Raw genomic sequence first — 441,598 nt, 5'->3', positions numbered from 1 at the left:
ATAAGTAAGTAAATTGTGTGTGTGCCTGGTGGGGCCCGTTGTAGCCATGGGAGCACCTGGTGGGGTCTGCCATGGCTGTGGGTAGGCCTGGCAAGGCTGGCTGAGACCCGGTGAGGCCCACCATGGCTCCCATACAGATTGGCACCTATAATAAAGAAGAAAGTGGAGGAAGTAGGCCTGCCATATGTCCAGATTTCCTTGATATTACTGGGATTTCAAAGGCGGAATTGACGATCAGGGGGATGGGGGAGTTTGCAAGCGGCAGGCGCTTTGTCCTGGATCTTAGGCAAGTCGTAAAATTGTGCTTTTTTCAGTATTTTTCTTTTTGTAAAAAATAGCTCAACAACTTTCTTTTAAAAAGCTAATTTTTTGGGGGGTGTGTTCCTTAAAAAAAGCTCAACAACTTTTGGGGTGTCCTGGTTTTTACTTGAAATATGGCAGCCCTAGGAGGAAGAGAAAGAGACCACTGAATAGTATTAGACAGGCCACACATTTACTGACAGACTTTAACATGTGCATCAACAAAAACCACAGTGGAAGGGACAGGCTTAGCTTTTCAGTATGAAATTCCCTCAAGGAGACTGCCCTAGGTAAAAAGGTAAAGGGACCCCTGACCGTTAGGTCCAGTCGCGGACGACTCTGGGGTTGCAGCGCTCATCTCACTTTACTGGCTGAGGGAGCCGGCGTACAGCTTCCAGGTCATGTGGCCAGCATGACTAAGCCGCTTCTGGCGAACCAAAGCAGCGCACGGAAACGCCGTTTACCTTCCCGCTGTAGTGGTACCTATTTATCTTCTTGCACTTTGACGTGCTTTCAAACTGCTAGGTTGGCAGGAGCTGGGACTGAGCAACGGGAGCTCACCCCGTCGTGGGGATTCGAACCGCTGATCTTCTATTTGGCAAGCCCTAGGCTCTGTGGTTTAGACCACAGCGCCACCCGCTTCCCGAGGTAGCCAGCTGCAATGTCCCCTGAGGTTGTGGCAAATCAAAATGGTGGCTCCACAGCAGCATTGTGCTGCCACCACCCGGTAAGCCTCTGGTATGGTGACATCCAATTTGTGTGCTAAGCTGCTGCAAACAAATGGCTGGCCATAGGGTGCATCTGTCACACAGATGCAGTTTTAAGCAGTTTCTTTGCCACTCTGTTTTCAAGTGAGGTAGGCCAGAATTTTGGTTGTGCTGCCTTCATAACAACTCTGTAGACAACAGACTGCAAGCGTTTTGAGTTCCTGCGCTATTCCACTGTGTTCCACTATTCTTATGAAGTCTGTTTAGTCTTCATCATAACTGTTTATTGCGCTGACCAAGCATTTATCATGCACAAATCTTCTTAGAAACTGATAATAAATACTGGCTTTTTGGACACACATGGATCTTATAATTCCGTTGTTTTAAAATCTGAGACGATTGTTGAGGATTTTAACATCATTATCATGTTTCATGGTGAAACCGAGAAAAGAGCAATCTCACTTGAGAATCAGAACAGGATGTTGGCTGGTGTTACGAAGATAAAATATTCAAATATTTATGTAAGGAAGTCAAAGGAAAGTATGTGTGTTTATGATGAGTGATCCCAACCAAACCCATATAAACACAATATTGGGTGATTCTGTAGTTACCACATTTGTAAGCTTTTTTTTTATTACTAATATATAGTTTTAGCTTACATTATTGGAACACAAATTGACATCAAACTATTTGTGTGCTGACTTGCTTGATCGTCCCTAGGAAATGTCACAGGCAGCTTAAATGATTTCTTTTGAATGTGTTTTACTAGGGGCTACCTTTGTCATCCCCTTCCTCCCCCCCCCCGCCTCCACCCACAGCTCACCCCAAATCCCACCTCCTTCCCTCAAAACTCAGCCAAACAGCTCTTCTCTGCTAATTTTTCTTTTTCTTTTTCTATTAAATCTTTATTAATTTGAATTAAAAAAAAATCAAAACGCAACGACATTTAATACAGATACAAAGCAAGAAAATAAAGAAGAAAGAAAATAAAAAGAGAAAAAGGAGAAAGAAAAAACCAAAAAAACAATAATACAGTAATATACATTTCATATATGTAAATGCCATATCATATTTATAAACTCACAAAAAAGAACAAAAACATTACTGTGAATAAATTAAAAAGGGCTTCCACATATTTTCATTTACTATATCTATTTTTTCCTTTATAATGCACAGTCTCAAATTAACTTAATTATTTTCGTACGTCCAAACATACCATTTACACCTTTTCTTTACAAGAATCACTCTAGTTCTGCCAGGAGATTCTTAGTCTTACAATAATTTTTAGATACTCTTCAAATATTCTCCATTCTTTATATACATTCTGTTTTGATTGATCTCTTACCCTCCCTGTCATCTTTGCTAGCTGTAGGTATTCTATCATTAGGGCTTGCCACTCTGCTATTGTAGGTATTGCTTCATTTTTCCAATTTCTTGCCACTAATATTCTGGCTGCCGTCGTTGCATACATGAACAATGTTTTTATATTTTTTCCAATTTTCCTGTTAGCAGACCTTGCAGGTTGGGTGAATTATATTGGAGTAATCCCTTATAGTATCACTATCAAACTTTTATTTCGGTCATAGATCAGCATAAGATAAAACATACGGATAACCTGAACACATAAGACTTAAAACAGGTAAGGAATAAAAACTAGTAATTAAAAGGTGATTATATCATACATACTTAAAGATAGAAACAGGGACAGTTAAGAGGTCTTGCACACGAAAGCTCATACCAATGACAAACTTAGTTGGTCTCTAAGGTGCTACTGGAAGGAATTTTTTATTTTGTTTCAACCTTTGACAAATATTCATCATGGCAGTGCAGAATCTAGCAACTGAGTATGTAACATCTGGGTTTTTCCTCTTGAAGTAGCAGGGACGTATAAATTTGTTCTGTGCGACCTGGGAATTTATGTATTACAGGCAAGATGAACCTAGCTTGTATATATGCATAGTATTGGCAGTTAAAAAAAAGGCATGTTCCTTTGTTTCAACTTAGTTTCTAGAGTTCAAAGGCTTTATTCATACAGGAACTGTTTACAGGATGAGTGGAGCCAAGAAAGAGAAATAGCAGACATATTGTCTGGCGAGAACAGCAAACGAAAAATGGCTCGGCTTTTAGGAGTGGAGTTAACTTAGACAAAGAAGCTTCAAACGGGGTGGCTAGGTCACCAGACAAACAGTGCTCTTGTGTAGTTTAAAGTAACAAATGCATTAACTACTAACGCCTGAAGGCAGCATTCCTATAACACAGGGCTTAATTTATATAACAAAAAGTGAGAGGCCTGGTGGCAGTCACACCATCTTATTTGAAATCCCCAGTGCCAACTGAATAGATTGCTCAGCAGTCTTCAATAGTATTCTATAACTATTTCAGAGTGCATTAAGATCATCATAATTGAAAGCAATATTTTGAAGTAAGACCCGTGGAAGCCTGCATTCGGACATAGGACTGCCATAGGGCTCGTTTTATGCTTTAGACTTTGAGACCAACAGGCTACTCTCAATCATTTGTTGATCTGAATGACTTTATAATCTAATTTGTAGTCATTAAAGATCCCTGGTTGCTGCTTCCTGGAAAGGCATAATAAACTGCTGGGCGCTGTGCTCCTGTTCCATTTTTTATAATTGCCTGCAACTTACTGCAGTTCCCTTGAGCTTCAGTTAGGAAAGGACGGCTATTCTTGGCTTTGTGCATCAGATTGTTCCTCCCTCCCCGTGTTTTCATATTCATATCCATGTTGTTTAAAGAGGAACCAACATAGGCTTCTCTTAATCTTGGCTTTTTTTGATCAGAAAAGCAATTAAAAAGAACAAATCTGTTTCTCACGTACAAACACATACACCGTGCTAATGTGGCAGTGTGAAAATCACATTCAGCTCTGCAACTGCAGAGGCCTCCATTTGTAGGAGCTGAAATAGACACAAAACACTACATTTTACAATGTGCCACACAGCCCTGTATAGAACATCCTACTGTGTTCAGTGGAGCTACTCCCAAGTGAGTGGACTGTGCCCTCATTTACTCATTTTCATTTCTAATGCTTCCCACTCAATGACATAACTCCAACAAGGTCCATGCCGCAAAGTAACCAATTAAAATATGAATACCATCAATAAGAATAGCTTAGCTGCCTCATAGCAACTTTAGCTTGGCCTAGCAAGCCTTGGTGCTGGAGGAGACTCTTGAGAGTCCCATGGACTGCAAGAAGATCAAACCTATCCATTCTGAAGAAAATCAGCCCTGAGTGCTCACTGGAAGGACAGATCCTGAAGCTGAGGCTCCAATACTTTGGCCACCTCATGAGAAGAGAAGAATCCTTGGAAAAGACCCTGATGTTGGGAAAGATTGAGGGCACTAGGAGAAGGGGACGACAGAGGACGAGATGGTTGGACAGTGTTCTCGAAGCTACGAACATGAGTTTGACCAAACTGCGGGAGGCAGTGGAAGACAGGAGTGCCTGGCGTGCTATGGTCCATGGGGTCACGGAGAGTCAGACACGACTAAACAACAACAACAAAGCAAGCCTTGAAAATAGTATTTTAAAGGGACTAGAAAATGAAAAAATCATTTCTTGGCAAGCGTATAGAAAAAGGGGATTCTGGAGTTGGGTGTGGGAATAAGGACACTTCCTTTACAGGATTTTATTTTAAATAGCAGCATGAAATAGGACTGAGCTTTTAAAACAAGAAACATCATGCCATTCCAGATATTTGCTTTAAAAAATTATGCCCTGCTTTTTGACATGTGTCTCAAAGCAACTTATAAAGAATAAAACAAAACAAATTAAAACAGAAAATAAGAACCAGATGTCTGAAACTTTGCAGGGAGTCTGTAGATCCACATTGACTATGTTGTGTGCAATTTGATTCCTTGCAGAAAGCTGGGAAAGATGTTTGAATATATTAGTGACTGGACAGGTTAGCGTGCATGGCTAGAATCAGCTGCATATGAAATGACAATGTTGCATCATAGAAATGGCCCCAACCAGCACTCTGGGAAATTAAGGATTACTATAATTTCCCAAACAAGGCTATCTCCGTAATGAATGCAGGATTACTATTTTTTATGGGTGTCCCCCCCCCCGACAGTACATTTGACATGCTCTTGTCTCATTATGTCAGCTGCAGGGTTAGGAATAAACAAATTTATCAAGATAACCAGAGAGAATGGGACTGACAAAAGCTGAATGCAACTGGCGAGGTGCCCGTTTCCAAAGGCAAGGCAGAGATACAGAAGCAGGGCAGGATAAAGACATTGTCCTGCCGAGGCAAAGGACAAGGTGACCCTTCTCATTCCCACCAGACTGGCAGCTGAATCTTACTTCAGCACTCCTAATGGGACAGCATCTTCCCCGCTCTTGAGGGCAGCAGGCTAGCTCAGGGAGCTATGGCCCCATATAACATCTTGAATCTGCCGTCTGAGGCAGCTGCCTCACTTTGCCTAATGGTAGGCCTGGCACTGTTTGGAACCTGAAGAGAGCCAGCAGGTATTGGATTGTAGAGAGTCCCTACTTCAAGCAACTATTCAAGCAAATAAATCGTATGTGGTCCTGTTAGCTAGGGATCATTGGAGTTGTAGGCCAAAACATCTGGAGGGCCACAGTCTGGGGGTGCCTGGTCTTGAACATCCTGTTTTGGGGCACCGTCTTCTCAGTGAGAACCCCCCCCCCCAAGAAAATGGGATGTCTCAGACAGTTGACAGGTAAGTGCCACAGACCCCCTTAGTGGGTTATGTAGGCCCTGGGGTCCACAGACCATCCATTGGGGACCACTGTACTACAGCATACCTTAGCTGCTGACCCCACAATTGTACCATTACAGAAGTTGCTAGAAATAAACTCAGTTTGAGGGGGGGGAGGTTTTTTGTTCAGAGCCTCTTCTATGTGAAAATGTAGAGGAGGGGAGTTAATTAGAACAGGTTTGCCTGCCTATCCACACTGCAGTGCCCCAGTTAGGACTGTGGCCAGGATATGTGGAACGAATTAGGCATGTAGTGTCATTCACACACTTGGCTCTCTTTTTTTAGGAGTTAGCAGACACAGATCTAGGAAGCTGCCTTATACCGAGTCAGACCACTGGTCTCTCCAGTGCCGGCCCTAAGGCAAGGCTGGGTGGTGCAAGGCGCCAGGGCGCTGGGCTGCCAGGGGGGCGCCGCACTGCTCCGCCCACACGGCAGCCGCGCTCGGAAATGGAAGGGGGGCACCGGAGGGATAGTTCGCGCCAGGGCGCCAGCTATGCTTAAGACGGCCCTGGGTCCATCTACCTCAGTATTGGCTACACTGACTGGCAGCAGCTCTCTGGAGTTTCAGGCAGGGGTTTCTCCCAGTCTGGAGACTGATCTTGTTGCCATCTGCAGACAACAGATGCTCCACCGCTAACTTACAGCCCTTCCCAGATCCTGATGTAGGGATGAGTAGGAGACTTTGGCCTCCCATTGCAGACCTGCTCTAGACTCCTCTCCCCCTTCCCAACTCCTATTTGCTTGGGAAGCAGAACTTCCATTAGTTCAAACGTCAAGTGAAGTGGGCTGCAGTCCTTTTCATAGTCATGCAAGGGAGCCAGAGGACTCCACCAGAGAATTCATAACGCAGTCGAAAGCCATCATGCTCGGATGCTGAGGTCCAGCACCAAGGGCCTTCTGGTGGTTCCCTCACTGTGAGAAGTGAGGTTACAGGGAACGAGGCAGAGGGCCTTCTCGGTGGTGGCGCCCGCCCTGTGGAATGCCCTCCCATCAGATGTCAAGGAAAGAAACAACTATCTGCCTTTTACAAGACATCTGAAGGCAGCCCTGTTTAAGGAAGTTTTTAACATTGGATGTTTTATTGTATTTTTAATATTTTGTTGGAAGCCACCCAGAGTGGCTGGGGAAACCCAGCCAGATGGGCGGGGTGTAAATAATAAATTATTATTATTATTATTTGACCAAAGCCACTGAAGTGCTTTTGAAAATAAGCTTGGGTTTGTAGCATAGCAGGGCTTAGAGCTGTGAAAGCAATGGAACTACATTCAACAACTGCTTGGGAGTAATGCATTTGATCCTTGCAGTCTTTTTCTGAGATTTACTTTTAAGAAAATATTTCTTATTGAATTTTCAAATTATAACAAATTTCCCACAAATCTTAATTGAATAATTTATATATCCATATCCCCCCCATATTTCCATATTGGTTTATTAAACAAATTCTATATCCTGCTGATTTTGCCTCTTATATAGTTGTGAACGTATAGTCAAAACCTGCCAATGAGTCCAAATCTTTATGCTGGCTTTTTATATAGTTTATAAATGGTTCCCACTCTTTTTTGAAATCAATGTTCTCTCTCTCTCATGTATCCTCTCTGTCAGCTTAGCCAGTTCCGCGTAGTCCATAAGCTTAGCTTGCCATTCTTCCTTTGCTGGCGTTTTCTCTGTTTTCCATACTTGTACTAATAAAATTCTTGCTGCTGTTGTCGCATACCTAAACACTCTCCAATTTCCCTCTCTTATATCATGATATAAAATTCCAGACAGGAAAGATTCCGGTTTATTAACAAAAGGTTTTTTTAAAAACATTTTTTTCAATTCATTATATATCATTTCCCAATATTCTTTAACCTTCTTGCATTCCCACCATACCGTTTCTGAGACTTTCAAGTACTACGTGTAAATAATCAGCGCAGTCATTCCGCTCCTCTGTTTTTATCATGATATGCCCGAGACATATAAGTACCACTGCTCACTTTTAGTGCTTCTCTTGTGCATGCAGATGATCTCCAAGTTCAATTCTATAAATCTCCAGGTCAGGTTGGGAAACTCTACAGTTGGGAACCTTTGACAGCTGCTGCCAGTTTGGCTCCGCAATTCTGGCTTGATTTAGTCTTAAGACCGTCTCCTATGTTCCTAGGTATCTAATCTGCTTGTTATCTTCATGTTATCCAGAGACTTGGATCTTTCTTTTAATGGATGGCGCACATAAAACCAATGAGCCTATTTATTGCTAAGAGGGAAGAAAGTAGACAAAAAAACAAAGCAAAATTATTTCACAATAGTTTGTGACAGATCATGCAATGCAGAGACAAATTGGCTTGCGCCTGTGATATAAAATCAAGCATTTTCTCACTGTTGGATCTTGCTTTTGCTTCAGCACTATACCATATCTCTCAAGAGGACTGCAGCTTCTTGCTGAGCCATCATATCAGTTGGCTCAGCAACCAGACAGTCACGGCGCCCACTTCCAAAGAAAGCGGTGTAAGCCATGCTTATCAGCCTTTTCAGCGTGTACAATGATAAGATTATAATTCTGAAGATTCTGGAGGGGGAGGACGATGAACTGCTCAACTATAACTAGCACGACAGTGTGTTTGTGTGGAATTATGGGTGGCTAATATATTGGTAACTGGGTGTGGTGTCTAAGTACCTTGCTAACCTTTGCTCATAGTACTTAATGTTTGCAGTTTGTTAAGGACAAGACGGTTTACCTGCTTTGTAAAAACCATGCATGCAAGTTTTCCATGGACATGGTGGGCCACTGTGAGAATTGGATGTTGGATTGGGTGGGATTTTGGTCTGATCCAGCAGGGCTTTTATGTTCCTGGTCCTAATACTTACCGGTAATTGTGGTCACAAGGAAGTGGGCACACAATTTGGTTATGAAGAAGCAACATTCATCTAGTATTAAATCAGACAACCTTACGTAGGCTTGCTTGGAAGTAAATCTGGACGAGAGCAATGGGACTTACAGAAGTTCTGTGTAATACCTCTAGGGATGCAGTATTAAAGAATACACAGGCTGAACCTTATCATGTTAACACAGAAATAAAGCCATTAAAATTATTCCTGTATCAATAGCCTCCCCCCATACTGATGTTTTGCTGGATCTGTGGCACTCATTAAAATAGTTCACATCCTTACATCAGTCTCCCATATTTGTTCATCCAATCTTCACAGGTGCCACTCTTTGGTTTTATATAATGTTGGCATTTATGACCTTTTCACATTGTTGACCTATATTTGTCTGCCAAGGTATTTTGGTCAATGGAGCATCTCAAAATGGGAAAAGACTATTAATTGTTAGCACCATGTTTAGGGAAGTTCTGGCTCATCCCCCCCCCCTTTTTACCATCTTACCCATGGCTCCCATGTAGGGAAGTTCATTCACGGAACAAAATGTTAAAGCAGCATAGAGCTACAGCATGAGCCTGCATTAATCAGGTTATACAACGGGTTCATTGTTGATGTGTGTGGTTTTTTAAGGAATATATTTTTCATGGGTCTGTATTGTATTACACCATTTGTTCTATGCAAGAAGAACAAGAGTGAAGGAAGGCAAAACCGAGCCGACCCTAAATCTAAGGCTGTAATACCAAGGTCATCACACTCCTTGGGAAAGGGTCCCTTTTAAAGGGTTTTAACCTTTAATTCTGCACTGGGTCTTTGATGTCTTCTGCACTAGAACTTTGATGTCTTCAGCTGAGGGCCAGTCAAGAAATTTCGGTGCTTGAAGTAGAGCAGCAAATGGCACTCCTCTCCCATGTCAAGACAGGTGGATTGTACTCAAGGCTAATCAAATTCTTTTGGCAGAAAAGCCCACACGTGCCTAAGCACAGACACAATGAATAATGATGATGAATTGAACAGCTTGCACCTTGCTGCCCTTCCATGACCATCCAAATCTGCTGCCTGAGGCGGCTGCCTCACTCTGTTCAATGATTGGGCCAGCCCTGAGTCTGATCCCTTTGGGGTAGGCACCTGTATGATGAGGTGGGTGCCATTGGGAGAAGATGCAGCTATCTGCCCCACCACACCACCAGCAGAAAAGAAGGTAACTAAGTATAAAGAGAGATCCATAGCAACAAGGCCAGTAACAGCAGCAGCTGGGACTTGCAGGAGGCTGGGGGGAAAGAGGACTCACCCTCCCCAACAATTTCCCCTTTACTGCTGTTAAGTCTCCTTCGAAGGAATGATGAGTCTACGGCTGGATCTAGACACATCAAAAAAGCATTTCAGGAAAACTCGTTCCAAACTTGATAAAGGGAAACCATGTTGGCGAAAGACGGGACTCCACTGTGATATAACGCATATAAAGCACTTTTTATTTGCCAGTGTAGCTGAGTCCTAGGTCATTTCTAGACTCCTGGACAGGCTCTGCACTACATTTAAGCCAGGCTGCTGAGGCTCTGTGCACCCCCACCCACCTGGCTGAGTTTCCCCATACCAAATTTATCATCTGTTTAGTAACTTGTTGATTTTTGTCTCATTTGAATTTATTGATATGTTTTGTCAACAGTTTTCTCCCCCCCACCCCCGCAATGCTGAATTCTCCCGTGTTAAACTGTATAGCTCCTTTACTCTATACCTGATTCCTGTCAGCAAATAAATTGTTTTAAGATGGAGCGCCACCTAGGGGCTGTTGCTGCTGGAGCGAATTGTTTTGAAGGCAAAGCAATTCCCGTGTACAGTATAAGCAAAGGATGCATGGGAGAATTCACAATTATCGCGAACTGATGGCGTTTGGTTTTTAATCAGCTAGTCCAAGGGAATAAATGGGCTATTGCTTAAAAGTAATTGGCTTGTCATTGTGGCTAATTCACTTGCAAATCAGGGGAAAGTAACTGCAGGGTTCCTTCCCAATAAATTTTGCATGTAAGTTGCTAAATTGTTTGGAAATATCACATTCAGTTCAGTTTGCCCCAATGCAGAGCCCATGTGCACAGTGATGTACGCAGGAGTCTTGGTACTCCTGGCTCTCCTCCTTCAAGGGAATGAAGAAGATATGGATAAAAATCAAAGGAAATGGTGATTATGTTCAGTGCAGATAAGTAGAGGCATGAAAGAGGTGCCCATGAATCCACACACTATTCTACATGTGCATTGCCTGTGCATGCTGTCCAATGAACTACTTCTCATTTCCACTGAAGTCTCTCCTTGTCAGGGCTGGACGACATTTAAAGTTTGCAGGAGACTGCACTGAGCCTCTCAAAGCCAGCATTCACGTTTAGGCTGTATAACACGGAGGCACGGGCAAAGGTTACAGTACAGCTTCCCTGCATTGCAACTCCTATCTGATTCCTTTTTCCTTTCCAGCCAGGCTGGCCAAACTCAAATTTCACATCAATTCCACAATAAAAGCAAACCCAGAAACTCAACCTGCTGTGAACCAGCAGCGTGGCTCCTTACCAAGCCACTTAAACAAAGAGCTCCTTTTCAAACGTCTTCCGCTATCCATAATGCATGTTACCATAAAATGCCCAGGTTGCTAATTTGCTTGGATGAAAGCATCTACCTGGAGGAGAGGCTTATTTCTGCAATTGTTCTACATCTACATAAAATATGCACAGGGAAGAAAGATTATAAATGCATATTCATACTTTTGTTTCAGGATCGGTAACCCAAAAGACTTAATGCTATAAAAAAAAATGACCTTTCAGTCTTTTTCACAGTAGCAATGGCGGTTTGTGATATCCCTTTATTATAGAAATTAGAATTAAAAAAATAAATTCTGTAGCTTCGAGTTCTCTTTAACTCTTTTGTGTGCGTTTTTAAAAGGTATTCGTGAAATATCTGATTTCAGGGATTAGTGCAGCCTTCATTACTATGCATGAAAAACGAGATGAAATACCACGTTTTTGGCAGCTGTTTCCACTGGATAAGCATCCACTCACCCAGCTTGATTTAACATTTTGTTACTGCAGCTTTACGTTGCACAATTGATTTAGTACCAGCAGAATTATGCTGGAAGAACAGCAATGGAAAGACAGGGCTATAGCAGAAAGAATCTGGCAACTCCCGATTACTGATCCTCTTGAAATCACGGATTTGGCTGCCTACGAGGGCCCAAATTAGGGTCTTTCATCCTAATCCTTATCTCCAAATCAGGAGCAGCTGCTGCAGAGCTCCTATCTCCTGCCCTTCCGATGCATTTGCATCACTTGGGGATGCATGCAGCAATAACAATTCTAATATATACCGTACATAAATTGAGACAGGCTCAGCAGCCGAAAACATTCCAAAATGGGGGTTGGTGTCCGTTCGTGTCACTTTCTCAGCACCCCGCCTTATCCTTTCCATAAGGCAGAAATCTTTTCCCCACTGGCACCATTACTGTGTTGGAAGTACTGTACTGTACAAAAGTGCAAAGCAACTTCTAAATGCCTATAGTGTGGAAACACAACAGCCCCAAACTATGTTTTACACGGCAGCTGTGTGAAGGAAATGACGGCAATGCCCATAGAGTTGAGGACCAAGATGTACAGGAGAGGACAAAGTGGCAGGGAGCAACACATTCCGAGTCCCCTTTCTGCCTTCTGTGGGGAAGGGAACCAATCCAGAGCCTAGCACACCCCAGTTCATCATTTCTTCCTGAGCCGTTGGATCTGATCTGTGGAATGCCTGTAGGCCTACTAACTCTGATCTGCTCTAGTGTGTTGCATCTTTCCCTTCTATTTGATGTGTATCCATGTTTCATGATGAATGGAAATCAACTGGAGAAGACCAGACTCTGAAGGGGTGTTGAGGAACCAGGAAGTCTAGCTGCTGCTCCTGCAAAAAAAGGTAATGTAAGTAAGGCATCAATCTTTGGAGGCAACTGCAGTGAACGCCATTACAAAATCCCTACTTTATAGTATGGTTGCAACTTTGGAATGGTTTCAGGCTGCAAGGTTCAGCCTGGGTGAATCCAGAAGTAAGACATCACTTTCCTATGAGTAACAAGTAAAGGAGGAATGGTTAAGACCAAAAGGGTTTGGGGGCATTGCACTGCAGCACCTCTGCTACCTGGTTTTTTAAAAATTGTTTATTGAGGTTTTCAATTAAGTACAGACAGAACAGATAATGTAAGAAAACGGTAATATAAACATGCACATGAACTGAAATATAAATTAACATAAATATTTCTTTTGCAGGTGGCAACATTGAAGATAACCATAGTGGATATTGATGGAGAGGAGTCCATTCACATGAAAAGTATGTATTTCAAAAGCACCTCTGCTAACTGTTATAGAGGCTCATATTTAATTCCATGCACAGTGCCACACATGTATAACTGAATGCATTTTCCTCCTTAAATGGACCGCCTTGTTTCTTTATGTCATATACTAAATGCATACATTTCTTGTTGGAAAATGTCTGAAATGTGGAAGAAATTTGAATGCTCGGGGTGGGGGATGCTTGAAAATGAAATGTGAATTGCATTCTAAAATTTGGCTTTAATTAGCAGACTGCAGATTAACAATGGCAATTTGATATTATCTCTCCAAATCAAGGCTGTTTCCATAGCAATGGCTGATTCCCAAGACCTGCTGTGTCAATTTGTTATGAGCAGCCAAAGACAAGAAGGAAATGCTGGGCTCTCTCAGGCCACAGCAAAGGCTACCCGGATCGATCCAAAATGCTTGATCAGTCTGCAAGTACTTGCCTCTATCTAGAGCTTTGTCCCATAAGAGCAGAGCCTGCCCAATACATTTTGGCACCTGAGACGAACCACAGAATGACATGCCGCCAGGGAAGAAGGGGTGAGTGAAGATCTACATCAGGAACAAGGGGGGGAATAAAGATCTACTTTGGGAACAGGAAGGGGGAGAGACCAGCAGTGCCTCCTATTTGTCAAGAGGCCACTGTACAGGTGGGATGGCAGTGCTGCCTAGGAGGCGGCAGGTGGCAGATCTGTCCTCCAAGATGCACATCACAGCTGTTGCTCTTGGGATCTCAAATTTCAGCAGCGCCTTTTGTGGCACCAGATTGTCTTGCCAGAGTGGTGCATGCTCTGGTTATCTCCCACTTGGAATACTGCAATGCGCTCTACGTGGGGCTACCTTTGAAGGTGACCCGGAAAATACAACTAATCCAGAATGCGGCAGCAAGACTGGTGACTCGGAGTGGCCGCCGAGACCACATAACACCGGTCCTGAAAGACCTACATTGGCTCCCAGTTCGTTTCTGGGCACAATTCAAAGCGTTGCTGCTGACCTTTAAATCCCTAAACGGCCTTGGTCCAGTATACCTGAAGGAGCATTTCCACCCCCATCGTTCTGCCCGGACACTGAGGTCCAGCACCGAGGGCCTTCTGGCGGTTCCCTCACTGCGAGAAGCCAGGTTACAGGGAACCAGGCAGAGGGCCTTCTTGGTAGTGGCACCTGCCCCGTGGAACGTCCTCCCATCAGATGTCAAGGAAATAAACAACTATTTGACTTTTAGAAGACATCTGAAGGCAGCCCTGTTTAGGGAAGTTTTTAATATCTGACGAATTACTGTATTATAATATTTTGCTGGAAGCCGCCCAGAGTGGCTGGGGAAACCCAGCCAGATGGGCGGGGCATGAATTATTATTATTATTAATTCCATTGTACAAAATAGTTGCAGCACCCTCTAGGCTCCACACCCAGTGTAATTTGGGGTCAAGAGCCCCTAAATCTGCCTCTGATCAATGAAAGGCAAGTGTGCTTCCACAGCTGCTGCCCTGCTCAACTTACTCACAAACCCTTTTGATGATTTGCTATGTTTGGTGGGATGGTGAAGGTACTGCGGTCATGGAATCGTAGAGTTGGAAGGGACCCCACTCCCAGGGCCATGTAGCCCTTGCAATGCAGTCATCTCAACTAAAGCATCCATGACAGATGGCTATCCAGCCTCTGCCTAAAACCCTCCCATGAGTCTCGCTCATGGAAAGGAGGGTCGCTTTAAGAGTTGTGGGAGAGATCATTCTGACAGAGGCAGCGCCTGCTGCAATGCCCCCTTCTACACAACTCTTAAAAGGCACGACCCTATTGTCCTTTGCACCAGGTCGCCTCAGTGCTGCTTATTCAGACAGAAGCATCTTAATGCCATGAAGCAAGGCAGCTAAACCAGAGACCTCAGGAAGACAGTGTGCTGGAAGATGAACAACCACTGCCACCATCATTTCTCTTGATGTATGTCAGGTATTCTTTATCCTAAAGGATGCCCATTACTTCCAAAGGTTGCCTATTTGAGAACACTGCAAGCCCCAGAGGACTATACTCTGGGTGACAATGAGCCAAAGGAAGTTGGGACATTATGCGGAGAGCAGTACATAACTTGGAACCAGGAACCATGTGGCATAGCAAGCACTCCCTCTAGTGGAAATAAAAATGCAGACAATTTAAGTTCTTAACTTACTCATATGAGATCTGACTCATATGAGATCTTAGTTCTTAACTTACTCATATGTTAAGTATGAGTAACTTATACGTTGTATGGAGAAAAGAAGGAATCACTAAGCTGTTTTAAGTATGCAGAAATACTAACAGAGGACATAGTTGCCAGCTCTCTGCTGCTCCAGAGAAGCGAACACGGAGCAATGGATTCAAACTTCAGGAAAGAAGATTCCACCTAAACATTAGGAAGAACTTCCTGACAGTAAGAGCTGTTCAGCAGTGGAATTTGCTACCAAGGAGTGTGGTGGAGTCTCCTTCTTTGGAGGTCTTTAAGCAGAGGCTTGACAGCCATATGTCAAGAATGCTTTGATGGTGTTTCCTGCTTGGCAGGGGGTTGGACTGGATGGCCCTTGTGGTCTCTTCCAACTCTATGATTCTATGATTCTAAAGCAAGCATAGGTCAACTTGGCCCTCCAGATGTTTTGAAACTACAATTCCCATTGTCCCTAGCTAACAGGACCAGTGGTCAGGGACGATGGGAGTTGTAGTCCCAAAACATCTGGAGGGCTGAGTATGGTGGTATGGTGGTAATTATAATGTGTGTGTGTGTGTGTGTAATATGTTCACCCTCCCCTTGGATTTAGAAATGATTTAGAAATGTAAAACCACCTATTGGTAGACAAGCAATTCTTTGAAGAAGCGGACAAGTAATTCACATACCCCACCCCAACACACTTCAAGAGCCTCCAAGCTGCAAATTTGTGGCGCCCCTTGCTTTCTCCTACGGTACTTCAGAGGACCCAAACCAGTGGCTTCAAGATATAAGGTAGGAGATTCCAACTAAACCTCAGGAAGAACTTCATGACAGTAAGAGCTATTCAGCAGTGGAACTTGGGAGGTGGTGGGCTCTCCTTCCTTGGAGTTTTTTAAGCAGAGGTTGGGTGGTCATCTGTCATGGATGCTATAGCTGAGATTCCTGCATTGCAGGGGGTGGACCCTTGGGATCCCTTCCAATGCTTCACTTCACTTCTATTCTTTGCATAGTGGTCAGAGCGTTCTGGGTTCAAATCCCCAGTTAGCCATGAAGTCACATCACTCAGTATCTCTTAGGACTGTTGTGAGGATAAAACGGGGAAGCTGCCTTTTGCTCCAGGGAGGAAAGGTGGGATATAAGAAATAAAATGGTCCACTTATCCAAGTACAGCCAGTTTAAGACAGGCAGCAGTACTCCTTTCCCAGGCGCGCTATCGGAGATTGTCAGAAAGCTGCCTTATGCCATTAGTTCATCTTGCCCATTGCTGTTCACACTGACTGGTAGCAGTTCTTCAGGCAGAGGTCTCTACCCATCCTACGTAGAGATGTTGGGGATTGAAACCGCCACCTTTTGCATACAAAACACATACTCTTCCCTTGTTGCATGATCCTTCCCCTTTTAACTGGAGGGGTGAATCTGGAGGGGTGAATTCTGTCCCCCATGCAGCATGAAAAACGAAATCCAACACACACGGCCCACCTTTTGAATTCTGAACTGCCTCAATGGGGGTGTTGTGGGTGGCTGGGGAATTGCACCCCTGATTATTAAATCCTGGACTGGGCTCAGAAGTTCCTGTACTGGTTTTTCAGGACTGTTCCTTTCACTCTCAAACGTTGTATTTATCTGAACAATGCAGGCTCAGTAATTCTCTGCCAGGGGAGTGTGATCAGGTGGAGTGTGTTGCTTCTCAAAGAAGAAAAAAGTGGAGAGTTGAGGGACAGCAACAGTGGGGAAAGTGTCTGCTCCATCCTTGGCACCGTAGATGTCATTCATATGCCTGCGTAAATTTCCAGTATCTTTACCTGACATTCTCTTATGAGCTTTGTGTAATTCCATCCACAACATCAAGGCTTTTTCCTGCTTCCTTCCCCTCGCTGTTGGTACCAAACAGGCCATAGTAATCACCTGCTGTTAGGACTTTCATTCTTGGTACATATTCTTCTTGGAGGAAAAGCCACGTGTTTAGGATCGGGGTGGCAAGCTGTCAAGAGAATTAAAAACAATCTTCATTAGCAACTGTTTGCCCTTGCATTCCTTGCGGTGAGAGAGAAGAGGGTCCCTGGGAGCAAAGAGGATAAAGGATGCTTGCATAGATAATATACACTTGCGTGCTGCTAACACAACTGCGTCCCTTAGCTTGCAGGGGTTGCATTTGTGCCGACTGCTAAATAACATGGTGTGATTGCATGATATTTCCGTACTGTGAAAAGTGGCAGAATACGGTGCAATTATAACTACTTTAGTCGGTAATTGACAGCCTGTGAAAGGGATTGAGGGGGAGGGAGGGAAGTCCCCCTCTCCCGCACAGTGACATGAGCCTTGAAAAGCTAATTGTGGCTTCTCTTTAAAGGTTATTCAGGTTACAGTGTGGCCATAAGCAGGCAAAGTATCGCAGGGGGAAAAAGCAGTACAGCTTGCACACACAGGTCCTTAATGAATGGAAGATGGAGGAGCTATACCTATGCCGTCGCTTTTAAACAGCATTAAAGAGCGGCGCTTTGTGCAAACAACATCCCCGCCATCCACCTCTGAATAGTCAAAGGTAGCGCATTTTGTTGTGTTTCATTCCTCAGAAGATATTCCGCAGAACCACAAGTAGGAATTTGAGGCAAAATTAAAGCAAGCAAAAAATAAAATGCGAAGCAGATCTTGCTCAAATCTCACTGCTGTTCAGAGCTAACAATGAAAATTGCAGCTAAGATATAGTAGGCAGCGAGAGCGAGGCACAGTTCTTAGAAGAAGTTGGCAGATTGATCACAGTAGCAACTGCAGCTGTATTGTCATCTGTGAGAACAAGGAGGAAGGAAACAGGCCCAGGACAGCAAAGGAAGGACCAGAGTTGGGGAACCTCAAATTGGTGTCTCAAATTTCAGTGACACCCGGTGTGATGTCAAAATCCGTCCCCCGCCTCTCACCTTCCATTGGATGTCATAGTTACGGTGCTCCAGAAGAGCTCTGTGCGGTTGTGCCCAACCGGTCCTGCTCCTCTAGAGCCGCCTTTGCCGGGGGGGGGCCCTCTTTCCCTGCCCCTCAGAACTCTGCCGAGGGCACGCACCCTCTCAAGCCACACCTCTCGCCAGTCCTTTGTCCCCTTGCTCAGTGTTTTTGCCTGGCTAAAATGTGCCTTGAAATCTAATAAAGCTTTTTTGCCTGCCTGGATGGAGGGTGACAAATGGGATGTGCGAGTGTGAAGAAGCTAGCCTGCTGTAGAAAAGTAGAATTCGGATGTATTGCTCTGCCCCCTTTTGCTTCTGGTCACACCTGCCACTGGTATGCGGCCCATGTGAGGTTGCGCAGAAGGGAATGTGGCCCTTGGTTCCTCACCTCTGAGGAACAAGGCGTAGCAGACCTGGAGCACTCGCTCCCATGTGGCCAGACTCACTACTGGGGTGGGTGAATTTCTCAATATCGGTTTCTCTTTCCCCCCCCACTCCTGCCTCCCTGCTCTTTCCCACTCTTAAGCTCATTTCTCCACCTTGTCACATCAGTTTGTCAAATGGTGGTAGAAGGGTTACTTTGCATAGTAAAAACATTTTGCATATACATCTCCCCTTCAGCTTTGCTTGGGGTGTTTTTGCTTTTATTTTGATTGTGCCCTTTGTGTTTTTATGTTGTGATTTTTGTCCTGTGGACCGCCCTGAGACCTGCCGGTATAGGACGGTATAGAAATTTAACAATTAATAATAATTATTAATAATAATGCATTGAACAATGCATTTAAATTTGTGGTAAAAGAAGAAAGTGACTGGAACAAACGAAGCATCTATTTAGAAAGCTGTTTACAAAATGAGACAGGAATCTGTGCCATTAGTTGAGGGCTGCGGGGTAGGATTTTGGGAACCACTTCTGACCATGCCAAATCCTCTATTTAAAAATGATATTTCCTTTGCTTTGGCCATAGCCGAAAGCAATTTATTCTGCAGCTGACAAGTACTAGATTCAAGGAAGCAGCTCGTCTGGATTTCCACAGGGTTTATACAGGCATGAAACACGCACAAAAATCGTAATTAATGCAGGTGCTCTGAAGCATCGAGAAAGTATAGGGGGCAAGAGTGAAGGCAAAACTACCCATAATGCATCACTCCAGTAAAAAAAAGCAGCTCTTTTCGAAAATGAGTTTCTGGGTCGCATTGGCCTCGCATTCAAAATGCTGATAGTTTGGGTGATTATATATAGAATATGGCAGGAGGCGTGAATTTAAGAACAGCCCCTGCTGAATCAGTCAAAAAGCCCATCTGGTTCAAGCATCCTGCTCTCATAGTAGCCACTTGATGCCTGGGAGAAGCCCATGGGCAGACCCTGGGCACAACAGCCTTCTCGCCACCACCTGAGATTCTCACCAACTGGTCTTAAGAAGCATTCCTGTATCCGAGAGTGGAAACGCAGAGCATGGCTTTCTCCATGAAATTGTCTGCTGCTCTTTCAAAGCCACCCAAGGCAGATCAGGATCTACTGGTAGATCTCTGGGTGATTTGCAACAGATGCCCTCCAATTGTCTAGCAGGGGTGTCAACGTGAATAAAATATGGGGCGGGGACAGGTAAGCCCCGCCATGCCTAATCAATCATAGATGCCTCACATACTCACCACATGAATGGCAATGCCCGTCACTTGGGAGGGGACCTGGACGCCTCAAATATTTTATTGGGGGTGTGCCAAAGGTACCTTGGCCCCTAGGTGTCGGCTCCTATGTTGTCGAGCCACACCACAGCATGGCCACAATGAGTTTTCCCCACCTAAATGAGGCTGCTGAAATTAAGCTAGCTAGGACTCTGGGGCAAAAGGATTGTGAGCTTGCTTGAGCTGTGCGACCAAAACAAAAAGGCTGACCTGGAGACACAAGCTGAACATTGTCTCCTCAGCGGGTTCGTAGATCTTGGGGTTCTTGTAAAAAATACAAAGTAGATTTAACAAGCCTAATCTGACCATCCCTGTGCCTCCACATCATGCAGTCTAGGACTCAACTAGGCTCATTACCAGTCTAGCTGTCCCCCTATCTGGTGGCACAATGTTATATTGCACATATAACGCATATGAATCGCCTTTTCTTTACCAGTCTAGCTGAGTCCCCAGACTGGTAAAGAAAAAAGCGATTTACAGTATATGCATTATATGTGCAATATAACATTGTGCAACCAGATGGCGACGTGGAGCTCCGTTTTTCCCTACCTGATTTCCCTGTTTAAATTTACGACACTTTAAACTGAAACGCTCCTTTGATGTGTCTAGATCCAGCCCTAGTGGATCAAGGATCCTTCTGGTCACCCGTTCACACATAACGAGATGGCTCAGCTGGTCAGAGCGCGGTGCTGATAATCTCAAAGCTGCAATAATTAGAAATTATATAAGATTTAGAGTTTACTACAGATGATATGTAAAGAATCGCAGGAGGAGGAGGCATGAGGAAGCCAATAGATTAGAAATAAGGGTTATAAGTTAGAAATTTTGTTCTGATATTTTTGGTATTTTTGGTATTTTGTATTTTTTGTGTTTTGTATTTTCTTTTCATGTTTTGTATTTTTGTATGTTTTTGTTGTTTGAAAATCTTCAATAAATACATTTTAAAAAAAGATAATCTCAAAGCTGCAGGTTCGATCCCTGCATGGGGCAGCTGCATAGTCCCGCATTGCAGGGGGGGTCAGACTAGATGAATCTCAGGGTCCCTTTCCAACTCTGAGATTTTGTGATCTGAAAACAAGTAGGTGGTCTAAAACCACCACGCCAGATCGGAGCGGAGTCCTCCCACAATTGCGCCCACGCTCTGCACACGCTCAGATGCAACCTCGTCGTTCTTGGTTCCACCTCGGCTACTGAAAAAGGTTCTGGGACTGAGCGCTGCTCGGTGGTATTCACGGAGTTCTAGGGGGCGGGGAAACAAGGCTCTTTCCAGAAATCGGGCTCACCTGTCCGGCATCTGGTCCATCTGTTTCACCTGTGTGTTCTCCCGCCCCCCTTCCCAAACGCTCTCGAGGAAACCCGGACCGCGAAACCAGGCCATGGGGCGGCGTGTGCGCTAAGCGGCTTCTCCGGGCCCGGCAACAACTTGTGGGCAAGGCGGACTCGGCGCTCCGCCCCCTTCCGAGTTCCGACGCCGCTGCCGGAGCGAGGCCACCTTCCTTCCTCGGGCGCAGTGGCGCCGCTCTCTCGCCGGACTCCAGACCTGGGAAGGCGGCTGCGGCTCCTCTTGTTGGTGCAGGGCAGCAGGTGAGTGCTGGGGACATGGCGGCGCCACTGTCGCCCTGTTTTTTGGTCGTGGCTCAGCGGGGAAAGGAACCCGAGAGGGAGAGAGAGTCGTGCGCGCACCTGCCTCTCTTGCCGTGCAGGTGGGCGCACCAGAGAAGCGCGCTTGTCCGCTCCAAGTTCCCTGGACCCTCTACCTGGATGGAGCCGAGAGCTGCGCCCCCGAGCCCAAGGTCCTTTAAAAAACGCACTTGCCGGGGAGTAAGGTTCGTTGAACAAAGCGAGGCTTCCTTCCGAGTAAACGCGTCTAGGCTTTGCGCTGCTAATCGGCTTGAAACGGGGGCGGATTGTTTTTGCGAACAGAAAGGGACTCTGCAGTGCTTTTCCTTACGCACACACTCAAAAAAACTCCACTCGTGGTTCCTCGACGCCTTGTTGATTTCAGCAGTATAATTTTTAGACGGTAGGCGGGTGAGTAGGAGGCATGCTCCTGCTGTTGCTGCTCCTGCTGCTGGTGGTGGTCAAACCATTGGGGACCAGAGATCCTTTGCAAATCCAGATCCAGATCTCTCTCCTTCAGCTGAAAAGTTCATCGATTCCGCAGCAACCAGGTATCTCCCCAAAAGGGGTTGTTTTGCCGGTGTTACTAAAGTGCCCACATGGTTTTCAGCATTAGGGGAGTTTATTGGACACCTTCAGAACCCGGTGCAGAAAACATTTGGGAAGATTCAGAATAATTACTTCTGAATGTATGACTTTTGTGTCTGGCTCCCATGGGTAGCTCTCGGCGTTTGGGCTGCTTATTTCTTAAACTGGCCTTACAGCCCTGGAAAAAGTATAGGCTTGGTCAGTTGTCAAAGTGGGTCCATTACAAGGGCTTGAAATAGATCATTGTATTATTTATGAAAGGCTGCCTAATAGGAGCCATGTTTGCTTTTGCTTATAAAATACTCGGAAATGGAATTTGCAGGTGAATTTGCCAAGCTCTTGGGAGACTGGAGGATTTTCCTAGAGGTTTTGGGGAGGTTTCCTTCTGGAGGTGGATCTGTATATGGAAACATGCTTCCTTTGAGCTGGCAGGTTTAATGATTACCTGTTTATAGTAGCTGTAATTATGTAGCACATTCTTTGTCTCTCTTTCCTGCTTCTGCTCAGTGTGCTTTCTTGAAAATAAGTTCCATTGGACTTTTTTATTTTCATTATTTCTTTATACTGCATATATATTGCTTGATAATGTCTTTCAGAGCTGTGTGTACATAATAGTTTTTGCTCAATTTTCTTCTATATATTCCCATCAATCAAGTCCTAGAGTTGTTTTTTTCCCCTTCGTGAAGTTATTTTCTTACTTATAAGAAAGGTGTCCTTATAATGAAAATATGGGACTATAAATACTAGATCCTGAATGGGAGGGATGCATAATAATTGCAGAGCCCAACGAATAGATGGAAAGCAGGTGTATCCTCTGTTAGTAAGAGCACCTGTTTCAGACTAGGGTCAGGTTGACTGCAGCTGCAGCCTAATGCTTTTAAAAACTAAGGCTTAAAGAGTAGACAGAACATCTCTGATTGAAATGGTGCGGACAACAGTCACTTTGTGGTGGGTTTTCCCTGGGGGGAGGTGGGAGGCAGTCAGGCCAGCAGCCAATCTAATACACAGAATTGCAAATTTCACAACTGGAAGAGGGGGAAAGCAACCCTCATTCTTTTCAGTGGCCTGGAGGGAGGTTTTTTTTAATGTTGGAGGCGGAATCAGGTGTTTGGCAAAAGAGAAAGGATGCTCGTCTGCAGCAACTGGATTTGTTTCAGGTACGCTGATGTTTTCTGCAAGAAGCACATTAAATAGTGAGGTGCCCGTCTTCCGAAACTTGGGGATATGCTGCAATCCTCCCATCCCCACTTACCTGGGAGTAAACCACATTAGACTCAGAAGAACTTGCTGCTGGGTAGACATGTACAAGATTGCACTGAGAGGTGCTCTGAAAAGTGTACATGATTATATAAGAGAAGCTGCCTATAAACTTATATCTAACTGAAACAGTGTGTATGTGAAATATTTAGTGTTGTTGAAGATCTTGTCAAATTCTCCATTTTACTTTTATCTGCATTCCACCCCCACCCCAGTCAGTCTCTGACCTCAATTTTCTAGGCACTGTGCAAAACTACTTCTAATAAGCTTGATAGCCCTAGTCACCGAAAAGAAGAAAAGTAAATTAGTTCTAGGGCTGTGACGTTCTGCCGGCATGTGAATGACTTGGATGTTTGTAATGATTTGGTACTAGTTTCTCTCTTCCGTTGAAGCGTGCCGGATTCAATAGATGTAATTGCATATACATATTTTATGGAGCTTTATGTCTGTCCTTGAACAGGAATATTAGTTCCATTAATTAAGGATGATGTACTGGTGTATTACTATTGTTATTAGGGCTGCCATCCAACTGGATAAATCTTAGGGAATTAAATCAGATTTAATAAAGAGTGCAGTCCTACCTCTGGGTCCCAAATGTTGATGGCTATAGGGTGATGGTATAGATGCCCTATAGATGCCTCTCTGCTGGCCATGGGGAGGTGGTTAGGATATCTCTCTGCTGGGACATGAGAACACTGCTTCCCCTAGGCAAGGGGGTGTGTGTGTGTGTGGCTTCTCTTCAGCAGAGACCCCCCTCCCACTATGCCCAAGGAGATGGAAAACTATGGTTGGCAGTTCTCCTACCAAATGGTAGACTAGCAAATAGCCCCCAAATGGGGTGTTTCAGGGGTAGGACACCAGCGGTTTGGGGTCCATTGTATCCAGAGCTTCAGGGGGTCCACTCATTGAACCCCTCAGCTACACCAGCCAGGAACTGGTGAAGTTGAACACAGTACATCAACCACCCATCAATTTTCATACTGCATTTTCAGAGTTCATACTGGAAAATGCAGTATGAAAATTAAAATTAAAAAGGAACCACAAATAGGGGGGTGTCAAATATATGTGTATTAGAAATGTATGTGATTCGTGTTTTTATAATTTGTGTGTCTGTAAGTGTTTGAAAAACCGAAAAATAAAATTTTAGGAAGGTTCAGCTCAATAGCCTTTAGAAAGAGATAAGTGGCAAAAGTATATGAGAATCTGTTGTTGTTGTTGTTGTTGTTGTTGTTGTTGTTGTTGTTGTTGTTTTGAGCAACTAGAGAAAACTGCATGGGACTGATTGGTCTTGGGTTTGCACAAAGGTCTGTGGGGTCTGTCCCCACAGTCAGCTGATCAATGGGGGGCCCCAGATAACTTTGCCTGTGGATTCTTCCCCTCTTTTCAGGCATTCCAGATGAACTGTCCAAGGTCTCCTAACCACTCCTAACCACTTGGAAGCCTATAGGTGGCCTTGACTGCACTGGGGAAGTAGAGATCTTTCCCAGTCTGCTTCTGTATTAGAATTGTTTTCGGAGGTTTGTTTTCCCATGTACAGTATGTGTTTGCAGCCCTGGGCTCCTTTGGGAGGAAGGATGGAATGCTATAGCTCCCAATGGATGAGAACAAAGGTCCGTCTAGTCCAGCCTTACCCAACCTGGTGCTCTCATATTTTGGACAACAGCTCCCACTAGCCCCAACCTGCGTGTTTGCTATTGCATGATGGGAGAGTTGTGGTCTAAAACATCTGGGGGGCGTCAGGTTGGAGAAGGCTAGTCTGCCCTCAACTTCCTGTGTCCTGTAGTGCCCATTAAGGGTATGGAGAAAGATAATAGTTGGGCCCACCTGAAAAGCCTTCTGCTACATTGATTTTGCTTGTGCTCACCTTACCAGTAGCCAGCAAAATTGAGCCTAGGAAGGTCATTGGTTAATCTAGTTTAGTATTGTCTACACTGACTGGTAGCAGCTTTCCAGGGTTTCAGACAGGCGACCTAGGAAGTGGTATCTGACATGTATTCGGCACATGATTACATATTTTAACACAACATATTTTCCCCACTCTGGTGCGCTCCACATGTTTTGGACCACCAGCCCTATCAACCCCAGATAGATCATTTGTGATGGCTCCTTGCCTCAGCTCACATTACAAAGCAGGCCTGGTTTTTGATTATTTTGCCCCTCCTCCTCCTCCTCCTCCTCCTCCTTTTTGTGTGTGCAGAAATCCCATCTTTTAGCTATAAAATCACAGGCCGGGAGAGGAATTCCTGCATTGCAGGGGGTTGGACTAGATGACTCTTGGGCCCCTTCCAACTCTACAGTTCTACGAATCAAAAACCCATTTAATCCAACCCAAACTTATTGCAATACAATGGCTCTTGGTTCTCTCTCTCTCTCTCTCTCTCTCTCTCTCTCTCTCTCTCTCTCTCTCTCTCTCTCTCTCTCTCTCTCTCTCTCTCCCTCCCTCCCTCCCTCCCTCCCTCCCTCCCTCCCTCCCTCCCTCCCCTCATTCAATCTTGCTTTTCAACAATGGGTAAAATCTATGTTTCTGTTTAAAAAAATAACATCACAGAAAATTTAGAGCTAAAAAACATTAAATGTATTACTATGGTTGATTTAACTGAGTTTCAAGAAGTGGAATTTCACCCTCAGTGAACATACCTTCATTGTTTGCATTCTTTTTTTCCTAATCTGTCATCATGTCGATTCAGGCAATGAATTTAAGACCGTAGTCCTATGCATATTTGCAAAGGAGGAAATATTGTTTGCATGTTTATCTTAATCCTTTGTAGGAAATGATTGATGATGGCCAAGGCTTTCCTGTAATCTAGGGACTCTGCCAAAGATCAGCTTTAATGTATGCCTTTGTGCTAAATTTACTCAGCTAGACCGTTTGGCACCAGAGTGCGGAGTGCATTTGCTGTATCTCCTGGGTTGGTATGAAAGTGCATGTGCAAAAATGTATCTTATGGAGGTACCATTGTCGGGTCACGTGAATTGGGTGCCTTCAGCAGGAGATTGTGTGCAAATCTTGAGAGCCCATCCACACTTGCCTGCAAAGCCCAGAGTTTCTGTATTCGGTTTGTCACCTTGAGGTCCATACCTGAGCTGCTTGCGCTCTGTTATATGGTTTTTAGAATGTGGTGTTTCTTGTTCTGCTCTCGGGTTTTCCATTATTCGTTCTTTCCAGCAATGCCCAACCCCAACCCTCATGGATTAACTGTCTACAGTGGAAAAAATTGAGAAAGGCATCAGCGTTCAGTGGTTTTAAAACCAACTAGATAGAGGAAAATCTGGATTTATAGGGGAGAAGGTGAAAGCAGATGCTTTTGGTGAATGTAATGACCAAATACAAAATGCACAAAAACAGGGAACTATGAAAAATATGAAACACATTATAACAAAAATATAACCAAAAATAACCTGAGCTAACAAAAATCACTTAAATAGCTGTAGCCTATGGCATACATTCCAAGTATAGTCAACTCTTAAAGTGCAAAAGTTCACTTTGAAATCCTGTATAGTGTTAGGTGATTGTACAATGAACGCTCATGGATATGATGTTTAAAGCAAAGTTCCTCAGTTGTCCTCATCTGTCCGACGGGTTGCTAGCTGGTCCAGCCGTTTCACTGGTTGGACTCCAGTTTCTTCAAAGGAACAGACTCTATCTTTAATAACAATAGCAATAATACATTCTGTCATCATTTCGTATAACATACTGGAATATTTATACAAAATAATTTTAGGTACTCACCAATAGAGATAAAGAATAAGAAACTTAAACCATAGCTAAATAGCTCCAGCAACTCTAACATTCTTCACTTTGGCAAAGGCTAATACAAACTGAAGGTTTCTCTGAGTTAAATACATTCAGTGAATGTAGCATGGACCAGGAAAAATTAAAAGCTGCACAATCCAAGTTAAGTAGAAGTGTGGATGGGCTTTGATGAGTCTACTTACGTAATGACCAGCATAACAAACTAGTTTAACGTCCAAAATAAATGCAAACACTTAAATTTCCTCACTTCCTCCCACCTAACACAAGATGTCGGGCATCACTACACAAAACACAACTCACTATTCTGGGTTGGGTAACTTGCTTTTCTTTCTTTATATCTGCTTAAATTTCTATGCTGCTAGATCAAGAAGAAGAAAATCTTCTCAAAGCAATATACATAATAAAAATATTTTAAAAATCAAAGGTAAGAATATGAAAAGAACATAAAACTGGGTCCCTTTTCCGTGATGGTAGTGATATGGTGATATAAAGAAGTACCTTTTGAGACATGATAAAAGACCACAATGATTAGATGTTTGGAAACAAAGCACCACTGAAATGATCCCAAATTGGATGCTCTTTGCTAGTGTTTCCCCAGGGGTCAGTTTAAAAGCTGCTACTGCTGAGCCTTTTTGATTCTAAATGTCAAAAGTCAGGTTTCACTTTCAGTTCAAGTGAACCCCGTCCCTTTTGTGTAGATCTAACCCCCCCCCCCCAAAACACTCACCTGTGCATAGCTTCAGCTATATAGCTGGCCTCCATCTCTGTGAGCATCTCAGAGAAAGCTACCTTGGATAGGCATGAGGATAAATGTGCCTATGCTTAAAGCAATAACTGTTGCTTGAAGAAGAGGAGGAGGAAATGAAAACCATGCCAGGTGCCATCTTAGAAATCATTTCCTGTTTGAGAGGAGAGGGGGGAATGCCTCTTCTAAGAATCACCATCTGAAGTTTTGTAAGCATTTACCTTTAAAATGATTGTTTATTTGCCTGATAAGCAAGGGCTGGTTTTTTGTTTTTGTTTTTAGGTTATGAAAAACACCCTTGCTACTTAATGTATTCTAGAGTTACCATATTTAAAAAGGTGAAAATCTGGACACAAAAGTTGTTGGTGTCTTTTTTTTGGCCGAAGTTGTTGAGCTTTGTTTTAGTGTTTTTTTAAAGAAGTTTTTGAACTGTTTTTAATCAAATTCTCCAAAATCTACACTGTCATATGTCCAGATTTTCCCGGACATTTAGCGATTTCCGCCCAGAAACAATTTCCAATGGCCGAATCCCGGCTATGTCCGGAATATTCCAGATGTATGGCAACTCTATGTATTCAAAACCTGGCTTTAGTTTACTCTTATTTTATTCCGTCTGTCCAACACAGCCTCCTTTGTAGCACACCTGCATCAATAACTTCAGCTGTTATTTAGAGCCAGCTGGCAACAGCAAGTGGTAGACCCGGTAAATCTTTTAATCTTCCTCTCCAGATATGAAAGATGACTTGAACAGATGCACAATGCTGGTTTTCTTTTTTCCTTTTTTCTTTTCCTCCTCCTTTTCCTGTCATCATACAATCCTGGTTTTCTATATAACTTTGATCCCACCTGGAATACTATCTCCTGTTTGAGGCACTACCATTTAAGAAGGATATTGATAAGCTGTAGATAAAGGTATTGATAAGCTGCAGAGCAGATCAAGGATCTGGAAACCAAGATAATAATAATTTATTATTTATATCCCGCCCATCTGGTTGGGTTTTCCCAGCCATTATGGGCGGCTCCCAACAGATAAAACCAAGGCTTATGAAGAACGGTTGAGGGATCGAGGGGAGTTTAGATCGAGACTGAGGACTCAGCTACATTAGTAAGAAAAAGTTTTGTATGTGTTATAAACATGCAACACCTGATGGCGGCAGAGAGCAAAAGAAAATCGATGCAATTTTTACATAGTGTTTTTTTTTGTTATAACGATTTAATTTCTGACTTACAGCGTTTTTTTCCCTGTGTGTAGATCCACCCTGAGGGGAGATATGGTAGCCATCTTTAAATAACTCAAGGGATGTCACATAGAAGAGGGAACAAGCTTGTGGGGTGACATGGCCAAGTGATTCCCAGGAAGCTTCTGATTATAGCCCCATGAGACTCTGGGTCCTCAGGGGTTGTAGGTTCGAGCCCCACATTGGGCAAAAGATTCCTGCATTGCCGGGGTTAGATGGCATCGTGGTCCCTTCTAACTCTGATTACTCATTAACCCTATAAACCTGGGGTGGGACTGCAGCTCGGGAACAGAGCAAATGCTTTGCATACAGAAGGTATTAGGCATTGCCAATGGAAAGTAGGAAGCAGGCTGTAAGAGAGGCCTGCTTCAGTTCTTGGAGAGCTGCTGTCTGTCTGAGTAGGCCACATGGTGCCCTCCAGATGTTTTTGAACTGCAGCTCCCATCATTCCTGACAATTGGCAACGCTCGCCGAGACTGACGGGAGTTGTAGTTCAACACCACTCAGAAGGCAGCGCATAGGGTATCCCTGGAGCAGGAAATAGTGGGTTAAATGAGCAAGTGGTCCGACTTGGTATAAATCAGATTTCTAATGACTACTGTAGTCTAGGCAATAGCAGATCTAGCTGCTATCAAGATGAACCTGTCTTATATTTGGGATCACGCCTCTGTGACCTTCAACATGCCCACTTCAAGCTTTAGACAGATGACATGTACAGATGGAAGAAACTAACAAAGATTTTATTTTTTTTTAAAGTCAAACAACAACTGCCTGGATGAATTGTATTGCATTTTAATTTACAGTATTGACTTGGAAAAACAAGTGCCTCTTGCTTTCTTTTTCCTAAGGCTACAACGCTTAAAATACCTGCTTTTTAGATAAAATTCTTGAGTTCCGTATCCCGATATTGGTGCACTTGTAACAGGTATGTTGCCCTGAAGGTCCTAGCAAATGGATATTGGCCAATAAGCCCGTTTGTGCAAAATTCAAATATAAAAATGCAATGTCCTGTGGGGATCTAGTGAGATTGCCGTGATGCAAATAGGGCAGAAGTGGAAACCGTGGAAACGGCGAGACAAGGGAACATTTTGAGCGAGGTCTTGAGGGTGTGCATAGCGGGATCAAATTGTACAAGACTAAATATCACTAGGGAACCTACAGCTGCTGCTGGTTCCTGTGACTCACGGAGCCAAGGACAAAGGGTGAACATGTGCTTGAGATGTCTTGAGGGAGGAAAACAAGCTGTGGCTACGGGTGGAATCACTCCTGACATTTCCACGCATGAAAGGGAATTTGATGGAAGCAGATAAGCTAACAGTGCTGCTGTTATAAACACACTTGAGAACATTATTCAGACAAAGATGCAGGTTTGTGGTGCTGTAGGCCATTAGGAAATGGTTGAGCTATAGATCAGGCATCCCCAAACTCGGCCCTCCAGATGTTTTGGGACTACAATTCCCATCATCCCTGACCACTGGTCCTGTTAGCTAGGGATGATGGGAGTTGTAGTCCCAAAATAGCTGGAGGGTAGAGTTTGGGGATGCCTGCTATAGATTCATACTATGTCCAAGGAAGACTCCTGGGGTTTCTCAGGAAGATCAGCTGTGATTCTTTGGCCAAGAGGTCAATAATTTATTTTTACTATTTATTAAATTTGTGTCCTACCCTTCACCTCAAGACCACAGGGCAGTTCACAATGTAAAAATCCAAAATAAGAACGCAAAATGCATAATAAAACGAATAACTCACCTCCCACAAGCCCATTTTCACCTGGTGCCTAAAGATATGTAATGAAGGAGCTAGGCGAGCCTCCCTGGGGAGAGCATTCCACAGACAGGGAGCCACCACAGAAAAGGCCTGTTCTCAGGCCTCTTTTCTTGGGGCACACAAAGAAGGGCCTCAGATGATGATTCCAGGTCAGTTCGCAAGGGGAGAGTTGGTCCTTGTGGAATAAGTAGAAACCTCTATAAATGTGGAATAAGTAGGAATCTCTATGGCGGTGAAGAGCTAGAAATTTAAATGGGTTTTTAGATAATTTCTCATATCACCATGGTACCAGTCTTAAGCTGAAGCTTTTATTTTTCACGACAAAAAAACCTTATTGGAGTCTGTTCTTCCAAGTTACTTAATAGGATTTAATAATTGCATTCTGTGCTGTGGGAGGGTGTAGGAATTCTGGAGAGCAACCAAGCAAAGCATAGACTGCATACATGACATTTTTATTCTTGTTGCCTCTTTGAGCTGCTCTCCATGAATACAGCGTTAGAAACGTCATTATTCCAACTGATGCAAGGTCAGCCCCAAACAGGTTGCTGCCTGAGACAAAAACGTCTGACGCTGACTCTACTGCCGGATGAATCTTACGGCAACATGGGTGAGCGGAAGGTGTCCTCGGCTGCAGCCAAGATTAGCTTAACTGGCTCAGGGCAGACTGTGTGGGGCATGCAGTGCTCTTGTCCAACAGAGAGGAAGAGCTAAGGAGGAGAAGCTGGGAGGCTTTTGCTATTGGCTCATCCACACCCCCCAGCATCTGCCTCTTGTGGCATTCATTCTGCCTAATAAGGTGGTCACCTTCAGTGTAATTGGTTTAATTCACACAGAAATGGAAAATGTATATGCATTAATACAGGTTTAAATTGGGGGGATTCTATTGTTAATATTGGTTTACCCCCAACAATAAGTTTCTAAAGGATTCCCTGTTGGTTGTTTCTCTACTCTGTGCTGAGAGTAAAGGTAAAGGGACCCCTGACCATTAGGTCCAGTCGTGACCGACTCTGGGGTTGCATCTCGCTCTATTGGCCAAGGGGGCCAGCGTACAGCTTCCAGGTCATGTGGCCAGCATGACTAAGCCGCTTCTGGCGAACCAGAGCAGCACACGGAAACGGCGTTTACCTTCCCGCCAGAGTGGTACCTATTTATCTACTTGCACTTTGTGCTTTCGAACTGCTAGGTTGCAAATTCACTATCTTGAAAGGTGGTGGCTGTTAACAAAAGCATGTGATAATAGCTCTCCCAAAAGAGCTGCTTAGCCTTAGGCAGGCTGGGATGGGGGAGAGAGACACCGTTTTGATTTGGGGATTATTTTCTATTTTCATATTTTCTAAGATGCTGAGCCTGTGCTGGACAGCACAAGACATTGTATGGGTATTTATTTAACGTGCATTTGATGTTTTAACGAAGATAGTTCTGCCCTAACAGTTTGAATAATATTTTTATGGGCCTAGGAAATGATTTATTCCAAAAGGAGTCAGTTCTTATGCTTCGAGTCGCTTTAAACTGTGCAATATTAATATTTGCAACAGGCCAGCCTTGCTTGTATGCCAGAGAAAAAGTGCCTGGTTGCGATTCCCATAGTCCACACAGCGCCTGTTCCCAGTTTGAGCTGACAACTGGGGAAAGAGCCCTTGTTCAAAGCAGGGAGGGGAAATTGTGGCCTTCTGGATGTTGCTTCAGCACAGCTCCCATCATCCTTGACCATTGGCCGTGCTGATGGAAGTTAGACTCCAACCACCATAGGTTCCTCGTCTCAGACATAAAGGAAAATTCCACCTGGGAGGAAAGTGCTGGTTAGCAGAGCACTGCACAAATGCTATACTTATTTCTCAGCTTTCCTTTCAAGGGCACACTCTGCTGTAAAGAATAATAGCAAGATGGATCGACAAGTGTGGCTTTAACATTCGTGGATGAGGTTCCATTTGCAAAGCTGGCGTTTAAGGCGAAGGTTGCCTCCGAATGATTGCAATCATTGCAAACAGTGGTGTGCTCAGAAACTTGAGGCCTATTGTGTCAGGGGAAGAGTGTTTGAGTCAGGCAGTTGGCAAAATAAAATAAAAATACAAGTGCTAGAAAGGTTGATGCGCAGGCTGAGAGTTATTCACTATTGTAGAGAAGCTGGAACGTCATCGCCTGCCATAAGTGAGAAATTATGGAGCATGAGAATGGTGAAGGTAGAAGAACAGAAGAGGGAAAATTTAGTTGTGTCCCAACATGGGCATGTTCCATGCTCAAGCTAATACAGTGGAACCTTGGTTCCCCAACTTAATCCATTCTGGAAGTCCGTTTGACTCCCGAAACGATTCGGGAACCAAGGCGCGGCTTCTGATTGGCTGCAGGAGCTTCCTGCAGCCAATTGGACGCCATGGAAGCTGCGCCGGATGTTTGGCTCCCAAAGAACATTTGAAAACTGGAACAATCACTTCCAGTTTTCGATCATTCGGGAGCCGGAACGTTTGGCTCCCAAGGCGTTCGAAAGCCGAGGTTCCACTGTAATAATAATAATACCTTCATCTTGATCGGCAACTTAGACTCAGGGGAGCCAATTTGGGCCCCAGGTTATGGGTGCCCAGCGTGGTACCAGAAGTCGGATTCTGAGGTCTTAGAAGACCTCAGAAAGCATCTCTGATGCCTCGCAGATGCTGTCCAAGGCCTTGCGAGACCTCGGACGTTGCATGGGGGCCCTGTGATGTGGGTGCCGAGCGCCGACAACAATTTTTTGTGGGTGCTCAGGCAACCAAGGCCCCTCATACTTGGTGCCCGTGCTTAGACTACTGTTATTCAAGTGCATGGGAAAGGAGTGAAGGACCCATGGATTCCACCCAGAACTAAGGTTTTATTAAAAGTCTTTGGCTTTATGAATGACCAAACTGGAGGCTTCTTTGGTGGATGTAGGATATAAATTCAGTTTTCTTTTTCTTTTTTCCTAGATCATTTTGTCTGTGATCTTTGAGAGCGGACTGACTGAAAATAGAAACTTGACAGATGCCTGTTCCACTACCACCACCTGCTCCTCCTCTTCCACCATCTCTTTCTGGAGGAGCCCCAGCACCACCACCTCCTCCTCCTCCTCTTCCGCCATCTTTCTCTGCAGCTCCACCTCCTCCTCCTCCTCCTCCTCTACCTTCTTCTTCTGGAGGTCCACCACCTGCCCCGCCTCCACCTCCCCTTCCATCACCTTCTTCTGGATGTCCTCCTCCACCACCACCACCACCTCCTGCCTCTTTTTCATCAACTTCTGGAGGCCCACCATCACTGCCATCTTCATGCCCTTTGGTAAGGCTCATCTTTCGATTTTTCCTTGATTGTGAAGAGTATAACCAACATTGTGGTATCACAATTAAAATTCTGTTTTGGACTTGGAAAGTTAGCTACAAGTCCTAGGTTTAAAATTAGGTGCTATTCAAATACAGGTTGTGGTTTTTTAATGAGAAAAATGAACTAGTCTTGAATGCCTAGACATTCTTCTGTTTATTGCAGATTTCTCCACCCACTTGGTTGTCACCATTCCCAATGTCACCAGTGAGTCTGTTGACATAATCCGTAGCTTGGTCGGTAGAGCATGAGACTCCTAATCTTAGGGTCATGGGTTCGAGCCCCACGTTGGGTGAAAGATTCCTGCATTGCAGGGGGTTGGACTAGATGACTCTCAACTCTACAAGTCTGTGCTTCTGTGAAAACATGGTTGCGAAGGGCAGAGAAACACAGAAAGATTCTTTATGTTGTGACAGACCACTAGTCCATCCAGCTCAGTATCGTTTATATAAACCGACTGGCAGCTGCGATTATTATTTATTGAATTTCTATACCACCTTTCATCCAAAGATCACAGGGCAGTTTCAGGTTGGGTGTCTCCCAGCCCAACCTGGAGTTGCCAGGCATCTTCTGCTTGCGAGGCACACGGTCCATCATTGTGCTTCCTAATATCCTAACTTCGGAGGTTGTAGGGCTGCCACACGTCTGCAACTTCCCGTGACATTGCCGGAATTTCCGAAAATCAGTGAAAACGCTTGGGGCAGCCCATGTTGAAAGTGTTTCTTTTTTTCCTTTAAAAAGTGCTAATTTCCCTCCCTCAAAATAGCTCAAAAACTCCTCTCGACAACTTTTGTGTCCAGATTTTCACTTTTTGAAATATGGCAACCCCCTAGGAGGTTTTTATTTCTTCATTTGCACAGAGAATTTATAGGCCTTGGTGTCTGTATCACGCACCTGCCACGATTACCCAGCTGTTACTGCAGCTGCTAGGTTTTCTGAGGAAACTGGAATGAAGCTTAAGGAATGTAAATGGAATGAGTCCTCACGTAGCAACAGTCCAAGATGTTTGCATATTGTCCATTCTTTTTTCTGCATCATTTGATCCCCTCCATCTATTGGAAACAGTTTTTGTTCAGTATTGTGGGTGCTCTTTGTTAAAAAAACAAAAAAAGGTTTACCTGAATATTCTTTTTGGACAAAGCTATTTCTACCATTTCCGGTTAGAGACTCACGTTAGGCCTTTTAATAATACAAAGGATACAAATACAGCAAATTGTGAATACAGGCATCACATACGCACACTTCCTAGGGAGTATTTGGATACAGCAGGACTTGTTTATAAACAAACATTTATAGGCTCAGACTATTGACTGAGGGATTAATGGACTGAGGCTCATATGATAAATCATCTAGCACTTTTTAAATTGTATGACATAATCATAAAAACTGAGTCCCATTTTCTTTAACTGGGGATTAGGAGATAGGTGCCTTCCTGCTTTCTGTGATTAGCAGAATTTGAATTTGAATAGAAGCCCACTTGAATAATTTGCACATACGACTCTGTTCACAGAATACAGCTTTTCAAAGCAGAACATTCTGGGCTTTTTTTTTAAGCAGCCAAATTTATTCTGCTTTTTTACTAAGCGATTATTGCTTCTCTTAGGATACTTCACTAGATTTTATTAAATCCAACATATATTAAATCACCTTAGTGAATTCAATAGGACTATTCTTGCTTAATTGTTGTCACCTTTAAATAAAAAAACACCTCTCTGTGCTTAACTAGGGTTGTGGGAATTTAACAGGGAGTCTGGCATCTGAAGTAGGAGTGAGAATAAAAGAGTGTATTTGTATTTGGTATCATGAAGGATATTACATAAAATGCTGTGTGAGGTTTTTTAAAAATCCTTTAACACTTTATTTTTCACTGGGAGGGGGGGTAACATTGAATTTCAATACACTAAGCTGTCTGGAAAATTACTGCAAGCTCCTAGGGGAAGAAGGTGTTCTGTTATTCTGTCTGATACTATTGCAATGAGAAACAATCTTATTGAAGGCATCCTTGCAGGCAGATGGTGGCAACGATTTAAATAAGTGGGGAGATATTTATTTATGAACTTCCTACGACTGCACTGCTTCAAACAGTAGAAGATGCTTCTTTGACAAAGCCAAAATAATTAATGCTTTTCTCGAATCACAACCCATTCACATTGCTGTTAGTGCTGAAACCTTTTATGAAGAAAAATAATATTACCACCTTTATCCCTATCTCCACGTGCTTGGGAGTAAACCTCGTGGAATTCTACAGGGCTTACTTCTGAGTCAGCAGTGTGCTGCAAAATCCTGGGTGGAAAAAGCAAAGAAATCTCTAGCAATCTCAATTTAGAAGAAGAAGAGTTTGGACTTGATACCCCGCCTTTCACTCCCTTTTTAAGGAGTCTCAAAGTGGCTAACATTCTCCTTTCTTTCCTCCCCCACAACAAACACTCTGTGAGGTGAGTGAGGCTGAGAGACTTCAGAGAAGTTTGACTTGCCCAAGGTCACCCAGCAGCTGCATGTGGAGGAGCGGAGAACTGAATCCAGTTCAGTAGATTACGAGTCTACCGCTCTTAACCACTATGCTGGCTCTCTTTATTTTGTCGGCAGACTGATACAAGCTCACAAAATGTCTGTTGCCCTTTGCACTCCTTTACTTCATTATTTAAGGATGCGGGTGGCACTGTGGGTTAAACCACAGAGCCTAGGGCTTGCCGATCAGAAGGTCGGGGGTTCGAATCCACGCAACAGGGTGAGCTCCCGTTGCTCGGTCCCAGCTCCTGCCAACCTAGCAGTTCGAAAGCACGTCAAAGTGCAAGTAGATAAATAGGTACTGATCCGGCAGGAAGGTAAACGGTGTTTCTGTGCGCTGCTCTAGTTCGCCATGCTGGCCACATGACCTGGAAGCTGTATGCCGGCTCCCTCGGCCAATAATGCAGGATGAGCGTCGCAACCCCAGAGTCTGTCACGACTGGACCTAATGGTCAGGGGTCCCTTTACTTCATTATTTACTGTTAGTTAATTAATTAAAGCAAATTAATTAGTAGCCTGTCCTTTGACAAAAGACACCAGGGCAATTTACAGCAGCACAAAAAAATACAATCCGTAATTAAAACAGTCAAAGTTAAAAACAACAACATCTTGCCTCTTTTAGACGACACCTGCGTGGCTGACCTGGGCAGTTAGCCATCTCCCCTACCTACCCTGAACATAATTGCCAAAGCCTGGCTCTAGACCCGAGGTCTAGGTAAAAGTTAGGCTCTAGGCCAGGGGTGGAGCTCGTTGGACTACAATGCCCATTATCCTGACCACAGACCATGCTGGCTGAGGTCTTTGGGAGCTGGAGTCTATCAACATCTGGAAGCTACAGGTCCCAGTCCCCCCCCCACTTCTCTAACCAGTGGGGTTCTGGGGGTGAAATCTGCCAGAGGCAGGTGTGGTCTGAAAACTTAAGTAACAAGCCAGACGTTAAAGTGGGCCAGACGGAGTACATAATTGAAAGCAGTTAGCGGTCCAAATCCAAAACAGCAACCAAAGCTAGGTAGCAGGTCCTTAGGGAGATTCCTCACATAAGGAGCAAGTTGCTCATGCAGACTGAGGGGTGATATCTGATTCAAGGGATTGGTGGGTATTGCAAGCCTAGATAGCGCACTCAGAGCACTGGGCTCAATGTGTTGGGCTTGCAGTGTAAAGATAGAATTGTAGAGTTGGAAGGGGCTGGTGTGTGTGTGTGTGTGTGTGTGTGTGTGTGTGTGTGTGTCATCCTGCAATGCAGGAATCTTTTGCCCAACGTGGGGCTCGAACCCATGAGATTAAGAGTCTCAAGCTCTTTACCAACTGAGCCATCCCAGCTGCCGTGTTCAGGAGGGAAGGTACAAGAACATGACTTCTAAGAATCTCGGTCTGAGACCTCCCTGACAGCAAGTGTTTTCAACTTCCTGTAGTTGAGCCCAGAGTTTTAAATTGTAGGAGAGCTCTCCCATGCAATTCCTGCTTTCAAAGGGAAAGATTTCGGATGGACAAGGCCATCAAAATGAGGCAGCCACCCAAGGTGGCACTGCCCTGTGCTAACCTGCTGTCCGTGGAAGAGGCTGCCCCGTCTCCAATGCTGAAGTAAGATTCAACTGGTCCATTTGGGCAAGAGCTGAGCCCTGCCAAGTGAAATGGCAAGCAATTTTTTAAAAAAGTTTTCCTTGGAAACAAGGGAGCCTTTGCACAGCCATCTGTACCCACAAAATCCTCCTTGGAACCTGGAATCTTAATTGTGCATAGTTCTTGGTCACACAGAAGTGTCTATCCATACTGTTGAATGGATGAAGGCTTCATCATTACGGGCAGCTGCTAGGGTTGGGTGATATATTGATATCTTATCCAAAAACCGGTCCATATTATATCAGTTTCATAATTTTTGACCTGGCAATACATCGTGAATCATGTTGCATGTGTTTGTGCTATGCAAAAAATCACAATGTGTGAAGCCAGCCAATGCCTCTACATAGCTCCATCCTTATTTCAGACATTGTGATATATTAGTAGATTGCAATGTTTAGCTGGTGATATCCTCCTCCTTCTTCTTTGGCGATCACTTGTAGCCGAGTAAGATTGTCTTCCATGAACACGGTCTTAGCGGTTTGTCCGTAAATGACTGTGGAAGCCAATTCTGGATCCACACGTCCTTCCAACATGGGGACATAGGTTTCCAGGCGGGAGTTGATCACCGTGAGGGTTTGCCAAGTGTGCCTTCCTCTTAGCGCGTTTCTCCCTTTCATCCTGAGTTTGAGCATCTTCAAAACCCACGACACCTTTGGTAAAGGCTGTTCTCCAATTGGAGCGCTTGCAGGCCAGTGTATCCCAGTTATCAGTGTTTATACTACATTTTTAAAGATTTGCCTTGAGAGAGTCTTTGAACCTCATTTGTTGACCACCAACATTACGCTTACCATTTTAAAGTTCAGAATAGAGTAGTTGCTTTGGAAGATGATAATCGGGCATCCGCACAACATGACCAGTTCAACGAAGTTGATGTTAAAAGCTGGTGATATTTTATGAAGTTGAAAACCAGATATTGCCCAGCCCTACTGTTCGCTTTTACATAGTTCCCTCCTTAATCCAGACATTGTGATATATTGTGATATTTTCTGATGTTTAGCTGGTATCGGTATATCGCAATGTTGAAAACCAGATATCGCCCTGCCTGTCACATTCTTTGCTTGAAAACCAGGGGTGTTTTTTTTGTGCGTTCCCATACCCATTGATGAATAGAAGAGCATGAACACTCAAATGGAGTTAGAATGTGTTGGGTGGCTGTTCTGATCCACTGGCCCGCAGGAGGGCTTGTGTGCAGGGATACCAAAGGAGGATGCCAACAACATGAGAATGGCCCATTCTCTGGCCGCATCCGTTGCATTTAGGAATATTGCTAATTGCTAAAACTTGGAAGGGGGAGAAAATACCATCCTTTTCAGAATGGAGAAATAAACTTTGCGAGTTCCTGGAAATGGCGAAAATAACAGCAAATATCAGAGGCCGCTCAAACCAGGAAATAATTAAAGAATGGGAAGGAATTAAGGTGTACATGAAGACACAATGCTCTGGAATTGATATATTGGTAGTTGAGGTATAAATTGTACAGGGGAAAATGAGAAAGAATAATAGAATGAACTGGATGATAAGTTAATAAAAATCAACACACAACTAAAGGAGAGAAATTAAAAGACTGAGATCACACATGGGTGAGGGGGAGTTGGGGATGGGAAAGGGGGAATGTATAAAGTGGGAATGTATAAATTTATTGATATTAACTTTTTAATTGTGCTGATATTAGATTAGATTAAAGAGAGAGAAATTAAGGTTGGAAAATGTATTAGAAATTTTGATTTAGATTGGATAGAGGGATTTTGTTTTTCTCTTTTTATTGAAATGTGATAGTTGTATAAATCTGGAATAAATACTAAAAACAACAACAACGAAGGAGGTGGTCATGAATGAGGGCACTGTTTGCATTTCTAATTAAATGTTAAATGTTGCATTTCAAAAGAGAGAGAGAGAGAGAATGGCCCGTTCTAGTGCTTTATTCAAGAAGGCATAGACTTGTGGCAAAGCATCCCACCAGTTTTCCTAGCCTTTGCAAAAGCAGGATGGGCACAGCAGCAAGGAGGCGGCTTGTCTGCACCCAAGCAGATGTACAGGTGTTCTCTGTGCACAAAGCATCATATGTCATTTTGTCTAGGACTTCCCATCACTTCACCTGCCCAGAAGAGGACATAGGTGGCCAATACCCAGTTCTTACAGATAGCTCCCTTTTCTGGGCTCAGAGCCCAGCACCCCAAGGGAAACATCAAACCATGCCAATTAGCATGTTATCAAAGCAAATAAATGCAAACATACGCGAAGCATTCCCCCAGCAATCCAACAATGGCCTTACTCCCCCTCTGCCCAAACATTTATGTAAGTTTTTCATAGCTTCCCACTTGAACCTTCTATTTTTTTTAACACACACACACACACACACACACACACACACACACACACACACACTTTTGGAAGCAAAGCTACTGTGTGGTAAAGAATAGAATAACCCTCTCTGCTAAGCAGTCAGCCTATTAAATATATGACTCATTCCATCTCATTTTAAAAAGGAAAGGAAAGGGAGGTGCAACACTGCTTATCTAACCTGACATTTCTTATACGCGAAAGAGTAGAAATTCTCCTAGTGTGACAAGGTAAGCGTAGAGCCAAGTGAACATGTTCTAATTTAATAAGCCGGGGTCATAGGAATTAAATTGCCCTACCGGAGCAATTTGAGGGATTCAGTAAAACACACTGCCTTCCAGTTTTTGTCATCTTCAGAGCCTTGGCAAAAGCCCCAAATGTTTTCCTTTCTAATGGTGTGCCCTTTGCTTTTCTAATAATAACATAAAAGGCTGAACAAGACTGACACCTTTCTCACTGTGTCTCTGCTTGCAAATTCTGCACCTTTGGAAGAAAATCAATTTTTCATTCATTGCCAGAGTTGTTTCAAAGGGCTAATCTAATTTTAATTTTTTTAAAAAAGCAAAAAGGGGATGTATCCAATATTGGCCATACTCAGAGTAGACCTACTGAAATTAATGGACATAAATTGGCCATGTCCATCAATTTCAGTGGGTTTACTTTGAGTATGATTGGGCACAACCCAATGTATTGTGGCACTGCACCCCAATCTCCAAGTGGCATGAGATTCCAGGAGCTTTCCCAGGGTTCGTTTTTTCTTTGGAATGAGGCACAGAGGAGACTGTGGTGTCTTCCATGATATATGGTTTATTTGCACATATATACAACCTGAGCCTACAATGGACAGGCTTGTAGCATTAACACCCCAAGAGAGTCTTGCTTCTCCCATAGCCACAGCCTTAGATTCCAGCAGAAATCAAGTATGGCTCTGATCCCACGCCTTCCCAGGCTGCTGCCTCGCTTCCAGCTTCTAGCACACGCAACTCCAACTCTCCACTCTGACCTTTGTTTTTCTAACTAGCTAGCAGTCAGTGGAGAGGGCCCCACCCATTTTTTATCTGGCACAGATCCATTTCCTTTGTTACTTTAATGACCCTTGACCACACCAGGATGCTAGCAGACTCTCCAAGTGTCCTATTTTCCAGGGACAGTCTTGGATTTACAGAAGCCATTCTGATTTGATCCTGGAATGTCCCGCTTTCCCTCTTATTTCCATCAGAGAAGCATTGGAGGGTATGGTGATGCCACCCCCAATGCCTTTAGAAGACATCCGAAGGCAGCCCTGTGTTGGGAAGGTTTTTTAAAAAATAATTTAAAAAAGTTTTATGTTTTACTATGTTTTTATATATGTTGGAAGCTGTCCTGAGTGGCTGGGGCAACCCAGTCAGATGGAGGGATATTATTATTATTATTTATTTGAAAAGGACATCCTTATTTTCATTGGAGAAATGTTGGAGGGTACTGTAGGAGCTACCCTAGCCTTTCCAGCAACTTGAGTCGTTCTTTAGATTTTAACACTTGCTGGATTAGGTCTTAGAAGGGTCTTGGCAAACAGCCTAAAGGTAAAGGGACCCCTGACCATTAGGTCCAGTCGTGACCGACTCTGGGGTTGCAGCGCTCATCTATGTTATTGGCTGAGCGGCGTACAGCTTCCAGGTCATGTGGCCAGCATGACAAAGCCGCTTCTGGTGAACCAGATCAGTGCACGGAAACGCCATTTACCTTCCCGCTGTAGCAGTACCTATTTACCTACTTGCACTTTGACGTGCTTTCAAACTGTTAGGTTGGCAGGAGCTGGGACCGAGCAACGAGAGCTCACCCCGTCGCGGGGATTCGAACCACTGACCTTCTGATTGGCAAGCCCTAGGCTCTGTGGTTTAACCCACAGCGCCACCCACGTCCCAGCAAACAGCCTATTCCACCCTGAACTCAGGACAATATACAGTATACCTTGGTTTTCGAACTGCTTAGTTCTTGAACATTTTGGGTCAAGAACGCTGCAAACCCAGAAGTGAGTGTTCTGGTTTGTGAACTATTTTTGGAAGCTGAACATCCGATGGGGCTTCCACAGATTCTGATTGGCTGCAGGAGCTTCCTGCAGCCAATCAGAAGCCGTGCTTTGGTTTTAGAAGTTGAATGGACTTCTGGAATGGATTCCATTCGACTTCCAAGGTACGACTGTATTGCTTTGCTATCCCTACAAAAGGTAAAGATTGTTGTGTTGGGCAAATCAAAATCCATATTAGGGCAATACCACTATTAGGCCAACCCAAATGTTGTAAGCTTTCGCCGTTCCTGGGCATTCCTAGCCATTTCCACAATGGTCAAGTGTTTATTGGCATCCGAAGTAGCAGAAAAAAAAGCTTGAATGCCCCAAAGTGACTCATTTCTCCCCTAATTCACCAAAATACAAAATGCATTCTTGAATACAGTATAAGTACTGTGTATGTTCAGTGTTTACTACTCTGTCCAGCCCCCTCCCTGCCCACCATCACCACCAAAATTATCTACTTATTTTGGAAAGGGAGGGGAAATAGCTAGTATTTAGCATGTAGAGATGACACAACCTGTAGATATATGAACCCAGGAACAAAACCACAGCTGTTAGTTCTAAATTTAAATCTACGAGGTCCTGCTCTCTCACCCAAGCAGCAGAGCTACGGCAAAACCGTTTGTGGGAGTTGCTGAGATAAATACTTTCACTGGCAAACAGTGAAAGAAGCAAGAAGTTACTTTGCTCCAGCGATGTTTCTTCAGTTTTTCACAGTACGTATTGCTTGTTCTTCCGGAGGAGATAGGTAAAATTGGTTGTAAATTCCACTGTTGTGTGTGCTGTAGCATTTGCTAAATATATGACTCATTCAGGTTTTGGGTCGCGATGGTAAATAACATTGTCTCTCTGTGTGAAATTTCTGAAGGCACTTGAGGATTGAGTTATGGAAGCTAATTTATAAAGCAATATATTCATCCAAGCATTTATTTATTTTTGCAACAAATGTAGCCTTAAAGAATACAAGCTATTAAAGGGATTTTACATCACCCCCCCAGGAATGTTTCTAACACGACAGTACCCAAGTGTGCCATCTAGAGGAGCTTATGCACATTTAGAAGAAAAGGAAAATGAGGAATTTGCCATTTAAAATGCTAATACATAGACTGCCAGTTCTTAGTTTATCATTAGGAAGACGTTTGTGCTGCTTGTGCTGTATTGGGTATCTCTTTCAGACAAATAATAGCCTGTCCTTTGAGCATTTTGGGTGTTTACTTAGTGGCATCAAACACATTCTAATGTGAGCGAAATGCTAGTGCTCTGCTGCTGCTTTTACAATTGTTTATTCTCTGTACGGTGGTACCTTGGTTCTCAAACGCCTTGGTACTCAAACAACTTGGAACCCGAACACTGCAAACCTGGAAGTAAGTGTGCCGGTTTGCGAACTTTTTTCAGAAGCTGAATGTGCTCTGTTTTCAGTGTCACACTTCCGTTTTCAGTGTTACGCTGAGGTCTGTCTGTTTTTGCTATTTTGCATTTTTGTTTTTGCAGCTCTTTCTGTTTTGTTTTTGTGACTGTGTGGAACCCAGTTCAGCTACAGACTGATTGATTGATTGTGTGACTGCAGTACATTGTTTATTGCTTTCATTTTATGGATCAATGGTCTCACTAGATAGTAAACTTCATGTTAAATTGCTGTTTTAGGGTTTTTTTAAAAGTCTGGAATGGATTAATTTTGCATTGCTGTCTATGGGAAAGCGTGCCTTGGTTTTGGAACGCTTTGGTTTTGGAACAGACTTCTGGAATGGCTTAAGTTTGAGAACCAAGGTACCACTGTATTTTAAAAGTTCTCTCTTGTCTTTATTCCATTTGTCATCGCCACACCATACACACACATACCACAACTCAACAAGTATTTTACGGAGCTGAAAAAAATATTCAGAAAAGGGCAACCTAGAGGTTCAGTGGCTGCTATGAGGGCAGGTGACAACATCCAGAGCTTTAGGAGAGTAAAGCAGGGATATGATGATAAAGGTGTATAAAATTATTTTTGGTGTGCAGAAAGGGTTCCCCCCCCCCGGGGGGGGAATTTATGGGCATCTGGTTGGCCACTGCTGCAGCTTAGTTTTGCCTGGATGTCACACCTTGATGTCCTACCCAATAATGATGATGATGATGATAATAATAATAATAATAATAAATCATAAAACCCACCGACAAATACCCCTTCCTTTTGGTGCATGTGGGAACCAATGACACTGCAAGCCATAGCTCACAGAAGATCAAAAATGATTATGAGGCTCTGGGCAGGAAGTTGAAGCAATTAGATGCACAAATTGTCATCTCTTCTGTCCTCCCAGTTGAACGACATGGCCCAGGGAGAGAGGGAAAATAGGGGAAGTGAACAAATGGCTTCGCAAATGGTGCAAACAGGAACGGTTTGGATTCCTAGATCACGGTCTGCAGTTTCTTGAAGATGGACTTCTGGCAAGTGATGGACTGCACCTCACAAAAGTTGGGAGGAATGTTTTTGCCACGAAACTCAAAAACCTCATCAGGAGGGCTTTAAACTGACTTATGTGGGGAAGGGAGACAGTGGTCCTGAAGGTAGGAGTCTATCAAATGCTGAAGATGATCATCCGAATGTCAAGGACCAAATGGAGCAAGCAGCATGCAGACCTAGTGGTGGGACGAAAATATCCTTAAATAAGAGACATGGGGGAATGATCAACGGTCTTCAATGTCTGTATACTAATGCACAGAGCATGGGAAATAAACAAGATGAACTTGAGCTCTTGGTACAGCAAACTAAATATGACATAATAGGCATCACTGAAACCTGGTGGGATGAGTCTCATGACTGGAATGTAGTAATAGAGGGATACAATCTATTTAAGAGAAATAGACCAAACAGGAAAGGAGGAGGAGTAGCTTTATATGTTAGGGATATGTATACCTGTGAAGAGATCCAGGATTTAAAACTTCAAAGCCAAATTGAGAGTATCTGGGTCAAAATTAAGGGAGAGAAAAACAACAGTGATCTCATTGTGGGAGTTTACTATAGATCCCCAAGCCAAACTGAGGACACAGATGATGCCTTCCTGGAACAGATGGCCAGGCATTCCAAAGGAAGTGAGATAGTAGTAATGGGGGATTTCAACTATCCTGATATTTGTTGGATGTCAAACTCAGCCAAGAGCATAAGGTCGAACAGATTCCTCACTGGCCTTGCAGACAACTTCATTGTCCAGAAAGTGGGAGAAGCAACAAGAGGATCAGCCATTTTAGATCTGGTCCTAACCAATAGTGATGACTTGGTTAGTGGGGTAGAAGTGGCAGGATCATTAGGTGGGAGTGACCATGCTCTTCTGGAGTTTATTATCCAGCGGAAAGGAGCAACCAAGCATACTAAGGTCCAAATTCTAGACTTTAAGAAAGCCAACTTCAGAAAACTTAGGGAAACGCTGGGTGAAATCCCATGGACAGTAATACTAAAAGGGAAGGGAGTTCATGATGGTTGGGAGTTTGTTAAAAGGGAGATATTAAAAGCACAACTTCAGGCAATACCAATGAGACGGAAACATGGAAGGTGCCTAAAGAAGCCAGGCTGGCTATCTAAAGAACTTTTGACTGAGTTAAGATTTAAAAGGGATATGTACAAAAAATGGAAAAGGGGGGAAATCTCCAGAGAGGAATTCAAACATATAGCCAGCACGTGTAGAGACAAAGTCAGAAAAGCTAAAGCACAGAATGAACTCAGGCTCGCTAGAGAGGTTAAAGGCAACAAAAAGGGCTTTTATGGGTATGTCCGTAGCAAAAGGAAAAACAAGGAAACAGTGGGGTCACTCAGAGGAGAAGATGGTGAAATGCAAACAGGGGACAGAGAAAGGGCAGAACTCCTCAATGCCTTCTTTGCCTCAGTCTTCTCCAAGAAAGAAAAAAACGCCCGACCTGAAGAATATGGAGCAGATGATTCAGCAGGGGAAACACAGCCCAGAATAAGTAAGGAGGTAGTACAAGAATACTTGGCTAGTTTAGATGTATTCAAGTCTCCAGGGCCAGATGAACTACATCCAAGAGTATTAAAAGAACTGGCAGAGGTGATTTCAGAACCACTGGCAATAATCTTTGAAAATTCCTGGAGAACAGGCGAAGTTCCAGCAGACTGGAGGAGGGCAAATGTTGTCCCTATTTTCAAAAAGGGGAAAAGAGAGGACCCAAACAATTACCGCCCAGTCAGCCTGACATCAATACCAGGAAAGATTCTAGAGCAGATCATTAAGCAAACAGTCTGTGAGCACCTAGAAAGAAACTCTGTGATCACTAAAAGTCAGCATGGGTTCCTGAAAAATAAGTCATGTCAGACTAATCTGATCTCATTTTTTGACAGAATTACAAGCCTGGTAGATGAAGGGAACGCTGTGGATGTAGCCTATCTTGATTTCAGCAAGGCCTTTGACAAGGTGCCCCATGATATTCTTGTAAAGAAGCTGGTAAAATGTGGGCTAGACAATGCTACCATTCAGTGGATTTGTAGCTGGCTTACTGACCGAACCCAAAGGGTGCTCATCAATGGCTCCTCCTCATCCTGGAGAGTAGTGACTAGTGGGGTGCCACAGGGTTCTGTCTTGGGCCCAGTCTTGTTCAACATCTTTATCAATGACTTGGATGATGGGCTTGAGGGAATCCTGAGCAAGTTTGCAGATGACACCAAATTGGGAGGGGTGGCTAACACCCCAGAGGACAGGATCACACTTCAGAATGACCTTAACAGATTAGACAACTGGGCCAAAGCAAACAAGATGAATTTTAACAAGGAGAAATGTAAAGTACTACACTTGGGCAAAAAAAATGAAAGGCACAAATACAGGATGGGAGACACCTGGCTTGAGAGCAGTACATGTGAAAAGGATCTAGGAGTTTTTGTTGACCACAAACTTGACATGAGTCAGCAGTGTGATGCAGCAGCTAAAAAAGCCAATGCAATTCTGGGCTACATCAATAGGAGTATAGCATCTAGATCAAGGGAAGTAATAGTACCACTGTATTCTGCTCTGGTCAGACCTCACCTGGAGTATTGTGTCCAGTTCTGGGCACCACAGTTCAAGAAGGATACTGATAAGCTGGAACGTGTCCAGAAGAGGGCAACCAAAATGGTCAAAGGCCTGGAAACGATGCCTTATGAGGAACGGCTTAGGGAGCTGGGTATGTTTAGCCTGGAGAAGAGAAGGTTAAGGGGTGATATGATAACCATGTTCAAATATATAAAAGGATGTCATATAAAGGAGGGAGAAAGGTTGTTTTCTGCTGCTCCAGAGAAGCGGACACGGAGCAACGGATTCAAACTACAAGAAAGAAAATTCCACCTAAACATTAGGAAGAACTTCCTGACAGTAAGAGCTGTTCGGCAGTGGAATTTGCTGCCAAGGAGTGTGGTGGAGTCTCCTTCTTTGGAGGTCTTTAAGCAGAGGCTTGACAGCCATCTGTCAGGAATGCTTTGATGGTGTTTCCTGCTTGGCAGGGGGTTGGACTGGATGGCCCTTGTGGTCTCTTCCAACTCTATGATTCTATGATTCTATGAAATAATAATAAATATCCTGCTGGGTTTCCCCAGCCACTCTGGGCGGCTCCCAACAGAATAAAAAAGTGATAACATATCAAACATTCAGATAAGGACCTGCTGGATCAAACCAAAGGTTCAGCATTCTTTTTCTACAGTGGCAACAACAACAAAACCTGTTGAAATTTCACAGGAAAGACACAAGCACAACAGCACAATTTTTCAAATTATTATTTTTTAGATGTTGTTTACAGATCTGTCTGTGTCATATGTCAGCTCCTTTCACTCTGGAAAAGTGTTTCACTTTTGTTTCCTAGCAGAGTATTACCATGGAGATAATGGGTGGTTCCTTACATTTGCCCCTTTTATCAACTGCAAATGAATGCCCAGGTCATTCTAGCTCTGCCAAAGAAGGGAGTAGATATTTCTAGATGAGCTTATTTGACAATGTCAGGAATGCTATAATAAAGACTGGCTATGGGAAGAAGAAGAAGAGAGAAGATTAAGCTTAGCTGTCATATGGATCTTGGGGGTTATTTCAGGTAGTGTAGCTGCCTTTCCTGCAGAATGAGATCTCTCATGACAGCTGTGGCTAGAGGCAAACCTCCCCGTCAATGTTGTGTACAGATTTCCATTTACTGACTCCCGTGCTTCCCCACCACTGGCTCTTGAATCTATTTACATAGTGTCACTCAACGATGCAGAACTATCCTGTCGTTTCTAAAGAAATGTTGCTGTTGGGTGTCCCCCGCCCCCCTCAGACCAGCTTCAGTATGCCAGGGAAACCTAAGTCTCACTCACTTTGCGGTCAAGCTGAGGTGTGTACATTGGAGAAAAGCCATTGCGCATGTGCCGATGACAGCATGTGCACAGATGACAGCTTCACGAACGGGAGCTGGAGGATGCTTGGCAGGGCAGGGAAACCAAATAGGAAATGCACATTGCGGGGAGACATCCTGGCCTCCCCTCTGGGCGGGGGCAACAGCACACAGAGGCAACTTGAAATGTAGCAGGAGGGGAAACCAACTTGCTGTATTTTAAGCCGCTAATGTGTATATAGCCCAAGAGTTGCAGAGTTTGGTAATGTTGACTCGCTTCCTCCAGACTTGCTCACTTATGGTCAACGGAATATGGAACCGCACAAGCTGATCAAAAGTGGTCCTATATTGTGTGACTTCATCAAGAGAATTTCCCATGCCCGTTAGAGAAAGGATGAGTAGAAAAGAGCAAGAGAACAGCATTCAACTTGCATAAGATATGTTTGGCAGTCCCCACACGTCAGCATTCCTAAACCACACCTGTCTTTTGCCCTGGTCATAAGCAGGTGAAGTGAAAGTAAATCCCATTGATTTCAGTTTCACTTGCTTCCAATTGCACCGATCTGGTTTCCGCGGTCTTTGCAACAGTGAGAAACACAGTGACATGTTCAGCGAGTGTCAGTAAGCTGTAAATAACAGGATCTAGTGGTGGGATTGTACCAGTACCACAGTGGGTTTGTGATTATTGTCCCGGGGGGGGGGGTGTCTGAAGAAACAGAGCCAAAAAATAATTCATTGATTCATAGAATTGTAGCGTTGGAAGGGATCCTGAAAGTTATCTAGTTCAAACCCCTGCGATGCAAGTATATTACAAAGAGCTGTTTCCTAAAGCAGGCATTGCAGGACACGTTTGTTGCGTACCACAGAGGTAGCCAACACGGTGCTCTCCGAAGATTGCTGGACTCGGATTGGCCCTGATCAGTAGCCATGCTTGGCTGGAGCTGTTGGGGGAAGGCGGCTAATAACATCTAGAGGGCACCGTGTTGTGTATTGAATAGCTAGCATAAACATAGCAGGTGGTGATCGATGACCAGGTGGTTTTGCTCACCTCCACTGTGTGGCGACTGATGCTTGTTGGGACTAGAGGGGCAGAAGGCAGGGAGACCAGCAGGAGGCGCAGCCAGAAGCAATGACAGGCAGAGCCAATGACAGGTGGAGGCTGGCGAAGGACCAGTCGAGGCTGGTCCATTAGGGTGAAGGGGGAGCACTGCCCCACCAATTTCAGCCTGCTCCCAGCCAGCATTCACCAAACTGCCTCTTTTCTTACAAGTCAGGGGTGGTGGCGGCTCCGCCTGTCGTAGGTTCTGGCTCCACCTACTGTTGTGTTGTTCCTCCCATCTATCCTATAAATGGGCATCAGTGACCCCATTTGCCCTAATGGACCAACCTGAGCTGCCTCTCCTCTCTTCCTTGTGCTTCTTTGTTCTGTGAGCCTCACTGTCTGCTCTCCTTGACAGGCAAACTCCGAACCGCCCAAGCAGAGGAGGGAGGACTCGAAAAGCCGGAGTGCTTTGCTACACGAGATCCAGAGAGGGACTCGGCTGAGAAAAGTATCGCAGACCAATGACCGAAGTGCACCGCAGATTGAAAGTGAGTCTTCAGCTTCAGCTTCTGGTTACAGGGAACCAGACACAGGGTCTTCTCGGCAGTGGCACCCGCCCTGGGTCAGATGTCCCTTCCATCAGATGTCAAGGAAATAAGCAGCTATCCTATTTTTAAAAGACATCTGAAGGCAGCCCTGTTTAGGGAAGTTTTTTAATATTTAATGCTGTATTGTTTTAATACTCGATTGGAAGCTGCCCAGAGTGGCTGGGGAGACTCAGATGGGCAGGGTACAAAAATAAATAATAATAATAATAATAATAATAATAATAATAATAATTCCAGAACTTCTCCAAAGCAATGGTCACAGAGCTGTTTTTTTCCAGGCTGAAAGTCCCTGTGGGCTTTTTGTTTTTGTTTTGCAACTCTGGAAAAGTACCACGTAGATAAGCCTCTTCTACTTGAGCTGAAAGCTACTTATATTGGCCACATTTCTTGAGGTATGGCCTGTCCAGTTCCACACCCCACCCTGCAAGGACCAAGCCTCCCATTATGAGCCTCCTGTCTTTTGGTTTGTATTAATGTACAACTTCTTTGTATACATAGAAAGGGTGTGGACAGCCTATATTTTTTTCCTGACCAGCCTAGGAGAGGAAATGTGTTGTGGATTCTTTCTTAGATTCCCTAACCCCAGTTTGAAAAGTTAATTATGTTGCTGGAGAGGGGTGTTCTAAATGCAGACTTGACCCTGTTCATCCTTTACTTTTTTCTTGTTAGATTCCCACCCAGCCCTTGGTTTTTCCTTTAACAGCATTTGTGAAAACTTGTCAGTTCATTGGCCCATGTCACAAGTAAAGTAGAACTGTGAATAGTTACCATTTTCTCTGTAAAAAGGCAGGATTCAGATATTCCAGCAAATTTAATTTCCCCTGATCTAGGCAGGAAATAATTTGACAGATTTGATAAGGGAATTTGGGGTGTCTTTGGCAACTAGAACTACAAAGGTGTGGCAAGTAATAGCTTACGGAGGTTCTGCATGTTTAAGTGGGAATTGCCTGAGATCTGGGGGTAAGAGATTTGTGGGTTGCTGATTAATATATATGATTTTCTCTGATAACTATAAGATACCCACAGGGATTTCATATGACCCTGGGTCATTCCAGATAATATATGTAAAAGGCAATACGTGCATGGTTAATTTATAGAATGGGATGCAGACAGCTTTCCTTGGTATGATTTGCTGTAAGGATATTTTATCTTCTCAAAGTTAGAAGTGAAATTTTGTGACTGGAAAAAACGTGCTTCATAAGGCGGACAACCGTGGATACAAAATGGATGGAAGTTACCCCTGAGGAAACCAAACAATATTGCTCTTCTAGCATGGACTGGGGTGGAATCTACAAACATATAAAAACCGTTCTGAAAATGCTTTTTTTAAAAAAGCGTTTTTTAAAAATACATTGAATTTTCCATAAGGCTCACCATTGCCATTATTACAGCTAAAACACGCTTTAAAAAATTTTATTTGCAGCTGTGTAGTTGAGTCCTGGGTTAGTAGCAGTTAGCACCAATTTTAAATGTAAAGAATTCTACATTGTTTTATCCTGCTATGTGAGAAAGTTCTTTTATCCCTGCCTTTATTTTATTTTTTTTAAATGCTTTATTGGTTTTAAAAACAAAACAAGTACAAAACAAGTACAATATGCAACGATCAACAAAAGACAATCCAAGATCAACACTCATTACAAAAAAGAAGAAGATTGAATTCACACGTCACGAAATCCGACATGACTTCCAATCCCCCCATTGTGGTTCCTAAATTACATTACAACTGTGCATTTAATATCTCTCACAGGTTGTTCAGTCGTGTTAATTTTGTAAAGTTCTCCTTTTTCATGCAGAAGTTAATCCAGGCCTGCCAAAGAATGTGGATTATTACAGTGCTCTTTTAGATATCCTCTGTAAATATTCCACTCTTTATTAAATATTTGATCTGTAAGGTCTCGGAATCTTGCTGTCAATCTTGCTGTCAAGATGGATAGATTAGCAAGAAAGAGGTCCCTGCCTTCATTCACACACCAGAGGGCGCTGTGTTTCAGGACATGGAGAATTGTGTATGTGGCAGTTGCGTCAAGTCGCTTTCTTATTTATTATACGCTGCAGGGAAAGACACCGGGGGGCAAAACTAAAAAGGGCCAGTAACTTGGAAAGCTTGATAGAATAACCCATATTTAATTTTTATTTTATTGTTTTATCACAGCCTCTAGGAGGAGGGCCAGCAGAGATGGAGGAAGCTCAGGAACCAGCAGGAGCGAAATCCCTCAGGCATTGGGGAACCTCTTTGCAGAGGGTTTTCCTGTTCTGAGACCAGTAGGCCAAAGGGATCTGACAGGTAAAAAAACAACATTGTTCTATTTAAATACATCGTCCTCTTGAAGCAACTAGAGCCTGGGTAAACAGAACACGATGTTTTTTTTCTTATGATATGTTTGAAAGAGACACTAATTTATTCTTCAGAAACAAAAAACTCTTAAATATCTGTTTCAGTAAAACATTGTAGGGCAAGCTTCTTTGACTCTCCCTTTACACTCAGTTTCCCTAGCAACAATCTTATTTTGGCCCAGGATAGGAAACCCATCAAAACATTATTTTTATTTATTTAAAAGCCACTGTTAACCACTCTTCAGCCATGGCTCGCAAGAGCAGTTTTTGGATTGGCCCATAAAAACAAATGCATCAAAAAAACCGTATGGAAAAACTGGATAGCTGCAGGTTCAATCCCCACAAGGGACAGCTGCAAATTCCTGCATTGCGGGAGTTGAACTTAGATGATCCTCAGGGTCCCTTCCAACTCTACGATTCTATTCTGTTATGTTGTGGGGGGCAATCTGGCATAAAAAGCAGAAACGATACACAGAACAAAAGGAGTTGGGCAAGTGCAAGGCAACTGGGGAACCGGAGGTACTTGCCTTATAATATCAAGTCAAACCATTGGCCATCTAGCTCTTTCTTGCTTTACTGACAGGAAGCATCTCTCGGGGGTTTCAGGCAGCAGTCCCTCCCAGCCCTCCCTGGAGATGTCGGGGTTGTATGGAAACTAGAAGCTCTGCCCCTGAGTGTTGTCCTTTCATATTCAGGCCCTTTGGCTGGAGCTGACAATAACACCAAGAGGCCACCAGGAGAACCTCTCTTGGAAGGACATTTCAAAGATGGAGTGCCACCACAGAAAAAGCCCCGTCTCTGGTCATCAGCCATCGCACGTCAGACAATGGAGGGGAGGGAGAAGGCAGCAAACACGGAACAAGGCCTCTGAGGCAGGGCAGGCTCCCCTGGTCCCAAGCCATTGAGTGAAAACCGGTCCTAGGAAATGGACTAGCAGTTAAGTGTAGCATTTTCTGGTGTTGAGACGTTCCATATGCCCAGTTAACAACCCCAATGCTGCCTCTTCCGCTCACTGCAGCTCCCAGTCTTCAGAAGGCAGCCCCACCAACAACACACTGCAGCAGTCTAAAAAGCGATGTGACACTGAGAACCATGGCCAGCTTTATCTTTATATACATAGGCTCTCGTTCCGATGAGAGAAATCTAATTAAAGCAACCAGTTTATTGGGGGAATGTGCATCGGACATGGCAGGCTTAATAAGCTGGGTGGAAAGGGCAAAAAACACCCAGATCTGTCCCTACCATGAATGCAACATCTGCCCCAGGGCTTCTGCCTCGCCTCGGTGCAACATAACTGAGATGTACAGGAATGATTGCTAATCCCTGTTGAGTAGGAGGCTGTGAATTTCTGTCGTTCGGGTTGGAGCAAGATGTGTCGGGGTTTCAGCCACCTCTGCTCTGCCTCCTGGGAAACGGCCAAGTCACTGTTGATATTGCAGCGTCCGACAGCTAAGCTGTAGGATTGGAATGACAGGCAGGCAATGGGGACTTGTGGCAAAGGGAAACGAGATTTGCGAAGAGGCTGAGCAGGACAAATTCTTGTCTCTTTTTTTTGTTTGTCCCTCAAAGCGAGTGGCCCTGTGCCATTTATACCTTGGTTTATTTGCAGCTTCCTAAAACTTTTATTTGGTTTCCTCAGGTGGTCGGGCGGGTCAGCCAAGTGCTGTAAGGACATCTCCTCCTGCAAAGGGTCCAGAGCCACCGGACAATAATGGGAAGGCCAGCGGCAACCTTCAAACTGCGTCTGACAGCCCCAAACCAGCAAGTCCACCGGAAGCATCCAAGGCCCAGCAAGCGATTCCAGCTCGTCCCAACATCCCCGCTCCTCCGCCGCCGCCATCGCCTTCCTCCAGCAAACCTTCTCTTATATTTCCCCCTCCTCCATCTCTCCCCCCTCCTCTGCTTGAAAATCCCGAGAACCTCCCCTCCCCAAGCACTGCTGTTCCTTCTCCTCGCAAAATCCCAGCATCTCCTTCACACATGCCGCCACCGCCACCCCCTCTCCCTCCCTTGCCTTTAGCGCCCCCTACTTCACTCCCAGGCAAAACCAGCGAGTGCCCCAGCCCATTGGCCTCCCAGCTTGACCTAAGGCTCAGTTCCCCTTCCGTGCCACCTCCGCCACCACCCCCAGTGCCTTCTATGTCCACCTTTTCCTCACACAGGACGTCTTTGCCGCTGCCCCCTTCGCCAACCTCTAGCAGTGCCTCGAGCGGCAGTGGCGAAGCCCCGCCTCCGCTGCCCCCCAAGTCGCCGTTTGTGCAGGCCCAGATGCAGAAGCCCAGCATTCAGTCGCTGCCTCTTCCCCCAGCCCCTCCAAGCACACAGCAAGTGGCTGTGACTCACAAGAGGAGACAAGGCAGAGGCGGAGGTAGGAATGGCACTCTTTAGCTGCATCGCTGCTGGTCCATTTCAACGTACCATTGTCCAAAATGCAGGGGTAGGCCAGGGCCGTGGCCGGCAGCTTCCAGCATCCCCTAACATTGGCTACGCGGGCTGGCGCTGGAGGGAGGTGTCATCTTTGCTGCGACCGTGTATCACTGCAAACCTGGAAGTGGCAAAACTGCCCTAAAGGAATGCAAAAAGGGAAATCCCGCAAGCCTTTGCAAGTGCAATCCCACAAGCCCTTGCACCAACCGTTGAGGCCTGTGGAGAGTTTGAGCAAAGAGGTTTGGAGGGAGTGATTTTGGCGTTTCCAGGCTTTTTCGATGGCGTTCCCAATATATGCAATTTCATTTAAACGCGCAGTGCCTTGGAACGTAACCGCTGCACGTAAATGTGAGGAGTTGCTAAAGCACGCCAGACCCGAGTACAGCGAGGCATGCCTTTCTTTTGTATATGCTTTGATTTGTAGAGGAGAGCAAAATCTAAACTAAGCGTGGGGCTGGCAGTGGGGAAGCCATCTTTGTACGCAACTGCAGAATTAATGGGTGTATGTAAAAATCAGAGGAAGCGAAAGCTTACGTTTGAAATGGTCTCTCTCTATATTTCAAGCACACTGGTTCTCCCAAAGAATCTTGGGGACTGTAGTTTACCCCCACAAAGAGAGCTACAAATTACCCTACCTTTAAGCAGCTAGTGCTCCCATGACTCTTGGAGGGGGAAGAGTGGTTTGCTTTAAATATATGGTGTGTATGCAGCCTTACTTAAATCTAGTGAACAGGCAGGTTTGCAGGCAAGTAAATAGCAACAAATGAATGGGACGCATAGAAAGAGGGATAATCATGGGGCCATTCAGACTCTCTTAACTGCACATTCAGAACACTTGCCATTGTACAGCTCTACTGGGAATGCACTGCTTTAGGACAAATTGAATGTTCACCTGTTCTTTCAACAACAACAATAAATACCCTTTTAAAATATGTTGGGGAGGGGGTGGGGCTTACTGGGTTGTTGTTTTTTATTTTTGCAGTATTACGTATTTTGCGTTTTTATATTGTGGTTTCATGTTGTCACCACCCTGAGTCCTCAGGGTATAGGTTGGTATACAAATGTAATAAATAATAATGAATAAGATCATCCTTGTCCATCGAAAGCAAGCACCTTGGAAAGTGGGTAAGATTAGAAATTTATTTCACAATGGGAGTCCTGTTGCGCTCAGGTTCTGCTTTCCATGGGTGTCTGGGTGTCCACTGTAAAGACAGGTTGTTGGACTACCGGTAGATATGTTCTCACAATGTTAGAATCAGCAGCATTGCATTTCCCCTGCGCAGATATTGCACAGAGGGACTACTATTGTTGTTTTACGTAGGTTGCATGTCAACTAGCCTGCAGTTTAAAGTGGTCTCATGCCAAAAGGGCTGCAACATAGGGGTTTTCTGAATATTTAGTCCTGCTCTTTGCCTATAGCCTACTTCACAGGGATGGTGTACAGGTTATTTACGTTAGCCTGAGCTCCTTGGGAGGAGGAGAAGATGTAAGTGTATTAAAAAAAAAAAAACAAGTACGTATGTCTGATGCAAAGTTTGCTTATCTTCTCTGAGCCTTTTTCTAATGTATACTTTCTCTTAGGAAAGCTGATGCCACCCCCAGTACCTCCTGCAAGGTCTCCGACAACTGAACTCTCAAGCAAATGCCAGTATGCCCAAGTATCTCCATGGCTGCCTAGCCCAGACCTCTGCTCGGCAATTAAGAATGGAGCAGTCCACATAATGGGTAACGTTGATAAATTTACATCTCTGCCCTGCCCAAAGATAAAAATGGCAAGCTTAAAGCTTGCAGGAACTTGTCTTCTCGCAAAACGATGGGGTATTCACCCATGAATAAGGTGTTCTAATTTACTAAGGAATGGCAAGAGAAGAACCTAAACAATGATATAGAAAAAAAAGCAAATGTGCATCAGTAAATTTTAAGTATGTATCGTTTTTCTACAGTTCCTTGAATTTGTTGAATTGTTGTATCTCAAAGGGGTGTTTTCCATTTGATTCTCCAGATGACTTTGAATCTAAATTTACTTTCCATTCCGTGGAAGAATTTCCCCCTCCTGATGAGTTTAAGCCATGCCAGAAAATTTATCCTAGCCAGGAAGCTAGAGGTAAGTGAGAAAGTTCTGATCCCTTCAGGAGTGTTAAATTATTCTACTCCTCTTGCTTAAGACTAGAAACGGTTGCGTCATTATGACTCCTTAGACATTTTCAAGAAACAGTGGCCTGGTCAAAAATAGAGGAGATGCTCACTAGACAGAAGTCTGCTTGGTCAGATCATGTAAATAAAAATAATCTGTGAGAGTTTTGCAGCTAGCATTGAAGGACTTGTTTCTATGTGCTAGGAAGCCATTGGCTTAGGTCACCTGGCTTGAATCCTCACTGCAGAATCTCCTTTAGCATTCTGAACTTGACTGTTAAATGAGTCAACCTATGAAACTCATGTTATCAGAATAAATCACAAGACTCGGATGCGTGCCTGGTTGGATTCGAAGGCACTGAAAGATAAAGTGGCTTCTCCTTGCATGTCAGAAGCATCTACGGACTTGGTTGTTTGCCTGTGGCTCTTTGTCATTTTGGTTTTCGATCTAGCCTTTTATTTTTACAGATAGCACCAACAACCCTCCATTAAGGACACAAGTCAGATGAGAGATCTCAGTAGCAGGAGCATCACTGAAAGGATCAACAGAGTTATTGTGCAACGTAGGACCCTGTTTTGATGACCGCACAGTACATGCAGGCAAAACTGGCGCTACATCCAAGATCATACGTGGTAAACGGTGGGATTGACTGGACTAGGACAGAGTTGGAAACCTATTGTTGTGTAATTCAGTTTCAATTGCTTTAAACCTGGGCTGAGATTTGTTTTTAATTTTGTGGAATACTCAGTATATATACACATATAAAACGTGCAGCCCACCTGTGTGGGGCATACTTTATTTTAGCATGAGTGTTCACCCTGTTCAAAATGCAAACGAGTTTGCATAGATAACAATGGTTGAAGTTCCTGCCTGTACTATCTGCTGGGTATAATTTATTCGACCAAGTAAATCATGCTTTCAAACTAGGTTTGCTGTATTTAAATGTATGCAACTTCCCACCCACCCTCTCTTAGGAATTCTGTGCATTGTACAGTAACATTTTTTAATTTTTATAAATCCCCTTCTTTGCCTCTCTGTAGTTACACTGAATGGCTTTCCAGTTAAAGCAGTGGTGTGGATTGCCAGTGGAACGCAGTATGTGTGCATATATGTATATTTAAGTGCATAGGTGACTGGCACTAATCTTCCTTGGCACAGCAGAGGATGGTACTAGGTGTTCACTGGAAAATGCACAAGCTCCAGCTGATTAGCAAGCGTGGAATACATTCTCCTAAATTTTGTCATATTGCTGCCTTTCGCACGTCACCAACATCCCTCCTAGATGCTCTGTCCCATCCATCCCTTTGTTTAGGAAGTGGAGGAAAACCTGACAGCTGACTATTGAAATGAGGCAAAGAATAATAGAATGTATATTGACTAATGAGCATCTGGGGCTGAAATGTAGGCTTTTCACTACACGACTGTATACTGTCCTGGCATATAGTATATTTATGATGTTAACATCCCCAGCAAATCTGAAGGACCAAACTAGATGGTTATATGGCTCTAATAGTTTCCCAATAATTTTGCTCCAGATGTAGAGCATCGACAGGAAGCTGGAGGAAATGCAGCAGGGGAAACATTTTGAATAAGGAAAAATAGAGTTCAGTACCTTCCTCTGCCACTCTTGCTTTCAAACTGGCAGTGTCCTCTGCTTGCTTTGCATTAAAGGGGGGGGGGAGAGAGTGAGAGATATATGCCAGTATCTTACTCGCAGGGGCCAGGCTAGGTACCATAACAAAAATATGTAAGAACAGGTGTTCTTTTTTACGTGTGTGTGTGCTGTGATATTCAGCTTGGCTCCTGAGAGTAGGCTACTAGCACCTCTGATTTTAGCAACAAACTAATCTACAATCTAAAGTTCTACTTAAATGATGTTTCAGAGGTGGGAAAGAGCAATGTAACACCTGTTCTTTCAGCTAGCTTTAACACACAAGTTCCTAATGCGCTTATGATACAGCAGCAACCAGAAAACGGGGCATCAGTCTGCATTAGGGGATAGAGGTGAGCAGGTTGTGAGGGCTGAATGATTCTTGATTTTTAAATAAGGGAGCAAGCATCCCTATTGGTCTCCTTGACTACTGAACTCTGCCCATTTTATCTCTAGCAGGGAGAAAGAAGTGCAAAATGGGAGTCCGCATGCACCTAGAAAAATAGCAGCAAAGTCTTTCTGTGAATTGGATATTTAGAAACAAAGAAGTGTTCTCAATAGTATGAAAAATACCATGTGATTTCATTTCAAAACGCCATGCTAAATGTAACTTCATCTTTTTTTTTCTCTTGGGAGTCAGTAAATGGTTGAAAAGTGCTTTCATTTAGATCTGCAGATATTAAATTATCATCAAACACATGTTTTGCTTTCTAATATGTTACAATGGATCTATTTCAGATTCCCCCTGTATAAAAACTTATTAGATTTGGTAGAAAACACTGAGGGCCAGAGTTATAACTAAGCTTGAATTGGTAACCAGGAGACGATGTCTAATTCAGTAGTAAGTTTTATCCTTAGGATTTATTCTTCACTGGAAGAAAAACCAGGAGGAAAGTGTACAGAAGTATTTAGCCACTCAAGAGATTACTCTGTGCAGAAACCATTTTATTAGTTTTGTCAATCAGCATTGTCTAATACACGAATCCCAGATGATTGCAAGCCCATGTTCCCACAAGAAATATGTAAACAAAGATTTACAGATTCTGACTCAATTGGATGCTGCTCATGCCAACATATCTTGGGTGAGGCAGCAGGGCCTCCCCCCCCCCAACATACCCCAAGCCTTTGGTTAGTGTGACACAGGAGTGGAGAACATATAGCCCTCCAGCTGCACTCCAACTCCCATTGTCCCTAGCAAGCATGGCCAATGTGCAGGGATGATGGGAGTTGTAGTTCAGCAACAGCTGGTGGGCCAGAGGTTCCCTGCACCTACTATAGAGGAAACTACAGAAACCAAAATGCACTTTTACTGCCTAAGATTCACCAAGCCCTATAATTTCCAACTGCCTTTTTGATGCCTCTTCTGTGGATTGAAATAAGTAGTAACGCGTCAACTTACTTTATATTTTAGGCATTTTATTTAGAAACTGTGTGTGCACATGCACTTCTGACATAGTATTTGAGCAATGAGGGAGTTACATGGGCTCCACAAAGTTGCAACCGAGGAGGAGGAAAATAGGCTGAGTCTCAAGCTAGTTTCTGAAAGTATCAACAAAGAGAAAGCCATCCCACAACTCTTGCACTTGCTTCTATCTCCTCCTCAGTTGCCAGGATCTTCCATAAACTACACTTACACTGAAAGCTCAAGATCTGTGTGGTGTTCAGCAATGGACTATGTTGGGGTTTCCCCTCTTAAGAAAAAAATTAAGGGTTGTGAACACACACAGCTCACTTGGTGGTAGGAAATCTTAATCTACAGGACTAGCACCATAGTTTCTAGAATTTAATTATGTTTGCTTGATACTTACAGGTTATATGATTGCTCTCATCCTTTTTTTAAGAACAGAAGCAATGATCCGGAGCAAAGGCTTACATACATTTCAGCTAATGGCAAGCAGAGTTTGACTTCCACTTTGACCATGTCTGATGCAAATCTACACAACACTGACAAAAATGCAAACCACACAAAGGAAGACAGATTCAACATGAACATAACAATCAGGGAAGAGTATCATGTTTATCCTCGGCCATTTCACAATGCCAATGAGCCAATAATTTAGTTTCCCCATGTGAGGAAAAGAGAGATTCACATTGTACATTAGTCTTGTTTTGGTACAATTATGGGATCAGAGGTGTACCTAGGATCCCTTGGCAAGGAGCTGTCTTGGCCTGCATATTGCCTCGAAATGTTGCAGGGCAAGGGTCGGCAAGGTTTACCTCTCCTGGGCCAATTCACATGTCTCTGGGGGCTGGAGCGTGCGTGTGAGCGCGTGCGCACCCACGATTTCCTGCGCCACAGAAGCGAGTACCCACACTGCACTGCGCCTGTTTAGCGCAGCATGCGAGAACTCGCCAAATGGGCAGTTTGGTGGCTGCTCGTGGGCCGGTTAAACAACCCCCGTGGGACACTTGTGGCCCATGGGCCTTAGGTTGCCGACACCTGTTGTAAGCCAACCCTGCTGAGTATCTCTGCCCCCCAAGCCCTATCCTGATTGGCATCACTGAGGATTCCCGAACCTTTTAATAGTTGTGTTAAGAGAGAACATTTCAACAGGAATGGCGTAGGGCTGGGCAATATGTTGGCGAAAAGCGGCTTGAAGTCCATATCATGATATCTGTTTCATAATTTTTGACCAGGCAATGTATCACAAATCAAGGTGTGTGTGTGTGCGTGCGTATGCTATGCCAAAATCATACTGTGGGGGAAAACCATGAAGCCAGCCAATGCCTCTACATAGCTCCATATACTTCAGACATTGAGATGTATCGTTATATTGTGATATTTAGCTGGTGGTACATCACAATGTTGAAAGCTGGATATTGCCCAGCCCTAGCATGGCTTTACAAACGCAAAAGTGTGCACAGGGGTACAGCCTCAGAGCTCATCAGGAAAATGTACAAGACCTCACAATTAGCTTTTTAACTATAAATAGTTAAATGTACAGTGATCTATTTTGCCTTGCCTATGAAATGTAATTGAACAGAAAACAGTTGCTGTAATTAGAAATTTAAATAATCATCTAACAAACATCAAAGGCGAGACACACACACACACCATCTTATCTGAGTGAGGAACTGGCAGGGTGAGTTTGAGCAAGGGTGGGAAATGAGGACTTCCACCTCCAGGCACCCCTGCTGAGGAGTTGCTCCTCCTGGCAGGAAAGAGAAGCAGGAACCAAGCTCCTTTGATGCTGCTCCTCCTGGTTTGGAGAGGAACCTCACGGGCAGCAGACCAGCCTTTGGAACTCCTGTCCTGCACAGCGCCAGCACCCTCTGTGGGCTTCTGCAAAGGCACTTGCTCTCTTGTCTGCCTGGCCCTGTGCTTCTTGCAGGAGTGCCAGGCTGTGAAGGCACCCTCCCCTAGAGCTGGCATGTCCAGCCCCCCTGCCTCTGGCTCTTCCCAAGATGCTTGCAAACTAGAGGAAGTGGCTGCTGCTCAGGCTCATTGCCCCAACAGCCTTTCCCGATTTGCTAACTTTGACTGACATATGGTGGGGAGAGGGAAGGAAGAAAGCAATGGTGCTTCTAGCCTGCCAGGAGGGTAGACTCAATGCTTTGGAAGCGCTCTCTCTTGCTGGGTGCTGCAACAGCATCCCTTCCTCTCCTGTGCTGATTTTTGCATGTCCCCACCTCCCCGGTCCTGCACCCCTGGCAGGGGCCAGTTTCACCACCCCCTAGGTACGCCTCTGTATATTTTTCGACTAAGTGCCAAAGACAGCTCACAAAGGAACAATGAAATCTACTGCCTATCATCAGTCCCAGCCAGCATGACCAGCAGGCAAGAATGATCAGAATTGTGCTCCCAGCTACATATGGAGAGCCATAAGTTCCCCATCCTTGGTGTAAGCAAATATCTGAACAAATTCTGGCCATTTCACTGGAACAATTGCCTTTCCTAAGCAGCTATGGTACAGTTCCCACAACCAAATTAAGGTTCTTGATCTTACCTTCAGTTGTAAGCTTGCTTCTCTCTCTCTCTAAATGCTTAGGCCAATTCACACTGTTCAGAACTCTATTTTGGGGAGAAATTGATTATTCAAATGTAATCTTCGCAGCCTGATATGCAGTAATATGGAACGATAGGTGAGAGAAGCAAGAAAGGAAAAGAAAAGAAAAGAAAAGAAAAGAAAAGAAAGCTACTAGCCCAAAATGTGCATAGGTGAGGCAGCACACAGCTCAACAGACCCAACTCTAAATTGCCAGAACTAGAACAAGTGAGAAGCTTGTTCCACTGTTGACAATTATACCATGTACCTGCTGTATTTTGTCCTTTTACATGTGGATCAAACTTTTCAGGCAAAACTTTTCAGGCTCATTTTGATTTGCAATATTTAGAACTACATGGACTCTGGCTATTTGTCATTCTTAGTTTTGGTTGCCCAGATGAATGAAAAAAACGTTCTGCATTACATTAGCCAGCATGCACACATGTCAGTGAAGGCCCTCTTTCCATAACACACACAGGACAACACAGGAGGAAAAGAAAAGAAAGGGGGGGGGAAGGAATGTGTTAACGGGATACAGCTACTGAGGAACTTTTTCTAAAAAGAGGGCAATTTCTTCCAAAAATCCGGCAATATGGCAAGAATATCTTTCAAGGCCTGAAGAGCTTTATGGTCTTCTTATGTGAAGGCTAAAGGTGTCTACGGTCACTGCAATGAGAAAAAGCAAAGCTTTAATATTCACTGTTAATCACAAATGCAAGTTTAAATGCCGGGTGGGAATATCCAAATCCATTAGGAGACTTTGCAAAATAACCACAACCCATAAAACATCAGTTTCTTATTCACAATTGCAGATTTAGGTCTGAGATACAAAGGGACTGGACCAAACAGTGAAGCCAACTTATATTTCTAAAAAAAGTAGTTATTGGTATGAAGATATGAAAAGGACTCACTTCACTTGAAGAACTTAATTTCTGTATCAACGCAGTCATAGAAAAGGTCCTCTACTTCAGAAGGATCAAGAACTTCCGAGCTGGTAATAATGCTCTCCATTGCGTCCAAGCCTTGCTTTTCGAGGTCTAACATGGTTCTTCTCAGCTTCTCTCCTTTTTCCTACAAAAATCAATGGCCAGCATGAAACGCCTATGAAAAGTGTCTGAAAGTCAGAATGTTTATTCGGCTTTACGCCCATCATAAAACACAACACAACAAAATAAATCAAATAAAACAGCGGACTCGTTCAAGCCTCAAATAATATAAATCTTCTCAAAACTTGTATGTGCATCCATGTGTGTGTTGCACAAACATAGCACAACAGTCAAACCACAGCAGTACCTCTGTTGAGTTTTAAAATACCAGTTCTGGAAAAAAGGATGCTTTCGCCCAGAGATCATGTTGAAATAAAAACAAGTACAGTGGAACCTCGGTTTATGAACACCTCGGTTTATGAATTTTCGGTTTACGAACGCCGCGGACCCATCTGGAACGGATTAATTCACTTTCCATTACTTTCAATGGGAAAGTTCGCTTCAGTTTATGAACGCTTCAGTTTATGAACAGACTTCCGGAACCAATTACACCCATGTTTCAGTTTATGAACGCTTCAGTTTAAGTACTCCGCGGACCCGTCTGGAACGGATTAATCCACTTTCCATTACTTTCAATGGGAAAGTTCGCTTCAGGTTATGAACGGTTACTCCGCAGACCGTCTGGAACGGATTAATCCACTTTCCATTACTTTCAATGGGAAAGTTCGCTTCAGTTTATGAACGCTTCAGTTTATGAACAGACTTCCGGGACCAATTGTGTTCATAAACCGAGGTACCACTGTACAGCCTAGTTTACATATTCCTTTCTCTCTGCAATGAGGGGTGGAGTATATGAGTTTAAGATTCGGGGAAGGAGATCTTTAAACATTACACTACAACTCTAGGTGGTGTTTTCTCTGTGGGCGAGTCCTGCAACATTGTGGTAAATGTTTTAACATCCCTCAACCATGTAGGCATGGCTTATCACAGCCAATTCTGTGGGAGAGAACCACAGACTCCTATGTTTATCACCCTCAAAGTTTATCAATACCGAGGGGAAAGGGACAAACAAGAATGTGCCTTAAGAAGAATGGTAACATTTACTGGACTTAAAAAACAGCTTAGAGGCCATTTTTGCTTCATACAACAAGTGGGACTGCAACAAAATGTTGCGGTGTAGAGGATTCCTTGTCAGACAACAGTGCCTTTCTTGCAGAATACTTGCCCCACCACAGTGTCCAGTCTGCATTCCATGCTCTGGCTGTTTGGGGCTTTCCTTCCCTTTTTTGGATTTATTTTTTCCAAAGCATCTTTTGCAGTACAATACTGCAACCCTTTGAGGGTCCCCCTCACCAATGCCTGCTTGTGTATGGATGGTGCCATTTCACCCATATTAAGGATCTATACTTGGAAAATGAGCTTGCCAGATAGCTGGAATGAGATTTGGAATAAAGCTTCCCCATATCACTTTCTTGCTGGATCCATTACAATTAATTTATGTATTGCTGGAAGGGAAACTCATTCACTTACACTGCACACTTCGTCAAACTGGCAGATATCAATTTCAGGTTTTCAACAGATAATGGTTTAACCCTCAAGACTACTGCCCTTGCTATCTTCCAGACCTAAGCTACAAGTATCTCCTCCTAAATACTTCCCAACAGCCAACGGGCCTTTCAACAAAATATCTCATTGCAACATCTGCACCACTCCTTTGGGACCCTCCCCTTAACTTAATGGGATAAATCCAAGAGGTGCCCAATCACTGGGGCACCTGGAAATTTGAATGCAAGCATTAAGGAACTGAAATGTCAAAAGGACCACCACCTCTTGCATGAACCTGCCCAAGCATGCTGTTATTCCTAAGGGCTTGCTCTGCCCCTCCCTCATCAGAGGTAAGGTGGGTGGTGACCAGATACACAGCCCTATTTTTGAAATTCCTTCCCCTAGGGCAGGGATTGGGAGCCTGTGGGCCTTCAGGTATTGTTGGCTTTCAACTCCCATCAAGCCCTACCAACATGGCCACTGTTTAGGGGTGATGCAACATCTGAAGGGACGAATATCAAGCTCCCCATCCTTGCCGGGGTCTTCCTCTTGCAGTTCTCGGATGATGCCTTTAAGTGCCGGGGGGGGGGAATCATAGGTGCCAAGTTCCGGATTGAAAAATCCGGGATCAGCAGTGTCGCGGCACCGGAAGTTGCTTCTACGCACTTCTGGACATGCGTAGAAGCGACTTCCGATGCCGCTGTGCCCATTTCCAAAATGTCTGCAGCGCCAGAAGTCGCTTTTACGCACTTCCAGAAGTGAGGACATTTTGGAAATGGGCACAGCGGCATCGGAAGTCGCTTCTACACATGTCCAGAAGTGCGTAGAAGCAACTTCCGGTGCCAGCGCGGCACCAGAAGAACATGGCCACCGGTAGGAGCTCCGTAATCTGGGGGAATACGGGGTATTTTGCCATTTGGGACACCTGCGGGAAACGGTAAGAAAATATGGGAGTTTCCCGGGGAAAACCGGGTACTTGGCAGCTATGGGAAGAAGGGCGGAATTCTGTGCACAGAAAACTAACACTTTAGAGGGGGAAGAAGGGTAAAATATTTCAGGTGTGGATTTTCCACAGGCAAGATTATTTTGAGGTGAGGAAGATTTCGTACATCTTGCTCAGATATGAAATATTCTCTCTTTTTAAAGTTTACAATGACCTAAAAGGGCATTTAACTGAATTTCAAGGGCTCAGGAGGAATGAAACAGAACATTTTTCATTTTTCACTGATGTATTTTCAGAGTGCTGGTTTACCTGCTCATTCTCCATGACTGATCGGGCCCACTCGTGTGCTTTGTACAATTCGTGTCTGCGGTCTGGTTTCTCCTGGAACCGAGGGATTTTTTTCACAGGATCATCACTACCAAAAATGGGTGACTGTACTTTTGATACTAATTTTACATCATCGACGAAGATAAAAGGTTTAAATATGGACCTGAAAGATATCAGAGGAATCACTAATCGTTAGCGAGGGCTACATTTTATATTATCACCTAGCAGTTTGCTCAGCTTGTTTTAAAAACAGAAAGAAAAGAATATCACACAAACTTGGATGTGTTGCATAAAATAACTGGGCCATATGAAAAGAGGCATTAACAGTAACACAGAGATAAAAAGCCATAAGACAGACTACTCTTAACTTTAAACATAATTACTAAATCAGTTCCTTCTAATTGTTTGAAGATTAGGACTTCTCTTTCCTTTGATTGTTAGGGAATAAGCCAGTCTATGCCATGAAGACTAGCTTAGCAAATATATGATTTTAATCCTGACATATTCTGCACAGAGCGGTTATTCAAAATTAGAATAGATGCACGATGTGTTTAGCAACATTTACAAGACAATGATGCTGTTTTTAAGAAATGCCTGCACAAATTGGTATATTCAAATCTTCTTTGTCCACATTACTCTGGGGCTCCATTAAGATATTTTAGATGAGATCTGCAACACACTTTTTGGATTCAATGACGTTTTCTTTCAAAGTGCTAAAACTTTTTAGACAGATTTGCGTACATTTCCACTTCTCTAGCTTTGAGGAACATTTTTTTTAATACGAATAAATTGCACCAAAAAGAGAAGACCAGGGAACTGGAATATCAGCAAATCTCCTTCTGAATAACAAAATGCAGCTTTCCTTGAGAAGAAAAGCAAGCAAGTTAAATTAACTGTACTGCTTTCTGCTTCTCCTTTTGCTTTTCATCCCTTTTATTTGTGGAAGATATGACATTAAAGGGGTTTGCTTCTACTCAGAATCTCCCTTCCATTATCCAAGGCAGGACTCTGAGCAAGCAATAAATGCCACAAGGAGGATTAAAGGGTAAGACCTACTGTATGGAATGCTAATGAAGAACTATTGATCTTTTCATCGGGAATTGCAAAATGGCTGCTATTTTCCCAAATACTTTAGAGAGTAAATTGAGGTTCTCATCAACTGCAGTCAGTAGAAGAGCGGTAAACCCTTGTCCTGAAAATGACAAGAATGACCCAAAGAATTGCGCTGACAGAAAACAAAGGATATGGCGACTCAAAAGTGCCTCACTTTACACTGATGCTTTTAAATAGTGTTGAGTGAAGTTAGGTGCGTAACCAAAAATGATCCACTACATTCACATTTGCTTTTCTTAGGGAAACTTACCAACCTATTCAATATATGGTCCAGTATTCTCTCCTATTAGAGGACTTATCCACACTTAAGGAACAAGCCTTATGACCTATAGATTATTAGGTAAAACACTCTCTACAGCAGAAGTAAACATTCAAAGATGTCTCTGTGAAAATATTCTGATGGAGGAGAGAAATAGGGAAAGACTGGCAAAAGAGAGATCTTGATGAACTATTTTGCATGCAGTTTACAGCAAATGGATTAGCAGAGTGTGAATAAATGCTGATGCCGTTAAAAACAGAACGCAGCTCTAGCTCTCAGGCTCAAAATGGTAGCTAGGAAAGCAATAAATAGCCCCGATGCAGCAGGAGCCACTGTCGGAATTTTTGCTGAGTCAACGTAGCTTCTACTTAGTCAAAGGCAGTACGAAACAGGCTAATAGGGTTGCCATGTTGAAACTGAAGTAGGTTCTGCCATAGGTCAGATCAGCTGACTCGCCTGCCTTTTTGCCTTCCCAACCCGCCTGACGCATCCAGACTGAGGGCAGCGATTGCAGAAATGGGAACTTTCGGCAAAGAAGAGACCCCTTTGATTGCTTCCCTGCATCGATTAACTTTGCATCAGGAAACAACATGGAATTCGCTCGATAAACAAGTTTTTAAAATGCAAAACTAGAAATTAATTTTTGAGGCTTGAAAAAGTACTGGGAGCCTGCCAGGCACTTTCTCCAATATACCTTGATGGATCTGGTGTGCCGGTAAAAAAATGGATGCACGGGGAACTAAGATTCTGAGGTAATACCGACACCATGCTTGATGTAGTAAGAAAAGACTCTGAATCCACACATATACCGCCAGGCTTATCCCGCAAGATGTCAATCATCATTTCCACAGTGATAGCGCCTACAAAAATCAAAACAGAGGCATTAACAGGGTAATAATTTTAGGTCTCTCCTACACTGCTGCTCCCGCACTGGGCAGAGGTTGGGTCCCTTCCCAGCCTGTAACTCAAACTAGTTAATTCCATAAAGGGGGGGATCTCTAATTGTTAATAAGTGATCAAAGATTTGCTAACATTTACACCATGAGAGGCACTGATGCTTCCATAGGTCTATTGGCTGGAAGGCAGCCAAATATCTCCAAGTCTCTCTCGCTTACAAGCATCTCTGAAGCATCACTTATACACAGAATACACTCATGGCTTATTATACCGTTTTTCCCTTCCAAGAAGGAAATGCATAATCTTACCAACAGAAGTGAAATTTTCAAAACTTAGTTCACGCTTTTGGCTACAAGCTTTGTTCCTCAAAAGTGGAGGAGTAGTGGTGGATTTTCTACGTACCTTCTTGCTTCTCTAGGCTCTCCTTCGCCAAACAACAATCTGAATGGTTATCAGCCTGAGAAAATACTTGAGAAAAGTTGAACTCTGTATCTGCAGTCCACCACCCTTGACCTTCTGCATAACTCCTAAGCTCAGGATGCTCTGCATCAATCTTTGTAGTTAAGGAAAGCTGGCTGCAAATGCACTTGACTCCCTCTATGAAAAAACAATTCATACATTCTATTGCCATTCATTAAATGCAAATTTAAGCTGAATCTATTTTACATCGTGCAATATCAATCAATTAGGCATGCAGAGATTACGAAATGCGGGTGGCAAAATTCATTTCCGTGGTACTGTGATGGGATCCCCATTCTCAGAGTCAAATACTTTTGAGGATTATTTGTAAATAACATGCAGAGTGAATCAAGAATCATCACACCCGCTCATCGGTCTTACAAAAGACAGAGGGCTGGATCCAGACTAAGTCAATGAGCCAAGTTAGTCATGACTTAGTTGAGCTGAAGTTTTGCTTATTTCAACTGGAACTAACATAGTTTGCTTCAAATGCAATATGCTAATGTAAGGGACAAGAGCAGGAACGAAGTAGCTCCTCTCCATCCATAAGCCCATTAGCTCTGTGAACCAACACACTGCCTTTCATGATGCAGAGATGATCATTCAATGCAGCATGAGGTTTTCCTTCTACCCCAATGGAGCAGCAAAGTGCAGTAGTTATCTTCCCAACCACCCCCAAAGGGATCTTAAAAGAGACAAGGACCACCTCTGTGCAACAAACTCACAAGGGAAACCTACAGAAAAAATTACCAAAGTGTATCTGTGTTGGTGGAGTCCAAATAATTGGTGCATATCGCTTTTCTAGGACACATACAAGAGAACAGTTGTCCCTTTCAGTATAAGACCATATAGTGTCACCAATTAACTTACAAGTTGCTGAGAATGCTACTACGTCCTAGAAAAATAGGCTTGAGAGCAAAACATGAAGTCTACCTTACACCTGTGGTGTCATAGGAATGCAGAAAGCTGCCTTATTTATACGAAGTTTGAGTATTTGTCCATCAAGCCTAGTATTGTCTACTCTGACAGCTCTCCAAGGGTCTCAACCAGAGGTCTTTCCCAGCAGCTGCCACACAATCATTTTAAACTGGAGATCAATGCAATCCTATCCACACTTACCTATGAGTGAGCCCCACTGAATTCCACAAGACTTGTTTCTTAATAGGCATGATGAAGATTGCCCTGTTAGAGTTCTGGCCAAGGACTACGATAAGATACAGTAGTCCTATGTGCAAACAGAGCAAGTCCACTGTGAGGGATTCCCCGTTTCCCACCCCTCACTGCTTTAACAACAGAGGCTGCCCCTGTGCTTCTATACAAACGGGAGTAAACCTCCAGTGTCCAAATTGGACTTGTTTCCAGGGTACCTCAGGGCTCTGCGTTTGAAACCTATTGCCACCAGTGGGGTCTCCCTCCCATGGATCCCTACTGCTACAGTGTGCCTCTCCCTTAGGCAACTATGTGGCTCCCTTGGCTTCACTAACCAGCCCTTTGTATGACAGGAGAAAAAGCAAACAGTTTCCTCTTCCACAGGAAAGCTTTGTTCTCGCCTCTTAGTCACACCTCTGAAGGTACTGAGACACTGCCCGAGTCCACGAACGTTTAGGCACATTTAACTTTATTATTTAACTTGAAAACATGGATTTCTCCTGTTCTTAAAAGTGCATATCTTCTTTTCATATAATACATCTTGTTAATACATCCCCTGCATCTTGATAATAACGGTTATAACCTTTCTTTCCATCCACCCGAACCTAGCCTCCTGCTCCCTCTGAAACCCTCCACTCCCCAACTGCCAACCCCCAACTGCCTTTCAACGGTTGTTCCCCTCCAGTTAGAATGTCGTCTAGCTCCGCCTCCCAGGGAACACCTGCCTATCATGGGAGTGATAGGTTAACCCATGATGAACCGGAATCATCATCAGACACTATTCCGCCACATCCACCTTCCTTTTAGTGGAAGTGCTCACATTACTGTGTGTGCCATCCATTGAAACAGGCATCCCCAACCTGCAGCGCTCCAGATATTTTGGCCTACAACTCCCATGATCCCTAGCTAGCAGCACTAGTGGTCAGGGATGATGGGAATTGTAGTCTCAAAACATCTGGAGGGCCAAGTTTGAGGAAGCCTGCTGTAGAGGCTCCATATGAGCATGAGAGTATACGAAGAACTGAGCAAAAAAAGGTTTGGATAAGGCCAGTTGCACAATTGGTCTTAAAACTCAAAAAGGATTTCTATGTACACTTACAAGCCGGAACAAATTTGCGCGTGGGAGACTTAAATTTGATGGTGCACCATTTTAAAGGTTCAGTGAATGTCAGCGACAATTTGAAGCTAATGTGAAAATGTCAGCAAGTCAGAGAGCCACAATTTCAAGGGACGGATGTGACAGTAATGTGCACAATTAACCTTGAATGGGAGAACAAGACCTGCAGATAGAAAAGATCTTTGGTCAACCAACTGTTTCTGCTTGAGTGAAAAGAAAAAAAACTCCACACAGGCAGAAACAGATTTTCTTATGCAGAAAAAGCATTCTGAATCCTGACATAAAATTCAACTAAGCCAGTATGTTAGAAACCTCCAGAAATTGTCCTTAAGGCTAACAATTCAAAACAACAACACAAAACCTGCTTTAAATGGCATACTACCATTACAATCTGGAAAGCAGGAACAAACATTAAATGGAAATAGGAAATTCATGAACAACTCATCATCGCCATGCAAATGTTCATGTACTCAATCACTTCCTCATAAATAGCAGGTTGGGATAAAAATTATAACAGACCTGTAATGTTCTCTGCTGCCCAGTGTTTCCCAACAGTCTCCAGGACCCAAGCTTCTTTTCTGTCAACTATCAGATACGCAGTATGGAAAGCATGGCATACACTCCCATCTTCGTAATAATTGCCTCCTTGACCATACTCTTCCAACAGAGAGACAATGACATCCAAGGCTTCTTTAGCTGTTCCACCCCTTTCTAGACCAAGCCTGGGGAGGGAACCAAAGGAGGTGGGGAGGAAGCAACTTAACTACAGCAACAATGGAAGGCCATGTCAAACAAGCTTACCAGCCTGCCGAAAGATAAAACAAAATCTAGAACAAGATCATCATTTGGCTAAGCCCCATTAAAAGGTAAAGGTAAAGGACCCCTGGATGGTTAAGTCCAGTCAAAGGTGACTATGGGGTTGTGGTGCTCATCTCGCTTTCAGGCCGAGGGGGTTGGCGTTTGTCCACAGACAGCTTTCTGGGCCATGTGGCCAGCATGACTAAACCGCTTCTGGAGCAACGGGACACCGTGATGGAAGCCAGAGCGCACAGAAACGTTGCTTACCTTCCCGCTGTAGCAGTACCTATTTATCTACTTGCACTGGTGTGCTTTCAAACTGCACTGGTAGGTGCTTTCAAACTGGTAGGACAGAGCAATGGGAGCTCACTCCATCGCGTGGATTCGAACCGCCAACCTTCCAATCAGCAAGCTCAAGAGGCTCAGTGGTTTAAGACCACAGTGCCACCCGCATCCTCATTATCCCTACCAGAACAATTTTCAGTTCAGTTTAAAATATTTGTATCCCGTTACCACACTAACATACAAGAACATACAACACTGTATTTTTTATTTTTTATTACCGGTATTAGTATTCAGTGCACTAAGCCTTTGACAGGGTCATCCTGTTGGCTCTGCAGGCTATTAGGGAAGATTTATTTTGTAGTAGCCTGAGGACAGTTGTCACTACTGTACTATTAAAATGGTTTGAAATGGGCAATAGTTTTCATTTTCATCATAGCATACTGCTGTGACATGGAACAGGATGTTTTAGTTCAAAATGAACCAGTGGTCCACTTCTCTTTGAATATAAATACTTGTGGGGTGTTGTTGGTTTTTTAATTGTGCCTATATAATCTTTAGTGCAGGAAAGGGGACTTAAGATGTCAGGGCTCCATTTTGCCCTGTCCCACCACCAATTTACTAAATCAAAACAGAATGTTAGCAGATAACATTGCTATGTAGCTGGAAAATGCAGAGGAATTGTCACAGGGTGAAATAAGGGAACTGGACCTTCTGATGGTCATAACTTAACCTCGGAACTGTATACCTGAAGGAATGTCTCCACTCCATCATTCAGCCAAGACACTGAGGTCCAGCTCCGAGCGCCTTCTGGCGGTTCCCTCACTGCGAGAAGTGAAGTTACAGGAACCACACAGGGGGTCTTCTCGGTGGTGGCGTCTGCCCTGTGGAACGCCCTCCCACCAGATGTCCAGGAAATAAACAACTACCCGACTTTTAGAAGACATCTGAAGGCAGCCCTGTTTAGGGAAGTTTTTAATGTTTAATGCGGTATTGTGTTTTTAATATTCAGTTGGAAGCCACCCAGAGTAGCTGGGGAAACCCAGCCAGATGGGCGGGGTATAAATAAATATTATTTAACCTCACCCTGCCTTCTATAACCTAATTAAAATTAGCTCCTTTAGCAAGGACCAAAGCAAATACTTATTAGAAAGTTACATTTCAAACATCCATAATTTTGATTAATATTGGCCTGCTGTTGCCATTAGGGAATTAATCCCAGAACCCATTCATGCTGGAGTATTTGGATATAAGCCGATTTATTCCCATTAAAGTCAGTGACTGCCGGTCTCCTGCTGTTTTTAAGTTCGAAAAGCAAAATGGATTTGTGAATAATGAAAGTGCCTCCTGTTCATAACAAAGTGGGCAGATAAAAGAAGATTCCAGCGTAGAAATCTGCATTGATTGAAGAATGGGAAAGAGGAGCTTAATGTACGTATAACCAGCTTATTAAATATACTTCTAATCAGTCACGTGATGAATTGTTCTTCCAACTAAACTGAACGGGATACAACTGTTTTCCCAAAGGAGGATTCAAATCCTGCAAGGACAGTTCTAAGACCTGCACGCCTGAGAACTGCTTGCAACGGGGAGAGTTCATGCAAAAGGAAAGAATTGGGCACACCCAATCAGTTTGCTTGGCAGTCTTGCTTGACAGCTTATCAGATGTAAAACAGATAAACAACTACCGGTATTTGACTTTCAGAAGACATCTGAAGGCAGCCCTGTTTTGGGAAGTTTTTAAATGGTTGATGGTTTACTGTGTTTTCAATATTTTCCTGGGAGCTGCCCAGAGTGACTGGGGCAACCCAATCAGATGGGCAGCATATAAATAATAAAATTATTATTATTATTATTAGCTCCAACAACAGCCTATAGCCCTATTGCAGTTTGTAGCATGGAAGCCAATCTCAGTGCCATTTCTTTTCCACCCTTTCCTTCTCAGTATCTCTTTTCCAGCCATAATAGTTCTTACTGACATTAAACTAATCTCACTGTACTATACAAACAAGACTGGCCAGAGCAACCATGTCAATCAAGCTGGGGTAGAATAAAACGATATTCTGGAGCTCATTCCTCAGCACTTGAATGAACGGCAAATGGTTTTCCATTGGAATGCATGAGATGCAGTATGCCTGACAATGATTTAATTATTCCAGAGTCCCCCACCTCCCCCCTTAAAGAACACAAGCAAGAATTCTAAGTCGCAGTAGGCTGTTTTGAAAATGAAGGCTAAAACGAAGCTCGTGGGCTGCAGAGATTTACAAAGCAACTGCTGCTTTTGAAAGCACACTAGGTTGTATTCCAACTTTCTGCATCTTGGCAGATCGGCAAACCATTTTTTAAAATTAGAGTGCCCAATTATTACTTTAAAGTTTGTGTACCGTGCTCGCCATTCCCAGAGTTTCAAGCCAAAAGAATACATCACATACAATGCTAAAAGGCACAGAGACATGGCAGTTCATGTATTAAAGAGGAAAAGAAACACTTGCATTGTACTTCATGTGTAAAAGAGCACAGTGTTTTCCACATGTGGACCAAAACGGTGATGTTACCAAGAGGAGGGTTTGATTTTCTGCTGATATTTCGTACTGCTGAATCATTGCTCAGAACACTTATCAGGCTACACAACCTTAACCACCCACAGGGTGGATTTGATTTCAATCAAATCAATTTAAGCCACGATTTAAATCACTAGTCGGTAAGACTTGATTTAAACCATTATTTTCCAGAAAGATTCATTCTTGCTGGTATAACCTTAATATTTACAACCAGATGAAGGTTTCATTTTTGGAATAATAAATGTTCATAGTAGTTTATACAGTTATATCAAAAATTACTAATTTGGTCACACTATCAGAAATACATAGACAGATAATTATGAAATTATTGTAAGTTAACTGTTTATATTTGGACAACTTTTCTGCTGTACTTTCTTGGAAGGAAAAAAAACAATCATTTCCTTAATAACAATTTAAACAATTTATTGAACTAAAACAATAACATTATAGCATATGTATCCATGTTTGTTAACTGATGTGGTTAAACAATTTAAAAAATAAACTTAGACTGAGTTTTAGCACACATGAAAAACTTAAAACAAATCCTTATTTCCTGGTGGATAGCCTTTGGACTATAATGTAATTTAAATAGAAAACTGTATTTAGAAAGATTTTTCCTCCAAAAGAATTTTATTTTTAAAATCTGATTTAAATTTTAAAAAATCTGATTATTTTTTTAAAAATCGTATTTTAAAAACCATCGATTTTTTATCCATCCTGATCACCCACCTGACAAGATCCATTCCTAGGAGAGCTTCAGTTTCTGAGGCTGGTTCTTTGGTGATAATGGCTTCATTGGTAATGAAGACTCCATGTTCATTTGCCCCCATTTCTGCCCCCCAAAGCCAGGAAGGTCTGCTCAGAGCGACAGCGTTGGTCTTCGGCACCTGGTCAATCTCAATGTATGTGCACTACAGTAGGGGGGGCGAGAGAGGAGGAGACCTGAGTCAGATTATATTTCTCCATAAAAAGTACAGTGTTATCATATTGACATGTCACCACAGAAAGATTTTTTACTTGCCACAGGTAAGTGGCAACTTACAAACTCGTTTTGGACAGTGTATCCTAAAGGATCCCTCACCAGCCCCAAAAGTTACCCAATTCTAGCTGCAAAACTGACCATGAATACACAAAAGATACTGGACAAAAATAAAATACAGGCAGTTGATATTCAATATTTTAAAAGACCAAACATGTCACTTTCCATTGGATTTCAACATGTAGAGCAACAGGTAGAACAGCGATGCATAAATTTCTAGCGCTATGAGAGAGAAAAATGCATTTACTGGTAATTTTATGGTATATGTTTAATATCAAATATGCAACTGGTTATGATAAGGAAGTTTTCTCTCTAATAAAAGCATGTATGATTTTTTAAAAAATATGTCAGCCCTTAAAAAAAAGACTTTATAAGGGGAACAGAAAAGCAAACGTATGTGTTTCTCTGCTTCTGTAGATTCTGGAATCAGAAAGCAGAATATGTCATTTTTCTGACTAAAGTCTTTGTTGTATAAACTGCAATTTGACCCAGCTGCTGTTAGACTGGCAGTGCCTGGATTCAAAGTACAGCAGAAAGAGAATGGTCAGTGCTCTTCATTATGAAAACAAAAGGAAAGTGAATTCGATAACTCCAAGGTATTTGTGAGCCAAAGCCAGCAGGCTCATTTTAAGATTCCTGTTTTCAATTGCTGCATCATTTTTCACTATCAGGTAAATGGATCAAAAGGTGAGAACAGGTGAAAGAGAACAGAGAGCAACATGCCATTTTACAATATTGACCATGAGAGTCTATATGTCACATCTGACAAACATGCCCTTGGTCAAACCCACAAATTAATTACAAAATAAAGCTGTTCCGTTTACCTCAACTTTGCATCCTGGATCATGAGTAGCAGAGGCAAAATAAACTATTTCTTGCACCTCGTCCCTGGGCCGTGCAGAATTTTTCCCAATGACTACAAGGCCATCTTTAGTGTGTGGTGGGAACGCAACAAAACAGTAACTGGGAGGTGCCAGAGCCATCCTAGAAAAAAGGGGACATTTTAGGATCATAAGAAACTGCCTTATTCCAGGCCATTTTATTTCTCCTTTTAGCCAGGGCTGGTCCAAAACATTTTGCTGCCAGAAGCGATGCAGTAAAATCGAGCCTTTCTCACAGGGCATTGTACCCAAGGTTGATCAAGTTATTTTGACCCCTGAGGCAGAAAATCCCACAATTGCCCTTCTTGCTGGCAGCAAAAACAGAATAAGAAAGAACAATTTTCCGCCTCTTTACAAGACATGGTATCTCTTCACCATGCCTAATGATAGGGCCGGCTGTACAGCTACCCTAGGAGAGTATTGTATTTGCTGTCTGACAAGCAGCTCTTTGGGGTATTAGGCAGAGAAAAGCCTTTCCCATCACCTGATTCTTTTAAGTGGTGATGCCTGGATTAAACATGGGATCTCCGAGATACAGAAAGGATTAGCTCTCCCACTGAGCTACAGCCTCTCCCTAAATTGGTTAACTTGACCAAACTTACATTTGTAGGTTGCTATTCTTGTCTCACCAGCTAAATAATCCCATTTTAATGAAAGAAAGTCATCCAAAATAGACTTACTGCAGCTCAGTAAACAAAGTCCTTTGATTGTGAAAGGAGAATGATGGAAGAATTAGTGGGGAGAATAGTGGGATCTGCTTTAATAATTAAAACAAATTATTTTCTCTTACAAACCACTATACCCAGATATAACCAGGTAAAATGTACTTCTTAACTCAAATGTTTTAGCAGAGAGATAGGCAAGGATTTTTAAGTACCACAAACATGCCACACCTGAGAGAAGGTTATTTGGAAAAATAATTGGTGTTCCCTTATAATCGCAGCCCCGCCAATCAACTGACTGAAGCTTTAATGCACTTAAGTCTACTTGTTTCCATTAATTAATGTCTGCAGCCCTAATTGGATATACATTAGCAGAAAGCTGTGTGTTAGTTCTTTCACTGTCTTAACTTCCTCAACAGAGAACTGTCTCAAAGAATTGGAGCATACCTGGCACATCTTGTGCTATTAGCGACCAACTGCCACAAAACTCTGGACCAGTATTTTGGCTCAGTTCACATATCACGTCAAATCATGATTTGCAACCAGCTGCCATTGGTGGTGGAACCCGAGAACTCCAAGTCTGTGGCAATAAATCATGCTTAATGACCGAAGTCCTCAAAAACATACCTACTGTATATTCCTGCATATAAGACTACTTTTTAACCCAGGAAAATCTTCTCAAAAGTCGCGGTTTGTCTTATATTCCAGGTTATATTTCTTATACGGCGAGTATATCCCAAACTCTATATTTTAACTGGAAAAGTTGGGGGTTGTCTTATACGCCCAGTCGTCTTATATGCCAGAATATACGGTATTTATCGCTGTGTTCTCATGATTAAAGACTGCAATTGGTGTGTTGGTATCTTTGATGCCATTCTATATTTAACTGTTCCTGCAGTTTTAGGATTTTTCTGGGCTGCCTGTTTTGATTTTATCACTGGATACTGTTATTTATTAATGATTGTGTTTTGGGGTTTTTAAATTTATTATGCCTTATGTATTGTTGGAAGCTGCCTTGAATAATCCGTCTCCCAGAAAGATGGTTTATAAAAATGTATTTAACAGTAAAGACAAGACAACAAGAATAAGACACTTTGGGTCAAAGTGGGCTGCAAACCATAGTTTGGTATAATGTCTGAAATGGCAACCAATTATTTATCTATCACGCTTCAAAGCATCTCAATGTGATTTACATTAATTTGAACCAATAATCAAATTGATACTAATCTGAAGACATCTGAAGGCAGCTGAAGGTTTAGGGAGACTTTTAATGTTTAATAGATTATTTTATTTTTCTGTTGGAAGCCGCCCAGAGTGGCTGGGGAAACCCAGCCAGAAGGGCGGGGTATAAATAAATTATTATTATTATTATTATTATTATTATTATTATACAATTAAAAATGAAACAAAAGCAAAGCAAGCAAAATAAAAGCCATGTTTTTAAAAATCAATAAAAGCCTGAGTGAATAAAGATGTATTCACCAGTAGCCAAAAAGATATCATATGAACTGTAAGGCAAGCATCCCTGAAGAGAAGATTCAAAGGTTGGGGTGCCACCACAGAGGGTGTCCTGCCTTGCCTCAGATGGCAGCATTCGAGAGGCAGACTTTGAGGCAGATCTTCGTGTTCAGCAAGTGGGCCAGAAACCTAATTCTGGCCAATCTCTCCCTCTGGAGGTTACTACACTATAGGCAGAATGCTGAGCAGAAGGAATCTGAAAGCAGAAATGGAGTTCCAACTTAATCGCTCTTGTGTCTGTTAGCAAAAAAACACATTTTGGGGGCTCTAAGTTGGCATGATATTCAAAGTGGGCCTTCGACAAAATGGGTTGGTCTCTTCATTGTATTCCCACAAACACAGCCTTATGCACAATTCAGTGTTTAACTGTATTCCAACATCACCAATGATTTGGTGCACTTTTACATTTCAGTGACACGCTAAGTAGGGGGCGTGGGGGGAGATCATTACCAACTTCCTTACGTTGGCCATGCCATTTAATAGATTTTGCCCTATGAGCTGGCGCCATCACAGAGCAAGTTTCCAGCCTCTGGTACAACATAAATAAAAATGGCCTCAGCTCATACAGGAAGGATGCGGGCTATGACATTCACCACTGGGGTGGATGCTGATTCTTCTAGTGTTATTGCAACAGCTAGAGCAGGTGTGTTTCCCCAGCCACAAATTGCTCAATGCATACAATACAAAGCATCACTCACTTTTTAAAAGCTTGATGGGTATGCTGCTTGTGATTATCATCCCTTGTCTCAAAAGGCATAAATCCACAGAATGAGGAGACTAGTGATATATCTTTCAAAAATCCCTGGAGAGCTGAACTGTATTATTCATGCACAGTTAATTAGCTCCAAGACACAATTTTAGCAGATTGCTTTGATATAGATCTTATCAGACAAGACAATGGTCAGAATGCAATATCCAATTCCCTTGCGACTACCTGAAATGACAACTTTCAAGTGATTTCTCACTGTCTAGTGCTTCTTGATGAAAATTAATCTCAAGGGAATTTGGCTGTATGCTGCTATTTTTTGCTGCTGTTTGTTCAGCTAATGCTGCCTTTTCAGTTACTATGCCAATGTGCTTAAAATAGGCTAAGCATGCTGAAGAGTAAATAGCTTTAATTAACATGTAAAATGAATTCTTTGTAAGACATTTCAGTGAGCCTAAATGGGAAAATTTATTTATTTATTAAAATAGGAACCGCCGTCAAGAGCTCATCTATACAGATACTCAGGGTTGTCTCCAGGACTTGTGGCCTGCCAGGCATAGCATGAACTGAGGACTGCTATTGTGGGAAGTGGACAGCAAACTTTTATTTATCTTTTTTTCCTTTATACATATATCTGCATGAAGGCAGGGCTGCATTCTCTGACTTGTGACAAGCACAAGGTACGCTGTGAGACTTGGCAAGTCGACAACCCCTCGTGCTGCTTCGCAAGTTGTTCATATGTACCTATATTAAGAGTGTCTAATTCTCAGATCTAATGACTTTTAATTAGAGTGTGTTTAGTCTGCTTCCATTATACGCTGAAAGATGTGCAGGCAAGGCGGGTAAAATCAGCACATATTTTTAGCCCGGGAAATAGGTCAATACTTTGCAATGGTTTGCGCTGAAACAATGAGATTTCAAGCAGAGGAGGTGGGTGGGGGAGCTGGGGTTTTGTCTACCAAATTGCCTTTTGTTTCAGATGGCTAGAGCCATTAGCTTCTGGTGCAAATACAGTCTCTAGGAAACGGCCCACAAAAAGCCTAACCAAGTGTGGGAAAAGCCAGTCTTTCTTTGCAATGTGAACAATTGCTTACTGGACTGAATGGGAGGGTGGTCTTTAAACACTTTTCCCACTTGCTTTTTTAATTTGGTGCCCTGAATCTTTGTTTCCATGAAACAACTTCGAGATGCTCCATACTACCTGCTACACGTTGGGCAACATTCAGGCATGCATATTAAAAACAAACCTAGACTAATTAGTTAAGAATCATAAGCCAGTATAAATGGCTTTGATTACACTGAAGACTTTTCCCCCTTGATCAGTACCCTCTGTTCATGTTTCTTGAGCAGTAGCAAAAGGCATAAGCTTTTTTTCCTATTAAAAGAACTTAAGGCAGGTGGGAGCATTTCTGCTGGGAGAAAAGTCTGCATGATGAAACAATAAATCACAGCTCTGCTTCCTCTTACATTCCCCTTCAGGCAAAATGCAAGTATAAATAGTACGACTGGGTTACCATTTTCTTTATTAAATATGAATATTTCAAAGTGACTTGAATTTTTAATGCATCTATGGTTGCCAACCCTTAAATGCTCTAAAAGTGAGATTCAGAATCTCCACATTCTAAAAGGATATTCTCGTGCACAGTAATATATACTGACTATCTTTGTAAATACACAGGCCCTGATTCAGAATCACATAATTGTAGAGTCGGAAGGGACCTCGGGAGTCATCTAGCCCAACCCCCTGCAATACAGGTATCTTTTGCCCAACACGGGGCTCAAACCCACGACCCTAGGAGGTGACCCATGCTCTACCAACTCTGCCACGCTCACCATCCTTCAGCCCCACTCTCACTATAGGGTGACCCAATGCCGAGATAGTCAGGAATCCTCTGGGAAATGCATAAAAGCAGCTGTAACTGCTTGCAACAAATATCACCAACTACCTCCAATATCAAGCAGCTGCACCATCTTTGAATTTCAAGGCCACGCAGAAATGTGGCAGCTCTTCAGCCGTACACTGCAGCTCCCCTGCAAATGCACTACAGCCCCTATACCCGAGCATCTTCCAGAAACAGTGCAAAACTTTGGATGGGGCTACAGTCTCACCTAGTATAATTTCCCCTTTTATCTCACCTCTTCAGTCAAAAAGACTTACAGAACAGCCCCTGACCTCATGCAAAAGGGACCTAACACAAAGGGAAAAGGAAACAGGAGAGAGGAAGAAAAAAAAGGTTACAGAATCTTAGGTTACAACATTCTAGTTCCGATGAGGCTCACACATTGATGGCAAGTCAATGCCTAAACGCTGCCACTTCTCTTCTGGTATAAGTGGGATCAACAAACCAGGTAGTCTTGGCTTCCCATTACACCCAAGACAGGGTTTTGTGGTCCATTTCTCCTTTAGAAGCCATGGCTATTAGCCAACCTTTAGTCGTGTGGTTTGTTAAGTAGCAACATACCACAATCCTCAGTTCATATACAATATCCTTCCTGGCATCGGTGCCAATGCTATAGGGCCCTGGTCCCTTTGCCCCCCCCCGCAATTAATTTTTTAAGGGGGCTCCCCCCAATATGTTCTGCATGTTAGCGTTTCCCCCTCTCCCTCCCTTGGACAGCCACTTCCCCCTGCCCCCAGCGGGCGCCACCCTCTCTTGCCAGCTTGGCTCCCAGCTTTTGGCACCATTTCCAAGCACATTTGAGCCAGGGCAGCTGTGGAGAGACAAGTGGGCAGGCAGGCAGAAAAGGCAGGCCGGTAGGAGAGATGAGCAGGCGAGGGGGTCAGAGGGGTGTGTGAGAGAGACAAGCGGGTGGGACGAAGCGGAGGCCTCTGCGTGCAGCAGAGGAAGGTGTGATCCACAGAAGTGCAGCTGGGGGGGAGGGGCAGAAGTGCAGGGAGCAGGGGCCCCCAATATTTTGTTCAAGTTGGTGCCTATCCTTCCTGGTTTGTTTATTCCACTTATGCCAGTGGAGGAGTGACAGCAGACATGGTAATTCAGAAACTTGCATTGATGCCTCTGGGACGATGCAGGCTACAAATGAAATACTGTACCTAAATAGTTGAGCAAAATGAAATCAGGAGACTGGAGATATTATATATATATATATATATATATATATATATATATATATATATATATATATAGTTAATGTATTTCAAATCTGCATTCCAATTAGTTTAGTTTACCCCTCAAGGCGGTAAATATAACTAGTATATTTTGCAGCGGTAATTGCTATTTCGTGCGACCCATCAGCCATTGAGATCTGCAGAGGAGTAGGAGCCGACCGGATTCCGCAACTTTTTGCAAAAAAAAAAAAAAACCCAACATTTTGTACCAGCAGGATGGCAGTCACATTAATCACATTCTTATCTATCAAACGGCGTCAGGATTTGCTACAATATACAAAACAAGTCTCTGCTCTAATAAATGAATGTCACACAAAGAATATTGCAAAGTGGCTGCAACTTCTTCTCTAGAAGCCAACACCTGCGCTAAGCCACACCCACTTTTGTTATTATTTATTCTCTTTATTCATTAAATTTATATACCACCCTTCATTTGAGGATCACAGGGTAGTTTGCAGTATGAAAACACAAAAATACCTAACATAATAACAAACAACAACACACACACCAGTTTAAAAGGCTATAGATGCAAAAAAAAGGCTATTGCTGCAAAAAAAAAAAAAAAATAGCCAAAGGCCTGAGAGAAAGAAGAACGTTTCTGCTTGAAGATATGCAATGAAGGTGCTACCGTAGGTGGGTCTCCCTGAGATCTCTGCTCCATCTCTGGCATGCTGCGGCAAGCTAAACCATGGTTTGGCTTAGCATGCTTTACGAACCTGGGCTCATGGTTTGTTTTGCTCCAGATAAATAATGAGCTGTAACCAATGTTTGCTCTTTGTTTAAAGTTCAAGGCAGATCACAAGCCTGCATTCAGAAGACATGTTAGCTAAGACAGACTTAGCTCACAAGAGCACGAGCTGAGAAGCAGCAAAGTGGCTGTAATCTCCATTGCAAGAGCCCGTACATCTGTGCTAACCCATGGCTTGGTCTCAGTCTTACACGCTTTGAAATGCTACATTTGAACTGCAAAAGAGAGATGTTGCTGGGCAACCAAATGCTTCTATAGTTCCCAATGGTCTGAGTTCAAAGGGGTTGCAATGCTCTGTGATAGTGGAGGCAGCCATGGAGTTCTCACTATTATTTAGATTAGATAATTTAAAAGATAATTTACTTTCGTTTGCTAGATCACTAGATCAGTGTTTCCCAACCTTGTGCCTCCAGCTGTTTTCGGACTACAATTCCCATCATTCCTGACCACTGGTCTTGCTAGCTAGGGATGATGGGAGTTGTAGTCCCAAAACATCTAGAGGCACAAGGTTGGGAAACACTGCACTAGATGACCTGCAGCAGACAAGAAGAGTCTGACTTCTAATCTTACCATGTTTTTCCGTGTACTGTATAAGACTAGGGGGCCCTCTTATACACAGATATATCTCTCCCCCCCCCCATTTTCTTAAATCTGAGTCCTCCAAAATAGGGGGCATCTTATACATGGGGGTGTCTTATAGAGGAAAAAATACGGTATTTTATTTTATACATGAGGAGCAGCAACAAAAAGGCTTTTAAAAATAATCTGTTCGGATTTCAGATGTACAACAACTCAGATGTAGATTTTTATTTGCGTATATAGGCCAGTCATCCCAGTGTATAACTCACAAAGTGCAGCAAGCAATTCCGCCAGACTGCAACAGAGGAAGTGATAGGAATCAGGGTCACCCCATTGGCTCTGCTGGGAGACAGCTATAATTGGCTCCCCCATCCCCTTCTAGCTGGCCATTAGAAGGACTACCATTTAATAATTTGTGCCTGAGTTTACCTCTACCCTTTTCTATCCCCACCACTATTTTTTCCCCTTTTGTTGAACATACGTAAGATGTTCCGAGAGGCATTTTTTTGAAGGGTGGTGGTGGTGGTGGTAAAAATGCTTTGGATAAATAGTCTTCACCCCCTCACCTCCCATGATGCCACTGGCTCAAACAAGAGGTTCACACAGCCAGGAGTTGGTGTACCTCATGAGTTCTTGTAAAGTAGAAACAAAGTTTTCTCATGCATAGCCAACTCACCAGGGGTCTGGCAATAATCTCTACCAGAATGCCATACCTCAGTAGCCTTCAGCAGATTGTGTCTCAATGAGACCTCCATGGAGCGACACACTGCGTGATAACAACGCAATACATGCCATAGGATGCACATCTGCAAAATCTTGATCACTGTGGTACCAAGCAGCATTTATTAACTGTAATTTAGCTGAAAAATTATGGCTATGGAACAAGACATGGGGCGACTTTCCTCTATCTCAAGCTGCGTAAAAGCCACTGCTGCAAAAAAAGGAAGGAGCAACTATTTTTGGATACATTAGTGAAAGGCATTTAAAAAAATATAAGCATTGTTACCCTCCTGATCAAAATGCAGTGTGGAAAGAATCTAGCAGCAGCTCTCCAATAATTCTAGTGGGGTGGACTTGGGTACAGTAATATGGTGCCCTAAGTGAGGACATAATTTGGCACCCCTCCCCTTTAAATATTTCTTATTTTCACACACACACAAACTTCATTTTGGTACTCTTGCTTTTTTTATGTCTCTTCTCAGTGGGCACCTGTATAAATATCAGGTTTTTAAAATTATTTATTATTATCATTATTATTAATTATTTTTTACCCCCTTGGCTAGGCACCCTGTGCAGAGAAACCACCTCCCTAAATCTGGCGCCGATTCCAGCAAGGATCTTCTCCATATGAGCCACCAGAAATAATTACAGTGAATCATAGAATCTTAGAATCACAGAGTTGGAAGAGACCGCAAGGGCCATCCAGTCCAACCCCCTGCCAAGCAGGAAACACCATCAAAGCATTCCTGACCGATGGCTGTCAAACCTCTGCTTAAAGACCTCCAAAGAAGGAGACTCCACCATACTCCTTGGCAGCAAATTCCACTGTTGAACAGCTCTTACTGTCAGGAAGTGTACCTTGGTTTACAAGCTTAATCCGTTCCGGAAGTCCGTTCTTAAACCAAAGCATTCTTAAACCAAGCCGTGCTTTCCCATAGCAGCGGGGGACTCAATTTACAAATGGAACACCCTCAACAGGAATTGAAACATGTTCTTATTCCAAGGCAAAGTTCACAAACCAAAACACCTTCTTCCGGGTTTGCAGCGTTCTTAATCAAAGTTGTTCATAAATTAAGCTGTTCTTAAACCAAGGTACCACTGTATACTGAAAGCCACATTCCCTTATTTTACATGCCAGTGATGGGCGGGGCCAGAGGCAAAAGTGGGTGGAGCTAGTAGGCTAGCTTCTACGCACCCCTCTTGTCCTACAGATAAGCAAAGGGCACTATGACTATCAGAGGTCAAAGGCCACATTCCAACCAGGCAAAAACACTCATAGAATCTAACTGAGAAGGAAACTATAATCGACACTACAGGCATTTATACAGAGGAAGCCCACTGGGCCTATGCAGCTGAGTAGTTCAGGGGTCAGTCTAGAAACCCACTAAAATCTCAAGGTCTTGCCTTACAGGGCAGCACAGCTACACAAAGGCCAATAGTGCTTTAAACTACAGATCATGCAGATCTAAAACTAATCAGAAAACCCCATTTTGATAAAAGGAAGATGCACGTGAATCTCCAAACCCACAATGCCATTTCAAAACCATAACCTTGAGCTGAAAAGCTTGTTATTTTATGTAAGTAGATCAAACACTGGACAGAGGGAGAAAATGATCCAGTAAAGCCCAATAGCTTAGCCTTGAAGAACTTTTGAATTAAAGTACAAAAGAGACCACCTGAGCAGGTGCATTTCTTGCAATTATTAAAAAGAAAACAAAAAAACCACCAGGCAGTGATAAATCGACTTTCAGTTCCAGTATTCACAATTTTATAAAAGAAAACCATGCATTCTTAACAAAATCGCAGCAAAATCTCACATTTACTACTTGCAATCTGTGCCCACACTCATATTTAATTAGGAAGGAGCCAGGGGACACAATGAAAAGCAAGTTTGTAGAAATGATTTCAATGAGTCAGATGAAGCACAAAGGCTGGACTATATATAGCAGGCAGCCATATTATACTTCACACTAGACTGTAGATAGAGATCACCTGTTAAACCTTTGTAAATGAGATAGGAATTGCCAGAAAACCACAGGAAGCAGCAGTGGAACTGATCTAAGGTCACAGGAGATGGATGGCAAATGTCCTAAGTGCAGGAAGACACTGGGGCAACGGGCAGTTAAAACGGCTCAGGAACTTAGCAGCAATGGGATTACTACAGCTAGCAAACCTACATTTCCACCCTGCAAGCATCTCTACAGATACAGCTCCACTACAGCATCTCAGCAATATGCACCTGACCCCTTCGGTTATACACCCAAAGCCTCGTAGCATCCAAGAACCTCCGCCTCTCCAACAAAATCTCAGCTGCAGTAGCTTTCTGGTATCTAGAGCCTGAGCGAATTAAGACTCTGTTCCCCCAGGCAGGAAGCTACACACCCAGGGGGGCAAAAGGTGAATGGGAGGTCTGGGGTGGGGTGGAGACTTTCCCCATCCAGTGCGGAGCGTGCAACAATCCAACGATTGTGTGAAGCACCCATCGTGGACCAAGGACTAACACATGCAGCAGAGAGAGGGGCCCAGGGGTGAGTCATCAAGTGCAAAGATCAAGGAGGGGCAAGGGAGAAGGAGCCCGAGACAGTGCTATTTATTTTTGTTTTAGGAAAAGGTGCTGGAACTCACCATGAACTCACCTCATTCTCTTAAAGGGCACCCCCCACCTGAGAGGTGCCAAAACTCAGTTCCGGTGAGTTCTGCCTGGGGGGGGGGGGAACCCGGCCCCAGAGCTCATAGGAGCCAGCTCCTAGGGGCCAACATCCCTTTGGGCCCCCAGTAAAATATTGAGGGGGCTGGGCCCCTGCAAAATGGATGGGCATTGCCATTTAAATGGTGTGTGATCGCTTATGCAGGGTGGGGCTTACCTGAGCCCCCCCCTATTTTATTCAAGTTGGCACCCCTGCTAGAGCTGGTTCTCCAGATTTCTGGGTTGGCGGAGAGGAAAAGCGTTTGTGTGTACGTGCATGAGGCGGAGGAGGGGAAGGCTAGGAGGTGACCTGCCTCTTTGCAGAATCCCAGATAGCTGCACCTGCGAAAAAAGAGAGGCCGGCGAGCAGAAGAAAGGCTCGCGGCGGCGCATCCTGGCCGCGGCTCCCCACCCAGACCGCGGAGGCAGCAGCGCACCTGCCGGGACCTCCAGGTGCGCCCTTGAGGCCGCCTCGCTACGATGGGAGAGACCTTGGCAAGCGCCGCCGCCTTAGTCGACGAACCGTGGCTGCCGAAGACGAGCAACCCCCCCAAAAGAGACACCCCCGGACCGAGAGAGAGAGGTAGAGACCTCACCTTGCCGCTTGCTTGCTTGCTTGTTCCCTTCGGGCTTCCCTCCGCCTGCAGCTCCGTCTGCGTGAGGACGAGCAAGCGGCGGCGGCGGCGGCGGCCTCTCCTCCAGGTAACAGCTGCGCTCCGGCTCACGTGAGCGGCCTGCCAGCAAGGGAGGGAGCCAGCAGGCGCCTCTGCCTCCTCGCGGCTCAGCGCCGGCGCTGCTGCTACTGCCGCTGCAGCCGTAGCGTCTGCGCAGGGCTCCGCCTAGCGGGCGTGCAGCTGCAGCGAATAGGCGAGACAAGGAAACGGGTGGGTCCTCTGGCCGGAAAGGGGCGTCTGGGTATCCCTCCGCAGGCTTGGGGAAGGACGGCTGCGAGGAAGAAGCCCTTCGGATTCCGGCTAGCGGAAGCAGAGCTGGGTGAGGGAACCCTGAGAAGGGTGCCTCTGAGCATGCACAGAGGGACGCCGACTTCCCGCAACTGAGTGGTGTCTGAGGGGACGGCTAGGAGGAGCTCGAGCTGCTGCTTTTAGCTCCTTGCAATGCCGGAGTCGGTTCGGCAACGATTTGGCCATTTGGAAACAGGCCCGCAAACCTCAAACCAACGAACAACGGGAGCCGCCAAGAAGCATCCCTCTCTTAAGAGCACTGCAGGGTTTCCTATGCAGAGCAAAGGTCTCGGGGCACTTTTAAGGACTAACACATTTATTGTGATAAGCTTGGATTAGAGCTCATTTCATCAGATGCATTAACGGAGGGGGGGTTGATACGTATTTAAAAACACACCCATGTAAGGAGAAACTATTTTTTTATAGCATTACCTGACCTTTTCAGAAGGTAGCATGGAATTTCTTTGCTTTTTCCGAGAGTTTACGTGTTTTTTTTTAATCAAACGTAGATTTACCAAGCTAAACGTCATCCGGCCACACACAGAATAGCAGGTTTGAACTCCTCACACCCAAAACACATTTTAAAGACCCATCACTGAAGAAATATGCTCAAGTTTCGCCCCCTAAAATTGCACGCCCTAGTGGCTGACCTCTATTTCATGGTCTTTGATCCTTTGTATCTACCCAAAGGAAACGCTTCCATGCACCTGATACAGTGAGTTCCACTCAACCAATACTTATGTCACTGTGGGCTCCTATAGGCTGTGGGGTTTTTTTTAATTGCTGCAGGTTTACTTCACATGTTCTTGACACAATAATAGTGCATAGCTGGTGGGTTTGTTTTGCTGTCCTTCCCCAATGCTATCTGGCTATCGCTGTCTGGAGGGGCTACAGTACAACAAAACTTGGGGGCAAAGATAAAACAAAACATTTGTGGTGTAGTTAAGGGATTTCAACAGGAAGCTATGGGATGTCTGCTGAATGATGATGATTCCTGTTGCATCATCCCCAAGGAATGGCTCTTGCTCTGCAAGCAAAACCAAGTTTTCAGTCACAGTACCTTATATATCATGCCCAGTGTTCCCCACCCAATCCTATGCTGACAGTAGGATTCTTAAGACTATGGTTGCATGTCACGATCAGTTTCTCTTACTTTAACCATGGTTCACTTGTGTGGCTATGCACACACAGCTCAAACTAGCCATAGTACGTTTCACACAAACCACAAATGACAAACCAGAAACCAATGCTTATTCTTGGTTTTATTTCTGACTTGCTGCTCCTGGCTTGTTTGAAACAAACCATTGACCATGTTCAGAAAACATGACATCACTTGTTTTGAGGGCAGGGGAGCCATACAGGAACCATGTTTACGACAAATCAGCTACGGTACTGTGATGTGAAAATGAGGCCACTAAGATTGCACGTAATTTTTCTTTATCCTAACATACACAAAAATAGTATCAGGAGGCGGGTATGTCAAATAGGCAGTTTTGGAGAGAAGCACTGCTACTTAATGTAGCTCGGGTTGTCAAAATTCCTTTTAAGATGCAAAACTAGATCCATTTAAGGTGGGGGGAATCTCCTAGCTCCTGTGTCAAAGGGAATTCAAACTTTACCTGAATGTATTTTAACAAAGGTGCTGTCATACACTGACTCGGTCACAGTGAACAGTGAAAGGGAGCAGGAAGGAAGGATATAAAAGGTTTTCCAAATATGTTGTGAATAGGAGCTTCACAAATTAAGGGGCTCAGGTGTTAGTGAAGGTTTAAGGAGCAACCCACCCTTTCCTTACCTGTCCTACTTCCTTGCAGTTACTGGAGTGCAAGTTTGGGTGGGGGGGGCAAAGAGGGAGGAAGTGAAAGGATAGATCAGCTAGGATAGCCTTATTGACAAGACAAGCAAACAACTGGTGCATATATCAAAGGGATTGGGGGAAAGCCTGTTATTTCTCACGACCAAGTTAGGTGTTGGGCTGGGGGAACCCGGCCAGATGGGCGGGATATAAATAATAAATTATTATTATTATTATTATTATCCAAACTACTGCCACACCCAAAACTCAGCATCGCTACTTGCTCTATTGTACTTTTTCTGTTGTTTCATGGGAAAGAGATTGCAATGATATAGTCAGTGTGTTTCATCCTAAGCACAAAGGTGTACTTAGGAAGGCAAGCCATTTGGAATTATTAAAATAGTGAGACACACACCTACTTCACAATGGCAGTAATTAGCCCACTTAACCGGGAATAAGTCCCATTTGATTTAATTCAATGCTGTTTACCTGAGTCAAGTGGGGATGCACTTGACTATAATATTAATACTGTTTTTTTTATTAAAAAAAATCAATAGCTTCTTGAGAGAACACAAGAAAATAGACCAAATACTTAAATGCTAGAAAAGTTTGAATTTAAGAGCGGGCAGGGGGAGAACAGTGTTGGAGTGTACTTATAAGCAGTAATAATAAAGACTTTTTTATTTTATAGTTTTCTAAATAAATTAATGCACAGAGCTTTCCTATTAAAGAATCATTTGAACAGATGCTCCCACTTTATAAAAACAAGTCTCAATGTTTTGTATCAATAGTAGTTCAAGTAGAAAAATGGGCAACACATTCCCCCACCCCCACCGAGTAACAGGCAACTCCAAATAGAAAATATATACAGTTTGTGTGTGTGTGTGTATGTATAATAAATTTTGAAGCATCAGATTGCCAGTCATTACTTTCTCATTGGGAATTGCTTCAAAATGTTTTTATAGCTCATCATGTGTATACACAAACTCCCTTGCAGATATAAATCCATCGCTATCTTCATCTTCCTTCTCAAATATGTTTTCAACTAAAGAATCATGGTGGCTGTCATTGATAGGTGCACCATGCCTTTCAAATTCTTTCTTCAAGTATACTTTTACCTATGGAATAGGACAGGAAAAAAATAACCTTTTAATCATTATGTATCTGTTGGATATGAGAAAGCAAGCCAATGTAAAATAGCCCATCCTCTCTAGTATGTTCAGTACAGGTAATGATAATTTGTGCAGAGCAACAGCTATAGCATTCTCAAATGGATTGTAAATCTACGGAACTGGCTGTGTTCACATGAAACACTGAACACAATTTTATTTTAATTTTAAAGCCTTCTGCATTCTTTTTCTGCTCACAAAGCAGTGCTCAATCCTTAAGATTCATCAAATCAGTTAATATAGCAACAAAACAATTTTAAAAAATACCATTGCATTTAATCAACAGATTCCTGCACTACAGTGGGTTTGACTAGACAACCCTCAGGGTCCCCTTTCCAACTCTACAATTCTATGATTTTAATAAACCTGGGGGAAAAACTAGCCCTAGGCAATAGTCCCATTAGTCAGTATCTCAATTTAAACTCTGTAGGCATTCTAAAAAGATGTCATTTCAAAGTTGTTTTCCAAAGAAGGTGCCTATTTAGCTTTTCTCCATGATCAAATTTCACAGGTAAGGGCCCACAGAAGAGAGATTTAGCTTATACGTGTGAAACTCAGGTTTGCACTCTCCTTCTCTCTAATATGGTTGCAAAGGAGATCAGAGGCTCTTGACTCTATTTTCAATTGACCACAGTTTCTTGTTATGTCCAAACTTGGACAAATGGTGGTTAGTGCTAACTATGGTTGATTGAAACAATGCCAACTTCAAATTGTGGTAGATGCCTTCTACCGGTAGATATAAACCATAGTTAGGGTTGCCATTTTTTAAAAAAAAGTATTTTTTATTAAAGATTTATTGGTTTACAAAAGTATGTGCAATGTCTCTTTTTTCAAGTTACATTTTCCACAGGTCAGTTTCATTTGTTGAAACATTAGTTTTTGCCAACTTCTACTTTTAACTATGGATCGCTAAGATGACTCTATCCATGAAAAAGAGGAAGTATCCTGGAAAAAGGATGGCAATCCTACCTATGTAGCAGTAACCAGATATTTGTCAATGAAACTGTAGTTATCTGAAAATGGAAGCAAAAAGATTCAGCCTCATTGTGATTACTGTTGTCAAAGAAAACTCCAATTTTGTTTGGAAACTCTAAAACCAGAAGATGGAATCAGTAGAAGAGTAATGCAGCAATTATTTCCAAAAACAGACTTAATTTACTGAAGAGGGTTTCTTTTTCCCCTGCAGTGTTATTTGTAAAATCTTAGAAATAACGTCCCTTTCTTTGCCACTCAGAAAGGCAGGCACAAGTTGCCTTTGCACTACAAATACTTACTGAAAAGGCATCAGTTTTGAGTGTGTAAAAGGAAATTGGAACTGTAATATTTATCAATCTGCAGTAGCTCAAAATACCATGGTAAAGACTTAAAAATGTCACAGTTGCAAAGCATAACCTCAAGGGAAGCAAAACCTAAAATTCTCTTTTCCTGTTAAAATACATTAACACACAATTGTAGAATGCATTAGCCTTTTCACCTCTTCTCTGGAAAGCTTCCAATCATCATTAAGATCCATTTGTTGAAAGGACTCGTGAGATCGCGGTCCATTCCTGATTTCTAGAAGTTCAATGTTGAAGATCAAAGTGCTCTCAGGTGGGATTTTTCCTACCCAACATGGTACACAAACATTGAGACAAGATTACACACGTAACCAAGAAGATAAGCATTGTTAGTTTGAATCTGCATCCTTCAGCTTGTCTTCTTTCATTAGCTACTGTGCTCAAAAGAATAGAAAACTGCGTAAGTGGCTATGAATTTATGGTGCAATGCTATGCACATTTACTTCAAAAATGTTCCATTTGTGGAAATGAGACTCAATTATATAGAACTTCTCAAAGACAAAATGTAAAAAATAAAGACATTTATATTCCACCAAGTGTCTGTTTCTTTAAATATTGCCTTTACATAATGTGTGCAATACCAAAATCAAGTTCAAGTACAATACGGCAGGGTTCCAACAGGTCGATCGCGATCTACTCTGGTCGATTGCGGGGTGTCCCTGGTTGATATTGGTTGATCTTTGAACCCTCTAAAAAAGCTCAACAACTGTGTCTTCCTAAAAAAAAAAAGCTCAACAACTTCCTAAAAAACTCTGACAATGGGTAGATCACTGCCAGTTTTTTTAAAATACTGTGAGTAGATCTCAGACTCTTGGAAGCTAGACACCCCTGCAATACGAGATGCATTTTGTCTTTGGGAAGTTCTACATAATTGCATACAAAGTTGTGTGAGCTGTGTCTCTCTATCTCTCTGTATTCCATTGTGTTGTGTTCTGATCCTAAGGTGCCAGCATGTCATAATAATCAGGGAAAAAGCATCGGTGGTCCTCTGGTTGTTGTTGGACTACAGCTCCCATGAGTCCCAGCCACCATGGCCAATGGACAGGGATGATGGCAGCAACACCTGGAGAGCCACTGGTTCCCCATCCCTGTTTTGTATCAGTGAGTTACCGGAATCCTAATGATCATGTTTTCTTCTATTATATTTTTCAATAACTGCACAAAGCCCACTAGAATACTATGCTTTGTGTGTCATCACTACCAAAGCGCTGTCAAGAGACACTTCTGCAATTTTACTGACTTTATAACTTGCAGCAAACACTTTAGGCACAACTGTGAAAAACAAAAGTGGGACTTATTTTAGAGTAAACATGTACAGAATTGCACTTTTAGAGCACACTTGTGTAGAATTACACTGAAATCTCTTAACAATGGATGCGATGTTTGAAAAGAACTAAAGGAGAATAATGGAAACAGATCAAACCCCAAGCCTTTCTGAATGTTATCACATCTTCATCCAATGTAATTCAACCAGATGTGTTCTTCACAAACACAAAAAACGAATGGAGCTTTTCACTTCAAGTTTTCTTGCTTTTATAATCAGCAATGGCGATTACTAGGTAATGGAAAATCAAAATACCTTTGAACAAGCCATCTATTTACCTAACTTGTATACCACTTTATATTTCAAAAAGTCTCTAAGCGGTTGCTTTATAATCTCGTGTATTCTAAATCGGGGGTCAGCAAACTTTTTCAGCAGGGGGCCAGTCCACTGTCCCTCAAACCTTGTGGGGGGGGGATGGACTATATTTTAGGGTGGGGGGGAGAATGAATTCCTATGCCCCACAAATAACTCAGAGATGCATTTTAAATAAAAGCACACATTCTGCTCATGTAAAAACACCAGGCAGGCCCCACAAATAACCCAGAGATGCATTTTAAATAAAAGGACACATTCTACTCATGTAAAAACACCCTGATTCCCGGACTGTCCATGGGCCGGATTTAGAAGGCGATTGGCTCGGATCGGGGCCCCGGGCCTTAGTTTGCCTACCCATGTTCTAAATCATTCCATGCTATGATCAAGATGTTCAGAATGTTTTTTCATTAAATAATAATGTTAAGGATTCCTTGAACCTGGAGAGAGTTCTCCAGAACTATTATTACCTTTTCCTTCTTTTCCATAAGCCAGGGATGGAGGAACGGTTAGCTTACGTCTCTCTCCTACGCACATCTGTTTCAAACCTTTATCCCAGCCTATGATAACTTCCCTTATACCGAGAGTAAACCATGTTGGCTGGGCATTGTTATGCTTGTAGCTGAAACAAACACACAGGAAACATTGCTGAATCAGGTGCCGTATAGTCACAATAAGCTGATCGTTGGCACTTGAGATGCCAGTTGGAAAGGGCCTTTGCAGGTGCCATTGATCAGCAGGATAATTTCCAGGAAGCAAGCCAAAAAGACCTACAGTACTTGAGATCCAGGGGTCAAATACTTTCAAAGGACTAACACAGCGAGATACAGTAGTCCATTGCGCAACCACATGGATTTGTGAAGTACAAATCACTCTATATATTTAATTGGGCTTTATTTAATAATTTGCCTGGGGCAGAAAGTACTAGGAGACACTCCTAGTGCCGCTATATACTCTCAAGGTTTGTCTTTTATCTACTAAGAACACCTGCATCCAACAAACATAAGGCAGGTAGGCACTTGTTTGGCATGTAGGCACTTGTTTTAAAAACTGACCTCTTCATGACGCCTTTCCCTAATGGGTGATCCAGCTAAGGTGATGTATTAATCTGATCTACTGATTTATGTTGTGCTGAGGGCGGATAAAAATTCTTGCAAATAAATAAATAGGCATTAGGGTGTGTGTGTGGGGGGGGAGATGTTCTAAGATGATGCCTGTTGCAAGCACATGTATCTGTGTATCAGATGTATATTCATCTGAAAATGACGTAATCAGATTGTTTTTAGAATTACTGTATTTCATTTCTAAGATAAGACAGATTTCATCAAATCAAGAAGAGCTGCATGATGCAACTTTTTAACTTTGTTTAATTGGTTGGCAGTTCCAACTTTCTGTGCCTTTTCTTCTTTAATTGCAACTGCCGCCTTCCCATCCTTTGGCAAGCCACTGATTTTTTTTTTTTATTATTAACTCAAATGTGAAATTGAGCTAGGTTTCCCATTTGTGTTCTAACTAAATTTGATTTGGTTTTGATTTTTTTTAAAAGTTCGGTATGTGTGTGTGTGTAGAACCTGTGACTCTCTAGATCAGGCATGTCAAACATGCGGCCCTCCAGATGTTTTGGACTACAATTCCCATCATCCCTGACCACTGGTCCTGCTAGCTAGGGATCATGGGAGTTGTAGGCCAAAACATCTGGAGGGCCGCATGTTTGACATGCCTGCTCTAGATGATGTTGAATCAACCTACACCAGTCCCAACCAGCCTAGCCAGTGGTCAGGGATGGTAGGATTTTTAGTCCAACAGCAATTGGATGGCCACAGGTTCTCCATCTATGGCAGGCTTCCTCAACCTCAGCCCTCCAGATGTTTTGAGACTACAATTCCCATCATCCCTGACCACTGGTCCTGCTAGCTAGGGATCATGGGAGTTGTAGGCCAAAAATATCTGGAGGGCCGAAGTTGAGGAAGCCTGATCTATGGGTTAGATTTCTGGACTAGTACCATGAATATTCTGGGTTCTCAGCCACAAAGTTCATTGTGCAAACTGGGAACAGCATCTTTATCTCAGCCACACCTATGTAAGAAGAGTTCTAATGGATCAGATCAAAACCTTATCTAGTCTGGCATCGCATTCTCACAATAAACAACCAGATGTCTATAGGAAACCAGTAAGCAGGGCACAAACCTAACACTCTACCCACTTTTGATTCACAGCAACTGGTATATATTGGCATACTACACCCCGACAGCAAAATCAGAATATGACCCTTGCGGTAAGCAACTATCAATAGCACTATGCTCCATGAATTTGGCCAATCCCTTTTAAGAACCTACCTCACAGGCTTGTTGTTTCATAGATTCATTAGAACTGTAGGGTTAGAATGGACCACGAGGGTCATCTAGTCCAGCACTCTGAAATGTAGGAATCTTTCGCCCAACTTGGAATTTAATCCCACAACCCTGAGATTAAGAGTCTCATCATGCTCTACCAACTGAGCTGTTCGGGTGTTATGAAAATAGGGGCAGCAAGAGAATCATGTATGCCTTAGCTACTTGGGGAAAGGGTAAATTTAAATGTATCCTTATTATTATTAGTGAAAAGAATGTGGTTTGTAAAGCAGGGGGGCTAACCTGTGCCTCTTCCCCCTGATTACAGTACTGCATTGAAAATTGACCACACAATCCAGTCATGTTGGACTACAACTCCCATCCACCCCAGTCCACAAGGCCAAGGAATGGCCAGGGAGCATGGGAATTGTAGTTCAACCTACCATGGGATTCCATGCATCCTGCAGTTTTACAGTCTAATACAAAAGATTTCAGATGTTACCGGTAGTTTTCCACCATACATTGCACATACATCATAGTCTGTGTACGTGTGTTGAGGTAAGTATACTCACGTAGAATGAAAGAGCGAGCCATCCTTCTCCAAATAGCCTTCGTAGTGCACCAACATCATGTCTCCCGGCTTCGTCTTCCTCTTGCAAATGAACGGTTTATGGAGCACTTCGATCTCCACTTCTGGTTCTGGGATGAGACCCGCAGCCCCCAAAGCCACGAACGCAAAGGCAAGGAGAGTCCAAAAGGCACCTTTCATTTTGACCGCCGTGTGTGCAGCGTGTGTGCAATCTTTCAGTTTAAAACGCAACGTGCGCATTTCCCTTAAAAACAAGAAGACGGGGATACATTCTGTACATAACACATTCGGACACAATACTAAATAGCCCTAGGACGCTGGATTTTTTTAAAAAAAAAGCCTTTGCAGATTTCGTAGAGGCGATTTTATCTTATTTTCAGTGCGATATTCTCAATGTTGTTAGAGCCCTGGGTTTTTAAATTTTTATTTCCTGGAGCAGCCACTCCATGCCAGCTCCGCTTTCCAGCAACTTTCCCGAACTTTGGAAGCCCACGCTTTTCCCAGCGCTCTCCGCGAATGAAGGCGGGCTCCCGCTTCCTGCCAGCCCCGCGCATCCCACCGGCCCGTCATTCCCGCTCCTCGAATCCGCAGACGTGGCAAACTCGCCCCCAGAACGCGACGATTTCGCGTCCATTCATTCCCCCCACCCTCCTCCCTCAGCCTGAGGGGCAGGATCCAGGCAACGGCGCCGTTCCATTGGGCCGCGGAACTGCCAGTCTTCAAAATTATACATTGAAACAAACAAAACACACACGCCCAAGCCGCTGCGAGCGGCGATTGGCTGCCCCAACATTCCAGGAAGAGAACGCCGCGCGCACATCTCGGAATCCCTCAGCACAATACAACCGGCTTCTGCGCCGCAGCCATTGGCTGGCGCTGCGGCGAGAGCGGCGGCCTCATTGGCTTGCCGCTACCTGGCCACGCCCGTTCCCTGCGATCACGTGGGCAGCCGGTATTCCGAAACGCGTTTACGCCTCTCCCTAGGAAGAAAGAGGAGGAGATGCGAGTTCTGCGGGTGCAACGTCTCCCGGATGTCTACGCTAGCGGCGTATTGTCCCGTAGTTGGTTGGCAGGGAAGGGCCAGGGGAGGAGGATCGGGTGGGCGGGTGCGGGAGAAAGGCAGGGAGGCGGGCCGGGCGTCTGCCAGCCTCGGAATGGCCCTGGGTGCCAGTGCTTCAGCCGTGGGGCTGAGCGCTTAAAAGTTTCTGGGGGGGCGGGAAGGCCAGGGGGAGAGGTTTCCCCTGTCCCAAGCAGATCTGGATGGGGGGGCCCTTGTCACCATGGAGGGGGTGCTGTACAAGTGGACCAACTATCTGAGCGGTGAGTAGCCCGGTCCTGCCCTGCCCTCTGCTCCCCTCGCCAGGCTGGGAGGGAGAGACAGACAGCGCGTGTGTTTGTGTGCCAAGGGAAGGGAAGAGGGCAGCATCGCAGGCGCCCCATTCTGACTCTCCCGATGGGTCTCAGCGGGTGGCGGGGGTCCCAAGCATAGGATCCAACTCCTAGGGTCCATTCTCCCCCTACTCAATAAAATATTTGAGGGGGCTGCCCCCACAAAAAAAAGTTGATGGGTATTGTCATTCAAATGTGCCGTGCCATGTGATCGAGTCTGCTTATCTGTGCCCCCCTCCCCCAATATTTTATTCAAGTTGACACCCACGGTCCCAAGCGCTGCAATAGGCAGGCTCAACGTGAAGGTAGCGCATACATCTTTAAGGTGCCTTGGGACTTTTGTGTCGCTCCTAAAGAGGCGCAGCAAGTATAGGATCATGGCTGTCAAGTTTTCCCTTTTCTCGCGAGGAAGCCTATTCAGCATAAGGGAATTTCCCTTGACAGCTATGTGTAGGATCTGCTTCCTTGCCCCCCCAAACCCCATCAAGCAGGGAACGGCTTCAGGTTAAAAGGCGGCAGAGCGCATGAGAAGAGCAGCAGGCTTAGTACCTATCTGGCTACACCTCGGGTTAGACATGATCTGAGCTGGCAAGGTGATGGGGAAGAGAACTTTGCTTGGGACAGTGAATGCTGCCTCTCAGGAAGAAGGCAGCAGGGGACTAGATGGATGAATAAATCTGACTTGGGATGGGGGCAGCATCGTGTGTTTCTGCAAGTCTACACCCGGCACCAGCGTAGCTCCTCTATGTACCGGTATTTTAGAGGGTAAGAACAGAAAGTCAGAGGAATTTATTGATATCAGAGTGATAAATATGATACACAAATATGTACAGTATATGTAGTTGATGCTGATGTTTGTTTTGTTTCTTTCACTTCTGTGTTCAGTGGGGTGTTGTTGTTCTTGCCTTCATCAATTGACTGATGTCTGAGTTTCCTGCCTGCACAGTATATGTGTGTGTCTTAAGAGTGTGCCTGTGCCTTGATTGTGGTGCTCAAAGTGTTGCAAAGCATATCTTCTGTTTGAGAAGTTATCCTTTGGAAGATCAAGTTGTAATACAAATCTGGGTGAGACCTCCAGGTATACGGCTGTATATAAATTCAAATAATAATAACAACAACAACCAACTAACTCAGGGGTAGGGAACCATTTCCAACCAGTGAGCAGGATCCTTACCTTCACCATCCCCTAGCAGACCATTTTGACAGGTGGGTAGGGCCATCCACCTGCCAGTCACCTGACAACACCTTAATGTCACCATTTTCTTTCCCTGGATTATTCCAAACCACATGGGCAGAGGTTCAATGATGTGTAGGCACCTAAGGTCAACTGATTGGCAGTTCCTGCAAACCCCATATATGATGCGAAGTGAAGGAGCAGTGGGCATAGCTAAGAGAAAATGGCTTTGAGGACCGAAATAGGCACATGACCAGAGATTCCTCACTGCTGGATGGGTCATATAGAAAAGGCAGCTGTGCCTAAGAGTTAACTAAGTATCACACAGGAACTTGACTGATGGACTCTGTCAGCTCGCTCACAGAGAGTTGTTACCTGGGCTTTTACCTGCGGTTTAGCTTTTGTCCAGAAGATTTCATTGGGACTAAATAGGCCTAACTCAAATAGCGGTAAATAGACTTTTAAAAAATGCTTCAGCCACTTAGCAGCACAATGTTATGCATGTCTACTAAAAAGTAAATCTTACTGAGCGTAAAGGGAAAACATTCTAGGATTGCAAAGAAAGTATTATAGGATTGCAGCTTTTTACCTGAGGAAGATTCAAATTTCAAACTGTTTCTTGTTTACAGAGCAAAATCTGTAACGAAACAAAACACATAATACATAAATAATAATAAAGCAAAACCCACTCCAGGCATGCATAGCAGATTTCAGCACCTGCATTCCCTCCTGCCCACTCTTAAAACCTAAATAATGTCAGAGAAGTGTCACACTTTCAAATATTTACAATAATTGCATCATCTGCCCTACAAATATTTACAGAGCAAACCATGGCCTGGCGCATGGAATTATTGGCCGGAGCTCACTGTGAAAGAAATCAGAAAGTGTAACAGTTTCTGTCACTCTTCGTTGTAGAGCAACAGAACTACAAGGCTGAATCAGAACGAAGTGTTGCATAAGCACAGAATGACGTTTTGGTTTACAAAAGTTACATTTAAATGAAATGGGTCGTCCTGAACGCTGGGAAAATATATTGATCCCTTTTCACAAACTAGAATCCAGATGCTTGACTCGAGAGTGTGAAACGGGATACTTTAGCTTAATGAGTTCAGAATCTTGCTGCAGTATTTAGCATCTCATCGATATTGGATGACGGCGTTGTACAAGGGCGGTAGGAGTTTAGTGATAGGATAAGGAAATTTGTACGGAGATCAAGAACTAGGGCGTGGGCAGGCAACAGATCACAAAAGAGACTTCCTTCCTCTGTTGCTAAGGTGCCTCCCAAGTCCTCCTCTCCTCTTCCTGGGCTTTTAGTACATTTATCATTCTTTGGTAGCCATGAGATGTATGAATTTGCTTTCCAAAACAAAACTGCCCTGTTCTGTTAATTGAATTCAGCTATGCTGTCCAACGCTGCAACAGCTTCTTTTGGGAGAGGTACAGAGCAACTGCCCTATTCTATCCATGTTTCCCCCAGAAGTAAACTCTGCAGAATTCAGTAGGACTCCTTCTCAAGTAAACATACACAGGGCTGTGCCTAAGAAATGTCCACAAATAAGTTGAGTTTAAGTATTAAGAGGATCAAAGCCCATTTGGGCTGCAATCTTTGTGGTAGATTTTGTAGGAGTTGGTCGTAGTAGTTTCAGTGAGATGTGCTTCTAAATAAACATTGCACAGAACTGCACTATTGCGCTGGTTGGCCAGGAGCCAATCAGTTACTTTAGGAGTGCTTAAGTCATTGCCATGCCCAATTGGGAAGGGAAGGGATGAGTCTTCCTTGCTAGGGTTGAGACAGCTGACAATCAGGTTCTTTCGTTTGCAGTTAATGGGTGGGGAGATAGGGCCGAACTATACCACATATCACCTCATACCACATGTCGTTTCTTCCAGTTTTACACTGTGAGTCATTCTCTCTTTTGATGATTGTAGCTACGCCTTTTTTTAAAAAAAAAAACCCTATCTGATCTTATCATGAAGCTCTATATAGTTTACTTTTTTATTTAAAAAAATCGGTTCAATCAAACAAAACAAAAACTTAACATAAGCCTACTGGATTAGGCCGATTGCCTACTTAATTTAGCATCCTGTTCTCATTTTGGCCATCGAGATACCTACGGGAAGCCTGAAAGCAGGATCTGACCACAATAGTACTTTTCCAACCTATAACTCCCAACAACCAGAATTCAGAAGTAGGGCTAGGTGACGTATATCATCCCAAACCAGATTGAATTCCATATTGTGAAACCGATTTCATAAATTTTGATTTGGCAATGTATCACAAATCATGATGTCTGTTAGGACTGGGCGATAGGATTGTCCCAAACCAGTTTGAAGTCGTGATGTTTGTTTCGTAATTTTTGACTTCGTGATATATTGCGAATCATGATGCGTGTGTGCTATGCAAAAATCACAATGTGAGAAAAACCATGAAGCCAATGCCTCTACGTACCTCCACCCTTATTTCAGACAATGCAATATATATCATGATGTTTGGCTGGTGATACCAGTATATCACGATGTTGAAAACCAGATATCACCCAGCCATATTCAGAAGCATATTGCCTCTGACTATGCAGGCAGAGGATAGCCGTGGTAACTAGTAGCTATTGATAGCTTAATCCTCCATGAATTGATTTAATCTTCTTTTGAAGCCATCCAAGTTGGTGGCCATCAGTAGCTCTTGTTGAAGATAATTCCCTTATTTAACTATTGGGTGAGTGCAAAAGTCCTGTTCCAGCATTCTGCTGCACGTGATGTCTCCATGTTCTGATGTCATGCAAGAGAGAGAACCCCATTTTTCTATCTGCTTTCTCGACATCGTGTTTCCTGTTACGCACCTTTTGTCTAAACTAAAAAGCCCCAGATTTTGTCAGCTTTTCTCATAGAGTTGTTGCTCCAGCCCGTTGATCAGTTTGGTGGCCCATTTCTGAACTTCTTTCTGTTATTCCAATATTCTTTTTGAGCTGAAGCCATCAGAACTGTACAAAGTATTCCCAGTGTGGTCACACCATAGATTTCTATAATGGCGTTATTATATTAACAGTTTTGCTTTCAGTTCCTTTCCTAATGATTCCTAGAATGAAATTCATCTTTTTTTCATAGTTGCCACACACGGGGTCAACATTTTCTTTGAGCTTTTCCCACTTTTTGCCAAGTTCCTGTTGCTGATCCGTCCCCATCCTCTTAGACCCCATGAGTGTATGCGTGAAATTAGGATGTTTTGTCCCAATGTATATCACTTTACACTTGCTGATATTGAACTGCATTTGCCAATTTACTGCCCCTTTGTTAAGTTTGGAGATATTCTTTTGGAGTTCTTCATGGTCTCTTTTGGTTTGGACAACCCTGAACAATTTGGCGGACTCACTAATGGTAAAGGGACCCCTGACCATTAGGTCCAGTCATGAGCGACTCTAGGGTTGCGGTGCTCATCTCACATTATTGGCCGAGGGATGTGGCTAGCATGACTAAGCTGCTTCTGGCGAACCAGAGCAATACACGGAAACACCGTTTACCTTCCCGCCGGAGCGGTACCTATTTATCTACTTGCACTTTGTGGTTTTGAACTGCTAGGTTGGCAGGAGCTCACCCCGTTGCGGGGATTCGAACCACTGACCTTCTGATTGGCAAGCCCTAGGCTCTGTGGTTTAACCCACAGTGCCACCCGCGCCCTAAATCATTTATGAACACCTGCTCAGCCCTAAATCACTTATGAACAAGTTAAAAAGCACATGTCCTAATACCAATTTCTGCATCCACAATCTGAACAATATGTTCTCTCTCTGCATGCGTGCTGATGGCTGCAAGTGGCGCTAATAGTTTTGTGAGACTGTTACCCTTCCAGAAGCCATGCTGGCTCTGCATCAGTAAGAGTGGTTCTTCTGTACGCTTGGGTCATTTTATCTTTAACAATGCTTTCCATCAGTTTCACTAGAACCAGATGTTAAACCAGTCATAGGCAAACTCTGCCCTCCAGATGTTTTGGGACTACAATTCCCACTATCCCCGACCACTGGTCCTGTTAGCTAGGGATGATGGGAGTTGTAGTCCCAAAACCTCTGGAGGGCAGAGTTTGCCTATGCCTGTGTTAAAGTAACCAGCTTGTAATTTCTAGGATTACCCCTGGATTTCTTGTTACGCTAAAAATAGAACCCAATCGTTGCCAGCATTTGATTAACACTGAAAGCATCCCTGCAGTAGGGTTCTTAAAATTTATGTCAATAAAAGGGGTGCATTTTGTTAATACAAATTATCGAGATTTAAAAATATTATTTGGTCTTCAACAGGGCTAATAAGACAATAGTTAGGGCCTGTTTCTGAGCTGGATTTTTAACCCTAAGTAATTTTACTCAACACATTTCTTTTAAATCCCCATTTGTGAAATCATTTAGGAATGTATGCAACTCGGTGGCCTTTGCTGGATAGCTAGCTCAGATTAAATGTGACGTAATAGAATAATATGGCTTTGGGATTAACCCAGTTCAAAGCATGTTTCCATGTACTAACCCCAGAAATTAATCTGCACCTATATTGGGATTGTCTGATAATATTAAATTAGAAGGGTGTGAGTTACTTACGTAACCAAGTTTTGTGGCAGATGCAAGTTCAAACAGTTGCACTCTCAAAAGTACCATATTATGATCACTCCACATCTGTATATATAGCTTTCAGTGGCCTGGTTCTCACTACACAGCAATTTCCCATGACTGCGCAAATGTGGACAGGAACAGGTGCTCCTATGCACAGTGATTAAAACACATTTTACAGTTTGTTACAGAATACTGTAAATTGGTCATGTGCAGGAGGAGGTGTTCTGCCGCTGCAGCAAGACAAAAGAGCATAGTTAAGATTATTTATGATCAGACTCCCAACCGTGAATTAGAGGTTTACATTGACTGAAGTGCTATGTATTACTTACACGATCATTTTTATGCCTTGGAGAGGTCTAAAGCAATTAGCTGCTACTGAACACACTGTTTCATTATCTGTCACCTGAGTTTCCTTGCATATTTATATTGGGTTACTTATTCCCCCCCCCCCCCGCTACCCTGCCTCCCCCCCCATTTTTTGTAAATAATTTGTATTAATTTTCAATTACTAAAATCCAATATAAACCACATTTTATCAATCTCAAATTACAATTCAGATTCACACACACACACACACACATATATATATATATATATATATATATATACATACACACATATTTATTATAAAGCCAATTATACATTTTGTGTGGCCTCCCGCATGCTAGATTTCAAGGTGAAATGATTTTATTTCATCCTGCTTCCAAGTCTTAATTAATCCAATTACATTCAGTCTTGATTTAATTCCTTATCACAACAGCTACAGAGTTTTTTTACTTCCATTTGTATTAACATATTTAATTTAAAAAAATTCTGCAAGAGGAGTTCTGTATCCCATCTATTTCCTGTGTGTGGTGTTTATCTTATTCATGTTGTTGCCTTTCCCATTCATGCCTCTCTCTATTAAAGAACACAGAGGAACTGAAGTCTTCCTGGCAAGACCTTTCCCCCCACTGGAACTGCAAAAGGGGCTTTGTAGATTAGATTTGGTAATAGAAAGCAGAGGTGTTTTTCCGATAGCATCAGGGCAAGTAGCCCTGGGGAAGCTTGGCTTGTTTGCTTGTACTATTGCAAGTCCTTGGCTTTAATGGACGTATTGGCAGATCTGTGCCTGGCTGCAGCTCAGGATTAAATTAGTTTGTGTGCCAGATGCTGCAAACAGCTGATGCTTGTGTGAAGCTAGCCAGTTTTGCCCAGGAATGACCTACCTCTTTCTGTGTAGTGAAGGTGAAGTTCTTCCAAAGCATAGCGGTGATGGCCGGCAGTAGCCTCCCTCCATTATTCCAGGTGTGTTTGTTCTTGGTTTGTTCTGGAGCTGCTTCATTTTGGCTGTCTTGTTGCCGTGCAGTAGCTGGAGAAGGGGAGCAGAGCATAGGAGCAATTCTGGAACAGACTTTGCAAGAAGAGAGATAAGACTTGGGCTGCAATCTCCTAACCCCCTTTCCCTGCAAGTAAGCCCATTTAATTCAGTATGATTTACTCCTAAGGGGACATGGTTTGGATTGCACCGTTCGCTTGTAACTTAAAAAATGTGTTTGCTGCTAAAGAAACCCAAATTCTGTATATAGGTTGGCTTAGTGTTACATGCAAACCAGGCCATAGAGGTCCCAGGGCAACTCAGTTAATTCTGCCACAAGTTTGGGTTTTAACAAAACTATATGAACTCGCTGTTTTGTGGGGCTTGTCAGCCTGTGAAGGTAGCCCATCTGGGAGAAGGAAAACTCTGATCCTAAACCTTCTCTGCCTTGTGGCTATATATTCATTCATCAGAAAGGTTTTGGTAGTAAACCCCAAGGAAAAGCCGTACCCGCTGCCTTGCAGGACATCTTCAGGAGAAGAAAAGGCTAAGGAGTAAACCCTACACAAATCCAGACTGGGGTCCCTAAGACGGTTGGATGATGTCTTATACACCTCCTTCCATCAACTCCTGCAACCAAGCTGGTGCCAAAGACATTGTTCCACTTTCCTTTGGGTTTTTTAAAAATTTTATTTATGCTTTTCAAGTTTATACATTTCACTAATTTTAACTTTTCAAAACTTGATTTCCTTCCCCCTCTTTCTGCAGTTCCTTAAATTTATTTTATCTCCTGCTTATATTTATCTTCTGCATATCCAAATTAACTTAATCTGCTCATTTATTCATCTACTTTAAATATATACTCTTATAAAACTGCAGGTTATTACAATAATCCTGCCAATGATCTTATCTGTTTACAATTTATCTGTAAATATTCAATAAACCATTTCCATTCTTTTATAAAAAAAGGTTTGTTATCTTGATTTCTTATTCTTCCGGTAAGTTTCACCATTTTGCATATTTTATATCCATTCTTCCCTTTGCTGGGACTTCTGCTTCTTTCCATTTTGGGGCAAGTAACATTCTTGCCACTGTAGTAGCATACATGAATAAATTTCTGTACAGTTTAGGTAGTTCTGTCCCTATAATTCCCAAATGTTCTGCTTTCCTTTGGACCACATCAGCAAGACTGAAAAGGGGAGTCTTGACGTTTGGGCAGCCCAGGACCTCCAAGCACACTGTCCAGACTTGGACCCCAGCAAATGCAGCAAAAACAACACAAGATGTAGCAGTTACGAGTTGCCAGTCTCTGTAGCTGCAGCAGGCACTGTGATTCTCCAGTGGTTTGACTTCAACCCTGAAGCCCGTAACCCATTCTCTCTCAAGACAGACGGATGCAAACAACAGTTTTGTAAATACCATCTAAATCCATGTATATTCCTTCTGGCTGTGATTAAAAAACCATGTTTCTTCCCAGGCTGGCAGCCTCGATGGTTCATTCTCGCAGGAGGTGTGTTATCCTACTACGATTCACGGGAAGATGCTTGGAAAGGCTGCAAGGGGAGCATCCAGATGGCAGTATGTGAAATTCAAGGTAACTAAGAGACATGAACCTGCAATGTGACTTCCACTGTGAGCTGGAACACATCAATGCCATTCAGACATCTACACGCAGCCTCCTTTGACTGTAAGTAACAAACCTTGGTTTATCAAGCCAAGATATGCTGGAGGCTTAACACACACACCCCATTTGTGCCACTCTTTCTTTCCTTGACACACTACAACGGAATACTTCTTTGCTTAACTAACCAAAGGATTACCTTGATGAGAACAAGCCAGCACCTGAAACCATGGTTTGAAGTTGGTTTCAGATCCTGTCCCCTCCCCCCTGATCCTCATTACCATAGTTTGACCTGTTGGACATAACGGGAAACAGTGGTTAATTGACCTAGGAAATCTTCAGTTACAACACGCTGAGAACGGAAGAGGGAATTGGCAGCTTTCATGGGCACAGAGCTCTTGCATGATGTTGGCTTAGTAAGCTGAGTCAAGTCTAATTCTGTTGATCTTAGTTCATTCTGCAGACAATACGCGGGTAGATTTGATCATCCCTGGAGAACAGTACTTCTATCTGAAAGCCAGTAATGCGGCAGAGAGGCAAAAGTGGCTGATCGCTCTAGGAACTGCCAAGGCCTGCTTGACGGACGTCCGGACACAGAAAGAAAAAGGCAAGCCGTTCTTAGCTGAGACTTCTATCCCCACCTTACTTCCCAGCATCCCAGAGAACAACATGGCAGCAAATATTTAGAACAGTTTGTCTTGTGTTTTGTGGGATCTTCCACACCACAGCCTTTGGGGCTCTATTTAGTTCCAACAAATTTAGTTTGATTCAGCATTACATGGGCACAGAAAGAAAGAATTGCTAACTTTATTCGTCCATTGATTAAATTTTGTCCTCCCTCCAAATAACCCACCTATGGGGGGAAATGGTGATAACAGGTACAGTCGTACCTTGTATCCCGAATGCTTTGGTACTCAGACATTTTGGCTTCTGAATGCCGCAAAACCAGAAGTGATCCGGTTTGCGGACGTTCTGTGGAACCCAAACATCCGATGGGGCTTTCACAGCTTCTGATTGGCTGCAGGACCTTCCTGCAGCCAATCAGAAGCCACATTTTGGTTTCCGACCAACAGACTTCCAGAACGGATTCCGTTCGACTTCCAAGGTACGGCTGTATTTATTTGCAGCAATAAAAAGTATTTCATGATTTAGAAGCTTTATAAAGTTGTTTCTGATCACACCCCTTTGACTTATTTGTGTTATTGCTATTGATTTAGAGTTTACAGAAAACACGGACACTTTGAAAACAAAAATGGCTGAACTTCGGCTGTATTGTGACCTCCTTGTTGAGCAAGTGGCTAAAACGAAGGAAGTCAGCGTGTCTGGTGTTTCAGGAGCTCAGGTAATGTGGTATCAAATAAAACCCGACCTTGTCCAAGGTGCGAGAGAGCTTCACATCCATAGCAGCAATCCCTTCGCTGTAGCATCAATAATATGCTACAGGTGGAGCAGCACTTATGCCACATCCCAAGACCCCCTCAGCTTTTGGCCAGTCTGAAGATGCTGGCCTTTGTCTGCTGCTGTTGGGGGTGGGTTATATTGTATGCTTTTCATTATTTAGAAATTGTTTATTGAGGGTGTTTTCTATGTTCATATTGGTACAACTTTATGGTTCTGCTGTATGGCGCTCCCACTGCATTTATTTTTATTCATTAAATTTATCTCTCGCCCTTCCAAAGAGGCTCTTCAAAACAGCTTTAAAACAATTCCAGTTCAGATGCAGACTGGAAAAAAACCAACATTTAGTAGAACGGGATGTTATTATGGTTGTTAATTAAGAATGGCATGCCCTGGGCACCACAGTCTGAAGCGCTGCAGAGAAAGAGACCCCCATATCATTGTGTCATCTATTGAGATGCTCTTGCAAACAAAAAGAGAGGAGATGTTACCTAACTCACTCCTCTAGGTATAACCTGCCACTAATATTACTGTGCAGCAAAAAACATTTCTATTCTTTGCCTTTTATGCTGTTGATTTATTGTTGTGTTTTTATGTCCTTGTGAACACACACACACGGAATTTTAACTAAATAAGTAAGTTGTTTGTGCAGGTGTGTCAACCTGTGCTGGAAAAAGCAAACGTTAGGAGCCTGGCTTGGGCCAGGCTTGACAGCCTAGAAACTGGGTAGTTCTTGGAAGGTAAAGTCATCTTCCCATTTTGCAGAATGGAATTGATATGGGAGCACTGTTGAAATCTACCTGCACCACCTTTCTGAAGACCCTTGAAGATTGTATGCACATTGCAAACGCAGCCTTCTCTTCAGAGCTGCTTCCGCCTGAATCTCCCAATGTTTCCAAACCGGACCAGGTAAGCTTAAGTGCAACCTCTGATCCTAAGGTGGCAATCCACCCTTCCCTTGGTTGCACTATTGTTCAGCACTGCATTTATTTAGCAACTTCGGAATGCACAATTTAACTAGGAGGCTGCTGTGCTAGTTTGCCTGTTTGAGTTGTACCCAATTTTGGAACTTTGGAAGTTAAAGCGTACAGTCAAACCTCGGTTGTTGAATGTAATCCGTTCCGGAAGCCCTTTCAGCTTCTGAAATGTTCGACATCTGAGGCGCGGCTTCTGATTGGTTGCAGGAGCTTCCTGCACTCAAGCGGAAGCTGCATCGGACATTCGGCTTCCGAAAAACGTTCGAAAACCAGAGCATTTTTCTCTCAGATTTTCATTGTTCAGGAGCCAAAAAGTTCCAAAACGGAGCCGTTCGGGAACCGAGGTTTGACTATACAATAAATCAAGCTGAGGGTCGAAGACATTTTGCAGTATAGTCATTGGTGAAGTGTCCAGTAAGACCTATTTGATAATCAGAAGGACAATGATTAAAGAAGAAAAAAGGGAAACTGACCCTTGAGACCATGAAGAGCAGCATACTTCTATATACTGGTAGAGGGCCGGTCCAAAACATTTTGCCGCCTGAGGCAAAAGGACAAGATGGTGCCCTTCTCATTCCACGTATAGAATGGCAATGGGAAGCCTCTTCCACCGCACTTGAGGGTAACAGCTACTTTAGGGGGTTCAGGGCAACCTAGCTTAGGAGACTTGGAGGAGAGGGGGATGAGGCAGGAATGCCATTCAGCATCTTCCACATCAGATGATTGCTTCACCTGCCTAATGGTAGGGCATAGGTTTGTGTCTTGAATCCTTCCATATTCTTTGGATGTAGCTAAGGAAAGCTGAAGCGGACAGTGGGAATTGGCAGTGCCACAAACCTAGCCATCAGAATAGCTGCTGCTGACTGTGAGGAGGAGAAGGGGTGAGGCAGTAGGGACATTGGCACTTGTGGGGTCAAACTGGCGCTTCTTGTATGCCCACACAGTACCAACATCCTTGCCACTAAGGAGCATTCTTGCTGCTAAGGAGCAATGAGTCTGCTGGTCAGATGTGAGGGGTGCCACAGTGGCACTCTGAAGGAAAGTACGTTTCTGAGCTTTAATGATACTAGCATTAAAAGTTTTCTTTTTCTTTCCTCCCCACAGCTCATACCTTCCATCTTATTTAGCCGCGATATATCAGAAAGGTACGGTGCACTGTTTTTTCTTCATTCAGTTGTAGAAATTCTCAGGGTCTGACTCTTGGGATGAAGCCAGTTATGCATCACTGTTAGAAATAACAAAGAGAAGAAGCCCAAAAGCATGTTGTTGAGGAGTGTGCATGTGTATATGTGTTCAATATATAATATACATTCTTTAAGCTGTTCCGAAGGAGCCATCCTCTAGATCTCACCACCTGAAATAGGATGCATATTAATTCCAAGAACCTGATGGATATCAGTTTATTTCTATTGTCAAGGCAGTGCTACTGAACCATTTTAAGCTGTGTTCTCTTATTTTACAAATCTTGGGTTATACTTTTTTTATAAAAAAACCTGAATATGTACAGTGGTCCCTCGGCTTACGAACTTAATCCGTTCCGAATGCACATTCGTAGGTCGAAAAGTTTGTAAGTTGAAAAGCGGTTTCCCATAGGAAAAAAAATATTCAGAAAAATTCGTAAGTCGAGGAAACCGCATTTAAAATTCGTAAGTCGAGGAAACCACATTTAAAACCGCCAGCGGTTTCCGTTCGGATGTAGAAAAATTAGTAAGCGTGCAGCCATTTGTCCCCTTCGTAAGTCGAAAACATCGGATGTCGAGTAATTCGTAAGTCGAGGGACCACTGTACACTAAAAATACATATTAGAGGCTGCAGAGCTCCTTTTAAATAGTAAACCGATTCTGTGACTTCCTGCCCCAATCCTGGGATGCCTTGGGAGTGAAGCTGCATTGCATTACATCACTCCCAAAGCATTCTGGGAAGTGTGACTGGCATGAAGTGGCACAAGGCCATCTCTACTGTGTCTTGCCTTCTGCACTTCCGAGCGAAACCCACTAAGGTAAGCGACAATCCCATGCTGGATAGTTCGGAGAAATTATATTGTTCAAAAACTGTAATCAGAAAATTCTGTTTAAAACAACAACAGCAAACTTTATTGAGCAAACAGGGTTCTTTTCTTTTGTTCCTCCCAGGAAGATGGAATTAAAAAACTGTGAAAACGGATCTGTGTATGCAAACACCAACAACCTTCATGAGCGATCCCTGATTGATAAACTGACCCCTGACCCCCTGAAAACTGATAAGATGGACTGCACAAACACGATCAAGGATGATTTGGCAGGTAAATTCATCAGTGGTTATTATTCAGAATCAATGGTGTTGACATGTCCACTTTTCGGGTTTTTTTTACCAGTGTTCTGTCCGTCTAAATGGAGCATATAAATTAATATTGTGATTTAATGCAACAAGTGTGTAATTTGAAACTTCTGTATACTCTTGGCTAAAAAGAAATTGAGAAAGCCACTGGTGTGGAGGCAGTCATTCTGAAGTCTATTATTATTTCATGTTTGTCCCGCCCTTCTTCTGAGAATCTCAGGGCAGTATAAACAACTCTCTCCCACTCCCCTTTTATTCTCATGAAGCAAAGTTACCTCACAGTTAAAGTATGGTTCTGCCAAGAGATACTGACTGGCCCTAGACTGAGTGGGGGATTTGAACCCAAGTCTCCCTGTTCTAAGTCTTGAAACTCTAACCACTACACCACACTGGCTATGCATAAATCCAGAGACAGATTTCGGCAAGCTACATCCATCTCAAAGTTTTCCCGTTCAGATTCTGTACGGGTGAGAAGCTGCACAGATGAGCAAGCGAGCATGCCTGCAAAACAGGATATTACTTAAAGAACGATACAGAAGATATAAAATCCACCGCAGTCTTTCCCCCTCCCTTTTGCTTACATTCAGAGGCAGGTCACCAAGTTTAGTTTTCTGAAGATGTCTCTACCTTTAAATCCAAGGTGGTGGCAATGACGATGGAGAGGACCAGCTGCTGCCAAAAGAGGACAATCAAGACGACAAATCTTTAAAGCCTGTAGTGGAATCGGCAAAGAGCTCAACAGCATTGCAATCGGAAGAGAAATCAGACAAAGCTTTGCCTACTTTTTTCAGCGCTATGAGCATTAGGTAATGTGCCACCTGGACAGAAATTGCATGGAGAACCTTGAGGAATGGAGTTCAGTCCATTAAGGGGGTGAATTTGCTCTATGCCCTCAGTTTTCTGTACAGAAGGAGAGGGCAGGCTTTGGGGAGCATGGGGAGCTGCTATCTTCTGAGTCTGACCACTGGTCCTTCTAGCTTAGTATTGTCTACACATTTAGTAATACTTGGATGTCTGTCACACAGCAACAAATCAATTTTATCTGTTGCAGACAAATATGAATATCTAGGTAACACGGGAGCATGCAAGTGCATACATTTCTGGACATGATACTATCAACGTTATGTTGATCTCTTCTATAAAATACATGTAATCAAATTCTTGGTATACCTGAAAAGCCCTTTTCCACTCTGTGGGTTTCTCCAGTTGTATCATTTCAGCGTTATCCCCGTTGTGAAGACGAATAACGTAAATGGCTTTGAAATAGGATTAAAGTGGAATTACCCCATTTACCTCTGATTGCAGTGTGACCTTGGAATTCTTACTGTGCTCTTTGTGTTCTTCCCCAAAGGTTTAGTGATATCAAGCTTTTTGAGGATGGAGGTATACCCACAGAAGAATTTCTACAATCTTGTAATGAAATAGTTCCAGTCTTGGGTATGTGATTGCTTGTTTCCTCTGTGGCATATATTGCACAGTGAATATCCCTGCTTTGCTATTGAAGCCTTAGTGGTTCCATTAAGAACATAATGATAAAGTGTGGCTTAGTGAGACATCAATGAATCTAGCCTATTTTTACCAAGCTTGTGTGCTCTTCCTTTCACCTCTCTTCCTTCAACCCTCTCCTCCTCCCTTGTGGTCAGCAGCAATAAGTTCAGAAGCTTTTGCTTTTGATAACCAGAACTTGCCATGTCATTCAGACCCGCCCAAAATGCAGTTAATCTTCATTGAGGTTAGTTAGCTTCAGAAACCTTGGTTAATATTAACCACAGTTTACTGGATTTGGGCAACACAACAAGCTGTGGCTAACCCAAAACAAAAAACCTCCAAAGTACTATACCCACTTATGTTGGATGAAGACAGTGGGGGGTGGAATGTGTGAACCCAGGAATAGACTAGTCTTGTTCACATGATCAGAATGTGTTGTGTGAACAGAGCAGTGTGTTGTTTGGGCATCCTTGCCCTCAAAGAGAGAATAAACCACATGCATACCACCTTGAGTGTCATGATGGAAGAAAGTAGGATGTAAGAACAAAAATATAAACAAATCTTATAAATGTAGCCAGCACAGACCTCTTATTTTACGATGAATGTACCCGATGGCTTGCCTTTTAAGCTGTCTGAGACTTTGTGGTTGCCTTTGATCCAGTGAAAAGTCATGGAATTACCCAAATCATCGTTCTAGACAAGAACTCCTTTTGGTTACAAAATGGAGCGGAAGCCCTGCTCTATAGGGGATGCAAATATTCTTGCGTTCTCAACCTAGCTCCTCCTTCAGCTTCTTTCATGCTTTTGAATGCCTTCAAGAAAACTCAGAGGTGTTCAATCCTTTCTGCCCTGTTGCCTGCCTGTTATCCAGGTTGAGTAGGTGGAAGCTAAAGCTGACCTTTGAGGTCTTGAAAACTCATCTTCTTTCTCCTAGACAAACTTGGGCCCACAGTCTTTGCTCCCGTTAAAATGGATTTTGAAGGGAACATCAAGGTAATGGCTTCAGCTTAACATTCAGTTCTTTAATGATAACTATTTTTAAAATGAAAAAAAAATGATGCTGAAATAATCTTGCAGGTGCTGTTCAGGAAGTCACTCTGTGCTTGGTTCTTTATGTGGTTATCCGGACATGGGCGCAACCAGGATTTATGTTTTTTTTGGGGGGGGGACAGGACACCTCCTGTCGTCATCCTCTGTCTGCTTCTGTCTAGCAGATTCAGAACGAAATGTCTCAACAACAGTTGTTTTCAATTACTTTCTTCTGACCCCAAGTGCTCAGAAAAATCTGTCAAAACATTTCAGATATTCTGATCATTTCTACTTTTAGTTAAGTATATTTATTTATTTACTTGATTTAGGGAACAGCTGCCCCCCCTCTGCCCCCCCTGGCTATGCCCATGTCTCTGAACTATGAGTCCAGAGACATTCTTCCATGAGTTGTTAGGCCTTGCTTAAAGGTAAAGGGACCTCTGACCATTAGGTCCAGTCGTGACCGACTCCGGGGTTGCAGTGCTTATCTCGCATTATTGGCCGAGGGAGCCGGCGTGCAGCTTCCGGGTCATGTGGCTAGCATGACTAAGCCGCTTCTGGCGAACCAGAGCAGCACATGGAAACGCCGTTTACCTTCCCGCTTGGAGCCGTACCTATTTAACTACTTGCACTTTAATGTGCTTTCGAACTGCTAGGTTGGCAGGAGCTGGGACCAAGCAACGGGAGCTCACCCCATTGCGGGGAATCAAACCGCCGACCTTCTGATCGGCAAGCCCTAGGCTTTGAGGTTTAACCCACAGCACCACCTAGGCCTTGCTTCCCTCAGCCATTTGCCATGGCGAGATGCCTTGCAGCTGAGTATTTGAATCCAAGACCCACATTGTTAGGGTGGACTGTGTGGTTCTTTCCTAGATGTCACTTTCCCCAAGAAACCACTTAGTTGGGCCAAATTATGTGGTTACTAATTGTGATGCAGTGTGGGAATTTGCTCCACCCTACCTGGCAAGTGTCTTCTGTTCCTTCCCTGTTGGATGCCCCTCACTATATAATTTCTGGGTATGGGCCTGCCAGAGATACTGACCACCAAAGTGTGTGATCTGGTTCTCTCTCCCGTCTAGAAAGTAAATCAGAAATACATAACCAACAAAGATGAGTTCACCACTCTTCAGAAAATTGTCCTGCATGAACTGAGCTCTGAAGAGGCAGCACTTAGAAACTCTGCCACGCAGGCCCTCCTCTGGCTGAAAAGGTAGGTTGTCTAACTTTTGGGGAATGGGTGAGGCTGGTTGCACTGCTAACCAAGATCCATTTTGGGCCAAAACCAAATATCCAGCTAAGACATACCAACTGAAAACAACAGACTTTTGCAATAATTTGTTTTATAATTTCTGTAAATTTTTGTGAATTGCTAATAAAGATTTTTTTATTTAAAAAAATATGAAAACAACAGACTTAAGTTTGTTGGTTTTCGCAGTGCAACTCTACGACTAACACTAGATATAACCCAGTTATTGCTTTTTAATTTAGATTCTAGAAGAATGCAAAGGGCACATTTAATGATCACCGGTGACAGTAAACATGGTCTGGGGCCTACCTCCTGTGGACTCCCTTTCCTTGGTCTGGCTAGTGAATTCCCCACCCTCAGGGAACAGAAAAAGGCTCGATACAGGCGTTAGATATCAATAGAACTTACATAAATTGTTCAGAGATTCTCTCAGCCTGCCTTCAAGCATATTGAGGCTGCTAGCAGACAGAAGGGTAGGTGGGTTTCTCCATTTGGAAATGATCGTGGCTCTTTTCCTGTAAACTGCAAACAGAATTTGCAACTGCACTTGATCTTAGCCCAAAGGCCAAGAAGCCCTAATGGTGGCCAAGAGATTGATACTGAGGAATTGGAAGAATAAAGATAGGATACCCTTTAACCAATGGATTGACAGTATGACCACACTCGCAGCTTATGAATGGACTGCTTGCAGATGTAGACTTTGTTTGGATAAATACAACATTTGGAATGAGTTTATACAGGATGTAGCAGGCTATTAATATCTACATATGTATTAGGATAGTAATATAATGTCAATTTATAAAAGAATGTATGGGAGTATACTACGTTGTACATGTGTGTGTGTGTGTGTGTGTATGTGTGTGTGTGTGTGTGTGTATTTCTCTACACATTCTTGTTCATTTTTCTCTTCCCTTTTTTCTCTGTATCAATTTATTTCTTTATAATTGAAATTATTCCAATAAAATATTAATACACACACACACACACACAAACCAGAATTGCAACTGACTTTTCACACTATTGCGGATGCTACAATTTTTCGGTATCTCCATTCTGCTATACAGTCGTACCTTGGATCCTGAGTGCCTTGCGACTCGGACGTTTTGGCTGCCGAATGCCGCAAACCCGGAAGTGACTGTTCTGGTTTGCAAACGTTCTATGGAACCCGAACGTCCAATACAATTTCTGTGGCTTCTGATTGGCTGCAGGAGTTTCCTGCAGCCAATCGGAAGCTGCGCCTTGGTTTCTGAACATTTTGAAAGTTGAACAGACTTCCAGAACAGATTCTGTTTGACTTCCAAGGTATGACTGTATTTTATCCACACCTGTAGGTGTGACAGAGCTGCTGTGGCTGGAGAAGGTGTGATTCACCTGAACAGCCGTTTGAAGCTCAGCACGCTTTATAACCTTTGCAGGGGCAGCTTCTCTTCTCTTCTTCTTTCTTTTCTCTATTAGCACAATATCCATTAAAGATTATCATGCCATACAGCTTTAAAAAAAATTAATTGTTAATAAATCCTTTCTGGTCACTGCCTTTTGAGCAACACTGTTAACACTGGCAACCAGAATGGGGTTTCCCCCCACCCAATATACCACTGCCCATATTTTCTATTAAAAATATATATTTTAAAGTAGCAATTTCAAGCGACAGTATGTGCTCTAACTTCGTTCCCTTGTTCCAAACAGGGGTTTAAAATTTCTGAAGGAGTTTTTGAAAGAGCTAAAGAATGGAGAGAAGAATATTCAAACAGCATTGAGTAAGTGCAGAATATTTTGCAGAAAACTATGGAACTCCACATTTTCGAGGGTGGCAGAGGGGAAACTGGCTTAATTCACTCACATCATCACATGTACTGAGTGAGAGCGGTGTTTATAATGAAAATCATACTTGGAAATTAAACATGTTTGCTTTAAGAAGGAGCGTTAGTTCGATTTGTTATTTTGCCAAGCCCCTTAGACAGTCTCAAAAACTTGTCCTCTGCATTTACAAAATGTTTACCCCCCCCCTTTCTGTCGAATTACAGATAATGCTTATGGCAAAACGTTACGACAATACCACGGCTGGGTTGTCCGAGGAGTTTTTGCGGTGAGTGAGCTTTTTTAGTTAACAATCATAAGAGTAGATTTCTTTAAACTCAGTTATTTTACAGATCATAGACACACCCTCTGGATATATTCATGTATTGCAATGAACTGGTTTTCTGATCTTTGCCTCTGACTGCTAGTTCGCACAGACACTGTAAGCCAGCAGAGAGTTGAACTCAAACTCCAATCAGCCCTTGCCATTGGTCAGAGATGATGGGAGTTGTAGTCACGGGTCCCCCACCCCTGCTGTCAGCAGTAATGCCATTGACTTACCTCTGGCATTTCAAGAGCTTACCAAGAATAAAGTTGTTTTATGGGCAGGAGGCTGGCTACTCAATGATAGAACCATAGAATTATAGTTGGAAGGGACCCTGAGGATCATCTCTAGTCCAACCCCCAGAAATGCAGGAATATGCAGCTGTCCCATACAGGGATCGAACCTGCATCCTTGACATTATCAACACCACACTCTAACCAACTGAGCTATCCAAAAGTGGTGCTGAGTCATTTCTCCAACTGACCAGCTGTGAGTGTGGCATTTCCTCACCAAGCATGACAGAAAAACATATATATTTCAGGGAATGGAGGACAGAATTCTTTTCTTCCTTCCCCCTCTCCTTATCCATGCCTACACAGGAATAAGCCCCATTTAATTCATTGTGGGTTACTCCTGAGTAAATGGGTCTAGGACTGTAGCCTAAATTGGCAGCTCCCTCTGCTGTTTAATCTGGGAAACGATGCTGGGAGTCTACACAAGCCAATTGTGGTTGCGTTGTTTTGTTTTGGGATTTGGATAAAAACTGGGTTGCTGTTACTCTTTTTCAGTATAAGAATGCAACGTACTTACCCTTGGGTTGACACTCCAGCAGAATCAGGGGTGCATGAGGATTTGGAAGTAGTAGCACAGAACATTTACCTTATTACAACATTTATATCCTACTTAACCTTCAAAGAGCTCAAGGCGGCATACATGGTTCTCTCCCTTCCCATTTATCCTCACAACAGCCCTGTGGTGTAGGCTAGGACTCCCTCCAGAGGTGCTTTTCACTGCGCATTTATGATGACTTGTGCCCGTAGGAGCAGTCATACGTGAGCCCACTTTTAGTACTGTTTGTATTGAAGCTGCATATTGGTGTATTCTGCAACTTTTCAAAGTGTTTGTGTTGACTTTTAAAGCCCTAAATGGCCTTGGCCTTGTGTACCTGAAGGAGAGTCTCCACCCCTGTAATTTAGCTCAGACACTGAGGTCCAGCTCCGAGGGCCTTCTGACTGTTCCCTCACTATGAGAAGTGAAGTTACAGGGAACCAGGCAGAGGGCCTTCTCAGATGTGGCGCCCACCCTGTGGAACACCCTCCCACCAAATCCCAAGGAGATAAGTAACTATGCAACTTTTAGAAGACATCTGAAGGCAGCCCTGTATAGGGAAGTTTTCAATGTTTGATATTTTATTATGTTTTTATATTCCGCTGGAAGCCGCCCAGAGTAGCTAGGGCAACACACTCAGATGGGCGGGGTACTACTACTACTACTAATAATAATAATAATAATAATATACCACAAAGATTCAGCTTTATTTTTGTTCTGCTTTTGTTGAACTAGAACCCCTCCCGACAGCAGTAGCACAGTAGCACTGGGGAAGCGTCACAAAACCAACAAATAAAGCGCAATAAATCCACCACCAGTGCTGTACAGTCATACCTCGGAAGTCGAACGGAATCCGTTCTGGAAGTCCGTTCGACTTCCAGAACGTTCGAGAACCAAGTCACGGCTTCTGATTGGCTGCAGGAAGCTCCTGCAGCCAATCGGAAGCTGTGGAAGCAGCAAAGGACGTTTGGGTTCCAAAGAATGTTCGCAAACTGGAACAGTCACTTCTGGGTTTGCGGCATTGGGGAGCCAAAACGTTCGACTTGCAAGGCGTTCGACTTCCGAGGTACAACTGTATTATTATTTTGTTGAGAACGTGTTGCAGAATGCAACCACAATAAAACACCTGTCTGGAGGGGCTCCATAGTCTCTTGCTCCACCATACACATTTGTTAGGTCATTATTTTGCAGGACTCTTTGCTGCCTTTCAAAGAGCCACGCCCACCTAAAAGTTTGCTCATCTCCCGCCGCACCCTTCCCAGTCTTTGTGCACAATAGTTACAATCAAAAGACACCATGTGGATCTCCTTTGCTTCTGTTCCTTGCAGCTTGCGCTAAGGGCATCTCCGACCTACGGAGACTTTGTGGCTGCGCTCTCTCTCGGAGAGTGCGAGAACCAGGAGGAAGCTTTTTACAATGGAATGCAAAGGGACCTCGACATCTACCTACCGGCCATGGAGAATCAGCTCTGCATCTTGGACGCACTGTATGACGAACACGGGCTGGAGTCGGACGAAGTGGTGTGATCACCAGCCCCACGCAGTGCCTCGCAAATTCAGGGATTGTGTCCGCTAACATAGCTTTTTATCCCCAGAAAGCTATTCTGTTTCTTTGTGATTTTTCCATGCTTGGGAAGGGACTCGGCGCTTCCTTTTTTATACACTTTTATTACTATTACTATTATTATTTGAATGCTTGCTCGTGTTTAAACGCAAAGGTGCTATACTTCCAGGCGAGATTGTGACAGTGCTGATGGCAGGTACCTTAAGCCGAATCTCGTGGTGTTTGCTGTGTGGCAGGCCATACATGGCGGTGGCTCCAAGAGCTGTAGTTTAGTACCGTGGCGTTTAGTACCATTGGGCTGAATAGTTCAGAGCCTTTCCTTTACTGGCGAAACGGCCGCAGATCGAATCAACAAAAGCAATAGTAGCGTTCAGTCTAGTGGCTGTAAAACGTAGCCAGGATTTGCAAAGCTACACTTCCCATTTTAGTGCAAGTCTTCCTTGCAGGTTAAATCATACCCAGAACCCAGGGTCTAGTGTCACAAGTAACCAACTGCTTTCATCATGTTGAAGCAATTGGCTGCATTCCTCCACGTAAGTTGAAACGAAGGATCTGCCCCATGCTCACTTACCATGGTGACAGACGACTGCTGACCTCTTAAGGCTGTGAACGTGCTTCCATTGCTTACAAGCTGATCTTCTCGTGCTAAGCCAGAAGCACTGGGAAATTCCTCGTGCCACAACGATCATGTATCTTGCACACTGCCTGTCTCTGCTCCAACAGAAGGTGGAGGGAAGGGAAGAATGCACCACTTTGCTCCAGCACCCCCTGGTTGCAGATGCTTTCTAACTTCCGGGTTCACTTGCTTTTGGAATCAGTAGAACTCTCTGCGAGTTAGGATAGCAGCTTTTGCAGCCTGTGCTTTAGAGGCCTATTTGAAACCAAATCATAAGCATTCCGTGTCTGTATTTGAATCATTCTCAACTCTGGATTGCAAAAAGACTGGATTTGGAGCAGAATCTGTGGAATGGTGAATCAATCCATAAACAACTGTCTTCTTCGGAGTAATTGGAAGCCTTTTTTTTTGTTAGGTCCAGGTGTAATTTTAGAATACATGAGCGTTTCCACTGCTTTTTTTTTTAAAAAAAAATTACTAGGTTTGTCTAATCAGAGTTCAGGGTGAACAGCTTTCCTTACAATTATATATAAAATTCGCCTCTGGTATATGAAAGCTGGTATAGGAAATGTGTATTTATATAGGCACTAGTAGTGTTACTGGAATTACTTCTGAGTTCTTACAGACAAGGGAATTCAAAATGTTACATGATACCTGGGCAGGAACAAGTAGCGTGTCGTGTTCCCCAGACTTAAGGGCTACATATCAATATATTGCCAAAACCAGTCTTTGGCTCAATGTTCCCCTCCCAGAAAACTGCCACTGCAGTTTCTCTGTTTGTCCCTTCTGTTGGTTCTTCTCATTCCCCTGGTTCTTCTGTCTCGTTCTTCTTCCTCCCTGTGTGTCGCATTCTCCCCACATGCAAGATGGAACCTTTGTTTTCTTGAAATCCTTTGGGGTCATTGGTCTCATGTGGAGGATATGGATAGACTAAGGCGAAATTAGGTTGCAAAATCATGAAGAAACCAGTTCCAGTACCCTCAAACACTTTCCACAATGGGATTCCCATAGAACAAGTGTTTTTTAAAAAAATAATAAATAAAAAAAGAAATCCACATTATAATTGAAACATACCTATGGACCTCTGTTGCCTTTAGGATTGAAATAGGGGATCACTGAGTCAGTAGTTTAAAATAAAGCTTTAAACAAATTAAAGCACAAATTTAGGTACTTGAATTTAGACACCACAAGATCTGCTTGGGCTATAAAATTGCAAAGAATCTAGAATCTGGAAAATTCAGGGAAATTGTATTGTTGGGCACAAATGCTACCGTTAATACAGCCCTGCTTTTAGCCACTGGCACAGAAGTCAACAGGATTACTCCAAACACAGTCATATAGAGGCTGGCGCAAACAATGTAACAAAGCATAATTCAAAGATCCCTCCAAAAGTTCCCTCCTAAAACAACTGCCAAGAACCTGAGGGAAAACTATACGTATACACCAATACATAACATACCCTGACTTTGATAAATACCCAAGATGGCGAGCAGGGTCATAAATGTGTGATTCAATAGAGCAGCCTTTCTACACCTTGGGTCCTCAGATGTTGTTGGACTACAACTCCCATCATTCATAGCCAATATGGCCAGCACGTCAGGGATGATGGGAGCTGTAGTTTAATAACATCTGGGGTCCCAAGGGCAATAGAGAAACGTTCAGCCAATAGCCTTATTTTTATTTTGAACTTCTGGTGCTCACAATGTATCATTTCCCATCATTTATTTAGATATCTGTTTTGAATATTTGTTGATAAGATAGTTGCAACTTAAGAAATTTCAGTGAGGTAATATTTGGGGCAGGGGAACCCAACTTTGAATTTCTCTGTTTGAATGCACAGCACCTAGATCTCTGAGGCACTTTACAAATGTTGTTGTTGAGATTCCGGGTGAGGGAATTTCTCACTTGTGCCATCATCGTACCTTAATCCCCTCTGCAGCAATGCAAAAAATTAAAGGAAAGACTTCCCTAATCCTCTAAATTCACTACGTGCATTGGCTGTTATTTTAGATAGGTCATAACATTTGAGCTGCAGCAGGGGGCATGTTTTCCAGTTATCTCTTCATCATTCCCAAGTGAAAATCCAAGATGGAGGATCTTTCGCTATTTGTTTAGGCCTATAGAGTCTGGTTTATGTGACCAAACTGAATTAGGTAGATTAAGAGGGCCTGTGCAGAGATGATCATGTGATATGTTCCCCATGTACTCTGCTCTCATTGCCTCTCTTTATATCCACCATTCTCGCCACTTCCAGTAGCTTGACAAGAGGTAAATTTCGAGTTGAAAGCTAGGAACAAAACCCTTCCCCTGTGGGGTTTGTTTGTTTGTTTGTTTGTTTTAGGCTTTAAGTGGCACTCAGTCTGCATCTGCTTACAGCAACAGCTGCCCATCATTTTATAGCAGGCACTTGTGCCAACAGCATTTTATTTTGCGTGTTTCCATTTTGTCATTTTTTCCTCAGAACATCACCTTATCTTCAGCTCCCCCCCCCCTTGAGCAGGTTGGGTCTTCCTGGAATGGTCAGTTTCTCTCTTCCAGCAAACACACAAAGAGAGATATTCTGAAAAGTAGCATTTTTTTTATAATGCCGGGCCTCTAGAATGCCTATTTTGTTTGTCAAATGACGTTGCCTAGCAGTTGGCGGCATGGAAGCCATTTTGTATATAGACTGTGCAAATAAACACAGCCGTCTGCCTAGCGGACAAAATGGCTGGTTCTCTTAACTCTGCTAAGTGTCAGCGTTTTAGAGGATAGCTGAAGTGTTTTGAGGTTCAAAAGAATAATGAGGGGTCCCTTTCAGCTGAACTACAAGCACGCTTCAAGTGTCAGCTAAGTGGTTAACATGTGTCACTGACTTGTGTCACATGAGCAACAGTGAATTGCAATTAGCTGTATGTCCTGGCGCATTTCTGTCATCTGACTCCCTTAAAAAAAGAAAAGAAAAAAAGGCTGGTAGATACGTATTCTCAGGGATTTGAGCAGCAAGGGCAAAAACCCAGTAATCTTTAAAGACTCTGATTGTTCATGTAAATAATGTTGTAGACCAGTTGAGACTTCCTGCAAAGTGCATTTCTATTCTAAACTGTATGAACAGTGGACTTTTGCACAAGACATAAGAAGCTTCCAAAACTGTACTGTGTGTGAATTGCTGTCGGCATGTTTGACTTGCACTCTGTATATCTTTGTAGAGTACATGCCTGTTGTGTCTGAATGAAGAACAAAAGGTTTTACTAGAGTTACCCCCACCCCACCCCACAGGAGTCCCCAGTATGTGCTGTGTTGATTTGATGTTTTGTAATGTTTCCTTTTGACAACACAGGTAAAGTTACCAGAAGACAGCCTGAAGGGCATAGTGGCATATATCACGAGACTGACATCATGACATTCTCATGATTCGTTACACGGGAATGGCAAATGTTTTGAGACTGGCTATACCGACGGATCACAGCAGGGGTCTTGTTCTTAAAAGAAATATTCCTTTAATATATATATATATATCAGAGAATAACTTATCCTAGTAGAAGTCATGGTAGGAAAACTATAAAATTCTATTTATTATTACCACTCCCTCTCCCTTCATTTGAACATGTTGCATGGCTTGGGAAATGGTCAACACTTATGCAATTACTAGGCACTGGGTACAATCCAGAGATTTTTTTTTATTAAAAAAACACACACCGGCGTTTCCCCATTGACCACACCGACATGTGGAATGCACTCTGCAATGCTTTGATGATGACAATAAAACTTCCTTTGATTTTATTGTGTCTAAATGGCGGTGGTTATTTCTTCTCTGCAGTGGCGCCCGCGCTGTGGGACTCCCTCCTCTCAGATGTCAAGGAAATAAACAACTTAACTGACTTTTGTTCAGGGGGAAGCTTTTAATGTTTGATGTCGTGTTTTAATTTGTTGGAAGCCACCCAGAGTGGCTGGGGTAACCGAGTCAGATGGGCGGCATATAAATAATTTTTATTATTGTTATTGTTATTTTATTTTATTTCACTTATCTCCCTCCAATGAATTTAAACCTGCCTCCACAAGAGCCTCATCTTGTGTCAGGGACTTTATGCTTAGAAATGCTTTGGTAATGGAATGAAGCCCTTAGTATGCTTTATGCTAAATACTGTTAGAATTAGAGATTTGGGCTAACCAAGGTTCATCAGGCACCTTAGATGTGCAACACGAGGTATCCAGAGCTGTCACTTTAAATAAGGGGTCAGCAACCTTTTTCAGCCGTGGGTGGACGTCCCTCAGACCATGTGGTAGGCCGGACTATATTTTTTTTTGGGGGGGGGGGAATGAACAAACCCCTATGCCCCCACAAATAACCCATAGATGCATTTTAAATAAAAGGACACATTCTACTCATGTAAAAACACGCTGATTCCTGGACCGTCAGCTGGCTGGATTGAGAAGGCGATTGGGCCGCATCCGGCCCCCGGGCCTTAGGTTACCTACCCCTGCTTTAAATGGTTGTATTTTGCCCTTTTGTTGCCTAAGAAATTTGCCACCAAGCTCTGTGACAAGCAGTGGGAGCAAGGGAAGGCACCCGTGACAAACTCCAGTTGAAGAATGTCCTGTCAGCAAAGAGGGAGATTCCCCGTGAAATTAAACTGTCTTTTGAAGTCTTCAGTTAACAGCTTCTGCGGCTGATCAGCATTAGTGCTCCCTGGCTTACGCTGGGGGAAGTGTAATGGGGAAAGATGGACTTTGCTGCTTGCAAAGCGCTGATAAGAGCAGCAGAACAGTAAGAGAAGGGCAACGAAATGGCTCCCGAACATACCAGCAGATTTATAGATTTATTTAAGATTGCCGGCTTCAGGGTTAAGAAGCTTCACATATATATTTAGTGATTATTGGAGTGGGCTGCTGGACAGAAATAAGAGATTAAACCTTTAAGAGATTAAACCTTGTGTAGACAAAACCAAAGCGTGGCCTATAGTTTCAGTGTGACTTCCTATCTTTCTTATTTATTTGCAGGTTTTGTAAATAGCTTCATAACCAAAAGCTACCAAAAAGGTGCACAGTATAATCAACTCAGTAAACTAAAACCATTTCTACAATTATTTCATAAAATGATTAGGTCACACTTTAGGGAAGGCCTTCTTAAACCAAAATAATGTCTTCAATAGCCACCTAAATATCAAATTGTGAGGATTTTTTTTAAAAGGCAAATTGCTGCAGAAATATGGAGAACTAAACTTAAGATTGGGAAAAATGAGAAATGGAAAGAACCAAAATCGACAGATTTGTCCATCACTAGTGATACCTCAGCTAGGAATGAAGCCCCCAACTAGTCCCCACCTTTTCAGGAAATAGTTATAGTGTGGTGTTGTTCCCTGATATTTTCACTATGGGGCAGTCTTCACCAACTGTAGGAGCAGCAGACACTGATGAATAAGGGGGAAAGGGGGCAAAGATGGCATCTTAAATTCTGTCTAGCCATAAGTGAAGCTTTAGTTAGGGTGATAAATTTGCAGATGTGTTCACAGTTTCACCATTCCTTGCTGCATAATAATAATAATAATAATAATAATAATAATAATAATAATAATAATAAGCCACCCATCTGACTGGGTTGCCCCAGGCACTCGAGGCAGCTCCCAACAAAGTACAGTGGTACCTTGGAAGTCGAACGGAATCCGTTCCGGAAGTCTGTTCGACTTCACTTTCAGAAACTAAAGCGCGGCATCTGATTGGCTACAGGAAGCTCCTGCAGCCAACCGGAAGCCCCGCTGGACATTCGGCTTCCAAAAATAGTTTGCAAACCAGAACAGTCACTTCCGAGTTTGCGGCGTTCAGAGCCAAAACGTTCGAGAACTAAGCTGTTCGAAAACCAAGGTACAACTGTATTCATAACGCAATAAACATCAACCTGTCTCTCTGTCTCTGTGAGTTTATTAATTACATTTCAATCCTACCCTTCATGAGAACACAAGATGAGCCTGCTGGACCAGGCCAATGCTTCATCTAGTCAGGCATCCTGTTCTCACAGGGGCCAACCACATACCTGTGGGAATCCTGCAAGCAGGACCTGAGCTTAGTAGCATCATTCTTCCCCACTTGTGATTCCCACTGCCTCTGACAGTGGAGGTAGAACATAGCCCTCCTGGCTAGTAGCCATTCCTCCCAGATGAGCGCAGTTAAACAGTAAAACTACTAGTCCTACAGCAAGAGACTCAGCTGGTTCTATGTGTATCCAGATGCATGCTCATTTCAGGATGATGTGCAGAATTGCATGTCTATCTCTTCTGCTAGGTGAGAATGCTGGCTTGAAAAATACAGAGAATACCAAGCAGCAGTAATAGTGAAGAAATCTGGTTGAAGGCAGAACCACACTCTGCAAAACTAGTCTTGCAAGCGGTTTCTTCCAAATAACCTAGGAATTGCCCCGAGGGTGTTGAGGAACTAAATCAATGTTGCTAACTGCTTGGAGCATCAAGGATGGGGTTATTTCTAGATTAGAGACCCCAGTGCCACCCAGTCAGCTATGGAACTAACCAATGGCATTGGCAACAAAATGTTGCGGTGTGGAGCGCTCCTTTTCAGGGTTTCGGCCACAGTCCTGTTTATTATTCTCAAGCTATCCTCTCCAATTTTATGATTTCGCTCTCTCTCAAAAGTCAGCATTCTGTGCTCGCTCATTTGGCTGTTTTTTGTTCCCTCTCCTTAATAGTTGACTGGGTTGTGCTTTTGGCAATGCAACATGTGTCCAAAGATGGAGAGGTCTCCCTTGGCAATATGTGGGCAATATGCCTGGCACATTTTGTGGAAAAGCTTGGGATCCTAGAAATGTGCGGGGTGGGCAATGTTGAGCTGGACAGCCTAATGGTCAGGGACTACAGCACACTGATCCCAAATAGCTCCATTCCTATGCCTGATACTAGGTGAAGCAGACTAAGCAATGGAACATTTTCTGTTTAACGCCTTTGGCACAGAATTCGAGGTAGCATATTGTAGAACTTGGTTGCCACCCATTGGTATGTGCAGATGCAAATAGATTTGAAAAGCATGCGGATATTTCCCCCCTTCCCTTTTGCCTCTTGTCTTCGCCAGCACTCCAATTGTGGCTTTCTGCCAACCCTGCCCCAATTAATTTAGCATCTGTTTTCAGGGTTGATATTGTCCGCTCGTATCTCATCTTCAGAGACTAGACATGCCTCAAATATTTTCCAGTAGGTCATGGTTTTCCACTTGGTTTTCGCTTAACAGCTGGCATCTAGTCTCCATCGTGCAACCGAGAAGCAATTTATCATGGTTAGGTCTTGCTGCGTCTTCTGTAAGGCACAATTTCCAATTCTTTCCCTGTAACTCAATATCAGAGAAGCTCAGGTATATCACACTGAAATTGATACCCAACAACAACTTTCCAACCCACCATCTATTAGGCGAATTCCATCAAACCACAAAGCTCAACAGAATGGCAATAAGGATAAAGTTACCTGTTTATTTGACCGAAATAAGCGTTTAGAGTGCTGTAAATGCTATTCTGACACTGTTGTGGATTTATCTGACCTTTGTGTAGGCCAGGCTGTGAGGTGGATTCCCTTTTTTTTTTACTACAAGTCTCTTGGTTGCCTAAATTATGGAAGGAGACAAGCTCTGGGACGCTGCCACAGCTCACCTCTCTAAATAAAGTGCGGAAACTTCTGATCATCTGCCTAAGTCAGGATTGTTAAGTATGTGTCCAAGCCTGGATTTAGCATGCAGCTAGGGCAACGCTGAACGGGTGTCCCTTCAGAGGAGAAATCATTCCATTCTGAAGTGCTGACAGTATGGAAAATCCTCATTAGGTTACGCCACAATGCTTCTTCTCCCAAGCTATCTTAAAGCAAAATACGGGACAGAGAAATCTGAGCTATCTCACAACTTAAGGGATCTGGGCTGGATGGTGTGGACCAACTGCCATATCCCATGGCTTCACTACAAATATTATGGGTAATTAAAGAGCAGCAACAACACTTGAGTAATTTTTGGGATATCTCTTGGTGGGATGTGTTTCTTGAGAATGAAAAAGGAATCGCACGGTCAGTTCCTCAAAGGTTTTGGTTGCTTCCACACCAGCCCCTATCTCCTCAAGGATCATCCTTTGTATGGATGCTGTAGTAGAACAAGTGACTGAGCAATGTTCTTTGTCAAACCATTGCAGTACTGTGTTTTCCGTGAAGCTCTCATTTTATCACACTTTCTGCTGCTGCTGACACAGTTACAGCTGCAACAGTCCATCCTGTGTACACAAGTTGCTGGAAAAGCAAAAGAAACTAATGGGGAAGAGAAGCATAAATAACCAAGTTATTTTCCCCCCCTCTGATTTCTTTCCATAAATTAAATAAAATAAATCTGTAATGTAATTTCCAGTAGGAGTGCATTCCCTTAATCCAATTTCGATTGGCTGACCCTATCAGACACAACATCTCCTTTGCTGAACAAATTGGCCATAGGTCTTCTCTCTTTACTGGCTCAGTGATCACAAATGCAATCAAAACATGCCACAAGACTTTTTTCCTCCAGCCTGTTAGAACTTGGAGTGTTGCCAGGCACCAATATAGAAATGAGAAGGGGGAGAATAGGACTTCATTGTGCACATCTCTGGGGGTACTGTACAAATACATTAACCTTAGAAATGAGACAGAAGGGGAGAGGGAGGTCAATTTGCATTTACCACTAACCCCCATTTTCTAATTTGAGCTGCTTTGTCTGGGCAAAGTAAATTGCGGAGTTCCCTAATGGATCTAGCAGACATCCGCTTTCACTACTGGTGAACTGACAAAGACTTCACATTTCACATTTGTCTTCTTCACACCGTCTTTCTGCCAGCAGCACATAGCGAAGGTTCAGTAACTTGAGCCCTTAATCAAATGTTTCCCGGGAACATGTAATTACTCTGCAGCAAATGGCTCAAGGAAACTGCTGCCTGTGTTTTCCCAACCTGGTGCCCTGCAGCAACTAGCAGAACCTCTAGCCTTTCCTTAACCATTCCTAGAGAGGCCAAGTGATTAGGAACCTTTGAGTGCAAACCATGTGTTTTCTACTACTGGGTGACACTAAGGACATAGCTAGTTCCTTTGCTTTTTGAAGAAATTAAAATAAAAACTGCTAATCTAATCATATGATGCAAATACCAAACGGGTATTTGTATCATGAGTGAGGACAAAATTTGGCGCCCCCTCTAAATATTTCTTCTTTTCACAATAATTGAATAGGCTCCTGTATAAATATAGGTGTTATTATACCTGTAAGAGTTCCTATATACCTGGAACTCAGCATGGGCGCCTCCCTTGTTCTCTTATAATGGCAATGCCGACCACCTGAGAGGTGCTGGAACTGAGTTCCAGCAAGTTCTGGCTGAAAAAAAGGGCCATTGTTGTTGTTGTTTTGTGCCCTCTTGGCTCAGTGCCCTATGCACTGGAACTGCCCGCACCACCCTAAATCCAGGGCTTTTTTTTCAGCTGGAACTTGCTGTTTTGGTACCTCTGAGGGGGGTGCCATTGCTGTTCTAAGAGAACAAGAGAGGTGTTTATGGTGAGTTCTGGCACCTCTTTCTCTATAAAAATAGCACTGGCCGTGCCACTTCCATGCTGGAACACAGCAGGGCGGCAGGGCAATCTTCCATTTCTCTCACAGAACATCTAAGGACACAGGCCCATAGCTGTCAAGTTATCCCTTTTTTTTAAGGGGCATTCCTTATGCTGAATAAGCTTCCTCGCGAGAAAAGGGAAAACTTGACAGCTATGCACAGGCCGCAGGCCACGCCCACTTCATCTACTGCTCCAAGACCTGCCCGGGGCTGCCATTGCTCAGCGGTGAGTTGGGAGGGAGCCAGAAAGGAATCTAGTCTACTCCTCCCTCCCCCCCCCTCCTCTGTTCAAGTTTACACAGTATGGACACCAGGGCTGGCTCAAGACATTTTTGCACCTGATGCAAATGACCAAATGATGCTCCCCTCCCCGGCAGGGTAGAAGGGATAGGCGTAGATCTGTATCAGGAACAAGGAGGGAATATAGATGCACATCGGGATCTGCTGCCCTTGTGGATCCTACCGCTTGAGGCGGTTTCTTCGCCTTGCCTCATGCATGTCCTGATGGACACACCCTGTTTCTTGCTTCTGCACACACAGTATGCAAATCACCCCCAAGTGGTCATGCAAGTTAGGGTCATTGGGCATGTTCCAGGGAAAATTCAGCACACTGAAGGCTGCTGAAATTAAGAGTGGAATTAAATGATGTCCTGTTGAGCTCCATGGACTTATGTTTCCTTAAAATTCACAATACTGTAAGCAATTCAGATAAGAAATCCATTCCAATTAACTCACTGTCTTTTGTTTTTAAAACTCTTACCACATTACTTTAGCATAAATCTGCATTCACACTGTAATCCACGCACCTATACATGTGGTAAAAATGTCTGCATAACTGTTGGTTTTACTTTAATTTTTATTATAATTGTACAGTATCTTTCTTATTCAACTCCTATGGAAGTAACAGAACATAACAACGATAGCTGTTGTTATACATGGGTTCATGCACTTCAAACAAACATTTTAGGCCGTTAAAGAAAAGGGAAACAGGAATATTGACAGTTATGAAAAGAATGTCCTATCTTAATTCTGTTAAACCTGAATCCACACGTCACTGTATGAAGAATTTACTCAGAGGTTTATCTAAATTTAAGGTAACTTCCATGTGTATCTAACTCAGTATACTTCCCGCATGAAATTTGCTCTTTAGTATCTGTTAGAAAGGAAATAAGTAATTATCTCAAATGCTTTCAAAGATAACATAACCATCTCTGACCAATCCACTTGGAATATATATATATAGATATAGATATATATGCATATATACATACAAAATCTATACAACATGTAATCTGAATAACAGGCTATGGGATGACTCCTATCTGCTATACAAATAGGAATATATACACAAGTGGCTGTGTTCACATTAAACCATGGTTTAGCATGACAAACAGAAGCTGGAAGGATCCTTTAGGCATGTGTGCTTTCCCTCCCCTCTCTACCTTTGATTAGCCTGAGAGGAGGATTTCAGCAGCGATTAATTTCAGTTCCTCTTAAACTCTGCTTGTTCTGTAATATGAACTGGAGATCATGGCTTATCAATAACCCAGGGCAGTTTCAAAAAACACCCAAACTCAAACCATGGGTTATAAAACTGGCTTGTTTAAACTAACCATAGTGCGAACCACGATCCCCAGTTCACGTGCAATGGAAACCTGAGATTACGAGAGAGTAAACACTGCTTAAGTCCTCCTTCAGACCATGCAGACAGGAAAAGGGAGGGAATGTGTGAGCCCAACAATCACCTGGGCTCATTTCAGCTCATGCAGGTCACACAAAACCATGATGATGTAGGAACGTGGCCAATAATGCTAACTGTTGTACAAAGCTGAGCCTGGAAAGCAATTTCTAGGTAGAAACCAGTAGAACTGAGTATCAGCTCCATGAGAAAGCAAGCAACACTTCCTGGCATAACAACTAAAATGAAAGTTGATGGTAGCAGTTTTGCAACAATAGTCTCTAAGGCAATTCTAAGCTTTTCAAGGTGCAGACCTCCATTCTGTTGTATAATTCAGAATGCAAATTTCAGGCGTATTAGACACAGGATATAGTGTTATAAGCTTTAGAACTTGGCAGGAACGTGGCATAAGGGGCAGTAGGACATTGTTTTCAAGAGCTTGTCCCACATGAGTCAATCATCCCAAAGTAATAATCTGATGCTGAAGAATTGGTGAATCAGTCCTTAATCTCCCAATGTAGATTGATGCCTTTCCAGAGCTTTGAAAGTTTATCCCTCTAGTCGGTTTGCCTTCATTATATACAAGTGTTGACTCCCTTTTGAATTCTTCCATTTCAGTCACCCTCGATATATTTCAATCTATTTACATCTCTCACATGGTTATACAATTTCTGTTTCTAAGGCTATATCGACTTAACCTGGGAGTACAGTACTTCCAAGCTGGCATACATAGAATTGCAGTGTAAATAAAACTAATCAGTTCCTCGATCTGGTTCTCTTCCATTTAACTAACAGTGCCATCCTATGCATCTCTTTTCAGAAGTAAGTCCCAGTAGGTTTAATGGGACTTACCCCCACATAAGTGCTCATAGGTTTGCAGCCTAATTGCCCTAAGTCAATATATACAAACCCGGGACTTCTAACTTGAATACATGATTAATTCATGCAGCTAAAGCATGTACAAAGTTCACATGGTAATGAAGGGGGGGACCCTAAATAGTCCTTATAAACACTGCAACCAGAATATGCTTTGTGTTTATACTGGGGAAAAAAATAAAAAACAAAAACAAAAACACCCGAAGAGCTTATCTGTAGGACTAGGAGTGCCAGTTGAGGTATAATTGTGTTTTTATGAAGTAAAATACAGTATTCCGGTTATTTGGTTTTCCTGTTGTACAGGGGAACTCCTGTAAGCAGCCATGGAAAAGGTAAGTCTTAACTGTGAATGTTGCGTGACATTTCTCTACTAAGACAGGATTCAGTGGTCCTATTTTCTTCCAGTGTGAGCCAATTTAAAAACGCATCTCCAATCAGCATGAGCAGCAGGACATTGGGTTATTTTTTTATCATAGAGATGGGTTGCTTGTCTATTGCTCAGTCTTGGGTTGATGGTAGCATAGCACCTGATGTATGGATGTCGTATGTGGGATACTCATATATCACAAGGCTCACTTTTCATGTAAAGTATCGACACTCTGTAGAGTCAATATTGCAAAACGAAGTGCATCGTAATTTTCCGTAAGACCTAAGACAGAAGATGAACACACACCAGTCATTATTACACATGACACTTTTTTTCACCAGTTGATTTTAATATCTAATTTCTATCAGGGCGTCCACAGCGAGGCAAATACATTAGACAAGAGGGATGTTCAAAAAAGGCCGCACAAAGACATTTGCGGCACAAAATAAAGTACAATTTGCAATAACATTGCCAACTGAACACTTCATCAATACAGTCTAATATCAAGCTTTGTTTTAACCTATATCTCATTATCCATCCAATTAACAGGATGCTCAAAGGTTATTTGCAAGATTCACAAAGCACAATTATCACAGCTGCTGCCATGTCTGGAAATTTGATAACCCTGAAATAAAGGCCTTGGTTTTCAAAATCTTGACCAAATACCAACCTTTAACGTGTATATATTTTATGATTGCTTTCCTAAAATGTCTGTTTATCCAGTCCCATTGATGTAAAAGGCGCTGTAAGGAGTTAAATTACATCCTGAGAGCTAATACAGAAGAGGGTTTACAGAACTGACTCTTGTGCTTTCTTTATTCCTGCCAATTAACACATTACTCTTTCAGGAGCCAAGAAAACTCTGAAGATAATTTCATTTGCAAATGGAATGTTTCCTGTAAGATCGTAATGATACCTGACAGCATGACACAGCTACAGCTATTGCAGGTAAAATACTACTGACCAGAAGAAGCTATTAATACCAATGCATGCAAGTCAGATTACAAGCAAACAAAGGCCTCAGCTAAAGTCACATTTACATCATACATTTAAAGTGCATGGCTTGCCCAAAAGAATCCTGGGAACAGTAGTTTTCTAAAGGTGCTGGGAATGGTCGTTCTGTGAGAGGTGAACTACAGTTTCCAGGATTCTTTGGGGGAAGTCATGTACTTTAAATGTATGGTGTGGATGTGACCTCAATATCCTGCTGGACTAAAGGAAGCACTACAGCTCTGTACCACACAAATATGTTTTTATCTCACTCCGGTGTACAACTGATGGCTAACAGCAACCACAGCCTTAGGTAGCTCTTTCTAATTCAAGTGCAGACCTCATGGGTGCCTAAATTGGCCGGGGAGAGAATCTGCAAACAGCAGAGACGTCCTACACTTGCACAAAAACAAAGGTGGCCTCTCCATCTGCTCCAGTTAAAATTTATGCATCCCTGAGTCTCTCATGACTCTTGGGGATATTCCCAACAGCAAAAGATAATTGTAAGTACAGTGGTACCTCTACTTACGAATGTAATGCGTTCCGAATGCACATTCGTAAGTCGAAAAAAATTGTAAGTCGAATCCCATAGGAATGCATTGGGAGAAAAAATTCGTAAGTAGAAGCAACCCTATCTAAAAATTCGTAAGTAGAAAAAATCCTATCTAAACCGCATCCAAGATGGCGGACGGAGCTCCATTCGTAAGTAGAAACATTCGTAAGTAGAGTTTTTCGTAAGTAGAGGTACCACTGTAACTAGCTCTGGGTGCATGAGAGAGAAGAGTACTATGATGGTGGAGCCTCAGTTTCTTAGAGATGCCAAGTGAAACAAATCTGGGGATGTTGTCCCTACACCCCAAGATGCCTTGATGCATGAGACCTAGGTCTTTCTAGCCAGTAGTTTCTTGAAGTCCCAGGATGGGTCATATCTGCAGAGTTAAGTACTGTGTCCCAACAGCTTTAGTACCAAAGTACCCACTTCCACAGAATATTTCTACCCCATCTTCTATCTGCCCAATTCTCCTCCCCACCAGATAAAACAAAGGGAGATTGGATCATCATCATTGAAATGACCACTGAGAAGAAGGGGTGACCATAGAGAGGCACAGCCAGTTACTTCCCTACAGCTATTAATTCAAGGTGAAGAGGGATCCCTCCCTTTGTCTCCAAGCAACCACAGACAATATGTGATTGGGGCCACAGGAATCATCTTCCCCCTAAAAAAAACCAGTTTCCCCTCCATCCATTGGTTCATGGTGGAGCAAAGGAATGAAAGCAGTCCTTTGCCTCCATCTTCCTGCCCGGTCCAATCTTTTGTTGATTTTTTAAACGAATAATACTCTCCCATGCTGTGACAAAAATAACTTAAATTTGCCTTACCCAGGGAGATACGTTTTGCAAGTTAAGTATCCAAAATCTTTCCCATCGCACTCTTCTACACCTTCGTGTCGGTAGCCGTCTCCACAATAAGCATGGCGACATTCTAATGAACCCAAAATAAAAGAGAAAGATAAATAAATACATAAATGGGGTTATTTGCAGCTGCAAATAACGATGCCTTATGAGGAACAGCTTAGGGAGCTGGGTATGTTTAGCCTGGAGAACAGAAGTTTAAGGGGAGATATGATAGCCATGTTCAAATATATAAAAGGATGTCTTATAGAAGAGGGAGAAAGGTTGTTTTCTGCTGCTCCAGAGAAGCGGACAAGGAGCAATGGATTCAAACTACAAGAAAGAAGATTCCACCTAAACATTAGGAAGAACTTCCTGACAGTAAGAGCTGTTCGACAGTGGAATTTGCTGCCAAGGAGTGTGGTGGAGTCTCCTTCTTTGGAGGTCTTGATTTCCTGCTTGGCAAGGGGTTGGACTGGATGGCCCTTGTGGTCTCTTCCAACTCTATAATTCTATGATTCTAGCTCCTTGCATGTCAGAGGGCAGTGTGGACTTTCTTCCACACCACCCATTAACTCCAAGATTAATCAGTTTGCTTGCCTGTGTATGTTTACAAAACTATCTGTTGAAAAGTAAAATACCAGCTCTTTTCCACTTAGTGAAGGTAGCTTTTCCTGAGTGTTTCAGTGCTTTTTTATCCAGATCACACGTGGAAACAGTGAAGTATATGAATTAGGCTTTCCATTTATCTGAGAATCCTTGTGTATATTAAAGCAAAAAAACGAGAATTGGTAACATCAAACGTACTTATACAACCATCAGTCACTATGTTATTGCCATCATCGCATTCTTCACCATCTTGGAGGACCCCATCTCCACAGCTGCTGCCATCTTCCAGCGGGTAGTCCACAGGATAAAAGGGCGTGAGCTGCTGGAATAAACATGAAACAGATACTTGAGCGGAACTATAAACATCTTGAAAAAGGAGGCACCAAAGGAACATGTGATTCCTGTTCTCAGTTGCTGAAGATTAGGTGTCTGCTCCTGCCATTTCAGCCAACTGCACAATCCCCTGGAAATGTTTGTGTCAGAATCCTCACAGCTGTAATATCAATATTGCCGGAACCTCTAACAATTTGCATCCAAACCAGAATGCAAACCATTTTATTTTACGGTAGGTATTTACTTACCCTTGAGGAGTTCAGTGAATTTAGGTTGAAGGGGGAGTATTTTAAAATCCTTTCCTTTTTTTACATAGCCCGCGATCACAGAACCATGGACCCTCAGAACTAGCACAGACATAATATTGCTGATTGATTGATTAATCAGTCAGTCTCTTCCTTAATTGCTTCAGTCTTAAGTATGAGGTGAAGAAGAGTACTGTTCTGCAGTCTGTATCCCTTAACTGTGATTAAGGAGTATCAAAACAGGACAATGGTTTTTGCAGTTTGTGCTACAGATAAAAAGGTAAAGGGGCCCCTGACCATCAGGTCCAGTCGTGTCCGACTCTGGGGTTGCAGCGCTCATCTCGCTCTATAGGCCGAGGGAGCCGGCGTTTGTCCGCAGACAGCTTCCAGGTCATGTGGCCAGCATGACAAAGCTGCTTCTGGCGAACCAGAGCAGTGCATGGAAACACCGTTTACCTTCCCGCCAGAGCGGTACCTATTTATCTACTTGCACTTTGATGTGCTTTCGAACTGCTAGGTGGGCAGGAGCTGGGACCGAGCAACGGGAGCTCACCCCGTTGCAGGGATTCGAACCGCCGACCTTCTGATCAGCAAGCCCTAGACTATGTGGTTTAACCCACAGCGCCACCTGGGTCCCTGTGTGCTACAGATAGGCATGGGATATTTATCTACATAATTCTGAAACTGAACAGTGCAATCCCATGTGTGCTTACTCAGAAGTACGCCCCACTGTGTACAAGGGGACTTTCTCCCCTGTAAGTGCATATAGCAGGCATACCCAAACTCAGCCCTCCAGCTGTTTTGGGACTACAATTCCCATCATCCCTGACCACTGGTCCTGTTAGCTAGAGATGATGGGAGTTGTAGTCCCAAAACAGCTGGAGGGCCGAGTTTGGGGATGCCTGGCATATAGGATTGCAGTTGGGCAGAGAAATCGCAGGCAGGATAGTGTGGTGGAGTGAAATGGCATATAACTCATCGCATCTGAAGTGTGCATATGTGTAGGGGTGTGTGTGTGATTGAATAGTGTAGCTGATGCTCCTGATCCTGAAGCCTCTTGGAATAATGGAGGAAATCTGAGTCCAATGCATTCTAGGCCAGGTCTGACACATACACGCCCAATTGCTAGATGTCTGTTTCAGGGCCTACCGCTGGCAAAAATAGATTTATGCCCACAGAGGTGCCTCTGCTCTGCTGGAGGAACTCTCTGCCAGCAGAGAGTGTTCTCTGCCCCATCCTAGCGCCCTCCAGCCAGCAGATCTGGGGATTAGGATCGCCCTGCAAACTTTCCTTTCACATTATACAGATATACATGTATAGCAGATTCTCCAAGTGTCCCTATTTTCCAGGGACAGTCCTGGATTTACAGAAGCCGTCCTGGTTTCTGATTTGATCCCAGAATGCCCCACTTTTCCTTAGGATGTCCTTATTTTCATTGGAGAAATGTTGGAGGGGTATGGTATAGACCAACCCCTGAGCCATCTGAAAGCAATCCTGTATAGGGAAGATTTTTTTAAAAAAATGTTTATTGTTTTGTTATGTTTTTATATATGTTGGAAGCTGCCCCGAGTGGCTGGGGCAACCCAGTAAGATGTGTAAGGTAAAAATAAGTAAAATGATCATTATGGAAAGGGACGTCCCTATTTTCATCAGAGAAACGTGGGGGGGGGGTATGGTATAGACCACTTGTTTTGTTTATGTCTGCTATATTCTGTTCAGTGATGTTTGCTTTTTCTGATATATATTCTATAAAAACAATAATTGAGAGCTCATCTGATGCAGAAATTCATTTCACCCAAGAAATATTTTAGTTCCAATGGAATGAAATGCTTACAAAACTTGCACTATTTATTTATCATTTATTTACCTACCTACCTGAATCGGAAGCCATCCAAAAGCATCTTTGAAATACAAAGATCTCTGATCTCTACGAAATGCTAGGGCATTTTCTGTGCTTAACCTGTCCAGTTCTTCCTGATTATTCACTACAAAAATCTGGAAAAGAGAAATAAAAAGTAGGAGTCAGAGGAGACACAAGGCTGCCACAACACCTACTGTAGGAGAGAATACTAAGCGGCGATGGAAATTTAGAGACCAGTTCCAAATCTGAAGGGTTTGCATTATCTGAAACTTCCCCGTTGAACTCAAAAAAGCCACTTGTAATTAAGCGGAATGTACTGTTTGCTCTAATCAAGGGACCAGGAACCCGATACTATGAACACACGCCACTAATAATGAAAACCAGGAGTGGGGAATGAATCGTCCTCCACTTGTCACTGAACTCCAACTCCCATCAGCCCCCACTAGCACAGCAGTAATGTTAGGGATGATGGAAGTTTTGTCTGACAAAATTTTGAGTGTGGCAGATTTCCTAGGCCTAGCCTAATATGTAACCAGTGTTGCTATCTGCCCATCCTCATGCAACCGAAAATAGAGAATCTTTTCTGTAGGTAGAATAGTCTTCGAAAAAAAGAACGAGGGAGAGATGTGCTCCCTGTCTAGAAGGTGAGAGAAAACAACCTCCAAAGTTTGAGACAAACAAAGAGGTAACTTAAGCAATTAATTGTTTTAAATTGTTTAACTCTGGAACTGAAAGAGGGAGGAGGTAGTTGTGGTTGCATCATAGTCACATCCCAGGCACCATTCCATAGTGTCCCGTAAGTTAAGGAACATGGGGGTCTGCCCAATACCGAATCAGACCATTGATCCCATCCAGCTCTGTATTGTCTGCACCGACAAACCCACAGCAGCCCAGATCAAGTTGACCAAAGTGGCTACTTCATGCCAGCGGTCTGGATCCATTAACACAGTTAACTCCTATCAACTTCACTTACTGCAGGAACCTTTGAATAGGGCTGTCCAAACAGTGGCTCGTCATAGGGTGGGATATTCCCATTTTGCTGAGGGTTGCAGAGACATTTTCCTGGAGGTCCAGGAAGTCCTCTCTCTCCTTTTGTCCCCATTGTTTGTTGCCCTAGAAAACATCAGATTTGACACGCAAGGTAGTTGCTGAAATAGATAAAGACATACTGAAAAGGGAAAATTGAGTCCCTGCCTGCGAGCTAAACGTCTCAGATTGAAAAGCTGTCTTTGACTCCTGTAAGCTTCTTTACAAACACTTGTCAAATATTATTGTACAAACACTTGTCAAATATTATTGTCCTTCCAACTTTGGGGATGGTTGTATATTGTTTGCCATCATTGTTTGATTTCCATGGGGTATTAAATTGGTCTTTAGCTTAGGATGTTTCCAGATGGATGTTTATTGTGGAATCTGTGGTCTTCATGCATGCAAGTTGAGTCATTGGCATTTAAATGCCAGCCCATTAAACCCCCTCCACATTAACTTCAGACTGATCCTTCTGCCCTTTCCAGGGGAAATCCAATAAGTAACGCACACACACTCCAACCCTTTAGCAATGACCCATTTGCAAATTAAACCCCCATTTGGAAGCACCGTTATCATTGCCTTTTAACAAAAGACCAGGCTTATGTGAGTAAGTGAATAGCTATTTTGGATCTCAGCAGGAGGTTTGCACTGGGACAATGATTTATGCTCAAGATGGTATTTGGGGCAGTTCAACATGATCCCACTTTCAATACTATTTGTATCTGCAAAAGTTTCAGGGTGGGCATACTGCTTCATTTCCAAGTTATGTCCCATAACATAACTTACTGCTGAAATCCTCAAACTTTTCAATGCTCATCAACTAGGGGGGCAGCCCCCTCAAATATTTTATTGTGGGGGCAAAGGCACCTCGACCCCTAGGAGTTGGCTGATATGACAACAGTCTAGAAGGGCCCTTATTTCGGGGTGCAAGGGGTACCTAGTTGAGAGCAAAAGAAGTACAATCATAGTGCAGGAAAAGCCCAACCCCACACTAAAACCTTATCTTGAAAATGTGTAATTCCTCCCTCAGCTAGTGGTTCGGCAGAAACCTTGTGGGCACTTGTCTCTTTTCTGTGAGGCAACTCAATATGATTTAATTGAAGGGGGAAAGGGAACGAGCAGCCATTTTGAAAGGTCTGCCTTACCTGTTGCCAAAGGGCCTGGTGGACCCGGCTGACCAGGGGGGCCAGGTCTTCCAGGTGGGCCTGAGACACCAGGAGGTCCTATGTTTCCCCTTTGTCCCTAGTATATAAAAGAAAGGACTGTTTCTTTATAACGTTCCCTAACAAGCTAACATACTCTATTATAGCGCAAATCCTATGGCTTCATGGGTCAAAATAGCATGCCCTTCAATTACACAGAAAAGATTGAAATGCCAAAACGCAGTTTACATTGCAAATTAAATCTGCAGGAACGTATACATATTATGGCAAATTCATGCATTTCCCCACAATCCCATAAATTTCCCAGTTCTGCACATTTCAAAATGGCTTATTACAGTGGAAACTCGGTTTTCAGACGTAATTTGTTCCAGAAGACCGTTCGACTTCCAAAATGTTTGAAAACCGAAAACTCAACACAGCAGCCTCAATACAATAGGGAAACTCAAAACGGAAGCCGCGTGGCACGTTCGGCTTCCGAAAATCATTCGGAAACCGGAGCAGTTACTCCCGGGTTTTTGGCGTTCGAAAGCCAAAACATTCGATTACGGATGCGTTCAACAACTGAGGTTTCACTGGACTAGGACTACACCAAACGTTCAGAGAGAAAAAATTGTGAGGAAATTTATTCAAGAGTAGAGATGGGCAAATCTATTAATTTTGGGGTTTCCCTCCTGTTTCTCGCTTTTCCAACCTTAGGTTCTATTCTCCACAATTTGCATTCCCGCCCCCCTCATAAAATTCATCAGCATTTTACTGTGAATTTCTATAGACAAAAAAAAATGTTGTTTTTGATCGTAATCACTGCCACAGTGTGGCACTCGTAAGGTTGAAACCAGCAGGGTTGCACAGGCCGGCCTTGGCGTTACTGTAACTGAATGACTCAAGCCTGAGAAGACTCCGCATGAACCTGAAGGAGTCAAATGAGCTAAGCAAGATGGATCTCAGAATGCAAGTGGAAGTAACACCTTCTTAATTTAGCTGCCACTGCAGGCATTTTATATGGGGTTGTCAGCTGACTCTGGAGAAAGGAAATGACTGAGTAGGTGAAAAGTGGCCCCTCTTATTACAAACAGCTACGTATACACGACACTCGGTTTCTCAAAACAATATTTGGACTTTAGAAAATGGTAGGTCTGTACAGCAAGCATATTTATATTCAGCTACACCCTTACACTGTTGAATTTACCTTAATGCTGCCAGTGCCATTGTCTCATTTTTACACTCTTAGGTTCAGTTTCGTACATTTCCACATCTGCTTGTGATCTTAAAAAAAGGTCTAAACTCTAAAAAATTAACCAGCATTTTAGTGCTGATTTCCCCTAATATACAATTCTTTTCTGTGTACGTAATGTTGCCTAATATTCTCATTTTTCCAAATCAATTTTCCCAGGTATAATGCATTTTTGTATGCTATTTCCACTAACATACATATATTATACGCACACTTAGCTGTAGAATATGCATTTTTGTACCCATCCCTTAGCTAGAGAACTCCATTGCAAAATGTGGATAAGATTTTTTGAGCGATGACTGCGTTGAAGTTTGAGTACTGTTTCAGAAAGTGTGGCTTAGGTAATATTCATCTTTACATGCCAAATGAACCAAATTCATCTCTCATCCCTTGCTGAGACACAGTCCACAGACAAAATATTTTCGGAAGCAGGTTAAATAAAATACAGTACAGGATTCCTACTTGTTTGCCTCTTTTCCCTGGTCTTCCAGTTGGACCTCTGTGTCCCGATGAACCAGATTCCCCCTTTGGGCCCATTTCTCCCTTAACGGGGATGGAAAGGACAAAGAGAAGAACTTTAGCACAAATATATTTACTTGGTTATTATTTACAGCCCAGCCCTGAGCAGCTTGTCACCCGCCTGAGAAGGAAGAGCTTTGAAGGGGTGGACCAGGCAGTTGACAGCTTGCCGGATCTGTCCCTTCAAACGAAAAAATGGATCCAGTCAGCTTTCTATCTTTCGAATCCACACGTCTTCAGGGAGCCCAGATGGAATTCAGCAAAGGGCTGAATCTGTCCCTAAGACATAGTTTCCCCCACACTTATTCACCGATCCAGGCAGCATAAACCTCATGCAGAATACATTTCACTTGGGAGTCTTAACAGTGCAATGTGTATATTTTGAGGTGTAAGTTCCTCTGAGTGAAACGGGGCTTATCCCCTCATAAGTGTGCACAGAAAGTATACCAGAAAGTAAGTCCTACTGAACACAATGGGGGTTGCTTCTGAGTAAATCTATGAAGGATTGCACTTTTTAAAGGCTTCCCAAATATTAATGCCAACGTAGGCCAAGCAGGTGGACAGAGAATTTCTTGCTTCGTATAGACATACCTTCTGCCCCAGCATTCCAGGGAAACCTATGTGTCCCTGCAAGGAAAATGTTGGGAAAGACACAAGTTAAATTGTTTTTTAATGAATCGCTTTGAGTTTTCGTATAAACACGATAAGAAAGAATGTGCGTCACTGATTCAGTTTGATGATGGTGGTGGTTGCAATTAGAAAATAAAATAAAAATAAATCACCAGAAAAACTATTACTTATGTGTTGTGGGTTTTTTTTTACCTTGCCCTTCCTTGCATAGAAGCCCAAGATGGATGCATACAATAAGCAAAAGATACAAACCATTTAAAAACAAATGTATAAAGTACTATCAGTAAAACAATGTATTGTTTTATAATGAGGTGTAGTGGTTACCCTTTTAAAATGTGGAGTTTGGGAGGGGAGTGTAATTGGGTTGTTGTTTTTATTTTGATTATATATTTGTGGTTTTATATTTTTGATTTTGTTCTGTGAACTGCCCTGAGACCTCCGAATGTAGGGCGGTATATGAATTCAATAAAATAATAATAAAATGTTGGACTAGGTAGGACCTGGGAGACAAGGGTTCGAATCCCCACTTGGCCATGGAGCTCCCCTTGGGCCAGTCACAGTCCCTTAACCAGCCTACCACACAGGGTTGTTGTGAGGATAAAATAGGGAGGAAGAGAACCGGGTACTACACCACCTTGAGCTTCTTGGAGGAAAAGTATGGTATAAATGCAAATAATAATAATAATAATAATTTATTTATACCCCATCCATCTAGCTGAGTCTCCCCAGCCACTCTGGGTGGCTCCGAATTGAATATAATCTCCATCCTCATACAACTATGCTATGAATGCAACCACAAATCAAACTATGTTGAACATGAATTAGGTGCTCTATTAAGGTCATTTTACCTTGTCTCCTTTGCTGCCTTTGCCACCCTTCTCTCCGTGCGTTCCCTGTGGAAAACCATACAGGAGATAATAGCTATGGAACACGGCGTTTCAAAAAACTGATGTTTTCCCCCCCAGCACTGAATGTAGAATTAAATACAGAAGCCCATCAAAATGAAGTTGTTCAGTATACAGAACACTTGTTAGATTCTTGGTCCCCCACAATTACCATCCTCAGTACACTCCAGGCAATGTAATGAACACAACGACCTTCAAGTTAAATGCCATTTACTGATCTTCAGCTAGTGGGCCGTTACCTGAAATTAAGCCAATCTCTGAGCTAATGTGGATTGTGCCAACATTCAGCACGGGTAGCCTTTGTATGCTTTAAAACCCTTTTCAGGCATTAATGTGTGGACAAATGACACACGCAGGCAGGGACAGTATCCGCAGCAGGCACTAACCCCCAACCTGTGCTTTGACCCACCCCACCCCAAACACTCCCTACACATCATTCCTGATTACAGAGAGCTGGCTGTGTGTCAACACTTGAACATGTACAAATTATTTTCGGAAATGGAATTTTTAAAAAAGTAGGTGGGGGGCAGAGCCTTATGTCACATCTGCCTACGCCTTTTCTATGCATTACCAAATTAACTAAAGGGGATGAGAGGAGAGGACAAAGAGAGAAAATAGGAGGGGGGTGGAGCACTCAGAGGAAAATAGAAGAAGAAAGCAATGTATTTTATTCCCAGCACTTTGCCTGCTGACGTGTGCATGATTGTCCAGATGATTCTTGGCCAAATATGTAAACTTTCTCAGTTGCTGCTAAGACTACCCGAAGGGCCTATCAGTGGTGATTAATCTGTGGCTGTATGAGAACATAAAACCAATTTCTTCAAACTATTCCTAATGGGTGGGGAATGCACATCATAAAGTGGCTTTAATTGGTTCTTCCAAACAGCCATCCGTCAAAGATTTGACATTTATCTCCCCTTTCCTTTCCCCTTTAGCTGTGTCATTCTGAATACCATTTTCAACTTGTTTTGCTCCTGGGATGACTGATGTTTTCCACAAATGCATTAAATGCATGATATTGTCTTAACAAGTGGCCGTGGGTGAAGCACTTTTTTGGTTTAAAGGCGAAGCGCTTGGAGTGTGCTGAGCAGCCCCCAATAGTTCAAGAGAGCTCTTTCCCCCGGCCCTCCTGCAAATGCAGGCAAACAATCGCATGTGCAGAAAGTGGAGCAGGCTGCTTTAGGAAAACGAAAACGCAGGTGTGCTCCCATATCCCAATATCCACTGAGCCTTCCTCCTCCTCTAATGGTCTCACCAGGAAATGGTGTCAGTGGCTTCTATTTGAAATTTGCCACATTATAGGAGCACACATTGACAAATTGCTCCAGGGCACTGGTACCAACCAGTAGGCTCTGCTTAGGAGTGTGGGATACTGGGTGCCGTTTCCGATATTGGGGGCAGATGATGGTCCTGCCCCCTTTCTCTCTCCCATGTGAATTACTCGTGCTCTGAGCACTGCCTGTAATCAAGTAGATCCTGTTGGTACTCCACCACACATGAGTGCTGCACTTTTGGGTCAACTGGATCAGATCCTGTCATTAGTAACATACCAAAGCATCACATTTAGGGTGGGGTGGGGGGCGCGGCTGAGGAACATAGGTCACAATGCTTTTCAGCAATTAACTAAGAGTTCTTTGCATGACGAACCTTTTCTCCTCTGCTCCCAGGGTAACCCTAGAAGAAGAGAAAAGGGCAGGTATTTACATGCTCGCTGTTGATTACATCATAGTAACATACGGACTTTAAAATCAGGCTGGAAAAGCAATCCATAATAAGTTGCGGCAACATTTTCCTTTGTAGCCGTTGGAAGAAAATCACAAATATGAGCATTTAAGCCTCAGCCTGGAGGCAGACATGAGAAACAAATAAATCTGGTACAGAAAGCATGCTAGCCTTGTTAGAAATTGCTTTGGAAATTAAAACAGCAGCAGAAAGCCATTACAATTATCAGTATAATAATATAATTGAAAGCAGTCTCTGTGATAAAATGCCTATGCCATTTCTTCAGCTGTTTCCTCTTATCTAGCAAAGGCAAGTCTCTCTTATGTTTGCTTTGACTGGCCTTCAGCTTAGACCCAACTCTTTTGTAGCAACTCCCATGGACATTTAATATTTCTTTGACAAGTTAGAGCTGCAATTGCGTAATGTAAATACATAGGCCACTTAGTGGTGTTAATGATTAAGTGGTATACCATTTGTTAAGTAAAGTAATTAAATAAAGAAATCAACATTAAGCAGGCATAGGCAAACTCAGCCCTCCAAATGTTTTGGGACTATAATTCCCATCATCCCAGACCACTGGTCCTGCTAGCTAGGGATCATGGGAGTTGTAGGCCAAAAACATCTGGAGGGTCGAGTTTGCCTATGCCTGTTAAAGAGATATAACCTCAATATGTATCTGCTTTGGATACAAATGATGCTTAAACAAAGGTTATTTTCTCTTCTTAAATCACCTTTGGCTATATAGACAGTATTCTAGTTTTTGTCACTTTGTAATCAATTCATCTTCTGCTAAAGATGAAGTTGCTAATGTCTTATGCGTATGCGCTTTTAGTATGATAATATAGAGGGATTCCATGGTCAGGCACCCACCGCAAGACTAGGGTTGCCAGACTCAATAGAGGACAGGACTTCTGTGCCTTTAATTGCCCTGCTCTCTTTTGAGTCTGGAAACCTTAAAGAGAAACCAGCAGACCCTTTGTAAGCAATTAAAGGCACAGAAGTCCTGTCCTCTATTGAGTCTGGCAACCCTACGTAAGACATCCAATGCACACGAAATCCAAGTTGTGCTGCACAAGCACAATTGACAATTTGGCATGGCGCCTATAAATTAATGTGGGATGTTTTGCAGGGCTTTGATTTGTGGTCATGCTCCAAATGACTAGGACTCCATCAGTACAGCCCACCTATCAAATCAAGAAGATAAAGCCATCTCCCTTAGCAAATGTTTCAGCTGCTTTGGAACCACTAACTTGGAAGTTTTTAAATGTCAAAGAGCTGCCTTTTTGGTCCTGAACATCATGTTGTTGTTGTTGTTGTTTCGAAAACCCAAAACAAAAACCAGCACCCTAGACATAAAAGCTGGGTGCAGCAGAAAGGGGAGGCAACTCATCCTATTCTTGGACCAAGGTTACACACACCATCCATCATGTGAGGGTGGCAGGAGGGAAGTGGGGGGAATTATACCTGTCTGGATTTGGATGATGGTGCTAATACAAATATAGTGTACAACAGTGTTATTTTTCTAGAGAAAGAGATGCCGGAATTCACCATGAATGCCTCCCTTGTTCTCTTATAAGTGGCAATGGTGCCCACCTGAGAGGTGCTGGAAGTGAGTTCTGCTGAGTTCCAGCTGAAATTAAAAGCCCTGGGGTCTTGAGGCCCATGTTACATGGATTTTGCTTTTAAATTACTTTCCCCCCCTTTATATTAGATTGTAGTAAGGTATTTGATTAAGGATAAAGCAGAAAGGTAGCATACTGACAAAACCTTTTGATTTTTCATTATTGCTATGGGGAAATCCTGTCTTTTCCTATTATTCCTTCTCCCCACGAACATTGCTGCTATCTTCAAACAATATACACAAGCACTTTGTAACCAAGGAAGCAGCTGTAAGCAGCCAGATGGGGACAACATAGCAGATGGGCGAAACAAACCTTAAAGCCCATTGGTCCTCTCGTACCTGGCAATCCCATCAGACCCAAATCTCCCTTTTCACCCTAGAGGGGTCAATAAAAAAAACACGAGTTATTCATTGTGGTTGCAGAAAGGTGTCAGTAACTGGAATGCAGACTGTTCTGGTTCCGAATCAGAGAGAGCAGAAACAGACCACAGTCAAGCAGCAATACAACACGGAGTTTCATACGGCTAATTCAGACTAAATGGTAAAGCAATGCATTTTCTCTTAACATCATCTCCTGCAACAGATGGCCATTTACCAGCACTACAATGAGACCTGCAAGCAAGTGCACAACACTTCTGGCTCAACCTATATTGCTGCTCTAAGGGAATGTTTGCTTTGCTGCCCTTCTTAAATTATTAGTGTTATTAAACTGCAGCCCTTCTCCTGCTCCATAGTGAACTGAGTAATGAGGAGCTCCATTTAAGAAAGCAGCAAGGGGGGGGTTAGAGACTGTTGCTCACTCCCAGCCTCAGATCCTGCAGTTCCAAGGTACTTGGGGGTTTCCCCAGAGCATCCCAGTACCTATTGCATTCAGGTGCCTCAGGCAAGCTGCCTGTACTGCCTCTTGGATTGGGCCAGCTTAGTCTCTGATTTACAGTATCAGCTGCTGAAATCCACTTGGACTGTGAGTTTTGGCTACTGATCTACCCGGTTTCGCTTGCAAAATGCGAATATATGGGGGGGGGAGTGTGTACACCTGAAAAGTTTAGCAGCATTAAGATAAATTCAACAGTGTAAATAAGTTTTGATAGATGCAATAATAAAATACTGAATGGTTTAGTTTTTGTAAAATATGTATTGTTCCGGCAGGAAGGTAAATGGCGTTTCTGTGAGCTGCTCTGGTTTCGTCAGAAGCGGCTCAGTCATGCTGGCCACATGACCCGGAAAAACTGTCTGCAGACAAACGCCAGCTGTAAAGTGAGATGAGCGCTGCAACCCCAGAGTCGTCTGCGACTGGACTTAACTGTCAGGTCCTTTATGCTATGCAAAATGAACCATGGAAAGAGAAGAACGGAAGTCATTGATATTTTAAGGATGTTTAAATGAGCATTTTAAATACAGTGGTACCTCATGTTGCGTATGGGATCCGTTCCAGAGCCCCGTACGCAACATGAGCAGTACGCAACATGTCGTGCCGCATCTGCGCATGTGTGTGGCGCGATTCAGCGCTTCTGCGCATGCACATGATGTCATTCGTCGTGTCTGCACATGTGCGAACCGCCGAACCTGGAAGTAACCCATTCCGGTACTTCTGGATTCTGCGCGTACGTATCCCGTGTCATACACAACCCACAGCATTCATAACAAGAGGTATGACTGTAGTAAAACAGAAAATTATATATACAGTATATATATAATTATATATACTGTATATATAAACAAAATGTGGGCTGGTAGTCATTTGTGTCTGCAAACAGGTTTGCAGAAATCTCTCTTGCCATGTACATTTTCTGCTGTCCATCTGAAAAATGAGGAAGCAGGTGATTTGGGGGTGGGGAGCATCATCATAATCAAATCTAGCAGGCTAAGTGTTTGTTAAGATAATCATGCTGGCTTATAGCCAAGCATCGGAGCCAACTCCAGGGGGCTGTGGTTGCTTCAGCACCCACAATAATATATTTGTGGGGGCCGGGCACCCACAAAGTCAATGAGAAAAGCCGGCAGGCAGCAGCAGTGCTGCCTCCGAGAGAGAAACAGTTCAGCTCTGCCCTCCACAGCAAGGCACCCTTTTCGGGGAGACGGGCTTCAAATGCAAGGTGGAAAAGGGTGCCTCACTGGCTGAGGAGAGGAGAAGGAAGAGGAGCCACCGCCGCAACACGGACATAGGATGTCACACACACACACACACACACACACACACACACACACCTGCACGTAGATGAGGGACATCGCACGCACTACGTGCAGGGTTGTGTGTGTGTGATGTTTCATGTCTGTGTTATGGCGGTGGGCACCCACAATCCGGAGGGCGAGATGGCACCCCTGTAGCCAAGTGGGGAAGAGAGTTATAAGAAATAAACAAAGAATATGGGAGAAGTGGCATGATAAGAGAAGGCAAGGGAACTAAGAGGAGGAATGTCCGTAGCCAATGAGGGCTATGAGACATCACACACACACACACACACACACACACACACTATTATCACCTCTAAGATACCACTTTGGTCCATTCTGACATCTCCCCATACTCTAAACTCCCACTATCATTCTGTGGTACATTTTCCTACTTCCTGTACATGATCAGAAGTAAAGACGGCATCTTCACATTCCAGTGCTGCTCAAGAAACATGTGCAGCATTCAAATCCGGACTGAGTAACCATGTACAGATGCTTGACCTCAGGAAACCTGTGTTTCTGTGATGGAAGTCTTCCTCTCCATTGCATTGGGGTCCAGAAACCCTATGCCTTTAGGAACCTTGGGGCATGTAATCATTTACAAGATCACTCTACTGGTGCCTTAATCTTACCCGCGGTCCTATTGGGCCAGGCCATCCAATAGGTCCTGGAAGTCCAGGGACACCAGGGGGACCTGGTCTGCCCTTCAAAAAAAAGAGGCCAGGGATGGGGGGAAGGAAGTAGAAAGAGAGAAAAAATCAGATACAATAACATCAAAATTGATAGCAGTAATGTCTGAATACTGTATTGGCCAGAATATAAACACCACCCGCAAATAAGCCGCACCTTTAAAATTGAAGGTGGGGGGGGGAGAAAAAAGACAATACCTGGGCTGCTTCCGGGGGGGGGGGGGAGCCACGCCTTTTGCTGGCAGCATAAGGTTGCAAATATAAGCCGCACTTTAACTTTCAAGGTTGGAATTTGGAAAAGTGGCTTATATTCGGGCCAATACGGTATAACGAAGCCTCTTCGAATGACAATAAGGCACCCAGCCACACCCTTGGAAGTTCTTCCTGACCACAGAACATTAAACGTGATAGTGTTGGGACATGATTGTTAATTTTGGGCTGTGGCCCCTTTTGATGCATGTATGCCAGCATCCATCTAGCTTATGACACCGGTCAGTGTAATTAGTAGAATGGGTCAGTTACTACATGCGTGCAAAGTGGGCCCCTGAACATAGTATGTGCTGCTGACACCTGGGGTGGGCGGGCACTCCGGGATGGTCCATGCACACGGTGGGGGGGGGCGTGGAGGGTGAGCAGAGCCCATGCCCAGCCCCCGCCACCAACACCCCACCTCCTGGAGCAAAGCGGAGCTGTGCTGCACCCCTGACCTGACACCCACGCTACCTGCCAGCCCCACTCTGCGATACCAGAGGGCTGCGTGAGGAGCACACAACAGGCATGCGCCCTTGCTGTTCAGCGTGCATGCCTGTTGCACCCTCCTCATGCAGCCCTGTGGCATTGCAAAGCAGGGCAGGCCTGGCAGGGCAGCGGGAGTGCACTCCTTGGGCACATGCCTGTTGCGCCCGCCAAGAGCCACGGGTGGGCAGGGGAACAGAGGCATGGGGCTGACAGGGCGTGGAGGAGCAAAATGCACACACAGTCATGCCCCCGAGACCACTGCCCCTCTGGTCTTCCCCACGCAACACCACTAGGAGGGCCTGGTACCGTGGTCAGCTGAGTAGCATCAATTCCAACAGTATTTCAATTCTAAAAATAATAATATTAGGTTTCTTACAGTGTGTGTGTGTGTGTGTGTGTGTGTGTGTGTGTGTGTTGTTGCAGGCAAGTGGGATCAATTGATGAGTTATGACAATGGTTGTAAAAAATATTCTCTTTAAACAACATGTATTTGAGGCTGCAGCAAAAGGAGATGGGAAGCAGGACCACTCCGTGGGCAGTGCTGGGAAGCCACTTCCATGAGGCTCCTCCTCTGCATGAGCTCACTTGGCAGCAGCTATTCCATCAGGCTGCAGCAGAGGGAGAGAGATGTGTCACAGAACCAGTCAACTGACTGTTAAGCCAGACACCTCCTTCACTCAACTGTTACCTGGCAGCAACAATTCTACGTGACTGCAGAGGAGGAAGAGGCGGGAAACTAGGAGCTCCATTTGGCCCCTCTTCTCCCCATACTCTTTCCATTGCAGTTGGCCTTACATGTAGAAATCTCTTTTAGCACGCGAATGTGTAAAGGGTGTGATGCGATTTGTCTCATACCTTCCTTCCTGGTCTGCCAATCTCACCCTGTAAGATAAAGTAACGCATCAGTAGGAGACACAAACAACCCACGAATATGGGAGAAGGTAGAATACAGGTCACAAGTGGCATACGATAATCTTTTGTGACAGGCTAAAGACAACTGGGGGGGGGGGGAGGAAGAGAAACCACAAACACATTTGTTTGTTTTTACTGCATTTCAATCACTCTTTTTTTGGTGGTATACATGATTCTCCACCCTTCTCATTTAATCCTCACAACAGCCCTGTGAGGTAGGCTAGGCTGAGAGGCAGTGAATGGCCCAAGCTCACCCAGTGAGCTTCATGGCCAAGTGAGGATTAGAAGGCCGGTATCCCAGGGAACCCATAACCACTACAACACACTGCCGTGGGGATAGATGTGCAGTTTCGTTTCGTGGTAAACTTTAGAGGTGGAGCAGCACCATAGTTTCTGGCTTGTGGGGAATGCTGGCATGTACATTTATTTGCCTGTCTAAACAGGCACAACCTGCTTTTCATAGCCCAAGCCTTCACTGAGCAGGTAACGAGACAATGAGATACTGTATTGGAAATTCTGCTTTGAAATGAGAAGCCACTAAAAACATACCATTATAAGTCATTGTAAACTCAGACATTACAGGTCTGGAATCAGCATGGGGCAAATTCCAGGGTGCTCAGGTCCTAGAGGGCACACCAGGGCTGATACCAGCATCCATTTAGGGATTTTAACCCCCCCCCCCACTACTATATATAAGTGCTGCTAAAAAAAGATTCAGGCAAAGCATCTTAATTTTCCCAGAATGCCTCTGGGGGTGACTGCAGCAGCTGCTTCATCCAGCACTTTTCTTATGCTAAACTGCCCATCGCTGACTGTATCTCAGCCTCTGGTACAATAGCTGGGGGATGCCGCTAGGGTATTGCTGGGTGGGTGGGCCCTGGAAGAGACCTTGCCTCAAACCTGATACCAGCCCTAATCATTAATCTACAGTTCTGAAATGACCTAACATCTAATGCATATATCTCCAAAGGCTCACCAATTTTCAGTTCAAAAACGAGTCCTGGCACTAACCTTTTCCCCCTTTGGTCCCTTTATGCCAGGAACGCCTTGTGGGCCCTAAAAAGAAGAAGGAGAAATGGGACGTTCAACGTTGCTGCGCTCCTCGTTTGCTCTTCTGTTCACCGCAGCGTCTTTCGCCTGTCAGTTGTGACAAATTAATCAGAAGGCTTCCTATGTGTGTGTGTGTGTGTGTGTGTGTACGCATGCAAAGGATCTCTACCATGTTTCAGCCTCTTCAGCCTGTCTCAGATCAGGGCTGAAGATCTCACATGAAGCTCAGTTTATGAGGGTTCACATCTGTCAGTCTCTACTGTCCTAGCTGGATTTAATTTTCAGCTGTACGCACTACAGTTCCATTTAGGCAGGACTCGGGAGATAATGAGGCGCAGCGGCGATGGGTCGGGTGATGAGCGGTGGAAGGATATAATGGAAAGCAAGCATGGAATTTGGAAGAAAAGTAGTTCCATATTAGGAAAGCAGGTGTGAGAGTAATCAAACATGTGATTTCATCCATCTGACCTGATATAGTCCTAGGAACTGTAGTTTTATGCTTTAATTTTAACTCTGAAATTTCTTCTTCTGGATTCTCTCTATACTCTTTTGCCTTCTTCATATTATTGATTACTGGATGATATTTAATATCCTGATCTTGGCTTTGAAGCTATCTTTTCTTAAATAGTTGTTTCATTTGCTGATTTTCCATTTTAAGGAAATTGTGATTTTTAGAAAAAATCTTCCATGTTGTTATATTACAGCATAGGGCAACTGATAAATGGAATAAATGAAAATAAAAAATAAAATGAACACATCTATATGGTGTATCACTTAAGTGCGGAGATCATCCACAAGATAATAGATAAAAATAATTTACTAAGAGAGCCTTTCTGACGCAAGTATTTTAAGCAGATGAATGTGTCGTGAGCTATTCCGAAAAAACGGTCTCCTGCGAAAAGAATGGGAGACTGAGAATTTTCTCATCATTCTTTTATGTCACACTGAAAGGATCAAGGTAGAACCAACATAATACATCTTCCCATGAGCCTTGGTTTATTTATCATTACTAATCCTTAAGTCATATTTAAATGAGGTACCCTACTAGACAGGGGGTGAGGAGCTGCCGTTATGTTCTAACCTGCCACAGTATTGTAGAATGAAGGCCTTCTCAACTGTATGGAAAGAGCAGAGATTGAGGAACCTGTCTAAATGATCTGAATTGGCGTGTTCTAAAAGGAAGTACATGGGACATGGGTGGCGCTGTGGTCTAAACTACTGGGCCTAGGGCTTGCCGATCGGAAGCTCGGCGGTTCGAATCCCCGCGATGGAGTGAGCTCCCGTTGCTCTGTCCCAGCTCCTGCCAACCTGGCAGTTCGAAAGCATGCCAGTGCAAGTAGATAAATAGGTACTGCTCCGGCAGGAAGGTAAACGGCGTTTCCGTGCACTGCTCTGGTTCACCAGAAGCGACTTAGTCATGCTGGCCACATGACCCAGAAGCTGTCTGCGGACAAACGCCGGCTCCCTCAGCCTATAGAGCTAGATGAGCGCGCAACCCCAGAGTCATCCGCAACTGGACCTAACGGTCAGGGGTACCTTTACCTTTAAAATGAAGTATACTAACCTGTGGGCCAGGAGGTCCTGGAGGGCACAGAGATTCTACACATGGAGACTGTATTATCTGAAGCTCTTGACATAGGTTCTTCAAGTTCAGAGACAACATCTAAGAAGTTTTAAAAAGGGAGAGAGATCACTAAATACCACAGCAGAAGAGCAAACCTTTGACCAAGGACACATTTTTAAACACTCTCTTGCAAGGCTGAACTAGATTTTCTTCATCTGCACTTCTCCATCTTCCGTAACAGCACTGTTGCAAAAGGAGTACTAGTACTCCAGTATGGCTCATCCTCCTCAGCCCAAGTAATACACAAGGCTATTTTGCTCCTAGCACAATTTGCAAGTAGCAGATGCTCCCAGAAATAGCTTCTCCTAATAATGCATACTGCGTGAGAGTGCAACACAGACTGCATGACTAAAAGAAGCCAAATTCTGCTCCTTGGCAAAGCCAGTGGGGAAGAAGTTGTATTAGATGGTGGATAAACACAGAAACGAAATCAAATTATTCCATCTATCAAGTAGCAATTATAGGACATATAATTACATATATATAACAAGAAAAGATGCAAGACCTAGATTTTATCCCCCCCTCACAAATTATTGTTTGCTGAACTGCTCGTGTTTGCTCATCGAGAAGACTGCATACAAATCCGGCTGTGCTACATCATTACGTTAGCTACTTTTTGTACTGCAGTTGAAATGTACACAACAGAAAATCCTGTGCTCCATGCCCTTAGGATTCCCTCTTGATGGCTACACAAGATAACATCCTTTACTTCATCTCTCATTTCCAACAGCAGTTTAGGACCCCCTCGAAACATGTACCGAAAGGTAGGAGAAAACCATAGTACTGTATTATCATTCTCTCAGTTGGTAAGAGTTCCAATGTTTTTGGGTGGGGCAACTGGCAGAGTAATCGGCATACCTGCCAAGTTGCTGTCAGAGAAATAAGGGACCAGGCCGGAAATAGCAGACCGGAAGTAGCGCTGCCGCCATTTTGGAACTGGGCGGAGCATGCTCAGAAGTGACTTTTGATGCTGCTTTGCCCAGTTCCAAAATGGCCGCCGCACCAGCCATTTTGGAACTTGGCAGAGCAGCATCAAAAGTCGCTTCTGAGCATGCTCCGCCCAGTTCCAAAAATGGCCGCCACGCCAGAATAAACCGGGGGGAAACAAAAAAATCCGTTTTTTCAGCTAGGAACAGCTGGAAAAATGGGGATTTCCTGGGAAAAACGGGAGACTTGGCAGCTATGGTAATCGGATGGGAATTCTATGGTAGCTACTGTACCACATCCAAATCTATGCCTGCTCAGGTGGGAGACCTGCCTATTTCTATCCTCCCTTCCATAGCTGGTGTAGTTTCAGGAACATCAGGGTAAAATTAGGATCCATGGCTGCCCCTAACGTACCCCCTCTCCCCTCCATTGGCAGAACACATATGGGAGTTGTTTGTGGTGCACTGGAGGTCTCTGCCGGCCTAAGTGCCATCCACTTACATAATATAATATAATATAATATAATTAATATAATATAATATAATATATAGGAAAAAGTATTTTACACAGAAAACTACAGGCTTTAAATCCCTCTTGCAAGGGATTTTTTTTAATACGAGTGAAGCCATTACATCAGTGGCTGCAAAAACAGAAAAAAAGGATCAAAATCGAAATTGCTGTATTTGGATTATATATGAGATTATGTGCAGGTTTTAGGAATAATTATCTCTGGACGATCAGAACACAGGAAGTCACCCAATTTGTTTAATTTGGAATGTATAATTGGCTTTATAAATTGTATTAAGATTTGGCATGATAATAATGTGGCCCATATTAGAGTGTTATTAATACATACATACATACATACATACATACATACATACATACATACATACATACATACCACCACCCATCTGGCTGGGTTTCCCAAGCCACTCTAGGCGGCTCCCAACAGAATATAAAAACACGATAAAACATCAAACATTAAAAACTTCCCTAAACAGGGCTGCCTTCAGATGTCTTCTGAAAGTCAGATATTTGTTTATTTCCTTGGCATCTGATGGGAGGCATTCCACAGGGCGGGTGCCACTGCCAAGAAGGCCCTCTGCCTGGTTCCCTGTAACTTGGCTTCTCGCAGTGAGAGAACCGCTAGGAGGTCCTCGGAGCTGGACCTCAGTGAACGATGGGGGTGGAGACGCTTCTTCAGGTATACTGGGCTGAGGCTGTTTAGGGTTTTAAAGGTCAGCGCCAACACTTTGAATTGTGCTCGGAAACGTACTGGAAGCCAATGTAGGTCTTTCAGGAGCAGCGTTATATGGTCTTGGTGGCCACTCCCAGACTTCCACCTCCCTCTTCACTCCAGCAATGGCTCCACAGCCACATTCAACAACCCCTCGGCAGCCAGCTTTCAAGTTGCATCTTAATTTGCTTTATTTCACATTATGTACCCTTGGCACAAAGTTCAATGATGCTGTCTGACTTGAAATTCTCAGCTTCTTTATACAGATTTTACGAAGAATGGCATTACTTCATTTACTGGACTTCTTCCCAAAACATAGGCTCTAAATTTCGACCTACGGTAGCAGTTACAACGAGGGTGACTGATTGAGTGGTATAAAAGGGAGAGAGAGAGAGAGAGATTGATTTTGTTCAATTCTTTGTTATCTCCCTTCACTTGCAGTAAAATGCCAAGTGACTGCCAGTAAATTAGGTATTAAAACTAATATCATATAAGGGAGTGGGGGAAATTCCAATAGGCAACCATGCAAAATATATCAGGAGCTGGACTGTCTCACAGAACATTTTGTCAAGAAACAGGGTCACCTTGGTATTCCAATAATTGGAGATCCATGTGCCAACAGAATTTGAATCTCCGTCATCCCCCCCCCCCAATGACCAACACAAATGCTATATTGTGTGACATGTTAGGTGTGTTAGGTCAAACTTTTATGGACCGTGTACTGAAAGTTGTTGAGGGAAGATAGGCTTATGAGGGTAGGAAGCCTCAGAAATCACAAGAAGCTTTTACAATATTTGGCAGCTACATGTACACATGTACAGTGGTACCTCAGGTTAAGAACTTAATTCGTTCTGGAGGTCCGTTCTTAGCCTGAAACTGTTCTTAACCTGAGGTACCACTTTAGCTAATGAGGCCTCCCGCTGCCGCCGCACAATTTCTGTTCTCATCCTGAGGTAAAGTTCTTAACCTGAGGTACTACTTCCGGGTTAGCGGAGTCTGTAACCTGAAGCATTTGTAACCCGAAGCGTTTGTAACCCAAGGTACCACTGTATACATGACACGAAGCATATTTTTTGACCCATCTCCGACCCTCAAACCTGAACCTTGTACATTTGCGGCACAATCTTATCTATAGATGTCAAAGACATGAATAATTCTATGACATCCAAAGGCAGCCCTGTTTTGGGAAGCTTTTAATGTTTGATGTTATGTTGTGTTCTTTTATATTATGTTGGAAGATGCCCAGAGTGGCTGGGGCAACCCAGTCAGATGGGTAGGGTACAATAAATAAATAAATTGATTGATTGATTAATGATGACACTCACTGGATGATGATAGGGCATCAGCACCAGTGGGTGTAAGTACAGCATTAGTGTGAAACATGAAGCCTGGCTATGGCTGGAAGGATACATCATTTTCGGTTCTTTCAGTTCTCTCAGTTTTCCAATCTTAAAATTGGCTCTCCACATTTCTGTAGCAATTTGCGAATTTTCTTTTTGAAAATCCTCATAAAAATTCATCCGTATTTAGTATGAATTTCTCCCAATAAACACATGTCTGTATGGAGTTTTGACTAGTATACACATTTTTTGCAAGCAATTTACCCTCATATAATGCACTTTCGTTATTTTTACTAAAATATTCATTTTTATGCATAGTTTTCACTAATATATGCATTTTTGTAAACACGGCTTGCCTGGAGAACTGTATCGCCTCAAAATACCATCCAAGGTCATGTCATTGCCTACAGATGTGTTTGGTGGATTTTTAGTTGGTTCTGTTGTAAAAATCAACAACATCCATGAGTATCTGTGCCCTGGATCCATGTTTCTGGATGTCCTGGCAAGCATTGGATCTATAGATTTTGTTGTGAAATCTACATATGTAAGCTTTAATCCCATCATAATTTTTTGAGCACCCTGTGTAAAAGCACATCAGTTCAAGAGGATCCATTTTAATTTTGCTGTATCTGATTTTGCCCACTTTATGGAAAAGCAAAGTCTCTTTCTCTCTCTGTTTTCTGTGCATGTGTGAACACACTTTGTCTTTCTAGTTGTCTGGGGCGGGGTGGTGATGAAGACAGCCAGTGTGGATGTTATACATGTTTTCTCTCAGAATTCCAGATGTGCCCACAAGCAACCCCAGACCATTGAACGGACTGCATTTTGCACCTCTGATACATTACATCTCTGGTCACCAAGAGTTACGTCACACTTTCTGTGGCAGGGCAGTTTCTTGGAACTGCTAAGGAAGGATAAGCTTTGCTTACAGGAAGAAAAAAACACTTGAAGCCATACTTACAGAATTCCATCCCTGCCTGAAGTGTGGTGGAGGAAATAATGGCGGTGGTGGTGGTGGAGGAGGAAGGGCAAGAAACGAGCACACTCTGTTGTTTTTAACCTGCTTCTTCTGGTTCAAGCAAGGGAAGGCTGTTGGGGAAAAAAAACTTGTCTATTCATTACGAGCTAAGTATTAATTACGATTATTTAAAGAATGAAGGAAGAGGCTCGAGCACAATAAAATTCAGCATGTTTACGCCACAGAAATGCACTCCCACCACTCAAGGTTTTGCCAACTATGGCAGCTCAGAAATCCTCCAGTGACAGTCCACAATATTTTGCTACCTGAAAAGGTAAAAGGTAAAGGACCCCTGGACGGTTATGTCCAGTCAAAGGTGACTATGGGGTTGCGGCGCTCAACTCGTTTTCAGGCCGAGGGAGCTGGCGTTTGTCCACAGAGGGCTTTCCGGGTCATGTGGCCAGCATGACTAAACTGCTACAGGTGCATGGAGGACCGTGACAAGTGCCAGAATGCACGGAAACGCCATTTACCTTCCCGCCGCAGCTGTACCTATTTATCTACTTGCACTGGCGTGCTTTTGAACTGCTAGGTTGGAAGGAGCTGGGACAGAGCAATGGGAGCTCACCCCGTCGCGGGGATTCAAACCGCCAACCTTATGATCGGCAAACCCTGAACGCAAATGGCGCCCTCTCTGCTACAGCCAAGTCTTGCTGCGCCATTCCTGAGATCCACAGGACCATAATCTAGACCCTATCATCGCTGGCCTTCAGACAGGAAACATAAACAGTTCCCCCCTTGCTGTCTCTTTGCCTAAACTGATAGTAGGTGATCTCCAACAAAGCCACACTCAGAGCAGACCCCTGAAATCAACATAAGCTTGTCGATTAAATGGGTCGACTGTGGGTATGACAAACATTGGCTATCACCCACATTTTGTGAAATTCCTCGTTATTTTACATTGTTGCTTAGTATTGTTTACTTCTTTCAATTGAGTTTCTTGGACGCTCCCTAGAACATATTTTATACAGAAAGGCAAAACATAGATTAAATGAATCATAACAACACTTCTTGAATATTTGCTACGATTGTGTGTGTGTGTTTTTAATGCTTCTTAATAGCAACAGAGCTGCCTTCAATACAGATCAGAGTTACTAAGGACATCTTTAGACAACCTGTTATTCAGTATTCATCCTAAATTGCTTCCATATATTCAGGTTAAAAGGTAAAGGTAAAGGGGCCCCTGACCATCAGGTCCAGTCGTGTCCAACTCTGGGGTTGCGGCTTTCATCTCGCTCTATAGGCCGAGGGAGCCGGCGTTTGTCCGCAGACAGCTTCCGGGTCATGTGGCCAGCATGACAAAGCTGCTTCTGGCAAACCAGAGCAGCGCACGCGATATCTAATCTTTACTGAGCATTTGTTTTGATTTGTTTGTGGGGAGGTTATACGACAATGACCATTCCTTCCACCTTAATTTGCTTGTGTAGTATTTATACATCTTTTTGCATTCATCCCACACCTTTTCATGCATTCTTCCAGCACTTTACTAACCACAAAAAGTATGGGGATATGGAGAATTTGTTGTGCCAAAGCAACTGAGTGCTTCAAAATCCACTTTATTTGGTTAAATCCAGATTTCCATTATATACTTGAATGCCTCCCACAAAATAGTGACAGATTGCAGCTTACATGCACACACACCTTTGAAAAGAAAAGTATTTTTTTTATTAAAAAAATGTCCAGTAGCACCCTAGAGACCAACAAAGTTTGTTCTGGGTATAAGCTTTCATGTGCATGCACACTTCTTCAGATACACACGATACACGCGAAAAGCTTATACCCAGAACAAACTTAGTTGGTCTCTAAGGGACGCAGGTGGTGCTGTGGGTTAAACCACAGAGCCTAGGGCTTGCTGATCAGAAGGTCAGCAGTTCGAATCCCTGCAACGGGGTGAGCTCCCATTGTTCAGTCCCAGCTCCTGCCTACCTAGCAGTTCAAAAGCACGTCAAAGTGCAAGTAGATAAATAGGTACCACTCCAAGCGGGAAGGTAAACAGCGTTTCTGTGCGCTGCTCTGATTTGCCAGAAGCGGCTTTGTCATGCTGGCCACATGACCTGGAAGCTGTACGCTGGCTCCCTCGGCCAATAAAGCGAGATGAGCGCTGCAACCCCAGAGTCGGCCACGACTGGACCTAATGGTCAGGGGTCCCTTTACCTTTTTAAGGTGCTACTGGACAATTTATTTTATTTTATTTTTTATTTCGACTGCATCAGACCAACACGGCTACCTACCTGAAAAGAATGGTGTTATGGTTTTGTCATGCATGCCTACTACCCAGGCCCACTTGTTGTTGTTTCTAATTATAGCCAGTATGTAGGATGTTTTTAATTATAGCCAGTATGTTTGTCTGCAGACAAATGGCGGCTCCCTCGGCCAGTAAAGCAAAATGAGTGCCGCAACCCCAGAGTCGTCTGCGACTGGACCTAATGGCCAGGGGTCCCTTTACCTTTACCTTTATGTAGGACCAGTCAGCTGGCTAGAAATACAGTTCTTCTTGCACATTTGGTCTGAAACAAAGCCAAGAGCCAGGCTGGAGAGATGCCCCCACGACATCAAAGAACACAGCTTCCACACAGGCCTGAACCCTGCCTACCCCTTGTCCCATCCCAGTTTTAAGAAATGAAGCAATACCACCAATACTCTTAAAACAGGATAATTTGGGTTTTTGGCCTCTGTGCAGAGCTGCCGTTTCAGTGAGCCCGCGTGGCATAAAGCATCACTGAAAAAATCGTTTCAACTCTTCCACCTGTTCAGAGAAACCCCGGCAACCTTTCCAAGCTGAAATTCAGTGCAGTCACAAGACAAATGAGTAACTGCTATTAAAAGGCCAACGTATAATATAACTGCTATGATCATGTACTCAACAGCATCTGTGCTTCCCTATGGCTCAGTATCAATTCCAGGAGTTCCCTGACAGAAATGCTGCCTTTCTCTCGGATGCTTCCCTACTGTTCTCTCACAGACTATGGAGAACCACGGCCGGATTTAGGTTTGATGAGGCCCTAAGCTACTGAAGGTAATGGGGCCCTTTATATTTCCAGTTGTCCTTTGTCAACAACAAATTGTCGCTGTTTTTTGTGTTGAATATATACTACAGTGGTGCCTCGCAAGACAAATTTAATCCGTTCTGTGAGTCAATTCGTTTTGCGAAAAATTCGTCTTGTGAATCCCATAGGAATGCATTGAAATTTATTTATTTATTTATTTTGCCCATAGGAACGCATTAATTGAATTTCAATGCATTCCTATGGGAAACCGCGATTCGCTAGATGAATTTTTCACAAAATGAATTCATCTTGCGAGGCAACCTCCGATCGCAAAACCCTTTCGTCTAGCGAAAAATTCGTCTAGCAGGGCATTCGTCTGGCGAGGTACCACTGTATATGGTAATTTATGGTCCTAATAGGTCCATACCAACACAAAAAACTGTTGCTGTATGTAGGTTTTATTTATTTGTTTTTTATCTTATATTTTGGAAATGTACATCCAGTTTCTTTCCCCTTTAATTTTTTGGGGCCCCCAAGAGAGTGGGGCCATAAGCACACTGGCGGAGGAAGAGGAGTGTGGGGGGAGCGCACCACCCCCGGCAGCACGATCCCGGTGGGGTGCCATCGCGGCTGCCCCCCACCCCCCCGTGCTGGATGTCATGCCCCTGCAGCCAGTGTGCCCTGCCCCAGGACGCAGCCACACCCCCGGGATGCACACCAGCCCCAGCCCCGCCTGCTCTCCACCACTGCATAAACTATAGCTTGTTTAGCTTATACGTAAATTCGGCACTGTGCAGAACCACGGTCTTTTCTTGCTGGATGGGCCTAAAGGTGAATGGGGTCTATAGCTGGGCAACTTTGCTGTAGCAGCTACAGTGCAGCTCCTACAGTATTATCTTCAATGTTACACTTGTGGTCAAAACTGTAGAAAACTTTTAGGAAAAGTGTATTTCCGAGGTTTGATGGCTCATAACGCCACATTTTTTGGCGTAATACCATAAAATTATATATTAATGGAAAGATAATTTAATGAAGAATGCAATGTGTTAACTTTTATGATTATTTATTACAACAGCAGCCATAAAGAAGAAATGTGAAACGCATAGAAAAAAAAAATGAGATATACAAAAATTCTCACCATGTCAGTTAATACTGTACAGTGGCCCCTCGACTTACGAATGCACATTCATAGGTTGAAAAGTTTGTAAGTCGAAAAAAGCAGTTTTCCATAGGAATGCATTGGAAATGGAAAAATTCATAAGTCGAGTAAACCGCATCTAAAATTCGTAAGTCGAGAAAACCCCATCCAAACCGCAACAGTTTTCCTTTAGGATGTCGAAAAAAATGTAAGTGTGCGGCCATTTTTTTTCATTCGTAACTCGAAATTTCGTAAGTCGAGTACTTCGTAAGTCGAGGGACCACTGTACTTAGTTGGGTAACGTTTAGCTTTAATTATGGCCTTACAATGCCTTCCCATGGAGTGAACCAAGTTTTTAAGTTCTGCAGCTGTAATAATGTGAAACCAAGATTGAACTATTGCCTCTATTAATTGGGTTTTATTGCTGGGTTGCTTCTGACTAACAAGTTTCTTTAGTTACCTCAATTAGTTTCTTTAGCTTCCACAATTTTGGCCACTAGGGTATATTGATATACTTGAGAAATTGGTTTTCAAATAAACAGTGTTTTTTTAAAAGTAAATTTTTATTTATACTCCCGGGCTCAGGGAGGCTAACATCAAATGTCAAATACATTAAAACACAATCAAACAATTGATTAAAATACAGCTTTAAAATTTGAATCAGAATAAAATTAATTGACTGCCCATGAAATTGCAACCATAGGGGTCGGGAATCTCAAGTATTCATCAGGGCCAGCTATCCATGTGGGTCCCACATGAGCCAATAAAAGGGCCAAAGAGGTAACTTACAGGGTCCCATAGAGGGGGGTCAAACTGGACCCCGGACCGAAGGCCAGGCGGAACAGCTCCGTCTTGCAGGCCTTGCAGAAGGATATCAAGTCCCGCAGGGTCTTGGTCTCCTGTGATAGATAAAGGAAAGAACAAAGCTCTGGAAAAGAGGTCATCTCTACCCTTGCAGGCCAAAACTGCTAGACAAAGTGAGACAGCCAAGTCAGCAGCCAGTAAGTACAGTAATAGCAAATTGTCCATTCACTCACTCATTCATTCATTCATTCATTCATTCTCTCTCTCTCCATAAATAAACATACTGTACCAGCGAGGGTGGCACTGTGGGTTAAACCACAGAGCCTAGCGCTTGCTGATCAGAAGGTCAGCGGTTCGAATCCCCGTGACGGGGTGAGCTCCCGTTGCTTGGTCCCAGCTCCTGCCAACCTAGCAGTTTGAAAGCACAAAGTGCAAGTAGGTAAATAGGTACCGCTCTGGCGGGAAGGTAAACAGCGTTTCCGTGCACTGCTCTGGTTCGCCAGAAGCAGCTTAGTCTTGCTGGCCACATGACCTGGAAGCTGTACGCCGGCTCCCTTGGCCAATAAGGCAAGATGAGCGCCGCAACCCCAGAGTCGGTCACGACTGGACCTAATGGTCAGGGGTCCCTTTACCTTTACCTTACCAACACAAACAACATGCTATCCCTACCTCCCATTAGAAACCTGGACATTCTCTTGCCCTCTTGTGCCTCAATTCGCCTCAACACCAGTGAGCATGCATTGATGACGCCACAAGCATGCATTGATCAGGTGTGGCATACAGACCTCACCATCCTGTCAATGTGCCCTGGTGTGAACATAAACAGAAATGAATCTCGTACCAATGAAGCCCTGCTGATGTGAGCAGCTAGGGGAAAAGGCAACAGGAATATCCAACAACTTAACATTAACACCGTAGAGCCCAATGAACACACCCTTACCTTTCTAAAACTAGCTGCAATTCTACATGTTTGCAATACAAAATAAAAACATTCCTTCCAGCAGCACCTTAAAGACCAACTAAGTTTTTTATTTTGGTATGAGCTTTCGTGTGCATGCACACTTCTTCAGATACACTGAAATAGAAGTGTATCTATCCAAGCAAAGGTTTCCACTCCTCCTTAAAGTCTGCCTCTTCCAAATTTGAGATTTCCTTGACAGAGAGCACACTAGAGACTTGGGGTGTCTTTGTCATGTATAGTTGTATTCAGGGTGGATTTGATTTAAATCAAATCAAATCAAATCGATTTAAATCACAATTTAAATCACTAGTCACTTTTTTTTACAGAAAGACTCATTCTTGCTGGTATAACCTTAATATTTACAACCAGATGAAGGTTTCATTTTTGGAATAATAAATTTCCAGAGTAGTTTTTACAATTATATCAAAAATTACTGATTTAGTTATACTATTGGAAATGCACAGACTGATAGTTATGAAATTATTGTGAGGTTTAATAAGTTAACTGTTTATATTTGGACAACCTTTCTGCTGTACTTCATTGGAAGAAGAAAAATAATTTCCTTAATAACAATTTAAACAATTTATTGAACTAAAACAATAACATTGTATCCATGTTTGTTAACTGATGTTGTTAAACAATAATAAAAAAACCCTTAGACTGAGTTTGAGCACACATGAAAAACTTAAACAAATCTTTATTTTCTGATTAATAGCCTTTGGACTATAATGTAACTTAATTAGAAAACTCTCTTTAGAAAGACTTTTCCTCCCAAAGAATTTTATTTTGTTAAAAAATTTTTTAAAAAAAAATCCGATTTTTTATTTTTTAAAAAATCATTTATGGTTGTATTTAAAAACCAGCAGGTAGCATTACGTAGTAGTAGTAGTAGTAGTAGTAGTAGTAGTAGTAGTTTATTTATACCCCGCCCATCTGGCTGGGTTTCCCCAGCCACTCTGGGCGGCTTCCAACAAAATATTAAAATACAATAGTCCGTCAAACTTTAAAAGCTTCCCTACATGACCCCACCAGCCTGTATGTAGCCAGGCAGCATTGGTCGAGTCCCTCAAAATCAGTCCAGTCCCTCAAAATCCTAACCAAATTTTAAAAATTTCTGCTTCACCACTGTTGTGGCAAATCCTCTTAGCCAGGCATTCCCAAACTTCGGCCCTCCAGATGTTTTGGACTACAATTCCCATCCTCTCCGACCACTGGTCCTGTTAGCTAGGGATCATGGGAGTTGTAGGCCAAAACATCTGGAGGGCCACAGTTTGGGAATGCCTGCTCTTAACATTCAGCCTGGGCAACCCACGTTAAGCCCCCTGTAACCGTGCAAAATGTCCTAAATTGCTCAATCGCATCACTTGTGCCCCTGAAAGGGGCATCATTTTACATAACAGGATAACATGGATCATAGCCCCATGTACCACAGGATTAAAAAATAACATATATGAAGAAACCATCAAGGTACGGTACCGTAATGATTATATTTTTAGAAAGAAATGCCCTCCAGTTAAAATATATTTCAAGGCTTGTCTGTGCATGTTCACACCTCAGGACCTGTTGTTTTGCTCCCAACTGTTGCTGACTACAACATAACCACGTGGAAACACAGACTTGCAGTCATGTGTTTGATCGTGCAATATATAACAGCCAGAAACATTTCCTCTAAAAACGATGCTTCAGCAGCACCAAGAAATCCAGTTGGCCGGAGCGGAGAGGATCATTTCCAGGAACAGCCTGGCCATATCCTGCCAGAGAGGTGAAGTCGGGTGAAAGGTACGAAAATTATACTTTGCAAGTTTGCACATTTCTTTTCCAGAACAAGACCTAAATGCCCCCTTCTTTGCAGTGACATCCCATGCAAAGCAACAACTCGGTTGCTCCCATATTGTTTTCTTCTGATCCCTTAGTTACCGCCAGACCGTGGTCGAAACCTCTTTGTTTGTGACGTAGGTTGCCATGGGGAGACATTAGGGGACAATAATAAAAAGGCCCCTAAGGCCACTGGTTTTCAATTATATCTGGAAAATAGCTGAGAGTATTTTTGTAACGATGGGAAAGACAAGTCATCATTCAGGAATGGTGTGGCCGTTTCGTACAATGAGGCTTACACTAGGCTTACCCTTGGCAAGCGCAGTGTTTAAACTAGTGTCTTCCAAAAGGAAGCTTCCTTTAGTTGCCAAATAGAAATAATTATCTGGGACTCCAGGCACATGCCAATGAAAGACACAAGTATTAAAGTATACAAGAAATCACACTAAAATAAACAGTCTCCCCTCCTGCTGAGTGATATCTACCCTGTTTCTCCGAAAATAAGACGTAGCCATAAAATAAGCCATAGCAGGATTTTTAAGCATTCAATGAATATAAGCCATACCCCGAAAATAAGCCATAGTGATAGACAAGGTTAAACTGTACCATACTTAATTAAAAAATAAGACATCCCCTGAAAATAAGCCATAGTGTGTTTTTTGAGGAAAAATAAATATAAGACGGTGTCTTATTTTCGGAGATACACGGTACTACAAAAACATTGAGCATTTATCAGATGATAAGCCCAAATACACATAAAACAATAATTATCCTAATTCAGATGTTATGAAAGACTCGACACATGGAAGAGAATCAGAATTGTGCCTGCTGGCCTTATCCTGCCACCATGACACCAGACAAGGTCTGCCACCATGATCCTTTTCTCCACTCCATGAGATGAATTGACGCACTTTCAAAGGCCTCAAAAAGATTGCTGTCTGCCCCAAATTCAATGAATAGGAAAACAAAAAACTTGTTTTGACATAAATCACGGAGCATGGGTCATCAACTCCTTTTTAAAAAAACAAGCCACATTTTGAATTAAACCTGATGGACCACCGGCTTCACCCAGCGACCAAGGGTCAAAAACTAGACGTGATGTTAATGGTGTGTTTGCAATTAATGTGCATGGTTTTTGCTATGTAAATAACAGCTGCAGTGAAATCTGAGCAGCCTCGGGACTCTTTCTCACCCTCCCCTAAAAATCACCTCTGTGGTCTTAAACCAGAGCCTATTTGGGTCGCCTATCAGAAGATCAGTGGTTTGAATCCCCGCGACGGAGTGAGCTCCCATTGCTCTGTCCCAGCTCCTGTCACCTAGCAGTTCAAAAGCACACCAGTGCAAGTAAATAGGTACCGCTGCAGCAGGAAGGTAAATGGTGTTTCCGTGCGCTCTGGCTTCCGTCACGATATTCCATTGTGCCAGAAGCGGTTTGGCCATGCTGCTCACATGACCTGGAAAGCTGTCTGTGGACAAACAGCGGCTCCCTCGGCCTGAAAGCGAGATGAGCACCGCAACCCCATAGTCGCCTTTGACTGGACCTAACCATCCAGGGGTCCTTTACCTTTACCCCGTTTGCATTTCAAGGGAAGCCTCCACTGAAAACAATTGGAGCATCTGTTTAAATGCAGATAGCAACCTATGAGATGTGTCTGTGTGTGCATGTGTGTAGAGAAAGAGTTAAACTTCCTTATCCCACTGCTTCCTCACTGCTACTACGGCTACCATTGTTAGCATTCCTGTTGAGCCTCTTGTGGAACGGTGAGATGCCTGGAGCCATTGACATGATCACTCCTGAGTGCCCATGCCATCATTGTAGAGCACATACGTTGCCTTGGTACTTTGGTGACCCATATGCAATGAAACACAGGTGGCCCGAACCTGACCTAACACATAGGAGGTTGCATTACCACACCTACCTTGTGGCAGTGTAGTTGAACCTTCTCTTCTCAGAGCAATGGAGCCTATGGCACAACCCTTGCTTTATTATGTGCCCTGGCCCCTCACTCGTTTCCCTGTGTCTCTTGCATAGGAGAAACTGGGCGAGTCACATAATAAGAGGAAGAACCTCTGCTGCTGATCACAGTGGGCAGGAGAAGATGGCAAAGAGCGATTTGTCTGTGTTTCTTCCACATGAGCCAAGGCACATAATAAGGGTGTGGGATGCTTGGGAATTAGATTCATGCTGGGGGCTGAGTGGAAAACTTCTTGAAGCTGGGTTCAACCTCAGCGCTATTAGTTGTCCATCCTTACCATAGCCAAATCCCCATTTCTCCAAAGTTTGCAATGCAGTTCTTCTGTCTCTTGCCTGTTGCAACGTTAACGCAAGTTTTGTGAATGAACACCAAATGGGAGGATGCGGTCGGCTGAAACAACTGTTCCACTTTTAAATAGCTGGTGCAAATATCAATGTCTTTCAAGAAAGCCCTATTAGATCACTATTTTCAGTCTGCTGCATTTGTTCTGGATTTATTTTCACTGTGTTTCTAATGACACATGTTTTCGTTGTTTTGAATTATCGTATCTCCATAAAGATCTATTAATTCACAATGCAGCAAAGGGAAACTTAAATCATTGTAGCACTGTCATTCTATTGCAGTTTTAAAAGTCCCCAGATTGTTATTATTATTTTTTAAAAACCATACAATCCTATAAGAGCGATGCTAGAAACCTAAAGCAGGGATCCAGACCCTTCTTCAGCCTGGGGGCTATATTCTCTCATGGGCAAAGGCCACAACAGATTATTCTTTGGTGTGGCCAAAGGCACAAATGGCCAGAGACACCATGAGCTGTTGCAATTGATGTGCCTCTTTGTACAACACAATAAGCTACACAAAACTCAAGAGGTTTCTATGTACACACCTCCACGCAGGCAAACAAGAGGCACAATCTTGTTCTAGCCAAGCAAACACACTTGAGAGGGTGTGGAGCAGGACTGGTGAGAGGTCTCTGACATGTGGAAAAGTAGGGACACATTCGGTCTCCTAGGCCTGGCGTTCCCCTAATTTAAAGTCTTATACAGCCACCTCAAACTTGATTCTTTAAAGGGTTTCCCTTTCAATAACATTGCATTCAGTAACAAGAATGGTAGAAAAAGACGGAGCTGTCTCTTTCATACTGCTGTGAAGTTTGCCTTTAAAACGTACAGACTTGCGGCAAGTCTCCTGGTCTCCTTTCCAGAACGCACAGCTGAAGGGAAACCTGTTGGATTAAAGTGGAAAATAGGATTCCCTGCAGTCAGGCAATCCATGCCCTTTGCCTCCTGCCAACCCGGGTCCCCCCCCCCCCAATGCAGTGGGCTTTTGTTCACTATGAAAGTCATCTGAGTATTTGTTAGTGCCACTGCCCTAGCCAGAAGATGTTTACTGTGCTAGCATCCAGCACAAGTCTAGCGACACTGGGTGAGGTCAAGGATGTGTTAACAGAAACGGACATACATTTTGATTCATCCTCCTCTCATCGACTTCATTTGCATCTCTGCAAATTCGCAGACCTTCAAGCCAACGCTTGCTCCTGAAATAAAGCAGGAGAGCTATCTAACAGTGAAGTTTCTGTTTTGTGGCAATATAGCTCATTGCTATTAAACAGGAGATGTTAGCCTCCTGACGTCAGGTTCAGGAATAATAAAATAAGAACAGATTTGAAAAGTTGAGGGGGGGGAAGCTTCTGGCTTTTATTGTTTAGTGATTCAGCATGCATTGGAATAATTTCCCAACCATGATTCCAAGTGCTTAGAACAGCAGGAAAATCTAAACACGCAGAGATAAGCAACGCAAGTCACCGAGAGATAATTCAATGTTGCAATTTACCTGCTGAAATTGAGAAGACACTGTCCACAAAGGAGGACTGAGATACAGCAAAGCAGAAAAGGAGCTGAAGATAAAATCCCAAAGCAATACGGCTGAGGATGACCATCCTGGCTCCAAGCTGTATAATTCCAATGTGCAGGGTGCCGATATCTTGTCCACGGTCTTCTCTTGCCTGCCTGCCTTGCCTGTTTGCTTGCTTTCCCTCTTTCGCTCTCACTGGTTGGGTATGTTTATGTCTCTGTGTCTCTGCCTCTCTCCCTCTGTGAGCTTTAGGAAGAAAGAATGCCAACCATTTCCCATTAAATCTTCTCCTTACACTAGACAGGGCTATATTTAACTCAAGCGCTGGATCAGATGCCCCCATCACAAATACCAGCTATTAAAACATAGAGAGGACTAATGAAGAAGAGGAGGTTGATTTCAAGCTGAGCTGGGAACTACATATCTGATTGATAACCAGACAATTATTGAGAAAGCTCCATTCATTCATTGTCTCCTCCCACCCCACCCCTGACCAGGCCAATGAATGGTTCCTGACTAGGGATATGGACATAGGAACACCTTGTTTCTATATTCTGCTCCCCCCTTTATATAGTTCATTTCAGGACTCACAGACCCTTCAAGTGTCCCTATTTTCCAGGGACAGTCCTGGATTTACAGAAGCCGTTCCGGTTTCTGATTTGATCCCGGAATGTCCCGCTTTCCCTTACGGCATCACTATTTTCATTGGAAACGTTGGAGGGCATGGACTCGGGAGGCTTAACAAACCATGTGCCGTTAAATATTGTACATTATTATGGCTGTAATGATCATTAGAAACTTTATAGACACAGAAATAACCACCCATATTTTGTTACAAGCGTTCTGGATCTTCAGTAGCTTAATGGATAGATTGACAATGGGATGGTACAGGGAGTGTCAAATAGCACTGAAGATGACTTTAGGATGGTTCAAAGAAGGCATGTTTTAAAGACCACCAGGGTGTGCTTCCTACATACATTCTAGGACTGTTCCCCATCTCACAGGACCCTTTGTGAAATAATTGGGGGGGGGGGTGCATTAAAATGTACAAACTTGAGGAGCTTGCTTTCACTTACCTTTCTGCTATCAGAAGCATGGAAATAGAAAAATAGTGTCTCCATAACTATTTGGGCAGCTTGCCCACAATATTAATGTTACCTCAGCTTCCTAGTGAAATACCTGATCCATCTTAATTGCTTTCTGGAACAAGAGAAAAGTGTCTACATGGACATTTAGAAGAAAACAAGATTCTGTTATTTTTTTAAAAAAATCAGCTCCCTTTATTAAATTGGCACTAATATTCTGCTGATCTGGTAAAGAAAATGGAATTATAAATGTTCTTTTTCTAAGCCAATTCCTACACTAATTAAATGAATTCAGGTTTTTGTTTTTTTTCTCCTGCACTCTGCTGATCTAAACTGGTCTTAAATTAATGCATCCACCCTCAATGTATTCAGTTTGCTGTGCAGTTCGAGATGGTTCTGAAAAATGTTTGATGGGTTTGCTGCAAGCCACATTCTCTTGCAGAGGGAAGTTGGGTTGCTGTTGGTTGCCCACACATTGACTCACTGCATTACTTCTTTTTAGCTGCAGTGAAAGAGCAGCCAAAACAGAGGGTAGGGACAGACCTCTCTTAAAAAATACACAAAAAGCCTGCATTGCTGCGCATTCTTGGAAACAAACTGCAAGTTCATAAATTAAGCTTAAGTTCAAAGACACGTTTTCAGTGAGACTAGTCCTTTTCACCATTAGCCTGGAAAAAGAAGTATTTGCCTGAGGATAAGGCTTTAATAGACTGGGGCAGTTATTGCAAGCTAATTCCTATCTGGGTAACTGAGAAACACTTCTGAAGAGGGTATCCAAACTCTGAGATGCTTCTTCCAGGGCTGGCTTGGATCAAGCTTCTCCCATACATGATAGGAGAGCAAGCCACACCTTTGCCTGGCCTACTCAGTGCCCCAGAGTAGTTCTGATGATCCTAGATGTCCACACAAAGCATAACATTTGACTGCAGCCAGCATGCACGGACCCAGATTGTGTGGTTGATTACTGGATTTTATTCAGGAAATAGGCCTTCATAAAGTAGATTTTATGTTTGGAGGCCCTATATTGAAAGTTAGTTCTGCTACCACGGTGGGGTCTACCTCCTTCTGAGTTGGAAGGGACCCAAGGGTTATCAATACGTAAATGTAATGTAATGTAATGTAATGTAATGTAATGTAATGTAATGGATGGCAACAGATTTAAGCCGACCCAATCCGCATTCTTTTTTTTTTTTTAATTTTAAAATAGACTTTATTAGAAAATTTTAAAAGATGTACAGACACCAAAAAAAAAAAAATTTAAAGTAACTTAATAACATAAAATAACTTGGCAACTTAAATACTATAGTATATCAAGTAATATAAATAACATAACTACATATTTAAGCCACCCAACGTAACTTAATCAACATAAGTAAACAAATCAAGGTTGGTCTAAATAAATTAAATCCATCAGACTACAAATAATATACAAAATCAACTTAGGCAAACCTATCATAATATAACATAACATAACATAGCATAACATAACATAACATAACATAACATAACATAATAATATAACATAACATAACATAACGAAAAGGGAAAGAAAAAAAAAAGGAAAAGGAAAAAAGAAAAAAGAAAAAAAAGAAGAAGGAAAATTAGCCCCAGCTTAGATCTTAACACATGGGCCTATCTCCATCAAATCCATTCATTTTAAATTAAAATTGGCTTCCAATCGCCAACATATCGCTTCTCTTGCTATTATTTCCCTCTTTAGTTTGCTTTCCCTCTTGTTAAATCCAACTAAGTTTTTCCTACATGTTTTCTCTATTCCAGACAAATCACTAGCTCTGTTTTGATATTTTCTTTTTTGAAAAACTCTTCTACGTATCTCCATTCTGTTATTATTCTCTGTTTTGGTATATTCCTAATTGCCGCCGTCATTCTTGCTAAGTTCATAAACTCTACTACTTTAATTTGCCACTCTTGGATTGTTGGCGTTTCTGTTCCTTTCCATTTCTGAGCTAGTACTAATCTCGCCGCGGCACACGCATATAAGAAAATATTAATTCTATCTTTAGGTATACTTTCTGGGATTAAACTTAATAGAAAATATTCAGGTTTCTTTTCAAACGTAATTTTTATCATTTTCTTCATTTTTTCATATATCTCACTCCAGAATTTATATATTTTCTTACATTCCCACCAACAGTGAAAATACGTACCAGTTTTTTCCTGGCACTTCCAGCATTCTTTTGTTTCTGTCTTATAGATTTTAGCTAGCCTTTCTGGCGTCAGGTGCCATCTATATACGAGCTTCATCATATTTTCTTTAATTCCTGAACACGCTGTAAATCTCATTGTCGATCTCCACAATTTATCCCATTGCACTTTATAGATTGGTCTTCCTACATCCTGAGCCCATTTTATCATTACAGATTTTATCTCCTCATCTTTTAATTCCCACTCTAATAAAAATTTATACATCTTAGACAGTGGTTTAGCCGTATTATCAATCAAAATTTCCTGTAATTTAGATTTGCCCTCATTGAATCCTATTTCTTTATGTTTTTTAAATAAGCTTTGTATTTGTAAATAATGTAGCCAACTTGTACAATGATGTTTAATTTCTTCATATGGCTTTAATATAAGTTGATCCCCTTCTTTTACTGTTAATTCCTGGTAGGTTGGCCATTTTCTATTTTTACCTCGGCCACTCATCGTTGTCATTTCTAATGGTGACGCCCACCAGGGCGTCTTTGCTTCTAATAGGTTTTTATATTCCTCCCAGATTTTAAATACCGATTTTTTAATTATATGATCTATAAAACTTTTATCTTTTCCTTTGTTTTCTTGCAATAGGTACGCGTGCCATCCTTTATTATTCCTAAACCCTTCCAATTCCAAGAGTTCACAATTTTCTAGTACTATCCATTCCCTCATCCAGCAAAAACATGCGGAGGCATAATATAGTCTGAGATCCGGGACCCCCCAGCCACCTCTCTCCTTGCTGTCTGTTAATAATTTATATTGTATTCTCGCTTTTTTCCCTAGCCAGATGAACTTGCTTAGGTCTTTTCTCCACGAATCAAAAATTTCTTTCTTTCCTATGATAGGTAACATTTGAAACAAAAACAGGATCTTCGGCAACACTGACATTTTGATCACTGCTATCCTTCCTGATAGGGACAAGTTTAATTCTTTCCAACGGTCCAAATCTTTTTTAATCTCCCTCCATACTCTAAGATAATTGTTCTCATACAAATTTATATTATTGGGGGTAACAACAATTCCTAAATATCTAATTTTATTAACTATTTCCCAATTTGTAATCTTCTCCAAATCCATTATTTCTTTCTTCCCTATATTTTTGACTATCATCTTGGTCTTTCCCATATTAACTCTAAAGCCTGACACTTCCCCATATTTTTGCAATTTCTCCTTTAAATTAATTATCGAATCCAATGGTTCTTCCAACATTAAGATCACGTCGTCAGCAAAGGCTTTAATTTTATAAATATTCTTCCCCAATGTTATCCCCTTGATGTTTTTGTCTCCTTGGATGTCTTTTAACAGAAATTCAATTGACAAAATGAATAACAAAGGAGATAAAGGGCATCCCTGACGGGTACCCTTTTGGATTTCAAATTCTTCCATTATTTCTCCATTTAATATCAATCTTGCCTTCTGTTCGCTGTAAATTGCGTTTATCCCCTCTATAAATTTGCCCCCTATTCCAATTTTCCCCAATGATTTTTTCATAAATTCCCATGTCAAGTTATCGAAGGCTTTTTCGGCATCCAAGAAGATAAAAGCTGCTTTTTTGCTAGGCATCCAATCTAGATATTCAATTAAATCTAGGAAAATTCTCATATTATTTGACATTTTTCTCCCTGGTAAAAAGTCTTGTTGGTCATGCCCAATGATCCTGTTTAGTATCTTTTTTAATCTTCCGGCTAGGATATCACTGAAGATTTTATAGTCGACATTAAGTAGAGAGATCGGCCTGAAGGATCCCACCTGGTCGTTCTCTCCCTCCTTCTTTGGTATTAATGTTATAAATGTTTCTCGCCATGATTTTGGAAACACTCCCTTTTCTAAAATTTCGTTCACTAACAATTGGTACACACCACCTATCTCCTCCCAAAACAATTTATAATGCCGGCTTGATAGACCATCTGTTCCGGGTGACTTACCCAATTTCAATCTATTAACAGCCTCATACATTTCTTGTCTTGATATCGGTTTGTTAAGTAACTCCTTTTCTTCTTCATTAATTTGACCTATATCACATTTGGTAAAATAGTTTCCCAATTTTTCTCCATCAATATTCTCTTTTTTATACAGATTTTTATAGAATTTGACAAAACATTTCTGTATATCCTCTCTATTATTCAACCTTTTCCCTTTATCTACTATACTTGTAATCATTCTTTCACTCTGCCTCTTACGTATCTGCCATGCTAGAAGCCTTCCTGCTTTCCCCCCATGTTCGAATGTCTTCTGTTTCATCCATTTTATTTTGTTCTCAATTTCGTGGCTCGTCAATGTGGATAATTTATTTTGTAGGAGTCTAATCTGCATTACCAAATTCCTATCGTCTGGTTTTTTAGCTAACTCCTTTTCCTTCTCCTCCATTTCTCTCCTAACATCTTCCATATTTTTCTCTCTCTCTCTTTTAACCCTATTTTTTTGTTGAAGATATATGCCCCGAATAAAGGCTTTGCTTGCATCCCATGTTGTTGTCAAATCTATTTCTTCTGAAATATTATTTTTAAAGAATTCTTTCAACAAACCTTTAACCTTTTCAACAAATACTTCATCATTTAAAATTCTCTCATCCAATCGCCATCTTCTAATCAATCTGTTATATTCTCTTATTCTCACCATAACCGGGTTGTGGTCCGTTATAGATTTTGCTAGTATTTCACATTTTATTACCTTAGACATTAATTTAGATGACACCCAGATCATGTCAATCCTTGACGCCGACTTCTTAGCCCCAGAATAATATGTAAATTTCTCTTCTTCGGGATTTCTTACTCTCCATCCATCCTTTAATTCATAATTACTTATTATATTGAAAAAAACGTCCGGTAATTTACCTCTATTTTTCCCTTTTCCTTTTGTTCTATCCAGTTGCGGTAATACAACTCCATTAAAATCCCCTAGTAAGATTACCTCTTCCTCATCTATATATTCTTCCATCTTCTTCCCTAATTTCTTGAAAAAATCCAATTTACATCCATTTGGTACATAAATATTAATTATTGTCACATTCCCTGTCGGCAACGTCAAGCGCACTCCCAACATCCTTCCCTCCTTATCCTGGAATATCTTTTCGGCCTTTATACTAGATTTCACATACGTAACCACCCCCCTTTTCTTTTTCACGTCGGATGATATAAATTCTGTACCTAACCTCTTATTAATTAATACCCTTTCATGATCTTTGGATACATGCGTTTCCTGAAGACATATAATGTCCCAGGAATCTTTTTTCAATATATGCTCCGTCTTATTTCTTTTAATTTTATCATTTAGTCCATTAATATTCCATGAAATAATTTTTAAATTCATAACTTTATTATGTCACTCCAGTTGTAGGCTATCAATGCCGGCTTAATTTTAAAAAAACTCTTAAGGATAAGAAAAGGAGAAGAAAAAAAAAAAAGAAAGGGGGGAAGGGGGGAGAGAGGGATAGGAGCAACCAAAAGGGGGGAGGAAGGAAGAAGAAGAAGAAGAAAAAGGGGGGAGGGGGGAGGGAAAGGGAGGGTGAAGAGAAGAGGGGGGAAGGGAAAGGGGGAAGGGAGGGATTAAAGATAAAAAGGGGAAGGGGAGAAATTATGTGTGGGGGGGAAGCAATAAGGGTGGGCAACTATTGTTTACAATTCCATCATGTACACGAGAAATAAATCAAAAGTTGGTAACTAAATTATCCGCCTTTGTAAATTAGAGTCAGTTCGTCTTAATTCTCTTCTTCTTCCCCAAACAGTTCTTTCTTTTGTCTGTTATAGAATCTTTCCGCTTCTTCCGCCGATCTGATCGTTTTCCTTTTACCTTTGAATGTAAACGTGAGCCCTTCTGGGAACTCCCAGACATACCACATGTTCTGCTTCGATAGGGCATCCGTCAATACTTTATAATTCTGTCTTTTCTGCCGAATCCTCTTGGGAATTTCTTTATATATAGAGATGATTTTCCCGTCTATTATCAGACTTTCTTGTTTTTTCTTTTGCAGTATTTTGTCTCTGAGTAACATTGAGTTAAAAAAAACCATGCAATCCCCGGGGCCTCTGATGTTCTTTGACCGGTCTAATCTGATTCGGTAGATCTTATCCACATCCATCAATAACTCCTCCTCATTGACGCTCAACCATTTTGACAATTCCTTAATTATTTTTTCTTCTATTTGCTCATTTGCTGACTCAGGAATGCCCCTCATCCGTAGAATCGTGGACTTCTGTTTCATCTCAAGTAATGAAAGTTGGTCTGCTAGGTCTTCTTGTGCTTTCTTTATTTTTTTATTTTCCTCCTCTTCTTTCTCCTTTGTCCTCCTTAATTCTCTATTTTCCACTGTCATTTTCTTAATTACTTCTTCTTGCTTAATTACTTTGGCATTTAGATCTTTAACCGATTTCTCAAGTTCTTTGTTTTTACAATGTAGATCTTTTATTTGTCCTGTCAAATCAGCAATCATTTTAGAATTTCCTTCAATCTTTGAGTCCAATTTTTCAATTTTTGAGTCCACTGTATCCAACTTCTCATTTAATGCTTTGTTCATTTCAGTTATCAGCTCTTTTAAGTCAGCCAGAGCATCATTTTCATTATTCATTGATTGTCTTCTTGGTTGGTTACCTGCTGTCACTGTTGAGTTTGTTGTATTCTGTCGTCTGCCTGCCATTTTCACTTTATATGTTCTCTTTGTGTTTCAATTCTCTTTAATTCTCTTTAATTTCTTCAATCCGGATACCTTGTTTCCCCTTTTAATTGAGAGTTCCCTTATGTTCTTCCTTAAATGGGTCTCATCTCTCTCTCTCTCTTTTTTTTTTAAAATAAAGGAAATAAAATTTGAGTGGGTATTTGTCTTATAGCTGTCTCATACACAGTTTGCAAAATGTCTTTAAATGAGAGCAGCAAAGAAGAAAGAAAGAGCCTCAGTTACCACTTCAATCCACTGGGTGTCGCTGTGTATCTTTCAGAGATTAACTCTGCTGGTCTCTCCTCTCACCGCTTCTATTGCTGCTGTTCCTTTATCTTCACTTCCGCAATGACGCCGGAAAGGAACACACCGACATGAGTCAGCTACTGGCAAGTCTCCATCTTTAATGACAATTCTTATCTGTCCTTGCAGCGTCTATTTTAATTTTCTCTCACTAATATTCCACCACGCTGTCTTGGTGATTGCCTCCCTTCTCAAAATTTCTCCCCACACGCAGGGCTTTCAAAGCAAGTCTATCAGCGGTATATTAGGCGTTCCTTCGGCTTAACCGCCCGCCCGGAGTCTGTTTTAAAAGTCCAATAAAAGCAATCTCAACACTCACGGGTCGGTAGCTCTTGTTTAATCTCCAAGCCGAAGAGCTCTGGTGCTCGCCAGGCAGGGTCTAGGGCGCCGCTGCAGCGTCGTCTCCAATCCGCATTCTTGTGGTCACCTGTCTTTTCAGGGTGTGTGGAGGGAGGAGTGGTGTGAGAAACGCTGCACCCCACACCATCCTCATCTCCTCCACCTCTAACTGAGCTGCAAGGTCTACAGTAGAAGTAGAATCTTCACTTTTCGCAGAATGTACTTGGAATCCTCCGTGCCACCAGGATCCCCCATTGTATGTATTCTAAGACCTTATCATGTAAACATTCTCCGTTAAGATCTTCCTGTTCAACATACAAGGATCCCAAGACTGCCAGCTGATCAGGAAAGGACTTAACACCTGGACTGCCTTACTGGCAGAACTTTGCGCAATACCTAAAATCTATGGAATTCACAAAACAAGTGTGGCAGTATTAAGCCTCCGGCTATCAAAGAGGATTAGACCAATTCATGGAGAATCAGTCAATCAATTGCTTTATATATAATGACTTCTGAATAGCAGGAACACAAGCAAATAATGGAAGTATGTCTCCATGCTTTCCTTGTGGTCTTCCCCCAACTCAGCTGGCTGGCCGCAGCTGAAACCTAGAAATTTGTTCTAATCTAGGTTATGCCCGAAGACCCACTGAAATGTGTGTCTCAGGTATTTAGGACTTTAATTGCGCACCATTTTTTCCCATTTCTTGAGACCTCATTAAACTCACAAAGAATCCATTTGCTTTTTTCATAGGCATAGTGAGAGAGTTTAGTCCAACAAAAAACTGGACATATTGATGATTTAAATCAATTAAAATGCTTTTAAAATGACAGACATAGCACAAGCTCCATTATTTAAAATTCTGTATTTGGTATGCTGATACTTTGTCCAATATTTTATCAGCTACTGACATATTTTCAAAACCACTTATGAAATGGCTCAATTATAATTCAGCAGTTTCCCTACCCAATAAAACGCTGAAAAATTCAATTAGGAAAAAAAAATCAAGTTTTGCATAGTACATAGTTATGGAACAAAGAACCATGAATGAAGGGTGCCCTCTGGTGATTTTATGGAGGTACTGATTAAACAAACATGTATTTTCAAAATGAATTAAACAGAATACTGATTTTTCAAAAGTGGATGGTTATCTGGTATAGGAAGATGTTAAAAATGGTTCAGCAGCTTTATATATTCAGAACTCATCACACTATGTCCATTTACTGTCATAACGTAAATGCACAAAAATTCAGAACCAGGCTCATTGGCTTTTATTTAACCCGTGCACAGACTCTGAATTTGTTTTAAACTAAATTACTGTTTGTTGACAGCTCAGTTATAGGTAGTTTAACACAAGTCCAGCTTCCAAGGCGGAATTTGTTGCAATGTGGATGCTATGAATGTAGATACGAGGCTCTGCATGTAGCCGCAATAGTGCTGAAATTGCACTGTCTGGAAAAGCACATATAGTGCAGCACTATGGTTGTTAACAGCCTTTTGAAACAGGGGTGGGGACGCAATGGCTCTTCAGATACTCTGGAACTCCAAGCCTGATCTGTCCCAGCCAGTATAGCCAATTGCCAGGGATGATGTGAGCTGTTTCGCAAACCGCTCTCTGAAGTACCTCCCCACTCATTTAGCGGGGGATTTTGAAACGTGGACCCACCTGTCAATCATGTGATATCATAACAACACCATATGACACCCGCCCACCTGTCAAATCTGCCCCATGGAGCCAAAAAAAGCCCCCTCTCCCCGATCTATATTACCAATAATTTAAATGTGACCCTCATTCAAATTACATGAAGAATTAGCATGAATCCAAACATTCATTCGCTTTAGTTCAGTGGTCTTTTGCAGATGTGTTCCAGTCCTTGAAGCTTCTGCTACATGTTCGAGCGGGTCAACCAATGAAAATCCTAAGAATACAAAAAACACACCAATAAACCCACACAGCAATATTCAACATCCAGGAATGAGAGGCTATGCTAGCAGATTGAAATATTTAACAGAAAGAACAATCTTATTTTTCCAGCAGCAGAAATGAAAAATCAAATACTGGTAATAAAGCAACACTATAATCGTAGCAAAAGTAAAATTGCTTTTGTTTCTGTTGTTTTTGATCTGTTTTATCCTGCTGGATTGCCTGACAAGGCAGATAGGAAACATTGAGACTTCGGAGCAGCTTCTGAGAGAGACTCTGGAGGAAGGGAGGGGCTTGGCATCAGAGGGGCTGGTTGGCCGGCATCCCAGTCAAGCAAAAGGCAAGCAGGAAGAAAATTCTTGAATGGAGTTTGAGTGGCTGGGTGTCAATGCAGAGAGGCATTTAGTTGTAGGTCACTCTAAATCAGGGGTCAGCAAATTTTTCAGCAGGGGGCTAGTCCACTGTCCCTCAGACCTTGTGGAGGGCCGGACTATTTTGGGTGTGTGTGTGTGAATGAATTCCTATGCCTCACAAATAACCCAGAGATGCATTTTAAATAAAAGCACGCATTCTACTCTTGTAAAAACACACTGATTCCCGAACCGTCCGTGGGCCGGATTTAGAAGGCGATTGGGCCGGATCCGGCCCCCGGGCCTTTGTTTGCCTACCCATGCTCTAAATCAACAACCAGACTACAAAGTAGACTTCCTTCAGTGTGTTTCTTTGACTCAATCCCAAAATGGTGGGAAGGGCTTGGAAAAGTACAGAGTGCTGGTTTGCACTTCCTGGGTGCTAAATTGTCTTTGAGAGGCATCACAGTGTTGGCTGGGGCAATGAGGGTGTGCTGTATCACCTAATCTCCAATAAAAAGCCGTGAATTGAACATTCTCTGTGTTTATTTCCCTTTGTAGGAATGGATGCAGCTCCTTTTTGATGTAGCCCTGACCCATGGATGCCCAACAGTGGCCAAACTATCTCACAAGACACATGCAGCTCCTGGGAGGTGTAGGGGAATGAAATGAAAAGTAATCCTAGTGGACAAGTGTCTGTACATGTTAATATTACAAAGGTTAATATACAAAGACACAACTACGGCCCTTTCTCAGACACAGAAAGATGTGCACATTAATGTTTTAGTATGCAGTCTACAATGTTTGGAATTTTGTCATTCAGATACTCTAGCCCAGGCATCCCCAAACTGCGGCCCTCCAGATGTTTTGGCCTACAACTCCCAGCATCCCTAGCTAACAGGACCAGTGGTCAGGGATGATGGGAATTGTAGTCCAAAACATCTGGAGGGCCGAAATTTGGGGATGCCTGCTCTAGCCTAGAAACATTTTAAAGAAGCATAATGAATGGTGACCAGAACTGGGGAAAGCCAAGTTAGGGAGATTTGCTTACACAGAATGGGAGAACAAAATGGACACTCACCTGCTGCTTCCTGTCTGACTGTGGATCGATCATGACATTGATGAGGGAAGGCACATCCTTTCCCGCCAGGCTCATTTTCAGGGCAGCTTGCAGTTCCTCTGGTGTCTGCACAAAGTACCCTTTGCCACCAAAGGCAGACATAATCTGCTCATAGTGAGCATTTGGCAATAGAGACACTGGAGGAATGCTGAAATGAAGCAAAAAGAGGTCTAGCTTTGCTCAAGGAAAGCTCCTTGGCATCATAAAAGGTCACTCTGTTGATATGATAAATGCGCCCAGCAAGAGAAACTAATTGTTTTCTGTGCCTCAGGGAGATAGATCAGGGCCTGTTTAATTACTGTGGAAGCAGTCAAGGATTATTTCAGTGGAGGTTTTAGCCAGGAATAGGAAACCCCAGTAATGGAGACCTTGTATGTCCTCCATTCACTTGTAAAGCATTGTGGATGATTTCTACAAAGCACTTAAGCACATTTACTTTTAAGAAAAATAAATAATTCTAGAGATCTCTGTAGCTTTTCCAGACAACATGAAATAGTGCCTCACTAGACAAAAGCCAGCATAATTAAATATTTAATTGTGGTATTTTTATGGTGGGCATCTGTCTCACACTCTTAGCTCTCAAATTTTCTATTTGTGTGGGCAAAACTCTCTCTCTCTTTGTGTGTGTGTGTGTGTGTGTGTGTGTGTGTGTGTGCACGCACACGCATGCACGCACACACACACACACACACACACACACACACACACACGAAGTGACCACTATCTCCTTCAAGCCCGTTCAACTTCCGTTTTTTGCTCTTTGAGCATTTTTCTGTATGAGCATGCTTGGAAACAGAGTGTAACTTTTCACCTCTGGAATGTTGGCACAAAGCTTATGGAAATACTTCCCTATGATCTCAGGATGCTCTTCACTAAGAGCTCAACACACCTGTGCTGTCAGACTCCTCCTCCCTGGCTGCCCATGCTTTTCTCCTTTCGATTTCCCAATAGCAGAGAATAACCCAGAGAAACCACAGTCAGCTTTCACTAGAATGAGTGTGCACTGTACTGCTGTCTTTCCCACAGTCTGTGGCACCACCTTGTGATCTACACAACTATATATCACAGGAGCCCAACACAATCAATTATCTCACTGGAGTTTGATTAGGGGTGGTAACACCCAGGAAATTCTATTAAGGTATATGGAAATGGAAATGTCTATAGATGGACGACTATGATTATTGTTTTACATTAGAACCCTGGCATACACACAATTTCCAATTTGTAACAGGAAAACGTTAATAAATTGGCTGAGCAAGTGCAGCACAGAAGTACCCACCATGCAGAGGGTTCTCCCAGCTTCAAGATTTCCTTCCAACTATCTTGATCCAAGCCACTGTATATCCCATTGTTATTGACTATGATAATGACGATTGGCAAATGATACCTGCGGTATATCCCAAAGAGAAACGCATTCAGAATAGTGTAATACTTGGGGGAAACGTGGCTACTAGGGTGATGACTTTTTTACAACCTCATTTCCCTGTATCATAATTTGATGAGCTTTCATTAAAGATTAGATAAAATCTTACTTTCAAAGAGATTTGATTAAAAAAAACCTCACGCACAAAATGATTTTAAAAAAACTATCAGTTTTTGGACCATTTTTGAAGTCACTGTAAGCAGATATAAAATTGAACCCAAGCTTTAGAGTCACATATACAACATTATATAGGGTCATCAAACACACAAGGAAGCTTTTTTTAGCTGCAGTAACAGTATAGACGCCGCTAGAGGACAATGTTTTGCTACCTCTCCTGTAGGTTCTTTTCCCAGCATGTCCGGCACGGTCTGCTGGCTGAGTTTTGAGGTCCCAAAAAGGGGCTTTTACCTTGTGCAGGTGTGACATTTGTATACCCTATGTGGCTAAGAACACTCCCCATTGTGGAATGTGGTGTTATGTCCAAATTTGATACGAAATATATATAGAATTGTTAATACAATTTTATGAAATGGTAAAACGGCATACAAAAAAAAATTTAAACGGTTTGTGCGTAACCTTTTTAAATATTTCAATGGAATATACCTCATTTTAGTCATTAATAGGCAAAAGTTCATCCATTTGTGCTACAGGAAATAATTTTTGAGGGGAAAAAAAGAAAAACCATCACCCTAGTGGCTACTCCACTTGCTCTGTGAGACATTTTTAAAAAGTTGAATCAGACAAAGGTTTTACCTGCAGATGGTCTCTACCTCCATGCCAGAGAATCCGAAGGCACTGTCTCCTTCTATACAGACAACACGTTGCTCAGGATTATGGTCTTTAGTAACCATAGCAGCTGCTATGGCAAAGCCTAGCCCAACTCCCATGGTGCCAAAAGTACCAGCATCAAGCCTAGAAAGAAAGAAAGTCTGTCGTCTTTTCTTGCAACACATGTTTTCTGCCAGCTGTTCTTAATTCAAATCCTTTGTGCCTTATTAAAGTGGCACAGGATATCTTTAGAAATAAGAGACACAGCATGTCTTCTCAAACAGAAGTGAATAAAGTGTGGATTTGTAAATGTTTGATAAATGAATGTTACACTGAATTGGTAGTTAGAAAAGGCATCTTTACAGTCATTCAGTTACAACATTGTCATTTTAGCTGTTTTCAGAGTTAAATTCCTGGCATTTCAAAGCACATGCTAATTATTGGGATTAAGCTGCTCACGGCTCGGATGCAACCACTGTTTTCCCTTTGAGATTTGTACCGCAAGGAAAATGAAAGCATGCCAATAGTTACGGCAATTTCATAGGCTTCTCGGGTCATTAACAAAAAGGTTCATGAAATCTATTCTGTGTGTAATGCCCTGGAAAAATCAACTGGGAGCTTGAACACAACAGAAAAACAATGGCATTAGCACTGTAGCTTTCAAACTAAAGTTGAAATAAGAAAAGTGCCTTGTAATGCCTATATATATATATATATATATATATATATATATATATATATATAATATTAAGAGATCTGTTGTGTTTAAATAGCCACACACAATACATGAAGGTTATGGCAAAGAAATGTCTTTGCTACAAACATTTCTCTACAAATATTTCTTCCGGGCTATTCCACTGTTTCTCCAGGGTTCTTTGCTGATCCAAAATTCTAATTTCAAAATTGAAGTTTTACACTGAGAAAGCATCTGTTCAAGTTCTAGGATATAGCATGCAGATGCCAGACTCTAACCTGAAGCATTCTGATGCTTTTTCAGAGCTTTGGTATGTAGATACAGACATCAAAAGCTAATGAAGAAGATTCTTCAGTTGCTAAGATAAGAAAGTACCCATTCTATTGATTTTTAGAAGGATTATACCCTGGAGCATGGGTTTTTTTTTGCTCTAGGTCAATGGAATTCATTATACGATGCAGAAAAACTGGCCAGAGACCAGATTTCATTTGACCTGCAAACCACACTGATGAATATCTATGCTGAAGATGGAGCCATAAAATATTGCCCAAGCTAAGAACTGTAATTAAAAATTAAAACACAGAAGGAAACTTTTTTTTTTTACCTGTGACGGGGATGATAGTTTGGAAGCATAGTGCGCCCAATGTCCATAGTATTTGCTCCCTCGCTAACCAGAATGCAGTCTTTTGGCAGAAGTTCCCTGACATGGTGGAATACTTGATAGTAATTCATTGGCAGATGCTTGCGTAGTGATAATGCCTTAATGGGGAAAGCAAAGCAAATAAAAGAGCATCTGAAGAGCTACTGCTCCAATGACTGCTGTAGATTGTGGAAAGACGACTGATATTGATTCATTTATGGAAAATAGACTTGAAGTACAGTCGTACCTTCGATGTCGAATGGAATCCATTCCGGAAGTCCGTTCGACTTCCAAAACATTCAAATACCAAAGCGTGGCTTCTGATTGGCTGCATGAAGCTCCTCCAGCTAATCGGAAGCCGCAGAAGCCCCGTCAGACGTTTGGCTTCCAAAAATAGTTCGCAAACCAGAACAGTCTTGCGATGTTCAGGACCCAAAACATTCAGGAACTAAGCTGTTTGACTTCCAAGGTACGACTGTACTTAATTTTTTAATACAGAAAAACAGTGTACAGAGATGAACAGAACTGCAGCATTAATTTCATAAGAACCCAAATATATTTTTACTGATACAAATTGCTAGTAGTACCTTGGATGCTTCCTCGTTGCTTTTCATTTTTGCCCGTAGTTCTTTCCACCACTCTGCACTAGAAGGATATTTCCAAGACATTTTGTTCAGCTGATCAAAAAGCTAAGAGAATAGCAAAACTGTTACCATAGAACAGCATCATGCATTTTAGCCCCTTTGAATTGTGGCTGATATGCACTTTTAATAAAATATGCAAGCATACTGTAATTCAGATGTTGTTGTCTTATACCTTCGGGGTATAGGGCGGTATAGAAATAAAATAAATAAAAATAAACAAAATTCCCGTTATCCCTGATCTTTGGCCATTCCGGCTGGGATTTACTGAGCCCAGCCACAACTGAAGCTCCACAATTAGCCACCCCATCTCTAACCTGTTGATGGGATATTAACATGCCTGGATTGATCAGTGGGTCGGAACGTGGGACTGATAATGCCAAGGTTGCAGCTTCGATCCCTGTATCGAACAACTGCCTATTCCTGCATTGCAGGAGGTTGGACTAGATGATCCTCAGGGTCCCTTTCGACTCCACAATTCTATGATGTGTGGGTATCGGCTCCTGCCCAATATATCAGCATGAGGTTTGCCCCCAAGAAATTAACTGATAGTTAACTGATAACACATCATAGAAATTAACTGATAACACTAGCCAAAAATGGCTCAAAATCAAGCTATATACCATGCATGATGTGTAAAATCCTAAATCCAACCAAACATAAACAGGTATCTATGTTTTCGTATGTTACCTGCTCTGTCACTGCTTTCACGTCACCCAGTAAGGCTGCAGCGGGTTTCACGTTATTCCCCAGCTCTTCTGCACAAATGTCTACCTGTCGAGTAAAAAGACAACAGCCTGAACATAGGTTTGATTATGGTGAACAGCAAATGGAGTTACAATGTAATGTTCACACTAATATTTCTCTCTTAGAATGCATCTCTTTGCATTTCTTTTCAGTTCACAGCAAGGAACATTAACAGGTTGCTTGCACTCATTATTTCCCCACAGAAGCTTACTTTCTGCTGCTATACCTTGCTTTGACCTGCTGTACTAAACCCAGTATAATATGAACCGTCATGCTGCGTGAGACAAACTGCCTCCAAGAGCAAAAAATGCAGCAGAAGGATCAAACCTGGCAGTAGAAAAAGGCAGGAAAAAGAAGAAACAGTTGCGCAAATGAAACTGGCTCCCGATGTGTTTCAAGGAAACTCTACATCAAGGATAATATATTACTTATTGATTTAATTACTTGAGAGGACTTTTCTTCTCCGCTCAGCAAAGGGTATGCTACCCTGATCCTCACAGAGGATGTGATAAAAATGTAATAAATAAAAATCCCACTAACCTAGTTGTAGAATAACCAGTCACCCTAGACCAGGCACCCCCAAACTTTGGCCCTCCAGATGTTTTGGACTACAATTCCCATCATCCCTGCCACTGGTCCCGTTAGCTAGGGATCATGGGAGCTGTAGGCCAAAACATCTGGAAGGCCGCAGTTTGGGGGTGCCTGCCCTAGACTGTGTCATACCATTGACTGGTTCTTTATTATGGCTCTGTTTGAATACCTGGATAATCTTTACATCCGACTGAAATCTTGGAGGAAGACCAAAGTGTAGAATCCAATTCAATCTGGCACCCAGTAATATTATAACATCAGCACCCTGCAGTGCCCTAAGAGTTAAAAACAAAGAAAAGAAATTGATGGTTATTATTTTTGTACATGTTAGAAAAGTTAAAAATATACTTGAAAAATCAGAAGTTCAAATTTTGATGTATTTTACCCCAGGAAAGCGGTTTCCCACTCCCATGGTACATGATCTGTAGGTTACATTCACTCATTCAGGTTCCACCTCCTAGGCTGCACTGCCATGCTATTGGGAGACACATGGTTGCTGCTTCACCAGCCACCTATTCTGCCAGCGCAGATGCTGCATCACAGCGAGATGTCCCTCTAACATAGTTTCAGTCATTCAAATATGACTGAAGCAATGTAGAAACCAACTATAGAGGGTAAAAACACGAACCAGAATAAAGACAGGCACTTAACAGTTTGCTTACAGGAAACTGAAGGGAAATTCCAGTTACTCACTGGCACAGCAAATCTTATGCACAAGATTTAAGACTGCACACACAGTCTTAAATACACAGCCAAAATAAACTGAATTTGAAACTAAGAAAAGCTGAATTTTTGCACGCTGTATACATTGCAACCCTCTTTTTTCTAGTTATAGAGAGGGTCAAGGAATGATGCATGGCACTGAAGACCCAAATGATTAGAAATCTTGAGATATCAACAGAAAATGTCCAAACACTTTCAAGTATCTGCATCTATAATTGATAGAAACTTGCTTCTCTGAATAAAAAGGCAGTGTGACATAGGGACCTGAATTCTACATTCAGTAGCATATTGTGCTTGTCACCTCACACAGCATTACCCTGGTTGTCAGGGGCCTGAGATACAGAGCCACTGGGAAATTTCCCCCCAACTTAATGGCAACTAATGGTCATGATTTCATAGCTTTGAGGACAGTGTACTGAACATACTAAACACCTTCCAATTCCTACTTTAGACCAGGCTTCCTCAAACGCGTCCCTCCAGATGTTTTGAGACTACAATTCCCAACATCCCTGACCACTGGTCCTGCTAGCTACGGATCGTGGGAGTTGTAGGCCAAAAACATCTGGAGGGCCGAACTTGAGGAAGTCTGCTTTAGACCATGCCTAAAATAACTCTTCATCTGCATGGATATGTCCTGAAAGAAATTCAGAAGGGTTCTATTTGAATTTTCTTGGATTACTTTCCTTACACTCAGCTGTAAGCAGCAACAATTGGTGTTTTATATTAAGGGATCATTTAAAGAGCTGAATCTTCAAGAAATATATGCTTTAGCTCAGGCATCCCCAAACTTCGGCCCTCCAGATGTTTTGGACTACAATTTCCATCCTCCCCGACCACTGGTCCTGTTAGCTAGGGATCATGGGAGTTGTAGGCCAAAACATCTGGAGGGCCGCAGTTTGGAGATGCCTGCTTTAGCTTATGGTGTTGGACAAGAGGGGAAGATCCAATTCATATATTTACCTAGATCTGGCTGCAGCCACACAGTATGGATGGTTGTCAGGAACTACTCCCTTCCCCATTGGCGTAGGCAAAAATGGAAGCCCACATTGGTCCACCAACTTTCTGATGCTGTTTTCAGCATGTGCATAAGCAGCACCTGAGAAAGACACCCACCACCACAAGAGATTCCTTGACACTGTTAACATAGCTGCACCTGTCAGATGAAGAAATCCCCCCGCTCAACGTGTAAGAATCAGAAGTCACTTACACATACTGACAAATCAATTAGTTTTAAAACTGGCAAAAGTAGCTGTAGCATTCCGGATCGTACGTTCCTCACAGCAAATCCATTTTCAGTTAGCCAGTGATCAGTTTTAGCTGTGGAGGATTATGTTAGCCATATGTACTAGTTGCAATAGCTACACATTACTATGTATATGGGGACGTGGGTGGCGCTCTGGTCTAAACCACTGAGCCTAGAGCTTGCCGATTGGAAAGTTGGTGGTTCGAATCCCCGCGATGGGGTGAGCTCCTGTTGTTCGGTCCCTGCTCCTGCCCACCTAGCAGTTCGAAAGCACGTCAAAGTGCAAGTAGATAAATAGGTACTGCTCCAAGCGGGAAGGTAAACGCCGTTTCCATGCGCTGCTCTGGTTCGCCAGAAGCGGCTTAGTCATGCTGACCACATGACCCAGAAGCTGTCTGCGGACAAACGCCGGCTCCCTCGGCCTATAGTGCGAGATGAGCACGCAACCCCAGAGTCGTCCGCGACTGGACCTAACGGTAAGGGGTACCTTTACCTTTACTAAATATATGAATCGGGATGTGGGTGGCACTGTGGTCTAAACCAGAGCCTCTTGGGCTTGCTGATCGGAAGATCAGCGGTTCAAATCCGCACGGCGGGGTGAGCTCCTGTTGCTCTGTCCTAGCTCCTGCCAACCTGGGGGTTTGAAAGCACACCAGTGCAAGTAGATAAATAGGTACCTCTGCGGCAGGGAGGTAAACAGCGTTTCTGTGCGCTCTGGCGCTCGTCATGGTCCTCCACGCACCAGCAGCGGTTTAGTCATGCTGGCCACATGACCCAGAAAGCTGTCTGTGGACAAACACCGGCTCCCTTGGCCTGAAAACGAGATGAGCGCCACAACCCCATAGTCACCTTTGATTGGACTTAACCATCCAGGGGTCCTTTACCTTCTACCTATATCTGAATACCAGCTGCTGGGGAATAAGAGCAGGAGAGGGCTACTGTGCTTGTGCCCTGCTTGTGGGCTTCCCATAGGCATCTGAGTGGTCAAGGAGGGAACAGAACGTTGGACTAGATAGATCTTTGGTGTGATTCAGTAGGTCTCTTCTTATGTTTCTAGGCATAAACAAAGGGACGTTGAATAGAGGCCGCTGCATTTTTCTCAAGCGGGTTCATCTCCAACATTCAGGAAGAATTTACTTTGTGATATAGTCTAAACATGGCAACAGAAGGAAACTTCCCCCTCGCTGTACTTTACGACCAGCTGTAAACTTGAAAGAGGATTACCTTTGCCAATAATTAGGAGTGGCTTTCTGGAATGTGCAATGAATGAAGCCGCCCTGGAAACAGCAGCCACTTCAGCCATGCTGATGGGAGGTGCTGAGCAGCACTTGATGTACCTGGAAGGCAGAATGAAAAGGTAATTGTTTTCAAAAGAGAAATAGGAAGTCATAGAACTGTAGAGTTGGAAGGGACCACAAGGATTGCTAGTCAAGCCCCCTGGGGCTCAAACTCACAACCATGAGATTAAGAGTCACTATAGTCACTTTTTAAACAGAAAAAACAGAGCTTAAAGATGAGTTTTACTTTGTGTTTTACTTCAGATGTTGTTCTACTGAGCGACATTGTTCTACCAATGTACACAAATGGTCTCCAAAAGAAACTCAAGTAATTCATTATATGCTTGTTACAAACGCTTACCCTGTAATAAGTTTCTAGTAATCCACAGCCAGCAATTTTGCAGCGTAGTCTACGCTTAATGCAGATTGCACATTCTACCTCACAACATGTGGGAAGCCACATGCAGAATGGCACCAGCAGGCACCAGCTACATTCCTTCCTAAGCCGATTTCTTTCAAACAGCTGGAATACAAAGTAAGCGTTTTGTTGTTGTTTCAACTTCCCACTAATTCCTTTGCTTACTTCTGTCAAATATGGGCAAGGGTTATTTTCCCCTCACAATGATTCCTCAAGAAACAAGATTGTAAAAAGAGCTGCAAATGGTGGCTCTCTGCGTGAGCTCTGGAGTTTCTGCACCAAACCTCTGCCTTCCCACTGCAGTCTCCAATGCCCCCCTCCCACACCATAAAGGCCTTCATTGAAGTCAGGGAATGTTCCAGAAGAATCTTCAATGAAGCACTAGGAACTGCAGTTGGAAGGTGGCTGGGTGCAAAGAAGGATGGGGAATTTGTGGTCCTCCAACTCTCCTCAGCCGCAGTCAGAATGGCCAATGGTCATTCCCCATTTTGGGGAAGCCATGCCCAGCTGCCCTATGCCCGACATCATACCTGCTGTCAGATGTGAGGTGGTTAAGGGCAGGGAACAAGCAAGAGTTTAAGGTGGGCAAGGAGCAAGGCTTACTCCCCACTGCCATGGTCCTTTAAACCTCCAAAACCAAAAGTTTAGAGAAGCTGGTCCACGCTGCTTCTTTAAACCTCTGAAATTGGAAGTTTACGGAACAGTGTGGGATGGGAGATTGAGCAAGGCATGACACTGCTACCAAACAGTCTGGCACTGTGCTTTGAAGGCCCAGAGACCAGGGCTTCAAAGCTTAGCATCACCTGACGTCACTGTGATGCTTGATGACTGACAGGTGTGGGTAGGGAGATAACAATCAGGCCCACTTGCCAGAAAAGCTTCCTCACCCTAAATTTATCATATAGGACTCAAAACAACAGTTAATCTGTAGTGTCTCATGTCAGCAATGTCTCACCATTTAACAGAATGCCATTTAAACGTTATATGCTTGAGTCTCTTACAGGTCTGAAGACCCAGTGAGCTCAGTTCTTCCAAATCTTATTCTAGATCAGATTTCCCAACCTGGTGCCCTCCATGTTTTGGATGGTCTCAGGTAGAACAGGTGGGACTTGTAGACAAAAACGACTGGAAGGCACCAGACTAAGGGTGATCAAGATGGGAGGTTCCCTAAAAGGCGTATGCTAAGTAGCAATTTCATTAAAGTAAACTGGAAGCCGCTAGATTGAACACATCCTAGTTGATCAGGAAGCTATTGCCAGATCACATCCATATCTTTTCAGTGTCTTTTACTATGAGGAATTCCTTGTGTTTGTTCAATATGTAGAGTTTATGCTTTCCCTTAGCAATACACTCTTGCAGGTATTCCCATACCCTTTTTAAGAAAAAGGAACCAAGCACTCATCTTAATAATAAAAGGACTCACTTGACAGAGTTCTTCTTCACCTGCATATTTACAAAGTCTCCTGGTATGTCAATGTAACAGGCACCTGGGCGACCATAGATGCTATTTCTGACAGCCTAGATTGATGAGAGAGAGAGAAAAGAACATAAATGTGCTAACAATAATTAAACATTTTTTAAAAAAAAAACAAAAACAAAAACACACCACCAGATTTCAAATTTGTATGCAATGGCTAAACTTATTATCCAGCTTGGAGAACAAGAAAGCTACTGGATTCAGTTTGCAGCCGTCTGTAGCCACTGTTCAATCTGGAGTAACCGTCAAAATCTCCTGCTGACTGCCTATTTTAAGTAACATGACCCCCATGTAAATGCCCTGGAGCTGTTCTTCAGTTTCTCTGGATTCTTTTTGTTCCAGTGCATGCCATAGGCTGAGCCAACCCTCCTTGAAACTCCTATTGATTAAAGGCTCAAACGGTGGCTCAAACAATTGTAGCAGGGAACTTTACAAAACTGTTTCCTGGAAAGTTTAGAGAATAAATGCGTCAGCCACAAAAATAAACCTACAAGGCTACTCTGTGGCATTCCACGATAGAGTTAAGCATTCCATGCGTGTTTTGTATAGGATATATATTTTGGGAGAATAATGCAGTGTTCACAAAAAAGAACAAGAGGTTTTTCTGAGTGCAGATGGAGTATTATTTCCACTTTTAGGCTGCAGTCCTATAACACATGCTTGCCTTTAAGCAAGTGTCATTAAACTCAGTGAGGTTTACGTCTGAGTAGACATGCAGAGGGTTGCACTGCCTGCTATATATACAAAATGGCACATGTAAAGTTTTAACATCTTCAAAAGCACTGGATGTTTTCATACATTTATAGGATGATTCTACAATTTACTGTTCAAGATGTACCAGCAAGAGGTGTGCCAATTCTATCAAGATGTCACCTACGATCTACTATAATGCACTGCCCCTGTAATATTCTACTGCTGGTTGACTGGCCTACAGAGCTGAATGCTGAGGAGCAAGTATCAATGCTTTTCAACTGCTGCATACCTTCTCAATTGCGGCAGGGATACCTTCAAGACTGCTGGGTCTGGCAGAAAATTTGCTGTACAGCCGACAAGCTTCAACCTAGATTCAAGCAAACGCATATGCTAAATCGAACTATTACCTCTTTCTCAATTTATCACATCATGAGTTTTATTGAAAAGAAGTAGCTCAGCTGGACCCAACCAAAGGTTTCCTCGACATTCTGTTTCCTAGTGATCCAAAGGGATGTCTTGGGAAAGCCCACAAGTGGAGAATGACGGCAGTGGCCCTCATTGGCTATTGCTCTGCAGGAGCTGGAATTCAGCGCCATGCAGCCTCTAAAATTAGGTATCACAGACGCCAGAAAACGCTATGTTAACATGCAATATTCAGTAATAATAATAATAATAATAATAATAATTTATTTATACCCCGCCCATCTGGCTGGGTTTCTCCAGCCACTCTGGGTGGCTTCCAACACAATATTAAAATACAATACTCTATTAAACATTCCCTGGAGATCCCGTGTGGTGTAGTGGTTAAGAGAGGTAGACTCGTGATCTGGGGAACCGGGTTCGCGTCTCCGCTGCTCCACATGCAGCTGCTGGGTGACCTTGGGCTAGTCACACTTCTCTGAGGTCTCTCAGCCCCACCCACCTCACAGGGTGTCTGTTGTGGGGGAGGAGGGGAAAGGAGATTGTTAGCCGCTTTGAGACTCCTTCGGGTAGTGATAAAGCGGGATATCAAATCCAAACTCTTATTCTTCTTCTAAACAGGGCTGCCTTCAGATGTCTTCTAAAAGTCTGTTTTTCTCTTTGACATCTGGTGGGAGGGCATTCCACAGGGCGGGTGCCACTACCGAGAAGGCCCTCTGCCTGGTTCCCTGCAACTTCACTTCTCGCAGTGAGGGAAGTGCCAGAAGGCCCTCGGCGCTGGACCTCAGTGTCCGGGCAGAACGATGGGGGTGGAGACACTCCTTCAGGTATACTGGACCGAGGCCGTTTAGGGCTTTAAAGGTCAGCACCAACACTTTGAATTGTGCTCTGAAACGTACTGGGAGCCCATGTAGGTCTTTCAAGACCGGTGTTATGTGGTAAAAGTAAAAGAAAGATTCTACAAAAAAACACAACAGCCTTTAAATCCAACCAATTGGTGTTTTCTGCAAGAGAGGGCATGTGACAGATCCAGGACATCCATTCTGCACAATGTCAGAATCGGGCCTTGGGTGCTGCAGCACCTAAACTCTGGAACTCCCTTCCACTATATAGGTGGCTTTTCTATTGTCCTTTTGGTGCCTGTTGAAGACTTTCCTCTTTCAACAAGCCTTCTAAGTGGAGATCTTTATCCCAGTTGGCATCTGTATTGGATCTGAAGTGACTTTATATATGTGTTGAGATGGTAGTTCTTTTAAATTGGTTTTTTACATGCAGTAGTTTTATACATGTTGATGCTGTATTGTAAATTGTTCTGGGATGTCTCAAGGAAAATGATTAATAAATTAAACAACAACAATGAATAACAAAAGATTTTATAAAAAAATTCCTTCAGTAGCACCTTAAAGACCAACTAAGTTTATATTTTGGTATGAGCTTTCGTGTGCATGCACACTTCTTCAGATACAGAAGATACAGAAGTGTATCTGAAGTGTATCTGAAGAAGTGTGCATGCACACGAAAGCTCATACCAAAATATAAACTTAGTTGGTCTTTAAGGTGCTACTGAAGGAATTTTTTTATTTTGCTTCGACTCAGACCAACACGGCTACCTACCTGTAAAAAGATTTTATAAAACAAATAAACTCATTCATTAATTTCATATATGTTTATTTTATTTTTCTAACGTTTATATACCACTTGATTGTAAAACAACTCAACGCGGTTTCAAAAAGAATGAAACAATAAAATTGTTAGTGAAATCCAGTGAAACATTCAGAAAATTAAAACCAGTATTAAACTAAAAACATACCAGCATTCTAGATATCTGGGTAAAGGTAAAGGGACCCCTGACCATTAGGTCCAGTCGTGACCGACTCTGGGGTTGCGGCACTCATCTCGCGTTATTGGCCGAGGGAGCCAGCGTACAGCTTCCAGGTCATGTGGCCAGCATGACAAAGCCGCTTCTGGTGAACCAGAGCAGCACACGGAAACGCCATTTACCTTCCCGCTGTAACAGTACCTATTTATCTACTTGCACTTTGACATGCTTTCAAACTGCTAGGTTGACAGGGACTGGGACCGAGCACTGTGTTTGGCACCTGCTAAAACCATTTTTGTTTAAATATCTGGGTAGGCATGTCTAAACAAAAATGGTTTTAGCAAGTGCCAAAAACAGTACTGAAATCAATAGGCAGGGAGTTCCAAATTGTGGTGCTGCCACACTTAAAGATAAATTTCTTACCTATGTGGAATGGGTATTATGTGGCATTTGTAGCAGTGCCAGTTCCACAGATCGAATACCCTAAACCATTTCAGGCAACATCTTTACGGAGGAAAAAGTGACCAAGCTGTGTACCTGTGGAAATTCTTGGAAAGCTCCCATCGTTTCTTGATTTCTGTCCGAGGAACCTCCAATAATAATCAAAGGCCTGGGGAGAGGGGAAAAAACCATTTATTGGAACCAGGGGTCATGAATGATCAAGACTCTGACACACAGTTTCACCTTGATCCTGAAAATGGCAGCATGGCATAAACCCCAGCATCTGGTACCCAGGAATCCATGGTGATTGGGCCCAGGAATCTTCTAAGAAATTGTAAGCATGCTCAGCTTAGACAGCCTTTGACAGACTCACCAGCTGTTGGGGGAGTCAGAGGAGAGGGGAGATAGAAGGCTCAATCTAGTCCTGCCTTCCAACACAGGTAGTTGGCACTTCCAAGATGATGACTCCAATTAATGCTGCTGTGCGGGAGGATCTTTTGAATTAGGACCATCACCATTTTGGGCCCAATCTCACTATCTTACTTATGATTTGGCCTTGGAAGCTTTCATCACTTCAAAACAAGATTCATACAGGATTCAACTTGTCATATCACCAGTTTGCCTAATATTACAGCTGGCAGTTTTTTGGAGAGGGAAAAAACACACAGAGAAAGGTTGAATTGCTTCCCCAAAAAGATTAAGAGATTTTTGCCTCCTCTTTTATGACTGGATAAACAAGATGCCTCTTGCCCTACCAGATGATATGATAGTTACCAAGCGATAATGTTCTCATGTGCTAGACAGACACTGCACATAAAGGATAAGATGCTGTCATAAACAACATCTTTAAACCAAGTTACGGTGATTATATTGGTCACATAGCCGACATGACTCAGCTGATAGATTTCCTAAAGTATCGAGCTCTTTTCCTGTATGATAATGAACTTGGCAGCTGTAAAAAAGATCTGAAATCTATGGACACGTCACCATATGTATTTATATGCTGTCCTAGCACAATGCCCTACCTGTTTAAAACAGTACACAGAGAGAGAGAGAGAGAGAGTAAAGAAGCAGAAGAAAAATGACATTTTATCTGGCTTTCATGACACATGATTTGTATTGCAACTTCAGATTAATTAGAAATTGGACTAACAAGTCGATCAAAAACAAAAATAAACCACAGGTTCATTACCAGCAATTCATGTTTGCATTTGCCATTCCACCTAGAGCATGTATGAGGCCAGGACCAGAAACTACAAGACATACGCCAGGCCTAGAGACAAAGGGAAAAACAAAGAAAGTATATAAAAATGTATGGAATGAACACACAGATTTAGCAGGCAGGGGAGCAAATTACTCTAAATGCATCATGAGGAAACACTGTCTTAGGACATCATGCTGAAGAATTAATTTGGAAGGACAGAGGCAGGCTACAAATGTTAATCAACACACCATACAGGAAAGTCAGAGAGGCTCCGGGGAAGTATGTGCATATGAGTAAGAGAGGAGGGGTGTGACTCCTTTCTGTGAATGTATCTCCTTAGTAATGGCCACAACCCAAAAATTATCATGGAAGCTGATGTGCAATTGCATATTTTTGCAGAAGGGAAAACTTCAGGACCTTCAGCAACCATTTCCTTTTCATCCTTTTTATTTGTTTAGGTTACGTTTTCTAAAAGTGGACTTAAAAAAAAACTAATGGAGAGAAACACTTGCTGCACATATACACAGGTTTGGAGTAGAGAAAACTTTGTAAAGTGGGAAGTAGATAGAGGCATTTCCAGGCCACTGCTCCCTAGTACTGGCCTGACACACACACACACACACACACACGTGTTTGTAAGGACTGCACACTTTATGGGCATACAGATAGCAAAATACTGGTGTACAAAGAGCGAAAGCTTGGAACTCTGGAAGGCAACTACAAAGTCCTAGAAATCAATTCCTGATGATGATGATGATAGAACCAGGATTGTTTTTGCCTTTCAAAGAATTGTTGACTCTGAAGACAAACACAAGGAAGCACCTTACCTGCCTGTCAGATACCCAACTGCAGAGGCAGCATAGGCAGCCTATTGAAAAATAAAACAAATATTTATCAGCAAGCTGGTGAATGGGATTTTTGTAGTTATATAAAAAAGTCACCCTTAAACACCCCCAACTAGTAAGCTGAGAGGACTTCCTACAGATGTTCAATTGAAGTAAATGGACTATGCTCAGCACACAAAGATGTCCACATGTGAACTAGAATTGACACAGCTTCTGAACTCAGATTTTCATAGCTACAATAGAAAGGTTCTTTTAAGACTCATTTCAGCTGGGGAGGGCTAGGGGGAGGTGGAACCTACGGGCAGAAGTGAATGCCTTTGCACTCCCATGGGCACCGTGTAGATGACTCATATCCTTTACAAAAACAGAAATTTGTCCAGTCAAGGGTATCACCCAACTTATTTTACATAGCAGAAACATTTCCTCTGAAAGCAGATCTCCCATGTGCTACTGCTTGTACTAGCATTGCATAAACAAGTGTTATGCAAGCACGCAGATGGAAATCTCTGCACATTTTTTCAACCAGTATTATGGACAGTCACTTTGGACTACTTCTATGACGATTTTTCCCATATGCCAGCAGGTGGCATCCAAGAGAAACAGTAGGGAAATTGCGGTAAGCAAGAGAGGGGGAAACGGTAGAAATTGCTCCATCAGCGCTGTGGAAACAAAACTGCACTACTTGGATTCGAGTGGGCAGCTATTTCAGTCTAGAAACTATTAAACGAGAATGTTATCTGTTTCATTACAATTGACCTTATTCTACAAAAATATTATAGTAGGTGCAACAAATGAATTAAGTTTGGGACTTTTTTTTTTAAATAACCGAACACTCAATAATCCTGTTTTGCTTTCCTGCTGTTCTGTGAGTAGTTGAAACTGCACAACTAAAGTTTATGCATCTCAGATTGGGAGACAGCTCAGAGGAATAAAATTTAGGTTAAAAGAAAATTGAGATCATTTTTTGAGGTCTTGTCAGTGAAATGGGTGGCCTTTTCTCAGTGGTAGCATCCCAACTGTGTAACACTATTCCCAGGGAGGCTTGCCTTGTGCTGTTTTTATAGTAACTTCACCCCCAAGTAAAGACACTATCATGCTCCCAGGCCCCTTGGAAACCTGCCTTCTGAACCGCTGTTTCTCTCTCTCTCTGCTGGAAGTTTTTTATACCACATTTTAAAACTGTAGTCTATCATTTTATGCTGTAAGCCATCCAGTAAAAAGTGCTACCAGGCAAATTTATAGAAATATAATAAGGATGTAAATAAAATAAAATAAAAAGGTGTGAAATGGTTGCAAACACACACACAGGTTAAATTGAGTATAGTAGCCTCTAAGATATTCTCCAAAACACTTCCACTCTTCTCTTAGCTGCATCTCATCTTCATTTCTTATTTTCATGGTTATGGTTGCTAGTTCTATCAGTATATTCCGCCAGATTTCTTTTGTGGGTACCTCTTTTTCTTCCCACTTTTTCGCATAGACTATTCTAGCTGCTGCGGTCATGTACAAAAAAAGGGGTTAAGTGCCTTCTTCGATTATAAGCATGGCTTAATGTGAACTGCAAACACACCCCTGCTCCTCACCTCAGAGGCCTAGAATTTCTATTACATCAGGCTCTGGCAGGTGGGATGAGGAGCAAATTTAGCAGAATCGTGAGGTGTGCAACTTCTCCTGAGCTAGATGTGTCATATTCCAAAACAAGAATCTATGCACTGTGCAAAAATAAAAATACCACCAATTTATATGAGAGCCTATGGCACTGCAAATTCAAGCAGTTTGGTTGATCATTTGGGGAAAGGGGTCAATCCTCCCCACAACAGTTATCTAGATTAGATGTAAAATAGTCTCTCTTTCTACATATAGAAAGCGCTCAATCCCTACCCCAAAATATATGCACATATGTGAGCAGGGATGAGCAGGCATGGTTAAATAACCAATAGGTAAGTCCAGAAAGCTTAGTGTAGGAGTAGAATATTGAGGCAGCAATTTAGATTCAACATGGTGGGTGAGAATGCAGTTTTTACATAATACCTTTGACGAACAGAAGAGGGGAGAAAATGATTACTACTCAGAAACCAGAAGGCAATTTAATGTGACATGTGTTTCCCTTCTCCTTCTGAAAGAAAAACATGGCAACGTACAAATGTTTAAAGATATACGGAGTGGGCGTTTCATAAGCAAGGCTCTTTGTACCTCACAAGCAGGGTGCCATGGCAACGACACATTGTCAAAGAAACTGACAGGCTAAAGTGACACACAAAACTTTGCAGGTAGAGTGAATGGCACTTTCCCTTGCAATTAGGCAATCTTGTCAGCGCTGCCTCTGGTTACGCAATTTTCAAATTTATGCTGCTGTAACTCAATGAAATTCACATACAGTATCCTGCCATGTGGCATCACTGGGAAGGATTATGGAAAGCTTCAGCCAGAGCCCACACAAAAAACAAACTATACCTCTTGCTACTCTGCCCTCTGATAATAACCCAGTTGTCAGTTTGGGTTCTTCAAATGTTAAAACACTGGACCTTTATTAACATGGGGCAGCTCTCAAAACCATTTACAGGTAAATTAGCACATTTTTCCATGTATAAGACGACCCCATGTATTAAGTCCCCCCTATTTTGGGGGACTCCAAATTAAGAAAACACCCCTCAGCACTACCCATGTATAAGACGAGCTCCAATTTTAAACCTAGTCTTGTACACAGTAAAATATGGTAATTTCTCTCTCACTGTATACGTGTGTGTGTGTGCATATTATATGCCATACTTATATGTTTTTGTAATTCAGAATATTTGTAGCACAAAGGCAATTCATTGCATTTTGGAAACAGAGGTGGCGAGCCATGAGATCTGAGTTCAGAGTGGTCAGAAAAATCTGTGGTCACATCATACTTCTCAGAGTATACCCCACCAGAGTTGTTACATTCATACTCATTTTTTGGGGGGGGGGACTATTAGGATCAAATGACAGTATTTTTCCCTTGCAGGGAAGCAACTAAGATGCATTATTTTGTTGGTGGGTAGGATGCAAGACAAAGAAAATGTTAAGAAGCCCTCTGCCCCACCCTATGCTGGGTTTCCTGTAACAGATTGCAGCTTCCACAACCACATACAGTCATACCTCGGTTTAAGTGTATAAAAAGCATTGGTGAAAGACTATACGTGACTGAGTACTGCACATCATTCTCATTTTCAGATGTATAGGCTCAGATCGAGGCCTGGCTAGCAAACAAGGCCACTGAAGATACTTACAGCTTGTTCATTGCGCATTCCAATATATTTAATTCCACTTGCTTGAGCAGCAACTGCTACTTCAATCACTGGAACACCAACAATGCCAAACATATACTCGATGTTCTGAAATAAATACCGGTAGTAATAATTAAAAAAAAATAAGCTGTTGTATGAATGCATGACCAAGATGAGCTGAGAACACTTGAGCAGCTACTGTAATACAGGGGTCTGCAAACTACGGTCCCTGGGCTGGATCAGGCCCACCCGGGTCCTAAATCTGGCCTGCGCCACGAATCCGAGACTCCTGGCAATGGCGACAGGAGGAAGAGGCCGAGCAGCAGCGGCTCTACCAATCAAACGCCGCACCTGGTTTACCTCAGCGGCGTTTGATTGGCAGAGATGTCCCTGTCCCACGCTCAGGTAAACCAGGCGTGGCGTTTGATTGGTAGAGCCGCTGCTGCTTGGCCTCTTCTTCCCGTCACCGGCAGAGCCGCTGCTGCTCGACCTCTTTCTTCCGTCACCGTTGCTGCCCTGGTGCTCCTGTGGGCCACAGAGCGGAGCAGACAAGCTTGCTCTGCCCACCCACGAGAAGCAGCAGCAGCAGCGGTGGTGGCAGTGGCAACCCCTGGGAAGGTAAGTGCAGCGGCTGGGGCTGGGGGGAAGACTACTTGCCCCCCTCGCCTCTTCTTCCAGCCCCCAACCCCCTGTGCCACTTCTTTGGCCCACCACAAGGTCTGAGGGACAGTGGACCGGCCCGCTGCTAAAAAAAAAAAAAGCCAACCCCTGAGCTAATACATGCAACCACCCAGTTTCCTACAGAAACAGCAGAAGAAAGCTTTCCAGATGTTGTATGAAGTAGACTATTCCCATCTTCAGTAAAACAGTTTGTGGGGTTGCCAGAAATTTAGGCAACATAGCTGATGATCAACATATGGATGTTCTTTATACAAAAGAAATGCTCTTCTGAGTGATCTCACAGTGAATCTTGGTTTCGAATCCTTGCATGGACAAAAAACTAGGTTTACCCATTATGGTTTATAAGGAAATTGTGAAAGGACCCAAGGCTTCTCAAGCTTGCTCATATAGGCCCAAGCCACAATTTGGTATTCTTCCTGAATGCAGCTATTATGTATGATATGCCAATATATACTAAACTTGTACATAATATAGGTGTTTACTGCCAGTATGTACCTTTCTGGCTTGTATGATGTCATCCAGGTGATCTGGGCCACCAAAAGGAAGACAAGGCCATATGAAGGAAGCCAAGTCAGCTAAAGCACGGTTCGCTGAAAGCAGTTACATATGAATGCCCAGGTTGCTGACAATGTGATACTTCTAAAGGGCAATAAACCCTGAGCTTATTCTGCTGAAGCGATTGCGTATAATGATTAACTTATTAAGCAACGGCCTTTCTATCAATGGGCATAAGAAGTAAGCCTCGTTAGCAAAAACGTCTTCTTCTTTTCTGAAGCATTATCTGGAAAATCATTTATAATTTTATTTTACTCAAGCTTTAGTTAATGGTTGATCACTGGGTCCTTGATGATGTGGGAACGTTATTGCACAAATTGTTATAGCTACAAAGTGGAAGGGACAAGCGGGATATAAAATGGAAGAATGGTATAAAGAGGTGTGGGATATAGCTATTAATGATAAATTAACATGTGCCATTAAGGTAAGGTGGGGAATTTGCAAGATAAATTATTCTAAGGCAGGCTTCCTCAGCTTCGGCCCTCCACATGTTTTTTGGCCTACAACTCCCATGATCCCGGGCTAGCAGGACCAGTGGTCAGGGATGATGGGAATTGTAGTCTCAAAATATCTGGAGGGCGAGGTTGAGGAAGCCTGTTCTAAGAAGATACGGAGGGTGTTTATAGAATTTGTACTGTTAAAACGGAAAGGGGTCAAACCATCACAAAAGGTGCTGAAATTTTGGGAGGTTGGATAGTTACAATGGAATACAGTGGAACCTCGGTTTATGAACACCTCGGTTTATGAATTTTCGGTTTATGAACGCCACGGACCCATCTGGAACGGATTAATTCATTTTCCATTACTTTCAATGGGAAAGTTTGCTTCAGTTTATGAACGCTTCAGTTTATGAACAGACTTCTGGAACCAATTACACCCATGCTTCAGTTTATGAACGCTTCAGTTTAAGTACTCCGCGGACCCGTCTGGAACGGATTAATCCACTTTCCATTACTTTCAATGGGAAAGTTCGCTTCAGTTTATGAACAGACTTCCGGAACCAATTACACCCATGCTTCAGTTTATGAACGCTTCAGTTTAAGTACTCCGCGGACCCATCTGGAACGGATTAATCCACTTTCCATTACTTTCAATGGGAAAGTTTGCTTCAGTTTATGAACGCTTCAGTTTAAGTACTCCACGGACTGTCTGGAACGGATTAATTCACTTTCCATTACTTTCAATGGGAAAGTTCGCTTCAGTTTATGAACAGACTTCCGGAACCAATTGTGTTCATAAACCGAGGTACCACTGTAGTCTCATTGGTGGGGTGCACATTTTTATTCTTATTATTTATGATTATTACTTTGTCCAAATAAAAAAGGGGGAAAATTAAAAAAAAGAAGCCGTCTCATACCAGGTCAAAACTTTTGTCTTGCCTAATATTGTCTACAAAACTTTATCCAGGGGTTTCCAGGCAGGGATCTGTTCCCCATCTCCACCTACAAGAACCTTTTCAACTGGAGGCAAAAGGGCGGGCAGACACGGGGCGTCTTGTGCTCTTTACCACTCTGCTATTGCTTCTCCTGGCATGCTGTGATCTTTCACCTAAATCCAGTAATCCCGGACGCCTTCCCGGATTAATTAATTCTTTTTATCCTCCCTCCACCTTCTTGTGTAACGAGAGGCATGACGAGAGGCAAACCTAGACAGGCTACACTGCAAGCAGCACAGCAGCTCGACAGGTACGTGCTGAGAACGCGAGAAGCAAGTGACAGGGTAGTAACAACCCCTTAAAACGAGCGGGGCCCAAACAGTGACAAGACTCGTTTAAATTTTAAACCATCCACGATGGGGCTCTCCTGTTGCTGTTTCACCCCCCCCCAATTGCATATTGGCAGAGACAGATTTAGGTTTGAAGGTACTGAAGGTAATGGGTCCCTTTATATGTCCAGCTAGCCTTTGTCAACAACAAAGTGTCGCCGTTTTTCGGGTTGAATATATGCTATATGATAATTTATGGACCTAATAGGTATCTAAAGCCATTTGCAGATAACAAATAGGCGCCTACACAACACAAAACACTGTTGCTGTATGTAGGTTTTGTTTTTTATCTTATATTTTTTGGGGGAAATTCCTTTAATTTGGGGGGGGGGGCAAGAGAGTGGGGTCCTAAGCTATAGCTTGTTTAGTTTATACGTAAATCCAGAACTGCATATTGGGAAATAATAATAATAATATATTTATACCCCAGCCACTCTGGGCTGCTCCCAACAGAATACAGTACTGTATTACAATCACGATAAAACTTTAAAAACTTCCCTAAACAGGATATCCTTCAGATGCATTTTGGGCTACACGTCCTCGACAGGGACTAGAACCCTTCACGTAAAACTACGCTTTTTCGAAAGAAATGCTCCTTCCCGCTCTCCGTAGGAACCACGTAATATTTCCGGGTTGGCTTCCGGAGTTCAAGGGTCACCCAAGAGCGTTTCTTACTTGCATCTTCAGCGCTTCCGCGATGATCTGAGCCCCGCTGACACATTCTTCTTCCTGCCCTGCCGGAGCCATCGCTTCCACAACCGTCTTTTCCCGAGGAAAGGGAGAGACAAGCGGCAGGCTACCTTCAAAACACGCTGAGGTACGGCTCCATCGGCCAATGAGAGAAGCGCTAACCGCTTGATTGACGTGCCCCTCCGTTCAATAGGAAAAGGCTTCGGGAATAGCTAATAGGTGGGGGAAGTTAAAGGGGCGGGGCCGTTGGAGCAGCCCGCCTCAACCCACCCCGCACTCTGAGGAGAAGCGTTGGGCGGGGGAGGGGGGAACGCTGCGAAGAAAGGCTCTCGATTGGCTTCTGCTTAGCCAATCCGAATCAGCAAATTGGGAACACGGAAGGCAGATGCGTGGCTGAGGTTTTTTGCTTGCAGGAGCCGCAATAGGAGTTGTGGGGCGATTATTATTTATCTGACAGGGACTCAAGGCGGATTGCAGAACAAATAAGAACAACCATTAAAAACAACCATTAAAAGAATTGAAATTATCTATCTGTAATATGTGTGTGTGCGCGCGTGCGCGCACACACACACGCTATTAAAACAAGAGAATAAACAAAAACAGCATAGCACCAGCCCCCTCATTAAAAGCAGCCAGGACCCCAAAACCTGTTGGAAGAAGGTCTTCACCTGCCAGCAAAAGGATAAGAATAAGTTCGTGATCGGCTTTAATGGGTGTTCCTGTGCATAGCTGCCAAGTTTTCCCTTTTCTCGCGAGGAAGCCTATGCAGCATAATGGAATTTCCCTTAAAAAAAAGGGATAACTTGGCAGCTATGTTCCTGTGTAATGCGTCTGCTGTGAAAAATTAGCAGCAATTCGGGATGTCTTCCCAGTCCTATAACACACAAGTTGCTCTTTGTAGTGGAGAAGGGGGACTGCACTCCTTGCTCTTATCAATTTCAAGTTTTAGTTTAGCTTTTATAGATGTTTTATCCATTGCAGGTTTTTATCGAATGGGATTTTTTTAAAACAACAACAACAACAACATGTTTTAATGCTACTGCAAATTGCTTTGTGAAGCCGCCTGACCTCGAAAAGCTGGATTTTTTTGGGGGGGGGGGAAATAATTATATTATCAGGTGCCTCTGTTAAACTTTGTACCGTTTTAACATAGGAAGCTGCCGTATCCCGAATTAGACCATTGGGTCCTGCTAGCTTAGTGCTGTCTACACTGACTGACAGCAGTTCTCCAGGACAGGTGGATCTCCCAGCTAGCCCTACCTGGAGATGTCAGTAGTTGAAACTGGGACCTTCTGCATGCACATGGTCTATTTTTGAACTACAGCTTTTCTTATTTTTTAAAAAATTAAAAAACAGACTTGAAAAGGAATATTTTAAATGGGCAAGCTAGTTATCTAAACCACTGTGTAACATTCCTAGTGATAAGAATTATATCTTCCCCATCTGTATCTTGTCTTTCAACAGCTGCACCAGCAGCCGTGGTATGGTGAGAAACTGAAGTTTCCCCACGAAGCTCTCACAACTTTCTTGCAAATTATTTCTAGATATGACCACACTTAAAAACTGGAGAAGCCAGTCTATTATTTCAGTACATTTCAAGGTGTAGCATTCTGTTTTTGTCTGTTCTGCATTATGAAAATTACGTAGCAATCATTAATAAATGGATGGTTGTGGTATAGATGGGTAGCATTGCCATTTTCTAAGGCCATGTTGTAGAATATTATGCCTGGGATTCATAGGAACACGTGCTTAGTTCTGCACAGTGTTTTTCCCTTAAAAATGTTTAGGGGTACTCTCATTTTCCTATTCATATTGAAATATTGCCCCTCAATGAGGTCAAACTTAGATTCACAAAATGTTTAGGGGCATGCGTACCCCTGCATTCCCCCAGAAAAAAAGCACTGGTTCTGCATGTCCAAGGGGGCTTTAGGCTTATTTTTATTGAATAACAACCATGTGACAAAACCCTTTGAAACCGAAGGGACTTTTGAAAGCTGCTTATAATATGGTGTAAGAGTTTGCAGATCAAATAAAAGAGACCCTGGTGTGCTTAAATAAGGGATTCGGATCCCAGCCTGTTCATGTATGTATGTATGTATGTATGTATGTATGTATGTATGTATGTATGTATGTTGGAAGGTTCTAAGGCTTATTGCCTAAGCTCCCCACAGGTTCTCAGGGCAGCTTACAAAAAGTCAAAAAGACAGTGAAACACATTAAAACAGAAACAGTAAAACACCATAATATAAAAGCAGCCAGTGGAATTAAAAACCAAAACCAAACAGCATAAAACAAATGTATTGCTGATTAAAGAATCTGGTTAAAACAGAAGGTATTTGCTTCGTATTGAAGTGACATCAATATAGGTGTCAGGCAAGCCTCCCTGGGGAGAGCATTTCATCATGGGGTGCCACCATCAAGTAGGCCCTTTCCCCCAATACACACTTCAAATGATAGGGGCATTCAAAGAAGAACCTTTTCTTGAAGATCTCAGGAGACTAGTATTCTGTGTTACTTCTGTAGTACAGAACTTTGCAGGGGAATGAGTACAAAAATGTTTGATTGCAAGCATTTGTTTCTAGTAACCTCAGACTGCAGTCTAGTTAGAAAGTAAGTGGTCTGAGACCCTCTGAAGGGCACATGTGGGCTGCACGCGGGGGGAGAGGAAGGAGAGTTTAAGGAGAACTAGAGTTTTCATTCCTGGAAAGCAGGCAAAGCTCATTTCGGTTTCCAGTTGGGAGTTGGCTTCAGAATGAGAAGCCATTTACCATTTACAGTTTGTATGTGAACAAGAACACAGTCTTCTTTGTTTTTTTGTGTTCTCATGCAGAATATTTTGTCACAGGATAAGAGGTACATGCCCAGTCTTAGGGCGGATTTGTACATTTGTGTTTCTGATACATCAACACCACTAGGAGATCACTCATTTTACAAATCACACTTAACATAATTTTATCACATTGGTTTTTAAAATTTTGGTTTTTTAATCATGTGACTTTACCAGGTTCTAAAGTAAGACTTGAATCAGATTTTAGCTCAGACAGAAAAATATTTCATATTATTACCCATCAGCAGCCATCACATTATAAGGAGACAAAATGGCCAGATGCCTGGTCATTTGCCAGACATGTTTAATATGCAATTAGCAAAGTCCCAGCTATTCACCACTGTTACAGAGGCTGAACTTTCCTGCTCCAGAATCTAGATAATCTGGATCTGGCCTTTGTCAGACACAAAAGACCAGACTTGTTTTGCATTTGGTCTGTTCTTGTAATTTTGCTTGGAAAGGAATATGGCACCAGTAGCTGGAGAATGGGCACTGGTATTATTGAAGGGATAACAATATCCATTGCTTTATAGTAGTCCAAAAGGGAACCATTTGTCCATCCCACATGGAGGTTGAAGTGGGTATTGATAAGAGGATATATTAATTACTGTATATTTAATCCTCTACAGACCCACATGTATTGGCTAACAAACAAAAGAAAAATGGCTTGTGTCTGTTTTTCAAAATGCAAGGCTTGCAAATAAAGAGCTCTAGTAGCAGAGTTTAAATCACATCGTTAGACAGATTTAGTGAAGCCTAGGAACAGGCTTTTAAGCCTTTTAAAACATTCTAGCTACTTGAGGCAGCTGGCTTCCTTTTAATCCTGGTGCAAAGAAACAGATCACACACTAAAGTAAGTTTAAAATATAATTTACTTACAGGCATGCGTTGTCCTTAGCAGCAAATAAAATACAGGTAAATGTTCTTGGGTAGAAATTCAGCAAAGACAGCCTCAGATAAGTTTGCTGCCTTGTTTGCAATGTGGGGAGAGAGAGCAGGGGTGGGGAGAGAAAAGAACAGGAAACAAGTCTTACCTCGTCCCTTTCACTGAGCCTTAACTGATCCTTAAACCCTTCATGTTCAAACTATCTTTGTTAGGTTTGACTGCAAATCTCCCACATTTTTGTACCCTCCACAATACTTTCTTTCAGTGGAATTGCATATAAGAGGACCATACAGGAATATATGCTTTCCCATCCCTAAAAATCAGCTTCATTTTTCTTATCTGCTAATGCAAGCAAACAAATGCAAAGCTGATGAAAGGAATATTGCTACATACATGGCTGTTAACTTAGCAACACACGCACATATGTTTCTGTATACTTTTTTGCATTCAACATTACATTATCCTGCAGGATTGGATGTTGGGTGTTTGTCCGTGCCTTTGATCCTATGCAGGGTCATTTGTTTTTTGTTTTTTTTTTGTATAACTGGAAAACTTCCAAGGGCCAAATGCTAGTAATAGCACCGGGTTTTAGTTCACTTCCCAAATGCCTTTTGGAATTATATTCCACGATTTCCCATGCTTCAGTGGTAAAAGTTGATCGAGCTGAACATAGTTCAATAGTAAAGAACAACAAAGCACAATGACATGCATCGATAAAATGTTTTTTCTGGACTGATTTTCCCCCAGTTTGACTTGGGTGTACTGATGTGCTTCTATCTTTACAGCTCTTTGTAAGGCAAAACTTTATTACTTAGTTTGTCTATATTCATGTATCAAAACATTTTGCTTTGGCTAACATAAAGCTTTTTTGATCCCTTTTAAATTAATTCTTGATTACAGCATATTTATTATTTTCCAGTTATTTTTTGCCCTTTGAATTTTGACATGACTCTCTGTGCTAAACACTATAACCCTTCTGGGACACGCAGCCACCACTGCAGCTGCCACTTAACCTCCATTTGTGTCAATGGTGTTTGAGCTAACTCTATTGACATGAAAGAGGCTGCAAAACGGCTTGATGGACTGTGCCAAATGCACGCCGTTTATATCTATCCATTTTGCAGTGACTGACTGCTGGCTTCCTGAGGCAACTGACGCTTTCCAACTCTCCAACATAATTTCTCCAACAGAAATGCATGAACAATTGGTGCTTTTAACGGTGGCCACTGTCCTGGCTATTGTCCAACGCATGCAGCCAGAGGCTCTTTCTTATAAGAAACGAGATATTTATTCAGGCAAGTAATGGCACAAGCTCAGCAACACAATTCAGGAGTTCAGGAGCGAGACGTTCAGGAGCAACAAAGGTGTTCCAAGAAGTTCCCACACCCCTATTGCCAAGCTTTTAAAGACAAGGTGTGACACACACACTCAAAGGACTTCGTTGCCTTGCGAGAATGCCAATACAGGTATTCCAAACACATTTTCTGACGGGGCGAGTAGGTCTGCTCCCATTTGCAAATGTGGTGCCTGGTTCTAGGTGACAAGAATGCACCGTCCTGGTCTAGCTCCAGCTCAGTCACAACCTCCTCCTGTTCATCCTCCCCCTTCGGCTGGTCGAAGCCCTCACCAGCCTCCACAAAGGCTTTGAGCTCCAGAGGAAGGCAGAGGAGAGAGCTGCTATCATTCCTCCTCCTCCCAAAGTGACTGAAGATGGTGTGGGAAGGGGAGATCTCCCCTCCTCCAACCCAAGTTGGAACTTCGAAGGACCCCGTGAATGAACAGTCATGTAGTTGAACAGTGCCATCTTCTGGAACCATGGTTAACAATATCCAAAACTGCTTAGAAGGCCAAGAAAATCAACCAGGTCGTGCTTCCGCTGTTTCTCTCCTGGAGGATATAATGAGTCGGTGCTATTTTTGTAGAAAAAGAGGAACTCACCAGGCAATGGTGTCCATCTGAGAAGTGCCAGAACTGGGTTGAGTTCTGGATGGGGGAAAAACCCCTGTAGAGTCAAACCTCGGTTGTTGAACGTAATCCATTCTGGAAGCCCATTTGGCTTCTGAAATGTTTGACAACTGAGGCGCAGCTTCTGATTGGTTGCAGGAGCTTCCGTCACTCAAGCAGAAGCCATGTCGGATGTCCGACTTCTGAAAAACATTCAAAAACCGGAGCATTTACTTCTGGGTTTTCGGCGTTCGGGAGCCAAAACGGAGGCATTCGGGATCTGAGATTTGACTGTAATGAGTCAAGGCCGATCTGGTCCCAAACTGGAGCCTAAACCAATAATGAAATGGGTCGAGACTGTCAGTCTCTCCAAGCACATCTGAAGCTGACCTCTACCTCTCCAACTTGTCCTCTTAATAATCACCAGGCTACTGCTTCAGGCCTTGTTTGTTCTACAAGGAACTATTTCATTGTTCAAGGAACATCTTTTGCACATTGCAGTTTAAGTAACGCCGACTACTGCATACTTTTCATTCCCTCCCATCCTCCCAGTCACCATTTTGGGGCTTGTCAGGAAAAGCTGGTGTCAGCAGCCTCGACAATTCTCTGATTCTAACTTTGCCCTTTTATCAGAACACATACAGTGTTGGGGATTGCTTTAACACTTGTGACAATATTACCTAGAGATAAATTATCTACTATAGTTGCTATCCTCTCCCAGAAGCGGAATAGCTCCAACATGACTGATGCACATTTTTATCAATTAGTATATAATAAGTGCTAATATTTATGGATCATCCTGTAAAAAAGGGTGGGGGGGGACCCGGCCAGATGGGTGGGGTATAAATAAATTATTATTATTATTATTAAGCAATTGTAATATCCAGTTGGAGTATTACAAGTGGATCTCATCACTCTGCTCTCAGCTACCGTAAATATGGTAGGAGCAATGGACGTTAGAAGTTTACAACGCATCTTCTTGCCTTGTTGGTTTGGGTTACCGTGTCCAATTCCGGGCACCACTTTCTAAAAAGGACAATGGCAAACTGGAATGTGTCTGGTGAGGATCTGGAAACTAAGTCTGATGAAGAATGGTTGAAAGAACGGTGTATATGTAACCCGGACAAGATTACAGGTTACATGATAACTGCTTTCAGTATACAAATATCTGAAAGCCAGCATGTTATCTGAAAGCCAAGCTGAATCCATTGGGGGGGGGGGATTTCAGGCTTTGATTTCATCTCAATCTTAAGAGTTCTCTTTCACCAGAGGCATATAAGGTGATTCTGGACATCAACGACATCTGTCACTGATGCTGCAGCTGCATTGTAGATCATCCACTGAGCAGGGTGTTGGGCTAAAGACATGTAAACCCTCCTTCCAACTCTATGATTGTACTCAACTATGTTCCACATAAATATGTCGCCCTCCCCCCTTCTAGAATCATGGCAGGCATCACTTTGGGCAGTTGCTGCATGCTCGTCCTGGCCTGCTTCCAAGTTCTCTCCGCAGATGTTCACAGAGGATATTACATTGCTGCTGTGTACGAACATCATGTCATCCTGAATCCCAATCCAACAGCTGTTACCAGTCGAAGGTCTGCATTGCAGCTGATGAACAGAAACCTAGACATTTACGAAGAGCAAGTAACTGCTGCTGTTAAACAGGTACCACAATAATTAATCGCCTTGCAATCATTTTAAGTAACATGTGCCTAAGAGATTAATTGCTTTATTGTTACAGGAGCATTTGTAGGCATATGTATTGGAGGTGCTGGATGAAACCTACAGAATCTTGAGCAAGTTCTTCCAGAGTCACGGAGCTCCTGTGTTTTTCTTCCATAATGGCTTTTCTTTCGGAACTATTAGTGAATAATTTACTAGGATTTTGAAGAGGCACCAGCTTATCTTAGCTTTTTAATTTTTAGATTAACTGAGAATGTGATGATTTGAACAGGATGCACTCATACTTTCCCCTATGAAGGTGCTTACCTTTGAAGTAGCTGAGGCTCAGGCCTAACCTCTGCCTTTTGACCAGTTTTTCTGAGCAACTTACATATTGTTTACGACTATTGCAGCAGTGCCCACAAGTTTCAAATTTCCAAATGGGCACACGGGCCTAAAGAAAGTTGGGGACCCCTAACATACATCCTGCTTGGATGCCCTGCACCTGCAACTGAAGGTTTTCCTAACCAAGTGAATCCACCACACAGTTACTTGTGTGGGGTTTGCTACTGAAGTCAGGTATGTTACAAGAACACAGAGCTTTTGATCCATAGCACCATGTTGGAGCACCTACGGTACCATGCTGCTTCAAGAAGGCAAGGATCCCCTTTAAAATCTGCATATGATACAGCTGTCTGTGTCTAAATGCTATGTTTCCTTCCAATCAAGTTGAATCATTTCACACTTCCAAACAGTTCTGGTGTAGATCCCCAAAGTTTTGGTGAAATTGCTTCTGGGCAAGTAGTTTGTGGATTTTAGCCAAAAAGAAACTGGAGTGTGTTTTGCGGTCATTCCCTCATTTCCACTGTAAAGCCACATATGATCTTCTAATTCATAGTAGTAGGTTCAAGGTCTTACAACTATCTTAAAAACAACAACAGCAATTTAAATGGAAGTAACACAGTGTTCTGTGTGTTTTGATGATCAGCAACACTTGAATGAGATTAATGCAATCTGCACAACCATTTAAGTCTTCTTAAAGAGATTTCAAGGCACCTTTCCTTTTTTTATTCTGACAGCTGTCTTTATTTTATTTTTGTTTGCTATCAGGGAGCACAGATAATTGTCTTTCCTGAAGATGGAATTCATGGCTTCAACTTCACCAGGACTTCTATTTATCCTTACTTGGATTTCATTCCATACCCTGACTCTGTAACATGGAATCCATGCAAAGAAGAATACTTGTTCAATGACACAGAGGTATCTGTTATAACTGTTGCAGAACTGGAAAAAACCTGGATATTATTTGCTTTAGTGGAATATATAGAGTGACACTCTATTCCTTAGTGATATTTTGCTGCTCTGTTTCACTAGTGCTTTCTGTCGCACTGCCTGATGTAATATTGGCATTGCATCTCAAAGCATTTTTGTTTACAGTCAATTTCAATCTCTAACTACGGTAAGTATGAAGTTAAGGTAAATGTAGATGCAATCAAACTGTTAATTAAATGCACACCCATTGATTTCTATCACTTAACTATGCACACTGTAAATGCACACCCATTGATTTCTATCACTTAACTATGTTTGGCTGTTAATACACCTCCTACCTGCTACAGGTACCAAGCACAACCACATTTAAACTTGCTTTTTGCAGACAGCTGCAACTAAGTTAAGATGGAAATGCTGTAACACATTTTCCCCTGAGGATTTAGAATGTATTTGGAGCTAACACAAGAGTTTCTGAACAGAACAATGTTTTGTACATTCAAACTGCATATGTAGGTTTCCATTAAAAACAACAAACAAAACCCAACTTTGTTATTCTAAGCTAGACAACTGTTATGAGTAAGTAATATGATTTTCAAGAAATCTGTGGTTTAGAAAATTATAATTCTGGAAAACGAAATCTACCCCGACTCTACCCAAGCCTTTTGTGTGCAGCAGAAGAAATTCTGTATAGTGCATTGCACAAGGATCAAAAACCATTAACTCTGTCCGCTGGTGGCAGTATTGATCACTTCCTGGGCTGGACCTGGATTCAGTTTCTTCAAACAGGCGATAGGGCGCTGTCAAAATGTATGGTTGGCACATTCGATCAGAATGTGTATAGCCTACAAATCACGAAGCATACAGCTGCAAATGTTACATATGGGTTTTGTTTACCCCACAGAATATTTTTTTTTGTATAATGTTCACCCCTGCTAGAGTAAGCTGAATTGATAAGAAGATAGCTTTCTTAGGCTGAAATCCTATATATGCTTATTTGGGATTGTCCCATCAAACCCATAGTGTAGAGGTCCTCAAACTTTTTAAACAGGGGGCCAGTTCACTGTCCCTCAGACACTGTCGGGGGCCGGATGGGAAGTTTTGGAGAGTGGACTGGTGCGCTCATGGGAGCTGGACCCTTTGGAAGCCGGGAGCCTGCAGGAGCTGACCGAGAGCTGCACACACTGCCCAGTGCACCTCTTCAAGGAGCACGGAGACAAGGACAAGCTGGTGCCTCACCTGCAGCTGCTGCCTTGTGCGGGCGTTTCTGCCCCTTCATCCTCCTACTCCCCAGGGGTGAAGGCTGGCGCCTGGGCCACTTCGCTGCCGGTCTCATCATCCTCCATCGTCACGTCGGCCGCCAATGGGAGCGTGGCGGTGGCCCCAGCGAGCCCTAGCCCAGGCCGGCTGTCCTCCTCCAGGAATGCCGCTGTCACCCCCCTCACAGGGAAGCAGAGCGGCAGCAGCCACAGGAGCACCAGGGTGGCAGCGGTGGGAGGAAGAGGCCGAGCGGCGGTGGCTCTGCCAATCAAACCTGGTTTACCTAAGCGTGGCACGGCGTTTGATTGGCAGTGACGTCCCCGCGCTGAGGTAAACCACCGCTGCTCGGCCTCTTCCTCCCGTTGCCATCACTGGGAGTCTCGGCTTCACAGCAGGTTTTTAATGGTCAGGCGAGCTGGATTTAGAACCCTGGCGGGCCTGATCCAGCCCAGGGGCTGTAGTTTGCCGACCCCTGCCATGGTGTCATAGAATTGTAGAGTTGGAAGACACCCTGAGGATCATCTAGTCCAACCCACTGCAATGCAGCTGGCCCATATGGGGATAGAACCCATGGCCTTGAAATTATCAGCACCCTGCTCCAACCCAGGCATCCCTAAACTTCGGCCCTCCAGAAGTTTTGGACTACAATTCCCATCTTCCCCGACCACTGGTCCTGTTAGCTAGGGAACATGGGAGTTGTAGGCCAAAACATCTGGAGTGCCGCAGTTTGGGGGGCCTGCCCTAGACTGTGTCATACCCTTGACTGGTTCTTTATTATGGCTCTGTTTGAATACCTGGATAATCTTTACATCTGACTGAAATCTTGGAGGAAGACCAAAGTGTAGAATCCAATTCAATCTGGCACCCAGTAATATTATAACATCAGCACCCTGCAGTGCCCTAATAGTTAAAAACAAAGAAAAGAAATTGTTAGCTAGGGATCATGGGAGTTGTAGGCCAAAACATCTGGAGGGCCGCAGTTTGGGGGTGCCTGCTCTAACCAAACGGGGCTTACTAGTAAGCAGAGATGTATACAGCTGCAGTGTCAATTATATTGCTGACAGAATATGCAGAATCTTATAAAGTTTCAAGTTTTGAAGTGTTCCAAATGTTGCATTTTCTTTCAAAATCAGTTGAATAAAAAAAACTAATATTCATTTTAGATTTCCTCCAACTTGCATTTGCTAAAAAATTTCCTACTTTTTAAAAACAAAACAAGTGTCTACTGTCACAAGGTTGACTCCAATGAAGTCATTGCACGAGTGGAACAACTTCCTCATGTGCAGCAGAACATCCCCTCTCTCTCTCCTCCACCTGTTCCCTCCCCAAATCTGCTTGGTGGGGGACCCAGAGCAGATGCAGAGGAGGCTAAGTGGGGGAAGGAGAGACCAAAGTTGCATTGCATGAACAGTTGTTCCACTTGCAGAATGGCTTTCCTGAATACAACCTAGAGAGAGAGATGTTGCCTCTTCTGGTGGTGCCAAAGTTAGATCTGTCAGCCACTTAAAATTTATTTAACTAAAAAAATGCAGTGCTTTAAATTTCTCAATACTACAGTCCCTCTAACAATAGCATTCAAAGTAATTAATGAATAGAGAAGTTTAAGCACAGTGATTTAATATTTTGGAGCGAAGCCCAAAACATATTGCCAAAATCAGGAAATGGCTTCAGTTATCTCTGCACACTTACTTCTGAGTAGAGAGCACTAAAGATATCTTCATAGGGAACCATTATAAGGGGGGGGATCATATATACAAGCATACATGTTTAATTTGTGTTTGATCCAACAGCCAATTCATAGGACTACTCAATGCTTATATCTATTGATGCAACAGAATATGTATTTATTTTGCCCCCTAGGTTCTCCACCGACTCAGCTGTATGGCACTGAAGAATCAAGTGTTTTTAGTGGCAAACTTAGGAACCAAGCAGCCCTGCAATCACGGTGATCGCCAATGCCCACCAGATGGGAGATACCACTTTAACACAAACGTAGTATTTAGTGACAGTGGTACACTCATAGCAAGATACCGAAAACAAAACCTGTATTTTGAATGTGCCTTTGATACTCCGCCAGAGGTAGATTACACTATTTTTAATACGCCTTTTGCAGGCAAATTTGGAATTTTCACTTGCTTTGACATCCTGTTCTATGAGCCCACTGTGAAGCTTATCAAGGAATACAATTTAAAACAGGTTGTGTATCCTACTGCATGGATGAACCAGCTTCCGCTTCTGTCCGCTGTAGAATTTCAACAAGCATTTGCAGTTACTTTCAACATCAATCTTTTGGCAGCGAATATTCATCGTCCTGACTTGGGTATGACAGGGAGTGGTATATACACACCATCAGAATCATTCATTTATTATAACATGGAGAGTGATAAAGGCAAGCTTATAGTGGCCAAAATCCCTATTACATCAGGGCATGAAACCAACAGTAACATGCAAACAAGTTTTTCAAACTCTCCTATGGACCATCAGATTTGTCATAAGGAGGATCAAGAAGCCCACTGTGAAAAAGTTGAGAAAGGAGCCCAGGAAGCTCCACCTATATTTCATGGCAAAATGATGTATGACAATTTCACTTTTATGCCCATAATGGAAGCTGAAGGAGAGATCCAGGTCTGTTCCAATACTCTGTGCTGTTCCTTAAGTTACCAGAGACTGTTTGTATCAAAGGAACTCTATGCTTTAGGAGTATTTGATGGCCTTCATGGAGTTCACGGAACATACTATGTACAAGCTTGTGCGTTAGTGAAGTGCGGCACCCTCAACTATACGAGTTGTGGGCAAGAAGTCACAAAGGCTACTGAACGGATAGATTTTCAGCTGCAAGGGAATTTCAGCACTGCTTTTGTCTTCCCTCTCTTGCTGAAGTCTGGCATCACTCTAGACTTTGCAGACTATCTGGGTTGGGAAAAGAACTACTATGTCATGCAGAAAAAGGGAGCATCTTCTGGCTTAATAACAGCCGGTTTATATGGACGATGGTATGAGAAGGACTATAATAAGCATTTGGTGCAACCAAAAGCCACGTGTCAAAATGAATAATTTAGGAGCTTAATAAAAGGAGATCATTGTCCAATGGAGTTCTTGACTTGAACTGTGTATACCTGAAAAGTAATTTTAGGTTGCATGAATTCATAAAGGTTCTTTATCAATTCCAAGGGTCTACACAAATTCTGGCTGATCTCAAAAGGGTTTGTTCTTAGCTCTGACATCACACTAGACTTGTCACATACAACTAGCTGCCTGTTGTCACATAGAATCAGAATTGGAAGGGACCCCAAGTGTCATCTAGTCCAACCACATGCAATGCAGGAAGCTCAACTAAAGCATCCAGGACAGATGGCCATCCAACCTCTGCTTTAAAAAATCCAATGAAGGGGAGTCCACCACCTCTGTGCTGCTGTCAAACAGCTCTTACAGTCAGAAAGTTCTTCCTGATATTTTGTTGGAATCTCCTTTCTTGTAACTTGAATCCATTGGTTCAGGTCCTATCTTCCAGAACAGAAAACAAGTTCACTCCATCTTCCATGCAACAGCCCTTTAGATCAGTGTTTCCCAACCTTGTGCCTCCAGATGTTTTGGGACTACAACTCCCATCATCCCTAGCTAGCAAGACCAGTGGTCAGGAATGATGGGAATTGTAGTCCGAAAACAGCTGGAGGCACAAGGTTGGGAAATACTGCTTTAGATATTTGAAGATGGCTGTGATATCGCCTCTCAGTCTCTGCTTTTCCAGGCTAAAACAAATCCAGCTGCCTCAACTGTTCCTCATAAAGCTTGGTTTCCAAACCCTTGATCACCTTGGGCTACCACCTCTGCACATGTTCTTGCTTGTCAATATCCTCCTTAAATTGTGATACCCAGGACTGGACACAGTTCTCCAAGTATGATCCGACCAAGGCATAGCAGTACTATTTCTTCCACCGATATGGACACTATATACTATACTTCTGTTGATGCAGCCTAGAATAGCATTAGCTTTATTTGCTGCTGCATCACACTGTTGACTCATGTTAAGCTTGTGGTCTACTAAGTCCTCAAGATCCCTCTCACATGTTACTACTGGCAAGCTAGTTGTCCCCCATCTTATATTTGTGCAGCTGGTTCTTCCTCCCTAAACGTTGCCCCACCCAGCCCACATTTTACCAGCTTCTGCATAAGAATATTCTAGGGGACTTTGTCAAAAGCCTTACTAAACTTAATACACACTATGTCCACAGTAGTCCTCTGATCCACCAAGCTTGTAACTCTTATAAAAAAAAGAAAGAAATGAGATTTGTCTGTCATGACTTGTTTCTGAGAAACTCAAGCTGGGTCTTTGCATCCAGTGTGGATAGATAGGTTAAACACTTGTGAACCGCCCTGAGATCTACAGATGAAGGGCAGTATACAAATTTAAAAAACAATAATACCGAGTAGAAAGGACTTTTATAGTGAACAGAAATGATGTTGCAGAATAATGTCACTATATTAATAATAAGATACTATATTAAGTGATGTGTTCTAATTCCACTTTCAATAACAGAACGCTACCCCCCCCCCAAAAAAAACACCAGAAGCTCTAAAGGACCCCAGTGTGAAAGATATTTACTGTATAAAAACAACAGTTTTACCTGCATTTAATCTTTTTTTCTGCCTAAAAGAATGAACTTGAGAAAACAAGAGAATGTCAAATGTAATGCTAATTAGACTTATGAGTAAATGCAAAACAATTGTATAAATAAAAGCACTGTTGTAGCATGTCAGCATCACTCACCAGCAACAGCAAGTTACCTACATCAGAAAAGAGAGGCTTACCAAGAACTTTTAGGTGGACAATATCCAGCTATTTCACAGCTAGAGTGCTAATGCTACCAAGTTCTGGTGGAATTAACAGGCCTTTCGATCAATTAGTAAGCCATCCATTCCATTTTATGCAATGCCAAAGCACATTAAGGAGAACAATATAGAAAAGCAAAGGCCCCAAGCTTTTCAAATTATCCAGTAGTAATAATGCATGTGATCAATGATCAAAAGGCCTCCAAAAGATAGCTTAGTTATTTGAATGACTGATCTTTGCTTTAGAATCAACAGGACCAAAAAGGGTTGTAGAATAGGATTTATAAATCTGAGGTATTCAATGAAGAGAAGCCCTTTCAGGAATTAACAATTATCCCACATGGATACACAGATTATTCATTAAATACAACTCTCACATCTGGGTTTTATTATACTCTGTAAAATATACACAGGAATCTTGATGTACTCAAAGAGTGCAGGTAAATACAGTATTCAAGCAGTCGCTATTTATATGTACATGCTCATTAATTCTTCAAAAACCCACAAAATTATCAAATAGATCAAAATACTGTCCTGTGTTTCCACACTATGTTCAGAAAACAAGCTGATAATTTACAATGGCATTAAGGTTTCCAGTTTCACAATACAAAAAGGATAAAAGAAGGTTGGGGTCAGTTTATAGCAAGTCATTTGTGTTTTACCTCAACATGCAAGAATATGTTCTTGCATGTACATAAGCAAGTTATAATTAAAATGTTACTTTTCAATTAAAGCAGAACCAAATAAAGTAAATACCTCTATTTTAACAAATTTATTTAACAAATTTCTTTTTAGGCTCGAGAAATGTATTCCATTTTTCAGCTGATTCATAGCCAGTTATAAATTAGACAAACTCAAGGGAAGCTGTAACTCTAGCTGAAGGACTTGGAATACATTTCCAAAGATTCATCACTGTACCTTTTTGATGAGGGGGAAACCATTTTAACCATCTCCCAGTCACATCCTGTGCCATAAAAGCTTAGGAGGTGGTTTTTTTTAATTAAAAAAATTATATACATCGTAGAGGCACAAATCTCATGGTCGTTGTATATGATGTAGAAGACTGGGCAAGCTGTAGAAAATGCCATTTCCCTAAGGCAGCCTAGCAGGGTGTCAGGATTTTACAATTCTCATTTTTGATGCAGTTTTGCTCATCCAGATAATTACCATTCCTGTATTTTGAATAAAAATATATATTTAAAACAGATTTATTTTCGTAAAAGTAAGCTGTGCAATAAATACTGCATCGCTGTCACATCTCCCTTTTATTATACTACTGTACAAGTTTCAGCCTGACTACTCCTGGTAAGGCCAGTACAGCTTCACTACTATAAGATTGTGACAAGTTCCTTTTCATTTCATCTCAGAGAAACAAACTGAAAATTACGTCCCGTCCCCCCCATGGTACATTTAACTGTGTTGGGAGGCCGTTAGGTGATTAAAAACAAATAAGACATTTAAAACCAAATCTAACATTAATTGTCAGAAGTAATTTAGGGGTTGGTTAAGACTATTACTTATTTAACCTATTCAACTTTTCAAAAAAAGTTTTTTTTTTAATTAAAAAAAGTCTAAGTTATTCATTTGGTCCTTTGGCAATTTGCTGCACAAACAACGCCTTCTGTACCAAACTCAATTATTGCCTTAAAAATGATCTTGGTAAGATTTAAATCTATTGTCTTCTTTGTTGTGTAACTTGTTTATTCATTTAGACAGACAATGGTGCACAGCCGTTTTAGGATTCTTCATGGCACCATGGACAACCTAGTACACTGCAATTAAATAACATTTTGTGTAATTTTTCTTTTCTTTTGCACCATGGATTTGAAGCATTTCCTTTGCATAACCTGCTTTTAAAAGCCTTTGGGAAGTTGCACAAGTATTTCATGTGCACCCATGTTTGTTTTAAAAAAACAACAGCTCTTCTGGGTGCCCCCTTTTTATATTCAGAAACTGCTTTCTCCAACAACACAATCTTGAAATTCAGCAAGTGGGTTCCTCTTCTGACCTCCAAGGAAGCTTCTTAATAGGTTTCAGAATCCGAGTCATTAAGTTCATCTTCTTCCGTATATGGGTAGCCATCTTCCCTGCCAATGTTGTTGAAACTACAGTAAGAGCTATGTTCACTTCTGATAATAGGCAAGGAGTCAAAGGTGACAGTTTTTGAGGTGTTGGTGTAATGATTAATGGCATTGAAAGTAAGGGAAGGTAGCGTGGTGCTTGACGAAACAGGCATCATTGTGGCCAGAATGAGAGCTAGGCAATCAGCAACATCCTTATTGGGAGCACAGGCCAAAGCTGGTGTATAACCTAGAGTCAGAATAAAATCATAAATTTTATTTCAAGAAACACCCCAAATTTCAGATATTGCTCCAAAGTCCAATCAATTGGTACAGCAGCAAAGTACGATTTTGTTATGCTATACAATCGTACCTTGGGTTCTCGAACGAAATCCGTGCCGGAAGTCCGCTCGACTTCTGAAAACCAAGGCGCGGCTTCCAGTTGGCTGCAGGAGCTTCCTGCACTCAATCTGAAGCCACGGCAGCCGTTTGGGTTCCAAAGAATGTCCTTAAACTGGAACACTCACTTCCGGGTTTGCGGCATTCAGGAGCCAAACTGTTTGAGTCACAAGGCATTCGAGAACCAAAGTACGACTGTACTAATTAAAAACTGAATTCTGTGGGTGACAGACAACTGTGTCCATCTGCCAAGTGGGGATGAGTTTCCATTTGTGCAATGGGACTCTGAGTTAGTGTGCCACCCCCCTGATCTAGCGCAGCTTCTATTTTAGACTAGCCACAACTTTTGTGACATCCAAACTGTGCTGAATGGAAACAAGTCAACTTCAAACCACAGTTTATAAAGGTGGCTAATTCTCAGCAATTAGCTGCACTTTTGGGTTTGGATATAATGCTTAACTGTGGCTAATCTAATATTGAACCTTCCAATCTCCTTGTAACTGCAGTGGGAAGAAGGTGGGGAGCACGCAAGCCCAAGGCGAACAGCAACACGTAACATGGTTTAGCATTGCAGGTGAACCAGGTGACCACTGATTTAGATAGCATTAGACAAATTCATGGAAAATAGACCCCAATAGATGCCCAGAAGCAGCATACCTTTGAATACCAGGCTTCTTGGAGGCAATATGGCACTGCTGGAAAAGGAAGTGCTATGCAGGCTCTTTTGATTCAACTTTACCTTGTTTAAATTTACTTACCATTTTCATCAACGGCAAGTACACTTGCTCCTTTTCCTAGAAGTTCTTGAACTACAACTGTTAATCCATTCCGAGCAGCAACATGCAAAGGTCTGTAGAGACAACCACATACAAATCTTACAACAAACACATTAAAAATGCATACAAAGATTACTGTCTGATTATATTAGTATTTTCATTTCTATCCTTGTGAAGAGGTAATTATATACATATTAAAGCAAGCGGTTGCAATTTCTAGAGTAGAAAAAGTGATATCCAAATATTTGAGCATGTTTAAATATCTGTAAGTAGCTTGTTATGTATCTGTAGAATTAATGTATTATTACAATACAGAGAGGGTAGGAGTTATAGTCCAGCAATATCTGAAGGACCAAAGGTTAGCCAACAGACAGAATCAATATGGTATGAGACTAAGCAGTTCTTTGGTTCTCATGTAACCTGTGATTTTTGTGTGAACTAACTCTCATCCTATTCCAAGCAAACATGAATCAGAGTACAGTAACTGTGTCAGTAACTAGCCAAACATCCTTTTTCTGTACCTTGTTTTAAGCCAGCATGATTACTATTTCCCTGCCTTGTGACCTCTAAATTATTGCTACTTTTGTTTACTGTTAATATTTCTGTTCTGCCTTGCCCTTTGCCTAATGTTTCCATGAAGACCATTTCTTAAAACATCGTATAGATTCAATTCACATTTTGCCAATTATCACACAAAAAATATTTAGTGAGCATTTCCCCCCATAATCTCCCTGCTCCCACTCCACTACATTCACCTAAATATAGTTTCTTCAATAATAGATTTTCAGTGCTATATGAAGCTCTACTTACGTCTGCAAGGCTGCATTGGTGGCATTGATGAGATTTCTATCTGTAATCTTCTCCAGTATTAACAAGGCACTAGTTTCATGACCCTTTTTTAAAAAGGAAGGAAAAGGAAAAAGAGATTCTTTATTCTTCCTTTAAAACAAAAATCTATTATTTTAAACCTTGGCAAATTTCACATGTATATTTGAAACAATCTACACAAGTTTTCTTTAGATTATATAAACAACAGAGATTTGTAACTAGTAGGTAGAGTTTTTATTAGCACTAAGTATGGTCTGCGGAAGGACACAAGATCCTTAGCCCAATATGCTTAGATATTATAGTGGTGAAGACTGCATGTTTCTGTCTTTTACTTCAGTGTCTACAATTTTTGTACCCACTGCTGCCTCTCTTCCTTCATTCCCTTTCTTAACCGTATCATCTTCTCTCCCCCTTTGCCAAAATGCCCTCTGTATTCCTAGCAGGTCCAGTATATGCGATGATGTTTCATCTGCCCAATAATGGAGTAGTTCTGGTAGAGAGTCCAGACCACGGGACACCTTAAAAAGCTCAACAGATGGACGTCATTGTCTTAGCTTTAGATCAGGCATAGGCAAACTTGGCCCTCCAGATGTTTTGGGACTACAATTCCCACCATCCCTGACTACTGGTCCTGTTAGCTAGGGATGATGGGAGTTGTAGTCCCAAAACATTGCCTATGCCTGATTTATATTACACACACATATGCATACACACGAAGTGATCTGTCACAAGGTGTGGTGATTGCCACCAGCATTGAGGTAAAGCGGGCATAGGCAAACTCGGCCTTCCAGATGTTTTGGGACTACAACTCCCATCATCCCTAGCTAACAGTACCAGCGGCCAGGGATGATGGGAATTGTAATCCCAAAACATGTGGAGGGCCGAGTTTGCCTATGCCTGCTTTAGATAGCCATTGTTAAAAATCTGTTACCTGGCTCACAATGTTGATGCAACTATGAATGAAGCAAGCATGATAAAGAACTCTGCACCCCACTCAAGGTGTAGTTCTTTCCCAGTGCATTTAAAATACTGCTGTGCCACCACTGCTGCTCTAGACCAACTTTATTCAAATGGATAAATGATGAAAACCATGACGAGACCAGCAATAAATCACAGAAGCTCCAAACTGGAAAATGATACATACCTTGCTGCAAGCCAAATGCAGTGCTGTGTTTTTACACTTATCTTGCAAGGTCAGATCGGCTTTAGCACTGCTAACCAGCACCTCTGAAAGAAGTAAAGTGTTACATTAACTGAAAAGATGCAGTTATAGACGGAAGCTTTGTAGTGTTTTTTTTTAACTGTTCTCTCATCAGCAGAGATTGTTCCCAACTCAGAAGTGTAAATAGGCCTGACATGATTAAGAACATAAGAGCATGCTTGCTGTATCAGATCAAAAGCCTTTCAAGTTGAGCGTTCTGTTTCACAAAGTTGTCAACCAGAGATGCCTTTGGGAATCCCTCAAGCATGATTTGAATGCAATACAAAATAAAAAAATTCCTTCCAGCAGCACCTTAAAGACCAACTAAGGTTTTATTTTGGTATGAGCTTTCGTGTGCATGCACACTTCTTCAGATGCATGCACACGAAAGCTCATACCAAAATAAAAACTTAGTTGGTCTTTAAGCTGCTGCTGGAAGGATTTTTTAAATTTTGTTTCAACTACGTCAGACCAACACGGCTACCTACCTGTAACTTGAATGCAATAGTCTCTCCCACCACTCAAGTAACTGTTAGTAACATTTGTTTGTTTGTGTGTGCAAATTTCCCTACTGCCCCCGTTTCATCATCCTATGCTTTTCTATCCTCTAAGACGTCACTCGACAGGTTGCCTGACTTAACACTGCGGCTTATCCCGTGAATGAAATTATGAAACTACTGTACAGTAGTTGTTAAGAGGATGTGTGTTCTTTTGAATCAAATTCTGTTGATTAATAAAAATATTAACCAAAAAAGTTGCTTGGTTGATCAATTTGAAATCTGCAAATCTACTTTAAAAAATGGCCTATGCAGTTCCAATGCAAGCTTTTTATGTTAGTATAATTAATAGTTATTAGTAATGAAAACAAAAAATACACAAGAGTTCTCTTTTTACCAACTGTATTTGTTTGTCCATTTTCTGCAGCCATCATTAGAGGTGTCTTCCCAGAAGAATCTACGGAGTTTACTTGTGCATTATGGCTGAGCAAAAGCTGTAAGCACTCTACATGGTCCGTAAAGGCTGCTGCATGAAGAGGAGTTCTGGGGAGAAGAAAAAGAGCGCACTTTGTAGATTAAAAAGCAGGCTAACAACTAATATCATATGCATGATTCTACTTAAAAACACAAATCGTCTAGCAGTTGTGAAAAAAACTGCTTTAAAATTTAGAAGATTATGATTTGTGAATTTGAATTATCTCAACATATATAGAGTCAACTATTGCCCTCTTGCCCTTTTCATGGAATAACAAGGGGCAGGAGATATAGAAAGAGTTGTTGTTGTTTAGTCGTTAGAAAGAGTAGGGTTGGGCAAAGCACTGCAGATATTACAAAAGAGGTCCAAACCCAGATCTCAGCCCAAAATATCCAAAGCTTCTTTTCATATCATAATTATTTTCTTAAGAGTTTTGGTTTACTGTGTAATGAAAGTGCAATCCTATATAAGTTTAATGAAGGATTCCCATATACTTATATGTAGGATCACACAGCTTTATTTCTTTATTTATTGAACATATTATAAATTATACATATCACTGAAATATATAGGGAAGGGAATAGTCCAGTCAGCTTGAAATTATAAGTCAAGTATTAAATCTAGCTGGAATATATATAATAGTTAACCTACCATTGTAAAATACTAAGCTTTTACAGATATTAAAACATCAGCTGTTTTAAATTAGAACACACAGATCTGCACTATATATTTAAAGCAGTATCATACCAAAGAATCCTGAGAACTGTCGCTCATTAAGGGTACTGAGAGTTGTTAAGAGCCCCGTTCCTCTCATAGAGCTACAGATTGGTTTAACAACCAATTCCATTTCCCAGGGAACTCTGGGAACTGTAGCTCCCTGAGGGGGATAGGGGTCTCTTAACAACTCTTGGCACCCTGAACAAACCACAGTTCCCAGAATTCATTGGGGGAAGCCATGACTGTTTAAAGTATGGTACTGTTTAAAATGTGTAGTGCAGATGGGGCCTTAATCTAGATTAAACACGTGAAACCTGCGACAAAATGTTGTAGTTGGCATGCTGCTGTCCAGGATTCCAACCAGCCATGCTTTCTACCAAGACACTTCATTACATTCACTCTCCACCTCTCTTACTGGGATAACAGTCAGAGAACACATAAGGCAGCAACTCTGGCTGCCTATTAAACAGAACTGAAAATGCAGAACATTCTTTTTATTAAATGTGCTTCAAACCTTACCTGTCTTTTCCATCTGTAGAATTTACAATGCTAGAACCCAGTGTATCAATTAGCATTTCAGCAGCGCCCTCGTTATCATTAATCCTATCAGAAATTTAAAAGGGAATTACTTCCAGAAAAGCTGAAGTTTGTTAAAAAGATACAATGAAATCCATGTAGAAGTTGCTTACACAGCACAATGCAATGGGCTGAAAGAATTTCCTTCCATTTTCTGGAAAACTTCCTGTTCCAAAAGAACCTCAACACAGCTGTCATGACCTAAAATGGTTTAAATGCCAGATAGCAAATGAAAAATAATACAAATCAGAAGTCTTGGTTATGAAACACTAAGTATAAATAGAATGTATAGTTTATTTCTTATTATATGTCACGTGTTGGAAACTGATGTGTATTTTGGAACACTCCTGACTATCAGGTAATCGTAGCCATAGGTACCATTTTTCATGGCTACGATGCTGTCACACAGCTACTATAATAGAAATGAGGTGAAACCAACAGAGGGGGAGGGAGGAGATAAATGAATTGAAGATCTATTGGCAGAAATATTGAATAGGGTGTGTCTTTTGTGCATGTGGACTCCGACACTTACAGTATTTATCTTATTCCTGTATGTGTTTATTTGCTATCCAAGACTCGTACTGTGGCCTGGCAATTGTCTCCTACAGAGACATCCTGGCACATGACACTTCTAATTAGTCACATGCTGTGGGACCAATCAGCTACAAACTTCCTAAGGTTCTTTTGCATGTGTAAATATTCATGGTATGGCGCCTAAGATAATAGGTTGCATCTGGCCAAAATCCTTCTCTAGTTCTCCTGGTGCATTTTAGGGTTTTATTAGTTAGCACTGTCTGATCTGAGAATGGCAATGGAGATTGGAAGCACAAGGCAGCTTGCACGAGTCACGTGATTCTACACCAGCCAAGTTTTCGTCTTCCCCTAGAATATTTATTCTTAAGAAATGATCATGTCTTATTTACCATTGTAACAGGCCCAGTGCAATGATGTATATCCATGATTGTCTGCAAGGGCAGGTACTGTATCTCCAGATGCTGCTGACTGCAAGAGTGCTCCTAACACCCCAATATGTCCACATGCAGCTGACAAATGTATAGGTGTTCGTCCTCTGCAATCTCGTAGTATGGACTTTGCACCATGTTGAAGCAGAGCTTCTACACACTCCTCGTGTCCCGTAACTGCCTGGAAAAATGTAACACAGAAAGCATATATTGCGACAACTTGTATATAGTCACAAAGAAGAAAAATCAATGGTCTCCTCAGTTATGTGATCCATCCATTGCTTCACTACCATATCAGCCCAATCAGTTTTCACATCGATAAATGGGCAAAGCTGGACATTTGTGTACAAAAAGGCAGGTGGAGCCTGCTAGGAATGTAGGCTTCAAAAGCTATTGAGAGCTGACAGGGCCGGCTCTAGGCCCACCCCCAGTGGGCTCTCCGGAGGCACGCGGGCCTGGGGCTGCCTCCGCCGCGTGCAGGCTGGGTGGTGTAGTGCAGCTGCGCCCACAGCAGCCCAACTGCGCACGGCGCCCGCCCGCCTGCTGCGCTGGGAAACGGGGCAGGGGGGGCGCGCCGGAGGGATCCGGCGCACCACGGCGCCTGGCATGCTTAAGACGGCCCTGAGAGCTGATTTTGCATGTCTTTGGACACTTTCCAAACAGCATTTGTTTCTGTATTGTTAACGCTACAGCATTTACATTGTAAGCCACTTTGTAACAGTTTGCTATAAAAGGGGGGGGGATATATAACATACAGTACAAACAAAGTGCTCTGGATCCAGACTAAGTTAGTTGAACTTAGTTTCCATTGAAATCAATGACTTGCTTGTTGCGCTGAGCTCAGCAAGACCTCTAAGCATAACCAAATCAGTCTATATCTAAAGCAATGTTTCTCTAGGGAAACTTCAGCGATACTACCTATTGAAGCAAAAGGTGAGGCAGGGGACAATGAATGACACACTTACTCCTCTGTGCAATGCTGTTCTTCCCCATTTATCTTTGGCATCTACATTTGCTCCTTTATTAAGCAATGAATAGACACAATCTGTGTGCCCATTGAGAACAGACAACATCAGAGGAGTCCTGGAAGAGAAACAAAAAAAACCCATACCTTCTATGTTAACAAGCTCACAAACCTGCTCACGTGGCAAGCTAGACAACTGTGAAGAGAAACATTAGCAAATCCTAGTTTGACTCAGTCCATGGACTGGAAGGGCTGCTGCACATTTGAATGGAGACAGAGACAACTCTTCTTAAAAGGAGCATACCATATATTAAAGAGAGTAGGATAGAGAAGCCAGGTCAAAATACAGTTGTGATGCACCTTTCACTATTGTTGCCTCATAACTGTCTGCAAACCACAACCTAAAAATGTATGCAATGCCTTAGCCCTTTGTTCTTTATTTTATTTGCAGAATGATTTGAAGATCTGCCTGGTAATAAACTATTTCATGGGTTTTTAAATAATGAATGCTCTGCAACAATTCAGCACTGAGTTTCATAAAAGGCCAGCTGGAGGTAATTGCTCAATACTGCATATCTTAATTTGAAAATAAACTTTATCCAAAACATGACCACTGGGAATAATAAATTATTATGAAAATGATAAAATATATTTATTTACATTCTTTATCTGAATCTATTTCCTCCAGGCAAACCATGAACTATAAATCCAAGAACAAACTTTGGTTATAGCTTTGAGTTTGTCTGGAGTGAGGCAAACCATGAACCTGAGTTTGGATGAAACACTAAGCCAACCGCATTGGCTTAGCTCAGAGCAGAGCACCGGTAGCAGGGCCAGAGGAGGAGCAAATGGTGAAATCTCCTCTCAGGTCCTGGTGCATTCAAGCTAAGTCATGATTTCACTTAGTGTTACATGAACAGGTCCATGAAAGCCTAGTAAAAAAAAGTTTGAAAAGACAAAAAAGCAATTCAGCTATTAAAGAAAACCTCATTATTCGGTTCATAGTCTATTGTAATATTTACTGTATGTGTTCAAAGCAAATAAACATCAGGCAAATATGAGTATATTTCTTTTTTAAAATCAAATGGTCCTAAAGGATTTTTTTAAATGCTATTTTGATTTCATGCTCATGATATATATATATGTGTGTATATATATGTGTGTGTATATATATATATATATATATATATATATATATATATATATATATTAGCAATGATTAAACTATCATATATAATACTACTCATACTGTCAGCCCAGCACTAGCTAGCTCATTTTAAGAGAAAATTGCAATTTGAGACATACTGTCCATTTCCGTCTTGGATGTCGACAGCATTCTGTGGTTCTGCATTTCCTATCAATAACCGCAGACATTCTGAATGACCATTTGTAGCTGTAAAATATTAACAAAAACCATTAAAATAATTAAACATCAAATTATTTGAAAAATTATAATTTATGTTTTAAGATGGTCAGAAGGTATTACTGCATTAAAGCATAAAATACATTTTTCCCAGTGATGCAACCACAATCCATTTATCCTAAGGGTGAAATAATGCAAATTTTGGCTGACAAATCTGGATTAACCACAGACCTTAGGCTTTAGTGGAGATGGTAAGAGGGAATGGCTGAGATTCACATCACATAAGGGAGAAACTTGCAACTTACAGGATTTGTTTTGCCTGGGTGGGGATTATGTGATCAAGAGGGTTGGGTATAAATCTTTAAAAATAAATTTTAAAAAAATTGACTGAGGATCCCAAGTCATGCAGAAAGCACACACATTTCATGTGCTGGGCTGATTCTTCATGTTATCCATGCAAGGCTACCATCAAAGCCCAAACCTTAAGGGAGACCAGAAAATATAACCACATACAATTCATTGCTCTGGGTGCCTAAATATTTTTTGATAACTCCAAACCTCTGCAAAAACAAATGGACAAGGAAAGGAAGGAGACAGAAGCTCCAAAGCCATGTAGTTAGAGATGTGGAGGCCTGGATTTAACACCTCTAGTTATAAAATAGGGTCCAATAAAACCAAATAAAATAACCAGAGTAATATCAATATAACATATTCAAAGCAATTTTTGTAACTATCTGCTTTTTAGAAACAGCAGAATTAGATAATCTGCTCTCTATTTGTAAGACCACTTAAGATTTTTTTAAAAAAGAATTAAGCAGTATATAAATTTTGTTAAACAAAATAAACAAATTTCTACCCTATTTACTACTTTTCTGCTATGATATAAAAACGAAGCATTAAAGGTCTTACCTGCAGCATGTATTGGTGTTCTCTTTACAACATAGTCTTTCACCAAAATAGATGCCCCCTGATTAATTAGTACATCGACACATTCAACGTGTCCTTTAAAAGCTGCAAGATCCAATGGCGTTCTACCATTATTGTTCCGGACATCAAGATCCAATAAAGACTGCACTAATACTTCCAGCGCTTGATGGTGTCCATGATAGGCCTGAGAAATGTCACAACTTTAGATAGATGGGGACATTATAGCATTTATGATAATAATGAATCAGATTTGAGGCAAAAATGTACACTTTACGAAGATATCTATCAAATGTGGTCCAGGTTTTAGCAAGCGTAAATAATTATTGATGCATAAATGAACTCAAAGCACAAGTCAAAATTACATTAAATCGTCCAATGCAAAGGTGTGTTTATTTTCTAAAAGGCCAATAATCAATATTTGGTGAACTAAATACTTACAGCTAAGTGCAATGGACTAATAGGTGCCCTGTTGTCTGAATCATTCAGCATGTCTGTTCCAGATGTTTCCATTAGCTAAACAGAAAAATATACATTATAAAAGTCATATTATTTTTAATTAACATACATACTTCAACAATGCATGGTTGTCCCAATCTAAATTCATTAACAGAGGGAAAATACCAAAGTGAGGAATTTGTATTTTAAAATAAAAACATGCTTGTTAAGCTCTTGTAACAAAAACAAAAAGAGCTTACACTTAAACTTTTCATATTTTTTCCTGACATACTATAAAACACATTAGAAAGACTTGATGTGAACAAAGTTGTTGTTGTTGTTATAAAAAAATCAGTTAATGGTTATAGGCCTCCAGGAAAAGACTGGGCGAGAAATGGAAGCATATGAGAAGGATGTTCCTTGGCTTGGTTCACATGTCACAGAAAGACAGGGTATGGTTTACTGTAACGGCATGAATATGCTGGCTCCTGGCTCGGAGATGACACCCACTTTCCTGATCCCCCAAGCTTTTTAAGTCACCAAATAATGGCAAGCTAAGCCAAAGTTTGGTTCAGCATGCCATCCCAAGCCTGGATTGTGGTAAACGTCTCTTCTCCCTAACCACGACCTGTAATCATTGGATGACCCTCTGCTACAAGGAGAACACTTAATTATGATCCCAGCTTTGGACAAAACACGAAGCCAAATCTTGGCTTAGTTGTTGTGCCACATTAACTTTAAAAGCTAGAGGATCAAAGCAGCTGCAATATCCTCCCTGGGCGCTGCATGATCATGCTATGCTATGGTTTGAGCTTAGCATGATGTGTGAATGCAGCCTTTAAGGAATCAAGCTGAATTAAAGAAGCAAGAAAACTACAGCACGAAAACTGAGCTAAATGAGAAACAAGCAGCAATTTGTGGTTTCTTTAACTTGTCTACTTGTATCACCAGGAACACAGTAGACAACATAAAAGCTATCTGAACGTTACTAATTAGCTTCTTTGGAAAACAAACTAGAAGAGCCATATGTTTTATTCTGAGTGATTCAACTTTTAGTTAAGTATCTGCTGAATTTCCAGTATAAATAATGAAATGTCAAACAAAATTAGGCTATAAAGCATTCTGAATATTTGCAATAAATATTTTACAGCAAATGTCTTTATACTTACAACATCTAGAGGTGTTTCACTGGCAATCTGCAATGAAACCCACAGTTTAGATAACAGTTGCTAAAAATGTGAATACAAAACTCCAAGTTTTCTATTATTCTTTAGAAAATTCAGTTCCGAATTTAAGTTTATAAAACAGTAATTGTAATTCAAATATGTACATATCTTTGCAGATATGTATTACGCTTTGTATAGTTAGTTCCACGCTTTGGAACTAACTATAATATCCTCAGTGTAGTTAAAGGCAACAATCCAATTGATTTTGTTTGAAATGGACTTTACATATTGGCCAAGATTCAAAGAACAATGCTTGTTCTGAGCTTCTGTTTTTTAAACAGTATGCCACACAGCAATGATTTTTCAAAAGCAGATTGTGGTATGGTATTAGGGTCTACAGTTCAAAGAAAAAGGGGAAAAATCACATGAACATGCTTAATAAATAATAAAATAATAGTTCCTCTTTAACCAAGCTTTTTGCTAATTGACACCTTTTTAATGTGGAAGAGGAGATTATTGGATTTTCTTTGTTTTTGTTTTTATTATGTGTTTTACCGTGTTTCCTCTTTTTAAAGACACCATCTTATAACATTTTTTCCTCAAAAAAAACAGGGTGGCTTATTTTCGGTGGGATGTCTTATTTTTATTGCGTCAGTATGGTACGGTACAGCAATCTACATTTCTTCAATTAAAATTAAGTCATCTTCTTCTGGCTGCTTTTAGGTGTCAATATACACATTCCTGCCATCTTCCAGAAATGGCTAAAAAGATTAAAGTTTGGCACCTCTGGACAGGGGACTCAAGAGCATATTGCAACTTTAAGTTTGGCACAATTAAAGTGCTTTGTTGTCCTAGTGCAACAAAACCACTTTGTTTTTTTAATTGGAACTTTGTGTTGTTTGGAAACTTGAAATCCACTGAGAACTGTGGGATGAACAAATTGTCAATGGAAAAACCTGCAAACACTCCACAAGCAAGTTGGAATGAATGCTTGCTCAATGAAGTCTGGATGATAAAGAGTAAAAGCTTTGAGTTTGAATGCCAACAAACAGGTCATCTGGAAAAGCCCTTGGTTGTTTTTTTAAATAAACGGGAGGAGGGAGGGAAGGAGAGAAGCTTCCCTGTACTCCTCCATAAAGATCTGCTTCCTCGCAGATTTTAAAAAATCATCCCACCTTCAGCCAACAAACATCAGTGGCTGGGCAAGGAGGAGGAGGAAAGCGATCCATGGGGCAAAGCTACCTTAAAAAATGGGAGGAGGGAGGGAAGGAGAGAAGCTTCAAAAGCGCCAAGTTCTCAACAGGGGTTCCTTACAGTTCCTGTATTTATCTCCTTGCACGCGACAGTGCTTCTCGCTCCCTCAGTCGTCTTTGTCGGCAAGTCTCGTCCCGCGCAAGAGGAGTCTTTTTCCCCCACCTCGCTCGGGCAAGAGGAGTCTTCCCCCCCGCCCACCTTGCTCGGGCAAGAGGTGCCTTTTCCCCCCGTGCCTCTTGCTGGTTTGCTGCTCCCGGCAGGAACAGGAAGAGGCGTTTCCTTCCCCCCCCCGCGCCTCTCCCTTTTGTTCTCCCCACGCCTCTAGCTGCTTTGTTGGCAATGGGGACAATGGCAGCACCATGGCTTACTTTCAGGGTACGCCTTATTTCTCCTGCTTCTAGAAAAACCCTGCCATGTCTTACTTTCTGACTACATATTAAAATAGGGGAAACACGGTATCTATATATCTATATCTATCTGTCTGTCTGTCTAGTAATTTTATGTTGTGAATCACCTTGAGATCTATGGGTACAGGGTGGTATACAAATTTAATAAATGATAATAAAATAATAATTAAGGCTTCAGAAAAAGCTAAAAGTAGCTTTTCACTCTTGTTTTTCTTTATAAATGTTCAAGGATAAGATAATAAATTTTATTTTTCATGATTATCTCTTTTTGTCTTAAAGAAAAACCTGACCTACATGTACTTCCTAAGATTTCTCCCGCAATCTTTATTTACTGGTCAATGTCCTTCACAGTAAATTATCTTACCAATTCAAGGCATAAGCGATGACCATAAGCTGCAGAATAATGAACTGCATTGTATCCTTGCTTGTCTCGAATCCCTGGATTTGCATCATTTCTTAATAAATATTCCAGGCACCTGTACAAAATGAAATTGCATTTTAATCTTTAATCAATGTCTTCTTCTTCATACACAGATGATTCACTCATTCAATGCATTTAGATACTGTTGTTTGTCATATATAATACACTATAAAGCATTATATAACAAATGTATCATCATCATCATCATCAATTATTGAATTTGTAGCCCAATCTTCCTTCACACAAAGCTCAGAATGGCAAAAAAATACACAAGCTAAAAACAAAACAACATTTTAAATGCTTAAAACATTCTAAAAACAATTACAATTAAAAACATCTATACATATTAAGCCCAGTAAATTCCATACCAAGCCAATTAAAAGCAGTCCTCGCTTATAAAAGGGCAACATTGCACTGTCAAAAATGATTGGAGTGAAACGACTCTAAACAGTGGCAGAGGAAAGAGGCCCCAGGAAGACATGGGCATGGGGGACAGAGGAGCCAATGACCGCAGATAGCTCATCAGCTGGAGATCTCTGTCCCTATTATAGAGTCCAAATCATATACACAGCATAAAAAGGTAAAGGGACCCCTGACAGTTAAGTCCAGTCACAGACGACTCTGGGGTTGCGGTGCTCATCTTGTTTTACAAGCTGAGGGAGCCGGCATACAGCTTTCGGGTCATGTAGCCAGCATGACTAAGCCGCTTCTGGCAAACCAGAGCAGCGCACAGAAACACCATTTACCTTCCCGCCAAAGAGGTACCTATTTATCTACTTGCACTTTTTGCCATGCTTTCAAACTGCTAGGTTGGCAGGAGCTGGGATTGAGCAACGGGAGCTCACCCCGTCACGGGGATTTGAACCGCCGTCCTTTTGATCGGCAAGCCCACGGTTCAGTGGTTTAGACCACAGCACCACCCGCGTCCACAGCATACTTCAGCACAAATTGTTCTGGGTCTAAAAAAGTGTGTATGCATCCACACGTGTACAATTTTTAGAAGTTTATTAAACTCATACCACCTTGGTTTGCAGGGGAACAAGATGAGATACTTATTAGAGAGGAGAGCTTTGTGTTGGGTACAATTAATGGCTTTTTCCAGTGCTATTTTTCTAGAAAAAGAGATGCTGGAACTGAGTTCCGGCTGGAAAAAAGCCTTATTAAAGTAGGAGAGTCCTAACAGGTGCAGCAAGGAAGGCCTTGGTGGGCATATGTATATCTGCACAGCCAGGTTGGCAACCCCCAGAACTGTCCTTTGTCCCCACTGTGTATTCCAGTCTATTTCAGCTCTGCTTCTTAGTAACTGCGCTGGGGATGGACAAAAATATTACTAATTATACCTAATACCGTATGTATAGTTTTATCACCCTATCTCTTGGGTGTTTGGAGACATCTATGATACAATGTCTTGAGACTACCAATCCATCTCCATGCTTTAATCATGAAACAAGCTTATAACAAAAATAGTTAAACTATTTCCTACTGGTAATTAACATGGAATTGTCAATGCAATAATATCTTATTTCTGTGCAAATACACAAACAGAAAAAGTATTTTTTAAACAATGTTTATTTACTGCCATGACTTTACCAATAGTAATTTCCACCACTTCAATAATTAAATTGTTGAATAATGACTCATCAGCTATGGGTCACAGACATTATTCGCTTCCTGGTTATACAGAAATCTTTCCCCCCTGTGTCTATGACTTAGCTACTCGTAAACAAAACAGATCAATATTTGTGGGAGAAAAGTAACTCGACTGTCAGTCTATACTAATCGCTTCTAACAACATATCCCCAGTTTTAAAAAAACAACAGCATGGCAAATTTCATGCTACTAAGGAGTTTGAATATTAAGATTTCTAAATAGTACCATACTTACTTTCCATCAGTGTCTGATGCAGCTGCATAGTGCAATGGTGTACAACCCCTTTCATCGAGGTCGTTGACACTTGCTCCAGAACCCACAAGGGCAAACAGGCACTGGTAATTACAATTGGCAGCAGCATAATGGAGTGGAGTTCTATGGCATAATTTGAGGGGGGGGAGAGAGGGAGAAGGAGAGGTGCAATAGTACACATTAAAAAGCTAACTCTAACACATGAACAGCTGACAAAGCTATTGTAAAACCATTTATATTTCCAATGTTTCTTTTTTACAAGTAAGCACTTCAATGTGTGTGCTTGATACTAGTTAGTACATTCTCATCTTATCACAGTCTATGTGATACTGCAGACTCAGGGTTGCTGACCTGCAGCACTCTAGATGTTTTTGAACTACAACTCCCATCTCTAACTATTGGCTATGCTGGATAGGGCTGATGGGAGTCCCACCAACATTTGAAGGGCTGCAGGTTAGTCACCCCTGTTGTAGACTCTGGGCTGGTTAGGATGATCCCCACCCACCCTACTTGCTGTGGGACCCCACCTCTTCCCACATCCAGGCCCAACGGATCATCCATCGGCAGCACCATGTGTTCACATTGTCTGCGGGTGAAAATCCACCATGCATAAGCTCAGACAGCACAGTGGAATCCCATATTATGTAAAAGATGTTGGCCATAAGATTCAGATCAGCATACATTATATTTTGTGTGTATAGTTCCTATGCAAATGCTTTGTTAATGCATGTTTGGCAAGCCCAATAGCAGGTCAGACACAACCTTTTGTTCTGGTTTCACTTTCCCATTGTGCGTAGAGAGAAAAGACAAGATTGTTTGAATCGGCTGCTGATATGATTAGTTGTTTAGCCAGGAAAAGAACTTGGGAGTCAAGATAGAAAGAAGGGGAAAACAGCAACCAGCTAACTAACAAGGGTATGCAACACCTGGAGACTATAATCCCTACTCAAAATTTCTCCAAACTTTAAGGAATTCTAGAGGCAGACCAGAGTTAATCAAGTTGCTGGGCGAGATAAAGAGATCACACTTGACTCAATAGGCCCATACCTACAAGTGGAAAGCTCATAATAATCTAAAGGCATCAAACAGAAATCAAACAGAAGAATAATATTTTAGGCTTAAAAGGATGCATTTGTGAATGTTGTCATACATCTCTCTTCTCAGAGTACTTCAAGGGTAGAAATATGGGTTAGAAGTGCTAATTTCATCAACAACTTGATCAAATGAAGCTTTAAAATCAGATTGTAAGATTTAGTTTGAAGGAGAGATGAAAAGCAATCAATTTCTTCCAAGCCATTGACATTTATTGGTAAATAATGGAAAGATGGATGAAAGTGGGACATTTCCTGAATGTACTTGGTTGATTTACTGAGATGGTATCGGATATGTTATTTGTAACAATATTTATACTGAACATTTATCAATACACCATGGTAAATTTTTCTATTTCCAGTAAAGGGTAGAAATAAGTCTGAAACTTTGTACTTGATCAGTCTTTACCAGTAAATATCAGAATACTTTGACATATCCGTAGAGCCTAATTACACTGCAGACCAGTAGCTTTCAATGGTAAATGAGTGTCTGCTTGTATAAATATATAAAAGCAGGTACAATATTAAGTGCAAGGGTGGAAGTGACAATTTCAGTGCTTTTCATAAACAAAGGAAAGAGCATGTAATTAGACACTGATGGTAAGCAAACTATGCTTATTATTTAACATATCCTGCACATTCAAAAGGAGCATCATGTTTTACCTTCCAAATTTGTCTTTCTTATTGAAGTCTGCACCTGTGTTGAGCAGCAGATTTAGGCACTCCAAATTCCTGAAAGTTTTAGAACATGCTTCGCTTAGTCAGACTTCTCTAAAAGCATCCCCATGCAATGTCACCCACGATAACCAGAATCTGCAGTTTTCTATAAAACTAGGCTTGGATCCAAAGGATTACAAACTGTTCTGTAGGTCTTTTAGTCATATTCCCTAGGATGGCACCTTCTTAAAAGCTCTCCACCCAACCACCAAGGAACCTTAGGGTGAGATGGCACAAGTGACTGAGACCAGAAGGGGAAATTGCTTGTGCATGGGCTTCTCTTAATCTTAGGCTCTTAGCCATTGTAAGGAATCTTTTAACCAAACAGCAATATTAAATAACTACCAATAAAATAATGCAATATATAATGTTAACTTCTTTTAAGCACAAGCAAATAAAGACCTGTAATCATGGAAAGGAAATAAAGGGCATTAGAGAAGGACCCAGATAAGCTAGATCATTTAGGCTTGATTTTGTTTTACAATGTTTCAAAACCAGGAGTTTGTGAAGAAGCACTTGTTCATAGCTTCTTAAATATTGTGATGTTATATTATTTTTTATTCTTTGATGGTATCCCTAAGAGTTCATGGAAGAGTGCATCCAGTACTTCAAACCTCATTAAGTATAGTGGGATAGATACTAGACAACCCCCTTATTGCTGTCCATAACATGTTAAATCTTCTTAAGCACAGAAAAAATGACATGTTCCAAGTATTAGACAGGTAGTACCAATCATGTGACAGACTAACTTTTCTGTTGCTGAAAATCCTAAATTGCTAAAACTGTACATACCCTCCAGCTGCAGCAGCATGAAGACAGGTCCTGCCAAAATCATCTGGAGTATCTATATCAAAGCCTACAAAAGAAAGGAATTATTCTGTGAAACCACCTATAAAATGCATCTCTCTGTCCAGTTTGGCAGAGTATGCTATGAAGTAAACTTCCTTATATAGTAACTGTAGCATGAATTGTTACTTCTACACAATAAATTAATCCCCCACAGATGTTCTGTTAATGTATGAAAAAGCTAGCTTTAACCCCACTTTTGTAGCATTGCTGTTGAGCCTTCTCAGACATAGTGTTAAACAATGTCTTAGCATTATGCACAAAAGTTTGAGGGCAACACATTTCTTGCTATCCTCTGGCACAGCTGCAATATACAGTAATACCTTGGGTTACGAACGCGATCCGTTCCGGAACGCAGTTCGTAACCCGAACAGTTCGTAAACCGAACGCAATGGGCGCCGCCATTTTGCGCATGCGCGATCGCCGCTTCTGCGCACGCGCGCGCGGCGAAAACACTTCCGGGGTTGCGCAGTTTGTAACCCGAACTGTTCGCAAACCGAGGTGGTCGTAACCCGAGGTACGACTGTATCAACTTTTTGCTTTTAAACTAACGTGCAGCTCCCTAAATGTCCAAACATATAACAGGTGGTTTATAATCCTGGCTTGCTCATAAACCACAGTTTAAATTAAACACATTTTTCCTGAGTTTGGATGCAGCAGGGTGTTGTGGTTAGTTTAAAATCAGAAGCAAATCTTCTTTATAGCTGCACCAGAGGAGGTATGTGGGGATTAGGAGAGCATGTGAGCACAAAACTCATTTGCATAACACTAAACCTGGCCCACTGAAAACAGTTATGCCTTCAGATTCCTTCTGCTGCAAGTACTGCTTTACATGGGAAGCAAGAAACATGGGAATTATCACATTTCTAGCACAAGATGCCTAAAATAGAAAGACTGAATGTGTTTAAAGGGGGGGGGGGGAGAGAGAAAATCAAGCTTCCAAACCATACAATGGTTCTCCATCAGCAAGAGATGTTCAGAGTAAAATAAGATCAAATATTCAAAACCAGCCAAATGTCTACACCATAATATAATGTGGGGGATATCGAATTTTGCACACTAAAGATGAAGGGGAAATATTTCTTGGGAATTTTGATTAAATCACAGAGCCTAGGGCTTGCCAATCAGAAGGTTGGCGGTTTGAATCCCCGCGATGGGGTGAGCTCCCCTTGCTCGGTCCCTGCTCCTGCCAACCTAGCAGTTCAAAAGCACATCAAAGTGCAAGTAGATAAATAGGTAGCGCTTTGGCAGGAAGGTAAACGACGTTTCCGTGTGCTGCTCTGGTTCGCCAGAAGCGGCTTAGTCATGCTGGCCACATGACCTGGAAGCTGTACGTCGGCTCCCTCGGCCAGTAAAGCAAGATGAGTGCAGCAACCCCAGAGTCATCCGTGACTGTACCTAATGGTCAGGGGTCCCTTTACCTTTACAAGCCAAAAGGGCACCTATGTTTCTGGAATAACTTTTTCCATTAAAGAAAGAAAGGCAGGGTGATATTTCCATCATTCTAGAGCAGCGTTTCTCAACCGCTGTTCCGCGGCACACTACTGTGCCGCGAGACGGTGGCTGGTGTGCCGCCACGTGTGGTGACGAGAAGGGCGATTTGCAGCTCGGCCAGGTGGCAAGCCACGTCCCGGCTGTTGCGAAAGTTGCCGTCCAGGGCGCTCTGCACGTCCGCCTCCCCCCAGATCTCCAGCAGAGCCCGAGTCTCCAGGTCCGACCACAGAAAGCTGCACGTGTTTGTGATCATCCTGGCGGCCGCGATCGGACGGGAAGGGGCGATCAATGGCAGGCAGGCGGGGGCCAGCCGCCCACCTCGCCGCAGCCCCTCCTCCCGCAGCTCCCCCTCTCAGCGTCCCCGGCAAGGCGGCAGTTGCGGCGGCCGAGATCCCATCCCTTCTCTTGCCTGGCTTTCCTCAGCCTCGTCTGCGGCTGTCGCTCCCTCGCCTCAGGCAGCGGGAGCTCGGTGGTGGTGGTGGTGGCGGCGGAGGGGGCTGCGCTTCGAGGCCCATCGCCTTGCGGAGGCCGGAGGCCGCGGGGCTCGGAGAAGAAGCGGCGGTTGGCAAGAAGAAGGCGGGCGCCGAGGCTGAGCAGAACCGGCGCGGCCTCTTTCCCCTCTCCGCTCGCTCCCCGGCGGGCCCAAGCCGGCCCGGCGTCAGCAGCGCGCATTGCACTCCAGCTGCCCCCTCCCCTTCATGTGCGCGCACACTCACATCCATCCACACACACACACGCCAGTCGCCCAGGTTCACACACAAAGCAGCGAGGGTGTCTGTCGCACAACTTCAGTGGTGGTGGGAAGAGGGGGGCAGGAAGGCGAGAACAATAGGCAACGGTCTCCTCCCGAGGAAAAGGCTTCGCGTACCTATAGGGCGGCACAGAGTTGGTGTGCCTCATGATTTTTTTCATGGAACAAGTGTGCCGTGGCCCAAAAAAGGTTGAGAAACACTGTTCTAGAGGGTAGAACCCCCAGCAGTTTTCCAGACCTATATGCAAGCACTTAAGACTAGAGTCAGCAGATGTTGCTTTCTAACTAGGACAATCCACAGACCAGAATATCTTACTGTTACACACTGAACAGACCCTGAACTACGAAACTCTGATTTTCATTAAATTATGAATCACACTGCATACGAGGAGGAGCAAGTTTTCCTCTGACCTTGCACTGTATTTCAGAGGTTTAGTACAAGAGGATAGGCAAAACACTTGTGGGGAGGGGAGACTAAAATTATTTAGTTGGCGACTAAAAAATTTTAGTTGGCCAACAAGACCAGCTAAAATTAGTTCGCACCTGTTTAAGGTGGAACTCGCTATCAGGGCTGCAAAACCAAGTAACTTAAGTCAATTGATTTAAGTGGGCCTACTCTGAGTGATTAATGCTGGATATCAACTACTGAATTAAACCCTACACACAATACATGTAGAGTAGAGGAACTGTATAGGAACAGAGCTTGCTCACAATCCTCCAAACCATGGTTTAGAAAATCATCTAACTATAGGCACAGTCTATTTTAAATCACTTTTCACAACCGTGTGTGTTATGAAGATATGGAATAGCCACTATTCCTTAGTTTTATCTTCTTTAGTTAGGAGTTTATATCCCACCCTTCAGAGTTTATGCGCATAGTGGTTCAAAAGAGTATTAAAACAGAAAAAAACACTGAAGATGGGTTTTCCTTTTAGCGATTAACTGTTGCTTTTGTTTGTTAAAATAGAAGCATTCATGTTATCAGCAAAAATATATCTTTACTAAACTTTTATTACATGCGTACCCCTCAGAAAGTTAATTTAAAAAATATCATCACCAAGAATAGTTGTTGATCGGCTGACAGCTCTAGTTATATAATAAAAATTGGAGCTTCCAACTCCAAAACAATAACTCTGTTATGCCTATCAGGGAGTGTGAAGAGACTTGGAAGAGTAATACTGTACACTTTTTCTACCAGCAGTTAAAATTTTCTACTAAAAACAGAGGCTGCACCAATATCTAGCAGGCTCTATCTAACCAGTAAAAATATGTATCTGACTGAAAGCTTTAGAATGATGGAGTACATGACCTCACAATAAAACTACTCAGGATGTATTCACAGGACTACATAACATTTGCTCTGTTGGATTTCAAAATGAGTGATATGGGCAACTGTATAGAACTGCAACTGTTTCAAAGCTATAGCAGATGCAAAACTAACAACATACATATAATGTAGGCATTTCAGGGTCAGGGGAACATGCAACCATTCTAATCTACAAACCTAAACAACATATAGCTATTTATCATTGAAAATTAAAGTTCCTAGATTCAAACTAGCTTCACTCCAAAGGAAACATTTATCTGTGTCATTGAATTCATCCCACCACAAGAAAATATGGGACACACTATCTAATATGGGATATAAATTTTTCAGAGGTTTAATTAATAAATTATCATCAGTGCTTTTTTTTTAAACCAAAGGATGCTGGAAGGCACCTCATTCAGAAGACACACTCCAGAGCCCCAAAAGGATATGTATGAGCTTGGGGGGGGGTCCTCATAATGAGTCAGAGGAAGCCTTGATCAGGCTCCATTCATGGAGCTAGGCATGGAATGGGAGGAAGAGGTGGCCCACCCACCTGCCTGTGAGAAGGCAGCTGATGCACAGGCAGGTATCTTCTTTAGACTGCTTCGCTGAGCGGCGTATGACTGCTGGCACCGTAGCTGAGCAGCTTGTGTGAGCCAGAGTAGCATGAGGGCTTGCTCAGCTGAGGAGCGGCTTAATTGACTAATACAGAGCACAGAGATCACTTGGGCAATCATTCAAAATATAAAAGGTAAGGTAAAGGTAAAGGACCCCTGGATGGTTAAGTCCAGTCAAAGGAGCTCACCCCATCACGTGGATTCAAACTGTCGACTTTCCGATTGGCAAGTCCAAGAGGCTCAGTGGTTTAGCCCACAGTGCCACCCCCAGAATGCAAGCCCCCATATATCTGGGTGCAGGACAAGACTGAAAAAGATTGCATACTGCATTCTGTCTCATAATTAAAACCAAAGCAGATTTCCACCACTGGACATTTTATATGTGAACAATGAGTGTTCACACCTTTTACATTTAAACTCATCTATGAAGCATCTGGAAAATTCAAGAGCTGGAATTTGTTATAGCCTGCAAAGTATTAATGAGATTATCTACAATTAATTGCAGATGTAGTACAGTACAGTACTTTTTAGTGCATCAGCATACAAAACTGAACTTTATGGCTGACTGAGAACTTGAAACAAAACCTTGCTACTATGAGTCCACCCCTTGAACCATTATATTGTCAATTAAAATGTCAAGCAAGCAAAGGTTAATAGGAAAAGGGTTTAATAATATTTGGAAGAGCCTACCTGAAGACAGCAGCTTTCTGCAACAGTCTGAGAATCCACTTAATGCTGCCAAATGGAGAGGAAACATTCCATGTATACCCCGCCTAAGATACACCATAATCAGACATCACAGTCTCATTACAATAGAAGTAATCCAAGATGTCACGCCAAACTCCTTGTATATAAGGTAGCATTTAATTGCCCTTGTTAAAATAATTAAAGAAATAACTAATACATTTAAATGTAACAGTTCAGTCTAAATACAGAGCATTCATTCAGAATGAGAGCCAAATAAAAAATTGAGCCTTATCTATTTTTACATTAGAAATATAGAGGCTGTCTTATTTTAAACAGCATACACAAAGCAACATGCAGCATTTTTAAAAGTTTGAATAAATTACAGAAATTTTATTAAGACTTTTATGCAAACTTTTCTCCACAGATGTTTACTGTTCTGTAAACAGTGTAATATTGCACAAATTCTGTATTATTTATTTGTATAATATTGAGTGAGGTTTTACAGAGGCAATTTGACCCGTTTTTGACTAGATATACATAATATGGGATAAGGTTGTATCTCTTGCTCATGTTCTACGGTAAAAAGGGACAATACTACTACACTAAGACGCATCATTAGAATTAACTTATCACACACACACACCACATCAATATGACCTTTTTAATTGATATATATTTCATATATATTTCATTTTGATGTATTATAAGTGTTTCTTACTTTGCAGTGTCAGCACCACTTGTAATTAATGTGTTGATGAGCAGTTCATGGCCATATCTGGCTGCTATGTGCAAAGGTGTATTTCCATTCTTATCTTCACAATCTATTTCAGCTCCTAGAAAGTAAATGTAAAATAAAGTGTAACCATATATCCATGTGTGCTCAGCAGCATACAGGTTGTTAAACAAATAAATTCACATTTTAGATTACTGTATCAGAAAACTCAGAAATTTTCAAAATGTCAAATTGAGTCCAAGGTGTCTCAAGATCCTGAAATGTAACTAAAGGCGAGAAAGGGGAAGCACAAGAAGTATGGTTGTTGTTGTTATTAAATTTGTATACCGCACTATAATGGTAAAGACTTAGATTTCTCCTATACTGTACTGTAGTAAGATCTGTGACTTTCAGAAGTCTTCTGATACTTGCTTTGAAGGATATCACTGAGTCTCATTATCAGCATTAGCAGGAAGGAAAAGGGGAGTTATTGGGTTACTGAGGGGGTATTGTTTTTATTTTGATTGTGTATTTCATAGACTTGCGGAATGCGAAGGGACCGCATGGGTCATCTATATAGTTGCCATGAGAAAAGAAGCACTATGTTTTTTGTGTGTGTTTTTAAAGGAAAATGGAAGTATCTTTGTTTGTGGTACTTTCTTTGATCCCAGGTCTGTGTGGGCTAATTTCAGAGTTCCAGAGAAATTTACTCTGAAAGCAAAGCTGTCAGTGTAAAACATAAAAACAGGTTAGCAGCATGATAAAGCCAACTAAAAGATGAGTGAGGGCAGGAGCCTCAGAGCAGACTTATTTGCTTGACCCAGGAACTAGCAAACCTGGAAAAAATAAACAACTGCCTCCCCAGAAAGAATTCTCATCAGTTTTTAAGTGCTGTAGCACTAAATTACTGGTAATAACTTTATATACCCGACTTAAACATTTGTGTTTTAAAATGCAGGATTAGTGTTATAGGCCTGTAACAAAATCTAGACTTATAAAGGTGATGGAGCATACTGGAATTTACAGGTTTTTAAATAAAGGAAAGCGTTTGCTATTGATTTAGTAACCTGAAGATTCCAGAAACAGAAATTTCAAATTTCTGAGATTCATATTTCAGCACAGAAGGCAGACAGACAAAAAGGTTAAAGCTATTAAATTAACTGATTTATTTAAAATGTCAAACCATATGCATCATATGACAGTGACAGAAACATTAATATTTTAATATGTTTTCTTTTCCTTTACCATTCTGGATGATTGTTTGTGATCTTGAAAATCTTCCATGGATTGCTGTCATATGCAATGGTGTTTTTCCATCTTTACTCTGGGGAAAAAGAAGTCAACCCATGGCTACCAAGTCAATTGACAACATTAGACAGACAAGTTCAGTGTTTTATTTTTTGTTCATTTATATTCCTTTCCTGCACTATTGTAATGCTGTGCTAGAGGCTTTTCAACATTAGAGCTTTGTAAATATCTGCATTATAACTGCACACAACAACACAGTGAGACCAACTCAGAACTATATGTTCAGGGCACTTGCTGTTTAGACAACAATGACAGCAGACAACCTTTATCACCTAGCACCATAGCCACATCCCCACGCAAGGATGCCAAATAGTTAAAGCAAGCTTTTCATGTACACCTAAGATACTCAAATCTGTTACACACAAATATTTCACCTGTGTCACCTGACACTTTGGTGTTGACCAGAAACCCACGAGCAATTCATTGCAAATCAGAAGCAATGCTCAATGGAACTATTCCATTCTGGAGGACACTGTATATTTTATATGCAGCCATTCCCCTACAATCACATCTGAGAAGTAGGTCAACCTTAATGCATGAGGCAATTCCGATTTTTTGCTGAACTGCGACAAAGCATTTATAATCTGCAGCCATGATTAGCTATGCAAACATGAACAGAACGGTCAGAAAAAGAAACGTTTTCATACATTTAATATAGACAATGTGATAATAAAATACAAAGATAAAAATTCCGATTATTTAAAATACTGCATATACTGTATTAGCATTTCAAATTGTAAACTGCTTTGAGAGAATTGGCAGAAAGACCAGCACATAAACGAAGTTAAACATGTAAGTAAATAAGCAAACAAACAAACTGGCATTCAACCCATTTCAATATTCAAAGAGTAATGTATTTTTCTCTTCCCTACCTCAAGAGAATGGGGATTGGGGGACAATCGCGGAACAAAAGGATGGTAAAATATGTTGCCAACACTCTTTAGTTTTGGCTTACATTTCTATGTATCTATTGATCATCATTACAAAATAAAACACAGGCCACTCTGTTCTTGTTTCCACAGTAAAAAGCAATTTAATTTCAATGAATTATTTTGCGTTATACGTGGGGGTTTTTTCTTTATCTGAGCAATATGCTCAGATGCACATTTTAAAAAATGTTCAGCTTTGTCTAACATTATTTTTCATAACTTTCCAATAAAGTCAGTTGGAAGCTCTCTGAATTATTAAACTTTCTTCTTCTTAGTCCCTTTTGTGTGACCTGTATGAGTGGTTCTCAAACATTTTGGATCAAGTACAAACCATAACTACTTTGTTTTCATTGAGTGAACCACAATTACACGGGTGATTCTGGGGACAACTTGATCAAGAAGGGGAATTCCTAAGAGCCCCTTGGGCAAAAAGTAGGATTTAGAAAGTAGCATGGAAACCAATGATCCTACAAGCTCTCCCACTTATTCACACAGTGAAATGCATTGAGCCATGCGTTTGTTGAATATTAACAGTGTGCATATTATTTTATATTGCGTTTTAGGACGACGTGCATATTGATAATGCCAAGAAAATGTTCATAAATATTGTTACAGCATTTAAAATTCACCTTTCAGATCATTTTACCTTCATATTCACATCTGCGCCATTACAAACCAGAAGTTCTAAACACAATGCTCCATGGGTCGATGCAGCAGCGAAGTGTAAAGGTGTAAATCCCTTCTCATTCATTTGATTTACATTAGCACCAGAGTCTATCAGTTCATTTACTACAACATCTTGTCCATTGAAGCAAGCGACATGAAGAGGTGTATTTCCATATGCATTTGGTTCATTCATCTGTAGGGGAAAATATTATGTGGAGTCTTTCAAATTTTAAATCCTTAGGTTACTTTTAGTCCATCACAATAATAATTTATATTCAGCAAATGTTATGAACAATATACTTGTTCAATAAAAGTGACAATTATTCACTGAATCTGAATCAGGGTAAAAATGCTCAAGGTGGACCACAGTCCAGTACCAGAAAATGCACTTTACATACAAATAGTCACAAGTTTAATTCCAGTTAAAAGCATCTCAGATTTGCAGGACAGAGCAAGGCTGCAGCTAAGTGAAGCAGACTACATTAGGCTACATGGAACAATGGTATATGACTCATTATAAGGTAAAGGTAAAGGGACCCCTGACCATTAGGTCCAGTCGTGACCGACTCTGGGGTTGCGCGCTCATCTCGCATTATTGGCCGAGGGAGCCGGCGTACAGCTTCCAGGTCATGTGGCCAGCATGACAAAGCCACTTCTGGCAAACCAGAGCAGCACATGGAAACGTTGTTTACCTTCCCGCTGTAGTGGTTCCTATTTATCTACTTGCATTCTGACGTGCTTTCGAACTGCTAGGTTGGCAGGAGTTGGGACCAAGCAACGGGAGCTCACCACGTCACAGGGATTCGAACCACCGACCTTCTGATCAGCAAGCCCTAGGCTCAGTGGTTTAACCACAGCGCCACCTGGGTCCCTTTTATGACTCATTATAAACCTTCAGATTTTCAATTATTAGTTACAAGAGTTTAGCTCTAATTGACACGTGATTACCCTTTCTTCCATCATAAAAATATGATACAATCAGTAGTCAAGTACTCTTCCAGAGTTCTGATTATCCTAGGCAAGTTGTAAAACTATAAATATATGGATGCATACAAGGGTACAACAGTGCAGAAATTAAGATTATTTTGTCACCTTCCTAATCCCTTCCCTGCTGTGTTATTTCTCTTTCATAGGCTGCCTGTTTTATACTAAGATGGTCTACAAGAAGGCAAGGCCTGTAATTTAAAAAAATTAATTGTACTGTGCTCAGTTGTTGAAGCATTATGAATTACACATATAAGGCTGGATATTGAAGCCCCTGAATGTTCACCTTAAGGCTGAATGATGGTTAAAGGTAAAGGTAAAGGGACCCCTGACCATTAGGTCCAGTTGTAACCGACTCTGGCCGAGGGAGCCGGCGTACAGCTTCGAGGTCATGTGGCCAGCATGACAAAGCTGCTTCTGGCGAACCAGAGCAGCACCCGGAAACACCGTTTACCTTCCTACTGTAGCGGTACCTATTTATCTACTTGCACTTTGACGTGCTTTCAAACTGCTAGGTTAGCAGGAGCTGGGACCGAGCAACGGGAACACCCCGTCGCGGGGATTCGAACCGTTACTACATCCTAAATTAGACAGAATACCAACCAGAAGTGGTTGACCTGGCATAAAAGAGCTGCAACACTTGTTTCCTGGTGGCAGGGTTGCTGCCACTTACTGGGAAGGGAGGGGGCAAGGTCAGCACGTTTCAAGTACACCAGACCAACCCTGTGCTTCCACCAGTGCACCTGCCCCGCACCAACCTTCTCACCAATTCTGGTATGCAGTACTCAGCCTGTGGTTAGGAAGGTAGCATTGTGGCTCCACACTACTGGGTGACCCACTCCGATATCAACCTTTTGTAACTGGAATCTTAATATTCTTGATATCAGTCTTCAGTGAACTTAAAATCTTACAAAAACGTATTACTAATATTAGATTCTCTCTATGGACTACTTAGCCTTGTACAATACTAAATATTCTTATAGTGCTGGTTTAAGGCAATGTTGGCATAATCCCAAATGAATTTTATAAATTCTCTATGTAATATAGTTTTGTGTCTATTGATATCAAGGCAAAAACTAATTGACAAATCAACTGTTAAGAGAGTTCGATTCATATATTATTGCAATGGAATCATAACCACAATGAGCACAGTACAAATCATTTGTTTATTTAGGCTGATATAACCATTTCTGTGGTAACACTAGCTATTCCAGAAACATCATTATAAAACAGACTAGATATTTAGAGTCATCTCTTACTCACATCAACTCCAAGATCCAGAAGATACTTGACTACACTAATCATTCCACTGGAAGCTGCAGCATGTAGTGGTGTGTATGATTTTTTATCTTTACATGTAACTTCAGCACCATTGGCTACTAGCAGTTTTACTACATCAATATGACCTGAAAAAAATGAATAATTATATCATTTATTATACTGCAAACTTTTAACTGGTCAAGCCAATTTTAATCTTTGGGGCAGAGTTAACATATTTGAGATTTATTGTGGTGTTATGACGACAGATAATAGATGAACACATTCAAAATTGCCCTTCTTTTTAACAGTGAGTTGCGGGTCTTATTCATTAAATTTTAAAAGTGAAATCCAATCCTTTTGATCTACCAGACCCATCTGCTAATTTAAGTGAAAGCGGGGGAGGGGGGCATTTTTTTCTTATTCTCCTTTTTGCAGCTCCCTTGCTCTCAAGTAGCTTGGTTCAAGAGAAACAGTGTACAAGCCCTGAGACTGATTGTGTGGTTTGGATTTAATCTGAACAATAAGTGCTTCATTGTGGTAAACCAAAGGAAGGACCACTGGTGCATCCAGCACTGATCCCTGCACACACCAGCCACAATTAGAAGGTTGCAATTGCCACACTTAATGCAAGCAACACCTCTGATTTTATTGTTAGCCATCCCTTGTGACTTGGATGTCATCCACTTAGTATATACTGCCTTGATTTGCTTTAACGAGACACCCTGTCTGCATTTTGTGAGAGGTCCAAGTGTGGCTGCCTTCAGAAAGGACCATGCCACTAAAAAGCAACATATTAATGTTGCAGATACCTTTGCCATTTTAAGTCCTGTGGTGATCTAATACAACTCAGGCTGCCCCAGGAAAACTTACCTGTGTCTCTTGTTATGGGCTCACTGTTCAGCACTTTGTGAAAATTGATGTTCACTGATAAATTATTCCTATAACTGGATCCACATTGCACCCAGAGATCGTTCAGCTTTTTCATATCTCCCTAGAAGTCTGCTCCATGCTGCTATTATCCAGACATCATACCGCTGTGGTAAGTTTGCTTCTTTCTGGTTTTTTTGCTAGATCCCTTCCTTGTCCTTTTCCTCTCTCCTTCCCCCACCCCATCTTGATTTCCTTCTCTGAAACACACTTGTCTATTTTCTTCCCAGAAATGGACTAGTCAAAACTCCTGCACAGAGAGGCACTAGGCTAAGAGAGTTTAATGGAAGCCAAATAAAAATTTAAAGAGGAACAACTTAAGGAGGGGCTAAAGCAACTTAACTTTCTGTAGCACTCTAATTTTTCAAGGATCATGGTGGGTAAGAAGGTCTCATGGTTTGGGACCGGGGCAGCCCAACTAATTTTACTGCCTGTGGTGAAGCAGCGTATGCTACCTGCTCCCATTAAGTCAAAGTGCATTGTACCCAAGGCCATCAAGTTCTGTTGACACCTCTCTTCGGCCTTCTTCTTCCCTGCCTCTACAACAGCAACTAAACATACAGTCTAGACCAGTGTTTCTCAACCTTTTTTGGGCCACGGCACACTTGTTCCGTGAAAAAAATCACGAGGCACACCACCATTAAAAAAGTTAAAAAATTTAACTCTGTGCCGCCTTATATTATAATTATGACTGTAAGAAACACTTGCCAAATATTGCTTTCTGGCTGGTCAGCGTTGTGTATTGGCGGCCGCCAGGCTCGTTTGCACTGAGCTTTGGGAAAGAGGAGGAGAAATATTGCTTTCCGGCGGGTCAGTGTTTCCGGCGTGACAATGCAAATCGCCCTTCTCGTCGCCGCACGTCGCGGCACACCAGCGGAACAGCGGTTGAGAAACGCTGGTCTAGACAACACCCGAGTTGCCTAAGGCAACTGTGTCGCTCTGCCTAAAAGTAGTCTGCTCTACTAACATAGGGTGAGTGGTTATGTAGTATAATCCCTTTTTACTTTGCCTGTATGTTTCTGTGAAGGCACTTCAAACCACAAAGCTATTCATTTACTTTTAAACCATTCTATTCTTACTGCTAGCTCCTCTGAAAGGACAGTAATTATAAATTCCCTGAAGTAAGCAAGGTATTTGTAGCAAATGAAATTTGATCTGTAGCATGAAACCATCTCTGGTAAAGATCTGTTCTGTGAACACTCTGGGTTCATGTATGTATGGTCATACAGGCAGAACTTGTTGCACTCTGGAGGGTGTTCTGGAGGGTTGCCGAACTCTTTGGAACAGAGTGTGGGGTCACAGGGGGCTGTAGCAGAAAGTGGAGTCAGTGAAAATCACCACCCTTGTATTAGCAGACACCTTGACTAGATAAAAAGTCATTCCACAGCCCCGATTTTCATTCTATACTTCATCTCATACTTTTTTCAATATCTCAGAAATGTCCCTATGTTATTTAGTAATATAGACATGTTTAATGAATACATTGATCAATCACAATTGATTAAAAAGAAGTTAGTTAATTAATTGTTCTTTAGTTGGTGGAGAGTCCCAACTGATTCAATAATGCTTGTCTCTTTCAGAGAAAATAATTTCTTTTTAGTACCATTAGGTGATCTTTTACATGTGAAAGATCTACAATGAACATACTAGATGTATTTCTAATATTAGAAGGGACTCATCCAGGAGAAAAGACCATCATAACCTTAAACCAAACAAAGTGATGCAAAATTGAGACAAGGCTGGTGGAAAGATCAGCCTCTGGATGCTCTGTGTTCATATGTGCATTCAAACTGCCTATGAGATTCCTGATCCAGGAAGGAAACAGCATGCAGGAAAAAAGAAATCAGCCATGAATAAATTCCTGCCGGAAGTCAAGCAAGGAAAAACAAAGTGCTTTTACATACCCATATAAGCTGCCCAGTGAATTGCTCGTCTGTCTTTCTTGTCAAAGGCATTGATATTGGCACCTCTAGACAATAATAAACTGACCATCTAAAATGAAGATGTTATATTTCTTAATATACATAAATATTTATATTAATTTAAAGCATAATCAAAGTTGAATAAAGTTAATGCCTGACAGCACTTAAAACTAAAATGCATCTACATTGAAGGAGAAAGTTACTGATAAGCTATGTGATCACTGCAGGATTAAATTAACCAAAATAAACAAGCTTCAATCAGTTTATTTAGCTTTTTGGATTTTCACTAGAACAACTTTTCAAAAACTGTATTAAAAGTCACTGTTGAAGTAGTTTTTGAAACCCTGAAAAAGCAGAAGAATTAGGCGTGTCATCAAAAACTTGATTCTGATGTTATGGATTACATTAATAACTGACCATTACCAATGAACCTTTTGCTACAGTACATATGATGGAGACTAAAAGGCTTAAATTGGTTGCAACTATAATGTATGTCTTCCCTTAATCAACATTAAACAGTTTCAAGTAGAAAGAAAGTCGTGAAGGCACATGACACAGGAACCTTGCTCTAGCTAAGTAGGTCTGGATGCTGACTGCTTGATAACCACTTTTACCACCCTGAGTTCCATGATGCAAGAAAAGCAGGATAAACGTGTTATTTTAAATTAAATAAGGAGAAAATATTTTTTCCATATTAATAAAAAGAACAGTATTTCTGCAAGGCTAAAATAAGCATGTTGTTGATTTCTTTGCATGTAGCACTGGGATCAGGTAAGCAGACACCTGTTTGTGGAGGGACAGCTGGCTTGGGGGAGTCAAATATAAGAAGTCATCTGTACCTCAACATGTCCACTGAAGGCTGCATGATGTAATGCCGTTCTACCAGCACGGTCTGAGACATTTACATTGCTGAGAAGTGGCACCAAGGCTTCTGCACACTTGACAGCTTTATTTGCAGCTGCTATGTGTAGGGGTGTTTGCCAATTTTTGTCACGGGCATTGACATCTGCTGAATGCTTCAACAACACCTGCACAGCATCCTATAAATAATAAAACACACACTTCCAATAAATAAAAAAGATTAGCAAAGTAACCTTCCAATTCTGTTTCCTTTGTAGCTTAACTCCCCACCCCCACCCCAATAATCCACTTCCCACTTCAATTACCCAACTATTCTTCCTATGGACAAAAATCAAAACTGGCATTTAAAATTCTTAAATACTCTGCAACAAAGTGTCCAAAAGCATGTGATCAGATATCTATTCAAAGGCTTATAAAAGGTTTAATGAACGCCTTTCAGCAAGCAACAGGTGACTGGGTGTGACAGCTTCCATACCAAGTTCCCCTTTTATTTGTCTTCACTTCCTTGCCAGCACCAGCAGGGAAGGAGGAGTATTCATAAAACTAGCATTGATAATTGGTCCCATTGATTGAGGGATTTAGAAGGTTGTGGGGTCCAGTGTTACTTAAGTTGCAAGGTTGTTTAGTGAGAGTGGGCAATATAATAATATGTTTGGATATGAAATCAAGTGAAAGTGAGTTCTCCTCGTGCCCTCTTTTGTGTTCCCCGCAATACAAAGTATAACTTTTTTTTAGTCCCTTCTACAAACTAATGAGAAAGCAACGATTATTAATGTTTACAAATATGTTTTATTTTCTGGCTATACTGACCTCTACTTTCTCCGTTTCTAAAATCTATATATGCTGCGCTTTTTCATTTATAAATTACAAAATGTGTAGCCCAGCTTTCCACATAAATTTTTAAATGGTCAAGGCAGCTAAAACCATAAAACACAAAATAATAGCTAGCTTGGAACCCCTGATAATACGTGTTTATAATAAAAATAATAAAATATAAAATGAGCATCTGCAACCATGTACATTTCCCTATGGGAAGCTTGGTTGGTTCACTGGTCATCAAGGCCAGTGTGGGACTCAGGTTGGAATACTATACCTGCCCAACTGCAGGTAAATCAGTGGGATTTACTGAGTAGATATGTAAAGGATTGCACTGTGAATTTTGGTTACGCAGGGTGGAAGGAAGGGCTCTTTGTACCTTGACACACTCCTCTTATTATTTCATACAATGAATCCTGGGTCAGCAGTCCTAAGAGTTATCTAAAACCAACATAACACCAAGTAGAGCCTAAACTGATCAAACTTTATCTGATATTCAGAGGAAACACATTCAGTTCAGACCATGAGTTTACCAGGAATAGTTTAGCTTCAGAACTTTTCCTGTTAGAAATAATGCATGCATAATAAAGAGTTTTGGTTTTTTTAAAATCAAAACAGGAGGCAATATGTATCTATTTTGCATTCTGTCCTTTTGTGTGACCTTGGCAAAAGCAGTTGAGGAGGCATTTGACTGCAATGATGTCCCAGCACAAAGGTACAGAGAAAAAACCTTTAGTGCAAAAATTGGCACAATATTATTTTATTAATTTATGAATCCCCAAGGTGATTTACAGTCATACAATAAAACAATTCAAAAAAGCAACTACATATGGGTTTGATAAAAAATATATATACAAACATCTAGGACAGAGACCTTTTGAAAAGTTTTTTTCATCTAACTGGAAAAGCTTGGCAAATAAATGAATAAATCCACTGAAAGTACCAACAGTGGATGCCTGCCTTATGTCCATTTTATGGACATAAAATGACAAACATTTTATGAATGTTTGTCACAGGTCCTCCTTACATCTTGAAAGCCTTTGTAGGTTTCCTGCAACCTCTCTTTCCACCTTTAAGCAAGAAAAAAGCTCAGGAATAAAGACGAGGTGCATATGGATTGTTCCCTCGGCCAAGCTCTGAGAAGAATCCATGTTCCTGTTCCAGCAGATTTTGACTACAAGCAGCTTCTCTCCTGCCACCAACAGAGCTATTAATCCTCTGGGAGGCTAGCTTTGAGCACCCATATGCTGCCTTCAGCTGGTGACGTGGCAAGTAGGATGGAAGGGGAAACAAAGACAACAGTCAAATATAAAGGTACACGTGCACTGATAGGCAGACAAGATGGCTTGAGGAGGGAACAAGAAGCTCATGGCAAGCGCCAGAGTTGGAGGGAAAGCTGAGAAGCATCAGCAACACTGGAGAGCCTCAAGCTTGTTTCATTTCAGTTTTGAATTCTTCCCCATTTCAGAACAGAACAAACAGTTTTCAACTGAACTTGATCAAATAACTGCTTGCAAAAATTGTGTAAAAGTTTGGGTGGCAAAGAGCAACAGGAGCACCTGGGTATGCTGGGAAGCAAAGCACTACCTGGCTCAGGCTCCAACCACAGCAACCAGCAACTCTATTTCCACTGAATTCCTCCAGTCCTCACATGGGTCTGGGAAGCAATGAAAATGAAGACAACAGGCAACTAGAGCTGAATAGTGCTTTGCATTATGCTGCCCTATAAAAGTGCTTTTTAAATCCTGCAGGAGAAAAGGAGAACAAAAAGTGGTGCTGGGGTGACAGAGTTTATGGGTCCTTATATTTCTGCCTCAAAGTCTAGTACTGTACTAACAGTGTCACTGTCCACAGGATTCTTTTGCAATAAAATGTACTGAAGAGTTTTAAAGCAAACCCCATACCTCACTACATGATGCAACAGCTCTGTGTAAAGGAGTCAACCATTTGCTGTCTTTGGCATTAACTCTAGCTCCTGCAAATTGGGTGGGGGGATACAAAAAAGGAATATTATTTGATACAAATTCAAATATCTAAATGACCATTAAAGATTAAGAAAAATAACATTAAAATATTCCTGCAGAGTAAATACAGATTGAGTGTAAATAAAATGTTTTTACATATTGCAGTTATTTTGTTTCTCCCTGAGAATGACCAGAATTTTAATTTGTCCACCAGCCAGTTTCTTGAATTGTTCAGTACTGAAAGTAGTAACGGAAAGCAGTAAATAAGCCAGTATGCTTGTTATCCCTATCTATTCAGTTTCCCTGACTAGATGGGGAAATTATTCCCTTTAGAATCATAGAGTTGGAAGAGACCACAGGGGCCATCCAGTCCAACCCCCTTTAATCCAGTTGTTTTTCTTTGATGATTGAGGATTAGCTCTGTATTAAAACAGCATACTATATATACCCAAATAATCGACAGTATTTCATGCCTGTTCATTAAATACTCAGGAATGCAGCTCTTGTAGTCCCAAAGCAATACTATCAAACAAAAATCTAAGATTAAAGATGCAATTCAATGTATGTATATCTGGAAATAAGCCCCACTGAACACAATAGGACTTGCCTCTAAGTAAACATGCATAGCATCACACTGTAAGCAAACTGGAAGCTGCAGTGCTCTCTCTCCAACAAAACAAGATGACAGGAATTTTAGAGGAAGAATAGTAAGCTGTTTGGCTTCACCTTCTCCCACATTAAAACATTCTATGCCTATGAAGGAGAGACTAGCAGCAGCATCAATGTCGATCTCCATCAAGTCTAATCTTTAACAGAAATATACACATACTAATTTCAGCATTTACAGCATTAAAATGAAAGTAGTACTCAGTGTCCCAGAGTATAAATTACATTATCAGAAAAACCTCTGGGAACTAGTGAATGGACTGCCTGCATCACACTAGAACAGATGCATGCATTAATCTTATGCTAACATTTAGAGATGAAATGGCATGTCTGTTAAAGAAAATATACCGGTACTAGAGGTGGCCTGAGAAGAGAAAAGGAGCAAAATTGTTTCCTTGGGTATTTGTTCCAAGAAAGGCACCATCCTTTTCCACATTATCACGCTACTCAAACTTTAATATAAAAATGATTTGCACCAGATGAAGTGGAACTGAAGAAAGGGGGAAACACTTTTTTAAAAAGGAAAACAGGAAGCTGCGATATCAGATTATTTGTCAATCTAGCCATATCAGATTATTTGTCAATCTAGCCCAGTACTGTCTACTCTGACTGGCAAGAACTCTTTCAGGTCTCAGATGGAGAGGTGTTGCCTAGTAGCTATCTGATTCTTTTAACTTAAAACTCTAGATATTCAGCCTGACATCTACATTCAACACATGTTCTCTACCACTGAGCTACAACCCCTTTCCTAAACACCTTACTTATCAGTGAAACATGGAAGACAAACAAGAGTAAACTTCCCTGTCACATATTGCTGCATTGTGCCAGCATTATCTCCGTTCCCTTCAACTGAACTGATGTTTAGCAAGCTTTCATTTATGCAATAATAGAAAATACTGAAAGTTGCCTCCATGACTGACGTTCATGTAACTTCAAATTTCAATTTCAACAAATGTTCATAAATAGGCATGGCCTAGCCTTCCTAAAAACATATTGGCAACAGAGAAACAATCTGTTTTCCATAATAGTATATCTTTTATTTAGTTCATATGTAAAATTAGCACCAATTCCATGTCCTGCTACCGTACAAAACGAATAATTTTAAAAACAACAACTGGAAACTTGGTAGCTACACTATTTTTTAAAAAAATATAGAAGCAGTATTTAAATACAGTGGTACCTCTACTTACGAATTTAATGCGTTCCGAACGCACATTCGTAAGTAAAAAAAAAAAAGGAAGTCGAATCCCATAGGAATGCATTGGGAGAAAAAAATCGTAAGTAGAAGCAACCCTACCTAAAAATTCGTAAGTAGAAAAAATCCTATCTAAACCGCATAAAAGATGGTGGACAGAGCTCCATTCGTAAGTAGAAACATTCGTAAATAGAGTTATTCGTAAGTAGAGGTACCACTGTAGTTAGCTAGCTATGCAATACTAGCCAGTGAGCCAGTGTGGTGTAGTGGTTAAGAGCGGTAGACTCGTAATCTGGGGAACCGGGTTCGTGTCTCCGCTCCTCCACATGCAGCTCCTGGGTGACCTTGGGCTAGTCACACTTCTTTGAAGTCTCTCAGCCCCATTCACCTCACAAAGTGTTTGTTGTGGGGGAGGAAGGGGAAAGGAGATTGTTAGCCGCTTTGAGACTCCTTTGGGTAGTGATAAAGCGGGATATCAAATCCAAACTCTACTTTTAATAATTCTACTGTTATTCACAACAAAACAAAAATGGTTGAACCAAAACTTTAGTTTTGTGTGTACATTAAACACCTGAAAGGTTAAATTCAATAAACAGATTGTTTATATCTCTTATCACATTTGCAGAACTTGTAAAATGATTGTTCTAGTCACACATCTTGTCCATAATCAAGAAAAGCACCATACCAGATAAAATAAGTAGTTCAATAATTTCTGCATCTCCCAGATACGCAGCAGCATGTAAAGGGGTCCGCTTTTCATTATCCTGTTGCAAGAGGAGGAAAGATTTAATAAATACTGTAATAACAAGCAGTAAAAGCATTCCCTACAAATTAATTAAAAATCATGGTGTAAAGCAGCAGTCAGCAACCGGGGCTGGATCTACACACATCAAAGAAGCATTTCAGTTAAACACATTGCAAATTTTGTATGAAAAAATGGGTAAGCAAAAACAGAACTCCACAGCGTGGAGTGTTACAGTGTTAGAATGCATAAACAACAGATACACTGTAAAGCGTTTTTTCTTTGTCAATGTAGCCAAGTCCCTGGTGTCCACAAAGGCTTTAATTAGTGCCCATGGGCAGGTGTCCTAGATTCTGAGTTTTCATTTTAAAAAAGGATTTAGCCCTCCTAGAAATGAAGTTATGGGTCAAAATGTGCAGGTATCTTCTAATCAATTTCTGAGAAATGAGTAAAATAAAAAAATTTCTTCAGTAGCACCTTAAAGACCAACTAAGTTTTTATTTTGGTATGAGCTTTCGTGTGCATGCACACTTCATGCACACGAAAGCTCATACCAAAATAAAAACTTAGTTGGTCTTTAAGGTGCTACTGAAGGAATTTTTTTATTTTACTTCGATCCAGACCAACACGGCTACCTACCTGTAATGAGAAATGAGTGTGTGTGTGTGTGCGCGCACACACGCACGCGTGTAGTGCAGCCACCTTGTATATTTTCCTGATATTGAGGAACATTCCCTGTTGCTATTAGATAGCAACAACATCAAAGTGTGCATGTGAAATCAATATTGTATAATGGTGTGATCTCCATGATCCTGATCTGGTGGTCCTAGCTGACTTCCCATTGTAAGCATAAAGTTGTTGGGAGTGGCTATCTAATCTTGTTTTATGATACACCCCATGGCAGCCATTTTGTGTTACCCCACCCCTCATGGCAAGTATTTGGTAGCTAGCATCAGCAGCACTCTCTCAAAATTCAAAACGTGCCCAGTGGTCCATAAAGGTTGGTAATCACTGATGTAAAGCTCTTTTTCAAGTACTGTATTTTATAGGGTATTTTTTAAGAAACACAGTTAACACCAGAGCAGTGTTAAACATCTTAGGTGATGAATACAAATGTCCATTCCATAATCAAGAACACTTAATGTAGATTAGCAGCCAAGCAAAATACTCCAATCTCCCTTTTACAATCCATCAGTATGGATTTCCAGTTAATGCTTACCCTTCATGAGAGGATAGAGCAAGGCTACCAGTTACAAGTAAATTAATTAAAGAGCAAAATAAATATTTCTTCGAATTTTTTTTAAAGGTTCACTTATAGTACAACCCTATACTGTATCTACTCAGAAGTAAAGACCACTGAATTGAATGGAAATTCCTCCCACGTTAGGGTGTAAAACAGCAGCCTTAGTGCCATTCAAATGCTATATATTGAAACAAGCCCCAAAAATTATTTTTACTGGAATGCTTGTAAATATCTTAAGCCATGCCCACTCAATAGCATACCATTATTTAACTTTAAGAAAAAATGAAGAACTATTAATATTTCATTTTACTCATTTTAGCATGCTATAAGAGCTGTGGGTGCATATGTATGCCCTAAGGACTGTCACATCATTAAAAAAAATTATGATTTATTCTAATTTTCACCAGTATTGTATGCATTCCAGTTGCTGAATTTGACTTGTATTTTGTCCATTCATTATATATGTCTACTCAAAGTAAGTCTCACTGAGTTCAACTGGGCTTAATCTTAGGAAGGTGGATACAGGATTGCAGCCTAATTAACTTTATGAAAATACATTTCTACAACTGGAAAATAGTTCATATAGAAATATAATAATAGAAAATGATACACCTCACATCACTGCCTCCAACTGCCATGTGCTGTTACTTCCACATATGCAAACTGCTGTTTGAATGTTCCTTCCCAATTACGGTAATATTGCTTAAACCACTTTGCTGATTTGGATATCATAACAAACTGTGATGTGGGGAAACCAGGAAAAGTGAGAGAGAAGGAAGTTAAGCTTGTTCTAAACCAGGCGTCAGCAACCTTTCTCAGCCGTGAGCTGGTCTACTGTCCCTCAGCCCATGTGGTGGGCCAGACTATATTGGGGGGGGGGAGGGATGAACGAATTCCTATGTCCCACAAATAACCCAGAGATGCATTTTAAATAAAAGCACACATTCTACTCATGTATAAACACCAGGCAGGCCCCACAAATAACCCAGAGATGCATTTTTAATAAAAGGACACATTCTACTCATGTAAAAACATGCTGATTCCCTGACTGTCCGCGGGTCGGATTGAGAAGGCGATTGGGCTGCATCTGGCCCATGAGCCTTAGGTTGCCCACCCCTGTTCTAAACTGTAGTGTGGAGGACTGGGAAAAATGGTTTCAATTTTCACAAACCAGAAAATGGAAAGCAGACATGAATGAAAAGAAGCTTCACAATAATTCCATGTGTTGTTTCCTGAATTTTGTATGCATGCATCTACCAATGTAAGTCAATTTACTTCACAAAGTGCAAATGAGAAACAAGAAAATCCAAGGCTACGTGCGTGCTAGAGGCCTTGACACTATATTGAATGATGCTTTGTAAATTCCTAGTTTCTTCCTAAGAATGTCATTGTTTACTAATCCAGACAAATGTTATTATTAGCATTAGTATTTTCAATGTGCTCTTCAATGAAAATGCTCCAAGCCTGGCTTTAAAAAAATCACTAAGAGTCCCTTGCCCTCAGGCTTACACTCTTCAAAAGACATGAAATAAAAGTAATATGGGGGGGGGGAAGCAGGGGGGAAGGTACACTCAGGCACTACCGGTAGGTCTACACTACAAGTCTAGCAACCAGATGAAATGAAAAGTTAAAGGAGAAAGGACTTACTAGTCTCTCAACAGAACAGATGGAGTGACCCTGTTTCCCCAAATCCCCTTCTGCTGCAGCCTGACAGAATGCAGTACTATCCTCACTAACTTTTACTATCTTATCATGGATCTAGGAGTTTCACAGCAGAATAAATATCTTTTAACAATATTGTTTTAAAACACTACTTTAAAAGATATAGGAAGTTTTCAAAATTTATTATTATTATTATTAATAATAATAATAATAATTTATTATTTATACCCCGCCCATCTGGCCGGGTTCCCCCAGCCACTCTGGGCGGCTTCCAACAAAACAGAAATTCTAAAATACAGAAATCCATCAAACATTAAAATACAGAGATCTATCAAACATTAAAAGCTTCCCTAAACAGGGCTGCCTTGAGATGCCTTCTAAAGGTCTGGTAATTGTTGTTCTCTTTGACCTCTAGTGGGAGGGCATTCCACAGGGTGGGAGCCACTACCGAAAAGGCCCTCTGCCTGGTTCCCTGTAACTTGGCTTCTCGTAGTGAGGGAACCGCCAGAAGGCCCTCGGAGCTGGACCTCAGTGTCCGGGCAGAACGATGGGGGTGGAGACGCTCCTTCAGGTATACCGGACCGAGGCCGTTTAGGGCTTTAAAGGTCAACACCAACACTTTGAATTGTGCTCGGAAACGTACTGGGAGCCAATGTAGGTCTTTCAGGACCGGTGTTATGTGGTCTCGGCGGCCGCTCCCAGTCACCAGTCTAGCTGCCGCATTCTGGATTAGTTGTAGTTTCCGGGTCACCTTCAAAGGTAGCCCCACGTAGAGCGCATTGCAGTAGTCCAAGCGGGAGATAACTAGAGCATGCACCACTCTGGAGAGACAGTCAGTGGGCAGGTAGGGACTCAGCCTGCGTACCAGGTGGAGCTGATAAACAGCTGCCTTGGACACAGAGTTGACCTGTGCCTCCATGTACAGCTGTGAGTCTAAAATGACTCCCAGGCTGCGCACCTGGTCTTTCAGGGGCACAGTTACCCCATTCAGGACCAGGGAGTCCTCCACACCCGCCCGCCTCCTGTCCCCCACAAACAGTACTTCTGTCTTGTCAGGATTCAATCTCAATCTGTTAGCCGCCATCCATCCTCCAACCGCCTCCAAGCACTCACACAGGACCTTCACCGCCTTCACTGGTTCTGATTTAAAAGAGAGGTAGAGCTGGGTATCATCAGCATACTGATGGACACCCAGCCCAAACCCCCTGATGATCTCTCCCAGCGGCTGCATATAGATGTTAAAAAGCATGGGGGAGAGGACAGAACCCTGAGGCACCCCACAAGTGAGAGCCCAGGGGTCTGAACACTCATCCCCCACCACCACTTTCTGAACACGGCCCAGGAGGAAGGAGCGGAACCACTGCATAACAGTGCCCCCAGCTCCCAAGCCCTCTAGACGGTCCAGAAGGATGTTATGGTCGATGGTGTCAAAAGCCGCTGAGAGATCCAGCAGAACAAGGAAACAGCTCTTACCTTTGTCCCTAGCCCGCCGGAGATCATCGACCAGTGAGACCAAGGCAGTTTCAGTCCCATGATGAGGCCTGAATCCTGACTGGAAGGGATCCAAATGGTCCGCTTCTTCCAGGCGTGCCTGGAGTTGTTCAGCAACCACTCGCTCAATCACCTTGCCCAAGAATGGAAGATTTGAGACTGGGCGATAGTTGGCCATATTGGCCGGATCTAAAGATGGTTTTTTAAGAAGCGGTTTAATAACCGCCTCTTTCAGCGGGTCTGGGAAGGCTCCCTCATGGAGAGAAGCATTTACCAACCCGCGAAGCCCATCGCCCAGCCCTTCCCGGCTAGCTTTTATAAGCCAGGATGGGCAAGGATCAAGGAGACAGGTGGTTGGTTTCACTCGTCCAAGCAGCCTGTCCACATCCTCGGAGGTAACAGATTGAAATTGATCCCACAAAGCTTGACTAGACAGGACTCTAGCACTCCCCCGCCCCGGCCCTGCTCCCACGGTGGAGTCTACCTCTTCCCGAATCTGAGCGACTTTATCTGCAAAAAACTTTGCAAAATCATTGCAGGAGATCATGTGGCCCATACTGGGCCCGGATGGAGCAGGTGGTTCCGCTAAATTGCGAATTAATTAATTAATTTCTTTCGTTACAGTTTGAATTCAACATGCTTTAACAATATGCTAGAAGTGCTAGCTTCCACAAGTCTGAATCTTCTGGAACACACTGAGCTCAAAACTGAACATGTTATGCAACTAAGCAATAAAATAAAATAAACCAAAACAGCCCCCTGCACACAAAATTCAGAGAACAAGGACTGTCTTTTCATGCATTACAAAAGAAGTGCCTAATTAAGACCTTAAATATTAGAATCACAGCAAACAGAAGAAGTGTGTTTTCTCTTGGAATCTCATTTGGCAAAGTGGTGCTGCACTTTTTTGTAGCTGCAAAAACAGTTGCATAGTCCCTTTATACTTTCAGTTCCAATTCTTTCTACTTAGCACATTGAAACACATTGAGACAATAAAATATCAGTGTTATTCAAGCAGTACAGCTAATAAAGTGTTCACATTAAAATCAAGTAAAATCTTGATGGACCTCAAATTAGTTCTTGCCAAGGTTTGGGTATATTACACACTTGATATTAGTTCCATCAACAAATCTCTTAAAAACATTAACAGAACCTGTTCTGTATCAGCACCTACAGTGTGCCAAGGTGTTGGAAAGCTTGAAAGATTGAAGCTTTATAAACCAGTGACCTACCAGCCTACCAACCTTTTAATGTCTGATATTTTGCTATGTTCTGCTATGGTATATTCTGTTGGAAGCCTCCCAGAGCGACTAGGGTAAATTACCGTATTTTCCCGTGTATAACACGCCTCCATGTATAAGACAACCCCTACTTTTTGTGACTGCAAGAAAAAAAATGGAGGGGGGGGGATTGACCAGAGTTATTGAGCTTTTATGGGGGGGGCGTCACCGCCACCAATCGCTCTACAGCCTGCCCGCCACTGCAATTTGCACATAACACCGCGGCCACCAATCGTTTGCACGCTTGCCGACAAAAGCCTACCTGCCCACTCGCCGCAACCACAGCCGATTGCACGCATGCCTTGCCGCTGCCGTAAATCAACAGGCACAGCCAATCAACAACAACCCTTGCCGCAGCAACCAATCACATGCCCAATCACCGCTGCCAATCTCCTGCTGGCTGCTGCCACCAATCGCCCTCCCCACCCTCTGTTATCCATGTATAAGACCACCCGTAACTTTTGCCTATTATTTCTAAGGAAAAAATATTGTCTTATACACGAAAAAATACAGTAGTCAGATGGGTAGGTAGAAGTAATAAATTATTGGTGGTGGTGGTGCTACATTGGTTATTTATATGGAAAAATGTATAAACTACCTGATTAAAACGTGTTGTGCATAGTAAAACTGTAGATTAAAAGCCCTGCTAAAATCTACAAAACTGGTTTAAACAACTATATACAAACCAATTATGTATATTTAAAACAAACAAAATCAGTAAAACATTTTAACTAATATAGGTAACTAAATACAGTGGTACCACGGGTTACAAATGCTTCAGGTTACAAACTCTGCTTCAGGATGAGAACAGAAATTGTGCTCCGGCGGCATGGCAGCAGCAGGAAGCCCCATTAGCTAAAGTGGTGCCTCAGGTTAAGAACAGTTTCAGGTTAAGAACGGACCTCCGGAGCGAATTAAGTTCTTAACCAGAGGTACCACTGTACAGTTCTATGTCTGCGTAGGCTTGTTGATGATCAAAACATTGTAGCAAAGGCTGTTGCCTAGTGTTAACAAGCAGGGAGCTCCAAAAGCACTGGTGCTGCCACACTAGAAGACTTCTCACAAATGTACAACGAACATCATGTGGCACTTGTAAAAGTACAAGTTCTGAAGATCAAAGTGGTCAGATAGACACATATGAGGCAAGGTGATTGTGGTACCTGCTGTCTTGAAAGATGTAGTGGCGTGGTCACACCTAAAGAAACCAGCCATGCACCCTTTGGACTAGAATAACTATCAACCACTCACAAGTACTCCTTCTTGGGGAAAGTAGTGGAGAGAGTTGTGGTAGGGCAGCTGCAAGCATTCTTGGAAGACACATATTATTTAACCCTGTTCCAAACTATGTTTAGGCCTGGCCATGGGACTGACCTGGCCTTAGTCACCCTGATGGATGATCATTACAGAGAATGGGTCCTTGGCTCCTGCTTCTTAGTCTCTCCCCAGCTTTCAATGCCATTGGCCATGATATCCTCTGTGAGAATTAAAATTTAGGGCATTGTGTCACATTGTGTCACAGTGATTCCCATTCTACCTACAGGACAAAGTCCAGAGGACAGCACTAGGAGAGTGCTCTCCAGACAGCTGGTGGTTATGCTATGAGATGCTGCAGTGCACTATTCTACCCCCAATGCTATTTAATATCTACATGAAGCCACTGGGAGCAATCATTAGGAGTTTGGGGGCATATTAACATCATTACACTGCTGACATTCCACATAACATCTGAGTCAGGGGAGGTCATGAGGTCTCTGGACCAGTGCCTGCATGCAGTGGTGGAATGGATGAGGGAAAATAAGCTGACCTGGAATCCTGGCAAAACAAAGGTACAGTGAGCGACTGGCTCCTGTGTCTGAGAAATTGATCAACTGTCTGCTATGGAGAGCACTGTGCTTCCTTCGGGTAAGCAGGTGCTTCCAGATGTAGCCTCAGTAGCTAAAAGTAACTTTTATCAGCAGCGACCAGAATGACAGCTATGGCTGATCTTGGACCAGGAAAACTTGACACAGCACTTCAGACACTGATGACTTCAAGACTGGATTACTTCAGTGCACTTTATGCAGGGCTTCCCTTGCACTTGATTGGGAAGCTGCAGTCATTGCAGAATGCTGTAGCACAGTTGCTGACAGGAATGAGAAGCTGCCTGCATGAAATACCTCTGCTCAGAGATCTGCAGTAGTTGTCTATTCGCTACTGGGCCAGGTTCAAGGTGATACTATAAATATATAAAACTCTTAACTGCTTGGGATCAGTTTACCTGTCTAATCCCATAATCTGTTACAGATGCCACACAATACTCATTCCAAACTTGCAAGAAATCAATCTTTTCGTCTAGCAGCACATACTCTTTGGAATTCCTTGCCCACTAACATCAGGCAGGCACCTTCACAAGCCTACTTATAACATTTTGGCTTAGGCAAGCCTATCTAGACATGTAGAAGTTGCATGTATTTTTCTGTTTTAGCTCATGTTGATTTTAGTCATCTTTTGAATGTTTTAAAACTCATTTTTAATCAATAATTTTAATGTTTTACTTTCTATTTTTGTGAACCACTTAAGGTTCTCTATATTACAAGCAAGCAGTATATAATTTTTGCTAAATAAATAGAATTAGGCAATGCTTCAAGTAAACTAACCCCAAGCTGTTGCCTAGATGGGCACAGCTGGGTCAGATCTACTCTACCCAGCTCCTCCACCTAATTCTTGGTAATGCACATTTAAGACAGCTTTCTAATCCACAATCAAATCACAGTATGAACTGATCTGGGACTAGATGATGGCACCATACAGTTGGAAGGCGTAGTGGTAGAATAACCAGGGAGCTAAGGTAAGGGCTAAAGGAAAACCAAAAAGGGGAGTCCTGCCAGAAGCTATTCCCTTCACCACACACCATATCTTCCATTGCTCATGATTACTCCTACCTCAGGACCACTTATTTCTCCCAGCTCTGAAATCATGACTACTTGGGCATACGGATACCCCACCAACATACTCCCCACTTGTAGCAGCAATAAAAGATCTAATTACAAGCAGTAGGCAGCAGCATGGCATTAACTAAGAAAACACTGCAACAAGAACTAGGTAAAAAAGAACTAGGGATGCAGGTGGTGCTGTGGGAGCCTAGGGCTTGCCGATCAGAAGGCTGGTGGTTCAAATCCCTGCGACGGGGTGAGCTCCCGTTGCTCAGTCCCAGCTCCTGCCAACCTAGCAGTTCGAAAGCACGTCAAAGTGCAAGTAGATAAATAGGTACCGCTACAGCGGGAAGGTAAACAGCGTTCCCATGTGCTGCTCTGGTTCGCCAGAAGCGGCTTTGTCATGCTGGCCACATGACCTGGAAGCTGTACGCCGGCTCTCTCAGCCAATAACGCGAGATGAGCGCTGCAACCCCAGAGTCGGTCATGACTGGACCTAATGGTCAGGGGTCCCTTTACCTTTACCTTAAAAAAGATGATTAAAGTACCGGTACCTGTGTTTACAACAGTCAAAAATATTCAATAATTGAAGACCCTGGGAAATTACCCTTCCAGTCAAACCATCTCCTGATCTTTAATGCTGTTACCAACAAGTTCTTATCTGGTCAATCCCATACAATATCCATCTCTCACCTAAGAGAAATCACAGCAATATCCTCCACCTACTCTGACTAGTATCACAGATACTCTCTGGACACTGCCTCTTACCCAGGACCACAAGCTAGCAATCCACATTTCCAACAGCTGACAAGGGGTGATGTTGCCCACAAGTGACTCTACAAAGGGATGTTCTGTTGCTTGCAATCAGGTTGGTTTTCATGAGTCCTCCCAGAAAAATGGGTTTCAAGCCTCTTCGCAATGGAAGGTGATCATCCCAGGCTGAGGCTTCGAGCCAATGCAGCTGCTTTGCAGAACCTGTCTTGCTGCTGCCACTAACACAACATGACAGTGTTGCATGTCCAGGCTGGGGCAAGCAGCTATAGGAGGAGCAGGGGGCAGTTTTTATCACTGAATTTTTGCAGGCATATACTGTAGCTTCCCTTTGTACTTCCAGCAACACAGCAAACATCATGTACCCTGGGCTAAGAGACATGTTCTGTATAACTTTAAAATGTATATACCACATTCAAACATGGCTGCTTCAAGTGAAGTTGATGTTTCACAAACTCTGCAAGACACATGGAATCAATGTTGACAGAAGCAGCACCTTGTTATCAGTGAAAACTGACATCTGTGAAAGCAACTAATTGAAATATTATCTAGGAAGAGAATACAATTTAACAAGGCATTTTCCTTTTTTGTGACATCTCTGCTTGTGTGTGGTTCCAGTTGCAAAAGAAAATTATCCACTAATCTTTTAAATAATTAATGCCTTCAAAAAACAGAGAGACCAAAGCAGTATCTACTTTTGAAGTTAATTAATTTCTGCTTGGTGTTTTGCTAGATTTCCTTATTTAATTCATTTCTATTTGGTTGCATACAAGCTGATGCATGCCAACTAAAAAAAATCCCTCAAAAAACCGAAATAACTCATGTACACTACAGAAGCACACCAGGGGAAAGCTATAATTGGCTCTCTAGCATATATTTCTGTGCTTTTCTTAAAAGTAAAAAAAAAGAAAGAAAAGTGTGCATTCTCAAAGGCTATAGCTTTCACAAGTACAAGAGTGGCAACATCTACACTTTTACAGAGATATGACATACACAGAGGTCTTCATTATATCCTCCTTAAAGTACTTTCATATTTCAAATCATGTCTTCTATCTAAAAACAACTGGATTCTTCTTGGAAAACTCCCTTTTACCCTGGATGCAAGGTCATGGACCAGGAGCTAAAGAGCATAAAACTAAAAAACATAGGGACCAGCTGTTCAAACCCCCATCACATAGCCTAAAGTTCTTGACTCTTGGCTTTAGTTTTCAGCTTCTTTATTACTTAAAAGGTAAAGGGATCCCTGACTGTTAAGTCCAGTCGCAGATGACTCTGGGGTTGCAGTGCTCATCTCGCTTTACAGGCCAAGGGAGCCAACGTTTGTCCGCAGCCAGTTTTCCCGGGTCATGTGGCCAGCATCACTAAGCCGCTTCTGGCGAAACCAGAGCAGTGCATGGAAATGCCATTTACCACCGGAACGGTACCTATTTATCTACTTGCACTTGATGTGCTTTCGAACTGCTATGTTGGCAGGAGCAGGGACCGGTAGCAACGGGAGCTCACCCTGTCGCAGGGATTCAAACTGCTGACCTTCTGATTGGCAAGCACTAGGCCAGGGGCAGGCAACCTAAGGCCCAGGGGCCGGGTGCGACCCAATCACCTTCTCAATCCGGCCCACAGACAGTCCGGGAATCAGCATGTTTTTACATGAGTAGAATGTGTCCTTTTATTTAAAATGCATCTTTGGTTTATTTGTGGAATTCGTTCATTTACTCCCCCCCCCCAAAAAAATAGTCTGGCCCACCACATGATCTGAGGGACGGTGGACCAGCCCACGGCTGAAAAAGGTTGCTGACCCCTGCCCTAGGCTCTGTGGTTTAGACCACAGTGCCACCCAAGTCCCTCTCTTTATTACTTAGTTGGTAATTTAAAAAACGATTATATCTGTAAGGTGAAAGTAGTTCCAAGTACAAATATAGCTGAATCAGATTTTATTGTGATATATTTGTCATTTTAAAAACTACTGTAGCTGAGGTTGCAGAAATATATCATCAAGGATAAGACCAACAAATTTTTACTATTTATTTTATTTTTTAAATTTCTATACCGCTTTATATTTTTAAGAAAAATCTCAAAGCGGTTTAGAGCAGATTAAATCAATAAACCATAAATAAAACAACTGGAAGAAAGTCAAATATAGAGAATACAGTCAAAACAACATAACAGAAAACTAAAATATTATCTTTAAGATTTCAAAATAAAACATTACAAAGGAGGCCAACTACAGAATACATATTTAACATAATATGGCTGGGTGAGTCTGGGTCCCGCCCCCTAGGTCAGGTGGAAAGGGCCTTGCAGGGAGTGGCTTTCACGCCTCACAGCCGGGCGATCAGAAGAAATGAATGTGTGTCTAACAATGTAACTGAGGGATTTTAATATATGCTCTATTTGTTTCTGTAGCACAAAAGTACAGGTAGGTAAGCACGTCCCTTTCCGTTCCAAAACAATTTCCAGCAAAACTACAGTATCTCCACTCTCTGCAAGTTTGTGGAGATCAGATGAAAATTACACGTGCCTCAGATCAGTACTATTCCACAGTCTAGCTTACCATTAATTTAGACATGCCCAAGTAATACTGCAATGATAGTTACAGTGGTACTTCTGGTTATAAACTTAATTCGTTCTGGAGGTCCATTCTTAAGCTGAAACCGTTCTTATCCTGAGGCGCACTTTTGCTAATGGGGCCTCCTGCTGCGCGTGCGCCTCCAGCGCATGATTTCGCATCCTGAAGCAAAGTTCGCAACCAGGAGCAGCGACTTCCGTGTTAGCAGAGCTCGTAACCTGAAGTGTTCATAACCAGAAGGGGTGAGGGCAGGGGAAACATGGCTTTGTTTTTTGCAGATAAGGACTAGAGCATGTGAAAACTGAATATAAGATTTTAACAAGTGAAACTGAGCGGAGGTGGAGGGAAGTCAGAATGGCAGAAATAAGGAAATCGCATATTTACAAATAGATATATACACAAAGTACAACTTGTTATGTATTGTAAATAATGAAAATATGTGTAACTGAATGTAATTGTGTGTGTGTGTGTGTGTGTGTGTGTGTGTGTGTGTATGTGTGTGTGTATATATATATATATATATATATATATATATATATATATATATATGAATGAATATAAGATTTTAACTGCAGTTCATTCATTTTCAGCTTTGTATTCTTGGTATAAAAAAAATGTGCCTAAACATTCTGTTGTTGCGCCCATAACCTAGGTTCAAGGTGCCATTTAGCTCCTAGCTAAATGTTTCTAACACTTCTAAATTCAGGTAGGTAGCCATGTTGGTCTGACACAGTCGAAGTAAGTAATTTTTTGTAAAAAAATTGTTCAGTAGCACCTTAGAGACCAACTACGGTAAGTTTGTTCTGGGTATAAACTTTCGTGTGTGTGAATTTTTATTTGTTATTTGTTATTTTAACACTTCTAAGTAAGTGCAAACTTACGTTACTAAATGGGAGGAAATGGCTAATCAGTTTGTTGGCATCTTTACATAAAAAGGAAATGAAAAATCATGTTTGTCTAGAAACATTATGTTGGTCAGTATCTATTTTTAGAAATGTCTCTTTCTTCTGTGGCTAGTGAACTACCAATGCACAATGGAGGGCCTTTGCACATGGTTCCATCCCACTTTTTTTCTATAACTATAGAGCATGCATGATGACTCCAACAAAATGCAAAATAGCATGGCCTCAAGCTTAAACACGGTAAAAATGTAGAACAATTTTTTATCTCCCCAGAAACTATATCAGTGGCTGATGAGTGGACAACAATGAGTAAATTTAGGCCAAAGGCAGGAAACAACTTTAACAGACTACTGTTTAACTATTATTCAGCCTTGGCAGAGCACTGGATGTTTGCTACTCTTGCACAGTGACCAGGATCTAGAGAACTAGGCAGAACACCACATGCACCCAGAAGCTGACATCCCTTCCTACCTTACACCTCACCTTGTATTTTCCTTCTAGGATGCAGCTAGAAGGAAAATATTCAACATACACACAATCAGGATTTATTCCATTCATGAACAAGCTCCACAGATCCTAGCCAATGAAGTTAAGCAACTGCGCTTGCTTGTGCTTTTACTGTATCTTCACCAATTATACTTGAGTATGATTCCTATGGATGTTGTCAAGTTTTATTCATAATTAGCAGGGGAGAACTCTATAACATTTCCCCAAAACGAAAATATCACAACCCTCATCCGCAAGTCTGTTTCAGACCTGGGAGTTCTAACAGCTTCTCCTCCACAAATGGCTTGCCCTATCACAATAAGCAGATAAACTTTATCAAAATTTCCCAGCATGCATCGATCAATGAAGATCCCCAACCACAGAAGTTCTGTGCACACATCGGGGGGGGGGGGATACTCTAGGATTAGAGCACCAGTCTACAACCATAAGGGAAGGTTTGCTGCAACTAAGCATTATAGCACACTACTTAACATGCTGAAAATCTGAAACACTACAATACAGGCAGCCCCCATTTATGCAAGGATTATGTTTTGAGGCACTGCTCGCATCAGTGAAATCACGTATAATTTAAACCCCTTGAAAATGCCTGCAAACACCCCATTCCACCTTCTTAGTGCTGTCTTTATGACATTTCCGGGTTCAGCATGATGTGTGTATACACGGTTGCACACATATTGAACACATGTAAACGGGAGGCTGCCTGTACCACCAACAGAACAGAGGACAAATTGGGAAGGGTTTGACCCTAATCATGTATTATTTTATTACACATGTTGGGTCAAAACTCACTCAATTCCTGTTTTGTTCATAACTTGCAGAATAAAGAATACAACTAGGACAGAGCCTATCCTCACTGTAGGCTTTACTACAACCAAATCCTTTTGTCCTTTTGGAAAGCATCTTGTGCTCTGGCTCACACAAGTATAACAGAGTTACTGTACACTAGATCTTGCATTTGAAACATTGGTTTAAAATTCTAATGAGCAGCCCTGTTTCAATTACATTTGATTTCAATCATTTATTTTTCATTACACATTTTCATCAGCCAACACCCATCATTATTAAAGTTACCCAGTATACAAAGAATACGTTTGTTTTAAAACCACTAGTAACAACCACTAAATTCAGTGACTAATTCTAGTCAGGTTGAGATTGAACCAAGATTTCGCCAGTAAACCTATAACTGTTTTCCTCATATACAGTAAAAACTTCTTTAAATGTCATAAGAAAGCAAAATTTTCCCATCATATTTTGTAAAACAGCATTAAAAATAAGCTGTATGCTAAATTCCTGATTAGTACTTAAAACCATATCCCTCTGGAATGTTGATAGACTAAAAGCCTAGAGGCTACTCTTGAGTAAAGACACCCAAGTCTGCTCTGTCTTTAAGAGTTTTATTGTGCATAGTATTTACAGTGCAGAGATAGCAGAAAACATGACCTCTCAGTCACTCACAGAATCCGGGAGTGGACGTTTCCTGTTACGTGCCCAGCATAAGAGTTTGGGCACCCGGAAACGCCTCCTCCCGACCTTACATTTGGTGGCGCGCCTTAATTCGGGCGCCGGAAGGGGCTGCCTGTTCCCCTCCACCTGTTGGTCAGGGCGTTGCCAGTCAGTTCAGTTTTATTACAGCAAAAGCCAGCAATACAAAATACCATAATTCCAAACAAAGAATCAGCAAATCAGGGCGTTGCAATGGCTCTCTAGCATAGCCAAGCCCTGACTCATCCAGCCCACTAACTTCCTCATTTCCCCCACCTGACCCGCTGCTGCTGCTCTCACTGGGCGAAGTGCTGGTCAACAGGAGAGGCGGAGGCTCCCTGTACGGAGGTCCCCTGACACTATGTCTACTCTGGAACAAGTCCTACTGAATTCAATGGATCTTACTCCCAGAAAATTGGAATTAGAATTACAGGCCACATTTTTCTAGCAAAAAAATCCCATGGAGTTAAACAGGTCTCTCTCCTGAGTAAGCATGTATAACACTGCATTAGTCTCACACTGAGGGCTCATCTAGTCTGGCATCCTGTTTTTAACAGCAGTCAGACGATAAATCATATAACATCAATAATTAGTATGATCATAATAACTGCATGACTAAGGTTGCAAGGCTATGCACCCTTACTTGGGAACTAAATGTGACACTTCCAAGTGAATATACACAGAATTGTGATGCATGAATATAATAACTGGATCATCATATATAATTATCTTAATTCTCCTAATGCCAGTTCATATGTAGCCAAAACAGCACCACTCAGGCACAAGAAAGAAGTATCAGGGGACAACAGCTCACAAAACATTCCAATGATCAGACTGAGCATGCTCAGTGGGCATGGAATACTGACTGGTTGTTGTGGGAAGAGAATACAAATAAGAGAAAACTAAGGGGAAATGGAATTAATTATCAAGGAAGAAGGCAGGGGGTGGCTGAACAATAAATTCCACAATGCCACATTTATTTATTTATTTGCAGGTCCCACTTGTATATGAAACATAGTGGCTGCTGGGAAATTCATTAGACTGATTTTACAATATTAAAAAGCCTCTTGCACCTACAGAAAAAAGGTCTGCAATTGTCTATCCAGCTGCCAAAGACCAGGTCACTTTATGAGTAGTTTGGACAACCAACATACGATAGCAGCAGGAAACCTGATCCAGTTTACCAGCTCTAAAAAGTGAAACATTTTGGCATTCCTCTGTCCTCCATCTTTTTCCTTGGTTTTATGAAAGGGCTAAAATGAGATGACTTGAACACCAACATGAATTATGGGTGTGGGTAAGGATTAGTAATACAGTAACTAAAGGCTGGATAGTGGTATATGTGGTGGAGAAACCATATTTGAGTTGGTAACTTTGTTGCAATTTAGTGCAGTCTTATTATTATTACAATATCTTAAAAGCTTAAGAAGATAGACAAGTGTTTCTTTAAACTACAGTAAACAGATTAATTAGGTCACCACCAAATGTAGGTAAAATCTGACAGAATAGTAGTAGGGTAAGTTATATTTCATAAATCAATAAATTTATTGGAAAGAGTCCTGGAGTGTCTCAGATGAGAAGACAAAGACAACAAAATAAAATTAAATCTATGAGCAAAAATAAGGCATTTACCTGAAAGTTAACATCTTCTTTCTTAAAAATTAGTGCACGAACTTCATCAGGATCCCCATTAAATATAGCTTGAACAAGTGGTGGCTAAAATATAAGAAAACAGAGAAAGCATTTTAAATTCAATGCTATTCAGGTGTTATTATTACATCACAGTTTTAGACAACGAGTACCAAAACATTCCATATCACAAATACTTCATCAAAAATCTGTCTAATGCACTCTTTTAAAATGCGCTTCTACATAAACAACCATACTGCACTAATTAACTATACAAGATAAAAATAATAAAATACCTGATTATTGCATACTAATTTTGAAGAATGCCTTCTGAAAGAAACAGAAAACAACTAGACACATGCATGCAATGTGATAGACAAATAAGGAAGTGCAGTACATATAAATGATCTGGTGACAAACACATCTATTTCTAAAAATATCTACATGTGCTAACCACCACCATAAACATTTGAAAGCATTATTGCCAAAGCAATAAATAATAACTACTCAACTATTACAATGTTGCTGGACTAGTAGCCCTGCATCACATGATCTATTTTCCATATTTTTAAAGAATGGGACTTGCTTTACTACAGAATATGCTACAGTATATGGTTTTTGAAAGACTACACAACCAATTATTTTAGGAGTTGCGTTAGAAACAATTTGCTACAAAATTCACTTCTTTGCCAATTTACTTTTGAAGGCAATGATTGGAGTACTCCTTAAGATGCGAAAAGGAACAATCTAGAGAATTTGTTTCATTCATTAGGATTATCGTTAGACACAGAAGTGAATCTACATAATCATATTAACTACTTCAGCAAAATAAATACCAGCTACAGTTTCATATTTATGGCAAGTCAATGGAGCCTTGAACCACAATTACAAACAGGACATATTTAGCAAGAACCTCTTACCAAGCAATGTCCTGAAGCTGAAGGATGTAGAGATATGCTTTCCTGAGGCAGTTTGGAAATAAACGTGGGAGAATCATCTTCCACCTCCTCCAAAACAACAATACACACACGACTCATTCGACCCGTTTGAAGGAGAAAACTAGATTTGTAACAACCTTGTCCCAAGGTTAGCCAAGACAGCACAGAAAGTTCTTTTCCTCTCAAACATAATTTACAAACACTAGTGCTTTGTTTTGAAATATTTAAAATGGCATAACTTAAATTATATTCTATTTGTCATATTCAACATATTCAGCTAATGAAATTTTCCAAAATATTCCATAAAAAGTTCTGCTAAAATAGTTCTGCTATTACTTTATAGCACTCAATGACTAAAATATCCTCTTACAGTAGAAATTACAACAGTATATATAAAAATTCTGAACTTTCACCAACCAATTTGCTTTTGTTTAATTTCTACAGAATAAGACTACCTAAACAGTAAAATCATTGTTATAGACAACATAACACCATTCTGTACAGAATGAAACAAGAGACAATTGCTCTGGCAGAGATGATCACAGCTCTCCCCACTCCAGCAAGGTCAGCCTCCAGTTAACGGTAGCAGGATTTCTACCGAAAAAGGCATACATGACTGCCCCAAGTGTTCCAGGTCATGATCATTCTGCAATTAAAAATGCTACTGCCTTAAAATCAACAAACCATCACACAAAAAGCAACGTATAACTCAACAGTTATTCAGCACTAAAGCTCCAAGGTTGACATTTCTTCTCCATGTAAAAATGCCTGCAATGTACAGCTAAGCTGCAGTACATTTACATGTGATGAGTCAGACAACAAAGGACAATGAGACTCAAATAATACTGCTTCTTCAATCTAGATTCCTCAACAGACCGTAACACAGAATGCTACTCCATCAGTCAGAAAAGAAATGCAGAACATTTGTTTTCCATCATCAGACCACTGCTCTAGCTAGCTGCTCCAACAACGAACACATAAGATATAAATGCCGGTAACAACGTTTTAGCAAAACACCACAAACACAAGCACTTGAATTATTGCTTTAGACTTTTCCTGCAGAAGTAGTTCATCACTCCAGCGCTTCTTTTGATCACTGTGTGAATAGAGGGTCCATTATAGTCTTCATTCAGACCGATGTAAAAAGGGGGGGAGGGGGGAGAAAATCAGGCTCCACGCATCATCTTTCAGCCAACTTCTTTATTTGAAGATCTGTGTCTATGCAAGTCCTGGCGTTCTTCACATTAAATGCTCTATTTATCCAAATTTTGTCATTAGGATTTTTCATGCAGCAGATGGTACTGCAAACGGTATAAAAAGCTAGTGCTTCAAAAAGGTCATTACAGAACACATTAACAGGACACAAAAATCGCACCCGCAGCAGTATTCCAACAGAGCAATAGATCCGCAGAATGAAATGCCTAGTAATGCTCACATGTTACACTTACCAAATAACTGAGCTACTGCTCTGGATGCAACTTCCTGTAGCAGGGGGAGGGGAAAAAGCAGCTTTGGGGCAGCCCTCACAGAATATCGATGCCAGTTTTGTGTGACTAATTCAGTTAAAACGTAAGATTTCTGTTGAGCCGTTAACATTTTCCACTAAAAGCCACAAGGAAACTAGTATACTGGCACTGCTGACTAACAATGTAGGAAAATAAACAATTCCAACCCATAACTGCTTTCATATGTTACCATATTCTCAGAATGGTCTCAGTTAACCCTCCATGGCCATGAAACTTTTTAGTCTTTATAAACTAGGAATTAAAAAGCCTTTTTTTAAAAATCAATTCATTATACAAAGTAATAGCTGCTTACCAGAAATATTTGGGTTGCCGTTAAAAGACACATATTTAGCATGCTAACAAGCAGCTAAGAAAAGTGAGGATATTAACAAACACTAACAAAAAATGTCATCCAATAATCTGAATTTACAGCTTTGGTTTGAATCTGCTGAGCTGCACCAGAGATCTGTGGGTGTATTATATAAATGGGTCATATGTCCAAAGTATTGGAAATGTTGCTTTATTAACTCAACAGTACTTTCGGGTGGCGCTGTGGTCTAAACCACTGAGCCTAGGGCTTGCCGATCAGAAGGTCAGTGGTCCAAATCCCCACGACGGGGTGAGCTCCCGTTGCTCGGTCCCTGCTCCTGCCAACCTAGCAGTTCAAAAGCACGTCAAAGTGCAAGTAGATAAATACCGTGTTTCTCATATTTTAAGGCATCCCTACAAAATAAGGCATGGCAGGATTTTCCTGAGGTGGAAAAATATAAGGCATACCTCGAAAATAAGCCGTACCGGGTGGTGGGAGCAGGTCTGTGGCAAAGAAGGGTTGCTGCTGCTGCGTTAACCCCCGGGACCTGGCTGCAGCCTCGGCGCGCAGCGTGCACAGCCCCAGAACCCGGCTGCAGCCTTTGCGCACCGCGCGCGGACACCCGGGACCTGGCTGCAGCCTCAGCGTGCGCAGCCCCAGGACCCGGCTGCAGCCTTTGCCTGCCGCATGCGAAGACCCGGTGGGAGCAGGTCTGTGGTCTGTACAGATACCGGTACCGGTACTTAATTAAAAAATAAGACATCCCTTGAAAATAAGCCATGCTGTGTTTTTTTCAGGAAAAAATAAATATAAGACGTGTCTTATAATATGAGAAACACGGTAGGTACCGCTGTGGCAGGAAGGTAAACGGCGTTTCTGTGCGCTGCTCTGGTTCGCCAGAAGCAGCTTGGTCATGCTGTACAGCAGATCCTTCGGCCAGTAAAGCGAGATGAGCACCGCAACCCCAGAGTCGTCCGTGACTGGACCTAATGGTCAGGGGTCCCTTTACCTTTACCTTCAGTCCATATTAAGTAACCTTACATTTTTAAGGTTCTCAATTTCAGATCAACTGAACAGCCATAACACACACAGTCTTAAAATAGCAGAGTTTCAAGGGACAAGCACTGAATGACCATAACAAGAGATATCTGAAGTATCTTGTAAGCTGCTTTGGATATGAATAGATATATTCTTATGGGTTAAGTATCAAAATTTTCAGGTACAGTATCAACCAAACACTGATATTTTCAAATTCTGTGGTGAAAAATGACTTCAGCAGCATACAATGAACAAGATTCACATTTCAGAAGAAAAATACTTTTACACAAAATTCCAAGTGACTGACTCAGCTGTCCTCAGCTTGGAGATTTGGAAATTTTAGCTAGAAACCATTTTTGTTTACATTGTCGCCTCAGTCATTTCCTCATACCGGTAAATTAATCCCATTTATTTAAATGAAACTTGGTTAAAACAATGCATTCAGAATTGGACATTAGATGTTTTAAGTCTGCTATCCTATGAATTCTTAATTGGGAGAAATAAGATACACTGAACACAGTGATCTTGTATGTCATAATGTTCCGAGTTTACTAAACCATAGTTTAGTAAGTCAGCAATGAGCACTGAGGCTCTTTCCATCCTCATCTATTTAAATGAGAGTTTCCCATTTCAGAAGTAACATGGAGCTCTGGTTTAAACGTATCAGGACTTAAGCACTGAGGTCAGTGGGTGAGGGAGCCAAAGTGGGAGGAGAAGGGGGAACATGCAGGTCCAATGTTCATATACTATGGTTTGACAACTTCAATCCAGCCCTGTGGATGTTTACCCAGAAGTAAATTTTTGTGTGTCTTCTCGAACATAATGTTCCTGGCTCAACAGAACTATGGTTTTATTTAGTCTGGAACATTATGTTCAAAAAGGCCTCCTGAGATTTACTTCTGGGTAAACATGCATAGGATTGGGCTGAAGCTATCTAAAACTGAGGAAAGCTAGAAGCACTTTGCCCTTCTTTTTTCTATTTAAAGGGCAAAAGCACCTATAGTGCCTGGTGGGGCAGAGGGATGGACAGCTTATGGTTAGAAGTGCTAAGGTTAACAGAGGTAATGGTAGGTGGAACATTGCAATGTTGCAATCCTATGCACGCTCATATGAGAATAAATCCCATTGGACATTGCAAGACTTGCTTTTGATTTTTTTAAAAAATAGGATTGTGAAAGTAATCAATGCCAAGTCATACCTCATAAATGTAATTAGTAGTTACACAGTAGTGAAAATACATCATTCCTTTACAGAAGTATAAAGCAAATATTACCTCCAGAGTTATTTTGCAACATGCAGCCCAATCCAATGCATGTTTACTTAGAATGTGTACTGAATGCAGTAAGACTCGCTCCCAAGAAAGTATAGGAAATTGCAGTTTTAGAAGTCCCCATTTTTATTACTGGCCCTGCTCCTATGCCTTTAACAGCAACCTGAGATCCAAAAATTAATCAAGCAAAGGTCTTCTTGGCATGGCTATATCAGTGGTAAGTGAAGCAGCTTCCAGCCAGAGCTTCTAAAGCTAAACCAGGACTTGCTTCTAAGTGCACAGGACTATGCCCCCCCTCTTTTTTCCATATATGGCTTTTTGTAAACTCAGAACAGCAGACCCAGAAAATAAAAACTAGCAGTCTGGATGCTAGTGTTAGTCTATGCCTCAGAGCATATGTTTGCAGGGAACAACATGGTTACTACCTTTTCTCTCAACAGAGCTCCTGTGCCTTTAACAGCTGCAGAGAGGCAGATATTCAACAAGCACACCTTTTCTAAGAACACAAGATTTAATGAAGTTGGAGGCCGTCTCCAGGCATTAAAATAAACATCCACTCAAATTTCAACAGCCCCAAATACTACATTTTCAGTGACTGGTAACAAAGAAACAGAGTCACATAGACTTCCCATTACCTGAACTGGAATTTTGTCTGTACTGTACCGGAATTACAGAGGGGGGAGGGGGGAGAGGAAGAAGTTAAATATACCTTGCTATTCAAAGCCTGGATCTGATAGTGTCCCATAGGGACAAGGTCACTTGCTGCTGCTGTTTCCATCAGTGGTGTGGGTTCTGTGTGTGATTCACAAGTGTCAACAATCAAGTGCTTGGAATTAATTGTAGGTACCTGTCACATATTTTTACAAATAACTGGGTTCCAATTGGCTAGCTGTTCCAGGTTGCAAGGAAAGGAGGGTGTATGAAATGTCACTGGTTTTCACCATCTCTCAAGGCTAATTTTCAATAGGAATTGCTTTGGGGGGGTTATGGGAGGTTTAAGGCAGGACAGGGACACAGTGATGCAGACGTTAAACTATTTGTTTATTTCACAAATCTTATATGCAACTTGATTGTAAAAACAAAACAAAACCCTCAGAGCAGGAAGAAACATAGAAAAGACGAGAATGGGCTCAGGTTATGGAAAGCACAAGGGACTGTCCCAATTGATATTTAAGGGTAAGCCTCTGGAGGAACTCTGGCTATCAAAATATACATGTAAGCTCTGCTGCATATACCGCACTTGGCTTGGGGTAGGAAACACAGAAAGCAATGGCTGCACCTGTATATCACAAGAAAGCAAACAGAACGTTCCCAAATGTGTGTTTGCAAATATATTTAATACAATATCTTTTTAAATGTTAGTTTATTTCTAGTGACTAAAAGCCCTCTCTAAGCAAATTCTAACAATGCAGGAAGGAAAGCTGGCATAAATATATTTTCAAAAAGCATAAGCACGTCAGGTACTACATGAAACACAGCTGCTAGATATGTCACAAATTCATCCATATAAAAATCACAAGTTCATCTTAACTCCATGCCTGGTTTCAGAAATTAATATTAAAAACAAAGTAAGTAGTCTGTCATTTAAAAACCACAGAGAACAAGGAAAATGACATGTAAAATGAATGTACTTCTAATTTTCTTATCTTGTTACAGTAAGCATTGAAATACCAAAATACCTACTAAAAAGGACTCTTAACTGTATGCATTAAATATACCTACAGAAGTACCGGTACTACCTGCCTTCCAATAACATCTTTTGAAAGTACAATATTGTTTATAAGAGTATGAAGCAAACGTATTCTGGGAAGAATTTATCTGAAGAGAATCAACTCCATATAGCACAACATTACCTGGGAATTTAAAACTGACATTCTGCTACTGCCCACCCATGTGAAAGTATAATTAGCAAATTGCATACTATACCCATATGCCACATAGAATATAACATATGGACACAGAGTGCTATATTTTTTTTGGGGGGGGGAGTAATAAAAAGCTATCTTTATGTCAGTATAGCTAATGATAGCAATTATAACTGTCATAGAACATAGAACATAAGTTTGAGTGAATCTCTTCTGTAGTACTGTCCTCAACTTATTCTATCTGAATTGTTTAAGGATTTTGCCTCCCTTCCAAAAGATGCAGGGCATAATGGAGTGGGGCACATTTATACACATTCTGCTGATGCGCACAGAGCAGGGGAGGGATGTAACCCCTGTGTGAAAAGGTCGTTGACTATATTTCCTTCAAAATACCTGTTTCTCAGACCATTAGTTCTTTGTCGTTCAACAACACTAACTCTTGATTCCACTGTCTCCAAAGTTCTCTCCTGGTGTGAGCCTTTCTAACTAGGAAATCCAAGGACGACACACCATAGCTGCTGGAAACTGACTCCAGCTTATCAGAAACAATAGGATTTGCTTCTCTTAGAATGGTATGCTGTAGGCTTCTTGTAGGTGGGATTCCGAGAGGCACAACCCTGCTTCAACTTGCTAACAGGGCCTGTTAAACGCCCATCATTATGGCGGCAGTTCCTCATGTTTCCCCTAAGAAACTCCTATTCCGAAGGTTGAAGCCATGAGGTGTGAGATACTGCCACCAAACAGCAGAAAACAGACACTGTCATCTTCACCACCTTCTACACACATGTGCAATTCCAGATCCCATATGACTCTGGGAGCAAGTATGATTAGTCATATCATTCAGTAGCCAGGAGACAATGCTGTCAGACTGGAAGACTGTTGGCATCTTAACAACAAGAATTCACTAAAAACAAATTCTAACACCCGATATATCGTACTTCATAGGAAGAAACCAGTGAAAGCAGCAGCACAACAGATTGTAATCCAAGGTTTTTTTGGGGGTGGGGTAACATTTTTCTTCAAGAATTTGACTATTTGATGTGAAGTTTCCAACCAACTGTGTTTAGTCACAAAGCTGAATAATGAAGCTAAGTCAAAGACCGTATTCATAGAAAGCCATCATATGATAAGTCAGACATCAAAGGAGGTAAATATCAGTGTACTGCATTTATTTGCTTTTTGAAAATGGAAAGCCTGCTTTCAAAGTGCATTTGATGCTCAATTTTAATCTGACACAGCAGGAGCCTTATCATCGGGATTCCTGCTTTGCAGGGGGTTGGACTAGATCAGGCACCCCCAAACTTTGGCCCTCCAGATGTTTTGGACTACAATTCCTATCTTCCCTGACCACTGTCCTGTTAGCTAGGGATCATGGGTGTTGTAGGCCAAAACATCTGGAGGGCCGCAGTTTGGAGGTGCCTGGACTAGATGAACCTTGAGGTCCCTTCCAACTCTACAATTCTATGATTCTATGTTTACTGGGAATAAAGTCCAGAGCAGTTCAATAGTATTTTCTTTCTTAGTATGGAAGAAAGTTACAAAATCTAGGATTATGAATTCTTTGCTGAGAAGTACTACCACCACTACTGCAAACCCAAATCACATAGGCAGCCTTTACTTTCTAGCAGGAACAGCAGGCATGAATATGAGAAATCACAATATAGAGAATTAGACTAGGGCATGGGTAAGCAAACTAAGGTCCGGGGGGCCGGATTCGGCCCAATCGCCTTCTAAATCCAGACCGCAGACAGTCTGGGACCAGTGTGTTTTTACGTGAGTAGAATGTATGCTTTTATTTAAAATGCACCTCTGGGTTATTTGTGGGGCATAGGAATTCATTAATTTTCCCCTCACCCCCCAAAAAATATAGTCGGGGGGCCCCACAAGGTCTGAGGAACACTGGACAGGCCCCCTGCTGAAAAAGTTTGCTGACCTCTGTTAAAGAGCCAACCCCCAAGTCTCAGAGATTAAACATTACAATCAAGTAACCTTGTTAAAAAGAAATAGAACTACTGATGTGGCAGAACTGGGATACATTTGGTGACTATATATTCCATAATTCCCTGATATGCAAGATATCTCGTATAGCAGGACAAATTAACTGCCATTGAGACTGAGCACTTCACAGAAGAACAGAGAGGGATCTAATCTTTAATGTACGAAGTATAGTAAGTGATAAATGGGAGTATATTCTTTAGCATGGAGATTGTGTGTGTCTGTGTGTGTGTGTATTCTCTATGAGTCTAAGTCAGGCATGTCAAACCTGCGGCCCTCCAGATGTTTTGGCCTACAACTCCCATGATCCCTAGCTAGCAGGACCAGTGGTTGGGGAAGATGGGAATTGTAGTCCAAAACATCTGGAGGGCCGGAGGTTTGACATGCCTGGTCTAAGTAGTCTGTATTATTTCTAGGGTTTTTAAAAATTGAGAGTATCTCCCATGTGTGACAAAAGCAGTTGAAGATTTCCCACCCACAGTTCACTAGACAAGAGGCAGGCAGAAAATAAGTGCCCAGGATATACCCAGCAAAAATAAGATAGCTTCCACATATTTCCAACTGCAAAAGGAAGCAAAGTAATAAAGTAGCAATGTGACTTTTAGGGAAGTGGAGCATTTGACTATTTTGTAAATATCTTCATTAAAAAATAAGAAACACAAAAATTCACTGCAATTTTGAGAGCCTTCTTTCCTCCATCTGGGGTACAAGGCTTCCTTAAGGTAGAACATCCTAACTGGCTTCCTCACAGTCTCAAATTTTGAAATACTAGTTACCAGCCAAAATATGAGTCAGTGATCAGACACATTATGGAGGCTCTGGCTCATTCAGGAAGCAAAATCTGAGCTGGATGCGTTAGTCCTTTTGTTATTCCTTGGCTGAGGAAAAAGCCCTACCTTGATTATTTATAATTTTGAATTGGGGGGGGGGAGCAATTTTGAATGTAGTTTTCAAAGATACTGGTACTAGTCTTCAACTATTTTCAAAAAAACATAATTTGTTTGCATTCAAACATATCAATATTTAGCACCTTGTTATATTTATCTGTGGCAACAGAAAGCCATATGAAATAATCTTTATGGTTAAAGTAAGTTACAAAATGTCTGTCTAGAAGTCAAACCAAAACCATTTGAAAATTCTTTTGAAAATCCCATGTGTCTATCAGCAACAGTACTTGGGAGGATTCCACCAGCGTTTTACAACTTACGGTATTACAGGAATACATGCTACTTCCTCTCAAACTATTTAGGAAACACAGAAGAAAATGATTCATATTATTCTGGTCTGTGGAAGGGTGTGGACAACACACTGATTACAACTATTTAAAATCTTCAGCAGTGACTCATCGCTGGTATATGGCATTTCCAACTCCAGCCTCTTTGGCAACGTAATATCTTCCGTTACATTATTCAGAGGAAAAGCAAACTTATGAGATCTAACCCATTCTTTCTTAGAATATACGTATGACAAAATAGTTTTCAGAACTGAGCACATGGCAAAGTTACCTAAGCTGCAATTCTATATGAACTTACCTAGGAGTAAATCCCACTGAGCTCAATGTGGCTTACATCTGAGCAGATATTTATAGGATTGCACTGTTAAGCATCCAGGTTTGAAGGATATTAATAGATCAGCAAAAATCAGGTGACTAGAGAAATCTATCCAGGTTTCTTTACCACCTCAAAAGAGAGGAGATGCTATGTTTTCCTTTTTGGACACTATTTTCTAGTTCTTTCTTCCATCCTGGAAATTACAAACACACTCTTGTTCAAGGACATAAAAATTCAGATTGTTTTGTTTCCAGAAGTTTATTGTCAAATAATATACATGAGTCTTTTTAATTACAAAAGGTACAAATACAAATGCTGCCTGTTTGACAAAGAGTTTTCTGCAAAAGAGAACTCCAAACTAAGATCCTTAATGAAAGACCCTCAAAAAGACAGAGGGAGGCTGTTTTTTCCAATTGTTGTTTTGTGAATTTTAGCTCTCAAAATATTTTCTAAAAAATGTCTTATAGATTTGGCCAAAGGCAAATGAATAAATTTCTCAAAATTCATATGCATTAAGATGTCAGGAAATAACTAGGTTGCTAATCATACATGCTATTTGTTGTTCTAGCGGTTAGGAACAGACATACTGCATATGTGAAAGAATTGAATTACAGTTTCCATGGATACCATTTTTTATCTAAAAAAATGTGACTCCTGCAAGAATTACTCATCATCACTACATCTGCACAATCTGACTTTGCAAAACTAGCCAGGGTCAAGGTTAATAATTAAATCAGATGCATGGTGCCTAATTATTTATTTAAAAATCCTTAGGGGAGATTCAGGTTCATCACGAATATGTAGCCCTATACCAGCTCCAGAAAGCTTTTCCAAAGTAATGCTTTGGAAGCAGAAAGAATATTTAAAATCCAGTTCAAGTGAGTAAGAACAGTATAAATCTGACTCTCTGGGGTTCATGGTACATGCTTACGAATTAGTAAACATACGGAACAGGAATAAATTACATGTCTTTATTTACTGTCCACATTATGGCTAAACTCAGGTGCTGTTCTTGGTTTAGTCTTTACCCAATCCTTCTCACCAAATAATTTCAGAAGACAATTGTGCTAGCTAGATCACTGCTACATTTCAAAACCAATAATAAATTCAATCTGTAATATGAATGCCACTGATTTTTCTCAGTCATATAGTTAACTGAGGTGCTGATGCAAAATAAAAAAATTCCTTCAGTAGCACCTTAAAGACCAACTAAGTTTTTATTTTGGTATGAGTTTTCGTGTGCATGCACACTTCTTCAGATACACTTGAAACAAAAGTGTCAGACCCTTATGTATATACAGAGGGTGGGGGGGGGGTAGGTGGGAATGGGTGATGGGCTGATGGGAGTGGTAAACCTGTAGATGGCTGTTAACGACTGCTGATGACTGCAATTAGTCCGGGGGGGGGGAGCAAGGGCTGAGGCGCTAAAGAAAGCTTGATCATGCATAATGAGATAAGAATCCGATGTCTTTATTCATCCCAGGTGGCTCCATGGTTTTAAGCTTGGTAATGAGTTCCAATTCAGCAACTTCTCTTTCCAGTCTGTTCCTGAAATTTTTCTGTAATAAAACAGCTGCTTTGAGATTTTGTATAGAATGTCCTGGGAGATTGAAGTGTTCTCCTACTGGTTTCTCTGTCTTATGGTTCCTAATGTCAGATTTATGTCCATTTATCCTTTGGCGTAGGGTTTGGCCTGTTTGTCCAATATAGAGAGCTGAAGGGCACTGTTGGCATTTGATGGCATACACAATGTTAGAAGATGAGCAATTAAATAGTCCTGAGATGGTATGTTGGATGTTGAGGTGCTGATGATACTGTTAATATACAGTTCCTTTTACGGCCTGCACTGCTATTTTTGTGAGCTCCTGGGGTGGTATATGGTTATGGAGGAGAGAGTCCTTGAAAAATGTGCCTGGGAGGGAAACCTTGCAAGGAAGTCTCAGGGATATCAACTATTCCAGTGACTGGAGGCAGAGGTAAGTGAGGCTAGATCAGGCATCCCCAAACTTCGACCCTCCAGATGTTTTGGACTACAGTTCCCATAATCCCTGACCACTGGTTCTGTTAGCTAGGGATCATGGGAGTTGTAGGCCAAAAACATCCGGAGGGCCGCAGTTTGGGGGTGCCTGGGCTAGATGATGGCTGGGTCAGAGGGAGGCTTACAGAAGCTTGCATTCTGTTGCTCGCTCTGACCTCCTACCCAGGGTGGATAAAAATCAATGTTTTTTTAAAAATAATAATAATAAAATGGATTTTTTTTATTTAAGTCGATTTTTTTATTTAAATTAGATTTTTTTAAATAAAATGCTTTTTGAGGAAAATATATTACCACCCAAAGGTTATTCCATCATGAAATAAAGATTAGTTTTTTAATTATGTACCCTGTTTCTCATATTTTAAGACATACCCATAAAATAAGCCATAGCAGGATTTTTAAGCATTCAAGGAATATAAGCCATACCCCGAAAATAAGACACAGTGATAGGCGCAGCAGCAATGCCGGCCGCGGCAGGAGGAGGAGGAAAAAAATAAGACATCCCTTGAAAATAAGCCATAGTGTGTTTTTTTGAGGAAAAAATAAATATAAGACATGTCTTATAATATGAGAAACACGGTAGAATAAGGTTGTATATGTTTAATTTTTGGGGTAAATAAATTCCATTAATCCATTCACAATGTCATGCTCTTCCAGAGGTTTTTGTAAGATTATTGGGCAGTTTCTCTGCCTACAAGATATTATCACAGGTGCTTGGTTTACTTTTGCAGTTCTCAAAACTGAATTTGACTCAACAGAGATCACATGCCTCTTCTTCCCAGCAAAAATGTTATAACATGAGCAGAGTTGAGAAAAAGACCTTAATCCTATTGTTCTACAAACCTATGAATACAGAAACAACCCCTTCAGTGCTAAGTTTCAAGAAGTTCAGTGAATAGAATAGAAAAAATATTTTTCTGATTGTTTGGAGTGGACAGTATTTAAGTTTTTCATGTGTAGGCTGGGCTGACAGTCTAAGTTTCTTAAAATATATATATTTTGTTTTTGTTTAGCCAAATAAGTTAACAAACATGGATGTTTGTTTAAGCAAATAACATATGCTGTAATGTTATTGTTTCAGTTGAATAAATCTATTTAAATTGTTATTATTAAGGTAATGATTATTTTTCTCCTTCCTAAGTACAACAGTAAAGTTGTCCAAATATGAATGATTAACCTATTAAACTGGGGATAAAAAACTAATATGAAAAGTTGTTATTCTAAAAATCTTCATCTACTTGCATATTAAAGTTATACCAGCAAGAATTAGTCTTTATGTAGAAAACTGATTTAAATCAAGCCTTACTGACTAGTGATTTAAATTGTGATTTAAATTGTGATTTAAATCAGTTTGATTTCAATCAAATCCACCCTGCTCCTACCTGTGGTATCACTGGAGGTCTGATGGTTGTGTTTCACTAACCCAGTTCCTAAGATCCATAATGTTATTGTGGACGAACAGATTGACCTGATCTGCATAATCGAAACCTGGGGAAACGGAGATGGATGGACCTGACCTAACACAACTCTCTCTATCTGGAGTGACCAACATTCTCATGTGTTGTCCCACAGGTATTTGTTGTTGCTGTCAGCCTCTTTAGGGACTGCATTGAAAAGAAATTTATGTCTTTGAAATGAGTACCTATTCCATGATTAATGTCTGGATTTGAAATCCCTAAATCTACTTTGGAGATGAAACCCACAAAGGGCTGGCTATTCTGATAGTGAGCGATAAAAAGAATGCTTCTTGTCCTGACATGTAACAAAAAAATTTGTCTTATCATGAGACTCCATCAAAACATTCTATAGGAAAGGCTGATAGCATGCATTAGTTGGAAGCAGATTATAATGTGAAATGACTGTACAAATTAGATGTGTATAAATCTGTTGTGTATGTTGAGTTATACATAAATTAAAGTTTAACAGTTACGACCAATCTTAAAGTGTAAACTATCCTTCAATGGCATTTTTTTAAAAATGCAAACTTTTCAAACAGAAAGTTCATCTAAATCACTAGTTTAAAATCAGCCTATTATCTCAGCCTCACAACAGAGGTCATTATGACACAGTGCCACTTCTGCAGTAATAGTCTCTAGAGATTTCTTAATATATAGGTTTCTATTCAATTGTTGGGTTCTGTGTGTAAAAATCCATAATCTAACGCAAGTTTTGAATGCATATGTTTTAGCACAGTTTCACTAGCTAATGAAAAAGCCACTATACAAAGTAAACTACTGCCCCCTGGGGTACAAAATCAGAATGTTAAATCCACTCTAGCAAACAATTCCAATACTGTAATTACATCTATGGATAAACTGAAATACAGGCTGACAATTCCAGACAGATTTGCTAATTACCAACCCAGAACAATCCTCTTCTTCCCATCTATATTTAAAAGCCTGATTTTAAAATATCACGTCTCTAGCTAATTAATGTTGCCTGAAAGAAAAGAAGCAAGCCACTCTAAACAGTACTGTATCTGAAATTTCAATTTAAGATTGTGCAATTAAGACATTGTTCTTCAGAGCAACTTTGTAACAGCATGATAATCACTAGAGTCTGCAAGTACAGTACATGCACCAAAACTTAAAAATTCACACATAGTAAAACAGGAAACTCTCTTGGAAACAGAAAATTAAAAGCTGCAGGACATTTGAATGCGAGTGTCTTACTTTACACTATATATAGGAGGCATCAGTGAAAAGTCCAAAAAATAATCTAAAATAACTTGCAACATACACTTAACACAAAAAATAATGATCCTATTTCTTTGTACAGTATAGGTGCCAAATGTTCAAAGCAGCTGCCTAAATGTTCATTGATGAGAAAGGCAGAGGAAATGAATCTCTGAATTAGCCACCCCTGCCTCTCATATAGGTCAATCACAGAACATACAACTAGCGAAGTGGCTGACTACTACAAAAGGGCTGGGTAAAGTATAGTTAGGTTGTGGTGTTTAACTCTACCTCATACTAAGAAGCCCCATTATATTATTTGCGCCATTTGCCCCCTACTTTGCCATGGTATGAGTGTCCTCCAGCTCTTCACTGTCCCTCAAATCATAGAAGTCACTTTTAAAAATGCTCAGACTAATATGAGGTGGCTGGTAGAAGCCATTTTCACATAAAAAATATGTAATGCATTCCAAAATTTTGGTGAAACAAATTAATTCCATTCTTTGACATGCCCTCCTATATCCACAATCTTAACACTGATCAGAAGAAGCATTATTACCCACCAGGCAGGCCCAGAGTTAAAACTGCCAAAACAGCAACAAATGTACATGTTGGTAAGGGCCAACCTGAATGGTTCCATCTATGATCACTTAATACTTGATGGGTATAAATTAATAAGCCTAGCATACTAGCCAAGCATGGGTAGGCAAACTAAGGCCCGGGGGCCAGATCTGGCCCAATCACCTTCTAAATCTGGCCCACGGGTGGTCCAGGAGTCAGCGTGTGTTTTTTTCATGAGTAGAATGTGTGCTTTTATTTAAAATGCATCTCTAGGTTATTTGTCCATGGAGTTTTCTTGGCAAAATACTGGAGTGGTTTGGCAGTTCCTTCTCCAGGTGGACGAGAGGACGAGGTGGTTAGACAGTGTTCTCAAAGCTATGAACATGAGTCTGACCAAACTGCGGGAGGCAGTGGAAGACAAGAGTGCCTGGCGTGCTCTGGTCCATGGGGTCATGAAGAGTCGGACACGACTAAACGACTAAACAACAACAGGTTATTTGTGGGGCCTGCCTGGTGTTTTTACATGCATATAATGTGTGCTTTTATTTAAAATGCATCTCTGGGATATTTGTGGGGCATATGAATTAATTCATTATTATTTTTCAAAATATAGTCTGCCCCCCCCCCCAAGGTCTGAGGGACAGTGGACCGGCCCCCTGCTGAAAAAGTTTGCTGACCCCTGAGCCAAGGTATTTAAATTCCAAGATTAGCATTAGGCTATCAGGGGAATTAAGTCTAACATTATAGTCTCATTCAGATGTAACCCTAAACAACCAGTTAGCATTACAAAAACAACTTGCAACAAGCCATAGGTTAACATGCTTCCTCATCCTCACTCCTCCTTTTTAGGGTTGCCAGACTCAATAGAGGACAGGACTTCTGTGCCTTTAATTGCCCTGCTCCCTTTTGAGTCTGGAAACCTTAAAGAGAAACCAGCAGACCCTTTTTTAAATTTCCAAGCAAAGGGTCTGCTGGTTTCTCTTTAAGGTTTCCAGACTCAAAAGGGAGCAGGGCAATTAAAGGCACAGAAGCCCTGTCCTCTATTGAGTCTGGCAACCCTACTCCTTTAGCATGTCTATGAAAAGTAGTTCAGAAGCATTCACTTCCATTTTCAATTAAGGGCAGCTTGTTATATTTGAACCTAGACCATAATCTTAACTATGGCTTGTTAAAACAAACCAATGTCAAACAAAAGTTCAGATGGTACAATAAAATGCAGTTAATCCAAAACAGAAATCCAAATGAAGTCACGGCTTCAACCTATCTGCAGATACAGACTTGTGTAGCTAAACTAATAGAAAAAATATTGCAACAGCTAAAGTTACATTTCTAGGTTCTTTTCAACAATAGTATGAAACAACAGGAAATTAAAGGATACTGCCGAAACCAATGTTAAATTTGCTTAAAAAAAAGGGGGGGGGACCTTCCAAGAGCTTTCATAATGCAGTTCTGACTACAGTGGTACCTCGGTTTACAAACACAATTGGTTCCGGAAGTCTGTACTTAACCTGAAGCGTACTGAACCTGAAGCGAACTTTCCCACTGAAAGTAATGGAAAGTGGATTAATCTGTTCTAGACGGGTCCGCGGAGTACTCAACCTGAAGCGTACTTAACCCGAGGTAGGAGTGTAATTGGTTCCGGAAGTCCATACTTAACCTGAAGCGTACTTAACCTGAAGTGAACTTTCCCATTGAAAGTAATGGAAAGTGGATTAATCCGTTCCAGACAGGTCCGCGGAGTACTTAAACTGAAAATACTCAAACCAAGGCGTACTTAAACCGAGGTATGACTGTAGTCTGAACAATTACTGATCAGCCAACAAGTACTTTAGAAATACCCATTTTCAGCAGTTAGAGAAACTAGTCCAGGCATCCCCAAAACTGTGGCCCTCCAGATGTTTTGGCCTACAACTCCCATGATCTCTAGCAACAGGATCAGGGTTGATGGGGATTGTAGTCCAAAACATCTGGAGGGCCGAAGTTTGGGGATGCCTGAACTAGTCCATTGATTCAGTTTTATATCAGCATTTACTCCAAACAGTTTACATGTCATATCAGATTCCTTTATTTTTATTTGGCTTATATGACAGTAGTTTATAGTTGAGCCACATGGTGGCACAATACAAAAAGAAAACACGGTTTAAAAACCAAAAGCAAAGTCTTATTGTTAACTAAAATGTGGCTGCAGAACCACCATGTGTATGAAGAGGAAAGAAACGGAACAGGAGGCAGTACTGATCCCCTGCTTCATGTCCCCCAACCCAACAAGATCTACTTAGAGAAAAGCATATGGGAGGGGGCGTAATTTGGGAGGGGAGAATAGAAGAGACAAAATAAGGTTAAAGTTTAAAGCTGCATTTTAAATCAGTTTTATTGCATACAATAAATATTGTTTCACTTGCAACAAATGCTATTTTAAAGAATCATACACGAGTCTACCATTATGGTACCATAGTTTAAATCTATTTTATTTAAATGTTAAAGGCACACACAGAAATTACACAAGGCACTAGCACACTGCATGCATTTCTCCAGGGCACAGACATAGCTCTCAAGATATTGCTGGGGAGCTGTACTCCAACATCTTGGGGACCAGAGGTTCCCCATCTCTACTCTAAGGCTACAGTAAGTCTGTATAGTCATTACCTTATCCAGTCTCAAATGTCACTGCAACTTCTTTAATAAAGTATGCTTTTGAGGTGCCTGTTCATGGTATGTTTTTAAAAAACAAAAAAACAAAAAAACCTAGACTGAGGGTTTCACTTTTGAAATGCAATGGCAGAGAAATAATTCCTATGTATCAGGTGCATGCTTCAAAGGGACTATTTTGCACAATCAGATTGAAGCAGGACCCAATTTTAGAAACAAAGATTGTGAAAAGGTAGCTATAGGGAAATGTGGTCTTTAAAGTATGTATGTCCCATGTGTGCAGATATTTATAAGTTAAAACCAGCACCTTGATTTTGGCTCAGAAGCATGCTAGTAGCATGTGCAGTTGGCAAATCCAAGGCTGCACAGTCTCATTTAAAGGTAGATAGGCTGCAGCATTTTGCAGCAGCTGAAGCATCTGGATCATTTTTCTCAAGGTCAGCCCTTCATAAAACACATTACAATTGTCAAGCCTGGAAGTTATGAAAGCATGGTTCAATGTGGCATGGCCATGTCCTCCAAGATGTAATTGACAGAAAGCTGCTCTAGGCTACAGCAACCTGCTTGGCAAATGCCATTGTCTTGGATAGACTTTCCCAACCTGGCACCCTCTAGATGTTTTGGAGTACAACTCCCATCATGCCAGACCTTCAGACTGGGACTGATAAAGAGTTGGGAGTCCAAAACACTTGGAAGTCACTTGGGAGTGGAGAAAGCTAGTCTAGGATAACACCAAGGCTGTGGTAGAACCATAAAGTGAATCCAAAGAGAGAGACACCCAATAAACTTCCTTCTGCAGTTCAAATCACAGGTCAATTCTGTGCTATGTAAACTCTACTATTAGGATAGTGTTGACTTCACCCTCATGCATCAAGACAATTTTCTCTCTTTTTCTGGCTCCACCAGTTCTCTGGTGCACATTCATTTGTGTGCCAGTTACAGGTAGGTAGCTGTGCTCGTCTGCCGTAGTCTATTCCTGCACTCCCCCCCCCCAAAAAAAACAATTCAGGGTGTGACAGAACTGTACCATTATCCAGGTTCTTAAGCACATTTTTATTTTTTATCATAAAGGTTACTGAGACTGCTGACTTTTTCCAAATGTTAGCTACCCTCTTTCCCCTAAAATAAGACATACCCATAAAATAAATCATAGCAGGATTTCTAACCATTTGCGCAGTATAGCCATACCCCGAAAATAAGACATAGTGACAGGCGCAGTTCTGGAGGGCACCAAGGAAGAGGTGAGGCTGGATGCGTAATGAAAATAAGACATGGAAAATAAATATAAGACGGTGTCTTATTTTCGGAGAAACACGGCATGTCAGAATTAAGTACATAAAGGTGGAGCTTTATTCAAACTAATGTTGATCACAATTAAATCCATTGATTTCAATTTGACAAATCTATTTGACTTTAGATTTTGAGGGCCACAATATCTAATAGATTTCATTGGAAATTTTGCTAATTTAGAGAGAAAAAGGAGAAGGTGATGCAAACTTACAGATAAATAAAATATTTCATAGAGCACAGTAAAAGGCAAAAAAACCTTATTTTCGTTTGAATGAACTAAAAGACTCGGAGAGATATGTAAATCTCATAAAACTCAAGACACAAACCTACAAGTTCATTGACACTCTTGGAGAAAAATGTTTCTCAATGATATTTAAATGTGTAGCTTTAAAAAAATGGGTTAAGTATCAATAATTACTAATTACGTTATGCTTCATAACAGTTATTGAGAATAAAAGCACAAACTCTGAAAGCCGCTTGTTACCAATAATGAAAGTACCGTATATTCCGGCGTATAAGACGACTGGGCGTATCAGACGGCCCCCAACTTTTCCAGTTAAAATATAGAGTTTGGGATATACTTGCCGTATAAGAAATATGAGCGACCCCCGACTTTTGAGAAGATTTTCCTGGGTTAAAAAGTAGTTTTATAAGCAGGAATATACAGTACTTCTTGGATAAAAACAGTAATATGTGATTGGCTGGCACAGAGTCTCAAACAGTGATTGACAACTCGAAGATCACAGTAATGAGCATGCTACAAATGACTAGAGCAGTTAAATTGCTGTCATGCAATACACAACTATGATAAATTGCACTGGACATGTGTGGTAGAAATACAGACCATTCTTGCATGAGATTTTGTTAAGCATAACATAAAACATTCTTATACAACTATTGTAGCAGACTCTAACATGTCAGAGCATTAGCAGAGTTTATCTAATAATTTATCTTACTCACTCCCACTCAAACAGCAATACTTGTGAAAACTAATTCATATACAGTATTTCCAAGATGAACAAGTTGTCTGCTAAGTATTAATTTGGAAGAATATTTTTGAGGAAATTTGATCTTTAAAGCTCTATAGAGAGCTGGTTTTTCCTACTGCAGCTACATGCTCCACTAGGCAAACACTATCCTTTGTCAAGGGACTCCACAACCACAGTTATTAAGTAAGCAGATTATGGAAGAGCAAGCAATAGCATGTAGTAGTACACCTGATTTTTTCAGTAGATTTGCAACTCTGCAATGTCCCTCAATACTCAATACTTGATGTTCATCGCACAGTCACAATGTTTTTAAATGAATTAGTCCTATGTGGAACTTTGACACAGATATGCCTCTGTTAATTATACAATCTCAGTCCACAGACAAACCTTGCAAAGATAGAGAATTATAATGAAATACAAAAATAAAATATTTCCTTGGTGGCATATTAGCTGCATTTGGATGAATGTATACCAGCTTATTAAGCAGAGAAAAACACCCCCACCCCAAAAGCAGGTAGCTTCCTTGCTCCTTCCTTTGTGCAAGGTGCAAGTAAACCAGGAATTAATTAGCTAGTAAACTATGGTTTGGATCAAGAGAGGACCTTAAACAATGTTCTGAATATGGTTTTAGACCCTTGCTTGTTCCAAAGATGGTAACCACAGTTTCCTATTCTCTATGAAATAGAGAAGCTATATTTAATCTGGGGCATCTGGATATAATTATGGCTCACACGAAGGGAGGAGGAAAAGAGTTCTGTGCATGGGCAAAGACTTGTTCATTCTCATCCACGCCAGATCATATTAGTGTTAGAATCTTAGATGTACTGTATTTGCCAAATGGCACCTTAAACCTAAGTTATGGTTGCCACAAGAAATGTCTAGTCACTATTTTTACAATGGAGCTTATATTATTATTATTATTATTAATTTCATTCCTCTACTGCTTTATATTTTAAAGACTATAACTCAAAGCTGTTTACAAACATTAAAACATCAAATAAAACAATCCAGAATAAAACAAAATCAAGCTTCAAGGACAGTATTTCAGACCCTTCTCTGACATTTTGCTTTCCCCATATTTATTTACCTAATTAATTTATATAGCTGCCCCATAGCGTAGCACTCTAGGAAGCCAGTGTGGTATAATGGTTAGAGTTTCAGACTATGGTCTGGGAGATCAGGGTTCAAATCCTCACTCAGCCATGAAGCTCACTGGATGACCTTGGGCCAATCACAACCTCTTAATCTACCTTGCAGAGTCTTTGTCAGTCACCAACCTGGCATCAAGAAATCTCCACGTGCTTGCAATCGGACACATGCCAATCACAAAACGTGCCTGGCGCCTGGAGAATTTTGAACACTGACGATAATGTAAGGTCACATGAGGCAAGGCAGCACAGAATAAACATTTAAAGTACAGTGGTACCTCGGTTTTCGAACGTAATCCATTCCAGAAGACCATTCGAGTTCTGAAATGTTTGAAAACCAAAAACTCAATAGCTGACAGCTAGGCCTCAGGATCTTGCACTCAGTGGAAGCCGTGTGGCATGTTCGACTTCCGAGGCGTGTTCGAAAACCGAGGTACCACTGTATTTCTCACTCATTCACCACAAATCCTTATAAACATAAAAATTGGCCTTCAAATAATCAGAGTATAGAACCAGAATAGAATTGCTGATAGGCAGAGTGCAGTTGCGCTCGTGTCAAGCTTGCAGGCAGGCTCCCCATAGGGTAATGGTTGACCACTGTGAGAACAATATAGAGACACGAAGTTTAATCTTTGAAGCGCCTAGCAAATTTGCCACATTTGGGTAGATAACAAGAATCCCTGCACAACTAAGAACAGCTCTGCTGAACAGCAACTTGAGAATGCAATGGAAGCCGCAAAAGCAGGCTTCCTCAAACTTGGCCCTCCAGATGTTGTGAGATTACAATTCCCATCATCCCTAACCACTGGTCCTGCTAGCTAGGGATCATGGGAGTTGTAGGCCAAAAACATCCGGAGGGCCAAGTTTGAGGAAGCCTGCGCAAAAGAAATATTCTTTGCTGCTTTCACTCCATGCAGCAGGTGCAATTATGAGCTATAGCATGTGTCAGGTTGTGTTTGGTTGGAATCAGTCTGTCTCAGGAGACAATGGAAGAGTGCACCTTTGGGGGTGAAGTCAAATTATAGTGCCTGCTGTGGCTGTGGAGACTGATACAGGAGAGACATGCTTAGCTCCAGTTGAGGCAGATGAAGGTGCCTGGTTGTGCTGATGCGGGTATACCAGGGCATTTCTTCTTTCTGCCATCCTCCCAGCAGTCATTCTTCTTCTGGTCCCTGCCGTGGATACATGACCTGACTGGTTTTCTTTACACTGAATCTTATGCAACTTGCACTCTAGTAGTCACTGAGTCTCCTTGGTTGCCCTGAGTTCCCTTCATATATTCAGGAAGCAACCTGGGCTTCACAGTGCCAGACAGGATACTAAGGATCAATTATGCTGAGAACCCACCAGGCCTCACTATTCCCATAAAGTCTCACTACAGTGGATGCTTGGGTTGCGAATGTGATCCGTGCGGGAGGCATGTTCGCAACCCACAGCGCTGCGTTTACGCATGCTGTGATTTGGCACTTCTGCGCATGCGCCAAAACCCAGAAGTAACCCGTTCGGGTACTTCCGGGTTCGGTGGGGTGCGCAACCTGAAAACGCACAACCCAAATCGTCTGTAACCCGAGGTATGACTGTATTCCATAGCGAACTTTGGCCACTGGAAAAGCTCCCATAATACTGAGGAATCCACCAAACTCCATAAGTATTCAGAGACAGATCATCTTAATGAATCTCCCTCCCCTCCAAACTTCTTCAGATAGTGCAATCAATGACAATGGGGTAGATAATTTTAATCCCCCCATCCCAATATCCAAACCATTCCCTCACATCCCAAGGCAGAGACTAAATAAAGGGTATGGCCTACCCTGTGTCTAATGAGACAGCCCCCTGGTTGTCATGGAGATCACAAAGCCCAAAAGTCAGCCCAGTCAAGGCAACCTTGCTGTGGATATTGAAGTTCCCCACAATCAATGTCCTGGGATTCCATGACACCAGATTTGGGATCATCTCTGCCAGCTCAACTGTTGGGCAGCAGGGTGGGCAGTACACCAACAGCACCCCCAGTCTGTCTTGCTGGCCAAGCATCAGATAAAGGCGCTAATACTAGCCTATCTCAGTGTAGAGAAGTTTCCTGATGAATAAAAAAAGCAGTTTTGTGGACCACATCAAGTTTGCTACCCCACGCACCTAACCTAGACTGGTGCTGCATCAAGTACATAAGTAGGCAAAGCTGGGTCAAGACCCCACTGTCCACACAGTGATTCATGCCAGTTTAGCTCCATCATCTACGGTAAAGTCCTGTTTGTGGATGTGTTCTCAATCAATTTGGAATTGAGCTACATCACTGCCTGGCTCACAGCCAGTCTTCTGATTACCCATAGCATTGGGTGTCAGGCAAGGAGATAACCTGCACATATTTCCATCCTATATCTATGCCAGCATTCACTTATACATAAGTGAATATATGTGTCAGCGAACCCTGGGCAAGAGCAAACAGTGGTTGAATTTACTAATTAGCTGTTATCTGTGGCTTCTGCCAACCCTATCTTCCTTCCCACATGGAGAGCTCAAGGGAAGAGCAGGATCTTTTCCGAAACATCACAATAAAGTTTCAGAAGCACTCATTAGCAGGGTGGATAAAAATCAATGCTATTTTTTTATAAAAACAACAACAACAACATATATATTTTTATTTAAATCCAATTTTTTATTTAAATCCAATTTTTTAATTTAAATTGGATTTTTTAAAATAAAACACTTTTGGAGGGAAAATCTTTCTAAATATAGTTTTCTATTAAAGGTAAAGGGACCCCTGACCATTAGGTCCAGTCGTGACCGACTCTGGGATTGCGGCGCTCATCTCGCGTTATTGGCCGAGGGAGCCGGCATACAGCTTCCAGGTCATGTGGCCAGCATGACAAAGCTGCTTCTGGCGAACAAGAGCAGCACACGGAAATGTTGTTATTTTAAAAAATTCTATACCCCAAATCCCAAAAGGAACCCCCCCTCCGCTAATGCCACTCACACCACTGCCGCCGCCACCTCATCTTCGGGATTGTCAGCGTCGCCCTCTGTCTCAGCGGGGCACAGAACCCATGCCACTGGCCTGGGCAACAGAGGCAGCCTCCTCACCGCCGCCGCTTCCTCCTGCTCAGCTCTTTCCGCTCGGTCACTTCCTCCCACTCTGGGTACCGCCCCTGGGTGCCCCTGAGTGCCGCCCCTTCCTTGCTGCTGAGGCGGCCGAGCGGGAAGAAGCGGCAAGCGGGAAGAGCCGAGCGGGAGGCAGAGGCCGCACCAGCGTCGCCAGCTGCCCAGAGGCGTCCGCAGCTTCTGATTAGCTGCAGGAGCTTCCTGCAGCCAATCAGAAGCCGCGTTGTGGAAGTCAGTCCCTGCGCAGCGAGGCCTCCATGCCGCACCAGTTTAGCGCGGGGACTGACCAAGCAGGCAGCAGAGTATGCAAGGTCTGCGGGCTGGATTAACGAGCCCGACGGGCCACATGCGGTCTACGTGCCTTAGTTTGCAGACCCCTGGTCCAAAGGCTATTCATCAGGAAATAAGGATTTGTTTTAAGTTTTTTCATGTGTGCCAAAACTCAGTCTAAGGTTTGTTTAAAATAAAAAACAAAAAATAACCACATCAGTTAACAAACATGGATACATATGCTATAATGTTATTGTTTTAGTTAAATAAATTGTTAAGGAAATTATTTTTTTCTCCTTCCAATAAAGTACAGCAGAAAAGTTGCCCAAATATAAGCAGTTAACTTAATAAACCTCTCAATAATTTCATAATCTGTCAATGTATTTCTAATAGTATAACCAAATCTGTAATTTTTGATATAACTGTAAAAACTATTCTGCAAATTTATTATTCCAAAAATGAAACATTCATCTGGTTGTAAATATTAAGATTATACCAGCAAGAATGAGTCTTTCTGTACTAGTGAGCAGGGTGGATTTGATTTAAATCACTAGTCAGTAAGACTCTATATACCATATATATATATACATACACACACATACACACACACACACACACACACACACACACACACACATATATATATACACATATACATACATACATACACACACACACACACACACACACACACACACACACACACACCCCGTTTCCCCTTTTTTAATACATAGTCATAAAGTAAGCCATGGCAGAGTTTTTAAGCATTTGAGAAATATAAGACATACCCCCAAAATAAGCCATACTTCTGCGCCGCGGAAACCAACCCCCACAGGCACCTCCACTCACAGAGTCACTCCATGCGGCCAGCACTGCAGGAGCGCGATCAGCTGTGAAGCGGCGCTCCAAGAGCTCCGCTTAACAGCTGATCGCGCTCCTGCCTTGATGGCTGCATCCCCGCACTCCGCCTTCTCATCCACCACCATCCCTGCCACTTCTGTGCTTGCCGCCACCACTGGGCTCACTGCTTCTTCCTTGCCTGGCCCGGCCAAGGAGCTTGGAGCGCCCTGCAGCGGCGGGCGGAGCGCCTGAGCCAGCGGACTTTGCCTGGTCCGGCCAAGGACGCCTGCCGCCCCACCACCCAGAACCGGTGGCTGCTGCAGCGTCGAGCACTCAAGAGAGCCCAGCAGCGCCCTGAGCCAGCGCCCTGAGCTGTAAAAACTGTACCGGTAATAAAAAATAAGATATCCCACCGAAAGTAAGCCACCCTGTGTTTTTTTTGAGGGAAAAAAGTTATAAGACAGTGTCTTAAAAAGGGGGGGAAACGGGTAACACTGTATATTCCTGCGTATAAGACTACTTTTTAACCCAGGAAAACCTTCTCAAAAGTCGGGGGTCGTCTTATACGCCGGGTCGTATTTCTTATACGGCGAGTATATCCCAAACTCTGTATTTTAACTGGAAAAGATGGGGGTCGTCTTATACACCCAGTTGTCTTATACGCCGGAATATACGGTATATAGAGTCTTACTGACTAGTGATTTAAATCATGATTTAAATCGATTTGATTTAAATCAAATCCACCCTGCTCACTAGTAAGTCATCTTGTTGTTTTCAGGAGACAATATCTGTTCTTACCTTACAATGTGCTCAAGCAAATGGTCACTAGGCTAAAATAGCGATGTCACTGGCAACTGCATGTTTATGAAGCTCTCCAGGATATATACAGCACAAACCAATATTGACACAGTCTTTAATTTACCCTTATGTGAACTGCATCTGAAGCAAATAACTACACATACCTCTACTCTTTTAAAAGTTTTTTGTATCATGATAGAACCAAACCTTATGCAAACAAAGGTGTTCTTATGTGGCAGGAAAGACCGCATTAAACCACTGCTTTTTCCTGAATGTGAAGACTATTTGAAAGTTTGTGGAACTTGTACCCTTTTTCTTAAAAAGCGGTTCAACTTTTTTTTTTAAGTAGCACATTCACTGCCCCATCCAGAATGAATAAGGAAGGTACAGTTTTTCAAATATTTTGGTCTTTGTCTTGGCTTATATTCTGTCTTCTTAAAGGGTTGTGAAGCAGGAAGCAAAATAAATATGCAATCTACTGCAATTAAATAGTACAAAATAAGAGCATGTTATGAATATGATACTGGATGTTCTAGGTTTTTTAATGCATGCTTCAAAGTACTTGTCGGTTATGGCTTTCAACTAATTGTACCACTCCACTTAGTGAATTAGCATTGTAGTGTGAATTGTATTTACTTTCCTATGTGAACTAGACTCAGCCAGCTCCAGAAGTGTTCTGAACTAGCCGCTGAAACCCTTACTGCTTTGAATCACAGCAACTTCACTCAAAATCAAATTGGAACCAAACAAAAGCATTCATTGGTTTGACTCTCCAGTTAAAATAGCTACATAAAAGCCATATTGAAAAGGGACAAGAAAAGCTTCTTTTATAATTACTACCATTTAGAATCAAGCATTATCAATAAATACAAATACATTCTGTATGATGCAACAACAAAAAAGACAAATTATGCCATATGTATTGAATTTACTGCAATGAAGGAGGTGTTAACCTATGTATAGTAATGTAAAGCAGCATACAATTATTGCAATGTGAATAAAATTTAAATAACTTAATACTGTTACCAACTAAAGCTAAAACTCAAACTTTTGGAATGTAATACAGGTTATCTACAACAGGAAAACATTACAATCACCATATATTATGCAAATTGAAATTTAACATGGCATCAAGGTGAGAATGCCCAAGATGGTGCTCAATCAATGCAATTTAAAAACAGAAATAGCAAGATTAAAAATAAAAACAGAAAGAAAGCACACAGCAGATAAAGGACTAGCTCCAGACTAAGCTGTACTTATCGTAGTTCAATGAAATCAGTGGGACTTAAATTAGTCATGATTTAACTTCCCACAATGATTTCAATGGAATGTAAGTGAGGCCAAAAAGCTCTAACCATTTTAAAAAGGGGGTAGAGCTCAGAAATCCAGCATGCCATAAGCCCGCTGAAACCAAATAGGATATGATCTCTGTTCCCTAGACTGTACCAGTATCCTATACACAGCTACATATAAACACATACAAATTTTGGTCATGAGCACATTTTAAAAGCACAACTTGAAAAACATAATGTGTGAAGAGGGAGAGGCCCTCAAAATTGTTGGTGGTGGTTTTGTATAAGTAAAAAAAAACAAGTTTCTCGAGCAGGCAGAAAATCTGGATTGGCTCTGTTCCACTTGCCAAGGTTAGAATGTGTAAGTATCATATTACCACAGCTAAAGCTTAATAGAAAGACCATAAGTGTTGTGACTTTCAACAATAGGCATGCTACATAAGATTAATTCTCATGGTTACCTTGACTAATTAAGCATACATTGAAGCAGACATAGTTTGAAGGCAAAGGTGCTCTAAAGCAGAAAAAGCATGCCCTCAAGTCCAAAGTTTGTGTTGTTGTTTTTAGTGTGTGTGTGTGAATTTACAAGCCACATTTTCATTAAAAAATATAGCAAGGTGGAATACAACATCAAAAATGATATCCATAAGCATAATTTAAAACATCAATAAATTATGACAGGATTAAAAAGAAAGTTCATGTTGCAAAGGGCTTTCCAAACATGAAAGTCTTCCAGAGACGTCTTAATGAAAGCAAGGATGGCTGTCACTGACCAACTGCTGCTGGCAGGGAGTTCCACAGGGCAGGGTCTGCCACACTAAACAAATGGTCCTTTCTGATGGCCAGCTTAATCTCAGTGGGTATGGGGAACCACCAAAAGTCCTCATCAGAGCACTCACAGCAGCCCTGTCTCCCAGACCCTCTAAGCCTGGGTTAATGCTGCTGGGTAAGATATGCTCCCCTATCTTGGTAATGCATACCAGGCCAGCATCCTCATGATTAAGGGATAGAAAGCAGTGATAAGATCCTGGAGAACCCACAACCTACAAACCTGCTCCTTCAGGGGAGCACAACCTCATCTAGTAAGAAGAACCAGCTACTAACAGCATATTTGTCTTGTCTGGATTGAGCTTCAATTAACTGGCCTTCATCCAGTCCACTAATGAAGCCAGGCAACAATTCAACACATCCACTGACTCACTGTCTGAAGATTAAAAGGAGAGATAGAGCTGAATGCCATCAGCATACTGAAAACAAAGCAGTCCCAAACACTGGATGATCCCACTCCACAGTTACACATAGATTTTAGACAGGTGTTCAAAATTTTAGACAGGGGCATTTTGCACCTGGCTATTGGCAAACTGTGACCAATTGAAGATGTCCCGGTACAAATGGGCTAATGACATAGTGGCCCAGTTCAGATCATGGTTTAGCACTCGGGTGTACAACCTGTAACCTTGTTTCATTATGCTAACAAAAACTCACAAAGGAAAGAATGGGAAAGCAAAATGGATGGAATCATGGAAAGAGGGCAATTCCATTCCAAGTAATTAGTTCAGACCGACTATAAAAGCAATCTGTTCCACTCTGAGCAGCCTGCATGGTGAGGAGCATAAGAGAGAAAATGGATGACTCTACCCATGTTTGGCTCAGGCCATGCCTACACCTGGCAGCAATCCCATTCACTACCAGCAAACAGCCCCAAACAGATTACCACCAAGAGGATGCCACCAACAGAAACAGATATCACCAACAGGAAAAAAGGATCACCAACTATGGTTAGCATTAGCAGACCTGCCACAGTAAACCTGGGGCTCACATGCCCCCAGTTAATAAAACTGTAGTTTATTGCAACTGTCTGTGCAACTGAAACTAATACTTCATCCTGGTTTTCTTGCAATAACCAGTTAGAATAAACCATTGTTTCCAAGTTTGAATGTATTATGCAACAATGTTCATTCAAAACCAAAATTGGAAGCTTTTGATCTCTTCCCCTCGTGAGCCTATTAAAGAGGAGACTGAGAGCAATAGGATAGCCATCTAAAGGGCTATCACATGGAGCATGGAGCAAGCTTGTTATCTCTTCTCCGAAGGCTAGGACCAATAGATCCATGTTACAAGAAAGGAGATTCTGACTAAACACCAGAACAACTTTCTGACAGTAACAGCTGTTTGACTGTGCAACAGTCTCACAAGAGGTGGCAGACATTCCTTCCTTGGAGGTTTTTAAGCAGAGGGTGGATGGTCAGGGAGTTGGTCCCTTCCAACACTACAATTCTACCCTACAGAAATCCAGGAGGCAGTGGCAGGGAGAAAAATTGTTGTGATTAGAAAGACAATTGCTCCCTCTCCCATTTATTAGATGATCAGTTAGATGGGGGAGGGTACATTTGCATACCCACTATGCTGTTGGACTGGGTGGAGAGAATGGAAACCCCTTTGCTCAGTGTCAAATATGAGAAATCACAATTGCTGGAGCTCTGCATACTTTATCTCCCAAGTGGCAGTGCTGCCACCAGTGAAAGATTGGGTCTGGCCACCAAGGAAAACCAGATCAGGCCATTGCATACACCATCCATGGCATACAGAACCTAGCAGTACAAGGGGGTGTCCTACTGCAAAAAATCCTAAGGCAAGTGAGGAAGGCATGGGGCAAAGCATAGCCCTGTCAGGGGAATTCTGCCAATTTTGAGTTCTACTTACTGTAATCTTCTAAACCAGAGGTTGGCAACCTATGGCCCATGAGGATTGCTTAACCGACCCATGAGCTGCCCCCGAACCGAGCCGCCCACCCGGCGAGTCCCCGCGCGCTGCACTAAACTGGCACAGCGCAGGGATTCTCTTCTGCGGCTCAGGAAATTGCTTCTGCGCATGCCAACGCCAGAAATTGCGTCTGCGCATGTCCACAGCGCCAGAAATCGCTTCTGTGCATGTCCAGACACAGAAAATTACTTCTGCACAGGCACAAATTTTGGTGTCTGGGCATGCGCAGAAGCGATTTCCAGCATTGCGCTGTGCCAGTCCAGCCCACGGAGGATCTCCGTGGGAGTTATCTGGCCCCTGCCAGGTAACCCTTGCTGACCCCTATTCTAAACCTAAGTGCTGGTGATAATCTGGGGATGTGGAATATGAGTATGAATACTCATATCTCACATATCATTGACAGAAGCCTAACTTTTGTGGGATGATGGGTGGAAAATATTTGATCTTCAAGGCAGCTTAATTCTTGAGGACAAAGCAAGACAATTCTGTTTATATACACACATTTTGCTTGTATTCATGCTATAAATGTATTCATGCTATAAGAAGCAAGAAGTCTTTTTAGTGTTTATTTGAAGAAAAATGTCTAATTGGTTGGAAGCAGGTAAAACTGATATTTCTGTTGCAAAATTCTGGGTGTAGCTCCTGAGCAAGGAATTTAGTCTTGCAACACATTTATGTTTGACACCCCTGCTGCAGACTGAATGTGGGAAGGGAAAGAGAACTTGAAGCATAACAATGGAGCATGAAACCACCCAAAACAGAAATTCTCAGCCCCCTGAATTCTAGAGTTTATGCATCAACTGCTTCTATGCTTTCAAAGATCAACACAAATCAACTCCCAGTCCATACAAATATATAACTAGTATATAGAAAGCACAACTAAAGTTTACATTTAAACTTAAAGTTTAATTAAATTAAAGTTTCTTGCAAGTCCGTCAGCTACATTTCAAGAAAGCAAACACTGGTCCCATTTCCTCCCACTCTACTTCTACAGCCAACAGTACAGGATTCTAACTTATCCTGCAGACAATCATGTCAGACTACTGCCAACATATTAACACCTGCCACGGAATACATAGCTAAAATTATAAGGATGCATGTATCAGTCTGACCTCCTTTTGCACCAAGAGCACAAGAGGTAGAATACTGGTAATAGGAAAGATGAGGAAAGGGCCCCTGACGACAGAGCATTTTGCATAAGCTGAGCCTCAGAATATAACATACTGCTCACATTGTTTTTTGACACCAACTGAAAATGTTCCTATTCATCCATGCTTTTATATGATAACAGAACTCAGTTAATCCCTCAGCAATTAAGCACTGTATAATATATATTTTCAGAGGTTATACTGACTTGTTTAAGAGCTTAGAGGTTTTTTTAATCATTTGTAAGTCCCTCTAAGATCAGTGATGAAGTGCAAGCTAGAAAATTACTATACGTACTGTACATGCATCTCCCCGTTTGCATAGGAGTTGCATTCCGGATCATCATATGCATTAGTGGAGCACATATAAACCTACCATAAGCCTACCCTGCGCCCGCCCCGTTCCAACCCTATTCCGAAGCCAAAAACTCCCCATTCCACCAGTAGCACACCAATCAAGCGTATACAAAATGGTCGCCAGCCTGTATAAGTATAGAACCCTAATAGGCAGTGCTATTTTTCTATAAAAAGAGGTGCTGGAACTCACCATGAATGCCTCCCTTGTTCTCTTATAATAGCAATGGTGCCGGAGAGGTGCTGGAACTGAGTTCTGGTGAGTTCCAGCTGCAAAGAAAAGCCCTGCTTATAGACAGATACACTTTCCCAGGGCCCCAAGACACAAACTGACTTTCTTATTCTGCTCTAGGGATGCAAAGGTTCAAATGAAGACTGCTATAAATGCAAGCATCATCATCACATCTCATTATCAACTTCTTATTAAAAATAGCACTGACTAGTCAAACCTTCCTCCTTCCATAGGAAGTTCGGGGCCTCTATGTTCAGTATGCATTAAGTAGAAAGGCTGGCCCTGACTGGCAGGCACTTCACTTTTAACCATTAATAAAAAAGGAGGTGGGGCTCATGCCTATGTGGGGACATGCAGATCAGCTCATTATTAATGAACACCTGGCTCACCACTCCAACTTTTTACCTATAGCATCACAAACTGGACACACAGAGCATAAACAAAAAGTGCAAGCAGCACTGCCTTGCAATTCCTCGAGTTGAGTGACCCTTTTCTCAACCCTCCGTCCTTCTCCTAACAGAAGAAGAGTGTGGAGAATATGGCTGAGGAATAAGAACTGAGCTGGAACCACTTTCTCTCAGTTGCTCATTACCACCTATGGAGCTGGCAAGCATTATGTATTACAGTTCCTGTGTATTTTTAGGCTCTTTTGAGGCAGCTCTTCAACAAGATTCCCAGTGCAACACAGACCAGGAACAATGGATAGTATGCACCCAACCATTCCTCTGTACAGTTGCCACATTCATTTCCTCCCAAGGCTACTGCACCTTTACAAACCTTTTTTTATTTTTTGTATTGTTGACTAGTGGGCAGTTTACAAATTATTTAAATATATAATTCAACTATATTCAACTAAATACTTGTGCTAGCTGGTGCCAGTGAAACAAGTCCCACTAGTGCAACAGGGCCACCCCCTGACAACTCCTCCCTTGCACCCCTCAAATCGGCTCTAAGGGGTCAGGATGCAGGGAGAGAAGGAAGATAATTCCATCAGGGAGCAGAAATACTTGTGCGGACAGAGCAATCTTCTTAGTGCTACTTTCAATTAAACCCATTGTCCAGTGTGTAAGTCAACTCTTCCAAGAAAGAACTACACCTACACTATGTTAACAAGTTCCAATACCCATTTCATACCAGGAATTTTGCAGTTCCAATCACAAAGTACCTTAACAGCACTTCAGGTGGTTTCTTCCATCATAATGTTTAATGTTTGCCTTTTTGTGAAAGGAACAACTTCAGGAAGTACAATACAGTGGTATCTCTGGTTATGAACTTAATTCGTTCCGGAGGTCCGTTCTTAACCTGAAACCATTCTTAACCTGAGGTACCACTTTAGCTAATGAGGCCTCCCACTGCTGCTGCGCCGCCGCCACACTATTTCTGAAACTCATCCCAGGGCAAAGTTCTTAACTCGAGGTACTACTTCCAGGTTAGCGGAGTCTGTAAACCGAGATGTTTGTAACCAGAGGTACCACTGTACTATGCATTTGTCCTGGGCTCTCCCCATCCGATTGAGAGCTAGAACTCATGACTCCAGTTTTGCCAAAGGCATTCAGATTAGAATGGTAAAGAAGACGCGTCATAAATTGCAAGGATTAGAAGTTACATGAGAGGTCAAAGGCATGGCTAGTTTGCAGGCTAAGATGCTGAACCAGCAAGCCACATGCCCCTGCACCTTTCTTTTGAAGGACGAGCTGAGCACAGAATGTAGTGTGGAAGGCAACTGGAGTCCCAAGCAAATAGGCACTCCTTTTAGTGGGCTGGCAAAGTGAGGTTTGCGCATGCTGGCCTCTCATGTCCTAGTGGTAGAGGCAGAGGCAGGGCGGGTGCCAGCACAGCATCAGATTTAGTCAAGTTGCTTCCTGTGGAGGGGAACGAAGGCTCCTATATAACAGGAAGAAGTGCCAGTGGCGGCTCACCAGCTGGAAAAGTTATGGGGGGAGTGTCTGGAAGGTAACTCAGATCGAACTCCCCAAGCTCCTCCCATTCCTCAGGGTTTGATTACCTGCACCACTGAACCTCCAAAGCTCGCATTACAGTATTCAATATATGAAGTTATTAGCCTAAAATCTATACTGACCTCATGTATAATTTGATACATTTTCTATCCCACCCCCTGCCCAAATGGGACCAATTCTTCCACTACCACTACATTGGCACATTAAAATGAAAATAGATTTAGGTTTCTAAATCCATAAATATATATGCAAGATTTTAGCTAATAAGAACACAGTGAAGGAATGAGTAGACATAGTGTGCAATGGAGCTTTTCCATATTTGAAGTACTTCTCATGCCTATGAGTAAGGATGTGTATTGCACAACAGTGGGAGGGATTATAAACAGCAAGTCAAAAACCTACCATTAAGCAGATATTGGAATATTATAAGCAATTGTTCATCAGCCAAATAGTGTTAGAAAGAGCCCTAGTATACTACAAACATGTATTTTACAGATTAAAAGACAATATAGCAATCAAGCCAAAAGGCTGTAACAACTTTGAATAGGCAAGCCAACATTCAACAAGTCAAGGCCAGAAAAGGAGGCGGTGAGATATGCAGTAAAAGCATGGCTGTGATAAATGAAAATCTTTGCTATGTAGCAAATCTATCTAGATAAGAGTCTAAAATCTAACAAGAAAAAACCCAAGCCAACGTTTCCCACTAGCAAAGAAATTCTGAGGAAAAAACTTTACAAAAGGTACATTAATGTGAGGCAGAGAAATACAAGCAAACATTTAAACACTGCAGAATTTGGATCTTTCTGACCTTCATACATCAGCTAAGGAAATGAATATAGAATTATATTGTTCTACAAATGGAAACTATAGAAGCAGATATGGCTGTTGTGGTAGAAGTGAGTGTGGTGATTAATGCTGGCTTGGCAACAGGGAAGACTGGGTTCAAATCTCTGCTCATCCACAAAACTCACACAGAATAGCCAAGGCTGTGTACACACAGTATATCTTTAAAGCACATTCAAAGCACACTACTACCCTCAAAGAATTCCCACCAGCCCTTAAACTACTGAAAATTCTTTGAAAGTTTTAAAGGTATCATGTGTAGACAGCACAAGTCACTATATTTTAGCCAGACAGATCTCTCTCAGGGGGTTGCGATGAAAACAAAATGAAACAGGCCTTTGTAAGCCACACCAAATCGAGGCCTTTGAGCAATGGGCCACGAATGTCATTAAAAAAGTGTATGCATTGCTATGCTAGCACTGCATTAAAATGCACTGGGATATGAGAGAGTTAAGGGCATGAGTGCTAGAGAGAAGGATGAGTATCATTTTAAATAGATCAGGCTGGAAGGCATGCCAGTATGTTATTTGAGCCCTTAGATACATGTACAACACCAAGTGATAGCAGACTGTCTATGTTAAGTTAAATGGTTCCTTCTGGTGGGGTCCTCCAATATCAGACACTGGGATGGAAGAAACCCTTTTTTATGTCAGAAATAGAACAAGCTCCCATTAGCAGCATTCCCAGAGACCCCTAGTTGGCCCCAACTGGAACCCGGGGGGGGGGGACACCTCTAGGTGGACCTTTGCTCTGAGACCCACCAGAGCTCTTCCTAGTGCTCCCAGCAGTTTCAGCCATGGCCATGTAGGGCAAAGGGGTACCACTTTGTCCAATCTGCGCAGCCGCCTGCAGAGGAGTACATAAAGGTGCAAGCACAGAACGCCGAAATGCATTTATAGATATAGATATGTGTGTGTTGTCTGCTTGCACCTTTATACACCGTGTGTGTGTGTGCAGGGAGCAGGCGAGCGGAACCGTACGGCATAATAAAGGGGGCGTGCGTGCATGTGCCTGTTGGGGGGGGGGGACTCTCAGCACACGAGGATACCGGGAAAGGAGGAGAAATGTGGCGGTGGAGGGGGGGATGGAGAGGAAAAACGACTCGCTGCCACCTGTTAGGCCTAAGCCACAGAGTAACCTGGGAAAGGAGGTGGGGGAGGAGCCAGGAGATGCCAGGAGGTAAAGGGAAAAGGGAGTGGGGAGGAGGTAGCAGCAGCACCACCACCACTCCCCCCGCCGTTTCCTAGCAGGCGGGCGCGCACACTGCCGCCACACACGCGCGCACGAGGGGGAGGGGAGGGGGGAAGCAACGCCCTCCGGCCCGTATTCCCTCAGCAACACACGCACCCTGTCACCACCACGCCGGAAGCCTTTGAGAGAGAGGGGAGGCCACGGCGGGGCCACGCCATCCCCACCCACCTCCGTCCGTCCCTAATGCCGCCATAGTGCCTCTCCCGCCCCGCAGCCTGTCACCCTCACCAAAGAGGGGGAAACGGCCGGCCAGACTCGCCCCCTCAGGAAACGTTATGGCTGAGGGCGGCGAGGGGAAGGCCGCTGCTGCCGCCGCCGCGCTTGAGGCACCCACCTGCTCGCGTAGTTTGAGGAAAACCATGGCGAGGCCGCCGCCGCCGCCGCTGCTACTACCCCGCCTCCTCACGGGCCGCCGCTGCTATTCCTCGCCGCCGCCAACGACTCCTTCCCTCGGCAGCCCCGCCTCCTCAGCGCCTGGGCCGCTCAGCCCGTGCTCAGTAGGCCACGCCCACGGCCACGCCCCCGCCTCCTGGCGCGGCGACGGCGGCTGCCTTTGCTGCGAGGCGCGCGGATGGAGCCGGGCGGGGGCGAGAGCGTGAGCGTAAGGTACCTCTTCGCCCCGCCCCCTCTCCTCTTCCACTCCTGTCCGCTAAAAAAAACCACACACACAGAGTAGCTCTCTCCTTCAGTCTTGCCCTTTCAATAAAGGGTATAATGTGGCACGGAGAGAGAGTCGATTTGATCCGCCCCTCCCCTTTCTTCTCCCTATGCCCTCCCGATGAGGGTCGCAACGCCCGTCACTCACCACCAAAAGCCGGCGGTTATTGGGCGCGGGGCGCGGCGCGGTGAGGGCGGAGGCTGATTGGAAGGCAGGCTGGTGTGTGCGGGTGGGAGTGCGCGTGTGATTGGCAGGAATGAAGGTGAGGGAGAGGGGCGGGTCGGCACAGAGAAAGAGAGAAACGGAGTGCGCGCGCTGGGCGGGAAAGCTATGCCAGTGGCTTCTAGGGGAAGGAGGGCTGGGGAGATGAGCTAAGTGAGGGCAAGGCGGAGGTGTGTCGCCCTTTACTGGGCTTCACCTTGGAATCCTTTATAATTTATTATTGCCTGCAGCCTCCCTATTCAGGTTTAGGCAGAGTCCGATTCATACCTCTGCAGCTGATTCGTTATCGTTAGTGCATGGTTTCTTAGCTGGAAATCGATAGGTCTTAGTTAAGGTTTTAAAAGCACGACTCATGGAAACTCAGTCAAAATTCACTATGGTTCCCAAGAGAACGTATTTTTTAGCAACTGCACAAGATGATAGAAGTTCCCGTGTGACTGATGCTTCCACACGGGATGAAAAAGCTTAGCCGAAATAGGTTATTAAAGTTGCAAGTGGCCAGGCTTCCCTATGAGAGCTGAAATCATGTGAGAATTGTGATCATGTTTATTTGGTGGGTAGGATGTATAGGTTGGAAATGGCTGGGTGGATGTTTTCATAATTCTAATTCTTGGAAGGTGGTTTCTTCATCCTGAGATAACTGGATTGTAAAAGCCACCCAAATTTGGATGTGTGTATACATAAGGGACCCAGGTGGCGCTGTGGGTTAAACCACTGAGCCTAGGGCTTGCTGATCAGAAGGTCAGCGGTTCGAATCCCTGTGATGGGGTGAGCTCCTGTTGCTTGGTCCCAGCTCCTGCCAACTAGCAGTTCGAAAGCGCGTCAAAATGCAAGTAGATAAATAGGAACCGCTACAGCGGGAAGGTAAACGGCGTTTCCATGTGCTGCTCTGGTTTGCCAGACGCGGCTTTGTCATGCTGGCCACATGACCTGGAAGCTATACACCGGCTCCCTCGGCCAATAATGTGAGATGAGCGCGCAACCCCAGAGTCGGTCACGACTGGACCTAATAGTCAGGGGTCCCTTTACCTTTACCTTTATATATACATAAACAGTATGTGAAATAAATTTGGGAATGGGTAGCGGACTAGAGTGATATTTAGCAGCAACAATGTTATAAGCACCTTGGAAAAACTTTGGTTGCCTGTCTGATTTACAGAGTTTATTTCCTGTAAACTCCTTTGAACACATGAGAAATTGTAGTACATTATGTAAATAGACTGAGAGCATCTGCAGAAGGCCTTCAAGTGCATGCCTGGAAATGTAGGTTTGCACAGTCAAAAGTGTATTAAAGTGCTCTGTTGCCCTACTATAACAAACTCACTTTTATGGAACTAAGTTTTCTGTAGTTAGAAAGGTAAAGGGACCCCTGACAGTTAAGTCCAGTTGCGAACGACTCGGGTTGCCGCGCTCATCTTCGCTTTACAGGCCGAGGGAGCCGACGTTTGTCCGCTCCGCAGACAGTTTTTCCGGGTCATGCAGCCAGCATGACTAAGCCGCTTCTGACGCAATGGAACACCGACACCAGAGCAGCGCACAGAAACGCTGTTTACCTTCCTGCTGGAGCGGTACCTATTAATCTACTTGCACTTTTTGGCGTGCTATCGAACTGCTAGCTTGGCAGGAGCTGGGACCGAGCAACGGGAGCTCACCCCGTCGCGGGGATTTGAACCACATACGGTACCTTTTGAACGGCAGGCCCAAGGCTCAGTGGTTTAACTTTAGACCACAGTGCTACCTGTGTCCCTATGTAGTTAGGAAAGTGAAGAAAATGCATAGAATTGTAGGCTGAACAAATTATTAACAGGAGGACGTTTAAACACTTCAGAAGCAAATCAGGTTGAATGCTTATTCCATAATCTTCCTGTAAAGAAATCAGAATTAAAATTCAATAAAAGGCCATATATAATTTAGCCTCTCTGAAAGCTTAATAAGTGAAACAGGATGAATGCTCAGTATACATGTCATCACATGGATACAGTGAGGGCTCCAGTGTTTGATCTGAGGTCCTTCTATAGCTCCCCCTGCAATATGTTATAGTGCTTAAGTGGTGCCCTGATACTCTTCCTAATGAGATTCATCTAGTGCATATGTTGGTGTTTTGTATTGTAAAACAGCATTGGCATTTATTTGAAGGATAAAATATAAATTCATATAATGAGAAGGAAGGAAGGAAAATAATCTGTTGGTAGTGCATATGCTGCCAGTAATGAAATGCTGCTTGCCTTGACCCCTGTTCTATTTGTATATCTGTAAACGGGCAAATATTTCAAAACACTAACCAAAAGAAACCAGAATTGAAGTACTGCTGTCCCTGGAATCAGAGAATGCTGAGTGGGAAGCAATATATGTAGTCAAGTTCAAAGGCAATTAGTCTAAAATGAATACTGTAACTGGAAAAACCAGGAATAAGTAAGGTTTAGTGTAGTTCTGTTCTGCAGTTTTGGTTGACAGCAGAAGAAACAAGACTGGTGGGAGAAGGTAGATCAAGATATACAGTATTAGGTTTCTGGTTGATCTGCATAATAGTGGCATGGTCTTCTGGGCAAGTAAAACTGTAAGTTTAAAAAATCTCATTCACCTGTAAAACGTGAAGAATGCCATTTTTAAAAAGTTGGTCAGAAAACATCTGAAGGCAGCCCTGTTTAGGGAAGTTTTTAATGTGTGACATTTTAATGTATTTTAATCTTTGTTGGAAGCCGCCCAGAGTGGCTAGGGAAACCCAGCCGGATGGGTGGGGTACAAATAATAAATTAGTAGTAGTAGTAGTAGCAGCAGCAGCAGTATTTGAAATAAGGAAATCTAAAATATAATGAAACATTCAAACACGTTGTAGTGTATAAGGTAAGGTAAAGGTAAGGGACCCCTGGACGGTTAAGTCCAGTCAAAGGCGACTATGGGGTGCAGCGCTCATCTCGCTTTCAGGCCGAGGGAGCCGGTGTTTGTCCAGAGACAGCTTTCCGAGTCATGGCCAGCATGACTAAACCGCTTCTGGCGCAACAGGACACTGTGATGGAAGCCAGAGCACACAGAAAGGCCGTTTAACTTCCTGCCGCAGTGGTACCTATTTATCTACTTGCACTGGTGTGCTTTCGAAATGCTAGGTTGGCAGGAGCTGGGACCGAGCAACGAGAGCTCACTCTGTAGTGCAGATTCAAACTGCTGACCTTCTGATTGGCAAGCCCAAGAGGCTCAATGATTTAGACCACAGCGCCACCCGCGTCCCCATCCCAGTAGTTTATGGTACTTCCTGTTTCTCCTCAATTCAGTTGTTAAACTAAGTTGGCTGTCCTTGATAATTTCAAATTATTTAAGGGTGCCAAGGTGGCATATCATCCAAACTATTCTTCTACAGTACAGTACGGTACAAAATAAAATGTGTTTTAAAAACAACAACAGTGACTAGTTAATTCTTCCTGATTAATTAAAAACTGAAGTTCTGAATTCTGTTTGAGGAATCAGCCTTTAAAGAGTTGGAGGCTCTTTTACAGGCAAAATAATAATAATAATACCTGAAGTCTAGTTCTAGCTTTACTTGTCTGTGTTTGCTGGATTTTGAGAGTACACAAAGGCAGTAAGATAATACCTTTAATTGCTCTTACCACCATAGGTTAGTCTGCAGGTATCGCCTTACCTTCTTTGTTTCTGGCCTTCTCCGGGATCAACACATTCAATAAAGCTCTGTATCAAATTCTTTATTTTGGGCACTTAAAGGATATAACCACATTCACCCTTCATTTATTTCTGATTCACCATGCTAATACAAGCAAGAGCAGCTACCAAGGACTGCTCAGCAGGAGGCTCTTATTGTTTTGATCAAGGAGGACAAGAATAAGTTTCAACACTGTGCAGCTGAACTCTGGTCCAGAATAAATAGTAGAGTCTCACAAGGCACTCGGACCCAACACAAAATATTTCTCAGAGTAGACAAGGACCACAAGCCACATCCTGTAAACATTTTAATGAAAGCCCCTTCAGAATTTGCCTTCCCCATGTTCCAAACATGTGGAGGAGGAATGGGGAGTGCTGACCCCTGCCCTGGACAAAAGATCTCAAGGAGGGACTTCGCTGCATTTGGCTGAGTGGCCATTAGCTCCTCTATGTCACGGCAGGGACTTTGGGACTGAGGACAACAAATGTGTTCCTTCAGCTCCACGAGTGGAGGGCAGTTTGTGGAGTCAGGTAGTAAATGCAGCTTGAGCAAAGGTGGAGGTACAGCTTAACACTCCCAACGGATCTACTGCCCCACACCTCATATCCAGAGAGGCAGCCCCCCCCCCGGCTGTTTTTAGTTTACATCCACCAAAACTCAGCCCTCTCTTTGCTTTTGCCTTTGTGTCGCACTCAAAAACTGCAGTCTGCCCTTTGCTCCCTTTCCTGTGACATATTACATCATTCACATTATGCCATCCTTCAATGGGACATGGGGCCAAGGCTTATTTTTTTTCCATGTTGAGAAGACTTGAGGGAAGATCGAGTTTTTAAGAGCAATTGTATAATCATCAGCTCCCATGGAGGCACATCTCCTGCATATCCTGGGCTATTAATCCATGGTTTTCCCATCCAAAATTACGCCTGGCAGATTTGCTAGGACTGTTATTTCTGGCTCCATTAACCCTCTCCTATCCAAAAATTTTATCGTACAACAATGTACATCTTCACCGCAATTACATGCTTAAAATTAAGATCCAGGTCCCCATTTCCTTTAATAGATACTAGGTCAGTGGTTTTCTTCCCTCCCTCCTCCGATGCCCTCTTCCTCCCAAAGGCTTACACAGCTGTTTGCTGCAACAGCCCTGGCTACAAGCTCCCCAGGCAAATCGTGCCTATGGAGTTTGCCGGGGGGGTGCTCCCCAGGCCCCTGTGGGGCAGGTGAGGAGGCATCTCTCTTTGGGGTGGGGGGGGACAGCTCAGAGTCCAGGGGCGGCAGCTGCAGATGCCTGGAGGATTCCTAAGGAGAGGGGAGAGGAGAGGAGGCTGAGGGAACACTCCACAAGGGAGGGTGTTCGAAAAAGGGTGAGGGGCTGCGAACTCTGCAGGCAAGGGGGCTGGGCTCCTGAGCCCCACAAGGGTGCTACGGAAAGAATGTAGTTGGTCAAGGGAGCCGTGGACTCAAAAATGTTGAAAGTCTCTGTACTGGGTTATAATTAAACACAGTTAAGACACTGTTCCAGCTGACTGTCATTTGGGCATATTGTTGTTTAGTCGTTTAGTTGTGTCTGACGCTTTGTGACCCCATGGACCAGAGCATGCCAGGCACTCCTGTCTTCCACTGCCTCCCACAGTTTGGTCAGACTCATGTTCATAGCTTCAAGAACACTGTCCAACTGTCTCGTCCTCTGCCGTCCCCTTCTCCTTGTGCCCTCAATCTTTCCCAACATCAGGGTCTTTTCCAGGGAGTCTACTCTTCTCATGAGGTGGCCAAAGTATTGGAGCCTCAGCGTCAGGATCTGTCCTTCCAGTGAGCACTCAGGGCTGATTTCCTTCAGAATGGATAGGTTTGTTCTTCTTGCAGTCCATGGGACTCTCAAGAGTCTCCTCCAGCACCATAATTCAAAAGCACCAATTCTTCGGCAATCAGCCTTTTTTATGGTCCAGCTCTCACTCTGGCCATATAGTTAACTACAAATAATTCGTTATCATGATGCCCAGGCCAGTCTCAAAAGCTGCAGAAGGCTGTTCACATGGATTCCAGTGCTTAAGTTTATGTGCTGGCTGCCACATGGGGCACATGCATCATTCCACATCCATAACCAGATGTGTTCTAGAAACTCAGCAAACTGCTAGAAATGCTAGAAACTCAGCAAACTGCTGTGCTCCTGGTAGAACAGATCCACATTTTAAAATTTTGCAAAAGGCTAGACATTCTTTCTGCAGATATCCTTAATCAATGTGTGCTACAACTGAAAAAAAATGCTTATATGTACTACAGGCACTACTTTTGAGACTGAATCCAAAATGTCTGCACATCAGTTAGTATTTCTTTATGTAAACAACATGGTTTTATCGACTTGTCATGAATTAATAGTACTTTTTATTCAATACTAGTTGCTGAAACGTGGCTGCCCTTCAGGAAAGTCCAGAAATTTCACTTGGTCTGGAATGCAGCTGCCAGGTGTTTTTTTATTATTTTTTGTTCTGGGACTCTTCACTCAAATCCTGATATGAACCAGATTTCACTGGTGGCCAGTTTATTTCCGGGATAAATGAAACTTGCTGGCTTTGATCTTGAAAGCATTAAACTGGGACCAGATATCATAGGAACTACTTCTCCCTGGACAAACCTGTCCAGGAATTCTGTCCCACATCTAAGCTCTGCCTCTCAGATGTGCATTGGTGGTGGCACCAAGATTGTGGAATGGCCATTGAAGAATGATATGCCTGGCCCCCTCTTTTTCTGCTTCAAGGCAAGGTATCAAAACAATTTTGCTTCAGTGGGCATCTTTTAGTTCCTTCCCTTTGGCTGCAGTCCTAAACACACATACTAAGGTGTGAGATTAATGAATATGTCGGTTTCGATTCATCTCGCTTTCTCAAACCTTAAAGTCAGTTATCCACATTTGGGCAGCAATTTGCCATTTTTGTTTTGTTTTGTTTTTAAATCTTCATGAAAATTCACCAGTATGTCAGTAAATAAATTAACAGCATTTAGTGCAAATTCCTCCCCAAATATATGCAGTTTATATGCAGTTTTGAGGGATAGATGCATTTTTGCAAGCAAATTCCCTTAATGTAATGCATTTTTATACGTTATTTTCATTAATATAGGAAATATATTTTCCCTAATATACAAACTGTTTGGTAGGAGAATTGAATCTCAAAATTCAGAGAAGTGTAAACAGCAAAGTATAGTTGTGCTTTGGCTCACGTTGAGGTCTGAGAAGTATGAACTAGATAGTTTCTCATTAAATGCCAACAAAATCAAATTTCTCTCCCATCCCTTCTAAGGAGTAAGCATCACTGGACACAGTGGGACTTACTTCTGAATAAGAACACATAGTACTTCATTTTTAAATCAGCTGCTGTAATTGTCTGTTGTTTTATTTGATTATATTGTAAACATTTGTGAAACACTTTTAGTGTATCCTGATTCCCGAAAGTTCAGAGAAATAAATAATAACTCTCAGGCTCTCAAAGCAATTCAGTTTTTTTTTTCCACGACAAATTGGTTTAACAGCACAATCCTGTGTACACAACTTACCGGTAGCTGGGAGTAAATTGCTTTGAAGACTCTGCAACTTATTATTGTGTGTGCATACGCAGAACTGCACTGTAAATAAAGCAATGCTGTTCTTATACGATGGATGACAATTGCCCATTGTTCAAAACACATGAATACAGGAAATATTATTTATATAGCATTTTTATTTTTCACCCACTTTGTCTCTGCAAAGGTTTAGCAGCCTATATGAGAACGGTTTGATTCCTCTTTCGAGTTACAGAGAGAAATCATGTTTGCATAATAAGACTATATTTAAAATTGGACTTTTTTAAAAAAATTATTGTCTAATGACTTATTCATCAGTAAAGCACTGTAGTTTCATTGTCAGAGATGTGCTTTTTTGCAGGGAAGGCATTCTGATTTTGTAACAATTTACAGGGGGGATCCTCAAATGGTATCCTTTTCTGCAAAGTGACAGTGGTTTCCAGCGCAGCGATTGCTTTATTTCTCAGGCTCCACCAATTTGCTTTTGACACTCATGGCTTCCAATTATAATGGGGTCTGTACCATAACATCTTCCAGTTACAAGGGGTCTCTAGACCATAATAGCATTTTTATTTTATTTTCATCTTTGGTCAAATCTGTCAGCATTTCATATGCCTATCAGAGCAGCAGCACCTTTGCACTAACTACCGGTATGTGTCACTTCTTGTCTTAATCAAACCAAGGCAGATGGTCCATCATGTTTGTAAATGGGAATTAGTTTTCCCAAAACAAAGCTTTGTGGGCTGTAAAGACTTAAGTTCTTTTCTGCCAGGTGAGATGCTGAAAGGTGTGCAAATCCTGTGAAATTCAGTGCGGGAGTCAAAGCCTGACCTTCCAAGTGGAGATGGTCATTAGGCTTGTATGTGTCACAAGAGACATTCAGTCTAGCGCCTTTGGTGGTCACGCTCTTTTTCCTCATGATGTTTCCTAGTACACTGGGGCATTTCTTTTGCCCACCTCTGTCCCCTTTCCTAACTCCCAACTACAAAATCTACACATTAACTAAGTTGTATAATTCGAAATATATACAGCATATTTTTGTTGTGCTTTGAAATCACCTAAATAACAAAGTCACTAAATATAACTGAACCAAAAGGATGATGGAGCTTTTCCTTTTAGAAAAACCTCCAGCCACAAATAATTTCAGCCATATGGAAATGTTAGCAATACATTTTCTGGAAAGGGGGTAGTCTTATGGCTATATATATATATATATATGGTTGATTGCTGGATAATTAATAAATAAATAAATAAATTATTATTTATACCCCGCCCATCTGGCTGGGTTTCCCTCTTGATGTCTCAGCAATAGTTAATAATGGCATGATAGCTGGAAGCGCTCTCTAGGTTTTGACAAGCGATATACCCATCAGAACTGATGCCCTTTCAAGTGAGTAGACAGGCAAAGACATACCAAAAAAAGCAGTCAGAGAGGAAGGGACGATGAGCTGAACATTTCTCGCCAGGGTTAGGTGGAAATGGGTGCTGGCTTGTGGACATGGGGACAGAGGAAGCTGTTGTGCTGAATCAGACCATCCATTTAGGTGCTTTCAGGGGTATACAATATGGTGCTCATCAGCACACATGTGCCTGCACTATTCCCTGGTGTCCACAAGACCTCCTTCCCACATTGAAGAAGCACTTTATTGTAGCCAGGTTGCAGTGCATGCTTTGTTGTGGTGCTGCCAGGCTTCGGGGAATCGGATCCCTCCCCCGGTGGCAGCAAAGAAGGGGATATAAAAGTAGAAGAGTTGTTAAAAAGGTAAAGGGACCCCTGACCATTAGGTCCAGTCATGACCGACTCTGGGGTTGCGCGCTCATCTCGCATTATTGGCCGAGGGAGCCGGCGTACAGCTTCCAGGTCATGTGGCCAGCATGACAAAGCCGCTTCTGGCAAACCAGAGCAGCACATGGAAACGCCGTTTACCTTCCCGCTGTAGCGGTTCCTATTTATCTACTTGCATTTTGACATGCTTTCGAATTGCTAGGTTGGCAGGAGCTGGGTTGTTACCTATTAGTTTATTCAATAATCACAGTGAGAGGCAAAGGAATACAATCTCTCTCTAGAAATGGTGTTGCTCCAAGTAAGGCCAAACCCCCCTTCATCTCTCTTATCATACCGGTATGTCAGCCCTGTGTCGGCTAATCTGTGCTTTCCATCTCTAAGCTTTCTGTTCGGCTACTCTCAGTGCCCGCCTAGTTCTGGGAGAAGGGGGCTCAGGAATGCTCTTCAAAGACACTTAGTCTGTCAACTGTCTCTTTTCCGGTGTTTCTTCTTCCTGCTGTTCCTCTTCCAATATTTCCCAGTTCAACTTCCGAGGTACGACTGTACTGTCCTTCTGTTCAGGAGGTTCAAGAGAAGGGGGGCAGCCCCCAACATTCCTCCTCAGTCCAGCCCCTGACAGGTGGCCCATTGCACATTCACTGGTTTGCACATGCCCCCCAAAGTGACCCTGCTGATTGGCAGCTGCTTTCCAGGGTTTCTTCCATCCCTACTTGGAGATGCTGGAGATTGTACCTGGGACCTCCTGCATACAAAATGGATTTTATACCACTGTGCTGTAGCCCTTCCACAAAGGGTGTGTGGAGCTTCCTATGTCAATCTCTGGAATTCTGATGCAAAGTTTGGCAATTTGATGCTTGTAGTAGAGTGCAGTTTGCTTCTTCCACTATTCTTTGTAGTTTTGTAAAATAATTACAAAGAGACTGTAAGTCTGCTGTGCTCTCCCATCCAAATAAACAAAGCCCTGTAACAATACCCCCAGAATTTCTTAGTGCACAGAAGTTGCTAGCACTTAACAATACAATAGCACCAAGAAGAGATATTTAGACTACAATCCCACACCTGCTTCTGCATAGACACATATAGTGTTGCACTGTTAACAAAGCGGTGCCATTTTTCTTGATAGAAACTGTTAAATATGTTTATGCATGCACAGAGTTACACTGCTGTATGTCTACTCAGATAAATACGATCATAAGAGCTAAAGAGCCTCTGGCAAAAGATGGGCATCTCTTATAAATGTATGTCTATGATGAATATTATTTGTCAAGCAGGTGCCATTGTGTGGATTTCCATAAAAGATAAAAAGCACCGCCTTGACCGGGGGGGGGGGGCAGACGGACGGACGGACGAATTACTAATGGCAGCACAAGCAAGCAGACAAACCATTTTTACTTATCTTTGCATTTTTTCCCTGACAAACCTGTTCCTGTTTCCACAATGATCTCTCTTTGTTCATGTTAAGAGATTTAACAGAACGCCAAACAGAAACAAGAAGGGAGGATCAGATCAAAATCTCTGTATTTACAATTAGCTGTAAAAATGTTTTGTTGCATTTCCTTCTTTACTGTAGGTAGCTGTCTGAGGAAAGTGCCTAAGATGTCTCATAAGTTGCTTAGATGTCAGACGACTTAACATTCTTGATTTAAATTCTAATCAGCTTTGGAGCAGATACAGCACCTGAAAAACGATCTCTCTCAAAGGGCATAGAACATCTATTTGGCCGTGGAATCAGATACATATCTACACGGAAGTAAGCCTTGTTGAAATCAGTAGGATATACTGCCAGGTAAATGTCAATTGGATTGCAGCCTGAAACACTGTGGGGTGTATCCAATGAAGTCATCCTGTGTGTGCAAGGAGTTTATCTCCCTCTCCTCCAGCTTTGGATGGTTGGGGGAACCCCTAGAACAGATATGGGGGGGTGGGAGGGAGAAGTCCTGTTGTGCATGTGGAACTCCTTGCACTAATGCAGCTTCTGACAAATTAAAACACAGTAAGACATCAAACACTAAAAAATTCCCTATACAGGACTGCCTTTGGCCTTCCACAGATGTTGCCAAACTACAACTCCCAGTTTGTTCTAGGAAGCGTGTCCAATGGCCAGGCATTTTATTTATACATAAAAAGGATGCAAAGGAACAAAGAGGCAGTGAGGAAGAGCAGAGCCAATCAAAGTCATTATCACTGAACATAAATATGCAGGCGTATGGTGCGAAAACTAAAATATTGACTGAATCCATAGACCCTCTGCCTCTTGGGCTCCAGACAGTTAGTTCCTAACAGTGAGTATAACATGTATTTATTATTATTAATTTATTTATTTTTCCTCTGAACGCTAAGCCTGTCACAAAATGCATGCTTCCAAATCTTGCTTCCGGTGTTCTCAAGACTTGCTTGCCCAACAGAATATACTGCCTCATCAATTTATTGTATTTATTGTCTGAAAAAGATGTATTTTATCTTTCCTACCTGAAGCAATGCAAAACATTTGAGTGCGCTAGTGTGCATACTACTAACTCAGAAGAAAGTCCCACCTTTTTTTCCAGTGGAGCTTACTCTCGAGTAAATACGTTCCAGACTGCAACCACGGTAGTCTATTAAGGATGAAACAAACACTTTTGTCCAAAGCATAGTTTGGCTCCCAGGAATGTGAAGTATATAGCCATGGATTCCTTGTAGTGATCTCATTTCCTTCCTTGTTCATCTTGGAATGTCCAGCTTTTGTTGCATTTAGGGTTGCTGTTTTTGAAATTGCTTAATTCAGATAAAACAGATCAGAAAATCCACTGAACTACTTTCAACGCAGTCAACACAGATCAATCACCGTCTTGCAAGAAGAGGAATTCTTAATATGTATGCTATGTTCTTTTTTATTGAGGGGGCAGCTCTGCATCTACATCCCTGTGTGCTCACCAAGCTTCCCTTTCCTTGAAGTGCTCCAAGACAACCAGGGTGGCCTATGCCAATTCCTGTATCTTACTGATGTAGATAATGCAGGTCTGATGAAAGTCAGATTAGCATCAGCCTGCACATGCAAGGTTTTTAATGAGGTCATTTGGTACGCCATTTTATCTGTACTTTAGATACAATTAACTGATCTAGAAGTGTGTTGGAGGTGGTGGAATTATGAGTCAGTGTAACCCCCCTTGCGTGGGTTGGTGCAGCCCAGAAGGATTGAAAGCTCAATAATATTTCTCGGCTCTTATTACCTTGCATAATGAAAATTAAAATAATGTCTATGTATGACTAATTAGCTGGGGGATGGGGAATCATTTTGTGTGCATCTGGCATTATTTCTTATATTTGTGTCATGGCTGCAGGTCTTTATCCTTCAAGGTGCAAATGACAAGTTTGCAATTGTCGTGTTGCTTTGTGACTACAAGTGTTGCAAAGAAACAGCTCTGAAGTGCCCAATTCTTTGGTAGGTTTTTTTATATATATAAAAAGTTAGGATTGGCTGCTTACGAAGCACCATGCACTTCCACTTTTCTCTTTGGACTCAAAGGGACTATTGCATTGTTCATGTGTTAATTACTTCTGCATTTCGCTCTTTGTGGGCAAATGCTATATTGTTTTGTACTGTGGTGGTTAGTGCTCTCTCAAGCTGGTGAGGTTGCAATGAGGTCACAGAGGTGTAGCCAATGAGATGTCACAGTGGCAAGTTCTGGTGTGTCCCCCCATCCTTCTCCCTTGCAAAGAAATAGTGGACAATTAAACATTGCAGTTTTATTAACGCTTAAAACCTAAAGTGTCTTAACATGGTTCAGAAGGGGGCCCTGCTGCCACAATTTCTAATGTGAGTTTGTGACACTTTTACTTTATATTTCTCAGATGTGAGCTGCGCTGAATTCCATGGGGATTTCTATACAGGACTGCAGTCTGAATTGGTTAGTCCTAAATAGAGGTGGAAGGATCTGTCCATTTCAGTTCTGTTAGATTCTCATTTTTCCAACCTTAAATTCAAAGAGTCTGGAGATCCATTTTTCACTAACCTCATCGAATTCTCATAAAATTCTTGAATTTTGTAGAATCTCATGGAACCTCCCTGACTTTCAGAGAGTTATATTTCCCCCCTTTCTCCTAGGTTTTCAGCCATGTATATGAAGATCAGTGTCTCTCTTCAGAATGTTGCAAGGGATGTAAATCCTGTTTTCAGCATCAGTGATCAGATGGAGGCTTTTCACAGACAATATTACAGATCTGACCATGAAGGTGTTAAATGACACTTGCTGGGGAAACTACATTGACAGTGTAAAGGCAGCGAAGCACCAGATGACTAAAGTTCATGTTCCCTTGTTTGAGTAGCACAGTCAAGCCAAAACAGGAATCAAACCATCACTGACTTCCAATTTCTGGTCTCATTGTGGTTTGGCATAATACCATGTTCTGTGTAAACATTGTAAGCAAGGCATCACAACTGCAGCCAACCTCAGCATCTCAACCACTACTACTTTGAAGAGACACTGTCTTTGTTTTGTTGTGGCTTACAGAGAAACCAGATTTGTAAATGTAATTACATCCCCACAAGGAATGACAGGAAACCTGGGTGTTGACATTGTCTTCAGTGAGATATATAATCACCATCTCAGTTTGGTTACAATCACAGAGAAGATTATAGGAAGCTTGGGAGAAAATTGAAAAGGGAAATCCCCCATGGCTTCATTAACTATGAACACCAATATCTGGGATCCCCTCAAAACCAGTGCCAAAGTTTTGCAGGCATTTTGCAGCGAAAACCCCACATTTTGCAGTGCTCCACAAATGGATAAATAGCCACTCACTCCCAGGGGTCAAGAGCTCACCAAAACCCCAACATTGTCCAATTCACTTCAAACCAGCACCGGACTTTGGCAAACGTTTTGCAGTGAAAACCCTGTGTTTTGCAGCACCCCACAAACGGTGCAATAGCCACTCAAACTCAGGGGTCAAAGGGTAACCAAAACCCCAACATTGCCTGACTACTTGGGAGTGAATCCATTGAAATAAATGGACTGAAAACAGTTAGGTTTATTATCTTAAATGGGTCTGCTTAGTGTCTAATGTTGTATACAACTCAGTCAGCTGGATATCAGTATGGAATTGCTTTTATATATGAACTCTTTCAAACGGTAATGTGAGGGACAGGGGATATCTCGAAGTCCCTCCCCTCCTGAGTTCCAGCCCATCCCCGAGCGCAGGGGAAAGCAGGGAGAGTTCTGACGCAAGTGGGGAAGCAGGAAGTGGGGTCCGAGGCTCAGGCAGGGTAGAGGAGCCATCGTCCCAGGTGGGACAGGAAGGGGAAAGCAAGGGGGGCAGACCTATCCCCCCAACTCCAGAATTGCGCAGAAAACGTAGGGGGAAGAGGCTGGGTCTCCCCAAGTTGTTATGTTGGAGAAAAACGCGCCAAACGCCATTCGGAGGTTCTGACTCAAGCGGATAAGATGTGTCTCTGTAAATAGTACTGCCTTTAGCACTGTAAATACGCAGCACCAATAAAAAGATAAAATGCAGAGCTGTGTGGAGTCGTTACTCTGAAGTAGCCCACCCAGGCCACTGTGACAGGTAACATGAATTTTTATTTTTTATTTTTTACATATGCAGTTGGTTTAACAGTACCAGTGCTTTTTTTCGTGGGGTACTCAAGAGTACACAGTACCGTCACCTTTTCTTTTATCCAGATGTTAAAAGTGTGGCACTTACTGTAACAACTTCAGGATGAGTACAGGCACCTTCCCCCCCCTTAAAAACCAAAACACTGCCTGTAAACTGTTTTATGTATGTTTTTATTGGTCTGTAAATTGCTTTGGGACCCAGGTGGCGCTGTGGGTTAAACCACAGAGTCTAGGGCTTGCTGATCAGAAGGTCGGCGGTTGCTCGGTCCCAGCTCCTGCCCACCTAGCAGTTCGAAAGCACATCAAAGTGCAAGTAGATAAATAGGGACCGCTCCGGCGGGAAGGTAAACGGCGTTTCTGTGCGCTGCTCTGGTTCGCCAGAAGCAGTTTAGTCATGCTGGCCACATGACCCGGAAGCTGTCTGCGGACAAACGCCGGCTCCCTCGGCCTATAGAGCGAGATGAGCGCCGCAACCCCAGAGTCGGACACGACTGGACCTAACGGTCAGGGACACTTTACCTAAATTGCTTTGGGGTGCCCCATGGGAAGTTCATAAATGAAATTAATAATAGTAGGCAGGAGAACATTCTGGGAATTGCTGGGCCTGAGTTGCCCTACCCTTGCATGAAGCCTTGGGTTTACAATTTTGGGAGAGGGGAGACTGTGGCACTGGGGAGCAGGAGGGCTGGCGAGGCCCCCTAGATTTAGAGGCCCTAGGCTTCGGCCAACTTAGCCTGTACATAAATCCGGCACTGCTGGTATCAATAGTAGAAACATTCTTTAAATTTCGATAATTTCTGACAAAAGAATTGGGTCACCCTGGAGAAGTGAAAACCAGCATATATTCCTGTTGGCATCAAAGACAACTAAATTAATAAATCCAAGCAGACAAGGCCGTAAGAAAGGTCATCAACACTGCTAAAGAGTCGGGTGGTGTATCTAGGGGCAATGTCACAGCTGCAAAGCCTCTTTTTTTGGGGGGGGGCTTCATTCTAGCTCTGTTTATAATAGCGTAAAACCAGGAGAATAACTTAATTTTCAATGGTACAAATATGCTTTGTGAGGGAAGGTTTGTTGGTTGTTTGTTTTAATGGGAAAGATTTTGTACTTTGCTTTTTAATGTTTGCACTAGGCTCATAAGACAGCGGGAAAAAACCCTCAATTTATGGATTTTGTTTAATGCATGCTTTAGGGCATTCCTGCAAATTCAGCAACTCACAGCTATCAAAATGACCCCGACAGTTAGAATCTGTCACAATAGACAGGCAGCGCTTACCTTTTACTTACTGTTTAGTCAAGAGACGAGCTGTAATTATGCTCACATCAGCGGTAATCATCCAGCAATCTCACAAGTGTGTTATTTTGATCCTGAGTAGCAAATTCCCCATTAAAGAACCCGGGGGGGGGGGGGAGTTGTCATTTTTTTGAAATGTTAACATACTTTGGGAAATAATGTATCTCCTTGGAATTTCAAAGAACAAAGGGTACAGTATATTGATCCTGATTTAGGATTTTGAAGGCCGGGGGGGGGAGAGATTTTGCTACGGGTCAGCCCAGTAAGAGACCCGGGCAAAGCACCTGTGTGTTGGCCTCTTTTTGAGAAAAGCCTAAATAAAATGTGTTAAATGAACAAGGCAATAATTAAGCAGCCTATGTTTCTGTCAGCAGTGCAAGAAAAGTGAGAAATAATTAAACAAGCAGTTGCTGAAATCGCTGCTGACCATCCAAACACACACACACACACACACACACACAGCTCATTAGTTCACATTCCCACAATGAAAGAAAGGCACAGTTCAGTGTAGTTTTAAGAAATATAATTATAGTGATTAGCATTACTCATTCTGAGTTGGCAGCAATTCTTTTCATGTACTTTGTCATGTTGTGCTGTACAGGACATTTTTTAAAAACCGTTCTTGGGCAGTCGTGCACTGGAAATTTGCATGGTTTGCAATTCTACTGTGGATTGCGGAATATCACCTGAGATAGAGAATGAGATCTAGCAGCTGTTAAAATAATCTTGATCATCTGAGGTTTTATTATTATTTTTAAAGGGCAGGTTTCTAGAGCTCATCATTCCGGTTTCTACATATTAATTATCACAGTCAGTTGTTTGAAAACACATGATTTTGGCAGGAACCCTTAGAACAGTGCTGGCCAGCATGATGCCTCCCAGTCCTTTTGGATTAAAACTCCCATCAAGCCCTTGCCACCGTGGCCAGCCAATTGTGAGGGATAATGTTGTCCAAAACATCTGGAGGGCATCAAATTGGCTACCCCTCCCATAGAAACACCACAAGAAAAATAGGTGTAGATGTTGTGGACTGGTTGGATGCAGAGAAACGGCGGGAGGAACCAGCTGGGGAGCCACCAAGGAAAGAAGGTGCAGAGCCCAGGGAGTTGTGATGGGACAATAACAAGTAGTTAGAGGGAGAAGATGGGGAAGAGGAGGTGTCAGAAGCTGAAGAGGTAACAGGGCTGACTGAGCTGGGAGAGTCTGTGACAGAGAGAAGTCCAGAATCAGATGCTGAAGTTGGCGAGTGGGAGGAAGGAGGTCAAGAAGTAGAGATGAGTCACGCTGGTGAAGAGTTATGGGTATCTCCCCCTCCTGCTGTGACACGCTCCCCTCCTCCCTGTCTCCCAGAACCAGGAGAGGCAAGAAAAGGGCGGAGGAGAGGTTGGCTGCATGCAGGCAGAGTCTCCAATTGCTCGGAGAAAGCCCTGGAGAGGAGGAGACATAGACAGTTGTGTGGAGGCAGGGACCTTTAGTCTTGGCAAGTGATTTCATGGAGTAAGACCCACAGGGAATGAGCCGCTGTGCTCCTTAGGCCTGACCCTGAGCCAAGTCTGTGGAGATCATGCTTTTGCTAATAAAGAATTAACTCTAACTTTGAACCGTCTGATTTCTGACCAGCATGCTCTGTGACAGTATGTCACAGTTACCCCAAACCCATAGGATGAAATGAGTGTGTTTCTCTTAACTTAGAAGCCCACTTAGCTTAGCCCAGCGGTTCCATCGACCAAAGCATTGCTTAGATCCTCTAATCGCTTCCAGCGGTTTGAGACCCGCGGGCGTTGCCTAGCTTAAAAAAAACCTTTTAAAAACTCAGAAGCCCACTTCAGTAGCCGTCATATTATGTTAAGTAGCTTTAATCATCTTTTCAGAGAAGAGGACATAGTGGAGAAACAGATAAAGGACTCAGCTATACAGCTGCAAATATAATGTTTAAAGCATGTTTTAAGTGCATTATACAAATGCGACACTAGATGGCAACGATGAGCTAATGGCAAATTCCATATATTTTACTTTTTTTAAAAAAGCGTTTTCACAGCGTTTTTTTATATCTGTATAGATTCAGCCTTAGTTTTTGCCTTCTATTGCCACCCACCAAATGGAAAGTAAACAGTAGCAAGCACAGCCTGATTATTATACAGTAGTATGATACTTTATGATCCATGCAAATGCCTATTTGCATGTGCCTTTCTTCTTTTTGGATTGGGTTGTAAAAGGAAGTACCACCACTATCCCATGGTAAGGGCAGATTGATTATGATGGTGTCTGAAAAATCTTAAGACTCCAAGCCATTTAATTTATGTCAAGTGTTTCTCAATTCTTTTCTGAAACTCACAACTTTCTCTTTGTGTTAGTTTATATCTTGGTAATTAAACCCTGCTCATTAATGAAAATCCCTTCTGTCTTGTTTAATGTTGAAATGACAAAAAAGGGAACAGACCCATTTAAATCCTTGTTAATCTTGCAATAATTTCCTTTTTTTGCTCTCTTTCAGTTTTAAGTGGTTCGCATCAAAGTCAATTTTCTAACATAATGCTCTAAATTTAGGCTCCTCGTATGGCTAGAAGACGTTGAGGAAGACTGCAGGGTGGTTCTAAGGCAACCACCTTTTTGTATGAGAGCTCAGAAATAGAAACATTTTAATCGTTTACTAATTCGGTTTCCCTGTTATTTTGGTCAGTTCAGAGAAAACTCAGGATAGCAGTGCAAATCTGTGGTGTACGGTGAGGATATTTGTAAAGAAGAGCCCCACTAGGTCAGGCCAAAGGCCTATCTACCCCCATATCCACCCCAGGTGCCTACTGGAATCCCACAAGCTTTTACTTAGGACAAATACTCAGCAAAACTACTCTTCTGGAATAACATGATGGTTTGCCAGCCACTTTCATTTCTCCTGTTACTGGGTGGGTGGGTGGGTGGGTAGAACAGAGGCTGTTAATAGCAATAAGTTTCTAAAGTGAGGGCCAAATTAGACATGAAGTTAATTAATCGAATCTAATCAGTACATTATGTTAAATAATTGTTTTTGTTACAACCTCCCCCTTTACAGGGAACTAGACAGAGGGCCTTCTTGGCAGTGGCAACTTCCCTGTGCAACGCCCTTCCATCAGATGTCAAGGAGATAAATAGCTACCGGTATATGACTTTCAGAAGACATCTGAAGGCAGCCCTGTACTGAGAAGGTTTTAATGTTTGATTATGTTTTTTATATGTGCCCAGAGTGGTGGTGGCAATGAGAGAGAAAGAGAATATGGAACCATATAGAGTACAATCTGAAGGCATACTTAAACTCAACAGTATTTGGATGGCAATGGAAGACTCTCAAGGAGGGTTCTTGCAGCAGGGTGTTCCATATTTGGGTGCCACCACAGATAAGACCCTTTCTCCTTTTCCCACAAACCATAGTTCTGATGGTAGTGGAACATGTGGAAGGCCACACCGACCTACTGACTGCAGTTTAGTAACCACAACCAGATGGCCATGGTCACAACTAAATAAGACTTTAATCATCATAGCTGCCAAGTTATCCCCTTTTTTAAGGGATTTTCCCTTATGCTGAATAGGCTTCCTCGCGAGAAAAGGGAAAACTTGGCAGCTATGTGTGATGGATCCCCCACCTCACTGCTTTAACCTCAGAGGCTCTCCCTGTGCTTCTCCACAAACAGGAGAAAAAAACCTCCAGAGTCCAAATTGGACTTGTCTCCAGAGTACCTCAGGCTCTGCATTCGAAACCTATGGCCACCAGTGGGGTCTCCCTCCCTGGGATCCCTACTGCTACAGTGTGCCTCTCCCTTAGGCAACTATGTGGCTCCTTCGGCTTTGCTAACCAGCCCTTTGTATGACAGGAGAAACAGCAAACAGTTTCCTCTTCCCCAGGAAAGCTTTGTTCTCCCCTCTTTGTCACACCTCTGAAGGTACTGAGACACTGCCGAGTCAGTGAACGTTTAAGCACATTTAACTTTATTATTTAACTTATAAACATGAGTTTCTTTGGTTCTTAAAAGCACATATCTTCTTCTTTTTATTTAACACAGTTTTCTTCATACAGCTCCTGCATCCCTCTTTAACACTCTACCCTCTACCAACTCCCTAACTCCCAACTGTCAATTGCCAACCACCTAACTGACCAAACCGCTCCTCTCTCCTTTTAAACTGGGAACAGTCCCGCCCCCATCAGAATGTTATGTCAGTCAGGCTGGAGGTGGATTAACTCTTTTCCAGCCAGGTAGGAATAAATATTTCAAAACTGTGTCAATCCGTTACATATCTCCCCCACCGCAAAGACATTGCGTAGGCATTACTTACTCCTTTACAGTAGTGCCGAAGCAATGGGTCAGGGTTCCTTCTCAGACACACACCTCTAATATGCTTTACATAACATAGAAAAAATTACAACCATACATATTGTCAATATACATAAATAGTCAATACAAAGATTTGCTATCAACATTACCATGTGACCTATACCCTTTAAGTATGCACAAGGCACAAACACACTACCAACTTGATATCCACCCATATATATATTTAGTATAGAGTAAGATTATACTTTTTCTTACAGATAAACTAGGTATTTCCTAAATTTTAACGTTGAACCTTTCTGAGCCTCACATAAAACAGAATTCAAAATACACTTCTTAAATCACTTTCAAGATTATAACAGAATTTGAATACCTTGCTGCTAAATACGCTTCTCATATCTATTTATGTAAACCCAGTCAGGTGTTCATGTATCTTATAACACTATTTTATATCTTTGACACTTATGTATTCCTCCTCTCCTCCTACCTTTATACTAACCTGTTGTATACAGCCACAGCACCAAACAATGAGATAAATAAGATCTGAACCTGCAGTTAAGATTTTAATAATTAATTCAGTTGCAGTAAAGATATAATGTTTTCAACATTTCTTCCGGTGACTCCTAATAATCAAAAGGCATTTTTACAAAAGACAATGATGAGTTTGAAGGAATAAAGTTCAACAAGTGATGCAGATGAAAGTCTCAAACTGGAATGGTCTGTTGAACTTTTGATGACTCTGCATTAGGAGAAACGTGCTGCACTTTACTGCGTTGCTTTTCCTCGTCCTGCCGCGTTGCTTTTCCTTTGATGCACTGCACTTCAGCTAGCCCGGCGATGTGTCGTTCATCAAACCCGACCTGGTGACCTTCTACTTGAGAAGTAACACCTGCCTCAGACTTTGATTGGGTGCACAAGTGGTCGTCCGGTCTCACCATGTGAGCATCTTCCTTTTCCCGCTTCCTGGCAATCATTTTCCTGTGGGTTTCTCTTTGCTTTCGAATCCTCACAGGATCAGATTCTGCATCAGCAGGACAATGATAAAATGAATGCAGAGCATATGCACATCTTTGAGCTGCTCTTTGGTCATACCTTAGATTTTCATACATCCATGGGTATTCTTCACCTGATTTCAGGCAATGCTGTGCAATTGATATTTTGCCAGCAGCTTGCTTTCTAAGCTCCCGAAAATAACTCTGCAGTTGCTGTATGATATATACAAACACTGTACGTTCTTTGCTCTCTTCTTCCTTATATTCAGAAAGCAGTAGGTTTAAAGGTGCACTAGTTTGCATCCTCTCAGTTGTAGTCTCAAAATTCTTTTGCCCATCAAGTGTCAGAATCTCTTTACTAGTTTTTGACGTTAAGGCATTTCCCAAGTCGATTATATCCTCCCTAGGAAAGACCATCCCTCTTTGGGAACAACTCTCATCAATATTCTTGAATACACAGGGATCCTCTATATTCCTCTGTGTATCAATCAATTGGTCTTTTCCCCCACATTCTGTTGATGTTATATCCCCTTTATGCTCCTCCAAGAACTGACTGCTGTGCTCTTGAGCAATGGGCACATCATACTGTGAGGTGCTTTCCTCAGCAACTTCAGGGCTTTCAATAATGGCTGGTGGGCGACTCTCCATCACCTGAGCCCGCGCTCGGGTAATGACACTAACCTCCTGTTGTGGCTTGGCTAAGTCATTCCCTTTTACAAATTTTGGGAATCTCTTCAAACTACTGGAGGTACTATAATTAGTAACGGGGTTCTGAGGTAATCTTGCCCGTAATTTCATCTCCTCAAGCCAAAAAGAATACATCTCTCTCTTTCTCTCTGTCCTCAATAGTTCCAGCTGTATTTCTTTCTCTGCTTCAACTCTACTTTGTTCTGCTTGAACTCTACTTTTTTCTGCTTCAACTCTACTTTTTTCTGCTTTAATGCGAGCTATTTCCAACTTAATCTTCAAAATTTGTAGCTCTGAGTTGGAATTTTCTTCACTAGTTTCAACTTCCTCAGTTCTCACTTCTCCCTTTGCCTCTCTCCCCTTTCGTAAATGTGCCATCTTCTGACAGGATTTGTTTGTCTTATTCGACTTCACTCAGCGTGTGGGTGTTGTTTTCGAATCACGACGCTGCCACCAAAAATGTGATGGATCCCCCACCTCACTGCTTTAACCTCAGAGGCTCTCCCTGTGCTTCTCCACAAACAGGAGAAAAAAACCTCCAGAGTCCAAATTGGACTTGTCTCCAGAGTACCTCAGGCTCTGCATTCGAAACCTATGGCCACCAGTGGGGTCTCCCTCCCTGGGATCCCTACTGCTACAGTGTGCCTCTCCCTTAGGCAACTATGTGGCTCCTTCGGCTTCGCTAACCAGCCCTTTGTATGACAGGAGAAACAGCAAACAGTTTCCTCTTCCCCAGGAAAGCTTTGTTCTCCCCTCTTTGTCACACCTCTGAAGGTACCGAGACACTGCCGAGTCAGTGAACGTTTAAGCACATTTAACTTTATTATTTAACTTATAAACATGAGTTTCTTTGGTTCTTAAAAGCACATATCTTCTTTTTTTATTTAACACAGTTTTCTTCATACAGCTCCTGCATCCCTCTTTTAACACTCTACCCTCTACCAACTCCCTAACTCCCAACTGTCAATTGCCAACCACCTAACTGACCAAACCGCTCCTCTCTCCTTTTAAACTGGGAACAGTCCCGCCCCCATCAGAATGTTATGTCAGTCAGGCTGGAGGTGGATTAACTCTTTTCCAGCCAGGTAGGAATAAATATTTCAAAACTGTGTCAATCCGTTACACTATGCTTTAATCAGCCTTTGCCATTGTGAGCTTTTGTAATAATCCAAGTGTACAATATGCTAGCTTGCAACAACGGCATGATTCCAAGCAGCAAATATTAAGGTATGGGGATCGGGGTGGGGTGGGGGTGGGGACAGGCCCTGACTGGCCTTTGGCCAAAGGATCTGTGATTGGCACCTTAGGCACATTAGGAATTACATATCAAACTCTGCCATTAGTCAGCTTGCAATCATTAAAAGCATGCAAAATCATCAAACCAAAAGCTACATAATCTATTGAATGACTGCAGATGCAGGAGTTATGCTGCTGCCAGTCATTGGAGAGCAACTATTTTATGCATTCATATTTGGCACGCTGATATGATGATCCTTGAAAAGACGTACTTCTGCTGATAATGTCAGGCTTGAGCACCTGTTGTGGAGAGAATCACACGTACATTATCATGTTCTCTTATTTTCTTCAGAAATCAAGTATCAAATTGTGTGCAGGAAATTTCATCAGCTCGTTTCAAACCGAAGCACTCCTACAGAAAAGTCCACATGCCTGTGTTCATACCTGTTTCCCTAGGACTTCATTCTTCCTGTTTTTCTGAAACATTTGAACAATGAAAGATGCTTGGGAGCTCGAAGCAACTGAGCACCCAACAACAGTGGGACACACACACCACACATATAGGTGTTGCGCTTTCCTCTTTCAAGGACAGCATTTAAAAGCTGTTCAATAGCTGCCAGGAGTATTAAGCAAAAGCAAATGCTAACTCAGCCTTGGGAGCTATATCTGAAGCACACAAAGAACGGAAAGGGGGAGGGGGGAAAGTTTCCTCAACGGTGGAGAAAATGGAGTAACCACAATAATGATAGATGTTATGCTCCTAGCTCCTAAGCAGGAAAATTGCATCAAGCACAATTTGTCATGCACTGCAATCTTTGGCCACATGACCTGGAAGCTGTATGCCAGCTCGCTCGGCCAATAACACGAGATGAGTGCCGCAACCTAGAGTCGATCACAACTGGACCCAATGGTCAGGGGTCCCTTTACGATATTTGACCAACTTTTACTATTTTCCCATATGATCTGGGTCTGGGTTTGTATAATAAATGTATTTCCAGTTTTCTGTGCACAATACCGAGAATTGTACCCATAGGTGGCTAAATTCCTCTTCCTGGCGCTCAAGTGTCGGAAACGTATAATCGAATGTCTTGATGTGGGTTACTTGTAGGAGGTTTAGTAGCGCGGTCATACCCCATTTATGTATCCCGCTGATGCCCTCAGTTTTATATTTTTATATTTTTATGTATCCCTCTGATGTCTTCAGTTTTATATTTTTTTATATTTTTATGTATCCCTCTGATGCCTTCAGTTTTATATGTTTATCTTTGTATTGAGAAATGTTTTTGTTCTGACTATCGGTCGAATAAAGTATATTGATTGATTGATTGATACCCATAGGTGGTGCTTATGTTTTGGGGAGATAATATTTTCAGAGCATTAAAAGTGCCAAACTGTGTGTGCTTGGAAAGTGCAATCCTTCATCCAGAGAGCGCATGTGTTAATATTGTGATTGCTGTGAGGAACGTCGTTGCTTGAGTGTCAATAATGCAGTTTGAGTGGATTCATATGGTTTATGAAGCAGTTAGCGATGAGCAACACAACCCAAGCCTTTGTTTTCTCTATTGCATTCTGAATTCTCTGGATGCTCTGCAGTTGCCAGCTGCACAGCCCTCCTTCTTAAGGAAGGGCCACAACTCAACAATAGAGCTCCTGTATTTCATGCAGAAGAGCCCCAGTTCAATCACTGGCATTTCCAGTTAAAGGGATTAGGTATAAGGTGATGTGAAGGGCCTGGGAACTGCTGTCAGGCAGGGTAGATAATACTTTGCTAGAAGATTGATATATAGTATAAGACAGCTTTTTACGTTTAGCTCCCATGCAAGAGTCCAGTGCTCATCTACCTAGAAAAGTACCATAGTTTTTCCACCAGCTTTTACACAGGGCTACCAGGAGGGTACAGCAAGGACCCAAGAATATGAGCTTTTGTTTTGTTTTTTAAAGTAAGTTTCTAGTCTGTCTAGAAAGAAAGTTATGAAGCAAAATGTGCTAGTCTGGCAGCTCCCACCTATCAGTGCTTCTAACCAATGAGTGGCGTGATTGACAAGCGAGTCATTTGGATACAAGACAATATGAATTCCTGGGGTCCTAAACAACTGTTGTTTGCCTAGTGCACTTTTACTGCTTCTGTCTTATTTTCTAGACGTTGGGATCTCTGTAGTTTGCTTTCCCTCTCACTAGCAACCAGTATGCATCTTTCCTAAGGTATATTTTTCTGAGATGAGGTACTCTCTATGCAGTTATTTTCTGCATATCCTACTTAGGCATGTCTGTGCTGTGCACTCATTAAAAACTCAATGTATCATTAAATTACAGTACAAATGTAAAGGCAAAGGAACCCTGGATGGTTAAGTCCGGTCAATGCTGACTATGGAGTGTGGCATTCATCTCACTTCAGGCTGAGGGAGCCAGTGTTTGTCCACAGACAGCTTTCCGGGTCATGTGGCCAGCATGGCTAAACCACTTCTGACACAACAGGACACAGTGATGAGTGCCAGAGTGCACAGAAATGCCGTTTACCTTCCCGCTGCAGTGGTACCTATTTATCAACTTGCACTGGTATGCTTTCGAACACCTAGGTTGGCAGGAGCTGGGTCAGAACAACGGGAACTCACCCTGTTGCACAGATTCAAACTGCTGACCTTCTGATTGGCAAGCCCAAGAGGCTCAGTGGCCACCCACTCTCTTACTTACCGTATAATGGTGTATATGTCTACTCAGAAGTGACTCTTTTGTGTTGGACTTCCTCCCAGGTAGGTAGGTACAGGATTGTAGCCTAGGATTGTCACTAGGGGAAAAGCAGAGTTCTTGTGCCTTTAACAGGTGTGTGGTAGACAGAAATACGGCAGGTTAAGCCTTTCCTGCCGTAGTATAAAAATACAGTTGGGGGGGGGGGACTTAGAATCATAGAATCATAGAGTTGGAAGAGACCACAAGGACCATCCAGTCCAACCCCCTGCCAAGCAGGAGACACCATCAAAGCATTCTTGACATATCGCTGTCAAGCCTCTGCTTAAAGACCTCCAAAGAAGGAGACTCCACCACACTTCTTGGCAGCAAATTCCACTGTCGAACAGCTCTTACTGTCAGGAAGTTATTCCTAATGTTTAGGTGGCATCTTCTTTATTGTAGTTTGAATCCATTGCTCCGTGTCCGCTTCTGTGGAGCAGCAGAAACATAGCTGCCAAGTTATCCCTTTTTTTAAGAGATTTTCCCTTATGCTGAATAGGCTTCCTCGCGAGAAAAGGGAAAACTTGGCAGCTATGAGCAGAAAACAACCTTTCACCCTCCTCTATATGACATCCTTTTATATATTTGAACATGGCTATCATATCACCCCTTAACCTTCTCTTCACCTGTGTCTGTCAGGCATTTTATTACATGTGCAGCCACTGATTGTTGGTTCCTCCACTCCACCTGCAAAAGAAAACACAAATTTGCATATGTAATTGTTATGTAAATCTGCATCCTCTTTTGCAAGTAGGACAGAGGACCCGATCCTTATACAGTGCACTGGGCCCAGAAACCCCTGTTGGTGCTTTTACACGCGGGTATAATATTGCAGTATTGCCACTGAAAAATTACTTACATTACTTGTCACATTGGATGACAAGTCCTTGTGGCACACTTTTCAAGATTGTGTGGGAAGAAAGCCCTTGCTATTGCAACCAAATAATTATCATTGTTCCTAGATGTATGTGGAACATCCTAAGCTCATTATTGTAATTGCTACAGCTCTATATCATTTCTGCCATACAAGAGCACGATCTAGGGCTTTGAAATTATTTTTCCCTAGGTTGAAAAAAAGTCAGATTTATACTCAGTAGGCCTATTCTAGCCAGCAGCTTCCAGCTTACACTTTTCAACTCCGGGAAAAGATTGACATTGGATCATCATACCTGCTTTCGGTGTCCAATAAAGCTGTCACCTTTTCTTACCAAGGTTCTTAAAAGCTATTGGCGCTTGCCAGTCAGAAATCCAAAAGGAAAAGCTTCTTCTGCTCCCCCATTTTGTCATTTTCTTGTCATCCCATCTCCACCCTAGGAAAAGTAGCTAAATTTCTGTACTGGATGTTAAAAAATATGGAGGAGACTTTTCTGACATCAGGCCAAAGACCTTAGAAGCAGGTTTGCCACTGGAGGCTTATTGTTACCAAGTCAACAGAAAAAGACTGTGGCTCTGTACACACTTTAAAGTGGTTTTGGTGCATCCCATGTGAAGTGTAGGTGGGTTCCCACAAGGCAAGACTGTGTGATAACAGCAAGAACCTTTATTAACAGAACTGGACAACAGGGGCAAAGCAACTGCTTATATGCATTTCTGAAGGCCTGGGCCACTCCCACTCCCAACGTGATTGGCTGTCTAAACTTCCAAGCTGCGAGTCATGACTCAGAGTTTAAGGGCCAATGGCATAGGGCCAAAACTTGAAATGTTCTGTGATTGGATATCATGTATCGAATCAGAACACAGGGGCTCAGATTCCTTAGTTGAGACTCAAGCTCAGGCAAACACAGATCACCTGGTCCTAATACATAACACCACAAGTGCACCTTTTTGTGGCATCCACAGGACAGTGTCCTCATCCAAGTGTCGGTCCACACTTCCAACCCTTTTGATTCAGATTTTCCTGATCAGTGAAGTTATTTGGTAAGGAAACAAAATCAAATTCACTATCATATATTACCCAATTGTGGGTTTGCTGAAGTACATTTGTGTGATCAGTTTTGGGGTGTGTGAATGAGGACTGTGTCAGGGACAGAAAGAGTTAAACTCTTCCACTATCCCACCTCCAAGGTTGCTTGGGCCTCCTTCCAGCTGCTATTTACCTAACAAAATCTGTTGCATGTTAATTGCAAGTGTCACATCCAGCTCAGTGCTAAGAAGTGCCAAACTGCGGTCTTAACAATGTTATGTTTTGATACGAGCTTTTAGACATTGATTCAAAGAAAGCTTTCTCAATTTAAATTAAAATCATCTAGGTAGGTAAAGGTAAAACCTATCTAAAAAGAACTCAGACCTATGCCCAGTCTCCTGAAGTGTTTGTGGTAGCTCAGAAACTTAATTGAGGTACTAGCATTCACCATGTTCCATAGAAATGTTTCCAGACGTTATTGTATGACTCATTGTTCATTTCTAAGGCGATCTGGTGCTTTTGATTTCATGGAGGATTTTTTTAAAAGTGGTATTTGGCTTTAATCAGGAGTTTGAAACAGGCAGTTGCAAAGTTCATGCTGAAGCATCTTGGTATTCTGAGAAGCGTGGGCAGTAGTTTATTGCTGAACAGCGGCTGCTAGTCAGTAAAAGGGGGGGGGGAGAATGCAAGTTTTCACATAATGTCACATATCTTAATAAAAGAAATAATCTCAGTGCACAGACCTGGGAGCTTCAGCTTGCCCAGGTTTCATGGCTGAATACAGATTAGAACTCATTTGATACTCGCCAAGATGTTGTGGACTACAAGTCCCATTAGCCGTAGCCAGCATGGTCAATGGTGAGGAATGATGGGTGTATGTGTGTGTGGTTACCCTTGGTAGAGTGTCAAATGAGGCGCCTTTTTCCTCATCCCCACTCAGCTGTGAAAACTCACAGTCCCGAGGCTACTGTTCAGCTTGATAAACCTCACAGAATTGTTGTGAGGATAAAAACGGCCGGGAACCGTGTAAACTCGAGAAGAGCAGGAGAAAAGATGGAATGTAAATGTAATGGAAAAAGAGGAAGAAGAAAGCAATAATAACAAACAAGCAGCTTTGAGCATGCCTAGAACAGCTTTCCCTCGTTCTGGGAACAGAACCAGCCTTCAAGCATTAGATCCCAGGCTGTTGGAGATAGCTCAGTCAGTAGAGCATGAGACTCTGAGTCTCAGGGTTGTGGGTTCGAGTCCCATGTTGGGCAAAACATTCCTGCATTGGAGGGGATTGGGCTAGATGGCCCTTGGGGCCCCTTCCAACTCCACAGTTCTAGGATTTCAAAATAAAATCCTAGATGGGGCAAAGTAAGTACTCTAAGCTGGCCATCCCTCCCCCTGCTGGTCTCATCCCAGCTATTGCCTTGCTGGGCCTCCTGTTATGTTTCAATGCATAACAGATTGAAAAACACCACCCTGAAATGTACTGCTTTGGGTGATTATCTCTTTATTTATTACATTTTGTATCTCACCGTCTCTCTGATAAGCTCAGAGCAGCATAGAACGCCCCCTATTTTATTCTCACAACAACCCTGTAAGGTGGAGAGAATGTGACAAGTCCAAGGTTATCCAGTGAGTTTCATGAGTCTCTCTGATCCTAGCCCAACACTCTAACCATTATAATACACTGCCTCTCTGATTGCCCAGATTCTTGGGATCACTCACAGGGGACTTCTAAAAATCTGGCCTCTTTGGCTAGTCTTTCTGGTTCTTTCTTCACCAGAATCATCGCTAGGACTTCCTTAGAAAGTAAGTTTAACAAGTTGTCACGACTGATTTTAGCAGCTCTTGTTGACACGCTCCTGTAACGATAGGATAGTGACATGTCTTTAGAAATAAAGAGAAACCATTTGCATGCACACACACCTCTCCTTGGGATAAGCATTTATTTTGCCACTGATGAAATAAATATTCTCACAACACTTCAGGAGTGACATTGTACAAATATTTTGTTGATCTCTGTGCTGGAAAGCAGCCCATGTAAGGAAGGCCTGGCAATCAGCTGGCTCCCTGACCTTGAGGGCTCTCAGAGACATTTGGGCACTTGCACCATTGGGCAGGGTAACTTATTAACAAAACCTTTAGACTTTAAAGCTTTGCACCTGAGCAACTGCTTTGGACATGTAGGCTGACCTCATTCACCAAAATCCCAGCAGGTCAACTGGCTGTTTGCCCTCTAAGAACAGGTTTAGCAGGATGCAAATGGGCATGCTACACTTGGTGCCATTCATCAGCCAGAGGGGAAACAAGATATTATATTATGTGCCACAACACAGCCATCATTTGGACTCGAGGTACACCATGGCATTAATGCCTGACACTAGCTGGGGATCACTGACTTCCTTCTATTCTGTAGCTAATTTTTTACAAAAACTACATTTACATTTCTTAAAGTGGAAGACTGTCTCATTAAAATTATGCATGATGTGGTTTTGGCAAAAAAAAGCCTGCCATTTTGACAAGCAGGGTGTACATGGAGGGAAGTTCTATATATTTCAGGAGGTTTTATGTGTGGAGGAAAGAGGATTCAATGAATTCTGGATTTTCCCAGATTTCAAAGGCAGAACTGATGTCAACAATTTTGGGGTTCGTCTAACAAGTTTTGGGGTGTCCTGGTTTTTACTTTTTGAAATATGGTAACCATCCCCTGTACACAGAAATGCCCTCCATTTTCATGGGGTCCCTGCTGGCGGCATGCCTTATGAGGGTCGGTTCTGTCCCTATTGCAACATTACCCCAAAGTTTAGTAACCGGAGTACAGCTCCAGCTGCAAGTCCCCTCCCTCCAACTACCAGCTGTGATCACTGAGGTCACTGGATGGAGGAGGAGAAGCAGGCCTGCCATTTACCTTTGATCCATCTCTGCGACCTGCTGAACTTTGTAGCTAAGAACAAGTGCCTGGGTTTTCTTTTTGCTTCCACCCAATCCTTTTATGTTGGGTCTTTCAGATTGTAAACCTGAGGGCAGGGACTTTCTTATTATTGATATTATTATTGTTATTGGGATGGGGGATAAGCCTGTTCTCTGCTTGTGGTGGTACCTAAATCTGGAGTGAAGGATACTTCCCCACCCGTTCATTACCCATTGCCCCTGTGTACTTATTTCGCTTGACACATAGAACTCGGTTTCAGAAGCCACTGAGAAGCACCCCAGTTCATATCTACACAATCCCATGCCTTTCCACTATCTTCATCTGTTTTCAAGTGGGCACACTGTGGAGTAATGCAGAGTCCCCGGAATAAAAACAGTTTCCCGAGAAGCACTTTTCAGGGGCGAAATATATGCATTAGATCTAGATTGTGCGTAGACCAGGCACCCCCAAACTGCGGCCCTCCAGATGTTTTGGGCTACAACTCCCATGATCCCTAGCTAACAGTAGACTGAATAGGGGAAAAAACCCCACAAGTATCCATAGTCTCCGTTGATTCTAGATTAAAATGCCACATGTATGCAGCCAAAGATATTTGTTGAAGATTGCGTTTCTGTCTTGGGCTTCCAGTGAGAGCTTAGAGCAGCCTTTTAGTGTCTGTGAGGTAAGTTAAAGGTAAAGGGACCCCTGACCATTAGGTCCAGTTGTGACCGACTCTGGGGTTGCGCGCTCATTTCGCGTTATTGGCCAATGGAGCCGGCGTACAGCTTCCAGGTCATGTGGCCAGCATGACAAAGCCGCTTCTGGTGAACCAGAGCAGCACATGGAAACACTGTTTACCTTCCCGCTTGGAGCGGTACCTATTTATCTACTTGCACTTTGACGTGCTTTCGAACTGCTAGGTTGGCAGGTAAGCTAGATCCGGAAATAATAGCCTGCCCAAGGCTACTCCACTAGCTTTATAGCTGAGTGGGTTTCCCCCCTATAAAAGGTACCAGGCTTGCTGTTCCACTGCGAAGTACCACTGCGAAGGCACCTTTGTTAGCCTAAGTTGCACTAGCACACACAAATCTATTTTAATATCAAAGCTTTGACTTCACACTTGTCATGTGCTTCAGCAGATGTTTCTCCACCAGCATCAATCTGGGGATCACTGGGTAGATTTTGCCATCTCTTTACCTTCCACAAACCTTTGAGCTCTTTTGTTCTGTTGCTGAAAATCACAAAGCCAAAATCAGATTCTTAATAGGTAGGCCTGGTAGGCCTCACCTTTTAATTTATCTCACATTGGGAGTTCTAATTAAGGATGGGTGAATCTGTCAGTTTTGAGCTGAGCCAAGTTTCTCCTTCATCCCTAACCAACACCCATATGTTCATGCCAAACATATGAAGACACACAAATTCACATGTGGCATTTAATACAGCTGGGACTCCTGCGTGCGTGGGAAGCCTGATCATGTGGAATGCCTATGTGCAACCAGCTCCTCCCATTTATGCGCCCCTTTGTAGACGTTTGGCATGAGTGCACAGGTGCAGAGGCTGGACTGGGCCAGGGGTGCAACCTTTCTTTTCTCTTATCCACACAGGGGTGAAGAAAGGGGTGTGTGGTGGGGGCGGTCTGCCCCAGGTGTCACCACTGGGGGGGGGTTGACAAATTGCCGGGGACACTCAATGCGGGACATGCAGCGCGCCCGAGCCATGCGTCTCTCCTGGGAGTGATGCGATGGCTTGAGCGCCAGCAGGCTCCGCACTGCCCCAAATGGTCCACCCACCGCCTCCCCCTCAGCTGTAGGGTGGCTGAGTGGGAGGAGGAAGGCAGACTCTGGAGGCCCCGTGGAGCGTTCTGCCCTGGCTTGCCTCAATCGGCTTACTCTGCCACTGTATCCACGCATAGGTTTTATGGGTGATTTAACAAGTCAGTAGAGCTTTCCATCCGTTCCATTAAGCATTATGCTTTTGGTTCTCCCACCTCCATGTATCAAACTATATTACCGTCAGTAGTTTAGACCAAATAGCACCCACTCAAAGGAGTTAAAAATAGCCTGCGTGCCCCCTGCTTTGTTACTTGGGAAACCAACATGTTGCTGTACATCTGTGTCGGTGGAATTTCAGCCTGCATTACCCTGCTTCCTAAACTCGATGTGATCGAGGGATCCATGGTTCTGTTCTTCTCATGCATATATAAATAGGGAGATTGGCCCCGCCCACCGCTCTGGTTTCTTTCTTTTTATTAATTGCTTTTCTTAAAAGCTTTCAATGGATAACAAAGGTACCTATAACATCGCTGTTTTCAGTTCATAGAGTCAGTGACAATTGGTGTGGGACATTGCTATCATGAGAGGTGGGAGAAAAGAAGGTGGGGTTAAGATGTTTCCTTCTTTTGCATAGCGTATGTGCAGGGGTTTTGTGTCTGTGTCCTGTGAAAAGGTTCTTCATCTATTCATTTATTAGTTTACATCAAATTAGCCATATTGATTGCAGTGGGGCACATGGACGAAAGGAGCTGAACCCCCTCACTCTGTTATTCTGGGTACTTAATTCCCACCCCTATTCTGAACCCTTCCCCTGAATGACCCTTTCAACGCATTCATTTATAGTTGGACAGGGCAGGTACACGAAGAACCATACAGGTTGTCCTCTTTCCATCTGTCTTAGGGTACATCACAAGGTTGCCCACACCCTCAAGTTGTACAAGCTGAAAGGTGTCTCAAATCTAGAAAAATGATTTTCATCTCCGCCCTCTATTATTATTATTATTATTATTATTATTATTATTATTATTATTATTATTAGAAATGATATACCACCCTATACCTGGAAGTCTCAAGGCGGTTCACAGAATAAAATCAAGATATAAAACAGGCATAGGCAAACTTGGCCCTCCAGATGTTTTGAGACTACAATTCCCATCATCCCTGGCCACTCGTCCTGTTTGCTAGGATGATGGGAGTTGTAGTCCCAAAACATCTGGAGGGCTGAGTTTGCCTATGCCTGATATAAAACCACAAAATACACAATAAAAATAAAAACAACAACCCAAAGCCCCCCCCCCAAAACACATTTAAAAAGGGCATAGGATGTAAATCAGATCAACCAAAGGCCTGGTTAAAAAGGAACGTTTTTCCCTGGCACCTAAAGGTGTATAATGAAGATGCCAGGCAAACTTCCCTGGGGAGAGCATTCCACAGACGGGGAGTCACTGCAGAGAAGGCCTGTTCTCGTGTTGCCACCCTCCGGACCTCTTGTGGAGGAGGCAAACAAAGAAGGACCTCAGAAGATGATTTCAGGGTCTGGGTAGGTTCATATGGAAAGAGGCGGTCCTTGACGTATTGCGGTCCTGAGCCGTTAATATAATTAACCACCACGGCAAAAGAATACTTGCCCTCTGTAGTCTCCACAAGAAGATTAGCAGTATTTATTTATTTATCTACAGCATTTATATCCCACCTATTTCTCCAAGGAGCTTGAGGTGGCTCTCCTCATTTACAGTACTTTTTATTTTTCTCCCCACTCCAAAAATTATACAGTAATACCTCGGGTTACGAACGCGATCCGTTCCGGAACGCAGTTCGTAACCCGAATAGTTTGTAAACCGAACGCAATGGGCGCCGCCATTTTGCGCATGCGCAAAGCGCGATTTTTGTGATTTTCGCGCTTTGCGCATGCGCAGATTGCGTGCGCGCTGCTTCTGCGCGCGCGTGCGCGGCGAAGACACTTCCGGGTTTGCGCAGTTCGTAACCCAAACTGTTCGCAAACCGAGGTGGTCGTAACCCGAGGTACGACTGTATAAGGAAAAATCACCCAACTTGAGAAATAAGTATTATTTTTCTTTGTCTTCAAGACAGCCTGCCCCCACCCCACAAAAAAATTATTTGCATGTGCAGTGGGGAGTAATATTAATTGAAAGTGGAGACCAGAACAAAGAAAAAGAAAAAGATTTGCAGTGATGGAACATTTAGATATCCCTGCTCTGCTATTTTACCTTCTGAACATCAGAGGGAGCCAAAGGAACAGACTCTTGAGCGTCTTGCAAAAAAAGAGAGAAAAGATTGAAAATAATGACCTGGATATCCGGTGCTTTTAAGAAAAGGATGACACATAAGTGATGCAACACATATGTGATTCATGAAGACTAATTTGAGAAATCTAATCTTTTCTGAAACTACAAGCAAAACTGCAATGCTGGTACTATTTGTCAGTGCCCAAGTCTTTTAGGGCTATAAGCCACCATGTCTATGTTAAGTTTAACTCTGACGAAATAAGAGTTTATAAGATGTCTCTATAAGGTATCCAATAGGGATGGGTACATCCAACTCCTGTTTGCCCAGGAGGAAAAAGATGCCTTTTTGGAGCATCAGAGTGAATACTCAAGAGTCCCCGTGTGCTTGGATTCATGTTGTTGGTGATGCTCAGAGTATCACCTTCCTGCCAGGGATTTGGGGACTTGCGGGCGCAGTCCCCATCAGTGGGAAAATATGCTCCACCAGGGACCAGGAGCATGGGGCAGCTGTTCCAGATGGCACCTCCCTTGACTGACATCTCCCTTGGGGCAGAAGTAGGTGGCTGCGGAGTGGCTTGGTTTGGGCAGAATTTGTGAGATATTAGCATCTCAAATGCATATTGTAAATGGTCAATTGCAAGAGCTGTAGAACTCTGCAATGTCACACGCTTGAGGCATTTATTTTCAGTTGGTACAGTTATGGCATATGGTGCAACAGACAGCCCTAGACAGCATCTTAAAAAGCAGAGACATCACCTTGCCGACAAAGGTCCGTATAGTTAAAGCTATGGTTTTCGCAGTAGTGGTGTATGGAAGTGAGAGCTGGACCATAAAGAAGGCTGATCGCCGAAGAATGGATGCTTTTGAATTATGGTGCTGGAGGAGACTCTTGAGATCAAACCTACCCATTCTGAAGGAAATCAGCCCCGAGTGCTCACTGGAAGGACAGATCCTGAAGCTGAGGCTCCAATACTTTGGCCACCTCATGAGAAGAGAAGACTCCCTGGAAAAGACCCTGATGTTGAGAAAGATGGAGGGCACAAGGAGAAGGGGACGACAGAGGATGAGATGGTTGGACAGTGTTCTCGAAGCTACCAACATGAGACTGACCAAACTGTGGGAGGCAGTGGGAGACAGGAGTGCCTGGCGTGCTCTGGTCCATGGGGTCATGAAGAGCTGGACACGACTAAACAACTAAACAACAACAACAGTCTTAACAGATTGAGCAGCAGGTACATTGTGTTGTGCTGCTGTCTGTCTCAGAGTTAGGTAGTCTGTAACAATTTAATCTATGTAAGGGTGAATCTACACAGAAAGATAGATAGATGATAGATAGATAGATAGATAGATAGATAGATAGATAGATAGATAGATAATATACATGTTGTGAAAATGTTTTTTTAAAGAAAAAACATTGTGAAATATATATGAAATTTGTCATTAGCTCATCACTGCTATCTAGTGTCACATTTGTATAATGGACTTAAAACATTATTATTTGCAGTTGTATAGCTGAGTCCTAAGACATATTAGCAATTTAAGTATCACCCGCCTACACTGTATATTTAATCTGCAACTGCAAGTACACTAAGTAAAAGACGCAAAGGTAGACACACTACCCCAGAGGAGCATGACATGTCCCCCTCCAGAGGTGTTAAGCCCTCCACTAACACCCCATACACCCCAATCATTGAGGCAACCTATTTCAGGCAATTTGGGGCTTTAAACATTATTACTGGCTCTTTAAATTGAGCTTGGAAGCAAATTGGTATCCAACACAATTATTATAGGACAGATGTAAAATGCTCTGGACCAGCATGCTCCCATCACCATCTGGTGAACAGCCGTGCATTGTATCTGAGCTGTCTTTAAAAGCAGCTCCACAGAGAGAGCATTGCAGCAGTCCAGCCTGGATTGTGCATGCGGCCAGATCTTCCAGAGGGTCCCTTGGCATCCCCCCTGTTGCTGAATGAACAATATTGATTTGCCTTATTAATCCTGTTTTGCTTTTTTGTATGTTATGGGTCAGCATAGCTCTGGCTGCAACATTACACAAGTGCCTCAACTTTTTCTCCTCAAGGAATGCTGAGGACAGAAACAGCAAAACTGTGCCAAAGGCAGCTTTGCGCCTACTTTGAATTTTGTGCATTTGCTGTAGTACATAGTTGTTGTGTTTTGTTTCTCCTCCCTTCACAGATATTTTGCAGGATGGGGCGTGCGTTGGCTTCAGAGAACTCAGTGGAAAGAACATGAGAACCCAATGACCACAAAAATAACACTTGGGTGAGGCTGAGCCAGCCTGAGATTTGAGATGACATGTCACTTAAAACCGTGGAGTTTTCTGTCATGTTGATTTTATTTGGGTGTTCTTTTTACACTTAAGAAAACAACAACAACCCTACTTGGCAGGTGTATGCTGTGAAGAATGCAAACATAACCGTTTAAAGTGTCTTTGATATTCACGTAAATTGCAATAAATTGGTGTCCAATATTAAAGTGGCTGCTCAGACGGAAGCAAAGTTCTTAACCCGAGGTACTATTTCTGGGTTAGCGGAGTCTGTAACCTGAAGCGTCTGTAACCCGAGGTACCACTGTACATAGGGGGGATCAATTGTAGTGAGTGTTTAAATGACATGCAATGAAAGAAAGAAACATAACCTTAAAACAGGCAATTCCTTCTCTCACATGCAGCAAGGAGTGTCTGTTCTGGGAAGATGCTTGTGTGTGTGTGTGTGTGTGTGTGTATGCCTTTTGTTTCAGAACAATTTTTACTCCTATGCAAATTCAGGCAAATTTAACTGATTGATTAATCAACTGAAACTCATGAAATTATATGATAAATTTGTCTTTAATAAGGGAGCGGCCCTTGTTTACTCTAAAGCAAGGAATGTTTTTGATATGCTGCAAGCAGCAGTACAGGTGAAATTTGGTCACAAATCTGTGGCTCTGTGTGATGAGGCCTCCAGTTCCCTGCTCCTGGAAAAGTTAAGGGAAGCATCCAGTGGCACACACAGATTCCTAAAACACTACCATCAAGAAAAGGGAGAGCAACTGTTTATCTGGGCATCTAAGGGGACAATGCAATGCATAGTCTCAAATTGCAGAACAGCAGATTTAGCCTGGATAGCAGAGGGAAAATGTTACAACCAATTGGCAGTGGAAGAAGTTTCCCAAGGAAGTGGTTCAATCAACTTGCTGACTAAAACATATCACTCACATGCAGATTTTGAGTCTAGACAATTTATCGGGTACAGGGGTCGGTTTGATGACCACAAAGTCTTTTCCAACTTTGCAGATTCTGCAGTTCTATATTTGTGGGAGAAATGGCTTTCAAATGATAACTCGATCATCTGGTGCGATATTATCTTTATCCTAGTGTGCACTAACCAACTGATCTGGACCTGGGAACTTGGCTTGTGGGCTAGAAAGCTTCCCCCCACCCCACAAGCAAATCATCGAGGGCAGCCTCAACACCATATCAATCCTGATTCTGTACACTTCATTGGATACGATGACAACTTTCTTCACTTTCAGTTGCAAACGGGACCTTGGAATCGCACATGCTGTCAGACAATCGGTGGGTGGCGTTTCTCCAGCCCCAGAGCTGGTTATGGCCATTGCAGGAGAACCTTTCAAGACCAGGCCCTGGAAGGCCTATTTCACAGAAGCAGAAAGTTGAAATGAACTAGTTACTCATCAGATCTAATCCCTTGTCCCTAGTTAGCATCTGGCACATGTTATCTCCCCTATAGACTAAGCTATTAAAAAATCCAAACATGGTGCACAACAAGGACTGAGCAGGAGTGTGTAAAGTCTGGTTAAGAACATAAGAAGAACCATACATGAACAGACCAAAAGTCTGTTCTGATCCTATTTTCCAATTTTCCAACCAAAAACCCACAATAGAGCATGAAGGCAATAGTGATCCACAACTGCTGCCCCCCAAACATTAGACATTCCCTATAGTCTCTGTGACCAATGGCCCTTGAGAGTCCTATCCCCAATTTATCTGCCCAACCTCCTTTTAAAGCCTTCTAAGATGAAGGCTATCGAAACATCTTATGACAATGAATCCCATAAATTAAGCATGTCTCATGTGAAGAAGTTCTTACTTGTATCATTATTTGTCACAGGAATGTGCCGGTCAGTAATCGCACAGTTCAAAGATGGAGTTAACCCGTTATTAGCAAAACACAAACTCTACAGGCTTGGCTCTACAAGCCTAATGAGCAGAGCAGCTCATTCCTGGTGGTCTTCCTCCATGAAAACCAGTTGTTGAGACTAGAAATCCCACCACCTCAGAGTCACCTAAGTCCTCTCCTAAACAGGGCTTTCCCCAAGCAATCTGAGACTGCTCCTGCATAAAGCCCAACCTCTCCTTCGCCCTTTCCATGCCTGTTCAGGTTCTGGGAGATAACCAGGGGTAGGAGCTTGTTGCAGCAGGAGGGGGAGACACCCGTGACTCTTCACCAGCCTGACTCATCCCTGCCTCTTGGTCTCCTTCAACCCACTCTCCTGCTTCAGCTTCTTCCTCTGATTCCGTACTTCTCTCTGCCACAGACTCTCCCAGCTCACTAAGCCCTGTTACCTCTTCAGCTTCTGACACCTCTTCCTAGTCTTCTCTTGCTTCTCCCTGTGACTGCTCATCACTGTCCCACCACAACTCCCTGGGCTCTGAGCATTCTTCCCTTGATGGTTCCCCAGCTAGACCTCCCACCATTTGTCTGTGTCCAACCAGCCCCTGACATTATTTACCAGAATTTTATCCTGCCATTCCTCCCAGAGGATAAAAATTCACTGTGATAACTTGCATAATCAGAGCTTCCAGAAACAAGGAGACCAAATAAACTAATATCCAAAGAAATCTGTATTGCACCCTTCCAAAGGGCTGTGCCTTTTAAGATTAAGCTTGGTCCCAAAACAACATCAGCAGCAACAACAACAAAAAGTGACAGAGGAATCCAATTCAGCATCTGCTGGGGGATCCTCAGGCCCCTGGGATCAGTAACTTTTTCAAGAATGGAGATGCAGAAAACCATGGCTATTTCGTACTGTAAATAATTTTCTTTTTTAAGTGTATGCATATACAGTTTTTATTTTTAAATCCTTGATTTAGGAATTACCGTATATTATGTATTTTATTTTACCTTCCATCATTTGTTCTGGATTTTTACTCCCAAGGGAAGACTTTCTAGGGAGAAATATAGGCAGCTTGTGCTACTGTAGGGTAAGTCTATTGATAAGACTTGAAAATCCTTTGAATAAATTCATGGAGCTTCGCAATGAATACAAAACCAACAAAGAGTACTTAGGGAAGGGCTTGTGAATGTCTAGGTTGCTGCAGCTATTCAGCCCCTGAACAACGATCAGACATACATCAAGAACGCTGTGTTTGTCTACCAAGGCTGGGGAATTTCTTTCATTGCATTCTTTTCAGCCCTTTCGAGAACAAAAATCATGGCTATACAGAAATATTCCGAATAGTTTCTGCTGCAGGTGAAAGTTGGCACATACTGTTCTTGCTGAAACTGCACACAAACTCCACTCCACATATGAACAATCAAAGTGATTGTAGATGCCCCGACTTGATGTTTTAAAGAAAGTACATTTTGGGACAATGTAAAAAACAAAATCTTTAAAGGAAACTTTTTTAAAGGCAAGAGTATCACATGGCTATTATACTTTCTCTCTCTCTCTTCACATAGATGATCTACCTAAAGTTGTAGCAAAACAAGCGTTTCCATCTCATTTCTTGAATGATGTCATACTTGGCTTTTCGCCACACAGAAATGATCTCTGTGGGGAAATCATCAGGTGTACAGCATGTTTATTTGAATTCCAGTAATTTGCAACATCACTTCACAGTTCTGCTCTGCTCCTTGATTTCAGGTCTAACTTAGTGCCCTCTTTTATATCCTAGCAACTTCCATGAGATTTGTCTCTCTCACAAAAACTATTGCTTAATTTGAGAAGTCTGGAGTGGATGAAGTGAATAATGTTTATATATAGCGGTCAGATGAAGAATCAGTCATTCTTTAGCTTCTTAATCTTTCTCTCCTCTCGTTTAAATCTTTTTCTGTTCCTTTTTCTTTATCTCTTACTCTTAATTTCTTAATTTCTTCCATTCTCTTTTATTTCTCTCCCCCCCTTTAGAATAATGTTTTAATTTGGACAAAATAAAAAGATATTTGATAATAATCTTTGTATTTTTCTTTACCATAGTGGTACCTCGAGTTAAGAACTTAATTCGTTCTGGAGGTCCATTCTTAACCTGAAACTGTTCTTAACCTGAGGTACAGTGGTACCTCGGTTTATGAACACAATTGGTTCCGGAAGTCTGTTCATAAACTGAAGCGTTCATAAACTGAAGCGCACTTTCCCACTGAAAGTAATGGAAAGTGGATTAATCCATTCCAGACGGGTCCGCAGAGTACCTAACCTGAAGTGTACTTAACCCGAAGCATGGGTGTAATTGGTTCCGGAAGTCTGTTCATAAACTGAAGCGTTCATAAACTGAAGCGAACTTTCCCATTGAAAGTAATGGAAAGTGAATTAATCCGTTCCAGATGGGTCCGCGGCGTTCGTAAACCAAAAATTCATAAACCGAGGTGTTCATAAACCGAGGTTCCACTGTACCACTTTCTTTAGCTAATGGGGCCTCCTGCTGCTGCAATTTCTGTTCTCATCCTGAATCAAAGTTCTTAACCCGAGGTACTATTTCTGGGTTAGCGGAGCCTGAAACCTGAAGCATCTGTAACCTGAAGCGTCTGTAACATGAGGTACCACTGTGTGTGTGTGTGTGTGTGTGTGTGTGAGAGAGAGAGAGAGAGAGAGAGAGAGAGAGAGAGAGAGAGAGAGAGAGAGAACTGCACAAACATTTCAAGACTCCTGTCTCTATGGGATGTTACATTGCCTCTCTACCTCTCTTCTCACCTGGATTTGTGGCTTCCCATGGCTACTGGGCCTTTGTATCCTACATGCAACTAAGGATGACTTGGAATGGGATATATGCGTGTGTTTCTGTCTTTTTTCAGAATAGTTTGAGGGGCTTGCAAAGTGGAGTGAAAATGTTCCCGCATCCAGAATGAGGGCAGTAATCTAATGTCTTAGCCAAATCTGAATGGTTGTGTGATGATGTGAGGTCAACGCATTGTCGGTGAGATCCCTTATTGACTTGGGCTGACTCAGGACGAAGGCTCTACTTTTTTTAATTCATGATGCAAAACCTGCACATTTGGAAAAGAAACTGCTGCAAACAGAAGTGGAAAAACATGCAGAAAAGGTAAGCAAGGTTGTGTGTTTTTGCCCCAGCCAATCAGGGATCCAACTGACAGTGTATTGACATCACATCTTCACATAGCTAATCCTTGTACATGCAGTTCTATAACTTTCAGACCAGAGCAAGCATGTTCTCACCAGAGAGCAGATAGTTTTCCAGTTCCTTTTCCTTTTATTCTTTTTCCTGTTGCAGGAAATTAAGTTGGGAACGAAGTGTGCACTAATGAATAAGTGACAAGGGGATCTAGAGTTCAAGGACTTGAGCCTTATGATTGACAGCACCCAGAACTATTTTTCTGTGAGAAGCAAGAGGAGAGGAAAGGTTGACATGTCATTTAAAAAAATATTATCAACCCATCGATTAAAATTATTATTATTATTCCCTCAAAGAAGCACCCTAAAAAGTGCTGGTGACTCACAGGCATAACTCCACTAAGTGGGTGGGTGTGCCAGCACTTTAGCAGCTTTCCTATTAATCTCTTGCTTCAGAGGACACAACCCTGGTCTAGCTGCTACTGCCAACCAGACACATTTCTTTCCGATGAAAAATGTCTCCTTCATCTAGGCCAGCCTTCCTCAACTTGGTGCCCTCCAAACCCTGTTGGCCTACAAGTCCCACCTTCACTGATCATTGGCCATGCCAGCTGGGGCTGATGGGAACTGTAGTCCAATAACATATGGAAGGCATTAGGTTGAGGAAAGTTCATTAGAATTCAATGGAAATGTCCCTCTCCATTTTTTGGCTGGCTGTACCTTTGGGGCGCAAGGAACAAAAGTAGGTTGACCATGTGGAATCCAAGACTTAGTCTTTCCTCATCACTGGCTTCTACCAGGATTGCTATTTTTCATAAGAGCTGCAGCTGGCTTGTGGACAAGCCGAGAGCAGTGCACTGTGGGTGCATTTGAAGAAAAGCCTGGATGTTGTGGCCAGAGGCGGAGCTAGTTGCTCTGGCGCCCGGAGCGGTGCACATGCTGTTCACCCGGGGGCAGGGCGAGCGCCCCAGGGGGGTGCCACCCACGGTGAGCGCCCCGGGGGTGGGGGGGCAATGTCACCCCCCTCAGGGATGACACCCAGGGTGGGCTGCACCTACCACACCCCCTTTCTCTGCCAGTGGTTGTGGCCATAGCTGTCAACCCTCCCTTTTTTTTGCTGGAAATTCCCTTATTCCAGCGCCGTTTCCCGCTGCTATCCTGGATTGTTAGATATATTGTAGACTGTCCCCGGGACAGGTGAGGCTGCTGATCCCTTATTTTCAAATCCGAAAGTTGACAGCTATGGTTGTGGCCACTTCCTCCTCACCTCCATGACCCCACAGTTTTCTTGAATAAGGTCTAGATGCTATTGCTACTTGTTGACAGTGTCTCTCTTCCCAACCAAGTCCAGGTGGAGTTCTGGCATCCCACAGTAAGCAATGAGCAAAACAAAAGGAAGCGGATTGTGGACATTTCTATTGCCCTGGAACATAAATCAGGCAGATTGCAGGCATGATGAGAAGACTGAAAATGGGAGCTGGATGATTCAAGAGGAGGAGAGTGAGTGATGAGGGGAAGGGATGGGGTGGAAACAATCAAACCTGGTAAATATGTACCACTTGGCATAAAAAGTTTAATCAATGGGGACAGAATTCCTTGGCAAAATAACCACTATTTCAACTGTATAAAATACTTCCACATTTTATCAGGCTGAGCAACGCTGTATGCATCGGTTATTGCAAATTCTTTGGCACAAGCTTGTTTCTTTTTGTTCCTCTAAATTCTGCCCCTCTGCTATTGCATTTGATCTCTCCACACTGGAAAACAAACAAAGGGTTTTCAATGAGTGCCATGCCAAATCACTGTGAGGTTTCATAGAAAAAGAGAGCTGGAAGGGACCTCAGGGTTCATCTAGTTCAACCCCATGCTGATGCAAGAAATGGACTATAGTACTACTACTGCATTCTTGGCTAGGTCTACACAGCTATAACAAACGCTCTGGAAAAAACCGTTATAAAGCTCACAATTGAAAATATTATTGAGTTGTGATTTCAGCTCCACAGCGCCATCTGGTGTCACAATGTTATAACACATTTATAATGCTGTATTTTGACGGAGTCCCTTGACAGCTGGCCCCTGCAAGTCTGCTACTCCTCTGGACTACCACAACCAATCCTTTAGAAATTGTAAAGGAACAATGTGTTCTTACAAACCTGTTCACTTCTAAGTGTAATGCAGGACTCAAGAGTTTTGGTAGATGGATACAATTCTGCAGGTGGTGCCTTGGGAAGGAACTATATACAGACAACAATATGTGCTGTGCTATTGGATGAAGAAAACCTCACTTGGTAAAGTGAGATTTATTTCATTCACATGCTAGTGAATTAGAATAGTGGCTTAACACAGACTGGCCTGTATTGGTGGTGGTGGAGGAGGAGCACAACAATATTTGGCTGGGTCAAAGTTTAGCTGGCTGTAGCAATCAGTCAATGACAGCGTTGCAACTGGTGCGATTCATGCTCCTGATTTAGTGCTGTCTTTTTGGCCATCCTTGTATAGGTTTGCCAAGAGAAAGGGGAGATTGTGCTCCCTCCTCACTCCTTTATTGACTCTGCGGGAGACAAAGCAAAAGACCAATAAAGGGGGCTCCCTAAACAGAAATCCTGGCTGCAGCAGAGGGATGCTTGTTCCATCTGAGTTCCACTTGTACGAGTATCTCAAGCATCCCACAACTCCCTCAAAGTCTTGAGATTCTGTTGTTATGTACTTAAGCTTTGCTGGGTTTATCAATGTATAGTTTCAGTATTATTTAGGAAGCACTGAAATTGGTTTTTGATGAGCTCCACTTTGGTGTTGTATTGGTAAGGAATGAGTAGGGGAGAATCATTGAGCATACCCTTCAACAGTTCTCTGATGAAAATAGAGACTTCCTATTTCATAATAATAATTTTACTATTTATACCCCACCCATCTGACTGGGTTGCCCCAGCCACTCTGAGTGGCTTCCAACATATATAAAAACGTAATAAAAAAATTAAACATTTAAAAAAAAACCTCCCTAAACAGGGCTGCCTTCAGATAGTTCGGAGGCTGGATAACTCCATACCCTCCAATATTTCTCCAATGAAAATAGGGACGTCCTAAGGAAAAGCGGGACATTCCGGGATCAAATCAGAAACTGGGACAGCTGTAAATCCAGGACTGTCTCTAGAAAGGGACACTTGGAGGGCCTGTTTGAGCCCATGTTTTATTGTTATTGATAAACATTGTTGAAAAATTATGTATAAACATCAAAATATAAAGCAGGCGATGATAAGCAATAGTAGTTCTTAAATGTTTCTTTTTATATAGTTTAAGCCTCAAGGTAGTTTAGACAATAGGCGAATAAGAGGAGGCTGGCAAAATTGTGGATAATGTGAAGAAAATGAACAGAGAAACGTTTTTCTCCCTGTCTTATAACACTAGAACTTGGGGACATCCAAGTCTATCAATGGCTTCTAGCCACGATGGCAATGTTCTTCCTCTGCTTTTGGAGATAGTATGCCTCTAAATGTCAGTTGTGAGGAGAATGCCAGACCCTCTAAGTGTCCCTGTTTTCCAGTTTCCCTCTGTTTTCAGACTCCCTTTGGGCCTCCGGTTAGCCACTGTGAGAACAGGATACAGTACTGGATAAGATGGGCCATTGGCCTCATCCAGCAGAGTTCTTATGTTTTTCATGTCTTAAAGATTTTAATTGGATAGCATTTTTCTTAAGACCAAAGTACAATGGTACCTCAGGTTACAAACACCTTGGGTTACAAACACTTCGGGTTACAGACTCCGCAAACCTGAAAGTAGTACCTCAGGTTAAGAACTTTACCTCAGGATGAGAACAGAAATCGCGTGGCGGCAGCAGGAGGCCCCATTAGCTAAAGTGGTACCTCAGGTTAAGAACAGTTTCAGGTTAAGAACGGACCTCCAGAAGGAATTAAGTTCTTAAACAGAGGTACCACTGTATTACTAGCTGTGTGTATGCAAACAGTTCAGCTAGCAGGTACACGGTCAAGCAGTTACAGGTAGGTAGCCGTGTTGGTCTGACGTAGTAAATAAAAAAAATAAAAAAATCCTTCCAGTAGCACCTTAGAGACCAACTAAGTTTGTCATAGGTATGAGCTTTCGTGTGCAAGCAGCTCCAGCTGGTAGGAAGATTATGTACGGAAACAACAGAGCATATTTATACCATTTCATACTGAAGTTTTCTCCAAAATGACCTTTGTCCCTAAATTAGGCTCACAGCATCACTATATCGTTATCCGTAAATAAGCAAAGAGAGACATGTCGTTCTTCTAGATTTTTAAATTTATGAATAAATTCATTTTTTAGTTAGATATTGAAGGAATAGTTAGAAGCATGATGCTAATCATGCCAATGTTGTGGGTTCAATCCCCGTATGGCACAGCTGCAAATTCCTGCATTGCAGGGGGTTGGACTAGATGATTCTCAGGGCCCCTTCCAACTCTACAATTCTATGATTCTAAATTTTGAATCAGAAGTTTTGACAAATCTTAGCTTCTGCTACCACCTAATTATAGCAAACATACACAGTACTCGGCTTATCATATTTACACGCTTCTTACACAAAATGTATTGACCATTAACTGATTAGCAAAACTTTAACCTTGAGTTATAGCTTGAACACCCACCAAACGACAGATAAACATCTGACCTCAGACAGTATCATTTGTACCTCACCATTTCTCAGATAGCTCTCTAATCTTTAAATGGAAGGGTTTTAACTGAACATTTTTCTCTGTTTATAGAAATTATAAGTTTGCAATTTAAGTTTAGATAAGCGCCCCAGAATTCATTATCAACTTACTTTGTGTTTCCTGGATGCAATCACTGCCTTGTACTTTTCCACATCTCAAAATTATTATTTAATTGTTTTAAATGGCACATGCTTAGAACTGCCCATGTCCCTTTGATTTTTTTTTTAAAGGCAAAAGCAGTTTGGGAGGATAGAATCTGGATCCAGGATATGATGCAATGGGAGAGAGTTTTCCTGTGTCATTTTTCTGCCAAAAATTGCCCCCTTCTCAAACCTTTGAACGCAAAGCTACCTTATACCACTTTCGACTTTCTTGGGCTACTTTAGAAATGCCTTGCCGGTTTATTATCCTTCCTAACTGCTGTGCTGTTTTAAAATATAAAATATTTAAAAAATCTCAAACCAGGCTGAGAGTATAAAATGTCTTAAGGCCAGTCATAGTTTGCCACATGAAAGAGAGCTTATTTATTTCAGTGCCCTGGCACAAGAGTACAAGGCTGTGCCAGGGTATAAGACTAAATGTACTACACCTGTTGCAAAACCAGGGAGAGTTTAAAATTACGCTGGATTAGACTCTGTTTTCTTCGGGAATCTTTGAGTCTGGTGACGGCAGGAGTTATGAAAGAGAACACTTTCCTGGAAAAACGCTGTTATTCTGAAGTCTGAACTTTCTCTGCACTCTGTTCCCCTTTTAAACTTTAATAATAATAAAAATAACATTCGATCTGCCCTGAAATTATGAACCTGTTGGATTAGCAGGGCTTCTTGAATCAATACAAATTAAATCTCTGCCCCAGATGCCTAACCTCCCAAGTACCTGTCACGATGACTGGTGAGCCCCAGTACTGGCCTAGGTGGTCTATCTGCTTGGTGGGGCAACTACAAAGTTTTGAAGATGGCTTCAGCCTCTTCCTCAACACCCTGGTCATTTTAACGGATTGAGGGCCTAGCATTCACTAGGAGGTAACTGATGCATGGTTGTGGGGAAGATATGGAGGAGATAGTGTTAGGAAGGGGATAATAGGACTGGTAAGGTGATCTGTAACCTGGAAAGTAGGTCATTGGTTGTGTTTTGAGCCTTACAGTATCTCAGGGGTGAGGAAATATTTCAGGCCAAGGGTGACATTCTCTCATGAGTAAGGATGTCAGGAAATTCTGTTGGGAATGGAAATGGAAATTGCCACAATTTGCATGTTCGTTCGAGGTCAGAAACAGACACCATGCAAGTGACTATGAGGGGTATTCACTTCTATTGTTTCTAACTGTTTTGTATTGATAATTTTAATATTTCTTGTAAAGGTTTTACTACAATCAAGCAATATATTTATAGTTTTTTATATATTTAAAAAACTGGCTTTAAAGCTACCTCTGAACGACTAGCTACTATTTTGTCTCAGGTGCTCTCTCAATGGCATCTTGAAGTATTTTGTACAATGAAACATACTATGTGCACTGAGAAGCGAAGACTTTCCAGCATTGCTTTAAGGGGCTGGGGAGCCTTTTTTTCTGCTGCGGCCCATGTTGTCTTGTGGGTATTCTGTTGTTGTTGTTGTTGTTGTTGTTGTTGTTGTTGTTGTTGTTGTTAATTGTATTTATATCCTGCCCACCTGACTGGGCAGCTTTCAACAGATATAAAAACATAATAAAACATCAAACATTAAAAACTTCCCTATACAGGGCTGCCTTCAGATGTCTTCTAAAGGTTGTATAGTTACTTATGTCAGGGGCTGGACTGAGGAGGAATGGTGGAAGTCACACACGCCTCTCTCTGCACCTTCCCGGGAAGAGGAAGACAGTATAGATTTAGAACAGTGGTTTGCAGAAGGGCATAGTTCAGAGGCTGATGAGGGGAAAAGCTGGGAAATATTGGAGGAGCAGGGGGAGCAGCAGGAAGAAGAAGCACAAGGGGAGAGTAAGCTGGCAGTCTCAGGGTCTTTGGAGAGCATTCCTGAGCCCCTCCTCTCCCAGAACTAGGTGTGCACTGAGGGTGATAGAAGAGAAATCTCAGAGACAGAAAGCACTGACCAACTGGGGCAGGAGTTACATAGATTAGGAGGGGCTGAAGGGGTGGGACTTTACTTTGAGCAACGCCATCATTAATGGAGACAGCGTTCCTTTGTCTCTCTGTGAATACTGAATAAATTACATGGTAAGAACTCTTTTCGGTTATCTGCCTTTTGACTGCCACCAGGGGCGGAACTGTAATTCCCTGAAGCCTCGATAGAGCCTTGACACATAACTCCATACCCTTCAACCTGCAAGAGATTGGTGCCCCAAAAAAGGACTTTTGAGGGGGCAAAACCATGAGATCGGGGTGCCCCAAATGGCCGCTGTGCTCTCGTGTGAGAAAATGGGATGTCCCAGGTTTCCTGGGGCAGTTGAGGGGTATGAGAGAGTCAGGCCCCCAAGTGGTGCCACAATTCTCCAGGGTAGGTGTGAGGAGGAGGAGTATTGTGAAGACGAAGGAGGCGATGTGTGATGTTGGGTGGAGGTGCAGCAGAGACAGCTGGAGTAAGGTGCACAGAGGGACCATCGCACACTGAGAGGAGGTCAAGGCCAAGAGGAATGAAGAACTGCTAAGAGCACCCAGATCCAGGACAGGTGCTTTGGGTGGAGGGAGCTGGAACTTTCTTGAATTTGGTGCTGGGCCACAACACAAGGGCTCCCGACTCTTGATGTAGTGGCATGCTGCCACATCCACGTTATACATTTAAAGCCAGTATAATATCACTTGTAGCAGTCGTGGCTTATCCCACCCCTAAGAACCCTGAAGACTGTAGGCTGTTGAGAGTTGTCAGGAGACCCCTACTCACCCTCACAGAGCCACAGTTCCCAGAGTGGTTTAACAATCCATCTCTCTTCCCACAGAGCTGTTCCAACTCCTTGCACTACCGCAGACTTAAGCTGGCAACCGGCCTTGTTCCTATAGATTGAGATGCTGCACTCGTGTGAGGTAATAGTTTCCCCACTAAGGTCAACGGTGTTTTCACAAATCATAAAGCGGTGTTGCCATTGGCATTGCTCAATGTGGATTTATTCAGCACTGACATCTGGGCTTTCTTGGCTTATGATCATAAAGGCGTAGATCCTACTGATGCCAAATAGCTGTCCAAATAGCTGTAGATAATTGGGCACCATCTTTTATGAGTAGTTCTTGCACTTATGAGAATTTTCTAAATTGGGGGGGGGGAATTATGTATATATTTTCCTCCAGGACCATTTGCTGGGCAAGCCAAAACACCTATTTTGGCATTATTCTGCAAGATGTGCTTCACCATTTTGTAAAATGAGATTTTCCTTTGGAAAAAGAAGATCAGTGAAGGCAATCAACATCAGCCACAGGTTCCTGTACCTCTTTTCTACACAGCCAACACCCCACAGATTAGAAATCCTGCTTCATATATTCCCTCATTGTAGCTCTTTACCAGACATACTCCAGTTGTAACTTTATCCATTATAATTTACAGCTATAATCAGAATAATAATTTAACCTCATTTGAATGTTCCTTTTAGGCCCATAAGAGTAATTATAGAGAGACTTGATTGCTATTTTTTACCACAGTCTTGCAAACTACCTGTGAGAATCTAAAACAATTTTTTTCTTTCTGTTTTTCTCCTGAAGGTGGTTTAATTATTGGTGTTTTGCTGCTGCTGGTTGTCGAGTTTAATTAATTCTGAGTGGGTCAGTTGTTTTATTAGTATAGATAGATGCATGTTTAGACCTTTAAACCTCCCCCTTAAATAAATTCAGACAAGACTCAAATTTTGGTTTGGTTTTTGGCAGAATTTAGGCCACAACTTTATTGATTACAGCAAGTGAGTGGTTGCATAGGCTCTGGTTCGACTAGCTCCCTGCATCATTGCAGGTAGCGCTGACCCAGGGTTCCAGCATAGGTCAGCCTAGGGTGAACACCCAGCTAGGCAGAAAGCCAGGAACAGGCTATGTCCACCACCCAGATGTCCCCCTGGACTCAGGCACGGGCACAACCCCCTCACAGGGTTGACGAAACCATTGAGTCCCTGGATTCCTTTAATGGAATACCCTCCACATAGGGATGGCGAGAGCATTCCCCCATCCCTATCACCTGAACCAGAGCCTATTCACCACACGAGCCCATGCTTGCCACCAACCACTCACACCTGTAACCAATCCCTTAACCCCACTGACATGGAGGTCAGCCAAAAATCATTCCCAATCACAGACAGATGAACCCCATCAAGCTGGTAAAGGGACGCATTGCGAAAGGTAATGCCCGGGTGGTGGATCACCATCCCGCCCAAGGCCAGAACCTTCTTGGCCAATGCGCTCTGGCCCTCTCAGTGGCAGCTGGGCAACAACTTCCTCTCCATTCACGTTGCTGCAGCAGTTGCGACCAGAAAATTTTGAGTCCAGGAAGGGCTGCTTTCACTCCTCCAAGTCCTCCTGCATGCGGGTCTGCAGGCTTAAGCTGGGAGCTTCTGGAAAGGTTGTTCTCATCCAGCTGCACCACCATTGCCACAGGCATGCCTTCCGCAAACACCTTCGCCTGCACCATTAGAAGAAGCTCCTCCCAACGCATTCCACATCTGGACACCCAGGAGATGCACACGTGGTCGGGGAGCCCGAGCCTGTGTCCGAATCCAGACTCCACCGCCCTCCTGCCGGCCCAGTGGACAATGCTGTGCCCGACTATCCAGACGTGCAAGGTGGGCGGACCAAGGAATGAACAAAACATTAGCAACTGCACCTCAATGCCGCTTCCGAACATAACCCTTGTATGCTTTAGATTTCCAGCAGCCCAGATCTTTAATCCTGTCGACGGACAGGCCCCGATGTGCAGCAGTGGTAGCTTCCCCAATACGGAAGGAATGAGGTGCGAACTAGCTTGCTGACAGGCCACATGCTGTGATTGCCTTACGCATAGCTGCAGCAAATTGATGCCTCCTTAATAAGGACCCATCCTCATGGACCAGAAAGGGACCATCCCCAGGCGGGCGAAGTGACAGATATTTCTTGGCATCCTTAATTGGACAAGGGCCGGGCTTACCAGTGGCAGCCAGCCTCATCAAGGCGCCTCTGCCCAACTGGTCAGTTTTTGAATTGCGAATAATGAGCACCAGCTCAGCATCAGACAGCTGAGCATAAACAAAGAATTAGAAAATACCGTACTATGAGATTACAGGTGTAATGTAGTGTGATTACATATTATCATTAGCTCTTTTTTCCCAAAACATCAATAATAAAATTAGTCTGCCTTCCTTCACATGCTACATAATAGTTTAAATGAACTACTAAAATAATGTTTCATGTAACCAGTTAGTTATTGCAGACTATTTTTCTTGCCACACTACAGCAATCTTAGCCACAGGCAAAAGTTGGGTAATAATTTCTAAATTCCCAACACAGAATTAGACTGAAACACACTGTCTTGGACCAGGGTTCTTCCGTGTTTTTTTTTGGTGTGTGTATGTGTGTTTATTATTAACTAGCTGGCCAGGCCATGCGTTGCTGTGGCTCATCCCTGTGATTCCCCCCACCCTGTCCCGATCCATGACCTATCCCATCCCCTCCTACCCCAAACCCACACCCAGGTGAGTCCCCACCTCCATTCAGCCTAGTCTGTAAAGGTGAGCCTCCATTCGGCCTAGTCCGTAAAGGCGAGCCTCCATTTGGCCTAGTAGCTGCAGTACCAGTGTAGCCTCCAATAGAGGGCCAAGGTTTTCTAGCTGTAGTACCAGTGTAGCCACCCACTAGAGGGTGCTGTGTTGCAACCACTTCTGCCTTCTATTTCCCAGCTTCCCCAGATGTCCACTGGAGGGACCACTCTTTTGTACAGAAATCCAGGTTTCTACCTGTGCTAGGTGTGTCATCTGGTCAATGTAAGTGGATGGTTACATCCCCACATGTGACTCTGATGTTGTGGGCAAAGTTGAGGGCGATCAGGCAAGCGGTTGTGGAGAAAGGTGCGGAATAACAAACACACACCATATATATATATATATATATATATATATATATATATATATATATATAATTATATATATATATAATATTTTCCTCGTTTACATTCATGCGTTACATACACATGCGTTGTTTCTTTCTTCAGGTTGTGTTTTCTACAGACCAGTTACATTTGTTGTAACACATTCTATTCATGTAAAAACACGCTGATTCCCGGACCGTCCATGGGCCGGATTGAGAAGGCGATTGGGCCGCATCCGGGCCCCCGGCCTTAGGTTGCCTACCCCTGCTCTTGGGCTTGCTGATCAGAAGGTTGGTGGTTTGAATCGCTGTGACAGGGTTATCTACCATTGTTCTGTCCCAGCTCCTGTCAACCTTGCAGTTCAAAAGCACACCAGTGCAAGTAGATAGCCTGAAAGCAAGATGCGCGCCACAACCCCATAGTCGCCTTTGACCGGACTTAACCATCCAGGGGTCCTTAGTTTAAGGAGAAATTTTAACGGGGTGGGAGTGGGGAGAGAGAGGGGTGGATTCCCTGCCACATCTGCAGCCCTGCCATCTCTTCCTGGCTAGGGAGGCAGGTGGAAGGCAGTTTTGTGTTTATTGTGCAGGGCCAATTCTAGGCTAGTACAATGTAGGGCCCCAGATCGGAGCAGCCCCCAGGAACTGGGCTGGCTTTGGCTCCATCGGCTCCATCACCAGCTTGGCTCTGTCACTGCCCCACCAATAAATCATCCCATTTCAGGGCAAGATGTCAGCTACCACAGAGGAGGTCCTGGTGGCGGTGGCGGTATGTGGTCAACCATGCTTTCGGTTGTTCCATGGTGGCAGATCCCTCACTAGTGGAGTCCGACACTTGCACCAAATCCTAACACCTGTCAGCAGCGCAGATTCGGGAATAGGATTGCTCTGCCTGCCTGGATTCAGTACAGTGAAAATAAATCTAATTCAGGCGTCCCCAACCTGCAGCCCTCTAGATATTTTGGCCTACAACTCCCATGATCCCTAGCTAACAGGACCAGTGGTCAGGGATTATGGGAATTGCAGTCCAAAACTTCTGGAGGGCTGAAGGTTGGGGATGCCTGATCTAATTCATAATCATTATAGTTTTCATTCACATTCGTCTTTTATCAATTGCAGTGGATACCTTTACTATTGCCTTCTTTCTCGCTGTTTTCTTCATTTCTTGCCAAGTTCATGACACAACATAATGCTCCTTGGGCTCATTTCATTACTTTAAAGCAAATAAATTATCTGAACTTGTCAGGGTTTATTGCACTGAGCGAAGGTGGCGTCGAGAGAGAAACTAATGGGGGGGGAAGACGCACTTTGGGGACCCTGTACATGACTTAGAAACTATCAGAAATTCTGCTGGCTGTAAACTGATACCTGTTGCCCTCCCAACACCTTCCTCTTTACATAATGGAAACTAACAAATCTGCCAGCAGGTTCACATCAACAACGGGAATTAGCCAAGGAAACCACAGCAGAATAAACTCCAAAAACACTGCAGCTCAAACCACTCTGCTGAGTTGCTTTTTCAATCAGGGAAAGGATTTCTTTGCTGAAGGCTGGTGTTCTTAAAAGCCCACTAAAACCTTAAATCACAACAAAACCACATGTTTTCTCTAGTTCTTTTCCCCCCCAAAGCAAATGTCTTATGGGAAATGACCTTCCTTACCATGACTCATTGGGACGTTTGAAGCTTTCCCTTTTTCATATTTTTATTTTCCCATGGTGCTATCAAATCTAAACTACTCTCTTTTTGGGTAGATCTTTGGTTGCTATAATGTAGTCATATCCACACAACATCATGTGCAGATTGACTTGCTGGAAAAAAATAGTAATATCCCAGACAAATACCCTGTTTGGGCCCAGACTATAAGCCTGCAGAGCACAAGGCAAAGTCAAGAGGAGCCTGCCTAGCCTTGCAGTGAAAAGAGGTAGCACAATTCAGAGTCCAGAAGGTTAAAAACCTAGCGCTCTTAGACTCTCAAGCAGAGCCTGATGACTGACTACTGGTGCTCTGTCCTTCATGTGAAATGATGGAGACTTTAAAGTGGTACCACTCTAGAGTTCTGCCTTGTACCATCAACTGAATGGTTTTGGCTTGTATTGATTTGATTTGATTTGATTTATATACCACCCTTCATCATAAGATTTCAGGATGGTTCACAGAATAAAATACAGGAAAAAAACAAGTAAATAATTAAAAACAAAACAGCAAAACAATTACAACCCTCCCTTCCCACAAACACATTTAAAAGGTTGTAGGATAAATCAGCCAAAGGCCTGGTTGAAGAGGAATGTTTTTGCCTGCTGCCTAAAAAGCTCTCCACAAACGTGGAGCCACTACAGAGAAGGCTTGTTCTCATGTTGCCACCCTCCAGAAGCACACATGGAGGAAGCACACAAAGAAGGGCCTCGGATGATGAATGCAGAGTCTGGGAAGGTCTATATCAGGAGAGTCCTTGAGGTATTCCGGTCCTAAGACTTTTGTCTTCTCTGATGGAGACTTATTATTTTTTCAGCATGCAACTTTGCACTTTATTATATAGAGAGGAGCCCAGCTGATAGATGAGTTAATTCAGACCACATCTGAGGTGCAGTTTCCAGACCTGGGGGTCTGGTAACTTCATCCCTCCTCTTCAGAGAGATGTTTGTGAAGTTCCATCTCAAGACTAGGTTCAGTGGTGTCATGAGACCTCCTGGACAGATGATCCTCTGTAGAGATAGATTATTATCACAGGAGTTGATACAACAAATCCCCTTAGGCTAGGTCACAACAACAGATCTGCTACAAAATGGAGAAGCATTGATAGAGTGAGATTAAGTTAGGACAGACTTGGCAGTTACTCTACTAGGGGTGACAGAACTCTTCGGGAATTTAGTGTGGTATGTCTGGCACCAATTGCTGCCCCTATTTCGCCTATGTATCTGCATAGATGGAAGAAGGAAAGGTCAGAATCACACCCCAGCTATTCTATATTCAGGCCTCATGGGAGTTGGAGTCTAAAAACACAGGTTCCTCATCCTTGATACAGGGAATAAATGTTTTCAGACTCCCCCCCGCCCCCCATTTTGTGTCTGTAATGAATGAATGAAGTTTGGATTGCCTGACTGCAACTGTAGGTATAAGAATTTCTATTGCTTATAACTTCATTCTGGCCTTCCTTTTGTGATTTGGGGGTGGGGGTATAGAGGGATATCCTTGGTTCATTGCACGCAGCAGCGACCTGCCTCTGGAAACGTTTCCCAGCATATTTCGTCTTGGCTTTGTTCCACCTCTACAAGTCAGTTTCCCCGTTTCAATATCTTTTATTGCCATGCTTCCAAACACACTACACAAGCCTCAAGAGGTGATTTATAGGGAAAAATCATTAGAAATTCAGCTGCAGCCCAAATGAGCGTTCACCTCCTACAAGACATTTTCTCATGCAGCAAGTCGTTACACGGTCATATGCTTGCATGCTTAATGTTTTGTTCAAACAAACAAATGATTCAATCTGCACAAAATCCCTTGAAAACCATTCAGTTCTTGTAGTCATGCTAAAACGTATATCCTGCTGGAGGAAGCAGACGGTGAAGACTTTTCCCAGAGTGCCTGAGAGAGGGTTATATATGGATGTGTAATATTTGCACTGATGGCCAAATTGTACCAGCTGCGTGTACGTCATGCCACTGCTTTGATTTTTACGGCCAGAGGCAGTACCATCCGAAGGCAGCATGAGAAGATGTTAACCCTCCAGAATAATAAACTGCCGGGGGGAAAAGATTTCTGTCACTGCCCTAAAGGAGGTTTGGAAAGCATACAGCAGGGATGGGAAACCTCAAGCCTGAGGGCTAAATAAGTGTCATGGACTGGTTGAATGCAGAGAAACCAAGAGAAGAAAGCTCAGAGCCTGGGGGATGATGGTGGTGGGACAACCATGAGTGGTCAGAGGAAGAAGACAGGGAAAAGGAGGGGTCAGAAGCAGAGGAGGCAACAGAGCTTAGTGAGCTGGGAGAGTGTGGCAGAAAGAAGTCCATAATTAGAAGCTGAGGCTAAAGCAGGAGGGTGGGACGAGAGATGCCACGAGGCAGAGATGAATCAGGCTGGTGAAGAGGCACAGTTGTCTCCTCCTGTATAAGCTCCCCTCCCCTCATCTCCCAGAACCAGAAGAGGCATAAAAAGGGCAGAGGAGAGATTGGTGACACACAGGCACAGTCTCTGATTGCTTGTTAAAAACCGTGGTGTGGTGAGGAGGGGACTTAGGCCGCTGTGAGGAGGTGGGGACCTTCAGTCTCAGCAACTGGTTTTCATGGAGGCAAGACCTACCAGTGATGGGTTGCTTTTTCTTTTCTTTTTTTAAAATGCCTGCTCTAAAGGTCATATCTTACTAAACTAGGGATTATGTAGCTATATCTGAAATTTCATGCATATCAATTAATATCTTGACCCTGCTCCACTGAATTGAAATTTCAGCCTTCACAACATAGGAAAATGGCCAAGTAAACAGCTATTTTCATGGAGGAGGGTCAAGATATTAACTGATATGCATGAAATTTCATAGAAGGGCAGTAATTGCTCCTTGATAATTTGTCACCCCCCTCCATGATGGCACCTGGGGCAGACCAACCCCCCTTCCTACCCCCCTGAGTGTGTGTGTGTGTCTAGCCCCACCTGCATGTGACTCCTGGAATCTTGACCAGAAAGAAATGTGGCCCTTGGGCTGCAAAAGGTTCCACACCTCTGACAAACAGCCTAGGGATTGTTTGGGTGGTGCCCTTGATATTACTAGAGTAGGGTCTTTTTGTGTGTGTGACTCATGATTCTAGTAGCACAGTTGTAGGCAACCTGGTGTCCTCCAGATACTCTTGACTACAACATCCACCGTTCCTACCCATTGGCCATGCTGTCTGCGGTTTATGGGATTTGTGGTCCAGAACTTCTTGAAGGCACCAGGCTGCTCACCCCTGATAGTAGCACATCTTCTGCTGGTAAGAACTGGTCCATGGCTGGCTTTTTGCAGCAGGTGACTGATGCACTCATATTTGGTTCCTCACAGCATCATTAATCTTTTCAACATAAACAGGCACAGATTGTGAACTTTGGACTTCTTCAGATTGCTACTATATTCTGTGTTGAATAAGGAACTAGGAACCAACTTTGGCATGGCCAAACACCACATATAAAGCTTTTGCAGACTCAGCAATTGTGTCCTTTTCTTATCTGATTTAAGACCTTGTCTAATCAAGGTCAAGCAGGGGTGTGTGTGTGTGTGTTTGTGTTTGTGTTTGTGTGTGTGTGTGTGTGTGTGTGTGAATTCAAAGCTATTTTCCGAATCCAAACATTTCACTTTCTCTCTAATAGAATATATTTGTATTATATGTCTATTCCTCTCTTCATCTAATATCACATGCCATCAGACAAATACATGAGGACATTTTCCTGGACTATGTTGTCCTTCTGCTTACTGGAATGACCACAGAATGAAAAAAACAGAAAGGCATTTGCTGAGTACTTGTGATTTGCAAGGGGGGAGGGAACTATTACTGGAATGACCACAGAATAAACAAGTGGGAAGGCATTCATTTGAAGCTATTTATGATCTTGAGAGAAATATTAGCCTGGCCTCTTGCCTCTGTGATGTGATGCTTGTGATCAAGAGGTTCACATACTGAACTTTGTTTACAAGGCATCACATCAGATGCACAAGAGACGACAGACTCGGGAATGGGGTTTCTTTTATTTCCCTTTTCTCTTCCAAATTCGCTGTTGGTTAAACCACAGAGCCTAGGGCTTGCCGCTCAGAAGGTCAGCAGTTCAAATCCCCACGACGGCGTGAGCTCCCATTGCTCGGTCCCTGCTCCTGCGAACCTAGCAGTTCAAAAGCATGTCAAAGTGCAAGTAGATAAATAGGTACCGCTCCAGCGGGAAGGTAAACGGCGTTTCCGCGCGCTGCTCTGGTTCGCCAGACAGAAGCAACTTAGTCATGCTGGCCACATGACCCGGAAGCTGTACGCCGGCTCACTCGGCCAGTAAAGCGAGATGAGCACCGCAACCCCAGAGTTGTCCGTGACTGGACCTAACGGTCAGCGGTCCCTTTACCTTTATACAACAGTCTGGATCCCTGTAAAGTTGCACTTTGCATCTCAGTGGAACCTTGCTACTGTATACCTTTAATCCCTTAATCCTCGGCCTAGGACAGGGATGTGAAAGTGGCCCTTCAGATTTTTGAACTCCAACTCCCCAATTCCAAGGCCAGTGGTCAGGGATTATGGGAACTGTGGTCCAACAACATCTGAAAGGTCATAGTTTCCCCATCCTTGACCCAGTGGGTGCACGTCTTCCTGCAGGTAGTGGAAATGCAGTCTGAAGAGAATAGAATGTCAGAGCAGCAGATTCTTCATTAGGCGTTTATTGTAGTGTTACAGGCCACCCCAATCTCTGTCGCATGATGCAAGATTCCAGGAGTCTTGGCACTTAAGCAGGGTTTGCGTTTCCTTTGGAATGAGGCACAGCAGAGACTGTAGTGTCTTTAAGATATATGGTTTCAGTTACACCTGTGTCTACTGTGGAGAGAGTTCAGAGCATTCCCATCTCTAGAGAGGCTTGCTTCCTGCAGGAGCGCAGTTTTGGATTCCAGGGCAGCCAAAATGTCACCTCTGTGTCTCTGCTCCAGCTTGTCTCGGCCAGCCGCCAAGAGTCTGCCGAGCCCCACTTCTCCCGCTTTTTAAGCCTATTGCAAAAGGCCACAATTTTTCCTGCAGGTTGCCTCATCACCCTTGTAACCCTGGAAACCCCTGTTTTCACAGACTCAAGGCTCTTCCTTTGATGGGTTGATGACTGCCCATCATTTCCTTCGTTCTCCTTAAAGGCTTCTTTACCAGGAAATGCTCTGGTCAGGGGGGGGGACAGCTTACCCTGCATTTTTGCACTGCTAAGGCGTCTCTCACTCAGGCGAAGACTCAAAGCATTTAGTAATTCCAAATATTTAGTACTCTTTGGCATTTGCTAACTCCAAGAATTATGGGTGCCTTTGCACTCACAAACTCTGGGATTCAAACACACAACCAGGGCTGTCTTTAGCGCTGGGGTGCAAATATCCGCCCAGTGTCCCCAAATTACCACGGATAGTGTTGGGGTGGCCATAGCTGCGCACTGCCAGCCATCCTGGAGGGGGGCGCAACTCTCCCCTATGCCGCTGTGGGAGAGCGATCCCCACAGAGGCTTGTGAGTGAAGTTGCGCCCCTCCCAAGCCTCTGCAGGAGGAGAGTGATCCTCGCAGAGGCTTGGGAGACTTGGGAGGGAAGCTGTGTGCCCGCCAGCCATATAGTTGGCGGGGCGCAGCTTCCATCCTAAGCCTCTGCCGGGATCGCTCTCCTCCCGAGGATGTTTGGGGGGGAAGCTGCATGCCCGTCGGCCTTATGGTTGGCAGGGCGCAGTTGCCGGGCATGCAGGGAAAGGGGATGCTGCTGGCAAAGCCGCGCAGCTCCCCCACTTGCTGGGGCTCCCCTGAGAGGCCGTCACCCTGGCGCGACGCACCACTGAGCCCTATGGGAAAGACGACTCTACACATAAAAGTATCGTAAAGAGGGTCCCTTCTTCTCCCCTCATAATAATGCACCTACAATGTTACTTTAAAAGATCTTCAATGCACTTGATAAGCCAAGTATCTTGATGATGATGATGATGATGATGATGATGATCACAGAATGAAGTGTGGACAGTCCATTATAAATCTTCCACTAGTGCACTTTTACTGCATACATTACATGTTGCAGAATACACTTGCCAAAAGCACCCCAAACCCTAGTCTGAAGGAACTCATAGCCTCTCCAATATTCTTCCTGCGGCCAACTTTAGATGAATAGTAGCTTCAGAGGCAGTAGAGGTCTGCATTGCCAAATCTTCTAATAATGTTGCTCTTTCCCCTTTTAATTGCTTTTAAATATTTCCCCACAGGGACGACTGGCTGACAAAACAAAGCTTTCTGTCTCTACAGAAATCAGTTTTGCAAAACAATTAAACATGGCTTGGTGGTCCCCCTCCCATAAGGCAGACGGCAAATTAATAGAACGATTCAGTATTTTCATTTCAGTGAGTGTTGAGCAACATGCTCCCACACTGTTCAGAAGAACTGGGCAAGCTTGTCTCATTTGTCATTTTTCAGCACTGATTATATTTTGCCCCCTGCCCTGGTGTTATTAACAGGGTCCATGTTTATTAATGCAGCCTTGCTCTATAGAGAAGAGTTTACTGTCCCGCAAGTGCAATTCATTCCACCCTCCATTTTCCCTAGCCAGCTCTTATTCTAGCTTATCAAATATATGAGCTCTTCCACCATCATGTCCAGCAGTTGATAAATATGTCTGATTTACCGCTCGCCAAATATTCCCACCGCCTTTTCCATTTCAGTGTTTTCTCCCATTTATTTTCAGCCACTCCTCTAGTTCACTTTTCCTCCCCCTTAGAATACTGCATATTAACGGTGGGGGAGGGGGGGTTGGCTTAAACTTGAACCAGAACAGCAAATGCTTCTTTCAACCAGCCAACTAAAGAACATACCCAGTAGAGCTTACTGTAACATTTTGGGGTGGGAATTTAGCACAGAGCATCACTGATCATTCCACATTGAGCTCTCGCATGCAATGTACATGTCTAGAGTTGGTAACGATAAAGGCCTCTCCCTTCTTTCTTTGAATGTGACATTTATTTGAAAATGCCTCTTGAGATCGTTAAAAAAAAAAAGTGCAGTTGCAATGAACAATCAATCAACCCAGGAAACATTTAGCTAACAGCTTATTATAAATAGGGTTTTTTTTGCTTGAAGTTCTTCTTTATGCTGAGGTAATACATAAACTATGTAATTAATTAAGATGTACATGTTATTAAAATATTTTAGGCCACCCTTTCAGTGGTTCCACCAGAATGTAATAAAAATAACAGGAATGTATTGATATGCATTTAAATAAGTACGATTTAATTATTCATTTTAGATTTTAAAGGCAAATGTAAGCCTAACAGAACTATTTCTATAAATATTTCTATAAATAGTTCTATAAACTATTCAAAACTGGAGCAACATTTCTATAAAGCAAACATAAGGGGGCAATTAATTGTGGCATCCTATTTCTATGACTGCTATCCTATGATTATTTAGGCGCCAATGATTTGTGGCCATCAAGAAGTGAGTGGGATACTTTTAATGTATTTTGGCTTTTTGGTTTTAATGTACCTATGCGGGAGTTTGTTTGTTTGGCTGTAAGTTGCTTTAGATTGCTTTGGGCAGGATAAAGCAACTAACAAATTCAATTAATAATCATAATCATAATACCATTCAGAACTCACCTAACAGCAGCAACAAAAACTGACCAGCTCTACCCCCTGCATATGAAGCTTTGTGCAAATCTTCCTCTGTTGGGAACATTCATTTATTTTATTGAAATGGTTCGTGAAGTTAAGACTTTTCTTTTTAAAAAGTGTACGGTAACTCAACGCAGGATGATATAAAACATTTACGAGACATACTTAATGCATCCGCACAGCAGGTACAGGCTACCTGCCAAGTCTTACCTCAGTTAGACTGGATTTATTTATTCTGGCTTGAGCTTTCTAGATTGTTCTTTTCCCACCCATTCTAGAGCAACATTGTTTTCCAGATCCTGACTTTGAAGTGTAAATGGATATGATTTTCTGGTTTCACCCATTGCTTAACTCAGGAGATCCAGATGTTTGAACTGGGGATAGCAGCTGTTCTAAAACGTTTCCCTCCATGGACCTCTTGAACACTGCTGTGGGACTCAGCAGATCCCTTAATAAGCTGCTGCATTATGATCATCGCTACAGACCCTGGGCCAGGCTGCTGGGGATGCTTGAATAGCAAATTGTTTGTACATTATCAGCAGTGTCTTATTCTGAAAATCAGGACCCCTGAGCCAGGGCCTTGTCAGTAATCTGGTCAGAACTACAGTCGTACCTTGGAAGTCAAATGGAATCCGTTTCGGAAGTCCATTCGACTTCCAAAACGTTCAGAAACCAAAGCACTGCTTCTGATTGGCTGCAGGAAGCTCCTGCAGCCAATCGGAAGCCACGGAAGCCCTGTCAGACATTCAGCTTCCAAAAACAGTCACTTCCGTGTTTGTGGCGTTCAGGAGCCAAAACATTTGAGAACTAAGCTGTTTGAAAATGAAGGTACGACTTTACTCTGGTCTCTTATCAAGGACACATTGATTTATTAACTTAATTTTTACACTGCTTCATAACATAAGATTACTTTATATAGTTGATAACTCATGGTAGTGCTCTCCTTGATTATTTCATATCCGTTCCCACAGGCCACATGAATGACACATCCAACTACAAAACTTCTAGGTAGATAAAATATTGTTCAAAACTATCAAGAACTTGAACGAGCATCATTCTGATCTTCTTCCTAGACTCCTATGGAGGGTGGGAAATGGAGGAAAAATTTGGAAGCTTGGTTTCCCCAGATCTCTACATGGCTCCCCATTCCCCCTCCCAGTTGGCTCCTCCCTGACTGGACGAAAGCTATAAATGCTCCCATTTCACATGAGCACATAGCTTGGATGTTGCATGTCTCTGCTCAGAATACGGAATTAGCACAATTTTGGTAACAACGGCAAAAAGGTACTAGCCAAAGATAGTTAATCATGCTTAAATCCCACTAAAATCAACAGGACTCTAAGTGTGCCTGAATCATTCTGGATGACACCCAATGAGTGCAGAAAGGACCCATAAAACTGCCTGCAGAGCAAACATTATTGTTTTGACTCTCATCTAGAAGGGTGATGGGTAAAGGCAAATAATATCTCCAAATATTCCCAACTAAGGAGAGCATAGGGAGACAGTGGTATTTGATCACATGATGAATGTTTCCTCATCTGTCTAGCTTATAATATATCATTGAAATGGCAGCATGCCTGGTCTTTGGAGAAAGCCTAAGTTGCACAGAAAATGGTTTATATCTCTGACTTGTGGCCGCCACATTTATGATGTGCCAAACAGTAGTGTGGGAATGTTTGCAGTCTATTGGCACTTGTGCAAAAAGAGCAAAACAAATGTGCAAGAGGACCACAGGAGTTTTATGTTTTGGCAAACCCAGATGCTGATCTTACAGACCCATTAAAGGTCTTGGGGCCTTTACAGAACCATCAATTAGCATTCCCATATATTTCCATTGTGTGCTCCAAAGTTCAAAATGGATGTACTCAAGTTTACCTTTTCATAACCTCACCCACAACCCTCCTTCTAATCCACACATGCAATAAACACTTTGCTGGAATATTCTGATTTTAACAGCGCACCTAATCTAGTCTTTGCAATGCAAAAATATACTTGGTATAAATGTAATGGACAGTGCAGCTAATGGGAAACAACTAATTCTGCTATGAAAGGAAGGATTTTGTGTTGTTCAGAATGCTATTGCTTAAACAATTTCAGTTGTTAAAACGAAACTGAAGCTTTGTTGAGACTGAAGAAAACCATTTAACAATTTCATTATAAGCTATCATCAAACAATCAGAATCCTCAAACACATTTAACTTGCATGCCAAATGGAACAAATTGGAGACTATGGACTCAACCCCATTGCCAAAGAAAAATCACTCTATATGTGTTGTTTATGCATTCTAACACTGTGACACCAGATGGCACTGTGGAGTTCCGTTTTTGCTAACCCGATTTCTCATACGTTTGCAACGCATTTAACTGAAATGCTTCTTTGATGTGTCTAAATCCAGCCTATGTATATCCACAATAAATAGATACATCACTTTACCCACATGATCATTAGCTATTGCTCTGTTATCACATGTAAAAAAATCATCACTTTAAAAATAACTTCACAACAGATGTCATTTTAATAACGCTAGAGTAACAGAATTATCAATGTTCTAACAGCTGAGCTCTTATGTAAACCTCTTAAAGGTTTCTTATGATTAAAGCCGTATACAAATTCTGTTCAATAATACATAAATAGCATTGTCTAAGCATCACCAACCCCTCTCCAGTTTCCATATACAGTTGTACCTTGGATCCCGAACACCTTGCAAGTCAAACATTTTGGCTCCCGGACGCTGTAAACCCGGAAGTGAGTGTTCTGGTTTGCAAACGTTCTTTGCAACCCAAATGTCTGACGCAGCTTCCGATTGGCTGCAGGAGCTTCCTGCAGCCAATCAGAAGCTGTGCCTTGGTTGTCGAACGGACTTCCAGAATGGATTCCGTTTGACTTCCGAGGTACCACTGTATGTGCTCACCTAGCATTGTGGAGATGGTCAAAAGACCTGGTAGTTACTGATTCCCTAGGGCTGCAATCTAGTATCTTGTTAATAGTTTTTTGGGGGGAGGGGGGAATAGGCTATACTGTATGCCCTTGTAACCCCTGGATCCAGCAAGTGTTAAAATATAAGGCTAGCTTCCTGAAGAGGCAATCGCCTGGGTGATGGGCCATTAAGGTTAAACAAAGGAAAGGGGCTGTGGTGTTTTCATTTTGTCATTTGATGGCCAGTTTTCCCTTGTTAGAACAGAATATCTGACTGAAGATCAGAATATGGAATATAACAATTCATTTATAAAAAATGAAATGGATAACATTTTTTACACAGAATAGGCCACTGCAACTGACCATACAATCCTGGGAAACGACGATAACAAGGTTGCTGTCTTCTGCCGGGTGTAATATTGTGCAGAGTTATTCTTCCCTTGTACAATTTGAACCGAAATCGATGGAACAGATGGGTAAGTACAAGCATATTGCAAAATGTAGGCGGGTGAGATTGTGAAATGCAACCCTGTTGTAATTTCAGAGTTCCTAAATAAAGATTTTTTACAGCCCACATTGTTTGGAGATATGAAGGTTAAAAACGTTTTAGTTACATGCTTGAACCTTTACCTCTATAGAGCTCTTCTGAAATGCAACAAACTTGTTTAGGTAATAAAAACGGGCCTACAATGGGTGCTAGCATTTTGTGGGTCATATACTGTACTAAGGCTAGGAATTCATGGATCAGTCTATTTCTGATCCATATCACTTATGTGTCCACTCATAGGTTTGTTCTGTCCCCTTTTTTCTTTAATCTGCCTTTTTAAAAAAGAAAAGAAAAACACACACAGTACTATCAAAAAGTCAAAGTGGAATGTACATTTTCATATTTCTGCTCTAAAATGCACATCTCTAAACATATTTTATCTCAAAACACACTTTGCTAAATGCATTTTGATACTTATTTGTGTTTTGACCTTTATTGGTTTTTAAAAATACATCACAGTTATCACTCTCCATCAGAAATGTACACAAAGGAAATAGTGAAGTGTTGGAAATAAAGTAAAGTTATATCATGAAGTATTGAGACTTCCATCCACCCTAACATGGGTCCTCTACATTTCTTTATTAACTGCATATTGAATAACATCTAGTTCAGGCACCCCCAAACTTCAGCCCTCCAGATGTTTTGGACTACAATTCCCATCTTCCCTGACCACTGGTCATGTTAGCTAGGGATCATGGGAGTTGTAGGCCAAAACATCTGGAGGGCCGCAGTTTGGGGATGCCTGGTCTAGTTTATATTTATCCAATATTTCCATAAGTTATGTCACATTGCAGTGCAATGTGGCATTTTGACACTTTTTAGCCACGAACGGTGTCTCAACATTCAGAAAAGTGCAAAATCTGAAAAATAGGTGTGTTCTGATCCACACATTAGTTCCAACCTGTGCATCAGGGGTGTGCAGTTCAGGTTAGTTCACAAAAACCAAATTCCTCAAGCAGCGCTGTCTTTAGCATATGCACCGTCAGGGTTCAAAGATCTGCCCAGCACACCCAAATTTACTTTAGCGCCCAAATTAACTTTTATTATGCTTATGTCAGACACCACGCTTACGCCTTATCTCTTGTTTACATCCTGACAAGTGCCGCCGCTGTGAATGACAAGTCTTTGGTGGATGAGCGCACAAAGTCAAAAGTCCTTTAGTGAAACAGTAGGTATACATTTCAGTAATCCCTAGGTATATATGTTTTTTGTTTTTCTTGATCAAAATTATTTATTATTTCATAAGAGGTAGATAGTTAACAGTTTAGGCGGCTTCAGTGGTGGGCGCTGGGCGCCCCCCAGAATTTGGCACCTGGGTGCCCCGCACCCCTTGCACCCCCAGGGTAAAGACGGCCCTGTCCTCAAGCATCCTTGGGTACAGTCATATAGAGACATCCAGGCTTCTGCACCTACCTTCTGCACGTGCCTTATGGATCAGTTCATGTCCCAACTGTGCTTTCTGCCATCGCCATCCAGCCCATCCGCCATCAGAAGCTATTCAGAAAATGCCAGGTGCCCTTGTGAATGGCTGGTGGAGCCATAGTTCAGCTATCAGAATCCTCTAGTCTTGTGTCTTCCAGGTTAGCATCTGGGACAGTTCTAGATACCAAATCTCACCCTCCTTCTAAGTCAATGTCACCCTCATAAACACTAATACTTTAATTTTAATAATCAATTGGCCAGTTAGTTTTATTCCATTTCGTGGAATCTCTCACCCACCAAAACACCCCCGTTTTCAAATAAAAGGATGCAAGGGAAATGCTGCAATAATACTTTTGGCTGACCACATGCATATTGACATATAAATACAAGTTTATCCCTAGGTAATTAATTCAATGACCCTTATCATAGAACGATTAACGTGGCGCAGTAATTTACCCTGTACAGTATAAGGCCTCAGGGGACCATTGTGGCTAATTAAGGAACTTTGAGTCTTACAAGATATGATATTACAGAGATTAAGTTCACTGATGCAGAGATCAAAAAGAGGCTGTCAGATGAACAATTCCTGCCAGTGCGTAAAATGTCCCCCTTCTCTCTTTGTTCCCAAAACTCTTTGAAAAGCTCATTCCTAGACACTTCTTTTTTTATATTTTTTTTGCAGAGTCCTAAATTGTGCTCTCTTTTCCTGACAACTTTTCAATCGCTACAAGGCTGCTATCTATCTCAATTGTATTTAATGTTTTAGTCTTGAGATGTGGCAATGGCTATCGTTACCTCTGGCTGGATCGCAGATCCTGAGTAATCTGGCGCTGTCAAATGGGGGTGGGGGGGTGGGACCATTGAATGGTGAGGAGCAGGGGAGAGAAAGAAATGTATACAGGCAACCTGTGCGCTCCCCCCACTGCATGCTTAATTAATGTTTAAAATTTGGTTGAAACAGTCAGTTATATCATAACTCCGTTGTAAAGATGCGACGCCAGATGGCGCTGAGGAGCAAAAAACTTTGTCTATGTGATTTCACATAGGGTTTTTTTCCTTTTGTTATAACGATCTAATTTTTGAGTTATTTGTAGCGTGTTTTTTTCCTGTCTGTAGATCCAGCCCAGGTCAGGTTGACTTGGATTGTTCCGGGTTGAATCAGACCCAGAATCAGATCATGCACAGCCCTTCTTGCTCCTATTGTGGAACCATCAATGCTTAACAAAGTATTTAGAACAGAAGCTAGTTGTCTGGCTCTTCCAGTGTACTTACCGTAGCATCTACTTTTGGCACACTGCTGCAAGCACCTGAAAGGAAATATTAGTGTGGATATGCCCTAGACTGGATCGTAGTATATCTGAAGGAATATCTCCACCCTCATTGTTTAGCCCCGGACATTGAGATCCTCTGAGAGTCTACTAGCAGTTCCCTCACTGTGAGAAGTGAGGTTACAGGGAACCAGAGAGAGGGCCTTCTCAGTAGTGGTGCCCTCCCTGTGGAACACCCTCCCATCAGATGCCAAGGAGATAAAGAACTACACAACTTTTAGAAGACATCAGAAGGCAGTCCTGTATCGGGAAGTTTTTAATGTTTGATGTTTTATTATGTTTTTATATGTGCTGGAAGCTGCCCAGAGTGGCTGGAGGAACCCAGCCAGATGGGCAGGGTATAAATAATAATAAAAACACTATCCACTTGTCTTGAGGGACCATGGAATGTACCTCTGGGGGTGAAGTCAAACCGCTGCCTTAGTAGCACCAAAGTGACCTCTCTAGGACACATGCCTGGGCAATGTGTATGGAAGTCCTGGGCTGCCCAGACGACAAAACTATATTCTTGCCTTATCCTCAATGATGTGGTCCAATGGAAAGCAGAACAATACATTTGGCACCAGCTTGGCTGCAGGAGTTGCCGGAAGGTGGCATACAAGGTGTCTTATGGACTCCACTCCAGACTTGTGTAGGGTTTACTCCTTAGCCTTTTCTTCTACTGAAGATGTCTTGCAAGGCAGTGGAGGTTTAAGACCAGTGCTTTCCTTCTTCTATATGGGCTACCTTCCCTGGTTGATGAGCTTCATCTGCCCCTCACTTCCCTTTACAGCATGTGCAGAAACTGCCTTCTTGACCATTGGACCCACTATTGGTCTCGTTGACTCAATCCACCAAAGCCTGTCCTCGTATGGCAGAGGAAGTCCCTAACTCGCCAAGGGTTTGAGACACATCGACTACCTTTACCTGGTTTAGGCAACTAGTCAAAGCCATTTTGGGGCTGTGGCCGCTGTCACATGCTGACAGTTTCTAGGAGCCACAGGTGAGAACTGAGTGCAGCGTGCGGACCAAAGGTAGACAGACTACCCCAGAAGGAGCATGACATGTCCCCCACCAGAGGTACTACCCATCCCCTAACACCCTCCACACCCCTTAGTGATCATAGCTGTGCATAATTGACTCATGTTCAGCTGGATCTGCCATGCACAGGCTCTCTCCTTGTGGGCACTGAAGTGTAGGTGGGTTCCCACAAGGCAAGACAGAGTGATAAAAGCAAGAACCTTTATTGAACTAACAGAACTGGACAACAGGGGCAAAGCAACTACTTATATACATTCCTGAAAGCCTGGGCCACTCCCACTCCTGACGTGATTGGCTGTCTAAACTTCCAAGCTGCAAATCACGATTCAGAGTTCAAGGGCCAATGACAGAGGCCCAAATCCTGAAATGTTCTGGGATTGGACATCATGTATCGAATCAGAACACAGGAGCTCAGAATCCTTAGTCCAGACTCAAGCTCAGGCAAACACAGACCACTGAATGCATAATAGCCACCACACTGCCAAGTACTGATGTGACTTGAAGCTTGCAAGCAAAGCCTATCAGTCGGTAGAAGAGCCTGTTAATTAATCCAGGCTTCTCCTTCCCGTTTTGTGGATGTGCCCAACACGGAGACCGACTGTGAGGAATATAAGCAATTGTGATGCAATTAATCCCACTTAATTACATTGTTTTTAGATGTTAACATAGGCTGCCTCTCTTATTAGGCAAAACGTCGCTACGTAAAATTCCAGTCACACATAATAAGGCTTTCTCCTTCTCCCACCGAGGCTGCAAATGTACTTTTAATCATACAGTGGGTGCTAAAATCCTTGTGAGTCATCAAGAGTTCTGAACATTGAGCTCCGATAACATCAGACATTGTGTTCTGAGCAATTCTGTTCTAATTTATTATTAACACACTACTAGAAAATGCCTTTGAAGCTCCCAAGCAGTAAATCATGCCAAACACACCAAATAGCAGCGACCACAGCAAATAAATTACAGTTTCCAAGTTCCAAAATATTCATCATGGTGCTGTGGGAAGAACGAGGAAATAATTGCATTACAGAGCCACCCAGAACCCTTGGAAGTCGTATCACCAGCCACAGGGTTTATATAGATTTGTTTTATTCTCGGCTGAGCACAGGAACACCCAGGTGAACATTCTTGATCAGTTGTGCCCATCAATTGCAAATTTTAAAAAATGTAAAAAAAAATGTGTATATGAGAATGAGTATATTTGTGAGAATGAAGAAACTGGAGAATGTTTACTATTTTTAAGGGTGATGGTTCTTTAAGTGGTTGATGCTGGGATAAAGTGATTCTCTGCCCTTCCTCCTTTGATGCCACAAAATAACATTCCAGAACAAAAATGACATTTTGACACTTGTTGGACTAGAGAGGAACTGAACTTACCGGTAGAGGGACCAAAACGGACCTATTCACCCAGCTCTATGCTTAATATTGGAGCAAGTCCCATGGAATGCAATTGGTCTTACTTCTGAGGAGCATAGCTGCCAAGTTATCCCTTTTTTTAAGGGAAATTCCATTATGCTGAATAGGCTTCCTCACGAGAAAAGGGAAAACTTGGCAGCTATGCTGAGGAGACATGTATAGGATTGCACTGCTACTCTCTATGCCCCAGATGCTCCGGGGTATCGAGGTTCCATTATTAGTATTATTAGCAATAATAGCATTTCTACTATTATAGACTCCCTCCTCTGGCTCAATGGCTCAAATCATATTACCTGCGTGCAGAGGTCAGGGTTTGAGTGGCAACATTAATTAAGGCGGTTATTGCTGCTCTTGTGGTCTGTGGAATAGATACTTGCACTAGCAACTATCTGATTATTTTTTCAATCACATTATGCACTTGCATGCCTATACCCCGTAACCTGGCTCCATATAGAAATATCTGCTCTGCAAACCTTCAGAGCAGAATCAATGACTCTTTTAACCATTTTCTTCAAGGAATGTTGTTGTTGTTTAGTCGTTTAGTCATGTCCGACTCTTCGTGACCCCATGGACCATAGCACGCCAGGCACTCCTGTCTTGCACTGCCTCCCGCAGTTTGGTCAAACTCATGTCCGTAGCTTCGAGAACACTGTCTCCAACCATCTCATCCTCTGTCGTCCCCTTCTCCTAGTGCCCTCAATCTTTCCCAACATCAGGATCTTTTCCAAGGATTCTTCTCTTCTCATGAGGTGGCCAAAGTATTGGAGCCTCAGCAATTAGAGTGTAGCAATTAGATTAGAGCTGGGGAGTTCTAGTCACAAATCCTCATGCAGCTTTTAAGCTTGTTGGGTGATAGCCAGTCACCGGCTCTCTCATTCTAAGCTACCTTACAGGGATGTCGTTGTGCAATCATAAAGGGAGGGATCTTTGCTGCCCTGGCCTTCTGAGAAGGAAGGACCGGATACAAATGCAATACCAAACAAACCCAGAATGATTTTCTCCCACAGCCTGTTTTATTTGCATGATTCTTTGATAGTGTAGCAATGCATCAAAAACATTCTCAACTCCTGGAACAAAATGTGCCTTTTTCCTTTTTTACAACAGACACTCCCTTGTTTAGGAAGGAAATTCTGAATGAGCATAATGAGTTGTACATCCTGATTGGTTTTCAGCTTCAAGATCCCCCCCCCCCGTCCCCTCCGGATTCAATGGCTTGCAAGGATCTGATTTGATAGGTGAAGAACAGTGAGGGCATTAGGACCAAGAAAAAAGACACACACACACACACACACACTGCTCTGTTATGTCTGGCAAAGTGTGTACTTATGTGTGAAACTCAGCCTGAGTAGTTTGCATCAATTGATCTTGAAGCATCAGAGGAGAGGGAGAAAAAACTGTCAACTCTGCTTTCAACAGAAAGTCCTTTTCCTCTGCATCTCTGACAACATTTGGAATTTATTTCTGCTGTTGCAGCCAACCCGTGGAGGAAAACCATCAAGACAATTTGGAGTTGTTGTTTTCCCACCCCCCTTTCAGAATTAGAAGGAAATCAGTTCAACTTTTAAGATACTTTTAATGGACTTTTTGGCCGACTCGTCGCATTTTCACCACAAACAGAAACAAAGCTGGAACTCTGTACAATGACAAGAGATCATTCTTCTGCTAAGCGAATCCATCTAATCTGTGAGGTCTCCTTCCCAAGTAAATATAGCCATTCTAAGAGCTAGGGTTTTGTTCTCTCTGGATGCAAGTAAAGGAATGAAGCATCAGCGGTAATATCCAAAGAGGATGGAAACCTGTTGGCTGGTCCCCCAAGGGGTTGCAATGAAACCAGACAACTGCTCCACGAGGCATGTGTGACTGGCTTTTAACATGACAATCTGTGTGACTTTGCTACTGGAACTATGTACCCAAGGACAAGATGCAGGTATGGGCCACCGAAACTGCAGTTTCTCTTGCTGGTGCTAATGCTGGCCTTTCTGCTGATGATGGCAACAATGCTGAATCCACCCGTTAAAGATCTGAACAAGGAGATGATACTCCAGCTTGCAAGGTCTGTCCCTAAAGAAGGCTACCGTGTGGATTTTGGTGAAACTCAAGAGATCTTAGATGCTCAGGAGGACAGCCAGCAGAATTTGCCCCTGGAGGGGCTGTCGCCTTTCATCTCCCTAAAGGAAGATGAGCTCTTGGTGGCTGTAGAGTCACTCACAGCCAAGAGAAACCATAGCAGAGCCATGAAAGGATACCGAATGGTCGGGCAGCAAAACAGAAGGCAAGAGGAGAGCAAACAGGTGCGAGGACCCGAGTTCCTGCTGAAATCTCTTTCTCTGCAGGGTGGAGAAAGGACTGGGGCAAGTGAGCTGGCAATAGGTGGCCTGGAAACTTATGGGTTTAATGAAGCACTCAGCAAACAGATCCCTCTGCACAGGGAGCTACCTGAGGTACGGCATTCTTTGTAAGTAAAACTTCCTAATTAACCTTAACCTTTCCAGATCTCAAGAAACAAAAATTCTTTCGCCCCTCTCTGGAATGCAGATCTCTTTTATCTCAGCGTGAGATTTATCCCTCCCTGTCCCCAAAACAGTAGGATTTCTTTCATAATCTGCACCCTACAGAGCACTGTGTGTGTATGTGTTTGCTTAATAGTAATAATAATAATAATTTATTTATACGCTGCCCACTCTGAGAGGCTCCCAACAGAATATAAAAAAAATAAGATAAAACATCAAACATTAAAAATATTCCCTAGATTAGAATGGAGGTTGTGGCAGAAAGTGTCACCCAGAATGAACAATATAAAACTTGGAAGGAAACAGCTTACATTTTGTCGCATCACCCATAACAAGCAAAAATAAATTTAAGAGCAACTGTGGAATTTAAGTCATTGATACACTGTGATGTGGGTTTTTTGTAATTCTCTTTTCTGACCCTTACATAATACTGGCAAAACTTATAGTTTCCGATATGTCACCTTGGATATACCAGTTCAGACACAAAGGAATGAGCAACACACTGTTTGGGGAAAGTTAAAGAATTCACCACAGCTGCTTCTGCTCCACTTTCTTTAGCAACTGAAGGAATTGTACTCCTTCAACCAGGTGCATAACAAGTTTTAAATCTGAGTGTGCAGTTTTGCTGTTTAATTAGGTGGGCGGTGCCCTCTACTGGGAAATGTGGGAATGGCAGAACATTTTGAAGAAAAACGCTTTTTTTAAATAGCAGGTGCACGATTTGGGTGGTAGTTCTTTCTTGCATCTAGCAACCAGTAACTATAGATGTGAGTGGCCAAGGTGTGCGCGCATGACATCCACCTCATATAGAAAATGAAATGAGTTTATTCTATTACTAAATGACACTTGTACAGGAAGTAAACTGAGATATTGTTTAAACAGCTTATAATCCGGTTTTACAATATATTTAATTCCCCCGCAGGAATCCTTGGCTTATAAGCAATACGGCTACTTAGTAAACGTATTATGCAAAACAGTAGAAGGATTGTATGCATCATATATAATCTTTATTAAGTTCTGTAATGCCACAATTAAGGACTTCATGGTGGAACTAGCACAATACATGAAAGTCAGGAAAACAAAACAGATAAACTGATACCTTTTAAGAACCATTTCATGCAAACTTTTAAGTTGCAAGAACACTGTCAGAGAAAACTCAAATGGGAAGAAACCTAGAAGCTCAGATTCCCCAATCCGCTGATACCTGTAATGGCCATACAATGTTTTTGAAAAGGTTTCTCCTCTAAGTTATCTCAAAATGTGATACCTTTGACTGCTGATGCAAGGCCATCCCTAACATTAGGTAAGAAGCAGCAGATTGCAGGTTTTATCAGCTCTACTGTTGCATAAGAGCATACATGCATGTGGCCATCTATCTTCCATGAGTTCTCACAGGTTATCCTGAGTCATACAAGCCAATTTTCACATCACAAGGCTAAAGCGGAGCCACAAAGGCATCTCCACCCATGAAATTGTATATTAATAAGGTGTAAGGTAAAGGTAAAGGGACCCCTGACCATTAGGTCCAGTCGTGACCGACTCTGGGGTTGCGCGCTCATCTCACATTATTGGCCGAGGGAGCCGGCGGATAGCTTCCAGGTCAGCATGACAAAGCCACTTCTGGCGAACCAGAGCAGCACACAGAAATGCCGTTTACCTTCCCGCTGTAGCAGTTCCTATTTATCTACTTGCATTTTGACGTGCTTTCGAACTGCTAGGTTGGCAGGAGCTGGGACTGAGCAACGGGAGCTCACCCCGCCGCAGGGATTCGAACCGCCAACCTTCTGATTGGCAAGCCCTAGGCTCTGCGGTTTAACCCACAGCGCCACCTGGGTCCTCTTTAATAAGGTGATATTGTCCTAAATGAAAAAGGATAAGCTTTGATTTTTACAGGAAATTGAAAACAGTCACTTGTTTTAAGTAAAGCAATATATACTTGCTGGCTGGCATCCATTCACTCACAAGGGGTGAATAATGGCAGCATTATAGCTGTCTTTGCATTACACATGGCATTGGATTCTAAGGATTTAATTATGCAGATGCAGCCAATTTCTGTTTGGCTGGCACATGCTGGGATCAGCACTGATGCCTGAAACAAAAAAATACTCCACACACTTCCTGTTTAGTACAGTGGTTCCAACCTAGCAGTTCAAAAGCACGTCAAAGTGCTACAGCGGGAAGGTAAATGGCGTTTCCGTGTGCTGCTCTGGTTCACCAGAAGCAGCTTTGTCATGCTGGCCACATGACCTGGAGGCTATACACCGGCTCCCTCAGCCAATAATGCGAGATGAGCGCGCAGCCCCAGAGTCGGTCACGACTGGACCCAATGGTCAGGGGTCCCTTTACCTTTACCTTTATGTATAAGGTAAGATAGCCAGGCACAAGCCTGGTTCCATGTAATTTGTAGGGCTGTATTTAACAGTGAATTTATAATAATAATAATAACAACAACAACAACAACAACAACAACAACAACAACAATAATTTCCAGTCTTTACATTTTGTCCTTTACACAGGTGCTTGAAGCAAGAACCCAGCCTCAGTCGGCCTACAGCAAGTGTCATTATCGGCTTCCATGATGAAGCCTGGTCTACTCTCTTGAGAACAGTGCACAGTGTCTTGGATACAGCCCCGAAGGACTTTCTCAAAGAAATCATCCTCGTAGATGACCTGAGTGAGCAAGGTAGATCCTTTTCTTGCTCCCACAGCCAGACTCTTCCTAACAGATGTCTGCAGAACACGGTATTTAAAGGGCCATGTTGGATAAATTGGGTCCTCCCTACCAAGAGGGCACGTGTTGCGGTGGGACCTGGTAATCAGGCCTTGTGTTGTGGGTGGGAACATTGGAGCAGCCACAACACCCTATTGGTGGTCCCTCGATCTTGGGAGCAATTGGGCAAGAGGGATGCCAGTCAAAGCGATCAAGGGACCACTATATTTCCAGATGCACGTGTCCCTGAGCTTCCTCTTTTGGGCTCAGTGCATCGGAACACCCGCCCACCTCTCCCTATATTTAGGGCTTGCACTTGACTTTGCTATGCCGTCGTGTGTTGCCTGTCGTTGGGACAGGGGCACAGCAGAAATTTTCCCCACTTGGCTGATTGGCTGGTGCCATTTGGGTTTCACCTGCTGCGTAGCAAATCGTCACAACTTGTAAGGTTGCAGATAGGTTCATGTGGATAGGGGTGGCAGGATGCCTAGCCATCCCTATCCATTGGGTATTCCTTTAAGAAGGAATCCACGGACTCATGGTTGGTCTTCCCCGTGCGGGGTTGTGCCCTGAGCCTGAGTTCCTTCTGGGTGGAGGCCTAGCAGACCCCCCTGCTTGCCACTGTCCCAGGTGTTCACCCGAGGCTGACTTATGGTTGGTGCCCAGAATCAGCGCTGCCTGCAAGGGTGCAGGGAGCTAGTCGAACCAGAGCCTATGCAACCACTCACTTGATTTGTAATCAATAAAGTTGTGGCCTAAATTCTGCCAAAAACCAAACCAAAAATTTGAGTCCTGTCTGAATTTATTCCTAGGGCTGGTTAAAAGGTTTCCACACGCAAGCAGAGGAATGGTTTGGTGTGTTCATTCCTTTAAAATTCACATTGGCTTCTTTTACTTATTGCATTTAATTATAGTGTCTATGGACCCCACCCCCCACAGAAGGATATTCTGTGCAGAGTAGCACTGCTAGGGTGATGGGCCTCTTGTGGTTCTTGGTGCCTTGGCAAATGTCCAACCTTCCCATCCTCTGAAGCTTCCATTTTATTTCTTCAGTGAAGGCAGTTCAAACTCTCAGTTGCATATCATATATTTTGTATAGTGATTTGTTACTGACAGTGATGTACAGGCATGTATGAATTAGTCCAACAACCAAGGAAACGATATAGAAATTGGTAAGACAGACAGGTAGATAAACAGGCAGACCAGCAGGCCTAGACATTAAATAAAGCTCTTCTGTGCTTTGTTTTCTTCCGACTTTGTAGATTTCTGGGTCAAAAAGAAAAAAGAAAAGCTAGCCTCTGGAAACATTGCAAGCTTGGTTCTTAGAGAGACCTCTTCAAACTCTGAACTAAAATTCAAACCCTTGCTATTTTAATGGCAGGATTTCTGAAGTCATCCCTGAGTGACTACATCTCTAAGCTGGCAGGTGTGAAATTGATTCGGAGCAACAAAAGGCTGGGGGTTGCCCGAGGCCGCATGCTTGGTGCTGCCCGAGCCACAGGGGACGTTGTGGTCTTCATGGACTCCCACTGCGAGTGTCACAGAGGTTGGCTGGAGCCTCTCTTGGACAGACTAGCAAGCGACAGGTAAAATGACTGTTTCTCTACCCCTGTTGTCTTGGTTCATTGTTAGGGGACAATGGTTGCAGCCTAAACGGTTGCTGTGGCAGAATGACTGATGCTGATCACAAAGCTCAGGTTTTCATAAGCTGCCAACAAATACCCAAAGCAACATTGACAGCGGTTGACCTGTGGGTGGAACTAGGCATTGTCTCGGTAAACATGCATTTCCCAACCAACATTTTTACTGAGATAACAGGAATGTTGAAGCAAGGGGCAGGAACGTACAGAGCACACCCTCCGACATTTCTCCGATAGAAATAGGGACATCCTGTTCCATAATAATAATAACTTTATTATTATTATTATTTATACCCAGCCACGCTGAGTGGCTTCCAACCTATATAAAAACATAATAAAACTATACAGGGCTGCCTTCAGATATCTCCTAAAGGTTGTATACGGTAGTTACCCTGCTTGGCTCAGGGGTTGCATAACTCCATACCATCCCAACATTTCTCTGATGAAAATAGGGACGTCCTAAGGAAAAGCGGGGCATTCTGGGATCAAATCAGAAACCGGGATGGCTTCTATAAATCTGGGACTGTCCCTGGAAAATAGGGACACTTGGGGAGTCCGGCTAGATCAAGCCTAAGGCCCATTGAGTCCAGTGCTCTGTTCTCACAGAGGCCAACCAGGTGCCCTTGGGAAGCCCAGTTGTCACAGCACTCTCCCTGCCTGCGCGATCCCTCAACTGGTATTAAGAGGCACACTGCATCCAACATGGAAGAGGAGGAGGGGAGATTTGCTTAAACCTACCCAGGCCTGCCAATTTTCCTCTACAGATGCCCCTCTGGCTGTTTTTCCCCTCAAACTAGGTTCGCTTCCCATTTGAGAACCAGTCCCAGTGATTCTCCTGTGAAAGAGCCCCTCGTTAGTCACCTAAGAGAAATCTGGGGTTGGCAATCACCAGTTTCCTTTATTACATTGCATTCTGCCCTCTGCCTCAAGTTCTGCTCTCTTCCCTGACTGCCATTCCCTCTATAAGCACCGTTGCTTATAGAGCCCAAATGCTCAAAACAGGAGGGCCAACAGACTAGGGGACCCTGAGGTTTGAATAAGTACAAAAAATCTTAGGGGGGGGGGGTAAAACGGGGGGACCATTGAGGGCCAAGCATCTGTTCAGTGGTCATGGAATGCTGGCTGGCTGTTGAGGAGGTAGCAGATGCAGAAACACAGCTGGAAGGGGGAATGGTATGGAATGGAATATGGTGGTGGAGGGTGTGGCTGGCTGGAACACTGAACAGGATAACTCCATGCTGTAACATTTTGTTGCAGGCCACATATATGTCATTTTTAAAAATTGTTTTCCACATCTAGTATTCACTCATTTCAAATTACGGTGCCTGGAGATGTGAGGTGCTTGGCTGCATTTGGTGTTCAGAGGGCTGATAAAATTTTAAAGAACTTGGGAAGCTTCTTGACAATCAAAACACCCACACCCTGCACACACACACACATTATGTTCAATAATAATTCCATACTGTACAGGCACACTATAGAATGGGAAACCGAATCATATATTAACAAAATTAATTAGCATAATACATGTTACCAGAAGGGATTGTATGCGCAATGATATTAATTCAGAACATGAATCCAGCAGGAGTTTCGACTTTTGTCCAATTAGCATTTTGGGGGAGAACAAAATTGCAGGCTTGTTGCATCATCATCTTTTAGATCTCGCATTTCCAAGGCTTATGAAACATTCATAAGCAAACAGCCTCAGAATTTCTGAAAGAATGCATTAGTTCACATACAAGGCACTGCTAAAGCAGAAAAGAAAAAGCAGCAAAAAAACCCAGCTTCCTCATGTTATACACTTGTTAGACACAATTTGTTCGTGCTTCTGCTTCTTTACAATATCCCGAGAGACAGTTCAGGAGGTAAGCATGGAGTGCCTACGTTGCTTGACCTGTTAATTGTAAAATATTTTTTTCCATTGTCTGGTCCAGAAAGGCCACACATCTCCCAGTCGAGTGTCAGGCCTGGGAGACTGGTGTAGAGCCACACTGCCCCAAGCTTGGTGCTTAGCAAGATGATTTCAAAGCGTCTCAGTAGAGAATCAGGTTCAAGAAGGATGGAAGGCATCCAGCTGGGGCCTGCTGCGTTTCTGTGCTTGAGGCTCAGCTGGGAAGCCTGTAAACACCATCTCTGGTGTGTTAAGCTTGGGAGGTTGACAAAGAGCCACATCAGTTGTCTTTCTCAGTCTGCCATCTACTGCTTGCGAGGTTTCCAAGCGCAAAAGTCTCCCAGCTGCATCTATGGAGAGAGTGAAGAGTGCCCTGTTGTTTTCCTCTGAGAAATGGAAACCTCCTAGCTGAGTGTTAGGACAGGGCAGCAGGCTGCCTTTCCATTCTGACATACCAGAGATGGGGAACGTGTGGCGCTTCAGATATCCCTGTGACTTTTCACCAGCCTGACTCATCTCTGCCTAGTCTGGCCTCACTCATCCTATCCTTTTGTTTCAGCTTCTGCTTTTCATGCCTCTGATTCTGGACTTCTCTCTGCCACAGACTCTCCCAGCTCTCTGAGCCCTTGTCACCTCTTCAGCTTCTGAAACCTGCACCTCCCAATCTCCTGCCTCTTCGTTGTCCCACCACCAATCCCCAGGTTTTGAGCTCCTCCCCCCAAGTGGTCACCCGGATGGTTCCTCCCACCATTCCTCTGTGTCCAACCAGTCCATGACCTATGGCATGGCCTATCCAATGGGTGGACAGAAATCCTGGAGTGGTACCTTAGTTCCCCAATGGCTTAGTTGTTGAACAAATCGGCTCCCGAATGCCACAAACCCAGAAGTAAGCATTCAGGTTTGCGAACGTTTTTTGGAAGCTGAACGTCCGACACAGCTTCCGATTGAGTGCAGGAAGCCGTGCCTTGGATTTCGAACAGTTTCGGGAGTCGAATGGACTCCCGGAATGGATTAAGTTCAAGAACAAAGGTACTACAGTCATACCTTGCTTTAAGTACGCTTCGGTTTGAGTACTTTCAGTTTAAGTACTCCGTGAACCCGACTGGAACAGATTAATCCACTTTCCATTACTTTCAATGGGAAAGTTCACTTCAGGTTAAGCACGCTTCAGGTTAAGTACGGACTTCCAGAACCAATTACACTCATATTTCGGGTTAGGTACGCTTCAGGTTGAGTACTCCGCTGACCTGTCTGGAACGGATTAATCCATTTTCCATTACTTTCAATGGGAAAGTTCGCTTCAGGTTAAGTACGCTTCAGGTTAAGTACAGATGTCCGGAACCAATTGTGTACGGTACTTAAACCGAGGTATTTGGTCCGTCTGTCCCTGGCCTGAGCAGGTGCTGCCTAAAACGTTTTGGAAGCACTTTTTTTTTTTAATACAGTAGAACTTGCAATTGTCACCTCCTGACAAAGACACTTGTCAAAATGCCCTGGGCTATTTAAATACAGTATATTCATAAAATGTGTTTTGGCATCTGCTGAGGTTCAAGGCCTCTCTTTCCTTTCCTTTTTTGGGTGGAAGGGGGAGAAATTTTAATGCTGCCCTGCTTTTGTTTTGGTTTTCATACGTTTGGCATTTCTTTGCAATGTGTCCCTATGCAAAAAGAGATCCTACAAAACCTCAGCTTTATGTGGTTCCAAAGGATGTGGTCAGTTTGCCCAAACAGCGAGCTGCATCTGGTTTTAACAATATACATACCAGAGCCATATGAGAAAATCTACTTTGAAAAACAAATTGAGGACAACAGATATGATTTATTGGGGAATGTTCTTTGTCCTTTTCAGAGTGTTGTATAAATCAATAACAATAACTATTAAAGTTTATTTAAGCTTAAAAAATAGAAGGATTAATTAACTTCAATATTTATATTAAACCTCTAAGAATAATGGACAATGTTCATGCTTATGTAAAAACAGGGGAAGTCATTTCATTGCCAATTATTTTTGATTAAAAAAAACACCTTGTGTTTTTTTTAATGAACTTCCATGTTGCTGGACTAGGTAAAGGTAAAGGGACCCCTGATCATTAGGTCCAGTTGCGGACGACTCTGGGGTCGTGACGCTCATTTTGCTTTATTGGTCGAGGGAGCCAGCGTACAGCTTCCAGGTCATGTGGCCAGCATGACTAAGCCGCTTCTGGCAAACCAGAGCAGCACACGGAAACACCGTTTACCTTCCCGCCGGAGCGTTACCTATTTATCTACTTGCACTTTGACGTGCTTTTGAACTGCTAGGTTGGCAGGAGCAGGGACCGAGCAACAGGAGCTCACCCCGTTGCAGGGATTCGAACCGCCGACCTTCTGATCGGCAAGCCCTAGGCTCTGTGGTTTAACCCACAGAGCTACCTGACCATTTCACATGCTCGCTGGGCTGCTGAAACTAGTAGTCCAACGACATCTGGAGGGTCCTGGCATATTCCAAAGCAAACGTTTGAAACAGTCCCTCATGATCCAAACTCCCAGCTCAGTTGCCTGGAACCAGTGTTGCTAATGGCATTTTGAGATGGGGGGAGTTAGAGTCCCCCCTCACACTGCCTGATTCCATAGAGTAACATTAGCAGATACTTGCCAGTATTTTGTGCTCCATTTTAAAGTGTTGAGGAGCTGTTGATTGCCTGCCAATTTTGAAGCAATAAATAAATAAATAAATAAATATGAAAGGAATTTAAGAAGCACCTGCCAACTTTCTTCTTATTTTCTTTTGGAAATGGATGCCTTTGTAGTAAATTCACTATGAAAAGATTATATTCTCCTGCAATTATGACAAAAACAGATGCTTTCAAAAGAAGCACTTAAGTACAAACAAGAGGTAAGATAGCACAGCTAATTTTATTATTCATTTTAGCCCTTTGATTCTGTAAAGTTTCTCTCTCTCTCTCTCTCTCTCTCTCTCTCTCTCTCTCTCTCTCACACACACACACACACACACACACTTTTGGTTTTGCTCTATAAAAATCCATAATCATTTGTAGCCAGACTGGACTTTGAATCTTAACTGGTGTAAATTTGTTTTGTGTTCATTTTATTTCCATAGGATCATGCTGATTTACAACCAGAAGATTTAATAACGTACATCCCCCCCCCAGCTTAAACATTGTTCCAGCTACGCTATCACATTGACTCTTTGGGAATTTGGCAAATGACATGCAGAGAGAAAGATTAAAATACATTCATTTTCCATTCCTTTCTTGACAACTCATCCTTAAAACTTACAATCCTTTCATGGGAATCTGGCAATCTTACTATTTTTGTAGCAATATCTTCATAAGAACATTTTAAATCTGTAATTTAGTGCTTTCCCCCCTAGAAAAATAGGTTCTGGTACTCACCATGAAGTTGTTACATTAAATGCCACACTTGTTAACAAAAAGAGGAGCCCGTACTGCGTGTGCTTTGGATACCCCCAGAAAAATAATAATTCCCCTGTCCCCTCCTCTCCCACTTCCTCATTCGTCATCCCTTCTACGGCTGGCGCTGAGAGCCTTTTGCTTCTGAGCCCTTTGCTCTCCTATTTTTAAGGCTCATTGGGTTCTGGGAGATGGTGGGTCTGGAATGCTTTCTAGTGATAACGTGTCAACCAGCTGCTCCGGCTCTGCCTCCTCCTCCTCTCCCATTATTTCCCAACTTTTCACCCCATCTTCCTCTGAGCTGCGATCTCCCTCAAACCTCTGTTGTAATTCTGAACTGTCTTCTTCTCTGGAAGGGTCAGGCTGGGGAGGCAGTCTCCATCATTCCTCCTCTGCCCAGTCCCTGTCAGATCTGCACCATGGTGACCCCCTCTTTTCTGTCACCACAACCCATAATAATGACCATGATGCTTTGCATGATGCTGCGTCAGCCGAACGTAGGGATTCAGGAACAAGTTGAATGCAGAAGCAATTGCCTAACGGTACAGCTGCCTTCCGCCTGTCGCATGCCATTATTCCTGGAGCAGGATGACAGCAATGAATAGTCTCTGGTCTTGACTTGGGGAAGGGGACTAAACCCACCTGGGTGTTTACAGAGATGCTCACTTTCAGACAATACCTCTCAGCGCACCAGCAAATCGTCAGTGTCATCTTGGGATTCATCCTGAATTCAGTAGGGATAGAATTCTAATTAACCGGTTTTTCGGTCCCACCCCCAACAGTTAAGTCAGCATTCTGCGATCACTGACCTTGCTCAATCTGTATTGGGCTGATTTTTTTTTCTACCCTGGGTTTTTTTTCTTAAAGATTTGTTGCGCTTCAAGAAACCCAGGGGGTTCCCCTGCGGCTGCTATCTTCCTCTCGCACATGTTCAGCAAGTTCCGCAAATTATCCGTAAAAATGAACAGGACATTTGTCTCTTTCCAGAAGACGGATTGTCTCTCCTGTCATCGATGTCATTGACTGGAAGACCTTTGAGTATTATCACTCTGCGGGCCTGCAAAGAGGTGTTTTTGACTGGAAATTAGATTTCCACTGGAAGCCACTGCCAGAACGCGAAAAGAAGGTACGACAGTCTCCCATCAGTCCCATCAGGTAATGGTTCACCACCACCTATTGCTGTTACCTCTAAGAATCAGCTAGCAAATCTCTCCCTTAGCTGCTGGGGAGAAGGTCATCTTAGAATTTTGAAGTGTCAGGCATAGCTCTAGTGGCTTTAGCCCAAACGTAGCAGAGTTTTCCTGCACAGCGCAGAAGCTAGTTGAGGTGGAAATGACTAGTTGGCTAGACGCAGAATAACTATTTACAGGATTTATTAAAAGAAAATAAAACCAGCAGAGTTTCTGCATACAAAGCAAAGCAAAATAAATCCTTTCTCTCTCTCTCTCTCCAACCATATACACAGCACTTCTACTCCTAACACCTAACGAGAAACAACTGTGCTAGCATTCCTAGATAACAGAGTTCAGTGCTGGTCATTAACCAATGAGAGAGCTGTTTCCAGGCCAGGCAGACCTTGGCTTCCTGCCAAGAGTAAATTGTCACTGCCTTGAGTTAATTGTGTGAAGCAAGAATCTGTAAGTTTCCCATGAGAACCAATTAACAGAAACTGTTAATTGGTCATATATCTTCTGACTATTATTTTGAGGCTTTTAAGGTATTTCTTTGTGCTATGCTACTTCTCTATGCATTAGGAAATCCAGCAGAATGAAATATTTAAAAATGAAATAAAATAAATCTAACACATTTAAACATTCTCTAGGAGTCCAGCAATACCCGGGATAGTAGTAGCAGTGGACCGACATTATTTCCAAAATACAGGGGGTTATGATTCTGACATGACCCCGTGGGGAGCTGAAAATATTGAGTTATCTATAAAGGTAAGCACTTGAGATAAACACGTCTCATCTTTTTTGATAATCATGTTTTGACATGACATATCCCTCAACAGTTGTGGGGAAAATGGGACATCCCTTTCTTTATTTTTCATCATCATCATCATCATCATCATCATTTATTCAACCGTCAGCCAGAAAAGATACAATTCTCAGTACAAAGTTAAAACATCTAAGACATCTAAAAACTAAAATAAAACATGGGCAGCACTAATAAAGGCTATACAGATAAACCCGCATCAATGCAGCTTTCTTTATTTTTGCGTGACGGCATGGCAGCCATTTTGAGCGCCGTGGTAATCTTGTGCGGCGCCCCCAAAACTGCAAAAACCTGCAAAAAAAGCACATCTTTTGGGGCCACGATCTCGCATAACGCAGAATAACTGCCGTAGGGCAATCGTAACACAAAATGGCTACTTGGAATGCATGGCCATTTACTGAAAGGATGAACTGAAGGGAAAGTGCCCAGGGATCACTGGCTTCCTGTCACCATCTTCTTTCAGCTAAGCCTGGGGCTTAAAGGGCATTGTTGGACATGAAACATACTCTTGGCAGCAATGGTAGGTGTTGCTGAGCCTTGCGGCAGCTACTGCACAGTGGGCTCCCCAATGTTGGGTGGAACTCGGCGACTCTGTTTACATCCATGCCAAGACAGGATCATGTTTTAAAATCAAAATGAAAAACAAAACTTCATTTCTGTTTCAGGCCTGGCTCTGTGGTGGCTCCGTAGAAATCATTCCATGCTCCCGGGTGGGACATGTCTATCGAACAGGCATACCATACAACTTTCCTGCTGAAGAAGCTGTAGAGAGGAACAAAATCCGGATAGCTGAGACCTGGCTGGGTTCATTTAAATATCTCTTTTACCAACAGGACAAAATGGCACGCTTAATTGAGAAGGTAAATTCCTCAGAAGGAGTTGCTCTTGAAGGAGAGCCAAGTTAAAAGATTAAATTCTACAAAATATTGTACCCTTCAAATTTTGGAAACTCCTTTCCATGCTCCTTTGTTTTTTCCTACTTTCTTTTCCTTCACTTCATTTCTTTCCCATTTACTTTAATGAAACTTCTTCAAAATAAATGTTCCCAGAAGATCGTTCCTTTTACAGGATTTGTTCCATTTACATGATTTGGGCAAATCATGTATTGATGTGGCAGTCACATGATCCAAAAATTCATGTTAAGGTCTCATTTTTAAGACCAAGGCTGGATCTACACTGATCTGTAAAAAAACTATTAAAAGATGTAAAAAAGTTATATAGCTCTCAATGCAATTTCCCATTGCCTATGGATCGCTGCTCTGCAGTGCCCTCTGGTGTCACATTTTTATAACACATGTTTAACGTTATAACCAACCAGTGTAAATTCGCCCCAGATATTTGTGTGTGTTTAATTGAAAAAAGAAGCTGAGTTTTCATAATTATAAGAACAATAACATGAGTTTGACCAAACTGCGGGAGGCAGTGCAAGACAGGAGTGCCTGGCGTGCTATGGTCCATGGGGTCACGAAGAGTTGGACACGACTAAACGACTAAACAACAACAAGAACAAGAACAGTAATGTTAACTTGCGGTGTTCAATGAATGGTAGAAATAAACTACAATGCAGTGTGAATTACTAGTGCAGATATTCAAATATATATAAGGGTGTTTAATAACTTCATAACTATTCTATGTACTCTCCACAGACTGAGAAGCTGAACTGCACAGAGCGTGTTCTACTGCAAAAGAGACTGGGATGCAAAAGTTTCCAGTGGTTTATCTCAGATGTGTATCCTGAATTATACCCACTCCAACATGGACCAAGATTTTCAGGCAAGGCAAGTGAAATCTATACTGCTGTTGAGGCTCATTATTAAATCGAACTTTCTGGCAACTGAACTTTTTAGTGTTATTATTTATGTAAAGTAGGGGTCGCCAAAATGTTGAGGCCAGTGGACCCCTTTAAATTTTTGAGAAAGTGCCATGAGTGGCTGCCATGGAGGTGCAGCATAACATTAGTTGGCTACCACATCTAAAAGAGCAGACAGACAGACAGGACACAAAATAGTGCAGGGGCACCCCTAATCAGCTCCCCCCCCCCAAAATCAATGGAAAACAACACTACATCAATCACTGCCATACATGCATAATGATAATTACAATTTTTCAGCTGTTGATTTTTTCAGTGTAATCCAATTTAAAGATGAGCCCCACTGAGGTCAATAGTACTCTGACTTCAATGGTACTCACCTAGAGGAAAATTGCTGGATGGTACAAAAGTATGAAATCATTTGCTCCAAGTTGATGAAGCTCTGTCCATAGTTGTCATACCAGATTGCAGCCTAAGTGAAATTGTGAGACTAAGTCTGCCATTCTGTACACGCTTTCCTGGCAGTCAGTTCTACTGCACGCAACAGGGCTTACTTCAGAGCAGACATGTGTATGATGTTTGGGATTTCACTGTTAAAGAGAGCAGATGAAACATCAGCCATTATACTAAGAGGTGGAAACATAATCAGGTTTTGGAAACAAAAATATGGTATTGAGAAGGTTAATATTTACAATCTCAAGAATTAAAACGCAACACTACGTTGTTAAATTTCCATATTTGAAATGAGATTCCACTATGCCTCTCTAATTTTGAAAAAGCTAATTGCACACTATGTTTAGAGGTGTGTATCAACCACAAATTGCCCACAAAACACTAGCGGGTGCATCAACTACCACTGTGGTCTGGCACTTCTGGCCTGTGAACCAAAATAGGCCAACTAGACCTTCTCATTTGGCCCATGAAGCCATGCCACACCCACCTGCCCTACACCTGTTGCCATATATGAAGCCTTCCAAGGAACCCTGATTCAGTTTGGGATTCATCTGAACGTAATGCACACTCTTATTACTTATGTTAAAATACAAATGATTCTGTTCAGTCCTTATCATATGAACTTATTTAAATTTGCCTTGGTATGCAATGACTTTGATCAAAAATGTACATGAAATCTACAATCCTATACACACTTACCTGGTGGTACGTCCCATTGAAGGCTATAGGGCTTACTTATGAATCACAGACATGCACATATAAATTGGATTGTAAAACTGATGCACAAACACACACACAAATGATAAATGTAAAGGGGAAATAAATATCTTTTCAACTCAGTTTTTGCTTTATTTCATATCAATATTTATTTACAGCTGTACAATACCGGGGTTGGACTCTGTGCAGAGTACAGAACTCAACAGGATGCTGGTGGTGGTTGTCTTGCGCTGTCACCTTGTAGTGATAATATCAACCAGGTAATTTGAGTTTTCAAAGCATGCACACAATTATATCAAGTCAGAAAAAGGTTCCAAGATGGGGCCTTTCAAAGGTACAGTATTCCTGGCCTCATTTAGCCACATGGGATTCTTTATAGGCATAAGGACTTCCCATAAATTTTGTAAATGTGAATTCTGAATCCACCTGAAGGAAGATTGCAAACATGGCCTTCAACAGTTGCTACTTCACTAACTGGAACTGGGCCCCTTCTCCCCCCACAAAAGCCAGTAGAACCAACCACCTGGTGAGCCGGAGAGAAAGACAAAGCCCATTGTCATCACTGCCTCTTTTATGGTTGCAATGTTATGTCGTGGATTGCAGTGATCCTGTATTAGCTTTTCTAGGAGACTTTGTAAGCTGAATAGCAGGAAACAGACTAGGATTACAGCAAAAAGTTGCAGTGTGAAGTGCTGTTGTTTTGATTCTGACCACTACATTTCACACCTTCCTCAATAAGTCAGCCAACAATTCTCTGTAACTGAGCGCACTCCTTCCACATTGGGCTGCTTTTATTTTGGTATTTCCACACCCTTGGTGCCATTTTGGCCATATCTGCAACTGCATTCACAACCCAATCAATCACCAGAAACAAATAACAACAATGTGTGTTATGTAGAAAAGTGTGTTAATGAAGCAACACTAATAGGATTGTAGGAGAGGAACTCATTCGAAGTGTGAAAAAAGGGGATAAAAACATTATAGGGAACAGTTTCAGAAACGTAGTGCGAGTCCAAGAAATAATTGAAGGGAAATTGGAAGGAAGACTCAGACGAAGGCCCATATATAATCATATACCGTATTTTTTCGGACCATAACATGCACCGGACCATAACACGCACCTAGGTTTTTGAGGAGGAAAACAAGGGGGGGATTTCCCTGGTTTTCCTCCTCTAAAAGGCTGGGAGGGGGGCGCTGGAGGGGGAGCGAAGGAGGCAGCGGGGGTTGGCGGGGAAGAACGAGCAGCATCCCTCCGCTGCCCTCGCTGAACCCGGCGGAGGTGGGGGGAGGCTGATACGGTATGTGAGGTGGGGCTTACCTGCCCCCCCAAATTTTATTCAAGTTGGAAGAGGGAGGGAGGGAAGGAAGGGGTGTGTGTGTGAGAGAAAGAGAGACAAGGAAGGGAGGGGTGAAAAAGAGAGAGAGAGGAAAAGAGAGGGAAGGAAGGAGGGAAGGAAGGGGTGAGAGAGGGAGAGGGAGAGAGAAGGAGGGAAGGAAGGGGTGAGAGAGAGAGAGAGAGAAAGGGAGGGAGAGGGAGGGAGGGAAGAGAGAGATAGAAGTAAAGAAGGATGGATAGGAGGGGTGAGAGAGAGAGAGAAAGAGAGGGGGGAAGGAAGGGTGGAAGCTGGGAGGGCCCCCTTCTGTCTCTACTCTCACCTCACTCACTGTCACAGAAGCAGCCCGAGAGCCAGTTTCCCGCTGCTGGGCGGCTCTGGTGCGGGGCTCTGGCTCTCGCATTCGCTCCATAACACGCAGCGAACTTCCACCTTCCGTTTTAGGAGGGGGAAAGTGCGTGTTATGGTCCGAAAAATACAGTAAAGTACTGTATATTAGGGAGGCTGGGAAGCAGGCAGAGATATACGTGGAGCTGAAAAGAATGGAGAGTTGTCAATGTTCAATAATGGGAAAGGAAATGAGAGTGATTCACCTAAAGTTACTTCCATAGGCTGGTTAAGCTTACAACTGGAGTCTTTCCCCAGCTCTCGCCATTATTCTATGAGAAGTTATCTGTACCACCACAATAAGCTGCAACATCAGTTAGTGTAAGACAAGTGGTTTAGAACTGCATGACTTGCTGCTAAATCTCCCTTTGTTTTGTGCTAGTTTGTGACTGGTTAAAAACAAACCCCCACAAAATTTTGCTATCTTAGTGGCAGAGATCAGCACGTACAACTTCTCCAACTCCTTATATCACCTTTTTTCTAAGCTAGTGTTCCTGGCTTCAGGTTTTGGTTCGCCTGCCCCACATCTCACACCCCAAAGGGAAACATCTCATCCCTTTCATATTGGCTTGGGTGCCATGCGCAAAAAAAGGCATTTCCTTTTGTCATTTGGTGCCTATTTTAGCAAGCACAAACAGGAAATTATGTCTTTTAGCTCCCCCACCCCACCCCGTTCTCCAGTTGTGTTGTTCTTTTGCTTCTTTAGCACGTTGAATACAATGGCATGAAGGAAATCTGTTTTGGTTCCATGCCCCAGCTTTGCTTTGATGTCGAACATGAAAAAGTTGTCCTTCAAAACTGTACGAAAAAGATGGAAAACAGCTCACAGCACTGGGATATGAAAGAGGTAAGTGCCAAGTTTGGCTCAAGGCTATATTAGCAAAAATAGCTTGATGGGTCAAGGCATCCAGAGGTTTGCAAACATTTCTATTTTTATGCCACAATCCTTTCATCGGCTGCATGTAAACTATGTGTCCCAAACTAGACAAAGGAATGCTGCGCAGATCAAAACTGGGATGGCGTTTTTCAACCTGATGTTTGAGTAGATATGAGCATATGCCCTCATCACAGGAGTGATAAGGTGTATGGCTTGACCACACCAACCAATCAGCAGTGAAACAGGCCAACGCACTACAAGCCACTGCAAATCCATTAAGAGCAATTCCTACATTTCTTTGGGACTCTGGCAATCATGCAGAAATACAATAAACAAGGTGCTTACGCTATTGTTTTATTGTATTGACCATTGTTTTATGCCACATGCTGTGCCCCGAGATCAGTTCATATATGATGGGATAGAAATGTCATAATTGAAAACAAAAGATAGTGATTTTACGTGACTGATAAATAGTGTTGATGATAAGCCTAACATTATTTGGTCTTTGTTCATGTGCAGAATGGAATGATTGTCCATTTTCTTTCCGGTAAGTGCATTGGGGTCATGAAGACAGACTTTTGTCTACAGAAATGTAACAAAGAGGCCAATCTGATGTGGCGATTTGATCATTCATACCATGTCGATGAGAGATGACTATGAAGACCTCCCTGAACCCCATTATTGCTTCATCCATTTGATTCCAAGGTGCAAGAAAAGGGGAGCTGAGTATGTTTTCTTGGAACAAAAAATGGACAACATAGCAGATGCCTAAGTCATGCATTCCCACCAAAATTTTACCATAGTGTTTTGGTATAGCAGTGAATGCCGGGTTGATTCCAGGAAACAGGAGATACAGAAGAGAAGAAATTACTTTTGTTTATGCTGCTTTCAGGTTGCACAGAATGCTTCACTAGGCAATATGGAAAGATATCATAAAGACCAGCTACACAGATGCAAGATACTGAGATATTTTTCTTTCAATGAATCTTATGGAACAAACTGCCAGAAGGCACATGTTTAATTTAGTATGTTGTATAATTTATGAAAAGTAGGTTAAAACTATTCTTCTTGAAACTGGAAAAAATATTTTCTGGAGAGCACCAGTAGGACTCAAGTGGAGGCCTCACGAGCTAAACAAACATTCCTGATCAATATATTGAAAATTACTGCCAAAGGTTCCTTAAATGAACATCTAAAAACAATTCTGTATATAAAAACAATTAAAACAATTCCAACGCAGATGTATAACAGGACAAAGGTATGTACTTAAAAGGCTTGTTGAGAGAGGAAGATCTTCAGCAGATGGTGAAAGACTAGAGACAGTGCTTATGTAATGTTTTACAGGAAGACATTCCAAAGGTTGGGGGCCCCCCACACTCAAAGCCCAATTTCTATAAGGAATGGAAGAGACCACCTGAAAAAAAATGCCCCAATGAATTTTCTCATGTTAGTCTTTGTTTGCCACTGAGCCCAAGGAACACAGTGGGAGAAATCATGTCCAAATACTTAGATGTGGGAAGATTGTGGTCGTAGCTTTGCCAGGTCAATGTCAAACACCAAAGCCAAATGTCTGGGAAGGTTTTTATGCTGATGTAAAACTAAATTAATTCAAATGCATAAGATGATTTCAGATTTAAGCATATATTGTTGTGTGTGGCAAATAGGTCCCCACTTACTCCATAATGGGAGTTCAAGAGAACCTGCAGAATGCTTGTACTGTTCACATCATGGATTGCATATAGTCTTTGGTTAATTTATCAAAAGTAAAGCCCTATTTTTGCAGGCGAAGATGACAAAACTGACTCAACCAGTGAATGGGAGGGGCGAAACCAATGAGACAAAATACGCTCCTGCTTTGTTTGGTATGGAAAAGAACCAAGGACACAGCACGGCTACTTTTCTTTATTAAGGAAAATACAGTGAGCAAGGAAAACTCGGCTTTCCTGAGTGGAAATTCTACATTTGGGTGATCTTTCACGATCTGTGTGGGGCTGGCAAACAGAACTGCTGAACGAAGTTTGGCTTAACTTGGCAGGCTGACAAATCCTCCTCTGAAAAGAACTTTCAATTTTGGTAGCATAGTGACAGAATTTAACTGGTTCAGATCACTGAATATATCAACGTATTTTATGGACTTCTAAAATGTTTTCTCAAAAATGTACCAACATCTGAAGTCTGCGGTACTGCAATCTTTAGCTTTGGAACTTCTTAGATTAAGAACCCTGTAGAGATTCAGAGAGAATTTGCTCGTCAGCTTGGGAAGTGAGAGCTAATCAAAGTGAAAAATCCATCTTTTCTGGGCAGGCTTCTATGCTTTTGCACAGCAGGCCAAAATGTATCTGGTCAGTCTAACTACACATCTAACTACATGGGGAAAGCCTGGTCCCACGCATGACAGTTTAGATGAGATTCCCAAGCTTGCTTCACTTTTACTGCCAACACAGCAAGCAGAAAATCAAAGTAGGTACTAAATAGTTCTGCCACTATGATATTCAAGGGTCAAATAGTGCAACAACTATTCTGATGAACAAGATCCTTAATTTTATAGCTGGAGCAGAATGTATGATGTTTTGTAAAACCTCATTTTCTACACAAATCCATCACATTAAAGCAGAAATATTAAAACAATTGAAGAATAGCAAGTTAAAGTTCATTTAAAATGCAAAATAAATATTTTTTTACTTTTCAAACGTACAGTATTTGTACTTTAAAAGTATATCAGTCTACAAACTTTCAGTGCCACCTATTGGCCACCAGAAGCAACTGCTGTTAACAAATGGAATTAACAGCAAAGAAACATATTTGATTGATGACAAGTTGTTGGTCAGAAAGGAGATCTCAAAGTCTTACAAATGCACAATGTCATTCTGCGTGATTGCAAGTTAATAGATTGCTTGATTCTAAAGATTCTTCTAACTCCGCTACTGGATTATTAGTGAAAAACAGTAAAAATGAAATCAGTGTGTGCCTGTCCACAGCTCCAAGATTAGGAATTTAAATATTAAATTGTAAGCCTGAAGGATTTACAGTTGTGTGGACAGGACATCTAATAATTTAAAACCTGATATTTAGGTGCACTTATAGGAATTCAGGAAAAACAGATTGAAGTGGAAGTCATCAGGGTAGATATTTTTCAACTCAGAAAGTGTCACCAAAATCTCACATCCTGAAATTGCAAGCCCAACTGAAAAGTCCACTCACAAATCAAGTAAGGCAGTGATGAGGATTATAGATACAAATATAAGAAGGAGCAGTAACTGGATCTCTCTCTAGGGAGACTAGCTGATGTGGCATATATAAGAACTAACAGTTTACATAAGTTTAAACACAATTAAGTCAAGCCAACTGAAAACAGGTACGGGGAACCTGTGGCCCTCAGATGTTGATGGATTACAATTCCCATCAGCCCTAGCAAGTGTGACCAATGGCCAAAGATGATGGGAGTTGTAGTTCAGCAACACCTGAAGAGCCGCAGGTTCCCCACACCCGCTGTACAGAAAGATTTGGCTCCATATTTGAAAATACCAGGTCTGGTGTTAAATTTTTTTACAGCAACCCACTAAGGAAAATAGAAATGTCATTGTAAGCTATTCAGTTTGGCAAGACAAGAGAGTTTAGCATGATGCAGCTTTGCAGAAAACAAAAGATCATCAAGACAATTGGTATAAGCTTGACTTTAACAAATTTGGCCTCTAATACAGAACCCCTCTCTTTTTTTAAAAAAAGCAGCATAGTCTTCTTGCTCATATTATAGGATCTAGCCATTCGATCTGTACACCACATAGAATAATCCATTGTCCGAGAAGTGCGACAAGCACTTCTAACACTTTCATGTACTGTGGACTGTCACCATTTTCAATCTCACATGTGGAAGATTACTCCATGTATTTAAATATATTAAGAACTTATGCACACAAATACATGAAATTTTTTGACACATCAGTTCTTTTTCTCGAGCTGTTGATGAAGCTGATGAGAAAGAGCAAGTTGCTATGCAGAGTCTCTTCAGAACAGGTGTGCTTACATCTTTCTGCCCAAATTTTCCAGGAACAGCAAAGTTCATCAAACGATCATCAGCATTTAACCAGTTCTTTGTTTGCTGGTGGTGCAGAGACTTCTTCGCCACACATAAACTGTTCCTAAAATAGATATTAAAAAATAGGTGTCATATATTTTCTCAGCAGTCACTGGCACCCTCGACTAAAATTCATGCTGAATTTGTGGTCTCCCAAAATGATTACAATTATATTTTGCAAGCAAATTATTTCGCCAAGTGCATGGATGTCTCAGAAGGTGAAAACTAAAAATAATGGGTGATAACAAGTGTCACACGAGTCTCATGCCATTAGACTTCCTCTTCCTCTACTTCCCACTGTAGCCCCCTATTCACAAAATCTCCCAACCCGTTAGAGCAGATTTTGGGTGTGCATGGGAAACTGCCGAGATGAGGAAAGAAAGGGAAAGCCCTGTAGGCTAAAGGGTAAAATCAGTTCTGATGGCTGGTGAACACATTCAGATGTCTCCAGATGACTCCAGATGTCAGGATCCTAGGGCTTCCATACATTTGTGATTTCAAAGGCAGAATTGATGTTTGGGGGGGATTTCTGAAAGGTACCGCTTTTTCCCGGATCATGGCAAGTGAATTGGGGGTGGGGTTACATTTTTTTTGGTGTTTTTGTGGGGGGGAAATAAGCTGAACAACTTTGGGTCTTCCTTTAAAAAGTTCAACAGCTTTCAGGGTGTCCTGGTTTTTACTTTTTGAAATATGGCAACCCTATTAGATCTAGACCAGCTTAATTACACTTAGTTCCCACTGAAATTAACGGGATTTAAATGAGAACAGCAGTCTAAAACAGGGTGATTTAAATCAAATCGATTGAAATCATGATTTAAATCTCTAGTCAGTACGACTTGATTTAAATCATTATTTTTTTACAGAAAAACATTCCTGCTGGTATAATCTTAATATTTACAACCAGATGAAGGTTTCATTTTTGGAATAATAAATTTTCAGAGTAGTTTTTACAGTTATATCAAAAATTACTGATTTGGTTATACTATTAGAAATGCATAGACAGATAATTATGAAATTATTGTGAGGTTTAATAAGGTAGCTGTTTATATTTGGACAACTTTTCTGCTGTACTTTATTGGAAGGAGAAAAAAATCATTTCCTTAACAATTTAAACAACTTATTTAACTAAAACGATAACATTATAGCATATGTATATCCATGTTTGTTAACTGATGTTGTTAAACATTTTTTTTTAAAAAAAAACAACTTAGACTGAGTTTCAGCACACATGAAAAACTTAAAACAAATCCTTATTTCTTGATGAATAGCCTTTGGACTATAATGTAACTTAAATAGAAAAATATCTTTAGAAAGATTTTTCCCTCCAAAAGCATTTTATTTTAAAAAATCCGGCTCCCTCGGCCTATAGAGCAAGATGAGCGCCGCAACCCCAGAGTTGGACACGACTGGACCTGATGGTCAGGGGTCCCTTTACCTTTACCTTTATAGCACAGTTTACTATAATTCTCCAATACTTTACATTAAGAACAAGAATAAATTCATACAGAAGTAAATAGGGAAAGGCCGTAGCTCACTGGTAGAGCTTCAACCTCTGGCATCTCCAGGAAGGGTTGGCAGAGACTCGCATCAAAAATTCAGGAGTGCCACTGCCAGCCACTAGATGGGTCACTGGTTCACCCATCTAGCCAGAGCTAGATGGGCCACAGGATTCGGCTCAGGATAAGGCAGCTTCTTATGTACACATTTATGAGGACAAGCACCTCAGGTTCCCCAGCCGATTTCTCACCTTATCGTAGATGACTTTTACTATGAGTGAGCAGCTTGGACAGGTGGCTACATCTTCACCATTCTCCAGATCCTCCTGCAATGACACACAAGTCTATCATCGCCTGGACAGGGCAAAGCAGTAACCAGTCATTCTTGAAGGAGACGAGCACTTCCTTGTTTGTGCTAAGAGTATCAGCACAATTCAACCCTCTTGTCAAAGGCTAGTTAGATCCAAGAGGCAGAGTAGAGAGCCATGTAGAAGAAAATGAAGGGTAGAAGCAGGAGTAACACTCTCAGAGGAAACAGCCCCGTCAATAATGCCAGATCCAAACCTTCTCCCTATGGACCATGTATGAAGGCACTTCTGAATTCAGAATATAGTACACGCGTGCGCACCCCACTCCGCTTACCCGCGTGATGAGGAACCGGTCCCCGCAGGGACACGGGTAGCTGTAGGTCTCCGTCTCCTCATCGAACTCGAAGTCCTCGATCTCCACTTCGTCGTGGAAAACAGACATGCCCCAGACCGGATCTACCGTCTCTCCGATGACCAGCTTTCTACTAACGCCGACCGGGTGCCGCTGGAAACAGGAAAAAAAAAACTACACGCCGCCATCTTTGTCCCGGGTTGACGCCACACAGGCTCGCTGCACCAATCGGCTGTCAGGAAGAAGAAGAAGAAAAGCGAACGACGTCACTCTCGCGATGTCTTGGAAACCAATCGTAGATCGTTTGCACCCTAGAGCAACACATGTTCAGAAGGAAAAGGAAAAAACCTATATCGGCTGCACGTGAGTTCGAAGCACCCGGTTAGTGTTTCCGCCTAGTTTCCTGTGAGAGCGGAGTAACGTCGCTCTGTCCCTCGGCGTATCTATGGTGAAGCCCTTCTACGCTTTCTTAAAGAGCGGGAAAGCGAGTTCCGATACTGGGCCGGAAGTGCCGAAATCATTGCGGCGGACTTTGGAAGCAAGATGCCGTTGCTCCGCTTGTTGTGCCGGAGAGGAAGTGGCGGTGCGGGGGCCGGTTGCTCGTGACTGGGCCTATTAGGCTGAGGCCTTCGCTAGGCCCGGCGGAGCGTCCCGAGGAGTCTGCGGGCGGAGCCTCCCTTCGCGGGTGAGTCTGAAAAAGGACCCGCAGGAGTAATGAGGTTGTGGCGACCCGCGCCCTGTCACGCCGGAGCGAAGCCCCTTCAGGGGAACTTTTACTGGGCTTACTTTGGATGTGTTTATTTATTTTATCGCATTTATATGGCACCATTTTTTTTAATCCGAGGAGCTCGAGGTGGCGTACATGAGTCTCCCCGCCCCATAACCAGCCCCTACAACAACCCCGTGAGGTAGGATAGAGCGAGGGAGTGAATTATTGGCCCAAGGTCACCCAGGAAGCTTGGTAGCCGAGTCAGAGTGTAAACCTGAAGGAGTGTCTCCACCCCCATCGTCTAGCCCAGGCACTGAGGTCCAGCTCCGAGGACCTTCTGGCAGTTTCTCTTACTGCAGGAACAGGGAAACAGGCAGAGGGCCTTCTCGGTAGTGGCGCCTGCCCTGTGGAACACCCTCCTATCAGATGTCAAGGAGACAAACAGACTTTTAGAAGACATCTGAAGGCAGCCTTGTATTGGGAAGTTTTTAATGTTTGTTGTTTTATTATGTTTTCATATGTTCTGGAAGCCGCCCAGAATGGCTGGGGAAACCCAGTCACATGGGCGTGGGTATAAATAATAAGACAGTAATAATAATAAATTATCTGTTTGTCTGGAGGGGCAATGGAAGACATCTGAAGGCAGCCCTGTATCGGGAAGCTTTTTTAAAAAGTTTGTTGTCTCGCTGTGTTTTTATATTATGTTGGAAGCTGCCCAGAAGGATTGCGGCAACTCAGTTGGATGGGTGGAGTATAAGCAGTGCTCCCCCCCCCCCAGGAAAATACAGTCATACTCGTACCATACTCTGTTTCAGTGTATCTGAAGAAGTCTGCATGCACATGAAAGCTCATACCAAAATAAAAACTTAGTTGGTCTTTAAGGTGCTACTGAAGGAATTTTTTAATTTTGTTTCGACTCAGACCAACACAACTACCTACCTGTAACTCGTACCATAGTTTGTGAACGTTCTAAAACGTTTTGGCTCCTGAACTCTGCAAACCCGGAAATGACTGTTCTGGTTTGCAAACTATTTTTGGAATCCAAACGTCCGACAGGGCTTCAGTGGCTTCCTATTGGCTGCAGGAGTTTCCTGCAGCCAATCAGAAGCCGCACATTGGTTTCCAAATGTTTTGGAAGTTGAACGGACTTATGGAACGGATTCCGTTCAGCTTCCAAGATAAGACTGTAGGTGCACCGGTACTCACCATGAAGTTACAGTAAGTGCCACACTTTTTAACAACAACAAAGAGAGCTGCCGTAACCTTGAGTACCCTCTGAAAAAAAGCACTGAGTATAAGTAATAAATTAATTAGAATTAGAACCCTGGTCTCTCCCAGGTCCCAGACAAACACTAACCACTACACTGCCACTGGCTTTTTCAGACAAAGCTTTCCTCCCCCCCCTGCTCCCCCACACTGACACAAGAAGAACCTTGCTGTGTCAATCTGTAGGTCCATCCATCCGTCTGTTTGTTTGTTTACATAGTTTTTTACCCCTTTTCCTCCATCCCCAATTTATCCTCACAACAACCCTGTGAGGTTGGCTAGGCAGAAAGATAGTTTATGAAGGGGATGGCTGAGTGGGGATTTGAACCTGGTTCTAAGCACTCCATACTGGCTCTCCCATCTACTCCATCATTCTTCTTGCCACAGTAGCCAATCAGATCCTGAAGGCAATTGGTGCCCCCCTTCTGGCTACTCCTGCCGAAGCTGGTATTTATTGGCATTCTTTGTGGTTATTGCTGGGTTTTCCATATACCCCACTCCCTGTTCAAAAAGCACTTTGTGTTTGTAAAGTATGGCATTGTGAATAGCTTTTATTGTGTTCGCCTTCAGGAAAACTTTGAGGGATGAGCCAGTATTGGATGAAGAGCCTCTTTTTTATCTCTTAGTAAGAGTGATTTGTCCTCCAGTGGGCTGTAAACTGAAAATTGGAACTGCAGGTTGGTTAAGTTTAAGCAGCTCTTGCCTACATTTCAGCCTGATAGCAGATCATTTTCAGTGTCTTGTCAGTCATAGTTGTTAATGAGCCATTTCAGGTGATAAAATTAGTCCAGACATAAGAGATACATGAGTGTTGTGGTATCTGAAATAAGGTGCATCTGTGCAGTTCAAAGTTTGGTGTTGTGGCTGCACTCATTCTCTCTCTCTCTCTCTCTCTTTCGTGTGTATAAACTCAGGGATATACTTCTGAGTAGACGTACATAGGATTGGGGTGCAAAATAGCTTTGTGGAATGTAGCCTGAAAAATAAACTAACTGAGCACACACAACATAGAATCAGAACATTATTATTTTTAAAAAATAAACACGGCTCACCTAGTCAGTTGTAGTTCTCAAATGCATCTGTACCAGAAAGGTTCTGACTGTCTCTGGAAAAATGTTTAGGCTCTGATCATATCTTACCTTGACATCTGGCAGGTTTATTTTCCAATATATTTCTTTCCCATTATTTAAAATAGGCATCTCAAGTGACTTCATTTGGCAAACTCTCTTCTTGCATCTGTCATATTTTGATGCAAACAAGTAGGGCTTTGCAGAACTGAAAATAATACAAAAGATGGCTGTCTGCAACACTGTCATTGAGATGTGTTACTTTCAGCCTGCAATCCTGTACAAATATCTTTATGAGTAAGCCCCATTGAAATTAGTGGGGGTCTATTCTGAGTAAAGATACTTAGCGTTGAGCAGTATGTACACTACATTCCCACAAGTGAAACAAATATTTTTCTATGTATGTGTCCATAGTACATTGTTCATTTGCTTTCTCTGATTCCCAGGACAGATATAGTGCTCACAATATGCTATCTATGGTTAGGAAATTTTTAGCATGTATTGGAATCATTAGTATCTTATCCCTTCTTTTGCATGGGTTTGCCCCCCCCTTCCTTTTTCAGACTCCGTGATGCATCACTGTTCAAGATAACCATGCTCAGACCACAGTTGGTATAGTTGTAATGTTGCACCAAGGAAAGGAAGATTTATACATGAGATGAAAGGAGGGTGGTGAGGCAAGAAATATATGGGTCCCAATCAGCTCCATTGTTGCAGTCATGATTTTGAGATTAACAGCATTACATCAGTATTGAGCCTGAGCACAGATGTTGGATTATTCTTTGACAGTGCAGTCCTATACATGTATCTACATAGGAGTAAGTCTTATTGAGCTCAATGGAATTTAGAATTGTAGAATCATAGAGTTGAAAGGAACCCTGGTAATTATCTAGTACAACCTCCTGCAATGCAGGAATATGCAGTTGTTCCTTGGGGATTGAACCTGCAACTTTGGTGTTATCAGCACCATACTCTAACCAACTGAGCAATCCTCTCGAGAAAATGTATATGGAACTGCAACTTGAGTTACCTATTAGTTGAAACTAGTTTCACATACTGTATCTTAAAATCCAGGAAGAAGAATAGGATTCTGTTCAGCGTTTATCTTAGAAAATAAACACTGTTTTATATGATCTACCCATCATTCTTGTAAATGCATAGCAAGATTGTAATTATTTTAGCTAACTTGCAGAGCCAGTATCTTTTGTCCTTGCTTACTTAATTTAGCAATTTAGCAACCACATGTGCCCAGAAGTGGTGATAAATGTATACCCTGTTTCTCATATTTTAAGACATACCCATAAAATAAGCCATAGCAGGATTTTTAAGCATTCAAGGAATATAAGCCATACCCCGAAAATAAGACATAGTGATAGGAGCAGCAGCAATGCCGGCTGCGGCAGGAGGAGGAGGAAAAAAATAAGACATCCCTTGAAAATAAGCCATAGTGTGTTTTTTTGAGGAAAAAATAAATATAAGACATGTCTTATAATATGAGAAACACGGTATGCATCCCCACCTGTGTTTGAATATATCTGTAACAAAGTGTTGTGAAAGCTGCCAGCATTCATGAAAGAGATAGAGGAAAATGTGGGGGAGAACCGGACAGGTTTGTTTGTTTTATTAGCCAAATGTGTTTACATTATAAGAGAGCTCTGGAGATTTGATGACTTAAGGAGACAAGGAGTCAACCACTAAGCTATTCCCAATGACATAATGACTCTAATACATGTGTATATGAAAGTTCACAGGAATGGATCTAAATCATACAGAAGAGAAACCTCGTCTTGGTTCTTGAAGTGGCTGGTTGTTCTAAACTGCCTCCTTAATGTCATGGAAAGAAACATTTGGGATTTTGGGTGGTTATTGCTTCTTAAAGTAAGAGAGGTTAGCCACCAGCAGATGTCACTAGTTGACACAAAAAGTGTTGCACAGCATGTTGCAGCTGTAAAGGCCTATACAAACGATTGCTGTGCACGTAACACACTTGAAAATAGACTACAAAAAGAGTGGAATATTAAATGCAGTAGTTGTGTCTGTGTTATAAAGCTGTGAGTTGGAACACTATACAAATGTTGTGATCTTAAGCATGTTGGCTTTGCACTAAGTGCTATTGAACTTAGTGGAACTTTTCGAAAAGTGAAGAGGATTGAGTCCTTAACATCTGAGGGCTCGTTTTGAGGAAGGCTGCACCAAAAACACCATAAATGAGCATTTCTCATGAATGCTCTTCCTCAGATAATTTTGCAAGGTAGAAACCATAATGACCTTTAAACAAATCTTGAAAGGATCTTCACTGGCTGGATCCCAGTACATTTCTAAGCACAATTCAAAGTGTTGATACTGACCTTAAAATCCCTAAATGGCCTTGGCTCAGTATATCTGAAGGAATGTCTCCACCCCTGTCATTCAGTCTGGACACAGGTCCACTTCCAAGGGTTTTCTGGCAGTTCCCTCACTTGCGGAAAGTAAAGTTACCAGGAACCAGGCAGAGGGCCTTCTTTGCGGTAGCACCCTCCCTGTGGAATGCCCTCCCATCAAATGTCAAGGAGATAAAGAACTACTGTACAGAACTTTTAGAAGACATCAGAAGGCAGCCCTTTTTAGGGAAGTTTTTAATGTTTGACATTTTATCATTTTACTGGAGGCCACCCAGAGTGGCCAGATGGGTGGGGTTGAAATAGGATAGTAACAGTAATAGTAATAATGACGTATAATCTTTAAAAATGAAAATGAAAAATTGAGTTCTCCATTAATACCTGTGCTATGAATCCTCAAGGAGTCGGATTTTGTTTTAGTAAGAGGTGGACTACTGGGCTTGATTCATCTCCATGTGGTAGTTCTTGTGTGCTTTTCTATTGAATTAGCCCCATCTGCTCTGGGGGTGACTCTGAAAACACACTGGATTTAGCGTGCATCGCTCAGTGTTTTATGATGAAAGCACATGCACTACATATGTATTTTCATGTGTGAAATCTTCTTTGTGCCGAGAACCCATATCAGAGCAACATGATGCTTGCTAAACAACTCTTTATACCAGTTGTGGGAACCTGGAGACCAGGTGATGCATTTGGGCCCCCCTCCCCAATTTCACAGCCCTCTGGGGGTTGTGGCACAGAGATGGAGAGATGGGGTTGCATTGAAGTTATGTTAGCCTAAGATGTTCGACTTAATGTTTTTTAAAAATATTTAAATAAAAGGATAGTCGCCATTCAGGAGCCTCCACCTCCTCAGCAAGGGTGACACGAAGCAGTGGTTGCCAGCATTTAATTGGGTTTGCCTCTGTGTTCAAGAATATTCAGTGGTATCACTCCTTGGCCTTTCCCCTCCCAGTTCTTGTGCTCCATTGCGCGTACACAGACTGGCTTGTTGTACATCAACACACTCCCTAGAGGCTTTTGTTAACTTGGAGACACACACATAGTGATGAGAAGAATCTTGTCCCCTGGCTAGGTCTTTGACTGAAGCAGCTGTAGTCTAAGAGATGTGTTTATGATGTGAGTGCCTGTTTCATGGAAAGTTTCTGTGATGTCAGCACTTGTCCAGGAATGAACTCATTTCATTTAGATCACCAAGCCAGCAGCATACTTTTTGTGATCAAGGTAACTCCTTTTTTAAATATATGGAAAATATGTTATTTTTTCTCTCCTTAGAGTTGTACAGGTCTGCTGTTTGACACTATTGTCAATACTTGCTACTTGAACAAGTATTTTTAGAAACTGAAAAATCAAGCGTTTAAAAAAACTGTTAAAGAAAACTACAATGGTTAACTGTGCCATTTTTTTTAAATTGCAGGTGCTTATAAGACTAGAGAACACTATGGTCTGTGCTGCTGTTTTTGCTATTCCTGCATTGCTAAGAAGTACTGCTGGAGTTCTTCCCATTTGTTCTTCTGTCTTACATCTGAAACATGCGGCGCTATGTTATTGCACAGTAAATGGGTAAGATACTTGTGTCCTCTAAATACTAAAATACATGTGGAGAGAAATGGAAATATCCCCATAATACATTTACTACATTTCTTTAAATTTATATGTCACTTTTAATTTCAAAAAGCCCTGAGGGGTTTGCAAATCACACTGTCATTTACATAGCAGAGCAAAATAAAACCATAAAAACATATTCACCCTTAAAACAGCAGCATATGGGAAACAATCCCATGGAGTCTTCTACAAGCCAGTTTTTCCAGAACCTAATTGGTGACAACCTCAAGAAAGCTTGAAGGGATACATTTTTAACACCCAGTGAAACCGGAGTAAATATTATGACTTATGGCTTGGTACGTTTCACAGAGGATGCTGCAGCCAAGAAGGCCCTCAACTGAGTCGTCACCCCTCGGGGCTCAGCTGGCAGTGGCACCCCAGGAGGGTTTTCCTCCAGAGATCTCGGTGGCTGGGCTGGCACATGGCAGGGGATGAATATTTGGGTCATTTAGGGCTTTAAAAGCTCATGGCAACAAAATGGGTTTAAAGGTGAACAGGCAGGGAGTGCAGATTGTGGAGAACAGGTGTTCCGATGACTCTGAAATGGCATGCTGCTCAGTAATCGATTGGCAGCCTTCGACACCAGTTGCCGTTTCCAAGCCATTTTCAAAGGCAGCCATGTGTAGAGCACATTGCTGTAATCCAGGCTCGAGGTTATCAGGGCATGGATCACCATAACAAGGTCCAGGAATGGTCGTGGCTGCTGAATCACCTGCAACTCAAAAAAGTGTATTTGGAACTTCAAAGATGGATCTCAGAGTATGCACTCTTGCTTCAGGCAACCCCATAACAGTTTGTCCAACCACCTCCTAGATTCAGGAGCGGCCCACCAGCAGTACCTCCTCTGTCTTGTCAGGAGTCCGCCCTCAGTCATCCCATTATTGTTTCCGGGTACTCATTAAGTATTTTCATAACCTGATTCTGATTGAATGAAGTTAAACTGTACGGCTGGGTGTTGTCAGCATACTGATGGCACCTTGCTCCAAATCCCTGGATAAAGTCTCCCATCATCTTCATACAGATGTTGAAGATTAGAAAATCTTATGGATGATAAGTCTATGAACCGTGATAACTAAATGGAAGCTCAATATTCAGAAGTTCTATACCTCTGAATGTTGGACCCTAGGCACAAAATGCCCATTGCCTATATATTTGTTGACTTCCAAAGGCATAATGATGGTTACTGTTGGAAATAGTGCTGGATTTGACGGACTTTGTCTCTTCTGGCAGCTCGGTCTGTTCTTGGCCTTAGAATTTTGCTCTTAGTGACTAGCGACAACTGAATCTTAACTTTAAACAGGTCTTCAATGAGCTTTTTTATTTAAGCTATAGAGTAAAATTGGGTAATGATGGGTCTTAATTTGTCTTTTATTCGAAGCAACATGAAGTCAAAAAGAAAGCCAGATCATCTGGAGAGAACAGCACATGACTTTCGGCAGGAGGTTGGTATCATACAGCCATGTGGCAAGGAACTTGGATAGGTTTGATGGAGACTTGGCCCTTCTCTCTGCGATTCCATTTTGTTTATCATCTTTTTGTGATTACACGGTTTCAAGATGGCTTATTTCTAACAAGCAGTAGTCAACATTAACACAGTTTGTCACATCAGACAAAGCGACAAGCTGCGGTTAAGGGAAAACGGAAGCAAAAACTCCCAGACTCCTCATGACTATGCTGGAGGAGTATGAAGGGAAATAAGGGACAGTCCTATTCTGCTTCTTAGCTCTAGCTTAAACCTGTTTCCCATAGCAACTTTGCATGCAGGATCTAGTCATGGCTATAATATTTTTGTCCGCAGATTAGGTCACAGGTTAATGTGAACAGGGTAAGGCTAGTCATTTCCTACCCTGGGGCTTCACTGGGGCTAGCATGAAAGCCGTAAATGATTTAACTAGCGTGACTGTTCTTTCGTTGCTGTTGTTTGACATTGTCTGTTAAAGTTATATTAAAAAAAAGTGTGTTAGCTTTTAACTGGCAAATGTCCTGTTGTTTTACTGGACAGTAGACATGTTCAAATATTTTTTTAGGGAGAAATTCATTTCCTGCCATGTGTTTTAAATTAAAATGTAGCTTGGTTACATTTCATTTGTTAGACGCCAATCCTGCTGGATGGGAAATGACAGAGTCTTAGCTGAAATTTGATGAGATTATGGTATTGTTGGTTTTTTGTTTTGTTTTGTTTTTTAAATCTCTGTACTTTTGGACCTGCACGAGTCATCTGAAGAACCTGGCTTTTCAGAATATTAAAATATCTGTAGTGAACACAATAATTCCAAATAGTAGTTTAGAGTGTGCAGGCTGTAAAAGTCAGGAAAACGCAGCAGAGTTAAGGAGTGATCTAGACTGGGGCCTTTGGAGAGCCCCGTGGTGTAGTGGTTAGTGTTCGACTAAGACTTGGGTTTAAAGCCCCATTCAGCAATGAAGCTTCCTGGCTGACCTTGGATCAGTCACTGGACCAGTTTGCACACAAATTTAAACCATAGTTATGGTTTAATGAACACAAGTGTTTTGCTTTACCACTTCTCCTGACTGTGTCACATGGGGGAAGAAACAAAGTGGAGTCAAGCAAACCTAGGCTTGTCAGGGCTTGTGGTTGGTGCAAGAGCCTAGGCTCAGACATTACTAGACTCTGGTTTGTTTAAGTGACACAATCAGGAGCAACAATGGAGCAAAGCCTGATGGTTTGATGTTACATGAAAAATAGCTGAGCATTTCTCAGCCTAAGCTACTGTACTTCATTGTGTTGCTATGAAGTTAAAATGGGAGAGAGGGGAACTGCCCAGAACTTATTGGAGGAAGGCAGAGGGTCTTCTCAGTAGTGGCACCCGCCCTGTGGAACACCCTCCCATCAGATGTCAAGGAAATAAACAACTAGCTGACATTTGGGAGACATCTGAAGGCAGCCCTGTTTAGGGAAGTTTTTAATGTTTGATGTTTTATTGTGTTTTTAATATTTTGTTGGGAGCCGCCCAGAGTGGCTGGGGATCCTCAGCCAGATAGGTGGGGCATAAATAAAAAAATTGTTATTATTATAAATAAAGTTAAACTAAATTCCCACTATTATTACCGATTTGACCATCAACAAACTTGGTTTCCTATCCATAGAAGAGCACAGTGATGCTGAGATCTTAAAATTGATACAGGACCCCCCCCCCCCCCCGGGTTATGAGAGTTAGCCAGAGAAAGGCATCAGAATGAAATTCCTAATCCTTGGGAATAAAAGAACTGCAAGGATACAATCCTAAACGCTTCCTGGGTAATAAGACCACTGTACATAGACTTACTTCTGCATAAACATGCTGAGGGTTGTTCTGTAGATGTCTGAGTCATTGTAGAACCGGGGGGGGGGGGGGGTGGATTGAGACTCCTAGTTGCCTCATTTCAATATTGGTAATAGATGACTGGAAGGAGGTTTCGGCATGTGGGATATTCTCACTATTGAAAATATTGGGATTCTTTTTTGAAACAGTAGTGGTGGTGTATTGGTAACAGTGATTTTTGTATTTTAGATCATTTCCAAAGCAAAAGTGTGTGGAATCACCAGCGAATCTGAAACAGTTAAACGGCTTCGCCTGGCAGTCACAGATAAAGAATTTACTTTTAAAGCAGGACAATGGTAAAGTTCCTTCTTCTGGATTTATTAAACAAGAGGGGAAACTTTTGAGGGCAAGCCTAATTTTTCGAGACATTTTTGCAAATTAATCCAAGCAGTCAGCTTCTGTGGTATTCACAGAGACATGGGTTTTTCCTCTTCTCAGTTTTCTATGAAACAGCTGGTAAAAGTGGTTTGGGAATTTGTCCAAATTTTATCTGTATGGAAAACATGGCCCTGCTCATCAAATAGAATAAACCTCAATTATAACTCTTTTTGCATCACCCCAATTTGTTGCTTTGTGCTACATTTTCCCCCGAGAGAGCTGTATCTTAAGAATTCCAAAAGCACACTTCACATATAAATCTCCTGGGCGACAGAGTGCTTTCTGTGCGTGTTGCAAATGATTTTAGTTAATATCACCACGTGTTGCAGGAAAAACCTCTTTTGAAGACTTTCAAAAGCAGGTTGCATTACAGCATGTGGGAAGCCACTGTTCAAAAAATGAGAAAGTCAGCAGTTTCACAGGGAATGCCCTGTGCATGTCTCATAGAATCATAGAGTTGGAAGGCACCCAAGGGTCATCTAGTCTATCCCCCCACAATGCAGGGATCTCAGCTAAAGCATCCATGACACATGGCCATCCAACCTCTGCTTAGAAACCTCCAAGGAAGGAGAGCCCACAACCTTCTGAGGGAGATTGTCCTACTGCCAAACAGCTCTTACTGTCAGAAAGATTTTCCAAATGTTTAGTCGGAATCTACTTTCTTGTAACTTGAATCCATTGGTTTGTGTCCTACCCTCCAGAACAAGAGAAAACAAGCATGTTCCTTCTTCCATGTGACAGCCCTTAAGCTATTTGAAGGTGGCTATCATAACTCTATTTAGTCTCCTCTTTCCTAGACTAAACATACCCGGCTCCCTCAACCGTTCCTCATAAGGCTTAGTTTCCAGACCCTTGATCACCTTAGTTACCCTTTTCTGCACACATTCCAGCTTGTCAACATCCTTTTAAAATTGTGGTGCCCAGAGTTGGACACAGTATTCCAGGGGTGGTCTGACCAATACTTTGGATCCTGGCTACAGAGTTGGATCTAAACATATACTTCTGCACAGGGTTTTACACACTTTGCGCACTAGAGCATTGTGCAAGAGAAGTGAAACTGAATCCAAATACATTAGTCCACATTTATAAGAACTTCCAAAACTTCGTGTTCAAGTGGAAGCATACGAACCATCCTGGACTCTTACTGTAGTTTTGTGCAAGCTGTTTTGAAAAATCTTGTTAGAAAAGGACTAATGATTATTTTCCTTCTGCTCACATTTCCTCGGATCCAATTCACAATTTTGGTCTCCTTATTGCCCAGTGCACATTAGAATTAGATGTTTGTGGTGTATTGTGCAATGTTTTCAGGATCTGTGAGTTTTTTTCTCTAGACAATTCATTTGACACTTTGTAGGCTGAATTGGATTCTGCGCTTGTCAGGTTGAGGAGTTCCTTCTCCCCCCCCCGCCCCATTTTACTTTATTTTTGTTGCTCCATCTGGCGAACAAGTTTCATAGGAATCGAACTTTATCTGTTAGGATGCTAATAGCATGAGCAACTAGTTCAATGTTAATTTTGCAGCCTTTTACATTTAGAACAAGAAAACAAGATGTTGATTGCAATAATTCATGTTTGTGGAGCAATTTGCAGCAGCCTTTGCACATGTGCACAGATGCATACTAAATTTGTGCTTGCTGGTTCTTGGAAAAACATTTACCCTTCAAAAATGTTTTGGTAATTATCATACTGAAAACTGGATTCTGTAATTATAATTACTCTTTTCATTATCTTCCTTTTAAAGTATTCTAATTCTGTTTGGCATGCTAACTTTCTGCCAGTGCAGCCCGTAAGTGTGATTGTGTTCTAATGAGAGATACTAAGAACTAGGCCACGAGAGAAAAGGTTAATCGGCCTACTTTTGTAATGAAGTGGCAGGGTTTCTCTTCGTAATGCAAACATGCACAACTCCTTTGCATAATATAAAAGTCACATAGCCGCTTCCAAGGAGCTAATATTTTGTTCAAGATATGCCTACTTCGAAGATATGTCTGCCACCACAGCTGCAGCTTGCCAGAATCTGCATAGCCGTATCTCTTAGACTGTTGCATGCTTCAGTCTCTCTTGAATAGTAGTCTAGGGAGATATATAGTGAAAGATACTATTCTTCTTTTGCTTTAAACTTCCCAGCCTACTTATTATAAAACTCTACTGCTGTTTGACTTAACAACTGTTTCCTTCTTAAGTAGCTTTGTAAATAAGCCTGCAAAGTTTATGGGCCCAGAAAAATGTTTATTAGTTTGCCTGGGAGGCTAACAGATGAAGCTTGCTGCATTTCTCTGGAAGAAGAGCTTCCCTTCACTGGTAGCCCACTTGGTTTCCATACTGGGTGTAGAGGAGGCACAAAGCACTCCATCCCTCTTCTGCTAGCCCACTTGCTCACTTGCATGCAGTTCCTTGTCACCTATGGCAAGCAGGTGAATGATTAAGCACAGGGCTGCTCTAAAGATTAAAGAAGCAATATGAGTGTTGGTGTTTCATAGAATCATAGAACTGCAGAGTTGGAAGGGACCACGTGAGTCATTTGTCCAACCCCCTGCAATGCAGGAATTATTTTGCCCAGTGGGGTTTTGTTCTTCAAGTCTTTCATGCATGGATTTTATAATCCACAAAGAAAAACCGAAAGATGGGATATCTTGTGGTATGGTGGGTAGGTGGGTGCAAATTAAGACAGCAGCTTGATCCACACTCAAGTTGCCATTATAGAAATCTATGGTGCAACCGCCTTTGGAATACTGTGTGCATTTCTGGTTGCCTCTCCTCAAAATGGAAATTGTAGACTTGGAAAAGGTTCAGAATAGATAAGCCAAAATGATCAAGCGGATGGAGCAAGGAAAGGTTGCAGCGCCTGGGCCTTTTGAGTTTAGAGAAAAGGTAAGCAAGTGTTGTCATGATAAAATATTCATATGATTAAGTAAAAGGTAAAGGACCCTTGGATGGTTAAGTCCAGTCAAAGGCGACTATGGGGTTGCGGCGCTCATCTCACTTTCAGGCCAAGGAACCTGGCGTTTGTCCACAGACAGCTTTCTGGGCCATGTGGCCAGCATGACTAAACTGCATATGGTGCATGGAGGACTGTGAGGGTATGCCACTTACCTTCCCACCACAGGAGTACCTATTTATTTACTTGCACAGGGCATGCTTTCGAATTGCTAGGTTGGCAGAAGCTGGGACAGAGCAACGGGAGCTCACCCCGTTGCGGGGATTCAAACAGCCGACCTTCTGATCGGCAAGCCCAAGAGACTCGGTGGTTTAGACCACAGCGCCACCCGCGTCCCCTCATGTTATTGTGTGTGGGTGGCATGGAGAAAGTGGATAGAGATGGGTTTTGCTCTCATAACACTGGAACTCATGAACATCCAACGAAGCTGAATATTGGAAGATTCAGGACAGGTAAAAAGAAAGCACTTCTTCACACGGTGCATAGTTAAACATTGGAACTCACTCCCACAGGAGGAAGTGATGGCCCACCAACTTGTAGAGCTTTAAAAGAAATTCTCGGAGGATCAGGCTATCAATGGTTCCACTTAGCCTTCAGGGTCAGAGGCAATAATGCCTCTGAATACCAGTCGCCGGAAACCAAATGAGGGTCTTGTGCTTGGGTCTTGCTTGCATGTTTCCTGCAGGCACCGGGGAGAAATTCCATTCATACTGATTTTCTCACCATGCAATCATTGCATGTATAAGTCCCATGGTTGTCAGTGATGTTTACTCCCAGAAGCGTGCACAGGGCTGCAGCCTTAAGTATCCAAGCAAATATGAGCAGGATCGGATCACACAAAGTAGCCATTGTCCTTGCCAATTTGCCAGCTTTAAAATGTAGAGGTCCTCGGGTGCCCTGAAAGATTTTACAAAATCCCAGCATTAACCTCTCTGCTTGGGTGATACACAGCTTCATGTAAATAAATGTTGGAGGAGCCCAACTTCATTCAAGTTAAGGGGAACCTTGTGATTCACTTTCATGAAAAATTGTGCAACTATTTGCCCTGGACGCAAAGTTGACACAGAAATGAGTTTCTGCACATAGATTCTGTTTTAAAAACTGTGCAACAGGCTGTGTGTAGAGCAGGGAAAGCAGATACCAATCATGAAATGCACGTGGGGGAGAAACATTTGAAAGAAAAGCGATTTTTAATGGTCCTTGGGAGGCGTTCCAGCATATATTATGAAGAACCACTTTCCTCCCCTCCTAATCAGGTTTCTGTTCATCTTGGGTTGATAGGCTGTTTTATATAGCACTTGTTAGGTTTAATTATGAATAAATGCATATAAATATCATTTATGTGCATGCAATTATATACAATATCTATAGCTTTCTGTGTGGAATATGTTACAAGCTCTTGCTGGTATCTGTAATTAGTGAAGCGCTTCCGTGATACAGTCTAGCAGGTTAACTGTTAGGGAATTCGCTTAAGCTTGAAACTGTTTCGCAGGTAACTTAAACTGCAGTATCTTAATAAGACTAAATGGGTCTTGCTTCCTCTGTTTATCACTGTCGTAGGCAAACATAGGGTTTGATGCACAGGTTAAGAGCCTCTTGAAGCAAGATTCTGGAGCATCTAGGTGGGCAGGTGCTTTTCAGCAACCTTAGTTTGGTCATTGTCATATTTTAAATAGGCTCTCGTTCTCCCAAGGCTGCTTTAATGGTCCAATTTGGCTATTTAAAGGGACCTTGTAACAATTAGTACCAGTAAAAATGAATAACCAACTGAGATGAAAGAAAATGCAGTAAAGGGCATCAGTACACCAACAAACTAAAGCAACGAAAGAATGCAATGTTTTTGTTTGCTGGTATAACTAAAGATGCAATACACATTTTGAAGTTACAATTGTTGAGTTACAAAGAAAATAACTGCATGTTTAAACCCCTATGAACATACCTCAGCATTGTAAAGTAACAAAAGCCACCAAAATGATCTATAAAAGATTTAAGACCGGTTCTATTGTACAGAACCACAGTGGTGAAACAATGGCATGGTTTGCACCAGAGCCAGTGTGGTGTAGTGGTTAAGAGTGGTAGACTCGTAATCTGGTGAACCGGGTTTGTGTCTCCGCTCCTCCTCGTGCAGCTGCTGGGTGACCTTGGGCTAGTCACACTTATTTGAAGTCTCTCAGCTCCACTCACCTCACAGAGTGTTTGTTGTGGGGGAGGAAGGGAAAGGAGAATGTTAGCCACTTTGAGACTCTTTCAGATAGTGATAAAGCAAGATATCAAATCCAAACTCCTCTTCTTCTCTCACACATAAGTACAACCTTCCACGAATAGGGCCTCAGATGGTTTTTTAAAATATTATTTTATATAATAGTTGCCCAAAGTATGCACATATACACACTCTCACAGAGGAAATTTCTTAAAATGAGATTGTGAATTAGCTAGCGAAAATACGCTCTCTAGCTCCTGCCTTTATGGAATTGGTAAAGTGCCAATGGGCAAATTTGCACAAGAGCAGCTTTGAGGCATTCCAGTGATAATTGGGAAGAGTATTTGTCCTTACGAAGGGGATGGGAGTTGTTGGTTTTAATGAAGTACTAGCTTTTGAACAAAACCCAAGCAAGTAGGGCACTAAATACAGTCACAGGTTAAATACCCTGCCCAATTTGTCCTAAATTAAACTGTTCAATCATACTGTATAGTGTTAACATTTAGCAGGTGAATTATTTTGCCACTAGAGGGTGCTATAATGCAGCTTGGAAAGTATCATTTATAAAGGGTATCTTTTTTTTTAACCTCAAGGTAACTAGACTTCATATCCTGTGAACTCCTGTATGTAAAAATAAATAAATTCAAAGCTCCTCGCTACTCCTAGTTGCTGGTTTAGAAAAATAATTGAGTAGTGTTGATTTTGGCAACATAGTGAAAAATTTGCCTTTGAAACTTAACTCGTCCAAAATGGTTGATTATGATGTGGAAGCAGACTTCTGTAGCTGAATGAATGTAGTAGTGTGGACTTGACTTTACAGAGTAAAATGCATACCACACTTGGGTCTGTACACACCCGTCTCCTTGGGAGATCTCAAGAAGGCTAAAAGATGGGATGTTAATACCATCTGTGCTACATCAATAAGTTCCTTTCAATTATACATCACTACAGAAGCATTCTATCTGGCTGCACCTGAGGGGCAGGTAACACCGCAAGGTCCATTCGGTTGGCTCGGCTGGGACCAACTACCATTTGCTTCCTCCCTCCCCTGATGAAACTGTCAGCTCCAGTGGCCCTCCCTTCTGGTCATTATTATGATGTGACATTTTGTAAGAATTGGAACCAGAAAACAAATAATGTGTAAGATACATTCAACACTTGTCTTAATAAATAAAACTACTTTACAAAGTTGAAGAGATAACAAATTGGAACTTTAGTTTTAAATGGAGGATAAAAAAGAAATTTGCTTTAGAAGACACTGAGTAGAGGACTTTTCTTTCTTGAATCTGTTTTTTCTCATAGGGTAGACTTCTTTATACCTGGAGTTGCTGTAGTTGGCGGATTCTCAATATGTTCAAGTCCTGGTCTGCTGCAACAAGAGGGAGTTTTGGAACTAGCAGTAAAGCGAACTACACACCCTCCAGCTCATTGGATTCACACTCAGGTATTTATAAGCTAGTTAGTGCTGTTAGTTGTCCTCATTTTTTAGTGGTATTTTAAAAATTATTCCACTGTTTCAACTGTTCTAACTCCCCTTGAGATCAGGTGAATGACAATCGTTTAATAGTCTGTCCAGACTAGCATTCAAGTCAAATTTCATTTCAGTTTTGTACCTCCTTGTCACATGCTGCAGTGGGAGCTTTAAGTTCTTCTACAAAGGTTTCTCGTCCTTCAACCGATAGGTGTAGTTTCTCTGCAAAAGCATTTCCTTTTCTTTGAATTGAAAGCTTTACCTTTTTAACGCAGCCCACTTTTGAAAACTAAGTTTATGCAATTCCACACACCGTTCTCCTTCCTTTGTGCATCTGGTCCAGTATGCTGGGAGTGGGGAGCCTTGAGACTGGTTTGTAAAATAGCCACCTTTAGCTTGTGTTAAAGCAAATTGGCTCCTGCCAACCTAGCAGTTCGAAAGCACGTCAAAATGCAAGTAGATAAATAGGAACCGCTACAGCGGGAAGGTAAACGGCGTTTCCATGTGCTGCTCTGGTTTGCCAGAAGCGGCTTTGTCATGCTGGCCACATGACCTGGAAGCTATACGCCGGCTCCCTCGGCCAATAATGCGAGATGAGCGCGCAACCCCAGAGTCGGTCACGACTGGACCTAATGGTCAGGGGTCCCTTTACCTTTTAAAGCAAATTGGCAGGTGACCAAGGCACATAGGTGTGACCCAGATTTGCAAATAATAAAAGTGCAGTTCTGAAAATAAGGAAGAATGTTGGGACATTGGCCAGGAGAAAGGGCAGCTGTAGGATTCTGACCTGTATATAAGCGTGTATCTGTATATAAGCTTGTATCTGCTGGAAATACCAGAAAGTAAAGAAAAGTGACTGGTGTCAAGACGTGTGGACTCCTGTCTAACACGAGTCCCTTTAACAGAGCAAATACAAAGGTCTGCTGTGGTGGTCTGGAGCTACACTTACTGTGGTTATGTTTGTTGAGTATATCATACTTGAAACATCTCTAAGCTGCTAATCAGGGCAAGCAAGCCATCTTTCATAAAAGCATGCTTCAAGAGAATACCATTTTTTATTCGGGGGATTACTTTTGTGCTGTTGGAATCAAGAGAAATATGCTTCTCTCTCGCTGACGATTGTATTTGTTGACTAACATTTCAGTGTAAAATCAATGCCGTCTGATCACTTGAGCAAAAAGCATCCCCGAGTGGGCCCTAATCCATGTGACCATAAAAAGTGCTCCTACTGTTCTTAAATAGGTTAGTTTCATGCGCCATTGGAATTTCAATAAAATAACTCACTTTGAAAGATGTACTGGGGAAGTATAGAGCCAGTGTTACTGGACCACACATGCTAATACAAATCCTTGTGGAGATTTCCTATTGATTTCCCTGTTGCTCATTAGGGACCTCTCAGAACCTAACTTCATAATTATCTGCCTCTGAGGCATCTCTTAGGAGTTTTCCTTCCTTCCTTCCTTTCTCTACTTTAATTTTTTAAATTAAATTCATAGTGGCAAAGCACTGAAAGCAGTTAAAGGCATTAGCTAGTTCTGGGGAGAGCATGTCAAGACACTGGGATTAATGGTGATCTAGAATTGCTGATTATTATTCAATGTTTTTTATTATTAAAAAATCTATGTTGTATCAATTTGTAGCTTTTAAACTGGGCATCTGTATCCCTAAAATGAGCACTGTCATCTGAAGAGATTGCAAGCCTATGCCTTTTAACAAAAATGTGGCATGATTATAGAGCCAGTGCAACTAACCTTAGATATTTCCATTGCATATGATTATGTGGTACGCTTTTCTTAAATTACCTATGTAGTGGATTGTGAGATCTAAACAATACAGTAAGTGGTTTTGACTCTCTAGGTAGCAGTAAGGCATCTATCTATCATCTATATCTATCTATCCATCATTTTATTATACTTTTTATTGTTAACTTTGAGATATTTTAATTTTTTAAAGGGGTGTATACTGTGCATTTGAAAATAGTTATAAAAAGAGTGGCTGGACTGGTTTAGAAATCATTGAATTATAGACAAGGCCTGAATCAAAGAGAGTATCTGAATAAGTGTGCATGTACACAAAAGCTCATACCAATGACAAACTTAGTTGGTCTCTAAAGTGCTACTGGAAGGATATTATTATTATTATTATTATTATTATTATTATTATTATTATTATTATTCAGGTAGTTTGCATGTCTAATGGGCTCTTGTCTTAATCTGAGCAATTTTTATTGTGTATGCAGATAAATATATAACTATAAATTTCAAAGTACTTTTTTAATGCAAGATGCAGAAGGGCACAGTACTGTTCAGTTTTATTCCCCTTTCTGTGTGCAAGTAGAACATGTTTAGCCTCGCTGATTCTCTGGGAGTGTTTCCACTTCTGATGTTTTATTGGGTGGGGAACCTTGGCATCTTAACCCGTGTGCAGAGTTCCAGTCATACAACAGGGCTCCCCCCCTCCCAATGCAGTTTCCAGAATCCCTGAAAATGGCAGGGGACTTTGCATAATGGTGTGGGTTGCAGAAGCGGTGAAAATTTATTTGCTGGTGCAAGGGACAGCTCCCCAATTTCTGCTTCCACTTGTGCTATGCCTATTGATTCCCAACCAACTATTTCAGTGCTCGAGTCCAACATGACAAAATTTAATTTTCTTTTGACTTCTCCCACTTTCAGTAGTTAGAAAATGTCAACTTTTTAAACAATATGTTCAACAAATATTTGGCCATATCTTTTAGAAAAACCTTGATGTAGTTCATCTGTTTCACCCCAATGAGGTCATTCCACATAGTGCTTACTTAATGACGTGACCCATGTTGACCTGAGCTGCGTCAGTCCAGATTTTTTTTTCTGCATAATTTGATTTTCCCTGGAAAGGGTGTGTGCACTTTTTTATCCCAGATCCACTCCCGTGTGGCTGTGATTGGTAACCCTTTTTGGCTACCATGTCGCCATAACAGCTGCAAAGATTGATTGTTATGATTGTAAGCTAAACACTGAAATGAATGCAGGCTTGCTTGTTACGTTTTTTTTGGAGAACACGGACAGCATTTCCTTTTAAAAACCCATTACCACTGCAGAATAATTTCTTCCCACTCTCTAACATTCCTCTTGGGAGCATTCATCTAAAAATTCAGCTGCTCAACTCCTGGGACTTTCGAATCCCTTACTTGCGGTCCCAAGATCTCTGAACATCACGCTCCTTTGTTTTAAGCCAGTATCGTGGAATCGGCGGAAGAATGTAACCATATATCGTTATCACTTGGAGCAATCTGCCAAATGACATTCTTAACTTTGGAGAATTTGTGTATTAGAGAAACCTAACTTTTTCTTCAACCGCGAGGCATGTAGGAATGACTTTTCGGACACTGCCCTGTCTGATTTACTTTCAAGCCCTTAAATCTCTCTCTCTTTCTCTCATTTTCTTTTCTCCCTTAGTGTACACTTGGCTCAGAGGTGGCCTTGCGAGTGGGAGGCAACTTCTTCTTTGATCCTCAACCTGCTGACGCCCCTGCAAACCTCGTGCTGGTAGCCGGCGGAGTTGGAATTAACCCCTTGTTTTCTATACTGCTCCATGTCGCAGACCTTCAAAGAACTCGAGAGAACAAAGGATCTGGCTACAAAATGGGAACGGCAAATCTGTTCTATTGTGCAAAAAACACTCATGAGTTGCTCTTTAGGGTAGGTTGCATTAGATGATGATGAGCATTTGTACCCTGCTGTTCAGCCAAAAGGCTCCAGAGCAGCTTGCAATCAATTAAAACAAGATAGCCGCGAGCTCAAAAAAAAAAAAAAAAAAAGCACGCAAGGGAAATGGACAGGGAGGAAAGAGAGGAACATGCATAACACACAAATATATATATCCATCATTTGCTTTACCCCAGAGTTTGCTTGGGTTAGCTCTGAGACTGATTGGGTAGAGATGAGCAGAGAGGGGCATCCTTTGCTAAGGTAGCTGGTCTCAGTCTCTGCTGCCTATTCCTCCCTTGGCAGAAGCGGTCATAGTCTGCCACTCCTCAGTCAACACAGCCACTGGAGTATGAAGGCCAGCCAGGGGAGGCCGCTCTGGACACGAGCTGCTGCTGCTCCTCCTCTAGCTGCCCATCAGACCTTTGCTCCAGAGGCAGTGGCCTGTGGAGAAGTTGAACAGAGTCTGGGAGGGGCATTTCTTTCCCACTGGGCATGAGAAGCCATGTTCTCCTGCCAAGGTTTCCATTTTCCTTTTTCATCCCTGCTGCCAGGTCACATGTACGTGTTTCCTCCCTCTGCATCTGCAACTGCGCTAAGGGAGGAGAAACATTCACGAGAGTGGGGCAGAAAAAAAGTGGCCATCTCCCAAAAGCTTTTTTATATGTTTGGATGACATTGTAGGAAGTATTCCCCAGCTCTCTTGGGCAGTAGGAGATGAGAAAGTTCCATTACCCTTTGCTTGAACAGAGTGCTGTGTTCTTACACTCGTCTTCAAATCTGTGGGGTTGGGACTATGGCATAGAAAGCATCTGCTTTGATTTATCGGGCTGTGGCTTGAGCAAATATCATTCGCATTCCAGAAACATATCCTTGGTTTGACGAACACATTTCCTGGAAGAATCACATGCAGTTTCCATGTTACTGAGCAGAGTTCACCAATCTGTGAAAATCTCCAGCCTTACATCAAGGGTATGTACTGTACATTAAAAAAATTCACTGCATTGTGAGTTAGCATTAAGGGGACATAACTCAATTTGATTCTCTGGTTGCCTTTTCATGTACATAATTCTGGTCCGAGACTTAATAAAGAGTCTCTATAATCCCTGTTTTATTTCTTCAAAGGTAATTCCCATTTTTGTCAATGGGCTTTCTCCCAAGCAAGCTTATATGGGATTACAACCTAAGTGAGAATTTTGTACACAAAGTTGGACAGCTTCTCTACTACATTCAGTGATCTTGTGTCTCCTAATTCTCATTTACCATTATTTCCCTACAACTTTATATTTTTCTTGGTAGTAACTAACTTGATCGTGTTTCACCTTGTTTCACCTTATGCCATAGCTAGAAAATTTTGACCTCTTCCTGGGGTTTACTGTTAAGGAGAACAGACCTTTGTCTTAAACAATAAATCTAGTAAGGACTGCAGTAAATTTGTTGTAAACTGCCCCACGTAGCTGAAACAGACCTAGCTGTTGAATAATAGTGGTTTCTTTTGAGTTATTAAATAGCTTCATAATTTCCTGTGTTTCTTGTGTTCTGTATTAGAAGGAAGAATATCTGCAGATGATCTAGAAAAACATATCTCCACGGATACTTTGTGGTATATCTGTGGTCCACCTGCAATGATTGAATCAATCTCCAAAGTGCTAGCAAACCTTGGTGTGACTCAAGATAAAATTTTCTTTGAAAAGTGGTGGTAGCACACAGCAGTTCTTCAGCAGAAATTAAAAAGAAAGAAAATGAAATGCATGCGCGCGCGCACACACACACACACACTATAATATATACACCCTGATGAATGCTGAGAGTTTGCACAAAGTGTCCTTTCCCCTTTGCCCCAATGAGATCTTTATCTATGAAATTATGTTAACTTATTATAAACCTTTATAAAATGTACTGTGTTTATTTTTGTATCATGACAAACTGGTGTGTGTGTGAGAGAACTGTAACCTCTAAAAGTAAATAATATATTTCCTTACACATTTTCTGAACTTTTTATTATAACTATAATGTTTGGGGCAAGATGGGACAGACGTGGGCTGAAGGCCAAGGGGAGACTCAGGCATATCGAGAGAGAACTGCACACAGGGGTAAGATCTACCTTTGATGGAGGGCTTTTTCTTTTGTTGTTTTCTTTTTTTTAATGTTTACTTAGTTTTTTTTAATTGTATCATATGCTGAAAAGTTTCAATAACATTTTTTTAAACTACAAACACTGAAGTTCTGCTGTTTGTTTCCTCTCTTGATTGCTGAAGAGAGAAGCCCACTGCTTTAAAAATGGCTTGTCTTCTCAGCAGCATTGAAATAAGCAAAACTTTGGCTACACATTCCAGTTATTGCATGCTACTTCTTCGGTGACCTCTTAAAGCCATGGCCTTAACTCATGTGAGTTTATTACAAGCAGTGCAGGGGGTAGCAGTGCAGGGGGTAGCTGCTGTGCATTTCTGTGTGCCAACAGTGTGCAAAGTACAACTCATGGAATTGAGCGTACTCAGATCCTGGATTCTCTGCTCATGAAATGGCTATTCTTGTGAAGTCTTCAGGAGTGTACCATCATAATAGAGAAGAGCATAAGAAAACCGATTACTTAGAAGGAAAATCCATTGATTTATGTGGGATTTGCTTCCAGCTAAGGTGTTCAGAACTAAGTGACTTGGGTAAACAGGTCTGCATGCTAAGCTACCTAAGACTATTGTATCCTTATGACACTATATAAACCAAGAGGAAAGCAGCTAATTTAAAGGCTGCTGTGTCACTTCATATCCATGGCAATTAGGGACTAATTATGTAAAATGCCTTGAGGCTACCAAAGGTGTTAAACTGATACCATGATTTGGTGTTCTAATGCTTAAGCATAAGCCTAATTACCTTGATGTGTTTTCTGTTTCCTCTGTGTAGAATGCTATATGTCAGCATACTCCCTTTCCATGAAATGGAAGGGAACTTCTGTCTGTTCAGCTTTGGTGGAAAGAGGACTTTTTAACAGAGTTGCAAACTCTGTTGGCTTTTGCTGCTTTGACAGACTCCTGTAGCCCATCGGGCATTCAGTTGCCCCTTCACGGACACTGTGCCAGGGACTCCCCAGCCAACACGTTATCAGCATGAGTTTGAAGTGGCCTACCTTACTCGTGTGTTACACTAAAAGAGCAGCCCTGGTCATTTGACAAAGGAGGTAGGCTCACTACCTCCATATATTTAGATTGAATGCCTGGAGGCTTATTAAAGAACTCCCTGTCACAAGGTTCCATAGCCACTAGCCATGGTTATTAGTCATAATAACCTCCAGATTTGGAGAGTCATATTTCATTGTATACCATTATATACCTGCCTCTGGACTTTACAGAGGCTTTTGCTTGGCCAGTGGGGTGAACTGGATTTGATGGACCTTTGGTCTAATTTGTTGGAGGGGTCTTATTTTTTATACATTTGGTTATAGAATGTTAGTGGTCTTTCTTGGTGTAGCTACTGTTAGTTCTCGTTAAGTCCTGGAAACTGATTATTTATCCCATTTAGTTTGAAAATGTTAGAGATTCTGTGAGCGCAGACCACTAAACTTAAATTTGTTTATAATGTCAGTTTTAATATTTTTAAAAGTCCATCTGCTATGTCCTGATTTTCTTCCTTACGTTACTCCTGTTAATCACTTACGTTTCTTCAAGTCATTTGGAATGACTAATATACTTGTTGTAGGTGAAATGAATGAGATGCCAACTGGTCAGAGCAATTCACACAGTATGATTATCACAGATAAGCCTTCTATAAATGATGAGTTCAGGAAGGGAGCAGTGAACTTTTGACATAGATTGTGGCAGCTAAATCATTAATAAATCTGACTATATCTTGATGGTATAAACATCTCTGGAATTTAGTTATTGCAGAAAGAAAATGACACCTAAGTTATGGGTCTCTAAGGAACAGGAAGAACCTGATAATTTCCATTCATTATGGTGGGTTTTTATTTCATATAGTTTAGTTTCAGGTTTACAGGTATCTCTGTGCCACCTAAATAAATATGGCTGTCATGATTTTAGATGGTTATTATTTAATATATTTAGGTTTTGTATACCCTGCCTTTAGTTGGCTATATTACTGAATTTTTGTTACTGTTTACCGGTAGTTGCCAATGTGGTTCCATAATAACTAATTTAAAAACATACTTTTTTAAAAAAAGGGGGGCAGCAAGCACAATTGAGAAATATTCTGGACATGTTTTGTGTAACATGTCCAGCACTGCGAACACAGCCAAGGAATTGTTTTGTAGCGATGGATGTCTGATCAGAACCTTCTGCCCCAAACGAAAAAGGAATCTACACATTAGCTGCATGCAAGCCTTTTCCGGACGCTTTGCTTAATATCAGAGACATGTCCCATTCTTTAATGTTGACCAGTCAGTCTGATCAACTTGCAGGAACTCATGGGAAGGAGGCCTTACGGTACATTGTGCCAAATTCTTTTGAGTATTGTGGTTGTTTCAATTCTCTAGAGTTCACCAGCCAGAATGGAAACTTAATGGGGCTGATGGCAATTATTCCAGGCACTTCAAGTTGGGTTAGATTCTAGTAACAGGCCCTTTGTACACCAAACAGTGCTGATGACTACTTTATAGCATGCAATTTAAAAACTTTTTAAAAAAATCAAACTTGAGGGTGTTAATATAAAAAAGTCTGCTCAAACTCAAGAACCAGTTTAAAACATTGGACAAACTCATGATCTCCATGTTCCAGAAGTTCCTACCTCCTTTGGATCTAAAAAGCATTTTGCCATATGAAAGATGGAATTCTGAAATAAATTTTCAGCCCCCCCCCTTTTTTTTACTTACACATTGCACCATTCCATAGCTGCTGGCAGACTTAAATGGCAGTACTTGCTCTCCACTGTTAGGCTGTGGAAAGAGAATTTATTCTGATAGCATTAGCTCTCCTTGATTTCCAATGAGCCAGTGTGACATGTCAGTACCCCTATTTGAAAAGGGGGGAGAGGAGGAAATTGCTTGGCTCAGTGCAAGAGCATGCAGGGAGTGGAGCTCTTGTCAACTCGTATAAATATTGAGGGTGCCTTTTTCTTTGAAATGCCAATTCCGATCTTTTTAAATTCTCTGAGCCGGAGGGAATTAATCTTCCTGAGAAAGGAGATTATCTATGACAGTAGCAGTGTCAAGCCTAAAGTGGAACTATAAACCAATGTTCTGTAGCCACCTCTTAATACAACTCCTTTACCTGTGATTTTAAACAGTTGAAAGAAAGGTGGAACATGATGGCTGACCCATTTGGGCTACAGTAGAGCAATGATGAAGCAGTGGGTTCCTGCACAGCCCAGCTTTCTTCCAAAATGCCAACAGATACATATCCAAAAGACCCCACGCTTTTTACGGCCAATTTCTCCCCTCCTCCATCATGCCCCTGCTTCTGTCAGTCCTTATACGGACTGACTACTACAGGAATAATGGCTTGTCTCTTTAATTGAGGATGTCACACACACCTAGGAGTCTGTAAAATGTGTCAGCGAGATGACACTAGGAACAGGCGCAGGGTTCAAGGACTCTTAATTATGGAAATGGTGTCTTCTCTTGCGAATTTCAAGCCTGCTATCGTAAGTACTGTACAGTACTGTATAAACTTTAACAACACAAGTATTTCAAATAAGGTGTTAACAACCCTATTTCATCTGGAATATTTTCTCCGAAAGAAAAACAAGATCCCCATGCAATTGCAGCACTGACTTGCTTTCTCTGGGCTCCTCACTAACTAGATATTTTCCATTGATGCTTTACTTATGAATCTTTAGGGATTTCTTCTGCTTCTTAATGGTCTAATAGAGTAAGCATTTTTTAAACAACTGCAGGCTACTATAATTCATTTGATGTGAAACTTCCTTGATTGGAGAGGATGCAAGATTATTCATACAGACTAGTACCGTGACTGCTCATTTATCCTACAAGAGAGTCTGATGCAAGTAAAAGCATATCATGTGTGAGATAGCAACAGTCACCCTGACTTGACTTGGACTGGGGTTTACCAAACATAAGCTTCATCTGTGTAATAGCAAAATGCATTGATAGTTCAAAAGCAAGAGTATTTTCCACTTTGATGGCAAACCATGACTTGGGAATGGAGTGAATGTGCCCTGCTAGTGTGAAGCAGCCTTCATTGAACCCCCAAAATGCATTTTAAGCTCCTGAAAACTAATGTGGCCTGTTTAGCATAACAGCTGTTTTAAAGGGCAGCATCTGATGGTGCTATGTGCTTGCACACACTCTCATTCTGCTTCTCCCTCAATTCTTAAGACTTCACACTACTTTTGCAGCTGGAGAATTTGGGCAGACGGTGCACGGCGCCTATCTGCTAATAGCAGGCTGAGTGGTGCTTGCAAAAACTCCTTAATGTTTCTCCCAAGACATTCCTTATTTTTACCTTGCAATGCAGAAGCCATGTGCATTTTACAAGTAGGAGCAGATGGGAGATAAGGAATCCATTGCTCGCTGGTCGAGAACATGAGTTGCATTGCGGAGGTTAAAGACTCGGACCTCAGCTAGGATTAAGAAAATTAGAATCTTGCTCCCTGAGCTCTACTCCTTTTGGGTAGATAATAGCATGCCAGTTCTAACTTTATGACCTTCAAAATATAGGAAGTTGCCTTATATAAACTTCCTATATTCTAAGGGCAGAAAGGAATGGAGCCTGTACTCAGTAACATAGCATAAACGCCATCAGTAGTGGGACCTTTTCAGCTCTTCCCATCTTTCCACCTCCTTTCATGTGCTGCTTTTAGTGCTTCAATCCTGGTTAGTTTGAACCACCTGTCGTACCTGCATTGTGGTTTAATGTCGGCTTGCTAATCAAGAGCAAAGCATAGTTTAAGAGCTAGGCTGGTGAACCATAATTAAACTACATAACCCTTTTGGAGATGCAGTGGGGAACTGTAGTTCAAACAGCCCAGGATAGAAGCATCAAAGCCAGGAAATAGAGGAGCAATGGGGACTGCACTTGTTCCTGGCCTCATAAATAAGGAACTGAACTGGGCTTAAAAAGTCCCACCTAGATTTCTTTTATTTCAGGTACTTAAGAACAGCTGCACACATAGCTTCCATTTTCTGTACAATGAGGACTCTGAGAATTATAGCAGCGGCTGACCTAAGGCAACATCCACCATCAATGGAGAGATACAGGTAGCTAAAGCCAAAGATAATATAATTACTAAGTTGAACCTTTTTCATTTTCACTAGCAGTATCTTGGCAACTACAGCTATATGAAGTTGATGTGGAATTAAGGAAACGTACATCAGCACCTCACTGTGGACTCTGTACACCACTCTTGAGACACAATCAGTACAGGCACACTGTCTTAGGCAGGTCTGCATGGAGCAGGTACCATTTGTATGAACTGTTTTCACCCTATGGGGGCTGGGAGGGCAGCTCCTGCAGTTTGCTTGGTTGTGGTGGGTCAAACACAGAGAGATGCGATTGTGAACATCATGCTGGCAGCGTATGCAGCAGTCGCAGAGGCATACTGATTCATACAAACAGCATCATTGTGCTATTGGCTGGAGCATGAGCTCTCTTAACAGAGCCGCACACTCCCGCAGACAATTGTGGGAATCTAACATCTATTCTCTATATAATAATGTCCATGTTGTCCCTGCGTCCAGATGTCCCGTGTGTCCCTGGGGTACTGCGCATGTCCCCCAGAGACACAGGGATTGGACGGAGGGACAACCAGGGACACAGGGATTGGACCCGTGCTCTCGGGACACAGGGAACAGCCAACTGCCGCTCCGCCAACCGCCGCTCCGAAGCCCAGTCTCATGCTGGAGGTGCGCGGTGAGGCGGCGGGGGAGAGAAGCGCTCCCCCCCCCCGGCAGCCTTGCCGCACACCTCCGGCATGGGACGGCGCTTCCTCGGGGAACCCGAGGAAGCCGAAGCGGCAGCGGGCGCGGAGGGAGGCCCGCTTTGGCTTGGCAGCGGCGGGAAGAAGGGGAGGAATTCCTCCCCTTTTCCCCGCCGCCGCCAAGCCAGTCCCGGAGCCGAATTGCGGCGCGGCGGGGTTTTTCGCCGTTTGCCTCCCCCTCGAGGGAAGGCAAACGGCGAAAAGCCCCCGCTGCGGACTGGCTTGGCGGTGGCGGGAACATCCCGCCACCGCCAAGCCAGTCCCGGAGCCGAATTGCGGCGCGGCGGGGTTTTTCGCTGTTTGCCTCCCCCAGGGGAAGGCAAACGGCGAAAAACCCCCACTGCGGACTGGCTTGGCGGTGGCGGGAAGACCCGCCACCGCCAAGCCAGTCCCGGAGCCGAATTGCGGCGCGGCGGGGTTTTTCGCTGTTTGCCTCCCCCAGGGGAAGGCAAACGGCGAAAAACCCCCACTGCGGACTGGCTTGGCGGTGGCGGGAAGACCCGCCACCGCCAAGCCAGTCCCGGAGCCGAATTGCGGCGCGGCGGGGTTTTTCGCTGTTTGCCTCCCCCAGGGGAAGGCAAACGGCGAAAAACCCCCACTGCGGACTGGCTTGGCGGTGGCGGGAAGACCCGCCACCGCCAAGCCAGTCCCGGAGCCGAATTGCGGCGCGGCGGGGTTTTTCGCTGTTTGCCTCCCCCAGGGGAAGGCAAACGGCGAAAAACCCCCACTGCGGACTGGCTTGGCGGTGGCGGGAACATCCCGCCACCGCCAAGCCAGTCCCGGAGCCGAATTGCGGCGCGGCGAGGTTTTTCGCCGTTTGCCTCCCCCAGGGGAAGGCAAACGGCGAAAAGCCCCCGCTGCGGACTGGCTTGGCGGTGGCGGGAAGACCCGCCACCGCCAAGCCAGTCCCGGAGCCGAATTGCGGCGCGGCGGGGTTTTTCGCCGTTTGCCTCCCCCTCAGGGGAAGGCAAACGGCGAAAAGCCCCCGCTGCGAACTGGCTTGGTGGTGGCG

General features: G+C 42.4%; 11 protein-coding genes across 17 annotated transcripts; 5 read left to right on the top strand and 6 right to left on the bottom strand.

Annotated features, from left to right (window-relative positions):
- Positions 1 to 21,234: 21,234 nt before the first annotated feature.
- On the top strand, positions 21,235 to 59,774 carry WIPF3 (WAS/WASL interacting protein family member 3). 2 transcript variants are annotated; one of them, XM_035129277.2, is made up of 8 exons: positions 21,235 to 21,337; positions 33,659 to 34,004; positions 50,337 to 50,469; positions 52,682 to 52,813; positions 54,503 to 55,231; positions 56,872 to 57,015; positions 57,293 to 57,394; positions 57,892 to 59,774. In XM_035129277.2, the coding sequence occupies exons 2-8, from the start codon at positions 33,714 to 33,716 to the stop codon at positions 57,930 to 57,932; spliced, it is 1,572 nt and encodes a 523-aa protein (XP_034985168.1). In that variant the 5' UTR covers positions 21,235 to 21,337; positions 33,659 to 33,713; the 3' UTR covers positions 57,933 to 59,774. The 2 variants fall into 2 exon arrangements, with proteins under 2 accessions (XP_034985168.1, XP_034985169.1); XM_035129278.2 differs by lacking the exons at positions 21,235 to 21,337; positions 33,659 to 34,004 and adding an exon at positions 41,870 to 43,277.
- Positions 56,273 to 88,935, bottom strand: SCRN1 (secernin 1). Of its 3 annotated transcripts, XM_035129282.2 has the most exons (9): positions 88,760 to 88,935; positions 77,361 to 77,520; positions 76,227 to 76,408; positions 72,376 to 72,578; positions 69,534 to 69,728; positions 68,929 to 69,094; positions 66,845 to 67,025; positions 63,973 to 64,132; positions 56,273 to 63,727 (listed from the first exon to the last, which is right to left on the bottom strand). In XM_035129282.2, exons 2-8 carry the CDS (start codon positions 77,517 to 77,519, stop codon positions 63,974 to 63,976), a joined length of 1,245 nt encoding a protein of 414 aa, XP_034985173.1. In that variant the 5' UTR covers position 77,520; positions 88,760 to 88,935; the 3' UTR covers positions 56,273 to 63,727; position 63,973. The 3 variants fall into 3 exon arrangements, with proteins under 3 accessions (XP_034985173.1, XP_034985170.2, XP_034985172.2); XM_035129279.2 differs by lacking the exon at positions 88,760 to 88,935 and having other exon boundaries at positions 77,361 to 79,064; XM_035129281.2 differs by lacking the exon at positions 88,760 to 88,935 and having other exon boundaries at positions 56,273 to 64,132; positions 77,361 to 79,065.
- A 2,530-nt stretch (positions 88,936 to 91,465) lies between these two features.
- On the bottom strand, positions 91,466 to 98,641 carry FKBP14 (FKBP prolyl isomerase 14). Its single transcript, XM_035130106.2, has 4 exons — positions 97,965 to 98,641; positions 95,533 to 95,684; positions 93,564 to 93,691; positions 91,466 to 92,038 (listed from the first exon to the last, which is right to left on the bottom strand). The coding sequence occupies exons 1-4, from the start codon at positions 98,219 to 98,221 to the stop codon at positions 91,880 to 91,882; spliced, it is 696 nt and encodes a 231-aa protein (XP_034985997.2). The 5' UTR covers positions 98,222 to 98,641; the 3' UTR covers positions 91,466 to 91,879.
- Positions 98,642 to 99,143: 502 nt separating this feature from the next.
- PLEKHA8 (pleckstrin homology domain containing A8) lies at positions 99,144 to 122,092 on the top strand. The gene is made up of 14 exons (XM_035130298.2): positions 99,144 to 99,301; positions 107,908 to 108,024; positions 108,503 to 108,658; positions 109,269 to 109,393; positions 110,215 to 110,358; positions 111,531 to 111,571; positions 112,559 to 112,707; positions 113,383 to 113,548; positions 114,094 to 114,179; positions 115,165 to 115,223; positions 116,339 to 116,469; positions 118,192 to 118,262; positions 118,530 to 118,591; positions 120,784 to 122,092. Exons 1-14 carry the CDS (start codon positions 99,262 to 99,264, stop codon positions 120,979 to 120,981), a joined length of 1,545 nt encoding a protein of 514 aa, XP_034986189.1. The 5' UTR covers positions 99,144 to 99,261; the 3' UTR covers positions 120,982 to 122,092.
- Positions 122,093 to 132,021: 9,929 nt separating this feature from the next.
- On the bottom strand, positions 132,022 to 173,892 carry COLQ (collagen like tail subunit of asymmetric acetylcholinesterase). Its single transcript, XM_035130299.2, has 17 exons — positions 171,610 to 173,892; positions 160,039 to 160,166; positions 155,511 to 155,609; positions 153,908 to 153,952; positions 152,840 to 152,866; positions 151,190 to 151,261; positions 148,696 to 148,758; positions 146,687 to 146,713; positions 144,983 to 145,027; positions 144,096 to 144,131; positions 143,448 to 143,528; positions 141,737 to 141,833; positions 140,536 to 140,675; positions 139,577 to 139,696; positions 137,322 to 137,445; positions 136,503 to 136,605; positions 132,022 to 134,414 (listed from the first exon to the last, which is right to left on the bottom strand). The coding sequence occupies exons 1-17, from the start codon at positions 171,971 to 171,973 to the stop codon at positions 134,345 to 134,347; spliced, it is 1,641 nt and encodes a 546-aa protein (XP_034986190.2). The 5' UTR covers positions 171,974 to 173,892; the 3' UTR covers positions 132,022 to 134,344.
- A 7,180-nt stretch (positions 173,893 to 181,072) lies between these two features.
- HACL1 (2-hydroxyacyl-CoA lyase 1) lies at positions 181,073 to 206,725 on the bottom strand. The gene is made up of 17 exons (XM_035130302.2): positions 206,605 to 206,725; positions 202,933 to 203,037; positions 199,661 to 199,701; positions 198,822 to 198,902; positions 197,726 to 197,798; positions 195,239 to 195,316; positions 194,203 to 194,297; positions 192,309 to 192,421; positions 190,802 to 190,937; positions 189,288 to 189,393; positions 188,471 to 188,554; positions 187,727 to 187,828; positions 187,104 to 187,258; positions 185,791 to 185,949; positions 184,894 to 185,001; positions 183,576 to 183,762; positions 181,073 to 182,139 (listed from the first exon to the last, which is right to left on the bottom strand). The coding sequence occupies exons 1-17, from the start codon at positions 206,674 to 206,676 to the stop codon at positions 182,107 to 182,109; spliced, it is 1,728 nt and encodes a 575-aa protein (XP_034986193.2). The 5' UTR covers positions 206,677 to 206,725; the 3' UTR covers positions 181,073 to 182,106.
- On the top strand, positions 206,607 to 220,063 carry BTD (biotinidase). Its single transcript, XM_035130305.2, has 4 exons — positions 206,607 to 206,746; positions 213,718 to 213,943; positions 215,051 to 215,200; positions 218,330 to 220,063. The coding sequence occupies exons 2-4, from the start codon at positions 213,722 to 213,724 to the stop codon at positions 219,521 to 219,523; spliced, it is 1,566 nt and encodes a 521-aa protein (XP_034986196.1). The 5' UTR covers positions 206,607 to 206,746; positions 213,718 to 213,721; the 3' UTR covers positions 219,524 to 220,063.
- Positions 220,064 to 221,277: 1,214 nt separating this feature from the next.
- Positions 221,278 to 314,875, bottom strand: ANKRD28 (ankyrin repeat domain 28). 2 transcript variants are annotated; one of them, XM_035130376.2, is made up of 28 exons: positions 278,459 to 280,852; positions 277,542 to 277,625; positions 261,037 to 261,115; positions 258,431 to 258,501; positions 255,689 to 255,889; positions 254,832 to 254,919; positions 252,004 to 252,146; positions 249,737 to 249,949; positions 248,099 to 248,177; positions 246,860 to 246,974; positions 246,145 to 246,227; positions 241,230 to 241,293; positions 240,384 to 240,452; positions 238,612 to 238,752; positions 236,671 to 236,782; positions 234,649 to 234,675; positions 233,483 to 233,557; positions 233,027 to 233,228; positions 232,060 to 232,147; positions 230,756 to 230,873; positions 229,752 to 229,971; positions 228,942 to 229,029; positions 228,772 to 228,855; positions 227,458 to 227,603; positions 226,507 to 226,589; positions 225,345 to 225,427; positions 224,517 to 224,608; positions 221,278 to 223,609 (listed from the first exon to the last, which is right to left on the bottom strand). In XM_035130376.2, the coding sequence occupies exons 1-28, from the start codon at positions 278,573 to 278,575 to the stop codon at positions 223,323 to 223,325; spliced, it is 3,252 nt and encodes a 1,083-aa protein (XP_034986267.1). In that variant the 5' UTR covers positions 278,576 to 280,852; the 3' UTR covers positions 221,278 to 223,322. The 2 variants fall into 2 exon arrangements, with proteins under 2 accessions (XP_034986267.1, XP_034986268.1); XM_035130377.2 differs by lacking the exon at positions 278,459 to 280,852 and adding an exon at positions 314,533 to 314,875 and having other exon boundaries at positions 221,301 to 223,609.
- Positions 314,876 to 386,963: 72,088 nt separating this feature from the next.
- Positions 386,964 to 409,074, top strand: GALNT15 (polypeptide N-acetylgalactosaminyltransferase 15). 2 transcript variants are annotated; one of them, XM_060280689.1, is made up of 10 exons: positions 386,964 to 388,175; positions 390,747 to 390,913; positions 392,322 to 392,526; positions 398,868 to 399,035; positions 399,703 to 399,820; positions 400,541 to 400,735; positions 401,522 to 401,653; positions 403,014 to 403,115; positions 405,283 to 405,423; positions 406,006 to 409,074. In XM_060280689.1, exons 1-10 carry the CDS (start codon positions 387,625 to 387,627, stop codon positions 406,105 to 406,107), a joined length of 1,881 nt encoding a protein of 626 aa, XP_060136672.1. In that variant the 5' UTR covers positions 386,964 to 387,624; the 3' UTR covers positions 406,108 to 409,074. The 2 variants fall into 2 exon arrangements, with proteins under 2 accessions (XP_060136672.1, XP_034984836.2); XM_035128945.2 differs by having other exon boundaries at positions 405,973 to 409,074.
- DPH3 (diphthamide biosynthesis 3) lies at positions 407,357 to 411,877 on the bottom strand. The gene is made up of 3 exons (XM_035128944.2): positions 411,667 to 411,877; positions 411,276 to 411,350; positions 407,357 to 409,592 (listed from the first exon to the last, which is right to left on the bottom strand). The coding sequence occupies exons 1-3, from the start codon at positions 411,772 to 411,774 to the stop codon at positions 409,527 to 409,529; spliced, it is 249 nt and encodes an 82-aa protein (XP_034984835.1). The 5' UTR covers positions 411,775 to 411,877; the 3' UTR covers positions 407,357 to 409,526.
- A 158-nt stretch (positions 411,878 to 412,035) lies between these two features.
- OXNAD1 (oxidoreductase NAD binding domain containing 1) lies at positions 412,036 to 440,299 on the top strand. Of its 2 annotated transcripts, none has more exons than XM_035128942.2 (8): positions 412,036 to 412,369; positions 418,522 to 418,667; positions 420,088 to 420,151; positions 422,219 to 422,325; positions 428,848 to 428,989; positions 432,451 to 432,693; positions 433,563 to 433,671; positions 433,825 to 434,382. In XM_035128942.2, the coding sequence occupies exons 2-8, from the start codon at positions 418,546 to 418,548 to the stop codon at positions 433,884 to 433,886; spliced, it is 849 nt and encodes a 282-aa protein (XP_034984833.1). In that variant the 5' UTR covers positions 412,036 to 412,369; positions 418,522 to 418,545; the 3' UTR covers positions 433,887 to 434,382. The 2 variants fall into 2 exon arrangements, with proteins under 2 accessions (XP_034984833.1, XP_034984832.1); XM_035128941.2 differs by having other exon boundaries at positions 412,038 to 412,369; positions 434,248 to 440,299.
- Positions 440,300 to 441,598: the final 1,299 nt, after the last annotated feature.

This window comes from Zootoca vivipara, chromosome 12 (assembly GCF_963506605.1).
Source record: "Zootoca vivipara chromosome 12, rZooViv1.1, whole genome shotgun sequence".
Classification (NCBI taxonomy): Eukaryota; Metazoa; Chordata; class Lepidosauria; order Squamata; family Lacertidae; genus Zootoca; species Zootoca vivipara.
This window is presented reverse-complemented; position numbering and strand designations above follow the sequence as displayed.

Coding starts and splice junctions, on each gene's coding strand:
- BTD (XM_035130305.2), top strand. CDS start 213,722: ATGGCAGGCATCACTTTGGGCAGTTGCTGCATGCTCGTCCTGGCCTGC. Junction 213,944..215,050: donor TAACTGCTGCTGTTAAACAG/GTACCACAATAA, acceptor GTTTGCTATCAG/GGAGCACAGATAATTGTCTT. Junction 215,201..218,329: donor ACTTGTTCAATGACACAGAG/GTATCTGTTATA, acceptor TTTGCCCCCTAG/GTTCTCCACCGACTCAGCTG.
- ANKRD28 (XM_035130376.2), bottom strand. CDS start 278,575: ATGAGTCGTGTGTGTATTGTTGTTTTGGAGGAGGTGGAAGATGATTCT. Junction 258,502..261,036: donor TGAACTACTTATTTTATCTG/GTATGGTGCTTT, acceptor CCCAATTTGCAG/GAGCTAGAGTTAATGCCAAA. Junction 252,147..254,831: donor TCACTGGGCAGCTTATATGG/GTATGTAAAAGC, acceptor CATTTTTTTCAG/GTCATATTGATGTAGTAAAA.
- FKBP14 (XM_035130106.2), bottom strand. CDS start 98,221: ATGCGCACGTTGCGTTTTAAACTGAAAGATTGCACACACGCTGCACAC. Junction 93,692..95,532: donor TTATGGAAAAGAAGGAAAAG/GTAATAATAGTT, acceptor CATGTTGGGTAG/GAAAAATCCCACCTGAGAGC. Junction 92,039..93,563: donor GGAAGCTTTCCAGAGAAGAG/GTGAAAAGGCTA, acceptor CCTATTCCATAG/GTAAAAGTATACTTGAAGAA.
- WIPF3 (XM_035129277.2), top strand. CDS start 33,714: ATGCCTGTTCCACTACCACCACCTGCTCCTCCTCTTCCACCATCTCTT. Junction 34,005..50,336: donor TGCCATCTTCATGCCCTTTG/GTAAGGCTCATC, acceptor TCTCCTTGACAG/GCAAACTCCGAACCGCCCAA. Junction 50,470..52,681: donor AAGTGCACCGCAGATTGAAA/GTGAGTCTTCAG, acceptor GTTTTATCACAG/CCTCTAGGAGGAGGGCCAGC.
- DPH3 (XM_035128944.2), bottom strand. CDS start 411,774: ATGTCTGTTTTCCACGACGAAGTGGAGATCGAGGACTTCGAGTTCGAT. Junction 411,351..411,666: donor ACCGGTTCCTCATCACGCGG/GTAAGCGGAGTG, acceptor GTGTCATTGCAG/GAGGATCTGGAGAATGGTGA. Junction 409,593..411,275: donor TAAAAGTCATCTACGATAAG/GTGAGAAATCGG, acceptor TATCTATTTTAG/GAACAGTTTATGTGTGGCGA.
- SCRN1 (XM_035129281.2), bottom strand. CDS start 77,660: ATGCCCTGTGAGAAAGGCTCGATTTTACTGCATCGCTTCTGGCAGCAA. Junction 72,579..76,226: donor CTAGGAATGGATCTTGTCAG/GTGGGTGATCAG, acceptor TTCCCTCCCCAG/GCTTGGTCTAGAAAGGGGTG. Junction 69,095..69,533: donor GAGCCTAGAGAAGCAAGAAG/GTACGTAGAAAA, acceptor TGATTTTTGTAG/GCGCTATCACTGTGGAAATG.
- COLQ (XM_035130299.2), bottom strand. CDS start 171,973: ATGGGGGCATCTGATCCAGCGCTTGAGTTAAATATAGCCCTGTCTAGT. Junction 144,132..144,982: donor AAGGCAGCAAAGGAGACAAG/GTAAAATGACCT, acceptor TTTTCCTTGCAG/GGACACATAGGTTTCCCTGG. Junction 139,697..140,535: donor CCTATTCAAAGGTTCCTGCA/GTAAGTGAAGTT, acceptor TCTCTTTTCCAG/ATTTTTGTAGTGAATAATCA.
- PLEKHA8 (XM_035130298.2), top strand. CDS start 99,262: ATGGAGGGGGTGCTGTACAAGTGGACCAACTATCTGAGCG. Junction 112,708..113,382: donor GATCAAGGATGATTTGGCAG/GTAAATTCATCA, acceptor TTTAAATCCAAG/GTGGTGGCAATGACGATGGA. Junction 116,470..118,191: donor GCCCTCCTCTGGCTGAAAAG/GTAGGTTGTCTA, acceptor TGTTCCAAACAG/GGGTTTAAAATTTCTGAAGG.
- GALNT15 (XM_035128945.2), top strand. CDS start 387,625: ATGTACCCAAGGACAAGATGCAGGTATGGGCCACCGAAACTGCAGTTT. Junction 392,527..398,867: donor GACAGACTAGCAAGCGACAG/GTAAAATGACTG, acceptor GTCTCTTTCCAG/AAGACGGATTGTCTCTCCTG. Junction 399,036..399,702: donor TCTCCCATCAGTCCCATCAG/GTAATGGTTCAC, acceptor AACATTCTCTAG/GAGTCCAGCAATACCCGGGA.
- OXNAD1 (XM_035128941.2), top strand. CDS start 418,546: ATGGTCTGTGCTGCTGTTTTTGCTATTCCTGCATTGCTAAGAAGTACT. Junction 420,152..422,218: donor CACATGACTTTCGGCAGGAG/GTTGGTATCATA, acceptor TTTGTATTTTAG/ATCATTTCCAAAGCAAAAGT. Junction 422,326..428,847: donor ACTTTTAAAGCAGGACAATG/GTAAAGTTCCTT, acceptor TTTTTCTCATAG/GGTAGACTTCTTTATACCTG.
- HACL1 (XM_035130302.2), bottom strand. CDS start 206,676: ATGGCTCCGGCAGGGCAGGAAGAAGAATGTGTCAGCGGGGCTCAGATC. Junction 189,394..190,801: donor GTGGCTGCAGCCAGATCTAG/GTAAATATATGA, acceptor TTTAACTCTTAG/GGCACTGCAGGGTGCTGATG. Junction 185,950..187,103: donor AACTATCATCCCCGTCACAG/GTAAAAAAAAAA, acceptor CTTTCTTTCTAG/GCTTGATGCTGGTACTTTTG.